At 39.6% G+C, this 576,716-nt stretch overlaps 7 protein-coding genes and 1 pseudogene across 11 annotated transcripts; 5 read left to right on the plus strand and 3 right to left on the minus strand.

Annotated features, from left to right (window-relative positions):
* The first annotated feature begins 16,260 nt into the window (after nucleotides 1-16,260).
* On the plus strand, nucleotides 16,261-19,516 carry SRP14 (signal recognition particle 14). Of its 2 annotated transcripts, XM_063091381.1 has the most exons (6): nucleotides 16,261-16,331; nucleotides 16,480-16,552; nucleotides 16,988-17,100; nucleotides 18,317-18,349; nucleotides 18,583-18,669; nucleotides 19,104-19,186. In XM_063091381.1, the coding sequence occupies exons 1-5, from the start codon at nucleotides 16,308-16,310 to the stop codon at nucleotides 18,628-18,630; spliced, it is 291 nt and encodes a 96-aa protein (XP_062947451.1). In that variant the 5' UTR covers nucleotides 16,261-16,307; the 3' UTR covers nucleotides 18,631-18,669; nucleotides 19,104-19,186. The 2 variants fall into 2 exon arrangements, with proteins under 2 accessions (XP_062947451.1, XP_062947448.1); XM_063091378.1 differs by lacking the exon at nucleotides 18,583-18,669 and having other exon boundaries at nucleotides 19,104-19,516.
* Nucleotides 19,517-20,066: 550 nt separating this feature from the next.
* EIF2AK4 (eukaryotic translation initiation factor 2 alpha kinase 4) lies at nucleotides 20,067-116,990 on the minus strand. Of its 4 annotated transcripts, XM_063089124.1 has the most exons (39): nucleotides 116,818-116,990; nucleotides 107,012-107,124; nucleotides 102,999-103,101; nucleotides 94,678-94,830; nucleotides 92,626-92,706; nucleotides 91,312-91,460; nucleotides 81,511-81,626; nucleotides 78,553-78,710; nucleotides 77,065-77,600; nucleotides 72,638-72,744; nucleotides 71,867-72,024; nucleotides 68,723-69,156; nucleotides 67,928-67,997; nucleotides 66,408-66,491; nucleotides 64,029-64,151; nucleotides 61,876-61,980; nucleotides 59,938-59,992; nucleotides 59,330-59,409; nucleotides 52,970-53,071; nucleotides 51,383-51,436; nucleotides 48,734-48,970; nucleotides 47,203-47,278; nucleotides 46,644-46,765; nucleotides 44,304-44,353; nucleotides 43,165-43,333; nucleotides 41,992-42,108; nucleotides 40,382-40,447; nucleotides 37,316-37,480; nucleotides 36,743-36,877; nucleotides 33,976-34,083; nucleotides 33,214-33,342; nucleotides 31,611-31,697; nucleotides 27,520-27,632; nucleotides 24,846-24,904; nucleotides 23,648-23,745; nucleotides 22,519-22,587; nucleotides 21,936-21,980; nucleotides 20,872-20,990; nucleotides 20,067-20,202 (listed from the first exon to the last, which is right to left on the minus strand). In XM_063089124.1, exons 1-39 carry the CDS (start codon nucleotides 116,959-116,961, stop codon nucleotides 20,145-20,147), a joined length of 4,947 nt encoding a protein of 1,648 aa, XP_062945194.1. In that variant the 5' UTR covers nucleotides 116,962-116,990; the 3' UTR covers nucleotides 20,067-20,144. The 4 variants fall into 4 exon arrangements, with proteins under 4 accessions (XP_062945194.1, XP_062945195.1, XP_062945196.1 ...); XM_063089125.1 differs by lacking the exon at nucleotides 107,012-107,124; XM_063089126.1 differs by lacking the exons at nucleotides 20,872-20,990; nucleotides 21,936-21,980; nucleotides 22,519-22,587; nucleotides 23,648-23,745; nucleotides 24,846-24,904.
* Nucleotides 116,991-127,228: 10,238 nt separating this feature from the next.
* Nucleotides 127,229-262,627, plus strand: GPR176 (G protein-coupled receptor 176). Its single transcript, XM_063091701.1, has 3 exons — nucleotides 127,229-127,400; nucleotides 256,957-257,209; nucleotides 261,505-262,627. Exons 1-3 carry the CDS (start codon nucleotides 127,229-127,231, stop codon nucleotides 262,625-262,627), a joined length of 1,548 nt encoding a protein of 515 aa, XP_062947771.1.
* Nucleotides 251,240-251,455, plus strand: LOC134373706 (phosphatidylinositol N-acetylglucosaminyltransferase subunit Y-like). The gene has a single exon (XM_063091702.1). It carries the CDS (start codon nucleotides 251,240-251,242, stop codon nucleotides 251,453-251,455), a length of 216 nt encoding a protein of 71 aa, XP_062947772.1.
* Nucleotides 262,628-293,351: 30,724 nt separating the features above from the next.
* FSIP1 (fibrous sheath interacting protein 1) lies at nucleotides 293,352-482,670 on the plus strand. Its single transcript, XM_063090071.1, has 11 exons — nucleotides 293,352-293,477; nucleotides 303,030-303,201; nucleotides 306,578-306,732; nucleotides 308,079-308,172; nucleotides 332,075-332,173; nucleotides 334,608-334,732; nucleotides 336,497-336,607; nucleotides 338,973-339,131; nucleotides 353,223-353,360; nucleotides 463,094-463,604; nucleotides 482,627-482,670. Exons 1-11 carry the CDS (start codon nucleotides 293,352-293,354, stop codon nucleotides 482,668-482,670), a joined length of 1,734 nt encoding a protein of 577 aa, XP_062946141.1.
* On the plus strand, nucleotides 308,352-310,192 carry LOC134371725 (cytochrome c oxidase assembly protein COX20, mitochondrial-like). The gene is made up of 2 exons (XM_063088550.1): nucleotides 308,352-308,374; nucleotides 309,775-310,192. The coding sequence occupies exons 1-2, from the start codon at nucleotides 308,352-308,354 to the stop codon at nucleotides 310,070-310,072; spliced, it is 321 nt and encodes a 106-aa protein (XP_062944620.1). The 3' UTR covers nucleotides 310,073-310,192.
* LOC134373495 (farnesyl pyrophosphate synthase-like) lies at nucleotides 319,309-320,400 on the minus strand (annotated as a pseudogene).
* A 613-nt stretch (nucleotides 482,671-483,283) lies between the features above and the next one.
* Nucleotides 483,284-499,153, minus strand: THBS1 (thrombospondin 1). The gene is made up of 22 exons (XM_063089149.1): nucleotides 499,014-499,153; nucleotides 498,339-498,434; nucleotides 497,509-498,068; nucleotides 496,563-496,638; nucleotides 496,087-496,283; nucleotides 495,851-495,973; nucleotides 494,728-494,821; nucleotides 492,812-492,985; nucleotides 492,123-492,299; nucleotides 491,621-491,794; nucleotides 491,234-491,361; nucleotides 490,964-491,116; nucleotides 490,288-490,506; nucleotides 489,682-489,789; nucleotides 488,962-489,121; nucleotides 488,690-488,808; nucleotides 487,676-487,910; nucleotides 487,256-487,483; nucleotides 486,817-487,088; nucleotides 486,304-486,401; nucleotides 486,062-486,201; nucleotides 483,284-485,139 (listed from the first exon to the last, which is right to left on the minus strand). Exons 2-22 carry the CDS (start codon nucleotides 498,403-498,405, stop codon nucleotides 485,132-485,134), a joined length of 3,510 nt encoding a protein of 1,169 aa, XP_062945219.1. The 5' UTR covers nucleotides 498,406-498,434; nucleotides 499,014-499,153; the 3' UTR covers nucleotides 483,284-485,131.
* Between the last annotated feature and the right edge of the window lie 77,563 nt (nucleotides 499,154-576,716).

Below are 576,716 nucleotides of genomic sequence, written 5' to 3' on the forward strand. Positions count from 1 at the left end.
ATACTGTAGAATAAACAAACTCAGATTCTCCTGCTATATTCTCACAACACACTTCTGATACCAGATGTGTGTGGGTTTTCCCCACACACCAGGTAATCAATTAATTCTGCAGTGGACACCAGCGGGGTGACCTCCCACTCAATTTTTACACTATACCTGGAGGTAGCATCAGATCCCTCAGGCTGAGGGTTCAGTCCCACAAGACTGTCCCCCAGTTCTGATGTCAATCGCAAGTGCCAGGTTGTTTTACCTGTGCTTCTGACTGACCAGCTGTAAGTCAGTGTTCCCCCTCCCTTCTTTAATTTGCTAGCGGCCCACAGAACTCAAGGAGACACTTTACTTACATTTACTCATTTATTGTAAGGGACATCATAAAGGATACAGATGAAGAGATGCACAGGGCGAGGTATGGAGGAGGGGCAGAGTTTCTACGCCCTCTCCAGCTGAGCAACATTCTGGGAAACTTCACATTTTCAGCTATCTGGAAGCTTTCCAAACCCAGTCCTTTTGGGTTTTTTGGAGCCTTTGTTACATAGGCATGTTCGATTAAATTATTGGCCATTGGTGATCAACCTAACCTTCAGCCCTTCTCTCCCAGAGGCTGGGCTTTTAGCCCCAACCCTCTAACTCTGCTATGGTGCTTCTGGTGACCAGCCCCCATCCTGAAGCTACCCAGGGGCTGCCATCATCAGTCAATTCATTAGCATGCAAAAAACCTATCACTTTGGAGATTCCAAGGATTTTAGGAGTTGTATGCCAGGAGACCAGATGAAGACCAAATACATATTTCACAACATCACAGACACCATGGTTAGTTGGTGTCAGAATTGACACTGAATTGAATTGTAGGGCGCCCGGTTGGTGTTAGAGAATTAATGTCAGAATGTACAACCAAAGAGGCTTTTTTATAACCCTCCCTATAAATAACATGCATTTTATAATATTGGGAAAATATATACTTCATCTTCGTCCCTGTCTCCTGGCATACGACTCCTAAAATCCTTAGGATCCTCAAAGTGATAAGAGTGTCTTTTTGCACGCTAATTAGTTGGCTGATGCCTGGCAGCCTCTAGATAGCTTCAGGAAGGGGGCCGGTCACTAGAAAGACCAAGGCATGATCAGAGGGTTGGAACCTTTCGGCCTCACCCCCCCAATTTCTGGGGAGGGAAAGAGGGGCTGAAGTTAAATTAATCACCAGAGGCCGATGATTTAGTCAATCATGCCTATGTAATGAATCCTCCATAAAAACCCAAAAGACCTGGGTTCAGAGAGTTTCTGAACAGCTGACCTGATCCACATGCTGGGAGGGTATCACACCCCAACTCCACAGGAACAGAAGCTCCTGTGCTTGGGACCTTTCCAGACCTTGCCCTATATACGGCTATTTATCTGTATCTTTACCTGGCTATTTATTTGTATTATTTAAAATATCCTTTATAATAAACCAATAAACATAAGTGTTTCTCTGAGTTCCGTGAGCTACGCAAGCAAATTAATAAAGCCTAAGGAGGGAGGAGGGGGTCATAGGAACCCTGGTTTATAGGTGGTTGGTCTGAAGTTCTGGAGGCCTGGGCTTGCTACTGGCATCTAAAGTGGGGGGCAGTCTTGGGGACTGAGCTCTCAACCTGTGGGATCTGACACTATCTCCAGGTAGTGTTGGAATTGAATTGAATTGGAAGATACCCAGCTGATGTCCGCTACAGAACTGGTTGCTTGATTGCAGGTGGGGAGAAATCCCCACACAGCTGGTCACAGAAGTCTTCTATGTTGATTGCTGGGCATAGGAAAAGTACTTTGGCTGGTTTTCTTCCTGTATATTCTTGGACATTCCCAACCCCTTCTGCCTGAAATGTCTGTCTTGCTTCCCACATTCATTATCCACCCATCTCAGTTTTTCCAAATTCCTTCTTCAAAGTCCACCTCCTTCACATCTTGGTACTATCAGAGCTCTCCTGAAGCCCTTCCTTGTATGTGTAAATCTGCACCTCCCACTAGGTAGCATGTTCTTGAGAAGAAGAACCTGGGGACTAGTACAGAGCTGGGACAAAGGAGCTGCTCACTCAGTGCTCCTTGGCAGACAGAAGGGGAAGACTGCATTGGGATGAGGAAGGCTGCTGGCAGGGCTGAGCACTTCTTGAAGTTGAAGCCTCCACTTCAGGCCTCTCTACCTCTCTCCTTGCTCTGTTAGCTGTGAGAAGCAGTGTCTTGGGATGGGCAGGGATGGGGGGCTCTGGCTCTGCAGCTCCCAACACCATCGGCTCTGACAGTAAATACAGGGTTTTGGCATCTTCTCTACTGTGATTGCCAGTGCTTACCCAGGCCAGCAAACGCATACCCTCCTGCTATGTGTACACAAGTGCGCGCGCGCACACGCACACACACATACACACACAGACACACACAGACACACACACACATACACACACACACACACACACACACACACACACGGGAAGGTGCACGCCAAGCTCCACGTCTGCATCATTTTGGGCTGCAGTTGAGAATGGCCACACATGGGCTTAGTCTGGCGTTGTTCCTCCTCTCTCCCTTTGCTTTTTGGCAACACTGGCCTTGGCGGGTGCAACCCCACAGATAAAGGCCAATAGAGAACAGTGTGTTCCCTTCTCCCACACCCTCACCCACCCTTCCACCCTGCACACTCCACCCTGCCCTGAAGTTGCCTCCAACAGCCTAGGGTGGTGGTTCCTTTTTAAATAGCTCAGATGCAGCCTATTTGACCTAAGCCACATGGGTAATCTGGCGGGAGGCCAGAGAGCAGTGTTACCCTGTCCCCCCTCCCCCCGACACCCTGGAAGATGAGCAGGCAGGAGACATGGGAGATAAATTGGGCTCTTCTTCCCAGGGGCTGCTGAGGCCTGGGAGCAGATGTGGAAGGTTTTAGAAAGTGACCCAGAGGCATTGAGGATGCCCAGGGCCTTCTCCCACACCACTGCCCACAGGGGACTGCTCTGAGCAGCCAGGCCCAGATCTGGCTTCAGAAAAATCATGGCTCCTGTGATCTTTGGGCCTCCACCTTCACCTTCTTCCAGTTCCCACCTCCTCTAAAGGCCTCTCAGCATACTCTGGGTCCTAGAGGGGTAGAATACTACCCATTTGTACCATTATGGGAATTTACAGGGTTGTGTCAAGCTTTAGCTGTAAGTGGAATGAAAGGCGTGGTCCTCAGTTAAAGGAATTTTAAGGAGCAGCTTAAATAAGAAAGAGTTGGGAGGGCTGGGATCTGTCCTTCCCGATATTACAGTACCCCACTCTCTGCTCTCCAGCAGGGAATCTTCCTCTATAAAATTAGCTCTTCTTGGGATATTCGTCGTCTGACAGACCCAAATTGCTTTAGCATGAGGATCTAGAGGAAACAAAACCCCGTCCCATCCCACGTTCTAAATTGAATCCAATTCCATTTTATCTAAGCCTCAATTGGATTCTCATCCTAATTTCTCTCCCAGCTACACTAACCCTGGAGAATCACTAAAGCAACCCTAAAGTTACCTCAGAGCACCGGAGTCTCACATTTTAAATTTGAAGGGACCCTAGAGCTCATCAAGTCCAACTTCCCACGTTACAGAGGAAGAAACTGAAGTCTGGCAAGGGGCAGTGACTTGTCTGAGGTCACAGAGCCAGTTAGTGCTTCCACGTTCTGTACAGCGCTCTTTTTGAAAAGCCACACCACTTAGCATCTCCACTGGATTCAGAGTTTGGGACCTGGAATTTAGGTCCTATTTTTAGACATCATTGGAAGTCCCAGAATGAGGTATTTATGAAGAGTCTGTTCCTGTTTCGCCCCCAAGCTCTTGCTTTGTGTTTTATTGCTCCGGTAAATAGCAGCAGATCTGGGGGTGGGAGGGAGGAGGCAGCGGGTGAAGAAGGTGCTGAGCCCATTGAAGCTCTGCTGGGCTCCAAGGTTGGGCTGACAGAGGCTCCTCCAAACCGACCTGGGAGCAGGCGTGGGCTCTCTGTCCCCAGAGCTTCTTGAAGAACAGTGTGCTGCAGGGGTGTAGCAGGGTAGGAGGAGAGTGACAGACACCAGTACAGCCCCAGAGCCTGCTGCAGCTGCTTCCTGTTGTTAGCGGGCTCCTCAAGGAGGGGCTCAGCTCCCTGGCTCCTCCACACCTCTGCCTAGCTCTTCACATGGTTCTGTACCTCAGTAGGCCAGCGACTTCCCATGGATATGCAGGAAAACCATGTTCAAGGGGCAAGAGCTCAGAATGAGATGTGACTTGCGGCCAGGCACATCTCCAGTCTCATGGCTCTCCCCACCCTGTGCAGTCAGGGTTCTGTCCCTGAAGGTGCGTGTTCATTTCTGTCTCGTCTTCCTTTCCCTGTCTGGAAGACCTTTCCCATCCTCTCTGTAGGGCCAAATTCTCCCCATTCTCTGGCCTCCCTCGCTCCCTACTCTTCGCTGAAGCTTTGTCCACAGTGACCTCACAGGACCATCCAGCATGAGAATGTGGGCCCTAACCTCACGTCGCCTTGTCCTGTGGCTTGACATTTCACCTAGGTTTGTTTTATCTCCTCTTCAAGACTTAAAGACAAGAGAATATGGGTCCCTGACCACTGCCTCCTACAACAAACAAGATCCTTACAGAACTGAGCTCAGAGCTGGCCCTACTGTAAGAGCACAATAAATCCTCACAGAATGTCCCAGTGTTTCTCTTGGTTCCTGCATGAATTTCAGTCAGCCGAGCTGCAGTTCACCCCACAGTTCACTGTGGCATGTTGGGAGGAGAAAGACAAGAGTGACTTGGGTTCCCCTCCCCAGAATTTTCTGCCTGGTATTCATGTTGCCTCAGTACAGGAAGCTTGATCAAGGCCTTGCCCCTCTCAAGCTTGTGGGTTTGGCTGCTTCCAGGTTCCTGTCTGACTAACAACAAGAGTGTTATGGGTGACGGGAATTGACCACCTCCTGTCCTAGAAAGGATTTCCCCAGTGTGAACGTTTGCAGGTGGGCAGCAAGGGAAGGAGAGAGTGGCAGACACATTCAAGGCTGCCTCCACATCCAACTCCAGGGGCACAACTCATAGACCACTCCCAGTGGGGGCTGTCCAGCCTCTGTTTTCCTTCTTGCAGCTCTCCTCACACCAAAACTCAGGCAGGCCCTGGCTAATTCTCCCTAGGGGGTTGGAGAGGGGCTGGAGTGGGGGAGGAGTGAGCAGTAACCTGGGATTTCTAGCCCAGCACTCTTCCCCCCATTGTGAAATGGCCTTGGATGTGGGCCAAGCAGGAAGCTGCCTCATACAGCCTCTAATCCATGATCTGGTGCCTGGGGTGTGGGGATGGCCCCAGGCTCTTTCCTTCCCAAAGGAGGGCAGAGGCTGACATACCTGAGTCCACCTGCTAAGAGACAGCCTGAGCTGCCCATGGCTAATCACAAGGGGCCTATGCCCTCCCTCCTGCTCTCTGTTCCAGCTGGTGTGGGCATTCAGAGGGTTGTGAAGGGTAGTGGAAAGTACATGGGTCTGGGGCTCAGGGCTTCTAGCCTCTAATTTGCCATTACCAAGTTTTGTGACCTTGGTCAAGTCACTTTCCCTCTCTGGGCCTCACTCAGTTTTCTTACTTGTGAATAACTTTAAGGTAAAGGGTTGGACTAGAAAGATTTTGGAGGCCTCTTCCAGCTTAATATTAGGACTCACTGAAGTCAATGATTCACTGATGTTATTACCAGGACTTGGCTCTGATGTGACAGGGAGTCTGTTCATTGTGTCTGTCTAGGTTTCCCTATATAAATCTGCATCTGTTGGTCTGTCAGAGAGATGGAGTGGGCCTCCCTGGACAGTCAAGGATGAATGACGACACAGAGGCCAAGAGATGAACAGCATCTGTTGCTTTTGGGAGTTAGGATACCTGGGTAATTTGTGCAGAAACTCTGGCTATACAATTTCCTGTCCTTGACTTCCTGGCAGGGAATTTAAAATTTGGGACCCCTAATCATCCCAAGTAAAGGGGCCCCCTCCTCTCACCGACTAAACCCATGAAAGGGGGGAGGAAGAAGGCAGGAGGAGAACAAGGCTCCTCTTGCCCCAGACCTCTAGCCTGGCTGGCACTGCTTGAGCAGTAATCATGCCTGCCATTGCCGGCCTCAGGAAAGACCAGGAAAAGAAGGAACTTGCACATGGAAGTGGCAGAACCTGTTAAAGCTCACACACCTTTCATGAGTGCCACCACCTACAAGGCTGGCCTTCCAGGCATGCAGGACTAGGGGCTGTCCATAGGGTTTATTCTTCAGGGCTATGGGATTTCCTTTGCATCTCCCCAAAGCCCTAGCACCTGAAATCCCACCATTAGAGTCTTTTCTTTGTTTAACATTGCCTAAATTCCCTCCAAAAATGGAGCGTGTGTGCCATCTCTAACTATTTGTCCCGATCATGTCGTGTTAGTATGATTTAGCTACAAGATGGATTGCCTCTGCAGCAAGCTGAGGTTAGTGAGAGACTGGCGTTTTGCTGGGGGTGGAGAGGAGGGGGTTTTGGAGGACTGAATGTTTGTTCTCAGGGTTCTGCTTGAGTAGGAGGGGGAAAGAACAATGAAACCTGGCTTTTCTGGCATGCTTTCTCATTATAATGCATTTTTATGTATGTTATCTCATTTAACTCACCACAACTGTGTGAGGAAGACATTCCCATTTCACATCCGAGGAAATGGAGGCTCATAGAGACTAAAGTGACTGTCCTTCAGAAACACAGCCAGAAAGTGCTGAGCTGGGCCTAGAATCCAAGGATGTAAGACCCAGGAAGCAGGATTTTGCCTGGGGTGTGAGAGGAAGGACAGGGGCTTAGGACCGGGATCCATACCGAGAGGGAGGGAGGAAAGATGAGGGGTGGAGAGTGGAATCCCAGATTTTTCTACTCTGCTTAGAGCTGGCCTCTTTTTTTGCCTTGCCTCCCTTCTAACCACCTCCTGCGCCCTTCCCACCACCTCTTTGTTACCGAAAGGCCCAGTCTCCAGCCTGGGCTGCCCTCTGGCTGCACTCATTTTCATTTCTTCCCGGCACAGAGACAGTGTTGGGCAGTGGCTGGCTCTAAAGTCACAGGTTCAAATCCCACCTCCACCTCATACTAGTTGTGTGACCTGAGACAAGTCGTTTCACCACTTGGTGCCTCAGTGTCTCTAGCTGGAAAATGGACATAAAACAACACAAAGTTCACAGGACTATTACGAGGACTCAAGAGAGAATATATGTAAAGCACCTATTAATGAGCCTAGCACTTCATTACTTCTCAATAAATATAAGCAAGCTATTGTCTGAGAAAAAACAGTCCCTCCTCTAACACCACAGTCAGTCGGCTTCCTGCACCTAGAAGTGGTGCTTGAGTGGGTGCCCTGCCAGGAGTGGGTGCTCCTTTAGTCCCTGTTCGATGAACAAATGAATGTTAATCTCCCTGTGACACAGAAAGCTCTGTGATTTTGAGAAATAATGATCACAATCTTCGATATTCTTAGGGTGGTTTTAGGGTAAACGATGAGGAAAGATCCTAGAGCATCGAGGCTGCCGCGGCCACGCTTGTCCAGTGAGCTCAGGGCGTCCCCTGCCGGCCCCGAGGAGCACTGCAGGCAGGGTCCCCGGGGGCACTCCCGCCTGGGACGGGCGTTGCCTACGTCCTCCATCTCGCCACGAGCAAGGGGAAGGCCAGTGCCAATCACTGAACTCATGGGCTTTGGAAACTTGCCTAGGGCCCCAGGAGGGGCTGGGGGAAGAGAAGTAGTTCTCAGAATTTTGGAAGTGGAAGTGACTTTAGCGATCCAGTCTAAGGCCTTAACATAATGGTGAAAAAGCCCAACAACTCATCAACTGAGTGCTTACTGTGAGCCCTTAAAATGGATTATTTCCTTGAAACCCAAAGCAACCCTTTGGGGTACCAGATGGAGGATAAGGTGCAAGAAGTACCTTACCCAAGGTCCCACACAAAGTGAGGGACCAGGGCAGACTCAGGCCCTCAGACTCCCTGTCCAGGGCTCTCATGCTGTCTCTAGGGCACTGGGCTGGGATTTGAATCCAGGACTTCATCCTGTGGTGAGGGTGGGGCAGGAGTCCCTGAAGCCCTGAATCTCCTGCATAGACACAATGAGCATGTGTTGACCAACTGCAGAAAAGAATAAAGGAATCGGTAGCTGGGAGTGCTTGAGTGGATTCAGTCCAGGGAGTGTGTTGGCATGGTTTCAGGATGGTTACTCTTTCTCTGGTCACCCAGGTTTCCAGGACACACTCTCATTTTCCTCTGGCAACCTTCTGCCCTTCTCTAGGATGCCTGCACCAGACCTAACCACCTCTCACTGACTCAGGGGGCCTCTAAGCTTTAGGCCCTCACTCCTGTCACCCTGAACCTAAATCCACCCAGTGCCATACCCTGATGTGTTTCAATGATACTCTGCTTCCTTCGTCTGGAGCTGACCCTAAAGTCAGCATACTGGGGCTACAGTGAGGCAGCTCAGAACCCAAGGTGTAGTTCCCCTCAGAATGAAACTCAACACAGTCAGACTAGCCCAGAGGACAGCTCCTGTAAGGATCACAGTGTTTGGCAAGATGGACACTAATCCATGCTTGTTTTTGTGATCTGCTTCTGTAGAATGAACCATCTTGACAAGTAGGAAACAGGAAGAGCCAAACCCAATCTAAGTGCCTGGGGTGTAATAATGCATGCCTTAGCTCATTTACTCCTCCCCATGACAGTGAGGTAGACACTTTGATGACATCCCCATTTTACAGATGAGGAAATTGAGGCATAGGGGGATTTAAGCAAATTTGGAATAAGCAAAAAAGATTAGTGGAAACCAACAAAAGGCAACAGCAACAGCAACAAAAACAAAACAAAACAAAAATTAGTGGATGTTTCTAATGGAGAAGTATACATTATTTAGAACACACCCTTCTGGTTAACTGATTCTAGCCTTTCATTGCCTTTGAGTTATTTTGCAACTGCACAGGTTGTAGAGGACCCATGGCAATGCAGCTGATTCTTGTCTATGGACGTATAAATGATTGTGTTCAGTGGAGGAACAACTCTGGCCCCTTCCTCTAGAAATTTCAATTTGCATCCATTTGCAAATTCATTTCAGAATTCTGATCTATAAATGTGTTTGTTCTTTGGATTTTCCTTTGAATACGTTGTAACATCTACCTGGTTCCTTATTAATAAATTAAACAAATCTTTAATTGTGCATGAGAGTCATGATTTCACCTTTTATTTATTTTTTTTTTGAAAGGTATCTTTTAACAAGGGTCCTGTAATTTGCTTCTAGTCACTTAAGACAAGGAGAGGTAGAACTGGGATTCAAACTCGGGTAGCTGGGAACTAGCAACTGTGTTTTTAACCATCACACTCTCCAGGCACTGCAACGAGTAACTGCATTAGAGGGACTGCAGCTGTAAATTAATCAACCCTAACCTTACTGAGACCATTGATGCTGATTCAAACCCTAAGCTAATTCTTAACCCTAATTCAAACCCAGCTTTCATGAAAACCTAATAAATTGAATTGTGCTGTGTCTGAGGAAAGGACACTTGTGACCCTCTCACTTTTGAGATGATCTTAGGTGGTACAAGCAGGAATATTCATCCAGGCCCCTTAGGTTGCCTAAGCTGCTGATGGGCATGGGGTATATTGCTCTGCCCAGTCTTTCTATAGTAACCCTGCACATGGGAGGTGAGCAAGGTATAAGCATATGCCAGTGTTTTGTGCTAAAGGGCTCCGTTTTGCTCTTAGTGCTGCGTAGGCCATTGCCTAAGGCCTCCTGACGTGGGAGGGAATTTGGAAACCATTTTCATTTCACAGTTCTCCTAAGGTGAAGGAGAGGGAGCGGGACTCAGCTCCCTCCTGCACATACTCGTACATACTACTCTGCTCCAAGGGCCAAAAGACATTAACTGCTATTATACATTTAAATTACAATTTGATTAATGATATATTACCCTAACTGCACATAATTGCAAGTTAGGGTTTTGGGTGCTGAACAACATCAAAATTTAACCATGTCTTATTGATATAAAGTCTCAATTTCATCGTACCCTGAACGACCTCTCTCTTTTTTTTCTTAGCTTTTCCATTGTAATTAAGAGCTACCTTTATTTCCGACTAATCATAAACAGTACGATTTTTTTCACTGGGGAATTTATTTTCAGATATATTCTTTTTTTTTTAAGACTAGTCAAGTGTAGTAGTGAGAAGGGTGGAAAGGGTAGAACAAGGAGTTCAATTTGTAACTGACTGTGAACAATCAATTGAGATAACTCATTGCCTTTGGATCATCCAGATATATTCTTATAAATCAATTAGTTTCATTATTGCTTTTATTCATTTTTTAAAATTTTTTAATCTAAAAAATTTTAATTTAGCAACATTATTTTATTTCATAGTACTTATTTTTATTATTTCTTGTATTTATGGAAAATGATACTGGTTTTCCATTTACGGTAATGATATTAAATACATTTATTTAGGTATAAAATGAGTCAACTTAAAGAAAAATACTAACGAACAGTACAGGTGGTATTTGAGTAATGGCAGAAATCCGGATGTTGATGTCCAGATGACGGAAGGTATGTGGTCTATAAATAATGACACTGTTTGATGCTGTTCATTGAGAATTTATTATGTACCAGGCCCAGTGCTATCGATGCTAGTGCAGTCCAATAAAATCTGCAATGATGGAAATACTCCACGTCTGCTCTGTCCAAGTAACACGTAGCTATTGAATTCTTGAAATGTGGCTAGTGTGACTGAGGAATTGAACATTTAAAATTTTGATTTAAATTAATTTAAATTTCAATATTCATATCTACCATATTAGAGCAAGCCTAAGGGTCTTATATATAGTATTTTATAAAATCTTGATAATATCAATAAAATAAGCATGATTATTGTCATTTTGTTGATGAAGAGACTTAGGCCTTGAGAGGTTGCCTGAGGCCACATAACTAATAAGTAGCACAGGTAGGAATCTGAACCCAGACTCCCCGACTTCAGAACAGTTGCTCTTGATCATTTCCCACAGAAAAATAGAGCCCAAAGAGCACTCTGTCAGTAGTTGAATTGTGCTGGCTCAAGTGTATGCTAAAACTGTCAGACGTGGGTATTTCTGTTATTAGAGTAGTTTATTCTGTTGTAGGGTGGCCTTGAGAGTTCACCCAGGGTGGCCAACATGACTGTTGATTCTTGAGTGGAAGTGAGGTGTGAATGAGCCCACGGAAAGCAGTGAGATGTGTACACACTGAGGGCTAATCCTGACCAGTCTCCAGATGAATCATGGCCTCCAAGCTCTGTGCTCCTCAAAGGGATGACCATTACCTCCACCCTGGTGCCCCCACCACCTACCCCATGGCTCCAAAGAATATCGCTCAATGTTTAATGAATGATAGAAGATCAGAGCACAATGGTCATCATCTAGACCAACACTTAGAGCACACAAACACTGTCACTGGTTCCACATAAATTCGGGACCACAAATATCAAGCTGGCCCTCACATTCGTTGGCAATCTGACAACACATCTCGAATATGCTCACTCTCTGATGCTTTTACATTTTCTTCCAAATATCCAGTACCTGTTGCCTACTTCTCACCCTAGGCAAATGATCTTGTGTAGCTGTCTGTCTTAGTTGGTTTTCTGTTGCTATAACTGAATAACACAGACTGGGTAATTTATAAAGAATAGAGGTTTATTTAGCTCACAGTTATGGAGACTGGGAAATCCAAGGTCAATGGGCCTAAGTCTGGTGAGGGCCTTCAATGCTGTATCATCCCACCATGGAAAGGAAAAAGGGCAAGTGAGTGTATGTGAAAAAAGGAGGCACGAGGAACCAAACTGACTTTATAACTAACCCACTCCAATGATAACAACATTAATCAATTCATGAAGGTTCACGACGTAATCACTTCTTGAAGGCCCCACCTCTTAATACTGTTACAATGGCAATAAAGTTTCAACGTGAGTTTGGGAGGGGACAAATATTCAAACCATAGTACTGATCTACATTGGCTTTTGATTGCCCAGGATCTGAACCTATTTGTAATCCCTCATTGTGTTCTTGGTGAGAGGCAAAGAAAATAAAATGGTCAGAGGGTTACTCTCTCACTCACTCTCAGCACTTGAGCCCAAGCACACGATCTGGAGTTGGCCAGTCTGGTGTTCCCAACCAGGACTCTGAGCTAGTGATATCAAGGCCCCGTGCTCTTTTGATGTTATTCATAGTGGTGGCCATCACAGAGTGGTCTTGTGTTGGCAGTCCAATAGGAGGGGTTTTCATCAGACTGTTCTAGTCTGTGCTAGTCCCAAGGCATATGAAAATAACACCCAATTTTTTATAGCTTTTACTTCTCTGTTGACCTCCAAAACTGTACATTCAGTTGCTCACTTGATAGTTCCACTTGGACATGTAATAAGCATCTCATTTTTCTTTTAATTTTTAATTTTTTAAAAATATCTTTTGTTTTATTTATTTATCTTTGTAATAAGCATCTCAAATATTACATGGCCAAATCAAAACATTTTATCTTTTTTTTCTTTTGTGGCTGGCTGGTTTGGGGCATCTGAACCCATGACCTTGTTGTTATAAGGCTGCACTCTAACTAAAACATTTTATCTTTCTACAAAACTGTTTACTTCCCAAGCCTTTCCTATTTAGTAAATAGCATCACCATCCACCCAGGTGCTAAAATAAAAAATCCATGAGTCATCCCCAATTTCTCTTTCCCTTTTAAGGTTTATATCCAATCCCACATGAATCATGTTGGCTCTATGTGCAGAGTATACCATAATCTGATTACAAATATGTTAGCACCTGGACTTCTGCAATAACCTCTGTGGTAAGGTGGATGGCCCCCAAAAGATGTCTGTGTTAATACCTGGAACTTGTGAATATGCGACCTTACATGTTTAAAGGATTTTGCAGATGTGATTAAATTAAGGATTTTAAGATGGAGAGATTACCCTTGATTGTCCAGGTGGGCCCAATGTAACCAAATGTGACAATGGAAGCAAGAGGTCGTAGTGATTTGAGGGAGGGGCCACAAGCCAAGGAATGCAGGCAGCTTCTAAAAGGGTAAGGCAACAAATTCTTCCCAAAAGCTTCCAGATGGAATGCAGGCATACAGACATATTGACTTTAGACTTCTGGCCTCCAGGCCTATAAGAGAATAAATTCATGTTTTATGCTACTAAGTTTGTGGTTGTATTAGCCCATTTTTGTGTTGCTATAACAGTACATCCGAGAGCAAGTAATTTATAAAGAACGGAGGTTTATTTGGCTCATGATTCTGGGACAACTGTTTCTGGTGTGGGCCTTTGGCTGCTTCTAGTCATGGTGGAAAATGGCAGGCAGCTGACGGGTACAAACAGATCACATGGCTAGAGGAAGCGAGAGAGAGGGGAGGTGTCAAGGTCTTTTAAACAACCTGCTCTCCTGGGAATTAATAGAGTGAGAACTCATTACCCCTGTAGGGTTAGGTTACAGCAATGGCTACACTAACTGTATGGCTAGGGCAATTGTATTTGCTAAGGGTTCATAATTAAAGCTAAAAAGTTTCATTATTTTAGTTGTACTAAGTTTCCATTTGTATTGTCAGGGCTATCAGGGCTAAGGCTCAGACCCTTCAAATCCATTGTACAGACTGGGTTACCAGACCCCTCACACACCTGACTGGATCATAGACCCCTCACATGCTAGGCTGGTTCATAGACTCCCTCACACGTAGGTCCACGCTAGGTAATTGGGAAAGATCCCGGGAGCCACTGGCAGATGACACGAGCTCAGTCCTCAGCAGTAGCAGCAACAGCTTACAGCAGCAGAAGCAGCAACAGCTTACAGCAGCAGAAGCAGCAGTGGCAGTGGCCTCTCGAGGCATCCTGGGGGCACTGGCAGCAATAGCCTCCAGCAGCAGCAGCAGCATCCCCAGGGCCGGTGGCGGGGGGGGAGGCCTGTGGATCAGAGCCACTCATCCTTAATACTTAAGTCCATAACCCAGGACACCTGGGTGCACATGCATATTTACATCAAATGCCTGGCAAGATTCTGAAAGCATAGATTGTACAGTGAGGGACCCTGAAGGGGTAGATTGTAGGGAAAGTGAAGGAAAATGGTCAGGGCCCCTCAGATGTTCAGAATCTTGCCAAGCATTTGATGTAAATATGCAAGTGCACCCAGATGTCCTGGGATATGGACTAAAGTATAAAGGACGAGTGGCTCTGATCCACAGTGCCCACCTCCCTCCCCGCTGGGATGCCCCCAGCGGGAACAATGGAGAGGCGTTACTGCTGCTGGAGGCTGTTGCTGCAAGGGCCCCTGGGACCCTCTGAGAGGCCACTGCCGCCGCTGCTGCTGGATCTGTAAGCTGCTGCTGTTGAAGAAGCTGAGGACTGAGCTCGTGTAATCTGCCAACGGCTCCTGGGATCTTTCCCAATTACCTAGCTCGTGGACCTGCGTGTGAGGGGGCTTGTGACTCAGTCAGGCGTGTGAGGGGTCTGGGGACACAGCCAGGCATGTGAAGGGTCTGGTGATCCAGTCTGGCATGTGAGGGGTCAGTCACCCAGTCTGTACAATGAGTCTGAAGGGTCTGTGGGCCCTAACCCCTAGCCCTAGCAATACTATTGCTGTAACCCTACAAGTTGCACTAAAAGATAGGAACAAGTAATTTATAAAATTTATCTTTAAATTCATTAAAAAACTGGTGCTACCATTTTGAAGGGTAGTTTAATAATATGTATCAGGAAGGCTGTAAAAATAACAGGTTTGAAGGGTCTATGGGCTCTAACCCCTAGCCCTAGAAATACTATTTGAAAACTTAGTATAACAAAAATAATGAAACATTTTGGCTTTAGTTATGAATTGCAATACAATTGGCTGCGGTGGCAGGAGTCTGACAATTGCCTAGCCATACAATTAGCATAGCTATTGCTATAGCTATTGCTTTAGCAGTACAACCCCCAACCAGCAGGAAGAGCATTAATCCATTCATGAGGGATCTGTCCCCATGACTCAAAACAACTCCCAACACTGCCACATTGGGGATCAGATTTCCACATGAGTTTTGGGGGGACAATAACATCCAAACTCTATCAGTGGTGATTTGTTACAGCAGCAATGGGAAGCTAATACAATTCCCTAACTGGGCTCCCCATTTCCTGCCTTGTTTCTTTACAATGCATTCTCCACACCACAGACTGGGGATGTTTTAAAAGTGTAAATCACATTGTCACTGTCCTGTTTAAAGCTTTCTTAACAATCTTCTGTTTATATCTGGAACGAAATTTGAATTTACCATGGCCACAGACCCTACATGATTTGGCCACTGGCTAGCTACCTCTCCATAGTCCTTCACTCCTCATTCCACATGCCTTCTCCACCTCCATCCTCATCTCCCAGCTTTGCTAACACAGGACAACTTGTTTCCCTTCTGGGGCCTTTGCACTAGCTGTTCCCTCTGTCTGAAACATTGTGTCCCCAGATCCTTAGATAGCTGGCCCCTTTAGCTTTCAGCTCAAAAAGTTCTCTTCAGAGAGAACTCCCGTGACCCCAGCCTAGAATAGTGCCCTTGTCACTCTCACCTGTATCACCCTGCTTAGCAGTCTTCACAGCATTCATTCTTATCTGAAGCTACACCACTTGTTTGCTTGGTGATTGTTTACTTCCTACCTGCCCCTTTAACCCAAGTTCCAGGAAACCAGGAACTTAGCTTGTCTTGTATCCTGCTGTATCCCCAACCCCTACAACAGTGCCTGCCACAGGATAAGAGGTACTAGCGAAATCTGTGGCATGATTCAATGCTTGACTTCACAGAGGGCCCAGGGTTCAAGAGCGGGGCCTAGAACCCAGGTGCCTTGACTGAATCCTGAAGTGGAACTAAGACTTCCTAAGTGCCAGGGACTGTTCTACGTGTTTAATATAAATTCATTTACTCTTCACAATCACACTGTGAAGTACATACTATTATTATCCTCACTTTAAGGACAAGGAAACAGGCACTGTTAGGTAACTAGCCCAACATAAAGCTGAATATACACAACCATACATTTCTGTCAAATCCATCTTTTGTCCTCGTTCTTTTACTCTGGTTGGAGTGAGAAGATTTCTTCCCTCTAAAATCCCAGGATAGTCCAAGCGCCCTCTGGCTCGTTTCTCCCCCTGGACAGGCGAGGGCGTCCCAGAGCGCAGGCGCACGGCGGTCGCGGACGGCAGAGCGGAGGCGGGATTGATGGAAGAGAATTGAAGCCTAATAGCGGAAGTCCCGCCCAGGCTAGGCGGAACTTCCGGCTCCAACAGCCGTGGGTTTATGCTGACGGAGCGGAGCCAGCAGCGCCGGCATGGTGCTGCTGGAGAGCGAGCAGGTACGGCCAGATGTGACCAGCCGAGGGACGGGTGCAGTTCGGGGCTTAGCTCGGGACCTCTGTCTCCTTCTGCGGGAGGGACAGGGACTTGACGTGGCAGGGCGAGGATTTGGGGCTGCCTAACGGGGCCGGGCTTCTTGTGTTCCAGTTCCTGACGGAGCTGACCAGGCTCTTCCAGAAGTGCCGGTTGTCGGGCAGCGTGTTCATCACCTTGAAGAAGTGTAAGCAGGAGTCGTCGCGGTGGGGCCGGAAGGAAGCTGGGATAGGGCGCCCTGGAAGCCGAGCGATGCCCGGACCGGGTGCCCAGAGAACATTAGGGATTGTGGCTGGTGCGGCCCCCAGCACATAGCCACCTAGGTCGGTTCCGGTTACAATGGACCCCAAGCACGTCAGCGTTCTTTTTGTCAGGGATCCCAAACCCCGCCACAATTAGTGAAATTTAATATGCTTTGGTGTTATAGTGTTTCTGTCGTGGAAGTAGTTGTAGTTTCTCCCGGATTTGGCCAATCCGTGATAGCTGATGATGTGGTTAAGAGAACTAGAGCAGTGGGGGTGGATTAGGTCACCTCTTCTTATCCTTTCTCTAGTATTTTAACTTTTTTCTACCTATCAGCAACGTATGTGGCTGTGCTTACCAGGATGTATTTTTCATGCAGATGATGGTCGAACTAAACCCATTCCAAGGAAAGGTTCTGTGGAGGGCTTTGAGCCCTCAGACAACAAGTGTCTGTTAAGAGCTACTGATGGGAAAAAGAAGATCAGCACTGTGGTGAGCTGGGTTCCTATCTCATTTTGGAGTTTAAACTTTAAAGACTTCAACTGAACTAAGGTTGGGGCACATCTAAAACAGGCTTTTCCCCTTTTAATATAAAGGTTATTATGTAGCTCCCCAGCTACTGTGGGACCAGGATCTTCCTTTACTGTCTTTTTTTTTGGTGGGTGGCCAGTAGGGGGATCCGAACCCTTGACCTTTTACTACTTTAGTAGAATCTTCAACAATAAAATTAAAATGAAGAAGGTAGAGATCAAACACTTCTTAGTTCTGCTAAAATTTTTGTGGAAATTAAACTAGCGTATTGGTCCTTAAGGAGCAGTTGGCATAAATATTTGATTCCTTATCCTGTTACTGTGCTGGGCCTTCAATAAATAGTTTATTGGTACCAGATGATGCTCTTACTTTTAAGCTGATTATTCCCTATCTGTGTGGTTCACATAGCAAGCTATCTTAGGCTTGGTGCTTGAGAGAACACACATCTAGTCAAGAACCCTATCTTTCCTTTCACAGTGGAGGTTGAATATGGCAAAGCAACAGACTTCCTGGATTCTGAGTGAATACTTTTTTATTCTGCTGGGGCAGAACCAGACTGCCTTCTAATCACATTAGTATAGTACGTTCATGAGAATGTAGACTATAATTAGTTGATAAGTCTCCCTTTACAAGTTACCGTGAGAGACTTTTACAGTCAAGCAAGCTTATGTGATTTTTAAAAATAAAGTTGGATATTGTGAAATACAAAAACCTAAGGACTCTCCTTTACAGGTAGAATTTCTTTTGTGGTAGCTTGCATTGTGCTTAAATAGACCTGAAATAATGGAAGGCATGTTTAAAAATAAGGTAGGGAGGGAGTAGTTTAAATCTATCTTGCACAAAAAATTAATATTGAGAGGTCCTTTGACATCTGTCAGAACCCAGGGAGAGAACTCAGTGCCATATGTGTAAGGTATTTCAACAGAGGCGAGAAACAGCTTCTTTAAGGAGCCTGCTTTTGCCTTTCTCATCTTGGTGCAATTCTCATGTGGAAAAAGGAGCAGAGTACTTTGCTTGTTCCTCAGGCATAGGAAAGTGGAGTAAAAAATAGTCTTTAGTGTATTATGACTCCTAGAGTTGGGAAGAAGTATTTTAAAGATTTCGAGATACTATCTGGGGTGGAGTAGAGGATACTTATATGGATAAATAAGAGTGACCTTTTTTCCTTCTTTTCTAGGTGAGCTCCAAAGAAGTAAATAAGTTTCAGATGGTGAGTTTCTGGTATTCTCTATGTCCCCCTTTTCAGGGCAAGAGTCAGCCTAATAGTGAACACTGGATTAAGATTGCTGTTTGGTTTCATTGCTCTCCTGTGATAAATTTTACCAACTTTTTTTTTTGCGGGGAGCGGCTGGCTGGTAGGGTAGTTTTACTAATATTTTTAAGGTAAGAGCTGCCAAGCCGTGAATTTCAACACCAATATTGTCTTCCTTTCTAATTTTTTAGGTATATTGTGTTGTCTTAGGCTTCAAATATACTCTACTTACAGTATAGCTGAGCAAGAAATTGCCTGAAGTTTTGCTTAAAAAAAAGGTAAAAAATGTGCAACTTACTGGGGGTGAGTGTTGCAGAAGCTGCTACAGGTTGAGCATCCCTAATCCAAAAATCTGAAATGCTACAAAATCTAAAACTTTTTGAGTACCAACATGATGCTCAAAGGAAATGTTCATTTGGAGCACTTCAGATTTTGGATTTTCAGATTAGGGATGCTCAACTGGTATGGGTAGTCTGCAAATATTCCAAAACCTGAAAAAATCCAAAATCTGAAACACTTGTCCTAAGCAGTTAGGCTAAGGGATACTCGACCTGTACAATGTGAAAGAGAGTATTTTTTTACACTCATACCATTATATTCTTTATCAGGTAGTCTTTCTGATTTTGGCTACCCTAAGTCCATCATGGAAATAGGGCAGCAGCGCCACCAATTCACACATCTTCCTGCTAAAGTCATGTTCTGTGTCTTTCAGGCTTACTCAAACCTATTGAGAGCTAACATGGATGGGCTGAAGAAGAGGGACAAAAAGAGCAAGAGTAAGAAGAGCAAAGCGGCACAGTGAAGGGCACCAAATTTCCTGCTTTCACCAACTAACCACTGAATTGCTATTTTTTCCTTTGGTTTTTACTTTTGGCCACAAAGCAAGGTTTCTGGGTCCCCCACAGTAACTGTTTTCACGTGAGATTAGGGTTCTTTTGGAAAGAACAAGGTTGTAATGTTTACAGTGTAGTTGTGGTAAGAGGCCAGTTTATTTTAGATCTGGCTAATTGGTCTGGGCTGCATGATTGTATATTCCTGGATTATAGTTTAAAAGTCTCTGTAGTCATCTCTGTGAAGAGCAATTTATCATTAAACCTGTCTATTTATCAGTACTGACTGTCTCTTATTTATTCTTTTCCCCAAACTTTTTTAATAGTTCTGGCAATAACTACTAATTTTGGAATGATGTGATTAATGAATAGGCTTTAGCCCTATCTTCTAGGTTACCAGAATTGAAACTTTCCACGACAGAAAAGGTCATGTTATCTCATGGGTATTCCCACCTGGCTGTATAATTTTATCGTCATAGTTTCTTAGCAAAATTTGAATGAGTTCTCATAGCAAAATGAGAGTTTGCTTAATTATCTTAGGTTAAATGTATTACAAAATCCTCAAGAATAAAGATTCCACGGTAGTAATGAATTGTGGTTTCTTTACGCCCTTTAGTTTGGACATTTTTTATGTGCTTAGACAATAGGACCAAGAGAAGAACAAGGCTATTGTGTTCCAGCTCCATAAAACCATTAGTGTTAATAAATTTGCAATTAAAAAGCAGCAGATATATGAAAGCATTTATTATATCCAAAAAGATAAATTCACGATATATTACACATGAAAAACTCACAAAGCTCAACTTTGTAGGGCAGCTTCTTAGAATTTAAAGTTAATTTAAAATTACAATGAATGTACAACATTCCATTATTCCAATATAAGCCCCTGTCTGTTTGAATAATGTAATGACAGTTCTTTAGGGTTAAAATAAGATTCTGTAGTAGTCATCTCTGTAGCTATATAGGAATAACACAGACACCCTGCAAAAGAAGAGAAAAGGTAGATTATAAGGACAGTTTAATGGGTGAAGAACAGAGTTAATAAATTATTTTTAGAACACTTAACTGTAGAAGCTTTGTTTAATCAAAAAGAAGATGGAAACCTAATCACTAAGAAAATTACCTAAATTTTACACAAGCTCTGATTGGCAAGCGTCTGCAGTATAAGGCCTTAAACAAGGAGACCACCATTTACCTCAGGCTTCCTTGTTGCCTTTTAAGTGGATAACATGAATGACACAAGGACATAAAGCAAAATAGTTATAGTTATTTTCTTTTATTTAAACATACTTTCACTTTTTTTTTTTTTAAAGATGACTGGTAAGGGGATCTTAACCCCTGAGTTGGTGTTATCAGCACCACACTCTCCCGAGTGAGCCATGGGCGACCCCTAAACATACTTTCAGAAGTGAGTTATCTGGGTGAACAAAATTATAATTGGGATAGCTACTCCTAGGTCTGCTGTGTTTTGTTATAGATGAGATCATGGCCGTGATTCGCAGTCCAGACAAGATTTACTGGTTCCAAGCTGCAGTTCTAACAACAGCTTATCAACCATAAGACCTCAACAAGACAATAAAATATGTATCACTCTGAAATCCTGCCCTGACTTTTAACCATGTGAAACTCTATGCCTAAGTGATAACTTACTTTTTTTCTACTTTGATGTTATAAATTTCATCACAGACTAATTTGAGGTATCTTTGCTTTGGCAGGCGTGACAGCAGCTGCTTCACAGTTGTGTTAAATGCCTGTTCATCAGCATCCCACTAGGAGAAAATAGATTAGACTTAGCAACAAAGGCACTAGGGTTTATTAACTGGCTTTTTCTGGGTCACCGATGAAACCAATGCCATTCCCCTTTCAGGTATGCCAGAAGAATCAGTTATAGGGAGATAGTAGAACTGGTGGGGAGCTGCTGGGGCTCCTCCTTTGAAGCATCAGTTTTCTTCAGAACAAGACTGCTTAATTAGAGCCTGATGAATAATGCTGCAGCCCTGGTGTGCTAATGTGACTTTAGACCAGTTGTTTCTGCTACTGTTTACTTTGTATAAAATGGAGCTGTCACCCCCAATGTGTATTCAATTGATTGGCTCACAAATCAGCAAATTGCCAGTATAGTGCTATATGTTTGTAAGAGAGGAACAGAAAACATAATATAAAATATTAGTTTTGGGGCAACGTTCATTTGTTTTTGTAGCTGGCCATTGCAGAGATCCAAACCCTTGGCCTTGGTGTTATAATACTGTGCTCTAACCAACTGTGCTAACTGGTCAGCCCCAAAATTCATTTTTAATCTAATCTGTTACTAAACACTCTAGATAGACAAAAGAGTATTTGATATGACGTTGTAAAAATCAGCTATAGCTATGATTAAAGTTAAGTATTCTTAATAGCAAAGGTACCTTCAAATTTTTAAGAGTTCTTATTTAGGCTATTTGATGATAAAGGTATGTACCTATTAAAAAACATAAAAAAGGACCTAAATTAATTTGAATCTTAAAAAGCCACTTTCTAGAAAAGTATGATTCCCCCAATATAGGATTTAAGAATACATATCACATAAAAGGAACGATGTTACTAAATTCCTGGAACTGCCAGAAAAATACTACCACTAAGAAAGTTTAATGCTGTTTTCAATTTTCTTTTGGCAAATTAACAGCAAGGATTTGGGATTTTAAAGGCCACAGTGCAGAAGAATTCATGTTACTTACCTCTAATGACAAAAACTGTAAGATTGTTTCTTTGGGTAGATCCACCTATGAATCAATACACAGAAATGTACATCATCTATCAGGGAGCTGTAAGCAGCATTTATTGACCTATGACTATGGTACCACTTTGGATGGAGCAATAGGAATAGGTCTGGCAGTCTGGGATGCTGGCGTGATATAAAGCAGACTTAATGAACTATGCAGGGATAAGACCACAGCACTGGCAAACTAATAAGCAGTGGAAACTGTACTCCCCATCCCTACGTACCACACTCCAAAGGTTTGACACTGCTACATATATTCAGTGCAGCCTTAGTAAGGCAAAGGCCTGAGACGCAGAAAAATGGTTTTCATTTCCCCTTTCCATCTTTCAGAGGAAGAAAGAGGAGGAAGTAAGAGGAGAAACAAAAAACCTTCCATTTTCTCCCCAGTTCTTTACAGGTTTAGATCGCATGTAGTTCACATCAGTGACAAGACCTACATCCAGATACTGCTGACACTGAGCAAAAAAGCCCTGAATTCTGAGGCATCTACTTTGACAGTATGAACAAGAAGCCATCTTCAAAATGTTAAAGGGACTTACAGCCAAAATTTCAATTTCACTGCTTTTCTGTTGTAAGTTGGCAAGGGAGGTCTGCAGTCGGGTTTGTACCTGACAAGAAGAAAATGGAATTCAGAACATGTTACACCAAGCCATCTTTCCAGGAAACAATCACAGGGTGACATAAGCCTAGAAAGGATCCTGAATAGTATTTAAAGATTTACTCTTAATACACCTTGGAAAGAGCCGTTATAATCTCAGGGGAAATGAGATTTTATAACCTATCTTGATCATTTAATAATCCTTTTTTGTTGCTTATTTCTTTATAATTTTGAAATGATATTAATAAAGACTCAGTGCAGAGAAATCATGCATGTGAAAGCAGAGAGATTTTAGAATTAAGCTAAATTTGGAAAAAGGGGAGAGAGGTGACAGCAATGAGAACATGGAACTCAAATACGGTAGGTGATGAAGGCAGGTGGAAGACGGGAAAAATGGGCTTCCACCCAAATCCTGAGAAACAGCTAGCAGAGCTTACAAAAATGAGGTACCTGATCTTTTGTATTTCAGTCTAGTTCCATTTCTAAATAATGACTGCTCTCTTAACACTCACCCTTTCCCACATCTCCATAGCACACTGTCACACTCATATTCAATATATTTAGCTTCACATTCTATTATTTTCTTCTATTGTTCTCTATATAATGCATATGCTTCTAAGGCTATACACTTTTTGAGGACTGGGGCTATGTTAATGTCTTTATATTTTACATGGTCCTTAGCATAACATCTGCCTATAGAGCAGATACCAAACCCATGTATGGAATGAGAAACCTATCTCAAGTCTTGGGATCAGCCTCTTGCCATTTAGAACAAAATCAAATAACCCCCTACTTCCCCTTGAGCCAGATCAAAAGTTTTGTTTAGATGCAGTCATTCCGACAACAGGTGTTTCCAGGTGCCTACAGTGCACACTGATGCCTCCCTGGAGGACAGATGGGGCCGAATCCTGGCACCAGAGAGACACTTTGTGTTGATGAAATTTGGGGAAGTCACCAAGTTAGGAAAGTGGGAAGAAAAATATTTCCAGGAAATTTCACGTTTCTTATTTTCCTTTTCTTTCTCCTCTGTAGTTCACATTAAAAAGCCAAAGAAACCTGACCCAGTATACCTGAGTTTCATATCGCCTCCTGGTGCTGGCTGACAGTTTCTCCGGGGCTATCACACTCACTAGGGGAACCACGGTTGCTCCATGGATTTCAAACAAACCTGAGACAGAGAGAGTTTCAGAATGCCTTATCTGGTCCCACTTATTCTGGTCCCACACACCACAGAGAGAAACAGACTTTACTAGTAAAATCCTGTAGTGCTTCTAAGGGCTAGGTCATGTCTGGGCCTTGTTTTCTATCTCTGCAACCACCAGCACTTGGCCAGGGAGGAGCCCAGAACCCCAACACCGAGCACTTTTGATGCTCGTCTCCTCAGGTGGGGGTGGGGGTGACGAAGGCGTAGGAAGGCAACATGAGTCACCAAAACCTCATAAGCCTAAGAAAATCAAAATGAACATCCCCCAAACTCTAGTGCTTCTTTAAATTCCTCAAAGTATATGAAATCTGAGAGTGACACAAAGTCGATGCTAACAGAAATGAACAGTAAAGGGGCTGGCCCGCGGCTCACTCAGGAGAGTGTGGTGCTGATAACACCAAGGCCACAGGTTCGGATCCCTATATAGGGATGGCCAGCAGGCTCACTGGCTGAGTGCGGTGCTGACAACACCAAGTCAGAGGTTAGAATGCCCTTACCGGTCATCTTTAAAAAATAAATAAATAAATAAATAAACAGTAAAGACCCAGTTCTATTAAAAGCCAAATATGTCTTCTCGTGGGCTTAATTGGAATACTTCTTTTTCAATAAGGTTGACAGAGGTGATGAAACTAAAGGCATAACCATCACCACTGTTTCCTCTTGCCTTTCATGAAAACAAAACGTATATACTGTCTTTCTCCAAGGAATTTTAAAACACATTTCTTCAATCCTCTGTATGGGGAAAATTTCCAGGAAAATTATCCACATTTCATTTATACAACAAATTGAATCAAAAGGAATATTAAGCCAATTTTTAAAATAAGACAGTAAGACAGATCCTGACATATCAGTATCAGAAGAGTCAACTGAGTCCCAGCTGTTTTATCATTTTCTAGGATGTGGGTTTCAAAACATAGGAATGAGTTCCACATGGTACATTTATTGTACATATGTTATTTTTAAAATATATTTCCAGTATCACAAGGAGTAGTCACAGTCACAAGTGCTTACAGCAATCATACATACAAGCATTATTATGTTCAGATTATAATTAGTAATTATACCTGAAGCATTAGAAAATGACCCCTTCAGATTTTGCACTGCTAGATTATCAGAAGCTTCTCTAAAAACAAGCAAACAAAACCAATTAGAAAACAGCCTATAAGGGAAAAGCAACACAGATAAATTACAGTGAGCTACATGTATAGTGAGCCATTTTTCTATGAAATATAAAAACCTATTTCTCTTGTTTATTAGTGGGAGGAAAAACAAAAACAACAAAAAATATGCACTTACTTATATTTTTGGTCATGAGCAGGTAAAAAATTATAAAGGATGTCACTGCAAGTTAACAGATGCCTAAAGAAAACATTCTGATTTATTCAGCTGGGTCTGAAATCCTGGCTCAGCACAAGAAGCTAATTTCAATGAAATATAATGGGTGTTCTTTCCGCTCCCCTTGTAACACAGGGAAACACTAGCAACAGCATGCTCCACCTTCATTATGGCAGCAGCCTTGCCGACCACCCACAGGAGAACATTTGGTAAATAAGGATATTCTTTCACAAGCTGTGAGTGGCTGTTCTTTCAAATGCTGTGAATTATATAGCCTTTGAGAGATACAATAGCACTCTGTCTTGGGAAAACAGAAATAATCATTTGCGTGGAGGAAAGATTTTGAACCTTTCCCTGCTAAAACTAAATCCCATCTAGCTTTTTAAGTGTCTTAACAATGTTCGCCCATAATCACTATTATTTAGTTGGCTATTTTTTGTTTTCTCTTTTAAGCCTCTCTTTGATTTGATCTGTAATTCTAATACCTGGTGAATTCAAGAACATTACATTTCCCCAGAAAAGCCTGAGGGTAAACTTATTAACAGAAAGTACAAATGGGAAGGGGTAGGGGCATGGGAGGAAGAAAAAAAGCAAGGAGATTTACTTTCTATAAGCTAGGATTTCTCAGTCTTGGCACTATTGACATTTGGGGCCAGATCATTTTTTGTGTGTGGCAGGGAGGGTGTCAGTCCTGTGCATTGTAGGATGTTTTAGCAGTATCCCTGGCCTCTACTAGATACCAATAACCGTTGTGACAACCAAAAATGTCTCCAAGTGTTGCCATATGTCCCCTGGGGGATGAAATCACTACTGGCTGGGAGTCACTGATGTAAGCCAAAAAAAGAGTGTTGTACTTTCTAATTATGAGCACATATGGGGCCAGCCTGTGGCTCACTTGGGAGAGTGTGGTGTTGGCAGCATCAAGGTTGCGGGTTCAGATCCCTATATAGGGATGGCCAGTTAGCTCACTTGGGAGAGTGTGGTGCTGACGATACCAAGTCAAGGGTTGGGATCTCCTTACCAGTCATCTTTTTAATAAAAAAAAAATGATAATTATGAGCAGATATGTAAGAGTTGCAAGTATAAAGAAAAGTTTAATGAAGAAAGTTGATACCTTTCTTTTTTACTCCAATTAAAAACTTGGTACATCCTTCCAGACATTTTCCTATGTATAGGTTATGTATTTTGGTTAAAATGAAAAAGGGATTATACCATACTTCCTATTGTGAACATGCCTCCATGTCAATAAACTCAGCTTTACTAGAATGATCATTTTTAAAGGCTGCACAGGATTCCACAGCATTTCTCTTCTACTAATCTCCTATTAATCTTCTACTAATGCATATTTTGGTATTATAAAGAAGAGATTCTCAAAGTGTGGTCCAGGGACCCTTGGAGGTCTCTGAGATTCTTTTGAGGGGTCTGCAAGGTCAAAACTATTTTCAAAAATAATCCTAAGATGTTAATTGTCCTTTTCACTCTCGTGCTCAACAAACGTGCAATGGAATTTTCCAGAGATTACATGATGTTGACAGCACAACAGATTGAATGCAGAAGCAGATATGAAAATTGTTTCTTCTATTACAGCAATAAAAAGATCACAAAAATGTAAAACAATGCATTAAAGAGATTTGTGAATATGTGAAACAATGCTGCTTTTCTTACTAAATTTATTTTGTTTTGGAAAATAGTTATTTTCCATAAAAAATGTTATGTAAGTTAACATGTAATGTAATTATTGTTACTTGAAAATGAATAAATATGTATTTTTTAAAGGCTTAAATTTTAAATTATAACACATAAAATATTGATATATATAACCTACATAAACTAACGTTCTTTGGGGTCCTTAAATAATTAAGGATATAAAGGGAATGCCTTGATAGACATCTTTATACATACCCCCATGGAATAAATTTTACTATAAATTCCTTGAAGTGGAATTGCTGGTCAATTTTTTAAAATTTTTAGTTTTAAGGGTTTGAACTTACTTTGCTAAATTCCTGTCCAGACAGTTGAATTGATTTATACTCCCATAATGAGAGATCTTTTCCCAGGACATATTATATCTTTCAAATTATAGGGAAAAAAGACTCCTGAAATTTGATGATTAACAGACTGAATGAGATAATGGCAGATAGATGTGCGCTCCTTAGGCCTTTCAAAAAGATAAAATATTCTTGGAAATGTTATGAAGGACAAATGTTGCAAGCAAGATATGAGCAGTCTTATACAAGTGCATCATGTAAATAAACTGCTGACTGAGTTTTTCAGAAGCAATAGAGTGATTCATTAAAAGTAATCCTGATCTATCTTTATTTCCCAAAAGGATCAAATTGACTTTTAAAATAAATGTATGTAGGTTCTTTATAGATAATTACAGCAGCTTTTGTTCACTGTTACCTGATATTCCTGTCATCACTGACTTTAGTCCTCAGTTTCTGCACAACATGGTCTACAAGATCAGTCTCCAGCACGCGCTTCTCTGTCTGTCTGTCCTTCTCAAAAGACTTAACCTTAAAGAGAATGAAAGAGATCATCATTTGGAAGCTTCTGAAGCCAAAAAGCTGGCTCAGAGTACCACAGTAAGACTGCTAAATGAACAGGTTCGGGGTTCTTAACCAATGGTATTTTGCATTGTTTGGGACATTTTTGGATGTCGCAACAGTGGGGAGTGCTACTGGCATCTAGTGGGTAAGAGGCCAGGGATGCTGCTAAAAAATGCATAGGGCAGCCCCCCACAACAAAGAATTATCTGGCCCAAAAGGTTAAAAGCACTGCTGTTGAGAAACCCTGGTCTGGACTAGTTTATCACAGATGGTAGAATTAGAAAACAACAACAACAAAAAGGCCAGGATGAACCAACTCCCATTTCATTTCATTCATTCACATATTCTTCCCCTTTGAACACTCTGGTCAATCACCAAGGTTTCTCAGACCTCAGCATTATCTACACCTCCTCCTTCTCCTTTCCAAACCCAAGTCCTATCGTCCCACTTTCATGATACCTGCCCTTTCATCTTCACGCCCTGGCCAGCACCCTACCTTGGTCTGGCCTAGCCTGATATCCTTCACCCTGCTATCCCTCCCTCACTCCATTCCATACTACACATTCCCTGCAGATTAATTTTTCTCAAATACAACTCTGATGTCCTCTTCTGTCTAAAACACAAATGGGCTTCCCGTTAGCTGCTAAATAATGTCCAAATTCCTTGGTCTGGCATTTGGGCTCTCCCTGATCTAGCTATAACCATTCTCTCCTGCTGAATACCCTCTTCACAATCCCTCTGCTTCACCCAACACTGCAGGCCTGCCTCTAACTTCGGGACAACCTACTGAAAGATTAACCATCACCTTTGCTATTCTCAAGTGCTTAGGTGCTTTTAGCACTTATCTCTATCCTATCCATCCTGGAGGATCCAGCATAAATTCCACTACCACCCTGAAAACTTCCCTGCTGCTTCTGACATAACCTCTCAGGCTGAGGAACCCTCAGAGAACTTTATCTGTAGGACTCTGATTTTCTAGCATTTCAGCATCTTCTAGCTTGTAATCATGCACAAATGCTTTATGTTCCCTACCAGATTATAGGATCCCTGACAGCAGGGCCTGTAGCTTGAATGTCTCTGTATCCTCCATGCCCCTACCTTCAATCCCACTCACACTGTGAATGCATCAAATACATTTGGCGAGTGGATAAATGAAGTGATGTCTTGCTTTTCAAATATGAAGATGATGCTACTGACCCACCATTAATAGAGGCAGAAGCAAGATTCAAAAGTGCTTGACAGGCTGGAAAGACGTACCAAAGTGAATAAACTCACATTTAACAGAGATAGATATGAAGTCCTGTAACTAAAGCCCTCATAATAGAAGCCTAGTCAGATATGGTGATAACTGCTGAAATGGCAATGGGTTTTAGTTGATGATAAGTTCAGTATGAGGCAAAAGAGCCACATGGTTGCTAAGAGTTAGCTCATTCATAGGCTATATTAGGAGAAGTATGGTGTCTAGATTGTGGGAGGTCAGAGACCCTTCCCATTTGTCAGAACATGCTGAGAGCCCTCTGTAGCACACTGAAAGACAGACTCTGACAAAGTATAGTGTGTTTAGAGGAGGTTAACTAGGACAGCCAAGGATTTGGAAACCATGCTATGAGGAATGTCTTAAGTATTTGGAATGTTTAAACCAGAAAAAAGGACACTAAGTGGCATGGCAGCTGTATCCTAAAATTTATTTCAGAGAAGAATTAGACTTTTATTGTGATTATTCTTGAGGGAAGAACTAGGGCCAATGAATATAAATTTTGGGAAGCACATTTTGATTCAAGTTTTAAAAATTTGCTAATAAGTATAGCAGTGCATTATGACACAGGAATTATTCAGCAAGGCTAGACATTCATTTCTTGGCAATATTGCAGGAGCAATCACTGCTCTGGGAGAGGCTTGATTAGTGGGACTTACGGTCATTTATGATCTTGTAACTAAGAAGCAGACCGTTAATAGAGACTTCCAAATCTGCCTATGAAGGATTGAGCGCTATGAGAATTACTCTCCTGCCTTAAACAACTAGAAAACCAAACAAAACATATCAACAGTGGTTTTCAGACACTGGACAAGTAGTGGAGGACTACTGTCCCTGATAGAAGGGAAATAAAGTGAGCCCCACAACTGCCCTGGTATAGTGTGCCGAGGGAGTTTCCAGACTGTGGCGCAGGGAAGGGGAACCTAAATAGCTGAGGGGACATCCTGAGGGCAAGCTCAGGAGTCCTGCTGAGTTGAGAAGATAGACCAGAGTTTAGGTAGGTCAAGATGGCTAGAAACTGTGGGGCAGAGGACCAAGGAGGAGAGAGCTACACACTCACAGAGAAATAAAGATTTCTGAACCTCTGCAGAAGAGTCCACTTGCAACTTTGGCTGTGTACTAATCTGTGCATGGGTGAGAGGAAACTATCCGAGGCTCAGGAAACAACCACCAGAAATGAGTAGGCATAATAATTTCTGGAACTCACAGGGCTGAGAATAGTTCTTGTTCTCACCAGAGTGGAGAAGGCTCATAATACACAGGGCTTCAGGCAGAATCCTCCAAAGGGTACCTTAGTAGTGGGGCTAAATTAGTCCTAGACAAAAGCTTCCCTGGACCTGCCTTAACAAAGCTTAAAATCAAGCTTGGGAGGGAACAAACAGAATCTAAGTATCTTACCTACATCAAAGCCCAACAGTATTTATAGGAACATAAGAAAACCGAGCACCCAACAATGTAAAATTCATAATGTCCAACAACCAATCAAAAATTACTGGCATGCAAAGTGATAGGAAAGTAAGACTCATAACCAGGAGAAACATCAATAGATAGAAACAGACCCAGAAATGTCAGAGATGATGGAATTAATTAATACACAAATACCCTAAAACAACTATTATAAGCCTTTTAAAAGATGTAAAGGAAACAAGAACTATGATAAGGAGATAAAAGACAGACATAAAATAAACACAAACGTAACTTGTACAGATGAATAAAAAACACACAGTATCTGAAATGAAAAATGCACTGGACAGGGATTAATAGATTAGATATTGCAAAATAAAAGGTCAGTGAACTATCCAGGATAAAGCAGAGAGAGAAGAAAACAAACAAAAAACCCCCCCAAAACCCCAGAGCATCCATGAGCTGTGGGGTAATAACAAATGATTAACATGCTGTAATCAGAGTTCCAGAAGGAAATGTAAAAAAAGGATAGAAATATATTTGAAAAAAATAATATCTGAATAATTGCCAAATTTGATGAAAACTATAAACCTACAGTTTAAAGAAGCCCAACGAATAGCAAGTATTAGAAACATAAAGAATACCACAAAGAGGCAGGTCATAGCATATAAAATTACAGAAAACCAGTGGTAAAAGAAAATCTTAAGAGCTTCCAGAAAATAAAAAAGATATACTAATACAAAGGATCAAAGCAGACTTTCTGACATAAACCATCATGTCAGAAGACAACAAAACACATCTTCAAAGTGCAAAAAGAAAAAAATGTCAACCTGGAATTCTATACCTAGGAAAAATACCTTTCAAAAATGAAGGTGAAATAAAGACTTTGATATCAGACCAATAACAGCTGAGAGCATTCATTACCAGCAGACTGGTATTAATATTAATGTTAAAGGGAAGTCCTCCAGGCAGAAGGGTAATGGTATCAGAATGAAATCTGTCTCAACACAAAGGTATATACCGCCAGATATGGTAACTATGTGGGTAAAATATAAAGGAAATTTCTCCTCTTATTTTAAAAGCCTTTTTAAAAGATAATTGATTAATTAAAAACAAAATAGTAATTCACTTTCTCCAATAAGAAATAATTCAAAGGGAGAGCTAAAGTAATGGATTTCCACCCACACACAGGCCAGGGTCTCAGGGGGAAGGTGGGTGCTCCACAGGTAACATACAGTTTGGGAATTCCAACCACTGAATTGTGAAGAATTTCTTGTGGTCTTTACCTTGACATGGCTTCCTTCTTTATCTGAGACGAGGGCCACATAGGTGATTTCATGATGTCTGCAGTACTCTTGTAATTCTTCTTGGGACTGAAACAAATAAACGCAGTGTATAAGATAAACACAGAGCACCTGGAGCAGATTCTAGTAATTAAGGAGAATGAAAATACTGTTTTCAATTGTATTCTCAAAGTGAATTACTAAATATGCCGACTTCAGGGGACAAAAATATTAAGCAAGAAGAGCACAGAATTCAAAGGAGGAACAAGACCTCTTTTGCCTTCCTTACTTTCATGATTGTTCTAAGGGGCCATGAACCATCAATGAGGTTGGGACATAGTAAGAGGTTTTCAAAAGCTTCAAGTGGAAGCTCATGACACCTTCAATTGAAGGTGTCAAAAATTATACCACATACACAGTGAAAAAGCTTTTAGAGGAAACAAAGTAAAGGAAACAGAAGAAATATTAGCAGGTGCACAGCAGAACTGAAGCATAAAGCAAACAGGCATCAGGGCAGAGGAGGCTGCAGGGGATGCCACTGTGCAGAACCGAAGTCACTGGTCACTGGGCTTATACGTGCTGCGGTACAGAACGCTTCTCTAACAATTTACGAAACAAGTGTACAAGTGGAAGAGGACATTGCTCTGTCAAGTGACTAAAAATGATTGCTCAGCACACTTCCGATCTGAATTTTGATATGACCACACACAAATGGACAGCAGCAGCTTCAGAAGCTTCTGGGCAGGTGATGTGAATGGAGCCAGAGGGAGGGTGGCACATGGTTGTCCCTGGTCACTGCCATGCTCTGGGGCACCTTTAGTGTGGGTGAACACGTGCACAACCTCGGTTATCTCCTGGAAGCACACCCTTTCTGTGATTCACACAGATATTAGTTATCTAAAGCCCCATTCTAAAGGGTAGGCAGGTGTTGAGGGGCCACTTTCCTCACCTCCTTACCCAGGGCAGGGGTCAGGCCGGCATGCTGTGGGAGGTCTAAGGATACAAAGACATAAACACACTAAACACAGAACGTCTGGGGAAGTGTGGTAGGCTGGACAATGGCCCTGCAAAGATGTCTACATCCTAATCCCTGGAACCCATGCATGATCACCCTGGATTATCTGGGTGGGCCCAGTGTAATCACAGGGTCCATGTAAGATGCAGGCATGCAGATCAGAGTTAGAGAGAGAAGATACAAGGACAGAAGCACAGATCAGAGAGGAAAGAAGATGCTACACTGCTAAGGTGGACGATGGAGGAAGAGGTCATGAGCCAAGGAATGCAGGAGGCCTTCTAGGAGCTGGAAAAGGCAAGAAAACAGATTCTCCCCTAGAGCTTCCAGAAGGAGCTGCCCTGCTGACGCCTTGATTTTAATTCAGTGCAACTGATTTCAGACTTCTGACTGCCAGAAAAGTAAGATAATAAACATGTGTTGCTTTAAGCCACTAAGTTTGTGGTAATTGGTTACTGCAGTAATCAGAAACACAGGAAACAACTCTAATGATGAAGAGAAAGGGTCTGACAGAATCTAAAGGTGTGGAAGACGATTTGTTATGGAAGCTGTAATGATGTGCACTTCACTTAGAGGCACTTTTCATCCTGTTACCTGTGACCAGTCGTACATGATTTCTGCTGTGATTCCTGCTGTCCAGAGTTTCTGGGTTAGGTTGATGGCCCTGGACATGGACATCTGGCCAACACTTACAACCAGGAGGTCACAAGAGCTTATTGTAACCTGGATCAGAAACAGAGTGGTTACACTGAGAAGAGAGAAACTGCAGGCGTGGATGTGGGACCAGCACCAGGAGGGAGGCAGCAGTCAAGGAAGACAGGCGTTCTCCAAATCTTACACAGCAACATGGCTTTGCTTCCAACTGTCAGGAAAAAATGTCATAGCCAAAACACTTTTACATTAGTCTTTTAAGACTGAAATTACTTCAGCTACCCTGAGCCACCAGGCAGATATTCTTTTCTTCTGGGAAAACTAATCTTGCCTAAAACACAACGGAAAAAGTACCATTTCTAGCTTTGTAGATCACAGCAGGATTTCTGAATGAGGGGCTTTGATAAGAGTCTGTCAACAACTGTGACATCTCCCATTTAGATAGTGCATTACAGATATGGAAAGTGAGGTTGGAGAGAGAGGAATGAACTGTCTAAGGCCACCTGGACAGTTAGAGAGCAGGTAACAAGAACTGTAATATGAGGACTGACACCAAGCGTCAGCTCGTCTCTCGTGTTAATTTCTGAAACCCTCGGTCTACAGCTGCCACCTTGGGACTCCACGTGAATGACTAAAACAGGCAAATGATACTTTTAGAAATGAAAGACATCTCAAAGCATGCTGGAAAGCAAAGCTGGAACTTACAGGCTCTTCCATGCTGAGGACAGCAGCAGATATCTTGTCTATGGCGACGCTGACCCCAATGGCAGTGGGAACTGGCCCCAGAGCCTGTGGTCCTCTAAACTGGGGAATCTATAGAGAGAGGCAAATAGTTCTGGTTATAAAATAGAAAAGAAACTGTGATTAGGGGGAGAGCAATAATTAAAGAACAAGCACTCTGTCAGCAGCTTATCAACGAGCTCAACAAAAAAGTATGTGTGTGTTTGTGTGTATAGTAAGAGAGAGAAGCAAGCATGCATGCAGATTTAGGAAATAGTAACAAATGTTATATCTAGACCTGCACTGTTCAATATGGCAGCCGCTAGCTACATGTGGCTATTGAGCATTTGGAATATGGCTAATCCAAATTGACATGTGCTGTACATGTCCATTTGTACTGGCTGCAAAGACTTAGAGTAGGAAAGAAAGATAAAGCTTAGAAGTTTGTATACATGTTGAAACAATATTTCGGGTATAGGTTAAAAAAAAATATTATTATAATTAATCGCACCTGTCTCTTTTTACTTACTAATGTTACTAGATGGACCAACATGAAGTAGGTGCATTTCTCCCTATTCCTCCTGCTAAGTAAAGTTAAAAATCCTGGGCGTTACATATAAAATGGACATAAGACAACTCTGAAAGTGGAGAAAAGAGACTGGCTGGGCACCACGAGAGCTGAGGAACGATACATGGTGAGTTCCCTGGGTTTGCTCTTTACCTCATATATTCTGGATTGGGTGCTGGAGAAACTGGCAACCCAGAAATGCCAACAGAAACAAGAGCACCAATAAAAACCTGCTCTCTCTGGCCAAAGAGCCAGAAAGGAGCAACCCAGCAAGACAGAAAGCTTTTAGACAGTAACTGCCCTGCTCCAGCCAAACATTATGGAAAAAAGCACAGGCCCACCCCCAGCCCTACTGCCTGAGCAAAGGCCGAGTAGGGAGCTCAGACACTCACCCTCACCCTCATGTTACGAGCCTCCCTCTACCAAACTCTGGCAGGATGATCTCAGAGAAGAGCAAGTGGGGAGCCAAGACATTCACGCCTGCCTGGGGGTAATGCCCGCCCCTCCCCAAGTATCAGTGGAGGTAAGCATCCCCAGGACCCTGGACTTCCACCCTTTCCTAAGCAGTAACAGCACATTCTTCCCTGCTGGGGTGGTGCCAGAGGAGGCTGAGTGGGAAGCTGGAATTTTCACCACTATCCAGCAGAAACAAGGCCTGCTGCCACCCACCCTTACCTCCCACCATGTTATCAGTGGAGGCACTTGGGAAGCAGTAACAAGGCACCCCTTCCACCCTGGGAGTGTCTAAGGGGGCTGCATGAGGAACCTGGATCTTCACTCCCACCAGACAGCAGCAAGGTGCCACCCTGCCCACACTGGTGTGGAATCAGAGGAGGCCGGCTAAGAAAGATCTAAAGCTGTAGAGTCTCATAACATAATATGTCCTGGATACAACTGAAAATCATTCATCCTACCAAGAACTGAGAAGATCTCAGACAGAATGAAAAAGCTAGTCAACAGACACCAGCACCAAGATGACACAGATATTGGAATTATCTGGGGATTTTAAAGCAACTGCCATAAAAATGCCTCAACAAGCATTATGAACAGGCTTGAAACAAATAAAAAAATAGGAAGTCTCAGCAAAGAAGAAGATCAAAACAACTCACTGGATGGGCTCAGCAGAAGACTGGAAAAGACAGAGGAAAGAATCAGTGAAACTGAAGATAAAACAATAGAAATCACTCACCTGAGTAAGAGAAAACAGTAAAGCAAAATGTTCCAAAACCTCACAGACGAAACAAAAGATGTAAGATTTGTGTCACTGGAGTCATAGAATGAGAGGTAAAAGAGTGTGAGACTGAAAAAAATGTTCAAAGAAATAATGCCTGAAAATTCCTCAAATTGGCAAAAGACATAAACCTACAGATTTAAGATACTAAGCAAACACCAAACAGGATAAATCCAAAGAAATTCATGCCAAAACACATCATAATTTAATTTCAACCAAAAAACAAATAATGTTGAAGGCCTCAAGTGAGAAACACCTTTCCTATAGGGGAAATAATTCAAATAATAGTGGATTTCTCACCAGAAACCAGAAATTTTGGATAAATACAACAGACTTTCTTTTCTTGAGTTTCTAAAATTATATTTCACAGTCAGCAAAAAGTTTAACATTGTTTGATGTGGATCTCAATGTATGTAGAGGAAAAATTTAAGACAATTATATCATAAATGAGGCATGAGGTAAAGGAACATAAAGGAGGTACGGTTTCCGCACTTCATTTGAGCTGATAAAATGCTGACGTTCGCAGATCCTTGTGGTAATGGAATAGCTCCGCATCTTGATTGTGATGGTGATGACGGAATGTACACATGTGATAAGACGGCACAGAACTATGCGCATACATTATACCCATGTCAATTTCCCGGTTTTGATATTTTACTACAGTTATGCAAGGTGTAATTACTGTAGAAGTTAAATGAGTAAAGGGTTCATGAGACCTCTCTGCACTATCTTTGCAACTTCCTGTAAACTTATAATTATATTTTAGAAAAAGTTTAAAAAATTACAAATGTGGCTCACATTACATTTCTATTCCTAGATGAAAGATATAGAGGTATCCAATTATATTACTGGTTCAATTTTTTGGTGTAGGTTTGAAAAATTTCAAAATAACAAGTTGAGGAAGAAATAAAGCCAAGCGAGAACAAATAAACAAATACAGGGGAAGGCCTCACCAGCAGGTCATATCTGCCACCAGCAGCAAGGATCTCAGGTATAGCCCTCTGCCTTCGTCTGATGAAGGCCACAAACTGGAAGATGATTCCATTGTGCTGCTGGACCTTGTAAACCAAGCCCAAATTGATCAAGACCTGTAAAGTGAAATGCCACACGCATGTGTCAAGTGCTTCAAGATTCAGAATGTGGAATACAATGCTGAACATGCTGTTTTCCATCAATAGCATCAGAACAATCTATTTAGCATAAACAAAATATTCAGTAAGATCTGGCACAACATCTGTTTAACTGTAGCCTGCCAAGCAGGAGAAACTCTGCTGTCTTCCAGAATAACCATCTCTCTGAGGCTAACACAATAAGAACCGCTGCATGATAGAAATCAGATGCTTATAAAGAAATCCTGATTTAAGCCAAAATTATTACCAGATAACAAATGCTCCAAAATATAAAAAAACTGAGTATTTTTCTGGAAAAATCAGACACTAATAGTATTAATGAAATAAACTCATTACCCCCTTGTGCTATTATTAATGCTACAAATATGTAGTGCCATTATCAAACAGTTGCCAAACCTTTATGCCAAGTTTCTTCAATAATCCAACAACTTCCTCCAGATCTTTTAAGCCATACTTCACCAACTGGGCAACACCTGTTTTCTGTTTTATTAATGAATTTATTGTTGGCATTAGATCTTGCAAATCTCCCTTCTGTTCAATAAACTTGTAGAGTCGACACAGCTAGAAAGCAAAGAGGCACAGTTAGATGCCAACCCACAGCAGGAGAAGATTGCCTTTGCATTGTGTTTCTTACATGCAGGGGGACACAGCAGAGCTTGTGCCCCTCCAGGAGGGGGGATTTTGTGGTCAAAGGTGATTTTGGCCTTTGCCACAATTCTGACTAAGGAATATCTTTCCAACAACTTTAAAGCACCTTGCAGAAGTGCTTTAGACACATACTCCCAGTTCACTTCTATTCACACGCATTCACTCATGCATGGTTAATGCTGACCACAGCAAGGCAGGCTCTCGCACTAGCAGAGCCTCCATTATATATTTTCAGGCCAGGATTATTCCTCTCTCCTTGTCTCATTCTCATGAATTCCCATTAATATGGGCACACAGATGGAAGTGGGGACAGGAAGGCAAAGTCTGACTCGTTCTAATACAGAATGAGCTAGAAATTCCCTGCCTTCCTTTGCTTGAATAGTTCTATTTGTAGCCTTTGGATACTGTCTTCTGCAGGTAACCTCCTGATCCGTCCTTCTCAGACCCCAGCTCTCATCAGCTGTACCCATGGTCTGCCCCAGAAGAGGGCAGTGGCTTGAGATGATCTACCTGAGAGCCAAGCAAAGTCCCTGGCACATAGTAGGAGTAAGAGGAAATAACTATGATCCTAAAGCCAGAAAGAAAACTCCCAGGAATTAAGGTGGAAATTATTAAGGAACAAAATTATAGCTATTTTAAGACCACAGGCAAGCAAAACTGGTTCATCTATAAATTCACACAGGAAGACTAAGCTGAATGAACAATCAGCTTAACAGAGCCTAACATAATAGTTAATCATAAATAACTTATATTTTTTAAAAAAATCCAAAAGATGTTAAAATCTCCTATAATCTATTTACTATATTAAAGATAAAAATTTAAAACTTAAAATCATGTCTTTGATGTAAAATTTTTTTCTTCTTAGTAAAATAAAAAATGATTTCTTCTCAAATTTTAACTTTAAACTACCTTATTAGGAAACTACCAAAATAATGTCTTTGATTTAAAAAAAATTTTTCTCACTGGCCGGTTAGCTTAGTTGGTTGGAGCATGGGTCCAGGGTTTGGATCCCTGCACCAGCCAGCTACAAAAAAAAAAAAAGAGAGAGAGAGAAAATAATTTTTTTTTCTTAATAAAATAAAAAATGATTTAATCTCAATAAATTTTAACATCAAATTACCACATTAATAAACTACCAAAAGCACTGGAACCAGTATCACCAGATTTTGGTCCTCACCCTATCATCAACTAACTCCATGTGACTTTGAACAGATCACAACATCTCTTTGGGTTTTAGATGTCTTATCTGTAAAATAAGAAGACTGGGCTGGATATTTGAAACTCTTTTGCAATATTTCTACTACCTTTTCTAATATCCTTAGAGCTCTATTTTAAAATAATGAAAGTACCAAATGCCTTTATCAGATACTATTTTTCCATTTTTAAACTAATGAAACATATGACTTCCTATTAATGCTTAGCATCATAAAATGACCAGTGGGTAGAGATTTAGCAAAAAGAAAAGAAGCTGACATTTTACCAACCAATGCAGCTATCATGTGCAAGTGTGTGACATTTGTGAAACTTTGAAATATGACAGTTCAAAGAATCTTTTGGGCTTGAAACTTTTGGTACAGAATCACTGAACTAGACAGTATATTGAGCAGATCCTGTGTTATTTATACATGGGACTATTTATACACGTAGGTGTGTGCTGTGTACATGCTTAGAGTATATATAAATATTCTTCATATATGAATATTATGCTATTGGGTCACTTTGCATATAATTAATATCTCCTCCTATATGAAATATTTAAGATTTAATCTGGCTCAATTTTCAGCACTCCTAGTGCCATGCATCTAGTTTACTTTTCCTACCTGCAAATGGGTGACTTCTCTGAACTGTGGTTTACATGTACCCTATAAAAGGCAAATATATGCTGCGCATACGCCCTCCTGACTTTTTAAAGACCAGTATGAATTAAGAAGTTGAATGATCTCTATGGACTCCTCCACTTACCCCTCTTTATTTCCCCGGCACTCTGCCTGCCACACTGCAGGTGTCCAAAAGATTGAGTGACTTTGCCTGGCCTGTGTATAATCGTATTTTAATCTATCCCACATGTGAATTTTGCTGATCACCACAGGATCATGTAATTGAATGTCAGACCAGGGACTTGAAGGGTTCTGGGAAAGTTAAAGAAAAAGCCAAAAACTCTTATATAAATGTTTGGGAAAATGTACAAAATCCCTGTTGTCTTCTGTTGTTCAGCTACTCAGTTAAGTGTGGGTTACTGTGCCAAAGATCTGGGATCAATCTGATGCCTGTACAGAGAATATGACAACCTGTTTATCCCATAATATTTTCCTTATTGCTGATGGGATCAAATGTAAGATTTTTGGAGTAGGAAATGTACCAGAAAAAAAAGAGGTTCAGTTCAACTCACAGGAGTTAGATGACCTGAGGGTCAGGAGGGGAAGATAGTTAGAAGAATCTGCGGGTTCTGTGCCTCATTCTAGTCCCATATAATCTATTTCTGCAGAGGACAACTAGTACTAGACCTGTTCAGCAGGAAGCTCTGCCAAGCATGGCTCTGTAAGGGTGCAAAAGGAAAGTATCTGGTGATTGAGAAAGAACAGGATGATTACACACATCAAGAAGAAGCATGGAGAGGCAGTCTTTGATCATGGCATTAGTTTCTCTCTTCTCCTAATCCCAGAGGTTGCCATGGTACCTAACACTCGAGGGAAAAACTGCATCTGTGAAGTGGTAGAAAGTGCTGCCATGTTACTGCAACAAGAATTTGGTGACATTTTCTGGTATCACAAAATTACAGAGAAAGCTGTAATAACACCATTAGAAGGTACTTACACTATTAGAAGACAAAGCAAGATTACAAAATTTGGCTTCCACTTCTCTCCTTGTCAGCTTCTCTGTCTAATGCAGAAGAAAAAAGTTAACAACGAGACTCACTAAATCTGGCCCTGAACAAGATACAATTTCCAGGCTAATTATGACAATTAATTATATCCTTCATTTTGTACAAATTGCTCATAATTGTAAAGGACAGATTTAATCCTGCCATTAAAAAGTTTTTTCCCAATTCACATAAAAACCATAACTAACATTATTTTAAAATTTGAAGAACCTGACATAAAAGAAGTAAAAAGGGGAGAGCTGTACTTGCTGAGTGGTGAGGCAGCCCAGATCTGGACAGGTTTAACCAGTGCATTTCTGTTTGGGCGGGGAGGGAGTCATTTTGATCCAGGTTCCCCTGGTAAAAGCCAGTCTCTGACCATCTCATCCCACACTGGTGGATGGACTGTGGCTGTGGCTATGGGATATGAACAAGAATGAGCTGACGCTGCTCTGCATAATCCCTGGGGTTTCTGCCAGTGTCCAACTGACTTTATATTACATCTGCCACTGCCAAACAGCAGCAGCACATTGTGGGGAGGAAAAAACCACTAGGAAACAAACAGTAAAGTCTGGGTCCTTGATGTGTACTTATCAGATGAAAAAAAAGCTAGTTAAGCCTTTTGGAGTATAAAAGACAATATGCCATTATGGAGTTCCACTATTCCTTCTGCCTTAATCATAGACTGTCTCGCATGGTTAATTATTGAAACTCCTGGATGCCTCTTACTTATTATGAAAACAAAATTTAATAGGAAAAGATATTAGCAGAAATAAGCATTCATCTCCATTCCAGCATCATATCATGACACTCTTTTTTCAATGTTTCCCCTTCAGGCTCTGTATCTGTGCACGTACTACAAAGTAATAAATACTACAATGTGGCTAAATTAGGGAAGGGTAACTGGAGGTGCCATAGTCCCAGTCCCACAGAACGAAGGTGGTAAGTGAGGCTCCAGTAGAGGTTTAAGCTGCTGCCGCCCAATTTAATCAATGCCAGTCTATAAATGACTTTACTGATAAGCACAGGCAGGTTGGAAGAACTAAGTGCAGGGCATATTATCTTTTATTCTCAACACTAACACTCCATCTCTCAGCCCCTGCAAAGGAAGGACAACAGCACTGGTGTGGGGATGAAGTCAGTGCATCCACATAAAGAGCTTAGAACGATGCCTGGCACATGGACAGGGGCTCAATTAAGGTCACTATTTTAAAAATTATTATTGGCAAGTATCAGGACTGGTTACTCAGGGATTTCTTGCCTCAAGAAGTAGGTTAATAAAGAATTTTATTACCTTACAAATTAAATAAGATAATTTGATCTTTTAAAATTAGAAGTTACCCTTTAAAAAAAAAACCACCTTGGAGGTTACTAGTAGTACAGGGCTTAATACAGAATAAAAAGCTCAACTGTAATTAAAGCCAATTGGTTCTTTCACCTTAGAGTAATGAGGGAAGGAGATAAAACCCCCAATTCAGTTTTATGGTTGCATCAGTAAGAAAATAACCATGAACTATTACTATTATCATCCTTCGACGTCAAGTCAAGGTAATTAAATGCTTACCATGGCATCATACAGAATAACGTAGACTTGACTGAGTTTATCTTCTGGGATCCCACAATGTAAGAGTATTGCTTTCAATAACATGGTATGGTTCAAGTAAATACTGTAATTTCTCTCCTGGGACAGAGAAAAATTATGATTATTTTCATTATGAAATATAGGTACATGACCAAATCTGGACCTTTACCACCAATTTATCATCCTAACACAATGGAAGGACTGATGTTCAGCATATTGCCTTCTAGTTTATTTTTTCATATGCGTTCTTTTTACATAGTTTTAGTCAGAGAGTAGAATCTAATTTTACTGAATTACATGTGTCAAAAATACTGACTGGTCTTCAGCTAGGATAAAAAGCAAGAATCTAGTTCAATAGTAATTGACTTATAGAACAGGCTGGCCGAATACTTATCAGTACTTCTGCCCACATGAGTCAGTTAACGAGCATTCACAGAGTGGTGAGCTGTGTGCTGAGCTGGGTGCAATGGGGTATACGGAAAAGGGGACCTGTGGGCTCTGCCCTGAAAGAACACACACTCTGCTTGGAGAAAACAACGAACCTGACTCAAGGTTGTGTGTGGCTGTCCCATACCAAGAACTGTGAGAGCTGAGAAGAAAACACAGCCAACCAATCCATTAGGGAGCAGTCAGGCTTCCTGGGGAGAAGGGCCCAAACCACAGCTGGTAAAGAAAAGACTTTCTAGGCAAGGGAGCACTTGAACAACAGAGGCAGGGACCACAGGCATATGTGTCGGATGGTGAGGGGAGGCCTGAGGAGAGCAGGTAGCAGTCCCTGTAGTGTGCAAACATGGTGAAAAGATAAGTTGGGGAGTTAAGAGACTGGAAGTAGGAGGGAGCCACTGATGGTTCTGAACAGGGTATGAACATGTTATATGTATCCTAGGAATCTCAGCCGATTTCTTGCATTTTGGAAGAATGAATGGAGAAACAATACCTGTCCCCCAAAACAAAAAGCAGTTCCTGCTAAGGTAGAGGTAAGAGCCTAAGATGAGCCCTGAAAGCAACATTGTCAAACTTGTTTCAGTTACTTTAGGAAGATGAGATTCATTGCCAGCACAAACCGAGAAGCAGGTCTGAAGTTGTTGTGGCTTTGCCCACCACACTTGGTGAAGGACTCTAGCGGGAGTAATCTCAGAATGTTAAAATAAGAACCTGAAGTGCTGGAAACTCTTGGATGATTTCATAGATAGTGTAGATGATTTCAGCAGTGGGCAGAGAGCTGTTGGTGGTAGAAGTGACAATATCAAATGCACATTCCAGAAGTTCTTTGGGATGAAATCGATCTAACTTGCGAGGTCTGAACACACGTTCTATGCTGTATCTGGAGAGAGAAACCCAGATTTCTAAGGTCATTGTTTACTGGAAACCAATATGTATGAGACATTGTTGAATAAGATAAAAGATACATATATGAAAAAAAATTAATCAGTGGTATGATCAAGAGGGCTTAAAGAGAGATCTGTCCCAGAACAGCCTTGCCTTGTGATCTGGGTTCCAATTCCCAGTTCTGCCACCATTAAACCATGGGGCTTAAAATTTTTTTTTTTTTAATGTCTGAAATAGAGATGAAATTACACACAAAAAAATAATTTTACTTTTACTGATTGCCTTTTACACAGGAATACCACCCCTTAGGATTATGACTATTAATTGTTCACTTGTAGCTAGAATAAAAGCACATAAAGAGCTTTGATTTCAGTTGAAGAAAGGAGCTTTAAAGGAGGGTGACTCACTGACAACAATACTGTTCCAATATACGAAGATCTCAGTGTTCAACCCCTGTGGTATTTGAATGTACAGAAAACATTTTTCCAATGCTAAGTGCCTGGAGGTCCTCAGTGCTCAGCTCAGCATTCCTGGGTTTACTCTACTTCTCTACAGGCAGCTTTTGTTCAGTTACCTTATAGGCAATTTTCACACAGAGGTCATTGGCCATTTGTCCCTCCAATTAAATTTCAAAAGGGGTCAACAGTGACCAAAAACAGCCAGATGTTTTTTCAAAGCAACCATTTGTGAAAATAGTCAGTTATGTTGCCTGGGGACATTTTAGAAGGCCCAAAATACACTGCAGGAATGCCACGGTACCTAACTGCCACATTCCTTCCAAAGAGAAGGCCACCAGTCCTAGCCACCTTATGGAAAGGGTTACTATGGCTGGGCTTTTTGACCATATTCCAAGCTCAATACTTTGAACCCAGAATTCTTTACTGTGTAAGGATAACAGAAGATAAAACGTTCTTCCTTGGTTTCTTTCCTACATCTATCAAGTAGAACCCCCTACTGTTTCTTACCGTTTTAAATTCAGTATATTGTTTCTTGCCACGTATCTTGCAAAAGGGACCTGAAAAACAAAGTTTTAAAGGTCAATGTCAAGATGTGCCAACTACCACACTTCTCCCGCTTTTTAATAACAGCTTTATTGAAATATACCATATACTCACATACCATAAAGTTCACCCTTTAAAAATATGCAATTCAGTGGTTTTTAGGCTATTCACAGAGTTGTGCACCAATCACCATTCACACTTCTTGAAATGTTCCTGAGTGCTCTAGTTGGCAGTGGACTCCACTGCTACCCATCCCATCAACATTATATATATGGCGTTTCTTAGTTTTTTTATGTTTGGAAAAACATCACTTTTCCTTAAATATACTGTACTCTGCCAAATTAAAATCGGTGTAAGTTTATCTGGTTACCAGTGAACTTAAAAAAAGAAGTTATTTATGATAATGTAGTCAAAATGGGTATTATCTTTTAAGATGAATTTCCTGATTTTCCTACCAATCTCTTAGGAGAAATTCTTAATAACTACCCACAAATAAGAGTCAGAACTTATGAACTTATAAAACCATTGTCAGATTGTCCCAAGAGATCTGACATGGTATCATTGGGTCAAATTCTCACAGAGCACCTTTCATTTTTTGCGTTTGAGTCTCAGCTCACAGGAAGGCAGCTAATGTTTAAAAATCTGTATTTTAGTCTCCTAATATTTAGAAAATAAGAAACCAGTTCTAAGTCTAGCTATATAAATGGTTGTACTTTTACTCTCTCTTTAACAGATCCCAAATGTCTGATGTGCTTTTTATTCACCTTTACCTCAAAATAATCCCAATCCACTTTATTTACTATAAAAGAAAAACAGAAGCCAAGAATATGGAAGATATTTCCTCTTAAACCATAAGAGCAAAAACCTGTCCTTGCAATAAGCCACATAACACAGATATTAAAAAAAAAAAAAAAAAAAAGCCTTGATTCCATTATCTCCTCCAGAAAGGTTTGAGTTATTCTTTGACACTTTACTCTTTGGTGATACACACAAACTTGTGTGCACGAACATTCACATAAGTGAGAGCAAGTTTATACCTGCATACATATCAAGTGCAAACTTACTTTTTTCTTTTAGCTAACAATTTACCATGGATATTCCTACAGATCAAATATAGATATGAATATATCTAAAAATACATGTATTTTCATCTTATAGATCTAAATTTACATCTAAATATAGGTCTAAATTTTCTTTTTAATAGCTCCTTAATATTCCACAGTATTGATGGCAAGTGATTCAACCATTTTCCTATTGAAAAACATGAGATTGTTTTTAGTTTTTGACCACCATGATAATAGGGCAATAAACATCCTTTTAACGTTCATAAATTAATGTCTTTTTATTTCTTTGAATAAATTCCTCAAAGTGGGATTTCTAGTTCAAAGGGTATAGTATGTGCATAAAATTTTTTAAAATTTTATTAGAAACTTTCAGGTTACTCTTCTAAAGATTTAGCAATGCACATTCCTATCAGCAACATCTGAAAGTACCTATTTTCCTATATACCCTTGTCATCTCTGGATAATGATAATTTAAATATTTTTGCCAATCTGAAGGATGAAGTTGAGATACCTTTGCATTTCCTTATTAGTGAGGCTGAACAGCTTTTCAGGAGTTTATCAGCCATGTGCATTTTCTCTTTTGAGAATTGCCTGATTATATCCTTTGCTTGTGTAACTACTTATAAGTGCTTTCCGTACATTAGGGGTATTACACCCTTGACTGTCATACACATTGAGTGTTTTCCTCTGGTCTGTCATACAGTGTCACAGATGGCTTGCTAGTAGCCAATGCTATGTAAGTGAATGACTGGTAAGATTGTTGCTGTCAGAGCGAGCTCTGGGGGTCAGAAGAAAGCAAATATGGGTAAAACTCAGCACACCCAATTAGCAGACACACTTGCTTTTACAAGAATTTAATTGTTCTAGACGTTAACAGGTTAGGATGTTACTGAAGATCTAGACAGGAAGTAAAAAAACCAAACTACACTTATTTGCCTGAGTTGACCAGGTTAATATGTTATGGTCACTTGGCAGAGCTCAACACTGAGGTGAACATGTGGCACCTGCAACGCAGGGTTCCGGTTCCTACAGCCATAACTTGCACTATTAGCAAGATGGATTCATTCAGGGTCAAATGCTTACTTAACTCTCTAATGCTCTCACCCTTAAGAATACATTTCCTAAAGGTGACAGAATATAAGCCTGGGGGAAAATGACCAATAGGAGCAGTCTTTTCAGAGAGACACTATTCTGTGACGACATGGCAACAAGACTGTCAGCAGACTGTTTCCAGCCTCACCCGCAGGTCGAAAGGAAGCATCACCAGCATCCCGCTGTGGTCCATGAACAAGGCAGCTTCGTTGTGCTCGTATATGTGCCTATTTCGGGGAAGCAGTAATGGGGTACACAACTGGACAGCTCCTGTACCAAATTAGAAAAAATAACTAATCATCAGGTTCTCGTTCTTCCTAGCAGGCAACCTAAAATGAACACAAACCTGACAGTTAAGTAATCTGCTATAGGGACCATTGAAATCATCATCATGTTTTCTTCAATTTTCTAAATTTACAAATAGAGGGTTCATGTAGGGTTAAGTTTGTCAATTTAGTCTTTCTTCTGACTCCACAAACCGACTGTATCTTTTGTAAGAAGGTTGCAATATTAAAATCAGTTTCTCCTTAACAAGCTGAACTGCAAAACTAAGCTTAAATTTCACATGAGGTCAATTACTTGTAACTAAATTTAAAAGTAAAATATGGTTGTACTCAAATCCATTAACACTACTTTCTAACAATGAAAAGGAAAAAAACCAAAACACATCTTATAAGAAGGAATGTGATTTTTAAAAAAGGACATACCATGTCTTTTAAAGATGCGGATGATAGTGTCACACACATTTTGCTGTATCTTGGCTGTCCGGATTGAGAAGTTGCCCTAAAATAGGACCGATTAAAATGTCATCAAAACGGCTGGCCCGTGGCTCACTTGGGAGAGTGTGGTGCTGATAACACCAAGGCCAAGGGTTCGGATCCCTATATAGGGATGGCTGGTTAGCTCTATTGGGAAAGCGTGGTGCTGACAACACCAAGCCAAGGGTTAAGATCACCTTACCAGTCATCTTAAAAAAAAAAATTCATCACAGCTTAATCAAAGGGATCCCCTAAAATATTAATCTGTGGCTTGTAGTAGGCATTACATTGTTTATTCCAAGGATCAGAAAAGAGATCTGATCTCAACAAGTCAGTCCCTCTTTGAACATATTCAGGGAAGAGACCACATGTCTTATAGTATGTCCTGCTTCAAAATGCAAAAGCTAACCTTTCCAGCAGTGGGAAAGCCACCTGGGCTCAAAGTCCAAGCTTGTAAGCAAGTTGATACATGCCTTTCAGAGAGAGCTAATCAAACATACCTGTTCTCCCTAAGGATGCTTAGGGCTACCGTGTAGCAATGAACACCTGATGGCATCAGGGCCACCTCCCACAGATTAGGGTGATTCACTGAGGAAGTGGCATTTACATATTTTGTAAGCTACATGGCATTTACATATTTTGTCAGGAGCTTTCTTTTTCACTTTTTTCCTTAGTATAAAAGTAGTACCATTTCACTATAGAAAACATAGAAACAACAGATAAGCAAAAAGATAAAAACAGTCACCTATAATCCTGCAAATATGTTTCTAATACTGCCAGTCAGCAAAAAGTATTCATCCCTAAAATCTGTACTGATCTTCCACAAATTTTACCACTACTTCCTCTGCTGCTCTGTCTTGCAAAATTATATCACAGTTTAAGCATACAGAACATATAGAGAATATAACTATCTGTTATCTACCTACTCGATTTCATCAAGTTGTAGCATTTTGCTATATTGCTTTAAACCATTTTTTTTTAAAGAAATAAAACGTTAAAAGCTCCCCAAACTGGTAACCTGGCTACACTTCAGAAACCACACAGGAGCTTTTAAAGGGATTCTTGAAGTGCCTCACACCTGGAGATTCAAGCCACCAGCTATGCCATGGGGCCTGGGCATCTGCATTATCAGAGAGCATCACAGGTGACCTGGATGTAGAGCCAGCACTGGGAGCTTCACTACTATTCCATGGGGATCTGAGCTGGTTGGATGTTTTTGGCTCTGGGTAGCTGGGCCAGGCATCAGTCTCTAAATGCACTTTCTCTCTTGGGTGGGTGGGGAGGGGGATGGGTAAAGAACTTCAAGTAAGTGATTAAAAGAGTGGGTCTTTCTAGGATAATGCATATGCACACATTTTACATGTACTTTTAGGGGCTTTACGGACCTCAGCATTAAAAGAATCCATGAGATAGGAAGAACTGACTTGATCCTTTTGTGGACCAGGTTAAGCTTTCTTCGAGAAGCATGGTGAAAGCCCACCTTCAGGATGTCACTGTCGTAGGTGTAGTCAATGGCGGGGGAGATGCGCTGGGAGAAGATCTGGGCCATCATGGTGCGATAGGCTTTCCCATCCACATTGGCCAGGGTGTGGTGCAGCACTTCATGGAGCTCTGACTCCTCCATCTGGGGTGGGGGCAGCAGCTCACTCTTGAGCAGTTCTGTGGCTGTGGGCCTTTTTGCTGGATCGTGGTTCAACAGCCAGGAGATGACAGATTTCTATAATGAAAAGCAGGCACACACCGATGGGATGCAACAGACAATGCTCAGGAATTCTCCTGACAATGTGGTAGTCAGTTCAGGTCAAAGAAATGACACCACACATTTTTTTTTTTTTTTTTTTGCAGCTGGCTGGTATGCAGATCTGAACACTTGACCTTGGTGTTACAAGGCTGCACTCTAAATAACTGATCTAACCGGCCAGCCCTGACACCACATTTCTTGTACTTAGTTCGTGCATTTTAACTGGTATTTCAAAAATCTCTGAATGTCATTTTTTCCCTGCACTCTGTTAAGGCCACAGAGTTGTGCAACAGTGCAATATAAATTACATATTTTTTAAAAGGTGGAGACTGTTTTTATATTTTATGTCACAACCAAAAAAATCCTCAACTCAATGAACACACAGAAGCAGAACTTAGGCCTTATAAACACAGAATATTGTATAAAAAAGATGTAAGAACATAAAACAAATAGCTTTACATGACTAATTTCAGTAGAAATTGTAACGCATAGTGACTACTGGAATCCTTAAAGCAATGTAAAACATCTTATTTTTATTTTTTCTCTTCCATTTATGTTATTTGTATTGACACCAGTCCTTGAATTCTCTTGATCCTCGTTACTCATTTGTTATACCTTCACAGCTACTACTTCATTAAGAAGGGAACCATTTGAAAGCAATATAAACCTCTGAACGGTTCCTTAATGATTCTTAATCCTCTTGTTTATAAGGATTTATAAGGAATTAGAGGAATATTTGAGATCAGAAAACCTGTTTTTAGATGAACCTTATTAAGCATTTTCTAATTATGTATCTTTAAAATGCTCCCCACCCTGTACTCTCCCCTACTTAGCGGGGAAGTAAAAACAGGTAATGACTTTTTGTGTAAAGCAGAAGTTTTATATTATAAAGAAAGGAACTGACTTGATACAACTTTTATGAGAGTTATGCTAAACTGGTAAAAGTAATAATACTGTATTCAGCACAATAGACCCTGTTATACTGCTAAATTTCTGTCCATGTCAAAAATTACATTATACTCAGTCTATAAGCATTTTCTATGTGGCCTCCTTTTGGATAAAAAGGAACAATTGTGATGTGGAAGGTGTAGTGGTTGTGGTTTTGTTGTTCGGTGTCAATTTTATATAGCTCATATTCAAATGCTCGAGGGTACCTAATATCTGATGATAGGAGAACAATCCCCATTGTGAGAAATGGTTTCTACAACTGCTTTCATGTTTGTAGTTTAATTAAGTTCCTGGGCCACCGTAGCTGTCAACAGGTGAAAATACTGAATGAGATTGACGTTGTCACAGGGTAAGGCTATGAAAATATGAACATATGAATGTTTCCTTATGATGCCCAGAAACACAGAAAATTCAGTTCACGTAAATAATAGTAACTAAAAAAAGTAGAAACAAGACTCAATGTATTTTCTAAAGGTTCTTCACTAATTAAATAGATGAGGTAGAATGGGTCCCTATGGCCATAAATATCATGTTAAACATTATCAAATTACAGGATGTTAGTGCTAATATAAATAAAGAGGTCTTAATCCCTTTATTTTGCAAGTGAGGAAAATTAAAGTCTAGAAAAGTTAAGCAGCACATCCATAGATATACATAACCAATAAACAAGAAATAGCAAATTAACACAATATTTGTTTCTGTTTTCAACGTTAATAATGTAAATAAGTGACTTTGCCTCGTTTATAATTGTCAATAAAATTCAGTTTAAGAAATAATCTTCCAGATTACAACAGTATTAACCACTGAAGTTTTCGCCAAGACAAACGCTGGCACTAAGAAGAAAGACACACTAGGGCATAATACACAAATTTACTAGTAATTATTCGTTCACATTAGCTGGATGCCAATATTAGCCTATGGCATGAGTTACATACACACACACACACTCTCAAGTATTTATGGTATATAGGATAAATTAATTCACTTTAAAATACTGTAACATCACATTGTCTAGAAAATGTAACCCTTCCCCCACAATCTGACCTACTTCAACCACAAAACAGAACAAAATTATAGTTTTAAATTACATATTTTTTTCTTAAAGTCCCAAGCTTTATCTAAAACAATGAGCTGTAAAAGCATTCTTTTTTTTTTTTTAACAGCTAAGCAAAGGGTACAAACAGCACTTCAAAAGCACAGTGAACCACACAAAAGAACCCTATGGTCTGTTAATATTCTATGCCAGCCTTGGCATTTTTATGGTGTATTTCAAGTCTGATAACATTTTAAGTGCTCCATCTTTTCATAGTTTTTCCTACATTGTTCCCAGGACACAAGAGAATGAGTAGCAGAATATTACTAACTGCAAAAGAAGGAAAATAGTAATTAAAACCCAAGACTGAAGACATGGTGATTAAAGCTTTGTCACCAGAAAATTACCTGCTTTGTATGCTCTCCCTCATCGAAGTCTTCTGGAAACTTAGGCGAAGAGGGCTAAAAGAATATTATATTCAAATCAGCAAGTGCTTGGCAGACTGCCATTGTGAAAGTATTTATTCACCATTAGTAAGAAAATCAAATACAGAAATAAAAATTCACTAACAAGGAAAGACTGAGGTGATACATTTTTGAAGTCCAATGCTCATTCTTCCAAGTACATACATATCTAATACAGACTTTACCCAAATGACAGCCTAGGTTATAGAAAGCACTTCATCTGAGGCCAAAGTACTCAAAAATCTAATGGTTTCAGAGAAAGACAAAATAGTTTTACTAAACACGTGGATGAAAAATGGCAAAAAAAAACCCCAACACAGAGAAAGAGAAAAACATTAACACTAAAGCCTCTACCTCCTGAAAAGTTCTTACCTTTCTGGTAAATAGAAACTCAGTGATAACATTAACTTTAGTTATTGACAGTTTAGATATTCTTGAAATGAGGGAACAAACGTGAATTTCAGACTAAAGGAAGGCTGTTCCTCAGGAACAAATCACCTAAGAGCACTCCAATCGAGGCAAGGTGACAGTCACTTTATTTACTTTTATACTTTATGAATATAGCTGTCCATACCGTATTGGCAGTAAAATACTACACTGTTTTCTAAAATCTCTAGAGGAGTATTCTTAGTTACAGTGTATATGATACGACTTAATGAATACTCCTGCTTTGTTCTACTTAGTAAGGAAGTTTCTCCAGACCTCTCCCTCATGAACACGGGAATCTATATAATCCTCACATGAATCTTACTCTCCACTTTCACCTTAATGCTGTTTTTTCATGGGCACCCTTGACCTCACACAGTCTAATTCCCTGTTAGCTCACATAATCACAGAGGTAAGGATTAATCCCAAGAACACACATGGAAATTCCATCGGGAAAAAAAATTCAAGTGGCTGATATTTTTCTCTAGCCATTTTCTCATTTTAACTTCTAGCCATATGGTTTTCTTCAGGTATTACTATACTAAGTCAATTCAGCAGGAATCTTTAATTTCTAGAACTAAATATCCATTATCCTTATAACCCATTCCCACTGCTTTCTTTAACTGTATTTATATCATGCAAATATTTCTGGATTCTTCCTTGGTTTTAAAATCAAGAGTAAATCTCTCAGAATAATTTTTTAAAAGTAACTATGCCCTAGGAATTTCTCCAAGTAAGATATCCCCATGACAAACAAAACTGGGGTACGTTTCTCATCACTGGAGGTGTGTAAGCAAAGGTGGCTTTCCACCTATTAGAAATACAGAAGAGAGACCAATAAGATCCCCCCACAGTGCTGACAGTCTTTCGCTACCAAAACTGCTATTTTAAGAAGTTAAGTGACTTCCTTTGCTAAGAAAAACTTTTCACTGGAAATGGAAAAATTGGTAAGCCAGGCATGTCTCAGCAAATAAGTCATTAAAATTGAGTAGGACAGCCTCTTCTATATTATAAATACCAGAAAAATAGCCTGCCTTGAATTCAGAGCTCCATGCTAAGAATCAGTTTACTGGAAATTTAAGCACTAAAATATCTGATACATACATCTCTGAGTTGGTTGAGAACAAAGATCCTTTCTGAGGCCGTGATCATGGGGTGATAGGACATCTCAAAGAAGATAATTCCCAGGCTGAAGAGATCCACTTTCTGGGAAGGAAAAAGAATTGTATTTAGAGAGCCATGACCTGAAAGTATAACTTACCAGAGAATTATAGACAAGCATTGTTAACTAGAACAAAGTTTGTGTAAGTGCAAAACAAGCCACACTAGAAAAATATAATGATTGTTCTAAAAAATTATAGGTATAAAGACTAAATGAGATATTTTATATTTAGATCAGGATAAAATATTTGGCATGATTTCTCTCAACATTTTCCTTGAAAATTAATTGTAACTGCTTTAGCTACATACACAGACATAGATAACCACTGGCTGAAGACTGAAAATAATGGCTAAAGAGCAAGGACAACCAATATTTGTCTTAAGAATTTGCTTTGTTTTACATCTTCACTAATTATCTCAAAAGATGACGATGGTGGACTAGATGGTCCCCAGCATCATTCTCCCCTACAACTGATCAATTTACAACTATTAAAAAGCAAAGACTGACAACCTGGGACTGTTTGAGCTTGGGGGAAGAGGAAGAGAGACCTGCAGAGTTTGTGAAAATTCACGGCGAGAGAGAGAAGGGACCACTCCAACCATTTTGAGCTCTGACCACTTCAGGGCCAGCCTGGCGAGGAGCAGGAAGAAGCTGCAGCACGTGGAACAGGAGCCACCAAAAGCTGCAGCTGAGCCTTTTGTGTGCAGTCACTTGGAGTCTGCAGGGGAGAAGGCACCCTCGGAGTGCACCTTACCAGCCCACAGGCCAGCAAGACCACTAACAGGGTTCTTCTGGACTTATACAGGAATGAGGAACTGCAGCCAACCAAAGAAAGGAACCACCAGAGGCTGGTGAGTCACCGCAAGGGACCTGTGCATGGCCTGACCCACGGGAAGCGATAGAGTGTGGAGGGCAGGCTGTCCCACATGGGGCACACTGGGTATAGTGTGGGCAGCTAGTCTGCCTTCCCAACAGCACAAGCCCACTCAGTGGATACTGGTCAGGGCAATAAAACTGTGGAGGGTGCAGTTTGCTGGAAAGACTCAGTCCTGGACCAGACTTTCCACACAGCCCACGTGTATCTGGCCTCACTAGATCTGGAAATGATTAAAAGGCCAACAATTAAAATCTGATCACACAAAAATCTTCTCCAGAGAATCAGAAGCAAAGCAGCAACAAATTAATTCCAGTGCAGAGTTTAAGTGGCAGTGATAGCTAATAATCCACTCCAGAACTGGGGAAAAAAAACCCCAAAAAACCACAGACCGGAGACAAAGCTCTGATGTTAACTAATAAAGGTCTAATACCACTGAAGAACACAGAAAACCTAGAAGAGGTAGCAGCCTCCTCAAATGTCCAGGCATCAATGTAAACACACAAAGATCAAGAAAGAACAGAGAAATATACCACCAAAGGAAACAGAGCACCAGCAATGGATCCAGAGAAACAGTGGATTTACGAAATGTCTGACAGAGAATTAAGAATAACCCTCTTAAGGATGTTCAGGGAGTCACAAGAAAATACACATAGAAAATTAAATGATATCTGGAAAACAATCCAGGAGGAGAATGAGAAACTTGACAAAGGAACTGAATCAATTTCAAAAAAACAAATAGAAATTCTAGAAATAAAGAATACATTATCTGAACTGAAAAACTGGACAGAAAGCTCCAACAGCAGAGTTAAACTGAAGAAAGAATCAGTAGGCTCAAAGACAGAACATATGAAATTATCCAGTCAGAAGAGCAAAAAGAGTAAGGAAAAATGAAACAGAAATACAGCAAACATGGGATTCCCTCAAATGAAATTATCTCTACATAGCTGGCATACCCAAAGGAGAGGAACAAGGAAGAGATATAGAAAGCATATTCAAGAAAATAATGTTTGAAATTTTCCCAAGTGTGAAGAAAGATGACAGCATCCAGGTACAGGAAGCTCAGAGGTCGCCAATCAAACTCAATCCAAGGAGGAATACCCCAAAGCACATCATAATCAAATTATCAAAAACAGAAGACAAAGAAAGAATAGTGAAAGCAGCAAGAGAAAAGAAACATAACATTCAGTGGAGCCCCAATACATCTCTCAGAGGATTTCTCAGTAGAAACCTTACAGGCCAGAAGAGAATGGGATGATAAATTCAGAGTGCGGAAGGAAAAAGACCATCAGCCAAGAATTCTGTATCCAGCAAAACTAACCTTCAAATACGAGGGAAAAATAAAGTCTTTCCCAGACAATCAAAAGCTAAGGGAATTTATCAACACTAGACCTGCTTTACAAGGAATGCTAAAGAGAGCTCTTCAATCTGAAAGAAGGGACACTAAGGAGCAGCAAGAAAACACTTGTAGGTACATAACTCATTAGTAAATAAGTTCACAGACATCCTCAGAATACTTCAGTGTTGTAAGGGCGGTGAATAAACTGCTTACATCCTTAGTATGAGATTAAAAGACAAACTTAACAAGACAGTAATATATACAACAACCCATACAAAAGATGGGCAGTCTTAAAAGATGTAACTTGAAACAATAAAATGTTAAAAAGGGGGGGGATGACAACAAAGTGTAGAATTTGTTTTTTTTTTCTTTTTCATTAGATACCAAAGTTGTTATTAATATAAAATAATCTGTTATAACTATAACAGGTTTTTTGTAAGCCTCATGGCAACCATACACTGCTACAGAAAACTATTCAACCACAAAGGAAGACACTAAGATTGGAAAAAAAAGGAAAAAAAGATCAACAAAACAACGAGAAAAAAAGGAACGAAATGGCAGTAACAAGTCTTTATACGTCAATATGACTCTAAATGTAAATGAATTAAATGCCCCAATTAAAAGACACAGAGTGGATGGATTATAAAACAAGACCCATTAATATGCTGCCTACAAGAAATCACTTCACCTATAAAGACACACATTGTCTGAAAGTGAAGGGATGAAAAATGATATTTATGAAAATGGAAACCAAAAAATCAGATAAAATAGACTTTAAGCCAAGGATAGTAAAAAAAGATAAGAAAGATCGTTACATAATGATAAAGGGAACAATCCAACAAGAAGATGTAACAATTCTAAATACATATGCAGCCAACTCCAGAGTACCCAATTATATAAAGCAATTGCTATTAGAGATAACAGGGGAACTAGACTCCAACACAGTAATAGTTAAGGATGTTAACACCCCACTTTCATCAAAGGACAGATCATCCAGACAGAAAATTAACCAGGAAACATCAGAATTAATTTCTACTCTAGGCTGATTGGACCTAACTTATATATAGAATATTTCATCCAACAGCTTCAGAATATACATTCTTCTCAGCAGCTCATGGAACGTTCTCTAGAATAGACCATATGTTAGGTCACAAAACAAGTCTCAACAAATTTTTTTAAAAAATGAAATCATATTAACTACCTTGTCCAACCACAGTGAAATACAACTAGAAATCAACAACAAATGGACACTAGAAACCACACAAATACAAGGAAATTAAACAACATTCTCCTAAACAATGAATGGGTCAAAGAAGAAATCAAAAAGGAAATTAAAAAATTCCTGGAGACAAATGAAAATGAAAACACAACATACCAGAACCTACAAAATACAGCAAAAGTGATTCTAAGAGGGAAGTTTATAGCAATAAATGCCTACATCAAAAAAGAAGAAAGACTTCAAATAAACAACCTCACATTATGCCTCAAAGAACTAGAAAAATAAGAAAAACCAAACCCCAAATTAGTAGGAGAGAAATAACAAAGATCAGAGCACAAATAAATGAATTAGGAATTTTAAAAAACCACAAAAGGTCAATGAAACAAAGAGTCGGTTTTTTGAAAAGATAAACAAAACTAACAAAGGTAAACTAACAAAGAAAAAAAAGAGAGAAGACTCAAAATAAGAAATGAAAAAGGAGACATTACAACTGATACCACAGACATACAAAGAATCATGAGAGACTGCTATGAACAACTACATGCGAACAAACTGGAAAACCAAGAAGAAATGGATAAATTCCTGGACACATACACCTTACTAAGGTGGAATCATGAAGAACTAGAAAACCCAAACAATCCAATAATGAGTAATAAGATTGAAGCAATAATAAAAAGTCTCCCATCAAAAAAACCCACCCAGGACTAGGTGGCTTTACTGCCAAATTCTACCAAACATTTGAAGAAGAACTAATACCAATTCTTCTCAAACTCTTCCAAAAATTGAAGAGGAGGGAATACTTCCAAACTCCTTATACCAAAACCAGAAAAAGACACAACTAAAAAGAAACTACAGACCAATATCCCTTCCATAGAAATACAAAGAATCATAAGAGAACACAGATGCAAAGATCCTTAACAAAATACTAGCAAACAGAATCCAACACATTAAAGAGATGATTCACCATGTTTAAGTGGGATTCACTTCAGGGATGCACAGATAGTTCAACATATGCAAATCAATAAACATCATATATCGCATCAACAGAATGAAGGAAAAAAAACATGATCATTTCAATAGATGCAGAAAAAGAATTTGATAAAATCCAACATCACCTCATGAAAAAAACACTCAATAAATTAGGTATAAAAGGAATGTACTACAACACAATAAAGGCCATATACAATAAACCCACCAATATCATACTCAATGGACAAAAATTTAATCAGTTCCCCATTTTTAGACACTGTTATTTTTCATTGTTATAAATAATGCTGTGATGAACCCTTTTTATATCAATCTTTTTGGATATCCCTGGTTATTTCCTTTGGATAAATTTCTAAAGGTAGAACTGGCCCAAAGGGGCAAGCACTTTTAAGGATTTCATGACACTCCTCCCAACTGACCTCAAAAAAGATGACAATAAGGTACCCTCCCACACACCATGGCAACGCATCTCCCTGCACCCTCATCGGGGACTTAGAGGTCTGTTTCAATTCTGTCACTGTTCAATACTCCCTTGTCAGAACCAAAACCCAAGCTGAGTTTCTGCTGCAAGCCTGAGGATCTGCTTTGATGCAAATTGCCTGCCTGATATATTTTTAAAATTTAGCTCTACCCTCTTGCCCTAAGTGATCTCATTCAGTCTCGTGGCTTTAAATCCCATCTGTGTGCTGATGACTCTCAAATTTGTACCTCTGACCATTCCTCTGGTCTCAAATCTTGGGTCTTTTAACAATAACAACCTACTGGACATCTCTAATTGTATTTCTCATCAGGCATTTCAAACTAATATGCCTCAAACTGAAGTCCTGCTATCTTTTCCTCCTTCCCCCTCTGCCTTTCTCCAGGTTTCCACACCTCAGTCAACTACTCTTCACCCAGGTGCTCCAGGCAGAAACCTAGCCCTGTACTTCTGTCCTTCCTTTTCCTCACCCAACAGCCACTCCATTAGGGAAATCTCACTTCCCCTCCTGTATCCGCATACTTCTCTCCATCTCACTACCACCACTCCAGTTCCAGCTACCAGCCACTCCACCTGGACTTCTGCAAAGCCTCCTGGCAGCACCTAGAGTGAACTCTCTTGCTCAACATTCTTCAGTGGCTCCCTGTGCACTTCAAATAAAATCCACATTCCTTATTGCAGCTAACCCAGCCCCACATGATCTGACTCTGCCCTCTTCTCCAGCTTCACTGTGTGCCTCTCTCCCACTGTTGCTCACTACACAGAGTCACAATGACCATCTTTCTGACTGTCTTAAATGTGCTAAACTATCTCTCACCCGGGGGCTTCTCTTTATGCATGCTGTTTCCTCTGCTCCACAACTCTTCCCTCCCAGGCATGCTCCAGCCCCCAACTATGTGTGGCTTGTCCCCTCTCATCCTTTATCCTAAATGTCACCCTGTCAGGAGACCTTCTCTGGTCAGTCTAAAGAAGACTGCTCTCTTGTCACTTGACTCCATTTCTTTTCTTCTTAGTCTTTAACACAATTTGTGATTATTTCTTTTATCTTTTACTTGTTTATCATCTGTTTCATCCACCATTGGATAAGCTCCCTGAGGGCTAGGGCCACATCTGCCTTATTCACTTGACTGCCTTGTTCCCTGTGTTTCCAAGACCTTGCCCAGGGCAGGGGTTAGTTCATATATTTGTTGGGTGGCTGGACAGATGGATGGACTGTAAACTCCCAGTAGCAACAAAACCAGTTTTAGTCACTGGCTTTGGGCATCACATGTCCTGCCTGGAGTATGAATGAGTGAATGTTCCTGACTATTTCAGCTGGTAACTAAACCCCAAATGCTGTGATCTTGATGTTTTTACTATTACCTCACTCTTGAGACCTTTCCTTTTCCCCCCCAAAATCCTGTACCTGGTTATATGCAGATTTGGTGCTTCCTTGGACCTCTGGGCTTACATACAGAGCAGTACCAACCATCCCAGTCAGATGACCTGTGTGGAGAAAAACAGAGGGAAAGCTTTCCAATAATAGGACTTATACATAAGGCAAATTAAAAAAAAAAAAAGATTTAAAAGTGAGGCATGATCTATTAACTGTCCGTACTACTCAAAGAAAGAAGCACCAAGCATTTCACCAAATGATTAACCATAAGTCACGTATGGCCACACACTCTGTCCCACACAAGAATGTCTTTGCTGATGCGGAGGAGAGGCAGTGCCAGATAAGACCCCCAATGGATCAGGTCATGAGGTAACCTCACATTACCATCAGGGGTTAGACAAAGTGCAGCTGTCTACCCATGAGAGCCAATTATTCTACCCACTGCAGCTCTATTTTCAGAAGAACAATACAGTTGAAAGGGGGGAAAAAAGCACATTTAAATAATTTGGTTAATTTAATGAATAACTAAAACTTGCTCTAGAATAAAATCCTGACAAGTGAAAAGAAGGTTTCAGGTTAAGGAATGTTGTGGTCTGCTTTTTAATACACAAACGAAATATACAGTCTTCTGGATTTACCTGAAGAGTCTGATTTAATCAAGTGATCTGCCTGATCATCTTGTTTGCTGTCAGCCTAAAAAAAAAGTCAAATATCAAATTAAAATGTTATCTTATTCCACAGGAATGTCTTGTACATTTCTAAATCAAGACTGACTGAAAAAATATCACATGGAGATCAGAATAATTATAATAATGCTTTTTTTTGAAATTAAAAACTTGTTTAGTTAATTCAGTAACGCAAGGCTCAAAGGCAACCCAATGAAATCAAGAGGAGGAAGTGCACTATACAACTCTGTCTTCAGGACAGAAATGCCCCAAAGCTTAAGAAACCAATTTGTTTTAATATTGCAAATGCCAAAACAGAATCTACTCACTAGGAAGAGTAAGAGTACATTAGAAGCAATAACAACAAATCCATCTTTCTAATTTTCCCATTGCTGTTACTATGTCTGGGTCAATTTTTACTCTTCTTTCCTAGATGCTAGTCACTAAATCTGTCCCACTAACACCTCCTAGGCAACTTCACCTTCCTCCACTGCCTGTAACAGCGCTGTCGCATGCAGTATCCTAAATCACTGTTCTTACAACATCACTCCACAGGTTCCTACTGCAAGCACCACCACTGATTATAGCAACTTCAATATTCTTAGTGCCAGATACTGTTCCAGGTACTTTACCTGCATTCTTATTTTATTCTGCTGATAGCTCTTTGAGGTAGGTACTAGTATTAGGCACATTTTACAGACGGGGTAAATTAAGAGGTTAACTAATTTGCACAAGGTCCTGACACAAAGAAGTGGTAGAGATAGGATTCTGGTCCCAGTCAGTGAGACTCCAGAGCCTGTGTTCTTATCTACCTCCCTATACAACAGCCTTCCAGACATCAAATTAAATTCTTTAGTTTGGGGATCAAAAACCCCATCATCTGGCCTTCCTTAGTCTCAGCATACTCTTCCACAACCCCACTGTTCTGGGTAGAACCACGTCCTTACTGTTCCTCTTCCACCTCCCCCTTCTCTACTCCTCCCAACCTTCACCTTCTAACTTAGTTTCTATGGTTCTCACCATTAATCCAAGTCCAATTTTCCTTCTTTGACCACCCTTGGAATTTACAGCACTTATCTTAATGCCTAATAACTTTTGCCTATGATGTTAAGTAAAACTCTTCCCCTGGCACTCAAGGCCTGCAACCTACAAGACTGCCCAAACTTCCAGCATCCTCTCTCTCTCCCCTCTACACCTCAGTTTCAGCCAACTACATAACAGGCTGGTCTTCAAACAACCACATCTGCTCACCCTAAGTCCTCTGCATATGCTGATCGTTCTCTCTGGAATCCCCTGCCCTGGTGTCACCATGCCCTGCCTCCACCTTGGCCTGTCAGAATCCCACCCATCCTTTAAGGGCCATCTGAAATGCCATTGTCTTTATACAGCCTTTTTTTTATACAGTGTAAAATTTCCCCAGTCTTTTATATCACTATTTATCTCACTTCACATTACTTAGCTTTGCATGGTAAACAACTATTCTACAATGTTGAGAAGTACAATTGCCTTCTGAATTACATATTGTCTAGGACAGGCTCTCCTGGTAGGTTTCTGGTGTTTCTTTTTTTGAGACTCATTTCCCCAAACTAACTGAAAGTCCCTCAAATGTAAAGCATCTAGCCCAGTGCCTGGATTGGTAGACCAAAACATGTTATTTCATAAAGTACTGTATGCCTTTCTTGTCCACAAACCAATAATTTTTATGCTCCTCAAGTGGAATGCACTCACTAAAATGTATCCACAGTTTCTAAGCCTAAATACCATTTGCGGCATGCCCCTGCACACTTGCATAATTTCCTGAGGATTGCACAGCACAGCACGGTGAACTCGCTATCCTGTCTTCTAACATTTTCAGGATTATTGAAGCATCTGGGTCCATTTTGAGTACAGTCTAATTTAAAAAATACTCACAGCAAATGCTAGGTGGTCTGTCGCCAAACCAAAATCACCTATTTTCACATGGTCATCAGAATCCAAAAAAATGTTGACAGGCTTCAAGTCCCGGTGAATCATTCCCTGTTGGAAGAGGGAGAAGAAACCAACAATTGTTTCCCACGCACAGTTTAAGAGTTATACTATTTCCTAATTTGAAAGGTCAACCTAGAGATGAAAATCAGATGAGGTCTTCTTCTTCTTTTTTTTTTTTTCCCCTGACCAGTAAGGGGATCACAACCCTCGGCACAGTGAGCGCACCGGCCAACCCTATATAGGATCCGAACCCGCAGCCTCGGAGCTACCAGATCCACACTCTCCAGAGTGAGCTACGGGGCTGGCCCAGATGAGGTCTTCTCCCACAGTCCACCCTAGTCCAGGCTGTCTGGCCTCTGCAATGTCTCCTGACTGTCCTATGACCTCTCTTTTGCCTCCCAGTTCTTCCTGGTGGTGGTCCTGATCAGGTGAAATCCAAATGGTTCCCTGTGGCATCCAAGCCCCCTCCACTGGCTCACCAAGTCTCCTTTTCCTCTATGCCTCACAAAAGCCCTGATCTGGTCAAGGAGACACACCATTTTCACTCCTCCTTCTATTCCTTTTTTTGTACTGTTTCCCCCAGCTAGGACATTCTTGCTTTTCTCTACTCATTCAAATTGGACCAGTATGTACAAGTGCCTACTCATTTGTGAGCCTCTGCAGAAATTCTAACAATTCAGCTCTGCATCCCAGCACACAGAGCAGGTGCTCAACAGTTATCTGTCACATGAACCCTGCTTCCTCCTCTTCCTAATCACTCATAATGCTTGTTTCACTTATTATTGTGTTTAATTATTTTCTGTAGTATTATAATAAGACTTTATTGTATGATCTCTTTTACCATTACATTAAGATAAATTCTGTCTCCTTCCAAAATCAGCCTCTCAAGCATGGGGTTTTTCACATACTTGTGCCTCTCTGTACTTCTAGGTGTGGCAGTATTAGGTGCCCAGCAAATGATTAGCAAATACTGAGCAAATCAGATTGAAAGGAAGACAGCACATGGACATGGTTCTAGGACCCCAGGATGATATCACAGTAACAGAGTTCTAATGAACTCTCATTAGAACTCATTTTTATTCCCAACCTTGCAAATTCTGTTTCTTCCCAATCATTTATAAACTAGACATGCATAATTTACAAGCCTGGTTTCTCAGTATAAATATGGCACAGTATAAACATTTTAAGGTTAAAGAAAATTGAGGCAAAGGAATAAACTAATATATTTATACTGGCTAATGCATTAAATAATCCCATTTTTAAAATGTAAGCCGTGTTTCATCATGAAGCTAGGCCCATTAGCATTTATATTGTAATGACAATTTCTAGCCATAAAATGACATTTTATACATGTGATAAGCTATGTAACTCAGAGAGTCTCGTTTCTCTCCTTGCTAGATGACTTTCTGGCTTCTCCATGTTCCTAGGAAGGTCAGCACAAATTCAGTTAGAATCAAATAATTTGACATGTATTAATCATACTCTCACTTTATTCTGAACCACTCCAGGACCCACCCTCACACTCCACACGTGTTCAAATACTTCCTCCTCACCCAGAGGCAGGCAAACTTTTTCTGTAAAGGACCAGATAGTAAATATTTTAGGCTTTACAGGCTATATACCCTCTGATGCAACTACTCAAATTTGCTGTTATGGCAAAAACAGCCATAGGCAATACATAAACAAATAGGCACAGCTATGTTCCAGTAAAACTTTACTGATGAACACTAAAATTTGAATTTCATATAATTTTCATGTGTCATAAAATATTCTTCTTCTTTTCATTTGTTACCACCACTTAAAAATGTAAAAAACATTCTTAGTTCACAGGCCATACAAAAACAGTTGGTGGGTTGGATTTGACCCATGGGCCCCAGTTTGCTAATCCCTGTCCTACCCTTCAATGTTTTCTTTGAACTTTGATATGTTGTACTATTTTCTTGTCTTTTGACACTTTGTTCTGTTTCCTACACAAATAGATTATCTCAATTAACCTGTAGTTTTCCCTCTATTTCAGTTTTTCTCCATTCTCACACTTTTTTTATTCAGACATATGTAAACACATGTTTTCAGAAACAAAATACTGTAAAGTTTACTTTCTCATGGATATAAGCTAATCCATCCAGAATCTCTCGAAAAAGCCTCCAGAGTCTGATGGTGTCTCGATACAGTCCTTGGTCAATCGTGTCACGTAAAGTGCTCTTTTCACAGTACTCCATCTACAGATAAGAACAAACCGGACAGAATTTAATTATACAAAAAGTTTAAATTAAGGAGAATAATTGTAATTAATGTAATTCCCCACTTTAAAACTTACACCATCGATTTTAAACAGTTATGGAAAAGACTCTGCTTTTTACACTGAAAAAAGAAACCAACAGTATTTTTAAAAAATACCTTGGGGATAAGTATGTGCTATGGTTTGAACGTCCCCCCAAGCTCATGTTGAAGCTTAATCCCCAATATAGTATTTGAAAGATTGGGCCTTTACGAGGTGATTGGACCATGATGCCTATGTGCTCATGAATGGATTAATCCATTCGTGGATTAATGGGTTACTGGATAAATGGGTTACCGGATAAATGGGTTACCATGGGAGTTGTACCAGGGGCTTTATAAGGAAAGGAAGAAGCACATTAGTTTGCTCTTGCTCAGCTCTCACCATGTGATACTCTGCATCACTTCAGGACTTTGCTGAGGGTCCTCATAAAGAAGAAGGCCCCCACTAGATGGGTCCCCTGGACCTTGGACTTCCCAGCCTCCAAAACTGCAAGATGTATATTTGACTTGTTTATACGTTACCCAGTTTTAGGTATTCTAAGTGGCAGAAAACAGACTAATACATTTGTTAATGATAATGTTAATAATGTTAATAACCAATAGCATTAAAAAATACATTGGGAGCACAGTGTTATAACACCAAGGTCAAGGGTTCAGATCCCCATACCAGCCAGCCACCAAAAAATAAATAAGTAAATAAATAAAATAAATGAAAAAAAAAGAGAGAGAACAAAATAAGGGCTGGCCGTTTAGCTCAGTTGGTTAGAGTGTGGTGCTGATAACACCAAGGTGTGGGGTTTGAGCCCTGTACTGGTCAGCTACCAAAAAAACCCCAAAACAAAACAAAAAACGACTGGAGCTGAATATGAATAATCTTAGCACCCTAACATAACCATTTTTATTTTTTATATTACTGCTCATTAAAAAAATAAGACTTACTTGTTTAAAATTCTTATCACAAATAATATGAAAAAACAGAGATTGTAGTAAAATTTTATTTATTGTTTTACAGGATTTCACCTAAACCTAAATTTCCAAGGGCAAATTAATCTAATGATGTCATTGGCCTTTCTTATTTGTACATTAAAGACAAAAGACCTTCAGGTCTAGAACAAAACATTGTAAATATTAAAACATTCAAGAAAGTGCTCTGTCTCAGTCCTTGCTAAGTGTATAAGTGTATCAGAAAATAATGCAGCATCATTTAAATCTTAAATCAACACATAGCATTTGATTTATGAAACTAGCCTATTCAACCAGTGCCAGAATTGGGATTTCTCACAAAGGATTTTATTGTTTTTAAAGAAAGGAAGATCAGCTTCGTTCTGACTCTCCCTCAAGGTCTTAGTCAGGGCAGGACTGTGGGTCACTAATAGTATTTTAAGTCATAACTGCAAGTAGTCAGATCTTTAAATGTGAGATACGATACTGTGTAGAAAAAGGAACCCTCAGACAAGTTATACTGTTTCAAAAGAGATTAATTACGTGCTTGCTTTCCCGGTCACCTGGGCAGAGGAAAGACTTCTGGTTGACGGCCATCCCTGTGCTGGCAGAGCTTACCACTGTTTAGATTCTGCTGTATAGGTAGGTCAGAGCCTAGGCTTCTTTTCAGTAATGGCTCATTGGAATCGGTTTGCCTGTGGCTCTTGTCTCCCAGGGGTTCCTGGACAAGCCACTTTGCCTAAAGCCTGTTTCGTTTGCATGCATAGGCATACATGTGTCATACATTACTTGTCCAGATTCAGCTTGTTAGACAAAGTGGGGTTTCTGCACAGGCACAATCTAGGATTTATGGATCTCAGATATGGTGCTAAGCACTTCACACATATTATCTCATTTATTCTTTACAAGTTTATGAGATAATTACTATTATTTAATTTATAGGTAGGGAAACTGAGGTGCAGATGCTAAAGAACTTGCCTAAGCTCACACAGTTGTGACAGGTGAACACAGGATATGAACTTACACAGCCTGAGTCCAGAGGCACTCTATGGTACCTCCTGATATGATACAGGAAAGCACGAATTCAAGGATGGGGGAAAGGGCCTTTATGCTGTGTTCCTCTCTGGCCAGTTAATCTTTGGTAGTGCCTGTGAGGCCTCTGTTGTCCACTGTCTTGTTCCAGCATCCTGAAATATGTGCACCAGAAACTACAGGGAGCTGCTGGGTCACCAAGCTGCACACCAGGGCCTCACCTGGATATACAGGTAGTGCACAGCCTCAGTCATCACCAATGGCTCCCTTTCATGGCAACCATTCTTTCCGCTGCAGTCTTCATCCTAACCCAAGAGGAACACATGAGAACTCAAAATGGGGGCTGAATTTAAACAAATCATCACCATCATTAAATATCTGTGCCCATCCCCCACATACATGGAAAAAAAAGGCAAAAAAAAAAAAAAAAAGCTCTGCTCTGGAAGTAATCAGGTTCTACTCTTGAATCATTTATATACTCTGGGGATTATCTGTAGAAGATCGTTAATCTCTTGGAGGCTTCTCTCCATCAATTAGAATGCCAAAATGGAATGCTGTCCTTAACTAAGCAAAATCAGGACTGTAAATTTGGTGCCCCCATAATAATTGAATGCATAACAAATGCTGAAACCAAACATAACTTTTGCTTTAGCAATAGTTGAGATTAATTATGCTATTATTCCTGGTAAAACTTATAATTAATAATTTAAACTTAGAAGAATTTAAGGTGATTTTAATTAATAAGGTATCTACTTATAAAAAACAGTAAGGCATTCAAACCTCTTTCAAATCAATTTAACTGCTTATCTAACAGAATCTACATGTACATTTTAAAAAAATCTACTATGAATGTATCCTTATAACTGCTGGTAATGGTATTTTTATTCTGGGTAATAAAGTCACCGTATTCAACCCCCAGTTGCAGAATATTCCTCTGCAGCAACAACGGGGCAGCCCTAGCAGTTGAAAAGCTTCACCCTGAGCTCCATGCACCAGCACGGAGGGGCTCTGCTGGCTTTGGAGGAGGAAGAGGTAGAATTGAATGGAATCTGAGGCATGGAGCAGTGTTTTTCAAACTTTTTTGACTGTGACCCACATGAAGAAATATATTTTATATCACATCCAGTACACATACTCATGAGAAGTAAGTTTCATAAACGAAGTTTACCTTTACTGCCAAGTGTGATGCAATTTGGTATTCTCTATTTCTCTCTACAGCATTACAAATAAAATAGAGCTTGTTGTGACCCTCTAAATTGATTTCATAACTCATTACAGGATCACGACACACAGTGTTAAAACACTATTCTAGAGAATGGTCTATGAAAATAAGGAATCAAAATTAATTGATGTGAGAGAGACCAAGGTAACTCCATGACTAGGCTGTTTAGTTACTCAATGAATTTGCATTCAATCCTCATCCACAACCATATAAAGTTTTCCCAAATCCTCCAGGAAACTGCTTTTATCACACACACAAAATACAGTGTTTCAATTTACTTCTCTCCTAAAAGTCGGTATACTTCATTATGTGGATAAATAAAAGCCTAAAAATGAACACAAGCAACATGTATTTTAAATGAATGATCATGTATTAAAATTAGTGATTTCTATATCTGCATATCAGATTAAGGCTTTAATATTTTACCTGAGGTTTATAACATAAGATTTTAGTTTCCATACACACCCACATTAGTGTCTGCATATACCATAAAATGGTTTAATTTGTTTATGTATTTACCTGATTCTGACTTTTACTGTTTTCATCTTCATTGTCAAAGATGATATCACTTTCTGAATCTGAAGCAGGTCTTAAAAACAGAAAAAGAAAAATACTAAGAAAAGTAAAATCCCTGTTATAATTCTAATAATTGACACTCAATTACTTGAAAGCAAAAGAAGATTAAGACACTGTATCATTGACACCACACAACACATACTGATTTGTACTTTGCTATTATACAAAACATAGAATTCTGGATTTAAATAAAATTAGTCAAATTAAATTTCCTTAAAAAATTTAATGGCTACGAGTTATGAAAAATTGTATCCAACTGGATACAACAATAAGATAAAATCATGAAAGTAAATGACCAGTGTAGATTCTGAGATGCATAACTTTAGTTTAGGATCATAATTATTGGTTTGGTACCTTTCTTGGAACTGCAGTTGGCAATATATCAAGAATCCAATTTAGTTCTTTAAAGTTCCACTGAGTTGGAAGCCCTTATCCAAAGAAATGCTCTGTAAGAAATTCTGCTAAATGCATTAAGATAAGGTAACAGAAGTAATTTCTATTTTTCCTTTCTCCGGGGCTTGGATTTTGGACAGTGGGGAAAAAAATCCTTTGGATTGCATTTGGTTAGTCTCTAAAAGGGGGTCTCATGTTTTTTCTCTCGTTTTGTTTTTTACAGGGTCAGCACGTCTGGATTTCTAAACGAATCCTGGCAGGGGCTTAATGGGGATGAGACTGGGACACATCCACGGCGCCCGGCCCGCACCCACGCCTGGCGCTGTAAGCGCTGTGCGCCCTTACAGGAAGGACTGCGAGAAGACCCCGTCGTGCTCGTCCTCGTCCTCGTCGCTGCTGGAGCCCGGGCTGGTGGCGGGGAAGCGGGCGCTGGCCGAGCGCTCGCCCGATGTGCTCCACTCCACCGAGCTGCTGAGGATGGGCGGTGGCGCAGCAGCCTCCACACTGTCGGAGCCATCAGCGTCGCCAGTGTCGCCCACCGGCTGCCGGTGCATGGCTCGCCCATTCTGGGCCAGCGGCCCCGAGTCCGGGGGCGGTGTCCTTGGGCCCGCCGGCCGCTCGTGCCGCTCGATCCAGGCGTTGTAGTAGCGCACGATGTTCTCATGGTGCAGGCGTGACAGCAGTGTCACCTCGCCCTTGATCCTGCGGAAGTGCCTGCTGGCCGGGTTGATGGGGATGCGCTTCACGGCGTAGCAGCAGCCGTCCAGCTTGTTCTGCACCTGCCACGCAGCAAGGGGAAGGGTCCCTGTACGGTCAGCAGCTCAGAACCTTGCAGAAACTGCGATTTACACTGCCCCACCTCAGCCCCCACCAAAGATAACCTACAACTCTAAATGAGAGCCAACAGCTATAATCGAGAACCACGTCTGAAACTAAAACTGAAGAAAGCCTTGACTGCCAAAAACTTAAACAGCTTAGGCCAACATAAACAGCTTATCCCAATCTAGATGTATTTAGCTTGCTGGGTTACCCTGCAGAAAACAATCTCTATTTTAATCATTAATTTTATTGACAATTACTTCTCTGCTTTTCCAATATCGTATCTATTGAAACTTATAAATAGACGTTAGTTTTAAAATAAAAATTATTTTCTAAAGTCAGTGTAAGGTTTCACATTATGATTTTAGTTTTTCTGGCTTTTTTTTTTTTAAACACATAAAGTCAACTAAAGTCAAACTAAACTCCGAAATTTTTAACAGGCCTGAATAAAAATGCTAACTCCTTGACTTATAAAGCTGTGTGAATGTGGGAAAATTACTTAATTTCCTTGAGACTCAATTTTCTTATCTATAAAGTGGCATTTATATCATTTCCATTACCCCAAATGGTGACTATAAGGATTACATGAGATAACATGAGTAAAGCACTTGTTCTGAGGCCTCACTCAGAAAGGTGCTTAGTAAACAATAGCAATTGCTGTTAACACAATTACCGCTCACTGATTTTTGTTACATAACTAACATTTATGACTGATGATGTGTACGAAACTAGCACAATACAATTAAGAACACGATAAAATAATAAAAATACAAGAAAAAGTTTCAAGGGCTTGTTCCCATATCCTACATACAGGCATCCTTATCCCAGGCAGTTTCATTCACTATCTAATTGGATTGACTGAAGTAACTTTTATAGTTTCTTTCACTGGAATATTCTAGTCCCAACATGTGGGTCAGCTTAGGTGATGATATATTCTAGAAAAGCAACAACTTGGCCATGAGCAGAAGGAGAAATTAGTTAATTACAAAAGACAAAACAGAGCATCATTCTGCTTGGCTCATAGGTTTCAATTAGACTATTAAAAACTCGTAGGAATAAGAAAGGAGCACTAATCTGAGTTTCAGATGACCTTTTTTGATGTGAAAATAGTGACAAGAACACATGTTTTGAAGTAAAACAGATATGGGTCTGAATGCTGGTTCCATCTCCTAGTAGATACGTGGAACCTGAGGCAAAGGACCTAACTTCTCTGAGCCTCAGTTCCCTTGTCTGGAAAACGGGTATTATACTTATTTCATGAGAATATCCTTAAAATGAAAGACAAGGTTTAGAAGCCACCCAGCACACAACCTGAAATATGGAATGTGCTCCAAAAAATGACAGTCCTGTATTCCTTTATTGCCACATTAATAGAGAAGGGGACAGTGGGAAGTCTCAGCGTGTCTTAGTACACATCATACAAACTGAGTCAATGACTGGAGTGTGGAGCTTGCTACACTGGAAACTCCTAGGAATTCATTTATTAAAACAAAAGGTGCATAAACAATAATGGGCCCAACTGCTAATGATCACTGAGCAGACTGCCCTACCCTGCCCTACTCTAACCTGGAAATACAGAGTTGACGTGTGAGGGCTGTCGGATTTTCATAGGGAGAAACCACAGGAAAAACTTAAGGGCTAAAATTATTAAGATGCTTTTGTTATATGAGCTGACTAATCATTTTTAAGTACTTATAAGGAAATGAAGATTGTTACTATTTTACCTTCAAGAATCTAAAATGTAAATAAGTTAAAGGACTTGATCAAAATGACATTGTGAGTTAAAGGGATAGTATATGCTTCAATCATCCACTCCTCTTACAGACAACTATAATCTTTCTGATCAGGATACCTGTCTTGCTGAAGATTGTCTTTTTTTACTGCAGGAAAACTAATTTAATTCTTTTTTCAGTGTAAAAAGCCTTCCACAGTAATATTAATGCTTCCTAATAATACTCTCAGAATCCTAAACAGACATATGCCCCATTGATGGAGGGTCACCTTCATATGTGAAAGATGACATGTACCTTATGTGGACTTACAATGTTAATCTGGGTCTCTTAAACTAAAAAGGAAAAAAAAAAAACATAAATTATATAAAAACAGCTGAAATATCTTTTTACAAGGGGCAGATAATAAAAAAAGTCACTCAAAATAGATGAGAATGAAGAGAGGATGATCTAACAATGCACACCTTAATAAGGCATCACTACTTTTCCACCTCAATAACAGCTGAAAAATAAAAGCCATCAGGACCATCTGGGGTCATTTCCCAGTTCGAATTCCATCTCTGTTCTAACCTTGGAACCCTTTTCTCTACTGCAACTTTGACGGCAAATGGGAGAAAAAGAACACTTTTCTTTTTGAACCAAAGCACACAAAAATGTTCTTTCCGTAGAGGTCTTGACTCCACTTGAAGTGCTGTTATAATCATGCATTTTTCACATTAATGCTCTACACCAAGTGAGGAAAGAAGAATGGGGTGTTCTTAATGTGTCCAGTGTAACTTTAAATAAAGCCTTTAACTCCAAGAAGGTGAAGATGATGACAATTTCAAACAGTCATATTCACTTCCCTCCCCACCCCAAAACAGAAGTCAAGTCCATAAGTCTTTGTGAAAAAGGCACAGAGGAGCTCTAAAAGAAAATGGGGACAACTCTATTATCACACCTTGATGACAGCTCCGAAAGCTCCTTTGCCGAGAAGCTGTAATTCTTCAAACTCAATGAAATATCGGGAAAACTGTCTCTGTGTCTCACTGAAGAATGCAGCACTGGGTAGCTGGTTGCTAGGAATAACAGTCTCTACATAATCTTGTCCTCCAGAATCTGGGATAAAACAAAGAATAAGAGAATAAGGCCTTAAAAATATAGGAAAAACTACAATATCCAACAATAATATAAGCACTGGAGGAAGGGGCCCCAATTAGTAGTTTGAAAAAGTACCTCTTACCCAGGCAACCTGTTAACACTTTTCTTTACCCTACCCTCCTTAAAGTAGGTAGAAATACATAATTAGTCCAAGTTCACATGGGGGGGGGGGTAATTGAGACAGAGAGTAAGTGACTGAACTATAGAGCCAGAATCCAAACCCGGGGCTCCTGATCCATCCCAATCTCTACTGAGGTTTCTTAATCTGCTACTTAAGTAGCAGCAGGAAAATCTAGTTACATGGCAATAAGGGTGAAATGACAAGAAGAGGGACTAAACACTAAAAGAGGCGATACCAAAGGACACTCCATCAGTAGAGACTGGAAAAATCGGGCTGGCAAAACAGTCCCCTGCACACAGTACACCTCAAATGAATGGATTTACACGTAGCTCAGCATAAAACAGATAAAAGAAATAATCCATGCAGCCCCTTTCAGTTTCAGGTTTATGTATACTTTCAAAATAATTTAATGTCAAACAGCATATCAAAAAACAACAGTAACAGACTCACCATCAGGACTTTGTTCCACTAACGGCATTTTTGGCTGAGGATTTATAAAGTTGTGTTTCAACAACTGCTGAGGACTCCATCTTTCCTTGTCATCCAAGCAAACGCACCTTAGTGAGAGGGAAGGAAGAATCTCAGCAGCACACAAATTAAATGCTAAACTGGGTAATCCAAGGCATTTAACTGTGAGTTTAAAGAAACATATTAGGGATTTTATGTTACTTATGGACTAACATGCACTCAAGAGTGAGTTTAAATTAATAGACATTCCTGCAGGATTTAACTGCTGAGCACCAGGCTGGGTGTAAGTGGGGAATGAAGAAAATGTACAATCTCTAGAGGCAGGAAGGCTTACGCTCATGCAACAAGTTTTTAAAAGTAGGCTATGAATTTTCACTCCCTAACAGTTTAACACTAAATTAAGGCTTTCTGGGGACCAGTCATAAATAAAGCTGTTCAAAGGCAAGGCAAAGCAAATCAGATAGCTAGTGTAGGGTTAGGCCCAATATTCCCATGATAAATTTTAGATGAAGCTGGTTCATCAAAGTATGAAGTAATTTAAAAACAATTAAGGAATACTTTTTAAAAGTCCTATATTTTACCACATACTTTCTTTTAATCCTCATTCCTTGAATCCTATTAGCTTACTGTTTAATTTTCTAATAAACAATTTTTTAAAAATGAGTAAAAATAAGCCCTTCCTTTAACCCAAGGGTTCTCAAAGTGGGTCCCTGACCAGTAGCATTAGTATCACCTAGGAATTTGTTAGAAATACAAATTTGGCAGCTCAGGGGGTCTGGACAGTAATCTGTGCTTTAACAAGCCCTCCAGGTGATTTCAATGCAAGCTAAAGTCTAAGAACCACTGTTATAACTAATCTAAGCTGTTTGGCTTTCATAACAACGACCCAAGTAGCACCACTTGGTAGCACTTGACCCTAACTATAAACAACATACTTAAAAGAATTGACCTTCATTGTGAGTTCTTGACTAAAAAATCTGTACGTATAAAGTGGTGATGGCAACTACCGTGAAGGGTAACATTTTGTTTTATTTATTTTTTATGTAACAGCACTAAAAAGCAAAGCACTCCTAATTTCTTGAAAAGGAAAGAAGATTCCAATAAAACCATTTTATACATTTGTATAAGATTCCAATAAAACCACTTGTATAAGATACCCTAAATTTAAAATTAATTTTTAATTATGTCAGTAAAACATAAATACCTTCTCCTTGTAAATATTAAAACATTACTGATAATGATAAAGTCTCTGACCAAATCCCCACTCTCTCTCCAATTCCTTCCATGTGTGGGATATATCATTACAGACCTTTTTCTATGTGTTTACATATATAAACACAAAACCATCCAAACAAAATAGTATTGTTATTTGGATGTTGATTTTTTTTATTATGGTTGGATATTGATTGTATTTTTAATGAAATCATCCTGTATATAATATTCTTCAACTTGCTTTTTCCATTCAACCATGTGACTTAGAGATCTTTCTAAGCCAGTTCTTTAAAATCTTTTTTAAACTTCTGTATAGGCAAGGACCAACCAGAATTTATTTACACATTCTCTTATTATTGGGATTATTTACAATTTTTCACTCGTACAAAAAAATGCTGCAATGAACATCCCTTTACATGCTCTGTTGGGTTTCTGAAGTACATTATCAACTCTAACTGTGATGTTAATGTGACTCACATGACAGTAAATCTGGATCAGAAAAATTTTAAAGCCTACCTAGAATCAATTGTACTTTAAGAGATTTTATAGTCACCAAGATCTCACTTAAAAAGATGAAATTCTCTAAACCAGTAATTTTGGCAATGTAGTAGCTATAAGTAGCAAAGGCAAATGCTAGGTCCAGTTTTGAACCAAGAGATGAAACGACTGGAAGCTTCCACATCTCTCCATAGTTCTCTCTGAGGATGGTGATGAGACCTAGCACTGACTTAGCACAGGCCGTGTGCCAGGCACCACTCAAAGCACTTCACAGAGGTTAACTCATGTCATCCTCATGAGCACCTCAGGAGTTAGGTGGTGCTATCATCCTTACTCTCCAGAGGAGGAAACTCAGGTCAGGGAGTTTACGTCACTCAGCCAGTGAAGGTTACAGGTGGGATCTGAACCCTGGCTGACTCAATAGCCTGGGCTCTTACCCACCACAGTGTGAAACGAAGCCTTTCTCCAAAGGATGTTCACCAACAAATAAAAGTATAACTACAAATGAAATGTTGCTCTGCTTTTGTTCTTTGTGAATATTTTTTTTCTTTTGTTAACCGGGGCTGGACAGCTGAGGTAGTAAAACAATCCTCTGCAGTTCCTTCTCAACCAAGCAGTCTATCAAACCACTCTAGGAAGACAGAGGAAGATACAAAATATTCTAAAGGACAATCTTGATCAAGACTAAGAAATAGTGCTGATCTCAAGTTCAAAAGTGGCAGAGCATAGAGCTATTTTCTGTAAGAAGAAAACGAGGAAAGTTTTAGCAAAACCCATCATTTATTTTGCTACTAAATGTGAAAGGTATGTTCTTAAACCTCCCAGTGCTGTTTTCAAAAATATATAATGTTATTGCTAACCTTACTAAATTAGTCTTGACCAATGAGGAAGGGCAGAAAGCTAAAGGTGACATATTGAAGACTGAAATGAGTCTTTCCATCAGTGTTTCAATCACTGTATTGTCACTTCAGCAAACCTCATTGTTAGGGTGCATTTAAATAAGTACTTTTAAAGTTCTACTGCATTTAAAAGAAATCATGAAAGACTTCTTTAGAGATTTTTTAATATACTTTAAAAAGAGAATACAGCATAAAGAATCAAAGTTGGTCCCTTACCACAACTGCATGCGATTAACGTCTACTTCGATTTTATGGTACAGCAGAAACTATCTCATTTAAATACAAGTGCAGCTATTTTCACATTTGTAATTGGTGAGATGGTGAGTGACAGGAAATAACAATACAGATCAGGTCAATTGGCAAGTGGGATAGATGGGAACAGGAAATGAAACGTGAAGGGTAAAAGAAATGCAGAGAGTGAATACAGTGGATAAAGTGAATGACAGGGAGAGAGAAGGTGAGACACAAGATATTGTTGGAAAAGGAAGAAATCAGCCCAGGTCACCTTCTGCAGGAAAGTTGGACCAGGGTAGTCTCTGGAAAAACCCAGACTGAAGGGATCTTATTCCCCATTTAACAGAAACTGAGAGAACTTAACTGGTTTGGACTGAGAACAGAGGCAGGGCTAAACTAGTAAACACTGAATTGAAGGACTTGGACAAAGATTTTAGGCCTATGGAAAGCTTCTCAGTAAGGATTCTCTCAAACTGGATAAAACATGGCTCTTGTAATTAAACATGCACCTGTAATTTATAGGCGTTGAAAATCCTCTGGCTAGGAGCATGCCAAAAACATCACCTCCATGTGGGTGGCCCACCACAGCCATCACAGTAACCATGGCTGCCACGAAAGTGGCTAGACGCCACAACCACCATGCAGGTGGTCCACCAGCCACTGGAGTGCATTGACACGTGGAGAATCACCAGCAGAGACCAAAGAAAAGAAGAGGATGTCTCTCTCCACAAAGCCCATTCCAGAGTGACAGAAGAAGCATCTGCTCTATGATAATATTGGGGGACCTGAACACACCTCTCAGCATTAGACAGATCATCTAGGCAACAAATCAACAGAGTAACCTTTCAGAAGGAGAGAAGAAATCTAGGGTTATCAGTGGTGGGAGGGGGGAGTGAGAGGGGGATAGGGAGAGATTGGACAAGGGGCATAAAGAATAAGTACAATTTGTAACAATATATATGCTAGTAATATTGATTTGATCAACATGTCAATGCTGAACTCCCAAAATATGTATAATCAATTACAATTCAATAAAAATTAAAACAAACAAACAAAAACCAAGAAAATCCTCTGGCTAGAGTAAGAAAGTCACCTGCATCCTATGACTTGGCTGAATGAGACAGCCAATGAAGAAGAATGGGGCACAAGGGGCAGAACCAGACTCCTGTAGCTATTTTATAAACAGGAAGCCTTGTCTTTGAACCCTTAGGAACCAGGAGCATTGGTGGACAGAGAGGGTCTTCTATTTGGAATACCCAGGGCATTTCTCACTGGAGCAACCCCTATAGACTTCCTAGGGTATACCAGGCAGTCCCCCTAAAAGTAGTTTGAAAATTGTGAAATTATTAAGTCCAAGTGAATTTCAAAGAATGTGGGAATTAAGGAAATGAACATAAGTGAGGAAATAGAACACAGGAAGCTGGGAAAGGATTGAGAGAGCAAAGAATTAACCCTAGTACTTTTCCTCACTTTTCAGCTTCCATGTCACGTAGATGTGTGGCACACTCAAGCACAGTCAAAGCACAGGAGTCAAGTGCAATCGGAGAGAATCTCAGTGATACTCACTTCTTTAGGAAATCTTGAAAGTCAGCTGGCAAGTCACCAGGGATGGTCACAGGGTACTCTCCATACTCTTGTCCTTGGCTGAGGGAGAGCAGCAGAAGGCCAAGACGCCAAACATCCCCTTTCTTCCCCGTTTTATAAGGCAGGGCGTTGTCACTAAAACGAACTCGAGTTTGCTCAAACACATCCTCTTTGCAAATGTCTGCTAGGCGCTTAGAAATACTGTAGTCTGTAATCTTGACGGTGCCCTCTGCATCCACCAAGACATTCGATGCACTCAGGACTTTGTGCACCACAGAATTGCTGTGCAGATAATCAAGGCCCGACAGGAGCTGAGCTGCATACTTGCGAAGCTGATGAACGGGGATGGGGCCTGAGTGGCTCAGGTGTGCAGCCAGAGAGACCCCACTGATGTGCTCTGCTAAAATGTCCACCACAATGGAGTTGTCTCGCTCTCTGAGACTCATTGCTAAGTAACGTACTATATTTGGATGGCTTAATTTCACCAGTGAGTTGAATTCTGTTTCTGCTCCTTGAATCTGATAGGGAAAAAAAAAAAAGAGATAATATTGGGTCAATCAGCATTAACTGGTGCTTGACTTCTAAAGTGATGTATTTCATAGAAATTATTCGTATGCCTTCAAACAAGAAGAAAATGAATATGCCCTGAACTGAACCCTCCCCCAAACCATGTATGTGGTCAACCTAACAGTTCATAAAGATGGAAAAAGTTTAGTTAATTCTCAATTTCTTTAATCTCAAAACCTAGTGTACAAATACTACAAAATTAGTGAACAGCTTTTCAAATCAATTTCTTTTGAGGTTCGGCCACCAAAAAAAAAAAAAAAAAAAAAGAAACATTAATTTTAAAATAACATTTCTGATTATAATAAAAATCACTGTCAAAATTTTAAAAATTAATACAAAGGAAAAAAACCACAAATTATGTATATGGTCACCACTCAAAGATAATATGATTTTGGTCTATTTACTCCCAGTTTTTCTTTCTATACATACGTACACAAACATTACTAATCACCACGCTTTACCTACTATTTTGTAACATCTTTATCATGTAACACTGCAATATGCAATATTAAATGTTCTCCTTAAGCTCAGTATTATAAATTAACTTTAAAATTCTCCAGTCCCCCAAAATTCAGTTTTGAAGCAATATTTCAAGAGTAGGAAAAATATGAATAATTGCACAAGCACAATTATGAAATAGTATTTAGTCCCAGTTAGAGAGATGGCTGTTAATGCCATAGCAAGGGCTGAGAAACGAGGTTATGAAGACAGCTGCAGAAGCTGTGTCCATGCTGTGAAAGTCCTGAAAGAGGAAGCAAGGGGCTGAGAAAACTGTGGCAAAGAGGGGTTGGTCCCCCACAGTCCCTTCTGGTTAAACAGTTGTCATACCAACTGTGGATCACCTATGTCATCTCCAAAGCTTGAGATTAGGCTTTTTGCTCAGTCAACCATCTGGATGCCTACCTGCTTTTTGCACTTATCAATCTTCTCTCTTTCTTGACTGGTAAGGAATGGGCCCATTTTTTTCTGCCACTGAAGGACCCACTCATACAATAAGACAAAGCTGCCAGTGGCTGTTTCCAAAGCATTGTAAACTAGTTTTCCAAGCTGTTCATCACTGCCTGCACATTAAACAGAAAATATGTAATTAAATCTTTCTCGTATGTTCTCTGTGGGGGGCAAAAAGGGATGGGGATACACATCCATTTTTTCTACAAAGGATATCATGTGCTAATTATGAAAAATATGATTTCATGTAATACATGCTCTTTTATAAACCATTTTTAGTATTTAACAATATACCCTGAGTCCTAAATTATTAATTTTTATAAAGGGAAAAGAATCAACAATGAGATCTTAGTATCAGACCAAATAAAGAAACCAATGCTTTATTCTACTAGCCGTCAGTCACAGTGTTACTTTCATAACCAATTTTCATTAAAGACTATAATAGAAAATTACCAAAATATTGGAAAAGGAGAAAAATACCACAATTTTGTTTTATTTTTCTTTTAGTTCCTTCTATGCCCTGACTTTTTTCAAATTTACCAAATCATAGCCTATATAGCACCATTTGCACTACTGACATTTTGGACCAGATAATCCTTTGTTGTAGAGGGCTGTCCTGTGCACTGTAAGATGTTTAGCAGCATCCCCAGTCTCTACTCACTAGATTCCAGTAGCATCCCCACCTCAGTCTTAACCACCAAAAAATATCTACAGATATCACCAAATGTCCTCTGGGCTACAAAATCACCCCCAGTTGAGAAATATCAATATGCAGTATTCTGCCTTTTTCTCTTAGTATATAAATAGTAGTTTTCCATGATGCTAGATTGTCTTCATAATAAAATTTTTTTTTCTAAGAGACATTTATAATTACTTTTCCATTTGAAAAATGAGAAGTGACAAAATAAGATAAAGTGGTCTTGGCAAAAAGGCTTTGGAGAAATATGGCTGAACTAGCTCACACAGACTTTTTATCTGAGAAGCAATTTTTACTTCACAGAAATGCTTGTAAGTCGGAGATTTTAATTAAAACGATCTATTATGCTAGTCATAAATAATTCCTGATGGTCTTAGTCTAAGGGGAAAAACACTGGTGTTTGTAAATTTGTCAACCAAAGGAAGCAATTTGAGAAATGTGGGATTTAAGCAGTCCATTGGAGATATATGACATTAAATGTTTATGGGATGAAGTGTGATGTTATTTACATAAAGCCTAATTAAATTTGTGTATTATACAGTACACTATCATGCAATATTTATCTCCCCAATAGGGACTAGGTAGGCATTTCATAATTGCTGGTTTTAAAAAAAAATTATAATTTTATTATTGCCACCCTCTTGTCAGTTTTTCATGACAGGGATAATAAAAGGGATTAAAGAAGACACTTCAGTGAGGCTAAAGGAAAATGTGTTACCAAAAGAAAATGTGTTACTGAAACTCTATTATATGCTAACAGCGATCATTTATACGGTCTCTGTAGTGCTTTATCCAAATCCATAAGTTCTCTATTCTCTCTAGTACCAACAACTTTAAACTGAAAAACAAATATTATTTAGTTTTTTAAATAAAAATAGTTCATTAAAAACCAAAAGTTATTCAGTTATCTTTTATAAAAACACTTCACAGAAAATTAGGACATATTTTAAAAACCAGACCCATTGTGACATAACATAATAAATAATTTACTTCGTGGTTTTATTGAAAATTCTCCAATTGCAAATGTGCTTGTAATGAGGGTATTACCTAAAATGAATTTGTCTAATGAGTACCAGTGAGAATAAGAGACCCAGGTAAGGTAACAGCAGTTGGATTAATTTGCCTTCCTGATTTCTCCAGGTTAGTGATTTACCCAACAGTGAGTTTTATGTTGTCCGTTCATGAAACTGAAATTCCTCTGAGTCAAGCAGTCTCAGGTCCATAGCCAACGCTCTTTACCAAGGTTTTGAACCTACTCAAATGGTTGTTTTGTCTGAATATGGCAACTCTGTGTGTGTGCAGAATCCTGCACTGTCCAGGCCACTTTTAGTCAGCCAAGGCTAAGTTCACACACTATTCAGATATTTGGTTTCTTTTCCCTTTACCTGCTGCCTGCTCCCTGGCAACTCTCCTACTTATTTGTATCTCCTTAAAGAGGAAGGGGGTAAAATGCTCAAAGAAAGCAAATTCAATTTAGATAATTTGGCTGTTAGCTCTGGCAAGAATATTAATGGGACTGAAAATTAAAGTTGATGGTCAAATTCACCACGTGCAAGTGATCCCTACACCAATTAGTGGTTTTATCTGTACGGCTGAGTAAAGATGATGTATGTTTAGGGAAAAGGAAGTAGATACTGAAAGCTTGATTTCAATATAAGCAACTCAAATCCTGAATCGCTGAACCAGCTTCATTCCAAATAGCTATTGATAGACAAAAGTGCTAAATAAGACATATAGAAAATAAAGTGGTTCTCCCGGTCAGGTATAACAAGCCAAGCAAGAAAATGCCAAGCAGATGGATGTCAACTTAAGAAAATGAGAGCTGGTCAATAAAGATCACAGGTGTCGGAACTATTTTGTTACATATTTTATCCGCATCAGATGCACATGATATAAAATTCTACTGATTGATAATATTCTAACCATTTTTTGTTTCAAAAAGCTTAGATAATTATGACGATGACAAATTTTAAATTATCTTTATGCTAGTAATATTTCCAAGAGCACAGGAGCTTTTTTCCATCTTACCGTAGGGGAAACCTGAGGGACTTCTCATTCCAGTCATTAGGAACAGGAGCTAGAATGAATGACTACTGGCTTCACACTCTTCCTTGGACTGCGCTGGTCTAGATGACACAGTGTCTATTCTACTCCGTTCCTTTATGGTTAACTTTTGTCACTGCAATAATTTAAATGAATTTTGCTAGTTTACTCACCAATACATTTCCCTTTGTGCACCATGAGCTGATCAGGACTGCCCACACAGAAATACAGGATTTCACAAGAGCCAGGAGAATCTTCACCACTACATGTAGAATACTGACGTTCTTTCCTTAAAAATAAATTTGGACAATGATTTTTGTTTTTTCTTTAACTTAAGAGTAACACAGGAAATTCTTGCCCCTCATTTTCTCTTGTTTATTAGCCCATTCACAGTGTAACATATTTCTCTACCGGGAATCGAGGTGAAGGTGCTAATGGGAATGCTGTTCCCATTGTTGTCTTCTCCACGTGAACTCTACAAACCCCTAACTCTAGGTCTGTGCTGCCCAATATGGCAGCCACCAGCCATTTGTGGTTTTTTAAATTTAAACTAAAAATTGATTTCAAGTGAAGTAGCCACATTTAAGTACTCAATAGCCACATGTGGCTAGTGGCTACTATATTGGACAGCACAGATACAGAACATTTCCATCATCACATAAAGTTTTACTGGCTAGCAGTGACTTCAATCAATCCCACATCTCTTCAATCCCATGTACATGCACATCTGGATAAAGGTGCAAAACAGGGGGGTGTGGAGCCACTACAAATTCCTGCTTCCCAATTGGACCCCGAGCATTGAGTGCTGATTCATTCTCTTACTAATCTTTGTCATTTTCTTCCACAACTTCTCCAAAACACTCAAAACCCAACCTTTCCTGTCTTTTTTTTTTTTTTTTCCTACTTTCTTTTTCCTGGGTGGGTAGCAATAGTTGGGAAGCTAGATTATAATGCAAAAATAATTAATAAACTGGTGGAATGGGCTGCCGGGAAAAGGCAAGGGTGAAAGCTCTTGATGATCAGACATGGACACTTACAAGAAATGAAGTACATGCACATGTCTCTAGAAAGCACCCTCTCACTCTACGCATGATCTTGACTTTCATTTTCACTGAAAACATGAGGCAATGAGGAGTAAAGCCCACAATTTCTATTGCTCCACCTTTCATGTTACTTGGCATTGGCACTATTCTTTCTTCTTGGGTGACTCTGAGGAAGGACAGCTATCCTGTCCTCAGTTCCATTCCCTACTGTCCCCTCTGAGATCTTAGTCCATCTCTTTCTCCTGTGTGTTCAATCTGCCCCTCTACATTGGCTCCTTCCCCTCAGCCTGTCCCATCCCCATACTCCCCTCCCTCAATTCCCTCAATCCTGTACCACCCACCTCCTTTTGTTCTTCATTTTCAAACTTCTACACTAGCTGTCTTCACTTCCGCACCTTCTCTTTACTCCTCACACCACTGCAATGTCGATAAATCTGCCACCTCCCTCCCATCCACTTTTAACCTGATTTCTCCCCCTTGGTCCTTTGATTTGGGTTGGTGGTACAGTGCATCCATTCCGTCTCACTAGTCAGAAACCTGTGAGTGTCCTCTTCAGGTCATGCCCAACTTTCTCCTTGACACATGGAATAATATTCCATGTTACCTGGTCTCTCTGCTCCCAGTCCTACACATCTTCCCCCTCCCCAAAACCCTCCCACGAATTGGTGACAAGATTATGTATTATGATGTGGGTCTCTTATACCACACAAATGTCCACAGACTAAATACCAGGTAATAAAGAATACATTGTAGCTCTATTTAAATTTCTACTTCTAAAGCTATTTGTGCAACCCGGGGCACACTGAGATTTATGGAGTAAAGGATAAAGGCAAAGGTTCAAAATGATATGCTAGACCTATTAACATAAAGTATCTAGAAGCACCTGTACATCGGTTCTGCTCCCTCCAGTAGATGGTGCTAACAGTCATTTTAGTGTAGGGCTTCATAACGTTCCTTAGTTTACAGTGTGTAAATGCTTGGTTTTAAGGTGCTTTAAAATATTAATCACACCATTATGACTGGTAATACATACACAGTGACAGTGTTAAGAGTACTATAAAACAAGGTATAATTAGGATTGAAGGAAAATAAAGACAATTCAAAAAATGCAAGTGTCAAGAAAATGACAAATATGGTACGTGCTGCATCACGTAGAATGACAGCAGGAACAATTCTGAAGGACAAAAAGTAAATCATACAGGGTTTGAAAAGAAGGAATAAAGAGGCAAAATCCAAAGTCATTGATGTTTATGGTTTTCACCTAAAAGATGTATATATATCGGGTGCTCACACTGTCTACTTGGGGCTCATCAAGAACTGAGTTTAGAACAACCTTTTGGAACCTAATCTCTTCGTAAGTAAAATGGCTTCTGAACTCCAGCAGAAATAGCCATCCCAACCTAAACCTAAAAAATGATGTCATGAAGCAATCACACTAGTCTCATTGTCAATAATCTATTCTGGATATGGAATGTTCACGGGGCTTGCAATATTACTAGAAACATCACCCATGTTAATCAGTTTTGTCAAGTAACTGTGGCAGTACCCAATCTACTAAGGACAGAGAGTGTTTCAAACAAAATTGCTTAATAATATTAACTGGGTTTTATAAAGGACTCAGAATTAGACATAATTCAATTTAAGAAGACCAAATTAGTCATCTAGGGCCTTGATAGCTGAAAAAAGAAAAAAAAGATGATTTTTAAAAAGCCAGGAGCAAGAATAGAGATGGAAATTTGTCAAGTGGGGACTTGAGAATTGGGCTATAATTCAAAAGACGGCCCCACCAACATGATCAATGGCACAGATGGTTAGGATGGGATGGAGAAAGAGGACATATGTGTGGGCTAGGAGAGTCTCCCCTTCCTGCCTAATTCACCAGCATGCCAATCTCTCAATTTGAAACTGAAGGCACCTTTGCAGAAACAAAGTTAATAGGAACTCCTGATATTGTCTATTTGAGGTGAACCAGTCTATGCCTTCTTGGAACCAATCAGAGAAACAGCAAACAATGGAGGAAAACAGGTGTGGAGAGATGTATCCAGGAGCCCATTTCCCCCTACTGACATCCTTTACATTTTAGTGGTTCCCTAGCTTTTTGGGTAGAGTGGAGGTAATCCAATGTCTTATACTCTTAATTACCTCTTGTCTGTAAGGATGAAAAGCCAGCAGTTACCACACCTGGCTTTAGGACAGTGAAAACAAACTAATCTTGTTTGATGGTGGAAATAGGTGAAGCATCCCAGGTTCTGGGCTACACTTTGGTAACCTACAAAGAAAGCAAGTCTGAACATGTCAAAATAATTCTCTATCATAAGCTATTTAACAGAGATTTTTTTTTGCTTCTCCTAACAAGTTCAAAGTGCCCATTTATCAGGTACAATATCCTTGGGACAGAGGCAGGGAGTGGGGAGGACAATGTCCACACTTTACAAAAGACAACTTGACACTGAATTGTACACATTCAAATGGTTAATTTTATGTCATTTGATTTTTACCTCAATTTTTTTAAAAAAGTAAATCCTTCAGGGGTGGGAGAGATGACTTTAAGGACACAGAAAATAAAGTTCTTCAACAAAGGCAAAGACTCATCAGTGAAAAGCTGGGCCAGAAGGCCAGGCCCTTGCGTATCAGGCCTTTAAGTTCTTTCCACTAGAATAGTGAGTGGTTTTCTTTGCTCTCTCTTGTTTTAAGCAGTGGAAACCTTTTGTGAAACAAAACCTCCCTGGTTCTCGATATAACCCCACAGATAGATAAAAGCAGAGTTACCATGGTTAAAGAGGCTGCAGACCCAATGAGCGCCAAAAGCACAGGTTTTCTCTCTTTCTTTCTATTGTTTTTCCTTCCTCCCTTCACCAGATGTGTATTGAGCACCTACTGTGCCAGGCACTGTTCCAGGCACTGAGGAAAACACAGATGAGGTCTTTGCTCTCATCAGGTTTACATTCTCCAATCCTATTTCTTTATGAATTACCCAGTTTCAGGTATTCTGGCATAGCAACAGAAACAAATTAATATAGAAAATTGGCACAAGAAGTGGGGTATTGCTAATAATGAATACCTGAAAATGTGGAGTTGACTTTGGAACTGGGTGATGGGCAGAGGCTGGAAGAATTTGGGTGAGCAGGCTAGAAAAAGCCAGATTCTTATGAGGGTTTAGAAGACAAGAAGACCAGGGAAAGTTTGGAATGTTTTAGAGAATGGTTAAATAAATGGTGGTGACCAGAATTCTGATAGAAACATGGACTGTAAAGACCATGCTGAGTAGGTCTCAGATAGAAATGAGAAAGAGCTAACCGGAAACTGCAGCAGAAACAACGCTTGTAGAGTTGCAAAGAACTTTGCTGCATTCTGTTGATACCCAAGGGATTTATGGAATGTGAAACTTAAAGGTGCTGACACAGGATATTTGGCAGAAGAAATTTCTAAGCAGCAAAGAATTCAGGAAGCTGCACCAACACTTGTAACAGCCTACACTGAGTTATGACAGTGAAGGCATGACGTAAAGGCAGAATTTATAATTAAAAGGGAAGCAGTGGATAAAAAATTAGAAAACTCTCGGCCTGGCCACATAAAGTGAGAAAGTCTGTTGAAGAGAGGAAACCAAGGGTGTAGCCCAGGGACCGTTTGCTAAGATTAGTATGGAAGGAAGGGATTATCAAGAGAATGGAAAAAAGACCTTGAAGGCATTTCAGAGATCTTTGAGTCTGCCCCTTCCATCATAGGCCCAGAGGCCTAGGGAGACAGAATGGTTTTTAGGAACAGGCCCAAGGTGCCCTCCACAGGCTCACTGCCCAGGGCCACCTCGCAATGCTGCTCCCTGTACCCTGGCTGCTCTGGTAGTTCCAGTCATGGCTGACTTGGCCCCAGGTGCTGCTAGACCTGCAGCTTCGGAAGATACAAGCTGGAAGACTTGGCAGCATCCACGTGGTGTTAAGTCTGCATGCTGACAGAATGCGAGAGCTTCTGGAGGCATCTCACCCAAATTTCAAAGGATGTAAGGAAAAGCCTGGAGACCCAGTTAGAGATTTGTCACAGGGGTAGAGTTACTGCAGAGAGCCTTCATTAGAGCAATGCCAAGTGGAAATGTGGGGTCGGAGTTGCAACAGAGAACCCCCACCAGGGCCATGCCTAGTGGAGGCATGGAAGCAGGACCACCACTGAGACTCCAGACCTGGGGAGCTACCAGTGTGCAGTACCAGCCTGGGAGGGCTGAAGCATGGGCTGAGCTCAGGGAAGCCATAGAGGTGGGGCTGCCCGAGGACTTGGATGCCCAACCCCCATACCAGTGCACAGAGGATGCTGAACATAAGAGTTAAGATAGATTATTTTTCTGCTTTAAGATTTGATGCCTACCCTGCTGGGTTCTGGACTTGTTTGGGACCTGTTACCTCTTTCTTTTGGCCTATTTCTCCCTTTTTGAATGGGAATATATACCCTATGCTTGTCTCACCATTGTATCTTAGAGGAAGATAACTTGCTTGATTTCACAGATGACACTTTGGACTTCTGAGCTGAAACAAGTTAAGAGTTTGGGGATGGAATGAATATGTTTATCTGAGAGAAAGACATGAACTTTGGGGGCCAGGGGCAGAATTCTATGGATTAAATGTGTCCCCCAAATGTTCATGTATTGGAAACAATCTCCACTATAACAGTGTTAAGAGGGTGGGAAATCCTATTATGGTAATTGAAAGGTGGGCCTTTTAAAAGGTGATTAGATTGTGAGGACTATGCCCTTGTAAATGGATTGATCCATTCATGGAGTAATGGGCGTGGTTCTGATGCTTTAAAAGGAGAGCAAGTGAGGAGGTTAGCTCTCCCTGCTCAGCCAGTTTGTCATGTGACACCCTGCATCACTGCAGAGTCACCACCAAGACCAAGGACCTCACCAGATGTGTTCCCTGGACTTTAGACTTCCCAGACTCTGAAACTGTAAGATATAAATTCTATGTCTTTTTTTTGGTGGTTGGTGGGTATGGAGATTTGAACCCTTGACCCTGTGTTATAACACTGTGCTCTAACCAACTGAGCTAACTTGCCAGCCAATTCTTTTTCTTTATAAATTACTCAGTTTTGGGTATTCTGTTATAAGCAACAAAAACAGACTATTCCACCAATAAAAAAGCAAACAAATGAATAAGAATTTCAGCTAGAAGTAAGTGCTATGTGAAAAAATAAAACAGGAAATTTTATAACACGTGACTAGGTAGGAAAGTGGGGTAGAGGGGGGCTCAGGGAGGGCATCTCTGAGGAGGTCACATTTGAGGGGAGAACTGCATGGTAAGAAGGAGCCAGACATGCAAAGTGCCAGAGGGAGGGTGTCCCAGGTAGTGGTCAGCAGAGGCCCTGATGCGGTGAGAGTGACGGTGAGGGAAGAATAGTATGAAATGAGATGAGAAAACCACTCCTCTGCTGTTGTTTCCCTACTATCCTCTCTCCACTCATAGCCAGGAAGAACTTTACACAATGTGAATCAGATGGTGTCATATTCCTATTTAGAATCTCCCACAGCTTATTACATCTGAACTACTGCCCTGGTCAACAAAGCTCTCTGTGACCTGCCTCTGCCCCTTTGAACCACTCTCTGCATGCCCACTAATCTAGCCACCCTGTCACGTTTCATGAGCTTGGTGCATGATGAGCCCATGCCAGGCTTGGGTCACCTGAAGCAGCTGTTCTCTGTGCTCAGATATCCTCCCTCTGATCTCTGCGTGGCTGGCTCCTTCTCATCATCCAAGTCCAGTATCCCCCAATCTAAAGCCACTCTAGATCCAATCCTTGTATTTTTTTCTCCAAACACCCAGTCTAAAGTGGCCATCCAGTCTTTCTTCAATGGCTTATTTTAATTCTCTACATAGCTCCAATCTCTATCTGACATTTCCTTGTTTATTTGTGGACAATCTTCTCCAACTAGAAGATAAGCTCCATGAAAGCAGAGTCCTTCTTGATGTTCTTTACTGAATCCCCAGGACTTAGAACAGTGCTTGGCACAGAGTAAGTGCTCAATAAGTATTTCCTGAATGAACAAGTGAATCATGATTCTAGAATTTAATGCTTTTAGTCCCAGCCAATTTGAATTCTGCCTGTTTACAATACTGATGACAAGGTCATCTCTACTAACTCTACTAAATGTATTTATAACAGAAAGAATAAAATGGAACACTTTGCTTATTTCCTTTGACTTTCCAACCCATAAAGACCAATGAACATAAAGGAAGAAAAAGAATCAAGAGTATACCATAAAGCAATTTGGTATATCAAGAACTTTTTATTTCTTAACCAAAGAAGCACGTAAACTACACTTCAAGAAAGAATCATCCTTTCCTAGTCAGTAACCAACACAGTTAGCATCAGTGTAAAGTTGCATGGAGGTATGTGCAACAAACTCTGCAAACAATAGATAAAATAGACGAAAACCAGTTCTTTTCATCTTCCTTCCTGGATGCTCACGGAATGTTGTTCTATCCAAGATATACAAAAACTACTCTACAGGCATTACATAAAAAGTTGTTCTAAACTTGCTATCTTTGAACTCAAAAGCAAGTCTAACCTTAGACTCACTGTTTATAGTTAGCCACAAAAAAAAAAATGTTTAAACTTAAAAAACTTGTTTTCCATACATCTGAAAAGACTTGTTCATATCACTGATCTAATTCAGCTGTTTCTAACACAGTAAGAATTTGCTAAATATTTCTCAGTGCAGTCTGACAATTTCAAACTATATTGCCTATTAGAAGCCCAGTTGCAAAAAATAATCTAAATTGGCAAGGAGTTATAATCTTAAAAAGAAATTGTTACCAGAAAGAGTATTCAAAAAAAATTTTAGTTCACCTTAATAGTAGGTACACATTAATATCAAAATGATTTCTAAGCTGGTTAGAAAGAAAAAGTAAATAATTAGGGAGAGAACTAAAATGGTTCCTTCCAATAAACAAACTACAACCTGAAAGTCTATGTAAAACTTTAGTTTGGTACCTAAAATGTTTCTTTTCACAGAAGCAAAGCATTGGTTTTAAGTGCTGCTTAGAGTCTCATAAAGGATAGTTTATGAGACTCACAGCAAAGGAAATAATCAACAGCGTGAAAAGACAGCCTACAGAAAGGGAGAAAATATTTACAAACTACACACCCAACAAGGGATTAAGATCCAGAATATACAAAGAGCTCAGACAACTTTACAGCAAAAAACCAAATAGTCCAATTAAAACATGGGCAAAGGAGCTGAATAGACACTTCTTAAAGGAAGACATACAAATGACCAACAGCTACATGAAAAAATGCTCAACATCACTAATCATCATCAGGGAAATGCAAATGAAAACCACTTTGAGATATCACCTCACCCCAATCAGACTGGCTATTATAAAAAAGACAGAGAATAACAAATGGTGGTGAGGATGTGGAGAGAGAGGAACCGTCCTGCACTTTCAGAGGGACTGTAAATTAGTACAGCCATTATGGAGAACAGTATGGAAGGTCCTTAAACAACTACAGATAGAACTTCATATGATCCAGCAATCCCACTACTGAGGATATATCCAGAGGATTGGAAAACATCAGGTCGAAGGCATACCTGCACTCCCATGTTTATTGCAGCTCTATTTACAATAGCCAAGCAATGGAACCAACCTAAATGTCCATCGATGGATGACTGGATAAGGAAATTGTGGCATATATACACAATGGAATACTACTCAGCCATAAAAAAGAATGAAATTCTACCATTTGCAACAACATGGATGAGCCTGGAGAAAATTATTCTAAGTGAAACAACCCAGGTACAGAAAGAGAAATACTGCATGTTCTCACTAATAACAGGAACTGAATCTATAAATAAACAAATGAACAATAAAGAGAGAGAGAGAGAGAAAGAAACAACAATCACAGTAATATGTTGAACTTTTAGACAACTAGAGGTGGAAAAGGGGAAGGGAGAGGGAGAAGGAAGGGGGCTAATGAGGAATTGACTAATGGACACAAAGAATGATTGCATATTGTAATGATGTGTAATGATGAATAAGCTAACTATACTGATCTAACCACCATACATTGTACACAGTTATTGAAAATCAATGTTGTGCCCCACATGTATGTATAATAAATTATCTTAAAAAAAAAAAAGGATAGTTTAAATACATAATGAAGCTGAAGTACCTATATTACTTAATAAACCACCTGCTCACATATGGTTTCTGCAGTAAAATTACTTTCTGGTTTACGGGGGCCACAGCAAATAGATAAGGAAGTCTCAATTCTTTAGTGGAAAAGGATGTAGAGGAAGAAATGGCATCTTTCATGCAAATTCAGGTGACAGAGAACAACCAAGGAGCCCATCTCAGTGGCAGCAGGGAAGGGAGCCCTGGCAGCAAGCTGGGGCTCCCGCCCTCATGTGACGGTGTTCTCCACCTGTGCCCACTTTGGAGCATCCTCACATCTGTGGTGGGTCCTAGGAATTGTAGACTGAAACAGATTCAGTGTGAAATTTAACTGGATGACGATGATTCAGATGGAAGAAAATTTTTTAAATCACTGAATAGTTAGATCATTAAAAGTCAAACCAAACTGCACTGAAGGTAAGCCTGTGATGTGACATAGGAACTGTTCTAAAGAGAAATGAGCTACGAAATTAGTTTTATAAAGAAACTTAGAAAGAGTTAAATGAAAATTTTGTTTTAAACTGATAACTAATATAGTAACATATATAGGCTTTGAAAAATAGTTAAGACTATTACCTAAAAACCCCATCAAATTTTAATTTGATTGATAGCCACAAAAATTAAAATTTTTAAACTTTAAAAAATTGTTTTCCATACATCCGAAAAGACTTATTCATATCACTGATTTAATTCAGCTGTTTCTACACAAAAACAATCTGTTTTAATTCTCGTACATGTTTCATCCTCCCAAATCAGAAATCTCAGGTCTTACCTAGACCTTCCTGAGGAGTTTGCTTGATGTTTACCATTTCCTGCGAAGTCGGGAGAACCTCCATGTAGAATGGCAGCTGTTCTGTGTCCTCCTGGGTCTTTCTTAGAGGGTTGATCTTGGTTTGACAAATTAGCAATTTCCAAACGTTCCTAGCAAAAAAAAAATAAAACCTACTTTAGATGTAAGTCATAAACAGAAGACAATCATGGTACTGAATTATCAACTCAGTATAAAATCCCAATTTTACTTAAGCTGAATACTTACGAGCATAATAAAGTTGAACCCTACTTCTAAAAACTTAATGCTCAAATCTGTACTGGGTCAAGAACTGAAGTCCAGGTTACAGTTTCAAGAGGATGTGAATTTTATAAATGAATATGCTTAGACTCTTGGAATATGCATGAAAATTTAGGGAGAAAAGAAGAGGAGGTAAATAGAAGGGGGGATTCAGAGAGAGAGCAAGGAGTGGCTGATGGGAAGCCAGGTCAGCAGCAAAACAAGAGGGCTGGTGGAAACAGTGATGTCATCTTCCATCTGTACATAGCTCTATAGTTTCAACAGAGCAGTACATTTGTTTGTGGGAATAATTACACGAAACAAAAAGGATGGCATTATCAGTCCCATTTTAAGGGACGAAGAAAATGAGTCACCAAGAGTGTCACCTGCCAAGGTTACAGAGCTCGGCAGCAAAAAAGCCAAAGCTTTAAGCCAGGTGCTGCTTACCCGTACATCAGTGCCTCTTCCTGCTACATCACACAGTGTCCCTTAAGTTAAATGCCATAATTCCATAAAAGAGAATGAGTAAAATTTTCTCTGGATTTCTCCAAACAGGTATAATTGGTTTTTTGATTGAGCTGGATGCAGGAAAAATGAAGGAAAAGGCACTATTTCCTTTTTCACCACTGCCTTTTAACCTGATCTGTTGAATCATTCTTTTCCATCACTGAATGAAATCTCAGGCAGATCTATACGGTTTCCATTCACTCTTCGGTATGAACGGTTTTATTTTCTAAGTTTTAAGAATTCCAGTCTGAGTTGATTAACAAAGCTTCAATCTCTTCTCTTCCTCAACTCATTTGATAAATTACTGTAACTACATAAGCCTAAGTCATCTACAGATAATATACAACTCTAAATTTTGCCACCTATGTGGGGACACAATGAACTTATTTATTCATTTATTTTTAGTGCTTCATTTTAAGCTTAGCCACTGATAGTAACACAGAAGGGAAAAATAACATCGACAGAAATAAAAACAATTTACGTTTAGCTAAACATTTACCACATTTTAGTGTGGTAGAATTGATAGAGTACCTGTTTAGCCATTTCTTTTCTTTTTTTCTCTTCTTTTATTTCTTCTTTCCTTCTCTGAATCTCATGAAGGATTTCACGTTGCTGAAATAAATCAAACAGCCATCAAATACCAATCTCTGAAACCCATACGAAATATAAATTCTGAAACTACAAAAAAATCCTTTGGATTTCAGTAACTCAAGGCCTCCTTTCCCAAAAGACTTGAAGATATAGACTTTTAGTATAAACTGCAATTCCATTAGTTTTATCATAGTTCTTTTACAATAGATGTGCCCATCTTTTAGGACTGTGCAGGGAGTGGCATTTAAGGGACTTCCCTATGGCAACACTGTTGGCCTCTCACTTCTCCCCGTGTTTGTCGTAGCCCCTCCTCTTTGATATCTGCCTGTCTGCAGAGAACCAGCACTTGTGCCTGCTTCTGCCATGGAGTTCAAGTCCAGATTGGTGGAAGTGGCTTGAGACATCGTCAGTGCCCGGCCCTGGGGTGGCGATGGCCCAGGCACCACACTTACTTGCTATAAACTTTCATCGTCACTCTCTAACCAGCTTTCTCAGTATTGAAAGAGGTATTTTGATCTCTCTCCATTTTTTATTAATCCCCTAAATTCCAGATTATAGATATCAAAACTATTAAGAGATTCACCAAAAATCCTAACAGCAATAAAACAAAACACCAAAATTACATGTAGCTATAGTAGTAAACAAGATTGTTAACTAAATATTCACTATCTTTTAATAAAAATGTGCCTTCCTAAAAACAATGAAAACAACAAGGAACAATAAACTTTAAATAATAACTAGGGTACACAATATATACAGGAGATAAGCAGTTAACAAAATGAATGGGACCCGCAAAGAGACAGTGTTAACATAAGCACAGGGTGAACAAAACGGAGCAGAAAAAACAAAACAGAAGAAAAGAACCAGGCATACGAACCCAAGAAAAGAAGGAAAAAACAAAACCCTAGAAATGCCTGTAAGAAATAGTAATATACAGAGAAAACTAGAAAGCCTCACCAAGAGATAATAAATGGAGAAAGCCTGAATATTGTCAAGATGTCAGTTCTTCTAAAATGAATATGTAAGTTTAGTGCAATTTCAGAGGGTTTATCTGTTGATTTTCTTTTTTTTTTGACTTTGAGAAAGCAGTCCTACAGTTCATCTATAAGAATAAATGGGTGAGGATGGATAAGGAAAACAAAAAATAATGGGAGATGAAGGAGCAGGGGAACGAGGCGTGACGTGTCAGATCAATAATTCAGAGTATCGTAGGGACTCAAGAGAAAACAGATGAACAAAACAGATAATTTATAAATAGAACCTAGTATAGATAAGTAGTTAAAATATAATTTAAAGAAGTGTTACAAATCACTTAAGAAAAAATGATGATTTAATAAATGTGTTAGGAAAATGCCCAGGAACAAAAATAAACTTAGGCTCTCTATTTTACAAAATGTACTAAAATAAGGTCTAGATTAGTTGATTAATCAGGGCAAAATACAAAAACAAAACAAAAAACAAAATCGAGAAGGAAATTTTGATGCATATATTATCTTTGACTTAAATTTGATTTAAAAAAAATAAAACAGGAATTTATATCCTCATGCAAACAGATTAAAGAAAAACTACATATGGTTAATGAGCATAAAAAACAGCTTACTTCCTGGCTTTTGCTACTCATTTGGGCATTAGATACTTGTCTCACATAGGAAAGAGGAAAATAGCCTCCAAACTCAATGAATTCCTGTACACCTTGACAAGTTCAGAAAGATCACAGGAAGTTTAGTTAAACAGCCACCTCTTTTCTCTCTCTCTTTTTTTTAAAGACCTGGACTAAAGGTTCTGAGGGGTAGCACTGATGTTTGTTGGGAAGGAAATGCTTGCAGTATTCTCAGTTACTCTGTGGGCCTCCTCTTGCACAAATCCACACTTGTTGAATCAAATGCTGAGCAAAACTTAAGTCAAGGAAAGTCTGCAGGCAGAGATAGGGAAAAAACCTACAGAAGCTGCAGTCCCCAAGGCTGGCCAACCCGCACCAGCAGGGTGTCTCACCTCCTGCTCCTCTTTCTGCTTGGCCTCTAACAGCCTCTGCTGCTCCTCCTGAGCCCGCCTTTCCAGCATTTCTTCATGAAAAGACTTGGGAGGGGGCTTGTTATGCTCGCTGAGAAATGACTGCACATGGTAAGCCAGTTCAAATATCATCACCTAAACATGTAAGCAAAATCAAGCACAAATGATCAAAGAATGGAAAGACATGGCTCAAAGATGAGAGTCTACAGAACAGAACAAGCTGGCAATCAGAGTCCCAGTCACAATGCTGTTATTCATTTTGACATAACACATTCTGAGTTAGGTATATGATGCAATTGCAGCAGGAAAAAGCTTTTAAAGGGTTCATTGCACTGTGTTGCTATCAGGACAAATCACTACCTAAGTTAAATAAAAACTTTCATTTTTCTTTTGTAGACCTATTCAATTTACTTGCATTTTCTGTATGATAAATCCAACAAAATGTTTTTTCTGTACAAACAAATCTGATAAAATATTTAAGACTGTGTGAAAGTAAAAGCTACCTCCTCAACTAGAAAATCTGTCTACATAATGACAGTTGAGCAGAGAATACTCATTGCTAACATCAGAGCTTTCACCTGCCCACACAACGTACTGAAAATATTCTACTGGGGGCACAGAGGCAAATATTTAAAGGCCTCACTATCTCCCTGCTAGTAATTAGCTAGCAGGAAGCTGACCAATACTTAAAAAGTACTTTATTTCTACTTAGGGAAGCATTCACAGATAGAATCAGTAAGAAAAAGGCCTCCCTCTCAGACATTTCTTCATGTGAACATAGGAAGCTACTTTCTCCTATACCTAGGAGCCATAAATCATACCTGGGTTGGTAAATTAATAGAACAAGGGTTTCTGAGACCCCCACCCTGATGGATTACCCAACCTCACAAAGGTAAACGGTGCCACACTCCTTCTGCAGATGAGAAACACAACGAGATTTCTTTTTTCTTAATTATAATGAAGCGATTAAGAAAATTCTTATTTAAATTATAGTATAGATTTAAAAAAGTTTTAAAGGGACTTAACAAGGTGGTAATAATAATACAAGTACCTGTCACTGTATACAAGAATATAAAGTTAGTTCATTTGGTCTTCTACCTTTCTATCAGGAAGTAAATGCAAAGAAACCACAGCTCTTGTTGGGTGAAATTAATATTTTTTTTATTACACCAGAAGCTGTGGTGTTTACTGGATATATTTAGAGTTAGAGTTGAGAAACACTAGTCTACAGCCTAAGAGGCAAAATCTTCCAAGAAAAGCTCTTCTAATGAAAGCTGGGAAGAAGAGGCCATTGCTATTATGTTAAAGAGAAACCACTTCTAAACTAGAAAGGAGGCACGGTCAAGCTGTGGAGGGTTTTTCTTTTACTGATCTAGTTAATTTACCAGTATTTTCTGTACAAATAAATCTGACAAAATTCATAAGACTGGCTCTTGCTTCCTATTTCCCCCAAACCACACTGTTCATTGTCTTTCTTCCCTCAGGCCTCGTCTCAAATCTCAGAGGCCTCTCCTGAACCCCTTATATAAAACAGCCACTTTACCATCACTCTCTAGACCTCTCACCCTAGTTGTCATTCACTTGTTATACACATGTATTTGTTACAGTTATTTGATTGTCTTCGGTCTGTTCCCCTCACACTATGGCCTAATGGTTTGCTCACTGCGGTATTCCGAGTGCTGGACTAATGCCTGGCACACAGTAGACAGGCAATAAATATTTTTTGAATGAATTACTGAAAGAACAAATTAATTTGACTTTACTAAGTTTAAAAAAGACAGCCTAAGATATACACTTAAGTTACTTTTATATGACTATAAAGAGCTGCTATACAGATTGAAAATTATTCAGAGGCAATTGGATATGCTAAAGAACAAGTTGTTTTTGAGTACCTACTTCCATTAAAATAAAGTGACTCATTATTTTAAATGTCAGGTGTCAGTGAATGCCATACCACAATGAATCCCTAAGCTGTGCTTTAATACCTAATTATACTTTTTACTTGAAAATAAAAACTTCATTAGAATTGCGTACATTTTAGACTTCCCAGTACTTTAGACCCAATGGAAACAAATGTTAGACAAACAAGAACAGTGATCTGCATGGAGCATTCCCATGTTCAATGTCCTTTCGAACCTCACCACATGAGGATGCGTCAGATGAATACTACCATGTTTTTTTAATTGTGGCAAAACATACATAGCATAATATTCACCATTTTCACCATTAAGTATACACTCAGTAAGACTGAATACGTTCACATTGCTGTGCAACCATTTCTACCATCCACTTCTAGAACTTTTTCATATTCCCAAACTGAAACTCTACCTATTAAACAACACTCCATTTCTTCCTCCCCTCAGCCTCTGGCAACCACCATTCTATTTTCTGTCTCTATGAATCTGACTACTCTATGTACCTCAGGTAAGTGGGTGGAATCATACAGTATTTATCTTTTTGTGACCAGCTTATTTCACTTAGCATAATGTCCTTAAGGTTCATCCATGTTGTAGCATGTGTCAGAATTTCCTTCCTTTCTAAGGCTGAATATTCTATTGTACGTATATATCTTTTTTTTCCCCATTCATCTGTTGATAGAATTTGGATTGTTTCCGCTTTTTGGCTGTTGTGAATAATGCTGCTATAAACAGTAGTGCACAACACTAGTATGTCTTTAATAGTAGTTTATACTCCTTTTAATAATCACAAAAGGCAGCTTTAGTGGTACATAAAGAAAAGGCATGGGACTCTTACCAGTTGTTGGGAACACAGTAAATATTAAAAGTCACAACTCAGGACTTCCACTTCTGGGAAGATAGAGTAGACATAGTCTTTCCTATTTCTCCCACTAAACACAACTAAAAACCCTGGACATTACATATAGAACAAGCATAAGAAGACCCCGAAAAGGTGGAGAGTAGAAGGCAGACTAGCAGACTGGCTAGGACCTGGCTTGGGACCAGAGGAGCAATGCAATGATGGGCTCCCTGGGCTTTCTTTTTTCCTCCTATATCCCAAACTGGATACAGGAAAAGCCAGCAATCAGAAAACACCAATGGGTGTAGACAATAAAAAGTCCCAAGACAACCAACTGCTCTTGCTAACCAAAGAACCAGGAAAGGGGCAGCCTAGCAAACAGAAAACTTCTGGAAGATACTGCTCTCCTCCAGATAAACACCACCAAAAATACCTGTAGCCTGCCAGCAAAGGCTGATGGGGAGCTTCGGCTTCCATACTCTCCCCAACACCCCACCACTGGAGTGGAGTCAGAGAAGGCTGAGTAGGAAGGCAGGACTTACATCTCCACCAGGAAGTAATGAGGCTCCCCATCCCCAGCGTCAATGGAGTACTGTAGTGGATTGAATTATGTCCCCTTAAAACTCACTGAAGCTTGAATTGTGTCCTCCAAGTCTTATGTATTAGAAACTTAGCCCCCACTATGATTGTTAGAAACTTAGAAACTTGGTATCAATGAGAAACTTAGCCCCCACTGTGACTGTCAAGAAGGTGAGAAATCCTATTATGGTAACGGAAAGGTGGAGCCTTGAAGAGGTGATTGGATTGCAGGACCGTGCAGTAGTGAATAGATTAAAAATGGTGGTCAGGGCCGAGCCCGTGGCGCACTTGGTAGAGTGCTGCGCTGGGAGCGTGGCGACGCTGCCGCCGCGGGTTCGGATCCTATATAGGACTGACCAGTGCACTCACTGGCTGAGTGCCGGTCACGAAAAAACGACAAAAACAAAACAAAACAAAAAAATAATAAAATAAAAATGGTGGTCAGGGGTGTGGTTCCGAGGGCTGTAAAAGAAAAGGAGAGTCTGTCTCTCTCTCTGCTCTCTCTACTTCTACTGTCTTCAATGTGAGACCTCTGGGTCACTGCTGCCACCACCAGATGGACTTTGGACTTCCCAGTCTCAGAAACTGTAAGCAATAAATTTCGTTTTCTTTATAAATCACCCAATTTCAGTTATTTTGTTATGAGCAACATAAACAGACTAATACAAGAACACATGGAGAGCCTGTACTTCCACCTAATCTGGTAGTAATAAAGCACCCTCCTCTCTCTGCTGGGGTAGTGTCAGAAGAAGCCTAGTAAAGAGTCACAACTCTCATTACTGCATAGAGGTAAGAGGCCACCTCTCCATCCTGGTGTCAGTTGAAGCCACGTATGGAACGGTAACAAGGCAACTCCGACTGCTAGCCATGGAGGCCTAGTGGGTAGCTGGAACTCCCAAACCTCCCCCAACCATGGGCCAGGAGACACCCCTGTCCTTTGGATGTCAATGGAGGCTGAGTGAAAGTCCAGATTTTCACCCCATCTTACATTTACAAGGCAGAATTGTATCACAAGAAGACACCTAAAACCAAAGGTTTAAAGTAAGATCTAGAGTCTCATAATAGTCAAAATGTCTAAAAAATCACATCTTACCACAAACAAGATCTCAAATTGAACAAAAAAGATGCCAAACCAAGATGAGAGATGTTAAAATTATTTGACAAAGCTTTTAAAGCAGTCTTCACAAAAATGTTTTAATGAGCCATTACAAACACTCTTGAAACAAACGAAAAAATAGAAAGCCTAAGCAAAGAAATATAAGATATAAAGAAGAACCAAATGAAAATTTTAGAACTAGCAAACACAATAACTGAAATTAAAAACTCACTTGATGATGGGCCGAGCCTGTGGCGCACTCGGGAGGGTGCGGCGCTGGGAGCGCGGCGACGCTCCCAGCGGCCGCGGGTTCGGATCCTATATAGGAATGGCCGGTGCACTCACTGGCTGAGTGCCGGTCACGAAAAAGAAAAAAAAAAAAAAAAAAAAAAAAAAAAACTCACTTGATGGGCTTAACTGCAGAATGGAGAGGACAGAGGAAAGAGTCAATAGACTATAAAAATAGAAAAACAGAAATCATACAATCACCAAGACATATCACAGTCAAACTTCTGAAAACTAAAGACAAAAAAAATCTTTAAAGTAAGCAAGAAGGAAACTACATTCTTCCTGTAGGGAATAAACATTTGAATGAAAGCAGATTTCACATCGGAAACATGGAGGCCAGAAGGAAGTGATATAACATTTTCAAGTGCTAAAAGAAAAGTGCTGTCTACCCAGAATTCTATAACCAGCAAAAATATCTTTTAGGAATAAAGGGGAAATCAAGACATTCTCAGGTAAAGAAAAACTAAGAGAATTTGTCACCAGCAGAATTATTCTAAAAGAAAGGCAAAGGAAGTTCTCTAAATGGAAAAGAAATGATAAAAGAAAGAACCTTGGAATTTAAGGACGAGAGAAAGGAAAGAAAACACAGTAAAGAAAATATGGGTAAATACAACAGATTTCCCTTCTCTCTCGAGTTTCCTAAACTATGTCTGTGTGAGTCTGTTTCTGGGTTCTCTGTTCTGTTCATTGATCTATGAGTCTATCATTCTGCCAATACTACACGGTCTTGATTACTGTAACTATGTAATAAGTCTTGAAAATTCAGTAGGTCAACTCTTCCCGTTTTATTCTTCTTTTTCAACTGGATTGTTTCCAGTTTTGGCTTCAATCTGTGTGTCCTTTGGATTAATATCTGGAATATATAGAGAGCTCTCCAAACTGAACAAAAAAAGCAAACAATACAATTAGAAAATGGGGAAAAGAAGAGACATTTCACTGAAGAGGATGCACAAACTGCAAATAAGTGCATAACAAGATATCCAACGTCATTAGCCATTAGGAAACTGCAAATTAAAACCACAATGAGCTATCACTATACATCTGTATTAGTCAGGCTCTGTGCAAGGAGGGGATTAAAGTATAATGCCTCCAAACTGAGAAGGTACTTTGAGACCAAAGGATGAGGGCAAATCCATAAGATATACAAAGACACTTATTACAGGGGTGACTTATGTACAAGAAAGCTGCACACAGCAAAGAATCAGACTTCTACAGCAGATCAGAGCTCTAGCTCTCTGCATTTAGGCAAAGTTTTTCTACAGCAAAAGCTCTGCTACTGTAAATAACTTTAAGGAAACAGGTTAAGAAAATTAATAACATCATTCACCAGGTATCCTTTGATACATGAAGCAGGGGGTCTTGTGATGTTAGTGCTCAGACCACTGATGCCACCTGCTGTAATAAATCATTCACTCCCTGAAACCTATGTTCCGTTTACAGCTTGCCCTAAGGTCAATGTATAACTGGTCAGTGAAACAAAGGAATGGGGTTAAGTAGGAATCAACATGGTGGATGGAGCACAAAATGGCATTAGTTTTGTTCACCATCTAATAGGGTTTTCCAGAGCAACAGAACCAATAGGATATGTGCGTGTTTTTCTCTCTCTCTCTCTACACACACACACACACACACACACACACACACACACACACACACACACACACACACACACACACACACACACACACACACACACACACACACAGAGAGAGAGATTTATTTAAGAAATTGGCGCATGTGATTATAGAGGCTCTCAGTCCAAAATCACAGGGTAGGCTGGCAGGCTGGAGACCCAGGGAAGAACTGATGTTGTGGTTCAAGTCTGAAGGCCACCTTCTGGCAGAATTCCCTTTTCTTTAGGGGAGGTCAGTCTCAATTAAAGGCCTTTAACTGATTGGATGAGGCCCACCCACATTATGAAGGATAATCTGATTAACTCAAAGTCTACTAATTTAAATGTTAATTTCATTTAAAAATATACCTTCACAGAAACATCTAGAATAACGTTTGGCCAAATACCAAGGGTAACATGGCTTAGCCAAGTTGACAAGTAAGATTAACCATCACAACATCTATTAGAATGGCTAAAATAAAAATATAGTGACAACATTAAATGCTGGCAAGTATATGGAGAAAGTGGATCACTTGCAGATTGCTGGTAAGAAAGTGAAGTGGTTCAGCCAATTTGGAAAAGCTCAGAAGATTCTTAAAAAACTAAACATGCAACTATTGTACATCTACAACTGTACTCCTGGGTATTTATCCCAGAGAAATGAAACCTTATGTTCACACACACACACAAAAAACCCCTGTATATGAATGTTTAAGCAGTTTTATTTGTAATAGCCAAAAGCTGGAAACAACCCAGATATCTTTCACCTGGTGAATGGTTAAACAAGCAGTGGTACGTCCATATCACAGAATACTACTCAGCAATAAAAAGTAACAGCTGTTGACACATGCAAGAACCTGGATGAATCTCCAAAGAATTACGCTGAGTGAAAAAAGCCAATCCCAAAAAGTTACACACCATATGATTCCACCTATATAATATCCTTGAAAATTTTCAGGCAGACATTAAAATCCCCTTATACTAGAAAGAACTTTCAAATAATTCCCAAGACCTAGCTTTTTAGCCAGGCTCTTCTATAATCACTTTCTGTACCTCACCAATTACTAACGTTCTTGGAAACAGCAATTTAGGTGGACAAAATTTTTATAGTCAGAAGGTATGTCATGAATTGCATAGTGACTCCCTGTGTTTTGCAATGCAAGTGAAAAACTGTGCAGTAAGTTTACATTAGGTAAATGTCACCTTTGGTCATCTTTAATAGAGGTGCAATAGACACAGAGTCCTAGGTCTAGTCCTTACTTAACTCTTCTCAGTTTTTACATGATGAGATAGTAAGCATGAGATTTTGATGCAAAAACACTGAGTGATTTTACCAAAAAGATGGGTTATACTTAAAGGAAATTGGTCTTGCCTAAGGAAAACATAGTAATACTCTGCCCCCAGAAGTCACCTAGTCTTGCCCTCCAGAGAAAGTTCTGCCACCTAAGGAAGAACCATATATAGACCCTGACGTCCAGAGAATTAAAAAAGAATTAGTAAATGCCCAGGTATAGAAGAGACATTGAAAGAGTAGAGTATGCTGCTAATTATCCCGAAGGAAAGCCATGAGTTCTCCTCATATGCAAAGGGGAACGATAGCAAAGTTTGGTCAGAAATTGCTTATCTGCAAACATTTTCCCACAAGAAGGTTCAAGTTGAGAGCAGGTCATAATGCCAGGTCTTACATGTGCAAAAAGTATGGCCAGGTTCACACTGACTGTTTTCAGAAAAATTCTTAAGCATCAATAGTAGCATCTACATATACTCTATAACTTTTAATTCATAAATCCTGTAAATTAAATAAATATAAGTAACACTGTTCCCCTTTGTAGATACTAATAAGAAACAAAACATTCTAGTTAAGTGCAACAGAAAAGCCTTTAAGCCAAAGAAAAGGCAGGAAGGCAAATGCTGGTGAGCATGGTGGTGATGTTTACTGTCCTCTTATAATCACAGTTTAACAAATCTTACCTCCCCACAATGTTTTTTGGCCAGTTCTTCTAGGCGAGATTTTAACAAATTAACACTTTCATTTGACAGACCTCTGGCATTCTTTAACTCTATTTCAGGGACTCTGGAAAAGAAAACAAAAAGGAGTTACTCCAGAAAGTACAGCTTGATTGTGTGAATATCTGCTCAGTTCCAAGCACACTGGGCCTGAGGATTTCTGACAGACCTTATAAGAGAGCTTCTCCATGCCACCAGCAACATCTCTTTGAATCTCAAAAGGATGTCAACTACTCATATATCCCACAATTCCAGCTGACACAGTGACACAGAATTACCCACAGGCTGTGGGGAAGAAGTGGGCTGGCCAAAGTCTTCAGTCTGAGCTGTCAGGTGCCCTACTCCTCCAGGTGACCCAGACTTACTGAGTTTGATCCAGTATGTCACCAATTCCTCTGTCTCTGGTTTCAGCTTTATGATCTGATTAAAATTTCCCAGCATCAATTACTATTTATTGCCTCTAATTTGCCTTGGAAGGCCGGCCCGTGGCTCACTCGGTAGAGTGCGGTGCTGATAACACCAAGGCCACAGGTTCGGATCCTATATAGGGATGGCCGGTTTGCTCACTGGCTGGGCGTGGTGCTGACAACACCAAGCCGAGGGTTGAGATCCCCTTACCGGTCATCTTTTAAAAAAAAAATAAAATAAAATAATTTGCCTTGGATAGCCAACTCTGGGTTTCTTCTCCTTTTTAAAGAAAAAAAATCCTTCCAGCTCTGTGTCCGACTCCAGCCTACTAACTTAACCATCTACTCCCTTGTATGGTAATTCTCAACCCTAGCACTCAGTGCCAATTAGCTTGGCTCTGACAACTCACCTTCAGGAGTCCAAATGCTTTGCACTCATTCATGTGCTCCAGCATAAAGCAGCAGAAGAATAACTGGATAAGATGGAGCTACAGTGATCCATCCAGTGTTCTCACAACAAGCTGGTGTCAACCACTCATTCTGATAGTAAACAAGGTGGAAATGCTCACTCGCTCCTGTATAAACCTAGTCACACATACTTTGCAAACTCTGCCTATTCCAAGGACATCTAATTCATACTCCTCTTTATCCCTTAGATGTCTAAGTCAACATCTTACTCAAGGAAATGACACAACCAGTCCTTGGGTTCTCTTTTATTCCCAACCAATAAACGTTCAATAACAACTCTCTGGGATTAAATAGGATTTATTTCATCTTACTGAAGAGAAGATGATTCATTACTTCCTACCAAGCATTTCTGAGTAATTCTTAGTGAAGCCTTGACTGTTCATCTACCCTTGCATTCTCTCTGAGCTAATATGATAGGTTGTTACAATCATTACCTATCTGGATAGATGGAAATCTGAAAGTTGTTTATATGAGAAAAATAACAGAAATGCCATATAGTCCTGAGTCCACGTACAGTCCACCTAACCCATGATTATTATGGTGGCATCAAGGACTATCTCGCAGAAAAGGAAAATTTTCCTGTACCACATCATTTCAAAAGGCAAACACTGTTCCTCCAAATCAAACCTTACATAATTATTTTCTAAAATTAAGCATTATACAACAATATTAATGGAATGGTGAAAAGTTTATCTATAATACTAATTAATTAAACTTTAAAAATTTTCCCTTTATGTCCTTGCCAAATAATTCATAACTTCATGTATCTGATAATATGTTTACTTTTTAACTTTTTATAAGCATTTCCATGCTGTTTTTAAAAAATTATCCCACAATATTTTTATCAAGTGGTCACATCAAGATTGATCTGAATAGTTCTCTAGGGCAGTGGTTCTCAACCAGGGGTGATTCTGGCCCCCAGGGGACATCTGTTAATGTCTGGAGACTTTTTTGGTTGCCATACCTGCGCAGAAAGGTACTCCTAGCATCCAGCAGGTAGAGATCAGGGATGCTACAAAACATCCTACAATGCACAGGACAGCTCCCACAACAAAGAATTATCCTACTCAACATGTCAATAGTGCCAAGGTTGAAAAACCCTGTTCTAGTCTTTGACATATGAACTACTTCCAATTCCTTTACTTTCATAAATAATACTATAATTAACATCTTAGCATTTAGATAACCAAGTTTTTATTTCGACTTTTCAAGAATAAACAGTTTGAGTTTTTAAGGCTATTATATATATAATATATATAAAAAGAAAAGAAAGTTCTTTGATGCTGGTTCCTGGCACAGAGCTCCGATTACCCTGGGAATTATCTGAGTGATAGGGGTGCTCTCACTTATATTATTATTATATTATAAGTATAATAATATAAGCAACTTATATTATTCATAGCAAACCCCTTTCAACCATAATGGAGTTTATGCTAATGAAATGACTTTTGTCAGGTGCTTAGATAGCTTCAGGATGGGGGCTGGTTGCCAAAAAGACCAAGCCTTGATTACCAGGTGAGAAATTTCAGCCCTACCCCAGACCTCCAGGGAGAAGAGGGGGCTGGAGATCAAATTAAATGACCAGTGGCCAATGATTTAATTAATCAGTCATGCCTATGTAATGAAATCTCCATAAAACCCCCTGAACAACAGGGTTCAGGGAAATTCTGGGAGGGGAGTGCCTGGAGAAGGCATGAAAGCTCCACGCCCCTCCCCACATACCCTCCCCTATGCATTTCTTCCATGTGGCTTTTCCTGGGTTGTATCCTTTATGATAAAGCAGTAAATATAAGGTATTTTCCTAAGTTCTGTGAGTCATTCCAACAAAGAACGGAAACTCAGGAGAGGGTTGTGGGAACCCCCCAATTTATAGCCAGAATTTAAATGTCAGAAGTACTGAGACTTACAGTCGTACTGAGCCCTTAAACTGTGAGGCCTATGCTAACTATGGATAGTTTATGTCAGAATTGAATTGAATTGTTGGACACCCACATGGTGTAGAAAAAGACATTATGTATGTGGTGTCAGAAAAAAAAAACCTAGAGAGGTACTGTCTTAATTTTCTTTCATAAATTTAATTACCTTTTTTCATTAATTGATTTTTTGCATACCTACTATATGTACTCTCAGTACAGTGTTGGGGCTTAAGGGGGTTACTGACTTCAAGGAACTCAGTCGTGACCTATCTGTATTTTCATATCCTCCATCACCTCTTAGGATAACAAATTCCATGTATTTACCACCCACTGTGTAAAGCAGTGCTTCCTTTTATTTGCCACTCTCCTTCTCAAAACCCTTCACTGGTTCTCTGCACAATAAGTTCTGACCACTTAACATCATCCAGGCCAATCTGCCTTTCCATGTGGAATGTCTGGGGAAAGATTACATAGAATACACGTGATAGTTCAAAAAAAGACCACTTGAGTATATAGATGGCTAACATTTTTACCCTAACTAGTGATTCTCAACCAGAGGTGATATCACTTTTAGGAGTATAGAAATATGTGGGATTTTTTGGTTGTGTCAATGACTGGAGAACACTCTTAGCATTAGTGGGGAGGGTACAGGAATGCCAAACATCCTGCAGTACACAGGACTGCTCTGCACAATGAAGACTTGCCAGAGGTGCCCCACTGAGAAGCACAGCAACTGTAAACACCCCTTTACTTTAGGCAGTAAAAGGTCATGTTAGGCATAGAAGGCTACCTAATTTCTAATGCCAGTCATACGCTAAAATTAAGTGCATAAGTCCTTTAAATAGTTACCACACCTTTATCCTTTTCTTCTAGATTTTTCCTCTTCCTAGTTTATGAAGAATTAAATAAACAAAAGTTAACAGGTCAGAAGAAGCAAATAAGTAGGCACTGAGCAAATATTATCACTTGTAGTGACTATTCTATAACTATAAACAGACTTAAAAAGAGACTGGTTTCATGAAAGTGTCTACTGCTGATGCAGTTTTGTTGAAATACAGGTGACAGGAAATGATATTTTATGTGGAATGGGTGCAAGAAGGAGGAAGTACTATTAATTTCAATATGCTTTTATGCTGTCAAAACAGAAAACTGAAATTACATCAAAGCTATTTATAAATGTACTCACACATCTGGATAGGTTGGTGGGCACTTAACCCTTAAATCCACTTTCACGTATACTTCTTCACCAGTTAGGCCCTGAGGGTACAGAACTAAATTGATTTCAGGGGGCGCTTTGACCTAAAAGAAAAAAAGAATTTTTTTTTTTCCCAAAGAGCCAATCATAAATGATTTGACTAATGATCATCTTAGCTCAAAAGTTCTAATTTAAAAAATATTATATGTAATTGTATTTTACATAGGTGTTTGGTTATATTTTCCAAAAGCGTGGCTTAAAAACAAAGCCTGTGCCAGAGAGAATGCACTTTCCTTTTCAAAGTTATCTAAAAAGTGAACCAAAATGTTCCACTTAGCTTCCATTCATTCAAATGTTACTGAGTACTGATTATGTGCTGGGCACTGTGCTAGAGGCTGGGAGTGCAGGGGTAAATTGAAACAGACATGGTCCGAACTAGCTCATACAAACTAGAAGACAAGTGAATAATTTCAAATAGTGATGAGGGCTGTAAAGCAAATAAAGCAGAGTAATGGGACATAGTGGTGAGGAGGAGAAGATATCTAGGCAGGTAGGTCAGGGAAGGCCTTTGTGAGCAGGGGATATTTGAGTTGAGATTTGAATATTAAGATATTAACAAGTATACATGGAAAAATCTGATAGCTCTTCTAAAATTGCATATGCTTTCAATCAACTTCTCACCAAATCACCAAATACTTTATTGTTCTTTAATTTATTTATATATGCATTTTCCAAAAAGGATGTGAGGCAGTTTATATATATGTATTTAACGAAAATTGGGAGGCTGAGAGAAAAACAGTTACAGAGCACTCCTGTGGTCCAGGCACTTCACCAGCTCTGCAAGGCAGGTGCCACCTCCATTATACAGGTAAAGGAGCTCAGGCTAAGAGAGTTGAAGATTCTCACCCATAGACACATGATGACAGAGCTGGAATTCAAACCCAGCTTTGACTCCAAAACCTGTGTCTCTCTCATAAGCCACTCCTTTATTAATGCCAATCTTAAGTTGCTGTGATTATGCCTTGCCTTTGTCTCTGAATGTCCAGGCAGCCAGGGCAAAAAGAGAAATGTGATGGTATCAGAAAGGAGAAAGTCTAAAAATTCTTTTAGGGGCAATGAAGTACTTAAGAACACTAAATTCTAACAGAAATTTGTAATATAAACCTTATATATGGTACCCTGAATCATATAATGAACAATGCTCTCATCAACTACATGTATACAATCTGAAAGATCAGTTTTTCTATGGCTTGATAATACTTGATAAAAGCTATGGGTTCTCAGTGAAGCACAACTTGTGAACGTGGTCCTGGGGAGGGCCAAGCACTCGTGGTTATCCACTCATTCACCCATCACATGTTGGCCACCCGCACCTGTTGAGTGCTGACTCTGCATCAGACACTGTGCTTAGTACACAGAGGTGACAACATAGATGCGGTTCCAACTGTCATGGCTTCCGGTCTGGTGGAGGGAAACAGACACACTAAACATGTAAGCACAAATTCAGAAAGTGCTGTGGGGTGCTCTACTCAGAGAATGATCAGGGTGGGGGTGAGGGAACACACTTAGATGAGCTCATCAGAGAAGACCTATCTGAGGACAGAGCATTTAAGCTGAGACAGGCCAGAGACTGCTGAGCATTCCAGACAAGGAAAAAGCATGTAAAGAGACTCAGAAGTAAGAGCTGGGTGCATTCCAAAAACCAAAAGGAGGCCAATATGTCTGGATCACAGGAGTGAAGGGGAGACCAGGTGAAGCAGGAATGATAGGAAACATCTGGATCATTCAGGGCCTTGAAGGCCAGCTAAAATATTTGGCAGGATTATAAGATGCGAATGATATGATCTAACACATATTTTAAAGGACCACTTTGGCTGCTGAGTCAAGAATGAATGGGGAAGAGTAAGAGTAAAAGTCAAAAGCTATCTTAATAAATCAGCCAGTGTTGGTGGCAAAGGAAAGAGAGAGAGAAAAGTGGGTTTGAGATCAAGCTGACAACGAGATTGGGCCATGAGGGAGGAAAACAGAAGGAGAGTGTCTTAGCACAGATGCTCCTTGAGGCCCAGTAGGATGAGGGCAGAAAGCACTCAATGCTGGGGTAGCACGGGGACTTGCAGGTGACTAACCCTACCAAAAGTCGGTTCCTGAACACAGACCCTCGTGTGTTGTGAATGCCAGGTGAGGAAGTGAACAGAGCAAGTCTAGACAACTCCTTCAAGAAGGTTTGGGTCTTGAGGGGGACAGAGCATGGGGCCAGAGATGAAGCCGAATGCAAAATCAAGGGAGGGACTTGTTTTGTTCTGTTTTTAAAGATGGGAGATGCTACAGCATGTGAGGATGTTGATAGCAATATCATAGAAGAGTGGGACACATTCAAAATTAGGATCTGAAGGAGCAAAACCCTCCAGAAGGCAGAAGGTGATGGACCCTGGACACAGCAGAGATAGCTGGACACTGACAGGAGGAAGGGCTCCTCTTCTAGAACAACAGGAGGACAAGAGGAAAAATGCAGGTGCCGAGGCCAGTAGGTCTCCTCAGGGAAGCCTCCAGGACCAAGGGACAGACTGGACAACAGGGCTTTAGGCCCCCTGTTCCCTCTGCAACCACTGCAGGCCAGCTTTTATCACTTTACACACCAAACGGAATTTAGCAGAGGAAGCTTTTAGCTGCTAGGAAGAAAATGAAAAACTACTGCCTTGATCACTCTCCTTAAATAGCCTCACTTTTAAAAAAACGTTTTATTATGGAAATTGTCAAACAAAAGCAGAGATAATGGTAGAATGAACTCTCTGTACCCATCATCCCGTTTCAACAATTACCAATTTATAGCCAATCTTGTTTACCTATACGTTGCTCCAACCCCCAAACACCACCTTGGATTACGCTGAAGTAAATCCTATCAACCAGGCTTTGCTTGTGCTATTGTTACTCATCTCCTAAAACAACAATCCAACAAAGTAGGGAGGTTATATATCCCTATTTTAGAGATGTGAAAACTGAGAGAAAGGCTAGTTAGATACAATTTTACCAGGGCTTTCTCCATTACGTCAATCTGTACAGGCTTTCCTCCCTCACGGGCCATAAATTTTGGAAAGACATTATGATAATTGATTTATAATTCTGTCAAGAAAACACTTTTTTGCTACCTCTTTACTGTATATATCACTTTAGAAAATACAGACTATTTTAATACCAAAAGTACAAGGAAGTACAAAAATCTCAGAGTAGAGCGTGGACTTATCCTAAGAAAGGTCAATTTATCTCTTTCTAATCTACCTTCACTTACACATTAGTCTGCCTTTCATTTTCTCATTTTGCTGTTGACCAGTGAAAACTTTATCTCAGTACAGCAAATGGGAACAGTGCTCTAAATCCATATTGATTGACATAGCTTAAAAGAGGCAAAAGAAATATGTAAGAAAATAAGAGGAAATGCCCTACAGAATGTCTTCTTAAAGTAAAATATTAAAGATCCGGCCCAATGTGATAAAATGCAAGCATTCCACCTAAAAGCAATGGCAGATATCTTTTTCAAGGGACAAAACTGGAGTAGCCCTCTATAATTGGAAGGAGCAAGAAGCATGAAAATAATAAAACTATAATTATCATCATGCTATACAAGTAAAAACTACAAATGCAAACCAAAGGAGAGGCCTTTCTTGGCCCAGTACGGAAAAGAACTTGCAACAAACACATAGATAACATATGCCACATGAGGTAAATTATCTCTGCATATGTAAGATAATAAATCTGGTTTAATATTCCCTATTGTCTTTATGTAGGAAGTGAGTACATCTGAATGTAACTAATCTTCCTGGGAAATGGTATGGGAGGCATGACCTTATGCCCTGACTCACTGGAACAGGAAGCAATCTTCAGGAAATAGTGACCTTTTGGAGGGCTACATATCTTCAAGATATTCTTTACTAAAGGGAATGCTTAATAAAGCACTATGAATCCAGTTAAGGACTGCTGGCAAGCCTCTCTCAGCCAGCCCCTGGGACCACCTGGGGGAACACTGGTATGTAGCATTAGGATCCTGCAAACACTCAGGGGTTGAACCAGCCATAGAACACCATGCAGATCTAGTGTTCCAGTTACTTCCACAGCAGAGCAACACTAGCAGGACAGCAGTGATCATGGCAGTCAGCCCATATAATATCAAAACAAACTTTTAGGAAAGAGGAAAGAGTTTTGATACAAAGTGAAGAGACTCCTGGATGCATAAAGGTTCGGCTTTAAGAGGTGCACGAATCCAGTGATGGTGGCTTGGATGAAAGAACAGACCACGGCCATTGAGGAATGACATATGATTAGACAAAAACCTAACAACCTGTTAGGATTTGAGTTCCCTGTGAGGCTAACCCACTGTGAGAAGAGCAGGACACTAAAGCTACCAGGCTGACTGGCTACTTGTAATGCCATCAAACTGACAGTTTGATGATCAGAGTTATATTTCTCTCCATAAGGCATAGACTTTTGGGATATTTCTCAGCAGAAACTATTAATTGTTCCCCAATATCCATTCCTCCCTTTATTTCTTTATAATAGAACCTTGACATTTTAGCTGGATATATCTCCTGGGTTCCTTTGCAGTTAAGTTTGGCCACTGAATTAATTTCTAGCCAATAAGATAAAAGGACTATCATATACAATTTCCAGGAAGTGATCTTAAAGGAAAGGGATGCAACTTCATCCCTTTTTCTTTCCAGCTGGGTGGAATGCAGGTGTGATGGCTGGAGTCTAGACAGCCATTTTAGAACATGAGGGGCATATTAAGGATGGTGGGACAGCAAGACAGAAGACCTAGACTCCAGCCTTTACATGCAAAAAAATAAATAAATAAAACTTTGTTACATCTTCTGTCATATGCAGCTAAATTCAGTCCTAACCATTACAGACTCACTGGGGACAAAAGCCCCAAACACTCAGGGAACAGTGCTTTCAGAGATAATATGTGCTAGGCTTTTCTCAAGCAAACTGAGAGGCTTCCCAACATAAGAAGAGTCTTTTATACAAGATGTGTCTAGGATACCAAGCATTAGCTCATATTAGGGCATTCAGGGACTCCTAGAGGTGAACAGGATTTGATTAAAAAGTTTAACAACCAAAATTGTTTGTGGTAAGGATTCCTTCATTTAGAAGACAAATGGTCATTAGAATTCAGTGATGATAAAATCTTTGACTTAACCTACAAAAGAAAATAATGAATTCCTGAAATACTTATAGGCAAAGAAACACAAAATAAGGGGTAACCAAAATTTTTTGAGAGCACTAAAGGAGAGGGAAATGCAATGCAGAGTGTATCAGCTATAAAATATACAAAGTCCTACCTGAAAAAGAAAAATACTTGTTTTGAAGACTGAAAATGCAAGTGACATGAAAGCAGCAGTCGGGAGAGGCTACATATTGCTACAATAAGATATTAATTAAATCTGCTTCATAATAGGATTATGAAGTTGGATACTCTCCTGAACTGTTATAAAATAGCCAAACAAATCCTCAAGCATACAAAAAGCAAGAGAGTGATACAAATTCAGCCCTAAAACATAGGAGAGGCAATGTTCATTTGGAACTCACCCCCAAAATTGAAAAAGTAAAATAAAATAAAAAGAATCAGCTCTTCAAGGAGGGAAAAAAAAAAAAACCCAAAACAGCCAAGGATTTTAAAATACCCTATGGTTTAGAAAGACTGATGTTGGGGACCCGCTTTTCAGAACAATGCATACATCTTGGAGGCGACCCCAGCTGATGCTACAGAAATCCCTGCTACTTGGTCTGAATGTGCTTCCTAACACTCAGGCCCAACAAAATCAACTGTTTAAAGCATGTGTCCTACCTGTTTAAAGTACTGGAGGGAAGGATAAAACTGAGGTGGGGATAAAAACTGATAATTTATCAGCCATTTCACACAGCTGCAAATCTTTGGTTCCAATATTCAAAGGCGGAAGCATGAGGGTCAATGACAGCCCTGTGAATAAACTTCACTGGTTTAAAAGACAAGCAGCAGAGTGAGGATGAGTGAGGTGTAGGAAATTAATAAAAAATGTTACACAACAGTGTGAATATATTTAACAGCAATGAACTGTACATTTAAAAATAGTTAAGACAACAAATTTTACGTTTTTTCCCACAATTATTTTTAAAAGATCCACAATTCAAATCACTTTCAGGTGTTCAGCCTAGAATCGTTACCTAAGTTTCTGCTAATCATATCCTTGAATTTGATGGCAAGACTTTATGCAGCATGGCCTCTTGTTTCTCACCTGCTTCAGATCTCCTTGCATCCCATAACATGGGAAGACAGTAGTCTGTATGAAAATGTAACAAATCTAGAAATAAAGTACCATAGGGAAGCTAGATAATTTGGACAGGTCTTTGGTTTTAAGCCTATGAAGAAGCCAAAAATAAAAATGATGACAGTTAAAGCTCAGAAAATGTAAATTAGATAACATTCCTCTAGATTTTATGTTAAATACTTTAATTATTGATTTCCCCCCACAACTCTTTTTCTAAAAATAAATACTCTCTGTAACTGACCTTGTAAAAACCACCAAGTTCATTCATTTTCTGTTCTTAAGTATCTGCCTATTTGTCAAGCTGGAGAGAATTTTAAAAACGCTAGTTTCCTTAAAGTTTAATAATAACCTATAGCTCCACTTTAAGTAAACATTAAAATATTCAGAATCTGAATTCTCCCCAAATTAAATACACGTAATGTTATTCCAATAAAAAAGCCAACAAAATTTTCTGAACCAGGCAAGCTGATTATAAAGTTCATATGGAAAAACACTAAAAGGTAAAACTAGTCAGGAAAATTTTGTAAAGTAAATATAAACTAAATACTAACGCTTGTTACAAATCAACAGTAATTAAAGCAGTGTGGAAGGGTGCTTAAATAGATTAATGGGATAGAACAGAGTCAAGAAATAGACCCAAATACATTCGGGAATTATTTCATTCAATAACAATTTCTGAAAGCTTTTTACCAGGCATTGGACATGTAGGAATGAACAAACACAGGGACTCTGTCCTCATGAAGCTAGCAGTATCATATAATGTAAAGGTGGCATTTCGAATTAGCAGTGGAAAAGACTGAAAAAATCAACGTGTCTAATTGGTTAGCTAAAGGGGGGAGGGTGCACAAAGGGAAAGTGGCCTAGACCCACACTTAGATGGAGCTAAGAACTTTATAAAAAAAAATCTATTTCTATATTTATTTGATGGAAGTTTAAAAATGAAGTCACAAAAGAACTAAAAGAAAGCTTCGAAGATTTCATTTTTTGGTAACATTGGAGCAGGGAAGTCTTTTCTAGAGAAAAACAAACCACAGGGACCATAAAACAAAAAATAGGTCATTTGGATTATATTAAAATTTTTCCATGCACAAATAACATAAATATCAAAATGCACATGGCTAATTAGGGGGAACAATTTGCAATATATGATCCCAGATGCTAATATTCTTAACATATGTCTATCTAGCTCTTAAAAATGAATAAGAAAATAGACCTGAGTGGAAAACTAAACCAAAAAACATGAAGAGTTCATAGAAAAAGAAAAATCCCTGGCTTACAAACAAAGGTGGTCTACATAATTTATAACTAAAGAAATAAAAATTAAAATGAGGTATGTTCCATTTATCTACTGGCAAAGGTGAAAAAGTCTGACATATACAATGTTGGTGAATAAACAGGAAAACAAGCACTCTCTTTACACTGATGGGTCCAGAGACAGAAGCAAGCTTTTTGGAGGGAAGTTTGCAATAACAAATTATAAATGAGTAGACCCTTTGCTGATATGGAAAACTAGCCAAGATAAGTAAGTTAATAATAATTTATAACTATCTATAAATTATATTTTAAACTAGTGGTGTCCAATTTTGTATGCAAAATAATTTTTTGCATGCACCCAAAATGTACTTATACATATGCTACTGAACTGAAATTTACATTATGACATGTCCCCCTCAAAAGAAATTTTAAAAATCTGACCTGAATTTATTGGCAGCAACTTTGGCCTAAACTAACATGAAGGTATTAATAGTCTTTATTTATCCTGTTCAGAGTGAAACTTGAATATTCATACATTTCATTGTTGTGTTTGATTTTTGGTGCTGACCCAGACACTGAGGCAGGTGCCAGGTAAAGTGTGGACCGTGCACATGTAAACATGACCAGGAACACTTCTGAATTCTGAAACTCAGACCGCAAGAGATTTCGATTAATGACTGTGAACCTACCAAATTTTTCCCTGAAGACTGGCAAATTACAGGTGATAATGAGTAGTTACTGAATGACTAAACTTTGATTCATCCTTACAACCATTGATTATTTGCCTGTGGGGCCTATGAAAGTGTTGAGGTCATTTGCCCTGTGCACCACAGGCCACAGACAGCTATTCGGATATTTCTGCCTTCATTTAACAGTTTTTGTTTGTTTTGTTTAGACTTCTATCTTGTTATAAAGGCCACCAACTGAAAATTCTTGGGATTATTGGTATCCCTATCTAAAAGCAGTTGCTTTTCCCCTTTTGTTTTTCTGCAGCCTCAGCAGATAACTGCGCTTGTATAAAGTGAATCAACTGGCTCTGAATGAAGTGTTAGGGGCTTTGCATTGAGTGGGGGTGTACACTTTTGACACTTACTCGAAGCTTAATGGGCCTACTTCTTGGCTCTCAATGTTTGGGAACAGAGAAGTTGCCAGATCACCAGAGAGTTATGTTATTATTTTATTATAAGAATGAATAAGGGAAATAATTACATTTTTACTATTTCATGTTAAAAATAACTCTTGAAGAGAGTTACTTTGAGAAAAGTAAGCTCCCCGAGGGCAGGGGTTTTTTGTCTGTGTTGTCTACGCCTGTTCATATTCCCAATGCCTAAAACAATAAATAGTTAATGAATGACGGAAGAAGTTCTTTGGGTTAGAGGGATAATATTCTGCCAAAAGATCCAGAAGATGCTATTTCTTGAGGAAATCCTGGATGTGTAGATAAGACAGGTGGTATGAAATGCCAGAATTAAAGGCAGAAGGTAGGAAGGTAGTACTTTTTAATATTCAGAAACATTAGTTCGGTGGATCAGCTCCTCAAAGATGGGGGAAAAACTGCCAGTATCAGCAACTTAAAATGTGCTTTAACTTCCAGTAAAAAAGGAAAATAGTATTTTAAATCAAATGCCATTTAAAAAGATCTAGCTAGACTCAGCAAACTCCCTCTCCATTATAGGTAAGATGAAATGTATCACAGTCTCGGCTAAATGCTTTAGAGGAAGGTACAGAAAGTTCCTCCACACCGGAAAACACAGTGAGGCTGCCTGGGGACTAAAGTGGGGGGATTCGCGGTGTACAGTTTTGAATACACGGGTGAGACTTGAGAATTCTGATTGAGGGCATAAGAAAGCCTTGTGCGAGCGCCTAAAAAGCGTTCCCAGAACAAAGCAGCAATGGGTGCCTATGAATATGCTGTTGTATCATTCTCCAGAGCTTGGGGGGGGGGGGGGGCGGGTAGCGGAGGGCAAGTTTGGAAGGAGGCAGGGATGTTATGGAATGTCAGCGGGAATTAGCAGCAGTGCCAGGTAGCAGGGAGGGGCCAACTTGGGGGAAAAGACTGCAAGAGAATTCGGCCCAGGTGGGGGGTTCTAGAAACCAGATGCGTGTGCAAAGACAAAAAGTGAGCGTGGGTGCAATCGGAAGGATGAAAAGCCTGCAGAATCCTAAAGGGTCGGCCCAATTTGGAAGCATCTCTAGCCCAGGGCCAGGGCACGCCAGCCCGAGCCGGACGAGCCACGTTCCTACCGGTCTGCAGGCGTTCGGCCGCAGGTCTTGGAAGTCGGCGCCGTAAATGGCCTCCAAGGCCTGCAGTTCGTGGTCCTGTCGCTGAGGGTAGCTCTCCGGCGGCTCATCTCGGCCGCGTCCGGAGCCCCCACGGCCCCCAACCATGGCAGCGCGGCGGCCAAGGCAGGGCGGCCTTGCCGGGGCGGCGGTGGGTCCCGGGAAGGCTCCGCGGCGGGGCTCCTCGCGGGGGGCGGGCCTCGAGGGCGGGGTTCCGGGGCGGGGGCGGGGCTCTGCTCCGGAATCAAGTTTTAGAGGATGCAGGAACTGAAACCGACGAGGAAGGCAGTGAGAAGGCTCTGGCCACCTTCTGCGGTGGGAACCGGAGCAAAGGAACTGCACAAACGTGGGAGATCAAACCACGCGGATTACAATGATAAGTCAAATTGTATAGTTTTCACGAAACAAATCTCTTTGACAGAAGTGCATGCTGGAACACCTCCACCCTGCCATGACTAGTGAGAGGAAACTCAAAAGGCTTTGATGGGTTCTCAAGTCACTTAAGCGTTTCACCATGAACCTTCCCAGAACAAGACTAGTAGGAGTAAAAATTGTGACTACTACTTCCCTTCCCCCTAGTTCAATACTCCCAAACTCATCCCCTTAACCATGTATGCATTTCTCATTTTTAGGGATCCCCAGTATCACCTTGCAATCGCAACCAAGAAATATCTTTTCACTCAGGCACCTTTATGAGATACATTCCTGTGAAGAGAATTATGTTCCCTGCCCAATTCACTTAATGTGAATTTAGGGGTCTTTCCATTATATCGTGCCTCCAATCATATTTTCTCAAATTTATAAAATAACCTATCTACCCAGACATTGCACTTCATCTTCCCTTGCCTACTAATGCTGCATATCCATTTGGAATAATCATATCATATTGCCCCAAGTTAGGTTTAAGTGACCTGTTTCCTCTATCCACCTTGCTCACTCCTACACTGTTTACTAAATAATCATTATTTACGTATCTTGCTGTTGTCTACCCACTCAGTCTGGCCATATAACACAAATGCACTAGTTTGACCCAAGGCCAATTTAAACCATCTTCTCCTTCCCTCAACTGGGAACTTGTTCCTTTTCCAGTGATCTTTGACTAGGTAAATGGCACCACCCAACTAAGTGTGATTTTGGATTCCCTTTCTTTCAACTCTTACATCCAGATAGTAACCATTTCTTTAATCCTTCCACTTGGCTCCATCCCATTGCCACTAACTTGGTTCAGGCCACCATTCCTCTCTTCCCTAGATTACTTCAATGGCTCTCTCACCAGTCACTGTCTTAGATCTTGCTTCACATTAAGTCATTCATCCCATTGCAGCCAGAGAAATGTTTCTAAATTGCAAATATGATCATATCACTCCAATCCTTAAAATTCTGCCATTTCTCCAGTGGTTTTTTCATTTTTAGAAAAACCTCTGATTATGCAAATTTTCAAATATACGTAAAAGTAAATATTATGATAAACCCCCCTATATTCATCACCCAGCTTCAGCAATTATAGATGCATTGCCAATCTTATTTCACCTTGTCTCCTAACCCCTCAGGAATGTTTTAAAGAAAATCTCAAGCATCATATCATGTTCTTCTATACATAGCTAAGTATGTATCTTTAACAGAAAAAGCCTTTTTACTAATATAACATAATACCGTCCTTATACCTTAAAAATGTAACAATTTCTTAACATTATTTTAATACTCAAACTATGTTCAAAATTTTGTATTTGTCTAAAATTAGAATCGGATCTATAAAGGACATACTCGGGCCAAGCCCGTGGCGCACTCGGTAGAGTGCTGCGCTGGGAGCGCGGCGACGCTCCTGCCGCGGGTTCGGATCCTATATAAGAATGACCAGTGCACTCACTGGCTGAGTGCCGGTCACGAAGAAACGACAAACAAAATAAAAAAATAAAAAAAAAAAATGACATACTCAAAACAATCAGCAAAATTTAAAAGGGATCTGCGGGTTAGATGGCAGTATTATATCAATGTTAATTTCCTGACTTTAATGATTATAATGTGATCATGTAGAAAAGTGTCCTTCTCATTAGGAAATTTCCACTGCAGCATTAAAAAGTAAGATGGTATTAAATATGCAATTAGCTCCCAAGAGACTCAGGAAAGAAAAAAAGAGAGATGATGGTAAGACAAATATAGAATGTTGAACACTGAAAAATGTAGGTGAAGGATATATGAGAGTTCTTTGAATGATTTTTGCAACTTTTATGTAAGTTTGAAATTATTTTAAAGTCAAAATTTCAAAACAAAAAATAAAAAACTGCCAAATTGTTTTCTGAAGTGGTTGTACCATTTTATATTCCCACCAGTTTATAAGAATTCCAGTTATTCTACATCCTTGCCTATAATTGATATGGTCAGTCTTTTTAAACATTGTGATAGATGTGTAGTAGTATCTCATTGTGTCTTAATTTGCATTTCCCTAATGACTAATAACGTTGAGCATATTTCATGGGCTTATTTGCCATACACATATCTTCTATCTGTTCAAACTTTGGCCCATTTTTAGAATTAAGTTGTTTGTTTTATTGTTGAGTTTCGAGAATTCTTTATGTATTCTGGATATAAGTTTTTTTTTATCAGATATGTAATAGGCAAAGATTTCCCCCTACTCTGTGGCTTGTTTTTTCATTCTCTTAACAGTATTTTTCAAAGAGCATAGTTCTGACTTTTGAAGAAATTCAATTTATCAATTTTTTATTTTATGGATCATGTTTTGCTGTCATATTTCAAAAATCTTTGACTAACCCAAGGTCACAAAGATTTTCTCCTAGAACTTTTATAGGTTTAGGTTTTACATTTAGGCCTATCATCTAGTTTTAGTTAAAAAGTTACTACCTACCATATGATACAGCAATTTCACTCCTAGGTATTTACCCAAGAGAAATGAAAGCTTATGTCCATACAAAGACTTGTATGTGAATGTTCACAGCACCTTAATTTGTAGTATCTCCAGATTGGAAACAAACCAAATGCCCATCAACAGATGATGGACATGTTGAGGTATAAACAAATTGAGGTATATCAATTCAATAAATACTGTTCAGGAATAAAAAGAAATACACTATAGATATAGCAATAACATGGATGAATTGCAAAATAATAATGCTGAATGAAAGAAGCCAGATATAAGAGTACATACTTTATGAGTATGATTTAATTTATATAAAATTCTGAGAAATACAAACTTAGAAAGAAAGTAAGAGGTTGTCTAGAGGTAGAGAGGACATGGAAGAGCTAGAGGGAGGAATTCCAGAGGAGCAAGAAGAAATTCCTGTAGGGATGTGTTAATTATCTTAACTGTGTGATAGTTTCACATATATCAAAATTTATCAAATTGTACGATTTAAATATATGCAATGTATTATATGCCTTAATAAGCTTCTAAAAGAAAAAAGGCTATTGTTTTGTTTTATTTATAGTGGTTTGTCTGAATCAAAATCCGAACATAGTCCACACATTACATTTTGTTGCTGTGTGTTCAGTAAAGGGTTAACTCAGCAGGCTTAGGACATAGTACTCTGTTTATTCCAAAGAAAAGGTTGGCTCTTGACTTGCTCCTGGGAGATAATTTCTAAGCCCTTGGAACATCCTTCCTGATAAGATTGTCTTTTTATACTCGGAGTTCACAGACAAACGGGTCAGGTCAACCTGAGATTTCCTTACATTCTAAGCCTTCCCTAAACCCTTAGATCAGTCCTCCAAGGAAGAGTCTCTATTTCTCCATGCCTTTCCTGCTCCCTCAAACTACATCTCCTGGTCTTGTTTGCCCTTGATTTCCCAAGGGAAAGCGCCCAGATTTTGGTCACTGTCCCCCAATTTTAAAACCACAATCCCTTTACCTATCCTTCCTGAAGGATGTTTTTGCTGAATATAAAATTCTGGGTCAAGAGTTCTTTTCTTTCAGCATTTGAAAAATGTTGTGCCTTGCCCGGCCCGTGGCTCACTCAGGAGAGTGTGGTGCTGATAACACCAAGGCCACGGGTTCGGATCCCATATAGGGATGGCCGGTTAGCTCACTGGGTGAGCGTGGTGCTGACAACACCAAGTCAAGGGTTAAGATCCCCTTACCGGTCATCTTTTAAAAAAAGAAAAGAAAAATCTTGTGCCATTTCTTTCTGACCCACGTGGTTTCAGTGAGAAATCTGCTTTCAGATTGTTTCTCCTACATAGGTAATGTGGCACCTCTTTTTGGCTACTTTCAAGATTTTTTTTTTCCTGTGTCTTAGTTTTCAGAAGTGTCTTGGTGTGAATTTCTTTGAATTTATCCTGTTTAGGGTTTGCTCAGCTTCTTGAACCTCTAGGTTTATGATTTTTTGTAAAATATAGGAAGTTTTCAGTCATTACTTCTTTGAATACTTTTTCAACCCTGCCCTCTTTCCTCTCTCCTTCTGGGAGGTAAAGTCACTTGTTCTTGTAGCACTCTGTGGCCTGGCAGCCAGGAGCAGGAGAGACAATGCTGTTCCTGCTGCTCAAGAAAGTGCAAAATAAAAATTACTTAGTGACTTTTGCATCACTTTGTAAATGTTTGTGTGCACTTACATATTTACATACCAAATGAGCCTTGCTCTTTAAATTTGGGAATAAGTTAAGTGTATATGTTCATTCCAAAGCTGTGACATTACTTCCAAGTCAGACTATGAATCATAGTATTTTACAGTCATATCTTATCTTTTACTAAAGAAGATATTACTGTCTTGAATCACTTAATTCACCAGAATTCATCCTACATAACTTTCCGCTCTTTCAAAAAAAAAAAAATCAAATTTATTCTTAACAGACATATTTGTTATGATCAGGAATAGAGGAAAGAATGTGCCAGCTTCTGAAGTTAACTATAAAAGAGAGTCCAAAAAATGTGCTGAGAAATCATGATATTCTTCAACAGCTAAATAGCTTCCCAAGGTGAGTCCTTTGAAGGTAATAATACTCACAGATAGTTTAGTTTGGCATATTTGCTATTAAAAATTAGTCTGGTTGCTTTATGATCACTACTTGTTTGTGTGTGTGTGTGTGTGTGTGTGTGTGTGTGTGGGTGGGTGGGTGGGTGGGTGTGTGTGTGTGTGTCCTTCTTGGGGAGGGGAGAAAAGGGGTACTTAATCTCCTATTCCCCAGATATTCTTGATGAATTTAACAGCAAGTCTGTAGATGTGAGGACTATTAGAAATTTGGAAACTGCATTAGGAGATACACTGAAAGGTTTCTATCAGTAGGAAACCATTTCCCAATCCACATATTGAGATAATTTGAAATACATGAAGGGCTGTGTTGGTATCTTTTAAACAGATAATTTTTGTGGTGGCAATCTAATAGACCCCAAACTAAAACCATAAAAAGTAACCATATTCAGCCCAACGATATAAAGCTTAAATTCTAGACCTCTATTTTATTTATTTATTTATTTTTGCTGACTGGTACAGAGATCAAACCCTGACCCTTGGTGTTATCAGCATCACACTCTAACCAACTGAGCTAACCAGCCAGTTAAATTCTAAACTTTTAAATTTTCAAGAAAATTTCCCAAAAGCCACTCTGTCCCTTGCTAATTGCAAAATAAGTGATTATTTCATTTTTTAAATACAGGGCTTATTAGGCAATATTTTGTTTAAATCTACACAGAGAGAATTTTTTTTTTAAATGTTGGAAGGTGATGCTTTTTTCCCCTTTGATTTTTGTTTTCCTTAAAAATCAATAAGCAAGAATGATCTTATATAGTTGCCTTTTATTGATATCCTACAATGTTTCAGAAACTATCAGAGGTTTTAATTAATTCAATCTTTTATTGTCCTCAAGACATCCTTGCAAAACAGGCATTTTTATCTCTGTTTGATAGAGGAGGAAACCACGTTTAGAAAGGTCAAGTAACTGCCCATTGTTACTCAAACATAGCTGGAAATGGTGGAGCAAGCACTCAAAACCAGGTCTAACTGACACCAACATTCATGTTTCCCTCCTCCCAACTATACTAGACTCCTTAATCTTGAGAGAATTGGTAGATTTCCCTGTAGAGACAATCTAGGTTTCCAGAGAAAGAGAAATGGGTTATGGCCTATACTAAGCTTAGGTATTTTCCAAAAAGTTGTTTAAACAACATAAATTTATCAGAGGCCAATATGTTTGGAACATGAAAAGACCAATAATTGAAGTCAAAGATGCCCAGAGGCTCTATTACCAGATACCACTTTCATTTTGCAAGGACTTAGGACATCCTTGTTATCACTACCAATAGTCAGAGTTTTTTTAAAGTCCTGATACAGTACCTTCCATCCCCTAGAAATAAAAGTATGTGCTGTCTTAAACATGCAGGCTCCAATTTTCATAACTATATCTTCCAGGATGTGCTGAGTTATGCTGTGAAAATGAGCAACTCCAAAAATTTTGGTTACTTAGTACAACAAGGGTTTATTTCTTGCTCGTACAAAATTTGTTGTGGGTCTAGGTGGCTCTCCAGGGCATCTGCCCTATCATATGGTGACTCAGAGACAGACTGCTTCAATCTTTTGGCTCTTCCATTTCAACACAAGATCCCTTCCACAATCATAATGGCACAGCAGAAGAGAGACTTGAAAATCACAACAGATTTTCACTGCCTCAGCCCACAAATGACTCGTCACTTCTGGTCACATTTTATTAGTCACAATAGTCACATAACCTTGCCTACCTGCAAGGACAGCTGAGAAATATAGTCTTCTGTGTGCCTGGAAGAAGAAGAGAATGAGATATTGTTGAACATTAGTAATGTCTACATAATAACCTGCATTATCTATGTCTTTTATGTAGGCATAGAAATAGCCACTTGGAAATACGACTACTTATTCCGGATGGGTAGCCAGGACTCCTCTTTTCTCGGTATGCTGCTGCTTGCGCTTACCAACATAAAAATACTTCCATTTCTCCAGATTTTCTCTTCTCTCCCCCTTTACTAAGAGTCTACATAGGGGTATGTGAGTGTGTGATTTAGGGGACAGTGGAGGAGAACTTCAATGATAAAAGGGAAGAAGGAAAGGAAAATAAAACCCGTATGATCCACTTCATTTCCCACCACCACCTTGGTCTTTGCAATTATCCTAAATCCTATTTCATCTCTTCTTCCCCCTACCTAGGCCCCTTCCTGCTATTCAATAAATGTCCAAGGAAGTTGAAATCTGGGAATTCTTCTGAACACAAATGGAAAGACAAAGAGAAATGAGTTATCACTTACACAAGCTTAAGTACTTATTGGAAAAGTACTTGTTATTAGCACCTATATGCTTTTGCTTATCACTACTCTGTAAAAGTATAAGAGAAAAAACAGAGAAGGAAATAGTTTTTAAAAAAATTACCTATTTTATTAGTGACGGTTCTCCAGAGAAACAGAACCAACAGGATAAATACAGATATATATGGGAATGGCTCATGCAATTATGAAGGCAGAGAAGTCCCATGATATGGTGTCTGCAAATTGGAGACCCAGGAAAACCGGTGGTGTAATTCAGTCTTCTGTGGCCAGTGTCTCCTCCCTTTAAATGTGGTGGCTTTACACCTTCAACAAATAGAGTATAGTGGAAGTGATGCCATGTGACTTCTGAGATTAGGTTGTAAGAGTCAATGCACTTTCCGTCTTGTCCTCTCAGGACTCTGTCTCTCTTGGAATGATCACTTTTGGAACACAGCAGTCAGGCTGTGAGGAAGCCAAGCAGCCACACGGAGAGGCCACATAGATATTCCAGCTGAGTTCCCAGACAAGAGCCAGCATCAACTGCCAAACACGTGAGTAAACAAGCCTTCAGATTCTAGACCCAGGAGGTGACTTTGAGCTACCCTGGCTGATAGCATGAGGAGTTGTTCAAGCCAGTGAATTTGTGATGGTTATGCCCTGGTAGATGACTAAACAGGTATAAATAACACTATAGTCACAACACATACTTAAAGCACGTCCAGTCTCTTACATTAAGTATCAATCTTAAATTCTCTTGACTCATCATTGTACTCAGTGAAAAAAATCATATAGCTCACAGCTATAAGAATCATGCCACCCTATTCCTGTCCTCGGCCCTATATTTTCTAAGGCAATCCTTCCTCAAGTTTGAGAATCATGGTGATCTCAGATGATCAGATTATTTCTTTATTCTACTAACCTATTCCCTAACCCCAATTTAGGGACTGAAGAAAATTTAGTGGTACCTTTTCAGAATAAAAACAGAAACGTTTCCTTTCTTCAGGAATTACACCTGCAAAATTCACCCTTTTCTACATCTTTATACCAATCCGCAGTAGCATATTTTTACAACTGTTACCAAACAACTCTATTTACACAATTCTTCTCCAGCCCTTCCTAAAGTAGTCTGCAGGATGTTGGTGAATTATTATTATAATTTTTGTTTTATAATGATTATAATGTAAAGGATTTCATCCTGAAAAATATGTTTGAACTCCCAGAGCTCATTTTAACTACCAGAAATGGTATTAAAAAAAAAATACCATTAGTATAATTAGTGATTTTCCCTCTCTCTCTCTCTCTCTCTCTCCTTTTTGGTCTCCAAAATGCTTAAACTAACTGCTTACATAGAGGGTTACTATGCTTTGGTATCGTGAGCATCCAGAGAGGTATGAGACATGGATTTTTGCCCTTTCGAGAAGAATAAATAAGGGTTACCAGTGAAAGCCAAGTAGCCATATTGTAGTAGCAGGATCACCCTTAAGGCAACCAAGAAATAACTTTAATTTTAATCAGTTCTTAAGAGTTACTGTCCTTGGACCTAGTCCCATCAATCCCTCCACCGTGTACTTCGACTTATTAATGAGACTAGTTTCCATCTTCATTTAGTTTAAATCTTTAGCTGTCTTTTCTTGTCTCATTTCTCCCTTTCCCCAGATCATTCCTCTGGATGCTGTATGCTTTCTTTTCTCCCATTTGGCTTCTCTTACTTCTTGTCTACTTGGTTATCCCAGATTCCCAGTCTTTTGCATCAGCCAGCATAAAGTTGCTCCCTCCCCAACTCTTCATTCCCGGAATCTCCTAGGCCCCGGTTATACTGTGTATGTTTTAGAAAGGAGACTCAATAAAAAGGCCCAGAAAACCACGCAATTAGTTTCTATAGTCCATCTTTCTTAAATGCTTTTGCTACACCCAAAGTTTGACTGAGGGCCCGGGAAATTGGGCTCCCTGCGACGTGTGATTAGATGCCTGCAGGCAGCCCCGGCTGATGAATTACATAGAGTAACGACGGTAGTAAATGAAGCGAAGCTCGGGAAGTGCTGCCGGCGTGTCCACTGCAGCCAGACACGATACTCCGCGCCGCCCACGCTCCCCGCCGAAGAAGTCACGCTCCGCGGGGCCAAGATGGCGCCATTCCCTCAGAAGCTTCGGCGTGAGGGGTGGGGCCGACGCGTCACGTGACCATCCCCGCTGCTCGCGCGCCGCCGGCTGCCCCAGGCGCGCTCCGGGAGTCCGGCAGCCGCGCAGATGGTGCCACTGCTCCACTAGAGGCATCCTTCCTCGTCACCCTCCTTCCCGCGAAGCTCTGTCCCAGCGGCGGAGGGCAGGAGTGGGGCTCGGAAGCGGGGCGCCCGGCCATGCAGAGGCAAACAGGGCTGCGGAACGGGGTCCCTGCAGCCGGTGCCGAGGCGGGAGGTCGGAGCTCTTAGCGAGGGGCTGGGCTGGAGAAGACCGCTTGGGCGTCCTGGAGGGCGGCCAGGCGTGAAAGGCGTGCAAGGCGAAGCTGTTGGGGAGACTCAGGGCTTTCCGCCCAGGCCATGGGCGCCGTCGGGGACTCAAGGATCGCTCGGAGCTCCGGCTACTGGATTCGGGCATTTCAAGAGTTTCACATCGCCCTCCAGCTTGGAAGCCAGTAGGACTGAAAAATAGCTTCAGCCAAACGTTCTCTTCCCTCTAAGGAGGGGGCCTAGGCCACCAGCCCAAGGGGACTGGAGAGGGATGCCCCAGCCTTGGGGGGTAGACGGAGCAGCGGCAGAAGGGGGCGGCGGGAGCGGAAAGCGCCCTTCTTGACCATCACATGCCTCCTTCTGTGTTTCCATCTCTGCTGAGTGGGCTTGGCCGCGCTTACCACCCTGGAGGAGGAACGGGCGACGCTCGGGGGGCTCTGACTGTGCCTCCTTCATGTGGCTGCTGACGGGGACCCAGGAGGGAACGGGGATGGGGCGCAGCCTCGCCTCCCTCCCTCCGCGCCTCCCAGGGGCCGGGGTTGGCGATGTGGAGACGTGAGACCACCCACCGGCTGCCCCGGCTTCTCCAGGACTCCTGCGACCACTCGCGCATCCCTCCGCGACCCGGGGAGGAGGGGCTTCGCGCGGGGCAACGAGGCAGGCAGACGGGCGGGCGGCCAGCGGAGCCGGAGTTTCGTCTCGTCTCGCCATGGGGCATAACGGGAGCTGGAGCTCCCGAAACGCCAGCGAGCCGCGCGACGGGTCGGGCGCAGAGGCGGAGGGCGCGAACCGCAGCGCGCTGGGGGAGCTCGGCGAGGCGCAGCTGTACCGCCAGTTCACCACCACCGTGCAGGTTGTCATCTTCATAGGCTCGCTGCTCGGTAAGCCACCCGCGGGGGCGCCTCCGGGCCGGGCTTCCCCGAAGGCACAGGCTCGGAGAGCCGTGGTTTTCGGGATGCCTGGTAAAGCGCAGGTAGGTGAAGGAAATTTCAGAATCCTGGGGTAATTGCAATGAAGTCAATCAGGGACGGCTCCTGCCCCCAAGCTGGAAGCAGAGGAGTTCTGATAGGGCTTTCTTTTGGCTCCAGGATGGTGCCAGGTCCATGCGGAGGTCAGCCTCTCCAGACTGCCCTTGCGGAGCGCTTCGGCATGGGCGCAGGGCTGTGCACCTCATTCCCTTCCTCCTGGGTGCTAGGTCGGAGCGCTGGGTCCACCTCTTCTTTACAAATAGCGAGGAACAAAGGTGCTGTGGGAATTTGTTGCTGAAGACTGGAAGGAATGTTACCCGCTATGTTAAAGATGTGTTTTTCGCTCCTATTTATTCCCTATATACTAGTATAAAATTATCTTGAAAGTGCCTTATTTTATAACGTGTTTTATAGCTTGCTTCTTCGGAACACCGACCTGCCGGTAAACAACTCTGTGCAGTTAAACTTTGTCATCTTTACCTGTTTTTAAAACAACAAAAGAAAGCAAAACCCATTCTGCTACCCCCCTATGTTTTGTTTGAAGTACAGAATAAAAGCAGGATAACCCCCCTTTTCTTCCCTTTTTTTCAGGGAAGAAAAGATCAACGAAATGAAATGAGTGGCTAGTAAAATATTTGCCCATTAGTGTGAGAATTACCTGTACTTCTTACTGCTCTTAAATGATACTCCTCTTTATAGTTATTCTTCAAATGCTAAATGGTACAATCAGTACTCATTTCTATTGAGTTTGTTGAACATGTTGTATACTACTTCTAAATATGTGGCTCCCCTTCAAATGTAAATTCTCTAATGTGGCATTTATAATGATGGTATAATGATGTAACAAATTGTTTATGATTATATGTGATATTATGGGCAAGAACAGTCTTAAAGTTTAAAAGTAGGAATAGGTTACTTTTTTGTAGACTCGTGAATTTCCATGGAAACCAAAATAACTGACCTCAAAAAGACTATGTTTGGAAGAATTTTCAGTGCTTGGAATTTCCCTTCATATTTTCTCTAGTTGTCATCATCCCATTCCATTCTTTCGTAATATATATCTTACCTTTTTTTTCACGAGGGCATTTTCAGGAGTAGACATCAGTGTGCCTATGTCTAGATGTGCGTGTGTGTGTGTGTGTGTTTATGAGTGGAATGTTAGATGCACATTAACAAAGCAAAAGCATGTGTTCCAAATACTTTCAACATTCATTAAACACTTACTGAACACCTAATTGGTACCAGGCATGGGGAGTTAAATCCAGTATTGTCACACTTACTTAAAAGTGTAGATTATTCGGGAGGTAGTAGAAGTGGCTATATTTTTATTTCTGTACGTTTCCTCCGTGTGTGTGTGTGTGTGTGTGTGTGTGTGTGTGTGTGTGTGTGTGATTGCAAATACATGTTTAGTTTTCCTCGTTGGTAACTAAAACTCTGAAGAAAGATGGTGTTGGCAGAAATTTTCCCATGGTTTGGCTCTAAAAGTTTGAGTACTATTGAAATAGAAGGCAGGGCATGTATGTAAAAGACATAGCTAATAGTGGACATTTAATAAACATTACTGCTTCCCATGCCCTTTCCATTTTCGTAGCTTGCATTGGATTCAGGAATTCCTAGGTAAACCAGTTCTTATTTCACCTGTTTTACATACAGCACTTGTGAGTGATATGCAAAAACTGTTTTTTGGATATCTCTAAAGAGGAGATTGAATGCCCCTTTATCTTCTGTTATACCTGACATGACCTAGGGGCACATATTTTCCCCCTTCCACATTACTTGGACCCTCCTTAGAGAGCATTCCATTTGCTCCTTTTTTCTGGAAAAGCAAAATATGGTAGCATTTCTGGTTTCCTTAAAAGTTTAGCTGAATCATAACATTGCCCTTTATACATGTACTTGCTGGTGTTCTTGATTCATTGGTCTCTAAGGATTTGACCTATTCAAAGATATTTAGGTACATTAGAATTCTCCTGGTAATGTCAGTTGAGTCTCAGAGCCTACGTTCCAAAGCCAATATGCAGTCAGTTGCAAGTTAAGTGGACTTGGGAAGCAGTTTCATAAAGCACTAAAATAGAGAAAAATCACAGATTAGGAATAAAGAAAAGGAATCTGTATGCTGAAAAGTAAATTGGAATCTGTATGCTGAAAGTAAATTGTGGGAGGATGGAATAGTATCTAGAATAAATAACTGATTAAGTAATGAATTAATTTACTTATTTCTCCTGCCCCCAAACATAGACAAATGAGTTTTTCTTTTATTTTTTCCCTTTAAACAAATTCAAATATACTTCTCATATTCTCTAACTAGATTTCTTTTTATTGAGATTTCTAGAGGCCCACTATTATGTGAAAGTAATTCCTTTGTACTATCAATGTCTTGCAGCTCTTTTTGAAAACTGTTTTAGTGCCCTGTAGTAGGGAAAATCCCTCACAACTTGGAATAACTATAGTATTCCAATCATAGTGAACATTATGTGCTGTGTTGGAAATGAACCCAAGAATTGTATATAATATTATTCAGATAATATGTCTTTTGGGGGTTTTCATAAACGGATGTTTCTCAGACCTCTTTACACAACCTCTTGGGATATCTTCAGATATGCTGTAGATCTTGAGTCACATAATTTAGATTACTCTTCAGCAAATAGGTAGCACACACCACTTTTAGTAGTCAACAGTGTGAAATCAAAGACTCAAGAAGATTTGGAATCACTATTTCCGATAAATGCTTTGGATTGAACTTCTCAGCATTGATCTTTCTGTTGTTCCCACTCCTTGGATTCACAATCGAAGTATCTAGAGAACTGGGCTCATCTGTGGTGCTTTGACTTAGAAAATGTGAGTCCTTAGGACCCAACCTAATACCTCTAAGCTCCTCCCACACAGATTGCTTATTATCTGTGCCTATCATCACTGGAGGCATAGATCTTTGTTTAAAGAAAATCAACATGGTGGACGATAGCTAACAAGTATGTATCTTACACTCAAATATATTTTAAAATAGAGAAGTCAGCTTTTCTTTCTCTTTCCAAACTACCATTTGTATGGTTCTTATTTTTAAGTATATGCCTTTTCCTTACTGTTTATAGACTGTTTGTGTCTGCTCCCCCCCCAAATTCATAAGCCCTAACCCCCAAAGTGGTGGTATTAGGAGGTAGGGCCTTTGAGAGGGACTCAGGTTTAGATGAGGTCATGAGGGTGGGGTCCTCATGCTGGAATTAATGCCAGAGAACTTGTTCTTTCTTTCTCTCTTTCCACTGTGTAAGGATATAGTGAGAAGGCAGCAGTCTGCAAGCCAGGAAGAGGGCCCTCCCCAGAACCCAACCATGCTGGCACCCTTATTTCAGACTTCCCAGCTTCCACAAGTATGAGAAATAAATGTCTGTTGTTTTGGCCATGCAGTCTATGGTGTTTTGTTATAGCAGCCTGAGTAGACCAATACACTTACCAATTGTCTGTTGAGCAAGTGTGAAATTGATGACCTCAAGTAAAGGTCCAGTTTCTCTGTGGCTTGATTCTGCCAGGTGATTATTGAAGTATTCATTTCAAGGGAAAGATAGAGAACTGACTTGTTGAATCTGTTCAACAGATGATATGGCTAGACACCATTTTGCTTATGCTTGTTTATAGCCTTTCAGCAAAATCTTATGAGTGTGGGTCACCAGCAATGTTCACAGTATTTGTTTGATAGGAAAATAGACTTGTGGTTTTGATACTAGTTGAAATCAACCAATAATAGCTGGATACTGCTTGGGGTTCCTTAGTTAAATGTTTGATAGAAGGTGTGTTAGTTAATACTAGTTTGTGCTTATAATTTATAATTACAGAGGGTGATTTTTGGTTAACCATAATTATAACCAATGATAATTTAATATCAACAGGCTTACTTCTACATACTGTTTCTGTTTTTGGTATGCCTAGAAACCTAGCAGTCTGTATCAATAATAGGTATCCTGAATTGACCCAAGAAGTAAGGAAATAGCATCAATAGTTGTCAGCCTGGGTAGGTGAGATCCTAATGTATTGAAGTGAATTGCCTCACATTGTCTTTGATTTTAATATGATGGATGCATTCCCAGTCCCTTGTAATGTAATACGTTAGGCCCAGAAAATCAATCTGATGTCCATCTGAATGAAATGCTCTTGGTAACCCTATGCTTCTCCTTTCTTGGCCTTCATATGTATATCCTTCCACTTTCCAATTCTTACTGGAAATTAAATTCTCCTGTGAAAAATTTTTAAATAAAAGCTTTGTTGAAATAAAATTCACATACTATAGAATTCACCCAATTAAAGTATACAACTCAGTGGTTTTTATTATGTTCACAGAATTGTGCAACCATCACCACTATTGAATTCCAGAACATTTTAATCGTCCCACAGAGAAATTCTGTGGGATATTGTGAAATATCTTCATCACTGTTTCCTGGCATACAACTCCTAAAATCCTTGGAATCTTCAAAGTGATGTCTTTTTGTATGCTAATGAGTTGACTGATGGCTGGCAGCTACTAGGTAGCTTCAGAATGGGAGCTGGTCACTGGAAAGATCAAGGCAGCATTAGAGAGGTGGGACTTTTAGCCCCATTCCCCAACCTCTGGGGAGGGGAGAGGTTGAAGGTTAAGTGATCGCCAATGGCCAGTGATCTAATCAATCATGCCTACTTAATGAAGCTTCCTTAAAAACCCAAAAGGACTGGGTTCTAGGAGGTTGAGGATAGAGAACACCTGGGGGCTAACACATCCACCTGCTGGGAGGGTGGTGCACTCCAGTTCTACATGGACAGGAACTCCTTGGCTGGGGTTTCTTTTAGATCTTGCCCAATGTATTTTTTTATCTGGCAGTGTATTAATGTATTGACTTGTAAAGTTACTTTTTATTTTTTTAACAAGTTCACTATTTAAGCAAAAAGGGTGAGCATTTCATGTATTTGATTCGTACTGGAATATGATCTTCATGAGTCTGTGAAATCTGGATGGCATAGGAGACATAAACCATTTTTGCTATTGGTTTGGCCCTGTGATTAATGGATGCCAAATCAATTAGAAAATCTATAAAAGTTGGTTAGGATATGTTGCATTGCGTTGCTTTGCCCCCCATGGATTTGTCACCCCACTTTCCCTGGGTGACGGAGATGCAAAGGATTACTCAAAGCCCATCTCTACGGAGCAGTGAGAGGCCCTGAAGCGGTTAATCTCTCTTTGGGACGTTCAAGCGAGAGCCATCCCTTCCTTGGGAAATTAATGCTGAATGGGGTTCTCTTCCTGCATTTATTTTCCAGACCAGGAAGTTACAGGAAGAGACACAGGTGGGGTTATAGTTTAACAGTATAGGCTGGTAACTTTCAGTGAAACAAGACAGATGACATTCCAGTAAGGCAATTAAGTGGTCCTATCAACAACAGTTTGATCTTAGCAAACATTCCTTCCTACATCAATTTCTCAGTATCTTTACATATCAGTAACTAGTCGTGTCTTTGAGCCAGCAACCTGCTGTGCCACAATCCTTGCAACAGAGACTTATAGCCTGAGGGAAATTTCCTGTCCTTGCAAGGTCAATATTTGAAACTGCAAGGCTTTGGAAAACCAGGCCCTGTGAATTGCATATGCTTTATAGTATATTCCACAAGGACAGAGATAAAAGAGAGAATTAAAACCATATAACATTGTCCCAATGTTGTACTTTGCTTCCTGCCTTCACCTAGCTCCTTTCTGCCACTATATTAATAAAGACACAGTCCCAGTTCCTCTCCTCCTTCTGTCTTTCCCATTCCCTCTCTCTCTCTCTCCTCTCTCCCCCCTCTCCCTCTCCCTCCCTCCCTCTCCCCCCCTCTCCCCTCTTCCCCTCTCCCTCTCTCCATCTCTTCCTCTCATCCTCTGCTCCTCGTCCCTGTGTGTTGTGGTTTCATGTGGCTCTGTGTGGCCAGGGTGTGCTTCTTATTTCTGGGGAACTGTAAGTAACAAATTTCTCTCAGTGGTACTCAATCTTACCCATAAATTAAATACCAGGTATGTTTTAAAGTAATGACTTTCATAATGTTAGACATACTATTTCAGATTATCTTGGGATGCTTATTGTGTCTGCCAACTGTTGCTGTGGTAGATCATTTCTTTGAGTGTTTCTAAGTTTTTGATTGCGATCCCATCTCCTTTTTCAGAAAGATTCTGTGAGCTCTTGGCTGTAGAAGTTTCCTCCACAATGGTTTCACATTTGCTCTTGCCAGATGTCACAGGGTTATAACTGGCCCGAGAATTCACCATAGGAAAAGACAAATTTCCTTGTCATCTCTCTGAGGGAGAGGAGAGTTTTGTAGCCTCTTTTTTCATTGAGGTGGCCACCCTTTGAAGATTCTGGCTTTATGCAGGGGTTTCCATTTCAACTCCCTGCCTCAGGTGGGTCTAGTATTCAGTGCTTGTGTAGGTGTTGAAACCTGAAGTTAGCTGTGAGGGCCTGTTTCCTTGTCTGAAAATCACCTCTTACTGCAGTCACTCTGGTCTCTTTTTGTTTTATGCAATTGGCAATTTCGTTTGTGTCTTATAGGATCTGCTATGAATTTAGATATCTTTTGTATTATCTGGCCCTTTTAGGTGTTTGTAGCAGTTTTCCAAGTTTGTAAGATTTAGTGTGCCATGTTGCCAGAATCTAAAGTTGAAGCATAACAAAATGCTAAAAGAAGAAGGTGGGGTGATTGCTAGACTTGATCCTAGAGGACATTTAACTAAAATTTAGATCACTGTAAAGTGGGGTGGTGAGATCTGGTCAGAGTAAAAATACCTTGGAAGATTAAGAAAAATAAGTTAGTAGTGGAATGAGGGAAGAGAGTTCAAGAAAGTTTAGGAAATCTAGTCTAAAAAACATTAAAGATGTGTGTATCTGTTTATGTATTGCCAATATTTAAACGTTTTTGATCTTCAAACACTGCAATTTCATATGGTTCAAACTAATATTATTTTTTAAAAAATCAAACATTCGTATTGAAATAAGTTTATAGAGGTATTTTTAAAAAATGTTTGTGGAAGAAGTACCTGATTATAAAATATTGGAATATTTATGATATACAAATATGAATTGAATATGAAGAAAAGAACCCCTGTCTTTTAAGGGTACCTGGAAGGAATAAAGCATTTTGAAGTGCAGTGTGAGTTTCGGAAAGAAGAGCATTTAAACCCATTTATATCTAAGGACCTGTTTTTAATGTGTAATGTGGGACTTTAATAAATTTTATTGAGTGCATGTGTGAATAAAACTTGTGTTCCTAAGATGAAGTCAAATTGCTCTGTTTGCAGATGACATGATCCCTATATATAGAAAAACTTAAAGACTCCACCAAAAAACTCTTAGAGCTGATAAACAAATTCAGTAAAGTTTCAGGATACAAAATCAATATATGAAAATCAGTAGCATTTTTTTTTTTTTTTTTATAGATGACTGGTAAGGGGATCTTAACCCTTGACTTGGTGTTGTCACCACCATGCTCACCCAGTGAGCAACCAGCCATACCTATATGGGATCCAAGCCCGTGGCCTTGGTGTTATCAGCAGCACACTCTCCCGAGTGAGCCACGGGCCGGCCCGAAAATCAGTAGCATTTTTATACACCAACAGCGAAATTGCAGAAAAAGAAATCAAGAAAGCAAGCCCATTTACAATAGCTCCTAAAAAAATAAAGTATGTAGGAATAAATTTAACCAAGGAAATGAAAGACCTCTATAGTGAAAATGACAAATCACTGCTGAAAGAAATGAAAGAGGACACAAAAAGATGGAGAGACATCCCATGTTTACGGATTGGAAGAATTAACGAGAAAGTGTCCATACTACCCAAAGTAATTCAATGCAGATTCAATGCAATCCCCACCAAGATACCAATGACATTCTTCATAGAAAAAGAAAAAATCCTAACATTCATATGGAAACAAAAGACCCTGAATAGTCAAAGCAGTCCTGAGCAAAAAAAAAAAAAAAAAACAAAGCCGGAGGCATTGCACTATCTGATTTCAAACAGCATGGTACTGGCATAAAAACAGACACTTGGACCAATGGAACAGAACAGAGAACCCAAAAATTAATCCATGCACTTAAGGCCAGTTCATCTTTGACAAAGGCACCAAGAACATACATTGGGGAAAGGACAGCCTTTTCAATGAATGGTGCTGGGAAAACTGGATATTCATGTGTAGAAGAATGAAATTAGACACTTACCTCTGACCATATACCAAAATCAACTCAAAATACACTAAAGACTTAAATCTAAGACCTGAAACTGTAAAACTCCTAGACAGAAACACAGGGGGAAACACTTCAAGACATAGGGATAGGCAAAGACTGTATGAATAAGACCTTAAAAGCACAGGCAACAAAAGAAAAGGTAAACAAATAGGGTTATTTCAAACTAAAAACCTGCACAGCAAAGGAAACAATCAACATAATGAAAACACAATCTACAGAATGGGAGAAAATATTTGCAAATTATGCATTCGATAGTGGGTTAATATCCAGAATATACAAGGAACTCAAACATCTCAATAGTAAAAAATGCAAACAGTCTGATTAAAAAATGGGCAAATGAGATGAGTCGACATTTCTCAGCGATATACAAATGGCCAACAGGTACATGAAAAAATGCTGAACATCATGAATCATGAGGGAAATGCAAATTAAAACTACATTAAGATATCATCTCACACCAGTTGGAATGGCTATTATCAAAAAGACAGCAAATAACAAATGCTGGCAAGGATGTGTAAAAAGGGGAACCAACCCTTCTATACTGTTGCTGGGACTGTAAATTAGCACAGCCATTGTGGAAAACAGTATGGAGGTTTCTCAAACAACTACAGATAGAAATACTGTTGGGTCCAGCAATCCCATTACTGAGTATATACCCAAAGGAATGGAAATCATCATGTCAGAGGGATACCTGAACCCCCATGCTTATTGCAGCTCTATTTGCAATAGTTAAGATATGGAGCCAACTTAAATGTCCATTAGTGGATGACTGGACAAGGAAAATGTATAGATACACAATGGAATACTACTGTGCTGTAAAAAAGAATGAAATTCTGCCATTCACAGCAGCATGGATGAGCTTGGAGAAAATTATCTTAAGTCAAGTAAGCCAGACACAGATAGAGAAATACTGTATGTCCTCACTCATAAATGGGAGGTAAAAAATAAATGAGAAATAAGGAAGGAAAGAGAAAGGGAAAGGAAAGGAAGAGAAGGAAAGAAAGGAACAACAATCACAATAATCCTTTGAACTTTCAGAAGGTGAGAACAGAACTGTGGTTACTAGAGGTGGGAGAAGGAGGGGATAGCGAGAAATTGGGTAATGGACACAAAATAGCTAGTTAGGAGAAATAAATTCTATTGATTTACAGTTGAGGTAGGCAGCTATAATTAACATTAACTTACTGTGTGTTATCATATGGCTAGAAGAGAGATCAAATGTCCTCAACTCAATTAAATGATTATGTTTTGTGATGATGAATATGCTAATTATCCTAATTGGATCATCACCCATTGTATATTTAACCCATATTGATATTTAACTGTGTACCCTACAAATATGTATAATCAATTAAAAAAATAAAAATAAGAAATTTGTCTTCCTCTTGTTTTATACTCATAAAATATTAAAAATTCTTTCTTTTTAGTCCCATAGTTCTTGGGTGTCTGAAAATATAGCCCCTGGGTCAAGTGCAGAACTCACAATTAAGGAGTGAGGGGATGGGGAGGGCACACACTTGAAACTTTTAGGCAAAATAGTTTAAAACCTAATTATAGCCATTATACTTGAACTAGTGCTGTGCCTGTTATATAGCTGACTGTCTCTAGGATGTTCCTAGGCTTAGATCAATTAGTAATTATAGAACTTAATTATGTACTTTTGAATTGTGTAATGTAAGGTTGATTCTACTAAAGTTCCATCATGAAGCTAGGGAATTATAAAGGATTAGTGACAAAAGGAAAATAAGCCTAAATAAAACTTCCCTTTGTAAGGCATGGCCAAAACTCAATGAGCCCAAACTCAAGGTGTGTAGTCCTGAACTCTCTCAATTATCATGTATCTCTCTCTCTCTCTCTCTCTCTCTCTCTCTCACTCTCACTCTCACTCACACTCACACACACACACACACACACACACACACACGCACACGCACGCACATGACACCTTCCCCATGCAACACACACAAAGATATTTCTTCATGGTCTCTGTAGTAATGAAAACTCTTGAATGCCCCTTGTATTAGTCTGATTATGTTGCTTATAACAAAATACCTGAAACTGGGTGACATAAAGAAAAACAATAAAGAAAAACAACATTTATTGCTTATAGTTTCTGAGGCTGGGAGGTCCAAAGTCCATCTGGTGGTGGCAAAAGTGACTCAGGGGTCTCACATTGCAAGATGATGGAAGCAGAGAGAGCAAGACAGACTCCTCTTTTAAAGCCCTCAGAACCACACCCCTGACCACCATTTTTAATCTTTTCACTACTGCATGGTACTGCAATCCAATCACCTCTTCAAGTCTCCACCTTTCAATTACCGTAATAGGATTTCCCACCCTCTTAACAGTTACAGTGGGGGCTAAGTTTCTAACACATAAAACTTGGGGGACACAATTCAAGCTCTAGGGAGTTTTGGGGGGACATAATTCAATCCACTACACCCCTGCTTGGGAAATTTGTTATTGTTGTTTTCTTTTGCTTTTGCATTTGCAAGCAATTTCCTGAGAAAGGCTTTCAAACTGACTTGGGCAATATTTTGACTGGTGGGCACACTGATTCTGAGGAATCCTGGGAAATACTTCTTACGGGCCTGCACTAAAACCTCACTTAACCAAATCTGAGACATTCTGAAAAACTTTCAAATTGAGCTGCAAGTGTCTAGGCACCTTGGTATTTTAAGCAATGGTTTATTAACAGTTTTGGAATTCATAGCTTTTTTTTCCCCCTCGCTCTGATGTAAGTTCCTCCCTAGGGACAAAATAATAGTGTTAGAGGCAAAGCATGATACCTAGCCAGTCTCTCTTTCTGGCTTCCTCACTTTTTTCTTGAGTGGTTTTAAAAATACAGAAAAAAATAAATTATCATAAACCCACCAGTCAAATAACACATGTTAACATTTTGTCATATTTGTTTCATTTATATGTTTTTATTTCATAAAAATAAACAAAATGTTACAGGTGCAATTGACTCTCCCCTTGTACCTGTCCTCAACTTGTTCTATCCTGTCTCTTCCAGAGCCAATTGCTATGGTGAATTAGGTGTACAGTATAAACTTCCTTGCTGTCTCTGTCCTGTTGGTTCTGCCTGATGCTTGCCTGTGATCATGAAGTTTTTGCCAGTTGATACTTAGTCAATGTCTATTGAATGGTTAGATGACTCCCTATGCAATGTTGATTTTGAAATGATGGTCACCTAGTCTAGGAATTCCTTGACAATATGCATGGCGATTTTAGGAAATTCACAGAGGGTCTTTAATGAAAACAGGCAAGGAAGGTTTTGCTAATGGAAGATGAGTGCTTCCTGTGTAATTTAGGTACCTTTGACTTATCTGCCAACATGGTAACTCCCAACAAAGAATGCTATGTTAGTCTTACATTTACACTGGACTTTACGGTTTATAACATATACCATTATTTCATTCCATTGTCATAATATCCTCATGAAATCATGTAGGTGACATTTTCTGTTTTCATTTTCTCAGCATACCCTTTCCCCCTAGCAGCACTGCTCTCCCACAAGAGCATGTGTGCGTCCACTGGTAACCTTCCCTTTCTGTATTCATCATGGTTCTTAGTTGCAGACAACAGAGTCTACTGTCAAAAGAGACAAAGCTACAAAAGTATTTAAAGAAAAATGTTTACTTATGAAAATGGATTGCAAGGAAGTTCAGGCTTTAGAAGAACTGGCTTGCTAAATAAAATATGCAGCAGGTATTTAAAAGAAAACAACCTCAAGATTGCCAACTTTAAAGTTCTTATGTTCATTGTGAAAAAAGGCAGTTACCATACTTCAAAGATTGTATCATATCTTCAGATGTCAGCATTGCAAAAATCAATAAACTTGCAAATCAATAAAGTTGTCTTTACTAGGAGTCATTAACTTGCAGAAGACTCAAGATTTCATATATTTTGGGGATCAGAATTAGGTAAAGTAGGTTTTTTAATGTATGTCTTTATTTTGGGGGCGGGAAGAGGCTCAGGTGCAAGTGTTTGTTTTTTCTTAACTGTGAGACATAATGTGAGTGCAGCAGGGCAGCATTTACTTCAATACACCAAACTAGCCAGTTTTTGAAGAAAGAAATTTATCAAAGGGTATTAGGTTGCTTTTAGAATTTATGGGAGGGTCTGGGAGCCAACCTTGGATGTCACAGAGCTAGGGACACAGTCAAGAAATACGCACAGTCATACCACTGGTTCTAGCAGAAACCGTGAAGCTATTGCCAGGTACAACCTATGATATGAGGGGTTAGACATAGAACCCAAGAACAGCTGGCCTAGAAGAACCAAACCACCTGTAATCTCCCTGTACTTACAAAAAAATCTGATGGCTCTGCATCCAGCCACTACTGCACATTAATCATGTCCACCTTCCTTGGGAACATCTGCTGGGCAGAACCTGGATCATAATCCTGCACCCTTGCTGCCGGGTTACCTGAAGAGTGGTGCTTTTAGCCTTCCAGACTTTGTAGTGGAGGGTAGCAGATGGTTGAAAAAATTGCAGAGGGAATATTGAGTGAATCAAACTGTAGTATGTGCCACTTTCTACTTCATGTGGTTTCTCTGTATAGCCCCACTCCAACCCTGGGACACCAGTGTGGGCACGTGATCCAGGCCTTGCTAATCCCAGGCTCCTTTTTCCCTGTGCATGATAATTAGTTCGGGGATGGTCATGGGGTCCAAGCCTGATCTGTCAAATCAAGCAAAGTCCTTGATATAGAGATGCTGGTAGAGAGGCCCTCTTTTTCCAGAGGGGTTGCTAAGCAGGGATAATGGCAGCCAGGAACTGTCTGCTTAAGAGAGAATGAGGATAGAGTGAAGCAGAGTTGAGGGTGAGATGGGGAGAAAGACAGAGATAGTGATAGATGGCGGGGAGGGGAGGTGGGGAGAGAGCCTAATCCTACCCCTGTGTTTTTCCAGTTACACAAACCAAAAAAGGTCCTGAGCCTCATTGTACTCCTATATTTTCCAATTATGCAAATCAAAAACACTCCAAAATCTCCTTTTTTACTTACGCTTTTTTGAGTTGCATTTCTATCACACACAGCAGAAATGTCCTGACTGATACATACAGTATTTTTGTCACTATTTATATCCTACATTCGGGTAAACAAGTTTAGAGAGTTAGTGACTTGTCTAATAGCACATTCTCACAGCTGGGCAGGCCCTGACACAGTGGAAATTGGATGCCCAGGAAGAACAATAGCAGAAATCCAGAGTTGTGAGAATTAAGCAGGAGCTAGAAATGGCTTGGCAGCTGGGTAGATGCTCATAGATACTGAGGAGGATTGTAGGGTCTGGCAGTGGAAGAAGTCACGAGTGGAAAGTCATGCTCAGGGTCTGAGAGGCACAAGCTCAGGAATGTTAAGAAGGGTGGAAGCCATGGGGTTATAGCCTGATTTAAATTAGAGCCTATGAAATAAGGCAGCTTTTTGAACAAGGTAGCATAATATGTATGGGGATATTGCTATAGATTTTGGATCCTTTTAGATCCTAGTCAGGTCAAAAGTATTGCTAGAAGTAGTCTGGGGGCATGACCCTTCCCATGGGAGAGTTGCTGACAGTGTTGTCATCAGGGATCTACAGGTGGCATTTGGTTGCCTATCCTGAGACACATGGCTCCTAGATATGCAGGATTGGAATGGTGCTGTTAGGGGACCACCACTCAACATGTTAACGTTTTGTCATATTTGTTTCATTTATATATTTTTTATTTCCTAAAAAAACCCAAAATGTTAGAGGTACAGTTGACCCTCCCCTTGTGCCTGTCCTCAACTTGTTCTATCCTGTCTCTTCCAGCGCCAATTGCTATGCTGAATTTGGTGAACAGTATAAACTTCCTTGCTGTCTCTGTCCTGTTGGTTCTACCTGATGCTTGCATGTGACATGAGGTTTTTGCTAGCGCAATGTTGATTTTGAAATGATGGTCTCCTAGTCTAGGAATTCCTAGACAATATGCATGACAAGTTTAGGAAATTCACAGAAGGTCTTTAATGAGGACAGGCAAGGAAGGGTTTTGCTAATGGGAGATGAATGCTTCCTGTGTAATTTAGGTACCTTTGACTTACCTGCCAACGTGGTAACTTCCAACAAAGAATGCTATGTTAGCCTTACTTGTGGGAGTTGGGGTGTTGAATAAGGGTGGAAAACAATAGAATATTTTGAGTCTAGCCAAGGCAGCCAGCAAATGTTAGGTTGAAAACCCTGAATTTTGCACAACTGAGTGCAGTGGGTTTTACAAATGAGTCTGACAAAAGCACCTTCTGCTGGTAGAACATGTGTTGTTTAATAAAGGCTGGTCATCATTTGTTCCATCCACTTGTGCATACAAGCTTTCAGCATCTTTAAAAAATTAAACTGTTTTTACTTTGAGATAATTGTGGATGTACAATGTAGTTGTGAGAAATAAAACAGAGAGATGCCTGGACCCAGTTTTCCCCAGTGGTAACATCTTGCAATACATGGTACACATGTATGTGTGGTTTGAGTGTCAGGCAGGTACACTGTCACAACCAGGATATTGTGATTGATATTTTATCACAACAAGGATTCCTCTTGTTGCGCTTTTATGGAAACACCCACTTTCCTCCTCCCCTCCCCCTCTTTAACCTTTGGAAACCACTAATCTGTTCTCCATTTTTATAATTTTGTCATTTCAAGAATGTTATATAAATGGACTAATATGGTATGTAACTTTTTGGGATTGGGTTTTTTTACTCAGTGTAATCCTCTGGAGATTCATCCAAATGGTTGTGTGCATTAGTACTTTGTTCCTTTTTATTTCAATTCCATCTATATGACCTTCTTGAATGAAAGCATGGACAACCTCACAATTTTTCCAGATATTCTTAAGTCACAAAACACCCTTGACTTACTACGTAATATGTACAGTCTGATGAAAGAGTCAAAGCACCAAATTTGATTTAAAGTTAGAAATTCTCTCCTCCCCGAAATCCCTAGTCCGGGCCTGTTGCCTGTTGGGAGAAGCCTGAAGCTGAGCAAAAGAGTCTGGTCTGCTTCCTTTCCCATCTTGAGCTTCTGACCAAGTTTCCTAGGCCCTCCAGGACTGGAGCTGGGCTGGGGTTAGTGGTATAGGGAGTGAAGGAGAGAGGTGTAGAGGGGCAGGAAAAGGCTTGTACAACTGATCCTGTTTTAAGTGGACTGTCACCTATTTCCTTGATGGTGGTGATGCGGTCTTGTATTCTGTCCTCAGCCCCTGTGAATGCTGTTGGATCTCCAACTTCTCTCTGCTGAGGTCTGCTTGCCCCTGAACAAGTCCTGACATGACCCTGTGTCATTGCCCTCATCCCTTGGCCTGCACCTGTTGCACGGGAACACACATGCATCCTCTGCCTGATAAGTTCTGGGAGTGCAAGCTGTGCACTGTAGCCTCTTCTTTGAGTAGCTCATCAGACCATCTCTTGTCCTTTAGGTTTCTTAGACAGGAACTAGTCACAAATTCACTGTGAATCCCAGTTGCAGGGGACACAAATCAAGCTGTCTGAGTGGGCTTGTTGGAAGCCCATAACCAGGCTTGAGGGGAGAGATAGGAACCTCCTCCCTTCCTGCCTGGGTGGGTATGATTCAGAACACCTACAGCTCCCTGTCTATTCTTTTATACATTCCAGGCTGGTGGAGGTTGGAGTCTTTTAACCCCTTGGCCCTATAACTTTAAAAAGTTTTCATCTTGATGTGACATCTTACTTTGGTCTGGTGTATCTATTGTATCTTGGTGCCTTGGTAGAATTTTCTGATTCCAGTGACAAAATACTATGTTAATTTAGAAATGCTTTTTTTTCTGTACTTAAAATTTATGAAGTGATTTTGTTCAAAGTCTCCACATACCTCTTTGACATCAGCATCTGCTTTTGCTGGAAGCATTTTGGAACCATCTCATACAGTATTTCAGGGCCTGTCATTACTTCAAGCTGTGTGAGTGAGACACTGCACTTATTTTTTTAACTTGTGTATCATGTGACCGTTGAAAATTTTATACTAAGGCACAGGCAACCATTCTGATTTTTTTAGGACTTTTCTTTCTTCTCCCCATTTATCTTGCTGCCATTTACAAACTTCATGACATAATCATGTGGCTTTTGAAAGAGAGCTTATAAAACTTGCAGTTGTGAAATCACACATCCAGGAATGATGAATGATGTTGTCTGCTTTTTACTTATTCCATCAGATGACCTCTACACAAAGCCCAAAGTAGCATTGACTGAGATAATTTCAGGTCATTGTGACATTTCCAAACAAAGTTCTAAATAAAGTAATTTATTACTTGTTCGAAGTAAAGTAGTTGATAGAGTGCCTTGTATTGAGTGACTTTGTATTTCCTGAGCAAGAATGTTTGAGGACACCTCTGCGTTGTACTAGAGAGTGTGTGATATTTACTCCGTGGTTTCCTGGGCATTCCCTTGTGCACTCATCTGTACCTTTAATCACAGCTACTTTTTGCTGGGGTTTTCTGTGCAGTTTCTTAAGGCAAGAAACACCTTCAGGGGCTGCTAAATGGAAAGGAAAGAATAATTCTCTGAAGTTAACCTGAGTGTGAATCTAATTTCCAGGAACACAGAGTTCAAGCAAGACTCAAGCAGAGACAAAATAATCAAATTTTGGTTTCCAGACCCTCTCATTGACTGATGAGAATAGCACCTTTAGTATTTGTCTTGTTTCTGTGGCCTGCTCCCAAGGTTGCAAATCTTTAGCAGCGATGAATCTACAAATGATCAGAAGTTCTAAGATGAAGCTTTCTGCCTCTGCCACCTGAAAGGCAGGATTAAGGACTAGAGGGGTAACCACCTATTTCTCTGTGGGATGCTGTTATTGTTAAGATTGGATGGGACTTTTCTCTGAAGAGTGCCAAATCATTTTTTTTGTTAGTCACAAATCAATGGGCTCTAGCTGGTGAGCTTGGGAAGGGTGAATTCTAGCCTAGCTCTGCTGTTGAGCGATGGGTTGACTGCTGGTAAATCACTTTGCCTCTCTTTGTGATTGTAATTGCAAGGCAGAGATTCTTAAACCTAGTGTGCATAAAACAAATCCTTGTTTAAAATGCAGATTCTTCTGTCCTACTAGCAGAAATTCTGTTATAGTAGATTTGACATGGTGTATTAGTCTGTTTTGTGTTGCTATAACAGAATACCTGATACTGGGTTACGTATAAAGAAAAACGAAATTTATTTCTTATAGTTTCTGAGGCTGGGAAATCCAAAGTCCATCTGGTGGTGGCAACAGTGACCCAGGAGTCTCACACTGCAAGATGGTGGAAGCAGAGAGAACAGAGAGAGAGAGCAAGAGAGACTCTCTTCTTTTAAGCCCTCAGAACCACGCACCTGACCACCATTTTTAATCCATTCACTACTGCACGGTCCTACAATCCAGTCACCTCTTCAAGGCTCCACCTTTCAATGACCATAATAGGATTTCCCACCCTCTTAACAGTCACAGTGGGGCTAAGTTTTTAATACATAAAACTGGGGGGGACACAATTTAAGCTTCAGGGAGTTTTGGGGGGACATAATTTGATCCACTACACATGGGGTCTCGGAGTCTGTGTTTTTAATGAACACGCTAGGTGATTTTGGCTTAGTTGCTTCACATTAACATTGATCTAAGGGACACCTGATCACCTTCTTAGTGTTTGTGGAGATGACTTGTATGCATCAGGGGCACCCCCAGGTTATAGCCCCAGAAGTTAAACAATGAGTGTAGATGCCAGGAGGGTGGCAAAGGAGAAAGCTGTATTTAAGATAAGTGCTGAGGTCATCAGAAGACTTTTTTTCCCTCTTAAGGGAGTAATAGCATTGCCTGCAGCCAACTTATTCTTGCAAAGAGAATGGTGAGGATGGAGAGGAAGTAGGAATTTATTTAAAAAAAATTTTTTTAATTAAAAAAATCTTTTTTATTTATTTTTTTATTAGCATATTCATTATTACAAATCATACTTATTCTTTAATCCCCTTATCCAGTCTCTCTCCTCCCCCCCCCACCAATAACCATAGATTTGTTCTTCTCCATCTGATAGATTAACTGTTCCTCTGCTGATTTGTTGCTTAGATGATCTGTGCAATACTGAGACAGGTGTGATCAAGTCCTTCCCTATTATTGTAAATTAGATGCTTCTTCTATTACTCTGGAGTATGCTTTGTGGAGAAAGAGGACCTCTTCTTTTTTTTTTTTTTTTTTTGGTCTCTGCTGGTGCCTCTCCTTGTGTCAATGCAGTTGAGAGTCTGGCATGCCATCTGCACAGTGGCTGTGACTGCTGCCAAAGAGACTAGATGCTTTTGTGGCAGCCATGGCAATTGCAGTGGCTATGGTGGGTTATCTGAGTGGAAATGGTGTTTTTTGTGTGCTCTTTATCTGGTTGCGGCTTGGTTTGGCTTCCCCTGGCTCCATACCTCAGGATCCTGGTGGGGCTCTGGGGTGGTGGTGGCAGCTTGCCTAGTTGTGGCTGGGTTTGGCTTCCCCCAGCTGCATGTGTCAAGACTTCAGCTGGGCCCCAGGGCGGTGACAGCAGTTTCAGGAAGTAGGATTTAATTTGGGGGTTATTGGTACCAACCAGTTCTATCCATCTTTTAATAATTAGTATTGCTGAAGGTAATATGAAAACAATAGAGACTGTAATACAAATAGGTAGGGCCCCTTCTCAAATCTGACTTAAAGAAACTTACCTCACAGTTTTATGAATGAGATAATCAAATTTCTTAGTTCTGTCCCTGCCAAACATCTCCATATCAATCCATGCCCTATAAGTAATAACTAAATTACTTATTCAAAAGCACAGGAGTGGAGTTCTGACATTTGCCTTTTGGGATGTATCTTTTTATAAAAGTAGTGTTGGGTATGTGACTACTCCCCCATTACCTTTAGGGGCTCATTTTGTACCTTGAAAGAAACCTAATATCTCAGTATGGAGGATCAGCTGAAATATCTGGATGTCAGAAACATGATAGAACTGTCAGAAGCTACATAAATTGGAAAACACTAAGTAATTTTTCTACTTAAAATTTACAAAATTTTGATTGAAATGGAAATGTGAAATTCAGAAAAAAATGTACTGTCTCATGGGAACTCATCATACCAAGGGGTCTTCAAAAAGTTCAAGGAATAATAGGATTAAAAGTTACTATGACTTTCCATGAATTTTTGGACGTATCCTCATATACCACTCCTACTGTTTTGGGCTCCTCTCCCCTTTAGCCATGTCAGTCCTGCTGTGTTTTACCTTCTGGGACTGTAGTCAAAGTTTTCAGCTGAGCACAAAAGAGAACAGAGGGGGCAAGTGGGTGATCAATAGGACTGATTAAGGACTATTTGCCTTTGGGGAGAATTGTGACTTATTTAGCATGCAAATCTCTTGTTAGAAAATGGATAACAAGAAAGCATGTAGGCAGCTTTAAAAGTACACTCCACCTTAATTTGGTCTGCTTTTTAGGCCTTCTTATGTTAATACTAGACATCTTTAATTTTGCCTGTGGGACCTTTGTGTACCATCTCAAGATATGAATTTAAAAGCTAGTTTAAATCTCTACTGCCTGCTTTTAATCTTAACATGAGTCTTGTGTTGTTGTGGAGTGCAGAATGTAGGTTTAACTGAATTTGCCTATTATCCTATTGACCTTGTGTTAATGTGAATATGTTGACTCATATTGAGTTTAACATCTAGTACAACTCCCAAGCCTTTATTTCAGGTGCTGCTGTTATGCTTCTTTTTCACCATCCTTTTCTTTTTTCAATTTAGGAGCCCAGATTAGCACTTTAACTTTTTCATTTTAATTTATCTAAGTTTTATCACTTTAGTTTATCTAAATTTAACTGAAATGTTTTAATTCTTTGTATCAACCTGTTAATTTTTGGGGGGGTGGGAGACCTGATTATGTCATGTAGCATTATTGCTTTCAGTGATACTACCTATGTATCTTTTGTATCTTCATCTAAATTATCAACTAAAAAAAGAGTTTAATGGTTAGGGAGAGAAGGCTGGACACCTGCTAATCTAGGCTGATTTTAATTCACTAGTCAAAACCAGTTTGGAATAGTTGTTAAACCATATGAACACTTTAAATAGAACTGTCATCAGCCCATATTTCTTTATCTTGTTTACAATAATATTTTGAGACATTTTGTCACATACTTTATTGAAAGCCAGCTATACTATGTCTACTGCATCTCTTATGCTTACTGATGTAAGAAAATAAGGAGAATCTGACCTGATTTATTCTTAGTGTACCCATGCTTGCTCCTAGTGATCATTTCTTGTCCTCCTGTCTAGTGTCAGGTTGAACAATATGAATTTTGCTGTATTTTTGTTCTTCTCCTTTTCCTTGCCTCCAGTCTTCTGTTTCCTTTCCTATTCTCCATAATTCCTTAAAACTCTCCAGAGTTGGTCTGAAATAGTGCTCTTCCAACTTCAATGTGTAAATGAAGCTGCTAGGGTTCTTGTTATAGTGCAGGTTCTAATTCATGAGGTCTAGGATGGGGTCAGATTCTGAATTTTCAACAAACTTTTAGTTGATTTTGATGCTGTTGGTATACAGACTACACTAGGGACTAGAAACCTTGATGTTTGTATTAGTCCATTTCTGTTGCTTATAACAAAATACACAGAACTGGGTAATTTGTACGAAAAGGAAATTTATTTCTTACTGTTTCTGAGTCTGGGAAGTTCAGAGTCCAGAGAACACATCTGGTGAAGGCTTTGGTGGTGGCAACTGTGATGGCAGGGTATCACATTACGAAAATGGTGGAGCAGAGAGAGAGATAAACTCTCCTCTCGCTTCTTTTAAAGCCCTCAGAACCACACCCCTGACCACTATTTTTAATCCACTCACTATGTGATGGTCCTACAATCTAGTCACTCCTTCAAGGCCCCATCTTTCAAAACCATAATAGGACTTCCCACCCTCTTTACACTGTTGCAGTGGGGACTAAGTTTCGGCGGAGGACATCTAACCCAAGGCAGTGTTCTAGAGAGGAGATTAGATTTGAGTGTTCCTCTAGAACAGAAGGTTCTCTGGTGGGTAATGCTCTCAAGTTCTTATTCCTACATTTACAAACACCCGCATCTCTATACTCCAACAGTTATCTCCCTCATTCTTTCATCTTCAAGGTCTCCTATTCCCACTGGCTCCTCTGCAGCCCATTCTCCCCCACTTTACCCCCTCACCCCACAGTGCCTTTCTTCCTTTCTCTGTTCACACTCTTGCTTTTTGGAAGAATGGCCTTAAACTTCATGCTTCCATTTTATCCCCTCCTGATTACTCCTCAGTCATTATAGTGGATTGAACTATGTCTCCCCCAAACTCACTGAAGCTTGAATTGTGTCCCCAAGTTTCATATATTAGAAGCTTAATCCCCACTGTAACTGTGGAGGGTGGGAAATCCTATTATGGTAATTGGAAGGTGGTGCCTTGAAAAGGTGATTAGATTGTAGGACCATGATGTAGTGAATGGATTAAAAATTGTGGTCATGGGCGTGGTTTGGAGGGCTTTAAAAGGAGAGTGAATGAGGAAGTTGTCCTCTTGCTTTCTCTCTGCTCTCTCTGCTTTCACCATCTTGCAATGTGAGACCCATGGGTCACTGTCACCACCACATCATCAAGACCCTCACCAGATGTGTTCCCTGGACTTTGGACTTCCTAGCCTCCAAAACTGTAAGTAATAAATTTTGTTTTCTTTATAAACCACCCAGTTTCAAGTGTTTTGTATAAGCAGCAGAAACAGACTAAGACAGTCATCAACTCTGATCATGTCACTCTCCTCTTTGAAACACTTCCCTGGTTCCCCATTTTCTCTAGTTCCTTATACTGACATCTCCAGACCTGGCTCCTGTATGTTGTAGCAGTTCTAAACTGTGCTTGGCTTCCAGGGCACATTATCCTCTTTCCAGTCTCCTTGCCTGAGCTTTTGTTGTTCCTCATAAAAGCTCTTCCCTGCCTTATTCACCTGGCTAATGTGTCTTATTTTTCAGATATTCCTTTCACTCTCTGGCTCCCCTTAGAAACTTAAGTTCCTATCTTTGCTTATATTTGTATTTATTGTTTGCATAATTCAAGAATGATTGAAAGGAGGGGTACCAGTGTTTTCCCATCTAGGGTGCAGCTGTTTATAGAATTATTGTTATCTTTACATGGTGGAGGTCAGTATTATTGAACAGTTTTAAGGATACCAAGTCACTTAGCAAAGTCACTGTAAATCTTGTTTAAATAAAAGGGAAGACTTAACTATCACTCTGTAAATGAAGAGGAAGAAGGATATTTTTAAATTGGTTTGTCATTGTGCAAATTACTTTAGCTGACATTAATATTCATTGACGTTATAGTTTCATGGGAATGAAGCATAACACAAAAATAAGTTTTATCAGATGAGAATATTTTCATTAGTGTTGTCCACAGAGACAGCAACGAATGGTAAGGTTTTCAGATGGTGACTCGGAACTTTGATAACATCTTGTATTGGCCACCCCTGGAAGTAGTGACAGACAGAGTCACTTGCGGGTTTAGAGAGTGGCTTCATGCAAATAAGTAAACTAATTGGGTTTTCTTGACAGTCATAGGGAATAGAGATAGAGAGCTGCCTGAAAAGATGTAGACACTGAGGCCTTGATGGATTATTAGCTAATTATTAAAGCTATAGAGGCTCAGAACTTGAAATCAATTAAATTAAGTCCAAAAGAAACCAGGCTATGGCCAAATAAAAATTTTTAATAACATTAAAAAATATTTCCCGTAGCTATGGTCATGATCTCTCAGGCAACAAATGCAATTTACTATCTTGGGCCGAGCCCGTGGCGCACTTGGTAGAGTGCTGTGCTGGGAGCGCGGCGACGCTCCCGCCGCGGGTTCGGATCCTATATAGGACTGACCGGTGCACTCACTGGCTGAGTGCCGGTCACGAAAAAACGACAAAAAAAAAAAAAAAAAAAATTTACTATCAGATGTGTCATTGCTGTGGTACTTGGAGATGTGAAAAGGAGTGGTGAAAGATGGAAGGTGAAGGGCTAATAGACAAAACTTTATTTGCAAAGTGGCCTTAAAGAGTGTGTTTCAGAGATAAGTCTTAATGCTGTGTACACAATAGGTATTTTGTAAGTGTGTATAGAATGAATATAAATTATGTGCAGTATTTAAAATTAAATGAAGGGAATGCCTTTGCTTTTATTAAGGAATTATTCTTTATAGTGAGGTTTTGTGCCTGCTGCATCATGTTGTGTCCTAGATTCCTGTGACTACAGAGAAAGGCATGCGAAAGAGAATACCAATTGCCAGCTTCATTAAGAACATAACATGTACTGATATAATTTCTGTTTCCCCAGGGCCATGGAATTGTTGATGAATTATTTTCTAGCTGGTGCCTGAATTGGGAACTCTGACCTCTTTTCTTTTTACTGATTTCCTGGTCAGTCTGTCTCTGGATTATGACTATTGGTTTTTGTCGCCTTTCAGAATAATGCATTTATTCAAACTGAACTCTGCCTCTGGTAGGTTGAACCAGAAAACGAAGAAATCACAACCAGAGCTGGGGCAATATTTAAAATTGAGAAAACTCATAGTCACAGCAGAAGCCTATTTTGTGAAAAAGTACTTGGCCATGCCAAACTTATTCCTCTTTTGAGGTAATGTTCCTGGGATAAAAATAGGATTTTACATAAGACCCAGGTAGGATAGTGGGCTTCAGGTCTCTGGAATTAGATAGCTCTGGGGTTAAGTCCTAGTTCTGCCACTTGCCAGTATTTTGTCCTTGGGCCTGATTTTATTATTTTTAAAAATAACATTTTTCTTATTGTAAAATAGAGAATTTAGAAAACATAGAAAGTCACAAAGAAGAAAAGAATAAATATTCACATAACGTGAGCATTTTCTCTTACTAAATGTTCTTTGGAAGAACCATTTAGTACATACATATGATATTCAATTATTTAATCATTGAATGTAGTTTTGGACATTTGAGGGTATTTCTTGGTTACACCGTGATAGTGTTGTGATGAATATCTGTTAATTTAAAAAATTTTTGTCCAAGTTTCTTTTTCAATGAGATAGGTTCCTCGGAAGGGTGCTATAGAGCTTTGTTTGTACATTTTTAATATTTGCTTTGGAAGCTCTTGATACCTGGAATTTTTTCAGAAAGACTTTGATAGTTTACAGTTTTACCAAGAATTGTAGGAGAATAAAGGGTAAATAGTTTAACTGAGCTTTAGTTTTCTTATCTATCTGCATAATGACATTGGGAGGATATGAGCCAACATAAAGTACCTAGCACAATGACTGGTAAGTATTAGTAATATTTTAGTGTCTGCTTTAATATATCCATTATCCATACCATATCATTAATGCTCTATGCATCCACCTTCCATTATCCACTTAAAAAAAAAAGGAAAATAAGCTTTTACAGAGTTGTATTTGTTGTGACACAGAATTTGTATCTGAGAATATCTAACCTAATTTTTTTTTTAAAGGTGCCTTTTAAAAAAATGTGTTTATGAAGGTGAAAGGTAGAGGGGAAAGACAGTATGATATTTATTAAAAGTGTTTCCTTTGAATTAAAAATAAATAGGAAATTATTGCAGTCCATTGAAAGCTTGGCCTAACTGGTCATTGTATTTATATTGGTTTTAATGTAGTGTCAAAGCTTATAATTCACAACTGCTTGAATTTAATGTGTGTTTCAGTTATATGTGTGTTGGCTGATGGGAGAAGCAAGAGAGACAGAGAGGGAATCTGTATTCTTACTACTGGGAGTTCTGGCCTCTGACTAACTGCCCCTACCCCCAGCCGGGTTCTCCTGGTGAGACTGTAATTAGTGATGTTTATAAAACTAAAGACTCTATTTTGTGGTTTAAGGATAATAAAGTTGACCACTTAAAAAAAAAAAATTCTTGCCACCCCAAATTGTCAGTGTTAATTAATATAATTTGAGGGCTGTAAGCCACCTCAAAAGAAGGAATAAAATGGTAATTTTTAATAAATAAATCAGGAAATAATGAAACTTCATCTCTTATTTTTTCCATTTTCACTCATTCTACTGCATAGAGCATGGCTACATCAGTTTCCTAGGGCTGCTGTAAAAATTACCACAAACTGAATGGCTTAAAATAACAGAAATTTATTCTCTCACAGTTCAGGAGGCCAGAAGTCTGAAATCAAGGTGTAGGCAAGGTTGGTTCCTTCTGCAGTCTCCAAGTGATGGTCTGTTTCATGCCTCTGTCCTGGATTTTGGTGGTTGCCAGCAATCCTTGGTCCTCCTTGGCTTATAGCTGCCTTACTCCAGTCTCTGCCTCTGCGGTCACATGGCCTCCTTCCGTAAGTCTCTTCTATCTCTGTGTGTCCTTTCCTCTTCTTATAAGGATACCAGTTATTGGATTTAGGGCCTCCCCTAATCCATTGTGCAAAGACCCTATTTCTAAATAAGGTCATATTCAGGGGAGTTCCGGTCAAGATGGCAGAGTAGTCAGTTCCTGGTGTCGCTCTCTCCCACAGAATGACCAATTTGCAACTATTAAGGAGCAACGACAGAAGACCGGAGATCTGCACTGGAATAGTTAGGAACCGCACACTGCGGGACCCTAGTTCAGGTTGCTCCCCACTGTGTAGAGAGACTTTAGACTTTAAGCCTGCTGGACTGGAGAAGGCAGGCAGGGTGGGACTTCCAGCCCAGGTTGGTCCGTGCTGCCAGGAAAGACATAAGAGGCTTGGGGGCCCCCCACACCCTGAGCCAGCCATGCTGGAGAAGATAGGTGGAGCTGGACCTCTGGCCCAGGCCAACCTGCACTGCCGGGAGAGTCTTAAGAGCCTCAGGGCTCCCACAAACCTGAGCCAGCTATCTCAGAGAAGGCAGGTGGGGCTGGACTTCCGGCCCAGACTGGTCCCTGCCACTGGGAGAGACTTAAGAAGCTCAGGGCCCCCACACTGAGCCAGCCGTGCTGGGGAAGGCAGGTGGGGTGGAACTTATGACCCAGGCCAGTCCCTGCCCCCGGGAGAGTCTTAAGAGCCTTGAGGCCCTCTCATCCCAAGCCAGCCGTGCTGGAGAAGGCTGGAGAAGGCAGTCACAGCGAGACCTCTGGCCCAGGCCAATCCTTGCCCCCAGGAGAGTCTTAAGAGCCTCAGGGCCCCCACACCACAAGCCAGCTGTCCCAGAACAGGCAGGTACAGTGGGAACCCTAGCCCAGGCTAGTTCCTGCTGACCAGAAGTGGCAGTCCCATCAGGATCCAAGCTAGACATCAGGGTGAAACAAGTAGACTGTGATACCCCTGGTCACAATGACAAAACACCAAAGGAAAGATACCAGAAATATGAAAAATCAAGAAAGTACATTGCCACTAAAGGAAAATAACTCTCAAGCACTAGAACCTATAGAACAGAAAGTCTTTGAAATGACAGACAAGGAATTTAGAGTAACAATTCTAAGGAAACTAAATGAGATACAAGAAAACTCAGACAACAGCACAATGAAATGAGAAAAAATATAATGGATCTGAAAGAATAAATGTACAAAGAAATCAATGCCTTGAAAAACAATGTAGCTGAGCTTGTGGAGCTGAAGGATTCATTCAGTGAACTAACAAACACAACAGAGAGTTCAACCAGCAGACTTGAACAAGCAGAAAAGAGAATTTCTGACCTTGAAGACAGGCTGTTGGAATTAATACAGGCAGACTAGAAAAAAGAAAAAAGAATCAAAAAAATTGAAGAAAATCTAAGAGAGACAACAGACAACCTTAAGCACTCAAATATCCAAGTCATGGGTATTCCAGAAGGGGAGGGAAAAGGAAATGGCATTGAAAACATATTCAATGAAATAATAGCAGAAAACTTCTCAGGTATAGGGAAAGTCACAGATCTCCAGATTCAGGAAGCTCAAAGATCCCCAAACACATTCAACTCAAAAAGATCCTCTCCAAGACATGTGATAATCAAACTGGTAAAACTCAGTGACAAAGAGAGAATCTTAAAAGCTGCAAGAGAGAAGTGGCAAGTCACCTATAAGGGAGCCCCAATCAGAATAATATCAGACTTTTCATCAGAAACCCTAAAAGCCAGAAAAGAATGGGATGATATATTCAAAACATTAAAGGACAAAAATTGCCAGCCAAGAATACTTTACCCACCCAGCAAGGCTATCCTTCCAAAATGAAGGACAAATAGTATATTTCTCAGACAAAAAAAACTGCGGGAGTTCATTACCATGTGATCAGCCCTACAAGAAATTCTCAAGGAAGTACTGGGTTTGATACCACAAAAACAACCATCACTGCCATGAATACTCAAGAAAGAACAATACCGGGCTGACCGCGTGGCACACTCGGGAGAGTGCAGCACTGGGAGTGCAGCGGCAGCGTTCCCGCCGCACAGGTTCGGATCCTACATGGGGATGGCCGGTGCGCTCACTGGCTGAGCATGGTGCGGATGACACCAAGCCAAGGGTTGCGATCCCCTTACCGGTCGGTCACAAAAAGGACAAAAAAAAGAAAGAAAGAAAGAAAGAAAGAACAATACCTACCAGCAAAACAAAAATGCTAACAAAAGAGAAAAAAAATAGTTTATCACCCCAGGAAACCAACAAATACAGAAGACAAACAGAAAACTACAAAGAAAGGAACAAAAGGTACTTAAGACATCTAAACAAAAGTCAGTAAATTGCTAGGAGTAACTCAACACCTTTCAATAATAACTCTAAATGTAAAGGAATTAAATTCCCCATTCAAAAGACAAATACTGGCTGACTGGATTTAAAAGATGGACCCAACAATATGCTGTTTTCAAGAGATTCACTTGACCTGTAAAGACACACATAGGGTTAGAGTGAAAGGATGGAAAAAGATGCAAATAGAAATGAAAAATGAGGGCCGAGCCTGTGGCGCACTCGGGAGAGTGCAGCGCTGGGAGCGCGGCAACGCTCTCGCCGCAGGTTTGGATCCTATATAGGAATGGCCGGTGCACTCACTGGCTGAGTGCCGGTCACGAAAAAGACAAAAAAAAAAAAAAAGAAATGAAAAATGAGCTGGAGTAGCTATTCTTATATCAGATAAAATAGACTTTAAAGCAAAAACAATAAAAAGAGATAAATAAGGCCACTATATAAAGATAAAAGGATCTATCCATCAAGAAGACATAACAATCATAAATATATATGCACCCAATGTCGGAGCAGCCAGATTTACACAGCAAACACTGTTTGATCTAAAGAAAGAGATAGACACTAACAACATAGGGGTACTGAACACCCACTCTCATCATTGGACAGATCATCTAGGCAAAAAATCAATAGAGAAACACAAGATCTAAACAATACTTTTGACCAATTGGACTTGGCAGATATCTACAGAATATTCCATCCAACAACCTCAGAATATTCATTCTTTTCATCAGCACATGGAATATTCTCCAGGATAGACCACTTGTTAGGTCATAAAGCAAGTCTCAACAAATTCAAAAAAATTAGAATTATTCCATGTATTTTTTCTAATTACAGTGGATTAAATTAGAAATCAATGATAAACAAAGCTCTGGAAACTGTACAAACACATGGAAATTAAACAACATTCTACTTAATGACATATGGGTCCAAGAAGAAATTAAACAGGAAATCAAAAAATTTCTTGAAACTAAAGAAAATAATTACACATCATACCAAAACCTATGGGATACTGCAAAAGCAGTATTAAGGGGGAAATTTATCACATTAAATGCTTACTTCAGAAGAATGGAAAGATGGCAAATAAAAAATGTAACACTTCACCTTAAAGATCTAGAAAAACAAGAACAATCCAAACCTAAAGTTAGTAGACGGGAAGAAATAATTAAGATCAGAGCAGAACTAAATGAAATAGAAACCTGAAAAACAATACAAAAGATCAATGAAACAAAAAGTTGGTTTCTTGAAAAGAGAAATAAAATCGACAAACCTTTAGCAAGATTAACTAAGAAAAGAAGAGAGAAGACCCAAATAACAAAAATTAGAAATGAAAAATGTGATATTATAACTGCAACCTCAGAAATACAAGGAATCAGTAGAGACTACCATAAACAACTATATGCCAACAAATTTGAAAATCTGGAGGAAATGGATAAATTTCTGGATGTATATAAACCACCAAAACTGAGCCAGGAAGATATAGAAAATCTGAACAGACAAATAACAATAAAAGACATTGAAGCTGTTATCAGAAGGCTCCCAACAAAGAACAGCCCAGGACTGGACAGGTTCACTGCAGAGTTCTACCAAATCTTCAAAGAGGAACTGATACCAGTTCTCTACAAACTGTTCCAAAAGACTGAAACAGAGGCCATTCTCCCAAACTCATTCTATGAGGCAAACATCACCATGATACCAAAACCAGACAAAGATGCATCAGAAATAGAAAACTACAGGCCAATATCCTTGATGAATAAAGATGCAAAAATCTTCAATAAAATACTAGCTAACAGAATACAGCAACACATACACAAAATTATACACCATGATCAAGTGGGATTCATCCCAGGGATGCAAGGTTGGTTCAACATATGCAAATCAATAAATGTGATACACCACATCAATAAAAGCAAAGACAAAAACCATATGATCATCTCTATAGACACTGAAAAAGCTTTGACAAAATTCAACGTTCTTTCATGAAAAAAACCCTACAGGTTAGGCATAGGCAGAAAGTATCTCAACATAATTAAAGCCATGTATGATAAGCCCACTGCCAATATCATCCTGAATGGGATGAAAAAGCTTTCAGCTTTTCCCTTAAAAAGAGGAACTAGACAAGGAAGCCCACTCTCACCACTCCTATTCAATGTAGTGTTGGAAGTAATAGCCAGAGCAATCAAAGAAGAGAAGGAAATAAAGGGGATAGATTGGGAAGGATGAAATCAAGCTGTCCCTGTTTGCAGACGATATGATCCTATATATTGAACAGCCTAAAGCCTCTATAAAAAAACTCCTAGAGTTGAAAAATGATTTCAGCAAAGTTGCAGGATACAAAATCAGCACACAAAAATCAGTAGCATTTCTGTACTCCAACAGTGAACATGCAGAAAAAGAAATCAAGAAAGCTAGCCCATTTACAATAGTCACCAAAAAAAATACTATACTTAGGAATAAAGCTGACCAAGGATGTGAAAAATCTCTATGAAGAGAACTACAAACCACTGTTGAGAGAAATTAAAGAGGACACAAGAAGATGGAAAGATATCCCTTGCTCTTGGGTTGGAAGAATTAACATTGTGAAAATGTCCATATTACCCAAAGTGATCTACAGATTCAATGCAATCCCCATCAGAATTCCAATGACATTTTTCTCTGAGATGGAAAAAGCTATCCAGACATTTATATAGAACAGCAAAAGACCACACATAGCCAAAGCAATCCTGAGCAAAAAAATAAATAAATAAAAAATAAAGCTGGAGGCATAACACTATCTGACTTTAAACTATATTACAAAGCCATAATAACCAAAAACAGCATGATAGTGGAATAAAAATAGACAAAGATTAATGGAATAGAATAGAGAACCTAGAAATCAATCCATATGCCTATAGCCATCTGATCTTTGACAAAGGCAGCAAATCTACATATTGGGGAAGAGACTGCCTTTTCAACAAGTGGTGCTGGGAAAATTGGATACTTATATGTAGGAGAATGAAATTAGACCTGTGTCTTTCACCATATACCAAAATCAACTCAAAATGGGTTAAAGAATTAAATATACATCCTGAAACAATAAAACTCTTTAAAGAAAATGTAGGGGAAACACTCCAGGAGGTACGAGTGGGTACAGACTTCATGAATAGGACCAAAAAAGCACAGGCAACTATAGGAAAAATAAACAAATGGGATTATATCAAACTAAAAAGCTTCTGCACAGCAAAAGAAACAATCAACAGAGTAAAAAGACAACAATAGAGTGGGAGAAAATATTTGCAAAATATACATCTGACAAAGGATTAATATCCAGAATATATAAGGAACTCAAACAACTTTACAGCAAAAAATCAAATAACCCAATTAAAAAATGGGCAAAGGAGCTGAATAGGCATTTCTCAAAGGAAGATATACAAATGGCCAACAGACACATGAAAAAATGCTCAACCTCACTCAGCATTTGGGAAATGCAAATCAAAACCATTTTGAGATACCATCTTGATCCAGTTAGGGTGGCTAATATCCAAAAGACTGAGAGTGATAAATGCTGGCGAGGTTGCAGAGAAAAAGGAACTCTCATACACTGGTGGTGGGGCTGCAAAATGGTGCAGCCTTTATGGAAAATGGTATGGAGGTTACTTAAACAATTACAGATAGATGTACCATATGACCTAGCTATTCCACTACTGGGAATATACACAGAGGAATGGAAATCATCATGCCGAAGGGATACCTGTACTCCAATGTTTATTGCAACACTATTTACAATAGCCAAGAGTTGGAACCAGCCCAAATGTCCATCATCAGACGAGTGGATAAGGAAACTGTGGTACATCTACAGAATGGAATACTACTCTGCTATAAAAAAGAATGAAATACTGCCATTCACAACAACATGGATGGACTTAGAGAAAATTATATTAAATGAAACAAGGCAGGCACAGAAAGAGAAATACCACATGTTCTCACTTATTTGTGGGAGCTAAAAATAGATAAATAAATAAACAAACGGGGGGGCGGGAAGAAGACACATCAATCACAATTCCTTGAAGTTGTTAAGACAAGCGAACGGATATGAGGTTGATGGGAGGGAGGGGGGAGAGGGAGGGGGGAGGGAGGATTCAGTAAAGGGACACAAAAATCAACTACATTGTATATTGATAAAATAAAACAAAATAAAGTAAATAAATAAAGAAGGTAATATTCACAGCTGGAGGGGAAGGTGTGAGTGGGGAAGTGGGGGAGGGTTAGTACTTGAACATATCCTTTTGAGGGACACAGTTCAACCCACTACAATGGCAAACTCACTAAGTTCAAATAGAAACTCATGATCTCTTCCTCTTCCCCATCCACTGCTTGCTTTTCTGATCTCAATTTATCAGGTTGTATTACTTACTCACTGGCTTCCCATTGCCGACTGTATTTGGTTTAAGTTTTTCTGCTTGGGTCTACCCTACCTACCCAAGATGATTTCTTATTGTAAGAAATAATAAGACCTTGAGTCTTATTCTTTTCTCTTTGTGCTGTAACCCCTGCATGGAAGGCCGCCTCTCTCTCTTCATCTAAGTAAATCTTATTCCTAAGGGCCGGGATTATGCTTTTTTTCTATAGCACCTAGCCTGGTGCTAGCACATAATATGTGCTCCATAAATATTTTTATTAATGTTCTGATAAAGAAGAGGGATATAGATTATAGATTGGACAAAAATTAAATAATAGTTTCATGTGCTTGAATCCCAAAATTCAAGTTGCTTGAGAATTGGCCTGTCTTAATAGCTTAAATTAAGTAGACTATTGTTTTCACTTTGTTATAAAATTTCTACCTAGAGTATTAGTATTGTATTTTAATTTTTTCTGGTACTAGTCTGTTTTGGCTCTAAAATAGCATGAGCTGATGCTCCTGGCATAGCAATTACTCTGCAGGAAGTTTTTGTTATTTATTATCAATACTGAGTTCAGTGTCTGGATGATAATTTCTTATCAGTGGTGTAATATCTAAAAGCATAAATGAAACCAGCTTTGTAGTTTGTTTTATCTTTATCTTAATCATTGTTGCGTAGCTGGAAAAGATTTAAGAGATTTTTCTTATCTAGTCTCTACCTCTTCAAAAAGGAGAAGTCCCAAAGCAGCAGCAGCCACTTCTTCTCCCTTGGGTTCTGTCTTATTCCATTAAACTCCACAATTGTAGTATTTGCTAAGTAAATAACCTGCTGCCTAGCACATAATAAGTGCTACAAATGTGTTTGGAAATAAAATTAAAAAGTATGATTCGTAGTCAAAATCAGGGTATATGATTCCATACTGCTCAGCTAAACAGAGCCACTCTCAGCATCTCCACAGGCTCTCAGTGGGCTGGGCCTATGGCTTGTCTCCTCAATCTTCCATTCACCCCTGTTGTCAGATTTTTGTCTTTGCTCAATTAACTCATTAACTGTAACTTTCTGCAAATGGGAAATGTCCTCACAGAGCAGCTCCTTCAGTTTTCAGTGCAGTCTCTTATAAAGAGTCCTGCAAAAAACCTGAATCAGAAAATGAGCATGCATTGATATTTTTACAAAATAAATTGACAAATCTGCTCTTTTGTCTAGAATGGAGTTGCCAAAAGTGAACTTAATTCTTTCTTGCCTTTATGTTCACAGAAAAGAGAGAGTATGAGTCTTAAGGGTATTGGTCTGCTGGAACGTGTTTAACAATGGGCTCTCCCTAAGAAAAAAGCCCTGATTTGTAGTGTTTGTGATTTTCATAGCATAGATACTCCCATCATGCCAATTTCAAGCTACCAGTGTGACCTCAGTGAAGTGGAGTTGGGAAGAGATGTAGGAGTGATACTGGGGGCACTTAGCTCCTGGCTGAGGTGGGGGGCACTCAGTTCCTGGCTGAGGCTACCCCAAATCTTCTACCAAACCCAGGTCTGGCTGCCTGCCCCAGACAAAAATAAACAACCAAAAAGTCAAATGTTGGTGAAAATGGAAGTCATCTTTTGTTCAGGAATACTGGTGACCCGAGGAGAGATATTGGGCTAACGTGTATCTCTGGTAAACCTGAAGGAGAATGGCCAGGCTAAATTCATCTCCAAGACTCAGATTTACTGAGGGAATTTTAAAAAGGGGTATGAGGGAATGGAACATGGGAAATGAAAAGCAGGAGGGAGGGGGATGTGAGCTGTGGGGACTCCATGCAAGGAGCCATGTGCAAGGTCTCACCAAGGCTCTGTCTGGTTTCTCTTCCCATCCTTGCTGTTATCTCAGGGTCCTGCTGGAGGGGTGGAATCAGCATAGCTTTATTGAAGTCTTCCTTGGTTTCTCAGGGTCTGGATAGTACATGTCTTGTGGCAAGTTTGCAGCTTCAGGCTGGCTGGAAAACAACTTTATACTTAAGTAAATAATGTTATCTTGCCCCATAACGAAAGTTCAAAATATCAAATAACCATGAGAAAAGAGAGAACTAGAGAAATGCATGCCAAGAAAAAAACTGTGTCCTTTTAAATTTTTTAGAGCACATGTGGTTCTAGGTCCCAGCATGGCTTCAGTCCTGCCCACTCCATCAGGAGTAGGCTCTAGCACACCTCTGTGGGGGCCTAGTTTTCTAGAGCAGATGGAGGATTTAGGGGGTATGTCTTAGGCACAGCCCATGGAGACTCTGCAGAGATGCTGACAGTAGTTCTTTATGGTGTTGTCATTTGTCCTTTCATTCATTCTACAAATATTTATCAAGCTCGTGCTGTATGCCAAGCACTGCTCTAGGTACTGGGGATATAGTAGGGAACCTTGTCCTGTCCTCATGGAGCTTACATCCCAGTGTATTCAGAAATTTTCAATTTCAGCATTCTCATATTTGGGGACAATTTGAGCCAAGGTCCTGTAACATTTGAGTCAAGTTCTGTAACACTTTCATTTAGTAAATGAAGAAAACAGATGGGCTCGTTTTAGTTTTCCTGCATGTGAAACAGGGATTATGAAGGAGGAGGTAGAATTGCTCTCTGAATTGTCTCCATTTCAGAATCACAGAAACCTAAACCTTGCAATGCCAGGAGCATTGGCATTATGCCACTAAGGGTGGGAATTGAAGAGCAGAGATATTAAGGGTCTTGCTTGGAGTTCCAGTTCCCTTACTAATCTGAAGGAGGTGACTGTCAGTTGCAAACTATTCCCTGTCTCATTAAAAGTTATGACAGCTGGAAGCTTACAGAGTGGATAAATTTCCAGGAACTGAAGTCATTTCTACAAATCATGAAGGTCTACATCCTCAAGAGTGGTAGGAAAGAGGTTGGTGAGGCTGCTGATGTCAGAACTTCAGAGAGAAGCATGACTTATACATTGTAGGGGAGGAAAAATAATTTTCTCTTTACTCTTCTGAGTCCCCAGCTGGGACCCCTGTAACGAAAGACAAATTAACAAGAGGCAAACAAACAGAAGCTTATTAACATATATGTCTCACATAAATGGGAGATACCCAGAGAAATGAGTAAATCTCAAAGAGGTGGCTTAGTTCTCTGATTTATATAGCATCTTCAGCAAAGAACAATACATTTTTAGAGATGTGACAAGACAAAGCAGAAGGACCTTGAATCTGTAGGGGTAACAAATTGTGGGAAGACAGCTATATGGGAAACTCATGGTAGATAAAGGCTAATTAGTAAAGTTTGTGTTGTGGATTCCTCTGGCGCCATCTCCAAGATGATGAGGGTCTAAAGTTGTCTTCAATTTTTGTCCTTCCTGGTAGAGAGGGGAGGAGGGACGCCTTTGTAAATTTATGTCTTGCTTTTAGGCAAATAGGGGGAGGGCAGAGAGCTTTTCCTGCATCTGCTCCTTCTAAATTGCCTTCGTCTCAAAATAATCCTTGTGCCAAAGTGGCATATTTTGTGGTGACATATTCTGCTATCCTTCAACATACTCTTTTGGAAGAGGATTTGGCATTCTCAGTGAAGAACCTTAAATCTGTCCTGTTGAAAATTATTTTGCCAGGCCTCCTAATGGGTGGTGTGATTTGAGGGGGTGAGATTTTCCTCTAGGAAGGTAGGTACTCAAGAAACTCAAAAGCTTTAGATAAACAGAAGCAGCAAGAAAGGAGACAAGCTTCTTTTGAAATTAACTGTCGGTTGCTGCATAAGTCCTGGTTAGCTTTGCAGGGCTCTCCAGAGCCTCTGCCCCTGCTGTTTTATAGCTGTTTAATGAATGATTCATTTATTTGCATACAGTATCTAATATGACACTGCTGCCTTATGCAGCATCATCATTCCAGCAAAGGTGGATCGTGGACCACTCACCTCTTTATGTCTGTCTGGAATACAAATTGCTTCATTCATGCCCAGACCACCTCTATCTTCCTTAAAAGCAAGGACCTATTCATTATGTTGGTTTGGAATTTAATTCTTGATGTGCTGCTTTTAACCAAATGAAGAAAACCCAGACCCTTTTCTGGTCCTATGACCCCGCTCCCAGCTGCCTTGGAATGACCAGTGTGTCTGAGTATAGTTTTGAATTACCTGCATCAGAATCCCCTTTTGGTGCTTGTTAAAAGTACGCATTCCTGGGAAGTACTCCGAACCTACTGAACCAGAGCTGCTGGAGTGGGGTTTAGGAATTTGCATTTTTAATAAGTTTCTCAGGTGGTTCATAGGCACACTAAAGTTTGAGAACCGCTAGTTAGACTCATGGAATATTAGAGAAGAAATAACCTCACAGTTCCCCTGGGGTCCCAACCTGGTCCCATTGGAACCAGTGCAGCCTGCCTGACCCTGGAGTTAAGCCTGGGAAGGTTTGTAGCCAAAATTTTCCATTTAAATTAGGATACCCACACAATCTGATAGGTCAGAAAGGACAAAGACCCTTCCCAAGGGTCATCATTATGTGATTGACATTTTGCTGCTGGCAGGCCAGGTCAATTAGTTATTACAGCTGAAGGCGAATATAATTAATTATTTCATTTTCAGCTGCTAAAGTTTAATTCTACTAACATTATATTATGAAACCTGGACATTTGCATAATAATGGACAAAAAGGAGATCAGTATAAGTGCTTTTGTGCCCTTGACTTATGCTTTCTCACTCAAGTATTTGTGTGCCAAGTGTGGATTCTCTCAACTCATTACAGTTTTTAAATCATTCAGCCTCCACACATGGGTGTTTCTGACCCTTTGGCTCACTGTTGAAGAAAGAACAGCAACACAGATATCTTTAATTTGTTCCAATGCTGTAATTCTGTAGATATGAAAATCAAGATGGGTTGGGGGTTGAAGTGACTGTTCAGATGTGTCATGGGTGGAACAAGTACCCAGGTCTTTTGCAACTGCTGAGTGTTCTTTTCTTCATTGGGCTTTCTCCCAACAGAAGGGAAGTGTCCCTGTAAAATTCTCTGTTGCCACTCACAGCTCTTGGCAGACAAGATACAATATCCCCGTTTCTAAAGACGTACATTGTTTCATGTTCCCCTGTGAAAGTAGTGAGATTGCACTGAATTATCTGTTCAGTTTGAGATTTGGAGAAATTGTGTCTCCCTCTCTGGGTCTTGTTCTACAACAGTGAGCAATAACTTTTTAGAGAAGAGGGACAGTGCATAACTGAAATAATCTAGGTCAAGGGACTGTCCTCAGTGCTTGTGAGGGCAGGGGTGTTGTAATTATCCAGTACTGTGATAATTGTGCGACAGTTAATTAATTGGAAGACTTGTCTGTAATGTACTTTGGAGACCTACAAGTGATTCAATTAATGGGCTAGCGTAGCTGCCTAAGGCAGAAGGAGGTGGGGGAAGGTTTGTTTTTATTTTGCATTCCCATTCTTTCTTCTTACCTGCCTCTTTACCTGATTTGGCTTGGAGGCCATCCAGGCTTTAAAAAAACACAGACATGTTTCTTACTGTGGAATTAGCAGGAAAAACATTCTATCAAACAGAGCAATGCTAGAGGGTTTGCTTAATTCTCTCAGAGGATGCTGATGAGCTGCTGAATCTTTATGTCTTCTTTTCAGATGCTCTTTGTGATTGTTGCTAAAGTGATGTTTTCTAGTGTGCATGGTCAATCCTTTTGGGGGAGCAGGAGTAACATAAGTTCAATTGTGAAGAGTAAATTTGGTCAAGGATTAGGAACGTAGAGCTATTTCTTGGAGGGGAATAAAACCTGAAGTTAGTAGACAGTTTGAGGTTTGAGTCAATGTTTTTTGACTTGTGGAACTTGAGCAAAAACTTAAAATGTCCTTGATTGCATGGCAGCCACTGCTCATTGCCTATTCAGTATCCATCCTTCTATTTACTTAAAGGACCCTGATCTGGTTTAGGGCTACAATGTGCCCAGATAGAAATATCTTCCAGACTTCTTTGCAGAAAGGGGTTGGCTATGTCACCCAGGTCTGACCAGTACATTGTAAGTGGAAGCTCTGGGTGGGGAGCTTGAGAGTGCCATTTTTCCTGGTAAAAAGGGATGGACTAAGCTGCGGCATGCCTTTTTCTCTTGACCTTGGCCCTTTCCCCTTTCTGTCTGGCATGTGGATGCAGTGCCTAGGGATGGAATAACCATCCTGCAACTATGAGGATACGTGCTAGAATGGCTTAGTAGGAAGTTAGAAGTCTCGGTCCTTGCCTTGATGACTTCTTTGAGCAGCTGCCCTAGCCCTCTTCTGGAATTCAGGATACATGAGAAAAACAACCTTTATTAGTTTAAGTCATTGTAGTTGGATTTCTGATGTGTAAAGTCAAATACAACCTTGGGAAACTGCTCATCAGGTGGTCCTTATACAAGGTGTATGTAATTATAGTATATGCCAGTGGACAGTTCAACTTATTATGTAGCATTGGAAATTTTAGATATAGAGATTCTCATGTCTGCTAGGCTTATTTTTCTGGAAGTCACAGGAAACAAAGATACAGAAACTTGCCAAATGTTGTTCTACCTAACAGCAGTCAAGTATTATCTGTACTGTTTGCAGCCCTTTCCTGAAGGAGGATTACATCAAAAGTCAGAGCAGTCAGGAGCCAAGTTAGTGTGACTCCTTGTTTTAAGGGAGTGTTTTCTTAAGGTGGAGGGCCCAGAGGGATTTGCCTACAACCCACGAGGAAGCTCTGTGGGCACAACCTGGTGCTCAAGAGAAAGTGTTTGCACCTCTTGTTTTTCCTCCTGTGGGGCTGAGATGTTGATTGAGGATCACATCCAGCTGTAGATCTGTTACCTTATTTGAGGCAGTTCCATTGAGCAGGTTTTCTCTAATAGATTCGTTAAATAGCTCATAACCATATTTCTGAACAAAGATTTATCATAGGAATTTTGCAATCATTACATGTTCTCTTTTCTTGTTCCTTTGTGTATAATATATCTTCTGGACCTACTGTTACTTATGTAGCAAAAATAGATAATAATAGATTGCTAATTCCTTTGCTTATGACAAGAACAGAAAATAATTACATGGTGAATGTTTTCAAGACCTTTAGGCCTATGAAGAGGAAAATTGCATATAGATTATATAAAATATTATAGATAGTATTTGTTTATATGCCATCATGATGTTTCTCAAACTTAGCAACTACAGAACACTTAGAGGGTGCTTTGTTCATGAGAAAACCATAATTTGAGGTAAATAAAAAAAAAGTTTAATAATAAAAAGCATGCTTGATAAAGGGGATAGGAGGAATCTTTGGAAGATGATGGATATGTTTATGTCTTTGGTGGTGATGGTTTCATTGAATTGTATACATTAAATATGTATAGCTTTTTTCATGTCAATCATATCTCAATAAAGTTTTTATAAAAAAGGATGCTTGAAAAATTAATGGTAGATGTTTCTCATATCAGTGAAAGAGATATTAATTATAATTTATTAGTAAAATATCTAATATTTTGCTAGATGATGGGTTCCATATCCAGTGTTTGTTTTCCATCCTCATTATTTTACCAAAATAGAAAATACTTTTTCATAATAGAGACTGTCAGGAATGGCAGTAAATGTGTGATGACTCCCTTGGTTTGGGAAATTTGGATAATTCAGCTTGAACATGCGCCTAGAAATGATGGCAAGATTTCCATCGGAAGACCAGACAGAGCCAGTGCTTCATCAGATGCTAAGTCTACAAGTCTACAAGCACATCTCCCTCAAACTCGCTGTTCGGCTTTTGCAAAGAATCTCTATACTTATTCTCAATATTCAACATAAACATGTTTCGGTCCTGAATGAGAGGATCAGGAATATCAAGATTGCTTCATTGCTGACATTTGCCACTTGAAATCCTTGATAGCTGGAGTACTACTGGGGGCAACAGTCAGTCTAATGCTCTCTGCCCATTTCTTTGCAGAGCATGCTGAGACACATATACACAGTAGCTGTGATTTGATTATGTTCACATTTTAAACTATTTTCTATAACACTGCATTAAGTTTGGGAGCCGTATTGTTGTGTCATCTATCTTGGTAAATAAGTGGGTGTTTTGGCATGAAGGCAAAACTTCTTTTGTGTAGAACCTTTCTTCCTCACTGCAAACATGACTGGCTATTCCATCAGTACTGATCCTAATGCACATTTGCCAATTTATATTATGGCTTACAAATAAATGTCAACTAAATGAAACATCTCTTCTATAGATTGGGTTTTTGGTGATAGACAGAACCAAGAGTTTTTAAGTATTTCTCCTTCAAATATGTTCCACTCATATTGAGGCAGGACAGAATAGGGACACGCCCCAGGGAGGCTGCTCATAAATATTCAGGCTGGATCAACTAGTGCTGGTCACTAGGCGGGAGAGAGGGGACAGACGGGGGACATTTGGAGTTTCCATGTGGGAGAGGGAGGATGGAGAATGTCAGGGGTGTGGGCAGCACTCTCTGACAGAGATGCCTGTGAACTTTGGTACATACCTTCACTTGGTAATAAAGCCCTATCAAGTTCCATTTCTCTGTCTCTCTCTTCCTTTCCTTTTGCTGGTCTGATCCATGAAAGATTCTTCTTTCATGAAACACGAGCCTGGATATGCTGTCCAGTAACAATATGATAATTGATATACATACTCCACACATCATTGATTTCTCCTAACTGTAAAGCAAAATACATTCTAGTGTACTTATGTGATTGCTATTCTTTTTCCATGTTGCTTGCCATTGATACGTGTTCAACAGAGCCATTAATAATTTTGCCAATACTTGCACAGTCTGCTTTTCCTCTGAGCATATTATTTGTCATGTTATAACCTTGTGGACGGATTTATTAATTTCTTGGAAATAGAGTAATCTTTATCTGTTTTGTCTGAGGAATGTAACTTTGAGTAATGCTTCTGTAGCTTTGGTTTCTTTTCTGCCCTTAGTGACAAAATGAGTCAGTTTTGTACTGGAAAGCACTATCTTGTATTTGTTTTGGAAAAACTCAGGAAGCTTAATAGGGAGGTTGCTGTGCAATTTTTGAAATGCTGTTTGAAAATGATGTGAAATCTTTGCTTCAATCTGCTCTTTGATAAGGTTTGTGACAGAATACATTGGCAAATGGACTTGTTGTCCAATATAATCTTATCCAATATATCCCTTGGCAGTTGATTGGATCTCCTTTGCGTGTATGAAATCATCCCAGTTACATATTCACATTCTCTACTTTTTTTACTGAGGTTCACTGTTTATATTTAAAACATTATTATGAGGTCTAGTATTTTTGCTATTATTTTCATTACTATGTTTATGCCGTTATGAGCACTTTTGAAATGTACATTCATTTATGTGAACTGGGGATACAACACAACACATTAGTAACAGTGAAAAATGCAAATTTTATTAACAAAGAGTAATGCACAAAGATGTTAAAATATGTTAGCAAGGACCAGCTGCACCAAGTACTGCCTTTAAGAGTGTGGTGGGACACAAAATGATAGAGAGACATTCCATGCTCTTGGATCGGAAGAATTAACATTGTGAATATGTCCATACACCCAAAGTGATTTACAGATTCAATACAATCCCCATCATAATACCAATGACATTCTTTACAGAAATAGAAAAAACAATCCTAACATTCACATGGAACAACAAAAGACCCCAAATAGCCAAAGCAGTCCTGAACAAAAGAAAGAAAGCAGGCATTACACTGTCTGACTTCAAATTATGCTACAAAGCTATAGTAACCAAACCAGCATGGTATTGGCATAAAACCAGGTGTTCAGACCAATGGAACAGAATAGAGAACCCAGAAATCAACCCACATACTTACAGCCAACTGATCTTTGACAAAGGCAACAGGAGTATACATTAGGGAAAGTACTACCTCTTCAATGAGTGGTGCTGGGAAAACTGGATATCCATATGTGGAAGAATGAAACTAGACCTATACCTCTTGCCATATACCAAAATCAACTCAAAATGGATTAAAGACTTATATATAAGACCCAAAACTATAAAACTGCTAAAAGAAAACATAGGGGGAAACACTTCAGGAAGTAGGACTGGGTGAAGCCTTTATGAACTAGACCCCAAAAGCATAGGCAACAAGAAAAAAGAAATAAATGGGATTATATCAAACTAAAAAACTTCTGCACAGCAAAAGAAACAGTTAACAGAGTGAAAAAACAGCCTACAGAATGGGAGAAAATATTTGCAAACTATGCATCTGACAAAGGATTAATAACCAAAATATACAATGAACTCAAATAACTTAACAGTAAAAAAACAAGTAACCCAATTAAAAAATGGGCATTGGAAATGAATAGGCATTTTTCAAAGAAAGATATACAAGTGGTCAACAGACACATGAAAAAATGCTGAACATCACTAAGCATCAGGGAAATGCAAATCAAAACCACTGTTGAGGTTTCATCTCACACCAGTTAGACTGGTCATTATCAAAAGGGCAGAGAATAATGAATGCTGGCAAGGATGCAGAGAAATGGAAACCCTCCTACACTGTTGATGGTACTGTAAATTAGTGCAGCCATCATGGAAAGCAGGATGGAGGTTCCTCAAACAACTACAGGTAGAACTGCCATACCATCCAGCAATCCCACTGCTGCTGGGTGTATACCCAAAGGAATGGAAATCATCATGTCGAAGGAATGGTATTCCATGTTTACCGCAACCTAAATGTCCATTGATGGATGACTGGATAAGGAAAATTTGGTATATGTATGCAATGGAATACTACTCTGATGTAAAAAGGAATGAAATTCTGCCATTTTCAGCAATATGGATGAACTTAAAGAAAATTATGTTGTGAAATAGGCCAGGTACAGAAAGAGAAATACTTCATGTCCTCACTCATATGTGGGAGCTGGAAAAAAAAAAAAAAAGAAGGAAAAGTACAACAATCACAATAATTTCTTGAACTTTCAAAAGGAGAGAATTGAACTGAGACCGTCAGAGGTGGGAAAGGGGGAGAAGGGGTTAGGAAGAAATTGGTAAAGGGTCACAAAAAATGTTTACATTGTGTAATGATAAAATTTAAAAAAATGAACCAATGTGAATGTGGTGATTATTAGGACCATAACAGGATTGCTGTGAAAAATCCTAATAGTTTTGCATTTCAAATGTAAGATATATGGGAGTAAAACTACTTCTCCCAAACTGCCAAATCTCCAGTGGACCATTTTACTGATTGATTGCCTGAGAACACTAAACTGTTAGGCCCTTTAATAACACAATAGGTTATTAAATCATGCCTTTTAATAGGAAGTTTCTAAGTTTATGCATTCATTCATCAACATTAATTGAGTGCTAACTATATGCCAACCACTTTGTTAGGTGCTGGAGATAAAAAGATGAACAATATACAGTCCCTCCTCCCTAGGGAGCCAGCTCATGGTCTATGGGGGAAGACAGAAATATAAGCAAATAGTTGTAATTCACTGTGCTGAGTGCAGTGCTGGAGATATGTTGTGAGAGCACCGCATGGTATGTAGCAATCATAAACAGTTCAGAGTGGCTAGAGCATAAATAGTAAAGTAGGGAGTGGTGAAAGGGGAGGTTAGAGGGGTGGACAGAAACCAGATCCCACGAGGCTGAACGTGGCTGGTTAGGAAGCTTGGAATTTGTTCTCTGGGCCTTGGGGAGCCACAACTTGGTTTCCAACAGGGCAGTGACAAGGACAGGTTTATGTTTTTGTAAGATAATTCTGTGGGCTGTGTGAAGAAGGGACTTGATGGAGGGAAGCTTAGAAGCAGGGAGACCAATTAGAAGGCTATCATGGGATTCTAGGAAAGATAAAATGACGCAAGGGAATAGCAATAAGGATGAAGAGCTGGTGATAAATTGAAGAAGTATAGGAGAGAAAATTGTCAGATCCTGGTGATATGACCAGAAATGGGGGTGAAGGTTGGATTAAGGTGGAATTAAGGATGATGCTTAGCTCCCTAGATTGGGTGTCTGGCGTGGTACAATTAACACAGAGAGAGATTGAGTTCAGCAGAGCATGTGAAGTAAAGTGGGGTATATAGGAGATAAAGTATTAAGTTTAGTACATGTTGAATTTGAGGTGCCTGTGGAATACCCAGTTAGGCATAAGAATTTAAAGCTGTAGGGTATAAATGTGGAAGTCATCAGAATAGCTGGTAGCTCAAACCATGAGAGTGGAAGAATTCACCTAATGAAATTTTGTTCAGTGGGCATTTTAAAAAGCATGTGGAAGTAGAGGAGTCCCAAGAAGGAGACAGTGAAGGAATGGTCAAAGAGGTGGGAGGAGAGCTGTGCTAGTGAAGTGTCTCAGAAGCAAAGGGTGCAGAGAATTTCCAGAAGTGGGTGATCAATGAATGGCATCATACCCAACAGAGAGAGACCAGACAGTGTCCATTGGGTGCAAAGAGGAATGCACCGTGACTTCGAGAGAGAACCATTTCAAAAGAGTGGGGTAGACGGCTGTGGTTTTAGAAGTGAGTGGAAGGTGAAAAAGAGAGGTAGTGAGTTTCTCCCTTTTAAGCCATTGTGGTCAGAGTTTAAGGTTTCCTAGCCAGAGAAGTTCTGAGTGCTGAGAAGGCTGGGGGTGTTCACCGTGTAGGTGAGTGAAGAGAAGGAAAAGTTCGCTGGAGTTGATAAGTACAGGATTTGTTTATCTGGTCACCCACCTGAGAACTTGAAATTATCCTAGATAATGACAAGGCCTGGGGAGGACAGAGGCTATGAGTCACGTGCTGACATTTTCAGCGAGTGAGAAGGAGTTACCTGGAGGCTGGCAGATTACAGAAACAGAGGGTAGAATGACATGAGCTTTAAAGGAGCCAGGGTTTTATGTAAATATGGAAGGGCACTGTGTCAGATGTAGGAGTGGGGTGTGAGGATTCTGAAGACATAGTTCCCATCCCCAAGGCAGAGTACATAGGAGAATGAAGAGCATCCAATGGGCCCTTGGGTTTTAGTTAAGGCCCAAGGCTGCAGGAAATAGTCTGAAGTAGGCAGAATATTGTCAATTGTTAGTCCTAATCGTGGGAGAGAAGTTCCAGAGGATACACTGAGAAGTTAGAGAAGAAAGAAAGTAAAGGGGAGCAAGGGCAGGGAGAGGAAGCCTTGAGCAACGTGGGGATTAGAGTGTAGGAGGGAGTACAGTTTCAGGCTTACGACGAGGATGTGGAGTGCAGTGGGATTACCTGGCCTTGAGATTTCAATGGATATTTGGGATGAGCACTGACCTATTCCAGTCAAGGATGTGTGGCTTCTGTGACCATATTCTTCCAACATCACGGAATGAATTTAGGAGGGCTTTTCCATGAAGAAACACCGTGACTGGTCAAGGCTTCAGCACTGGACAGACAGTTAAGAAACTGGGTTTTAGACCTACCTCTGCCTGTAACCTGCTTTATGGACTTGGGCAAATCACTCAACTTTTTAAGGCCTCACTTTTTTCAGTTTTAAATTGAAGGAGTAGGCTCAATAGTCTCTGAAATGGTAGGTTGGTCCCATGTGTTCTCTAGTTTTCTTCCGTTAGATGTGGTGCTCATGTTACCATTGTGGCACCATTTCAGCACTCAGTAACCTCTCACTGTCTCCACCAAGATGCACCACCTTTCAGGCCTGGCCACATACACATACATGTAGCAATGCCAGCCCTCCTCTTACCTCATCTGTGATGTTCAGGAAGGACTGGGTCCTTAGTGCCTGAACACCTGGAGGTTTCTTTGGTGTTCTGCTCATCTGACTTCAAAAGATGGCCCTTCAGCCAGCCAACCCTCTCTGACTGTCATTCTGGTCATTTGCTTTTTGTATCATTCTTTTCTTTGATATAATAGTGAGCTGTAATATCTGAAGAGATTTAAAATGGTTTCACAGATAAAGGCAGGAACCCTTGAACACTGGTATTAATGTAAATTAACTGGTACAGCCATTACAGAAAACACTATGGAGGTTCTTCAAAAATTAAAAATAGAATTACCATATGATCCAGCAATCCCATTTTGGGGTGTCTGTATTAGTCTGTTTGTGTTGCTGTAACAGAAATGCCTGAGACTGGGTAATTTATAAAGAACAGAGGTTTATTTGGCTTATGATTCTGGAACAGCAGCATCTAGCGTGGGCCTCAGGCTGCTTCTACTCATGGTGGAAAGTGGCAGGCAGCTGGCGGGTACAAGCTGATCACATGGCGAGAGAAAGCAAGAGAGAGAGAGAGAGAGAGGAAGTGCCAGGGTCTTTTAAACAACCAGCTCTCATGGGAACTAATAGACTGAGAACTCACTCATTAATCCCCTCCCAGGGAGAGCATTAATCCATTCATGAGGGATCTGCCCCCATGACTCAATCAGTTTCCAGCACTGCCACATTGGGGATCAAATTTCCACATGAGTTCTGGGAGGACAAAACATCCAGACTCCATCAGTCTATATCCAAAGGATATATACCAGTAACATGAGCACCACATCTAATGGAAATCAGTATCTCAGTGACATATCTGCACTCCCATGTTTATTGAAGCATTATTCACAATAGCCAAGATATGGAATCACCCTAAGTGTCCACTGACAAATGAATGGATAAAGAAAATGTGAGATGTGATATATATATATATATATATATATATATATCACACACACATATACACACACATACATACATATATACACACACAATGACATATATTTCACCCTTAAGAAAGAAGGAAATCCTGTCATTTACAACAACACGAATGAACCTAGAGGACATTATGCTAAGTGAAATAAGCAAAAAGACAAATACTATATGATCTCACTTACATACGGAATCTGAAAAAGTTGAACTCACAGAGTTAGGATGAATGATGTCACCAGGGGCTGGGGGTGTGGGGTAAATGGTGAGATGGTGGTCAAAGAGCAAAAAGTTTCAGTTATGTAGGATGAATAAGTTCTGGAGAGGTAATGTACTACATGGTGACCATAGTTAATAATACTGTATTGTATACTTGACATTTGCTGAGAGAGTAGATCTTAAATGTTCTCACCACACGCACACACAGATGTAAAGTGATGGATATGTTAATTGTGGTAATCATTTCATAATGTACATTTATATCAAAACATGTTGTATATCTTAAATATGTACAATTTTTATTTTCAATTTTTCTTATATCAATAAGGCTGGAAAAAAAGTACTTACAGTGAAGGAAAATGTGGCTGTCTCATTGTTTTGAACATCCCTGTGATGAAATATTGCATGTGTAATGGAAAGAGCATGGAGCTGGAGCCAGGAGAACTGGGCTTAGTGCACCTGCAATCTAGTTCATAGGTGGATGCTAATTTGATAAAGGGAAATAAAATATTCAGAACAGTATTTGTTCACATTTGATGCTTGAGCATCTGTTGTGTTTGCCTGTGTTTGGATTTAGGCGAGTTTGGGTGAACGTGACTGTAAATGAATATGTTCAGGGATATTCACTTGAACATATCTGTGTGCATAGGGAGGGGAGTGAAGATAAACCTATTCTCCTCTTAGCTTTTGTTCTCCATCTTGTCTTTATGTTTCCTGGCAACTGTAACTTTGATAAAAGAGATCTCTCCAAGCCTAATGGGACAACAAACTAAAGAATGAAAGAAGAGAGAATATAAATAGTATTGGGGAGCAGCACAGATTTCTGCTAGGAAATCAGTCAGAACTGCTAGACTCAGTAATTGGGTTTTCTTCTGAGACTGTTAATTGCTTTATTAAGAAAAATAGGATGAAATAAAATTAAATAGATAAGGCAGCCAAGCTCTGGAACTGGAATAGAAGGCTCTATTTTTCATTTGTTGAGTTTTTTTTTTTTTTTTTTTTGTCTTGTTTGTTTTTGGCGGCTGGCAGGAATGCGGATTCAAACCCTTATAAGGTGGAGCTCTAACCAGCTGAGCTAACTGGTCATCCCTGTATTTTTTATTTGAAGAGGAAGAAGTAGCCTTTTTTTTCCCCTCCCTCCTGATTCTATGACCATTTTGAGATGGTCAGGTATTCTGGCCACTGCACAAATTTCCCACCAGAAAATAAGCTAAGAAAAATGCTAGTTTTCATGTGATATTGGATAGGCCATTCCTAATAATAGCAATAGAAATTAAAGTGTAAACATTAACATTAACGTAAAAATAAACATCATTAACATTATACATCTCCCACTGGAACTACTGGTAGAACATTTTGAGAACTGAAGCTCACACTGATCTGTTATTCAAGAAGATGAGAGAGAAGCTGTGTGTAAATTCGGTTTTACTAGGTCAGAATTCCCTGTGCACATGAGGGTGCCAGCAATGGGATCTCTTAAGTTCAAAGGGACAAGAGATTTCTGAAATTCCCCCTTAATGGAGTACAGCATCTGTTTATTTTACATGTTTAATATCAATTTTAAATGCATATTAGTAGGATCATGGAAGTTGTCATTGGTATAGGAATGCAGAAGCACTTATTTTTATTTCACTGCCTAATACTCTGGTTTTAAAATATTCTTTTTCAAAAAGTCAAACTTTGGGAGGAATATAGAATAGACTCAGATATCTGCAAAAAATACATATCAGATAAATCAGTTGATGACAGTTGGTGATAATTATATATGTGTGTTGAGAAACTTCTTAGAGTTAAGCAAGATGATAAGACTTTTAAATTTTATTATACTTCATTGTTTTCGAACATTTTTCTTTTCTTTTTTTTTTTGGTTGCTGGCCGGCATAGAGTTTGAACCCTGGATGTATTATCAGCACCACGCTCTAACCAGCTGAGCTAACCGGACAGCCCTCAAACATTTTCACGTTATCTTATTTGACTTTTTCAACAGACTCATTAGGTAAAGAGGATTGACATTATGATCTTGTGTTATATATGAAGAAATTGAGTTGTGATTTGATCAAGTTTATAGAAGTAATAAGTGGCAGATTGGATGGGAGTTTAGTTGTTGACTCTTGATCCAGTGATCTTCCTAATACTGTCTACTGTCTATAAATATATAACGTTGAAAAGCTCAAAATTTATGAATGAGTCAACTTTGCTTGTGTGTGAGAACATATACATTTCTCCAGGAATGCTTTAAAATGTTGGCTGTAAGAGTTAGTTATTTGTCCATCTGGTATGGATTCTACAAAGACAAATATTTCTCTGAAAACAAATCTTACCAACAAATCATGACTGCCTTTGAGGTTAAATATACAATAGAATTTTACATTAGTATTGCCATGGTATCTAAGATGTTTTCAGAAATGATTGCTTTTACTTTTACCAGGCTCAAAAGGTAGAGGGCTAGGTGGCTAGCTCAGTTGATTAGAGCGTGGTGCTGATAACACCAAGGTCCAGGGTTTGATCACTGTACTGGCCAGCTGCCAAAAAAAAAAAAAAAAAAAAAAAAAAAGAAAGTCAGTGGCTCCTATGTTTAGTAGTTTTAAAACTACTAACTGTGATAGGTAGAACACAGCCACACTACCAACCAAAAGTGAGTCAACTCTCCTGCCACCAACAGATGACAGGATTGGTTGTATACTGGCTTCCATTTTTTTGTAGATTCATGTTTGCTGGGATTGTTCTTAATTTTGAGGGGTTTTATGAATATTATTAACCTTGTATAATGTCCATGAATGTGATGATAAGAAGAAACATTCAATTATTCAAATTCTTAGCTCTTAAGAAAGTAAAGACAATAAAGGGTGAAAAGACAATGATGAATTCTGCAAGCATGCAAGAGAGGAATCATTTGACACTAGAAAGTTTCTGAAGGACAAACTACAAATCATGTAACACATGCAAACTACTGTCCTGATGCAGTTAATGATACAAGGTGAGAATGAAGAAAAGTGATTGAGAAAATGGAAAAACTTTAAAATTTGTTACTCTAGAAGGGTCCATCAGTATAAAAAATGGATGCAATTAGCCTAATATTAATTCAATAGAAGATGAGGAGAAAGTCTGGTCTGGTGAGAATGGAAGGTTTCACAGGCTTTAGCACTGTTCTCATCAGCAAATCACCCACATGAGGCGTCACTGGGGAGTCCCTGACATAACTCCTGAGGGGCTTGTCAACTCTTGGAGAGTCATTAAGAAGGAGGGTTGTTACTTACCACTACAGTGTAAGTTTTGGAAAAAGATGCCCAGTTCTAAGGAAGATCAATGAAAAGACTGGTATTGAAGTTTTGAAGTATCGCCTGCATATTTAGTGGAAACACATACAGAGACTGCAAACTTAAGTTACTTGGGACTTATGAAGAGCATCTTGATACCTAACCTTTATATAGTAAACATTGAGCTCTTCATGTTGTTACGTTTCAGGAAAAGCATGGCTAATTGATTTCGCAGATTTATTTTACCTAGTAATTTGAACATCTGCTCTGGAAAACCTTCAGTCAGAACCACTAAAAGGGGGCAAATTGTATCAGTTTGAATTTGACCATCTGGCTTTGCACTTTTCTGCTTGGTGATAGACGTGATTAATGGATAGATTGACCAAAAGGAGGACCAAGAAGAGAATAAGATGAAAAGTAAATGGCCTGAATGGCAATCATGGGGGTTGCTGACTGTTGGCTGGTGGTGGTGCTGGTGCAGAGTGCTGCTGATGGAGGTGTCAGTGTGTCCTACTTGGTTGGTCTAGTAAGAAGCTGCTTCACCTTTCATTGAATATCCACTAATGAGGAGAATTTTAGACCGTGGCTGATTAGCTTCTTCAAGAATGAAGAGCTAACATGTGATCCAAGGTCACCCACGAGACTCACAGATTCAGTAACTTTGCATTTGTTGCAGCCAGTGTTGGAGTTTTCTGTCCTGTTTTGTCATCTTGGCCTGTGACATCCTTACTTGCAGACACCTGGGCCAGAAATCTTTCAGTCATATTTGATTTTTCTCTCTTCCCCATTTCCAAATCTAATCTGGCACCAAGTCCAATTGATTTTACCCATGAAATGTTTCCCATATCACCTGCCACTGTCCTAGTCTAAACCTTGTCACCTGAGAGACAGTGTAATAAAAACGTGGACCTGCTTTGGGAACCTGGTACTGCTAGCAGCCCACTACCTTTATGACCTTGAGGGAGCTACTTCTCTAAGCCTCATTTTTCTCAGACAGAAAATGAGGTTAGCAATAGTACCTACTTTGTGAGGTTGTCTTGAAGATTAAATGAGATAATACAAGTATAGTGCTTAGTGTTCAATAAGTGTTGGCTATCAGAACCTGCATTATTATATGGACTCCTACATTGTTTTCATTTCTCTAGTCTTTTGCTCCTACAAGTCATTTTTCCTATTGTCAGTTATTTTCTGAAAGCACTATTTGGGTTCTATTGCTCTCATGATTACACACACACACGCACGCACGCACGCACGCACGCAGCAGCAACTGAAGGAAGTGCTTTTTACAAGGGTATAGGGAAAATACAGCCAAAAAGTCAAGTTAAGAAACAAGGGGAACAGAGTCAAACAGGATATCTGTGGTTATGCACCTGGGCCCCGGCCCGAGGCAAAGGGCGGATAGTTCCCAGAAATAGACAAGTCAGTTAAAGTTTCAAGAGTGCCCCTCAGCTGTTTCAAGGACTCCCACTTGACCGAAGTTCACCCCTGGCTTGATTTAAACTAACCAATTACCTTGCTTCTCGCTTCTGTACCCGCGCTTTTTGCTATAAAAAGGACCCAGGAGCTCTACTCGGCGCGCCAGTCTTTCGAAAGACTGAGTCGCCCGGGTACCTGTGTGTTCAATAAACCTCTTGTTTTTGCATCCGAAGCCGTGGTCTCGCTGTTCCTTGGGAGGGTCTCCCTGAACTGACTGACTACCCACTGCGGGAGTCTTTCATTTGGGGGCTCGTCCGGGATCGGAGACCCCCACCCAGGGACCACCGACCCACCAACGGGAGGTAAGCTGGCCAGCAGTCGTTCTGTGTCTCGTTTCTGTGTCTCGTCTCTGTGTCTGACTCAGTGATTTCGACTGTCTTTTCTGAGCGCGCGCATTTTGGTTTCAGTTTGTTCCGGGTTAGTCGCTCTGGGAGCGAAGTGCGGGTAGCGAACAGACGTGTTCGGGGGCTCGCCACCCGGCAATCCTGGGAGACGTCCCAGGATCAGGGGAGGACCAGGGACGCCTGGTGGACCCCTTGGCAGAGGATTATTGTGTTTTGGTCTCACCGCGTCTCGGGAGGCGCGCTCTGCCATCGGACTCTTTCTTCTATTTCTACGGCACTCGGTCTCGTCGCCGTTTCTGGTTTCTTTTTGTCTTAGTTGTGATAGGTCTTTGCGTCGTCGTTCCCCTATTGGAAATTTTCGAGATGGGGCAAAGTGCCCTTACGCCCCTCTCCCTTACTCTAGATCATTGGAAAGATGTCAAAGCCAGGGCTCACAATCTGTCCATGGAGATCAAAAAAGGAAAATGGCAGACTTTCTGTTCGTCTGAGTGGCCCACATTCGGCGTAGGTTGGCCGCCAGAGGGAACCTTTGATCTTACTGTCATTTTTGCAGTTAAAAAGATTGTTTTTCAGGAGACCGGAGGACACCCGGACCAGGTTGCCTGTGTCGTGGTATGGCAAGACCTCGCCCAGAATCCCCCTCCCTGGGTGCCACCCTCCAGCAAAGTCGCTGTTGTTTCGGGATCAGAAAATACTCAAAGGCCACCTACAAGGAAGCCTTCCGCCCCTCCCCAACCCCCCGTCCTCCCGACACCAGACGACTCGCTCCTTCTCTCTGAGCCCCCGCCCTACCCGGCGGCCCTGCCGCCTCCTCTGGCCCCTCAGGCGATCGGACCGGTGCCGGGCCAGGCGCCCGATAGTTCCGATCCTGAGGGACCAGCCGCTAGGACCAGGAGTCGCCGTGCCCGCAGTCCGGCAGACGACTCAGGTCCTGACTCCACTGTGATTTTACCCCTCCGAGCCATAGGACCCCCAGCCGAGCCCAACGGCCTAGTTCCTCTACAATATTGGCCTTTTTCCTCAGCAGATCTTTATAATTGGAAATCTAACCATCCTTCTTTTTCTGAAAAACCAGCAGGACTCACGGGACTTCTTGAGTCCCTTATGTTCTCTCACCAGCCCACTTGGGACGATTGCCAACAGCTACTCCAGATCCTCTTCACCACTGAAGAGCGAGAAAGGATTCTTCTGGAGGCCCGCAAGAACGTTCTCGGGGACAACGGGGCCCCTACACAACTCGAGAACCTCATTAATGAGGCCTTCCCCCTCAATCGACCTCAATGGGATTACAACACGGCCGAAGGTAGGGAGCGTCTTCTGGTCTACCGCCGGACTCTAGTGGCAGGTCTCAAAGGGGCAGCCCGGCGCCCCACCAATTTGGCTAAGGTAAGAGAGGTCTTGCAGGGACCGGTAGAACCCCCCTCGGTTTTCTTGGAACGCCTGATGGAGGCATATAGGAGATACACTCCGTTTGACCCCTCTTCTGAGGGACAGCAGGCGGCAGTTGCAATGGCCTTCATCGGACAGGCAGCCCCAGATATCAAGAAAAAGTTGCAGAGGCTAGAGGGGCTCCAAGATTATTCCTTACAAGATTTAGTGAGAGAGGCAGAAAAGGTGTACCACAAGAGAGAGACAGAAGAGGAAAAACAAGAAAGAGAAAAAAGAGAGACAGAAGAGAGAGAGAGACGGCGCGATAGGCGCCAAGAAAAAAACTTGACTAGGATTTTGGCCGCAGTGGTAGGTGAAAGAGGGTCTAGAGATAGGCAGACAGGGAACCTGAGCAACCGGGCAAAGAAAACACCTAGGGACAAAAGGCCTCCTCTCGACAGGGACCAGTGCGCCTACTGCAAAGAGAAAGGCCACTGGGCAAGGGAATGCCCCCGAAAAAAGAAAAACGACAAAAAAGCTAGGGTTCTATCCCTAGACGACTAGGGGAGTCAAGGTTCGGACCCCCTCCCCGAACCTAGGGTAACATTGACAGTGGAGGGGACCCCCATCGAGTTTCTGGTCGATACCGGGGCTGAACATTCGGTGTTGACCCAACCCATGGGGAAGGTAGGGTCCAGGCGGACAGTCGTAGTAGGAGCAACCGGCAGCAAAGTCTACCCCTGGACCACACAAAGACTTTTAAAGGTTGGACATAAACAAGTGACCCATTCCTTTTTGGTCATACCTGAGTGCCCTGCTCCTCTGTTGGGCCGGGACATTCTGACCAAACTAAAGGCCCAAATCCAGTTTTCTACAGAGGGCCCACAAGTAACATGGGGAGATCACTCTACCATGTGCTTGGTCCTAAACCTAGAAGAAGAATACCGGCTGTATGAAAAGCCGGCCTCTCCCTCCATCGACCCATCCTGGCTCCAACTTTTTCCCACCGTATGGGCAGAAAAGACAGGTATGGGACTGGCCAATAACGTCCCACCAGTAGTAGTAGAGCTGAAATCGGGTGCCTCACCGGTGGCCGTCCGACAGTATCCAATGACTAAAGAAGCCCGGGAAGGCATCAGACCCCACATCCAAAGGTTCTTAGACCTAGGGGTCTTAGTGCCCTGCCAGTCGCCCTGGAACACCCCTCTGCTACCAGTAAAAAAGCCAGGGACCAATGACTATCGGCCAGTCCAAGACTTGAGAGAAATTAACAAAAGGGTGCAAGACATTCATCCCTCAGTCCCAAACCCATACAGCCTCCTGAGTTCCCTTCCGCCTAGTCACACTTGGTACTCAGTCTTGGATCTCAAGGATGCCTTTTTTTTTGCCTCAAACTACACCCCAACAGCCAGCCACTGTTCGCGTTCGAGTGGAGAGACCCAGAAAAAGGTAACGCTGGTCAACTGACCTGGACACGGCTGCCACAGGGGTTCAAGAACTCACCCACTCTCTTCGACGAGGCCCTCCACCGGGATTTAACTCCTTTTAGGGCTCTCAACCCCCAGGTCATATTACTCCAATATGTGGACGACCTCCTAGTGGCAGCTCCCACATATGAAGGCTGCAAAAGAGGGACACAAAAGCTCTTGCAGGAACTGAGTAAGTTGGGGTACCGGGTATCAGCTAAAAAGGCCCAGTTATGCCAGAAAGAGGTCACCTATTTGGGGTACCTGCTCAAGGAGGGAAAAAGATGGCTGACCCCGGCCCGGAAAGCTACAGTTATGAAGATCCCTACTCCCACAACCCCCAGGCAGGTCCGCGAATTTCTGGGTACTGCCGGATTCTGCAGGCTCTGGATTCCTGGGTTTGCTTCCCTGGCTGCACCCTTGTACCCCCTGACAAGGGAAAACATTCCTTTTACCTGGACTGAGGAGCATCAAAAGGCTTTTGACCACATAAAAAAAGCCTTGCTGTCTGCCCCCGCCTTGGCTCTCCCAGACCTCACCAAACCATTTACTCTATACGTAGATGAAAGAGCCGGTGTAGCCCGAGGAGTGCTTACTCAGACCCTAGGACCATGGCGACGGCCAGTAGCTTATCTATCAAAAAAACTGGATCCAGTGGCCAGTGGGTGGCCAACCTGCCTAAAAGCGGTTGCTGCAGTGGCACTCCTCCTCAAAGACGCTGATAAGTTAACCTTGGGGCAAAATGTGACTGTGATTGCTTCCCACAGCCTCGAAAGTATTGTGCGGCAGCCCCCCAATCGGTGGATGACCAATGCCAGAATGACTCATTACCAGAGTTTGCTGCTAAACGAAAGGATATCTTTCGCGCCCCCTGCTGTCCTGAACCCAGCTACCCTACTACCAGTCGAGTCAGAATCCACCCCAGTACACCAATGCTCAGAAATCCTTGCTGAAGAAGCTGGGACTCGACGGGACCTGAAGGACCAGCCATTGCCCGGAGTGCCTGCCTGGTATACAGACGGTAGCAGCTTCATTGTGGAAGGTAAGCGGAGAGCAGGGGCCGCCATCGTAGATGGCAAACGGACGGTATGGGCAAGCAGCCTGCCAGAAGGGACATCAGCCCAGAAGGCCGAGCTAATCGCCTTGACGCAGGCATTACGCCTAGCCGAAGGAAAAAACATCAACATCTACACGGACAGCAGGTCGCCATTATCCACTGCCCGGGCCACCAGAGAGGAAATAACCCTGTGGCGGCCGGGAACCGGAGGGCCGACGAGGCTGCAAAACAAGCCGCCCTGTCGGTCAGGGTGCTAGCAGAAACTATAAAGCTTCAAGAGCCAATCGAGCCTGCTCAAGCTAGGACCAAGCCAAGAGAGCTCACTCCTGACCAGGGAAAAGAATTCATTTAGCGGTTACATCAGCTAACACACTTAGGACCAGAAAAGCTCCTTCAACTAACGAGCCGCACCAGCCTCTCCATCCCGAATCTCCGGTCCACCGTTCAAGAAGTCGCCAATCGGTGTCCGGCTTGTGCCATGACTAATGCGACTACCACCTACCGAGAGACCGGAAAAAGACAACGGGGAGATCGACCCGGCGTATACTGGGAAGTAGACTTTACAGAGGTAAAGCCTGGCCGGTATGGGAACAGGTATCTGCTAGTATTTGTAGATACTTTCTCTGGATGGGTAGAAGCTTTCCCTACCAAAACTGAAACGGCCCTGACTGTATGTAAAAAGATACTAGAAGAAATCCTGCCCCGTTTCGGGATCCCTAAGGTGATCGGGTCAGATAATGGCCCAGCCTTTGTTGCTCAGGTAAGCCAGGGACTGGCCACACAACTGGGAATAAATTGGAAATTACATTGTGCGTATAGGCCCCAGAGCTCAGGTCAAGTAGAGAGAATGAATAGAACCATCAAAGAGACCTTAACTAAATTGGCCTTAGAGACCGGTGGAAAAGACTGGGTGGCCCTCCTTCCCTTAGCGCTGTTCAGAGCCAGGAATACCCCTGGCCAGCTTGGTCTGACCCCTTATGAAATCCTCCACGGGGGACCCCCCCCCATACTTGAGTTGGGAGGAACACTGGGTCCCGATGATAACTTTCTTCCTGTCTTATTTACTCACTTAAAGGCTTTAGAAGTTGTAAAAACCCAGATCTGGGACCAGATCAAGGAGGTATACGAGCCAGGTGCCGTGGCCATCCCTCATCCGTTCCAGGTCGGAGACCAAGTGCTGGTCAGACGCCATCGACCCAGCAACCTTGAGCCTCGGTGGAAAGGCCCGTATCTGGTATTGCTGACCACCCCGACCGCAGTAAAAGTTGATGGCATTGCAGCCTGGGTACATGCTTCTCACCTCAAGCCTGCGCCACCCTCCGTACCAGATGAATCCTGGGAGCTGGAGAGGACTGATAATCCTCTTAAGTTGCGCATTCGGCGGCGGCGGAGCAAGCCTACCAAGTAATAACCCTAACCAGCCCAACACCCTCACCTGGCAGGTACTGTCCCAAACTGGAAAGGTTGTCTGGTTCAAGACAGAAGTCCACCCCCTTTGGACTTGGTGGCCCTCCCTTACCCCTGATATATGTGCCCTGGCGGCGGGTCTCGAGGCTTGGGATATTCCAGAAATTGATGCACCGGCCTCTAAAAGAGTCAGGCCTCCTGACTCAAACTATGAAAATGCTTATAACCAGATCAAATAACTCCCCTTGGTTGACCACCCTACTGTCAACCATCGCCGGGCCCCTATTACTCCTCCTTCTGTTGTTCACCCTTGGGCCCTACGTCATCAATAGACTAGTCCAATTCATCAATGATAGGGTAAGTGCAGTTAAGATTCTGGTCCTTAGGCAAAAATACCAAACCTTAAATGGCGAAGATAACTTTTAATTCCGCTCTAAGATTAGAGCGATCCACAAGAGAAATGGGGGAATGAAGGAAGTGCTTTTTACAAGGGTATAGGGAAAATACAGCCAAAAAGTCAAGTTAAGAAACAAGGGGAACAGAGTCAAACAGGATATCTGTGGTTATGCACCTGGGCCCCGGCCCGAGGCAAAGGGCGGATAGTTCCCAGAAATAGACAAGTCAGTTAAAGTTTCAAGAGTGCCCCTCAGCTGTTTCAAGGACTCCCACTTGACCGAAGTTCACCCCTGGCTTGATTTAAACTAACCAATTACCTTGCTTCTCGCTTCTGTACCCGCGCTTTTTGCTATAAAAAGGACCCAGGAGCTCTACTCGGCGCGCCAGTCTTTCGAAAGACTGAGTCGCCCGGGTACCTGTGTGTTCAATAAACCTCTTGTTTTTGCATCCGAAGCCGTGGTCTCGCTGTTCCTTGGGAGGGTCTCCCTGAACTGACTGACTACCCACTGCGGGAGTCTTTCACAACAATAACACAATGAAAGTTCTTTCATTGAATCTCATTACCGATAGGATAAAATTGGTCTATTATGACCTTTTACAGCTGGGTCCAATCTGCCTTTCCAACTTCACGTTATGTTTTGCCCAGTTCTTAGCCCGTGCTTCCCCTTCTGGTTCTCATCCTCTCTGCACACAAAGTTGTTGTTTATAGGACCCAGGCACCTCCTCTCTCTCTCTTGCTTCCTCTCGCCATGTGATCTGCTTGTACCCGCCGGCTGCCTGCTATTTTCCACCATGAGTAGAAGCAGCCTGAGGCCCACGCCAGATGCAGCTGTCCCAGAATCGTTAGCCATATAAACCTCTCTTCTTTGTAGATTACCCAGTCTCAGGTAATTCTGTTATAGCAACACAAAACAGACTAAAATAGATAGTGTTAACATTAGATGACTATAGGTGCTTTTAATTCAAAGCCTGATTAGTTAGATTCCCAGGCGGGTTGCCTTTTTTGGTTTCTAGGAAATCATGTAATAATAAGGTGTCACCCTATCAGGTATTGATCATTTAAATGAATGGTAAAGACTTTGTACATATACTCTTGAGATGGACAGAGAGGACTTTGAGTTTATCCTGAGAAACTTGGAAAGGAGTTTTGAAGCATTTATCCATCACGTGGTAAGGAACCACAGTAAAATGTTAGGAAAGAGGCATGAGGTCAAGGTGACAACTGAGGAACATAACTTTAGCATGTGGTGGGCACTGCCTGTTGCCTGTTGTGTACTAGTAGTGTAAAAGACAGTGAGATCTGCACTGGAGGAGGGAGCCTGTCCTGCATTTCTCTCCACAGAAATGCTTTGCAATGAAATATATTGTTACATCTCTGCTCTCCACCTTGCCCTGTGTGGTAAGAGATAGAAGGAAATTACTAAAGAATGGTTTATTAGTCCCCATTTTTTATTTATAGAATCTCCCTACTCTGTGATATCATGCTAGATAGGGGCCTCAAAAGAAATATCTAAAAGGTTATATTTAAAAAAAAAAAAATAATAAGTCAGGCACAGAAAGAGAAATACCACATGTTCTCACTTATTGGAGGGAGCTAAAAATTAATATATAAATTCACACACACACATACACACACACACACACAAACCGGGGGGGGGGGGAAGAAGATATAACAACCACAATTATTTGAAGTTGATACAACAAGCAAACAGAAAGGACATTGTTGGGGGGGAGGGGGGGAGGGAGAAGGGAGGGAGGTTTTGGTGATGGGGAGCAATAATCAGCTACAATGTATATCGACAAAATAAAATTAAAAATAAATAAATAAATAAATAAAGTAAAAAAAAAATAAAAAATAAAATAAATAAAATAAAATAAAATAAAAGGTTATATTTTTGACTGCTACATTATACCCCTAATTTAGTGTTCCTCATCTCCATGGGCCACTGGCCTGTGGAGAATATGATGCTTGTATCCATTTCTTAGTTAAATACACATGTTTATGGGCACTCTATTAAAATTTTTGTATGATTTCAGATAATTTTTTGACCCTCCCAAAGTCTATCCATATAACGCCCTGTTCAAATTTCATGCTTGCCAGCTGTGTTAGTTTTATATTACTGCATAACAAGTTACTACAAACTTCCTGGCTTAAAACCACACAAATTTATTATCTCACAGTTTCTGTGGGCCCCAGGAGTCTAGGCATGGGTTACCTGTGTCCTCTGCTCAGGGTCTCACTAGCTGAAATCATCGTGTTAGCTGGCTTGCAGTCTCACCTGAGGGTATTTCATCTGAGGTCCTCTTCCAAGCTCATTCTGGTTGTTGGCAGAATTTGTTTCCTTGTAGTTCTAGGACACGGGTCCTCATTTTGTTGCTGGCTGTTACCTAGGAGTCACTCTCAGCTCCTAGGTCATAGTGACATGGCCCTCTTACAGCATGGCACCTTACTTCTAAATCAGCAGGAGAATCTCAGTCCAGTCTGCTATGACAGAGTTTCATAATATGCAGTGCGATCAAGGGAGTGACATCCCATTATATTCACAGGTCCCACCCACACCTAAGGGGGAGAATTATACAGGGTACGTAGATCAGGGGTTAGGAACCTTGGAGACCATCTTAGCATTCTGCCTATTATACCATATCTCCATTTTGTTAGTTTTCTAGTTTCATTGTGATAGATTGAGATAAGTTGTGAGATGTCACAAATAATAGGTTATCAGTAAAGTACTGGAATTTACCGTTTTCTTTTATTATTAATTGACATATAATAATTGTACATATTTATGGGATACAGAGTAATATTTCAATACGTTTGTATGATGTATCATGATCAAATCAGAGTAATTAGCATATCACTATAAAAACATCACTTCTTTGTGATTTGAACTCCTCTCTTTTAGCCATTTGAAAACATACAATAAATTATTGTTAATTACAGACACCTAGTACTACTGTAGACCAGTAGAACTTATTTTTCCCATTTAGCTGTGGTTTTGTATCCATTAACCAACCTTTCCCTATCCTCCCTCCCCATTACCCTTCCCAGCCTCTAGTAACCGCAATTCTTCTCTCTACTTCTATGAGCTCAACTTTTTTTTAGCTCCAGCATATGAGTAAGAACATGCAACATTTATCTTTCTGTACCTGACTTACTTCATTTAACATCGTGTCTTCTAGGCTCATTCATGTTGCCGCAAATGACAGGATTTCATTCTTTTTTATGGATGAGTAGTGTTGCATTGTGTGTATATACCACATTTCCTTTTTCCATTCATCTATTAATGGACTGGTTGATTCCACATCTTGGCAATTGTTAACAATGCTGCAATAAATATGGGGGTGCTGATACAGGGTCTTCAAAAAGTTCATGGAAAGATTGGTATTATCTTTTAATTCCATTTCCCACGAACTTTTAAAATTACCCTGTATCTCTTTATTATGCTAATTTCCTTTCCTTTGGATAAATATACAGTAGTGGGATTACTGGATCATATGGTAGTTCTATTTTTAATTTTGGGGGGAATCTCCATACTGTTTTCCATAATGGCTTTGCTAGTTTACATTCCCACCAACAGTGTATGAGTTCTCTTTACTTCACATCCTGGCCAGCATTTGTTACTTTTTATCTTTTTGATACTAGCCATTCTAACTTGATTTGCATTTTCCTGATAATTAGATGTTGAGCATTTTTTATATACCCATTGTCATTTGTATGTCTTCTTTTGAGAACATTTTCTTCTATTAAGATCAGATTCATGGTTATCCCTGAAAAGATGTCACTCCTCTTCACTGGTTGTCTTAAAACCAATAGAAATGGATGGAGTTACTTTAGTCCCCTGTGGTAAGCTGAATAATGGCCCCCCAAATATCCATGTCCTAAATCCTGGAACCTGTGGATATCACTTTATATGGCAAAAGGGATTTTGCAGATATGATTAAGTTAAGGATCTTGAGATAGGGAGATTTTCCTGGATTACATGCGTGGACCCTAAATGTCATCACAAGTGTTCTTAGAGAGGCAGAGGGAGATCTGACTACAGAAGGAGGACGAGTGACTGTAGAAGCAGGAGGTTGGAATAAGAGGAAGGGGTCATGAGCAGGCAACCTCCAGAGGCTAGAAAGGCAAAAAAATAGATTCCCCCCTGGAGCTTCTGCAGGAACCAGTCCTGTTGACACCTTGACTGTAGCCCAGTAAACATGATTTTGGACTTCTGGCCTCCAGAACTGAGAGAATAAATTTGTATTGTTTTAAGCCACTAAGTGTGTGGTAATTTGTTACAGTAGTCCTAAGAAACTAATACTCCCCCTAATAACTGCACGTAATTCTAGATATACCAATGGGATATCATCACCCCACATATTTGTCACTACATCTACAATGTCTAACTTTTGTTTTTTTTGCAATGCGCTGAGACTGTTTGGGGATATAGTTGGGCGAGGTAGAACGAGATGGGGATATCTCTAAGGATCGAATGTGATTGAGGTAAAAGTGTTAGTATTGTGCTATTGCAGGGGACGCAGTAGGTCTGTGAAAAAGAGTTCAAAATAAATAATGAAATAAGGATAATTGAAAGAAATAATTAAAAAAAGGAAGGGATTAAAAAGGGTAAGAAAGATGGAGGAAATGAAGATGAGGGGGAAGAGGGAGAAGAAGGGAAGGAGAAGTACAATTTGGCTGTGCAGACTTATTCTGTAAACATAAGTTTGTGACTGGGAGGATTGATGGCTCAGGGCCGGCCGGACCTCCGGGAGCCGAAATCTGCCAGAGGTCAGCTTCATGTCAGAGCTGTTTCTTCTCCACAGCTTGGCAAAGGTGTCATATGAGCAGTTGCCGCAGCCTTTCATGGCTTCAACTGCCGTGTCTGGGACTCCAGATACAGAATCTCCACTTTCCCTTTAAAACAATTTTATGGAGGAAAAGATATAGAATTTTTTTGTATTTTGCCAAATCTAAGTATTTTTCAAAATACCCATGATAGAGTCATTTTTTTTTTTTGTCTTTTTGTGACTGGTAAGGGGATCGCAACCCTTGGCTTGGTGTCGCTCGCACTGCGCTCAGTCAGTGAGCGCACAGGCCATTCCTATATGCGGTGGGAGCGTCAGTGCGCTCCCAAGCCCTGAACTCTCCCGAGTGCACCACGGGGCGGCCGGATAGAGTCATTTTTTAAAGTAAAACTGTCGGCCATAAAACTGCAAAATGAAAAGCTCACCAAAGGGTTCTTTCCTTTTTTTTTTTTTTGGTAAAAATAAGCAGCTGGGTGGAGTGGAGGGCAGTGCTGCTACATGAACAATGCAGAAAGAAGTGTGTGCAGTATTTTTGGAGCCTTAGATATCTCAGGAAATGTTCTGTAAGGCTAAGGTGCTTATTTGGGTAACACTTACTTCAGTAGCAAGCCCATTCATTCCCCATTCCTATGACCTCAGACCCTTTAATGAAGCCCAAACTGTTACCTCACTGAAGACAAGTCATTAAGTGAAGGTTAAGTGTCTGAAGAGACAGAGACCGCGGCTTAGCTCCTCTTACTCACTCCTTTCTGTGGACACAGACACTATCCAGATGGCCCCCGCATTTAACAGGCTGCACAGAGGACTGGCAAGCTGATTGGTTACTGAAATTTTTGTCTGTCCCCGCGTTCAATTGTAACCGCTGGGTTAATGGGCTAATGTTAGCACTAATTAAAAATGCCTGTCTTAAATAAAGCCTTTTTCTGGAGAGTTCTTGAAAGCCCAATAAAAAAAAATCACAGGAAGCCTTTTGGAAAAGTACAGTTGTCCCCGGTGTCCATGGGAGATCAGATACCAGAATCCTTGTGTAAAATGGTTATATTTGCATATAACCTACACATATCCTCCTGTATACTTTAAAGCATCTCTGGATTTCTTATAATATCTAATACAATGTAAATCCTAAATAAATAGTTGTAATACTATATCTTTTTAAAAGGTATTTTTATTGTTTTATTGTTATTTTTTTTCCCAAACACTTTCAGTCCAAGGTTGGTTGAATCTGTGGATGTGGAACCTGTGGATATGGAGGGCTGACTAGTTTTAAAAATAACTGTGTGCATAAAGTGTTACTCTGTCTTTGAGTGACCTCCCTAGAGAATATGCTTATAATGTGCCAGTTCCAGTGAAGTGCCCAAGTTGTTAATTCCTACTTTGTATCTCACTTGTATGTCCTACTAAAATCGTCTGACCCCAGCTTTGGCACTGCTTTCATTTGGAAGCTCCCCTATACCCACAGTGGGCATTGTGGGCCTCCTTGTGCTTAGGCTTGTTTATGAATTGTTTCTACTGAGAAAAACCACTCTACAGCCTGTGTTCTGATTGCTTCACTGATCACTTTACTCCTAACCAACAGTCACATTTGTCAAAAAAGTGACAGACTCTGAGAGCCTGAAGAAACCAATTGGGAGGTGGCTGTTCATTTTCCCAAGCATATTTTTTGCTGGTATCTTCCCACTCCAGCTTTCTCCTTGGGCCAGGGTAAACCTCAATTCATTAATCTCTGGCGTCCTTCTCACTTAGCAGTCTCACGTCAATGGTGGAAGGTCCTCGCAGCTGCAACTCACCTCTGTAGTGAGATGTCATTTGTCGACTCAAAGGGTGGCATTATGTCCTAGGTTTTGATTGGATCAGCCTGAGCAAATAGCTAGAATCCAGGTAATATTAAGATAGGAAGAGATTTCAAAGTGCAGTCAAAATCTTGCCACCCAGGCACCCAAACTGTCTCCTATTCCAGAAACACTTCAGCAAAGATGGTCCTGAGCAGTCCAGCTGGTGGTCGGTTTGCTCTGCCTGCCTCTCCTCCCCACGCCTTAGTCCTGCTTCCAGTCCTTGAGTGATATTCTTCTCCTGTCAATTTGACCTCATATGTACACCTCTAGGATATGTTCTCTCTCCACTGCTTAGTCATCCCTCCTGTCTCTTTCTCCTCCAGTCGTTCTAAAATCCATATCTGATGATTTCACTCAGCTGCTTAAAATCCTCCCATGTCCTTGAGTAGCCTCCAGGGTAAAGTTCAAACTCTGAGGCCTGTGAGGTCTTTCACAGCTGGCGCACCCGCGCACCCACCTGACCTCCCATTAGCCATGACTCTGGACAGTTTCCTGACTAACCATGCATTTTCAGACAACATTTTCTGTGCGTGTGCTGTCAGGTCTCCCCATCCTTCACTGCCAAACTCATTCTCATCCTCAAAATTCAGAACCTGAACCTCCGGTTTGAGTCCAGTTCCCCTTTTCTGTGGTCCCATTGCACCTTCTAGCAGAGCCCTTAAACCACACACAGCATGCTGGTGGTAGGTCCACTTGGCTTAGAGTCTATTCCATATACTCGCATTGTGGGATTCACTGGGGTCAGCTGGCATGAGCACCTGCAAATAAGTGCTGTATTTTGTATCTTGTATAAAATATCATATATCACCTGCCACCGTCCTCTCCATTCTCAGAGTAAGAACCATCTTCCTAAAATTAATCTTTTACCTGGATTCTGGATTCTTCATGACTCTGTTCCACATGTTATTTATATTCATATTCATTCTCTCTCTCCTCTCTGTCCCTTCCCCCCAGATTTCCATTCTTTCCTTCTCTCAGTGTCCCTTGCCTGATCCTGCTGCTCCTTCTTGTTCCATCAGTTTCAGAACATGGGTGCCACTACATCCCCCACCCCTTGCTTCATCATGCTTTACACCCTGACTTCTGGACTTTCCACTTTCTTCAAGCATTTCAATGATTTATTTCTTGACACTTTTATGGTATCACTTAAAATAATACGTTTTTGAAAAATAAACCATTTTTTCAGAATCAAATTTCTGATTTGGTAGTTTTATTTTATATATTTTCTCTTTTTATCTTACTCATAATTGATTCCTACTAACATTTATATGCTCACTTTTTAAGTCCTGTAATATACTTAGATTAGTTTCAAAGTGACTACTACTAATAAACCTACCAGTGAAATTTGAGATTTCTTATAGTTGTTTTTTGTCCTTACATAGACTATATCTTGACAAAGATGTACAGAGTAGTGTTTTCAAAAGTTACTTGAAATTATTCTTTTCTCCATGTGGTTATGGTATTAATCTAAGACCCGGTTACCTTCACTAGTTTTTATTTTGTTTAATTACAGGGTTTGTTTCCCCCCTTTTAACTTAATGTTATTTGCTAAATGTATTAAACATTTACCTTGTTCAAAATTACTATGTATCTAAAGAGGGATAATTAGAAAAGCCCAGGCCTGTCCTTTTCACATCGTCCCCTCCATTTCTTATAAGTACTTATTTTTGTAAGTTTTTGGTGTGGCCTTCAGGGGTTTTTGGTTTTTTTTTTTTGCAAAAATAAGCAAATAGGTATGAAGGTACTTCAAAAAGTTTGTGGAAAAAAAGAATTAAAAGGTAATATGAATCTTCCCATGAACTTTTTGAAGTATCCTTGTATACGTATTCTTATTTCCCATCCTTTTTTATACAAAAAGTAGCATACTCTATTTAAACTCTTCTATACTTTGTTTTTTCACTTAATATATCTTGGAAAATTTTTTTTCATATCTACTCACAGAGATATCTCTCATCCCTTTTCATGATTCACAGAACTCCACTGTGTGGACGTAAGTTATTTAATTGGTTCCCTGTTGGTGGACATTTGTTTTGTTTCCAGTCTTTCACTATTACAAATAATGCTGCAATGAATAACTGTTTCATATATTGTTTTTATTTGTGGAAGTGGATTCATAGAAGTGGGATTGCTGGGTCAAAGAGTAAATGTATGTGTAATTTTGTTAGATGTTGCCAATGTGTGTGTAAATTTGTTAGATATTCCTTCCATTTTGCATTCCCACCAGCAATGTATGAAATTGCCGGTTTCTTCACAGCCTTACCAACCTAGTGTGTTGTCAGTATGATAGATGAGAAATGGTATTTGAATGTAGTTTTAATTTCTTATTGTGAAACTATACATTTTTCCACAAACTTTTAAAAGCCATTTGCTTTTCTTTTTCTTTGAACTGCCTAACACTCTCTTCCTATTTTTTTTTTTTTTTTTGTACATTTTTTTCTATTGGGTTTTTGTCTTTTTCCTTCTCAATTTTTAAGAGCTCTTTGTACATTAGGGGTATTTGTCTTTTGAGAAATAAATTGCAGATATTTTCTCCCAATTTGTGACTTGTCTTTTGACTTATGGTTTTTCTTTTTGCCATAAAAACATTCCTTTTTAGTTTTTAAGTAGTCAAATTTATCAATTTTATCTCTAATTTAAAATTCAAATCTGGATATTGAGCAATAATTAGAAAAGTATTTTCCACTCCTAGATTATAAAATAACTCACCATCTTCTTCTAGTACTTTTGTGCTTTAATTTTTTACACTTAAATCTCTGATCTGTTTAGAATTATCGTAATATATGGCACAAAGTATGGAACTAAGATAGTCTTTTCCAAATGTTTTCTAACTTATCCAACCCCATTATTAAAAACTCCCTCTTCTGTCTAGTTAGTTGAGATGCCATCTTTATCATATTCTAGATTTCCAAATGTACTTGGTCTATTTTTTGACTTTCTATTCTGTTCCATTGGGTTGTTCGTCTATTCATGCTCAGTACCACTGCTTTAATCAAATAAATGTTTTAATAGCAGTAGGATTACTACCCCACATTGTTCTTTTTCAGGGTTTTCCTAATTATTCTGGATTGTTCATTTTTAATATGAAGTTTAAAATTAGCTTATCAAATTCCAGAGTAAAATAAACTTGCTGGTTTTATCAGATTCACATTAAATTTATGTATTAACTTGGGAGAGGTGATATCTTTAAGATGTTGATAGGCTTAGGTAAGAGTAAGCAATGTCTCTTCATTTGCAAGTTTTTATTCACATTTTTCAGGGATCTTTGAAAATTTAAACAAATAATAGCAATATTTTCAACTGATTAAAAATAAATTTTGGCAATTGGGACTTTATATATATCTATTCAAGAGCAGACATAAATATCAGAAATGTTATTAAAATATGGCAAAACTTGTCAGTTCTCCAGTTTGTGATCACAAAATGATTTCAGTGCCTTCACTTGTACTGAATAGATGTGAACAGGTTTGACTGTTTTTTCAGCAACAGCTACTACACCTACTGGAGGACTAGATAGGTTGTTTATAGAATTGTTGCAAATGTGTGACCTGCAACTAATTGTAATGGTCCGCTGACTTTTGGAAAGGAATTTTAGAATCTATGATTTTCACCTCTGTGGTTTTTATTTATATGAACCAGTTCACATGCCAGTGAACTCATTAATGATCCTGCTTGTCCTAACAGAGAGAACATCATTACTTACTTTGTCAGGTAGGATATCATGTTTAAAAGTTCTTACCCTTTGTTCCCATAGGAAAAGATTTTTATATTTTTTAGCAAAATGGTAAAAAATAAAATTTTAACCAATTCCTGTTTTGTTTTGCTTTTTGGCTTTGGTTTTAGATTGTACCAGTGAAAATTTAAGTTCAAACAATATAGAAATATGGAAATAAGCTTAGTTTAAGATTCCGTGTGTGTGTGTGTGTTTGGAGGTGGAGGTTAGCTGCTCTGTTTCTAAGAGCAAGGTTGGGTTACCCAAAGACACGCTACACACAGAGGACAAGGACAATCCACACACTTAGGGTCAAACCAGTAGAGTGAATTCTCAATGCAAGGGCAAAGGCAGGGCCAGAAATGGGGACTTAAATCCAGAAGGACAGCAGTCCTAGTCAGGTAGCTACTGGAGTGGCAGTTACTAAAGGGCCCCCAAAGGAGAAAAGGTCCTAAACAATGACCTAGAACAGAGGGAGAATGGCCACAGGCCCCAGCCATGGTACATGAGGATGTCATCTTGTTAAAAGGCACAGGGTTTGTTTGGCTGATAGTTCAACATAGATTCCAAATTTCTAGAACAGTTATCTTAAGATTTCACACGCAGTAACTACTTCCTTTGTAAAACACATGTAATTTTTTTATGAGAAATTTTCAAATTGAAATACTAGAAGTCTCCACCTGACAGCTTGTTGATGTCTCTTTGATGTGTACTGATGTTAGATTTCTTGCTGGGCACACCATTTACTGCACTCATAAAGGGTGCAGAGTTTTAAATGGGGATTGTCACAAGTCTTTTTTTTTTTTTTAAAAAAGATTTCTTTAGTAAAGCCTTGTTAAAGATGGTCTCTTAGTCACATTGACACTAAAATATAGTTTCACAATTAAATTATTTTAAACACTCTTCATATTATAGGTAAAGTTACTCCACACTGTATAGTTCCTGAAAATATTTACTGCTATGGCTACCTTATATCACAGTTGATAAACTTTGCTAGCTGTCTTGATTTTACGGATTTTTTTCTTAAATAAGGAGGGTGTTTGGAGGCTTTCCATCTAGAGTTTATTCACTTCGTTCAGTTAGTTTGCTGAGACATTGGACACTTAGGACATTTCAAGGATTTATCAGGGCCATGATGAACAGAATGTTTGCAATCAAAACCTCTCTCAGGAGAGTTTCTCTCTTTCAGTGCAATTGGTGCTAATTCCATTAGCCATTCCACCTGGTACTGGCTTTCCAAATGGAGCCAGTTACCAAGTATTCCAAGGTGCCCAGCAATGTAATAATTAAGAATGGAACTGATGTTTCATTTTCAGGTGGGGCATTAGCATTGGGAAAGTTGTAAAAACTAGAATGTAAATGCTCATGAAAGAGCAAAGTCAACCAGGTTCTTCATGACTCAAGAGTAGTGTCATCCTGTGGTCCCCATCGCAAGCAGGTGTAAGCCAGCTTGTCTTAGCCGTATCAGGACAAGCTAATGTTAGGAAACCTCAGATCTCTTTTATTGTCCTGATTTTGCCTACCACAGGAAGTGTAGTCAATTACTGAAAAGTGATGATAAACTAAAGCGTTTTCTCAACAGACATTCCAAAATTATCCTCCAAAGGGAGTAGAGTCTGGAGGAAAAACAAGAGATTGGGAATATTTGCCATTGACCCTGTGTGTGATGCAAGCAGGCCATGGAACATCACTTGTGTCTTAATTTCTCCCCTAGAAATTAGAAGCAGCCGCCTTTGCTTCTGTTGTCCTTTGCAGGAGACACAGAGAATGCACAAAGGGAAGAACAGAGGAGGAATGTGTCTGTTTCCCCCAGTACTGGCAGTGCTGGAGAAGCTGTTTCTTTGGTTCCTGGCTAAGGACAGTCTGAAGCTCATCCCCCTGAAACCCTGCCTTTACCAATCTGAAGCTTTTATTTTGAAATCCTCAGTCTACATCCTTTGCATTGTCCATCCTCTCATCCACTGATGAAAAGCGTGTATTCACTCTGTTGTTCATTCATTCATACTTATCATTGGGTGGATGCTTTTTTTTTAACTCTAGTGTTATTTTCAGTGGAGAATTCTTCACCATTAAGTCTAAGAGCCAGGAATTAATAAAAGTGGCCTGTGTGTTCAGTTTTAATTATTTCTGTAATTAGTGGAAATAACAATGGCTATTTTTGGATTTGACTTTTTTTATTGTGGCAAAAAACACATACCACAAATTTACCATCTTAACCATTTTTAAGTGTACACTAGAGTAGTGTTAACTATATGCACATCGTTATGCGACATATCTCCAGAACTTTTTCATCTTGCAAGACTGAAACTCTACACCTACTAAACAACTCCCATCTTCTCCCTCCCCCAGCCTCTAGTAACCACCAATCTATTTTCTTTTCATTTTATTTTATTATTTATTTATTTTTATTGAAACATAATTGATTACCTATCTGTGGGGTACTGTGTTGAATATCAATACCTGTGTGCAATATGTGATACTCAAATCAGAATAATTAGTATATTCAACATTATACAATGTAATCATTTTTTGTGGCCCTTTACCAATTTCTTACTAACCTCCCCCACTCTTCCCCACCTCTGGTAACCTCAGTTCTGTTCTCTCCTTTCCATAAATCTATTTTCTGTCCCTATGAATTTGACCACTTTAGATACCGCACATAAGTAGAATCAGTATTTGTCTTTTTGTGACTGTTGTATTTCACTTGGTATAATGTCCTCAAGGTTCATCCATGTTGTAGTATATGATAGGATTTCCTTCCTTTTTAAGGCCGAATAATATTCCATTGTATGTATACACCTCATTTTCTATATCTGTTCATTTGCTGATAGACATATAGGTTGCTTCCACGTCTTGGCTTTTGTAAATAATGCTGCAGTGACTATGGGTATGCAAATATCTCCTCAAGATGCTGTTTTCAGTTCTTTCACATACATACCCAGAAGTGGGATTGCTGGATCATATGGTAGTTCTATTGTTAATTTTTTTTTTTTTTTTGACCAGTAAGGGTATTGCAACCCTCGGCTTGGTGTTGTCTGCACCATGCTCAGCCAGTGAGCACACTGGCCATCCCTATACAGGATCCGAATCTGCAGCCTCGGTGCTACCAGTGCCACACTCTCCCGAGTGAGCCATGGGGCCGGTCCTATTGTTAATTTTTTGAGGACCCTCCGTACTCTTTTCCATAACAGCACCATTTTACATTCCCACCAACAGTGTTATTTTCTGTTTGTTTGTTTTTTATATTAGTTATTCTAATGGGTTTGAGGGTAACAGGTAGTTTTTGGGTGCCTGCTATATGCCAAGTATTATTCTAGACACATAAGCTATGTCTCTAATGGGCTTATTTAAATATGTGCCTCAAGTTGCTTTTCCACTAGTGATGATAGTTTTGAGCTGATACACATGCACACTTTTTTATCTGGTACTTAAAAAAATCTAATATGGTAGATACTTGTACCATAGGTGGTTAGGGTTAAAAATATAGTCTGTTTTTGGGCAAGAGAGAAAACCTAACAGGCCCATCTGGGATTCCCTTATGACTTTGCGTTAGCATCATATTTTAACTGCCTAAGTTGATAGGTGTGGACTAGTTCACTTTGAAAATGAGTTACTGAGACTAGCTTTCAGTCTGTTTTGCAAAATCTTAGCTGTTGTATTAAGATTACTTTTTGACTCCTTCAGTCAGAGTGCTGGATTTGACTTTTTGAAACATTGGTTAAGACTCTAGTACCGGATGGCAAATAGGTCTCAATGCTCTTGCCTGGTATATAGTGTTGAGAAGGATTACAAGGTCTGGGCTCAGTGGGAAAAAAGGGCTGTGGTTGATTTTCAGTGTTTGTCATGGGTGAGGGAGCAGGAAGTGGTGGTATATGTGCTTTATATGCAATCTAGAGCCATTTGGAAAGTTCTCAAACAAGAAACCATTGCCTTCATGATTCTTTTTCCTATTTCTCATAATACTATAGTTGAGCAACCTCATCATTCTTTTTCCTTTTTGGGGCTAGCAGGAAACCCTAGACCAGAAGAATAAGAATAACATGAAATAGAGGACGATGTACATCCTTTTCATCAGGATATTTCGTTCATCAGAATATTATTGTTGCCTGGTGGGCTGATCTGATTATGTGGCCTTATACCAAAAGGAGACTGTTCAGGAGCAGATAGCAGCCAAGGGAGCAATTATAATAAAAAATCTAATTAAGGGACAAAGCTGGAAATCCATTTTTGGTCCTGGTCTTCAGTCACCATGACATTTTAGAATCAAAACATATCTGAGAGAAAAGAGATGACTGGAAATGGTACCAAATCCTTTATGTGCTAAAATATATGCTCAAAAAAAGTGCTAGTCTAAGTCTGTGTTCTGAGAAAACCATTTTGGTGTGTGAAATTGTGGTTGCTATGACAACCAGGGGCTGTAGCCCACTGACTCATGCTTATAAGGAAAACAAAAGTTGGTGTTAATAGATGAAAACCAAACATTGCCTCAAAGGAAAAGACAGCCCTGATGGGTTCATTTCATTTTTAGGCCCTCATCTTGTGTCTCAGAGGAAGTAATTCTCTGATTCACCCGTGATCATCTACCTTTTGGTATAGGTCATTTAATTATCTTTAATTAGGTGAAGCACCTTTGTCAGACATCAGTAAGAAAACGCCAAAACAAGAATATCAGTTTGAGTGGACAAAAATATTTTTAAATAGACAGTTTGTTTACAACTTCAGGGTAAGGAGCCTTGTCTTACTCTGGTATTCAATTCTGGAAAAATGATGGAATCAAGGGTTTCTGACTCAAGAGGGTTTCCTCGTTTTTGGTCTTTTTGGGATTATGTTTTCTTCATTGATTTTATTCAAACTACCATAGTCTGTGTTAAACCTTGGAAGCTCTTCATGTATGGGGCAATTATTTACCTCCAAATTTTGAAAGTTTTCCAAGAAGCAGACAAACTATTTGAACAGTAGTCTAAAATCTCAAATGTGTCTCTAGAGCAGAATTGTCCTCATCTTGGTAAATGATACCTGTCTTATTGTTCAAATAAGAAACCTAGGAGTCAGATGATCTTTATTTTAAAATTAAACATTTTGTTTTGAGATAACTGTAGATTAACATGCAGGTTTAAGACATAATACAGAGAGCCCATGTTCTTAACCCTTAACCCAGTTTCCCCCAGTGGCAACATCTTTCATGATTATAGTCTAATACTGTATATCACAACCAGGATATTGACATCAGTACATCAAGATACAGAACATTCCTATCACTGCAGGATCCCTGTTGTCTTTTTATAACCATGCCTGCTTCTCTCCCACACCACTCTCTCCTTAACCCCTAGCAACCACTAATCTGTTCAATATTTGTATAATTTTCATCTTTTCAAGGGTTTTATATAGGTGGAATTATACAGTATGTATGTCTAGAGCTTCTAGAATTATTTTGAAAAAGAGTAGTGATAGTGGACATCCTTGAATTGTTCCCAGTCCTAGGGGGAAAACATTCAGTCTTTCACCATTATGTATAATGTTAGCAGTAGGTTTTTTGTAAATGTTCTTCAACAAGTTGGGGAAGTTTCCCTCTATTACTATTTTTCTGAGAGTTTTTATATGAATTGGTGTTCAAATTTGTCACCAATTTTTTCAAATTTGAAAAAAATTTGTTCAAATTTTTTTTCTTCATTGATATAATCATGATTATCTTCTATAACTGTGTTAATACAGTAGATTACACTGATTGATTTTCAAATATTGAACCAGGTTTGGGAATGGTATTTAATTTTTTTTATATATTGCTGTATTAATCTATTCTCTGTTGCTTATAACAGTACACCTGAACTGGGTAATGTATAAAAAAAGAGGTTTATTTCTTAAAATTTGGAGGCTGGGAAGTCCAAGGTCCAGGGGATGCATCTGGTGAGGGCCTTCTTCTAGGTAGGGGATCTGCACAGAGTCCGGTGGCAAGCAGCGTGTCACATATGGAAAATGGCATGAGCGAGAGTTAATGTGCTTATTTGCTCTCCTTATAAAGCCATCAGAACCACTCCCTGATAGCCCATTAAACCATTAACCCATTGCTCCATGAATGGATTAGTCCATTCATGAAGTCACAGTCCTCACCCAATCACCTCTTAAAGGCCCTACCTTTTAAATACCGTAATTAGATTTCCCACAGTCTTAACACTGTTACAGTGGACGACAAGCTTCAATGAATTTTGGGGGAACATTCAATCCACAGCATTCTGCACCTGACCTTCTAAAACTCATGCCCTTCTCACATACAAATACATCCATTCCGTCCCAAAAGTCTTATATTGTTTCAGCTCAAAAGCCCAAAGTCCAAAATCTCATCTGTGAAATCAAACAGGTTATCAACTCCCAAAATACAATGGTGGGACAAACATAGGCTACACTCTCCCATTCCAAAAGGGAGCAACAGAAAAGAAGAAAGGAGTAATCAGCCCAAAGCAAGTCTCAAAGCCAGCAAGGCAGGTATTAAGTCTTAGAGCTGGAGAATAATTTTGACTCCTTGTCTGCCATCCTCTGCACCAATGTTAGGCCTCCAAGTTCTTGGGCAGCCTCACCTCTATGGCTTTCCTGGGCTCAGCCTACACTTCAGCTCTCTCAGGCTGGCCTTGTATGTTGGTAGCTCTACAGTTCTTGAGTCTAGAAGGTAGTCCCACTCTCATGACTCCCCTAGGTGTGGCTCTGGTGGGGGTTCTCTGCTGCAACTTCGACCCCACATTTCCATTTGGCATTGCTCCAGTGGAGGCTCCCTGTGGTGACTTCACCCATGTGACACATCTCTTCCTGGGTCCCCAGGCATTCCCATACATCCTTTGAAATCTGGATGGAGGCTGCCATGCCTCCACAACTCTGGGTTCTGGGAGCCCGCAGACTTAACACCACACGGATGCCACGAAGGCTTCTGACTTGTATCTTCCAAAGCAGGGGTCCAGCAGTACCTTGGGCTAATTTAGCCATACCTGGGTCAGCTGAGGGGGTGCTGTGCTGGAATGCAGGGAGCTGTTTCCCAAGATGGCCCGGGCCAGCAGGCCCATGGAGGGCACTTCTGGCCTGTTCCCCAAATCATTCTGTCTTCCTAGACCTTTGGGTCTGTGATGGGAGGGGGGCCTTTGAAAATCTCTGAAATGCCTTTGAGGTCTTTCTTCTATTCTCTTGAAGATTGCTTCTTTCTGTGCTAATCTCCATAGCAGATGGTATACTGGACTTTACTCTTGGTTTCCTCTCCTGAGCACACTTTTTCACTCTTTATGTCACCAAGCTGAGATTTTTTTCAATTTTTTACCATCTGCTTCCCTTTTAATGATAAATTCTGTATTTACATCATGCTTTTGCTGCCATAATTCAGTGTAGGCTGTTAGAAGTATCCACACAGCTTCCTGAACACTTTGCTGCTTAGAAATTTTTTCTGCCAGATACCCTGGTTCATCACTTTTAAGTTCCACATTCCATAAAGCTCTTGGGCATGAACAGAATGCAGCCAAGTTCTTTGCCGGTTCATAACAAGTGTGACCATTCCCCCAGTTTCCAGTAAACTCTTTCTCATTTTCATCTGAGACTGCCTCAGAATGGCCTTTACTGTCCATATTTCTGTCACCATTCTGGCCACCACTATTTAACAAATCTCTAAAAAGTTCCAAAATTTCCCTTGTCTTCTTGTCTTCTAACCAGAATCTAGGCTTTTTATAGCCTGCTTCTCTAAATTCTTCCTACCTCTGCCCATTACCCAGTTCCAAAGTTGCTTCTACGTTTTCAGGTATTCATTATAAGCAACCCCACTTCTTGGTTTCTATATTAGTTTCTATATTAGTTCATTTTCTGTTGCTTATAACAGAATACCTGAAACTGGGTAATTAGAAGAAAATGAAATTTATTTCCTACAGTTTTGGAGGCTGGGAAGTATACAGTCCAAGGAACAGATCTGGTGAGGGCCTTCTGGGTGGTGACTCTCTGCAGGGTCCCATGGCAACTCAGGCAATCACATGGCAAGAAAGGCAAGAGCAAGAGAGATAACATACTCACTTCTCTCCTTATAAAGCCATCAGAACCACTCCCTGATAACCCATTTAAACCATTAACCTATTACTCCATTAATGGATCAAGTACTGAGTTGAGAACTTAGCTTATTGATCTGAGACTTTTCCTTTTTCCTAATGTAAGCATTTAGTGCTATAAATTTCTCTCTCAGCACTGCCTTAGCTGTGTCCCACAAATTTTGTTATGTTTTATTTTCATGTTCATTCAGTATAACATATTCAATTTACCTCGAGGCTGCCTCTTTGGCCCATGGATTATTTAGATATTTGCTGTTCAGTTTTCAAATGTTTGGGGGTTTTCCTGTTATCCTTGTTTTACTGATTGATTATGCTGTGGTTGGAGAACACACTCTGTATGATTTCAATTTAAAAAAATTTATTAGGGTTATATGGCCATGGATATGGTTTATTTTGATATATGTCCAATGGACATTTGAAAAGAATGTATATTCTGCTCTTGCTGAGTGGAGTGTTTTTTAAGTGTTAATTAGATCCTATTGGTTGATGGTGTTGTTGATTTCTATTTCCTTGCAGATTTTTGGTCTAGTTGTTCTATCAATTGCTGAAAGAGGGGTGTTGACATATTCAACTATAACCATGTATTTGTTTATTTCTGCTTTAATTTCTAAGTTTTTGATTCACATATTTTGTTGGTTGATGCATGCACATTTAGGATTACTATATCTTTCTATTGGATTGACCCTTTATCATTATATAATATTCTTCTCTGTCCCTGGTAGTTTTCTTTGTTCTGAAGTCTACTTAATCTGATATTAATTAGACATGCCTACTTTGATTATGTTTGCAAGACACATCCTTTTCCATCCTTTTACTTTCAGTCTGTGTATATCATTATATTTGAGGTGAGTTTCTTGGAGACAATATATAGTAGGGTTATAGTTTTTGATTCTCTCTGCCAATCTCTGTCTTTTAATTGGTGTGTTTGGGCCATTTTCATTTAATGTAATTATTATTATGTTATGGCTTAAGTCTGCTACTTTGTTTTTTGTTTTCTGTTTGTTCTCTCATTTTTTGTTTCTGTCTTGTTCCTTCTTTCCTTTGTGTTCAAGTAAAAAATATTACTTGAACATTTTTTAGAATTATGCATTTATTTATCTATAGTATTTTCAAGTGTACCTCTTTATATAGCTTTCTTAGTGGTTGCTCTGGGCATTATATTATATACACATAACTTATCACAGTCTACTGGTGCCATCATTTTACCAGTTTTTGTTATACAAACGTCATCTTCCCTTATTCCTTTCCCTGTCTGTAATATAATTATTGTAAATGTTTCCTCTATGTAGATTTGGAACCACATCAGACAATGTTATAATTTTTGTTTCAATCATCAAACATAATTTAGCAAAGTCAAGAGAAGGAAAATGTATTATATTTTCCTATAATTTTGCTATTTCTATTGTTTTTTCTTTCTAATATTTCAAGATTCCTTCTTTTATCATTTCCTTTCTTTTTAAGAGACTTTCTTTAGCCTTTCTTTTAGGGTAGGTCCTCTTCCCTTTCATACGGTTAAAAGCTTTTTACTTTTAGCACTTAAAAATTGTTGTGCCACTTCTTTCTGGCCTCTGTGATTTCTGTTAGAAATCTGCTATCATTTTAATTGTTTTTCCTCCATAGGTAAGATGTTAGTTCTTGCTTGCTTACTGTTTTCAAGAGTTTTTTCTTTGTCTTTAGTTTTCAAAAGTTTAACTATGATGTGTCTTGGAGTGACTTTTTTGAGTTTATTTTTGTGTGTGTGTTCACTCTGCTTCTTGAATCTGTATATTTATGTCTTTTGCCAAATCTGGGAAATTTTCAGCCATTCTTTCTTTGAATACTTTTTTAACCTTGCAGTCTTTCTTCTCTTTTTCATAACTCCAGTGACATGAATGTTAGATCTTTTGTTATAGTTCCACAGGTCCCCAGCTCTTGGTTCACTTTTTTCAGTCTATTTTCTCTCTTTTGTTCAGATTAGGTAATTTCTGTTGTTCTGTATTCCTGTTCAGTGTTTCTTTATCTCTTTCATTATGCTGTTGAACCCATTCATTGAGTTTTTAATTTTGTTATTTTATTTTTCAGTTCAAAAGTTTCCATTTGGTTCTTGTTTATCTCTTCTATTCCTTTGCTGAGACTTTCTATATTATTATTTGTTTCAAGAATGTTTATAAGTGCTTTTTGGAGTATTTTTATGATGGCTTCTTTAAAATACTTGTCAAGTAATTCTGAGGTCTGTCATCTTGGTGTTGGTATCTGTTGATTGTCTTTTTTTATTCAGTTTGAGATTTTCATTGTTCTTGGTATGGTAAGTGATTTTCAGCTAAAACCTGAACATTTTTGGAATTGTTATGAGACTATGGATCTTATTTAAGCCTTCTGTTGTAGTTGGTGTTTTGTGACACCTCTATGACAGGGGAAGGGGAGGGCACTGCTTTGTTACTGTTGGGTGGGGATAGAGGTCCAGGTTCTCTACTTAGCCTCTGTTGATATACAAAAGGAGTGCTGGGTAACAGTGGTAGTTCTGGCTCTTCACAAGGCCTCTACTGATACCTGCCTGAGTGTGAGGGACAGAAGCACCACATTCCTGCTGCCTGTGTTACCTCTGCTAACCTCACAGAGGGGTGTTGGCTTTGAAACTGCTGGGCAGTTGTTAAAGACCTGACTCTATGTATGCCTTCTCTGATACCATTCTGGGGGGGAGATGGGGTACCTCACTAAAACCCGGGAAGGTTGGAAGTCTAGGCTCCCCACTTGGTCTTTTTCGGCATGAGTGTGGGTGAGGTTGCAGTGTTTTCTGTGCTGTTTGGCTGGAGTAATTGTCTAAAAGTTTTCTGTCTTGTTATACTGCCCCTTTCCTAGTCCTTTTGCTAGAAGGAGCGTGCTTTGTTGTTGTTGTTGTTGTTGTTGTTTTGTTTGTTTTATTTTGTCTTTGTCAGTGCCCATTGGCATTTCCAGGTGGCTGGGTTTTTTGGTTCCAAATCTGGGTTATATGAGGCAAAATAAAAACTCAGAGAATTTACCACCATATTTTTTCCTGAGTTCCAAGGTACTTAGCCGGTTTGCCTTTCTCTGTCTACTTTCAGAGTCTTCTTATGTTTGCTTTATATATGATGTCCAGGGTTTTAAATTTTACTTAGTGGTAGGAATAGGAAAAAGTACATCCACTACATTTTACCAGAGGCAGAAGTCCAGAGTGATCTTTTAGAAAAATAAAGTCAAGTCACTCTTCTGTTTAAACCCTCCAGTGCCTCCATTGTACTCAAAATAGAGACTCGCTCATGGCCTAGAAGGCTCAATCCTTCCATGCCTATTTTTTTATCCTTTGCCACCTGCCTTTCTCTCCTTTGCACACTTTGTTTTAGGTACTTTTACTACGGTGCCGTAAAAAAGGATAATTCTGCCATTTGTAGCAACATGGATGAACTTAGAGAAAATTGCGTTATGTGAAATAACCCAGGCACAGAAAGGGAAATACTTTTTTTTTTTTTAAAAAAAGATGACCGGTAAGGGGATCTTAACCCTTGACTTGGTGTTGTCAGCACCACGCTCACCCCGTGAGCAACTGGCCATCCCTATATGGGATCCGAACCCTTGGCCTTGGTGTTATCAGCACCACACTCTCCCGAGTGAGCCACGGGCTGGCCCAGAATGGGAAATACTGTATGTCCTCACTCATAAGTAGGAGCTAAAAAAACAAAACAAAACAAATAAATAAATATAAATAAATAAAGAAAGAAAGAATGATATAACAATCACAATTTGCTGAACTTTCAAAAGGAGAGAATAGAACTGAAGCCATCAGAGGTGGGAAAAGGGGAGGGGATGAGGGAGTTAACAAGATATTGGGAAAGGGTCACAAAAAATGATTATTTGTATAATGCTGAATATACTAATTATCCTGATTTGAGCATCTCATATTGCACACAGGTATTGTTATTCAATGCTGTATGCCACAGATATGTACAAACAATTATATTTCAATAAAAAAATTAATTTTCTCAATAAATACAAGGGATCTTCAAAAAATTCATGGAAAGGTTTGTATTATCTTTTAATTCTGTTTTTTCCACAAACTTTTTGAAGTACCCTCATATATATTAAGCCTCTGTTATATTCCAGGCAGTGTTGTAGGTACAAAGTCCCTGCCCTCTTGGAGCTTATGTTTTTTCTGTTAGTGGAACACCAAGCTCATTCCTGCTTCAGGGACTTGCACTTTCTGAAATGTTCTTTCCCCAGCTTCTCCTCATTCACCAAGCTTTCAGCTCAAATGTCTCCTTCTCAGAGAGACCTTCCCTTTCTACCTGAAGCAGAGGTTTTTCACCTTGGCTACATGTTGGAATCACCAGGGCAGTGTTAAAAGATCCTACAACTCAGATTCACCCCAGACTTATTAAATCCAAGCCTTTGAGCATGGCTAGGCATTGGTGTTTATAAAGCTTTCAAGGAGATTTCATTGTGCAGCCAAGATTATCTAGTAGCACCTCCCCTCCTCTATATCACTGCTTATCACTATCTGAAATTATCTTCTTCATTCGTTAGTTAGTTTTTCTCTATCTTCTAGAAGACAAAGTGCTTTAGTGGGAAACTCAGTTTCTTGGAATAATTGGGTTTCTGCTTCAGATTCTGCAACCAAGGCTAAGATAAGAGCAAGGACCCCATGTGAATTGATCTCCGTGGGCTCCAGAACTCATGGGCCTAGACCTGGCCTAGGAAAAGCCTCTCAGTGAGGGGTGTTCAGAATTCTTACTTCTTTGAGAGCCTTTTGCCTGGTCACCCCTGCCTCCCTCTGTCTAAGGTCTCTATGGTGTTGCCTCCCCAGAGCTGGGAAAACCCATGCTCTGAGGAGCTGGCCCTCGGGGTACAGTTAGAATTGGAAAGAGTAGGGCACCATTTCATCTTGGTTTTCCCAAGATTATCTTAGTTTCAGCTCTGAAAGTCCTGTATCCCACAGACTCCCTCAGTCCTGGGCAGACCAGGATGGTTGGTTACCCTAGGAGAATCAGAGTCACTTCAGCACCTTTCCTGGTTGGATCTCAGGAGAGAAGAGGTTGAGAAGGCATCGAAGAGTTTTGAGATCATTGCTGGGTTGTCCAAGTTTGATTCTTCAAAGCCTTGTACTGTTTAGGCCTTATTAAAGTGTGTTCTCCTTATGGAAGTGAACCAAGGAAAAGTATGGGCACTTCCTGGGCCTGGATCTATGTAGCCTTGCCCCAGATTCTCACCTGATCTATTTTTTTTTTTCAGTAGGGGGTGTGGAGTAGGGGGTGGATGGTGTGGAGGGTTACCATTAGGTCACCAGGAATAATTTGAAAGATTTTTTGATCTCTATTCATTGGTCCCTTATCTGATCCTGTGACTAGGTTGGAACCATGGAGCATAGTCTAGTTGTAGTTTGGATACTGGGGTAGTTGAAGAGCTAAACTGACAGCAGTATAATGTGGATTCAGGTTAAATACACTTTTTATAGCAATGTTTCCCAACATGTGGTCTGAAACTACCGTCTTTCAAGATCACCCTAATCACCTCATTTTAACATGTTTACCTCTGTAAACACCCTGTTTCCTAGCCACATTCTTAGATACTGAGGACTTTAACATATCTTTTGTGTGTGGGGGGGGGGGCACACAATTTAACCCATAATAGAAGTGTATGTGAAATGCTCAGCACAGTGCCTTACACCTTAGAAGTGACCAGTATGTATTGGTTGTTATTATTATATTGTCAAGGCTTAATGGGTGAGGTGCAGCTAACTAGCAGGTGGGCACTTGTATTCACCCTTTAATAATTCAGATACATCCGTATTGACAATATAGATATATGTGTTAAAGCATCAACTGCAGTTCCTTTTAGGTCTCAGAGGTAGTCAGGTAAGAATGAGGTTTTAATGAAGGCTGAACCAAGACCCAGAGCAACAGGGGACCAGGAAAATAACAGGTACTTTTAAGCCAGAGGACCCAGATTCAAGTTCAGGTTCCATTAATTACTGTGTGATCATGTGTAAATCCTATGGTTTTATTTTCCTTTGTTTCCTCAGGGGGCTGATAATGCCTGCTTCAAGTTTAGATTTCAACAAAATCTATTACCACAAATTAAATGAGAGGACACATGTAAACCACTTGGTAAATGTTAAAATGTTATTACCCCACCAAATTCCTCATGGCTATTAATGTAAAAGTCCACCCTTAATTAGCAATAATTACTTGTCTAGTTGAAGAAGTATTTTTTGGGGGAGGAGGGTTAATTAACTAAGTATCAAGAAGACATTTAGGAATTTAAAAGATTGGAAATCCTTTTTCTTCTTCTCTACAATAAGCAGATGAAGGCTGAGCAGCAAAATACAATGAAATGTTTTAAGTTTTACCCACATTTTACTTGAGCATTGTCATGCTCTTTTACCTACCTGTAATCCTGCTGGCTGGGCCAATTGTCAAGCTAGGGTTGGATCTGGAGCTCACAGACCCCTCAAGCCCATTGTCCAGACTGGGTCACAAACCCTTCACATCCCAGGCTGGGTCCCCAGACCCCTCACATGCCAGGCTGGGTCACCAGACCACTCACACTCAGGTCTATGAGCTAGGTAACCGGCCAACAGGTCCTTGGAAGCCATAGGTTCGAGAGCATGGCCATGCGTGGTGGACATCCAAGGTACTCAATGCCAGCCAAGTTGTGGTGCTGTGCATGTGTACTAACTCCACTCACACACAACTTATTTACAAAGAATGCGCTGCACCACCCCCAACTGGACAGGCAGGCAAGGGGGCCTGATTAAATTATTCTATTTTCCCAGTAATCCACCCCTTCAAGGTCCCTTGCCGTACAATCTATGCGTTCAGAATCTTCTGCAATGTTCCCTTAGTTAGGATAAATGATCCTTACATTTACATAACCTATTGTCTGTTCAATATGCCTTAAGGCTTGTAGTGTAGTTCTGTCCTTTTAACTATTAGCCACATATGTCCGGTTAGTAGTCACCATTGGTGTAATCCTCCATGGGAATCCTGCAGTCATACTGATGGGAAGTTCAATGCATATTCAGTAGGCCAACACATTGATCATACGATTCTGCTGCAGTGCCCGCAGCCAGAACACTAGGGGCAAAAAGAAGAGTTATTGGTACCAATAGGGAAAGTTCTCCCCTCTCTGGTAAGAGACATGCCAGTTTGCCATCCTGAGAGAGGATGGTTGCAGGAATAGGTATCTTACCTGGCTTATGATACAATACTTTATCTGCTAACACTGTTGGATCTGTAAGTTTTACATGTAACAGTATAGGGAAACTCATAATTGGCCATAATGATAATACAAATGTGCCCTTTGGAATGGAGCACTTATCAGTTCCAGGCCATGTTACCTTTACTCAAGGAGGCCAGGTACTTGCTACCCAAGGTGAAACTTGCAAGCCTTCCTGTCGCACTAGACGATTAAGGTCAGCATCCTGCCGACGTTGCCATTTGTCACGCTTTTAATCCTGTTCATGATGCCAATTGTCTGGCTACATTTACCTGCCCATACTCCTGCCCCGACTGGGCCAATTGTTGAGCTAGGTCTGGGTCTGGAGCTCACAGACCCCTCAAGTCCGTTTCAGACTGGGTCACAAACCCTTCATACTCCAGGCTGGGTCACCAGACCCCTCACATACCAGGCTGGGTCACCAGATCCCTTACACCCAGTTCTATGAGCTAGGTAACTGGCAAACAGGTCCTTGGAAGCCATAGGTTGGAAAGCATGGCCTCGTGGAGCGTCTGCCCAAGGATGTAGATGCCAGCCAAGCCCTGGCGCCGCGCATGGGCACTAACTCCGCTCACACACAACCTATTCACAGCAAATGCTCAGCAAGATTCTGAACATCTGAGGGGCCCTGACCATTTTTCTATATTCCCAACAATCTACTCCTTCAGGGTCCCTCACCGTGCAATCTACATGTTCAGAACCTTCCGTGATGTTCCCTTAGCGAGGATAGATGACCCTTACATTCACATATTATGCATTCAATCCCAGTCTCAAAAGTCTTTAGCTTGTTGCAGCACCAACTCAAAAGTCCAAAGTCCAAAGTCTCCTCTGAGACCAAAAGCAAAAGTACTTCCAGCTGTGAACCTGTAAAGAGTCAAAAACAAATTTATCTACTTCCAAGATACAGTGGGGCAGACATTGGGTACACATTCCCATTCCAGAAGGAAGGAAAAGAAAGGAAAAACAGTCCCCAAACAAATCCAAAACCCAAACAGGGCAAACGTTAAGCACACTGGGGCACCAGCACCCCTAAAGCGTTGGGCAACCTTGCTCCTACAGCTCTGCCAGGTGCAGCCCATTGAGCTGCTCTGGTGCCTGTGGCTTTTCCAGGCTGGCGCTGCACACTGCCAGCAGCCCCATGGTTCTGAGCTCCTGGTGGAAGTCCTACCATTCTGGCTCCACTAGACATTTCCTCAGTGGGGCCTCTCTGTGGGGGCTCCAACCCCACTTTTCTGCTCCACATTGCTCCGTAGATGACCTCCGCAGTGGCTCCACCCCTGCAGCAGGTCTCCGCCTGAGTCCCCCAGCTTTTTCATACATCTTCCGAAATCTAGGTGGAGGCTGCCACGCCTCCACTGCTCTCACATACTGCTGGCCTGCAAACTTAACACAATGTGACTGCCACCAAGGTTTTTGGCTTTTTTTCCTTGGGGATGCTGAGGTAGGATTGTTCTAGCCAGAGAGTCTGGGATGCAGGGAGCAGTTTGCCGAGGGCAATGACACCTCAGGTCTGCCCTCCAGGACAATTCAGTCCTTCTAGGATGGGATGGGCGCTCTCCCAAACTTCTCAAATGCCCTCAGAGCCTGTGATGGGTGGGGCACCCTTCCAGAAACCTCAAATGCCTTTGTGGCATTTTCCCCATTGTCCTGGTTCTTAGCATCTTACTGGTTACTGCCAAGATACTGTCTTTAGCAAACAGTTTATCTGCTTCACCCTTGGATTTTTCTCCAGCTTTTGAATTACCTCAATCAGCTCAGCTTACACCAGCTATTCACTCAGTCTCAGGCAGTTCAGCAGCATTCACCCACACAGTTCAAACAGCTGCATTTTCCCAGCCCATCAAGGAGTGGCTGCCCTGCCCCTGTGCATATCTGTGGCTCTCCTGTAACCGCTGCCACCAAGACAGATGCGTAGTAATGGAGACTAACTTTTCCACCTTTTCACCATGTGAAAACATACTTGAAATTCTGAAGGCGCACCCATCCTTGGGTCATCTGCCCATCTGCATGTGGCACTCTTTTCTCATTCTTTTCTCAGATGTATATGGCACGCTTCAAACCATTGGGTTTGTGTGACACTCTTCAAGCCATTTGCCTTCAGACAAACGCGACATGCATTTACTATATCGTCTCTAAAGCATGTTTCACCATCCATACCTAGGTTTCATAGCTGTAGCAGCCAGGGGCTCTCCCTGTTTCTGCTGCTTTAATGTCTCAATTTCTCTTGCACAACAGGTCATTCCTGGAGACGCATGGTTTCCCCAACTCACCACTGGGTTCGTTATCTTCCCTTCTGTGAGAGGCAGGAGTGGCCAGTCGCTGCACATCATCCTCCAGGACATTTATCCGTGCTTCCCACAACTCTGCTTTCTGCCACAAATCTCAATCAGTTTGCAGCATAGTTAGCCATAGCCAGGCTCCGGTCAGCAGAAAAGTGGCCACTGGGCACCACATGCTCAAGGACAGACACATTTCCTCCTTCTTCCAAGGGCTTTCGGCTCCTGTACCTGCTCAGAATCCTGTCGCAGACTATGCCAATTACGGCGTTCTGCATCGCGGAAGGTTCTGAACGTGTTGATTGTACAGCAAGGGACCCTGAAGGGGGTATTGTTGGGAAAATATAGGAAAATGGTCAGGGCCCCTCAGATGTTCAGAATCTTGCCGAGCATTTGCTATAAATAGGTGTGTGTGGGCGGAGTTAGTGCGCATGCATGGTGCTGCAGCTTGGCTGGCATCTACTTCCTCAGGTGGACCCTCCGCAAGGCCGTGCTTTCCAACCTACAGCTTCCAAGGAACTGTTTGCCAGTTACCCAGCTCATAGACCTGCATTTAAGAGGTTTGTTGACCCAGCCTGGCATGTGAGGGGTCTCGTGATCCAGCCTGGAGTATGAAGGGTTTGTGACCCAGTCTGTGAATGGGCTTGAGGGGTCTGTGAGCTCCAGACCCAGCCCTAGCTTGACAATTGGCACTGTGAGCAGGATTCTGACATTAGCCAGAGCTCGACAATTGGCCCAGTTGGCAGGATTATGGGCAGGTAAAAGAGCTTGACAATAGTTGATGTTGGCAGGATTCTGACATTAGCCTAGCTTTGCACTACCTCTAATCCTTTTCCTGAAGGCCCTATTAAACTTACCCGGCATATATGGGGGCTTTTATTCTCCAAGGCCATTCCCATTGTACTGTCTATCCCTGTTGTAAACAGGTTGGAGCCAGTAAGAGAATATTTCCATTCTTGCCATATCTTGGCTTCAAAAGCTTATCTTTAGTAGTGATTTGCAGCTGTATAGGTGCTGCAGCCCTGTGCAACAGAGCTTCGACTGGAGAGGGTCTGCCCTTGTGGGCTCTCTCATTTAGACTTCTGTCGGCCCTAATTGCCATGTCCACCCCTTCATGGATGGGGGTTGGGTAGATATCCTTAGTCCCTTTTTTAAAAGACCGTTGTACCATTCAATCATTTCCGCTGCCTGGGGATGATATGGCACATGTAACTTCCAGTGAATGGACAATTGGGAGGCCCACCTCTGAAACCCATGTCCCATAAAGTGGGTCCCATTATCACTCTCTATAACTACAGGCTGACCATACATAGCCATAAGGTTATTCAGCGCCTTCACAGTGTTCACCTGGTCTGACGCCTTACAAGGCCATACAAACAGAAGACCAGTAGCTGTATTAACAGCTGTGAAGATGTATATGAAATTCTCTGACCTTGGCAGTGGTCTGACAAAGTCCACTTGCCATCGAGTCAGGGGCACCCTTTCCTGAGTTATTTGCCCATCTGTATGGGGCACCCACCAGGTGTGGACTCTCTTGAGCACACACTGGGCAAGCACAACAGGCATTCACTACATCTTCCCATTTTATAGGTAGGGCTTGTCTTTGAGCCACCATCCACATGGTTTTACTGCCAGCATGCTGCATTCGTCGATGTAACCACTGGGCTATATCAGTAGCTGGGGCTCTCTTTAGCCATATTACCTTAGCCAAGGCATTGGCTTCATCATTTCCTGGACTGGTTAAGGGAAAGTGTCCTGTGACACAGAAAAGAGTTACTTCTTTCTCATGCCCCAATTCCCATAACTCTTGCCACATGGCTTGTCTCCACACGGGTCAGTGGCCTACCATCCACCATTGATACTTCCAAGTAGAGATCCAAAACTTTCAACCTTTGTACACAGCCTAGCTGTCAGTACAGACGGTTAATGGCCCAGGGTCATTTTTTGTCACCATCCATACTGCTCTCAATTCAGCCCATTGACTGCTTTGCCCTGTGCCATTTTCATACCACATGGTATCTGTTAAGGGCTGGACAGCAACCGCTGTCCACGATGCTGAAGGTTCCATGCTAGAGCCATCTGTATACCAAGCTTGCTCTGTGATAGGTCCCTGTCCCTCATGGAAAGGTATAGGCCTCCACCTCCATGGGTAAGAGTTGTATCAATGTTTCCTCCACAACCTCTACTGAGCCTAGCACAGTTTGCAACTCTTTGGAGAAAGGACTCATTGACACAGTGCTCCTTTGTTCTATATATGCTCCCCAATTAGACAAAGTGGGAGTCTGAGCTACACCTGTTTTAGGGCTGATTGCCCACGTGTGCAGCCAACCTATTATGGGGTATGTCATCCTTACTAGGACTTTGGCAGTTCCTGTGATAGCTTCAGTGGCTATCAAGGCAGAATACACAGCTGCAAACTGCTTTTCTGTTAGGGTGTAGCACACTTCAGCGCCCTTTCAGAGCTGAGACCAGAAGCCTACAGGTGTTTGGAATCGGTCTTATCTCTGCCACAAGCACCATTCCTAACCCCACCTGGGTTATATGTACATCTAACTCAAAATGCTTTGTGGGGTCTGCGACTTGTAAAGCCTGTACTTGCTGTATTGCCCTTTTTGTAGTCCAATAAGCTTGTTCTATTTCCTCAGTCCAGTCCCAGAGGACTCCTTTCTTTGTCAGTGCATACAGTGGGCATGCCATTTGGACCATAAGGGGTACAAAAGCTCTCTAATACCCATAAAGTCCCAAATATGTCTGTAGCTGAGCAACAGTTGTGGGTTGAGGGTATGCCTGTAAAATGTTCATTGTCAGGGCCATGAGTGCTCACATTAAACAGGGACTGCTGCATCCCTAGCTCTCAAATGATTTGGACCAACTCAGCATATGTTTGCCATTTACTAACAATCTTGGGCAGTTCTCCAGCATGTGCCCACAGGTTTGGGCATCTGCATTCACCCAGTCCATCAAGGAGTGATTACCTCGCCCTTGTGCATGTCTGCGGCTATTCTGTAGCCACTGCCTCAGGGATGGGTGTATAGTAATGGAGGCCAATTTCTCCATCTCCTCACCAGAGCATACCACACTATCTACCCCTAGGTCCCATTACTGCAACAGCCAAGCAGCTAGGGGCTCCATGTTTCTGCCTGAACTGTCTCCCCAAGTCAACCAGTTCAGCCTGGGAATACGGGACATAGGAGGTGAACTGGGTCACCTGTGGATCGCCCACCGGTTGTCTATATGGTCCCATAGACTGCTTGTGTTTCAATTTCTCATGCACAATAGGTCGTGCCTGGAGACGCATGGTTTCCCCCAACGCACCACTGGGTTGATTGTCTTCCCTGGTGTGAGAGGCAGGAGTGGCCAGTCACTGCACGTTGTCCTCCAGGACATTCATCCATGCTTCCAACAACTCTGCTTTCTGCCACAAATCTCGATCAGTTTGCAGCATAGTGAGCAGTAGCCATGCTCTGGTCAGTAGAAAAGTGGCCACTGGGCACCACACAGTCAAGGACAGCCACATTTCTTCCCCCTCCCAAGAAGTTTTGCATTGTAGTGTCTGGTCTATGCTGCCTTGCAGTACAGGGTGCAGCAACCAGATTCCGGTCAACAAGAAGATGGCCATAGGGCAGAGCATATTCAAAAGTAGCCACATTTCCTCTTTCTTCCAAGGACTTTTGGCTCCTGTACCTGCTCAGAATCCTGTCGCAGACTATGCCAATTGTTGTACTTTTACCTGCCCGTAATCCTGCCAACTGGGCCAATTGTTGAGCTAGGGCTTGGTCTGGAGCTCACAGACCCCTCAAGCCCATTGTCTAGACTGGTCACAAACCCTTCACATGCTAGGCTGGGTCTCCAGACCCCTCACACACCAGGCTGGGTCACCAAACCCCTCACACACAGGTCTATGAGCTAGGTAACCGGCCAACAGGTCCTTGGAAACCGTAGGTTGGAGAGCATGACTGCGCGTGGTGGACATCCAAGGCACTCAATGCCAGCCAAGTTGCAGCGCCACACATGCGCACTAACTCCACCCACACACAACTTATTTACAGAGAATGTGCTACACCACTCCCAACCAGATGGGCAGGTGAGAGGGCCTGATTAAATTATTCTATTTTCTCAACAAGCGTATAGGGCATTTATTTTGGGGGAGCATCACAAGATCAAGTTGAAAAGGTTAGATTTCTCAGGGATTAATATTTGGCTTTATAGATTTAATTCTTTAGTATATATCCTAAATTTAAATTTTTGCTTCACTGAAAAGCCTAAGCTTTATCTATAAAGAAAAATACTCAGAATGCATAAACTTAGTTACCTATAAAACCTAATTTTATTATAAATCATTTAGTCATTCAATGAACAAACATGTATTAATTAGCTACCATGTGCCAAACACTGTGTTGTACTCTGGGGATAAAAAGACAAAGATAGGGCCGAGCCCGTGGCGCACTTGGTAGAGTGCTGCGCTGGGAGCGCGGCAACGCTCCTGCCGCGGGTTCGGATCCTATATAAGAATGACTGGTGCACTCACTGGCTGAGTGCCGGTCACGAAAAAACGACAAAAAAAAAAAAAAAAAAAAAAGACAAAGATAAACAGATGTGTTTGCTGGAGTTCTAGTTGCCACCTTGTCAATATGAGGATGGGGGCCCAGTATTTAGAATGGTTGAACAGTGAGCTAAAAAGACACAGAGGATTTTGTGGGGCAGAGCCCCCATAACCAGCCCTGGAATATGTCTCCTGAATTTTTAGGAGACGGAAAAACATCTTTGTCTTGCTTAAGCTATTATTTCATATTCAGCCAAACCTAATCTTAAGTGATATCATAATTCTACCATTTAGGAAGGGAGATTAACCTTTCCTGGAAGCTTATTATGTAGGGCTTCCTCATCCTTTAGGATAAAATATTTCTTTTGACTTTTAAAAAAGTATTTTTCATGCAATTTATTTCTGTTTTCTTTTGTCCAAATCTCTGAAAATGAAGAACAATTAATCATCATCTTCCTCACAATAAACTTTCATGTAATACAAAATTTTTGTTTTGCTTTAATTTTATAGCTTTTTGTCAATCGGTGGATTTAGAACTTTAGTATAAATACTTATTCTGTTTTACAAAAAATATTTATACCTAGATTCTCTTTTTAGTAAGAGAATTGGCTATTGCTAGGCTTGGGGTTCTAATCATGCCTGTGATTTGATATTAGTGGATTACAACAAGCTTGCTCTTAGCAAAATGAATAAGCTGTTTGCTAAACTGTGAAAGGAGGAGAAAGAGAATATACTTATACTATAATATCTGTGGCAAATTTGTAGAAAATGGGCCGTGTGTGTGTGTGTGTGTGTAAAAGAGAGAGAGAGAGAGAGAGAGAAAAGGAATGAGAGTGAGAATATCTTCAAAGCAAAACACTTCATATGTTTAATGACTACCCTGTTTCATGGCTTCCTGGGAATCAGGAGGTGCATCCCAGTAGGGGAGCAATGGCAGATTCCTCTCGTGCATGAAATTGGGGCCAGTGTCTGAGATGCCAGACACGTTTCTGTGCCAGCTGTCTTTGTACTCTGGCTTATTTGGGAGACTACATTCCCTGCAAAATAGTCACTAAAAGCAATCTTTAAGGGAAATGTAAGTATTTCCCTTACTTTTGTGCTCCACACTTTCAGAAATATGCTGACTGGCCTTTATTTTTAAAATGACAGCTTTATTGAGATATAATTCACTTATGATACAATTCACCCTTTAGAGTGTACAATTCAGTTGTTTTTAGTATATTCACAGAGTTGTACAACAGTCATTACAATCAATTTTAGGACATTTTCATTACTCCAGAAAGAAACCCTGTACTCATTAGCATCCCCATTTACCCCCAATCCTCCCACCCCCAACCCTAGGCAACCATTAATTTTGGACATATACAAATGGAATTGTACAATATGTGGTCTTCTGTTACTGGCTTCATCATAAGCCTAGTGTTTATGAGGTTCATCCGTGTTGTGGTATGTATGAGTACTTCATTCCTTTTTATGGTCAAATAATATTCCAGTATATGGATATGCCACAATTTCATTGTTCATCAGTTGATGAACATTTGGGTTGTTTCCATTTTTAGCTATTATGAATAGTGTTGCTATGAATATTCTTGTACAAGTTTCTGTGTGGACATCTGTTTTCATTTTTCTTGGGTATATACCTAGGAGTTGAATTGCCGAGTGTGGTAGGCAGCAAAATAATGTTCCCCACCCCCCACCAGTCTCCCTCAAATACAATCATGTCCTAATCCTTGGAATCTGTACATATGTTATGTCACATGGCAATGGGACATGGAATTTAGGGTACAGTTAGAATTAAGTTTGCTAATCAGCTCACCTTAAAATAGGAAGATTATTTTGGATCATTGGTTGGGCACAGTGTAATCATAAGCATCCTTAAAAGATGAAAGAAAGAGGCAGAAAGTCAGAGTGATGCAATGTGAGAAATATTCAAGTGGCTGTTTCTGGCTTTGAAGGTGGAAGGGGGCTATAAGCTGAGGAATGTGGGCAGCCTCTAGAAGCTAGAAGAAGCAAGGAAATGAATTTTCCCCTAGGGCTTCCAGAAGGAACACAGCCCTGCTGAGACCTTAATTACAGCCCATTGAGACTCATTTTGGACTTTTGAGCTCTGGAACTGTAAGATAATAATTTTAAGCCACTGAGTTTGTAGTAATTTGTTACAGCAGCAATAGGAGACAAACACATTGGATCATATGGTAACTGGATCATATGGTTTAACCTCTTGAGGAACTGCCGGCATGTTTCCTAAAGAGGCTTTACCATTTTATATTCCAATTTCTCTACACGCTCACCAACACTTGTTATTATCTGTCTTTTTGATTATAGCCATCCTAGTGGGTGTGAAGTGGTATCTCATTGTGGTTTTAATTTGCGTTTCTCTGATGGCTAATGATGTTGAACATCTTTGCTTGTGCTTATTGGCCATTTCTGTATCTTCTTTGGAGAAATATCTGTTTAGATCTTTTGCCTCTATTTTTGGATTATTGTTTTTTCATTAAGTTATAAAAGTTCTTTATATATTCTAGATACAAGTTCCTATTCAGATATATGACTTGCAAATATTTTCTCCTATCTTATGGGCTGTCTTTTAACTTTCTTGATGGTGTCCTTTGACACACAAAATATTTTAATTTTAATGAAGTCCAATTTATCTATTTTTTGTTGTTGCTTGTACTTTTGATTTCATATCTAAGAAACCACTGCCTAATTCAAAACTAGAAAGACTTTAAGCCTAGTCTTACTGATATTTAGAGGGCTTCTTTATATGCCCTAGGCACTGTGGAAGGGACCGGGAGTATGGAGATGAAAGTATCAGTTCTTGCCAAGAACCACCCAGTCTAGTGGTGTAGACAAACAGGCAAAGAAACTACATAGTATGGAACTCAATGGGTGCCCTAATGAGAAGCAGAGAGGCTGTTGTAACTTAGAGGGAGAAACCTTAGTTCTTCCTGGGAGAGTCAAGGAAGGCTTCACAGAAAGGGTGAGTCTTGAATCTTAAAGAATGAGGAGGCTGGCCAGTTTAGCTTAGTTGTTTAGAGTGGTGCTGATAACAACAAGGTCCAGGGTTTGATCCCTGTACCAGCCAAAAAAAAAAAAAAAATGAGGAGGAGTTTGACAGGTAAAGTAGGGGAAGAGGTTCATTCCAGAAAGACCAAAGAATGTGTAAAAACAAGAAGATGTCAGATAATTCTGCCCCTTCAGTGAGCTGGAACATGGGGTGTGTGTGGGGGGGGTGTGTGTGGGTGTGTGTGTGTGAAAGGGGCCAGGATCAATTATGCAGAGGCAGTTCATGAAGGGCCTTCTATTCTATGCATAGGCAGGGATTTGGGATAAAATGCTGAGGGTGCTGAAGGTGATGGGGGAAGTCAATGAAGGATGTAAAGCCAGGTGGCATCCTGATTAAATCTATTTTAGGAAGAATACTGAGCGGCCAGTGGAGGATATTTTGGGACTGAGTGAGGGAAGAGATAGAGGACCGCTAGTGGCTAGGAGATATTGGGCCACCATAATGATGCAATCAAGAAATGACCAGAATCAAAACCAAGGTGGTAGTGACAGGACAGAGAAGAGTTGATGGATTGAAGAGAATTAAAAGAGATGATTAAACCTACAGGGTTTGGTTGGATGTGAGGGCTTAGGAGTAAAAGCCACTTGAGAAAACCCTAGATACCTGGTTTGGGCCTTCTAGTGGAAGGCGGGGCTATTTATGGACATAAGGAGCCCTGGAGCAGGAACATTGCGGGCAGGTAGGAAAGCAACAGCAGGTTCAGTTTTAAACATGTTGATTTTGAGGTGCCTGTGAGACATCAAAGTGGAGATTTCCTGTGGGGGTTTGACACATGAGCCTGGAGTTGAAGAGAGGGGTATGGGCTGGACAGACAAATGTGGGCGACAACAGCAGGTAGATTTAATAGACGCTACCTGGGGAGACCATGGAGTGTGAGAAGACAAGGAGGTTAAGGATAGAAGCATCTTTTGGGGAAGTAGGTGTGGAAGAGGAAGCCAGTGTAGAAGATTGCCAAGAGGTGGGCAGAAGATTCTTCATCTGTTCTGGTTTGACAGGACTACAAACCCAGGTGGCTCTGAATTTCCATTGTATGCCAAAGCACCTAAGAATCAAGTTAACACTCCCCCAAATGGTCTTTTGTTCCACCCTTAAGGTGAAAAGAACTATTTCAATTTTTAATGACTCTTAATTAGCTCAATCAATTTAAAAGGTTCAAAGATAACACCCTGTGATCTTGAAATGCTTAAAAACTGGCCTTTAAATGAGGAACATAATGGAGGTTTTTACTTATGCTGACGTTGACTCTGGGGCCAAGCAGAGGCCCAATTTTATTAATTCTGTGTGTATATTCTCATGGATGAGGCCTTCTACCAGTTGTTATTGCTTTATTTCCTTTATCCTTTCGCATTCTAATATTTCTTATATTGTGTTATGTTTTACAATCAAGGTGTTATTTAAATCAATGGTGTATCTTAGAATTGAGTAAACAGAGCATTAAAATTTAAATCTCAAGTCATTTGTGGACATTTTTGTTTTTTGTATTTTGCAGAGCTACAGTTATTGACATTTAGCACACAGAGCAGAGACACTTTTTAATTGGCACATCATCTACTGTCTCTAATTTTATTTCCTCAAAATCATTCTGCCCTCTGGCCTTGCTGCACTCCTTGCTAACGCCACATCCACCCTGTGCAGCCTGCCTGCAGGCCTGGGGTGCTCCCTCTCCCAGTCCTGCCTCTCCCCCTGTTGCCTGAGCCTCCATCCAGGACTCAGCTCAAGTGCATCTTCTTTCAGTGCCGCCGCTTCCCATCCCAGGCATTTGGGTCGTTCTTACTTTCTGCTCCCCAAGTGTCCTATATAGTTCCCCCATCATGTTTGGTAACTGTTTATCTATCTGTATGTCCAACTCATTTGTCAGCTCCTTGAGGTTTTGTCTTATTTATTTTGGCAAACGTGGTACTTAGCTCAGAGCCTGGCATTCTAATAACTCAATAAATGTTTGTGGAGTAAATACTTTTTTTCTTTTTTTTTTTTTTTGCTATTATCTTATTCATAGTCACTGGCTATTTAATGTCAAAGGGTGATAGTTTATAACTGATCATTAAAAGCCAGAAAAATGATGAAATAATGATATATTCTTAGCAACAACTTAGGATTTTTTTCATACCAGTAAAGCCAGGTAGCCAGGTTTTCAGGTACAGAGAAAGAAGTCAAAATGAATGAGCTCATATAGTTCTGCCTTGAGAAGCTATTCTTTTATTTTTGATCACAGTCTGTCAAGCAACTGATGCTCTCAGGTCCTTTCTGGGTATGTCCGAAGCCCACCCTTCATTCCTAGGATGACTGCTTTTTCCTGGAGATACCTACGACATCACTCTACAGGGCTTTCCTAGATTTGACCCCAGAGTATTGTAGGCTCCTCACATCATGCACACCCATGTCCCCTGAGGAGATTTGTCATTCATTCTGATCTCACAGCTTCCTTACTCACACCAAGTTCTTTCACAGATCCATTCTACCAGAGTCCAGGTGTTTCCAGTGACACATCTTTGGTCTTTGTTCTCAGAATAAAGGCTTGCACTGTCAGAGGTTGTCCTTCACAAGAAGGCAGTGTGGCACACTGGTTACATCCCAGGCTCTGGAGTCTGGCTGGCTGGGTCTGAATTCCAGAAGCAGCTCTACTGCTTCTCATTTGAATAACCGAGGGCACTCACTCACTTAACCTCTCAGTGCCTCAATTTACTTATCTGTAAAATGAGGTTGAATAGTACCTCTCTTACGGGGCTCTTGCAAAGATTACATGATACATGTAAAGACTTAGGCAGTTAGTAAGTGCTCACTAAAGGCTGCATAGTAGTATCCTTCTTTCCAACATTAGCAGACTAAATCTGCTTACCTTCCAGTTACTCCATCCTGGACAAACAGGTCCACATGTGGGGAAGGCAGTTTTGCTATTTACTCATCCAGGCCAAAGAGCCTCTGCCCTCAGGCTCGAATCATGGTGGAAGCAGTAGTTTGTTTCCAGGGCTTTGCTCTTGGGGCATGCCAATGTCTCCTTAAACTCCTTATTGATTCTCTTCATACTTTATAACAAGAGCAGCCTTTTTACTTTATTGGAGCAGAGGAAAATCACACTTTTCTGATTACTTGTCCTGCTCCGTGAGTTAATTGCAAGAAACTGTGTCTGGCACCTTTGGTTCCTGTTGGCAAGACTACTCTCTCAACTGGTGCTAAGTGTTCCACCCCTTCATTGTCCCTGTTGTCTGCCCTCCCAGCTGGCAGAGGGCCAACTCAGTCCTTCTCCTTACCCCCAAGGAACCTGAAAAGAAACCTGAGCAGCACCCTAAGTAGCTCTGACCTGAGGCAAGACAGGCAGCAGGAAATGTCTGTGCCCCATCAGTCCCTCCATTCAGTGTCTTTTCCACTCTTTTGGTTCTTCCCAGACAGATGTTAGTGTCAGCAAGATGCAAGTCAGTCAGGCTGTGAGCAGGGTACTGTCCTCCCACCTTCCCCACATAGACACCTATCTGTCCTGGTTAAGGATGTTTCTGTCAGCTTGCTGTCACAGCTGGAAAGCAATCAAAACCTTATCTCCCAGGTACTAAGGGCTGAAAAACAACTCCAGGAATATTTTTTAACAACAAACTTTTAGAAGTAGATCAATTAACCCCTAAAGATAACATTTTCAGCATCATACCAAACTGAATAGAAGAGGAGGTGTGTGTGTGTGTGTGTGTGTGTGTGTGTGTGTGTGTGTGTGTATGTGTGTACAAATATATTTTACCTTTTTCTTCCTTCATTTAAAAACAAATTAAACCACACATTTATTATGCCATCTCCTGATTCCACTTCAGTTGTGGTAATCAGTGTGGACAGCCTGGAATGTAGCCTTCCATATATTTCTTTATGTTCTCATAGGGACAAGCTATAAATTATCCTGATGATGGACATTCAGGTTGTTTTCATTTGGGGGGTCATTGTCAGCAATTTTTCAAAAACATATTTGAACATATAACCTTATATATTGATTCTTTTATTTGTAGGAGAGTCACACAAAAGTAGTACTGCTCAAGGTACATGCGTTTAATAGATACTGCCAGTTTACTTTACAGATACTGATAGCAATCTACTTGCCCACCCAAAACGTACAGGGATGCTTATATCTCTATATCCTTTAATACTGGATCTTATTAATTTTATTTTAGTTTTTCCAAGCAGTCGTGGAGAATGGTTTCTCCTTTTTATTTTAACTTACATTTTTACCATCCCTTAGGATGCATTGTGTCAGTGGTAGGGGTTCTTTCTTGGAGGCTGACTCTGACGTCACCTTTGGGACTGCTTTCATGCCCCCACTGGCTTCTGTTTTCCCTAGGCAAGAGCTGAAGAAGTATCTTCAGTGAACAGGAGGAATTTTAATCATAGAAGCTGATGTGCACTGTATGAATTTAAAATCATCAAAAAGATGGATTTCAAGCAAATGCCATTTGGAAAGGTTATAAGAATGAGAAGGAAAGAATAGCTAATGTGTGTGCACAGTTGCAGGGGCTGTTCTGGCTTCGCCCAGTTCTACAGTGGTGAGCCTGCTGTGTCCTGCATGCTACAGAGGGCTCCTGCAGGAGGGGAGGACCTTCTACTTGGCTAGCCTGTTGAATTTAGATAGAGGCGCACATGGACACGTAAGGACTCCCAGAGCTGAGCACCCTTCCTGCTAAAGCAAAGTTCATATTCCCATGTGGTCCCCATTTCCTGAGGATTTTCTAGCTTCTTAGCACCTCTGGAATCCTGTCTTTACTCCAGCAGGAGACCTCTCAGCCCTTTTCCAGAAATGTACCCCTCTCAATGTCTTTTGCTGAACAGTGAATGGGATTTTTGGAGGTGACTTTCCATCTCTACCTCTAGCCTCATCTTCAATTCCCTCATCAATTGCCCTGCTCTGCCTTGCCCAGATTTCATGTCTCTTTGACCAGAGTGTGACCACAATCCTGGGGACTTGTTTGTTATGGATTATAGCCTTCCTCTGAGGCATAAGGGTTCCTGCTCTTTGCCTCTCCCGCCACTCTGTCTACCTCCTCCTCATCCAGTACAGTAAGAAGTAGGCACCCTTGAGCAATGTGTGCTAACGCTCTCTTGGGGGTGCTTTTCCCCTTGAAGGCAGAGAACATGACCTGGGAGACAGAGCTTAGAGATAAGAGGGTCTGCCTAGCCCACTTAGACCCATTACTGAACTTACAGTGAACTGGTAGCAGTGTCCAACCTTGAACTGCCTGGATCACTTTTCAGAAATGTTATAGTAATCCATCTGGAAAAGCATATGACCTATGAGTGATGCCTTGTCCATGAAGCATGGGGCACTGGGCACAGAAACTACTCCTTCTGGGTCTCGATATAACTTCACATCCACTGATTGGCAGAAGTCAATGAGAAGTGATAGCATTTGCTGTAGGCATGGCTCTTGGGGAAAAAGGCTCTATAAATATTGCTGGTGGAAATGAAATCAATATCACAGAAATAAAAACACCATAAAATAAGCATATATGTGCAATGATATTTACTGTGGTATTGTTTATAATTGCAAAAAACCGTAAGCAGAGTGAATGCTCATTTGTAGCACAAAGGCTGAATAAATTGTGATATATTCACACCATAGAATAGGGAGATTTTCCCACTATGTACTGCATATTAATAAAATAAAATTCTATTTTTACAAAATAAATAATGACAGTAGCACCATATATATCTGTAAATACAATGTTTATGTTTATATATAATTAAATAATAAGAATAAAGGAAGGTATGTTCACATTGGTTATGTAAGACGATGGTGTCCACAAAGAACAGCATGTGCAAATGATGTGCTGTTTACATAAAGTTATGTATATATGTGTACATGTGTAAGGAGATATATGAAAATACGATGATGAGAATATTTATAATGCCTATTTTAAGGTGGTGGGATTTCAGGTGAGTTTTCTTTCTTCCTATACTTTTCTGAACCATTTTAATTTATGAACAATAAACGTGTTAGTTTAAAAAAACTCAAAGAAGCTAAAACTATTCTCATTGTGAGAAAGCGGAGAGGAAGAAGAAAGAAATGCAGAGCTTATGATAGGTAGCTCAGAATCTTATTTCTGGGCTCCCCTCAAACTTGGAGTCCAAATAGGATCCTACGTGACTGGCAAGCCTAGAACTAGTGGAATATGCTTTCCTGTGTTCATTCATTTTTCTATGTTTTTCAGTCAACAAATACATGTTTAGGCAATGCCCTAGGCATTGGGGCTATAGTGGTAAAATATCAGGAGTGGTCCCTACCCTCATAAAGCTTATGATTTGGTGAAGACTGGCACAGATGGTTAACTAATTCCAAGTGTAATTGTTGTAGAAAACGGATGGCAAGGAAGTGACCCAACACTCTGAGAGTTGGAGAGACAGGAGTTTATTACCCTAGCGGGACCAGATGGGCTCCAACTCCAAAAATGTGGTCCCCGAACCTAGATCTGACAAGGCTTTTTATAGGCAGACTGTTCCAGGGCTCTTTACACATTTTTTTTTTCTTTTCTCAGCATTTTGGCTAGGATATGCGGTCTGTGCAGATAATCTCTTGCTACAAAAACCAAAAGAACAAGCAGTGATTTATAGCCAGAGCAAGCAAACATAGTTTCAAAGACAAGATATTACTTCAAGAACAAAGCAGGCCTGTAAGAAAATTATCTCAAACAAGTGGAGTGGGCAAATATAGTGTCAAGGACAAAACAGGTTTATGAGAAAGTTACTTTTACATTTTCCAACATAGTACTACAAACAAGAAGTAATCAGCATGATGAAAATGATGCCACAAATGCGTCAGTTGAATTGGTGGTTGTGGTGTTGGTGAGGAAGATTTCTTTGAAGAAGACCTGAAAAATAAGGCAGACTTAGTGAGGATGAGGTGGAGAGCAGAAGGAATAGTTGTATGGAGGTCTGGGAAGGCCCTGTAGGCTGAGGAGAGCTTTGAAGTTTTAGATATTCAAGAAAAGGCCCATAGGGGCTGCTATACCCCCATCCATAGTGGCAATACCTTAGGGGGCACCATTCACATTCGAAGTCATAGACCATCTATCACAATTAACAGATGGCAGGGAAGGGGTAGTTTTTCTAATTCTCAGAAGGTCTAGTGGTGGGGCAGTCTAGACTTTTGAATTTTGTCTTTACAAACAATAGGAAGTCAATGGAAGTTTCAAGGAGGGGAGTGATGTTCCTAATCGCTTTTTTTTTTTTTTTGACTGGTAAGGGGATCGTAACCCTCGGCACGCTGTCGTCCACACCACACTCAGCCAGTGAGCGTACCAGCCATGCCTATATAGGATCAGAACCCGCAGCCTCGGTGCTACCAGTGCAGCACTCTCCCAAGTGAGCCACGGGGCCGGCCCCCTAATCACTTTTTAAATGGTCAGTCCGCTTGCTATGTGGAGAATGGATTAGATGGGCGGGAGGTGGTGAGTGGGGACACTAATTAGGAGGGTGTTGCAGCAGTTGAGGTGAGGGGTGACAGGCCAGGGTGCTGGTGGTGGTGATGGAGAGAAACACATGCATTATTGTATCTTGTAGGTAGAGTTGATAGTACTAAACATTGAATTGGATGTGGGGTTGAGAGATAAGAAAGTGTCCAGGATGATTCCCAGGTTTCTAACATGAGCAGCCAGGGGGATGGAGGTGCCATTTTCTGAGATGGGTAATACTGGAGGAAGAGGAGATTTGGGAAGGAAGGTCCAAAGTTTAGTTTGGACATGTTAAGTTTGGTCCAAAGTGGAGATCTCTGGTGGCAATGTGGAAATTTGGGTCAGTGGTTCAGATAAGAGGTGAGGTGGAGCAATAAACACAGGAGCCATTAAAATTTCACCTCAAATAGTCTGTGAGAGAGGATAACATGAGAACGGCCAAGACTGAGCCCTGACGAAAGAAGAGAAGCCAGTAAAAGACACTGAAAAGTGGCCAAAGTAGCAGTAGGAAAACCAGAAGAGTACAGTCCGGACATAAGTTTATTGGCAGTTTCTAATGTCCAGCTGGGAACAGAACCAAGGTCTTTGATCTGGTTAAGGACCTGCCATAAGGTAAGGGTAGATGCTGTCACCACCAGGCTCTCACTGCCATCCTACTGGTCTGTCCCTCAGTGTCAGTGACTGATGTGCCTGGACTATGGCCTTTGTGCTCTTTCAAACAGCCATTTACCTGGGCAAATCACATTTTGCCAGCTGAGTTGCTACATTTTCTGATTTTGTTAATTTTACTGCTGATGAAAAGTAGCCAACCTGATAAACTTATTTTAAGGACATTAATTTTTTGGCTTCTGGTGTTCATTATATTTCCGAGAAAGTTAGAGTAAACAGGAGTCATTTTTAAGAGTTAACAGAGCTGCATCTGGAAGAAAAGTTTAAAATATTTTGTTTTTTTCTTAAAGGAAGGGTAAGTAAAATTTAACACTCTGAAGAAACATTATTTTGTGGTTGTTCAGTGAGTACTGATGCCCCTTCATGACTTCTAGAAATAAGTCTCACTAATTTATAGTTGCATGATGATCACTAAAAGAAAGTTCACAAATAATGATGCCCACATAACATTATGGTTATTTAACACTTACCATGGGGAGGCAGTGTTTGGCACTTTTTATATATCATCTCACTTAATGCAACAGCCTGCAAGATAAATTTTATCATTCCCATTCTGTAGATGAGAGAAGTGAGAGAAAGTCCATGCAATGTGTGTAAGTGGCAGACCTCAGCGCATAGCAGCTGAAAGCCACAGATGTTTCTCTCTCACAGTTTCTGTAGATCAGGAATTTGGGAGCAGCTTGGCTGGGTATTTCTGGCTCAAGTTCTCTCCTAAGGTTGCAGTCAAGACTTTGGCCAGAGCTGCAGTCATCTGAAAGCTAGAGGATCCACTTCAAAGTTGGCTCACTCACAAGCTTTTGGCAGGAGGCCTCAGTTCCTCAGCAGTGGGCCGCTTCATAGGAGTGCTTGGGTTTCCTCAAGATGTGTCAACTGGCTTTCCCCAGAGCAAGTGATTCAAAAGAGATTAAGACAGAAGTAGTAATGTCTTTTATGATTTAGCCTTGGAAGCCTCACTGCATATCTGCCGTGTCCTGTTTACCCAAGTTGTCCTTATTGACTGTGGGAGACGCCCACATAGGGACATGAATAGCAGGAGGCAGGAATCATTGACCATCTTAGAGAATGATTACCATGGGGGTGGGGAGGCTTAGGATATTGCTTTCCCCGTAAGTCTTAACAATTAGCAAAAATATCTTTTCTTTCTACAAGGCTTATATAGTCTTCTCTGAAAATAAGGAAGGTGTAGATGACTCTTCCAGGTTCCTTCTGTCCATGAGAGTGTGTAATATTTGGTGTTGTAGATGACCTTATTACTCCTATTAAAAAATTTCAGAGTTCTTTATTGGAAAAATAACAATTAAAAATGTTGCGGCATGTCGCTGATGTTTGCATGTATGCTCACTTTTATTTCCTTACTTGGGGTAATATTAAAATCGTTGGTTAATATTATTAGCCAGTGATCTGTCTTTAGCCATGGTATTTGCATACTTAAACCTTTATAAGAATTATGTCGAGGTCAAGACTAATGGAAACTGTGGATTAATGAAAGTGAACAGATTTTATATTTTATTTTTTTTCATCCATATTAAACCAGTGACATTGATTACAGTGTGAAAGCCAGTATTTTACAAATTCATAAAGTGGAAAATCAGTATCTTGTAGGATAGAAAATTCTTCCCCCTGCTTTTGTTTTATAATGGGAAAATTAGAGGTCACAACTCCTCAATAATCTTAGTGTTTTAAACAGGCTAATAGCATTTTGTGCTGATTTTATTTTGAGCCAGCAGGAAAATTACATGGTAAATAACTCAGTGTTATTCAAATCAACTAATATTTGAGGAAAAATTCAGGAGTTGGAAGCTGAAAGGATGAAATGTTAGGCAAATTCTCCTTCTCTGTTTATCTGTGTCCCTGTGGCCACCACCATGAATTCTAGATTCTTAGATAATGGTACAAAGCCAAGAAACCTTTTGTCTGGTTTTCAGCAATGTGACAAAGAAGATTCAGGCACAGGAAGTCTTGGTTGCCTTAAGTAGTCACTTGGAAGTGCACATACAGAATAGGTTTAACATGGAGAGATAAGTGAAACAAGTAATTCTCCCTAATGTTTTGCTCTTGATTTTTGCCTCTTTTCTTCTCTCTCCATCTTCTGTTACTACTTGAGGGAGGGCAGAGGAGGAAAAGAGAGAAAGAAAAGTGCTAGGATTTGCTTTCCAAAAGATGTTGTTTTGCACACCCACATGGACTCCTTTATTGACAAGTACTTCCAAAATCATCTTAACATCTCTGTAGGGGCCAAGGGAAAATTTCCTCTTCAACCTGCTGAAGTTTCTCTGAAAAGTCAATTAATAAACAGAGATTAACATGAAGAAAAAGCATTATGAATTTTATTATTTTAACATACTGGGAGGGGGAAATGCATGGAGGAACCAGAAGAGGGTAATTTCCCAGTTTTCCAGTGGTGTACAGAGCTTATATACCCATCTCCATAGGGAAAGGGGAGATGGGGGTGTAGGAGTGAATGATTCTTAGGGGGATACAATGGGCTTGGAGAACATACAATGGCCTGGGGCAAAGTCCATCTGGCCTGTAGAGCAATCAATGCCTGATAAATGATTCTCTTCAAAATACTGAATGGGAAGGAAATAGAAGATAGTAGTCTATGACAAAAGTTTGCTCAGGTGTGCTGACAGACTTCAGTCTTCCTTCTTGTGATATGAATTGTTAATGAAAACTCAGGGAAAGGACCAGAGGTAAATTGTCTTCATCTCTGGCGTGTCCAAACTTTAGGCAGGTAAGAGAAGAGATTCATCCTGTGCTTTGGAGAGCAACAGAATTGAGGGACAGGAGGGAAATGGGATGGTCAGAGAGACCTTGAGGCTGCTGTTTTATTCCAGCATGTCAAAGCACCATATTTTGGGGTAACAGCTTTCTGCACACCAGCATTTGCAAGGCTCTTAAATACACCTTGTTGGTTTAGTTCTTGCCTCAAAATGAACCGTATCCAAGTTCTGGGTCTATACCAAAGTGTTGCATTTATCAAGCTCCTTCTGTGTTATCAATGTGCCAATCTGTTGCTTTGCTTACATTGCTCCTCTCCCTTCTTTCCCACAGAGCTCTTGGCTCCTAGTATTCTGAGCATTTATTCCATTCTCTCATTTTGTCGGTTGGCCTTCATAGGCTGGGTGCTATAATTCATCTTTTCATTGCCTCTTGTGTTCTATTCTTGACCTTGCTCTGAACCTCAGGTCTGTTACTTCCTTTCAGAGCCTTCCCTGCCTTGGCCATCTGTGTCTGGTCCTGTCCTGGATCTGGCCACCTCCAGTTCTTGCCCCATCTGCTGCTCTGGCTCTCCCAGCTCATTCCATAAATACTCCTCTCCTGCTGGCCTTCTTCCTTGCAGGGACAGGAGAAACGGTTGAAGGACACACGGGTTCTGCTCTAGAGAAATTTTACCTCCTCAATAGTGGGGGAGTGGCCTGAAATCTGGAAGAAGAATTAGAATGCCATTACTAGCTCCTTACCCTTTAGTCTCTTCTGTTCTTCCTGCCTTTCCTCCTAAACTCAGCTATAGAAAAAGGAATGGAATTTTCAACTTCTGATTAATGTTATTGTCAGATTTTTTTTACCTTTGGGGTCTTTGGAAATATTTCCAACATAGTTTCCCTTTCAGACTGCATAATGATAGTTACTGGTACAGAGGGAGTAGGAGAATAGACTGCATGAGTATTTCATGTATGTTCACTGTACTGACTAGGGTAGTGTGATGTATGATTGTTGAATACATCTCTCCTAAGCTGCTCTGACACTGTGTTGGCAATGGAGATATAGTAAACATTCAGCTTGTTGAATCAAAGGTGATTGCCATTAACAGGTGTACCTAGAAAACTGAATACATACTGTTGGGAAAATGGAACAATTTGGTCAGGCTCCCCTCGCCTCGGAGCCGGTTTAGGGGCAATTCGGAAAACATTGTGTGTGTGGGTAGAATATGTGCATGCACCTGCAAGGTGGCGCCACTTTGGCTGGTTTTTACTGCCTCGGGCACCCACCCTGTGTGGCCATGTTTTCCAGACCTGCAGCTTCCAAGGACCATGTGGCCAGTTGCCTAGTTCATAGACCTGCATGAAGGGGTCTGGTGACCCAGCCTGGTGTGTGAAGGGTTTGTGACCCAGTCTGGACAATAGGCTTGAGGGGTCTGGGAGCTCCAGACCCAGCCCTAGCTTAACTATTGGCACAGTCAGTGTAGGATTACTGGCAGGCAAAAGAGCCGCAACAACTAGCGTGGTTGCCTAGCTTTACAATTGGCATCACGAACAGAATTAAGAGCTAGACAATTGGCACTGTGAGGATTCCAGTCCTTAGCCATAGTTTAGCAGTAGCCAGACAAATTGGCGCAGTTGGGCAGGACTACGCCACATTTGGCCTAGCCTGCGACAGGACACTGAGCAGATACAGGAGCCAAAAGCCCTTGGAAGAAGGAGGAAATGTGGCTATATGTGAATATCCTGTGCCCTATGGCCACCTTTCTGTTGACTGGGACCTGGTTGCTGTGCACTGTACTTCAAGGCAGCATAGACCAGGTACTACGGCAGAAAGCCTCTTGGGAAGGAGAGGAAATAATATGGCTGTCTTTGAGCGTGTGGTGCCTGGTGGCCACTTTTCTGCTGACCGGAGCCTGGCTTTTGCTCGTTCTGCTGCAAACTGATTGAGAGCTGAAGCGGAAAGCAGAGTTATTGGCAGATGATGTGCGGCTACTGGCAGATTCGAGGCAGAAAGCAGAGTCATTGGAAGCATGGATAAATGTCCTGGAGGATGACGTGCGGAGACTAGCCACTCCTGCCCCTCACACCAGGGAAGAAGACCAACCCAATGGTGAGTTGGGGGAAACCGTGCATCTCCAGGCATGACCTGTTGTGCATGAGAAATTAAGGCACGAGCAGCCTATGGGACCAGGTGGACAACTGGTGGGCGATCCACAGGTGACCCAGTTCAATACCTATGTCCCGTATACCCAGGTTGAATTGGTTGACTTGGGGAGACAATTCAAGCAGAAACATGGGGAGACTCTGGCTGCTTGGCTCTTGCGGTTATGGGACCTAGGGGTGGATAATGTAATGTGCTCTGGTGAGGAGGTGGAGAAATTGGCTCCATCACCATGCACCCATCCCTGAGGTAATGGCTGCAGAATGGCCGCAGATATACACAAGGGCTAGGTAATCACTCCTTAATGGAATGGGTGAGTGCAGCTGCCTGAACCGTGTGGGCAAATGCTGGAGGCTGCACCATTTTGCAGTCCCACCAACAATGTATGAGAGTTCCTTTTTCTCCGCAACCTCGCCAGCATTTATCATTCAGAGCCTTTTGGATTTTAGCCATCCTAACTGGGGTGAGATGGTATCTCAGTGTGGTTTTGATTTGCATTTCCTGGATGCTGAGTGATGTTGAGCATTTTTTCATATGTCTGTTGGCCATTTGTATATCTTCCTTAGAGAAATGCTTACTTAGCTCTTTTGCCCATTTTTTAATTGGGTTGCTTGTTTTTTTCTTGTAAAGTTGTTTGAGTTCCTTATATAATCTGGATATTAATTCTTTGTCAGATGTATATTTTGCAAATGTTTTCTCCCACTCTGTTGGTTGTCTTTTAACTCTGTTAATTGTTTCTTTTGCTGTGCAGAAGCTTTTTAGTTTGACATAATCCCATTTGTTTATTTTTCCTTTGGTTGCCCGTGCTTTTGGGGTCGTATTCATGAAGTCTGTGTCCAGTCCTATTTCCTGAAGTGTTTCTCCTATGTTTTCTTTAAGAAGTTTTATTGTTTCAGGATGTATATTTAAATCCTTAATCCATTTTGAGTTGATTTTAGTATACGGCGAGAGGTATGGATCTAGTTTCATTCTCCTGCATATGGATATCCAGTTCCCCCAGCACCATTTGCTGAAGAGGCAGTCCCTTCCCCAGTGAATAGGCTTGGTGTCTTAGTCAAAGATCAGATGGCAGTAAGTGTGTGGGTTGATTTCTAGATTCTCTATTCTATTCCATTGATCGGTGTGTCTGTTTTTATGCCAGTACCATACTGTTTTGGTTATTATAGCTTTGTAGTATAGCTTAAAGTCAGGTAGTGTTATGCCTCCAGCTTTATTTTTTTTGCTCAGCATTGCTTTGGCTATGCGTGGTCTTTTATTATTCTGTATAAATGTCTGGATAGTTCTTTCCATTTCTGAGAAAAATGTCTTTGGAATTTTGATGGGGATTGCATTGAATTTGTATATCACTTTGGGTAGTATGGACATTTTCACTATGTTGATTCTTCCAATCCAAGAGCATGGGATATCTTTCCATCTTCTTGTATCCTCTCTAATTTCTCTCAGCAGTGGTTTGTAGTACTCATTATAGAGATTTTTCACCTCCTTGGTTAACTCAATTCCTAAGTATTTTATTTTTTTTGTGGCTATTGTAAATGGGCAGGCCTTCTTGATTTCTCTTTCTGCATGTTCACTGTTGGAGAAAAGAAATGCTACTGATTTTTGTGTGTTGATTTTGTATCCTGCTACTGTGCAGAAATCATTTATCAATTCCAACAGTTTTTTTGTAGAGGTTTTAGGCTGTTCGATATATAGGATCATGTCATCTGCAAACAGGGACATTTTGACTTCATCTTTTCCAATCTGGATGCCCTTTATTTCCTTCTCTTCCCTGATTGCTCTGGCTAGTACTTCCAACACTATATTGAATAGGAGTGGTGAGAGTGGGCATCCTTGTCTAGTTCCTGTTCTTAAAGGAAAAGCTTTCAGCTTTTCCCCATTCAGGATGATATTGGCAGTGGGTTTGTCATATATGGCTTTAATTATGTTGAGATACTTTCCCTCTATACCTAACTTATAGAGGGTCTTTGTCATGAATGAGTGCTGAACTTTATCAAATGCTTTTTCAGCATCTATAGAGATGATCATATGGTCCTTGTGTTTGACTTTATTAATATGGTGTATCATATTTATTGATTTGCGTATGTTGAACCAACCTTGCATCCCTGGGATGAATCCCACTTGATCGTGATGAATAATTTTACGATGTGTTGCTGTATTCTGTTTGCTAGTTTTTTAGTGAGGATTTTTGCATGTATATTCATCAAGGATATCGGCCTGTAGTTTTCTTTTTTGGTTATATCTTTACCTGGTTTTGGTATCAGGATGATGTTTGCTTCATAGAATGAGTTTGGGAGATTTGTGTCTGTTTCAATCTTTTGGAATAGTTTGTAAAGAATCAGTGTCAATTCCTGTTTGAATGTTTGGTAAAATTCTGCTGTGAATCCATCTGGTCCTGGGCTTTTCTTTGTTGGGAGCCTTCTGATAACAGCTTCAATCTCCTTTATTGTTATTGGTCTGTTCAAATTTTCTACGTCTTCACGGTTCAGTTTTGGGAGCTTGTGTGTGTCCAGAAATTTATCCATTTCCTCCAGATTTTCAAATTTGTTGGCGTATAGTTGTTTATAGTAGTCTCGAATGATTCCTTGTATTTCAGATGAATCAGTTGTAATATCGCCTTTTTCATTTCTAATTTTTGTTATTTGAGTCTTCTCTCTTCTTTTTTTTGTTAGCCATGCTAATGGTTTGTCAATTTTATTTATCTTTTCAAAAAACCAACTTTTTGATTCGTTGATCTTTTGAATTGTTTTTTGGTTTTCAATTTCATTCAGTTCTGCTCTGATCTTAATGATTTCTTTCTGTCTGCTAACTTTAGGTTTGGATTGTTCTTGTTTTTCTAGTTCTTTAAGGTGAAGTGTTAGGTTGTTCACTTGCCATCTTTCCATTCTTCTGAGGTGAGCATTTAATGCAATAAATTTCCCCCTTAATACTGCTTTTGCAGTATCCCACAGGTTTTGGTATGATGTATCATTATTTTCATTAGTTTCAATAAACTTTTTGATTTCCTGCTTGATTTCTTCTTGGACCCATATGTCATTAAGTAGAATGCTGTTTAATTTCCATGTGTTTGTATAGTTTCCAGAGTTTCGTTTGTTATTAATTTCTAGTTTTAATCCATTGTGGTCTGAGAAAATACATGGGATAATTCCAATTTTTTTGAATTTGTTGAGACTTGATTTGTGACCAGTTATGTGATCTATCCTGGAGAATGATCCATGTGCTGATGAGAAGAATGAATATTCTGAGGTTGTTGGATGGAATGTTCTGTAGATATCTGCCAAGTCCAATTGGTCTAGGGTATTGTTTAGATCTTGTGTTTCTCTACTGATTCTTTGCCTAGATGATCTGTCTAATATTGACAGTGGGGTGTTCAGGTCCCCTGCTATTATGGTATTAGTGTCTATTTCCTTCTTTAGGTCTAATAGAGTTTGTTTTATAAATTTGGCTGCTCCGACATTGGGTGCATACATATTTATGATTGTTATGTCTTCTTGATGGATCAGTCTTTTTATCATTATGTAGTGTCCCTCATTGTCTCTTTTTATGGTTTTTAGTTTAAAGTCTACTTTGTCAGATATAAGAATAGCTACTCCAGCTCGTTTTTCTTTTCTGTTTGCATGGTAAATCTTTTTCCATCCTTTCACTCTTCGTCTATGTGAATCTTTATGGGTGAGGTGGGTCTCTTGAAGGCAGCATATAGTTGGGTCCTCCTTTTTAATCCAATCAACCAGTCTGTGTCTTTTGATTGGGGAATTTAAACCTTTTACATTAAGAGTTGTTATTGAAAGGTGTTGATTTATTCCTAGCATTTTATTGGTTGTTTGGTTGTCTTAGGTGTCTTTTGTTCCTTGCTCACTGATTTACTGTTTATTTTTTGTATTTGTTGGTTCCTTAGGTTGTCGATAGCATTTTTGTTTGTTCGATTTCTCTTCTTGAATGCCATTTTTATTATACTACTGGGTTTTGATTTTTGTTGGGTTTTTATGGCAGTGGTAGTTATTTTTCGGCAAACAAACCCAGTACTCCCTTGAGAATTTCTTGTAAGGGTGGGCGTGTGGTGGTGAACTACCGCAGTTTTTGTTTGTCTGAGAAATATACTATTTGCCCTTCATTTCGGAAGGATAGCCTTGCAGGGTAGAGTATTCTTGGCTGGCAATCTTTGTCTTTTAGTATTTTGAATATATCCCACCATTCCTTTCTGGCTTTTAGGGTTTGTGATGAAAAGTCTGATGTTAGTCTGATTGGGGCTCCCTTATAGGTGATTTGACGCTTCTCTCTTGCAGCTTTTAAGATTCTCTCTTTGTCTTTGAGTTTTGCCAGTTTGACTATAACATGTCTTGGAGAAGACCTTTTTGGATTGAATACGTTTGGGGATCTTTGAGCTTTTTGAATCTGAAGATCTGTGTCTTTTCCAATAATTGGGAAGTTTTCTGCCACTATTTTTTTGAATATGTTTTCAATGGAATCTCCATTTTCCTCCCCTTCTCGAATACCCATGACTCGGATATTTGAGCGCTTAAGGTTGTCTGATATCTCTCTCAGATTTTCTTCAATGTCTTTGATTCTTTTTTCTTTCTTTTTGTCTGCTTGTGTTATTTCAAACAGCCCATCTTCAAGTTCAGAGGTTCTCTCTTCAACTTCCGTAAGCCTGCTGGTTAAACTCTCCATTGTGTTTTTTATTTCGCTGAATAACTTCTTCGTTCAGCATGTTCTGCTACATTTTTTTTCAAGACATTGATTTCCTTGTACATTTCCTCTTTCAGATCCTGTATACTTTTCCTCGTTTCATCATGATGTCTAGCTGAGTTTTCTTGTATCTCATTCAGTTTCCTTAGAATTATCACTCGAGGGCCGAGCCTGTGGCGCACTCGGGAGGGTGCTTCGCTGGGAGCGCGGCGACGCTCCCAGCGGCCGCGGGTTCGGATCCTATATAGGAATGGCCGGTACACTCACTGGCTGAGTGCCGGTCACGAAAAAGAAAAAAAAAAAAAAAAAAAAAAAAAAAAAGAATTATCACTCGAAATTCCTTGTCAGTCATATCAAGGGCTTCTTGTTCTATAGGATCTAGAGTTTGAGATTTATTAACTTTTGGTGGTGTACTTTCTTGATTTTTTGTATTTCTGGTATCTTTTTTTTGATGTTTATTCATTGTGGCAGGGGGTTTCACAGTCCACAGGTTTGACACTGTTGACTGACTAAGATGTTGCTGTGGTTGCCTATTTGGTATGGCTACCTCCGTGACAGCTCATTTGGCCTCTAGTGTCATGTGTGTGTGGTTGCCTCGGGTCTTGGGCCTCTCCAGGGAACCACCTCTCTAGTCAGCTTGAACTCTGCTGGGCTGCTGGATCACGGGGCAGTACTGCAGGGTGTTTGGTCTCTGCTGAGCTTGTGCTTCTTGTGCCTGACTTCTCCCTGTTCCTTGAGCTCTGGCCCGGGCTGCTGGGATGCACCGAGGCGCCGCAGAGCATGTGGGCTCTGGAGAGCTTCCCCTTCCCCTACAGGATGTCTCCCTGCTCTGTGAGTGCTAGGCCAGGCTTGGGATGGAGCCGGGTGGCAGAAGTGAAGCCTTCCTGCTGGATCACGCTGTGGCAGCCCTATAGGGTGTGTGTTTTCTGCCGAGTCTCTGCCTCCCTAGCCGGACGTCTACCAGCTCTGTGCACACTGGGCAGGGCTGGGAATGGAGCCGGGTGGCAGCAGTGAAGCCTACCTGCTGGATCTCTCAGTGGTGCCCCGCAGGGTGTGTGTCTCCCGCCGAGCCTCCGCCTCCTCCGCTGAACGTCTCCCCGTTCCATATGCATCTGTTGTTATGTTTTTATAGTTTAAATCAGTTGATTTGTGGGAGAGTGTGATGCCAGGGACCGCCTATTCCTCAGTTCGTGACTTGATGGATCAGCTGACGACTCAGCTGGGGACTTATCATTACGTATTGGACCTTGAAAATGCTTTTTTCTCCATTCCAATCTCGGCTGATAGCCAAGATCAGTTTGCCTTCATGTGGGAAGGAAGAGAGTGGACCTTTCAAGTATTGCCCCAAGGTTATCTGTGTAGCCCAACCACCTGTCATGGTTTGGTGGCTGGGGACCTAGCCAAGTGGACTAGGCCCAGCACAGTTACAATGTTTCACTACATTGATGATGTGTTACTAACCTCTGATTCTCTTGCAGATTTAACTCAGGCAGCTTCGAGCTAAGACATTTGGAACAATGTGGGTGGGCTGTGAACACAGCCAAAGTGCAAGGACCTGGGCTGTCAGTCAAATTCCTGGGAGTGGTCTGGTCTGGTAAGACAAGGGTCATCCCAGAAGCTATTATAGATAAGATACAGGAATACCCTTGACCCACAATGGTAGCTCAGCTACAGACATATTTGAGACTTTTGGGGTATTGGAGAGCTTTTGTACCCCATATAGCCCAAATGGCATGCCCACTATATACATTTACAAAGAAAGGAGCCCTCTTGGATTGGGCTGAGGAAGTAGAACAAGTTTATCAGGCTACAAAAAGGGTAATACAGTAAGTACGAGCTTTACAAGTGGCCGACCCCACTAAGCCATTTGAGTTAGATGTACATATTACCCAGGAGAGGTTAGGATGGGGTTTGTGGTAGAGACAAGACCAATTCCGCACACCTGTAGGATTCTGGTCTCAGCTCTGGAAGAGTGCTGTAGTGCGTTATACCCTAATAGAAAAGTAGTTAGCAGCTGTGTATTCTGCCTTGATAGCCACTGAAGCTATCACAGGAACTGCCAAAGTTCTAGTAAGGACGACATACCCCAGAGTAGGTTGGCTGCGCACATGGGCAACCAGCCCTAAAACAGGTATAGCTCAGACTCCCACTTTGTCTAAATGGGGAGCATATATATAGAACAAAGGAGCACTGTGTCAACAAGTCCTCTGTCCAAAGAGTTGCAAACTGTGCTAGGCCTAGTAGAGGTTGTGGAGGAAACTTTGATACAACTGTTACCCATGGAGGTGGAGGCTACACCTTTCCATGAGGGGCAGGGACCTATCACAGAGCAAGCTTGGTATACAGATGGCTCTAGCATGGAACCTTTAGCATTGTGGACAGCGGTTGCTGTCCAGCCTTTAGCAGATACCGTGTGGTATGAAAATGATACAAGGCAAAGCAGCCAATTGGCTGAATTGAGAGCAGTATGAATGGTGATAAAAGCCTGGGCCATTAACTGTCTGTACTGACAGCTGGGCCGGGTACAAAGGTTTAACTCTTTGGATCTCTACTTGGAAGTATCAATGGTGGATGGTAGGCCACTGTTCCCTGTGAAGACAAGCCATGTGGCAAGATTTATGGGAATTGGGGCATGAGAAAGAAGTAACAGGACAAGTGTCCTTGTCACAGGACACTTCCCCTTAGCCAGTCCGGGAAATGATGAAGCCGATGCCTTGGCTAAGTGTTCTGGCTGCAGGCACTGCACCAGAGTTGCATGATCAACGTATCAGCCTGCTGAGTATAAATTGAACTTCCCATCAGTATGACTGTAGGATTTGCATAGAGGATCACACCAATGGTTACTACTAACCAGTCATATGCAGCTGACAATGAAAAGGTCAGAACTTCAAGCCTTAAGGCATATTGAATGGACAATAGGTTATGTAAATGTAAGGGTCATTTATCCTTGCTAAGGGAACATTGCGGAAGATTCTGGACATGTAGATTGTACTCCGAGGGACCCTGAAGGAGTGGATTGTTGGGAAAATGGAACAATTTGGTCAGGCTCCCCTCACCTCAGAGCTGGTTTAGGGGTGGTTTGGAAAAATCATCTGCAAGGCGGTGCCACTTTGGCTGCTTTTTACTGCCTCAGGTGCCCACCCTGCGTGACCATGTTTTCCAGACCTGTGGCTTCCAAGGACCATGTGGCCCGTTTCCTAGCTCATAGACCTGCATGAAGGGGTCTGGTGACGCAGCCTGGTGTGTGAAGGGTTTGTTACCCAGTCTGGACAATGGGCTTGAGGGGTCTGCGAGTTCCAGACCCAGCCCTAGGTCAACCATCGGCCCAGTTGGTGCAGGATTACTGGCAGGTAAAAGAGCTGCAACAACTAGCATGGTCGCCTAGCTTTACAATTGGCGTCACGAACAGGATTAAGAGCTAGACAATTGGCACTGTGAAGATTCCAGGCCTTAGCCAAAGCCTTGCCAGACACACACACAAAAATTCTGATGATTCTGACAAAGTTATATTAAACTTCAAGTTTTTATTTATTCATGTATTTAGGTTTTTATGAAGCAACTCCTAGATATAAAACCACGTTTAGTGCTAATGAAGGTTGACAGAATTTTCAGATAAGGTCCTTTTCAGACTTCATAATCTTACCATATGTTAAGGAAGAAAAAACCCCTGAAGGCTAAATGCAGTATGAATGATACAGAAGATATGGACCTTGCTTTCAAAGTTTGTCTGAGCAATTTAATATAGGCAAGGACCTCTCAGTGAGATGCCCTGTGTGGTTGATATTCAGGGTAGTGAACTATTTATTTCACCTCTGCTCAATTAAGTGTGACTTTTTTGGATGCTGATCCACAGGTGCATGCTTACCAATGAGGGAGTTAGATAACCCTTTTCCTCCTTTTCTCTGGAAGCTTTCTCCACACACCTATTAAGAAGGAAGTAGAACCTGTGGTTATTAAAGGGTTTCAATGCTGTCACTGTTAGATGGGGCCAGTGATTCCAAGACTCTTGCCAGAGCTTTCCAGGGATGTTATTAGAGTTAATGTGAGAGACCTGAGAGCAAAGGTATCTTGTGAAGCCATGAAAACTTTCTAGTTGATTTATAGGGAAAGAATTTGAGTTGTTGAAGAAAGAAGAGTTATCAGCTTCAGACTCCTTCTTCTTACCTTATGCATCTGTGTGTATTTTGCTGTGTGTTGAGAGACATGAGGGACTAATTTCTGGGGCTTTGTGACTTCCATAAGACAGCCCCAAGGATGGGCACAATTGGCTTATGTCACTGAAATCTTTTTGTTTTGATTGTGCTATACAGTTTGCCTTACCTTTTTGGATACCATTGTTACTAAACTATACATCTTACAAATATTTGTTGGTGATTCATTTAAAATCCTTTGTGTGACCTCATGGGAGCTGACTGGATAGGCTATTGTTGGAGTCTTTTTATATATTCTTATGCACTACAAAAGTGAATACTGATAATATTTTATCTGAATTATTCATTGGGAACAAGTATTCTAAGGAGAAATTGGGAATATATATTTCATAAGATGCTTTTCATTTAAAGTAATTATTTAAAATTCACCATGAATTTTAATAATCTTATCACATAGCTTCTTCCTGTTAATTCAATTCCTGCCTAATTTGAACTTCCTTTATAATTTCAGGGAAACCTCTGGAATCAAATTAATTGTAGCTAAAATAACATGATTTGCTCATGCTAATAGCAATCAGTTTAAACAGAGTTGGGCAGGTAGTAGATAGTTTAATCACACATTACAGCAAATTGACACTTCATTATTGAGAAAGAAGCCCAAATTTTTCGACTGAGAGGTAGAGCAGATTGTATTGAAAACCACCAGGCACAGCCTTCTGGCTACAAGTTGGTTTTTCCCCACCTTCTTGTTGACAGCCACAATTCTTATACCAGTGGCAAAACAAAACAAAACAAAACAAAACAAAACAAAACAAAACACACCCTACTTATCACCTAGCCAGTGCTGACTCTAGGTAGCTGGGAAATTCATCTGTATAGATTAAAGAGAGAAAGATTTTTTAAAAATCAGCATAAGATAGAATTCTTCTTAAGATTTCCTTTGGAAGTGTGAACTTTGAAACCCAGCTGTTTAATGTTGGTGCCCCCACTCCCCTGCCTCATTTCCAGGTTCACAGAGCTCAAGTGTCTTTTTTAGAACTCCCTGGGTCCCATTTGCCTTTTCTACACCATGGAGGTCTTGATTCCTATCTTGTCTTTCCTTCACTCTCCTCCTCACCCTCTCTTATTCTTTTCTTTACAAAAGGGAGGTCTCTTTGCCGGTTTTGGTTGGGCAGCAGATTTAAGGGTTTAGAAAAAAACATGAATTTGACTTTTAGATTTCCAGGATCATTCCATTCCATCAAGATGCTGCAACTTTGGGTAGTAAGTGTGAGAGTAGCCAGGGGTCATATCTTACAGAGTATTATATGATGTTGAGAAGTTTGGATTTGTATTTTTCTTGATGGAAGTAGGGAACCACTGAATGCTTCTGGTGAAACCAATGAAGTTACTTTTGTACCTCTGCTGTTCTTTAATATGGATTTAAATAACCAATCTCACATTTTTGTTCTCTGGCAATATTTATTTATTTGTAAGTAGGTAGGTAAGTAAATAACTCTTTCCAAAAATCAGTGTCACAATGAAACCAATTTGAATCATATTTAAACAAAATAGAGCAATGCCCTCAGGTATTCAAGGATGCTTTTACTTTCTAGAGGTGGTGGTAAAAAATTGAATAGTGTTTTTCCCCATTTTGATTAAAATTCTTAGTTGCTCATTCTGTGAGCCTAAATGCACAAGGATGCTTAGTGGCTACCATTGGGAAGATGGGGCATACTGATTAATGTCTTTAAAGGTTTTGGGGTTTTAAAAAAAATAATAATCAAGTATAGTTATAATAATTATTTTTATTATTTATAACATACTCTTGGCCATATGGAATTAAAAAAAATTTTTTTTTCATAATTATGAAATAGCCCCTCTGCCCAGAAGCAGGTGAGGAGCATGTAGAAAACCAATTCTGTGTGGGTGGCCCATCACAGCCACTGCAACAGCCATGGCTGCCGCAAAAGTGGCTCGGCACCATGGAAGTAGCCACAGCCACTGTGCAGTTGACATGTCAGACATATGACTGCATTGACACAAGAAGGGTCACCAGTGGAAACTGGAAAAAGAAGAAGAAGTCTCTCTCCTCAATGCCCACTCCAGAGTAACAGAAGAAGCAACTGCTCTACCAGATGACCAGACATCAATGTAGAGATCTAGAAATATGAAAATCCAAGAAAATATACAAAAAGAGTACAATAATTCTCAAATACCAGACCCTATAGAGCAGGAAACCCTTGAAATGACTGAAAAAGAATTCCAAGTGACAATCTTAAGGAAACTTGCTGAGGTACAAGAAGACTCAGACAGCGTAATGAAAGGAGAAAAAAAAAAAATCCTGGATATGAAGGAGGAAATTTACAAAGAGATTAATACCTTAAAAAAGAATGTAGCAGAACTCATGGAAATGAGTGACTCAGTGAAATAAAAAACACAGCCGACAGCTTAAGCAGCAGGTTAGAACCAGCAGAAGAAAGAATTTCTGATCCTGAAGATAATCTTTTCAAAATAACCAAGGCAGACAAAAAAAAAAAAAAAAAAAAAAAAAAAGGAAAAATAATTTTTAAAAATGAAGAAAATCTAAGAGAGCTAGCAGACAATATTAAACATACAAACATTTGAATCATGGGTGTTCCAGAAGGGGAAGAGAAAGAAAAAGGCATGGGGGACCTATTTAATGAAATAATAATGGAAAACTTCCCAGGTATAGGGAGGGACATGGACCCTTAGATCCAGAGGCTCAAAAATCCCCAAACAGGTTCAACCCAAAAAGATCCTCTCCAAGACACATTACATAGTCAAACTGGCAAAGCTAAAAGTCAAGGAGAGAATCTTAAAAGAAACAAGAGAAAAGCATCAAGTTACCTATGAGGGAGCCCCGCCCCCATCAGACTAACAGCAGACTTCTCAACAGAAATTCTACATGCCAGAAGAAAATGGGATGATATGTTTGAAATACTAAAAGAAAAAAACTGCCGGGCCGAGCCCGTGGCGCACTCGGTAGAGTGCTGCGCTGGGAGCGCGCGCGCGCGGGTTCGGATCCTATATAGGAATGACCGGTGCACTCACTGGCTGAGTGCCGGTCACGAAAAAACGACAAAAAAAAAAAAATAAATAAAAAATAAAAATAAAATAAAAAATAAAAGAAAAAAACTGCCAGCAAAGAATACTATACCCAGCAAGGCTATCCTTCAGAAATGAGGGAGAGATAGTGTATTTCCCAGACAAACAAAAACTTTGGGAGTTCACCACCACCTGACTAGCCCTGCAAGAAATCTGCAAGGGAGTCCTGCGTCTGGAATCCAAAAAATGATAATCACTACCACAAATACACAAGAAAGAATGAAACCCACTGGTAGAACAAAAATGCAAAAAAGAAAGAGAAAGAAGCTAAATCTTACCACCACAAAAAACCATAATGACAATGAAACAAAAGCAAACAAACTCTCAGTCTCTTTGGAAGATGATAAGGACACAATTCATTTTCATAAAACTAGTAAGTAAAGGAGAAGAGTCAATCATTTTTCCTGTCTTTCCTATATGAATTTTTCCTCAGGGTATAACCATAAATAGCTGAGGAGGGAACATTTCTGACTAGAAAAGCATCCCAGCTAGTAAATAAAAAGGGTATGAAGTAATTAGAATATGGTATTTTGCAAACTCCTCTTGAAATAATGGATCTAGCAAATGATCATCAACAATTGCTAACGTCACAGAGAGATGTTCAGACATAATGGGCCTCCCGCAGGTAAGAACATAAACCTTGGAAGCCAAATCTAACTTCACTGAGACCAAGCCTCAGATCCAGTAACCAGTCATCAGGAAATGCAAGTGATGGCAGAACATGTTAAATGACACTACTGGGATGGAGCCAGCAAATTCAGACCTAGGGAATCTTTAAGGGGTAAAGGGAAAAATTAGATGAAGGGGGAGCCTGTAGATTAAAAGAAACTTAAGAGACAGCTGACATAGCAACCAATGCAATAAACAAATCTTGTTTGGATCCTGATGTAAACAAGTCAATTGTAAGAAAGAAAGAGGGAGGGGAAGAGAATTAGAGAAATTTAAACATGTTTAATGTTTGATTATATTAAGGAATTATTATTGATTTTTTAAATGTGAAAAAAATATGAAATATTTGTGGTGATTTCAAACTGTTTAAGATCATTGTTTTCTTCTTTGATTTTCTTGACCCTTTGTGTTTTTTTAATTCACTTTGATGTTCTATTAATATGTATCATGTTTGTGTGCTGCTGCAAGAATTCTGTGCAGCATTTTTGTTTTGTTTTTGCTTTTAAAAATTTTTTCTTTTTTAATTGACAAATAAAATCATATATTTATGGTGTACAACATCATGTTTTGACATTGTATACATGTATTGAAACATAACTCTGTATCCCACAAATATGTATAATCAGACATTTCAATTAAAAAGAGAAGATAATGTCTTTTATCTGGGGAAAAACCCATGATGTTTTGAAATATGTATACATTGTGGAATGGCTAACTCAAGCTAATTAACACATGCATGATCTCACATACTAATTTGTGGTGAGAACACTTAAAGTCTACTCTTTTAGCAATTTTCAAGTATATACAGCATATTGTTAACTATAGTCACCATGTTGTACAACAGATCCTTGAACTTATTCCTCTAACTGAAGTTTTATACCCTTTGACCAACTTCTCTCCCACCACCTGCCAACCCCCAGTCCCTGGTAACCACCATTCTACTCTCTGCTTCTATGAGTTTGACTTTTTTAGATTCCACATGTAATTGAGATCATGTGGTGTTTGTCTTTCTGTGCCTGGCTTATTTCACTTAATATAAAGTCCTCTGGGTTCATCCATGTTGTTGCAAATGACAGGATTTTCTTCTTTTAAGGCCGAATAGTCTTTTACTGTGTATATATACCACATTTTCTTTATCTATTCATCTGTTGACAGATACTTAGGTTGATTCCATATGGCTAGTGTGGATAATGCTAGAAAGAACATGGGAGTGCAGATATCTCTTTGCCATACTTATTTCACTTCTTTTGTATATATACCCAGTGGTGGAATTGCTGGATCATATGGTAGTTCTATTTCTAATTTTTTGAAGAACCACCAGACTGTTTTCCATAATGGCTGTACTAATTTACATTCTCTGTGGGGCATTTTGAATGTTTTATAGTAGATCTGATGAATTCTAGGATCAGGACTCTATCTGGAGAAGAGATATCCTTGATTGGAAGCCTCTCATGTGCTCTGAATCAAGACTGAACATTCTAGGAAGACACCTTGAAGTGGCTCTTGCCCTCCCTGCTAGAGAGAAAAGCCTTTCTTTAAGTCACTGAATCCAGATGACAGTGAAGAAGAGAGAGAGAAGTTACGTGTCCTACATGCCTGAGGAGAGAGCTCTGAGTTTGCCACAACTGCATGAACTCCATGGTCCCAGGCACTCATCCTGACCCCATGAGACAATCTATGATTCTTCCAGAGGAACACCACCCGAGAGACTGCCATGAGACAAACCTGGGTGATTCTTCCTTGGCAGACTCCAGTGTTCCATTTACAACCTGGAGGCCAGTCAGTCCTATCATGTCAGTCATTCATGATTGCATCCCACCCCCCTCTGTTGAGCTGTCCTCTTCTGTATACACAGCTCCATGTTTCTTTTCCTTTGTCCCAACCTTTCTCTTTTTTCTCTCTTTGTCAGATATTTACTTGGTGCCCTCTGGAACCTTCATGCAACTAATAATAACTGTAACATAAAACACTTAAACAGTACTTATTACTCACAAGAAGCTGTTCTAAATGCTTTGTATATATTACTTGCATTAACTCATTTAATCCTCAGAATGCCTCTAGGATGTAGGCTTTGTTGTTATGTCCACTTTGCAGATGAAAAAGCTGAGGCACAGAGAAGTTAATTTACCGATGATCACACAGCTGGTAAGTGATAAAGCTGGGATTTGAATCTGGAAGTAGAGCTTCAGGATCTGTGCTCTTAGTTATTAAAATATCCTGCCTTTCCCTAGGATAAATATTTCCCTACAAACTTAACATTTCTTAGAATGATCCTTCAATCATATTATCTCTTATTTGCTCAAAAAAGTGCAACAAACTACTAACGTGTGCTTGGCTAGCCACTTGGAACACTTCCACAACCAGGAAATACAGCCAACACAGAAAAACAACCTCCACGAACTATGAACTCATAATTGAACATTAGGAACTACATGAGGAAAATCATAAGAGAGAGTTAGCAGACCCAACAAATGGCAAAATTAACACTTTTAGAAAAACGCAATAGAATAACGTGAAAGAAACTATAAGCATTTTAAAAATGATTACAGATTAAAGAAGGAATGGACGCCATAGTAGAATAACTAGACACTAGGAATAAAGAATAGGGCATTTGAAGTGGCCCCAAGCACATATATTTAAAAGAGGATGGTTTGATTACCTCCAGATGAATTTCAAATTGATAAAAGGGTAAGTAGACTTGAGAAATATCACCTAGTTTTCAGAAGAGAATAAATTGATGGAAAGTATGAATGAGTGGTTACAAGACATAACCAATAGAATAAGATCTAACATAAGTCCAATGAGAGGTCCAGAAGAAGATAATAAAGAAAAAGAGGTCAGGGTGAAATTCAAAGAGTCAATGGATGAAAATTTTCTAGAAATAAGGAAAACATAAATCCTAGAATTGAGGAAACTTGCAAATTTGCAGACATTTTAGTGAGACTGCAGAACTTTTAATGAGCATATGGAGAAACCAACTTTCTCATATCCATTTGTGGAGAGTCATTTGGCAATATACATAAAAATGTGAAAGCCATTTGACTTAGAAATTCTGCTTCTAGGAATTTGTCCTCAGTAAATATTCAGTTCAATTGATGTTGATTTCAGCATTGTATAATAATGCAATATTAGAAGCAGCTTAAAAACCCCATCAATATATAATAGATAAAATTAATTAGGATATAACCATAAAAGGACTATTGCTTTTAAGTAGCTATTAAAATGATAAAAGACATTAAACCATAATCCAAGATCAGAGTACCTGTCTTAGTCTGTTTTCTGTTGCTATAACAGAATTCCTGAGACTGGGTAATTTGTAAACAAAATAAATTCATTTCTTACAGTTCTGGAGGCTGGGAAGTCCAAGGACATGGCTCCAAGCATCTGATCAGCTTCTGGTGAGGGCCTTCTTGCTGTGTCATGACATGGTGGAAAGCATACATGGTAAGAGGGCAAGAGCATGCCAGCCTCAGTCTCTCTTGCTCTCCTTATAAAGCCATCAGTTCCATTATGGGGGCCAATGCTGATGACCTTATCTAATCCTAATTACCTCCCTAAGGCCCCACCTCCAATCAACAAATGAATTTGGTGATTAAATTTCCAATACATGAAATGTGGGGGACACATTCAAACCATAGCAGTGTTCTAGTACACACATACCCCTAGACACATCATATTCAAATTGCTGAAAACCAAAGATAAAGAGAAAATCTTAAAGGTAGTTAGAGAGAAGAGAAAAAAAAAAAAAGGACACATGACACACAGAGGAATGAAGGTAAGAACTAAAGCAGATTTATTATCAGAAACTGCAATTCAGAGGACAATAGAGTGACATCTTTCAAGTGCTAGGAAAAGAAAATCCATCTTAACGCTGAATATTATGCCTGCACAAATGTCTTTAAAAAATGAAGGAAAAAGGCATTTTCAGACAAACAAAAACTGAGAGAATTACTTACTAGCAGAACTCCACTACAAGAAACATTAAGAGAAGTTCTTCAGGAGGAAGGAATATGATTCTAGACAAAAACTTAAGATCTACACAAAGAAATGAAGATTTCCAAAAATGGTTAAAATGAAGATAAATATGAAACACTTCTTTCTTATTTTTAATTACTCTAAAAGCTAATTGACTGCTGAAAGAGGAAATTGTAGCAATGTAATTTTACATAAAAGTAAAATATCACAATGAAAGTGCAAAGGTTAGGAGAGAGGAATTAAGAATATACTGTTTTAGGATTCTTATACTACATGTGAAGGAGTATAACAGTATTTGAAAGTAGACTGTAATTAAAGTGTATATGGTAGACATAGGGCAATCACTAAAATAAGAGAATTAAAGTAAAAGAATTTTACTCAAGTAAAAGAATTAAAAATAATAAACTGATAGTGAAGATAAAATGGAATTATAAAAAACGTTCAGGGCAGGACATGATGAGGGGGGAGCTAGGAGCGTGGCCCCTGCTGGTGGAGGGTGCTGGCTGCCAGACCATACTGAGCTGAGCTTGTGACAGGCTCACCTCAGTGCTGTGGGGGACACTCGTGCTGCTGTCCTTGGTCTCCCTTAGGTGCCTGCACGCATCAAGGTCACAGCCCTCAGCAGACCTGAGGGAGAGGATGGAGGAACTGCCCTGCAACTTTGACCTGGTGCTGCTGGAGATCCTAGTGTGCCCCCTCTCCAAAAAGTGGCTCAGATATAAAGCATTGACAAATGAATTGATTAACAAAGAGTTGGGAATAACCTATCCAATCATTGAAAGGATCCCTAATATGATACCACAGGCAGCTAAGATGACACAGCAGGGTACGAAGCAAGAAGAAATGGAGCAGCACCAGATCATAATCTTAAAAAACCCACAACAACAACTAAATTTTCTTAATACCATGTACCTTTTAAAACAGTGGTGGGTAATAAGTGAAGGAGAAGAATGTTTCTGTATCTTTCTACCTTGACTGTTCTCATTCCACTGGCCTCTTTAACAGGACTATTCTACTTAGCCTCTGTGGAAGAAAACTTCCCACAGGGCTGCACTAGCACAAGCAGTCTTTGCTTTTATAGTCTGCTCTTGCCAATTACTATCCCAGTGTATGTGTTCTTCCACCTTAGGACTTGGATGGGTATTAAACTCTTTAGGCATAATTAATGCAACCAGAGCCAAGATCGTATGTGTATTACTGATATGTCTTGGGCATCTATCTCTGAAAGTTCAACTAGGTGGAAATAGTGGAGACCCATTTAGTTTGCAGGAAAGATGCTTTGCCTTGCATATGTCAGGCTTAGGACTATGGGAGGCTTACGCTGCAGAAGCTTCTTTTATTGTACTCTTGTTCTGCCCTTGTTTTTGAAGGTTCTAACTTATAACTGCCATATCAGAAGAAACATTTTGACAAAGTATCTTGGAGATTAATGCCCCGAATCTACATCTGATGACTATTCTTATCCCATTTATCTAAGTCATTTAAAATTTTATTTGTTTGTTTAGCTTCAAAGCTCTTTGGTGAAGTCACATGTTAGGGGTGATTGAAATAATTCCAAAGAAGCTGTGTTGGAATAGTTGTAGATAAATTCATTTGAACTAGTGTGATATAAAACCATATAATAAAATGGAAATTTCATGTACTTATAAAAATTCTGAGTTTGTAAAATTACCTTTCATTTTCTTTGGCATCAAATGCTTACATTAATAATAAAATAAGATGTTGACACTTCCCCATTAAAAAAAAATTCAGTTAATCCAAAATCAAGAAGTTGAAAAAAAAAAACAAAACAAAGAAGAGATGGGACTAATAGAATACAACTAGCAAGGTGGCATATTTTAATCCAACCATATCAATAATTATGTTAGATGTAAATGTTCTGAATATAACAATTAAAGGATAGAGATTAGATTGTCATATTAGTTTAAAAAAAGCAAGAACCAACTGTATGCCGTTTTAATATAAAGACATAGATAGGCCAAAAGTCATTCTTATTGTTATCGGGCAGATTAATTAAAAGGATTTTCTAATATCCCATTTACCTAACTCTTTTAATTCTTTTAACCCAAGAAACTGTGTTCTTGGTTACCTCTTTGACTGCTAACTGTAGCAAAGAAGACATTTAAAAATGTATTCTATACAAAGTTCTTTGTTTCTTCTATCATAGGATTAGTATTACTTAACTTGGTTAGACTTTTCTCTTGTATCGCGGTGTATGCTGAGTGTAAAAGTTCCCTTGTAGTATTTCTAACCTCTTGTTGGTTCACTTTGGTCTCCCTCATGGCACACTGTGTCTTCTCAGGCTTTTCCTAGTGATTTAAAATTGCCTCCAGTTTGCATTTGCTTTTTTCAAGTTTCAGTTTTTAGAATGTTCTGGGTGGTATGTTATCTTTCTATAAAAGCATTTACATGGACGTTTTATACTGTCTTAAGTCTCTGGGGAAGCTGGTAGTTTTTAAAGGGTAATGTATTTGTTTTCCTTGGAGGATTCTCAAAGGCACACTATTTCCCAGTGCTCTTTTGGAATGTCTTTTTCATTTTGGTTATTAGTTTTAACAAACAGCAGGGTTGTTGCTCTCAAAGATGGAAAGCCTAAAACCAGTTAGAAAGGACAGCTACAGACAAAATTTAGTTGAAAAAAAAATTCAGTGGTTCCTTGTTATCACTCAAGCACTACCTGTGAGTTGTAGTTAATTCACATGTCTCTGTCTTCCACATCAGTTATATTTGACTATCAAGTATACTATGGGAAGAGAAATCTCTATTTGCATTTTGGATTAGGAGGAATGACAGAGTTACAGCATTCCCAGGGAGAGTAGACTTGAACCAATGCCATCATTCTCTAACGCTCATTCCCCTTTCAATTTTGTATGCTGTGGTTATGTCCTAATTAGATTGCTGTATCCACAGCTCTGGGCCTGAATTTTGTTATGGAATTCAGCATTGGAAAGTACAACAAAATATATAGGGAAGAAAAATGGATACAGGCTTGGATCATTTCTAAGGGGGATGAAGTGATTTAGAACATGATCTCTAAACTGAAAAGTATATAGAGGTTGAATACCTTGTTACTTAAATATATACTGAGCTATCCTCAGTATGCCTTGTAAAGTCAAGGAGAATCTGAAGTGCTAGTGAGAGTAAATGATAAAGTATATAGTTATTTCGCCATGTTGCTGTGTATATATTTATATGTATGTATGTGTATACTTGTGTGCTTACCCACATACACACACACTTTTTAAAAATGTGTGGCCAATCAGATGTTAGGCGTGGATGCTTCTCTCCTAATATTTTCGTCCAATTTGGGTTCTTAGAGCCAAATGAGTAAGTTTTAAATGAGGAGAGAGCTATGGTTTAGAGAATGGAAAGGACAAAGGCTTCTTTAGCTTCAGGTTCTTAATAGCAAAAGGGATAAGACATTATATGCTGCCTAGTCTTATAAACAGATGGAGACAAAATGTTATTACAGCAGTCTTAGGTTTTTAATAATAATTCATTGAAAACAATTCTCTCCTTCTTGAGTGTAGACATACTAATGAAATGTTTATTTAATTTTCAATATGGCTCCTAAGATGATATATCTGGTGGTTTATTCAGTGGAGTATGCATAAAGCAAATGTACTTCACAGGGCCTGGTTTTTGAAAGCCTTGCAGTTTCAAATATTGACCTTGCAAAGGACAGGAAATTTTCCCCAGGCTATAATCTCTGTTGTAAGATAAGGAATTGTAACACAGCAAGGTTGCTGGCTCAAAGACAGACAGGTAACTGATTGATATGTAAAGATACTGCGAGATTGCTGTAAGAAGAGAATGTTTGCTAAAATCAAGCTTTTGTTAGTGGATCAACTTAATTGCATTATAGAATGTCACCTTGCTTGTCTTACTGAATGTTACCAGCTTCTATTGTTAAACTTGTTAAACTATACTTAGCAAAACCCCCACCTATGTTCTCTTCCTGTAACTTCCTGGTCTGGGAAGAGAACCCCAGTTCGTGGTTAATTTCCCAAATGGAAGGAATGCCTCTATCTTGAGGGTTCCAGGAGATTAATCCCTTTTCGGACTTCTCACTGCTTAGAAGAGATGGGCTTTGAGTAATCTTTGGCAGCTCCGTCACTGAGGGGAGAAGAGGTGACAAATCCGTGGGAGGCAAAGCAACATTATCCTACAGCCAAAATACTTTGACCTCAAGTTATTATTAAAATATACATATATACTGCTAAAGTATAATTAAAAAAACAATTAAAAAGCATGCCTGACATAATGGGGAGAGAGAGGGATGGATGGGAAAGTAGAGTATAAGAGTGATGATGCAAATTAGTTTCAGTTAAGTTTCAAAAGAATCTACTATGTGGTTGAGAGACTTCTGGCCCACAGCTAGCCCCTTCCCCTGCAATGTATTTTCCTGTTTGTTCTGATACTCAAGATGTTCTATTCAGCATAACCTACCAAACTACGAAGATTAACAGTGATGAGAGAAAAAGAAAATCCTGAGGGTCTTGATTTATAATACGGAAGGATTGTGCTTAGGAAAAGTTTCTAAGTGGACTGGAGACACCTTTGATTTTAACAACTGAAGATACTGTAACAGGTACAATCTCTGCATGGCAGATTTCTTCAAGTGGGCTATTTTATTATTAGTTACCATATTTTAAGACCTGTCTGTAAAACTTAAGTGAAGAAAAATGCTTCAGCCAGACCCTAATCTGTGCTTCAGTGGGAAAAGGCCAGGGGAAAAAAAAACACCAAAAAACCGAAATTAATGGAGCTTCAAATGCATCATTATTGTTCAGCTTACCACCTCGGTGACAGGAAAGCTGGAGGGACCCAAGGTGGTATCAGTATAAATAGTTATTACATTGATTAAATGTGCGTATATAGATACACACTGCTGGTTTTATCCCAACAAGTCAACATACTAAAAAGTTCGGTAGAGTATAGAGTATTTCCTGGAAGCAGCTGGCCTGCATACCTATGCACAGTGGCTGTTTTTCTCCCTTGTCTGGTAGATAATGGGTAGCTGTGGAATATTGTGTTTGAAGAGAGACTCTTGACACTGGGATATGTCCACATCTGAGGTGCTGAGGCACCTCCTTGTGGTGACCTTGGCTACAGCTCTGAACCCTTCCCTGCAGGGGAAAAGAAGTATGAGAATAGGTAGGCAGGCACCAGATTAAGTAGGTCCTTGAGGACCGTGGCAAACATTACTGCCCTTGCCTTGCATCACTCTTCTTAGAGTGCGGCTCAGCTGTCAGCTCAGCTCATTAGAAGGCATTCTCTGAGCATGTGCCCAGGAGGCAGCAGTGTCTATGGGTCACGACTGATTGACAAAATGGACCTAGCTCTCTTGTCTGGCAAAAGTCTACCAATAAAGTACGTTGCCCTGTATACCTGAAGACTGGGGCCCTGTGAGGCTCTGTGGGCAGTGCTGTGGACTTTGTGTCTAGAAGTGGTGTTTCTGAAACTTTAGTCTGGGGGCCAACTGTACTGGGGTGCTTGTTCCAAATGTACGTTCCCAGTTCCATACCTATTAACTGATTCAATATGTCTGGTATAGTCACTCTGATATATATTGAGGTTTGGGAACTCTTGACTTAGAATATCCTTACATGATATACATACTGCCAATGGGGTTCTCTTACTACAGGGATATTGATTACCATTTGTCTACTTATTTTACAAATTAATTTATTCAACAAATTTTATCAAATGTCTATACTGTGCCAGATACTGAGCTAGTCATGGAGTTATAAAAATGAACAAGATTGATGTGGTTTTTGTTCTCATGAAATGGAGAGAAAACAAGTAAACAAATTACTAATTACGATAAGAACTATGAAGGACACAACAGTATACTATAATAGAGTATAATATTTTAAATACTCACGCACAGTGAGTATTTAAAATAAAAAGATGATAAGAGAAGACCTTTGGAACATGCTAAGAAGTATAAAAACACTTGTGCAAAGGCACTGAGGCAGGATTAACTTGATCTGTTTCAAAAACAGAAAAAAAGCCAGAGTAGCTGGCCAGCAAGCCAGGGGAAGAGAAGTATGAGAATAGGTAGGCAGGCACCAGATGATGTAGGTCTTTGAGGACCATGGCAAGGCATGATAGATTGAGAGGGGTAGGAAATCAGAAGTTTAATTGGAAATATGAGTCTGGAGCTGAGAAGAGAGGCCTGCTTTGGATGTGAATTTGGGAGTCATCAGCATTTTGATGAAAAGCCACCAGAATGGGGGGTTTAACCTAGGGAGAGGCCATAGAGGGAGAATAGAGGAGGGCCTAGTAAAAGGATACTTAGAGCAGCCAGGGGTTGGTGGAGCTGTGAGGGTAGGAAGAAAACCAGGAGACCATAGGCCTGTGGAAGCCACAAGAGGAGAATGCTCAGGCAGACAGTTGTTTGCATCATTGCTGTGGAGAAGTCTAGAACAGTGCTGTCCACTACTGTAGCCACTAGCTGCATGTGACGATGAGCACTTGAAATGTGACTAGTGCAAACTAAGTATTTAAATTAAATCCTTTGAAATCAGTTGTCAAATGTAGTTTTAAAAATCTTTTTTAACCTGTATTTTCTTTTTTTTTTTTCTTTTTTTTAACTTTCATTTTTGTTTTTAATTCATTAATTGATTAATTTTTTTTTTTTTTTTTTTGCATATCTGGCCAGGAAACTTCATGGTGTTATGGTCAACTTGCCGCACAACTGTGTTCAAATCTGTCACCAACAGATTCATTAAAAACCTGGCCTGCTCGGGAATTTGTGCCAGTCTGGTCTGCGTGCCCTTCGACATCATCCTCAGCACCAGTCCTCACTGCTGCTGGTGGATCTACACCATGTTCTTCTGCAAGGTCGTCAAATTTTTGCACAAAGTCTTCTGCTCTGTGACTATCCTCAGCTTCCCTGCCATTGCTTTGGACAGGTAAGATCAGGTAGCCAGGGGCTCAGTAATCAATGTTCCATATATTGCTTTTTAGCCTGCTTGTTGTTATTGTGGTCAACAGAAAGAGAATGAATGTCCAAAACAGGCACTTCATGAAGGACAGGGTGCTTTAATAGCAGTCCTGGAACAGAACCATTGAGAGAAGACATCATGAGGATGCTGGGCAGAGCTACTAGATCATGGTGTCTCTTCAGCTTGATTGGAATTGGTGGTATTTGCCTTGCAGTTTGCAGTAGATTGCTCATCTGATTGATAACTCTGCAATTAGGGCTCTTTGATGCAGGATGAAAACATTTCTGGTTTAGTTGGACCTGGCCAGATAACATCAGAATTCCTTTGGAGGATTTATTTCCAAGGCTTCATATTGTGGTGGTGGTTGTTTTCTCTTCCCACCATCTTTAAAAGGATGGATGTTCATCTGGAAGTAGATCTTATATCTTAGTCTCTGCCATCATACATAATTTGATCAAATGTATCAAAGTTAAGTGTACAGGTCTCAGTAATCAACAGCTTTCTGCCTTTTCTCTTTGCTGTTAGCACTTCATGAATATAGTTAAGATGGTACATTTTACAGAACAAATTAAATAAGCAAACAAAAATTGAGAAGTATTTTTGTGTCCGTGAGTACTTTTGATGTCAAGATTTACAGAGAGAAAAAGTTGCTGAAGGGAAAGTGCTGGCTATTCTGACTTTATACTCTATGTTAAAATTTCACTACATTTTTACATGCATTTGAAATTTTAAAACTCTTTGTCCATTCAAAACATACTTGATACCTTAATGAACTATGAGGGGATTGACTGCAAAACCAATCTGTGGAATCATTACAGCCTCCTAGGCCTGGAACACTGATTTCATCAGCTGCCTGAAGTGGTCTGCATGAAGGGACAGAGTCACACAAAGCCCCCAGCATACTGGGAGAAGTTGTTGCCTTTGTCTTTAAGAGAATGGACTCTGGAGCCAGAAGTCTGGCTTTGAGTCCTGTCTCCACTGCTTTCTAGTTGGGTGGCTTTGGGCAAAGTTGCTTAACCTTTCTGAGCCTCAGGTTCCTCAGTGGTGAGGAAAATTAAATGAATTGCTTACAACCTGTGCTTGGATAGGCCACACTAATATTTGCCTCCCTTTCTCTTGGCTTCCCTTCTGATTGACACATGCTTCTTTAGATGTATTGTCTGCAATCATTTTACATTTATATATGATATCTTGCTGGGAGCCACTCCAGCTCTTTAGAAGGGACTAGAATTTCACCATTCACAGGGACAGACAGGGAAGGTGACAAAGTCAAGTAACATGGGGCCAGAGTGGAGTTGCAGTGCATGAAGAGTGTGCCCACATTCCCTTTCACAGGGGTCAGCCACTCAGCAGATGCAGCTAATAGTTGCTTTATGGGTATCTAGACTCCAGTGGGCAGAACTTTCTATTTTTTTTAGAAGAAGAAAAAAAAATCCAGAATTCTATCATTTTTAAATGTTGGCAATTAATTTTCATCCAAAAAGAATATTATGTGGGCCATCCAAACCTGTTCAGCAAGCCATGAGATGCCAATTTGCTATGCCTGGTTTATGGTGACTTTGCTTGTCTCTTGCATTGCTCAACAAGAGATCTTTGAATATCTGGAATGTGCAGTTACACAGGACTGGACTATAACAGTGAAAAGTCAGAGTCCTTTCCTCAAGTTTACATCCCAGCAGGTGCTCTAATGCATTTTGGTTTGAACCATTAAGGCAGTTTTGAGATATAGTTTATATATTATAAAATTCACCCATTGAACGGGTACAAATCAATGAATTTTAGTATATTTATAGAGTTGTACAGCCATCACCACAATCTAATTTTAGAATATTTCCATCAAACACAAAGAAACCTCATGCCCATTTACAATTACTCTCTATTTCCATCCCAGGACCTGGGCAACTGCTAATCTACTTTATCTGTATATGTTTACTCTTTTTTTGGACATTTTATGTAAGTATAATCATATAATATGTATTCTTTTGTGTCTAGCTGCTTTCACTTAGCATGTTTTCAATGTTCATTCATGTTTTAGCATGTATCAGTATTTAATTCATTTTTATGGCCAAATAGTATTCTAGTAGGGGTATACCACATTTTGTTTCTCCAATTACTAGTTGATGGACATTTGAGTTGTTTGTACTCCTTGGTTATTATGAATAATACTGCTATGGATCCTGAAAGTAAGTTTCTTAAGAATAGGGTTCAACAAGAGTGGGAGCACATTATTCTGAAGAGCTTGCTGTTATACCTGAAGCAATGCAGTAATCCCTGTGTGTTATTTCTGGGCCCTTGGTCTTAGACAAAGAAATATGCAAACAGTGAGAAATTCTTATTTTCTTTCCAGCAGAAAAACTATTGTATGTTATCAACACTTTTTACAAAGGTAAACAAGTTCTTATAGTAGAAAAACAAGACTGGTAAATTCCTGTTTTATTATTCAGAGAAAGACATTATGTGCAGACATCAGTACGGTGCACATGAAGAAGGGAAGATAATCCTTTCTCTCACTTCTTTTGCAGCTATGTGTTTCATGGCACCAAGTCAGCAAGTTAATTGGGAGGCCACCTGTACTTCCTGTAGCATCTTCTAGAGATGTACACATTAAGAAATTATTTATAATGAACCTGTACGCTTGTGTTGCAGTCTATTTCCCAATACATAACAGGATTGGAAATTAATGAAAGCCTGGGTCTGTTACATGCAGTGAGCAAATGGTAATCAGAGCCGGTGGGTTCCTAGGCATGTATGTATGTGTGGGGATGAGGTCATCACATATTTATACAGTTGCGATTAGGAAAGTTTATCAAAATTCAGAGAAAAAAAATTGAGAGCATGCATTACTTATGCACTTCTTTCTCTTTTTTCCCCCTCTCAGAAAGAGATCTAGAACACATTGCACTGTGTTGCATCCTTCCCCAATCATCCATGGCCACTGTTGTGTTTGCTTCACATCTCCCTCAGCCGGGAACATTCTCCCCCAGCTTTTCCCCCTGCTAGACTCCACCACAGTGCCACCTTCTCTTTGATATTTTCTCAGATAGCTTTAGGTGCCCCCTGTCCTGTACCTCCCTGTGCCTGCCTCCAGGAGAGCCCCCCGTCATCTCCTTGTATAACTGTTCACGTGCATGTCTTTCTTCCCATTCAGTTTGGAGGCATTCCTATGTGTCTTTTCATCTTCGTAACCCAGTGCCTGGCACAGGACCTGGCACATAGGTGGCGCTCAGAAATGTGTGTTACAGGAAGGCATGCATGCTTACCTGGCTCCATGAATGAATGAATGACACTAATAAAAGTAGTAAGGTTAACTTCAGCATTAGCTTACTCCTAAGACATGGGCCGAAACTCACCTTATCTCTGGTGGCTAGTGGCAGCCCTTTCATGAAAGATACAGTTTTAGAGTCTGAAGAATTACTCAGTTCCCTCAGATCATTGGTGATGTTGAAACAAAGTGCTTTTGCAATTGTGTTTAGTTGGTAAAAAAAAATAAATTAAAGCTGGGAAGGAAAAAAAGGCCTTAGCTGATTTTAAGGAAAATCTAAGTATGCAGGCATTTTAGACCTATTAATTGCTCTTAGTGTTACTGAAAGATTATCATGGGAGCATTGGCTATTGAGCAGGCATAGCTTTTATCATCTGAATTTATTTTGTGGAAGGCCTTTTTAGAGTCCATCCTTCATACTGGGCTCTTCTGTCCTGCACATCTTTAAATGCTAATGATATCCAGTGCATGACTGTAGCAATAGTCTGATTTGGATATGTACGTAGACACATTTCTTTCTCTTAGTGGCTTTGAAAACTACCCTAAAGCATCTCTAGCCCATGTAAAATTTTTACAAGTTATGCTTCACCCTTGAATTGAAAAGGAGATGTTTTTACAGCAGATAAAGACATCCTTTATATTGAGAGCACTCTTTGGGATTTATTCCCAGTGGCAGTAAATATCAAGCTACCTATGAGTTGAAATTATTTTCTTTTTTTCCCGATAGAGAAAGAGACTTGAGAATCTCATGAAGACAGGGCTTTTCTCTGCTCCCTTGGAAAGTTTTTTTTTTTTTTTTTTCCCCATCTAGTGATGCCTCTCATTGTATGGCAAAGTCCTTAAAGCTTAAGATCTGTCTTCCTGGATTCCCCCAGTGTTTCCCTGTGTCTCAGGCTGTATAAAAGAAGTTGACCCTTTTTTCCCTCTTGCCTACTAATTTAGACTTCCCTAATTTAAAGAGTGTCCTCTGTGAAATTAATTTTATTTGTGTATCTTGCAGGTACTACTCAGTCCTCTATCCACTGGAGAGAAAAATATCTGATGCCAAGTCCCGTGAACTGGTGATGTACATCTGGGCCCATGCAGTGCTGGCCAGTGTCCCTGTGTTTGCAGTGACCAATGTGACTGACATCTATGCCATGTCCACCTGCACGGAAGTCTGGAGCAACTCCTTGGGCCACCTGGTGTACGTTCTTGTCTATAACATCACCACAGTCATCGTGCCTGTGGCTGTGGTGTTCTTCTTCTTGATACTGATCCGACGGGCCCTGAGTGCCAGCCAGAAGAAGAAGGTTGTTATAGCAGCACTCCGGACCCCACAGAACACCATCTCTATCCCCTATGCCTCCCAGCGGGAGGCCGAGCTGCATGCTACCCTGCTCTCCATGGTGATGGTCTTCATCTTGTGTAGCGTGCCCTATGCCACCCTGGTTGTCTACCAGACTGTGCTCAATGTCCCTGACACTTCTGTCTTCTTGCTGCTCACTGCCATTTGGCTTCCCAAAGTCTCTCTGCTGGCGAACCCTGTCCTCTTTCTTACTGTGAACAAATCTGTCCGCAAGTGCTTGATAGGGACCGTGGTGCAGCTGCATCACCGGTACAGTCGCCGTAATGTGGTTAGTATAGGGAGTGGGATGGCTGACACCAGCCTGGAACCCAGCATGCGCTCTGGCAGCCAGCTCCTAGAGATGTTCCACATTGGGCAGCAGCAGATCTTTAAGCCCACAGAGGATGAGGAAGAGAGTGAAGCCAAGTACATTGGCTCAGTTGACTTCCAGGCCAAGGAGATACTTCCCACCTGCCTGGAGGGAGAGCAGGGGCCACAGTTTGTGCCCCCTGCACCACCCCTGGGCACAGTGGACTCTATATCCCAGGTGGCACCAGCAGCCCCTGTGGAACCTGAGACATTCCCTGACAAATATTCCCTGCAATTTGGCTTTGGGCCTTTCGAGTTGCCTCCTCAGTGGCTCTCGGAGACCCGTAACAGCAAGAAGAGGCTGCTTCCCCCGTTGGGTAACACCCCAGAAGAGCTAATCCAGACAAAGATGCCCAGGGTAGGCAGGGTGGAGCGGAAGATGAGCAGAAACAATAAAGTGAGCATTTTTCCAAAGGTGGATTCCTAGCAAGGATCATAAATTCCTGGAAGCAACAGGGAGCTTCTACATTCTAACCCTCCCTTCACTCTGGCTGTATGATTTGTCTGATCTCATTGCAACCCACTATAGATCGATTCCTCCTGTATGGGCCAAATGTTTTTGAATGAAAGGGAAATCTATATAAAATCAAATATCTTCTTTATTGAGGGATGATATATATTTATCACAGTGATCCATGTGCTTAGTAAAGTCCACACTCCTCTCTGTGGGATGAGAGCTGGGCAGTTTGGCACAGCTCTTGGGTGAGGAGGGTGCTCCATGTACATTTTCTGGAGAGCTCTCATTTCCCTGTGCTCAGCAGAGAACAAATGGAGAGAAAAGTGTACACCAGCTCAAGAGAGCAGAGATAGTCTAAGGATATATGGAGATTCCAGGATAATTATGGAGCTGTGTGGCCACTATGAAAATGCCTATTTGATTAACTTAAATATGACAAATAGGAAAACCTTTTATATTGAGAAAGTAGGGACTTCGCATCTGACATCATTTCCCTAGAAGCCACAATCATATGACTCACTTTTTTTCCCGATACGTTTCGTCCGTTCTCACTGTAATATATGTAAGGGATGACTGTTCCACCCCTTTTTGACAGATATGGCAATAGATGTGCCCAGAGGGAAAGAGAGGTATTTTGTCTTTGGTTATCCTGACATTCTCTTGGCATCACCAAGGACTCAGAAAGATATACCTGTACCCTCCAGACATGGTCAGTGTTGGTTGGAAAACACTGCAAGCTCTTCACTGTGTCTTGCCCCCTAAATTGTGTTTTCTCAGCAAATGGGAGAGAAGCTTAGAGGTGGAGAAGAAAGACTGAGAAATGCCCACGACACTGTAGTCTTTTCTCTTCCATGTGATCTCACATGAAAGGTGCTATGTAACAATCAGCATGAGTACAGTATATTGAAAAAAAAAATCATCTTATGCAAACTTTTGGAATTAAAAAGTAATTTAAAAAATGCAAAGTTAGTGTAAGCTGCATCCTTTGGGAACATCAAGCTAAAGATACTTGATTAGGAAAGGTGATTCTGCCCAAAAGACTGGCAAAAGTCTGACAAAGATGACTCCATTCTACTGAAGACTCAAGAACCCTGGCGTGGCCAGTCTCATTTTCAGTCTGTTTGTATGACTGTGGTTCTCCCTTCATTTTGGACACAGAGGAGAAACAGAACAGGGAGAAGTAATTAATCATTTTAAAAACTCCAAGGCAACAGCTAGCTCAGGTGAGCTCTTCACTTCCTCCTTCTAGTGAAGTTTTGGTAGGAGCCAGAGTGGGTGGGGAGGGAGGGCAGTGTCCTCACCTGACCAGTCCTTGGAGCGATTCGAGTCCACTCTGAGGTAGATTTCGCCAGGCTAAATTTGAACCACAGATGACATTTCACTTCCAGTGAGGGCAAATCCAGTGCCAGCTCCACTTTCTCTCTAAGGTGTTTTGTTCTTGTTAATGGTGCCTGGGGGAGCCAATCAGTGCTTTGAGCGAACTTGAGGGGAAGTGGTGTCCTCACTGGCAAATTCCACATCCCCAGGGCAGTGGTCCTAATGCATCCCCTCCTTTAAACACACTGTCCCCTTGTCCCTCGGAGGAAGCTCAGACTATGTGTAGGGAGTTTCCTTTCTCTTTCTTCTCTTGGGTGTGCTGTCTTGTAATGCCTGAACATAAACCCAAAGACCCTACCCCTGGAGAGGGAGCACTTTCCTCTTTGTGTTTGTCTCCTGTGGTGTCCTTGGCTCACAGTAGATACAGGGGACTGCCACATCCTCTTGTGGCTCCCCTGCCTCCCGCACCCTGTGTGCATGCCATCTGTAGCTCCTTGCCCCAACAGCTAATGTTGTGGTCCTTCAAGCTTATCTTTCAGAACCTTCACAATTGTTACAACTTTTATCAAAGGGAAAAATAATCTGTCAGAAAACTGTCCGTTCTGATAATGTATATGTACAACTTAATAAATTGTGATGGCAGAATTTGGCTGGGTATATTTCTCATGTGTGTTTGAAGCAGATGGTTGACTTCTAACAGGTCTTTGCCAGGTGTATTTCTATACTCTTTGAAGAATAACATTTTAATAAAAAATTGAAAAGCAGTTTCTGAACTCAAAAAAAGTTGTGTAGCTGTTTTTTCCCCTTCTTTTTCCTCTCAAGTGGTATACTGTCTGAACCTCTCTCTTCCTGTGTGGTCTCAAATGAAAGATAGTCATGTTTCTTCCATAAATGCACAGGCAGCATTGCAGTAACGTTTTCTTGTGTTGTTGCAATTAAAAGAAAATGAATTTTCAAAGGAGAAAATGCAACATTTGAATAAATTTCACAGAGAGGGCTCCAAAGCGAATGGATTCCCCAAACCTCTAGGTGGAGCTACACAGGGAAAGAGTGGAGTGCGGCCGTCGTCATCCCTCATGTGGGAGGGGCAGTAGAGGTTAGGGCCATGAGCTTTGAGGTCAGATTGCCCACGTTCGAGTCCTGCTCCACCACTGACTAGCCTTGTGACCTTGGGCAAGTGAGATGACCTCTATGTACATTGGTTTTCACTCTGAAAAATGGAGGGATAGTAATTGTGTCAGAAGCTTCTGTTGCCCCGACTCACACACTTCACTGGTGACTTCAGCCGTGTCTGCCATGGGCCTCTGTAGGCTACATCAACTCACTTCCCTGGAAGCAGTCAAAACCTAGCTTGCTTTTTCCCCTGGGAGAGCTCCCTCACTCTGGGGTAACCTGTGGGGCACAGGAACCAGTGGAGAAATGCTCCTGCTTCCTGCCCTTCTGCTGGACGATTGTGGGAGGCATCAGTCCAAGCAAAGTTAAGTCCCTGTTGCCTGCTGATAGTGTTTGGATATGTTGTCCCCACCCCAAAGCTCATATTGAAATATAACACCCAACATGGCAATTTTGGGAGGGGTTTGGGTCATAGAGGGGCGGATCCCTCATGAAAGGATTAATACCCTCCCTGGGCAGAGGGCAGGTTGTGTGTTCTTACTCTGTTCCACCAAGAGCTGATTGTTTAAAGGAGCCTGACACCTCTCCTCCTCTGTCTCTTGCTTCCTCTCTGGCCATGTGTTCTTGCACCCACTGGCTGCCTGCTATTTTCTGCCATGAATAGAAGAGGCCCACACCAAATTACCCAGTTTCAGGTAGTGTATTATAGCAACACAAAAACAGATGAATACCACATGGTGGCTAAACAACTCATCCTTATGTTGCCTCTACCTCCTGCTTCTCTGTCTCACTTTCAGCCGTCCTTCTTGCCCTCAGGGATCACCTCCCAAATATACTACCTGCAAAAACCCCTTGTCTCAAGCTCAGTTTTCAGGGGAATTCAAGTGAGACAATAATATACCTCATGGGGCTCTTGTGAGGATTAAATGAGATGATCTGTTTAACACAATGCCTGGCACAGAGCAAAGCTGTATCAATGTTAGCTACATTAAAAAAAGTGATTAGGGAGTTTATTTGGAACGCTCTTTGGAAAACTGTATTAACTGGTCTTTCTGTCAATTATTCTAACACTAATTAATATTCATGATGATGTTACTTTGCAGTAGTACATAATGCTAAATAGAACTGTTTGACTCCCTGAAGAAAAAATAACTGTATAAGCCAGAGTATTTCTTAACTAGACAATTCTGTTAAAAAAAAAAGGGGGGGGCAGATGTTAAAAAAAGTTCAACTTTGCTGCAAACCTATAAGCCATATCTGAATAGGAATGGACATGATTTACTATATCGATGAAGTAAGAGTAGAACAGAGTATACTGAATATCTAAGGCAGAGGCAAAATTCAGAGTGGCTGCATCCATGAAAAGGAACTGTGAGTTAATCACTTGGTGTACTAAACATCTGGAGTTCAAGCAAAAGTCTGATTCAGCTGGAGAGAAATGCCATTGCTCCATCCCTGCTCAGGCCACTGAGCTCCTGGCAGACCTGCACCTGTGTGGGGTGGCTTCTGATGCGGCAACACATCAGATCTAAGATGTTAAAGGAAAAGAGCTTATTTCAGACTGAATTTTGGTGGAGGGGAAGGGCTAATCCTTTTATATTGTAGTCTACCAGTATATCAATATACAATGTAAATAGCACTATGGCAAAGTGATTAACTTCTCCCAAATAGTTGTAAAAATTTAGCAGGTATATATCACAACTAATGTGCTATATTAGAGTTTCTGTAGCTGAAATAAAAATGAATCACAGTAAATGACCTGGGTATATGTGAATAAAACAAGAATTAAAATCAATACAAATGCCCAGGGCTGTATCAAAAGCCTTTCTGTGCGAGGCCTTTAAGATAAATTGAAACAATCTTAGATTCTCCATACATGACATTTCAGAAGCTAAAATATCTCCTCTTCTCTAAGCCTCAGGTTCAACCAGCATTTTCCCCATTTGTGCCAAGGGTATAAGTTAGTTAATTGACAGAATAAAGGCTTGGAAACCTTCAGAGAAATGAAACTATGATCTCCAGCATTATTTTAAGTGAACCTCTATGGCCATTTGTGTTCTGGGGATTCAGGAGCCTCTTAAAGCCAAACTTAAATGAAAGAATGATAAATGAATGAGTAGATAAGAGATACAGCACCTGGAGCAGTGGCAAAATCCCTGTGACATATGAGCTGATGAAAGATTTGCTGTCAGTAGAGTTATTGCTGGCTGTTATTGATTACCTTGGAATGACTCCTGCAAAGGCTAAAGACATCAAATGCAAGGTCTTTGATTTGCCTTCTTCAAACACCCACTCTTTGCTTTAAATCACTAGAGTAAGTTTTAAGCCTGGAAGGGAAGTTCAATACCCAGAAACATAGTTCCAGGGGTAAGTGTTGGAAGTGAAGAATAATCCTTTTTTCAGATATATCGACCAGCATTTAGTGACTAAATCTTTCTGGCCCCCACCTTTTGTATGTTTATTCACTGCAGTCCATGTAAAAAATGTATTATCACACAAAGAAAGTTCTGGAAGGAACAAGTTATGTACATTCTAAAGCAACAGGTGAGAAAATATAACGTGTGACGTAATGCTGTTGAAATATTAATCGTATTCCCTCTGCATCTAATTTCTCTTGTCCCTTTTGCCTTGCCCTCTCATTCACATGCATTTCCTGGAGGTGGGGTAGGGTGGAGGGGACATGGTATTCATTGCCTCAAGGGAAGGCAAGTAGCCTTTGAATCTCTTCCTGGTTTTTGTGTATCAAAACCTAGGTCTTAGGAGAACAGAGGGGATTCTTGGGGTTAGCCCAGTGGATTTTTGGTAATGATTGTCAAGAATTGGGGGATGCTCCAGGCATCTATTGGGTAAAGGCCAGGCATGCTACTAAGTACCACACAATGCACAGGACCACCCTCCACAACAAAGAATTGTCTGGACCAACATATCAGTCACGCTAAGGTTGAGACACTCTGGGTTAGCAAAAGGTTTGAGGTGGTTTGAGGAGGGTGGACCATCTCCCTCCAGTAGAGAAAGCTCCCCTGGGGATGAGGATGGTAGAAAAAAGAGAAGCCAGAGGTAAGCGATGAGAGTGTAGACAGCTGTGCATTCTGGATAAAGGGGCCCTAAACCTGCCTCCCAGGCAAAGCCCCAAGGATGCAGCAAAGCAAAGATTCATGCAGTTGCAAAGGGAACCTGTGAGTGTGGTGCTGATAACACAAAGGTCCAGGGTTTGATCCCTGTACCAGCCAGCCACCAAAAAGAGAAAAGAAAAGATAATTGTATTTTTTTACACTGAGTTTGTGGACTGAAGCAATTGGTTTGTTTTCAGACCTTGAAAAGGCAATTGGATGTTAGGGCCCTTATCAACTTTGAAATTTTATGATTCTATAGCCTGTTCTTATTCTACACAAATACATGCTTATAAAAAAATCTTATAATTTGTTTCGGCTTTCTCTCTTACCTGATTTCTCATTCCCCTCTTGCATTTTCTCCTTTGGTAGGTTTCATGAAGGAAACTTGATGTAAATAGTTTTATGTAATACTATCCTATAGTCCATACAGAATTAAACTCTGGCCTTCTGCCTCCAAGATTTTTCTCTCAGAGGAAAATTTAATGGAATGGCATGATTATTTCAAAGGCAAATGATGAGATAAACCTCTCTTCCTAAATTCAGCCCTTGAAAGATAATACTAGGACTCTAGCCAGTTTTAAATACAGGTCAAATTATGACCACAGATCTGGAGAAACTGAGAAAATTGAAACTGTATTGAAAAGGAAAACATACCTAAAAATTTGATCGAGTTTTTTGTTGGTTTCCTGGGAGTTGATTTTGGGAACGTCACTGTGAAGACTACTCTGAACATACAAGCCTGCCTTTACATGAACACGTGTCATACACTGTAGCAGATGCTGTTACTCACCTCCTAAACATCTGTCTTCCTTCCTTCTTCATCATGGAGGCTACCCCATCCTCCGCTCCAGGGGTGGATCCTGGTTAGAGGAAACTAACGAGTGCATGGTATTCCCTCCCTGGCAGTCTTATTGGTCTGGGATGTGTGTGTACTCTGAGTTGACTGACTGATCAGACTGAAGGATTTATATTCCACGGATGGTTTATCAGTTTGTTTCTCCTGCTAGACATGAATGAGGAAGCACATAGACCAGAACTTTTCTGGTGGCCACCTCCACCTTCTGACTGTAAAACAACATGCTCAATAGAACTTTTTAGTCAGGATTGTGACTGAAATCCCTAACTGTGGAACAGAGGTGCTAAAATTCTCTCCTTTATGTGATCAATAAGAAGCAGCAGAATGAATTCTGCTGCCCCAGCCCTTTCCCCTGTCCCCACTACAAACCAAGGCTATTTATAGAGAAAACAAAAGACATTGAAAGGAGTTGTCTAGGTCATTAGAATCTGCTCAGTGGAAAATGTAAACCTGGCCTTTTTTTCCTCAGTTGGATATCTGCTTAAGGGGTGAATGCGGAGAACCATCCTGCTATATATAGGCAGCGGCACGGGAGCCTGAGGAGCGACACCCCTTGTTCAGCTGGGCTGAGGGGGATCCTGCGTGTGTGGCCGTGGAATTTCTTGTCTGTTCGCCTTTTGTTACTTGACAAAGCTTTCCAAAATTAAAAGGCCCAACCTTTTGGCTTAGTATGGCTTTGGGGAATTCTGAGGGCCCTGGAGTTTCTCAAAGAATATGTTAATAATACATCAAAATTAATTGGTTTATTTAAAAGGCATTGTCAGTACTAAAGGTGTTTTTGATGCATGTTCCCAATATGGGTTGGTTTGATTTAATTTTGTTGTTGATCTTTCCCGTTAGTGATGTGTGCATTGATCCATTATAGCTGTGATCATGCTCTTGTGCATGTGGAATGAAGTTATTGTGTTAAATTTTTATCAATCCATGTCTTTTAGGAAGACGGTGGGTCTGAGTGCAGTGGTGTTTGCAATTAATTGATCACAACCAGTTACAGATTTCTTTGTTCCTTCTCCACTCCCGCTGCTTCACTTGACTCAACAAGAACATGTCATTCCATAGTAATAATAGGAATGATGCAGTGTACTTTAACAAACTTTAGAAGGGTCGTTTAACTTTTCACTTTTTCCCCTGAGCTGTTCCCAGAGTCTGTTGGCAGGGAAATAAAAGGTTTCATTATAGAGATAAATAAGTAAATAGTACAAGAATATAAACAAGTTTTGATATTAACCAGTTTGTTTTAGATTAGTTTATAATTTAGAATCATTTAACAGTAATAGAGATTTATTGCTATATTTTATTATATAAAATCATGATATAAGTAATATGGTTTTAGTTGGTTAAGAATTAGCATAGTTGATATAAACATAAACATTATTAAATTGCTAAACATAAGTAAGATTAGATAAAAATTTAGAATGTGAGTTTACGTATAAGTTAAGAAGGTTAAGAATTATGGTTCAAACTAAAAGTCTGATGCTCTTTAAAGCCAAGCATGCTGCTATTGTATAGTTTCCTGGCCACAAGCCATGGACTTTGGGGTGAACTATTGATGCATGAGTGGGTGTTTTTGTCAAAGCATGATTGCTTTGGAACATTTTGACCTTTCTTAATAGAAGTGAAATAAGAAATGTTTTGATTAATTAAAAGATAAATCATTATGTAAAAGATTAAGTAAAAAATATAAATAAAGCAAGATCCATGTGGTTGTTGTCCACACTTGCACTAGACACTTGTGGTCCACCTTTTTCTTTTTTCCTCATCCTATTCCACACCACCTATTCAGGTTCAACGAATCCTGCGGAGCTGGAATCTGGCAGATGGACATTTTGAGGTGCCCTTTGCGAATTATGAAGTGTGGGAAAGGAATTGGAGAGAAAAGGTAGGGTAAAGAGAGGAGGTGTTCTGCACACCTGCCAGGTGGCATGGTGAGAACAAGTGCTTCTCCCAAATGTCAAGTAGACATCAGAGAAGCTTGTCTTGAAAGCCGGCCACTGGACAACCTGGGAGGAGGATGTGGGTAGATGCTGAGGGATCTTGAAAATTGTCAGTCCAGTGTCATACGTGGCACCAAGGAAGTGTGCAACAAGGGCCACATGCCAGGCCTCTGGAGGAAATATCTCCCCCTGACTGGTGCATCCATTGTCCCCTCATTGGATGCACCAGTCAGGGGGAGATATTTCCTCCCTTCCACCATCGTTCCTCCTAACTCCATGGAGGTAATAAGGAGACCCAGAAGAGGGAACAATGAGATACAGGTGGAAATGATGCTTGTCCTCCCGTGGTGGTGAGCTCCTTGGGCTACGAATCAAGCCTGAGTTGGGGGAAGGGCAGAGTATTAAATTAGGAACCACAGTAAAGTTTTAAATTGTACTAGACTCTTTAATATCTGAAAGTGAGACTGATAGGATTTGCCTGGGCTACAGGTAAAAAACAAGAAAGGAAGTTTCCATGGATTATGTATCCCTTCTGAGTTCAGACTTCACAGTGAATCATGAAACCATGAGGGGAGCCAGCCTTGGAATGAAGGTGACAAAGAGCACAGCAGAGAGACAGGATGACATGTCCTTGATGATGTCACCGAGCTGCTAAATCATATGCCCCCACCTCTGAACTTCCAGTTATATGAGATAATAAATTCCATGTTGTGTTCACCACATTGAGTCAGAGTTCTGTGATTTTCTGCTGAAAGCTCCCTCATGGATACAGGAGCTAATTTATTATTTGGAAAGAACACACCAAAAATTGCTTCTGTTTAGGGGAACATTCTCAGTAAAATAAAATAATCTTCTCAGATTAATCCACTGTTTTCCTACCTAGGATCTACATCTTTTTGCTGTATATGAAGTTTTATATTAACTTAATGAAGAAAACCCCACAAAAGAACCATTTGTGGTTCCCGATAAGGAGATGGCTGATTGATTATAGAGATCTAATATTATTCCCTCCTAAAATCCCACTCAAACTCTATTTAGAGGTTTAAAAATAAAAGTCACCATCCATAAGGATGCAATGAGTAGGCGAGGAGACGAAGTGCTCTCTGGTTCCAGGTGAGCCTGCAACAGCAACAAATTTTAGAAGTGGGAGAGCAGATGGATAGTGGTACCTGACTCAGTGGCAGACTCAAGAAATTCCCAACAGCTTTTATCCCCCCATTTGTATATTCCTTCTTAAGGGCATGAAATATTTTCTAATATCTCTCTGATGATATTAAGGATAATTATTTTCTGTGCATTTATCTTAGTGTCTACTTTCATGCAAGAGTTTTTTTTTTTCTGACAATGGTAATTCTTGGCTAAGGTACTTGGCTGTTCCAGGTACCTTTGAAACTGGAGATAAGGTGGGGGAAGTTGATAGCTGTTTGAGAAGTAATTAGAGCTCCAGATGGATCTGCCCTCTTGCTCCACACTGCTGGGTCAGCTGCTCCTCCTTAATCTAGACTCCCCAGCCTCACATTTCTCAGTCTTCTTCCCATACTCCACTACCAGAATGCTGCAAGTCAGGACTTTACCTTCCAAGGAGGAGACTGCAAGCTCTTTTCTGAGGAATCAGACCAGCCCAATAAGAAAAACTTCAGGGTGTTGACAACAAATAGCCCAATCAGATCATCCTATTGTAAAGCTGCAAATCAACGTGTTTCCTCAATGCCCCCCAGCTCTTGAACGTGAGCAAACAGCCAAGGATTACTAGTCATCTGAGGAAAATGTCTAGCATTAAAGGTAGATGCCAAAACAAACATAGGAAAAAGAAATTTGGAGGAAAAAGAGGACATGCAGGAAGAAGAAAACCTTAAAAACCCTATTCTTAATATCCTTAAGACAGAAGATATTGCATGCCCTTAAAAGGAACACTCAAAGGAAAAAAAAAAAAGAGCTCTTGGGATATCCAAACTTGACAGCATAAACAAAAAACTCAGTAGAAATGGAGCTGAGGAACTATCTGAGACAATATTGCAAAAAGATAAAGAGATAGAAGAAAACATAAAAGATAAGAAAATTATAGAAAGAGTCCAGGAGGTCCAACATGCAAATACAGTTATAGAAATTCCAGAAGGAGGGAAGAGACAAAATGGAGAGGAGGAAAGCATCAGTGAAATAATTCAAGAGGCTGTCTTAGAACCGAACAGTATTTTTCACATTGAAGGGAACCATTGAGGGCCAAGCCCGTGGCGCACTTGGGAGAGTGCGGCGCTGGGAGCGCAGCGACGCTCCTGCCGCTGGTTGGGATCCTATATAGGAATGGCCGGTGCACTCACTGGCTGAGTACCGGTCACGAAAAAGACCAAAAAAAAAAAAAAAAAAAAAAGGAACCATTGAATATGAACAAAATGGATGAAAATAAGCCCATGTCATTGTATATTGTCTTTTTAATCTGATGAATTCACTGGATGTTATGCTCCAACAAAAAGTGAGTGTAACACATGAACGAGGAAGACGTGAAGTCTGGGAAACAGGGAACTCACTGAGGATATAGGGCAAGGGAACTCCTAGGGTAAGAGCGGGAGGAAATACCAGGATAATGTGCAGCAGGCCTAGAGAATAACCAGTCCAGAGAGAAAGATGTTGGAATTCTTTTGGAGGAATGTCTTCAAGAAGAGAGTATAACTGATAGATTACTTGTTGCTGTTGACCTGGTGCACAGAGAGGCCTTTGGGAGGTGTGGGAAGAATTAGCAATCGTACAAGGAGAACTAAGCAAAGGAAAGGTTATTAACTTCAGGAGAAGCAAAAGGTGAGAAAGGAAATATAATCAATAATAAATGATAATTCTTAGCTGTGGATAATATTTGCATGGACATATTAATGTAAACATCGAGCGTTGATTTAACCAAAAACTATAATGACATTGGGAGAGTAGAGGAGAAGTAGAGAATACGATTGTGCAAGAGAGTAATATTCTCATCTACCACAACAGGAGGCAATCAAATTATGTCCCAAATGGAGGACACAAAAGAGGGGAGGAGATGTGTACAATTTAGAGATACAGAAATGTGTGAATGCCAGAAAAGACAGCTGAAATTATTGCAGGTCCTTTTCTCTGGAATTCTGTCTTTGTTTTGTTTGAAGCCCTTTAGTTATATTTTAAAACAATCTATATGTATAATTTTGATAAAAATACAAATTAGCTTTAAAAACTTGTGAATTTTGCAATGCACCATCAAACTAAACCAAAGAAAAAAGAAGAAACATATGCATCCTTAAAGGGAATTGGGAAAACAAAGCAATTTAGGCTGTCAGGGTCAGGGTAACAAATGGCTTTTGCTGATATGCTGACATCAAGCTGACATCAATTTACTCAGATAATTCTTTTGGTTTGGCTGTATAAATTACACAATTGTGGGTTATTCTGAATTTTGTTTTTTCCCCCCATATCTTCTCAATAACCAAGAAGAAAGATTTCTTCTTTCTTCTTTTGTGTATTTATTAGAGTGCTTTTAAGAATTATTGCTACTTTATTAAAGTTTAAATAATGCTAGTTTGCTTCAGAAATTAATTTAGAACCCATATAATATTTTGGATAAATATGTTCTAAAATATTAAATTTAATTAGCCAAAGCATCCTAGGATTTATTTATTTATGATTTATGTTTCCATCCACTTAAAAAAATTGAATGTGAATGCAATATGAGTACCTTCGCATCAACCACTTTAAGGCATTAGAGTATTATTTAGAAGTTCTTAATTAATTTTAATGTATAATACTCTTTGTCTTAAAGTGAACACCCTTGGTAGCATTTGGCTTCTTATTACCTGCTTTGTATTTATGTATGATGTCTCACTAGAGGATATTAAAGCACAGCCTACGGTCTTTCTGTAGGAAATTATATGATCTCTCTTTTGCAGATGGGGAAACTAGAAGCACAGATGGCCACGCCGTTAGCCCTAAGAGATGAAGCAAGTTAGAGACAGAGCTAAAAACAGTACAGAAATTATTAAAGCCCAATTCTTCCAGCGCACCCTCTAAAGTACTGATGATCATTAGCCTCTATCGTTATCATGACTATTTTTTGAATACCCACTTGGCACATATTATTAAACTGTACTGGGGACTAGATTAAAATCTTTAATGCCTGGCAGCTGTTTTTCTCCATGTTGTTTTCCAAATTTCCTTCTGCTTCATGATTTCCCATTTTGTTGTAGGGACATTCAGTTTAGAGTAAATGCTAAGAAGCTCTTAAAGGAGTGCCAAGATTGAGATTGCTCTGCTGAGAGCACTCAGAGGCATCGTCTTATGCCTCCGTCCTCCTTGTTAATTCTGCACTGAGTTTACCCTTATTTTAATTTGAGTCATTGCCACCAAATCACTCTCACCCATTTCCCATGTTTGTGAGGGCCACCTGATAGGCTTCCTGGCAAGTATATGAAATATTAACAAGATTTATTCATTCATAGAAGTAAATATTGCACTTAATACATGCTATTATAATGAAATATATAGTATTCAAGGTATGGTCCCTGCTCTCTAGACAGCTTAGGGGAGGAAAAACCCACAAGAGAGTTCAAGGGCTGACAAGAAGGGCAGAAGGAAAGTGAAAACTGAATTTCATTGAGTGTGCATACTCCTTAATGATTTCGTTTGATGGATCGTAAGGTTTTCTTTAGATCCAGAAAATTTCTTTCTCTGTAAATGCCTGTTTATTGTATATAGAATTTGGAGGATTTTAGCCTTAGCTGTATACCACCCCTGTAATTTAATATGAAGAAATTGAGGCCCAGGAGATTAAGTGCTTTGTCCAAGACCATAAACCAGAATTTATGATTTTAAAAAATGCCTAATCCATAAGCAAGATGTAGGGAGCAGAAAGCAATACTTTTAAGTGTCTTTTTCATGATGAAATTTAAATAATTTGGTAGAGAGGTTGAGAAGATAAAGAACTATATCCTTAACTAAGGCTTTCCATTTTCTTCCTGCTAATTATTGCGGACAGGTAGGTAACTATTACATAGTTAGTGCCTAGAAATCCCCCTGGCTCCTGACACTTTCTAACTAAAATGAGTGGCGGTGAAAAGTTAGAGAGGATTCAGGTGACTATCTAGCTCCTGCCCTGTCAGAATCTCTGAGCAACAAGGCATGATTAGAGAAGTGCTGAAAAGTTCCCTTGCCCAGAAATAGCTTGCTAGAGGATTTGATTCAGAGTAAGTGACTAATGAGTGATAGACAAATAAATGCATAAATGCAAATGTGTCACCTGAATACAAAATTTCCATAAGTTTGGGCCAAGGTAATGATCTCTAGCTTTGTAACAAAAATAGTTGTCAATTTTCACAAAAATATAGTCGTCTCTTGTAAGGTATACAAGATAAATGAGCACTTAATGTGTAACCAACGTGCATTGAGCCTGATAATTCACCTGTTTTTCATTTTCCAGCATAGATTGGATGGTTGCTTTTATTTGAAATAAAAGTTACTCATTTTATTAACTATTGCAATGAAACATTCGATATAATATCTCAAGAACATTTTACTTTGTCTATTTCTACTAAGTAAGGAAAAATACTAGGGAGTTATCTTCCCATTATTGGACAGATGGGCTGGTAAACTGAAGCCTGAAGTGAAGAGGCTTGTCCTTCCATAATGAAGGGGGCACACTAAAGCATACCTCATAAAACCCAAACCAGTTCTCAATCCATTCTACTTCATTGTGCTCTAAAAATGGGGTGCTCCTCTCATGGCTTGGCTTGGCTTAATTCTTTGTTGGAAGATTGCAGGGACAAGATAGATGGCTGTTACTATTGCCCAGATGTTTCTAATCAGGCAATTCTTGCTGCCCAGAATGTTGAACAGGTGTCTTTTACAATGGTCTGAATGTTGTTTCAATACAGGCTGGGTTGCATGAGCAGGTCATTTCCAAAGAGAGCAGAAACTGCTTAAATCTCTAAAATCATAGAGTATCAGAGCTGAAAGTGGCTGCAGAAACCTTCATCCACCCCCTTATTTTACCAGATGAAGAAACTGAGATTGAAAGAGACTGGGCCCAGGCTATGCAGCTCTTGGCAGAACGAGGACCAGAATCCAGGCATGTATAGCTTAAAATGGTTTTGTGTGTTGATATATGAGTTTCAGGAATAGAAAACACAATAAGTTCTGAACCAAAGTAGAATACTAATTTCATTTGTCTATTATGACAAAATGAAGGGAAAATAAACCAGCTTCTATTAAGTAAGGAGTTTAGATGATCAAATAAGAAAAAGATTTATTTATTTTTTATTTTATGACTAGCCAGTACTAGGATTGGAACCCTTGACTTTGGTGTTAGAAAGAGATTTAAATGAGAAAGCCAGTACTCTTCAAAATGATGACTACTTCCTAGTGTAATAAACACACTGTATGTTCAGATAGAAACATTGCTTTGAATTTGGACTAAGAAAAAGAATGTGTAAGAAATAAAGTGAGAAGCTAAGATTACCAAGATGGGACATAAATGTCGTTGTGGAAGCCTGACCCTTCTATTTATTTTGTGTTAAAATAAATAGAAAGGTTTACATAACTTATACAGTAAAATTGCACTTTAGTATGTAGATCAGGAGACCCAATTTGTTGTATTATTTTTTATTGAAATGTATTGGTTATACATATTTGTGGGGTACAGAGTTGAATATCAATACATGTATACAATGTGTAATGATCAAATAAGGGTAATTAGTATATTCATCATCACAAAGCTTAATCACTTCTTTGTCATCAATCTTTGGAGATTGATGAATTCAATCTCCTCTCTTCTAGCCTTTTGAAAACATGCAGTAAATTGTTGTTAATTATAGATGTCTAGCTTGACAATACTCCCATAGTGTGCTTATTTTTTTCATCTAGCTGTTATGTGTCCATTAACCAACCTAGGAGATACAATTTTAAACAAGAAACAAACAAATCCCTGTAGGATCAGAAAGACCAAGCTCCACACAGAAGTTATGTTTTGGACTCAAAGACAAGCGTGCCAGTAGGTTGAAGCATGAAGCCCGACACTGAAGGCCTGGGTAGTGTTCAGAAACTGTGGGTTTCAGCCCAGGACTGATTGTTGTAGTGAAATCACTACACTTCTCTCCAGCCATTATCAACAAGCAGTGTCGCATCCATTCCCCCGGGCAGGGATGAAATGCCAGGAATAGAACACTGTAATCTCAGCTGGCATCCAGCAACTGAAATTGCAGGTAGCCCTCGGGAAGCTTCTGGCAACTCTTTAATTCTTTACAGGTACAGAATTGCTGCAGGCGACCAACTTTGGAGCCAGCAGTACAATGAGAAAGTGAGAAAGTTCAGCAGTCTGTTACTGTGAGGGAATTACCTCAGAAAAGAAGAGAAACAGGTTTCTTTCCTTCTAGTGAGAATGACTCACATGGCAGAGCGGATCTCTTGAGGGCAGAACTGAGAAAAAAAAAAGAAAAGAAAAGAAAAATCACTCTGGGTATTAGAACATATGTTTATTTTCATTGTTTTACTTTACTATCTTTAAAAACAAGCTTCTACAAGTTTTCTGGGTCATAAATATGTAGCTGCACTACTGTATATGTGTGGGTGTGAGCGTGTGTGTACACTGATTTTTATACATCTCCACAATCTGGCACAGTTTTATTTATTTTTGTCTGCTCTGACACTCGTATCATTTGAAACAAACAAGGTCACATGACAATGCATGGGATAACTCCTTTCCCTCAAAAAATTTCAAAAGGTCTCATTATGTTTTGGGCCAACAGGCATTGAAAGGTAGCTTTTCTCCCCGTTTTTTTTTAAAAATGGGGACATCCACCAACCAGCACCTAGTTCTGTGTAGCACTCCACAGTAGACAGGAAGATGAGGAAAAGGGTTCAGAATCACGGAAGTCAGATGGGAGAATATTTCTCTGTTTTCTAGCTTACTTTTTACAAAGAAAATGCTGGATGTCACTGTTCAGAGTCCGTGTTGCACAAGAACAGGCCCCCCAGGTGCCTCTGAGAGCAGCGTCTTCATCACTATTTACTTCTAAAACGCAAACTTGGAGTCAGTGTTTCTCACGTAAGCTCATGGTTCATCCTTACTGGAATCACCAAGGCACTTGTTAAAATGCAGATTCCTGGTCTGGACCTCAGACCTACTGAATCAGGAGCTAGGGATTAGAAGTGACATTTTTAATAGCCGGTGGAATGATCCTTATGAACAACAAAATATGAGAACCCATTCGAAGCAGATTTATTTCACAGCTTTTAAGTACTGAAAATGTACTTTAAAAAGGTACTAAACATATACTTAAAGCGCATTTTACCTTGAATAAAAACAGCATTACCTGTTCCAGAACCTGATTTTTGTTCTTTAAGACTTTATTTACTTTCCTGTTCATGACCTTTGCTCACATGAACAGCACTGTGGCCAGGTGGGATCTGCAGGCACTGGAGGGAGTGCAGTTGGTATAAAAGGGGCAAATAGAATAATGTGAACTTCTTTTTTTTTTTTTTAAAGGAATGGACTTTATTTATATAGCAGTTTTAGATTTATAGAAAAATTGAGCAGAAAGTACGAACAGTTCACATACCTCCCTACACACACAGTTTCTCCTCTTATTAACATCTTACATTAGTGTGGTACATCTGTGAACCAATATTGATGTTACTGTAAACTACAGTTTACATTAGTGTTCCGTCTTTGTGTTGTACAGTTCTACGGGTTTTGCCAAATACATAACGTCATGTATTCACCATTACCGTATCATACAGAATAGTTTCACAGCCCTAAAAATCACGGACTTCTTTTTAAGTCTGCCAATTTTATATAAATACAAATGTGTGAAAACTTTCAGTCTCAAAGTCACCAGTGGTTATTTGATATTAGATATTTATAATATGTACTAAGATATTTCTAAAAAATCCATTCTGTTTTTTTGAGCTCTAATTTCCACTTTTCCTATTTCAATGGCTATTTAAAGATGCAGCCAAGCACGGTTCAAACATACAGGATATTTTGTTCAGTGGTTTCTTAAATCACACCTGATATCCAAGGAAAGTGGGAGTTTCTGGAAGAGTGCCTGTGGTTTTTTCTTTAACAGAAGACAGTCAGCACCATCTAGTGGATACAAATAACCTCTTTTCTTGAATTCAGGTCAGTGAGGAAGTTGAGAGAAAGAAGGCTTTAGAACCGGGGTTGGAATCCCAGTACCCGTTAGTTCCCGAATGACCTTGGAAAAATTACTTACTCTTATGGTGCTCTGCTTCTTAACTATAAATCTAGATAATAATAGTACCAACTCATAGGATGTGATGAAATGAAGTGAAGTGATGCATTTAAGGCACATCCTAAACACTCAGTAAGTGTAATTTTTTTTTTTTTTTTTTTTTTTTTTTAAAATAACCCTAAGCATAGACTCATAGGAGACGGGAACTGTCCAGTGGAACATGCAATTAACTGCTGTTCAGAAGAAATGGCCATTTAATCCAGTTTGTAGAATCTATCATATGAGGCTTAATGAGATTCTTCTCCTAGCACGTTGTTGTTACATTTGGTTGAAGCTTATGGTGTGAAAAGGGAAATTGGGGCAACGAGGCTGGAATGGTAAGTCTCTGAGCCCAGATGGAAAACAATGTGGGTTCTCGCTCATCCATTCAAACACCACTTTCACTCAGAAGGAGGTTGTCAAGAGTATGGAGAGATTGAAAACACAAACAAAAGCTAAATCCAAAACCAACACTGCCATATGTCACCAACCTGGAACGACACCAGGGAAATTTTTAGCTTAAAATATCTTGACTCTAGTAGAAATATTTATGAATTACTTTGAAAGGCACAACACTTTCCAGAATATGCTTGTGGTTTTTGAACACAGAATTGCAGAAAACACAACATAGAAAAATATGCTGCTCTCTGACATATCTGAATGTTAATTATTTTGAGGGTGTCACCAGCAATAGCTGACAAAGAAGTGTTTCAGCAAATTAAAAACAAATCCACAATAAATACAATTTATTAAAGTTTGCCCTCAAGCACACACAGCCTCTCAGCAGTTTGCAAATCAGAAGCAGCAGGAGGTAAATAAACAAAGTGAGAATGACACAGAGAAAGAAAACAATTCAAGATGAGATCAGTGTTATGCAAAATATAATCAATGAGGACTTAGTGCGCAAAGGTTACAAACAATAAAGAGACAAAGTTTCTATTGAATTTGAATTTTATTTTCACTTGTTTTATATGTATCTTATGTTGTATATATATTTAAAGTGATAGTTAAAACAATGAAAATGCCAGTAATCATATGCACTGATCATAGCTCTGCTTTTTCTTAGGTACCCCTTGACCTCTCCAACATCCCCAAGAACTCTGAAATAAATTGTTTTCTTAATAACAGTAGTCACCAAAAATAAGAACTAGACAGAATGGCCTTTGTTTATGGAATGTAAGGATTTGTGGGCACTTGGAGACTATCTAGACTGTGGCTACTCAAAAGAATGGTCGGTGGACCAATAAAACTGGCTTATCTGGGAATCTGTTAGTCTCGGGTCCTATCTGACACTGAATCAGCATTTTAACAGAATCCCCACATGATTCAGCTGCATGTTAAAGTTTGAGAAGCCCTGGCATTTCAGGTTCATTTGATCTCAGAAATAGCCCTGGGATCAGTAGGCTATGAAATCTCCTCAGGTGATTCTAATGTGCAGTAGAGTTAAGACCTGCAAAACTAGTCCAACCTCATTTTTCAAATGAAGAAATTGTGGCCCATAAAAGTTCACCCAGAACTTGGGAACATGAAGATCATCCAGCTATTTGGAATCAGAATCCAAATACTGTTAATGGCATCTCTCCTCCTTACAAAAAAGTAAAGCAGGGTTGAGGGGACAGAGGGTAGGGAGTGTGGAGATGGGGATTATTATTTTGTATAGGGTGGTTGGGAAAGGCCCTCCTGAGGAAGCAGACACCTGAGGAAAGAGAGGAAGTGAGTCATATGAATGGCTGGGAAGCTGCATTCCAGGCAGAGGAAGCAGCGAGCTGCTGCGTGTGTGGATTTGTGTGTGTGTAATTAGTTCTACTGGAGGAACAACAACATGGAGTAGTGTTTCCCGACAGATATTAATCTCTGAGATGCAGAAACAGGAAATCGGAGTTGCCAGGAGTTCTCAAAATCTGAAGTTAGTTTTTAAATACTTCAACCTTTTTCATATTCTTTACTCTTTATTATGACTATCTGGAGCATTTGTTTAAAAAATAAAAACTATTAAATTTAGAAGTGTTTACAAGAACTGTAGATTATAGCAAATAACCAAATACTGGAAAACACGGAGAACACTACTGGATAGCACTTGAGTAATGTAACATGCAAATCTCTTAGCAGGGTTAACAGCACTACACAGAATCACAGGTTGGAAATTGCTGATTTAAGGATTTATTTTAAATCCAAAACTCATTATTTCTTGGAACACTGCTCATAGGATCTGTACAAAGTATGGGAATATCAACTTATTAATATTTATTTAATTTGCAAGACTCACTGCCAGTAACAGACAGAGCCAGAGCATACATACACTTACAACATAGCACCAGCTACAAGCAAAATTAATTAGATTGTGACCATGTCTTTTCCAAGTGCTTCTGTTCTGCATCCTGAAAATATTGACCACAATCTCTGATTCAGAGTGTCAGCATTTCCTGCTCTTGTTTTTGATTTCACATCAGTGGATTTCTTCAGTGACATCTCTGTGTTGACTGCAAAGGTTTAATTCTTATAGAATTAGAATTCCTTCTTCCATTTTCTTGATTTATTAACTTTTTTGTTTGAATTTGGGATTTGAAAAAACATGAATTTCCTGAGAAATTCTGGGAAGAAATTCCTGCATAGAACCACTAACAATGAGGACAGTGAGGCTAGAGCAATGTTTACCAGACAGAAGGTGGCAGGACTGGAGGCTAGAGAGGTAACAGAGAGCCTGGTCATTCAGGACCTGTGTGGGCATTCTAAGGACTCTAAGTGAAATGGTGAATCACCGAGAGTCCTGAGCAGAGCAGTGACATGATTTGACTCATTCTCTGAGAGCATCATTCAGGCTGCTGTGTTGGAAGTGGAATAGGGGCAAGGGAAGCAACAGTTAGGCGGTTATTGCAAAAATCTAGGTGAGAGATGACAGCCGTCTTGGCCTGAATGAAAGCATTGAAGGCATGAGAAGTGTTTGGATTCTGGATATATTTTGAATGTAGAGCTAATCAGATTTATAATAAATGCATTGTAGAGTGTGAGAAGAAGAGGATGACTCCAAGGTTTTTGGTCTGAGCCTGGCAGGATGGAGTTACCATTTTCTGAGATGGATAGGAAGAGGATGGGGTGAGGGGCTCTAGAGAAGTGGTTTGTTTTTTGACATGTTAAGTGTGAGATGCTTCTTACACATCTAAGTGGAAATGCCAAACATGCATTTAGAAAAAGGAGTCTGGAGTTCAGGGGACAAGTCTGGGCTGGAGATAGAGATTCAGCAGCAGATGGATGGTATTTACAGCCAGAAGCTTTTTATACCCAGCACTGCTCTAGACTTCAGCTGTGTTCGCTGGGCAACCTATGCCTATTTTCTCCATTGAAAATACACATCCCACCTACTTAAAACAATGAGGACAAAGGGGCACGAATGTGAAAATGCCCTGTAAATTGTAAAGTAACTGTTCAGACTGGAAAGTAGCAGAAATTTGATGGGAGTGGGAATGAAGAAAATCAGTTTGGGGACCCAGGGAAATCTTCATGCATTGATAATTGGAGAAATTACGAAATAAAAGAAGGCGCGAATAGCAATTATTAGTCTTTTTGGACTGCAGCCCAATCTGTGCAAAACTAGTATTTTCGATTTACATAGCACCCAAAGTTTACAAAGAGTTTCACATATGATCTCTTTGAGCTACACGACATTCTTGCGAGAAGGGAATTATCATCCCCATTTTACAGAGGAGGAAACTGAACTCAGGGAGGGTGGGTGGCCCTCAGGGACTCATAGCAACATTGAGAGACAAAGCCATACTAGCATCCAGAACAAACCATTCCCCCACCCCCTCCGTCGGCCGCGAAGACGCAAGGAGACATCAGGGCCGCCCTAGCAGTTTTCCTCGCCGCCCCTGGCCCCCACGTCCCTTTTCCGGTGGTACAGCCCTTTTCTCCTATCGCGAGACTGGGAGCGTCGTGCTTCCGGTTGCCAGGGGAACGGCGTTCCCGGAGGCAGGAGGCTTTGGACCCACAGCTTCTTCCACTTCCAGAGACGCTGAGGTGGCGGGAAAGACCCCTCCCCTTTGGGGAGAAGTGGGTGACGCTGCGAGCGTCAGCGGCGCGCCTCTGCGACCGTTCGTGCTCCGAGGACTGGCGACCAGCGCCTGAGTCCTCGCAGGCAAGGTGAGGAACCGCACAGACGAGGGGCGGAGCTCGATCGCCGCGTGATTGTACAATGAGTAGGCGGGGCGGAGGCGTGTCAGGCTGCTAGGCCCTAAGACGGGCTGTCAGGGAGAGCGAGCTGGGCCAATGAGAGGGCGGGGCGGGCCGTGTGGGGGCGGGCCCAGCAGGGGCGGGGCGGGGCTCGGCCCGGGAGGGAAGCGGCCGTTTATCCCCAAGGGCTTCACATCCGCGGAGACTGTTTTGCCAGATTTCCTGGACCCGGCGGCAAACGTTCCCGACATTAAGTCCGGGAACGAAGGACTCCCACCTACCCGTGCCTTGCAGCTACCAAGACCTAGAACTCATCACCAGCCGTTTAAACATAAACGGCAAAGGATGCAAATAGACATTCCACAGAAAAAAACGAGAAGATGGTCAGTAAACGTTTGACTAGAGACTCAACTTCTCTCATAATTAAAGAAATGTAAATCAAACTTACAGATGCCTTTTGACACCTGTCAGATTGACGAAGATGAAAAGGTTTTAACGACAATCAGATTGACCCCATGCCAGTGTGGTGGAAACAGCCACCTTCATCTTCATCTTATCATAACCTGTTGGTGGTAGTGTAATTTGGTAAAACCTTTTTGGAGGACAGTTTGGCAGACTACCAAAAATTGAAACGCAAGTGTTCTTTGACTCAGCAATTCTAACTTGTATGAGAATGTATGAGAATAAGAAAGATTGGTACAAAGATGTTAATTTAAAATTGAAGTGTAATTTGCATTTGGTAAAATTCACCCTTTTAGTGTACTGTTCTGTGAGTTTTGAAAAACGCATACACTTATGTAATTATCACCATGATCAAGATTATAGAACAGCTTCATCATCCCCTCCAAATCCCCTAGTATCTTTGTAGTTAACCCTTCCCTCACTCCCAACCCTGCAACTACTCATCAGTTTTCTGTCCCTATAGTTTTGCCTATTCCAGACTTTTTTTTTTCTTAAAATTTATTTTTATTGATTATACATATTCATGGGGCACAGAGCGGATCTGTGCCCAAGATGTGGTGAACAGATGAATACTATCAGCATGCCCACCGCCTCAAATTGCAATTATTCCCCATGTCCCCCAACCAACCTCTCTCCAGCCCCCACCTCCCACAACCCTTGTTCTGTTCTCTCCCTCTGCAAGTCCAACCCACCACCACTGTGGTCTTTCTTTTCTTCCTTCCTTCTCTCTTAGCTCCCACTTATGAGGGAGGACATGCGGTATTTTCCCCTCTGTGCCAGGCTTATTTCACTTAACATAATCTTTGCCAAGCTCACCCATGTTGCTGTGAATAGCAGAATTTCATTCTTTTTATGGCTCAGTAGTATTCCATTATGTATATATACCACATTTTCCTTATCCACTGTCCATTTATGGACATTTAGGTTGGTTCCATATCTTGTTTATTGTAAATAGAGCTGCGATGAACATAGTTGTGCAGGTTTCCCTTCAACATGATGATTTCCATTCCTTTGGGTATACACCCAGAAGTGGGATTGCTGGATCATATGATAGATCTGTCTGTAGTTGTTTGAGAAACCTCCATAATGTTTTCTCTAGTGGCTGTACTAATTTACAGTCCCACCAGAAGTGTAGAAGAGTTCACCATTTATTTATTTTTTTTGTTTGTTGTTCATGCTTTTAAAAGGGTCTGTTCACAAAGACTTGGCCCAATCCTACTTCCTGAAGTGTTTCCCCTAAGTTTTCCTTTAAACTATTTTGACTTGATTTTGGTATATGGTGAGAGTTGCAGGTCTAGTTTCATTCTTCTGCATATGGATGTCCAATTTTCCCAGCACCGTTTATTGAAGTGGCAGTCTTTTTGCCAATGTATATTCTTGATGCCTTTGTCAAAGATCAGTTGGCTGTAAGTCTGTGGGTTGATTCCTGGCTTCTCTATTCTGTTCCATTGGTCAGAGTGTCTATTTTTATGTCAATACCATGCTATTTTGGTTACTATAGCTTTGTAGTATAATTTGAGGTCAGGTAGTGTAATGCCTCTGGCTTTATTTTTTTGCTCAGGATTGCTTTGGCTATTCGGGGTCTTTAGTTGTTCTATGTGAATGTTAGCATTGTTTTTTCTATTTCTGTGAAGAATGTCATTTGTATTGTGATAGGGATTGCATTGAATCTGTAGATCACTTTGGGGAGTATGGACATTTTCACAATGTTGATTCTTCCAATTCTTGAGCATGGAATGTCTTTCCATCTTTTTGTGTTTTTAATTTCTTTCAGTAGTGATTTGTAATTCTCTTTGTAGAGATCTTTCACCTCCTGGGTTAACTTGAATCCTTGGTATTTTATTTTTTTGGTGACTCTTGTAAATGGGCTTACTTTCTTGATTTCTTTTTCTGCTAGTTCATTATTGGAGAATAAAAACACTGATTTTTAGGTGTTGATTTTGTATCCTGCAACATTATTGAAATTGTTAATCAGCTCTCAGAGTTTTTTGGTAGAGTCTTTTTTTGTTGCTTTAACTCACACGGGGTGGCGGAGATGCAAAAAGGATTACTCAAAGCCCATTTCTTCTGAGGAGTGAAACATCCCGAAGGGGTTAACTTCCTGGAGCTCTCAAGAGAGAGGCATTCCTCCTTTGGAAAATTAACACTGAACTGGGGTTCTGTCTCAGTATTTATTCTCCAGGCCAGAAAGTTACAGAAAAAGAACATAGGTGCAGTTATGGTTAAGTATAGTTTAACAATAGAAGCTGGTAACATCAGTGAAATAACAAAGTGACATTCCATAATGCAATTTGCAAAAGGTTAAGTCGATCCACCAACAAAAGCTTGTTCTTAGCAAATATTGTGTTTTCCTACAGCAGTTTCCTCAGTATTTTTACATAACAATAAAGCATCTTAACATATTAATCAGCAGGTTAACATGCTCTCAAGGATGTCTGTCCTTGAGCCAGCAACTTTGCTGTGTTACAATTCTATATCCACAACAGAGACTTTAGCCTGGGGAATGTTTCCTGTCTTTTGCAAACTTAACATTTCTATATGTAATTTTAAAAAGTTAGCTCAAACCTGAAACTACAGGGCTTTGGAAACTAAGCCCTGTGAAATACATTTGCTTTAAACATGTTAGTATACTCCACATCTTTAGTTTTTCTCTCTGTAGGATCATGTCATCTGCAAATAGGGACAGTTTGACTTTCTCTTGCCTGATTGTTCTTGCCAGCACTTCTAACACTATGTTTAATAGGAGTGGTGACAGTGGGCATCTTTGTCTTGTTCCTCTTCAGGATGATATTGTAGGTGGGTATGTCACATATGGCTTTTATTGTGTTGAGATATTTTCCTTCTATACCGAATTTGCTGAGAGTTTTTATTACGAAGTATTGCTGAATTTTGTCAAATGCTGTTTCTGTGTGTACTGAGATAATCATAAGGTTTTTGTCTTTGAGTTTGTTGGTGTGGTATATCACATTTATTGACTTTCTGTAGGGTCTGGTACTTGAGAATTACTATATTTCTTTAGTGGTATCTTATTTTCTTATTTTTTCATATTTCTAATATCTCTATATTGATTTCTGGTCATGTGGTAGATCAGTTTCTGCTTCTATTACTCTGGAGTAAACTTTGAGGAGAAAGACTTCCTCCTCTTTTTCCAGGCGCCTCAAGTGACTCTCCTTGTGTCAATGCAGTTGAATATGTGGCAGGCCACCTGCGTGGTGGTCATGGCTGCTACTGTGGTGTATAGCCATCCTTGCAGTGGTAGAAGCTGTGGTGGTGGCTGTTGTGGGCCACCTGTGCAGAGGTTGTGTGGGACCTCCTGGTTGCAGCAGACAGTGCTGGGTCCTGCCTTCTTTATGGGTGGTGGGAGGGCTACCTGGGCCTTTTCCAGTCTGTGTGTCCCCAGTTGCAGAGGGAGGCTCTTGGTCCTGCCTTCTGTGCAGGCAGTGGGCAGGCTGCCTGGGGGCTTTTCCCTGCCTGTGCGTCCTCAGTTGCAGCAAGTGGTACTGGGTCCTGCCTCTGTGCACATCGTGGGCAAGCTGCCTGGGGTCTTTTCCCCAGACTGTTGTATTGATGGAAGCAAACATTACGTAACTTTTTGAATCTGGCTTCTTTCAACTTAGCATAGTGCAGTTGATATTCATCCATGTTCTGTGTATCAGTTATTTGTTCCCTTATTTTGCTAACTAGTATTCCATTGAATGGATGTACCATAGTTTGTTTATCCATTCCCTAATTGAGGGACATTTGGATTGTTTCTAGTTTTTGGCAATTATTAACAAAGCCACTATAAATATGCATGTACAGTTTTTTGTATGAATATGTTTTAATTTCTTGGGTCAATATTTAGGGATGAGATTGTGGAGTCATATGGCAAGTGTATGTTTAACTTTATAAGAAACTGCCGAGCAGTTTTGTAAAGTGTCTGTCCCATTTTTCATTCTCACTGGGGCAATATATGAGAATTCCAGTTGTTCCCCAACTTTGGCAGCACTTGGTATTGTCAGTTATTTAAAAAAATAATTTTTGTCATTCAAACAGGTGTGTAGTGCTATCTCATTGTGGTTTTAATTCACATTTTTCTGAGGACTAATGATCTTTTCATGAGCTAATTTACATTCACACATTTTTTGTACGTGATATGGCTTTTCAAATCTTTTGTTTTTTATTATTAAATCTTGATACTTTTTTATATATCCTGGATACAAGTCCTTTGTTAGATAGGTGTTTTGCAAATGTTTTCTCCTACTCTTTGGGTTTTGTTTTCCTTTTCTTAACAATGCCTTTTGAAAAGTACAAATTTTAAATTTTGATGCTGTTGAGTTCTTTTACCTGCCCATAATCCTGCCGACTGGGCCAATTGTTGAGGTAGGGCTGGGTCACCAGACCCCTCACACGCAGGTCTATGAGCTAGGTAACCATCAAAAGGTCCTTGGTAGGTTGGAGAGCATAGCTGCGCACAGTGGATGCCCAAGGCAGTTGCCAGCCAAGGTGGCAGTGCCATGCACACACACTAACTCCACTCACCCACACACAATTTGCTTACAAAGAATGTGCCGCACCACCCGCAACTGTCCCTAAAGCGAGGGGATCTGAGTAAATTATTTTATTTTCCCAACAGATGCATTCCAATTTATCAATATTCTCTTTTATGAATCATGCCTTTGATGTTATATACAAGAAATCTTTGTCAACACCACACTCTCCCGAGTGAGCCACGGGCCGGCCCCTACAAGAAATCTTTGCCTAACCCACAGTCACACATATTTTCTAGAAATTGTATAGTTTTAAGTTTTACTTTAGGTCTGTGATCCATTTTTGTAAGTTTTAAAATTGCTTTTATTAGCAAATACTCTATATACAGTGTAAATGAGCTGGTTAAAATATTCTATATCTCTGGAATTGAATATCACACTGTCGTTTGGAAGCTTATTTCATAAGTCTGTAAATAGTGATATAGAAATTCTCTAAAATATAGTGTTAAGTGTGAAGAAGTGAGTTACAAAGCACCGTGTCATTTATGTGCGTTTGTTAGGGAGGAGTAGGTGGGCCTAAAGGATAGGTTTGCATATGTCTGAAAAAATGAAGCTTAAGAATTTTTTAACACTGGTTCATAAGGTGAAGGGAATTTTGACTTTAAAAACTTTGACATTCTTCTGTATTTGCTTTTTTTTCCCTCATGGGCAAGTATATCTTACAAAATAAATAAATATGTAAAATAAAAAAATTGACCATAAGTAATTTTTATACATAAAAATCATGAAAATAAATAAATTTCACTTTTTAAGGCTTGTTATTCATAATTACTAAACAGAGGAAGACTCATTTTCTTTTGATTCTTTTATTTATCCAAAAATATCAAATTACAGCAAGAACATGTCCCCATTTTGGTTTTAAATTATCCATAGTGGTTGCATTTCTTACAACCCTGTAAAAAGTTTAACTTTTATTTGAAATGAATGTTATAAAAAATTGGCACGTGTTCGTAATTTGTTACAGTTTATAATCTGGTCATGTATCTATTTAATTGAATATAATGAAGTAAATAATATTCTATTTTTGAAGTATTTTAATGTCATAAGAAAATGCTCCTCATGTAGTGTTAAGTGGAAAACATGTGAGTCCAATTTTGTTGAAAATGACAGTGCAACAGTGGAAAAGAAATGTACCAGTAGTGCTTAGCTCAGGGTGGTGAGATATTGGGTGATTTTTATTTTTGAATACTTTTTAGGAAATTTCTACAATAAATAAATTCTTTAATTATGAATGCAAGATATAGTTAATAAAAAGCCAGAAAATGCAGATAAGCAAAAGGTAAGAAAAGGACATAAGAACATTCAGGAACCCACCAATCCAGAACCAACCACCCTTACTTTTTTGATGTGAGATTTTTTTCAGGTCCCTTTCTGTATAGTCCTTTATTTAGAGAAATTGGACTTTTAAAAAGCAAGATTATTGACAATTTGAACTTCTTTCTTTATTTTTTGTATGTGAATTTCTTGTTTAAGTCCTTAACCAGTTTTCTGTTGGAACATTTTTTTTTTCTTATTGATTTGTCAAAGCTCTTATAAGTATGTAAATTGATTAAACTTTTGTATAACATCCATATTGCATATATTTTCCCCAGTTTCTCAGGTCCATTTTAATTTCGTTTAGAATTCTTTTTTATGTTTGAGACTCAAGAGCATTAAGTTAAATCTAATAGTATCTTTTTTTTGATTTATGTTCTTGGGACGTGCTTAATATGTCATTAACTTCGATAATTATGCAGATTAACTTTTTGTTTCCTTCCAGTCCCTTGGAGATTACGTATTTCACATTTATTTATTACTTTTAAAATTAGTTTTTACCTTTATTAAAGTATGTAAAATTGTACTATAACTTTTACAATGGAGGAAAAGAAAGCAATTCCTTGTCTCATTCCCCAGAGGCAACCATCTTAAATTCCTAAATATTATATTTATTTAACAATTGTTTGGTGTTATCAGTTTATGGACATTCTCTTTGGTATCCTATCATGACAAATAGATTTTTTATACTACCCCACTCCTTTTGCGCACTTCTCCCTACATACACTCAATGTAATTAAGGCACAATATTTAGTTAAATCAACATTCAGTGCTTATATGATAACTATTTATCTATTGTTTGATTGCTTTCTTTCTTGTACAGTGCTTTATTTTTGTTGTGAAATTTCCCTGTGTCAATTGAGATTTCCTCTCAAACATTCAAATACATCTATGAGATCCTGTTTTAATGCCCTGTTTTAATGTTTTTTGCCACATGGCCAAATTCATAAGGTAGTCTGCCAATTATATCCCCACCCACCCCAGGAATTGTATTTTATTTCATTTATTACTTTTAGGAGTGAACATAATAGAACAGACTTATTTCTAAAGCAAATTGAAAGATTTCTGGAGCCTTTTAGCTGATCCGTGTCATTAATGGTTCCCTGTGCCTCTTCTTTTACTGACATGTATTATACTGGCTCTGCACGTGTTTCCATTTCATTGCCCCCTCTGTAAGCTTCAATAAGTCTCCCTTGACAGGCTGCTGAGGGCATTTACAAGATGTTTAGCCTTTTGGTGACTTATGCTTTTTGGTTGTGACGTGAGGGGCAGGGTGATCCATCATCCCACGGTAATAATGTCAGTGTCTTCCTGAGTGAGTCCAAACCTTTTTGCAGAGTTTGAATAATGTTAGAATCAATGCTTTTTTCATTTGCTGAGATAGGAAGAATTGACCTACTGGTCTCTTAAACATCAGCTTTAGCATATTGAATGGTTGGAGACCAAACCGTATTATTCGTCTGTGTGCCTAGGAGAGACTTCATGTTTTTAATGTTTGTGCTTCCTCCTATGTCCAAAGCTTCTCGGGACTCTGCTGTCGGAAAAAGAAAGAAAGATGAGTCATTTTGTAGGGTAAGAAAAGGACATTGTTGGGGTAGAGGCAATTGCCTTTCTTCATTGTATTATGAGAGAAATGGTTAAACATAAAATTCATAGGAATTTAGAAAAGGATTTGTTGGAAGATATCCATTCACATGTAAAAGCTAAGTATGAGAAGTCAAAAGCTGGAATTCCCCATATTTCTTCCATTTTACCCAGCATGTATGTTACCCCAACATCACTGGACAAATCTGGAGTGGTTCTGAGTGAGGCACAGTTTGGAAGGATCAATGTGCCTGCAATGATTATGTTCTCCCTCTAGCTTAAGCCGCCTACTTACTATTTCTTGCAGAAAACAAAACTGAGAATAGAGGAGCAATGGTGGTGAGAGGTCTATGATGGTGTCATTTGAAAAATAATGAAAGAGATTGGCAATGTGTAGCCAGAAAATGAAAGTCTGTCCTCTAATAAAGGAAGTAGGCTTTGTTCTCTTTCTTCAGAGGGTGGAAGTAGAACCATGGGCTTTAGTAGGGGAGGGTTGCTAAAATGAGAGCAGTGCCCTGGAGATAGGTACTCCATTAAAGTACCTATCTTATTATTAGTTTGTGGCCCTAAAGAGAAGAGGAGAAATCAGAACTGGGAGGGAAGCCCATGCTGAAGGCTGAGCTAGAGTGGGAAAGGGTAGAATGAGGAAGGCAAAACCGGAAGAAGGTAGCGGGGAGGCTTTAGCAAATCATTAAGATGAAGTGGATCTTGGTTGAGAGGGCCCATGAGTGTTCCCTCAGGGAAGACCAAGGACACAGTAAATGTATTCTCCCGGAGGCACAGGTAGCCATCAAGATGGCATCCACTTCTGCATTCTCTTTTAGCCACTTTCAGTATCTAACATCCTGGGAAGCATGTCTTGTGCCTACAGTGACATAAGATTTAACATTCCATGCACACAAAATGTCTTCTGAAGAAATCTGGGAACCCTTAATTATGACTTTGGTAGTAACATAATCCTTAAAACAAAAGCTCTGAGTAATTGGATATTAACATTAACGAATGAAACATTTAAACACCCAAGTCATTACTTTTTAAATTTTTTGTTTGTTTTAGGATATCAATGGATATTATAAAGGGAAATCTAGATGGAATTTCAAAACCACCCTCACCTTCAAGAACACATCCTGGGAGAAGAAGTTCAAATGCTTCTTTGGAAGTGCTCTCACCTGAACCAGGGTCCTTCATGGTAATTTGCTGTTTAGAAATGGCTTAAGCACCTTCTCCCAACCTCTCAAATAACTACCAAGGTAGTTGTTTCAGTTTTTTCTTTTGAGTCTGTGTTCTGGGAGTGCTCACAGATTTCTTGGATTTTACTCTAGATTGTTTAATATGAAAAATACTCTGGCTCCTTGCCTCCCTCTCTCTCTCTCTCCTCCTTCCTTCTTCATTCTTCCTTTTCTTTCTTTTTTTGGAGTGTGGTGTATTTGTCCACACTGTACTTTATTAAGGCTGTGTGTTTACTTTTTTTTTTTCTTTAAGGAAGATTTGTATTCCAACATCTCATATGCAACAATTGACTCTTACTATGAAAAAGATTCAGTATTTTTAAAAAAACAGTTTGAGTAAAGGTCTGTGTGGTATATATTTGGTAGGTGTATTACCTGGGCACGACCTCCTTTTCTTTTCTTTAGTAGTCTCTCTTTCTTTTCTTAAAATATCTGAACTCGATTTTGTTTTAAAGAGTTTTCTCATCTGTGGTATGGTATAATTTAATCCTTTTAAAGTTGTGGGAAACACAATGTTTGAACCTTATGGTGAAAAAAATCTTTGCAAGTTAGTTAATTCATATTCATTTATTCTTTTGATTAATGGACTTGACTCTGCATTATGGAACTGTTACAGTTTTTGTCTATCATGATTTAGTGCAGGAATAGCACTCTAGTTATTTCAAGCAGAAAAGGATTGAAGAATTTGGTTCCTGAAAACCAGCAGAAGCCCATCAGGAAAGGAAGTCCAGGGAGGGGACTTCCTCTGGATTATTTGTTCCCAGGTCACACCACCATGGCTACAATCCCGAGATCAGAAAGTTGCTACTGCTGCTGATTCTGGCACTGCCACAAGTTGCTCAGAACCTCCAGGCTGGTGACTGGACATGCAGACACGGCTGCTTTTGATATTTTTTTTTGCCAGCTTCCTATCAGGAGCTTAGGAAAATGGCTTCTACCTCACTTCTGCTTTCTAAATCTTATGCAGGTGTGTCTAATTGGATGATCCTAACAGGTATCCAGAACCCTAGCTGTAAGTGACTTTATAAAATACAGTTTCTAGCTAAGCTTTCTGTTTTGTTTCATCTAATCCTGCATCATTACTATATAGTGTGTTAACTCTTGTACCTGTAAAAATTTTCTTTTTGTCCAAAATTTAATTAAAGATTATGACAGCATATGATTTTTATGAGATATGCAACAAAATAAGGGAGAAAACCCCCAACAAATTGTCAAGAAACTCAGCAATGAAAAGAACAACTCAGAGATGACTCATAACTCACTATCAGATAATGATGTTAAAAAGTATATATTTTAATATGTTAAAGGAGCTAATGGACAAGGTCTTTAACATGCGTGAATAGATGGGGAATTTTAACAGAGAAATGCAAACTATTAGAATCAAATGGAAAGGCCTAGGGAAAAAAAGCTCTGATATTAGAAAAGAGGAGACCTTGATGTGCTCAGTAGTAGACTTGGAACAGCCCTCTGGCTTCTACGTTAGGGTGTCAGGGTTGTTGAACTTTCCTCATGCTAGTTGAAAGAAAGAAAGTTACACAAGCCCCAGACTGCAGCTGCAGGACTTCCTATTACCTAGTCTCCACCACATTCTAATTATCTAAAAAGTCACTAAATTCATCACAGATTCTAGGAGAGGGAAACTGTACTCCTATTTGCTATTCCAATGGGAGAAGTAGGAAAGAATTTTTAGGTATCTTTAATCTCCCATTATATATTCCCTTCCCTTCTTCCACATGTATACATTCATTGGGTAATACTGAACGGGGACATTGCTAACAATTTAAAATATTCAAATGCAAGTAACTGCAGAAGGGAAATATGTATAAATTAAGGGAAATATATATACAGCTAAATGGAAAGAAAAAAAGTAGGAGGAAATAATATTTTTATTAGTTTTTTTTGGCAGGATAAAAAAAAATTTTAAAAATAATTCTTGATATCTGGTATGGTGGGTCTCCCCATCTTACTCTTTTTTAGGACTATCTTAGCTATCCTTGGATTTTGTTTTTCTTTTTTTTTTTTAATTGAAACGTAATTGAGTGTACATATTTGTGGAGTACAATGTTGAATATCAATTCCTGTGTGCAATATGTGCTCAAATCAGGATGGTTAGTATATTCAGTATTGCACACTGTAATAATTTTTTATGGTCCTTAACCAATTTCTTGCTAACCTTCTTCCATCTCCCCCTTTCCCACCTCTGTTGGCCTCAGTTCTGTTCTCTCCTTTTGAAAGTTCAATGAATTGTTATTGTTGTATCTTTCTTTTTTTTTTATTTATTTGTTTGTTTTCTTAGCTCCTACTTATGAGTAAAGACATGGCATTTCTCTTTTCATGCTTGGCTTATTTCACTTAACACAGTTTTCTCTAAGTTCATCCATGTTGCTGCAAATGGCAGAATTCCATTCTTTTTTATGGCAGAGTAGTTTTCCATTGTGCATATATACCACATTTTCCTTATCCAGCTGTCTGTCGGTGGACAGTTAAGTTGGTTCCAACTCTTTACTATTGTAAATAAGAGCTGCATTAAACACAGGAGTGCAGGTATCTCTTCAAAATAATGATTTCCATTCCTCTGGATATATACGCAGCAGTGGGATTGCAGGATTGTATGGCAGTTCTATCTGTAGTTGTTTGAAAACCTCCATACTGTTTTCCATAATGGCTCCACTAACTTACAGTCTCATCAACAATGTAGATTGGTTTGTAATCTGTAAATTAGTGTCTCTGCATCCATGTCAGCATTTGTTATTTTCTGTCTGCTTGATAATAGCCAGTGTAACTGGGGTGGGATGATGTCTTAAGGTGGTTTTGATTTGCATTTCCCCAGTGCTTAGTGATGTTCAGCATTTTTTCATGTGTCTGTTGGCCATTTGTATGTCTTCCTTTGAGAAATGCCTATTCAGTTTCTGTGCCCATTTTAAATTGGGTTACTTGTTTTTTACCATTAGGTTGTATATTCTGGATATTAATTCCTTGTCAGATGCATAGTTTGCAAACATTTTCTCCCATTTGGTAGGTTTTTTCACTCTGTAAATTGTTTCTTTTGCTGTGCAGAAACTTTTTAATTTGATATGATCCCATTTGTTTATTTTTTTCTTTTGTTGCCTATGCTTTCGGGGTCTTATTCAAAAAGTCTTTTCCCAGTCCTACTTCCTGAAGTGTTTCTCTTTTGTTTTTTTTTTTTTAGGAGTTTTATAGTTTTACGTCTTATATTTAAGTCTTCAATCCATTTTGAGTAGATTTTGGTAGATGGTGAGCTATATGGGTCAACAGCCATTCTTCTACATATGGATTTCCAGTTTTCCCAGCACCATTTGTTGAAGAAGAAGTCTTTTCTCCAATGTACATTCTTGGTACTTTTGTTAAAGATTAGTTGGTTTCAGTATGTGGGTTGATTTCTGGGTTCTCCATTCTATTCCATTGGTCCGAATATCTGTTTTTATGCCAGTACCATGCTGTTTTGGTTACTATAGCTTTGTAGTATAATTTGAAGTCAGGTAGTTTAATGTCTCTGACTTTGTTTTTTTTTGCTCAGTATTGCTTTGGCTATTTGGGATCTTTTGTCATTCTATATGAATGTTAGGAGTGTTTTTTCTATTTCTGTGAAAAATGTCATTTGTATTTTGATGGGGATTGCATTGAATCTGTAGATCACTTTAGGTAAGATGGACATTTTCACAAAGTGAACTCTTCCAATCCATGAGCTTGGAATGTCTTTCCATCTTTTTACATCCTCTTTCATTTCTTTCAGCAGTGATTTGTAGTTCTTATCATAGAGATCTTTCACCACCTTGGTTAAATTTATTCCTAGGTATTTTTTAGTAACTATTGTGAATGGGCTTGCTTTCTTAATTTTTTTTTTCTGCCAGTTAATTGTTAGAGTATAAAAATGCTACTGATTTTTGTGTGTTGATTTTGTATTCCAAAACTTTAATGAAATTGTTTATCAATCCAAAGAGGTTTTTTGTAGAGTCTTTAGATTTTTCTGTATATAGGATCATGTTATCTGCAAACAGGGACAGTTCGATTTCTGGATGTCCTTTATGTGTTTCTCTTGCCTGATTGCTCTGGCTAGTACTTCCAATAGTATGTTAAAGAGAAGTGGTGAGGGCTGAGCCTGTGGCGCACTCGGTAGCGCGCTGCGCTAGCAGCGCGGCGACGCTCCCGCCGCGGGTTCGGATCCTATATAGGAATGACCGGTGCACTCCCTGGCTGAGTGCTGGTCACGAGGAAAAAAAAAAAAAAAAAAAAAAAAAAAAGAAAAAAAAAGAGAAGTGGTGAGAATGTACATGTGGGATGAAACTGTGGATTTGTAGTATATAGCTTTTACTGTGTTGAGATATTTTCCTTCTATACTTAATTTGCCGAGAGTCTTTATCATAAATGGGAGTTGAATTTTGTCAAAAGCTTTTTCTGTGTGTATTAAGATAATCTCATTTTTTTTGGCCTTGATTTTGTTGATGTGTATATCGTATTTATTGACTTGCATATGTTGAACTATCCTTGCAGAATCACACTTGATCATGGTGTATAATTTTTTTGATGTGTTCCTATATTCTGTTTGCTAATATTTTGTTGAGGAATTTTGTATCTATGTTCATCAGAGATATTGGCCTGTAGTTTTCTTTTTTGTTGTATCTTTGTTTTGTTTTGGTATCATGGTGATGCTGGTTTCATAAAATGAGTTTGGGAGAATCACCTGTTTCAGTTTTTTTGGAGTGGTTTGAAGAGAATTGGTATTAATTCCTCTATAACGGTTTGGTGGAGTTCAGTAATAAAGCCATCTGGTTGTGCGCTTTTCTTTTTTGGGAGACTGCTGATTGCTGCTTCAATCTTGTTGCTTGTTAATTGGTCTGTTCAGGTTTTCTGTTTCTTCTTGGTTCAGTCTTAGCAGTTTGTATGTGTCTAGAAATCTATCCATTTCTTCTAGGTTTTCAAATTTGTTGGTTTATAGTTGTTTATAATAGTCTGTTATGATTCTTTGTATTTCTGTGGTATTGGTTATAAAGTCTCCTTTTTTATATCTGATTTTTGGTTATTTGGGTCTTCTCTCTACTTTTTTTAGTTAGCCTAGCTAATGATTTGTCTATTTTGTTTATCTTCTCAAAAAAAACAACTTTTTGTTTTATTGATATTCTGTACTATTTTTGGGGGTCTCTTTTGTTTAGTTCTGCTGTGATTTTAATTATTTCTTTGCATCTACTCATTTTGGGATTGGATTTTTCTTGTTTTTCTAGTTCTTTGATGTGTAGTATGAGGTTGTTTATTTGAAATCTTTTTAGTATTTTGATGTAAGTAAATATTTATTGTAGTAAACTTCCCTCTTAGTACTGCTTTTGCAGTATCCTATAGGTTTTGGTATGATGTGTTCTTATTTTCATTAGTTTCAAGAAGTTTTTTGATTTCCTGTTTAATTTCTTCTTGGACCCATATGTCATTCTGGAACATGTTGTTTAATTTCCATGTATTTGTATAGTTTCCAGTGTTTCGCATGTTATTGATTTCTAGTTTTAATCTATTGTGGTCTGAAAAAAGTACTTGAAATTAGTCAATTTTTGTAAATTTGTTGAGACTTGATTTGTGACCTGACATGTGGTCTATCCTGAAGAGTGTTCTGGGTGCTGATTAAAGAATGTATATTTTGTAGTTGTTGGGTGAAATGTTCTGTAGATATTTGCTAGGTCCTATAATTTTTTTTTAATCACTGAATTGTACATTTAAATGAGTAATTGTATTTTTTTGTGTGTGTGGCTGGCCAGTATGGGGATCAGAACCCTTGACCTTGGTGTGACATCCTCCGCTAACCAACTGAGCTAAATGGCCAGCCCCTAACGTGTGATTTAAATCCTGTGTTTCTCTGTTGATTTATTGTCTAGATGATCTGTCCAGTTCTGAGAGAGGGGTGTTTAGGTCGTCAACTATTATTGTATTGGGGTCTATTTCTTTCTTTAGGTTTAATAGCATTTGCTTAATATATCTGGGTGTTCTAGTGCTGGGTGCATGTATATATATATGTTTATGGATTCTTTCTGGACAGATCCTTTTATGATTATATAATGGTCTTCTTTGTCTTTATTTATGGTTTTTGGTTTAAAGTCTTTTTTATCAATCCTGCTCATTTTTGGTTTCTATTTGCATTATGTGTCTTTTTCCATCCCTTCACTAATTAATCTGTGTTTGTCTTTACAGGTGAGGTGAGTCTCTTGAAGACAGCATATAGTTGGCTCTAGGTTTTTAATACAGTCTGTGAGTCAGTGTCTTTTGAGTGAGGAACTTAATCCATTTACATTTAGGGTTGTTATATGAGATATTGTCTTCTTACTCCTGGCATTTTATCAATTTTTGTTTGGATGTTTTAAATATCTTTTGTTCCTTTCTTCCCCTTTTATTGTTTGTCTTTGGTGTTTGTTGTTTTTTTGAGGTGATAAGATTTAGTTTCTTTCTCTTTCTCATTTGCATTTTTGTTTTGCCAGTGGGGTTTGTTCTTTCTTGGGTGTTCATGGCATTATCATTTTTCAGATTCCTGATGCAGGGCTCTCTTGAGGACTTTTTATAGGGCTGGTCTTGTGGCAGTGAACTCCCACAGTTTTTGTTTGTCTGGGATATACACTATTTCTCCCTCATTTCTAAAGGATAGTGTAGCTAGATACAGTATTCTTGGCTGGCAGTTTTTCTTTTAGCATTTTGAATATATCATCTATTCTCTTCTGGCTTGTAGAGTTTCTATTGAGAAATCTGCAGTTAGTCTGATGGGGGCTCCCTCATTGGTGACTTCATGCTTTTCTCTTGCTGTTTTTAAGATTCTCTCTTTGTCTTTGAGCTTTGCCAGTTTGACTATAATGTGTCTTGGAGGGGATCTTTCTAGGTCAAATCTGTTGGAGGATCTTTGAGCCTCCTGGATCTGAAGGTCCATGTCTCTCCCTGTCCATGGGAAATTTTCCACTATTAATTTGTTGAATAGGTTTTAAAGCCTTTTTTTTTTTTTTTCCCTCCTCCCCTTCTGGAACATCCACAATTTGGATGTTTGTGAGTTTAAGGTCGTCTGCTAGCTCCTTTAGATTTCTTCTTTTTTAAAATTTTGATACTTTTTCCTTTTCCTTTTTTTTTGTCTGCCTGGGTTATTTTCAATAGACCATCTTCAGGATCAGAATTCTTTTTTCTGCTTGTACTAACCTGCTGCTTAAGCTCTCAGTTGTGTTTTTTATTTCATTGAATGAGTCCTTCAGGTCCAGGAGTTCTGCTACATTCTTTTCTAAGGTATTAATCTCTTTGTAAATTTCCTCCTTCATATCCTGGGTAGTTTCACTCAGTACATTGTGTCATCTAACTGAGTCATCTTGTATCTCATTGTGTTTCCTTAAGATTATTGCTCACAATTCCTTTTGAGTCATTTCAGTGGTTTCCTGGTGCATGTGTTCTGGTACTTGAAAATTATTGTATTTCTTTGGTGATGTCATATTTTCTTGTTTTTTGTATTTCTAGTATACCTTGTTGACATTTGATCTTCTAGGAGAGCAATTGCTTCTTCTGTTACTCTGTTGTGGGCTTTGAAAAGAGAGACTCCTTCCTGTTGGTGTGTTTTATATTGACTGTTGGGTAGGTTGTTTTCGTATTGGTTCCAGGTAGACTCAGTAGTGTAGTCTCCATGTGGATACTTTGGCTGTGTTCAGTGTCTAAGTTGCATGTGAGTGCCTCTGTGGTAGGTACTGGGGCACTTAATGGTTTCTTGCTGTGGTTAGTGACACTGTGTTGGGTCATTGTGGACGTGGTCAAGATCTCAAGGTCTTGGGCAATGTTTCTAGGTGTCACTTCACTCCTTGGTTGGGGTGGGTGACCCTTGACGGGCTTGTTGGCTACCTGGCTAGTGTCCTGTGACCCTGATGGGTGCACTGGGGTATACTGGGTCTCCTCAGCTTGAATGGGTGAACTTGGGCAGGGTTTCTCTTTCCTCATTCTTGCAGGCTGAGGCTTCTCCTGGGTCCTTGCTTCCCTTGTTTGGGGGATGGGTTGGTGGTGTCTGGGAATTTTCTTCTGTACACTATTTAGCTATCCTGGGCTTCTGTAGTTTTTGCGTTCTCTGTGTGTGTCTCTCCCCAGGTCAAAGCAGTTGTTTGCAGTATGCACATAACTTCCATCCCTGAGTGCATGACCATGGGGGTCAGCGTAATTCCCCCTGTGAGTTCGGCCACTGGGAGGTGAGTCTTCATTGGCTTACCTCTTTCTGGAGGCTCCACTCATGACCTTCCTTGTGTCAGTGCATGGTGGCGGCAATGTCCTGTGTGTGGCTAGTCTGACTGGTGCAGCAGCGGTGGTGTGGATGGCTGCTGGTGGTAGTGGTGGTGGGGTCCTATAGCTGGACTGGCTGGAGCAGTGGCTTGGGCAGGGATTTGTGTATGTGGCTGGTCTGGATGGTGTGAAGGCAGTGGCATGGATGACTGTGCGGTGGCAGCCACACAGGCTGCTATGGTGGGTGTAAATGTTATTAAATGTAATTGTGTAAATTACATTTAATTAAAAAGTGTTATATTTCTGGATTACTTTAATGCTAGTGTATGTATTTATGTATGTCCCCACATATGGTTTCATTAGTGTTAAAATGTTCCAGAAATGTAAAGTTTAAAAAATACATTACTCCTTTAAATTAATTAATTAATTAATTATACATACATGTGGGGGTACAATGTTGATTTTCAATAATTGTGTGGAATGTGTGGTGGTTAGATCAGTATAGTTAGCTTATTCATCATCACAATACTCAATCATTCTTTGTGTCCATTGGCCAATTGCTCATTAGCCTCTGCCCCTCTCTCCCTTGCCTGCCCTTTTCCACCTCTAGTTTTCTAAAAGTTTGGTGCATTACTGTGATTGTTGTTTGTTTCTTTCTTTCTCTCTGTCTCTCTTTATTGTTCATTTGTTTGTTTATGGATTCAGCTCCCAGTTATGAGTGAGAACATGCAGTATTTCTCTTTCTGTACCTGTGTTGTTTCACTTAAGATAATTTTGTCCAGACTCATCCATGTTGTTGCAAATGGTAGAATTTCATTCTTGTTTATGGCTGAGTAGAATTCCATTGTGTATATATACCACAGTTTCCTTATTCAGTCATCCATTGATGGGCATTTAGGTTGGTTCCATCACCTTGCTGTTGTAAATAGAGCTGCAATAAGCATGGGAGTGCAGGTATGCCTTTGACCTGATGTTTTCCAATCCTCTGGATATGTCCCCAGGAGTGAGATTGCTGGATCATATGAAGTTCTATCTATAGTTGTTTGACGAACCTCCATACTGTTCTCCATAATGGCTGTACTAATTTACAGTCCCACCAACAGTGCAGGAGGATTCCTCTCTCTCCACATCCTCTCCAGCATTTGTTATTCTCTGACTTTTTTATGATAGCCAGTCTGATTGGGGTGAGGTGATATCTCAGAGTGGTTTTGATTTGCATTTCTCTGATGATTATTGAATACATTACTCTTTGAAAACTGTTTTTTTAAAAAAAATTATTTCAGGTTGATACTGCAAGCAAATTGAACTCTGGCAAAGAGGACCTCTCAGAAAGCAGGAATACAGAGGAAAGTAGAAACAATGACAGTGACAAAGGGGAAGACAACTCTGAGAGTAGAAAATTGGCTGAGCAGGATCTGGACTTTGCTCAACATCAGATAATCCCTGAGTGTTCAGGTGGGATAATCACTAGGTGATTGGTTAATGATAATTACAGATGAAATATTTAAAGTATTAGAATTACAAGCATTTTTATCAACAAAGTAAAAAATATAAACCAAAAAAAATAGACATACTTTTCGTGAGGAAGCAACTACCACTTTTCAGCAAACCGCACCTCCTGCAGTTCTATATTCCTGACCAGTCTCCACTGAGTGGTCCTACACAGATTGGGGGGGCAGACCAGCTGTCCATGCTGTGCCCCAGTGTTCTCCCAGTGGGCCCCTCTCCCCCACTGCCCGTGCTCCAAACACTTCCCATGGGGCGGGCCACATGCTGGTCACTTGCAATGACTCACCGGCCTCTGAGTTGCTCCTTTTTTTCGGTTGTTGTGGCTCCTTGCACCTGTGTGGGTCCATGGGAACCCTGTTAGTAGTGTTGCTGGCCTGGGGGCCACCAAGATTCTTTTCTCCCCTGTTGGTTCCAAGCAACTTCATCTGAAGGGCACAGCTGCAGCTTTTGCCAGCTTCTGCTCTGTGCACTCAGCAGTTCCAGCCTTGAAGCAGCTGGGGCTCGAAATGGTCAGAGTGATTCTTCCTTTCATTGTGGCTTCTTCTGCCCTCATTGCACTCTGTAGGTCTCTGCTCCTCTTCCCCTGATCTCTAGCAGCCCCAGCTTGGCTGTTGTTGCTTTTTAATAGTTGTGAATTGGTTGATTTGTGGGAGAGAGTGACGCTGGCAACTGTCTATTCCGCCATCTTGACTGGAAATCTGCTTTGATTTTTTTAATGTGTAATAGGCATCACCTTCATTTTGCAAATATTAAACAGATGCCAGAACACTATTTTTACTTGAAAGAATGGCTGACAAATTATTATCGTTCGATTTGTGTATTTGGCAGACTTTTTAAAAAAAAACGAAGTGAACTTGTTACTACAAGGAAAACTACTGACAGTATTTGTTACCAATGGTAGAATTTGAGCTTGATAGCTTCCCAATACTTGGACTTTTCTGATAAAAATTGGTGGCAATATTAACAAATATGGTTTAAAAATATTGTGTAATAAAATGTGTTAACATTTTGAATGTTCGCATAATTCAGTGAACCATTGTTTTATAAATGACCAACACAGGGTAAAAGATCCATTCAATGTGAAGGATAGATCCATGGATTTTAATGGAACAAACATAAAAAGCTCACTGGTATGGTTACAGAGTTCACATTACAACTAACTTTTAAGAAACTGCCCCTGTTAAGTTTTGGTGTAGTGTCAAAGAAGAATATCCATCTATCTGAATAGGCTATTAAATTTCTTCTGCCTTTTCCAACTACATATCTGTGTGAGGCCAAATTTTCTGCATATACTTCAACCAAAAGAGCAGATTGTAATAGACTGACTATAGAAGTAGATAAGGAAATCCAGCTATTTTCTAAGCAGATAAGGAAATATTTGTTTTCCAGATATTAAAAATTTAAAACAGTACCAGTCTTCTCACTAAAGTTTTTGGAGAATTATTTATCATAAAAGTGTGATTTTTAAAAAAATTTATAGTTAGTAATAGCATGGTTACTATTATTTTTAAATGAATTAATAAATGTTTATATTTTTCAGTTTTGATTTCTAATTTGGTAATTATCAATAGATATAATCCACATAAACAAAAGCTACTTTGGGCTCTCAATAATTTTTAAGGCTGTAAAAGGGAGCTGTGAAAAAGCATGAGAACTGATTTAGAATATGTTTGGGAAGCAATCAGCTCTCAAAGTTAGGTTAGATGACTCAGGATTACAATTATCAGAGAACAGGTATTATAGTTGAGATTTGCTGTTGGCCCAGTTACATTGTATTTGTTTATATTGTTTTAGTACTGCATGAGTTACTCAAAATGCCTGCTACATAGACTACCTATGTACATGGAGCCTGAGAATGTTAGGTTTGGCAGTTGGGAATTTGAAATAGAGGCTACTGCATTTGAAGTACATAAGCAATAAGATTTGAGGAGAATCCTTAGTGATAAGATCAATAGTCTTTTTGGGTTAGCTTCGTTCTTGCCAAAAATATCTTCTTCTTTTTTTTTTTCTTAAAGAGGAAGTGATGTACAATATTGGAAAGCACACTAGACTCTTCGGATTTTCAGAAGTTGCTAAATTTGACGTTACTTAGCATAATAAGCCATTTCTAATGATGTAACCTTGGATGGCTGAGACAATATTCAAAGATTCATGCTCATTGCCAGATTATCAGTTTTCATCAGATTTCACAGAGGGAATATCATCTGGTGGCTAAGAGCTTTGGCTCTGGAGTCAGTCAGATTTGTGGAAAACCTGACTCTGCCATTTACCAGTTATGTCACTTTGGACATGTTTGTAAATCAACTACAAATTAGCCTCAGTTTATTAATTTGTAAAATGAGAGCAATGATTATACCACCTCACAGGTTTAAGATGAGGATTAAATGAGATAATGTATGTAAATAAAGCATTTAACACTGTGCCTGTCAGGTAACTCTATAAATGTTAGCTGCTATTATTATCATTATTCATATCATAAGTTAAAACTTGAATGACAAAAGTTCTAAACAGTCCTTCATTTTAAATGTTACTATCGATTAACTATAACTCAAGAACATTTTTATTGGTCACCTTTGTCATTATGACTGTCATTATCATTGTCATCTTAGTGACACTGGTAGTTTTTATTTATTTTATTTTTATTTTTTTGGTGGCTGGCTGATATGTGGATCAGAAACCGTGACCTTGGTGTTTGAGGGCTGCACTCTATGCAACTGAGCTAACCTGTCAGCCCCCATCAAGAACATTTTTAGGTACTTCAAGAAATTAGAATAAGTGGGAAGAGCATAGAGAAAAGGTGTCTAGCTATATGAGTACTTGTGTGAGTTTGTTTCTTCCATTTATTGGAACTACTTTGTGTCAGTGATGACATACTACTTTTTAACTGTAGCTATTTATGTATATGCATTCTCTTTTAGTTAGTCTGAAGCAGCTTTAGGATAGGGTCTAAGTCTTATTCCTCATTTTCTATTTGTTAGTCATGAATACAGACAGTATAGCAGAATAAAGGAGAAAGAATGTGAGATTTACAATCATAAGACATCCACTTCAGAGTACAATGCTATAATTATTATGTATTTGGAAGGACCCAGTTATCTCAATTTTAAAACAGAGATAGATGTCTATTTCACAGGGTTGTTAGATGATGATATGAAAAAATACATGTGAAAGCACCTTGTAAATCAGGGTACATGACACCAATGTAGTAGTTACTACTTGTCAGTCATAAATATTTGTTGAATAAAAGAACACATAGTAAAAACAAAGTAATACTTCATGACTTTACTAAACTTCAAACCCTCTCCTACTTTCAACAATATAGATGAGCCCAAATTAAAAGAATTGGAGTCTCAACTTCAACATGCTATTCAGAAAATGAAGAGACTTGATAAAATATTAGTAAAGATAAAACACAGAGAAAAGGAAATTAAGAAGCAAGGTCTAGAAATGAGAATAAAGCTGTGGGAAGAACTTAAGGTAAGAATTATATGACTGTGTGCTGATGTGTAAGAAACAATTTCCTCTAAGATGAGTAAGAAAAGCATGGACTGTGATAGCATGGTCAGCCTTTATTCTTTTTTTTGTGGGGGTAGTAGCAGTTGTGTGTGCATGTGTATGTGTGAGGGGGTTGAGGGGTGATGTTTTTCTGCAGCTGGAGAAGGTAACTTGGTCTGTAGCATTCCAGATTTTGGACACTGCACTGGTGTGTTCGTTCTACCGTGGATGAGCCCAGTAGGCCTCTCTTACTAGTGTCAGGCTGGGGCTCATCCGACTCTGGAATAGGAAAGGGTGTGGTGGCTGCTTTCATCAAGTATGTATGTCTGCTTTTTCTTCAGTGAGCTTACAGTTTGGAGATAAATACACAAAAATTTAACCCCTTGATTAGCATTGTTAGTTGATAAACTTTTGTGACAAACTGGTTGGGGAGTTCACAGTTTCATGTGCTAGTCAAGATCTCCTCAGGAAGCTGTAATGTGCTTGAGGGCTGAGCATGCTCCATTTGTTTCTGTCTCAACAAATTTCTGGTGCTTGATTAACTTTCCTTGGCCTTCTTGGACCTCTTATTCTCTATAGTACTGAGGGGTTGAAGGTGACCAGATGTTGGCACTGACTTGGTGTATAGCCATTGCTCATATTTGAATTTTGCCTCTTAAAGGAGAGCACCTTGAAGGTAAGGAACCTTGTATTACAACAGATTGGCTGTTTTTGATTAAGTTCTACTTGATCAGTTGACTGACTTCAGAGAAAATTTCCTAGGCAATAATATGAATTAAGAATGAATTAAGAACACAGTTTTGCAAGGTTCCCAGAAAGACAACTGGGATAGAAAGAAAGCAATATCCAAAATTGCACTGCTTTAAACTAGAGAAATAATTTCAGTAAATCTTAGCAACAAATGGTAGCCTATTGCTTTTTCCTGTGAATCTCAAAGGAAGTTTTTTCCCCTTTGAAACAAGAATTATAAGTGGAAACATAATGAAATACAGTACCAGTCTTGAAATGTCTGAAATTTCAATTTGATGGTGTACTTTTAGGTTACTCATTAGTCATAAAAATATCAAGCAGAAGCTTAAGATACTTTAAGTGAGGTAATTATCATATAGTGATAGACATATGCTTCAACTCTGTCTGGGAATAACTTTGACAGAATTTTACAGGAACAGGAAACATTAACAAGTTTCCTAATTAAAGGAATAAAAATAGCCTGAGCCTTCTTGTTTATAAGTACATGATTAGAAACCATATTGGAATAAAAAAAAAAAAATCAATGAGTATATTTGCTTTCTTTCCCTATGTTTAAACTTTAATTTTTCTTTTATTAGTCTGCAAAAAATACTGAAGCTTTGCAAAGTAATGAGGAGTTGGAAAATACAAAAAAGTTTTTATCTTTGACTGCTGCATCTGAAGAAACTTTTGGTGAGTAGATGGAGATGTCATTTATCTTTGTTTTTATCTCAGAGTCATAGACTATTAAAGTAAAATTCCCAATCCAGTTTTTCCTCCTTTTCTTTATGAGTTTGTCTCTTCTTTAGGGAAAATAATTGATCTCATTAGGTATGATTGTATGGAATTACTCTGGGCTTGATTATGTTTCCATGTCTTTTATATCTGCTCAAGGGTAAGGGTGTCTGTGCAGGGAAAAATTGGGAAATAGGCAAGGTATGTCTTTGCCTTTACTTCCTTGTCCCTCTTAGATGCCTCTAGACACTCATTTTATGTAGATAGTCCCCTAACTGCCCATTATGATACCCGTGATCCTCTCACAAGTTATCACTCAGGCCTGCGCAACTACTTTCACAAAAATCTGTTACTGATTTGTCCTACTTTCTGTTTTTTTCACTGTCCTACTTTTTGAGAACAGCCAATTAATTCCGCACGTGTATTTCTACCTTTCCCCCTTGTATACATGTATATTTGTGAATCTTCTTTTTAAACAGAAATATTATGGAGTCTTGTAACCTTTAACTCACTTAAATAATGGTTAATTATGTAATAGTTAACATAATTTTAGGGATTGGAAGCAGTTGGTAGGTTTTGGCAGGATACTTTCGAAATCCTTTAACCTATATCACATGGTGGTCATCTAGTTTGCTTGGGCAGACTAGCTCTAAATGGTGGCCTCTGGTTTCTCTGAGAGTTCTGGGATCCTTTTGTCTTCTAGAAAGTAAATGTCTAACATTTTAGAATCCCAGGAATACAATTCAGGCTACTGCAGCTGTTTAGCATGGAGCTTTGATGTGAATGATATTCCCTCAGGTTTGTTCCTTTCTGGACTCAGCTTTTGAGAACTCAGAAGCTGCTTAGGCTTGAGGGGTTGGGGTTTACCATGCACCAAATGTTTCTCCTTAAGAAGGTGGGTGCCCCATCTGGGTTATTCTTTCTATGACAAAGGACTTTAAAAAATTGAGCCTTTCTAAGTTTCTTCTTGATTGCCTGTGTCTAGATTGGCTTTATTGAAATTTACCTTGCCATTTGTATATCCTAATTGAAACACCAAAAAACATTAGCCTGTCTATATTAAAATCATAGATCCTTTACTTTCTGCTTCTATTTTATTACAGAAGTATGCACATGTAATCTATATTAGAAAATACTGGTAAACAAACAATAGGTTGTGAATAACCTATTCATGTCTTAGGCTCATTTATAAGGTGAGGTGTTCTTTTTATATTAATTATAGATTTGAGAGACTCCTTTAATATTAGGGATATTAATTCTTTGACTGTCATGAACACCAAAAACATTTTTTATAAGTTACTGTTTTTCTTTAATTTTGTAGTACTTCTTTTTTTTTTTTTTTGTCCTTTTCGTGACCGGCACTCAGCCAGTGAATGCACCGGCCAGTCCTATATAGGATCCGAACACGCGGCGGGAGCGTTGCAGCGCTCCCAGCGCCGCACTCTACCAAGTGCGCCACGGGCTCGGCCCGCAGTACTTCTTGCTGTACAAAAGTTTACATTTTTTATTTAAATCTGTCATTATTTCATGTTACCATTCATTGGTTCTCTGCTTAAAAAGGCCTTTTCCGGCTCCCGGGCTTGCTGCGCGGCTGAGGTTGCCGACTCGTCCCCATGGCTGCTGCGCCGGAGCCCGGGGAGCCCGGGAAGCGGAAGGTAGAATTAGAAGATCATGTGATGTTGGAGTAGGAGGATTTATCTTGGTGACTTTAGGATGCTGGTTCCACTGTAGGTATAATTATGCAAAGCTGAGAATCCAGCAAAGAATTGCCAGAGAAGGAATTAAAAATAAGATATTATATGAAAGCACCCACCTTGATCCTGAAAGAAAACCAACCAATGGCAACCACAGCAACTGAGCATTCTTGAGTGTAGAAAACCAAAATACAACTCCCTGAAGTCAGTGTGAACAAAGCTAAGACCAACCAGATAAAGCATTCTGTGTACATTAAGAAAGCTCTTAATCAAGTAAATAAAAATATGTGTAAATTGTAAAAAAAAAAAAAAAAAAAAGGCCTTTTCCATCTCAAGATTATATAAAAATATACCTGTATTTTCCTTTAGTATGGTTATTATTTTATGAAAAAATTTAAAATGTTAATCTATTTTGAATTTATTTTTATGTCCTGTCTGAGGTAGAGTGTTGATTTACTTTTTTCCCCCAGTTTTCTAGCCTGTTATCCAAGTTCCTCTTTTGTACAATCCATCATTTCCTCACTTATTTGCAATGCTAACATTATCATGTATTAATAGGGTCTATTTCCAAATTTTCTATTCTATTCCATTAATATTTCTGTCTGTTGATGTTAATACCACATCATTTTGATTATTATAGTTTTGTAATACATTCTATTAGGGCAGTATGTTGTCTTCTTTTTCAAAAAGCTTTTTTGGAATAGCATATTTTTCTTTCTTTTTTTTTTTTTTTTTTCAAAGTTCCCAAAATGCGGGGCAGCTTTTTATTTTTATTTTATTTTTATTTTTTTATTTTTTCGTTTTTTAAAATTTTTTAAATTTTATTTTATTTTTTTAAAATTTTATTTTGTCGATATACATTGTAGCTGATTATTGCTCCCCATCACCAAAACCTCCCTCCCTTCTCCCTCCCCCCTCCCCCCCAACAATGTCCTTTCTGTTTGCTTGTCGTATCAACTTCAAATAATTGTGGTTGTTATATCTTCTTCCCCCCCCCCCAGTTTGTGTGTGTGTGTGTGTGTGAATTTATATAATATATTAATTTTTAGCTCCCTCCAATAAGTGAGAACATGTGGTATTTCTCTTTCTGTGCCTGACTTGTTTCACTTAATATAATTCTCTCAAGGTCCATCCATGTTGTTGCAAATGGCAGTATTTCATTCGTTTTTATAGCTGAGTAGTATTCCATTGTGTAGATGTACCACATTTTCCGTATCCACTCATCTGATGATGGGCATTTGGGCTGGTTCCAACTCTTGGCTATTGTAAAGAGTGCTGCGATGAACATTGGGGAACAGGTATACCTTCGATTTGATGATTTCCATTCCTCTGGGTATATTCCCAACAGTGGGATTGCTGGGTCGTATGGTAGATCTATTTGCAATTGTTTAAGGAACCTCCATACCATTTTCCATAGAGGCTGCACCATTTTGCAGTCCCACCAACAATGTATGAGAGTTCCTTTTTCTCCGCATCCTCGCCAGCATTTATCGTTCATAGTCTTTTGGATTTTAGCCATCCTAACTGGGGTTAGATGGTATCTCAATGTGGTTTTGACTTGCATTTCCTGGATGCTGAGTGATGTTGAGCATTTTTTCATATGTCTGTTGGCCATTTGTATATCTTCCTTAGAAAAATGCCTACTTAGCTCTTTTGCCCATTTTTTAATTGGGTTGCTTGTTTTCTTCTTGTAAAGTTGTTTGAGTTCCTTATATATTCTGGATATTAATCCTTTGTCAGATGTATATTTTGCAAATATTTTCTCCCACTCTGTTGGTTGTCTTTTAACTCTTTTAATTGTTTCTTTTGCTGTGCAGAAGCTTTTTAGTTTGATATAATCCCATTTGTTTATTTTTCCTTTGGTTGCCCGTACTTTTGGGGTCGTATTCATGAAGTCTGTGCCCAGTCCTATTTCCTGAAGTGTTTCTCCTATGTTTTCTTTAAGAAGTTTTATTGTTTCGGGGTGTATATTTAAATCCTTAATCCATTTTGAGTTGATTTTAGTATACGGTGAGAGGTATGGATCTAGTTTCATTCTCCTGCATATCGATATCCAGTTATCCCAGCACCACTTGCTGAAGAGGCAGTCCCTTCCCCAGTGAATAGGCTTGGTGCCTTTGTCAAAGATCAGATGGCAGTAAGTGTGTGGGTTGATTTCTGGATTCTCTATTCTATTCCATTGGTCAGTGTGTCTGTTTTTATGCCAGTACCATACTGTTTTGGTTATTATAGCTTTGCAGTATAGCTTAAAGTCAGGTAGTGTTATGCCTCCAGCTTTATTTTTTTTGCTGAGCATTGCTTTGGCTATTCGTGGTCTTTTATTGTTCCATATAAATGTCTGAATAGTTTTTTCCATTTCTGAGAAAAATGTCTTTGGAATTTTGATGGGGATTGCGTTGAATTTGTATATCACTTTGGGTAGTATGGACATTTTCACTATGTTGATTCTTCCAATCCAAGAGCATGGAATATCTTTCCATCTTCTTGTATCCTCTCTAATTTCTCTCAGCAGTGGTTTGTAGTTCTCATTATAGAGATTTTTCACATCCTTGGTTAACTCAATTCCTAAGTATTTTATTTTTTTGGTGGCTATTGTAAATGGGCCGGCTTTCTTGATTTCTCCTTCTGCATGTTCACTATTGGAGAAAAGAAATGCTACTGATTTTTGTGTGTTGATTTTGTATCCTGCTACTGTGCTGAAATCATTTATCAATTCCAAGAGTTTTTTTGTAGAGGTTTTAGGCTGTTCGATATATAGGATCATGTCATCTGCAAACAGGGACAGTTTGACTTCATCTTTTCCAATCTGGATGCCCTTTATTTCCTTCTCTTCTCTGATTGCTCTGGCTAGTACTTCCAACACTATGTTGAATAGGAGTGGTGAGAGTGGGCATCCTTGTCTAGTTCCTGTTCTTAAAGGAAAAGCTTTCAGCTTTTCCCCATTCAGGATGATATTGGCAGTGGGTTTGTCATATATGGCTTTAATTATGTTGAGATACTTTCCCTCTATACCTAACTTATAGAGGGTCTTTGTCATGAATGAGTGCTGAACTTTATCAAATGCTTTTTCAGCATCTATAGAGATGATCATATGGTCCTTGTGTTTGAGTTCATTAATATGGTGTATCACATTTATTGATTTGCGTATGTTGAACCAACCTTGCATCCCTGGGATGAATCCCACTTGATTGTGATGAATAATTTTTCGTATGTGTTGCTGTATTCTGTTTGCTAGTATTTTAGTGAGGATTTTTGCATCTATATTCATCAAGGATATCGGCCTGTAGTTTTCTTTTTTGGTTATATCTTTACCTGGTTTTGTTATCAGGATGATGTTTGCTTCATAGAATGAGTTTGGGAGATTTGCGTCCGTTTCAATCTTTTGGAATAGTTTGTAAAGAATCGGTGTCAATTCCTGTTTGAATGTTTGGTAAAATTCTGCTGTGAATCCATCTGGTCCTGGGCTTTTCTTTGTTGGGAGCCTTCTGATAACAGCTTCAATCTCCTTTATTGTTATTGGTCTGTTCAAATTTTCTACGTCTTCACGGTTCAGTTTTGGGAGCTTGTGTGTGTCCAGAAATTTATCCATTTCCTCCAGATTTTCAAATTTGTTGGCGTATAGTTGTTTATAGTAGTCTCGAATGATTCTTTGTATTTCAGATGAATCAGTTGTAATATCGCCTTTTTCATCTCTAATTTTGGTTATTTGAGTCTTCTCTCTTCTTTTTTTTGTTAGCCATGCTAATGGTTTGTCAATTTTATTTATCTTTTCAAAAAACCAACTTTTTGATTCGTTGATCTTTTGAATTGTTTTTTGGTTTTCAATTTCATTCAGTTCTGCTCTGATCTTAATGATTTCTTTCCGTCTGCTAACTTTAGGTTTGGATTGTTCTTGTTTTTCTAGTTCTTTAAGGTGAAGTGTTAGGTTGTTCACTTGCCATCTTTCTATTCTTCTGAAGTGAGCATTTAATGCAATAAATTTTCCCCTCAATACTGCTTTTGCAGTATCCCACAGGTTTTGGTATGATGTATCATTGTTTTCATTAGTTTCAATAAACTTTTTGATTTCCTGCTTGATTTCTTCTTGGACCCATATGTCATTAAGTAGAATGCTGTTTAATTTCCATGTGTTTGTATAGTTTCCAGAGTTTTGTTTGTTATTAATTTCTGGTTTTAATCCATTGTGGTCTGAGAAAATACATGGGATAATTCCAATTTTTTTGAATTTATTGAGACTTGATTTGTGACCTAATATGTGATCTATCCTGGAGAATGAACCATGTGCTGCTGAGAAGAATGAATATTCTGAGGTTGTTGGATGGAATGTTCTGTAGATATCTGCCAATTCCAATTTGTCTAGAGTATTGTTTAGATCTTGTGTTTCTCTACTGATTCTTTGCCTAGATGATCTGTCTAATATTGACAGTGGAGTGTTCAGGTCCCCTGCTATTATGGTATTAGTGTCTATTTCCTTCTTTAGGTCTAATAGAGTTTGTTTTATAAATCTGGCTGCTCCAACATTGGGTGCGTACATATTTATGATTGTTATGTCTTCTTGATGGATCAGTCCTTTTATCATTAAGTAGTGTCCCTCATTGTCTCTTTTTATGGTTTTTAGTTTAAAGTCTATTTTGTCAGATATAAGAATAGCTACTCCAGCTCGTTTTTCTTTTCTGTTTGCATGGTAAATCTTTTTCCATCCTTTCACTCTTAGTCTGTGTGAATCTTTATGGGTGAGGTGGGTCTCTTGTAGGCAGCATATAGTTGGGTCCTGCTTTTTGATCCAGTCAGCCAGTCTGTGTCTTTTAATTGGGGAATTTAAGCCTTTAACATTAAGAGTTGTTATTGAAAGGTGTTGATTTATTCCTAGCATTTTATTGGTTGTTTGGTTGTCTTAGGTGTCTTTTGTTCCTTGCTTTCTGATTTACTGTTTGGTTTCTTTGTTTGTTGGTTCCTTAGGTTGTAGATAGTGTTTTTGTTAGCTTGTTTTCTCTTCATGAATGCCATTTTTATTGTACTAGCGGGTTTAGATTTTTCTTGGGTTTTTATGTCAGTGGTAGTTATTTTTCAGGAACCAAACCCAGTACTCCCTTGAGGATTTCTTGTAAGGGTGGTCGTGTGGTAGTGAACTCCCGCAGTTTTTGTTTGTCTGAGAAATATACTATTTGCCCCTCATTTCGGAAGGATAGCCTTGCAGGGTAGAGTATTCTTGGCTGGCAATCTTTGTCTTTTAGTATTTTGAAAATATCATCCCATTCCTTTCTAGCTTTTAGGGTTTGTGATGAAAAGTCTGATGTTAACCTGATTGGGGCTCCCTTATAGGTGATTTGATGCTTCTCTCTTGCAGCTTTTAAGATTCTCTCTTTGTCTCTGAGTTTTGCCAATTTGACTATGACATGTCTTGGAGAAGGCCTTTTTGGGTTGAATACGTTTGGAGATCGTTGAGCTTCCTGGATGTGAAGATCTGTGATTTTTACTATACCTGGGAAGTTTTCTGCCACTATTTTGTTGAATATGTTTTCAATGGAATCTCCATTTTCCTCCCCTTCTGGAATACCCATGACTCAGATATTTGAGCGCTTGAGGTTGTCTGATATCTCTCTCAGATTTTCTTCCATGTCCTTGATTCTTTTTTCTTTCTTTTTGTCTGCTTGTTTTATTTCAAACAGCCCATCTTCAAGTTCAGAGGTTCTCTCTTCAACTTCGACAAGCCTGCTGGTTAAACTCTCCGTTGTGTTTTTTATTTCGCTGAATAACTTCTTCAGTTCAGCAAGTTCTGCTACATTTTTTTTCAGGACATTGATTTCCTTGTATATTTCCTCTTTCAGATCCTGTATACTTTTCCTCATTTCATCATGATATCTAGCTGAGTTTTCTTGTATCTCATTCAGTTTCCTTAGAATTATCACTCGAAATTCCTTGTCAGTTATTTCAAGGGCTTCTTGTTCTATAGGTTCTAGAGTATGAGATTTATTAACTTTTGGTGGTGTACTTTCTTGATTTTTTGTATTTCTGGTATCTTTTTTTTGGTGTTTATTCATTGTGGCAGGGGGTTTCACAGTCCACCGGTTTGAGACTAATGACTAACTAGGATGTTGCTGTGGTTGACAATTTGGTATGGCTCCCGCCGTGACTGCTCAGTTGGCCTCTAGTGTCTTGTGTGTGTCGTTGTCTCGGGTCTTGGGCTTCTCCGGGGATCCACCTTTCTGGTCAGCTTGTACTCTGCTGGGCTGGTGGGTCACGTACCACAGGGTGTGTGATCTCTGTTGAGCTTTCACTTCCTGTGCAGGACTTCTCCCCGTTCCGTGTGCTCTGGCCCAGGCTGTTAGATCGTGCAGTGGCGACCCCACCGGGTGTGTGGTTTCTGTCGAGTCTCCGCCTCCCTGGCCGCACGTCTCCCCCCTCTGTGCGCACTGTGCTGGGCTGGGGCGTGTCTTCTGCACCCCTCGTCTATCAGCTGGGCCTTCAAGACCCTGCTCAGCACCGCCTCGCCCAGGAAGTCTACCAGGTTTCTGCTAGGCACAGACGACCGGTCTCTCTGGGTGCCTTTGTAGCACTGTGTAGATCTTTCTCGGGTCTTGTTCACCTTTGTATTCCCCCGTTATAAATCGAGTCTAGCGCCCGCCTGCAGCCTGCTCTCCGGCAGGTTCAAGCGGACCTGGGAACTCTCCTACCACACTATTCCCAACCAGAAATTCGTTAGGCTTTTTTCCAAACTGGTGGTCGCAGAGATGGTATCTGCCTCCTAGTAACAGGAAGTTTACCGGGGCCGGAGTCCAGGGTGTGGTGGAGTGACAGTCGGCCCGCCCGTACTTCCTTGCTCTCCCAACACTGGTCGGGGACGCCCCACGCCCCCAGCCCCGCCAGAGAACCGCGGAGGGAGTGGGAGAGGAGGCCAGCCCGCAGGCTCCGGAAAGCCCCGCGCCAGGCCAAGCAAATGGGAGGGCTCAGTGATGGCCGAGCAGGGCGGAGCTGCCTGCACCTGGGAAAATGGAGGCAGCACCGGGGCGGTGAGTGGCCTGGTGGTGCAGGCGGGAGCCGCGTGGGCATCCACCCCCCGAACAGAGCTGTGCCAGGGGTCACTCACAGTGCTGTGCCAGGTCGGGTGCTCGCTCTGTCTCTGGTTTGTCGCCTTCCGTATTCTCGGTGCTGCCACCTCGGGCTGTTCAGTCGCGGCACGGCTCGGGCGCTCCCAGGAATCTTCTTTAATGCCGGCCTGAAACCTTGAATCCTGAATAGGGCAGCTGGCCGCCTTCAGTGCGGCCCCGGCCTCCGGGATCCTGGCTGCATCTACAGCAGCCCTGGCGCCGTGTTCCCTGTTTCAAGACTCGCTTTTGCAGCCAAGAAACAGTTCTTTTCCTGCTCCACACTTCAAAGCTTTTGCCTGTAAATGAGGCAGCCTCTCCTGCCGGGGGCAAAGTGGCGTTGAGCCCCCACGACCGGCCAGCAGCTGTAGTCCTCCCTTAAGAGATGGTGAGAGGAAGGTCCACAAGTTTCCCGGCTGCCTGAGGCCCAGTGGCCGCCTTTTACACCTCAGCTACTCCGCGCCAGCCGCCACAGCCGCCGCCATCTTGAAACTCCCGGGCAGAATAGCATATTTTTCTAAAACCTATTTTCTGTCTGAGTTTATCAATGACTACTTTATTAAAAAAAAGATTGCAAAGCACCTCCAAATCTACAGCTTATAAACTGCTTTTTAACTTAAATTTCTAAAGACTAGTGTATGAAGATAGTCTGTCTAGAAAAGTACAGCTTACATTTCCTTTCATGTCTATCAGTAATTCTACACCTCGATAGAAATGAAACTACACCCTTTATTACAAATAAAAAACATTGAGTGTCAGGAATGTGATTTTGGGTATTATAGTATCTCAGCATTTGTAGTTTGGAAACCAGGAGCTAAATGCTGATTTCTCTAATGATGGAGCATTTTTAAAAGGCCACACCTGCTTATGATTGACTCTGGAGCAAGAAATGTAAGACAGGCCACCCTGTAAGGGAATCTATGGCAGCCTTTTAACATTAATGTTTTCAGTCAGAGTTCACCACTGAGTGAACTGTTGGCCCTGGAGGGCAAGACATTTGTTTTCAGTTGCCCTTTTTTCAAAATCAAATCAAAATTATCAAATACGCTTAATTTTTAAAGCTCCTGGCATCTATATTGGGCTTAAAACTATAGAGCCCACAGTTGTATTTCTGGAGTCACATGACTACTGTAGGCCCTATAGACACTTAGAGTAATATTTGATTAGTACTAATGTTCTAACATGGAAATTTAGTGGACCTAATGAGCTGAAAGCTGGAGCTATGAGGGGCTTGAAAGCTATGTTCAGGGAGAATCATTGCTTAAACATTATCATGTTATTAAAGTTTCAGCTTTTAAATTTTGAATTCTTAGTTCAGTTGTTACGTATTGGCAATGTGTGCAAAGTAGACAAGATGCAAAAGTAGGGTCCATGTAAAAGGAAATGGTAATAACAGATGCTGTTAGCTGAACCAAATATCTGTTGCCCTTCACTCTTGCTACTGGCTGTCTTGATTAGTTCACACAACCAGTTCACCAAAGTGAAGAGATAACATTATTGTATTCCTGGCTTATTCAGATTTAATTAGAGTCTTTTTTGATGACTGTTCTTTTACAGAAAGGCTAATTCCTTAATGAAATTTCCTGCTGGCTTTTTATATCATAGGCCACACATATCTGATTTTTAAAAAGCTTAAAGAACAAAAATGGAGTCAGTATTTACTTTAGGCTACATTATTAACCTGATTACATTGTTTTTTTTTTTTTTACATTTTATACTATGTAATTATTACCTTATTCTTAGAGTAAACTTTTAAAATCATCAACTTAAAAGCAGTATAATCAGAGTATTTTTACTGCAAATAGGAAAAAAATGAGTAGAAATGCAAGAGTCCAGTTTGACCACATTGCATTGATTTTTGAAAGTTTCATATTCCTACTAGTCTAACAAAGCCACATAGTGTAAATGGTGAGAAACTGCTTATATCTGTTCCACTCTGAGATGAATTTCGTTCCTGTTACTCATTGAACCTCAGCTACCCATCTTAATTAAAGCTATAAAATAATTTAAAAAGTATTTTGCGTACACTTGTAAAATGTCCAGTAGGCGGCAGCATCTAGTTGTAATATATACTTAAAGACTCTTCAAGCCCTTAGAGACACACTTATTTCGACTTGAACTTTAAACACACACCTACTAACATACCAAAGCCTTTCTACCTTTATTTTAATTTTTTCCGTTTAAAAAAAGGGAGAAATTCTTAGGAGGACTATTTTTCTTTGTTTACTCTATTTGGTTTTTCTTTTTCTTTTTTTTTTAAAGATTACACAGTCATTTCTTGAGCGCCTCCCCTCCTTGCCCTTGCAGTCTCTAGGTCACTTTTTCTGCTTATAGATCTTGGGCACTAGCCCCAGGAAGATGGCTGGGGGCAGGGGTGCAGCTAACTGTTCAACGAGACCCCTAAGGTGGCTGTAACTGTCTTCCTCATACTGTAAGAACACAGCCAGCAAATCCAGCTCCTCTGGTGGTGCCTTCACCTGGGCCACCTTCTTGGCCTCCTTCTGCTTGTAATTCTCCTGCAGGATCTGGTGCTATTCCAAAGTGGCCCATTGCAGACATTAAACCACCAGCCAGCTGCATTTGTTGTCGTGGATGTCAGTGCCATTCTTGATGGTCACACTGGGGTCCCAAAGAGGTCAAGGTAATCATCCTGAATCTGAAAGAAGTCTCCCATTTCAGCAGGATCTTCTTGTCATTGGCATGTCCCTTCTCCCTGTCAGTGCCTGCTGTATACATGGCAGCAGCTACAGGAAGGTAGAAGGAGTAGAAAGCTGTCTTGTACTTGTCAATAGATTTGTACCACTTTTCAGCGAATCTGCCAAGATTCACATTGCCCCAGGGGGCTGTGATGAAGTCCAGGGTCTGCCTGATCCCAGTCTGATAGGAACTCTGCAGGAAGAGCTTGATCAGGTTTAGGTAATAGGGCTGCTCGTAGCAGTAGAATTTCAGTAGGCAGTAGACACATGCTTCCAGAAGAATAGCATCATTGATGGCATCCGAACCTAAGCCTGGCTTTTGATACCTGCAGATATTCTCCCGGCAGGTGAGGGATGAATTATGATGTTGTCTGATGCCAGCAAGAAAGCCTACAGCGGTTGCACACACCAGCCCACTTGTCAGAACCCACTGCAGACTATCAGAATCCTGTTTCCTTAGCTCCATCAGCTCCTGGAATGCTACCAGCATGGTCAAACCCCGCTGGTACTTGCCTCTAATGGCATTGTACTCCAGGACCTCCCTGAGCCGGGCAATGGTATCTCCTGTCTTCAAGTGCCCCATCTCATCTTCAGTCAGCACCTTGACAATCTGGGAGAAGTCTGGAGAAAATCTTGCTTTTCTTGGGCATAAACATCTGGTTTCTGGTCTCCATTCATTCCGAGGGAGGAACAAAGTGCTCTGTTCCTGGATGCCGGTTCTTGCTTGGTCCGTTTGGTTTTTCTTAACCTCTTATTTAAGAGTTAACTAAGTGCTTTGGGCTGGTGGCTGAATGGCAATATCCAACCTCCAACCTGTTTTCCAGTTCCCAAAACACAAAATTCATCCCAGTCCCATTCGAATGTCACAAGTAACCAACAGAAAATAAATAAAAAAGAAAGCTGTTGTTGAGTTTTATATTTAGTTTTATTTATAAGTACTAAATACAAATGAGCCTGACTCCAAGAGCAAGGTGAAAACTACATTAGATTGATTTATACCACGTTTTAATTTTATAATTAGGACATAATAACCTCAAGTTTACTTAGATTTTGAAGTAAACAATATTGCACTTGCTAGAGATCTCTGAAATATTTCAAAAGTCTGTCCCGTCCCATTATTGAGGAATCACTTTTAGGTTTTTCTAGAGAAATGTGATAATCAAAACTCTTTACACCACCAGAGTTTTCCCTTAGTTTCGAGCATTTATCTAATGAGTAAGAGGTAGAACTCAAAATCCTTTGTGACATATATGTTTAGTGACAGGATAGTTTGTTGTTAGTGTTTTTGATTAAGGCTATTCTTTTTGCTTTTGTCACCTTTCTCTCATGTTTTCAGCTCCAAATTTATAAATACATGTTAGCACAAAACATTGACATCTTAATCAATCAGGCTTTTCCAAGTTTGTGAATTCTTCTTTCCAGGTGCTTTTTCTGTGAAATTCAGATATATACTTCTGCTCTTGGATGTTAAGATTAAATATTGAAGAAAATCTGGTAGTCTCTTTCTACTATGATTTTCAGAGGACTGAGGGAGGAAATCACACAACTGTGCTGAGTGGCACAGCTAAGGATTTTTGGTTTTTCACCTCTGTTGGTTCTCAGCCTTGCTTAGCAATCTCTTTTGCATTCTCCAGAGTGGCTATTCCAAACGGTTACTTTGTGCTTATTTTCCTACCTTCCTCTGCAGGCCGTTTCACTCTGGCAGTTGGTGTTACTTTCTAGAGAAAATGGATCTCCTGGGTGGGAATCACATTCTTTCCTTCTGTTTCTAAACTTCACTCTGACTGTGCTCATCCATTCCTTGCCCATTCCATCAAACCTTATGGATGGACGGAAGGTTTTCTTATTCTCCAAGGCCAAAGGCAGTAACGTCCCATCCCTTTCACTGCACGCCTGCCTCCTGATCGTTGTTTTTCATGTAGGGTTTCAATCTCTCTGGATTCTTCCTTCTCTCTGCCTCCTCCCCTTCAATTTACCATGTTTTAATCTTCTAGTCCTAAAACAGAATCAAAGAGCCATCAAACCAACAAATAACCAACCAAACACACAAATAGACCTTTTCCCTCAGTTCTTCACCTTACTCCCAAATACGTAACATTCAGTTTCCCCCCTCTCCTTAAAGGTCAGAATTCTTGAAAGAATAGTTCATACCTACCCGGTCAACTTTCATTTACTTCTCAGCTCTTCAGTATTAATGGCATACTTTCAATTTTTATCCTGCTTGACATCCCTGTAGCATCTGACACAGATGACACTCATGGCATAGTAAAACTTTTACTGGGTTCATTATTTCCTGATGTTCTCCTTTTTTCCCCTTCCTTCTTCCTCTCTGTTGTTGAGACCTATTCCTTCTTTTGTATGTTCTCTCAGTTTTGGTTAATGGTTTTATCATCCACCCAGACTTCTATAAACTAGAGACACAAGAGCCTGCTTTAGAGCCTGCTCTAGTTTCTCCCTTATCATTCTTTTTATATTTCCTCCCTGAGTAACAGATCCTCAAATGAGTATTTATTCTCCCTTTTCTGTATCTGACCTCTTCCTCCCCCCCATTATCAATGGTTTGATCTCAGCCTTTGTAGGCTTTTCAAATAGCCTTCAGTCTTGCCATCTTGTCTCCCTGGTATCATTATTTTCCTATGTTATCATTGTATTAATTACCTATTGCTGGGTAGCAGATTACTTCCAAAGCATGCAGCTTAAAACAACAAACATTTATGGTCTCGCAGTTTCTGAGGGTCAGGAATCTGGGAGTAGCTTAGCTGGGTGGTCTGACTCAGGATCCCTCATGTCAAACTGCTGGCCAGGGCCACAGTCATTTGAAGGTTCTTCTGGAGCTAGAGGATCTGCTTCCAAGCTCACTCACATGGTTGTTGGCAGACCTCAGTTCCTTGCGGGCTGTTGGCTGGAGATCTTAGTTTCTTGCTACATCAACCTCTCCATAGGATGTGTGTCTTCACAACATGGCAGCTGGCTTCTCCTAAAGCACACAGTAAGTGCTCAATACATTGAACTATTATTAGTATTCCCATAATTACTAGACAACATCAATAGGAACATGGTATGTGTCTTACGTATTTTCTTTCATATGTAAGGGAATTTTTGCAGGTTTCATATGAGGGGTGCTTCAAAAAGTTCATGGAAAGATTTATATTCTTTTAATTATATTCTCCATGAACTTTTGAAGTATCCTCATACATTTATTAGCTATCAATAGGTCTTACATATCTTTTTACTGTTATCACACTGATTAGCCCATCCTATTTTTTTGATGGGATATTACTGATATAGAGAAAAGCAAGTGATTTTTTGCACATTTTTAATTTGTTTTCTCTTTGGGAATTTAATTAACTTATATTATTAATTCTAATTATCTTTAGTTGTTTGCCTTGGGTCTTGTTAGCTTATGAGCATATCACCAGGAAATAATGTTAATTTTTGTGCCCTTTTCAATAATTATTTCTGTTCTGAGAACTATAAGAGCTTAGTGTTGAAATTTATTGAATGCATTTTAATGTCTATTTAAATTATCATAAGTTTTTCTATCTTGACAAATGTATTTAATGTTTTAAAATTAATAGATTAAAATACTAAATTAGTCTTTTATTCCTGGGTCAACCTTTCTTGATTATGGAATAATGTTCTTTTAATTTAGTACCAGATTTGAATGGCTGAATTTATTCAGAATTTTTGTATGTATATGCAAAGTGAGATTAGTTGTGTGTGTTTGTGTGTGTGACTGTGTGTGAGTGTACCCATGTGCGTGAATGGGTGTTATGGTGTTGAGGGTGAAGTTGGGGGTGGGGGTTGTGTGTCTGCTTTGTCAGGCTATATAAACTTCATAAAATGAATGGGGATGCTTGCTCATTTATTTTTATGCTTTGAAACAGTTTATGTAACATGGGGATTATCTGTTCCCTAAAAACTTGAAAGATTTCACTGGAAAAACCATCTGGTTCAAATAATTTCTTGGAGGCAATCCTATGATTCTTTTCTCAGCTTCTTTCATATTTACTATTCTATTTCAGTGTACTAGTTATTCTGGAATCAATTTTGGCAATGCATCCATGTCACTGAGATTTTAAAGTATACATTTCATCAAGATTGGTGAAAATAAAATATCCTATAGTATTTTAAAATAATAATTCTTATTGTTTGTGCATCCACTTTCTATTTCTAATTTTGTTCCTGTTTTCTCTCATTATTATTATTATTATTATTTTTTTATTGTATGGTTCCATTTATTTATTTTTTATTTTTTATTTTTTTAAAAAATTTTATTATGTCGATATACATTGTGGCTGATTATTGTTGCCCATCACCAAAACCTCCCTCCCTCCTCCCTCCCCTTCTCTCATTATTTTTAATCTGGAAGTTTTTTTTTTAATATTAGTAGTTTTTCTTTTCTTTTTAAAAAGTTTTTCAATTTATTTTTTATTAGCATATTCATTGTTACAAATCATACTTATTCTTTATACTCCTTATCTAATTCCTCCCCCTCCCCCTCTCCCACAATAACCATAGATTTGTTCTCTCATTCTGATAGATTAACTGTTCCTCTGTTGTATTTTTAAGTTAACTTTTTATTTTAGCACAGTTTTACATTTACAGAAAAATTATGAAGATAGTACAGAGATTTACCATATAGTCACACCCTGTATCCCCCAGTATAAACATCTTACATTAGTATGTGGTAGGTTTTTACAATTAGTGAACCGATGTTGATACATTATTATGAACTAAAGTACTAAAGTATTATTCAGATATCATTAATTTTTATCCAATGTCCTATTTCTGTTTGAGGATCCCATCTAGGATACCATATTACATTTAGTCCTCATGTCTCCTTAGTCTACTCTTTGCAATAACACTTTCTCAGACTCTCCTTGTTTTCGATGATCTTGACAGGCTTGAGGAGTACAGGTCAGGTATTTTGTGCAATGTCCAGCAGTTGGGATTTATAAGATGCCATTTTCATTACATTACATACTATTAACATGACATCACTGTTTTTTCACTGTACTCTATCCCCCCAACTGCCCCTTTCTATACTGTACGCTATGGAGGAAGTTTTACTGTGTGCAGTCCTCACTTAAGGAGTGGGGAGTTATGCTTCACCTCTTTGAGGGCAGAATATTTTACATAAATTATTTTGAATTATTCTGCATGGGTGATTTATTTATCTATTCTCCCCCATTTGTTTATTCAATCATTTATTTTTATCAGTATAGACTTGTGGATATTTATTAATACTTCGAGTTATAATCCAATATTACTTTATTTGCTCAAAATTTTCACGCTTTTCCATTGGGAGCTCTTTCAGTTGGCTCCTGTGCTCCTTTTACATACCTCCATGACTGTGGGTTCTGTTTAGTTGCTGTTGAGCACTTCCTTGCTGTCTGGCACTATAAGATACTCCAGACTCATCTACTGTATTTCCTACCTGAGTATTTTCTCCAAGGAGCCCAGATTCCTTTTATTGGAGAATGGTATTAGAAACCAATATCTGGATGCCAGGTGTGATTGTGCTACTAGGGGATTGTTGATTGTAGGCCCTCTAAGAAAGGAAATACATGTGCGTATACTAACCCATTATACACATATTTATAAATATATCTATGTGTAACCATCTGTATGTGTAATAAACCAAACCTGAGTTTATATGGATATCCCTGACTTTACTCCATTCACATGGATAATTTAGCTTTTTCCCCTTGCTTATCTGTAACTTTCCATTCCAATAGTGAGAAGTCTGGTTCCTGCCAAGTGCCATCCATTTACTTAATTGTGTAGAATACCAGCTTTGTTAACCTATACTCCTGTGGGAGAAGACTTAATTGACAAGAGTACAGTACACATGCAGTTTCTGTTGCCTTTATCTTGCAGACTCCAGTCATTTTTTTTTTCTTTTTTTATTGTGGTAAAATATATATCAGATTTGCCATTTTAACCATTTTGAACATACAATTCCGTGGAATTAATTACATTCATAATGTTGTGTAGCCATCACCTCTATTTCCAAAACTTTTCGTCATCCTAAACATAAACTCTGTACCCATTAAGCATTAACTTCCCATTATTTCTTCCTCCCAGTTTCTGGCAACCTCTAATTTACTTCTGTCTCTGAATTTTTTTAAAGTTTATTTTTATTTCATTGATCCATGATAACTGTGTATGTTTATGGAGTACAATGTGATATTTGGGTGCACTTATATGATGTGCGATGATCATATCAGGGTAGTTAGCATATCCAATACCTCAATCATTTCCTTGTGTTGGGAATGCTCAAAATCCTCTCTACTGGCTATTTGAAATTATGTAATGTAATGTAATGTTAACTGTAGCCTCCCTACAGTGCTACAGACCACTAGATCTTACTCTTCCTATATTTAAGGAAGACAACATGATGTTATAAAATATATTATATAAAACATATATTGTAAAATAGTTACTCTAGTGAAACAAATGAACATATCTGTCATCTCATGTAGTTATTCATATTTCCCCTCTGTGGCAAGAGCAGCTATAATCTACTCATTCAGCAAAAATCTTGAATACAATACACTATTATTAATTATAGTCCTAATTTTGTACATTAGATCTTCAGATTTGTTCATCCTACGCATGTTGCTACTTTGTATACTCTGACCTACAATTCTCCATTTTCTTCCCCACCTCCCACCCCTGGTAACCACTGTATACCTCTGTATATTGACTTTTTATAAAAGAGTCCACATATGAGATTATGAAATATTTTCCTTTCTATGTCTGGCTTATTTCACTTAATATAACGTGTCCCAGGTCCATCCATATTGTGGCAAATGTCAGGATATCTCCTTCTTTAAGGCTGAATAATATTCCATTGTGTGTGTATTTGTGTATTTACACAAACACACATGCATACATACATACTACAGTTTTTTTTATCCATTTGTCCATCAATGGGCATGTCGGTTGTTTCCATATGTTGATTATTGTGAATAATGCTGCAATAAACATGACAGTGCAGATATCTTTATGAGGTGGTGAATTCATTCATTTCCTTTGGGTATATACTCAGAAGAGGGATTGCTGGGTCACATGGTAATTCTATTTTTAATTTCTTTAGAAACCTTCATACTGTTTTCTGTAATGGCTGTACCAATTTACATTCCCACGAACAGTGTACTCTAGGGTTCCTTTTTTTCCACATTCTCACTGATCAAGTTTGGATGTATTGTCCCCCCAAAAACTCATGTGGAAATCTGATCCCCAATGTGGCAGTGTTAGGAGCTGTTTGAGTCATGGGGCAGATCCCTCATGAATGGAGTAATGCTCACCCTGGGGGGTGGGGAGATTAATGAGTGAGTTCTCACTCTACTATTTCCGTGAGAGCTGGTTGTTTATATGATCCTGGTACCTCACCTCTCTCTCTTGCTTCCTCTCGCCATGTGATCTGCTTGTACCTGCTGGCTGCCTGTTGCTTTCTGCCATGAGTAGAAGCAGCCTGAGGCCAGATGGAGCTGTCCCAGAATTGTAAGCCAAATAAACCTCTGTTCTTTATAAATTACCCAGTTTTAGATATTCTGTTATAGCAGCACAAAACAGACTAATACACTCACCAACAGTTGTTATCTCTTGTCTTTTTGATAATAGCTAATAATGGTGTCAGGTACTATCTCATAGTGTTGTTGATTCGTGTTTCCCTCCTGATGATTAGTGTTTTGAACCCTTTTTCATATCCTGTTGGCCATTTTCATGTCTTCTTTCGAAAAATATCTATTCAGGTTCTTTGCCCATTTTAAAAATTGGGTTATGTGTTTTCTTGCTATTGAGTTGCATGAGTTCTTTATAATTTTTGGATATTAATCCTTTATCAGGTACATGGTTTCCAAATATTTTTCTCAATCTGTAGTTACCTTTTTATTTTGTTGATTGTTTCCTTTACTGTATAGAAACTTTACAGTTTGCTGTAGTCCCATTTATTTATTTTTGTTTTTGTAGCCTGTGCTTTTCATGTGATAGCCAAAAAGATCAATACCAAGGCCACTGTCAAGGAGGTTTACCCCTATGTTTTCTTCTAGGAGTTTTATGATAATGGGTCTTATGTTTAGGTCTTTTATCCATTGTGAGTTGATTTTTGTGTGTGATGTAAGGTAAGGGTCCAATTTCATTCTTTTGCATGTGGAAATCCAGTTTCCCTAGTACCATCTATTGCAGAGACTATCCTTTCTCCACTGTGTCTTTTTGGTGCCCTTGTTGAAAATATTTGACCATGTATGTTTAGATTTATTTCTGGGCTCTTTATTTTGTTCCACTGGTCTGTGTGTCTATTCTTATGCCAGTACCATACTGTTTTGATTACTATGGCTTTATAATATAATTTTAAGCCAGGACGTGTGATGCCTCCAACTTAGTTTTTCTCTCTCAGAGTTACTTTGGCTATTTGGGGTCTTTTGTGGTTCCATGTTAATTTTAGGATTGTTTTTTCTATTTTTGTGAAGAATGCCATTGGGATTTTGATAGGGATTACCTTGGGTAGTATGGTCATTTTAACAGTATTGATTCTTCCAATCCATGAACATGCAATATTTTTCCATTTATTTGTGTCCTCTTCAGTTTCTTTCTCCAGTGTTTAATAATTTTCAGTGTACAGGTGTATTAGTCCATATTTGTGTTGGATAACTGAAACTGGGCAATGCATAAAGACGAGAGGTTTATTTGGCTTATGATTCTCGGACAACTGCATCTGGTGCAGGCCTCAGGCTGCTTGTACTCATGGCAGAAAGTGGCAGGCAGCGAACAGTTACAAACACATCAAATGGCAAGAGGAAGCGAGAGAGAGACAGAGAGACAGAGAGAGAGAGAGAGAGAGAGATGGAGTAGGGGGACGTGCAGGGTCTTTTGAACAACAAGCTCTCATGGGAACTAAAAAAGTGAGAACTCACTCACTACCCCCACCCCCCAGGGAGAGCATTTAGGACATTAGAGCATATGGACATTTAGGTTGGTTCTGTCACCTGGCTATTGTAAATAGAGCTGTAATAAACATGGGAGTGAGGGTATCCCTTTGACCTGATGATTTCCAATCCTCTGGATATATCCCCCATAGTGGGATTGCTGGATCATATCGCAGTTCTATCTGTAGTTGTTTGAGGGACTTCCATACTGTTTTCCATAATGGCTGTACTAATATACAGTCCCACCAACAGTGCAGAAGGGTTCCTGTTATTCTTTTAACTTCCACCCACTAGTTATCATTCACTGATGATTCTTACCTGAATCAATTATTATTATAATGGCTACCGAATGATTATGATCTAATTCCATCATTTTCCCCACATTAGTTAGTTGTTTTTTGACAGAAAGGAAGAACTTTTTATAGGGAGACTTTTGGAATTCAGACAATGCTTTTTTTCCCCTCAAGCTTAAGCTCCTGCAATCTAATGCCCAACTTTCAAAACTGTTGTTTTTTAACTCAAAGCTGAGCCATGACACCTTTGTTCTAGGCTGTACACACCCACCTCTGTCTGAGGCAATGAATACCCCTGGGACAATGGGTGAAGAGCCACAGGGTCACAAGAGTAATTTCAGCATAGGAAGGTACCTATTTTTAAGATCTTCAAATATCATCTTGTAATAGTTTTCCCTTTTTTAAGTTCTCATATTTTTGTGTCATTATAGATGTTTTAATATGAAATTGAATGACACTGTTATTAAAAAGGAACTATGGGATTGAAAATAAATATATTACCACTAGAAGTACATGATGTAACTTAAACTGATAATAAAATGTTGCCAAATTTTTTACTTGCTGAACCTGCTTTCATTAAAGACCCCTAGTAATAATAGTTCTACCAAAAGAAGTTCGGAACCAACTTTGAGCGCTTTTGTCTTCTGAGTAGTTTACCCCTCTCCTCCCAAAGATTACACCACTAATTTGCTTGATTAATTCATCAAAGAATATATAAAGACTTCTGGATCAAGATGGCAAAATCATGATACCCAGTGTTGCTCTCTCCCACAATCAATCAATTTACAACTATTACAAAACAACGACTGCCAAGCTGGGGCCACTAGAGCTCAGGGGAAGAGGAGGAGAGACCTACGGAGTGCACGAGGTGGGAGAAGCCACAATGAGAAGAAGAAAGGACTGCTCTGACTATTTTGAGCCCTGGCCACTTCAAGGCTAGCCCTGGTGAGCACACAGAGCAAGAGCTGGCAAAGGCCACAGTTGTGCCCTTTGTATGAAGTTGCTTGGAGGCTGCAGGGGAGAAGAGGGCCTTGGTGGCCCCCAAGGCCACCAAGGGTTCCTGTAGACCAACACAGGAGAAAGGGGCCACAGACAACTGAAAAAAGGAGCCACTCAGAGGCTGGTGAGTCATTGCAAGGGACTGGTGCATGGCCTGTCCCATGAGAAGTGTTTAGAGTGCAGGGGGTGGGGGAGACGGGACCACCTGGGGAACATTGGGGCACAGCATGGACAGCTGATCTGCCCCCCAATCAGCACAGGACCACTCAGTGGAGACTGGTCAGGAATATAGAGCTGCAGGGGGTGAAGTTTGCTGAAAATACTCAGGCCTAGACCAGAGTTCCCACACAATCCAGGTGTTCGGGACCTCACAAGACCTGGAAGTGCTTACAAGGTCAACAATTAAAACCTGAGCTGCACAGAAAGCCTTCCTCAGAGAATCAGCAGCATAGCAGTAATTTAGCTCAACCACAGGGCTCAAGTGCTGGTTCCCACAGGAAGTTCCCTCATGTTAGAAGTAAGCAAAAGACAACAAATTAGTTCCAGTGCAGAGTTAAGTGGTGGAAATAGCGAATAATCCAACACAGAACTGATAGAAAAAACAAAAAACTCACAGATCAGAGACAAAGTTCTGATATTAACCAGTAAATGTCTAACACCACCAAAGAACACCCATAAAACCTAGAAGGACCAGATGTTCCTGGGCTCCCAAGTCAGGGTGGGGGAGGGCCAAGGGCCCTAGCCATGCCCTCCCCGCCCCAACTTCTGCATATGGCCCAGCAATGACTGACCAAGTTGCAGCTGGAAGCACCCTGGGCTCCTGAGCTGGGGTTGGAGGTGGGGGGGGGGGCCTCAACCATGCCTCCCTGATGTCCACATCCAGCCCAGTGACAACAACTGAGCCACTGCTGGAAGTGCCCCAGGCTCCCGAGCTGGGGTGGTGTGGGTGCCGAGGGCCTCAGGAATGCTCCCCCGAAGTCTGGATCCAGTCCAGCCATGATCAAGCTGCCACCAGAAGCCCCCTGGGCTCCCCTGCTAGAATGAGAGGGGTACCACAGGCCTTGATCACACCCCATTTTCCTCCTCCTCCCACCCTATCCTCCTCCTTCCCCTCTCCCCCACCCATCATCAGCTCTGCAACATCTTAGAATGTAAAAAATAAATAAATAAATAAATGAATTAAAAAAAAAAAAAAGAATGTATAAAGACTAACACTGTAATGTTAATCCCAGTGATGCTACATGTTAAGGATTTCAAATTAGGGAATTGGAATTGATGGATTAGTTTTTAGTGTCAGATGTTTTATGTTTTGAATTCAGTGATTGTGTGTGGGGTGAATGTATCTTCTCCCTGCTTCGTTTGCCTGTATCACATCAGAGGGAGTGTTTGAACCAGGTTCATTTTTCAGAGATAGGTAGTGGATCCTATAATATCTCCTAGACTTGCCATGTTTTTGAAGCCAAAACATTTCTGTGCATGACCTGGCAGATTCTTTCATTTTATGGTATAGAGACAAACTTAAAAAAAAGATATTTACGTTAGCAGTTTCTTGCAAATATACAGTGTCTAAATCAGCTAATATGAGAACATAAAAATAGATTACATTGAAACAGAAAAATATTGAAAAGCACAATGTCCTATTTTCTTTATGGAGATTAGACCAAGAAAATAAATCACAAAAGAAGTTAACTGCTAAGAGTTTCCCAAGTTTTCTCTCACATTCTTTTATCTTAATGACTGACCACACATTTGAAACTTCTGCCTTGGGGATCTAAAATAAAAAAGAAAAGCACAATTATAGTTACTCAGTGTGCGTATTCTCTGTATTATGAACATTGGATTTGGGTACATTATTTCTGGAGAGTTAATGTGATATTTTAAGCTCACCTTTGTACATTCTCTTTGCACTTAGTTCTAGGGAAATGCTGTTTGACTATCTATACTTCCATAGTTCATTTCAGTGGCTCATGTGTACAAAGATGATTGTCATTTCTACTTGGAAGTGACACTGACATTGTCTTAAGAAATTTGTGTTAGTGGAAGGGATTGAGGAATACCGGAGAGAATATTTGTTCTTATCACTCTTTTTTTAACAGTGGTGCAGACAATTCCTTATTTATTTTATAAGTATTGAACAAGTGATTTTAAAATTAATAGATCCTTCTTGTTATGAGGATGGAGACACCTTTTTCTCAGTGTTTCACACTCAAGTCCCTCCAGAAGAATATGAAAAGTGTATGCAGAATATCAATCAAGGTATGTTTTAATTTGTGTGATTATATATATTGTCACAAGAGAATATTATCTGTATACAGAAATATTCACAGATGAAATGAGTCGATGTAATTTAATCCAGAGGTGAAGGGAAGTAGGTGGGGTTCAAATGACACATGGTCATGAATTGATCATTATTGAAGCTAATTGTTGAGAATTCATTATACCATTCTCTACTTTTGGATGTTTGAAATTTTGTATAATAAAGAGTTTTAAACAAGCTGGCTTCAAGTAATGGCTTAAGCAAAAAAAAAAAAAAAATTATGGAAAGGATCTCGGTGGTCGACAACGTTCTTTGGTTCTCAAGAACATGTGATGTGTTAGTCACTGAGAGGAGGCTCAATTCCTCAATCCTAGAGGAGAGACCAAGTGTCACAGCTGAAGTCAGTTGCTTACTCCTGGTTTAACCAACTTTCCAAGCTAGCAAGGGTTGGGGTCGCTGTAGTAAAATGGCAGCTCCTGCTATATCACCACCACGCTGGAGAGGAAAAGAAGACATTTCTAGTGAGACAATTCTGGCCAGATAATCCAATGGTTTTTTCCCTACAATTTATTAGTACAGTTATGTGTCACTTAATGGGGATACATTCTGAGAAATGTGTCATTAGTCATTGTTGTACAAACATCACAGAGTGTACTTACACAAACCTAGATGTATAGCCTACTACAAACCTATGCTATATGGTATAGCCGCCATTGTATATGTAGTTTATCACTGACTGAAACGTAGTTATGGGGCACATGAGTCTATGTTTTAAAGAAACTTTCTTATAAGTGTAAATATGGCTGCATTTAATTTGAGTTATTTTACTGTTGCATTGTTTAAGAACATATGAAACTTTAACTGCATTAATAAACCTCTTATTTCAACTAAAAAGACTATATTCAACTTGAACTATGGAAAAAAGTGATATATTTTATATCTAAGGTGGCCACTCAGCAAAAAAGAAGTCATACTTTAACTATTGGTAGTTGATTTAAAAAATAATTATGTGATTGATTAAAAAATAAAACCCCAATTATAAAGCATAGATTTATTTGCATAGATTATTAAAGCATAGATTTATTTGCATAGATTATTAAAGCATAGATTTATTATTAAAAAATCTTTTACTAAAATTTACTTTTCTTTGAAAAGAATTTAAATCCAGAGATCTTACTCTTTTCCTAGTTTTTTCTAGCTATTTTCATCAAAATTTATTCCTCAATGGTTAATCTGTATTGAATCTTTGATAATTAGCTATAAATACACCAGTTGACTGTCTCCCTTAATCCCTTTTATTAAGGTAACCTCTCTTATAAAACAAAGATAATTCTTAAGTAAATCTTGTCTGGATTGAGCTAGTGACTCGTGTTTTTCCTTTTGGGCCTTTAATGTGGCAATTTATTTTGTAAGGTGAATTCTATTTGTCATTTAAGGAGACTCTTCTTTGTCTGTATTTTTAGGGCTTTAGTGAAGGGTTCACATGACCTTTTTTTCTTTTTAAAATAATATATTTTATTTAACCTAATATGTCCAAAATCTCAGTTAGTATTAGCTACATTTCAAGTACCCAGTAGCCACATTCGGCTGGTGGCTCCTGTATTGAACAGCACAGATTTAAAGACTTGATCAAATTCAGGCTTTTTGTTTGTTTTTGTTTTTTTGTTTTCCTGTGGCCAGGAGGTAGAGAATGCCTGGTCATCTTTTTTTAGTGATTTTAGCAGCCATCATGATCTTGTTTTAAAAGCTTTAAGTGTGACACAGTGAGAACAAAATATTTAATAAAGGAAATCAGGCTCCATAGCTATTTTTCTTATCCTTGTTTTGAGCACTCAGGGTCTAAATATCTCAGAGGTTTACTGAAGCCTTTCATCAAAGGTTAAGGAAAATCGACAGACTGAGATGGACTCTAGGGGTCTGTGCAGATGGGGTATGGATCGTCCAGGACGCTTATTCCCAGAGCTTGCTTAAAAGACAGGCTTGAACAAAAAGTTTACTGTTCAGAAAGGGTGATGGCAAGTTAACAAAATAGCAGGAAATGACTCTAGTCTTTAGGGACATTTTTGTTACATATAAAGACTAAAATAAAATAGATATTTTAGCATTCCTATAACATCAAAATTTTTTTCTTCACATGCATGACTTGAGCGTCTGTTCATATTTACCATTGTTCCCAAGGAATCAGCAGCAGGAAGTTTGATACGTGAGAATAAATAACATAATACGTTTTATGCGAATGTCATTGGAAGTTATGGTAGCACATTTATCTTTGTAAGAATAATCTCCATATATATTAGATTTCTGGATCTGGAATTTAGAAGTTAGTTCTATGTGTGTTTTATTTCTTATGTATTTTAATGTATGCTTAAAGTGAATTTTTAGCATAATTGACAATTGTAATTATGAAAAAATTTAAAACTTTTTAAATATTAGATTTTACCTATGATGTGGAAAGAAATGCGTCATTGATTAAAGCAGAAAAGAAACCTTTCTCAAATACTGAAAAGATTGAGCCCAGGGGTAAACACAACCAGGATTTTATTAAGCGAAACATGGAGGTATGTACTTAGAGAGTGAGAAGCCAGAATGTGGGACTAAATGGGTTGCAAAAATAATAATAGTTGTGTTCATATCTTTTTTTGACTATGATAAATGTGTGTATAGTTGAATCAGTATATACAACAAAGAGAAGTTTTATAAATCAATACTTATCTTCACTATATTCTATTTTCTATTTTATTACATCCCATCCTTCTTATCCTGTCCTATCCTATCCTATCCCTTTTAAAAAATGCTGGCTGCAACTAGCATTTATTTCACTACCCATAAATAGTCTGGTTCCTGCAATCTGAAAAACATTTATTTATCTATTTATTTTTTATTGAAACATAATTTGTTGTACATATCTGAGGGGTACAGTGTTGAATATCAACACCTGTGTGCGAAATGTAATGCTCAAATCAGGATAATTAGTATATTCAACCTTACACATTGTAATCTTTTTTTAAAAAAAATTTTGATAATAGCTTTGCACAGTTGCCCAGGTTTTAAATAGCATGTTAGTAAAATTGGTTTTTTAAAGTAATGAGACTGATTTTATAGCTAGTGCATTTGGAACTCTGAATGGAAAGTGCTCCTGGCAGAGCAGCAGGGGTGAGCTGGAGAAGGGGTGTCTACTCCCTGTCCCCCACCCCAGGCTGAGCCTCCTGGCAGCTAGTCACTGACCTTGGTTATTTCCCTGCATCTGGGGCTTATCCTTGGTCTTGCAGGTCCTGCAGCCTGTCTTGGTTTGTCTTCAAGGCAGACTCAGACTAACCAAAGGAACAGGGGCTCCTGTATTAGAACAGAATGTTAATTAGTTAATTTACAACAAGAAATGTAAATAGGTTGGACAGAAGCTCATGACAAACCACTTGGGTAGCTAGTTACCAGAAAACTGCATTTGTGAGTGTGAAGTGTTAACAAGAGGAGAGAATTAAGTACTTCCTCACAGTTCAGGTCTGATGTTTTCCCCGCAGTTGGCATGTTATTTCTAGGAAGACTGGATTTATGGGTCAGCCTACCACTATCAGGACTGACCTCTGGAACTCTTAATTTTTCTGTGCTCCGTGTTCATATGATCTTCTCCAGCAAACCTTCTCTAACTTGATCTGTATCTGACTTTGTGCTGGCCCATTGTACATTGATTGATTTATTGTTTAATTTTTTCAAGAGCAGTAGTTTTCTTCATATCCAAGTTCTTGCTGACACAGACAGTAGCTCCACCGTAGATTTCTCTTTCCCCGTTTTAACAATAATAACTGAATCTTTATTTAAATTCCTCGTATGATATTGTTGAAATTTAAAAGCAGTTTTATTTAGTGGATATATGCAACAGAGGAAGTGCCAAGAAAATTCCTTCCAAAACAAATTTCTCAGCAAATAATTTTTTGCATTGATATGTACACACACACACACACACACACACACACACACACACACACACACACACACACACACACACACACCCATACATACATACATATATATAATAAAGAGAGGTTTAAAAACTGTTAATGTTTTATTATTATTATTTTAAATAAAATGTTTGTTGGTTTGTCGGAATGGCCTGCTTATAGAAGGAATACCTTTCTTGGAGAATGGCCCTATACAAAAAATTTGGCATAAAATAAAATCACCTATCAAATGTGAAATGCCTAATCTCACATATTTTACCTTAGTTTATCTGTACCTGTATTGTAGAAACCTCAGTTCCCATTTTTATTTTCCTGAACTATGAATTGCTTTGAATGTTTGATGTTTTCCATTAATAAATGCTGTAGTTGGCCAAGGATTCAAGAAACCCAGTGGTTATGATTGACAGAGAGAAGAAAAGGCTGGTTGAACTTCTGAAGGACTTAAATGATAGAGATTCGGGGCTGTCTAGTTCTGAGGTATGTAAACTTTGATAGTCAGTGACCTCTACACTTCTTAACTTTGATTTTTTATCATATTATCGACCCATTAGCACAAATTTACAGTAACTTTCCAAATTATGAGACAATATTCTCTGACTTTGAAAAATTCTGTTTTACGCATTTATTTTTATTGAAGTTTTCAGACCCTTGCTCCCGATCGATGCTCATTGCTGCCACCTTCACTGCTGCCAGTGCTGTATTCTTACTGCTGCTACTGTCATTTCCTGCATCTTTACGTCTGTCGCTCAAGATCCCAAGTTCAGGGTGATCACTTCTGATTGGCTGAATCTGGGGCATTTGCCCGTCTTATTGGTGCCAGTGGGTGGGGAGAGGGAGTGTCTGGTGGGGATCTTTTACCTACTAAGACTCACGCAATGTTTGGTTTCACTGAAACAGGGAGTTTGGATGCCAGGGTCAGGAGGAGACAAATATAACAAGTCTTTCTGCATAAGTTTTTATCTGTAATTCTGGTTACTGCCTAGAGATTGATTCCTGGTATCAGCATCATGAAACCAAAATGTATGAAATTCTTAAGTTTCTTTGCCCTCTACCTGCCTCTTTATTATGAATTTTCTTCATGACTCTTCTGTCCTCTTGCACTACATGCTTCCCTGTGCAACCTCATTCATTCCCATTGTCCCAGGGGTTTGGACCTCTGTAGATATGCGGGTGAGTCCAAAATGCTTATTTCAATCCCAGGTTTCTAAATTGAGCTTCAGATAAATATGTTTAACTGCCTAATGTAATCTGTGAACATCGTACAGTTGTCTGTCAATATCAAAAGCTCCCAAACAATTGATCATTATCATCTTTCTCCTCACACCTACTGCAGTGTCTGTATTCCCTAGTTTAGACAATGTGACCACCATCTATCTAGTTCACAAAATCAAGGACTTGTTTTTTATCTTTGATTCTTTTTCTTTTACTCTTCCATCAAATTATCTCCAGGTTCTGTGAATTCTGCTTTCTAAATATCTCTGGAATCTGTTCTATATTCTTCATTCCCAGAAAACATGCACTCATCACTTTTGTTCTAGACTATGGCTATTGCTTCTTAACTGGTTTTTCTGCCACAAGTCTTGCCTTTACTAGCTCCAGTTTTTTTTTTTTTTTTGTCGTTTTTTCGTGACCGGCACTCAGCCAGTGAGTGCACCGGTCAGTCCTATATAGGATCCGAACCCGCGGCGGGAGCGTCGCCGCGCTGCCAGCGCAGCACTCTACCAAGTGCGCCACGGGCTCGGCCCACTAGCTCCAGTTTTAAAGTACAGAGCCGATCATGTTGTTTCTTTGATTAAGGTCCTTTTTCTTCCAGGAAGCCTTCTCTGACCTCTTCGTCTCCTTGTCCTTTCCCACCCACAGAGGTTAATTGACCTTCCCTCGTTCTTATGGTGCCCAGGGCTTACCAGCACTCTTCATACCTTGTTACAATCATTGCTGCCAAGAGATTGAGAACTCCTTGAGGGCAGAACCTTGTGAGACTCATATTGAATCACCAGTGCCCAGCATAGTACCTATGCATAGTAGGCATTCAGTGCAAGATTTTTGAATGAATGTTATGCATGGGTATTAGATGCTCCTTGACTTTTGATGAGGTTACTTTCCAATAAACTCAGCATAAATTGAAAATATTTTAAGTCAAAAATCCATTTAATATACATAATCTCCTGAACATCATAGTTTAGCCTGGCCTGACTTAAACAAACTCATAACACTAGCCTACATCTGGGCAAAACAATATAACAGAAAGCCTATTTTATAATAAAGTGTTGAATATCTCATGTAATTTATTGAATACTGTACTGAATTAGGGCTTCTACTGAATGTGTATCACTTTTACACCGTTGCAAAGTCAGAAAATTGTAGGTCAAACCATCCTAAGTCAGGGACCATCCGTAATGTTAGTTGAATAAGAGTTAGATGACCAATTAAGTTCATGAAACCCAAGCAACTGACTTTATAGACCCTGTGTTACTTTTAAGAGATGAAGCGTGAAAATACCATGTTCTGTTATAGATTAAACCTGATTTCTTCCTATTCTATACATCATAAACCATTTTTCTAAAGTAGAGAAATGAGAATGTTATGAGAGCCAGACTGCGAGGTTAAGAGATTTATTCCACAGGGGGAAAAACCCACAAAATGTAAAAAGATACTTTACACACAGGGTTGGCAGATAATGAAACCATCAACCATTTCATTTTTAAATTTCACTACTCCAGTGTTAAATCTGTGTTTTTTGTTTGTTTTTGTGAAGTCTTGAGCATTGATGTAGCAGTTTGAAAGGTATATTTTGGGAAAAATGTAGTGTGGGAATGACTTGGTGACCCTTGTTTCCTCTTAGAGTGATCAGTCTGGCTGGCTGGTCCCAGGAGAAGGATATACACTTGCAGCCACCCAGAATCAGCAGCTTGCTGAAATTGATGCAAAACTCCGAGAACTCTCTGCAGCTTCCCCCCAAATGTCCAGCTTTTCTCCAAGACTTAAAAATCAGAATAATCAGGTAAATTTTATTCAACAACACATAGATTGTTTAGGTTTATGTGTGCTAAAGCTAGTTCACATAATTTTTAATCTGCTTGTTAACTAAAGAGGTTTCTTCCCAATTACTTTTTCCATGGCTACAACTGTAGTAATTGCAGTTTCCCTAACAGTGTGTATTTTCTTTTGGTTACTTCCACTTTCTACCCATTTTTCTTTCAGTTGGTAATTTGCTGAGATGGGGGTCACTGAGGCAATATTTATTTTAATATTGTATCTCTATGATTTAAGCTAATTCTTGATCTTGACAAGAGAGAGGAGAGGGAGTAAAACTGATACAGCACTCAAGGTCCTTTGAGAGCCTTATTTTTTTATTCCTCTGGTACTAGGGGTTAGCAGTGGCAGTCCCTTGTCCCTTACTCTGCATGAAGCAGTGAGGCTCACTGTGTAGATGACTTCTCTCCTGTGAGGGTTTTGAAATGAATATGTTTCTTCTTTCAATAGTTTCCTCAAATATTCTTTTACAAGGCTGGTAGAAGGTGAAGAATACAGAGAGTAGTAGCAGCTTTGGAAAAGTAAAATTCTTGCTTCTTGCTCTTACCTCTCTCCCCTGCCCATATTTCAGTATTTCACGGGATCTAGTTTGGGATTGGGTGGTAGACTGAAAAGAGAATGTCTGGCCTTTTGTTATTCTACCAGCCCCCCAACCAGCTTTGTAAAAGTTTCACCAAATCATTTTTTTTATAGTATTAGATGAATGTGATTTTCTTGACTCTTCAAAAGATTTAAATATCATTTGCCTATAGGTAATAATTCTGATTTATATTGAGTCCTTTCTCCAAGCTGTCAATTGAAGGTTAGGGATCTGGCCAGTGGAAACTACCTTACAGGAAAAGAGCAGAGTCAGATGTTCCAGAGAAACAGTTTGGTGACTGGCAAAAGGTTTATGGGGCCATCTCAGCTTCCTTAGGTTATGTTTCTAAGGGCCAGGCACAGCTGCTTCTCACCCCTTTAGAGAGCAGTGTGGTGGTAGTGTTCCTACCATTAGTTTGAAATTCTGGATTGGGATCAGATTTCTTGGAAAAGAGAGAGAATTTGAATCTTTGTCTCCACCCCAATATACCCCAGGACTTTGACACTAATTAGGCTAGTTTATGTTACTGGGTTCCATTTCTCAAAAGGAGGAAGTGAGATGGGATAAAAAAAATGTTTAGAGTTATTCTTTGTTTGTTTCATGTTTCAGCTGATTTTTTGTTGTTAGATTTCAAGGGTAGCTGAAATCTCAAAGCTGAATAATGGTCTTAAAGATAGAAAATGTCTTTTTCGTGGCTGTCAAATGTTATTTTTAAAAGAGAGACTGAGAATTTAAGGATTTATTTAGCCATTAGGACTTCAAATAAAGCACGAATGTGGTCAGATTCTGTTATCATCATCTAAACCACATTTTCAGAGTTCTTATGGTTCAGATAAGATGTTTTAAATATAATGACAGGGAAAACCAGTACCTTACTTTGTTGTTACATATTGAGGTTACGTATTTTTATGTGAAACAACACATATTTAGAGAGAAAAGAGAAAACTGCATTTTCGGACACCCATTGGATGCAGAAACGGAAATGTAACATTATAGTTGTTGAAAAGAAATAATTGATGCTTCTTGCATGCAAAAAATAATGTCTTTTGAGCTTTTGTTCAATTTCCTCTTGGCATTTCTTCATTTATAACTAAAACCAGCATTAAGCATTGAATTTTCAAGGTAGAAATATGCTAACATGGCAATTTATTTTATAGTATTATTTTTGGATTGGTGTATTTTTTGTATAAGTACACTGGAAAGCATCTCGGATAAATCCTACATATCTATTTAGTTGATGAATGGGCTCCCATCTATCGCTGAACCACAAATATTCATTGTGAGTACTTTATTTTTAACTCTTCTGCAAACCATTAACTCATCAGTAATTTTCTTCATATTCCTTAAGAATGTCTTTTAAGTGAAATATAAATTTCTGTTTTTAAATGATCAATTCAGCAAGTATTGAGTGCTCACCATATGTGAGGAATTGTAGAAGACTTAAATATGAGTATTTTGGAGTAAAAAAGCCTGGCTTCAAGTTTTGGTTCTACCAATTAGCAATTCTGTGGACTAGGGCATTAATTAGGAGATCTCTAAACCTCAGTTTCCTTATTTATAAAATAGTAATGATATTCTTTAGGATTCTTATAAAGAGTAGCTGAGTTAATATACATAAAGTGCATAGCATAGTGTCTGATGCAGAATTCAACCAATGATGTTATTAGCATAATAAGTGATTTGAGGAACTTATTTCTTTATGGAAGGTATGAGTATACATAGATAACTGTGGTACAAGACAATAGAGGTAAATGCCATAGAAGGCTATAAGTAAAGTGGTGTGGCAGTTCAGAGGAGAAAGAGAGAGTGCACATCCAGAAGGAATATATCAACAAAGTTCATTTCTATAAGCAAGGGACAGAAGGAGGAAGAGGAACTAGTGAAGGAGACAGAAGGGGTCAGAGACACAGAAGACTGCTATGATATAGTGTGGTGGCCTGTGGGACAAATTAAGCTCTCAGATGGGTTTCCTTCAGCCCACAAAGGGTTTAAATTTTTTAACTAACATTTAAAAATTAGGCAAATTCATATAAAATCCCAAATTTCTAGTTTCTCTTGAAAAATTAGAAAATATGGCAACATTAGATCTGAATCCTTGCTTGGTAACTATTGGATTGAGCTGAGTAGCAACTGCTGCTTTATGTGGGGCACAGATTCACCACTCCATGTTGTGTGGCAGGCCCTGAGGCCCACTTCATGCATTTTTGTCACTTGCCCAACCCTGGCACAGGCCATCAGTACATTGTTGAGTGCCTGCTTATCTCATAGGAGATGGTGTGGTGGTTGATGTTGAGTATCCAGATTGGTATGAGGCTTCATCTTTTATCTCTGACCTCAAAGCAGTATGTAGGATACTGAACGGTTTGATGTAAACAGAGCAAGTTGTGAAGTGACCACACAATGAAACAAGAAGTACCACAAGATGGGCACTGAAAAGTATGAAAAGTACAGAACGTGTGTGCAGTGGGAGCACAGAGAAAGGAAAGATTAGTTGATGAAGACATGTTATTTAAAAAATTCCTTTGGAGATTTTTTTTTTTTTGGTCAAGAAAGCAGTTACCTGAACAAGTTTGAAATATGTAGACTTTCTGTCTTATCTGTCTATGGTAGCTGTAAGGTGCTAAATTGGTAGTCACATAAGTCTAAGATGATAAATGAAGCTGAGTCAGAATAGTTCAAGGGACTCCGGAAGGGTGGCTCAGAGAATGAGGAAGTGTTGGTCATTCTGGAAGGGACAGATAAGAAATCTCCTTTTCCTTATGAGCTTGCTGTTGCTGCTGCTGTTCTCATACAGATGCCATGGCTCAGAACTTAATTTTATGGCAATATTTTAAAAGCAGTCTTTGGCTTTTACCTATTCGATTTCTTTAGTGTAAAACAAAGCATGTGCTCACAGTCAAAAGAAAGAATGGCATCTTACTGCTATTGCTGTAATGTGAATATCATGTGGTTGCAATCTTTACATCTGCTTTTTATTTTCATTTCATCTTAGCAAAAGAGAACTAATTAAAGCAATTTTTTTTTAAGATTTGTGGTTTAACCAGATCTGTGCATACCTTTCTGTATACATTCCCTAACTCTCCAACAAATCAGTTTTTTTCCACATATTGTAAATCCCACCATAAAATTGAGTGATGTTCCATAATTTAGTTATATCATATTTCTTATTTGTAGATGTGTTAGATTCCAGCTTTTCCAGAAATATCTAAGATATAGGAATTATGTAAGCATTCAGTTGCTCAAATCCTTAGCAACTGGATTCAATAATAAATTCTGTTCAGTTTGGCTCTTGTAAAGAAGTGTAATTTATTCATATCTCATGCAATCAGTCTTACTAAATCTAGAATTCCAGTTCATGGTTAGATTTTTGTGGGGGGGGGAGGGTTGAGGGAGGATCTTCAGAAATGCCTCTCGTTGACAAGAGGCATTTCTTTGTTCTTAAACCTGTTTGTATAATTGATTATAAAGGTCCTCCTTAATTTGATTTATTTTATTGTTTTTAAAATATTGATTCAGTTATATACAATTTGGTAAGACCAACAAAAAATTAACAAACATTTGATTGAGGAAAATTGTAGTTGTATTCATCTCTTCTTGCCAAGATCATGCTATTGCTGACAACAACTATTAACTTTTTTTGATGTCTTCCTGTTTCAACATTAGCTAAACTTAAGGAAATGTAGACTATTGTTTGACAGGTGTTTTACTGAAAGATGTTTTATTATTGAGTCCAGGGATTTGCACAGTTCATAGTTGGAATTTGCAAGGTAGAAGGGTCATGATGATGTAATTCTGTGGGCAATTATTATCTAATAACAGCCATGGAGTCTACTTGAACCCAAAGGTACTTAATGCATTGATTGAGGGCAGAAATCTATGCATTTTTAAATGCATGCTAGTCATAGGCACAGGAATCTTGTTGGCCATCTGCTCATTTCCAAAAACTATAGAAGTATGCACATAGGAGCATGAGTTTCTGGATTGAGCAATAAGCAAGTTATTTCAGAGGTCTTTGCCTCTAGTGCCAAACTGCAAATATTTCCAGTTCAATCCAGGAAATTGCTCTTGCCACCTATGTTTTACAGTTTACTTTGAAGTTTTTATTTCTTTGTTTTTCTATGTTAAGCCTCCGATATAGTCAAGGTTTCTTTCATTTCATGGTAATATTTCAAGATGATAAAAACAATCTGCCTGAAAGATTTTTTCCTTACTTTTGGTACCGCCAGGCAAATCATCCATCTGATGACCAGAAATAGCAGTAGCCTGTGGAAATGTATAGTATTAGCCTGAAAATGCAGGACAAGCTGGCTTTATTTAGGCAAGTTTGTATTTTTCTAGCCCTTAACACATGACTTATTTGTGTATCAGATAACTTATGAAGCTGTGTGAGTAATTTCCTTTGTATTTGACTTCTGAAAATGAGTTTATTTAGCTTCAAAGACTCATGTTGGCTCAGTCAACACCACAGATATTTTCCTAAGGGTGAATTCAGAATCCCTTGGCAATCAATTAGTTAAATCAACAAATATCTATTGACCTCAGGGACAATTCTTTTCTTTCCCTGACATATTCTGTGCCTATCAGGGAGAGCTTTTCCTGAATTATCTATAAAAACGTTCCTGTGTGACTCAGAAACACAGAAACAGCATGTTGGTCAGAGAATCTGCTTAAAGATTTCTTCTATAGGAAATCGAGATATTTCCTGATGATCATGAAAACAGACAGTACTGGTTGGCACTTTGTTGTGAGAAAAGAACCTCTTCTGGCAGAGCTTTTTGAATATGCAACTGGGCAATTTTTGCCAGCATCAGTGATGACCTTTTCTTGCTCCCTCTTGGACTCTGCTTTTGTCATGTGATATTCTTCAAATATTTGAATTACATGGTTGTGCTATCAGAGATCATGACCGAGGAAAGATGGTACACATCCTTGGGTATAACTGTAGAGAATTGCAGACCCATAAGCTATCACAGACAGAAGGAACTTTCTCAGAAGAAATTGAGACCCCAGAAGAGGAGGTGACTTCCTCAAAAGTACACAGCTGATTATATTAGTAGAACCAGAGCTAAAATCTAAATTCAGGCCTATACCTTTTGAATATAGAGAGTCACATTGTCAGAGCAGGACAAAAATAGCTTGTTAGAATAATCTTTTTATTTTCTTAAAAATATGACTTTTCTGATTATGAAATTGATCATGTATATTGTAGAAACTTTGGGAATTTTCTACAGTAAGCATGTATCAATTTCATAAGTAGAAAAAAAAAGTGTGAGAAAAATAAGGAAATAACCAAAAGTTTTACCATTAAGTTAATCACTGTTAAATTTCCTTCCAGTCTATTTTTATACAAATACACATACACACAAATAGTATGTCAGTTAGAGTCTGGACAAGAAACAGAAGGAACATCCAACTTGGATTCTGAAGATAATTAAATGAAGGGACTATTTTATAGATTTAAAGGAGCTGGCAAGGAGTGCTGGGACACCCAGAGACTAGCAACAGTGGAGAATGGGAAGGAAGAGTATTACAGGAGTTCAGGGAGAGCTGGAGTCATGGTCAAAGAACTGGTCATCTGAAGTTACAATTGATGGCATGGGCAAAGGCTTAACCAACTCTTCCTCCCTTCAGCATGAGAATTTGAGCTGTAGCTAATTTCCTAACTCTGTTTCCTTGGCAGTCTGATAAAAGTTAGAATGCCAACTATGTTAGGAGGCAAATTTGCTTATGCTAAGGGTGACACCTGGATTGGAGAATTATCAAGACCTGATGGGGAAGCCATATTTTGGGCTTCAGTAAGTGCAGTGATTCTTTTGGCTGGGTATGTTCTTTGACAGATCCCTGGACCCTGCTTATGAGATTATTTCAAGAGATGATGGCTCCTATAGGATATGAGGATTTTAATACAGGGTGGCTTTCTTGTCCCTTGGAAATCTATACTGTTACGACATGGACTGCAGCAAATACTCTCATTGAAAAGGGATGCCTGATACTGCCCTGCTGTGTTTCTTGTCTTATATCCTTCTGAGCGGAGTGACTCTAAGAGTGGTCTTTGTTAGTCTTTGTGCAGGAGTATTCAGTTGAATCTAAGAAAACCCTGGGCACCTCAGGGATACATTGCTGCCAAAACCGTAATGCCAGAGCACTGAGAGGAAGGGAAAAATACTCCAAGCTCTCTCTCCTTCTGCCTTCCAATCTCCTAATACTCCTCTCCCCACATTAATGAAACCTAACCTAACAGGTCAAGGAGAAAGACTGAAGCACCCAGCTCGTGTCAGGTGCTCACCACAGTTTATCATTCTACTCTTACTGGACACCTGGGCTCTTTTCAGGTTTTGACTCTATGAACATTCGTGTACAAGGCTTAAATCATATATTGTAATTTCTCTTTGATAAATTCACAGGAGTGCAATTTCTGGGTAATAGGATAGACAAATGTTTAACTTTATAAGAAACTGTCAGTTTTTCAAGGTGGTCGTACCATTCTATACTCCCAGCAATGTACAAGAGTTCCACTTGTTCCACATCTTTCGAGCGTTTGGTGTTAACAGACTTTTTCATCTGGATCATTTCAGTGGCTGGGTGTAGGGATATCTCATTGTGGTTTTAATTGCATTTCCCCAATAACTAATGATATTGAGAACATTTTCATGTGCTTATTTGTGACATTCACATATTTTTATGAAGTACCTGTTCAAGTCTTTATAGAATTAGATTTTTTAATTAATTATTATTATTTTATTATTTTTATTATTGAGTTTCAGGTGTTCCTTGTATATTCTGGATACAAGTCCTTTGTGTTATGAACATGTTCTTTTAGCCCGTGTATACCCTATTTTCTTGATGGTGGCTTTAGATAAACAAAATTAAAAAATATTGTTAAGTCCAATTTATGATTTTTTTCTTGTTCTGTCTTCTCTTTGCCTACCCCAAGTTTTTTTTTTTTTTTTTTTTTTTTTACCCCAAGTTTTAAAAAACAATCACAGCTGAAGATTATTAAAATAATGGTCTTTTCTCTTTATCTAAAAATGAATTCCATTTAAAAATGAAATCCAGTGTGAACTTACTGTCAAGAAATACCCATTTTTATCTCCTAGAAATAGCATTACCTTTGGAGAATATGATTTTGTCAGTACAAATATTGCAGATAATAATGAAGTACTTTCATTATATAATGCTTATTCTTTACAAAGGACATATTCAGTTCACATTTGTTAGACATTAAGATTTGTTACATGGCTGCTATGTGTTGTGATGACTTTTAGCCTAGATCTATCATTATTATTACCATTTTATAGATGATGAAACTGAAGCTCAGAGAGGTTAATTTATTTCCCTAAGGTTGTCTTAGTCAGGAATCAGGTGGAGCCAGGATTCAAAACTCTTGACATTGCCAAGTCCATCTTTTCCCCCATTGTTATAATGCTGCCTCTAATAATATGGATAAGTAGGTCTTTTTTCTTATTATTTATTTATGATGAACTTGAAGTCCAGAGGAACTATTTGCCCAAGTTCTCTCAAGCTGGTAAGTATCAGAGCAGGGACCAGAACCCAGGTCCCTACTTCCTGGCAAGCTTTTTTGTCCCCCTCTGTGTCTTCCTATTTTCCAAATGATTGTGGGAGTTTAGTTTATTTCCCTACTTGTTTCATGTACAGTTGGACCTTTACTCCCTCAAATAGAAGATTCTAAAGAATGATAAATATTATTTTGAAGGGAAGAAATATTGTTCAAGAAGCTAAGTTGACCCTCAAGGCTCAGTTGCTTTGGAGTGGTGTGTGACAGCAGTGCATTTTCAGCTTGTGAATGAATTTTTTTCTTTTTCTTTTTTTTTCGTTCGTTCTTGATTTTAACTTCTCAATATATATTGTAGTTGATTTTCGTGTTCCTTTACCTGTTCCTCTTTCCTCCCTCCCTCGCTTCCCTCCCCCTCTGCACTACATCATATCTGTTTACTTGTCTTAACAAGTTCAAGTAATTGTGATTGTTGTGTCTTCTTCCCCCCATACCTTTTATTTGTTTGTATATTTGTTTATTTATTTATTTTTAGCTCCCACAAATAAGTGAGAACATGTGGTATTTCTCTTTCTGTGCCTGACTTGTTTCACTTAATATAATTTTCTCTAAGTCCATCCATGTTGTTTTGAATGGTAGTATTTCATTCTTTTTTTATAGCAGAGTAGTATTCCCTTGTGTAGATGTACCACAGTTTTCTTATCCACTCATCTGATGATGGACGTTTGGACTGGTTCCAACTCTTGGCTATTGTAAATAGTGCTGCAATAAACATTGGAGTACAGGTATCCCTTTGGCATGATGATTTCTTTTTTTTTTTTTTTTTTTGTCTTTTTCGTGACCAGCACTCAGCCAGTGAGTGCACCGGCCATTCCCATATAGGATCCGAACCCGCGGCAGGAGCGTCGCCACGCTCCCAGCGCCACACTCTCCCAAGTGCGCCACGGGCTCGGCCCCGGCATGATGATTTCCATTCCTCTGGGTATATTCCCAGTAGTGGAATAGCTAGGTCATATGGTACATCTATCTGTAATTGTTTGAGGAACCTCCATACCATTTTCCATAAAGGCTGCACCATTTTGCAGTCCCATCAACAGTGTATGAGAGTTCCTTTTCCTCTGCAACCTCATCAGCATTTATCATTCTCAGTCTTTTGGATATTAGCCATCCTAACTGGAGTGAGATGGTATCTCAGTGTGGTTTTGATTTGCATTTCCCAAATGCTGAGTGATGATAAGCATTTGTTCATATGTCTGTTGGCCATTCATATATCTTCCTTTGAGAAATGGCTATTCAGCTCCTTTGCCCATTTTTTAATTGGGTTATTTGTTTTTTTGCCGTAAAGTTGTTTGAGTTCCTTGTATATTCTGGATATTAATCCTTTGTCAGATGTATATTATGCAAATATTTTCTCCCACTCTGTTGGTTGTCTTTTCACTATGTCGATTGTTTCTTTTGCCCTGCAGAAGCTTTTTAATTTGATATAATCCCATTTGTGTATTTTTCTTTGGTTGCCTGTGCTTTTTGGGTACTATTCATGAAGTCTGTACCCACTCCTACTTCCTGGAGTGTTTCCCCTATGTTTTCCTTAAGGAGTTTTATTGTTTTGGGATGTATGTTTAATTGTTTAATCCATTTTGAGTTGACTTTGGTATATGGTGAGTACAGGTCTAGTTTCATTCTTCTATGTATGAATATCCAGTTTTCCCAGCACCATTTGCTGAAGAGGCAGTGTCTTCCCCAGTGTGTAGACGTGGTGCCTTTGTCAAAGATCAGTTGGCTGTAGGTGTACGGGTTGATTTCTGGGTTCTCTATTCTATTCCATTGATCCGTGTGTCTGTTTTATGCCAGTACCATGCTGTTTTGGTTATTGTAGCTTTGTAGTATAGTTTAAAGTCTGGTAGTGTTATGCTTCCAGCTTTATTTTTTTTGCTCAGGGTTGCTTTGGCTGTGCGTGTGGTCTTTTGTTATTCCATATCAATGTCTGGAAAGTTTTTTCCATTTCAGAGAAAAATGTCATTGGAATTTTTATGGGAATTGCATTGAATCTGTAGATCACTTTTGCTTATATGGACATTTTTACAATGTTAATTCTTCCCATCCAAGAGCGTGGGATATCTTTCCATCTTCTTGTGTCCTCTTTAATTTCTCTCAACAGTGGTTTGTATTTCTCTTCACAGAGATTTTTCACATCTTTAGTTAACTTTATTCCTAAGTATTTTATTTTTTTTCAATGCTATTGTAAATGGGCTAGCTTTCTTGATTTCTTTTTCTGCATGTTCACTGTTGAAGTATAGAAATGCTATTGATTTTTGTGTCTTGCAACTTTACTGAAATCATTTATCAACTCTAAGAGTTTTTTCTTGTGGAGGTTTTAGGCTGTTCAGTACATAGGACCATATCATCCACAAACAGGGACAGTTTGAATTCATCTTTTCCAATCTGGATGCCCTTTATTTCCTTCGCTTCTCTGATTGCTCTGGCTAGTACTTCCAACACTATGTTGAATAGGAGTGGTGAGAGTGGGCATCCCTGTCTGGTTCCTGTTCTTAAGGGAAAAGGCTTTTCCCTGTTCAGGATGATATTGGCAGTGGACTTATCATACATGGCTTTGTGATGAGATACTTTCAATCTATACCTAACTTGAAGAGAGTCTTTATCATAAATGAATGTTGAATTTTGTCAAATGCTTTTTCAGCATCTGTAGAGATGATCATATGGTTTTTGTCTTTGCTTTTATTGGTGTGGTGTATCACATTTATTGATTTGCATATGTTGAATCAACCTTGCATCCCTGGGATGAATCCCACTTGATCATGGTGGATCATTTTGTGTATGTGTTGCTGTATTCTGTTAGTTAGTATTTTATTGAGGATTTTTGCATCTTTATTCATCTATATTGGCCTGTAGTTTCCTATTTTTGATGTGTCTTTGTCTGGTTTTGGTATCAGGGTGATGTTTTCCTCATAGAATGAGTTTGGAAGAATGGCCTCTGTTTCAATCTTTTAGAATAGTTTATAGAGAATTGGTATCAATTCCTCTTTGAAGGTTTGGTGGAACTCTGCAGTGAACCTGTCCAGTCCTGGGCTTTTCTTTCTTGGGAGCCTTCGGATAACAGCTTCAATCTCTTTTATTGTTATTGGTCTGTTCAGATTTTCTATATCTTCTTGACTCAGTTTTGGTAGTTTTTCTGTTTCCAGAAATTTATCCATTTCCTCCAGATTTTAAAATTTGTTGGCATATACTTGTTTACGGTAGTCTCTAATGATTCCTTCTATTTCTGAGGTATCAGTTGTAATATCACTTTCCTCATTTTTGTTATTCGGATCTTTTCTCTTCTTTTCTTATTTAGCCTTGCTAAAGGTTTGTCAATTTTATTTATCTTTTCAAAAAACCAACTTTTTGTTTCACTGATCTTTTATATCATTTTTGGGGTTTCTATTTCATTTAGTTCTGCTCTGATCTTAATTATTTCTTTCTGTCTACTAACTTTGGGTTTGGATTGTTCTTGTTTTTCTAGTTCTTTAAGGTGAAGTGTTAGGATGTTATTTGCCATCTTTCCATTCTTCTGAAGTAAGCATTTAATGTGATAAATTTCCTTCTTACTAAAGCTTTTGCAGAATCCCACAGGTTTTGGTATGATGTGTCATTATTCATAAGAGTCAAGAAATGTTTTGATTTCCTGTTTATTTTCCTCTTGGACCCATTTGTCATTAAGTAGAATGTTGTTTAATTTCCATGTGCTTTTATAGTTTCCATAGTTTCATTTGTTATTGATTTCTAATTTTAATCCATTGTGATCTGAAAAAAATACATGGAATAATTACAGTTTTTTAAAATTTGTTTAGACTTGATTTGTTACCTAACATGTAGTCTGTCTTGGAGAATGTTCCATGTGCTGATGAGAAGAATGAATATTCTGAGGTTGTTGGATGGAATGTTATGTAGATATCTGCCAAGTCCAATTGGTCTGAGGTGTTGTTTAGATCTTGTGTTTCTCTACTGACTTTTTGCCTAGATGATCTTTCCTATGTTGAGAGTGGGGTGTTCAGGTCCCCTGCTACTATGGTGTTAGTGTGTATCTCATTCTTTTGATCTAATAGTGTTTGCTTTATAAATCTGGCTGATGTGACATTGGGTGCATATGTATTTATGATTGTTGTCTTTTTGATGGATGTATCCTTTTATCATTATATAGTGGCCTTCTTTATCTCTTTTTATGGCTTTTGGTTTAATGTCTATTTGATGAGAAAATAGCTACTCCAGCTCGTTTTTCTTTTCCATTTGCATGCTATGTTGTTTTCCATCCTTTCACTTTTAGTCTATGTTTGTCTTTACAGGTGAAGTGAGTCTCTTGAAGGCAGCATATTGTTGGGTCTGTCTTTTTAATCCAGTTAGTCGGTCTGTGTCTTTTGAGTGGGGAATTTAATCCTTTTACATGTAGTGTTATTATTGAAAGGTGTTGATTTACTCCTAGCATTTTATTGATTTTTGTTTAGATGTCTTAAGTATCTTTTGTTCCTTTCTTTCTGATTTTCTGTTTGTCTTCTGTGTTTGTTGGTTTCTTGGGGTGGTAGATAAACTATTTTTTCTCTTTATTGTTTGCATTTTTGTTTTACTGGTCGGTTTTATTCTTTCTTGAGTATTCATGGCAGTGATGGTTGTTTTTCAGGTATCAAACCCAGTACTCCCTTGAGAATTTCTTGTAAGGGTCATTGTATGGTAGTGATATCCCACAGTTTTTGTTTGTCTGAGAAATATACTATTAGTCCTTCATTTTGGATGGATAGCCTTGCTGGGTAAAGTATTCTTGGCTGGCAATTTTTGTCCTTTAGTATTTTGAATATATCATCCTGTTCTTTTCTGGCTTTTGGGGTTTCTGATGAAAAGTCTGATGTTAATCTCATTGGGGCTCCCTTATAGGTGACTTGCTGCTTCTTTCTTACAGCTTTTAAGAATCTTTCTTTATCTATGAGTTTTACCAGTTTGACTATACCCTGTCTTAGAGAGGACCTTTTTGGGTTGAATATGTTTGGGGGTCTTTGGGCTTCCTGAATCTGAAGATCTGTTACTTTCCCTATACCTGGGAAGTTTTCAGCTATTATTTTGTTGAATGTTTTCAATTTCATTTCCCTTCCCTCCCCTTCTGGAATACCCATGATTTGGTTATTTGAGTGATGAAAGTTGCCTGTTATCTCTCTTAGATTTTCTTCGATTTTTAAAATTCTTTTTTCTGGTTTGCATGTGTTAATTCCAACAGCCTGTCTTCAAGGTCAGAAATTCTCTCTTTTGCTTGTTCTAGCCTGCTGAATCCTTCAGCTTGGCAAGCTCTGCTACATTCTTTTTCAGGGCATTGATTTCTTTGTACATTTCTTCTTTCAGGTCCTGTTAATTTTTTCTCATTTCATTGTGTTGTGTAACTGAGTTTTCTTGTATCTTATTTAGTTTCCTTAGAATTGTTGCTCAAAATTCCTTGTCAGTCATTTCAAGGACTTCCTGTTCTATAGTATCTAGAACTTGAGAGTTATTATTTTCCTTTGGTGGTGATGTACTTTCTTGATTTTTCATATTTCTGGTATCTTTCCTTTGGTGTTTAGTCATTGTGGCAGGGGATATCATGGTCCACTTGTTCCGCCCTGATGTCTGGCCTCAATCCTGAAGGGACTGCCAATTCTGGGCAGTGGGGACTAGCCTGGGCTGGGGGTCCCTTGGTGCCTGCCTGTTCTGGCATGGCTGACTTGGGGTGTGTGTGCCTGGCAGCTCTCGGGCTTCTCTGGGCAGCGGGAACTGGCCTGGGCTGGGTGTCCCACAGTGTGCAGCTCCTGCCTGTTCAGGTGCCGCTCTCGGGCCTCCTGTTGTTGCTTTTTAAGAGTTGCAAATTGGTTGATTTGTGGGAGAGAGCAATGCTAGAAACCGTCTACACTGCCCTCTTTACTGGAAGCCCATTTTTTTTTTTTTTAAATTAGGAACCTCACCTTGACAATGAAAGAAGTATGGAAATAGTTCCAGGAGAAAAGGCACTTCGGGACACCAAAGAGGAACGGGACCAACAAAATCGCCTGAGAGAGATAGATGAAAAGCTGAGAAAGCTGAGGGAAAATGTGGTAAGTATTTTTTACTTAAAGTGCAATTATAACCAAAAGTGTACAGCGGTCCTGACTCAGAGTCTTCATGCCTCGTGACCATGCCCAGGTGATCTGTGCTCAGCACTTGTAGGCAGGGGCAGCAGATCCAACTCCAAGCCTAACGGAGATCTTGGGTCACCCAGGGAGAGCAGGCAGCAGATCCAAAGGGAACCAATGCATCACGCTTCTCTTTGTAGCTTACTTTTGTTTGTTTTTTGTGGGAAATTTCATGGGAATTATATTTCAGAGAGATCTCCTTTTCTGTTTTTTGAGGGTTTTTTTCCCCTTGAGTTTATTGACATGGTGAAGAAGTAGAAGTAGGAATGGTAGGAAGTATAAAGGGGCTCTTGGCCAGGTGTTGTGGTGATGGCTATGGGACATTGCAAACCTGATGTGATCAATAGAATGTCTGTGGTTTGATTGGTTTTGAAAACTGTTGGTGCTTCCTTCCCCCCTACATCTGCCAATCCAAGGCAGGCAAAGCCTGTCGTTCTCCATAATTCATTCTCCTGATTTCTGACTGTTGGAGTCTGATGTTTGTGTCCCCTCAAAAGTCATGTTGAAATCCTGACTCTCAAGGTGATGGTATTAGGAGGTGTCAAGCCTATTGCTAGGTGATTAGGTTGTGAAGGTGGAACCCACATGAATGGGATTAGTGCCCTTATAAAATAGGCCCAAGGGAATTCATTTGCCTCTTTTGCCATGTGAAGACATGGTGAGAAGGCACCATCCATGAACCATAAAACAGGCCCTCACCAGATACCGAATCTGCCAGTTCCTTCATCTTGGACTGTCCAGCTTCTAGAACTGTGAGAAATAAATTTCTGTTGTTTATAAGCCACTTAGTTTATGGTATTTTGTTGTAGCAGCCAAAACAGACAAGACACTGCACTGATCATTTATCATATGCCTGGGACATGTATCTGTTCTTTTCTACCTTGTCTCTACCATTATTTAATTTTTGGCTCAAAACCTAGGTCCTTTAAGAAATCTTACATATTGTTCCAGTGCCATATAAAGTTTGGCTACACTTAAAGGGATACGATAAATGTCAAGAGTTGGTTGTTATCTAAATGGAAAAGAATAACGTATGAGCAAAGAAGAGCAATTATTGAATAACAGCTATGACCCGGGCACTGTTCCAAGTACTTTACAAATACTGAATTATCTAATCTTCACAATCACTCTAGGGGGTAAATAATACTCAAAATATCCTCACTTTGTAGATGAAAAAATGGAGGCAACAAGAGGTTGAATAACTTCTGCAATGTTATTCACTAGTAAGTGGAGGAGGTAGGACAAAATGGTTTGCTTTTAACAACTATGCTATATTGCCTTCTGGCACTTATTTGCTTTTCTTTTCATGATTAATATTGTTTTTTGCTAATTAAAATGTGATACATATGTTATAACCAGTAATATTCATGAGCAAAATGTTTAGACTCCCCCATATAAATTTTAATTTCATAGTTTTGTGTTTTATAGTCAATGCTGTCAGATGCCGTTATCTGAACAATAAAGGCACATGAATGTTGATCTGTATTGTTTTTATGTTTTAATTGCTTAGCATTTCATAATATCTTATGGATTCATATTGTGTGCCATGTGAACTTGTGAGGGAAGATGTTTTATGTCCATAAAACTCACTGTACTTTATAGATGCCCATGTTCTTTTTGGATTGGGAATTCAGAGACCTGAGTCCTTGTTTCAGTTTTACCAGTAGACTTCTCTGTGACCTTGACTAAGTCACTTAGTCTCTTAGAGACTTGGTTTCATTACTTTAAAGTTAAGGGAATGGTGCTAGATGACCTCTGTTCTTTTGCCTGTGATTCTTGGCATAATTATTTTTGGTGAGAAGTGACGTTATTTATAATACGTAGCATCTAAAGTTCAGCTTGTATGCTTCCTAAATATTTGGTGTTCACTGGCTTAAATCTTCTATTGAAAGTTACTTTTGGAAGTTTAGTAACACCTTTTAGGAGAATGTGAAATTATCCTTTATGTTTAAAAAATTAGTCTACTGCCTACCAACCAGAGAATATGGTTTCCGAATGATAGTTCCTAGAGAAGGACAATTTTGCAGTTTTGTGTTATTCTCCTTCCTGCAGTGGAACATCCTTTCAACATCACTGGTTTGGGTAAAACAGGTAATCAATCGATTGCTATTGAATTGGTGATTTAAGGATCAAATCCATATCCAGTCATAGGGATAGAAAGGGAAGGAGTGAGCTAAGGGGTAATATAGGAGCCCCAGGGTGGGGGTGGGGGGGTGGAGTTACTCCTGGAGACACCTGTATCTCAGGAGTGATTTGTCAGTAAAGGCTGGAAAAGTGACTATATGTTTCAGATGGTAGGCTGAGAGGTTGCTGATGCACATTTGTCTTGGTCAAGATTGGTTGACAAAGTAGGATTTGATTTAGTATGTAGTAGTATGTAGGTGATGGTAGTATTATTGGTGTCAATGGATTTAGTTATTAGGAGCTAGGGGAAGTAGATACAAAGAAATAAGGTAGAAGCTCACAAGCTGAATATGAAATTCAGTAGGCATACAGAAGCCCTGAAAAGCAGCTGTACAAGTAGAGGAAGGATGAGCCATGGTTGCTAAAAGTAGCATGTGCGAAACAAATCTTTAGGGTTTGCTCAGTATAAATCATAGGTGCTATGGGACACACTAAGGTAGAGGTAAGCAAAATGGATTATATCTGGACATTAGAGTGACTGTATTAGTAAGTTTTCTGTTGCTTAGAATACCTGAAGCTGGGTAATTTATAAAGAAATGAAATCTATTTCTCATAGTTTTGGAGGTTGGGAAGTACAAGGTCCAGGGGCACGTCTGGTGAAGGCCTTCTTCTTTGCAGAGTATCAGCAATGCAGGGTATCACATAGCAAGGGCTGAGCAGGATCGCACTAACTTGCCTCTTCCTCTCCTTTTAAAGCCAAGACTGTCACTCCTGTGATAACCCACTTATCCATGAATGGACTAATTCATTCACTATGGCATTATCCTCATGATCCAATCACCTCCCAAGGGCCCCACCTTTCAACACTGCCACATTGAGGATCAAGCTTCCATGTGAGCTTCGGAGGGGACAAACATTTAGACCATAGTTAAAACCAGGTCATATGAAGGATTGTTGATGGGACTGAGCATATTTATTTAGCCCAGTAAAGACAAGACTAGTGCATGTGTGTTCTGTGTGTGAGTGTGTAGAGGGGCAGGAATGGTATGTTAGAAAAATCACACATGATAACTTCCCAAAGAGATTTAAAGAACTATCATTGAAGTATTAATTTTATTCTTGAGTGTAGGGGAAAAAAGCACAGTGATTAGGAAGCTACAGAGACAGATTTCTGGTAAATACTAAGGAAAGAAAGAATTATCTCAGTGGGAATGGTTTGTCTGGGGCAAAGTATTCAAATTAGGCTGAAGTGGCACTTGCTGGGTAGATGTAGAGTGTTGAAGTATCACAAGGGTGACTGGATGTTTGAGGTGAGTTCATCAAGCACAAGCAGGTGGTTTGTGTAAGGTGAATATGTGGTAGTGCTGGGCTCTGAGCTCTTTTTCACATGTTTGGGAGGAGTTGTGCTGAGCCACCTGCCTCTTGCCGCTTGATTCCCATGGGCTTAGGAGTATTGACCTGGGCTATGGATGAGTTCCTGTGCAGGGCTAACTACTTGTATGGAGATAATTTGAGATGAAAGAATCAGGAGATAATGGAAATATCTATTTTCATAGAATAGGCAACACAAGACAACTCCCACAGACCACCGCTCCATCATTGCCATACAGTGGTCTCTGGTAACTCTAACCCCATCCAGTGCAGAGGATTGCTTTCTGTTGTTTTGGGTGCTCTGCAGGTTTCCTGCCCATCCAGTCTTCTGATCCCATTCTATTTTATATCACTTCCCTGGGCAGGATGATAATCCTGCTATGTAAGTTTCTGTACATGGGGCATAGTGGTTAAGAGATAGACTGCTTGGTTTTGAATGTCAACACTGCACTTACTAGCTTTATGATCTTGGGCAGGTCACCTGACCTCTCTGTGCTTCAGTTCCCTCATTGGTAGAATGGGGATAATTATAATTACTATCTACCTAATAGAGCTGTTATGAAGATTAAATTAGTAGGTGCTTAGAACATGGCCTGGCACATTTTAAGTGCTATATTAATGTTTGTTATTGGTATTGTTATGATGTTTATGAACATTATTAAAATGGAATTTACATAAGCTTGTTTCTAGGATAAGGAAAGGGAGGATATAGTACAGAGGAACTAAATTGAAGGGTAGGCTTGGGAGAGGAATCAAGATTCCCTTTTCCTGACTCAGGATGAAAGAAAGGAAGGGTGGGCGAAGAATGGCAGGTTTAGAGATGAAGAGAAGGTGTCAGAGGTCATGCTTGAATGTTCTCTACTTGCTCTGTAAATTAGAGACCAAGCCATATGTTCAGAGTGAGAGGATAGAGTGGGGATTGAAGAAGGGAGGGAGAAAGGACTGGAGTAGACCCTGTGTGGATGAGAAAGAAGCAATGCTGAACAGTGAAGATAGCTCAGCTGAGGTTGGAAACTCTTGCTACGAAATGGAGCTGGTCAGCAAGTCTTGGTGGCTCCTCTGGCAGCTCTCAGCAGTCCACCAAAACTGGCAGTAACGGGTGGTGAGTTGAGGCGGGGATGAGGAGAGGTTGGGTGATTGCAGTGGAGTATCAAGGGGGCAAGGGAATTACTGGTACCTATTTGACCAAAACTAAAAAAAAAAAAAAAAAAGTAATATGTGCACCCCAGATATCATCTGGGACCGCTTTACCCTTCTTTGACCCAGTTTCATAACTTGTTCTACATACACAGAATAGAATACCATATGGCTATCAAAAGAATGAGGTAGATCTATGTATATTAAAAAGATGTCTGTGATATGGTAGTAAGGACAAAGAGCCTCTTGCAGAAGACATTAGTGTGATTCCATTTTTATAATAAAAGTCATAGAAAAATCCTTGAACAGTGTATGTGTACCAAATGCTTAACAGTGATTAATTTTAGTGGGGATAGGGATGGATGGGAAGGTGAAGAAAGGAAATTCACTTTTTATTTATTTTATTTATTTATTTTTTTTTGTCTTTTTCGTGACCGGTACTCAGCCAGTGAGTGCACTGGCCATTCCTATATAGGATCCAAACCGGCAGTGGGAGCGTCGCTGCGCTCCCAGCGCCGCACTCTCCCGAGTGCGCCACGGGCTCAGCCCAGAAATTCACTTTTTATAACACACTCTTTTTAAAAGGGAAAAGTGTGTTGGGATTATTTGTGATTTTTTAAAATATTATTTCTTGTATTATATATTTTATGTATATCCCAGACTTTCTGTTATATACATATGTTGCATTTGTAAATACACAAAAAATTAATGTTTAAAAATATGAAAAACATTGATGCATACTAAAGATCACTACTTTTTGTTTTTCAATAAGAGGTCTTTATACATTTAGAAAAATAGAGTGACCTCATCACAAGGAATAATGTTCAGCCTTACCAGCAATTAAAATTCCTATTCAAACAACTTTAGGTGCTATATCCACCTGTCAGGCCAGCAAAAATTGTGACAAATGTGATATAACTATGTGTTGATCATAGCGGTGCAGAGGTGGGGAAAGCAATATTTAAACACCATTAGTAGCCTTTTAAATTTGTTATTGTTACCCCTGAAAAGCAATTGGTCAATAAATATAACAACAGCTATAACATTATTTATATTTTTAATTTGTGTAATTCCACTTTTGGAAATATTTCCAGGAAAATAATGCTTGAGAAAAACCAAACCACCCAAAGCAGGAAACAACTTAAATACTCTCAAATAAGGGAATGCCAAAACAACTTATACAGTTTTAATCCACTTAATACAACAGCAGGATGATGAAAATGACAGCTACATAGATTTTGTCAATTTAGGACTTTTAATTGGAAATGCATGATACAAAACATAAAAATAAAAATTCAAAATAGATTTTTTCAACTGTAACTATGTAATGTATATATGAGGGGCCTTCAGAAAGTTCATGGAAATGTATTATCTTGTAATTCCATTTTTCCACGGACTTTTTAAAGTATGTCTGTGTGTGTGTATAATACTAACAACAACCTGAAGGGAAATAGAGTATGTGTTAATCACTTAGCTTATTGGATTATTTTTCACTTTCTATTAAATGGCCTTTATTCCTAAAGAAAGGAGAGTCATAATTGAGGCAATTTTATTATTTCCTTGCTTTATTTAGCGATGTTTTAATCTGTTAACATAGTGATGGACTTTTCAAGTAACTTAGACAAATAGTAACAATAATTCATGTTTTGTCTAGTTTTTCTGAGGTGTATTACTGTGATAATTAGGTTTTTTTTTTTTTTTTTTTTTTTTTAAAGAACATCTTTAACTTCTAGGGCTGGGTAAAAATGCCTTTAATGAAGTTGCACAATAATTCTACTTTTCACAAATCAAAAGAATTCAATTTTAGTTTTTGCATTTTCAAAGAAAGAATCATCAATCTGATTTTATCTCATTGATCCCCTTAATGATAAAATATTCTCAAAGATGTTTTGTTAGTATTGTTAGGAAAAGCTTTCCACGGTTCCAATCATCCCAAATGCATTGACCACACTTTTTAGGTCTTTATTGTATCTCTTTTTGATTCTCAGTTTGAACTTCATTCATTTTTTCATCATTTGAAGTCTCTACTATTGCTTTCCACATTCTTTCCCTTTTCAGTTTCCTGGAAACCACTGAGCTTGGCCTTGTTTGGTGAACTGCATTGTCATTATTGAATCAAAATGTTTAGCACTCTAAGCCCTGTTGCTGAGCATTGAGGATAAGAATGTGGTTCACAAAGGATGATAAATCCTTGCATTCTGATTCTTATTTCGACATGCTCTTGTCATTTAACCTGCTCTAAGAACATATGGACTCCAATCAGAAGACTGGAGGATTTCTTCTGCTCAGAGAATGGATGGAGGGTCTACCTTCAATTATTTAACATGCTATAGAATCAGCATTCTAGAATGTGAGAACTGAGGGGCCTTAGAAGTCATGTGGGCCAGTTACATGGATTAGAAAACAAAGTCTTGAAAAACTAAATGATTTTTCAAAAAGTCCCAAATAGTAGACTTGAGTCAATCCCCAATTCTTCTGACACCTCAATCTGTGAACTTTTTATTTAATCCAATCTCTCTAAATCACATCTGTATAGTTCAGCCATTTTTCACATAAGATTTGTGGCCACCCACAATGTGGGTTTCATTCTAAAACCTTTAAGTTGTTACTAACTGGATATACATCTTTTCCAAACTCAGCAGAAATCTGAACAAACTTGACATGTTCATGGTAAAACTGGAAGACCAACTTGTGTGCTTTGGTATTCATTCATTAACTAAGGCCTGAATTGGAAAAGTAGTTATACTCTTTCTTTGGTGTCATTGTTTAGAACTGTAACAATTATTTTAATCTTTTTTGTTGTTGTTGTTGCAACATGGATGATTGTACATATCTGTGGGGCACAGAGTTGAATATCAATACTTGTGTGCAATATGTGATACTCAAATTAGGATAATTAGTATATTCAACATCATACAATGTGATTGTTTCTTGTGGCCCTTTATGAATTCCTGGTAAAGTGCTTACCTTACTGCTTCTCCCCCTCCCCCTTTGCCACCTCTGATAACCTCAGTTCTGTTTTCTCCTTGAAAGTTAAAGGTATTATTATGATTATTGTATTTTTCTTTTTTTAAAAAAATTTATTTTGCTTATTTTTTAGCTCCCACTTATGAGTGAGGACATGCAGTATTACTCTTTCTGTGCCAGGCTTATTTCACTTAATATGATTTTCTCTGAGTTCATCCATGTTGCTGTGAATGGCAGAATTTCATTCCTTTTTATGGCTCAGTAGTACTCCATTGTGTATATATACCACATTTTTCTTATGCGGTCATCCATTGATGGATATTTAGGTTGGTTCCAACTCTTGGCTATTGTAAATAGAGCTGCAATGAGCATGGGAGTGCAGGTATCCCTTTGACATTTTGATTTCCACTCCTTTGGGTATATACCCAGCAGTGGGATTGCTGGATCACATGGCAGTTCTATCTGTAGTTCTTTGAGGAACCTCCATACTGTTTTCCATAATGGCTGCACTAATTTACAGTCCCACCAACAGTGCAGGAGGGTTCCCCTTTCTCTGCATCTTTGCCAGCATTTGTTATTCTGTCTTTTTGATAATGACCAGTCTAACTTGGGTGAGATGATATCTTGATGTGGTTTTGATTTGCATTTTCGTGATGCTAAGTGGTATTGAGCATTTTTCATGTGTCTGTTGGCCATTTGTGTATCCTCTCTTGAGAAATGCCTATTTAGCTTCTTTGTCCATTTTTTGAGTGGGGTTCTTTGTTTTTTTACTGTTAAGTTGTTTGAGTTCTTTATATATTCTGGATATTAATCCTTTGTTGGATGCATAATTTGCAAATATTTTCTCTCACTCTGTAGGTCTTTTTGTTCTGTTAATTGTTTCTTTTGCTGTGCAGAAGCTTTTTAGTTTGATACAATCCCATTTGTTTACTTTTCCTTTTTTCATTTGTAACAGCTTTTAGGAAGATGGATAAAACAATAACATTGACAGATATAATTGATATTTTTATAGAGTGTACCACCTTTGTTCTTTCTTCTTTAGGTGACAGGTGTGTGCAATAGTAATGCAAAATATGTGTTTGTGAAATTTTTAGAGTGGGATTTTCACATTAATAGTTAAACTTTTAAAAAAATTGTTCTCATAATCGTAGAAACCTGTTGAAACAAGTAAGTAGCAGATAAGATTTTCAGAAACACATATATTTCTACATCATTTGATACAGAAATCTTGACAAAAGTCCTTGCAACTAAATGTTATCATTTAATGGTTGAGAAATGGCATGTTGCACAGTTTTAGGTACATGGCTGGTGTTCATGAATTACTCCAGAATGAATGAATGAGCCAGTAACCTTGTAAAAAGTATTGGCTATGTATAATATTTCAACATAATTTAGGATAAATTGAAAATACAATTAACGGGAGTGCTTTAGGGCAAAGATCTTGATAATTGAATGTTTTTTTATTAGCTTTTTTTGTTTCAACTATCATTTTTAATCCATTTATAAAATATATTAGTAGATTTCAGTTTCAAATTCATTTTGGAACAAGAGAGGTATAAATATACTTTATATTCTGTCTGTGCTATAAAAACATTTAAAAAATTATTAAGGATATTTGCTTCTGGATGATGATCCTTTATGTGTGTTATGGTAGTGCAGACTTGATATTGTTTTAGAAGGTGTAGGTATTGTGCTGTTTCTGAATGATAATGTGCCATATCTTGAAAGCCATTTTAAAAATAAAAATTATGATGGCAACTTTGTTTTATAATATTACCTATTTTACCTTAACACTTTATTTTTGAGCAGAGGCTCCGGAAATTATTATTATTGTTTTAGCATAACTCACCTTTTGCTGTCTGAATTTGTTTTCAGAAACAAACTGTTTTCTGATTTTGCTTTCTGAATTAGTTGAGACCATGCACAATAGGTATGGTTCGGGGAACAAGTACAGGTACGTGCTTCAGAAATAAGCAAATAATATAATTATTAAATGTAATTATACAAAATAAGTATTGTAGAAATTATAATATACAATACACAAGCAATATATATTTAACCAGTATAGCATTTATTGAAATAAAAGTAGAAAGTATACATAGTTAAAAACTATGACAATGTTAGAGGTTAAAATTAAGCCTATTATGAGGATTTAAATATGGGGTAGTAATAACGTTTAATTTCTTTTCCAATATCTAAGGTCATTCTTTTGTATCATTCTTTTAGTATAATAAACTCTTGAATGATTCTTTCCCAAGGGAGATGCTATCAGTATTTACATGTAGTCTTTAATTCTTTCGTCGTTTTTTAGCCGGCCACAGCCAGTTTTTTTAACAGACCTTGAGATCCTAGATCTACTTCCTGTTACCAGCTAGGGCTACTTCTGGCTAAAGCAAGGATTATCTAAAGCAGTGATACTTATCAAAGATGGTCAGAGTTTGTTACTGGTGGGGGGTAAGGAACTTTTACTGAAAGCAAATCCAAGCACATTCTTTGTTTCATAAAGAAAGGCTTACTTAGTGACATGTCAATTTAAATTCTGGCACAGCTCCTTATGTCACAGCAGACCGGTTACAAACCGTTGGCACTGGCCAGCAGACTGCACTTTGAGGATCACTGAGTGCAGGCCTATTCCTTATCTCTTATGTTGAGGCCGTGGTTCTCAGAAACTGACCTCCTGGAGCTCAGTCACCAAGATGTGACTGTCTTCTTTCTCTGTATTCACCTTGAGTCTCCCACAGCTACACTTTTCCTAGATAATAACATCTTGATATAAAAAATAGGAAACTATGGTAGCCTCAGTCCCTGGTTTACTGGGCTGAGAGGTAGATTAAATTTTTGTTTCCAACATCCTGTCTGATACCATTGGTCACTGACACTCTAGCTTTTATGCCAGTATTTTAGGATAAAACATACATGGTACATGAAAAAAATTCTACCTGAAAATTCTATTTTAAAAAATAGTTTAATCTTGAATGTTTATGTTTACCTTGGCTTCAAATATATAGAAAGTTAAAAAAACACATAGCATTATAACAAGTCAAGATGTATATCTCTGGAGAGAAAATGTAGGAGGACCGAAGGTGAGAGTTTGACTAATATGAGGTCAGAGTGACTCATGTGAGGCTGGGGACTAGAACCAAGTTCATCGGGTAGAACTGGGGGTTAGTGTGGGGGTTTCATGGCTATGGAGCAAAGCTAGAAAAAGCTGAAACAAACTGAAAATTCTGCCTGAGATTATGAACTATATAAAGTTTCATACTTAGAAATAGGGGAAAGTATGGCCTTGCAGCCAGCCCTTGTGCCAGTCTCTGAATGGGAGAATTCTAGTTCTAGCTATATGCCAGACTAAATGTTTAGAGAAACTGCTTAGCAGAGCAAACCTAAACATGCTGGATAAAATGTAGTTTTTAAAAGTAGTTTTTAAAGCTTGGCTGAACCAGCAGAAAAATAAGGGAATTCCTTGAAGGATAGAAATGAAATGACAGTGTGAATCAGGAGGGGTAATTGACAACCAAGACCAGAGTTTGTCCACAATATCTGTTGATCTCCAAAGGCTCAAAGCATGGATTTTAACGGGCCATGTACAGGGGGCTCAGGAAACAGCCCAAGACAGGGTAGGAGGTCAAATTAGAACTCCCGTATAGAGTTGGCACACCAAATGGGTAAAGCCTCAGTGAAAGAACTAGGAAAAACCTGCTCTGGAATGGTGGGGATATATGCGTATACAACTGTCTGTACTTGGTTGTGGGTGGAATGGGAAAAAACAGTCTCTCATGAGAATTTCCAACTGCAAGCCTGCATGAAGGTAGGTTTTGGTTTGAGTTCACACTACTTGTAGGACCTGAAAAATCCAAGTTGAATATTTAGTTGAAAATGGTCTTAGGTTGGCAGTACTCCCAGCTCCTGGTAGAAGAAGAAAAGGGAAATCTCTCTTCAAGAAAGCAATTTAAATCTAGATCTTAATGAAATTTAAACAAATAAAATTTAAGGACCATGAATCTGCAATAAAGAACCCCCCCCACCCCCAACACACAAGGAAATAAGCCACCATGAACAAGATTTAATAGAAAAAACTCACTATAGAATCAGTTCCATATAGACTGTAGAGTTTGGAATGATCTATTTCAGAATGTAAAATAAGTCTGTTTAATATATTTAAAGAAATAAAAGGAGCTCTTGAGAGTATGACAAAGGAAGATTTCAAATGGAACCAAGTAGAACTCATAGAAATGAAAATATAGTGAAAGTGGAAATTCTTGAAATTAGACCTTCCTTGATCCCTTGTCCAGGACCCTGGTACTTATACATCTGTTTTCATCTTTCTATAGCTTTGCTAAAGCTTTGCATCCTCTTCTCTAGTGAAAATAACATCAATATTTTTAAACCAGTCATAGGAATGTTGCTATGTAGCTCTTCTAGAACAGAACATTGGCCTCTGAGCCCTAGGGCAGAAGGAAGAAGAGATATATTATATTCACATACACCATTTGCAAGAATACATCAGTATTATTTTTTCTCAGTAAGATGGATTTTTTTTTAGTTGTTCTTCTGCCTTTCTTACATGTCTCTTAACATTAGCTCCTTGTTCCTTAAGGTGTTAGCTCTTATTACTTGAACTTTTTACATTGAACAGTTTCTTAATTGGAACCCATACTAGATTTAATAAATAAGTGTGCTCCCTGATATATTTGAGATATTTTAAAATAGACTTTATTTTTTAAAGTGGTGTTAGATATACAGAAAAACTGTGCAGCTTTCCCATGTATCTGCTGCCAGTTTCCTCTATTATTAGCGTCTTGCATCTGTGGTACATTTGTTACAACTGATGAACAAATACATTATTATTAACTAAAGTCCATGATTTACATTAGGGTTTATTCTTTGTGTTGTATATTCTATGGGTTTCGACAAATGTGTAATGACATGTACCCACCATTACAGTAACATACAGAATAATAGTTTCACTGCCTAAAAATCCCCACATTCTCCACCTATTCATTTCTCTCTCACTCTCTCTCCATGATCCCTTGGCAACTGCTGATCTTTTTACTGCTTATTTTTGCGCTTTCCAGATTGTCATATAGTTGGAATCATACAGTATGTAGAATTTTCAGATTGGCTTCTTTTACTTAGCAATGTATATTTAAGATTTATTTAAGCTCATTTCTTTTTGTCACTGAGAAATATTCCATTATATGGATGTACACATTTACTATTGAAGAACATCTTAGTTGCTTCCAAGTTCTGGCAATTATGAATAAAGCTGCTATAAACATTCATGTACAGGTTTTTGTGTGAACGTATGTTTTCAGTTTATTTGGGTAAATAGCTAAGCGTGCGATTGCTGGATCCTACAGCAACCCTATATTTAACTTTGTAAGAAATTGTCAAACTGTCTTCCAAAGTGGCTGTACCATTTTGCATTCCAACCAGCAGTGCATAAGAGTTCCTGTTATTCCACATCCTGTGAGCATTTGGTGTTGTCAGTGTTTTGGATTTTACTCATTCTAATAGGCGTGTATTGGTATCTCATTGTTGCTTTAATTTGCAATTGCCTAATGACAAATGATGTTAGGCATCTTTTCATGTGCTTATTTGCCATCTGTATATTTTCTTTAGTGAGATATCCCTTCTTATTGTTGATTTTTAAGAGTTCTTTGTTTATTTTGGGTACAGGTCCTTTATTAGATATGGGTTTTGCATTTCTCCCAGTCTGTGCTTATATTTTCATTCTCTTAATGCCTGATACAATTTTCACTGCTTTCAAGGATTATATATTTTTTCTTGTTACAAATAAAAAATTTCTAGAATATAGTTTTAAAACAATATGAAATACTAGAGTTTAAAAAAATTAGTTCGAACCATATCTAATTGCTCTTTCATAGGTCAAAAAATAATACAGTATTGGCAATTTAGTATAGTTCAAACTAATAGAAACCAAAGTTTTCTTTGGGAATGGCATCAAAATTCTGTGTCGTAATTTTTGGTTCAGAAAATCTACTCATCCTCTGCAGATGCTCAAGAATGTTTGTTTTACTGGGTTCTGCTGCTGAATTTATGTGAAGACCAATGAGCTGCATAGTGGAATAGTGAGTGCCTTGTATAGACTCTGCTAGGCAATCTTTCCTCCCTACCGAAAGCCATAAGACATACCTTCAGATATTTGTAATAGTTTACTCAGGACCTCAAAATGTAAAGCAATGGGTTGATTATTATTTTGAGAGTCATAGTTCATGACCAGATTTTAAAAATCATTGTGGTTAACAATTTTGTAAGACTATTTTTAATTGTTTTGGCAAATAGGAAAATTAAATTCAAATTTAATTCAATCCAAACAAATTTCTGTGTGTTTACTATGTATGAAACTCTCTGCTAAAAATGGGAATAGAGTCAAGCTTTTGATCAAGTGGAAAAGGATGGGACTAGTCAACAAATATGGTAAGGCAAAATAAGGCAAGTGATGTTTGTTCAAAATAGAGAACAATTATAGCGGAGGAATCTGGAAAGGCTTTGTGGAAAATGTGAAATCTGAGTCGAGCCTTGAGAAATGAGTAGGGTTTCATGACGGGAATGGGTGTTAGAGAAAGAAGACCCTTTGGGGAAAGGGACCAGATATGGGAAAGCTTGGGTCATTTTAAGGAACAGAAAGATCAGTGTGGCATTTATGAATTAGTCGTATAAAGTTTTGACTTTCTGCTAGTGACACTAAGATATATAACATTCTAGAAACTGGAATTTTGTTGAAGCAAACATTCAAATGAGGCTTTCTGCAGGGCTCTTGTTTGGGAGTCACTTAGTGAGTGAGGGAGTGCTCCTAGCTGTGGGCCTAGCATCCACAGCCAAGGCACCACTCCCTTTCTCAAAGTGGCATGGCACGGGCCTTAACACTTGGGAAGTATTAAAAGCTATATTTTTGTGTCTTTTTAAAAAAAGTTTTCTAGTGGTGTGTTTGAAAAGCAAAGAGGGCAAAGACAGTGGTATTTAACAACAACAACAACAACATTTCAGATAAATGTACGAGTGGAATGCTGAATTTAATATTGAATCAGATTAGTGACATGAGTTTGGAATTTTGCAAATGACTTGGGACAAAACTCTAATATCAAGAGTTTGCTTTTGTTCGGTTTGGATAGAAGGAAATAGAGGGAAATAAAATTATTGAAGTAGAATGGGGTCATATTGAATAGCAGGTTGAGACAGACTGACAAAGTTTTCTGAGCAGCTGTTTAATATGATCTGAACTGAACTTTTAGAAAAGTTATTATTGGTGGGTTTATTATACTTTTACTGTCAACAAAAATACATGCTGAAAGGACTATTCAAACAAATAAGAGTAGAAGTTCAGTAAAATACTCAAAATTATTCACATACTGGACATTGTATTCTCAAAGATTCCATTCTCTCAACTTTGTGTCCAACATTAAGATTGTGGGTTTTGTTGGGTTCTTCTGTAATTGCCTTCTCTCTAGGCATTTATTCCCATTTCTCTAACAGAATTGCAATAGTATTTATTGTAAAAATATAGCTATGGTAGACATTACCTATTACCTACCTCAAACCCGTTTACCATTCTTTACTGATAAAACTCTGGGACAGCCATGTGTCTAGTTAAAAATACTTACTATCCCAGACTCCCTTGTAAGTAGGGGGATCAGTTCTGGCCAATGGAATAAAAGCAGAAGTCTCCTGAAAAAAAAGAGAAAGACTCATCCGACACATGCCCTTTGCGCTTTGTCCTTTCCCTTTTTGGTTGGAGCATAGAAATATTGCCTGAACCTTCAGGAGGCATCTTGAAACCACAAAGGCAGAGCAGAAAGATAGAGGAGGCTGGAGCAGTGATGCCATCAGAAAGCCACTGCATTACCCCTGTCTGTTTACCTTTGACTGATGTCTCAATTTAGAAAAACCAACCAACCTTGCTTATGTCAGGTAGGTCAGTGGGTTTCTTTTTTGGAATCAATCCTAACTGATTCAGTAGTGCACTTCCAAGCAGGTATAAAATGGTTGACATTTCATGCTGGTGCACTGGGAGAATTAAGTGATTAATGAATTTTGCCAGGAAATTGTCATGGCACTCCAGTGCATCTGCCCTGTGGGAAGTGAGTCTGAACCCCAAACTGAAAGTTACACCTTCCACCAGTAGTAGCAGACTATAACTCCTTTCCACTGCTCAAGTGTATTTGGCAAAACACCATGGGGGAAAACACTGATCACGAGGAGCACAGAGTGCTCAGATTAAAGTGGGGCTGGAGCTTCCAGAAAACACACAAGTCATTTGTGGGAAAAAAAAGTGATTGGTGACAGGAATTTTGCCGAGTGTGGTGGAGGGAGCAAATCTGCAGAAGGCCACCGATGAAGACCCATTGTTTAAAGAGAATACTGAGTATTTGCAGAGTTAGAGAAATGGTTATAAGAATCCTGACATGATGAACTAACATTCTAGACCAGCACCTCCCAGTACACATACCTTACAAACTACAGAAGTAATTTTAAGTCTTCTAATGTCACATCCAAAAGATGAAAAGAAGCAGGTAAAATTATATTTAACCCAGTACACCTAAAATATTGTTTTCTCATGTAATTAATGTAAAAATTAATTAAATACTATATAAATATATATATATTTCCTTTTAAGTCTTTGAAATCCAGTGTGTATTTTACACTTCTAGTGCATCTTGATTTGGACTAGCCACATTTCAAGTGCTCCAGAGCCACATGTAGCTAGTGACTATTGGACAGGGCAGTTCTAGAGGAGAAAAAGGGATTTATGTAGTATACAGATACATTGGTTTGTTTTTAAAAAGTAAACATTTTCACCAAAATTCTAATTTTCTAGGGTGGTTGAAGAAATAGACCTTAGTAAATTTCCAGGAGAGTCTAACAGCGGTAAAGAAAAAATACACATGGAAGTATTTTACTGTATGTTTTTAAAGTGAGTCTGACCTGGCTTGTTAGGTTTGTTCTAAGAAAATGATGTCTAAGAAATAAAAATTGAAATAAAAGATTTATTGAAACCACATATATAATCTTGGGAAAGAAAGATTACTCTCTGTTTCACCTCTTGGGTATATTAAGAAGTAGGAAAAAGTGTTTATGCCTTTTTAGAATTATTCATTTCTGTCTAAAATGATGGAAATTTGCCTTACTTGTTTTACCATTCTATTATTACAGGCTTTTCTCTTCCTTAAATTGGAAGAGATGAGAGAAGACAAATTTGGGGAACATAGGGAGAGCTGTATTTTTCATTTTTGTGTTGAGCTTGATATCAATTCAGTTAGTATTTGATTCCTGAAGTTAGAATATTCCAACAATCTTTCTTTGGGCACAGTTTGCTAACGTGATTATTATTTATCCCAGTTCATTTAATGAATGAAGTATTCGAGAAGGGTGTTTAACTCATTACTTAGTTTTTGGTCAACCAGCATCAAATACGCGCTGTGCAGTTTCAGGCCCCTCCTTCACTAAAGTGATTCCCACTGCAAGTACTAGAGGACATTTTTCAAGGGTCTCTGTAGAAATACAGCAAGTTTTAGTTTTGTTTTTGTTTTCGTTTTGGTACAGTATTCCTAGAGACACACTTTGTGAATACAAAGGGTTCTCTTGTTCCCAAGTAGAAATAATAGATGATTGTCTCTGAAGATAAGGAAGGAGACTTTGTTGAAAGATTTTTCTTTAATTATAAAGTGATTATGCAAACATGGTTATGGTTAAATTTATTTTCATAGTGAAAATGACTTTCTAGAGAATTCAGGCAACCCAGAAGAATATAAAGAAGAAAAGAAAAATTACCCATACAACCATAGTTAACCCTTGTCCATTATTCTGCCTGATGTTTTTTTTTATTCACATGCTCCCCACATACTCACACCTCCCTTGTCCCAACATGAACACACACACACACACACACACACACACACACACACCCCTCCCCCTCCCTCCATACTTCTCCCTTCTTTTATCATTCCTCCCCTTCTTTCCTTGTTTCTTTGTCTTCTTACAAAACCAGGATTATACTTTACATACATTTTATAGCCTGATCTTTCACTTAGCAATACATATGGGCAAATTCCTATGGTGTTAAAGTATATACACACCTCATTATTTTTAATAGTATGCTACTATATGAGTGTGTCTATTGGATGAGTCCTCTCTGTTCATTTTTACTTATGTGCAGTATGCTTGCTTTTGTAAACCATTATGCAGTGTGCATCCTAGTCTATGCATTTGTTTAATTATTTTTCTTAAGATATATTCTTGAGAGGAATTGCTGAGATTGTATGTGTAAAAAGTTTGGCTATGTGTTACCAAATTGCCCTCCAGAGAGGATGTTTAATTTAAAATTGGAGTAATGGTGTTTCAGCGTGCTTTATCTATGCCTACAGTATTCTTTTTGTTTTTGCCAATCTGTTAGTTTAAAAACGGCATTGTTTCTTTAATCTACATTTTTTGGTTACTAGTGAATTTGGACATGTTTTCAAATGTTTATTGGCAGTTAGTACTTCTTTGGTGAATTGTCTACTTACCTCTTCGTTCATTTATTTATTTATTTTTATTAAGGTTTTTTTTTCCCCCTGCTGAAAAGCTATCTTTATATATTTAAAACATACACTTTTTGTTACATATGATACAAATTTAACTATTTCCAAAATGTTAATTCTATTTACTTTTCTCCAATATTAAAAAGTTTTGCAGGGTGCTGTTTTTCTATCTTATTTTCAACTGGAATCATTTATGAGAAATAAATGTTGGCCGTTGCAGCTTGCTTTGTGTTTCTTGACATGATCCATCAAAAGTATTTATATACTTTCATGTATAATCCCTGCATCATCTCTGGAGTATGTTTTGAGTAAGTAATGTCAGGGAAATCACCATCTAATTATGTTCTTGCTAAAGTGCCTGCTCCTAGCTTTGAAGTTTGCTGCTAATCTCTTAGCTAAATTTCTTAGGATCTAAGGTTTAGATAAACAGTGACAAGTAAAACCGTAGAAGAATGTAATGTTTTTTTCTTGAGTGAGTCTGCTTTTAATATTTAAATTTAATGTTAACTGAGAAATAGCAAACTCACTGTTTTTGTTTTTTTTCTATCTCTACATTATATGAAAACACATGTAATCAATATCAATGGATCTAAGATTATCTTCCAGAAAATTTTCTTAACCAGTTACTCAAGCAATATCCAGTAACCAGTGGACTCCTAACAGCGTACTGAGATTTAAATACCTGTTAAAAAACAGGGCTTTTGTAGTGTGGAGAGTCTACCCACTGTCATACTTTTGGGTATGGTAGTAACATGGTAATGTTAAGATTGACTATGAAAGATAGCAATATATTAAATCTGTGTCTCTAAGAATTTAAAATTAAATAGGGGCACAAGACAAATAAATATAACTAGTGGGAGTATATAAACAATAATTTAAAGGTTTTGAAGGATAAACTATGGAAGGTAGAATGTGACATTTTTGGCAAATAGGAAAGAAAACTTTATAGGTAGAGCTTGAATTATCATTCAGAGAGGAGTGGAGTGAGACAAGCAGAAAGGAACAATTGGGCACTGGATGCCACAAATATACAGATGGGGATTGGCAGCCATAGAGGGCTGCCTGGCAGAGAACACCAGAGGCAAAGACCAGAAGTGTATCTTGATATAGAGGTAAAGGATTAACCTCAGGTAGGCAGCCAGTACCCTTTCAAAATAGTGGGCATGGCATTTATTGTATGCAGTTTCAGAAAATAGGTAAAATGCTGACATGCAAGCATCAGAGAAGTACAACCTACGTAAAAGCGAGACAGGGCTCTAAAACTCTATGGTTCTGTGATTCTACTTGCTGGGTAAATGTAAGCCCCACTGTCAGTGCATCTCTATTACAAATTTATGGGTGGATAAATAGGCTAAGAAAAAAGATTATGCGATTGATTGTGATTTTTCTAGGGCATCTAACTAATATTAGGTATGTTTTAAACTCTTTAATTAGTTGACTAAAAATGACTTTATAAAATGGGTCATAGTATAATTCAAACTTTGCACATAAATAAATGTATGAAGGCATGAATTTATATAGCCATTGAGAATTTTGTGTATATAATTTGGATCTTTGAAAAGTTGGCTTTGTTTTATAATGCTTGCTGGTTTTTAGTTACCCATTTAAAACTATATATTCTCTTTAGACAAATTTCGTAATTATTAAAACTTTGATATTCTGATTTCTGTATTCTTGACACTGGATTAAGGAATTCCCAGCAATGACTCATTGTAAATGGAGTGAGATTTCAAGACCTCCATGGCTAAGTTGGCTACAGATTAAAATCCTTGAATTAGAATGGAAAAAAAAAAAAAAAAGATCCCTTGGTGTCATTTGCAGAGCATGGTTATTTTCTTTATTTTTATAGTGCATCATAGTTTGCAAAGTGCTGGGTCCTGCATTAAAAAATATTTATATACTTATTTGATAAAAATAATTGTGTATATTTATGGGGTAAAATATATTTTCATGTGTGTATATATTGTAGAAAGTTTTAACCAAGCAATTGGATATTAACATATCCATTGCCTCACCTCCTTATCATTTTTTTTTTGTGTGGTGAGAACATTTAAAATCTATTCTTTTATGTTTCTGCAGTTTTGATTTGATCTTTATGAAAACCATGGAGGTAGGTGGCCTAGGCATCACTGCCTCTGTTGCTACTGGTAAGTACGTACACCAAGACACAAGCTGAAGTGACTTGCACATAACCCACATCTCCTGACTTCCAGGAGAGTTCTTTAAACACTTATGGCTTCTAGCATTGTTATTTGATTTTAGCTCCTCAACTAGATGATATAAGAAGAGAGTACTTTTGTTTTTCTTCTTCTTTGTATGTGCCATTCTATTTCAGGCTTAGTAGAGTTGGTGTTCAAATATTTGAATAAATTCTTTTCCTGAGAAAGGTAATAATATCTCTCTACCTTAAATAGATTGTTAAAATACTTAGTTCTTACTCTGGCAGATATTTGGAAAAAATTAGATATAGGGATAAGTCAACAACCGTGCACTCATCCTGATTCCTTCACAGAGATTTATTGTAGCAGTTAAGCACAGACAGTAAAGTAGGCAGACAAATCTTTTAATGAGCCCATGATCATGGAGTGTGCCTCATTCATTAAATAGATCTGCAAGGGCACACAAAAAAACGGTTGCCTTGAATCATTTTTATACTGTTTTTGTGGCTTGTATACTTGACTGTTCAGGAGCTACCAGACCATAAAATCCAGCCAGTGAGAGCATTGGAAGTCACAGAGCTAAAAGGTTTATTAAGTGGTGTGAAACTCTGTTGTTTTGTGCATGTGTTAAATAATTGCTTGCAGAGCAAGACTGTTAAAAATTCCCGGCTAGTAAAAACACGAATAGCACTTTATGGCTTCAAAGGAGATAAAAGAAATTACTTAGTCAGCACTTTGATGATATCACAGTGTTTGTCAGTTTTGTTATTGTGAGACTTTACTTTTGGCAGATGCTCTCCCTTCTGGCAGCAGAACTCTAATTACCATATAAATTAAGCTGGGAAATGAGCGGAGGGCAGGCAGCCCAGCCCCTTCTGCTTGCACCCAAGTTTCGAGGGCTGCAGTGCCAAGTAGGCATAGTGAGGGCTGATGTGACGGACGGACGGGGCCTCACCTCCCCTTCTCCTTTCTTTCCATTCAGCTGGATTAGAGGGACATTAAGCGGCTTAGCTGCTGTGCAAACACAAGGATCATTCTTTCTTTCTTCTTTTCTTTTTCCCTTTTTTCTTTTTTTTTCACCTAGGGTCTTCTCTCCAACAGCATTCCGTGAATTAGCCTAATCCATCCTGCTTTAGTTCATAGGCACTAATTATATTTCAGCATACATTCTTACACACTAAATTATAAGTATCCTTACTTTGATCAGTTGTAACTAGTCCTTAAATTGAGGGTTTAGCACTTTCCTTTTATAGGATAACAGGCTTTGCTGTGTTATGTGATGGGATTAAACCCTGATTTAGGACGTGGAGTTGAAGATGTGGATGTTGCATTATTTTTTCCCTAAAGAGCTCTGTATTTTCTTCTAGCCAGAGTGTAATTCGAAACTTTCTAGCATCCTTTTTAAATTTGTAAAATGGTGTCTAATGCTTAGGTAGTTTTAGGATGTGAAGTGATAAGCATAATTTGTAGGAACATAATTATAGTACTTACGGATGAATAATGGTTTATAGTTGCAAAGCACTTCTCACATAGACTATTTTGTTTGGTGTTTGAGTAACCCTCAGTGTGGGTAATTTAGGGATTAATGTGAGGTGGATAGTGATGGCCACACAGTTAGTTGGTAGCACAGCTGGTGCGAGGACTTTGTGTCATTTGCAGGGCCCTTTCCTTCTACCTCATGCTGCTTACAGACTGGAGGTTCCTCACCATTAAGCTTACATACTTATAAAGTTCCTGACCAAATTATCTTTTCCTATCAGCAGCACATTTTATATTTTTATTAGACTTTGTGGAAAATCATCTTAATTTGCAGCACTTAAAGAGGATACCTTGTGAGCATTCTGGAAAATTTTACACTTTACTGACAGCATAAAACAGGAAATTTTTTTTCTCTCTCTTTGACAAGTAATTGCTATTGTAGCTTCTTAAAACTAATTATCTACCTACTGTCTGTCTGTCTGTCTGTCTATCTATCTATATATCTATCTATCTATCTCCTTACAGGGCTTTAAGCTTCTTCGAATTGTGAAGAAGGTAGGCTAGTGACTATCCCTGTTAGAACTGGCCATTCGGAGTAGGTGAGACAATTACAGGTACATTCTCTTTTAAGAGTAGAGCTAGAGAAGAATCAGGCTGGTTGAGAGACATCATAACTTCCAGTCCAGTGCTTCCACCCCCTCATGAAAAAAACTGGGCACCTATCAAATCCTCTCTGCCATCTTTATCTTATCTCATTAGGATCTCTCTTCTTTAATAGATGAGATGCTGTGGAAAGAACCTTAATTTGCCAAGGTCAGTGACTTATTCTGGAACTTAACTTCTTGAGGAAGAACATTCAGCCTTTATAGTCTCAGGCAGGGCCACTGGGTTGCTGTGCATAGTCCAGAGATGGCTGTCAGCTAAGGGCAGGAAGGGGCTGAAACCCACCACGCTCCATTTGATGAGTTGTGCTTGCTGGCACGCTGCTTCTCGTTCCACAAGACTGTAGTCACTGGCCAAGCCCTTCAGTGGGGTTACTTCCACCTGGGGGGTACCTTTTCCAGTTTTCTCAAAGGCACTCAGAACAGGAACAGTTGCATCACCATCTACCTAGTCACCAAGGTGAGACACATCACATCTTTTCTTTTTCTTTTTTTCTAAATTGAGAGGAACGTCCAGGCACCTTTCTCTTTAGATGGACGTGGAAAGTCACCCTTCCCTAAACACTTGACTGGACCCTGTTAATTATGCAAATATAAGGCAAGTAAGTAACCACCATTCTGGGAGAAGAGTGACAGGAAATTAGTAGTCAGACAAAGTCACCAACCCTAGGATCTCTTATTATGCACTGCTGATTGACTGTACAGGGGCCAAGGGGAGGAATGGGAATCAGACTCTAACCCCTTTCTCTTTTTTGGTTCAGTTTTACTAGAACCTCTTGTGATAGATTGATATCACCCTTGATGTGGTCCCTTGGAAAGAAAGGATTCTAAGGGGCCGAAAGGGAAACTCACAGTGGAGGAAGGAGGAGGTTGAACTGGTGACCCAGGCTTAACATAAGGTCTTTGGAGGCTTGTGGCTGAGCCTGGGTCTCTGGCACAGCACTGGTCATGTGACAGAATATGTGAGTGAAGGTAAAGCATCGCTACCCTGTGGTTCCAAGTGCAAGGCACCACTGCAGTCTTTGCAGGGATCTGGAACACCAGGGCTTGTGGCAGCAGAGGACAAAAACAGCAGCTTTGTGGCTTTACTGGGAGCCACTGCAGCTGGAAATGTGGACTTATCTTGGAGTGATCAGACTTTCCATTCTGTTTCAGCCTGGTATTTGGAAGCAGAACAGACCACAATTTTTTGGAATAATTTAGGATAGGGATGGAAGCAGCTTCAAGAGGGAGATACTGGAATTACTGCCAGTAACATAGGCTTATAGGGTCTTAAAAAGCAATGAATTGGGAAAATAAGAAATGGGACTGTATTTTTACCCTACAGTTATGAAGTGAGTCATGTCAAGATATTCTTCCTCCTCAGTGTCTTTCCGATCCTTCTTCTCTGTCTTACCATGTTAACTGATCCTGCTACAGCTAGTCTCTCCAGTCTGTTTCTACACTGCTGTGAGCATGATCTTTCTAAAATGCAGACGTGATATGTCATTCCCCTGCTTAACATCTTATCATGGCCCGGTAGCTTTTATGATAAAATTCAGATTTCTTGGCTGGTTTTGTAGGGGCTTTCACGCCCTGACCATAGCCTCTCTTTCCAGCCTCATCTCTTACAGTAGCTCCCAGTCTACCCAGTGCAACCACCACTGTGGAGTACTTGCTGTTCCCTAACATACAGAGCTTTATGCTACTGAGTCTTTGCATGTGCTCTTCTTCCTCCTGTTCTTCACTTTCTCATCCTGAAAGGCTTATTTAAATATCTTCTCCTTTATTACAGAAATACTTTACTCCAAACCTTCTGAATCCAGCCGTAAAAGCCTAATACATAGGTACTGGCCTCCTACCTATAAAGGCTGGTTTTGACCAATGGATTAGATGTTGGCTAAAGGGAGAGCAGAAGAGTATACTTTGACTTGAGAAATGAATAGCTTAAGAAAACCCATAGCAGAAGGAGAAAGGTAGAAGTGAAATAATAATGTTCCCAAAGATTTTCCATTTACTTCTGATGTTTTCTCTTTGAGGACTTTAGTGATTTATACTATTTGTTTGGACATTTAGATAACTAATCTTTTTATTATTATTATAAATCTAACTGATTAAGTGTGTCTAATATTGTGATATAATAAGAAATATATAGTTTAGTCTTTGTCTCTGGTTCCTGGCACAGAGCTACTAACAGTGCATTTATAATATCCTGAGTGATTGGGGTGATGGGAGCAACTTTTGTTATAATATTTGGTTTTAGTCCCTGGTTTTCCTGACTCATGAGCTTCTAAGACCCTTGGAATCTCTGGAGTGGAGAGAGTGTCTTTGTATGCTAATGAGATGACTGGTGGCTGAAATGTCCTAGATAATTTCAGGATGGAGGCTGGTCACCAGAAAGACCAAGGCATGATTACAGGGTTGGGACTTTCAGCCCCACCCTAAACCTCTGGGGAGGGGAGAGGAACTGGAGATTGAGGTAATCAACAAAGACCAATGATTAATCAATCATGCCTACATAATGAAACCTTCATAAAAACCTCTAAGTGGTGGGGTTTGGGAAGCTTCTGGGTTGGTGAACATGTGGAAGTGCTGAGAAGGTAGTGTGTTCAGAGAGGACGTGGAAGTTCTGTGACCTTTCTTCACATATCTCGCCCTATGCATCTCCTCCATTTGGCTGTTCCTCAGTTGTATTCTTTATAATAAATCAGTAATAGTAAATAAACTATTTTCCTGAGTTCTGTGAGCTGTTCTAGCAAATTGTTGAACCTGAGGAGTGGGTTGTGGGAACCTCTGATTTATAGCTAGTCAGTCAGAAGTAAGGGGGGCCTTGGACTTGTGATTGGCATCTGAAGTGGGGGTGGCCTTGTGGGATTGAGTCCTTAATTTGTAGGATCTGATGCTAATTCCAGGTAGATAGTATCAGAATTGAATTGTAGGACACCCAGCTGGTGTTTGAGAATTGGCTGGTGCTAGGAAAAAAATCCCACTCATATTGTTGTCAGAAGTGCTCTATGGGTAAGAACAGATCATAGTAGCGATATGGCTTTATCTTTCTGATACGAGAGTTTGCCGTATATATATTTTAATCATTATTTTCTATCTGTAGTTGTGGTTTCTTTTAAGTGCTTATTTTGTGAATACATATGGTTGCATCTACTGGTCTGGTTTTCTTAGGTACTAATCTGTCTGCTTTGTATTCAGGGTACATTATCTATAAGAAGAGTAGGTAGCTGCCTACTGAAATTGTTCCATAAATGCTTGGAAGGCCTCTTTGCCCAATAATACACCTCCCTTCTGATTCCTAATATCTGAAGTTCTTTAGAATGGTTTGGTTTCAAATTTTGGAGGTTGGAGACCCCTCTAAGAATCTGATGAAAGCTATGAACCTCTTTTCTAGAAAATGCTTATATACGTGTACATAAAAACATGTTCTTGAACTCTAAAATTAAGAACTCCTGCATTGGGCTGGCCCCGTAGCTCACTCGGGAGAGTGCAGAGCTGGTAGTGCCTAGGCTGCGGGTTCGGATCCTATATAGGGATGGCCAGTGCACTCACTGGCTGAGCGTGGTGCAGAACACACTGTGCCGAGGGTTGCGATCTCCTTACTGGTCAAAAAAAAAAAAAAAAAAAAAAACTCCTACATTAAATGGAGGTAAACCTTTTCTTTCCACAATTAGAGAAGAGGCTTAAAATGTAAATAGGACAAGGCAAAGGGATACATTCATTAAGCAAGCATTTATTAAGGGCCTACCATTTACAGACACCATAGTAGGTTTGGGGGAGACAGATTAAGGCCTGGTCTTCTTTCTTGATGAACTTTTAGCCTGGTGGAGGAGGCCCTCATGTAGACAAATAGTTACAATGTGAGGTATTAAGGGCTAAAATAGGGGCAGATATAAAGTGCCAGTGTACCACATGGGAGGTCGGGGCCAATTCCTGAAATGACTGGTGCATTATTTACTGTAGAATGGAATAGTTGATTCTAGACCCTTGCCTTGGTTAGTTTAGAGAGGAAAAGGGGCATTGAGTATCAAAACAAGATGTTATTGAGCAAGATCCTGCAAAGCAGGAAAGGACACAGGTTGGAGAAGCAAAGGAGAGACTGAGATCGCCAACGAGAAACAGCACACATTTAAAACATTTTGCTTGGGACCCACCTGAAACTCAGGTGATATTTTGCAAAGAAATACAAATAAGTTGGCAGAACTGCCTACCCCATGCCCTTGCCAACAATAAACAGAAACAAATAAAATTCCAAATAAACAGAATGCCCATTACTCAGGCTTTCTCTTTAAAATGAATGATGTCACCCAAGTCTTAGGAAATCTGCTGATTCTTTATGGATGCTGCAAGGTCATAGTCTAGACCTGTTTTAAAAAATCTTTTAAAACCTCAACACAATTTAAAATGCATAAAGAAGTGATACCCACTCTACCCAGTCTACAGGGTTACTTGACATTTACCATCACAGGCTAGGACTTGAGAAGTACAGCATGAAAGCCATCATTTATTTTTTACTTTTTGATCAGACACAGCCTTTCCTCAAGGGGCTTTTGAAATTATTCTAATTCAGTTACACACAGCCAAGACTATTGTATCAGACCAAGTTCCATAACATGAAAGGTCTTAAAAGTCATTTTGGTGAGTCCTTTTGTGTGTATTTATAAGTAAGGAAGTTTAGTTCAGTTAATGGCCTTTGTCACTGAAGACAGTGGCACTTTGTATGGAAGATTTCGTTCTCAAATAACCACGTTATATGGGGAGGGGCAGAGGGAATTCCTGTTATGTGCATTTAGAAGATATGTATGATTAAAAAAAAAAGAAAAAATTCATCTTGAGTCTAGATGGTAATACTGGAATAATACATTGGCAAAGAGAGAGGGAGTCGGAATACAGATTTATAATTACAGGTTGGTGAGATATTCTTTGATGACTATATGTCAGAGCATTATATGTAGGAGTTACAGAAAGAATTTTTTATTAAAAATGTTTTCTTTTTTTTTTTTTTTTTGTCTTTTTCGTGACCGGTACTCAGCCAGTGAGTGCACCGGCCATTCCTATATAGAATCCGAACCCGCGGCGGGAGCGGCGCTGCGCTCCCAGCGCAGCACTCTCCGAGTGCGCCAGGGGCTCGGCCCTAAAAATGTTTTCTAAATGTATTTTTGTTTGTTTTGTTAACGTGAGGCACCTGTGCATTGAAGTTTGCACTGCTGATACTCTGGGAAAGTCCGAGAAGTACTGCTTTGAGATAAAGCAGTGTGGAGGTGCCCCCTAGTGGTCACATCGTCGTGTCTGTATTCTCTTTCTTGCTAGTGGAAATTGGGTACTAGTCTTAGGTCTCCAGTAGTGTAGGGATTTCCTGGGGAATCCCCTTAAGACATAAGTGGTGGGTGCTGGTGGATTAGCACAGTTGGTTAGAGCATGGCCTTCTAACAGCAAGGTTAAGGGTTCGGATCTCGATATAAGTGGATCCCGATATAAGTGGTGAATTTGATTAGCGTATTGTTCTCCTTGATACGATAACGTTTTTATCTTTACTTTATGGTCACTAAAATTATCCTGCTCCAAATTTGTTATTTGAAATTAGTTTTATTAGCTGAACAGTTTTTGTTATCCTTTTTTTGCTAGTATTTTTAGCTAGTTATGTCAGCAAAAATTTGGGTTAAATTTGAAAATCATAGTTTAGTCATATTTTACCATTTTATTGAAATGTTTTCACATGTAATATACAGAAAACATGCAGAATTATTGTGGGACCTAACCAAAGCCTGGATAATGGCCAACTGCAGTGAAATTTAATTAAAATCCTTTCTTGTTCTTTTGGGATTAATCTCTCTTTAGTAGAATGTTGTAGAAGAAAAAGATCAATGGGAAAACCCATCTTTTGGAAAAAACACTTTTTTCAGATGAGATATGTTCAGCAAGTGCACACCTCATTAGAGAGATAGCCACGGAAGGCTGACTTCAATCATTTCTTTTGTTTACCCTTAGAACACAAGTAATCCAGAATTGTGACAAATATTGAGGTTTTTAGCAATAGAGATCTTAAGAATGATCAAAATTCCGGGAAGGCATTGTATACTTTATCTCCTCAGTGACAAGTAATCTTTGAAGTTTCCTTTGCTGTCAAAAGCTTTCTATGTTTGTGTGTGTGTGGAGAGGTGGGCCGGGGGGTGGTGTACAAAAGGAGAAAGTTATTTTTCCTTTACTAGTATTGTTTTGGTATTCATTTTGGGTAATATTTACATAAACAATCTCAATATCTTATTAAATACCAACATTATACCTTTATTATACATGAATAATTTTTTTGTCATGGAGAGTCTCATGATGGAATTAAATAAAGCATTATAGAAATTTCAGGAGGATTCTTCAGAACAATGCAGACTTAGCTAAAACCTTTCCCTGATGATGCTCTCTGAATTTGCAAAGACAGCCCAGATGACACACCGGTCTTTTAGATTTTAAAGTGTCTACTGCATGTAGACACTTTAAATACTGTTCTGGGTGGTAGTTGCTGAGAAGAATACAAAATATGTATGATGGAGTCTGGGTTCTCAAGGCGGTATTGAGGCAAGTATGGAGCCAAATTGACTGTGTTTGAGTCCCTGCTCTGCCCCTTACTAGCAACGTGACCTTGAAGAAGTTACTTGACATCTCTATGCCTCAGTTTCTTCATCTGTGAGAATGCCTTGTGGGGTTGAATGGAAAGTGCTTGGAACAGTACCTGTATGTGTGGTGGGGACTCAATACACGTCAGCTGTTCTCATCCTCACAGTCTGGCAAGGAAGCCAAAGCTTAGGCTCCACGCACAAGAGGACAGCTCAGCACTGGACTTTATCAGGTAAGAAATTAACACCACTTACCAAAGGAGTTCACAAAAGAGAAACCAGTGTGGGCTGGGATATTTTGGAGAAAAAGGAATAAGGAATAAATCTGGATTTTGAATATTCTAGAGTTAATTTTAATTTTGAGCCAGTTTTCCTTATTCAGTTTTCAATTAAGGAGGATAATTAATTATGATTCTTGGCGCTATTTCCTTATATAGGGTTAAAGACAAAGACTAAGCTCTCTCTTTGTTTACGCATCATTAATTTTTCATTCATTCAGCAACAATTTATGGACTGTGTCCTATATGCCAGGCATTGTGAGTGAGTGAGTGAGTGAGGCAGGCAAGAATCACAGCTGTAGTTTCTGCTCTACAACCTTTTAATAGTGCACCTCATGTGCCTCAGTGTCCTTTCCAGATTCCTCATGTTTGGTTTATTTTTTATTTTATTTAAACTGTTTATGGTGAAATATTTCAAACACACATGTGTCTCTGCCTTTGCTAAAATGTGCTATCTTAATTACTGTAGCTTTATATTAAATTTTAAAATATGGTCATGTGATTTCTCCAACTTTATTTTTCTTTCATCAAAATTGCTTTAGTTTTTCTAATTCTTATGTCTTTTCATATAAATTTTAGAATCAGCTTGTTTATGTCTACAGAAAATCACGCTGGGATTTGATTGGGATTACATAAACCTATAGGTCAATTTGGTGAGAACTGACGTCTTTATTATGTTGACTCTTCCAATCCATCAACGTGGTGTGCCTTTGTATTTATTTAGTCATTGATTTCTTTCGGCAGCATTTTGTCATCTTCAGAGTATAAATCCTGTACATGCTTTTTGAGATTTATACTTAAGTATTTTATTTTTTGGAACTATTGTAAATGGTATTTTTTTGGTTTCTAATTGTATTTTGCTAGTATATATAAAAATATGATTAATTTTTGTGTTGACCTGTATCCTGTGAATTTGCTAAAAGCACTTATCAGTTCTAGGCATTTTTTCCCCCTGATTCCTTGGGGTTTTTTCTATAGTCAATCATGTTGTCTGTGGTAAATAAAATAAATAAGTTTTATATGTTTCCAATCTGTATGCCTTTTATTTCTTTTCCTTGCCTTTTTTCTTGCATTGGCTAGGACTTCCAGTACAATGTTAAATAGGTGTGGTGAGAGTGGACATTTTTGCCTTGTTCCTGATCTGAGGGGGAAAGCACTTGATCTTTCACCATTAAGTATGATGTTAGACGTAGGTTTTATCAGGCTGAAGAAGTTCCTCTGTATTTCTAATTTGCTGAGAGTTTTGATCATGCATAAATGTTGAGTTTTGTCACATGCTTTTCCATATCAATTGATGATTATTTTTTTCTTTTTAAACTGCTAATCGCCTAGTTACATTGGTTGGTTTTTGAATATTGAACCAGTCTTGCATTCCCATGACAAACCCTACTTGTTTGTGGTTTGTGTCAAGTTTTGACATTCCAGCTGGAAATGTCTAATAAGGGATCAGCTAGTAGCGAACATATAGACTTGTGTTTGGGCCAGTATTTCAGAAAACATTTGACTCTTTGAACTGTTAGCTTCCCATTAGCTTCTGCTGACCTGCTTCCCAAGAACCCACTCAGGACCAACCATGCCTCTACTGCCAATATACTTTGCCTCCACCCCTTCTATCTACTTATATATATTTTTTATTCTCTTTCCCTGCCCATGCTGGACCAGGCACTTCCATCTATTGGAGTCACTTCTAAGCATCTCCTTCTTCCAATTATGCTTTAATTTATAGCAGGAGAGTTTGGGGATAAACTGTATTTTGAGAAACAGACATTTATTTAAATATAAACACATCTGTAATTAGAGTGTTAATATTGATATGATACTAAATAACAGTTTTTGAAATTTTTGTCCTTTTGCCAGGCACGAAAAGAAAATATGTAGACGTCTTGCCGTACGTAGACTTCTAAGATCTTATTTGAAATTACAATTTATTTTGGAAGGTAACGGAAACAAACCAGAGAGTATACTAATGTTTGCTTGTGGTTAACGTAATTTACTTGCCTCCCGGAGGCTGAATTCCAAGGAATTTGTTTCTGTACTCTTAAGTCTGGAGACATAATGGTACAGAGATTCCTGTGAAAGTGAGCCCTCTTCCTGGGAACCTCAGGGTGCATGGCCACCCCACTCACCCCCTTCCTGGGGAAAAGTGAGAATGCCATGGGTTGTGGTGTGAGCTCAAAGTGCTACTTTATGTTAAAACATAGTTTCAGTTTCTTGAGCAAACCATTAATAGATGTCAAGTGCACATTATAGGTTTTATTTCCCAACCAGTGTTAAAAGCAAATGTGTGGGGTTTTATATTTCCAGCTGCCTTTAAAAAAAAAAAAAAATATGTAGGTTTTGGTTTTCAGCAGGCCACATTTCTAATAAAAACAGTTGGAACAAAATGTGTTTTATAAACATATAAAAATGTCAGACCATAATGATTTTAGTGCTGCATATTTAAAAATGGTCACTAATATTTAAGATATTAGTATCTGCAAAGAAAGCAAATTATGGAAAGTAAATTACAGTATAACATTTATATAAAGGAGAAGGTGTTTGAAGACTAGTCCAACTATATTGAGACCATTTTATTTGAGCTTCTATATACTATGCATGTCTCTCAGCTTTCAGTTATTTAAATTTGGCCTAAAAATTATTAAACTTTTATACTTGAAACTGGGCCCCAAAGTTTCAAAAATCCTATTCATGTTTGGAGACACAATTCATTATGTGCAAAAGTGCCTTTCTTCTGTGAACTCAGAGCCATCTCAGTAGGTCCTGGTGCCAAAATCAGTTGTGCCTCCTTCTGAACCATGCATGTACTTTCTGTCATCTGATTGATGCTCTGAGCTCCTTTTTGCCCTGTCTGCTAGGAAGCTCAGAAAAAAATTTCAGCCTATTTCTAACAATGCTACAGGGTCTTAACCTATGTGTTTTGCACACTGACTGTACATCTGGAATCATTTTTATTTTATATCTTTCACCTTTAGTTTTCTCTTGCCTCGTTTTTTAACTTAATTCTCCTCCCATGTTATACTGTAGTTATTGTTATTAGCTGCTTTAAATCCATATCAGAGTATATAGCTGGAAATAGATTTTTAAAAATTGAATTTATTTTTCTTTTATTGTTTCTGCATAATTACATTACTCTCGCACTTTGGCACATTTTCTTTGTAACTTATAATTGCACTCTTCAGTGATAAAATTCCAAGCAGGAAAATTCCTGATTCCCATTATGACATGCTTTAAGAAATCTTGACTCCCTTTTCAGATGACAAAATTAATACTGGATGATTATAAACATTTCAAACATTATAGAAATATATAATATAGAAAATAAAGTACTCCATAATCCCCTTCTTCCAAAAAAAATCCCCAAAACCAAAAACAAAAAAACTATTAACTATTTGGTATATAGCTTTATGGTATGATTATAGATTGCATTGTATTGGAGTGGCAGTGGGAATGATTTCTTTTTCCTCCATGAATCTTGGCTATATTACCTTTTCTCATTGTGTACTGTGATACGATATATATTTTTTCTTCTTCATAGTCCTGAAGATATGCCAGTCAAATCTGAGTGACATACAACTAAATGTTCTTGGAATGCTTTATAGGAGGGGATCATGGTTGCTCTCCATACCAGGCAAATGGAACTTAGGGTGTAGAGGGTTGTGGCTCACAGCCTGGCCATGGCATTAGCATTGGATAGATCTGTGTTCAAGCCCTGGTAGCTGAGTGACTCCGAGCATGTTACCTCTCCTCTATAAGGTCTGCTTGTTTGGGGATAATAATAATTGCTTGAAAGTGTTGTTGTTATGAACAAATGAGAGATTGTATGTACACAGTGTCTGTTATGTAGTAAATACTAAATAAATGTTAGCCAATGTTATTTTGACTAAAAATTAATTGCTATTTATAGAGAAAACCCAAATAGTCATGGTGCAAACCAGATAGAAATTTATTTCTCCACCATATGTATGGCTACATAGAAGGTCTAGGGCTGACTGTGTTCCCACAGTTACCAAGGACCCAGGTTTCTTATACCTTGATGTTCACATGTCTATCATTTCATGGTCTAAGATGGCTGCTGTAGCTCTGACCATTTCAATCATATTCCAGCCAGGGGGAAGATCATGACTGAGAAGATGCATGTAATAAGTATACTCACATCCCATTGGCCAGAACTCAGTCATATGGCCATACCCAGCAGCAAGAGAAGCTGTAAAAAAGTCTTTAGCTAAGTGGCTGTATGGCCAACTAAAAATTCTGATGCTGTGTCGGAAGATAACAGACATTGGGAAGCAATTCAGTCACAGCAGCTATAGCATTGTCTCTGAGGTAAGGCAGGTGGTCTGATATACTCTCTTTAAGAGCTAGTTCCTGCTCTATGATCTATGCATTTATCAGATACCTTTGTAAACTTGTTTATATTTTCATCTTTTACTAATTCTTTGGGATAGTGATTGCCAGATGTTTATTAACTTTTTTTATAAAGAGCTATCTCCTTTTATTCTAGAATTACTTTTTTTATGCTTTAAGACCTCCCAAAGATCTAGAATTTTGGGCCTTATTTGCATTTCCCCAGTTCTATCACGGCATGTTTTAAGAGGTACACTTTACTGGTTAGAATTAACCAAGTACTGTGGGAGCTTGCTCAAGAGTTTTACCACGTCAAATTAGTGTTGTAAAGACCTCAGTTACATGATTATAAACATTCACATAAATGCTAAAAGATTCAGATCTGAAAAAACTTAAGGTTTATTATCTTATAAATACTACTTTGGTACCTTGTGGCTATTTCAAATATTAATGTTAAAATTTGTGTCTGTGACAAACGGAAAATGATATAGCTAGGGAAACACCTATGATGACATTGCTTGGATGACATTGTTGCTTTTCCCCCTTAATAGGTTAATATTTCTTAGCATTGACTAATTATTAAAATGTTTTAGTATAAATATTCATGTTGGTGACTGCAATAGTCTTGTTTATGGTGGTAAAGTCTCCATATGTTTTATCAGATTATCTTTATACAGAGTTCTGTGCCATCTCAGATATAGAAGAACTCTTATTTTTAAATTAGATTCCATAGTTGTCTCAGCTGAATAGTAACTCAGTAAATCTGGGTATTAATTAGAGCAGACATTCTTTTCCCCATGTCAGTTTGCTAGGGCAACAGGTCTGACAAATGGACTAAGCCTTGCAATATTTGTCCAGATCTGTTTGGTTTCTAAAGCTGGACTAAGATTTTTAGGGTTGCTTAATATTTAGCCTTTTCGGATTCCTTGGCTACTGCAATAATTATACTGAACTGTTATCCATATGTCTTAAAATTTTAATATAGGTTGTCTGAGCATAGAACTTCCTAAAATTTTATGAAAAGCAATTTAGCTTGTTTTAATTAACAAAGAGAAAAACTGATTGAAAGTCTAAACAACGTACTAAACTCAGCTGATGAACCTGTGCATGTGGATAGCTGAACACCCAGACAAGATCCACCCTTGCTTTTGAATTATGTTTTGAGACCTTTATAGGGGGGAATTTTCCTACATTAGAAAAAAAAAAAAAAAAAAAAAAAAAAAGATAACAGCAAAAGAATACCCAAAGAATTAAAAAAATCTAAAAAACTTTTGACTACCTATCAGTGAATCACATCTCCACTGTTTAATTTTAGCAGCTTTTGTGGCTTGGTGTGTACAGATTATGTGGGAAGGCAGACTCAGGCTATGTGATTTCAAATTACTTTCCTATAGGGATGGAATGTTTTTCAGATGAGCCCAGAATTCCAGTACAGTTATTGACTTTAGGTAGTGATAACATAAAACAGCACTGAAGTAGGAAAACCCCACACCTTTTTTAAGAATTAGTAGTAGAATTTTATTTTTAGAAAGTAAAATTTGGAAACAACTATATTTGTTTTCTGGTGTTTATTTTAAAATATTTCAGGGTATTTTTGTAAAGTGTGTTTCATTATTAAATTACTCTAAATAGAGATGTGCCTGCATTTCAAATAAAACATTCACTAATGTTTACCTTTTCAATGAGATATTTACATGCATGACTATTTTTAAAGCATGTGCTCATTTTGGTGGAGTTGGTCTTGTGGTGTTTAAACCATATTTGCATATTTTACTTTTCCTTATGAATGTCTTGTTTCTGACTTATAAGACTAAATACCGAATGCTTTTTTGTGGTTGTTAGATAATTATAGATAGAACATATACACACAAAAATAAAGTATGTTTATTAACTAAATTCATTTGTATCTCATTTATTAAGTATAATCATAGCTATTTTTGTGAGCATTTCAATATATTGACTAAGTTCTATTTATTAGCAAAATGTGTTAACTATTTTTAGCATACTGATATATTTTCTTTTTATAAGTTCTTTTTCTATGGATATAAATATACTTATGTATTTCTATATAATACATTAGAATACAGGTGTATAGACATATGTATGCTTTACATATATTGAATATATCATATTATAATATGAAAATTACCCTTGTTAATAATTATACTTTGTAAACACACTTTTTAATAACTGCCTACTACTATATTACATTATGTGATATAAGACATTTTACCATTTTCCTGTGGTTGAACATTTAGATTTTGAGCTATTTGAAATAATGCTGCAACAAACATCCTGTATATTTATTTTTATGCTTCTGATTATTTCCTTAGGATAAATTCCTAAGAGTAGAATCACTGATTTAAAGGGTATGAAAAAATTTTGAAGTCTCTTGATACATAATGCCAAGTTTATTCATTTAGTCAAAAAATGTTTTCTAAGCACCAATATTGAATGATGCCCTTGGGATATAACAACAAATAAGATATGGTCCCTGCTCTCAACTCCCAGTCTATTTGGGGGACAGACACATGTATAATAAAGCTCAAGCTTATGCTTTCAAGAAAGGTTGTATTAATTTACACGTCACTAACATTGTCAATATAGGCAAGTAGTTTTGGTATGTGTATATGTGTTCTTCTGAAATTAGTGCATCATGGAATACATTTTAGGAAATAAGTTTTTTATTTTGGTTATTGCAGATCACAAACCACATACCTAATAATTTTTGACATTATTGATCTAAAAAAATCTAATCTATTTCAGTATCCTCATTTCTTTGACAAGGCATTTATCTACATTTGTATTGTATTCTCATTTCCATAATTTCATGGGGGCTTTCTTACCATGTTCTCCTAGTGTCTTGATACTTTCTGCCGTTGACTAATAGAACACTACTCTGACACTTGGAACAGTTCATAAAGAACACTAAATTCATATTGTTTAAAACTATCTTACCACTATTTTTTCTTTTTCGAAGGTAGAATCTAGACCTTGTTTCTTTATAAATGTGGATAAGTCATATAAGAGTGGAACCTAAATACCTGCCTCGTACCTAGTAGTAAAAACTCATGGTAATGCTCTTATATTAAATTTACAGATACTCCAGTACCTACCATGCACTGCCTTAATATTCAGGACAGAAAGAGCAGATTTTCCAGTTTTCGAATAGCAGGTTGATTGGCTGCATCCATATAACTAGTATATTAAATATCTGGCAATTGGAGGTGATTATTTGCCATCAGAATACACTAATGACATTTAGGAGGGGAAGAAAGCCACATTTTTAGTGTTGTCTGAAAGTTGAGAGGGCAAATGTGGCTTTCAGGGAGCATTGAGCTGCATTCCGGTGTCCAGAACACACAGTTCTTGGGAATAATTATTCTATTCACTGCTCAATAGGTTTCCCACATGTGAAGGCTGCCAGGCTCCTCTGGCTTCTAATTTAGGAGCTAAAGGGATTTCCTTACTGGGCTCAAAAATGATCTTTGAGCAAATGTATGACCTTCCCCATTCATTCAAAAATGGCCACAGACGGACATTGTACTGAGTGTGGTAAGATAAATTATGTGACTGAGCTGTTTTCCAGAATGTGCTTTTTCAGGATAATATACCTAATATGTTTCTGGTCCACTAGAGTTTCTCAAAGCTCTCTTTATGACAGTGTATAATTCTCATCCTTAAATGAGCATGCAAAGTATTCCTAATAAATAATGAGAGATGCTATAACATCTTCCACTGCATACTTTTAGTTTCATCCATTTGTATTTCATTTGATCTCAGTGAAATGCGTGATTTATTTATCAAATGAAATAAGTAAAGTAGATTGCATATTACAATATGGAAATTCTGGAGATTTGTACTTTTAGGTTAAGTTTTTAGTGAGGTAGGGATTTCAGTTTGATTGTTATTTTGATTTCTGGTTTAATATCTCCTTACATTTTATTTTTGATAAAAGAGTATCTTGGTACTGATAATCTTTTAGGACTTAATTTTTCAGTTCATATTATGTTGCCAAGATCTATCTGTATTTTTGCATGTAGCAGTAGTGCACCTTTTTAGGGCTGTATAACATTCCATACTGGAATGTACATAAATTTATTTCTACATTTTCCCAAATAGACATTTGGGTTATTTGCAGACTTTTGTTATCATGAGTGCTATTGCCATGAATATTCTTGAATGTGTTATCTGCTGTACTTGTACAATAGTTTCTCTAGTTTTCACCTAGGAATGGAATTGCGGGGTTGTGGAGTACAGAATGTTACAAGATAACACAATGCTATTTTCCAAAGTAGTTGAACGAGTTTGCATTCCTACCAGCAATACTTAAGAAATCTTGTTCATCTATATATCTCTGTAAACGCTTGGTATTATCAGACTTTTAAATTTTTGCCAATTATGTGGGTTTATAATGGTTTTCATTTGCATTTCCCTGATCACCAATGAGGTTAAATATTTATTCAAATACTTATTGCCATATATATTCCCTTTTAATTTTAAAAGTTGTTATACCTGAAACTACAGGGCTTTGGAAAGTAGGCCCTGTGAAATACATTTGGTTTATAAATGTTAGTATACTCCATATCTCCCCCATTTTATTTATTTAATTAAAAGAAAAAGCAAGAGCTATAGGTCAAGTTTTCACAGTTAAGACAAAAACATTTTGTTAAAGCAAAGTTAGTATCATTTAGCATGACAAGTCCCTTTTAATTTATTTCACGTGGGGACTGATGATGTCATCGTCTCTCAGAGCTGCTGTATTGGCATCATTCCTGGTGCTGTGAATTGGGGTGTAATTACCAGTTGTTGAAACTCCAGAATGGGGTTCTGTTCCATATAACAGTTGATTTTGAGTCCAGAGAGTTTGTTGATATTCACCCATCGAGGACACTGCTGCTTTCAAAGCATCTAATCCTTTGTAAAATTTCTTGATCAATTATAAATCTTTTGTTTAAGAATAGGATGTCTCATCCAAGTTACAAACACCCCCTTAGGCTGTGAAAATTTAGAGAACTGCTTTTGTAGACAAGGTATTATTTCCCCTTTTATGATCAAAGCATTCCTCATAAAAGCATTGATGATCAATTTTTTGATTGAAAAGGTCTTACTTTTCTTTGTATAGATCCCTGGGCACTGGGAAGGCTCATTCCTAGGTTGTCATGTCCCACATCTGGGGGAAAGATGAAGCAGCAAGATGAAGCAGCAGTTAGGCCAAATTAAGGCAACATGAAGAGGGGTCAGAAACTTAGAAGAGACATGCTATCTTATAACCAAAGTTTTAAATTATATCCTGTTATAAAGAGAGAGGTAATTTTTATTGAACTTATGAAAATAGCCACGTTGTCACAATAATCATAAAGATACTTAAAGTTATTAAATTTTGGGGGAAATCAAATAGAGAGAAAACAATTGCTTTTATTTCTGTTTTAAATGATATTTTACCAAACTGTTGTCAGTTATAGATAGCTTAAGAGAGAGTTTTCTTAAATCTGGAAAGTAAAACATTAAGAGAACCAGCAGTATTTCTTAAGTTATAAAGTTAAGTTATATCTGAAACTACAGGGCTTTGGAAACTAGGCCCTGTGAAATACATTTGGTTCATAAATGTTAGTATATTCCACATAATAGTTATAATATATAATTATATATTATATAATTATAATTATAATATTATAATTACAGTAGTTTATAATGATTATCTGTATTTCTGTCATATTGCTTGTAATATCTCCTTTTTCATTTCTAATTTTTGTTATTTGTGTCTTCTTTCTTATTTTTTTAGTTAGCCTAGCTAATGGTTTGTCTATTTTATCTTCTCAAAAAACCAACTTTTTGTTTCATTGATATTTTCTATCATTTTTTTGGGTTTCTATTTCATTTAGTTCTGCCCTGGTCTTAATTCTCTCTTTTTGTTTACTAATTTTGGGAATGTTCTTGTTTTTCTAGTTCTTTGAGATGTAGCAGTAGGTTGTATATTTGAAATCTTTCTGTTCTTTTGATATAAGCATTTATTGAGATAGGCTTCCCTTTCAGTACTGCTTTTGCAGTGTCCCACAGGGTATGTTATGTATTTCGCTGTATTTTCATTTTTCCAGAAATTTTTCAGTTTCCAGTTTAGTTCCTTCTTGGATCTGTATGTCATTTAGGACCATGTTGTTTAATTTCTATGGGTTTGTATAATTTCCACAAGTTTTGCTTGTTATTGGTTTCTAGTTTGAATCTGTTGTGGTCTGAGAAAATACTTGAATTGATTTGAATTTTTAAAAATGTGTTGAGGCTTGATTTATGACTAACATGTGATCTATCCTGGAGAATGTTTCATGTGCTGATGAGAAGAATGTATATCTGTGATTGTTGGATGAAATGTTTCGTAGATATCTGCCAAGTCCAATTGGCCTAAAGTGTGTTTTAAATCCTGTATTTCTCCACTGATTTGTTGTCTAAATTTGTCTGATGTTGAGAGAGAGGTGTTCAGGTTCCCAACTATTATTGTATTTGGGTCTATCTTTTTCCTTAGGTCTAATATATATATGGTTTATATATATGGGTGCTCTGATGTTGGTTGCATATATATTTATGATTGTTATGTCTTTTTGCTGGATAGATCCTTTTATTATTATATAGTGGCCTTCTTTGTCTCCTTTTGTAGTTTTGGTTTAAAGTCTATTTTATCTAATATAAGAACACATACTCCTGCTCATTTTGATTTCCATATGCACGGTATATCTTTTTCCATCCCTTCACTCTTAGTCTGTGTGTGTCTTTGTAGGTGAGGTGAGTCTCTTGTAGACAGCATATTGTTGGGTCTAGCTTTTTAAATCCAATCAGCCAGTCTTTGTCTTTTGAGTGAGGAATTTAATCCATTTACATTTAGGTTTGTTACTGAAAGGTATTGTCTTATTTCTGCCATTTTATTGATTTTGATTTGGATGTTTTAAATATCTTTTGTTTCTTTCCCTTTTATTGTTTGTGTTCAGTGTTTATCGGTTTTTGGAGGTGGTAAGTTACAGTTTCTTTTTCTTTCTCATTTACATTTTTGTTCTACTGGTGAGTTTTGTTTTTTCTTGTGTTTTCATGGTAGTGATTATTGTTTTTTGGATTCCAGATGCAGGGCTCTCTTGAACATTTCTTGTAGGGCTGGTTGTGTGGTGGCAAACTCTCCTAGTTTTTATTTGTCTAGGAAATACATTATTTCTCCTTCATTTCTGAAGGATAGCTTCACTGGGTATAGTATTCTTGGCTGGAAATTTTTTTCTCTTAGTATTTTGAATATATCATCGCATTCTCTTCTGGCCTGTAGAGTTTCTATTCAGAAGTCTGCTGTTAGTTTGATGGGGATACTGTAATGGGTGACTTGACACTTTTCTCTTGCTTTTTTTAGGATTCTCTCTTTGTCTTTGAGTTTTGCCAGTTTGATTATAATGTGCCTTGGAGAGGATCTTTTTGGATTGAATCTGTTTGGGGATCTTTGAGCCTCCTGAATCTGAAGGTCCATGTCTCTCCATATACCTGAGAAGTTTTCCACTGTTATTTTGTTGAATAAGTTCTCAGTGCCTTTTCCTTTCTCCTCTCCTTTGGTAATACCCATGATTCAGATTTTTGTCTGCTTGCTCTCTTAGATTTTCTTCATTTTTTAAAATTCTTTTTTCTTTTTCTTTTTGGTCTGCCTCAGTTATTTCAAAGAGACTGTCTTCAAGATCAGACATTCTTTCTTCTGCTTTCTCCAACCTGCTGCTTAAGCTCAGCTTTGTTTTTTTTGTCACTGAATGACTCCTTCAGTTCCATGAGTTCTGCTACATTGTTTTTTAAGGTATTAATCTCTTTGTAAATTTTCTCCTTCATATCCTGGATAATGTTGCTCCGTTCATTGTGTCATGTAGCTGCATATTCTTATATCTCGTTTCATTTCCTTAAGATTTTTACTCAAAATTCCTTTCCATTCATTTCAATGATTTCCTATTCTAAGCAGTCTGGTACTTGAGAGTTATTGTATTCCGTTGGTGGACTCATATTTTCTCATTTTTTTTTTTTTTCTGTATTTCTAATATTTCTATGTTGATGTCTGGTCATTTGGCTCAGCAGTTGCTTCTTCTATTGCTCTTCCCTGGACTCTGTTGGTGACCCTCCTTGTGTCAATTGTAGTTGAGTGGTTGGCGGTCTGCCTGTACTGTGGCAGTGTCTGTTGCATTTGCTGCTGTGGTAGCAGGCGGTTCTCGTGGTGGTGGTGGTGGTTGTGGAGGTGGCTTTGGCAGGCTTCCCATGTAGCAGTGGAGGCTCCAGCAGTGGTGGGCTGTTTGCATGACAATGCTGGCTGCCTGATGGTGCTGGTGGTGACAGGTTCTGCAGCAGTGGTGGTTGCAGCAGCCACCTGGTTGGCTATGGTGTCCACAGCAGCAGCCTGTGCAGCTATGGTGTCTGCAGTGGTAGTAGGGTTACCTTGTAGTGGTGGCAGTGTGTCACTGGCTGCAACTGCCTCCCTGGCACCTGTGGCATCCTTGGTGGCAGTGGGGTTACCTCTGGGGTTGGCAGTGGTGTCACTGGCTGTGGCACCTTTGGCATCCTTGGTGGCAGTGGCACCAGTGGTTGCAGCTGCCTTCCTTGCGTCTGCAGTTTCTGCAGCGGTTCTACTTCTTTAGAGACCTTTTGGGCAGTGTTTGGTTTTGAGACTTGATGTCATGACTCACGTGTGCACTAGGATATGCACATCCCAGGAGTGAAAAGGTCTGTGATTCTGCCATGCTCTCATTTGTTCAGTCCTAAAATTACCATGTGACTAATGGCCCTCATTTGAGGTTGACACTCTGCACAAAATGTTCTGTAGTGTATAGAGGGCCTGACCCTTTCTTTTGATTACTTAGGTCACACGGTTTTTACACTGGACATGCCATGAATTTCTATCCTACCCCATCCCATCCATCAGTTAGTGCTGTGGTATGAGGCTTGTAGCTTGTGGGGAGGACACTTGGGATGTATTATTTGGACACACACTTGGATTTCAGCCTTGGCTCTTCTTACCAGCTACGTGGTCTTTAGAAATTTTACTAATGACTCTTACTGTCAGTTATCTGAAAAATTTCTATGACGTTTTCTCTGAAGTTGTATTAAATTGTATCTATTATTACTATTTTATCATATCACCATCATATATAATTAATTTTTGCATCTCCAAGTATACTAGATGCAGTTTCAAGCCACTAATATAGATTTTCCCTTGAGTGTGCTGAAGGTGCCAGTTGTTTTATTTCCTAAGTTCTGAAAATAATCATAGTGCCAAAATATTCTTACCTCTTACTTCTCAAGCAGTGACTTTTGTATTCTGTCTGCACTATTTCTGGAGAGAAGGAAGAGACAGGCAATTATGTCACTTACAGCCAAGCCTTTTCTAAGTATAGCTGACACCTGGTGGTGTTTGGGCTGATCTCAATGATGAGAACAACAGTAATGGTCACAGCAGTCACTTCTGCACTGATCACCACTGTGGCAGCCACTGTGCTGAATGTTTTACCCTCAGCATCTTGCTGGCTTCTTACCAAATTTCCTAAAGCAGATCATCTTGACACCTTCATCTTGACAAAGGGAAGCTGAGGCTAGAAGAGATTAAATAACTAGCCCAATCTCATACAGTGAGTAATTGGCAAAACCGGGAGGCACTTGCTGGTCTCAATTCCAAAACCCATACTCATAACCACTGCCTTTGCAGATGCTATTCCCTGGAGAGTCTTTATCTTCCTGTATTTTCTGGGTGCAGGAAAGTATGTGGATCCTATCCTTAGGCAACCTGGGGGGTAGGTGACTCTAGTTGGGTTCTCTATGCCATTTGGGAAAGCTAGTTCGTGCTGAGGCAGTAGAAGCTCTGAAAGCTTTGGGGGCTATTTGGTCATTTTCCACTGAAAATTAAATCTAAAATGATTTAATGCTGGGAATGGTAGGTTTGAGAGACTTTTGCATTATTCACTTTGGATAAAGAATATTTAGATAAGTGACAGTCATGATCGTATTTTGGATTTTTAAGTCAGAAAACTAGAAGCTTTATAAAAACCTTTGGAAAATGTCTGTAGCATGCTGAAATCAAGTGAGAGCTTAATAAAAATATGCATTAATGCAGGAATCCACTGCCCTCACACTAAGCACAAGAGATCTCTGTTGAACCTTGGGAAAAATAAACTTACTCCCTTGGCTTTTATGGGGGTGGCACTAAAATTTGGTGGTTATGCCCAGGAGTGAAGTAGAAGCATAGAATAAAAACAGTCTGTAGGAGTCTTCAGGTTCTTTAAAACACAACCAAATTAAACATTAACATAGTTTTCATAGAATGAATCCTGATTCCTTCATCCCACTCAGAACACAGACAGTTGGTATTTGAAAAAGAAGTTCAACTTAAAAAGATAGTTTACTTTTCTACTTTTAACAAGTATTTAATTCATCATTATTAACTGAAGGATAAAAGAATAAAATTTTCTGTTTAAAATTCTTTCCATTTCCAGCACACCAAAAAAAGTTACACAGAAGGTTTAGGAAGACTTGTTAAATTTTGTTTTTGCTATTTTGCTAGTTCCCTACTTTAATCCAGTTAATTTTATATTAACTTTGCTCAAAAAGCAATTATCATTTATCTTTCAAGTTGATGAACAAGTATTTTCATTGCAAATGAGGTATGCCCTGTAAATGATTAAACTTTAATAAAAACAAGAATCAGCATGATTTGTTTCAACACCTCTGTTTCTCTGTAGGAGGTGACATTTTTCTGTCAGTTTGTCAAATGTTATATTTTTTCAGTCTCCCTTTGGCTTGAGTAGTGTATATTTGGTTTGGTTTTGAATTTGGTAAAGAATATGACTGAATTCTAAAATGAAAAACAGTGCCGTACTTCTCAGATAATGTTTATAAAAATGTTGCATAAGTGCTTACAAAACATTTAAAAGTTTGTGACTCCCCAGATTTTCTATGCAATCCCTAAGCATTCAGTATTTACAGTGAATTTAAGTTATTGGTAACATTTGAATATCATGCAGTATAACATGGCAGCCCTATGAGGCTTTCTATATAAGCAGCCTTGGTAAGAGACTAATTGACCAAAAGCTGACCCCTGTTTCTGCCTGTGAAAGAAGTTGAGTTCAACATCCCAAGTTGACCTTTAGTATTCTTTTGGCCATCATTAAGAGAGTAATAATCGTGAGTCTTAGTTTATGTCTGATATGTGGTTCTTTTAGTTTACTTCTAACATGTGGGAGTACATTTTCTGCTGTTTCTTAAGTGCGGAGATCTTTTGGCAACGTTTGTTTCCTGAGCTGCTGTTTCTGTTCACCAAACAAGATAATCACTATTGGAATAGATTTACTCACCCAAACAATGATTGGCATGTACTAGGTGCCCAGTAAATAACGTTTGAATGAGTAAATGCTGCATATCTGGATTCTGTGTTCATATTATTTAGGGGTTTAGAATGAACATTTCCCTTCATATTATGGCTATCCATGTAATGTTTTAAAAATTATTCTCTCTTAGGATGTGGAGAAAGGGGAACCTTTCTTGCATTGTTGGTGGGACTGTAAATTAGTATAGCCATTATGGAGAACAGTATGAAGGTTCCTTAAACAACTACAGATAGAACTACCATATGACCCACTACTGGGTATATACCCAAAGGAATAGAAATCATCATGTCAAAGGGATACCTGCACTGCCATGTCTATTGCAGCTCTATTTATAGTAGCCAAGCTATGGAACCAACCTAAATGTCCATTGGTGGATGACTGGATAAGGGAAATGTGGTGTATATACCCAATGGAATACTACTCAGCCGTAAAAAAGAGTGAAATTCTGCCATTTGCAGCAACATGGATGAGCTTGGAGAAAATTTATGTTAAGTGAAATAGCTTGGGTACAGAAAGAGAAATACCACCTGTCCTCACTCATAAGCGGGAGCTGAATAAATAACCACACAAATAAACAATAAAGAAAGAAAGAAACAACAATTGCAATAATACATTGAACTTTAAGCAGGAGAGAACAGAACCATGGTTACTAGAAGTGGAAAGGGGGAGGGGAAGGGCAGGGAGTGGGAGGTTAATGAGAGATTAATGAGAAATTGGTTAACAGACACAAAGAATGATTATGTATTGTAATGATGAATAAGCTAGCTATCTTGATTTGACCATCACATATTGTACACAACTATTGATAGTCAACTTTGTACCCTACCAATATGTATAATTATTAATGCTTCAATAAAAAGGAAAAAAAAAAAGGACTTTAGGGTCAATCCCATAGTACACACTAAAGCCACTGAAGGCATTTAAGCCAGGTTTTAGGTAGGAAATGGAGACAATGCATATAGACAACTTCAGAGAGGTTGGCTGTGATAGGGAGGAGACTGCACAGTAGATGGAAATGAAGGGATTGACAAGTAATTCCATTTCTATGTATGTACTCTAAGGAAATGATCAGGAATATGAGCAAGATATATGCACAAAAGTGTTCATCATAGTGGTGTTCATACATCATACAGGTGAAAAACTGACTGAAACTTACTTGTCTAGCATCAGAGAAATGGCTAAAACTGTATGCTACATCTTTATCATGGAATATCATAAACCCGTTAAATATATGTTTGTAGAGAGCTGAAAAAAGTTATCCTCTCCTGGATGGTTCAGAATCCCAGTCTTACCTCCAAATTTAGATAAATATTTTCTCCAGATTCAGATAGAAGTAAAATTGTGGTGTTGGCTATAAGCCAGTGGGGAAATATATTAATTTCCAGTTTCCAGAAGGGTTGGAAAAAAGACTTTTTCAGAATGAGCAGGCTTCTACTCTGATATGAGAACTAAATTCAGTGACTCTAGTTATATAAAGCTTTTGCAGTAACTCATGAGTCGATCTACTATCACTTGTTGGTTTTGTATACATGCTGCTGGCCTTGCTGGCAAAAATGCTGGTTGCTAATTTATTGATGGTGGGCTGGCTGGTTAGCTCAGTTGGTTAGAGCATGGTGTTATAACACCAAGGTCAAAGGTTCGGATCCCTATACTGGCCAGCTGCCAAAAAAAAAAAAAATTTATTGATGCCAAGCAGTAATAGAACCAGCTTTGTGTGGTACACTGAAAACTGAACTGAAAATGCCTTGGTTATTGTGTTTATTTTTATACTCTCTTACACCATGTAATTGCATGTGTACCTATAGTAGATTGAATTCTGTCCCCTCAAAACTCACTGAAGCTTGAATTGTGTCCCCCAAGTTTTATGTATTAGAAACTTACCCCCCACTGAGACTATTAAGAGGGTGGGAAATACTGTTATGGTAATTGAAAGGTCGAGGCTTGAAGAGGTGATTAGATTGTAGGACCGTGCAGTAGTGAATGGATTAGAAATGGTGATCAGTGGTGTATCTCTGAGGGCTTTAAAAGAAGAGGAGAGTCTGCCTTTTCTCTGTCTCTGCTCTCTCTCTGCTCTGCCATTTCACTATGTGATGCCCTGCTGTCACTGTCACCACCACAAAGACCCTCACCAGATGTAGTCCCTGGACTTTGGACTTCCTAGACTCTGAAACTGTAAGCAATAAATTTTGTTTTCTTTATAAGTCACCCAATTTCAAGTATTTATTAAAAGCAACAAAAACGGACTAATACAGAAAATTGGTATCAGAGCAGTGGAGTGTTGCTTATAACAAACACTTGAAAATGTGGAAGTGGCAAAGGTTGGAGAAGTTTGGAAGACTCAGAAGAAGGCAAAAAGATGAGGGAAAGTTTGGAATGTCTTAGAGACTGTTTATATGGTGGTAAACAAAATACTGATAGAAATATGGACTGTAAAGACCATTCTGAGAAGGTCTCAGATGTAAATGGCAAGGAACTTGGCTGCATTCTGTCCATGCACTAGGACTTTGTGGAAGTTGGAATTTAGGAGTCGTGAACCAGAGTATTTGTCAGAAGCAATTTCTAAGCAGCAGAGCATTAAGGAAGCTGCATGGCTACTTCCAACAGCCTCCACTGAGTTATTTATGGCGACAAAGGATGACATAAAGCCAGAACTTAAAAGAGAAACAGAGTGTAAAGATTTAGCAAATTTGCAGCCTGGCCATGTGGTAAAGAAGCAGAGAGCATGCAATGGTGCATCCCAGAGACACTTACCTAAGAAAATTAATGCAAAAGAAAAGGAATATCTAGAAAGAGAGAAAAAGGCCTTGAAGGCATTGCAGAATCCTCTGAGGCCAACCCTTCCATTTCTGGCCCAAAGACCTAGAGAGATAAAATGGTCTTGGGAAACAGGCCTAAGGTGCCCTCCATGGACTTGCTGCCCAGGCGGGCCACCTCGGGATGCTGCTCCCAATACCAGCAACCCAGCTGCTTTGCCTTCCCCAGCCATGGCTAAATTGGCCCCAAATGTGGTTGGACCCACAGCTTTAGAAGATACAAGCCGGAAGCCTTGGCGGCATCCATGTGGCTTTAGATTTGTTGGCTTCCAGAATGCCAGAGCTCTGAAGGCTTGGGAGCCTCCACTCTGATTTCAACAGATGTATGGAAAAGCCTGGGAGCCCAGGAAGAGACCTGTCATGGGGCAGAATCACTGCAGACAGACTTCGCTAAAGCAATGCTGAGCGGAAATGTGAGTTCTGAGTTACAGCAGAGAAACCCCATCAGTGCCTTGCCTAGTGGAGCCATGAGAGTGGGACCGTCATGGAGACCCCAGACCTATGGAGCTACCGAAGTGGAACCCTAGCATGGGAGAGGTGAAGTGTGGCCTGAGACGAGGAAAGCCATAGGAGCAGAGCTACCTGAGGACTTGGGGTCCCAACCCCCACACCAGCATGCAGAGGAGGTCGAACACAGAGTCAGGGTACCTGATTTGCCAGCTTTGAGATTAAGTGCCTGCCCTGCTGGGTTTCAGACTTGTTTGGGACCCGTTACCCCTTTCTTTTGGCTATTTCTCCCTTTTTGAGTGGGAATATGTACCCTATGTTTGTCCCACCATTGTATCTTGGAAGTAGATAACTTGTTTTTGATTTCTCAGATGGGACTTTGAATTTTGGACTTTTAAGTTGAAACAAGTTAAGACTTTGGGGATGAAATGAATGTATTTGTATGTGAAAAGTCATACAAAGAAAAGTTTTGAGGGTCCAGGGGCGGAATGTAATGGATTGAATTAGGTTACCCTAAAACTCATTGAAGCTTGAATTGTGTCCCCCAAGTTTTATGTATTAGAAATTTAGCCCCCACCCTGAAGAGGTGATTGGATTGTAGGACCATGCTATAGTGAATGGATTAAAAATGGTGGCCAAGGGTGTGGTTCTGAGGGCTTTAAAAGAAAAGGAGAGTCTGTCTCTCTCTGCTCCCACCATCTTGCAATATCAGACCCCTGGGTCACAATTGCCACCACCAGATGGACTTTGGACTTCCCAGTCTCAGAAACTGTAAGCAATAAATTTTGTTTTCTTACAGATTACCCAGTTCTGTGTATTTTGTTATAAGCAACAGAAACGGACTAATGCAGTACCTATAAAAATAATCTTACTGAGGTTATTAATTCTCTTCTTATATTTCAGAATTCATTTTTTTCAAGATATGGTTAAAAATTTGTGCTCTGTAAGAGTAGAATGGAAAGCGCTTTGAGAGATAACCTGAAATAACCTATTACAATGAGAATACATTTTTTTGGGCTATTTTTTTGAAGTATACTTTTTAATTTTGATATGATATGTGCTATAAAGAGGAATGTTTATTCTAAATCCCTAAATATATGACCACTATATTAGATATGCAGAGAGCAGAGGGGCTAAAAGTTCCTTTCTGTAATGGTTACAGAAGGAATATTGTCTATTTTTAATGTAGTAGGTCTCTTCCATATAGTGGTGCTATAGCAGTGTCACTCCAGTAACACTATAATTATATTAGATTTGCCACTTTAGTTTTATCTTTTTATTTTTAGCTTCGTAATTTTCTTCCAAAGTGATATGGGATAAAAAGCTGAATGTTCAAACTTGGCATATAATTAAACTTGAGATTTTTAAAGTATCAGCCAGGCCTTGATTTGCTTAAAATATGAAATAAAACTATACTTTTATCAATTACTCAACGGGCCTGTTTATTGGCATTTCATATGTGTAGTTAAGTTTTATGTTGACCTAGTTAATACCTCCTAAGTAGAGTGTGGTGGCTCGGTTTCTTTAGAAGAAGTGCTGAGATGGAGTTTGCAGTGCAGGATGTTTATTAGGAATCAGCACTAATAAAAGGAAGGGGAAGGAAGCAGTTTGGGTAGAGGGAGAGGCTGCCCTGCCATGCAGACTTGGCAAGCCTCTGCTGATGCAGCAGGGAACACTGGGGCAAGTTTGCTGGTCAGCAGTGGCCTGTGTAGGACAAAATGGCTGGCCTTCATATCTTTCTTACTCAGACCACCCTCTCCACAGCTCAATGGAAAGTCCTTTCTAGGTGGGGCGCCAAGTGGCACCTCTTTGTGTCTCCCATGTAGGAATCCCATAATTATTATTAACAATAATACTTACATTTTATATACTTACATCATAATCTTCATCTAACCAACGAAAAAATGGAGGCAAAACAGTTTGCTTAAGATCTCGTGGTTAATTCTGGGCAAAGCTAGGAAGAATAACTTGTGTCCTACTTCTAGCCTTCAGCAAACTGACATCATGCTGCAGTGGACATGTTTATTATTTTTAAATGGGTGGTCAATCAATGTATGTGAAGAAAAAGTGAGAAGAAAGAATTGTAACTTCTCAAGAACCAGTGTGGGAAACAAAAAAAGGGTATGGGCTTAGATTCCACCTGACCTGGCCTCCCAATTCCTGTTCTCTCTGGCTCTGTGATCAGGGAAGTCATTTGGTCACTCTGACTGTCAGGGTTCTGATCTATTAATAAAAGGAATGAAGGTGATGTGTTGATTAAATAGTGTAGATGCAAGTACATAGTATGGTGCCTGGTATTTGTAGCAGGAAATATAGGCTAATTTCCTTAAATACCCACAAGTCAAGCTGTAAAATGTTGGAAGAGAAATGAAGATTTGAACTTGAAGGCAGAGAGAACTTTCCTTCTTACTGTTTTTCCTTCCTATCTCTTATTCCTTTAGTGTTGATATATTAAGAAATGAGTTGACAGATTTTTCTGGAGGAGAAATTGTTTCTGCATTGTGAGTCAACTCCATACAGGGATGGGGAGGGGACTTGAAAAAAGAGGTGAGGAAGAAGCATGGAATGAAAAGGATTCACTGAATCAACAAATATTCATGGGATGCTTATTATGGACCAGGCCTTTTTTTTGGATTTTAATGATGTAGTTCATTAAAAGATTATTGAAAGTACCAGATCTGAGATCATTAAAGATTACCCACTTCTCTCTTTCCCACTGCCACCCTCTGGGTTTAGGCTGCCATTATTATCCTAGGTTTACAGCAGTAGGCTGGCAACTATTTTCCATCTATCTTCTCTAGGCCTGCCTTCAACCCATTCTTTACAGAAATTCTGATCATGTTATATACCCTGTTTCTCATTAGCTGAATAAAGCCCAATCTGATTTTTAATCTCAGAATATCCTTTCCCTTCCCTTTCACACCTGGTTAAGTTCTACATGGTGTAAACATTACTCCCATTGGAAAAGCTTTTGCTCATCCCCTAGAGAGACTAGATTGGGTCTCTCTCTTACTCTCCTCTAATGCTCCATCCTGGAACTGATCACAGGAGGTAATAAATATTTATTTGTGTGATTGTCTATTTCCCTCAGTGGACTACAGCTCCACGAGGGCAGCGACTGTGTCTGTTTTGGCTCATAGCTGCCAAGCGCAGTCCTGGCATACAGTAGGGACTTGATGAATCTTTTTGAGTGAAGAGTTTAGAAGGATCACATATTTCTCTCCTGACCAGCCTGTGCTTTCCACCTCACTTCTGGACACAGACCAGTGTAAATTCTGTGTGAATTAAGCTATACATTTGCTATGACACAGAATAGGAACCCAGCCTTCACTCTGATGTCTACACTTAAAAAAAATTATCTTTGCTTAAACTTTGTACTCTCCATGATATTTTAGTGTATGTTGTCATGTCATGTTAAAAAAAAATCATGGTACTTTTGATTTATTAAAAAAATATTTTTCTTAATCAAGTCGTTGAATTATGAGAAGTGATAACCTTTAAATATTATTATTAGAATCAGTTTTTTTAAGGGAGCAGTTTTCGGGTGAGGAAGGAGAGTCAAGCACTTCATATATGTTTTTTCTTAGAAGCTCTCCTGATCTATTGTTTTTCTTTGAACCACAAGGCCATCTCTTTACAGCATCCAGTGTCTCCTGACAGTAAGGAAGGGCCAAGAGGAAGATTAAAAATGGAACTGAAGAATGGAAATCTCTAGAGTTTGCTCACAACAGCAAATGTAAATCTCCTAGTAATAAGTGTGTGCATTTCTTGTCTATTTTATGCTGGTATGAGTTCAGGCTGGTGTACTTTAAAATGGACATCTTCTATTTTTATGGGAAACTCATGGAATGTCTGGAATTCTGCTTAGAAAAAGGAATCTGCATCCTGCTGTGAAGCAGCAAAGTACTTGCTTTTTGTTAGTCTTGGTCTTAAGACTTCAATTTTAAAGGCATCCTGAAAATTGGACATGATTGACTCTGAAGTTCAATACTGCATCTTTAAGAAAACAGCAGAACAATTAGATGTGGAGCTACTGAAAATGAGATATTTAGCTTGAAATATTTAGTCTGAAAATTTTGAAAACTTATGTTTCATTCACATTGGTAGTGTGACTTAACTGGCCATTTTGTCTTGTGTTTTATTTTGAAATTATTTATTTTATAAAACTTCCCATATGACTATTTTCAATTTGAATAAATTAAAACAATTGGTAATTTAATTGCTTTCATAACTTCCAGTAGTTTCTATATATGAATGCCACAACTAATCTACTAAAAAAATAGTTTATAATCATTCATGCAAAAAACAATATTGAAATCCTAATAAGGATAACTTTACTTGGATCCTTTTCTTATTTTTATATCACTATTAAAACTACTTCTTGTAAATTGCAGCCTTCTAGATAATGTTAGACTATGTCATTCTGCCACATATGCTAACTACTGAAAACTGGGCTGGCTGAATTTTTTAGTCACACAGACAGAGGTTTATCTTATTTTATTTTTTCAGTGTAGTCCACTATTTTCATTTTGACAAAATGTGGACTGACAGATCGACAGTGGTGATTAACGTGGAGTTTCTTGCTTCACTGTTTATTCCCTTCATGATTAACCATAGGCTCCAAATTGCTGATATTTTATTTAATAAGTTTACTGTAGTTAATAAGTATGTGAGATTCTTTTAAGAGCTTTGTTTTCCACATTGTGAATGTCCTCTCTCTTGGGAAATACAAGAATTCAAGATAAAAAGGAAATTAGGTGTTTTTCGTGCATAATCATTATCTTGTAAAAATCCACTCAGAAAAGCAGCTATTGTCCTCTGAGGGAGCTTTTTTTTTTTTTTTTTAAGTAGCTTTTTGTTTAGCTCTGTATGGTATGGCCCAAGAAGAAGAATCCATTTGTTCTTATTAATAGCTTCCCCCAATCCACTGCATTTTACTTGGTGTAGTAATTAATTAATTAAAACTTTACTCTGCTTTTACTAATAGACAAAATAAAATTATCAGCTGCCTCCATAATAACAAAAATCTTGAAATCAAAGGATGTGGATTGGTGGAAAATGAAAGCTCATTTTGCTGTTGGTGAGATAAAAGAGTAGTTAATTGACTTTGCCATCCAGGCCTTAGTCTATATGACCTCAGGTAAAAAACCATTTTAGTTTTGTTTTCTCATTACAGATGTAGACCATCTTTCCATCAAATTAAGTGGTACTCTCTTGTCTACTTCATGTCTAAATGACTTTGGCAAATAAAGAAAAGTACTTTTTTGTTATTTATTAAATAAGTATTTTACATATTTCTTGTGAAAAAAATAGAGGATGAGTTAGAAATTAATTCATAAAGCAGTTTGGACCTTCTCCTCAATTTGGTTAAAGATACTCCTATTCAGCTCATTACAGCATTGATTTCGAGTCTCATAAGAGGTTAATAAGGCAGTCTGTCCTCTAAAGTAGCTTGTTTTATAGCAGAATGAGAATCAGAGTAAGGGAGAATATATATAAAAAAGTACCTTCTGTGTTTTAAGAGGAATACAAATGTTATTAGACCCCAAAAGATGTAGCAAATAATTTTCCCTGGATGCAGCTGTGAGTGGTGGGAGAAGGGGAAGGCTTAATACAAGATGTGACTTTCAGCAAGTGTTCAAGGAATTTTTATTACACATCTTCTGTATACTGGCATTCTTTCCTCTGTTAGAGAGCCAGTGTGAACAAGACAATGTCTCTGCTTTCATGGAGCTTATATTCTAGTGGGAGGAAATAGCTACATTTAAAAAATAGGGAGTATGGGCCGAGCCCGTGGCGCACTGGGGAGAGTGCGGCGCTGGGAGCGCAGCGACGCTCCTGCCGCCGGTTCGGATCCTATATAGGACTGGCCGGTGCACTCACTGGCTGAGTGCTGGTCACAAAAAAGACAAAAAAAAAAAAAAGGGAGTAGTTTTACAGGTAGAGAGGGAGGGAGGTCATTTCCGGCCATGCCTGTACTTTCTCCCCTTGGATGGGTCTTTTATGCCTTGCGGAAAGTCAAAAAGCACGTGGGGGTGGGTGTGTTTATAGTCTTGACTGGAGGAGGAACAACTCTCCCTGGTAACAGGAGGGAGAAATCCCTTTCTGGGATTTCCAAAGTTTGTAATTGATGCCCCGGCTTTCTAACTTGATGGTGGGGCTTGGAAGAACTCTTACCTAAAGGCTTTTGTTTTCTCAAAAAAGTGTGAGTGAGGCATCAGCTGAGGTTGGGGTCAGGTGTGTGCACTGGAGTGGTTGAAGGAGAGAAGAGCAAGTATGAAATAGTTGTCTGAGATGGGAGTACTCGTGGGAAGTAGAACAGGATTTCTAGGCAGTGTTGAGTGTTCACTTAAGGTGGTGATCATGAATCTAAAACAAAATAAATCTGCTTGCTTATGTGATTTTTCTTTATGAGTATTCAGCTCCTTGCCTACAGGTTTATTGCTGGCTTTTGATACAATCCTACAGGACTGAGGTTTTGACTGGCTGCATATAAATCTGATGAATAGGTGGATTCTTGGAAAATTTTGTATAGGGCCGATGGAACCCAAATGTTTGTTTTAAAACCCTTTAAAATGTGCTCATTTAGCCAAAATTATATCAGATTTCTTAATTCTAATTCTTGTCAAGCATAATGACATTTGCGAGTTGACATTAAAAATAAACCTCACCCTGTTTTCAAATGACATACCAATTCATTAGTCTGCTTTTCTAAATGGAATAAATTGTAACAGATCTGCAAGATAACCAGCGCCATCTTAGACAAGCCCAAGTACAAAACGGCGCCGCCCACCTCCTCCTCTCCCCTTCCCCATTCATGGTTTCAGAGAAAATGAAACTTTTGGTGTTTCCGCATGCGCAGAACTCTCCATTCCCATGACCTCAGTCCACGCCCCCGCCCCCCCCCCCCCCCAATTACATCACCCGACTCTTGGCACCAACATACCTATATAATGGGCAGCTCCAGGCTGCCCTCCATTTTGAGCACAGCCCAGCAGATTTCTCTCTTTAATAAATCTTGAACTGTACCTGGCATCCCGGCTCACTTTCTTTCAAATTGCATGAGGTGAAACTGTTATTGCTGAATGTTTTCATTTTTTGAAAACTAATATAATTTTAGTAGTTTGAAAAAATCCCGCTTTGCTGCTGGTACTGTCTAAATATGGAGACCCTTCTACCACCCACCCTTGCCTGTTATTTCATGGGCTGCACCACTCTCTGCATTTGTTTCTTTTAACAGACCTTTAATGTTTTCAATTCAAAAAGCTTTTAGTTACCATTAGGAATGGATCCAAAATCAGAGGCAGAAATTAATAGACAGTACCTCTGAACAATGCTTTGTTACATTCCGTTGCACAATATCTATCTCCATGAAGTTCTTTTCTTGCCAGTGAAGTAGAGTTTAAATAGAGCACTGGATCACTGAGTAATGCCTTAAGAAACATTTAAAAAACCTAGTTATCCCTTTGAGACTTTTGTCTATTTCCTTTTTTATTTCTCCTTGGACAGTATTTTATCCTGGAAATGAATTCTGCAACCCCTTTTGTTTTGCACCTTATTTTTTCTCAATACGTTGCACATTGTTACTTCTGCCCAAGTTCCCTTCAATGAAAATGGTTTAGCCCATTTTTATTCCTAACCTTATATTATAAAGCCATATTATGAGGATGCCAAGTACAGTTTCTGTTGTTTTGATTTGAATATAACTGCAGCTACTATAGAGGCTTAAGTGAATTTTTATTACCTTCCCTTTATTCCACGTCAGTATTAAATTGGGCTGGGTATTCAGCTGGATATATTTATCCTTTTTTTGAATACAAATATAGAGATTTGTATCTATTTAGATTACAAATTGGAATTTATATAATTATTTATATATATTTATATATATTCCCTGGGAAGTACATTTCTTCTCTTGTGATATCAATTATTTGTGGTGTACTTAGAAATTCAGCATCTTAGTGGATCCATAGGTTATGTTGAAGAATTGTGCACAAGTGTTAAGTGTGTATAGTAATGTGCTCTACTCATTTTCAGGTGGGAAAGAGTTGGATTAAATATAGTTGTTATTATGTGGTGTTTAGGGGATTTGAAAATCACAGTGTAGACCTGTATGGGATTTTTATTTTGCACATTATGAATTTTTCAAATTTTGGGTAAAATTAAGTTTTTCTAAACAATTTTTTTTAACAAGAGATCTTGCTTGAGTTCAGCAAGGATGTCTTCTAAAATTATGTTTTAATATGTCATTTGTATTTTTGCTGGATAAGTATTTTTGCCAGTGAGAAAGTGTACAGAGTACATGAGACAGTTATCTTTTGGCTGTATTTTGATTTATGGTCCCTTATTTTATGACATTAGCATATTTATTTATATTTGTAATTAGCAGGAAATTGTTTGCTTTGAGTATTATTTAACAGGATTCACACTTGCATTCTATCAGCAATTAATGGACTTTCTTTGAAAGTTAATTAACATAAAGCATTAATTGCATTATATTTTTCTTACAACCTAATGGATTTTTCTTAACCTTACAATATAGTGCTGGATAGTAAGAAAATCTTCTCTATCTAACTGAGGCAGGAAGTCGATTTAATTTCCCAATACTGTTCAGTGCAGAAGGCTGGAGAAGACCTTACTGCCTATTTATGTATCCACCTCATTATTCTTCATTAAGCAATATTATGTAAATGAATTGAGAAAAGAGTTGTGGGATGTGTTACTACATATCTTTAATTTCCCAAACATCTGTCACTTCAAAACATTTTACCTAGTAAATCTTTTGTTCTCCTTTTGGAGCAGATACTGGAACCCTCATGATAATTTATGTCTAAAGAACCCTTTAGGTGCTGGGTTTTCAGCTTTTCTAAACTTTATAACTGAACTTTAAAACTTTTTAATTACAACTATAGTTTTTTGAGCTTGATCAGATTTATTCTAGGCATGGTATATGTAAACTTTTGCTAGCCAGTTTAACTATTAATATTTAAAAATAATACAACTTGCCTTAATTTTTTGCTTCAGTGCATTTGAATAATGATCTTCACCCACTCCTCACAGCTCTTTCCCCTCCACCCACTCTAGCCAGAGAGATAAGTAGTTGAACATTAAATCAAAAGTCTTAATGTTATTGTCAACTGTATTTCTAAAACTGGATACTACCCTGCTTTCAGTTAGTCTTATGACTCATTCATTTGCATTATAGTACTCTTCTGGGGGCGATCTAATAATTTTTCAAAGACATCCTGGCCTGTCCCAGAATATAACCTTTACAACGCTTACACTGTATTAGATGGTGTTAATGGAAATCAGGAGAGCAGGCTCCTGAATTGCTGATTAACTAATATTTTTATATCCTCAATTAATGTTAAAACCAGGCAATCTTAGGGAAAAAAAGAGTGATTTTCAGCTGGGCAGAACTCTATTAGATATGACCTAAAAATTTATATATGTGGTTAGGAAGCTGTATCTCTTACAGAGGCAAATATTCTCTGGTGTGTCACTTGAGGGAAGGAATAAGGTAATAAAGTTAATTAGTTCTGGCATCTGTAACCAAACCCATAGTGCTTTGAATCTAGATTGTCACATTTTCAGCAGTTTGGGTAAAATGAATTTTCACCAACATTGTCCAGAAAGAAAAATACGACCATCTTATAGCTCAAGGTGAATGAACAGAACCATTTTGGAATTATATTCTAATCTTCATATCATTCATATTTTTCTCTGGGTAATCATGTTATAGGTCCTAGTATGAAAAATGATCCAAGTAGTAAGATTGTACAGAGAATGTGGGATTGATTTAAGTGGGAAATTTCTACATTAGCTAAGCTAGTTTCTAATGAGTCAAAATTTGTAGCAGATGCTGTTTCCCAATTATTTATCCAGATCTATTGTTTAAAGAAAACCATTTCATCATTTAGATATGGCCTAAGTGGAAGTTTATCCCTGTTCTATATGTTGAGAGTTTGTTAAGAAAATAAATGGGAAAAAAAGTTGCAAGGGTAATGTTTATGTCCTTAATATTTTAAAGTTCCTAATTTGCATGCCAGCAATCTAGTATGGTTTTTCACTGCAGAAGCCAATAGGTGTCCACAGGATGAATATTTTTAATTATTGCCTTTGCATTAAGGTGTCTACTTCACATAAGAAAATTTACTAAAACTCAGGATGCAGATATTAAAAATTTATATGACTAATTATCATATTCAAATTATATTTCTTATTCCAAATAAATAAGATTCTACTCTAAGTTAAATAATCTTTTGTTTTAACCTAATAGGTTGTTACTAACAAATTATCTTTCAGAGTTTTATCAGCCATTTTTTTTTTTTTTTTTTTGCAGCTGGCTGGTATGGGGATCTAAATCTTTGATCTTGTTGTTACAAGGTAATGCTGTAACCAGTTGAGCCCTTTAAATAATTCTATTTTTTATTTTATTTTTTATTTTTTGTCATTTTTCATTCTAAAATATTACAAAAGTTACTTACTTGCAAAAGAAATCTAATTGTGAGATTTACAATCAAGGAATTGAACCACTAGCTTATATCCAATTAAAACTATTATTGCATCATAGTTATCCAGTGGTCTTGTCTATCTCTCTCTTTTCTGATGAATTCTATTCTCCTAACATTTCTTGAGAGTTATTAAAAGGGCCACAATGAGCCCCATTTGCATGTTGCATGGGATGAAGAAAATATAAAAATTGCTTACATTTACCAAGTGCTTACTTCTGTTAGGGGGTGGATTGTTTTTTCTCTCACTAGCCACAGGCAAGGAACATAAGGACATTGTTAATCGTCTTTCTTTACCCTCTCTCTACTTCCCCATGGGAGGTGGGGCTGCTGATTTGATTGGTTGGAGCTGAGGACACAGTGTGCTTCTTTTTATTTGCTGCTGTTGTCAAGGCAGAAATGTAGGCCTCTCCTTCTCTCTTTCATCTCGATCCTGGGAGAGGCAGGTCAATCTTGCTCTTGCAGTTGGTTGGGGGTTGGCCATTTATTTGTTTTCCCATAAATGAGTACACGTTCTGTGAGGATGGTTGGGAGGGTTGGAGGTAGGAGGTCACACTTAGACTTCCAGGCCTAAGTGTTGTGTCTATTTCATGTGTTGAAATAATTTTTGGTCTGAGAGATACTACATATTTAGAAAACATTTCAGGATTATGATTAAATTTTTGCTATTATAACAGTACCCAATGACACTGAATATTCTGCATTATAGCATTCCAATTTTGGAAGTAAACTTGCAGTAAAAATGTTATAGTGTTGCACACATGACAAAGCACTCATATTTATTCATGCAATGATTTTCATTTATTATACATGAGAAAATAAGCTAGTTACAAATAAGGAAGTGCAGAAAGAGACCAACAAATTTCAAGAAGCATTTGAAAGGCTATTGCTTTTTTTTTTTTAAATAATAGTTTTATTGGGATAGAATTTGCATACCATGAAGTTCACCCTTATAAAGTATAATACAATTCAGTGGTTTTTAGTATGTTCATAGAATTGTTCTTACTTCACCACTATCAAATACTGGAAGACTTTTTCTATCCCCAAAAGGAGTCCTGTACCCATTAGCAGTCACTCCCCATCCCCTGCCATAACCACTAATCTTTCTGTGTCTATGGATTTGCATCGTTTGGAAATTTCCCATAAATGGAATTATACACTGTTTGGTCTTTTGTGTATGGTTTCTTTCACTTTGCATAATGTTTTCAAGGTTCAGTGATTTTGTAGCATGTATTAGGACTTCATTCCTTTTTATTGACAAATAATATTCCATTGTGTGGATATATACTACATTTTGTTTACTCACTCATCACATGATGGACATTTGGATTGTTTCCATTTTTTGGCTATTATGAATAATGATGCTATGAACATTGCGTACAAGTTTTCAGGTAGATATGTTTTCACTTCTCTTGGGTATATACCTGGGGGTGGAATTTCTGGGTCATATGGTAACTCTCATGTTTTGCTTTTTGAAGAATCCACTGACTTTTAATATAAATTCTGAATAGGAAGCAGTCAAATATAAGCAAGATTTAGGAATTAGATTATTTGGGATAAGGTAAGTATTGCTGTACCCAAATTAAAAATCTTATTTGAATGCAATGTTCTTATTTGTAATTATAGAGAACCCAAGTCTTTTGCTTCAAGTGCCACACCCTCAGGCAATTATTGGTTTTCAGGAAGGAGGTTGGAAGTTCTAGAGAAGTGTTGAAAAGCGGGATAGTACAAGACTATCTAGTTTTGTAACTTCGTTTTGGGTTTTAGTTTCATTGGAGCTATAGGTGTAAGGAATGTTGTACACATTTAAGTAACATTACAATAAAAATAAATGAACTTTATAAATCATTTACAGGCAGGTTATGCAATACTCAAGGCTGAGAAGCATTCTCTTAGCGTGTTAGGCTGTTAAAGCCTTTTCCTTCCTTATGTTCTTAACTGAACTCTGACCACAAACTCTTTACCAGCTCCCCAGCTTTGACTCATTCCCTGCCCCAGTCTAGTCTATTTGGTGCTGACAAAGACATCTTTTTAGGGTTCAAACCTGTTCAATTTCTCCCTTCTTCTGTGTATAAGTGTTCTTGCCTGGCATTCAAAGCCCTTTGAAATATGCACAGCTGCCCCTTCAGCCTCATCTAATCTATAGTTTTCATTCTAGTCATGTATTTCTATACTGAATTCCCCCAGATGCCTCAGATTAATTACCTAGTGCCTTTTGGTACCCCCTGTTCCCCACTTTCAACCTCTGTTTGTCCCGTCCTCCCCAACCTTTATGGCCAGGTCAAGATCCTTCTTCTACATGAAGCCTTCCCACAAGGCCCCAGGAAAAAAAATCTCTTCCCTCGATTTGTTTTTATTTTGGCAAAATATACATAACATAAAATTTATCATTCTTAAGTTCAGTAGTATGTACATTCAGATTGTTGTGCAACCTTCACTCCCATCTATCTACAGGACTTTCTCATCTTCTCAAACTGAAACTCCGTACCCATTAAACAATGATTCCCCCTCTTTTCCTCCCAGCCCCTGGCAACCACGATTTGACTTTCTGTCTCTATGAATTTGACTACTTTAAGTACCTCATATAAGAAGAATCATACAATTTTAATTCTTTGTGTCTGGCTTATTTCACTTAGCATAATGTCTTCAAGTTTCAATTATGTTGTAGCGTGTTTCAAAATATCTTAACATTTACTTGTCCATATTTGTGGAGTACAGTGTGTTGTTTCAGTGCATACATTAACTGCACAATGATTCACTTAGGGTAGATTTTTAAGGCTGTATAATATACTATTTCATGTATATACCACACTTTGTACATTCATCTGTTGACAGACACTTGGGTTGCTTCCACATTTTGACTATTGTGAATAATGATGCTGTTAATATGGATGTATGATGTCTGTTTGAGTCCCTGCTTTCAGTTCTTTCTGGAACATTCACTGAAGTGGAATTGCTGGATCATATAATAATAATATGTTTAATTTTTTGAGGAACCCCCATACTGTTTTTCACAGTGGCCGCACTTGTTGTTTTCTGGTTTTTTTTTTTTTTTTAGTTTGCATGTTCCTAGTGATTAGTGATGTTGAGCATATTTTTATATGCTTATTAGACATTTATATATCTTATTTGAAGAAATGTCTATTTAAGTCCTTTGCCCATTTTTTAATTGGGTTATTTGCTTTTCTGTTGTTGAGTTGTCCTCTATTATTTTTTTTTAAAGATAAAAATAAAAATTATAAACTTTATTTCTCAACATATGCTCCATCAAGTTCAGGACACTTTTGTAAGCAATGATACCAGCCGTTTAGTCTATTTCTATAGATCTAAGGGTCTTGAAAATGTAACCATGTCAATGCAATCTTTTTTATGTTATTAACTGATGAAAAATGAGTGCCCTTTAAGGATTTTTGAAGATTAGGAAAAAGTCAGAAGGAGCCAAATCAGGACTATGAGGTGGAGGCCTAATAATTTTCTGTCAAAACTCTCACAATCTTGGCCTTGTTTGATGAGAAGAATGAGCAGGAGCATTGCCATGGTGAAGGACCCTCTAGTGAAGATTTCTGAGGCGTTTTTCTGCTAAAGCTTTAGCTAACTTTCTTCAAACAGTCTCATGATAAAGAGATGTTAATGTTCTTTGGCCCTCCAGAAAGTCAACAAGCAAAATGCCTTGAGCATCCCAAAAATCTGTTGCCATGGCCTTTGCTCTTGACCGATCTGCCTTTGCTTCGACTGGACTTCTTCCAGCTTTTGATAACCATTGCTCTCATTGTCTTCAGGATCTTACTGGTAAAGCCATTGTTTTTTTTTTAAGTTCATTTATTAATATTATTTCTTTTTACATTCTAAGATGTTGTGGGGCAGTTGGCAGGGAGAGGGAGAAGGGAAAGGGGGAAGGAAATAAGGTGGGAAAAGGAGTTAGTCGGCTGAGCATACCTTTTAATCATTTGTTACATTTGTTAATTTTCTCTGTGACCTGTTCAGATGGTATATTTTTCTAATTCATTAGCCCCCATAAAAATGGTGTTGAACTGTTTTCTAGAGTGCACTACACATGTGTTGGAGGAATATTTAGGAACTAAGGAGAAGAGATCCTTGTGCTTTTTTTTTTTTTTTAAAGTATCTATTGCTTGCATATTATCTGTGAGACGTTAAAAAGTTTGGATGTATTGTTTACTCATGTCCAGCATACTCTCTCGATTTCCATCTCATCACTATTTGGTCAATATATTTAGGTATTTTAAATAATTTAATTTTAAGCAAAATGATAGGAGAACATAAATTTGTTGGGGAAATAATTCTTCATTCTAAGATGAACGCTAATGTCTTCTGCATTTTTAAGTATTTTAGTTTCTTTTGTGGCGAATATTCACTTCAATATGATGAAGAATCATAGGAATGATGAAGAATTGAAAACATAAATAATAAGACTACAGGTAATCATTTGTCATTTGTGATTGTTGAAGAAGGTTGAATCACTCAAAACCTTTAGGTTTCAGGCATTTCAGCTTTGAATGTTTATAAGTCAGGGTCCCTACGGGAAATAGATGGACCCTCAAATGGGATAATTGAGGAGAGTTTAATAAAGGGAATGTTTATAAAGATGTGGATGGAGTATAGTGAAACCAATAGAGGATGGTGCAGTGCCCTGGGATAACAACTGTGGGAAGCTGTTACCATCCTGTTTTCTCCCTTGCCAGAAAGAGTAAGGGGAGGAGAGGTTATCAGAAGCCAGAGAAGTTGGGACTTCCTAACAAGAGCTGTGGCTTTTGTTGAGAGAAATGGCCAACACATGGTGACCTAGTAGGGAGGGAGATGGGGAATAAACACCTCAAGCTCACTCTTTTCCCTTCTTTTAACCTGCTGGTTCCTCCTGTTGGCTGAATCCAACAGGATGCTAGAGGGCAGGGAAGCCCATTGTTGAGATCCATACACATCAGCCTCCCAGGGCACAAAGCAGATAGAGAATGGGACAGAGTGCATCTCTAAGGGCAAATGGACACTATCCACCCCAATGTATCCTCCTTTTTTTTTTGCTCTTCATCATGGTCTTGAGTACCATATCTCTAAAGAAGAGATCTAGCTGTCTGGGCAATGTGAAATATTTAATAGTGGATGCTCTGGATGCTGCTTTCCCAGAAATCCTGAGCAGCCCAGAGAAAAGTGACAGTGAACCTTGTTGGTTAATAGCCTGTTTCTCTTACAAAAGAAATATCAGAGGCTGCCTATAAAAATAGCTCAAGCACTGCTTGCTCTGGATTTCTTGATTTCTCTTTTGGGATTCCTCATCAGGACTGCTTAGGCATTCTAGAAAATTGAGCACCTGTGATATGCAAGGCATAGACTAGGTTCTGGAGTCATGTAAACAAATGAGACATAGTCCCTTTGTCCCGTCCTTAAGCAGCTTACAGTCTAACAATGGTGCCAGATGTTAAAAATCATATGCTCTAAAGGTTTTAGATGAGGAATGCTTTATATAGAAAATTAATTTTGAAAAATTAGTTGATGCTTCCCAGATAAAAGGTCATTACAGGTTTGAAATGAACTGACCTACCTCAAAACCTTATTGGGACAGTTTTGGACCAGCTATCTCCTCTAAGCCAATAAAGGTAATTTTGTTTTTGAGGACATAGAAGTCAAATTTCTAACACACTACCTTTCCATTTGGGAGTGCGCTAGTAGCAACAGCCCAAGAGTAACAAAATCTCTCTCACCTTCTACTAACACCCACACCAGCTAAGGTATTCAAAGATTCCTGGGAATTTTTGGCACTACTGCCATATTATACTCAATTTCTGCAGTTTTACTGCCTTTCTGGCCAACTTCCAAAAATGGAGTGAGGGTTCACCTGAACACTGGCTTTAATTCATGCTTTCAGAGGTCTTTTCATCTCAGTAACAGTCTAGGCCTATGTCTATCTATATGCAATAGAAACGGTTGCTTTCAGTGCCTCAGTGAGTGATCCTGTTCTTGGACCAGTGGAAGGGGCCAGCACAACATGCCTGAGATTCTGTGTCCTATTCTAAAATAATTCTAGAATGTATTGTAGTCTTCCTCTAGGTTGACCCATGTACATCCCTCCCATTAGTCATCTGACTAAGAAAGATGGTGTTCTTCTAGCTTGGCTCTTAAAAAGTAAGTGCATACCAGAAACAATAGGACACTGAAACTTGAGAGTTTAAGAAATTTATCCAAGGTTTCACAGGTTTTGAGTTTTAGAGCCAGGATTTCCAGATCCTGTAAAGTAGTTTTAACACTGAGCTTTGTAGTGGACATTCAATAAATGTTTGTTGAATGAATGAATAAATAAATAGTTTGTTGGAATGTCAAATTAGCAGAAGTCTTGGTTGGATGATTGCATCTGAACAGAAAAGTTACAGTTTGAGGCTTGTTTCTCTGAAAAAATTTCTAGGACAGAGATGCCCTTTTGATATAATAGGTCTCTAGTTCAATACGTTTGAGCCTAAAAGGTAACTGCTGCTGGGAGTGGGAAATGGTGTATATTCATGAACACTCATGAAAGAAGATCTTTGCAAGTTTAAATTTCTTTTCCAGAAGGGAAAGTTCTCACATAACAAGTCTGTGATCTGTCTTAAATCTCTTTTTATACAGTATTCCTCTTCACATTGCTAACAAGGAGAAGACAGGTGTTGGGAAAACATTAGTTTGAGGAACACAAAAGAAATGGAATTTCCTTGGGATTTTTCTTTAAGTTTTGTACACTCCCACACCCTTATATACCTTGATTGATGGTACTGATGGGAAATAGAGGATGCCAGCTTAAGCAATAGCACATGATTATAAATGTTTTGATGTTTTTGATTATTGGAGAAAACATCTTTTTATTAGCTAGAGTGTCTTTTTCCATAGTGTAAGTGATGTCATGATTTGCCTTTAAGCCTTTGACAAACAAACCTACCTTTAAAGGAGAGGAATTTACATGGTCAGAAGATAGGCCAGCTTTTTTTCTTGCCATTTATCATTTGCCATACTTGGGGTCTGTGGAATGTTGTTTCCCTTTTAGGCCATTAGCTCACAAGAACCGTTGGTCACAGGTCTTCCTGAGTGATGTGGGGTCCTTGTGAACTAGCCCCAGCCAGTAGTCCCTGAGACTGGTGAAAAATGAGTACATTTGTTATGTCTGAGAGAACACATGCTCTTCCTTCCTCTTTTAAAAACCTCTGAAGGGGTTGTCTTTGCTCTGACGGGGCAGACTGAATTGAATTTATTGTCTCTCAAAGGGCTGTAGCAGTTTTTCCCTATAGTTGATCTATTTAAGATTTCTCCAGAGTTGTAGTATTTCAAACGTTTAGTATTCTTATTTAATGTTCTTTTGAAATTTTCTACCTTGGTGGGCAATAAATACAAGGGGAAGTTTATAATTTTCTAATTTAATGAATGACAAGACCAATTCTTCTGGTTTAACCTTAAGAAATATTCCTTTCATATAATTTATGTGACCTTGAGAACATTTCCTAGGCCCATGGACTCGTGAGAAGACAGCTTCTCTTCCATTCTTAGGCAACCTGGAAACCTTGGCTTAAACAGCAAAGGTAGAGCAGATTATCTAGTGATCTATTGTACCAATTAATTCGGTGATTTATATAATCTCTTTTCTAGTGATAGAAACCTTTGACATCTTCTGAATATAAATGAGAGGAGGAAGCAGTAGGAAACACATACCTTAAATTATTTACTGGTCCTTAGACACATTTGTCCTTGATATTGTCAAGTATGTACTTGGACTTCTAAAATGTCTTTCAAGAAGCCTGGAATATTTTACATGTAAAATCTTATTACTCTGTATATACAAATTCAGTTTGGAATGAGAATGAGAAAATGGGAAAGTGGAAATTGCTGCACACATCCACACACTATACACAGAGAAATAAATAAAAACATAATATTGAAAAGTACAAATCCTCCTATCTAGAATCTAAAATTTATACCCCTGTATTAGGTGAGCTTCTGGACACTGAACCAGAAACTATGCTTTCAATTGTGTACACATCCTGAGTCACCTCTAGGATGCTTCTTTTCATGTCAAGTTAAAGCGAGTGGAATATTTCTGAGCTCCATAGCATTTCTAGTCTACATCATCCAGGTTACCCAAATTGTTGTAAATCATTGAGGGTGGGAACTCTAAAGACCTTGTTCCCCCAAAGCGTCTAGTGCAACATACAGTTGATACTAATAAATTCTTGTTGGTTAATAAGTTAGCTAAATTTTACCCAATCCAAAGGAGGATAGTGTCTTCCTGAGCAGCTTCCATTAGTTAATAATTACTAAATGTTATAATAACAAGTGAAATGTGCTGAAGACTTAGAAAAAATGTTTGAGTAATTTCGTAAATAAGGTTACTTTTCCTTTGGTTTCTAAAGTTATTTAAATTAAGTAGGGTTCAGGATTAAGAAAAAAAATGGAGGGAAAAGTTTAGGTAAGTGAAATATTTTGAGTATTCACCCTGCATGTGAATCCACAAAAAATTTTATTTCAATATCCCTTAGTCCTGTATAAGTAGAATTTGCTTCTGTTAGCACAGATGCAAGTTCAAAATATATACTGTACTAACTCTGAATGTAGCAAATGTGTAGAATTAACTTTTAATCAAAAAATCATCTTATGTTATCTTAATCTGCATTGGAAGGGATTTATCAAAGTAAATGAGTTGAGATTATACTCCTATAAACCGTGAGTTACACTTCATCTTGAACAGCACAAAGTTTCTTTTTAAAATGATAATATTTAGCCTGATCCTCCCCTTCAGACTTCATTTTACAGAAAGCAACAGTGTGTGGCCTGTGGGGCTGACTCTGAGCTGGAAGGGAGCCATGGAGGTCATCTAGTCTAGTGGTTTCTCAACTTGCTCATAGTCACACAGCTGGCTGTTGACACTTATGGGAGTATAATTTGTGCCTCCTGCCTGGGGAGGACAAGCACCTTTTCTGTTCACCCCTTATTTGTCCTCCAATCTCTGTGTCAAGAATTGAACTGACTGTTTCAGTCTGGCTCCATCTAATTTTATCTTACTTCTTTACCCACTTAGTTGTATTAAGTTTCCTTGGATGGTGTGAACTGGGGCAATAGATGCTTAATGGTTGAGAGGGGAAACTTATTAAAACTTATTGAGAAAGATTTTTTGGGCTTTTCCAACTTGGGTCTAACTGTTTTCATAGGTTACTTTAGAACAGTGCAGAAGGATTTGGCTTTCAAATCAAAGTGATGTAATCTCCAGAGGTTTAATATGAGAATCTTTTCTGGGCTGGCCAGTTAGCTTCCTTTGGAGAGCATGGTGCTGGTAACACCAAGGTCACGGGTTCAGATCCCTGTCCCAGCCAGCCACCAAAAAAAAAAAAAAAAAAAAAAAAAAAATCCTTTCTGAGTATCCTTTTTAAAAATAATAATAATACCAAACAATAATCATAATAACAACAACCATAATAAAAACAATAACAATAGCAACAATGATGTGTCAAGTGTTTTGAATACATTATTTTCTTGAACACTCATGGCAACCCTAAGAGGTAGGTATTGCTATAAGCCCTGTTATGCAGATGAAAACTGAGGCTTAGAGAAGTTAATTTTCCCAAAGTCATACACCTGATGTATGGTGGAAACAATACACTTATCATTCATTAGAGCTTGGACCAGATGAAATATTTATCCCCTTTTTATAGGTGGTTATAAGAAAAGTATGAAAATTTGGGTTGCTTATCATTCTGCATTAGACACTGTGAGAAAACCATATCAATGTTGCAAAACTTATTAGAATAATGGAATAGAAAATGTTTCAACATTCATCATTTCTAGCATCAGAATCATGATGATTTTTTTCAGATGGGCTCTTGAAGCTTAAGAAATTTAAGATTTGTTAACTTAAGAATCTCCATATTCTAAAATGAATTGCTTATTTAGTTGTTAAGCCACTAGAACCTGAACTATAACTAGACATGGAGACTTACAACAGCGGTTTTTCAGATTCATGCCAACCCTCCCCCTGAGATGAGTTCCTCTCTCTGTGGCCCGTGCCCTCTGGGACTCCATCTGACCAATTACTGGGATGCATAGTGTGAATTTAAGAGCATTAGGAGTGTTGCTGTTATATTATTGCTGAGGGTCATTCCATTTTCTGTCTAGTAAAACCTTTGTTAACTCAAAAGACAAGAAATCTAAATTAACAGGAATGGCTTTTTATTCAAAGGAGGCAAATCATGAGAAAACAAGTTAATATTGTATTAGTAAGAAAGCAGAGTGCAAAGACTTCTTAAGAATGTTTTGGGGATGATAAATTCAGTCTAATGATTGTTTTGCTCTTACCTTTATAGGAAGGACTGTGCAGTGAGTACTCACTTAAGGAATCATAATACTGAGATGCTGGAAGATAGACTGTTAGAACTGGGAGGTTTCTCTCATTGCTCAGATGAGGACACTGAGGCCCAGGGAGGTGGTCTGTATGAGGTCATTTGTAAAAGCAGTGCTATTGTCTTTTTGTTATTTCAACCTGCCTCAGTCATCAGAGGTTTATTCATTGTACTACTTACTAAGGGAGAGAGGTAATTAATGCATCTTAGAAAACTTTCACCAAGGGTTGAGACAAAATGTAGTTTTTGCTTTAGCCCTTTGTTTTTAGTTATAAGGAAGGTAGAACTTAATATTTTGGCTATATGAAGAGAACTAAAATGTATAGAAAGAAGGACAGAGGAATAACAGGGTAATACTATATAGCCAGCATGTAATTAATTGGTAAATAATGTAGCATCAATTTTAAAAAACAACAGACAACATTTCCCAAACGAGATTTCTCTGGGGTATCAGTAGATATGCTGTAAAAATATGTTCCATGCCCAAGTAAGCTTGTGAAATGCTGATTACTATATACCCCTCTTAGGAATTCACAGCTAATGTTAGCTTATTAAAGACTCTGAGAAATCCTATAATAGAGAAACTTATTTTAAACCAGAGTTTCCAAATTTATTTGAAGTGGAATCTCTGAAAGTATTCTGAGAAAGTGCTGTGTGAATCCAGATTGAGAAATACTGATTTAGGGATCATGAGGATAAGGAAGCTGAGTGGTGGGTCAGTGTAGTTGAGGAGAGCTTTGTGGAGGGCTTGGTATTTGAGCCAGGCTTTTAAGAATGAGTAATGTGTGAAAGCATAGAGAGGGACAGGGTTGAGCAAAAGTGCAGGACCAGGAACAAGCACTAGGCCTGACACTCAGCGGGTGCTCAATAAATGTTTACGAGTAAATAAGTGAGTGAAAATGTGATTTCTGTGGAAGGCAGTAAGGCTATTGGCTTGATTAGAATGAAAAGGTTGGGGTTGGTGAAAAGAAAGTTGATGAGGCAGACTTGTCAGATTATAGAGGGCCAAGCTGAGTATTTAGAACTTGATGCACTAGGAAACTCTTGTTTGTTCCTGCTCAGGGGATGACATGTAGCAATAGTATTTGGGAAGAATAATCTCAGAGTGGTGTGGAACCAGGCAGACATGGAAAAGTCCAAAAATATAGTAAAGAGCAAGGAGCCTCAGAAAGTGATGCTAACCTCTGTGGGTAGAAGGTAGGTTACATACTGATTTTCATGTGGGCCCAAGTCAAAGCAAAACTGTGATCTTTTGAAATATAAGGAATAAGCTAGACCAGTCCATCTCAGCCATCTCTGATATCTTGGAAAACAAAAGAATAGTGAAGTATTATAATGGGTAGAAAAACTGTTGTTGGAGACAGGAAACTTGAAGCATGTTCTACTTAAAAACCAATATAATGTCTACTCAGTATAATGTCTTTATTACTAAAATGTATTTATCCCTTGTTATGCTTGCAGGCTGTGAAATTCAGGAAATGTCACTGACTAGAGTTCCTGCAGTGGGATTGATACTGGCTTTCCAACTGTTTCTAGTGTTTTCATATCACAAAACAGTTTATGTAAATAAGCATGTAATTTCTCTTTATGCATCTTATTTCTGCTGAAAACTCACGACTTCACATAATTCCCTTTCGTAAAGAAAGGAGAATTAAAACCGTGTTCAGTCAAATGCTTAGTTGCTTATCTTCATTTTGCAGTTGAGCTATTGGTTATTTTCTATTAGCTGTGTATAGTTCTCTTTCATTCACTCTTAGGCTAGACAAAGATTTCAATTCCCTCTAGGGTAAAATATTTTCCAGAACGTTTACAAAATCAACCCAAATAAAAAACTTTTTGCATGCACACACACAGAAATCCCAGTCTTAAATAGCCTTCCTTTGAAAACAAAGATGACACATTATAATTACAGCCATTATTACTAGGTGACTCGAATGCTCAGATTATTTTAAGGGGTTGTCTTGAAATGCTTGACCCTTTATTCAGGAATTCATTGACTCTCTTGACTTTTATAATTCAGTTTATAATGTATCTTTCCTAGGAAGACTCTTTGACAGGCCCCAAACCATCTACTACATCACACTCTTTTCAACCTACTTTTACTTTTGTGTACAGATACTACTGTATTTTATTTATATGATTAGTATTTTCTATTTGTTTAATTTAATTCTTCTGGGTTCTTAATTGTTGCACGTGTCTTTTCCTTTCCTAAGATGGGAAGATCTTGAAGATCATTGGTCTGCATCAGTGGTTCTCAACCACTGCAAATGAGAGTCACCTGGAGAGCTTTTAAAAAATTCTGATGCCTACATCTCACTTTCTTGGGTTATGATTTAGTCTGTGGAGCCATTAATGTACAATTCCAAATTAAGAAAATACTTTATATTGTAGTCAGTAGCACAAAGCCATGAACTCTACGAACATATGGCAAATGTTTTATATCAAGGTGAAGACTAAAATTAAAATTGTCTAGGAAATTTCAAGCTCTTAGTACAATCTAAAATTTCTTTCTTTCCTTCTTTTGTTTTTTGGTAACAATTTTATATTAGATTCTCTTGTGCATTTAATGCTAGTGACTAGCTTCTTACTTTATTTATTTATTTATTTATTTTATTAAAAGATGCCCAGTAAGGAGATCTTAACCCTTGACTTGGTGTTGTCAGCACCACACTCTCCTGAGTCAGCCACGGGCCGGCCCTGCTTCTTACTTTTGATTAACTCAAGAGTTAAGCATAGTGATAATAAATTCACTTTTGGATTTCAGACTTTATATGTCATTGAGTATTTTTTTATTTTTATCTTTTTACCAATATACAAGTTCAATATCTGTAGGTCCTTATGTAATAGACATTGTTAGGACATTTGAACATAGATCTTCTGGAAAATCTGCGTTATGAAGTCTTTTTTATGTGCCTCCTGCCACTCTTGGTATGTGTGTGTTTTCAACCTTTAAGTGATAATTTTTTTTTGAATGGCTGTTCTGAAATTTTAATTGTAAATTATTGTCCCATGGCCTGAGACTGTTAGAAAATACCCAAATCAGAGTAACATACCAGCGGAGTCATGGGGTAGGAAAGGGCTGGAAAGGGGTAGCATGAGTCTCTTCTGAGCATAGGTCTGGTGTGCCCAGGGCCAGAAGGGGCAGAGACAGACACCTGAGCCCTACCTACTGGAAGACAAAGTCACTTATTCAATGTGGAATTAACTCCAAACTATACATCCACAGGGTTTTTGTTCTCATACCTCTTAATAGCAGCTTTGTTCTGAAAAGTTTCTTTTAAATATAACTGCCTGATAATTATTCAGCTCATTGGTACCTGAATGAGAAATGGAGTTATACCATTTTACATGAACAATTTGAAAACTTGAATTAAATAATTTTATTTTCTCAACTTTTTAGTGCAGCAGGCATTGAAAAAGAGTTTCTTGAACAATTAGAAGCTAAGTATAAAATAGTTTTACCTTTAGTTACAAATTCAAAAAATCTTCTCTGCCAAGTTCATTGTTCATTTACTTGCTTGTAAATCACAGTGCCTTTCAGAGAGCTTTTGAACGTTATGTATCTAATGGAAATACATTCTTCTCAGCTTCTGAATTTGATACTACTTTGGTGAAAGTTCTCATGAGTTCTTGGAGGCCATAAAGCAAGTCATGGGCAATTAAAACAAAGGTCTCCCTTCTTGTTTGTGTCTTAGATGCACACGTGAAAAGAATCATTTTGGCAGGTTTGACTGATAAATGGTTTAGAAAGAGGATGCATGGCATGCCAGTTCAGCAGGATGCCTTGACTGGTGGCAGTAACAGAGGGTTTGGGATGACCTGTCCCCAGGAAACAAAAGTCTGCGTGTTTCCAGTCATTAATCACCTCAGGAACAGCCGTTTTAAGCCCTCAAGCCTAACTGATATGGACATGGCACACTTGGCTGGGCAGCTGGAGGTTAACGCATTTTCCTGTAGTGAGGGGAAGCATTTGGGATACTCAGGCAGTTAGTTGTGATGAGCATGAAATTCCATGTGTGCGTTTGGAGGGGTCGAGTGTTTGTGGAAATTTCAAAAATTGAGTTTTTGAAATACTAAAAGCTTGATGAGAAATCAGAAGGTATAACAAGATGTCTCACAGATTGCTTTAGTGGTAGAGAGTTTCAGCTAAGGAAAATTACTGTCACCAAGGTTTGTTACTCATAAACTTCATGACATTAGATCCTTTATAGGCTTATAAACTGTGTAGCTACATTTTGCCCCTTCAGATGTTATTTTAATTTATGGCTGGCACACTTCCTTAGGTTTGCAGGATTTTTCAATCATACCAAAGATGAGCTAGAGGGTTGAAAAATGTCATATTGATTTTTGAAGTTGAGATCCAATTTAAGGAACTTTCTTGTGAAAAAATATGCTGAAGAGTAAACTGCAAAAGCACTTTTGTTAAGTATGTAGCAAGTTGCAGGTAAATCCAGAAATAAGGGCCAGACTTGATATTCCCACTTATTTGGCTAATGACATTGTATGTTCCAAAAAGAAAGAAGCATATAGTCTAGATTTTTCCTGATATATTCAGAAGTTCCAGAATAAATTCAGGCAAATTTATCTCCTGGGTGGTTGGCAGGCTTGTTTCTGATCAGAAAACATTCTGTATTGTTCATTTGGTTCTCCATTTCTTTTTTCTTTTTCTGTTTTTTTTTTTTTTTTAATATCAATTTTTCTTAGACCACTCCTTTTTTGTGTCTCAGGATTTGGTAATGCCTAAATTAACCTAGTTGAACAGCTAGCTCCACATAGGAACATCATCTGGAATAGGTCCAGTCAGGATTTTTATGTGCAAATATTTTCCAGAGTTACTCTTGACACTTTTTAAAACTCAGTTTTAACTTTCTCTAACGACTTCAGTTTTGAAACCTATCAGAAGAAAAAAAAAAACTTTTGTGATATACCATTTCACTGTTGTCTAGTCATCTTTTAAATATGTTCTTATACATATAATCAGTGTTGAAATAAAATAGCAGCCACTTTACATATTGGATTTTTTTTCCCCACTTTATATTGAACTTAGCTTTGCTCTGCCAATGCCTAAAATGGTGCCCTTACTCTGCCACGTGTTTTGCCTCAGGTGCAAAGGATTAATTATACTGCCACAGGATTTTCTCAGAAGTCAGAGTCCGAGTATGAATTTACTAATTCAAATTTATGGCTACCACCTAAAAATGAACTGTTTTGAGAACTAAATCAATTGTGTGTGTATATATATATATATATATATATATATATATATATATATATATATATATATATATATATATAAAACTGTCCTCATTAGAAGAATTTTATTTTCTAAAACTCCTGGAAAAAATTTTAGTACAAAATTATTTTAGATATATTGTCAATGAAGGTCGATGAGCACAGTGACAATAAATAGCCAATTTATGTACTTTACTGAAGGAACATGTTTATATTTATATTTTTAATTTTAGGTTTACTTAGTGGATCTTAATGGATGTCATTTCATGATCCTTACCATTGTCAAGCAAAAATCCAATCACTTTGAAAGTTTGTTCCATGTCTCCCTTAAAAAAAGGTTTTGGATTTTCTTAGGTTTTCTTATTGTTCACTGAGATGTTTTCCCTCAAGAAATGAAAAATGTCTTTATAATTTTGAACTTGCATGCTGAGTCCCAGCAGGCCTGAATATAAAGCAGCTGAAAACATGTGTGTGCATTCCTATCCCATGCAGAATTCTTTATTCCGTAGGTCCCTGTCACTAAAGAATTCAGTTAAATACAAAGACCCTCAGGTAGAACAGGCTGTAAGAACCACCCTAAGTCTGTGAGTGAGTGGAGACAGCCACTTGTGCTCCAGGCCTTTTGGAAAGGCCATTAGTAAATGCCTGTCGCTCCAGGCTAGGAAATGGTTTCTTGGACCACAAACAGGTTAAAAATAATAAAATAAATAAAAAATTTGGGGAGGAGGGGAAATTTCGTTAAGACTGGTTAAAATTAGCAAGCATGCTTACTGCTTTATTCATTAAAATGAAGGGATTAGCAGATAAATTATTTTGTCCTATGACATTCTTCTTTGCACCATGAATACTTGCAATATTATATAATGATGATATTATAATTAGAAACTATGACTCATTTCAGTGTCATTAACTCTGACAAGTATAACATTAAATTTGGAGGCTTTATAGCAAAATATCAAATGTGAGGTCAGAAAATAAAGGTTGGTTTCAAGGGTCTCAACCCACATCCTATTCTTGTAACTGCAATTTGCATTTTTATAGCACACTGTAATCAAGGGCTGCTCAATAATTTTATGAATATTACTAATATTACTAAGGCTTATAGGCTGCTATAAATTTACACAAGCAATTGAGTGATCTGTTCAGAGTTCTGAAGTTTTCCTATTTCACATTTGTTGGTTGCTGCAAAGGCCTGAGACATGGGTGGTGGGGCTTGTGTTTGAATCTTGTGCAATTTTGTTATAACATAGGGACGGAGAGGACATTTTGGCCCAAATCATGTAAATGGTCAAGTGGCAAGCAGAGACTGGAGGCTGTGACTCATAGTTCATTCACTGAAGCTCTGAAACATTTCATCAGGTAAACCAGGAAAACGCCTTTCATTGGAAAGTCAAATAGAACACCAAGTCGGTTTTATATCATTTTTATGCATCATATTTTATGGTATTAGTCATAGTGTGTATTTGCTTTCAAATACCATAAACCCTGTTAATTATAGTCAATAAACAGTTTTGGGAATTTTTTTTGCCTACTTATACAACTGTTACTGTGTGTGTGATGTGATGAGAGCCAAATGATAGGCATCCAGGGAAGTTGTGTGTGTTTACCCACTGGTGAAATTGACAGGCACCAGCCACCCATGTGATTCTAAAATGAGGGCCTGAGCTTTGTTTTTGTGCTGTGGTGGTAGGCAATGTGCTGATACCACAGCTCAGACTACAGAGGTGTTGGACTGTGGAGAGCAACTCCTGCTTTCCACTCTCTGGAGAATGATGGAAATTAAAATTTTTTTTTCAATTTGAATTAGGAATAGAAAAGTTTTGTATATGTAATGTTATCTTTTTCATGTATCCTCTTTGATGGCTTTTTGAGGCATCTTTGTCTCCAAAGATTTTCAGGTGTCTAGTAGATCTTTACATGTAGCAACAAATCATTTCTGTCTATGAGCCTTTTGGGGTTAAGAAACTTGAGTAAAGCAAAGTATAATTTAGTGTTCTTTCCAGTATCCCAGTGGATGACATCCAAATAGTTCTCCATAATACCAGGTAAGAAGAGGCATTTTAGAGAATAGTGTTTTATCTAGGCTCTTCTAACTTAATTTCCTTTCATGTAGTCTTTACTGTTGCCATTTTTTATTTTCCCTCTGAGCTTCCATTGTGGGAATTGCACAGCTGTGGAGACCTGTTCTTCTTCTAAGCATTTGGTTCCTGTCATTACCAGCTGGATTTATAGAGACCTGCTATCCTTTAGACAGTTTAATAGGTTTGCCTATTAAATTTTACCTAGGTGTAGGATAAAACATATGCCATGGAGGGGGATGGGGGGGAGGGTGAACTCATGAGTGGGAAATGAGTAACTAGAAATCTAAATATTTGCTGCAAAGCTGTTTCCACCAATGCTATATCTGTTATGAAATTGCAGTGAAACACAGTCAACCTGTGAATTTTGTAGAGAATGACTGTGTAACATTACTATTGGAATGGAAGTAGAGGGAGTCCAAACCAAGAAGTGTTTTGAGAAGTCTTGGATTTTTTTTTTTTTTCTTTTTTGTGACCGGTAAGGGGATCGCAACCCTTGGCTTGGTGTCGCCCGTACCGTGCTCAGCCAGTGAGTGCACCGGCCATCCCTATATAGGATCCGAACCCGCGGCGGGAGCGCCGCTGCACTCCCAGCGCCGCACTCTCCTGAGTGAGCCACGGGATCGGCCCTGAGCCACGGGATCGGCCCAGAAGTCTTGGATTCTTAATGAATGGTTTAAACTATGGTCAACGCAAACTATTGGATATCTTAACTGTGTAAGCTTTCAGAACTCTGCAGAGTAGAGGTTCCAGTTTTCTGTCTGCTTCCATGGGCAGAGGGGCAAGGCACTCAAACCCTCTGGGAAATTCCTCATCTGTGATTAAGGAGGTTGAATTAGATGGTTCACATGTTTCCCTCCAGCTCAAAGTTTCTCTGATTCTATGACAGATCACAAATATAATTAACACAGGTAGATGAGACTTCATTTAATGATATTAGGCATAGTGGGGGAGGGGAGGAGACCATTAATTGTGCCCAGAACAAATTATTTCCTTAGAGGCTCCTGTGGCTATTTCATTCGAAGAATTCCTAATAGTTAAAGGATGAGAATTTTCAGGGTGCTGTGAACAATGGATAAATTGCTTATAGAAAATACTAAAGACAAGTGATATTTCTCTCTTTCCATTTTTTATGTTTTTGTTTCTCATTCTTTTCTCATGTTTCCAACCTCTACTCATTTCTTAGTTGACATTATTTGGGTCCTAAGTATATTTTAGTATATGTTATGTATATACATGAAGTTAACACTTAAGTACTCATTAAATTATTGTTTTATGTTAAATATTCATTTATTTAATCAATATTAAATAAATATTTACTGAGCACTTTCCCTTTGTTGGGCACCCTGCTAGATGCTGGGATTACAACAATGAAAAGACAAATTTGGCCCTTGTCCAAATGGTACTTACAGTCTAATGGGAATAAAATACTATATTTGTTTTATTTATTTATTTATTTATTTATTTATTTTTTCCTTTTTCGTGACCGGCACTCAGCCAGTGAGTGCACTGGCCATTCCTATATAGGATCCGAACCCGCGGCCGCTGGGAGCGTCGCCGCGCTCCCAGTTCCGCACCCTCCCGAGTGCGCCACAGGCTCGGCCCTATATTTGTTGTTTTAATTTTGAGATGAGTTTAAAATGACTTTTTATAACTAAGTTAAGTTGCTCTTTGCTTATTTGTGGACTTCTATGTTTTCCCTTCATGGATTATTAAGAATTTATATGACAAAATAGTCCCTGTACTTCCCTGTTGTACACTCCTGGGTATCCAGAGTATGTTACTGAATATTTAGCCCTTTACAGTTTGTTCTTGTTTGTATTTGTGATTTCAAACAGGAAAGGTGCTCTCCATATATTGCTATATACTTTAGGTGGAATCAAAATGACTACTTGTGGGAAAAAAATTTCTGAGAATCATAGGACTCAAGAGAAACTCTGTCTGTCCATTTGTATTGCAAGTTTCTGACTACAACCTTTTAAGAACCATAATTGTAGAGTTTTGTACACCAACTTCTAATCCATTTCTATTGTTACTGCTGCTTTTATTGCCTTTAACTGAAATTGTTTCAATTACAGACCACTCTTGTGGTTTCCTAGCTTTCTTTTCACTTGCTGGCAAGGGTTTACAAGGCAAACCTACGAGAGCTATGTTAAAAACATTTGAAAAAAAAAATGTAGTCAGAGGAATAAGGAAAATGCTTTTTCTGCTTCATCACCTTGAGTGCTCAGAGTCATTCCTCTTAGATTCCTCTGGACCCCCTACAGGCCTTCTGGCTTTGGCAATGACCACTATATCAGCAGCTTCAGAAAAAAGCAAAATGGTGAACTTTGGTCTTTGGTGTCAGTTGGGAAGGAAGAGAATTTGGTAAATTTTTAACCTCTGTTTTAAATGGAGCCATTTGCTCTTTTTTCCTCTTCTTTCTTTTTTCTTTCCAGTACTTCTGATTTTACAATATCCCTCTGACTTCATAGAGGCATTTAAAATCTGAAGGTACCTTTATATTTTTCTCAACGTATTGAGTCTTAAATAACCTGGCATTAGCTTTCATATTTAGAAATAGGAAAAAAAAAATTAAAGAATTGTGAAGTTAAAGTTTCTATTGAAATGGAGCAAATTTGCTAATCAAAACCACACACACACACACACACACACACACACACACACACACACACACACACACACACACAAAATAGTAAAATAGCGTAGTCTCTTCATTTCCCTCTGTCTCCTTGCTCTGTTCTTTTTCCCTTTCCTTTCTTTCACTCCTCCTTATGACCCATCTAACCACTTTTTGCTATGTACTTTGTTTTTTAGATGTCTGTCATCAAAACACACAATGAAATGGATATAACTATTCAAATGCTAACAAGTGGATAAATTAAAGTACTTACATAATGCTCAGGTGATTTATACCAAGAGTGAGAAATACATCCCTGCTCAAGATGAGAAATCAGTCTATATTTCTGTAGCTTCTGGCTCCTCTGTTTTCTTAACAGGGAGAAAAAAATGCCCTGCTCCTCACTAATGGCAAAGTATCTAAAATCACCAAGTGCCCACTAATTCCCTTGCTCAGTCACATATTTCCTTTCATCATCCTCCAATTAAATTTCTAGTTTCTCAATTTTTGCTCCATTATTGCTCCTCTTAGTTGCACTTCTTGGAGGACAGACTGCTTTAACATGCTTTTCTATAATGTGCTTTAAACATACGTAAGGGAAATATGGAATGAAGTTATTATAAGATTTTTTTCTCTCCTTTGATGCTCATATCCGTTCCAATTGGTAGCAAATGTTCTTCTGTAGGTCCTTGTAGAATTTTAAAACATTCTTGGGAATGTATCAACAGATATTTTAAATACTTTTTATGAATCAACCTTATTGAAGACTGAAAAAAGGATGCGGGATCAAGAGTATTATTTCCAGATTCTCTAATTTGCATGGTTAAATTCAAGGGAAACTTTTCTCTTCACCGACTTTATTTTTATTCACTGTAAACATTCCTCTTTTCCATAGATACCAAATACCTGCAAATAAATAAAACTTTTGCCACACTCTGTTTTCCCCTTAGCATGGAAATTTTCCAACTTAGGCTCACATAAAAATCTATCTTCTTTTGCTGTAATGATAACTCCCAATAATATAAGGAATATGCCTATGGGGGATATTTGTCCCCCCCGCTCCCCCCCCCCCCCCCCCCCCCCGTTGCCTTGCATATGATTTTCCTTCCCTTGTTTGGGAAGTTTTTCACTTTGTGAATCTTAGCAGGAATCAGAGCTTGCCTCTCATTCTTTACTCTGGGACATTCCATTATTTGGTTTCCCAGTCACCTTTGACATGGGACATGTGCTGGACCTAGCCTATCAGGCATACCTACTTGGCATTAAAGTATGAAGCAGGGAGAGTGGAGAATCACTTGGTGTCAGCAGTGGTGATAGAAACATCAGTTTACTGAGGCAGCGATGGTAGCAGTTTCAGGAGTGGCATGCTGTCTCTGGTGATGTATGTTGATGCGTTAGCTCAGCTAGCTAGCTAAACAGTCCAGTGGAAGAAGCAGCTCTGAATTCTGCAGCAAGATTTTGGTTGTGGTTGTGTAGCCTTCTGCTGTTCCTGACTGTTTTCCAGTACTCTTCTCTAGCCTTTTCAGTAATTATATGAGAATATCCAACCTGGTTTCAATTAATTTCATTTTTACAACTGAGCCAGTCTCAGCTTTGTTATTTCTGTTATTTACAACTAAGAACCCTTATTGATATAGAATTTGACACCAGGAATGGTTGCAGGAAATCGAACCCCAGAGAAATGGGGAGAAACTGAGATTGGTTGTCTGGTTTAGTTGGAGCTGAAGGTAGTGAAAAATCCAGCTGCATAGAGGGATGAGAGTCTAGCACACAATAACGTTCAGTGACAAAACAGCAAATAAAGCACCTATACTTCTAGAATGAAGGAAAGGCTTTGGGGAACCAAATAGGGGCTTCCCATGAAAAAGTTGTAAAGGGATAGAGGAATTGAAGGAGTGGGGTGGTGTGGTGGCTGCTTCTAACAGTGCCAGATGGCTTAAAGAATAGGAATATGAGCTTAAATTCCTAAATTTTCTTACCTAAGTGTGTTAGTCTCTTTCTGTTGCTTATAACAAAATACCTAGAACTGGGTGATTTATAAAGAAACTGAAATTTATTGTTTACAGTCTTGGAGGCTGGGAAGTCCAAAGTCCAGGGAACACATCTAGTGAGGGTCTTGGTGGTGGTGACAGTGACCCGGGGGTCTCACGTGGCAGAAAATGGCAGAGCAGAGAGAGACTAACCTCTTGTGCTCTTCTTTTAAAGCCTTCAGAAACACACCCATGACCACCATTTTTAATCCATTCACTACAGCATGGTCCTACAATCCAGTCACCTCTTCAAGGCCTCACCTTTCAATTACCATAATAGGATTTCCCTATTATTCCACCCTCAACAGTTATAGTGGGAATTTAAGCTTCAATGAAGTTGGGGGCAGGAAGGACATCCAATCTAGAGCACTAAGCATGAATTGAAAAATAGGGACTTTCTATAACTGCATTAAAAGAATCTCTTTTGTAATTCAGTGTTGAAAATGCCTAAAGCCGAGTGCAATCACATAGGTTGCCAAATTAGGGTGTCAGTTGAATTCATAGCCAGGTTCTTTACTTAAACTTTCGGCATTTAAAGAAAGAGTAGGATCCTGAGAACTAAAAAAGGGGATATGGTAGGATTTGGTGAATTCAGGGTACCCTGAATTCCCATAGTCTATCAAGCTGCCCTTTGCTGGCTGAAGAAGCCCCTTGCCCCTTTCTGATGAAGCTATTCCTGTCTTGATGGGATTTTCTATCATTTGAAGGAGTTGCATTACACAGGTTAGTCAGTTCTCCTTATGCTCCATTCCCAGATCTATAACTAAACTCAGATCTCAGCATGTCCCAAATGCAAATGATAAAGTCAAAGCCAAGAGGAGATGTGGTGCTAAAAAATTGTGAGACTTTGCCAATTACTTTTGAAAAAAATCTGGGGAATATGTATGATAATGGATTGAGAAAGTTCTAGGTCAAATACAAAAAAATACAATTTTAAATGAATTGAATATATTGTCATGGGAGCACTTAACCAGAAGTTCTGGATTCAGTGTTCCAACATGAGTAGGTGACATTGATTCTAATTGTTTCCTTGATTGGTTGACCAAAACTTGGACCCTAGCCACAAAGAGATGCTAGAAATTCCTTTACATACTATAGGAGCAAGGAATCCAAATACTTAGGAAGATAAGATTTTTGGAGAGGATATATCATGGGTATGGAGACTCATGTTCCAACTGTATCCCTTGAGAGGGTCCTGATAAACTCTCAAAAAGAGTTTGATAGATAACATGATGAGGGGCCCACTGGCATCTCTGGGAAAAAAAGTCATCATTCCCTGTTGGCCAGTGGTACAGGTGGAAGATCCTACAGTTGAAATGTGTTACTAGGGATGTTAGGATCTGGGGTAATGGAGCTTAATTAAGTAGCAGCACTTTGCCATCAGAAGGCAAGGTGGGTAGCATGGCTACCATAATGGGCAGCAGGATGGGCATTTTAATAGGAATGACCAGGAGGGACCTTTGGGAAAGTCTATTGATAATGGGATTCTGTGACTGAAATAGATAGGCATTTAGCTATGTTTCTTAATTTTTACAACCAAAAAATCTTGGGTCTTCCGTTAAGCAGAGGCTTGGCTTAAGCCATTACAATAGGAAATCATAACCCTTCACCTGCTTCCCAGACAGAGATAAGTTCATAAGCCCAACATCCCTTACGTGGAACTAAGGTCAAGAACTTGGTAGGTAGGGCCCTGTGAAAGAGACCTGAGTGTATTTACACGGGTAACTGGGGAAAAGGAAATTTTGAGATCCCATGAAGATACTGGACACATGCTCTGGTCAAGATATAGTCTCTTACTGTAGCAATTCAAGACATGCCTTGATCTTGCTGTGCATTCATTTATCTGGCGGATGCTTTTTTCCTGTAGACAAATATGCAGAGAATACTCTAAACAGTATGCTCTTACCTGGTAAGAACAGCAGAATAACTTCACTGCCTTGCCTCCTGGTTATATCTTCCTTTTGGCTCTATGTTACTATTTCCTCTCCAAGGTTGTTGACTGTCACACAGGATACCATGTTAATCCAATTATTGTGACATCATGATAACATGATCTTGAGAGTAAGATACAGCAGGTACCATTAATGTCTTGATATAAGATGCACATGTATTAGTGGGAAAGAGATAATTTGGATAGCATCCACACGGCAGTGAAGCTCCATTCTCTGTCCCTCACTACTTCCACAGTAATGCTCACTGTGTTATAGATATAATTTTGATGTGAGAAATAGTCCTGAAAAGGTCATGTCTTATTGTGGTGATGACGATGAAGAAAAGGAAAAATGGTTTAAGAAAGTTATGGTTCTTGGCCAAAAATTGAAATTGCTGGATATATTAAAACAAAAAGATGCATTTGGAAATAGACCTGATTTATGAAATGTGTCATATGCTCTATCCAGGTGTTGCTAATTGAAATGCCTCCAGAGACAGGAAGGTAACATAAATGTATGGGGTGGAGGAGGGTAAGACAATAAGGAAGAGGATTGCTCTGGCTGTCTAGAAAACTGTGCATGTTTTTCTCAAAGTCATTTAAATTAAAGTAAGTTAAAAACACTATACTGCTTAAAAGAAACATATCAGTTTGTTCTATTATTATGACAAAGAAGTAAGGAAAGTAATTTATGAAATCATTTGAGCAAAGATCCCCCAAAGTACAAATATTACTCATCAAGTAGGAGATAAAGCTTTATCAGAGAATTAAAAAGATGATTGAATTATGATATGAGTATATACATGTACAACACATACCTCTCCAAGAAAAAGTATTTTATTTATTCACTAAACAAATATTTATTAACTTCTTACCATAGTATTCTAGGCTCTGGGATTAGAGCAGTGAAATGATCAAAGCCTTTGACCTTAGGGAGCTTACATTCTAGTGGTAGGAGGCAGGCAACAAACAGCCAAGTAAATTATATGGTGTGTAAAAGGGGTAAGTGCTCTGTATGGAGAAAAAGAAAGCAGGGAAGGGGCACAGAGAGTGCCAGACAGGGGGAAGCTGGTGTGCTTTCACTTCAGGAGGTGAGGGAAGGGCTCAGTGAGAAGATGACATTTGAACAAATGCTTGGAAGAGATGAGGGAACGAGTTGTGCAGACATCTGGGTGAAAAACACTTCAGGAAGATGGACAGGCAGGGCAAAGGCCCTAAGTCAGGAGCATGGCTGCCATGTTCAAGGAACAGCATAGCATTGAGTGTGGCTGGAAGGGGTGCATGAGGAGGGAAGTAGGAGCCAAGGCCTGAAAGATGATGGGGGAACCAAACTCCTAAGGAGTTTGACTTTTGCTCTGAGGGAGCTGGGGACCATTGGAGGATTTTAAGCAGAAAGGCACTCAATGGTATAACTTACGTTGTTAATAGGATCGCTCTGCATTGAGAATGCTCAGTAGGGCAGCAAAAGTGGAAGCAGAAAAAACAGTTTGAGGCCAATGCAGATTTTCTCTGGTGAGAAAAGATGATGGATTAGGGTGATAGGTAATGTGGAGGAAGTGAGAATGGGTTAGATCTGGATATGTTTTGAGGGTAGAAGCAAAAAGATTTCCAGATGGATTGTATATGTGGTACGAGAGAAAGAGCCGAAGCAGGGATGTCTCTAAAGTTTCTCACTTGAGCAACTGGAGCCTGAGCTGCTATTAACTGAGATGCAGAAGACTGTGTGAGGGGCAGCGTTATGGGTGGGATCAGGAATTTGGTTTTGGACACGTTAAATTTCAGATATATTTTATACATCTAAGTGGAGATATTAAAAGCAGTTGGATATATGAGTCGGAAGTAAGAGGAGAGGTCCAAGCAAGAGATATAAATCTGGTAATCATCACTGTATAGATGTATGAGATTGCCAAGGTGGAATAAATAGAAGAGAGAAGAGATCCAAGGACTGAGCCCCAGGGCATTCTCTCAGGTAAAGAGGTTGGGACAAATTGCCAAAGGAGACAAAGGAAGAGCAGCCGGTGAAGACGGTTGACAGGAGAGAGCAGTGATCGGGAGGCCAAGTGAAGAGTGATCAGCTCTGCCATATGCAGCTGAGAGGTCTGGTAAGATGGGCACTGGGAACTGATTGCTGCTTTAGAAATGTGGAGGGCATTGGTGCCGTGGACAAGACCAGTTTCAGTGGAATGCTGCACTAAATCCTGTTTGGAGAAGGTTTAAGAGACAATAGAAGGAGAGGAATTTGGTGACAGTAAAACCAATTACTTTAAACAATTTTGTCATAAAGAAACGGGAGAAATGGAGTGGTAGGTAGAGAGAGGAACGGGATCAAAAGGGGGCCTTTTCTTAATATGGGAGAATAACACCTTTTTTGTTTGTTTGTGGAAATAATCCAGTAGAGAGGGGGAATGCGGTGATGCAAAAGAAAGTAAGAAGAATTTCCAGAGCAATGACCTTGAGTAGGCAGAAAGGGGTGTGTCCATTGTACAGGTGAGGGCTGGCCATTGAGAGGAGCATGAAGAAGTTATTTAGTAACACGAGGGATGGTGGGACACTTGGTACAGGGGCTGGTGGATGGGTGGTGGGGTTTGTGGAAGAACTGAGGGGAAAGTCAGGGGCCCCTACATGTGTTTCCGTATTTGGAAATTTGGGGGTCATGAGGGTCTCAGGTTAGACCTTTTAAGACTGTCAATGGTTTACTATGCTGTTAGAGTTTTTACTTACTGTGCAGTTGTGTGTGGCAACAAACTCTAGTGTTTCAGCTTACATGAAGATGATGTAACCAGCATTGAACATTTTAGTATCTAGCACTTAAATGTGGAATGTATATTGAAATAAATTAGAATGGCAGTATGTGATGGCTTCAGATTCATCTCTTTATTCAGTTAGCTACATGTAAAGATTTTCATCTCTACTGGCTTCACAGTTATGTATTGCTGGTTTTATAATACAGTTAGTTATAATACAGTAATACTCTTATGGATTACTACACTGATAGAGTCTGGATGTGTTGTCTTCCCAAAGCTCATGTCAAAATCTGGTTCCCAACTTGGCAGTGTTGGGAAGTGTTTGGGATATGGGGGCAGATCCCGCATGAGTAGACTGCCCTCCTTGTGGGGAGGAAGCGAGTGACTTCTCACTATATTGGTTTCTGTGAGAGCTGGTTGTTTAAAGGTCCCTACACCTCTTTTCCCTCTTCTCTCTTGCTTCCTCTCACCATGTGATCTGCTTGTACCTGCAGGCTGCCCTGCTGCTTTCTCCCATGAGTATGTTACTGGCAACATACTCAGCTTGCCCTCTCACACTAAACAAATGACCTGAAGGTCCAAAAGTTGATGCAAGGATTGGAAGCTTTATTCAGATAACTGGTATGTGGGGGATGACCAAGCTATAATCATCCCACCTTCTGATGCCTGTTCTGGTGTTTATAAAGAGGAAGAAGTGGTATATTAGTTCGTTTCTGTTACTTATAACATAAATACCTGAAACTGTGTAATTTATAAGAAAATGAAATTTATTGCTTACAGTTTCTGAGGTTGGGAAGTCCAAAGTCCAGGTAACACATCTATGAGGATCTTCTTTGGTAGTGGCTTTGCAGCAATGCAGGTGTCTAGCATGGGAGAAAATGGAGGAGCAGAGAGAGGGATCTCCTTGTGTAGTCTCCTTTTAAAGCCCTCAGAACCACACCCCTTACCACCATTATTAATCCATTCACTACAGCATAGTCTTACAATATAATCACCTCTTCAAGGCCCTACCTTTCAATTATCATAATAGGATTTCCCACCCTGTCAACACTTGTCACAATAGGGGCCAAGTTTCCAATACCTGGAACTTTGGGGGACACAATTTAAGCTTCCATGAGTTTAGGGGGGACATTCAATCCACAGCAGGCAGGAAGGTGAGATAAGGGTTTTGTCCTGCAGGCAAAGGGGAAGGCTGGTCACAGGATCAGTAGAGAGTCTGAGTCAGATGTCAGGGTCTTATGAAGGACTGGGGGTTTTGGCATCATGGAGTCTGCAGTTGGTGGACTGGTCAGCTTCAAGCCCTTGATGTTATCTCTGGGTTGGAGTCCTTGTTTCCTAGAGAGAGCTCAAAGACAGTAAGCTCAGAGACCTCAGTGAAGCATCACTGGCACATAAAAATATCTGACTTGTACCTCTAACTAATGTGGATGCAGTTTTCCTTTAAGCAAGGGGGTGAGTTAATAATCAGCTAGGGTGCTTTGCCTTTCTCTCAGAATTTCTTTGCAGTTAAGATAGGTAAGAAAAACAAGAAAACTTAGTTTCAATTCTTAATTTTAGGTGTACAACGTCTAAAGTAAATCAACATAAGAGGGTGTAATGGGAGATAAACAGAAATAAACTTTTGAGAAGGATCATTTTGGGTCATGATTTCATCCCTAGGCAGTTTCAGCCATATGGTCAGTTTCTCAGTTCCTCTGCTAACCTCAAGGAATTGATGATTATCAGTTCCTAAGTTAATGGCTGACTGAAATTTTCTGCTTGGTCTTAGTTATGCCAAAGACAGCCATTCGCTGGCTAAGGTCCCTTTCAAGTAGAAGCAGCCTGAGGCCTGTACCAGATGCAGTTGTCTCAGAATTGTGAGCTAAATAGACCTCTTTTCTTTTTAAATTACCCAGTCTCAAGTGTTCTGTTACAGCAACACATACAAAAAAAAAAAAAAAACTAACTAATACAGAAAATTGGTACTGAGGAGTGTGGTATTGCTATATGGATAAAAGATAATGTGGAAGCAGCTTTGGAACTGAGTAATGGGCAAAGTTTGGAGGACTCAGAAGAAGACAAAAAGAGGAGGGAAAGTTCGGAATGTCTTAGAGATTGGATAAATGGTTGTGATCAGAATGCTTATAGAAATGTAGATAGTAAGGGTCGTTCTGAGAAGATCTCAGATGTAAATGAGAAGGGACCTACTGAAAACTGGGGCAAAGATCACCCTTGTGAACTGGCAAGGAACTTGGCTGCATTGTGTCCATGCCCTAGGACTTTGTGGTTGGTGGGACTTAAGAGTTTGGAACCAGAATGTTTTGTGGAAGAAATTTCTAAGCAGCAGAGCATTCAGACAACTGCATGGCTACTTCTAACAGCCTATGCCCAGTTATGGTGGCAAGGGCATGATGTAAAGCTGGAATTTATAATTAAAAGGGAAGCAGAGCATAAAGATTTGGAAAATTTGCAGCCTGGCCATGTGGTAGAGAATGAGAGAGCATTTTCAGGAGAAAACTGCAAAGGTACAGTAGAGGGACTGATTGCTAAAGACATTAGCATGGCTATGAGGCAGCCAGGTGCATAGCCAACACAGTGAGAGAAAGGCCCCGAAGGCATTTCAGAAGTCTAGAAGGGTGCTCCTCCCATCACAGCCTGAGAGACCTAGGAGGACCGAATTGTTCTGGGGCACAGACCCAGGGTGCTGAGCAGAAATGTGGGGTTGGATCCTCCACAGAGGACCATCACCAAGGCAATCTCTTAGTCGAGACAAGGGAGAGGGGCTGCTGCCAGGACTCCGAACTCAAGGGCCACTGGCAATGTGCAAATGTCCTACTGGAAGAGCCACAGGCACCAGTGCAACCTAGTGGGCTGCCTGATGCTTTGGGAGCCCAAACCCCCCACTGTGCCCAGGATGCAGGACTTGGAATCATAGGAGATTATTTTGGAGCTTTAAGATTTAATGTTTGTCCTGCTGGGTTTCAGACTTGTTTGGGGCCCGTTCCTGCTTTCTTCTGGCTTATTCCTCTCCTTTGGGATGGGAATGTGCTGCACTCAATGTCTGTTCCACTCTCTCTTGAAAGGAGATCAATTTTTCATTTTTAAAGGTTCACAGCTGGAAGTTTTGCCCTTTAGTCCCAGATGAGACTTTCAACTTTGGACTTTCAAGTTGGTGCTGGAACAAGTGAAGACTTTTGGGACTGTTGGGACGGAAGGATTGTATTCAGTATGTACGAGGGCATAAGTTTTGAGGGGCTGGGGCAGAATGATAGAGTTGGGATGTGTTGTCCCTGCAAAGCTCATGCCAAAATCTGATCCCCAACTTGGCAGTGTTGGAAGGTGTTTGAGTTATGGGGGCAGATCCCTCACGATTTTGAGAAGTTAGTCATGAAAAAGTCACCTGGCTTAATTAATTAGTGAATTCTTTTCAGTAATGCATTTTAGTAACTAAAAAAATCTAGATTGATTAAATTAATTAATTATTTGGGAATTTTAAAAGTATAACCTATTGGGGACGATTTTGGACATTAAAAAATGATAATTATAGTAGGGAAATTTACATCCAACAAATGGAAGCACATATCTAAATTCTCTGCGTTTTCATTTGTATGCACGTTGTATTTCAGCCTATCAACCTTAAATTAATTTTTATTACCTGATTTAAGGCAAATTATGTTTTTGCCTTCCATACATGAAGTTAAAACATTAATTTTAGGAATTTTAAAAAGGAAACAAAGGCTGTTTGTTATTTTTTCTGACTTCCACAGAGTTATTTTCTATAGTATATTATAAAATCAGAAGATACAAAGATTTGAAGCTTTTTTCCTGTTTTTTCAGCCAAGATATTTTAGCATATTCAATTAGGTGATGTTGCCAACAGCCACCACATCGAGCATCTGTTCTTCTTGTCAGTCTTTATACAATCCGTATTCCATTGAAAGTAAGTGACTCAGCACCTCCATCTAGCGCAGAGGTTGGAGCTTGTCCTAGCTCATCGTTGGAAATCAAAAGAGAAAATATTACCATGACATGATTAGAACATATCATAATAGACATGATAGAAAGGTAGGGACACTATTTTGGTTTGTTTATTTGAAGTATTTATTTAGTAATAAAGTGAATAAGAAGTCCTTTTCCCTGTAAATACTTATGAAAAGAAATGATTTTCTCCCATGTTTGTGAGGCTTTCTATATGTGTGTGAGTAGATTTCCATAATTAAACCTAACCACAATCAAAGACTGTGATTATTATTCAGTTCTATTTTCACTGCAGACCAAATTAGACCTCTGTGTGAGACTTCCAGTGAATATCATAGTGATGGGCCCAGCATGCAGACTTTTTATTGCACTTGGGAATTTCTGTGAGTCTGAAGCATTTTTCCTTGGTGAGTAGGCATGAAGTTTGGTGGTGGTAGTGGGATATCCTTGTTAGCATCACCTTTGCCCATAGATGGGGTGAGTTGTTGCCTATAGAGGGTAATGTGGAGGGTACCAGAAAGACTCCTCCCTTCAACCAATTTGTCTGTCAACCCTTGCTGCAATCTGAAATTCCCCATGTTGAGGAGCTCTTCAAAAAAACCCATTATCTTCCAAAGCCATGTAGGGAGAGTAGGCTCCAGAGGGAATAGGACATGGGAGAAAAGAAGGGTTAGGCCTAGGCTGGGCCATGTCCTGGAACCACTGGTCACTAAGGGGACAGACTAAGACCACTGAGTTAATAGGAGTGTGGTGTCACTGCAGAAGGTGGGGGAGCACCCAAAGAAGGCATCATGTAGTTAGTAAATCCTTGCCATGTGTCCATCTTGTACCAAGGCTCTGTGCTAGGCATGGAGACACAGATGAGGAGGACTGATACCAGCCTTGAGGAACTTAACATCTAGAGGGGAAGGTAGATGCAGAAGTTGTTGTGATGGCATGGCCTGGCACTCTAGGTTTGGGGGATACAGAGGGCAGCTGTCACCCACTAGAGAGGGCCTCTCATTTACATGTTTGCCTTGGGTTTATGAGGTGAAAGGGGATTTCGCTACTAGGCTGCTGTGCTGCATAACATTTTCAGATGTCAAATAGAGCGTGAAGGGGGCACGTCGTGATATCATGCTTCTGCCAGGGTGCTCCCCCTGGAAAATGGAGCTTAACCAACTCTTCTAGGCATCTATGTGAAGATAATTAGGAGTATGAAAAAGCCTTGGCTTTATATTCTGGATTTATTTTTTATTAGTTCTGGGCCTTGGAGCAACATATTTAATTTCTTTTAGGCTTAGTTTTCTTATCTGTTCAGTATAGAGAATGATTTCCCAATTGCCCCCACTGGGTAGTTGGGAGAGTTAAATGGAATAAAGTATGTCAGCACTCCAGGTGCATGGTAGATAGTCAAGGGCCATCAACCCTGTCCACTCCAAGCACCCCCCTCAGTGCAACTGACTAATGACCTGGGCTGACCTGGGCACCTGCCTAATATAGGACCTGATGACAGGGAGGGAGGTGGTAAGATTCACCGTTCTCTTACAGCCTCTTGCTCTGTGTAAAAGAGAAAATATTTAAGTGTATCATTTAAGAGAGACTATGCACAAGCTGTTTAGATCCTTCTGAATTTGGATTCAATTCACTAAATGGCTTTTTTGGTCTGAGACCTAGAGAATTTAACTCCCACAATTGAACCATAGAATAACTTGGAACTTATTATTCACAGTATATTGTCCTTACTCTAAGCAGTAGCATGATTTCACTTTCAGATGGGCAAATGTAAAAGGACAGTTCACTGAGCAGCAATATTAATAGGGAGCTTCATGTTTATGTAATGATGTCGGGCTTTGTGTGCCATACAGAATGTACAGGGGTAATTACATGTCTAGACAGGACAAAGCTTCAGGAGCACTTGCTCAACCCTGGGAAATGCTACAGGTCACCCGTTTGTGACCAGAAAAAGCTCTCTGTGATTAAAAAGTTAAATGTGAAGTTAACTTTATGGCACTAGATTTACACCCAAGAGGAAAATCAGATCTGATGAAATTTGACAGGACTGACCATTTGTAGAACTAGAGGAGGCCTAACTTTACCTGGTATGGCCTCATTCAAGGGTGCTAAAAGTATTATCTTGCGAATATCTTTCTACTAGCCAGCTATGGTGCTGAGATTTCATTCTTGAATCACCCCAGGGTTAAGTCATTCTGATTTGAAGAGGCGTCTGTAAAATGCAAGTTTGTTCCTAGAGTGTGTTGTACATTGACCTGCACTACTTAGACTTAGAGTCAGTAATGAAAAAACACATCTCAGGATTGGTAAGTTCTGATGTGAGGGCAATAGGAAATTTTTAAAACCTTGGGATTGAGTATAGTTCTTGAGGAGGGTGTGCTCAGGTGGAGAGAGCTGAGGGGGCAGGAGAAAGTCTTCGGAAGCCTTTGGGAAGGGAGCAGAAAAAGGAGAGGGGGCTGGTGAAAGGGACTGCCGGTGTGCATGCCTGTGTGCATGAAGCAAGGGAGAAACATCGTTCACCTGTATCCCTGTGTTTCACAGGCCTCACCTGGAGCTCTGATACTGATGATTATTTTGAGCAAAACCAGCCCCTTTCTGGTTATTTTCTGGTTACTACAGTACTTTCTGGTACTGAAGACTTAGTGTCTGCCCTGGAGTGTAGACCTTCCTAGGGCAATGATAGAGAGTCACAGTCCACCTTTTCCCTCTTGTGTGCTCTCTGTCTCAGCATCTAATGGCCTCTGTAGCCCCGCACATGAGTCCACTAGAGTACACATGGCGATTTACTTATTGCACGTGGTCAGTTGTGAGATTATCCATTAGGTTCCCTTCCTGGTACGCTAGAGAGACCCTCAGTGGTAGGGGCCAACTGAATGTGGGAAGTGCAGACTTCAGTTTGCAACTTCTGGGTGAGGTCATCTAGCCACTGCTGCCACCAGCTTCCAAATCAAAGATTAGCATCACTATTGGTGTTCCAGTGCTGATTGCAATCCTACTGCCTCTGTAGCAGGCACAGATGGTCCTAGCAGCTTCACACAGGCTTATTGAAAATTGTTACTGGCTACTATTCCTTACAACTAGCTGATAGGAGTCAGCTAATTGTTAGTATTTCTGTTTTACCTATAAGAAATCTGAGACTTTGAGAGGTCAAGTGATTTGCCCAATATCGAACTACTGGGGAACGAGAGAGGTGGGATTTAAACTTAGAAATGGCAGCCTCCTTCTGCTGTTCTATGCTATTGTTAGGGTATTTCTTCTCCCTCTGGGGGTTTCTATTGTTTTCAAAAAGAGGGTGTGCAAGCCTAAGGAACACTTATCTTGGGGGGCTTTTCCAAATGGAATATAAATGGCCGTAGGAAAACAACATGGAGAAAGGCTGCTGGAGACACATCTAAGGTGTGGAGGAATGTCATGTGTTTGCATGGCTCCCTAGCCCCTCATTTTGATCCCTCAGTGGCTGTTCCTGCTTAACTCCTTGTAGACCTCAGGACTGGTCTTGTATTTTGCCCACCCAGAATGAAAGTGGGCCGCCTCTGTCTTCACAGTGGACCTGCCTTAGCACTGAACTACATGTTGTGAACTTTTTACACCTCATGCTTGTCATTCTGTTTATCTGGACACTCCAACCCAAGCTGTGACCTTGGCTTTCTCACCCTGGCTCCAATTCATATTCTCCCTCTAGCTATGCTGCCTCTGGCTACCCTGGGTAAATGTCCTCCCAGACCTCCAAAGATTTTCTCCTTTCATCCTGTCCCCTTGGACAGTGTTCTGCCACTCCAGTCCCAGAAATGCCAGTAGGAACCAGCTATTAAGTCACAAGCCCCAAGGATCCTGAAGTATCACTTTGCCTCCTACAGCCTTGATGGTGCTGGCCATATTTCTGCAGTCCCTGCATCTAGCCAGCGCCGCCCTGTGAGCCTTGTTGACCAGTTGCAGAGGCTGGGTGGAGCTACTGGCCTGTGTTCCCCGACCTGCCCTGTACAGCTCAGGCTGCCACCTTCAGAGCCCTGCCAGACTTGGGAGCTTTTGCTTATTGTGAATGACTTAGTCTGGAACAGCAGAGCCTGAGGCAAAAGCCTGTATGCTACCACTTAATTGGCAGAAGCAACACCAGAGGAACAGAAGTGGGGGAAAAGGGAAGTGAGGCAAAGAAAGAAGGGAGAACAAATATGAGAGCTGTATTACCAATCTGGCCACTGCTTCCTAGCAAGTATAGCTAATTGTTTGATCTTGCAGGACGTCTTTAGAGAGATGCCATATGGGTAACTGCGTTTCAGGGCAGTCCTTCTAGGGGGAGGAAGGGAAAGGAATTTATTCATCGGCTCCCCTCTCTCCTTGGTGAAAGTCTGCCCAAGGGGGCATTAATTCTTCTGCACTTGTGGTTTGCACAAGCCTAGAAGTGGCCAGCTGACCATCTCACACCTCATTAACAACCCATACCTCAGCAGCAATAGAGAACTCCTGGGTGGGAGGCTAGAGGGGAATGCTGTCTCCATGAATGACATGAGAGGCCATGGCTTTGGCATCAGTAGCAATACCTGGGTCCACAGTTGTGGGAGCAAACTATGTTAGATCTGCTCAGCCCAGAGCAGGCAAGTGTTCAGATCTGGGCGATGGATAAACTGAATCCAGTCATGTTAGAGCATTAACATGGTAGAGCATCGCCCACATGTCAGTGCAGCTTGGACCCTGGACTTGTTTGTGATCCTAGAAAACTTCTTGGCCATGAAAGGAAATATTCAGTTTCTTTTTCCAGTTCCCAGGGTTGAGCATCTCTTATGTGGATGGGGTCTGGTTGAGTGTTCTTCCTGATTGGGGGGTCCAGATAATGCTACCCTAGTGAGATGCTTCTCACAACAAGAGTCAGAGGAGCTGTCCTTGGAGTAGCTGATGAATGTGGCATCAATCACATATTGAGGTCAATTGTCTCTGGAAAGCAGAAGTGCTCATAGTCAGAATCTGTGGCCTTATCCAATCTTTTAAAAAAAATTTTTTTAATGAAACATCAATTGTATGTATTTATGTGGTACAGAGTTGTATTTCAATACATGTATATAATGTGTGTTGATCTATTCAGGGTAACTAGCCTATTCATCATTGCAAAACTTATTTTTTTGTGATGTGCACATTTGAGCTCTCTTCTAGTCCTTTGGTTACATGCAGTAAAACATTACTGATTTAGAATTCTGGGTTGACTGTACACCAGCAGGGCTTATTTTTCTTTTCATGCTATACTTTGTGTCCATTAATCGGTCTTTCACTATCCCTCTTCCCCCTTCCCCTTCCTTGCTTCTAGTAACCACAATTCTTCCCTCTCCTTTTAACAATTCAACTTATTATTTATTTGTTTTTGTTTGTTTGCTTGTTTTGTTTTGTTCTCTTAGTTCCCACCTATTAGTGAGAACATGTGGTATTTCTCTTTCTGTGCCTGGTTTATTTCACATTACATAATTTTCTCCAAGCTCATCCGTGTTAACGTGAATGGCAGAATTTCATTCTTTTTTGTGGCTGAATAGTAATCTATTATGTATATGTGCCACATTTTCTTTATACAGTCATCTGTTGATGGACATTTGGGTTGGTTCCATATCTTGGCTACTGTGAACAGAGCTGCAATAAACATGGGAGTGCAGGTATCTCTTAGACATGATGATTTTCATTCCTTTGTGTATATACCCAGTAGTGAGATTGCTAGGTCATATGGCAGTTCTGTCTTTAATTGTTTTAGAAAACTGCAAACTGTTTTCCGTAATGGCTGTACTAATTTACAATACCACCAACAATGTATAAGGGCTCCCCTTTCTCCACATCATCGCCAGCATTGTTATTTTCTGTCTTCTTGATAATAGTCAGTTTACCTGAGGTAAGGTGATAGATATCTCATGTGGTTTTGATTTGCATTTTCATGATTGTTAGTGATGTTGAGCATTTTTTCATGTACCTGTTGGCCATTTGTATGTCTTCTTTTAAGGAATGTCTATTGAGCTCCCTTGCTCATTTTTTAATTGGGTTATTTGGTTTTTTACTATTGAGATATTTGAATTCCTTGTATATTTTGGAAATTAGCCCTGTTGGATGCACAGTTTGCAAATATTTTCTCCCATTCTGTAGGTTGTCTCTGCTCTGTTGATTGTTTCCTTTGCTGTACAGAAGCTTTTTAGTTTGATGTAATCCCATTTGCTTATTTTTGCTTTTGTTGCCTATGCTTTTGAAGTCTTATTCATAAAATATTTGCCCAGTCCTATGTCCTGGTGCATTTCCCCTGTGTTTTCTTCTAAAAGTTTTATAGTTTTAGGTCTTATGTTTAAGTCTTTAGTCCATTTTGAGTTGGCTTTTATATATGGTGAGAGATAGAGGTCTAGTTTAATCCTTCTACACATGAATATCCAGTTTTCCCAGCACCTTTTATTGAAGAGGTGTCCTTTCCCCAGTGTATGTTTTTAGAGCTTTTATCAAAGATAAATTGGCTTTAAATATGTTGGTTTATTTCTGGGCTTTCTGTTCTGTTCTATTGGTCCAAGGGTCTGTTTTTTTTTGCCAGTACCTTGCTGTTTTGTTTATTGTAGCTTTGTAGTATAATTTGAAGTCAGGTAGTGTAATGCCTCCTGCTTTACTTTTTTTTGGCTATTCGAGGTCTTTTTTTGTTCCATATGAGTGTTAGGATTGCTTTTCCTATTTTGTGAAGAATGTAATTGGTAATTTAACAGGGATCGTGTTGAATGTGTAGATTGCTTTGGGTACTATGGATGTTTTCACAACATTATTTCTACCAATGCATGAGCATGGAATGTCTTTCCATTTTTTTGTGTCCTCTTTAATTTCTGTCATAGTGTTTTGTAGTTTTCATTGTAGAGATCCTTCACCTCCTTGATTAGATTTTTATTTTTTTCGTAGCTATTGTTAATGGGCTTGATTTCTTTTTCTGCTAGTTCATTGTTGGTGTATAAAAATGCCCTGATTTTTGTGTATTGATTTTATATCCTGCAAATTTACTGAATTTGTTTCTAAGCTCTAAGAGGTTTTTGGTGGAGTCTTTAGGTTTTTTTATATGTAAGATCATGTCATCTGCAAACAGGGGCCTTGTCCAATCTGTCGACAGGCTATGTGAGGCCAGGTCCTATCTTCAAGCCTATGCCATATTTCTACCTGGTTTCAGCACTATTAGATGGCCTTCTCAGTGCCCTCCTACACTGGGTGAGTGGGGATCATTTATATTCCTTAACACCTGTTGGATACACTCCTCTGACCTGGCCTTAAATGAGTCCCTGTTTGGAGTGTTCCTGTACTGACCCCAGTACAACCATTTCCAGGCCAGCCCAGCCCAGAAAATGCATGTTGATGATCTAAGAGACAGAGTTCTGAGGACGCCTTCTCTTCAGTTGCTAAGTTTAGAAGATATCAAGCAAAGTATTTAAAGTTCTAGACAGGCAGCCCCTGTGAGCATACAGAGGTTCCTTAGGTTTCAGTTACACTGTGTTTCTCCAACTTGACTCATCTACCAGGTGACCTCCCATGAACAGGTGAAGCTTGATCTGGGCTTGGCTGAGGTAAAGGCATTTAAATAGCTAAAGGCCGTGATGAATAATTTTACGTATGTGTTGCTGTATTCTGTTTGCTAGTATTTTAGTGAGGATTTTTGCATCTATATTCATCAAGGATATCGGCCTGTAGTTTTCTTTTTTGGTTATATCTTTACCTGGTTTTGGTATCAGGATGATGTTTGCTTCATAGAATGAGTTTGGGAGATTTGCGTCCGTTTCAATCTTTTGGAATAGTTTGTAAAGAATCGGTGTCAATTCCTCTTTGAATGTTTGGTAAAATTCTGCTGTGAATCCATCTGGTCCTGGGCTTTTCTTTGTTGGGAGCCTTCTGATAACAGCTTCAATCTCCTTTATTGTTATTGATCTGTTCAAATTTTCTACGTCTTCACGGTTCAGTTTTGGGAGCTTGTGTGTGTCCAGAAATTTATCCATTTCCTCCAGATTTTCAAATTTGTTGGCGTATAGTTGTTGATAGTAGTCTCGAATGATTCCTTGTATTTCAGATGATTCATCCCAGGGATGCAAGGTTGGTTCAACATACGCAAATCAATAAATGTGATACACCATATTAATAAACTCAAACACAAGGACCATATGATCATCTCTATAGATGCTGAAAAAGCATTTGATAAAGTTCAGCACTCATTCATGACAAAGACCCTCTATAAGTTAGGTATAGAGGGAAAGTATCTCAACATAATTAAAGCCATATATGACAAACCCACTGCCAATATCATCCTGAATGGGGAAAAGCTGAAAGCTTTTCCTTTAAGAACAGGCACTAGACAAGGATGCCCACTCTCACCGCTCTTATTCAACATAGTGTTGGAAGTACTAGCCAGAGCAATCAGAGAAGAGAAGGAAATAAAGGGCATCCAGATTGGAAAAGATGAAGTCAAACTGTCCCTGTTTGCAGATGACATGATCCTATATATCGAACAGCCTAAAACCTCTACAAAAAAACTCTTGGAATTGATAAATGATTTCAGCACAGTAGCAGGATACAAAATCAACACACAAAAATCAGTAGCATTTCTTTTCTCCAATAGTGAACATGCAGAAGGAGAAATCAAGAAAGCCTGCCCATTTACAATAGCCACCAAAAAAATAAAATACTTAGGAATTGAATTAACCAAGGAGGTGAAAAATCTCTATAATGAGAACTACAAACCACTGCTGAGAGAAATTAGAGAGGATACAAGAAGATGGAAAGATATTCCATGCTCTTGGATTGGAAGAATCAACATAGTGAAAATGTCCATACTACCCAAAGTGATATACAAATTCAATGCAATCCCCATCAAAATTCCAAAGACATTTTTCTCAGAAATGGAAAAAACTATTCAGACATTTATATGGAACAATAAAAGACCACGAATAGCCAAAGCAATGCTCAGCAAAAAAAAATAAAGCAGGAGGCATAACACTACCTGACTTTAAGCTATACTACAAAGCTATAATAACCAAAACAGTATGGTACTGGCATAAAAACAGACACACTGACCAATGGAATAGAATAGAGAATCCAGAAATCAACCCACACACTTACTGCCATCTGATCTTTGACAAAGGCACCAAGCCTATTCACTGGGGAAGGGACTGCCTCTTCAGCAAGTGGTGCTGGGATAACTGGATATCGATATGCAGGAGAATGAAACTAGATCCATACCTCTCACCGTATACTAAAATCAACTCAAAATGGATTAAGGATTTAAATATACACCCTGAGACAATAAAACTTCTTAAAGAAAACATAGGGGAAACACTTCAGGAAATAGGACTGGGCACAGACTTCATGAATACGACCCCAAAAGCACGGGCAACCAAAGGAAAAATAAACAAATGGGATTATATCAAACTAAAAAGCTTCTGCACAGCAAAAGAAACAATTAAAAGAGTTAAAAGACAACCAACAGAGTGGGAGAAAATATTTGCAAAATATACATCTGACAAAGGATTAATATCCAGAATATATAAGGAACTCAAACAACTTTACAAGAAGAAAACAAGCAACCCAATTAAAAAATGGGCAAAAGAGCTAAGTAGGCATTTCTCTAAGGAAGATATACAAATGGCCAACAGACATATGAAAAAATGCTCAACATCACTCAGCATCCGGGAAATGCAAATCAAAACCACATTGAGATACCATCTAACCCCAGTTAGGATGGCTAAAATCCAAAAGACTATGAACGATAAATGCTGGCGAGGCTGCGGAGAAAAAGGAACTCTCATACATTGTTGGTGGGACTGCAAAATGGTGCAGCCTCTATGGAAAATGGTATGGAGGTTCCTTAAACAATTGCACATAGATCTACCATACGACCCAGCCATCCCACTGTTGGGAATATACCCAGAGGAATGGAAATCATCAAGTCGAAGGTATACCTGTTCCCCAATGTTCATCGCAGCACTCTTTACAATAGCCAAGAGTTGGAACCAGCCCAAATGCCCATCATCGGATGAGTGGATACGGAAAATGTGGTACATCTACACAATGGAATACTACTCAGCTATAAAAACGAATGAAATACTGCCATTTGCAACAACATGGATGGACCTCGAGAGAATTATATTAAGTGAAACAAGTCAGGCACAGAAAGAGAAATACCACATGTTCTCACTTATTGGAGGGAGCTAAAAATTAATATATAAATTCACACACACATACACACATACACACACAAACCGGGGGGGGGGGGGGAAGAAGATATAACAACCACAATTATTTGAAGTTGATACAACAAACAAACAGAAAGGACATGGTTGGGGGGGAGGGGGGGAGGGAGAAGGGAGGGAGGTTTTGGTGATGGGGAGCATTAATCAGCTACAATGTATATCGACAAAATAAAATTAAAAAAAAAAAAAAAAAAAATAAATAGCTAAAGGCCTTCTTGACTTCTGACCCCGTCATGACCTCCCTTGACCCAACTTACCTTTACATGGTAAAAATGGACATTATCAAACTGAGAGTATGGAAAGCCTTCACGCATGCACATGATTCTAATAGCTGGTAGTAGCCAATAAACCACCAGTCTTACTGAGCAGTGGGAGTTAGTTACTCTATGGATATATTTCCCTGAGGTGGGGGGTGGGGGATTCTAGTCCCCTGTGACCATACGACTTCTCAGTCTGGGACTCCAGACCTTTCTAGGCTGTTTATACAAATTTGCCTACCTCATCTCCTGGCCAACGTTGTTTTGGGGGGGAGTATGGGGCAGAGGTAACAGGCTCCCTGCAGCTGCAGAGCTGGAGCCCCAGCCTTATTTCAGAAAAGGAAATGATGGACATGTGACAAAAGGACCATTCCAGTGACTTGCTCAGAACAAAGGGGATCTTATCCAAGTGGACTTGCTGTCTCTACTGCTAGAAAACAGCAACTGCTGGCAATCCTCAAGTGGTAATTGTTGTACAAAATGAAAAAATGAGAAAGCCCTTTTTCATTAGTCATCCTGTTAAACTGACTTCACTTTTCTCTTCCAAGCACATCTGCCCCCTTCTGACTGTGTCACCAACTAAAACTGAGTTCCTGGCACTTTTCAAATTGCAGGAATTGAGAATCCCACTTCTGTTTTAGCTCCTCCCACCCATGCCCATCCTTACTTTGCACACTGGGGCTCTGCTGGCAGCCCACCCCTCTTATCCCAGTAGATAGAAATGGGAAGCCTGGATCCCTGATGCCATGGAGCCAGCCCTAACACCTGGGTCATAGGAGAAGAGCCCACACACAATGCTCAAGGACACAGCAGCCTCTCACCAGGCAAATTCATAAGGCAAACATTTCCAGGGCCTGCCTCACCTAGCTGTTTTGGGAAGAGAGGTGGCCTGGGCAAGGGCGGTATCTGGTTCTGCGGAGTTGCTTTGGCATCCTAGGCCCTACATAAAAGCGGGCTCCCAACACCACAACATTCACGACCTCACTTCAGAGCCACTTGCCTTGACCTACTTCACATTCTGTGTTATTCTACCAACAGATCCTCCCAGCTGCTGACCTGGGTGCTGACTCACTTTCCTGTTTATAACCTTGCCTCAACCTCTACTCCTAATGTTTTATGTAGTTTCTTTGGCAATGACCTTTGCTTCCCTTTTGATTAGAGTTCACATTCTCTTCTGCCCAGACAGCCTCTTCCAATTCTGGTTAAATATACGCTAGATCTCCCCTGGCCCCGAGAACCCTTTGTCTCTGACGTGGCCTCTACCAGACTTGCCTTTATATGATTGGTGTAGCCTGAGTGTAAGAGAGGAAGGGGATAGAATAGACTAGGGAGGGAAGAAGCTTGAAGGGGAAGGAAAAAGAAGCCCTTTCCTTCTATGAATCCTTAGTACCATTGACATAGAAGTTAAAATGAACATTGATCATTTTGCTTCACCTGAAAGCCACAGCAAGTGATACGAGGCTCATAAGCTTTTATGAGCCTATTGGGAACATTTTGACTTGATAGTGCTGCTGTGTAGTCTAATTGGAATGCCTTTATTAATCTATTCACAAGTGAATATTTTCTGACAAGTAGTTCTACTTTTACATCTTAACTATTTAGTGAGTACGTGGATTTAATGAGATTGCTGAAGTTTGGAAAGACCTTGATTGTTAATCCTTTAGTTGACTATAAAACTTCAGTAAGTGGAAGGTCCTTTCTGACAGTTATTTACTTCATAGAAATTATAGTTTAACAATATGGTAGATTTATTTTGGGATCTCTGCCCTGTTGATACCTTCTTCTTTAGGAAATCACCCTTACCCACAGCCCTGCTAAAGGCATGGGCTTGGGTAGCTATGCTTATACCATATTACCTTCCCCACAGGTGATTGGACCAGCAGTAGGTACTTGAACCTGACATAGTCAGTCTGTCAACTTGGTTAGTGATCAGCCAGGTTATCTTGCTTGAAAACTTAAGTTAAAGGACCATAGTCAGTCATTGGTGGGTACTAGACTCTTAAGGTCATGTTGAAAGAGGACCGGAGTCAGTTCATGCTACATATATAAGCTGAGGTTTTGAGAGAACAGAAACATCAGTAAGCAGAGAAAGGTGATTTAGAGAAGAGAATGCATTTGGCAAGCAGTAAGTTAAGAGGCCACAGGAACCAAGATGGAACCATGACTTTGGTTCCTGGTGGCTTCTCAGCTCTAGACTCCAAAAGTCTATACTTCCTGCTTATTGGTATCCATGAAATGACTTCTTAGATCCTACAACAACCCTCACCCCCCACCCTTTTTTTTTGAGATAATGGTTTTTTTTCCTTATAGCCAAAAACCCTTCACTAAAATAAACTATTACTTAGGTGTTGCCAGCAGTGGTTGCAACAGAGAGCTGTAAACTCATACCTTGGTAACTAAGCAAAGGGTGGAATGTTTTCTAGTTACTTATTTTGAAGTAGAACTAGGTGTCTCTGAAAGCTATTTATATCTACCCTCTCACTGTTAAACATTTAGGACATTCTGGCTTTCCACCCTTTTCTCACTTGTGATAATAGTATTGGCTTTATAGGGTGGGTCTTTAGGAACTCTGAAGAAAAAAACACCTGACATAGTTACATCAAAGGACAGGATTGCTTCCACTGGTTAATAATGTGAACTTTCTGATTGTGTACACTAGAGACATAATTTTGATTGCTCTGTCAACAAATCCATTGCCCAAATAACTGGAGATTTTTAATGGCTGGGGAAACTCTGGATAGGAGGGGAGGCGGGGATGGGAGTGAGGTAATCCATGGTCTGTGTTTCATCTCCAGCAATTACAAGTTGCACTCCTCGTCAGATTTAGCTCCTGTGCCAAACTGGCATTTATCTGGGTGGAGAAGTGTAAATAGTGGGCACCCTGGGAATGGAACTGTGGCTGGCTTTTTTTTTTTTTTTAATGAGCTGAAAGAGAGGGCACTTTGTAAATTTGCATAAAACACTGAGGTGCACTGGGTAGTAAAGTCCAAAGTTAAGAGAAAGAAGAAAGAAGAGATTTTATATCTGAGAGAAGACAGAAAAATGAACATCAGTTGAGAAAAGGACACTTGGAGAATGGTAGAAGAGTGAGAGGCAATGTTGCCTAGTGGCTAGGCACATAGGCTCTGGACCTAGACTACCTGGATTCATATTCCAAGTCTACCAGTTAGTAGCTTCATGACCTTGGACAAGTGTCTTAATTTAGGATCTTTAAGGTGAAGACCATCCCTCCAATGATTAGGAGAGATACAGATAGAAATAAAGATTTTAGTATGTCCAGGCCTTGCGGGGGTATGTGGTACGCTTGGAGGCCATACATGTGGAGGTCAGGCAGCACATGGCAAGAGAGAGACCTGCGGGTCAATGTATTTATTGGGTCCTGGGCATTATCCAAACAGGTTTACCATGGGGAATTTTAATTTGGGTTTAAAGCAAGCAGACGTGAATTCCAGGAGTCATGCTGTGACCGAGAGGTAGTCACTGTGGCATATCTGCACAGTCCATGCAGGGTGTGAGGATCAGTGGGGCCAGTCAAGTGGCTGTATCTAGCTGTCCCATAGGGAAGCAGTCACCAGGAAGCAGTTGTATAAGGCTGATATCTGGATTGGCCACATAGAGGAACTGGGAGGGGGTGTAGAACTGGAAACTGTGTCAAGTTTGACTGAGCCCTGCTTTTGGTATGGGAATGTTAAACATATTCAAAATGGATAATGAGGCAACATAAAATTATAAGCATTCACCACAATGGGTTACTTAAGGTGCTTTAGTTTTTTCATCTATAAAATGGGAATAAAAATAGTACCTATCTCATAGGTTTATTGTGAAGATTAAAGGAATCAATACAAGTAATATGCATAGAGTAGTGTCTGGCCTAGAGTAGGTACTTAATAAATGTTAGTTATTATTATTCTGTAAGACATCACTTGATGTGTCAACAAGACCAGCAAGATGCATGAGAACTAACACAAACAAGTGTACTATATTCTTTTCCTGATAAAAATTCAGTACATTTGCTCTTTGACTATGGAATGTGTGTGGTGTTGGCTAAAACAAGAAAGAAGATCCATAAAAGGTCTACTAAGATGAAGATGTGAAGAAAGGGACTTTTATATAAGGAGAGAAAATAGATTGGGCTCTGATCTGGAAAAATGAAGGTACACTATGATGGGTTTTATGAAGGACAGGAATAGTATGAATAATAACTTGTTTATGAAATACTGAGACATTAGAGCTGGCATGAAAGATGAATACTTTGAGGTGAATACTTGAACAGATGGTTACTTGACTGTGCTTGCCCAGTGAGTGGTTCATTTATGGAGCTTATTAGCTCAGGAGTTTCAAGAGCAAGCTGGATAAAGTCTGTGGGTTATGGTCCCTTAACTATCGAGAGTAGTTAGGAATGTTTGTGATAGAACCCTAATTTAGTCCAGTTCATCATTTGTAAGTAACTTATATTAACATAGTACTTTACAAAACACTTAAAGAATCCTTAACTGATTTGATTCTCACAATAGTCATTTACTGAGTTTTACTGTGGGTAAGGCTCTGCCAAGTTCCAGTGTTGAAGTTTCTGATTTGTATTGCCACCCAGAAACACTATAATTAAATTAGTTTAATTTGAGGGCTTAATGTATTTGATTCACTCTGACTTATATGCTGTTTTGAGACCAGAAAATTTTTAGTTATTTTTGTAAGAGGATTGATATTGTGAAGAAGTGAAAGAAATAAAAGTTCTCTTTTTATTGTTTTATTTTTTATAATTCTGCCCAGGCTACACTCTAATGTCAATAGAAAACTTTATTCTTTTTATTTATTTGTATTTTTAGCGTACTTGTTCATAAAAAGCAATTTTAGAACTCAAAGTTTATTTAGAGATCGTCTTCTTCAATTTCTCATTTCACAGATGAAGGAGATGAGCCCTTGAGAACTTAGGTGACATGTTCAAGATGGTGAAGCTTGGACAGAAGCCCAGGTTCTGTGTTTTCTTACCTATCAGCCTGCTTCCCCCAAGAGGATCAGGGTAATTGTAGTTCAGCTTATTTCTGTGTACACACAGGCTGAAATGTGTTATGATATTTCTCATTTTTACCGTGGACACAGTGAAGCTTCAGCTTCACGATGACTTACTTGTAGGAGGTTTGGAGTAGGGAGAGGAAGTCCGATTGCAATCAGCAAACATTTCTATAAGCATTTCAGGTTAATGACCTAAAGAGATACTGTAAGAGATGGACTTAACTCTCCAAGACTCCAGTAATTTGTTGCCATCTTTTTCACATTATAAAAATCAAGAAACTGACCTGTACGTATTTTTTTTAATTTTTATTTTTTGTGACTGGCCAGTACAGGAATCAATCCTGGGCCTTGGTGTTATTAGTACCATGAACTGAACTAACTGGCCAGCACTGTACGTAATTTTATAAATTTGTAATTTTGTATTCTTTTTTAAAAAAGTGTCCTCCCCTGACTTTCTAAGTTTCTGGCTCCATGAAAGTTGGATCTGCTTCTCATGTCTGAAGACAAAATCAGTTGGGAGTTACATTTACATATTTCAAATGCCAAAGTCCAGCTTCAGTGAAGGGTGGGTACCTGAAAAGGGATGGAGAGGGTCGGTGAAAATAACAAACACAGACAGAGACCTCAGTGCATCAGTATGCATGTTCTCTCTCTGCGGGCTGTCAGCGTGTTGCAGCTGGAGCCCAGTGGAGCATGAGACAATGCCTTTTATTTAGATTTTTCTTTGCAGGGGGGTTTTGGGTACTATTTTTATTGTATCAGCAAGCTTAAATCAATAGTCCAAAAAGCAGGGAGGAAACTTTTTTAGAGGTCAGCCAGTCCTTTCCTTTTGTCAGCATGTCTCAGGTGATCAGCTTGTGCTTCTTTTTCCTGGAATCAGGTTATCAGATCGAAACCATCCCTTCATTGTCTTGAAGTTATCTTGTGACCTTTTCCTGTTAGCAAGCTGTGGTTAGTATCCACCAGCAAAAGCAACTGCTCGTAGCCACAGTCCTGCCAGCAGCTCTCCCTCTGGTGGCCTTGCCAACTCGGAGAGGGCAGCCCAAGCTATTCCTTTCAGGACTCCACCATGGCGTGGACCGCACCATTCAAATTTTTATTTTTTATTTAAAATTTTTTATTTTAAAATTTGCGTACATTTAAATTACTTCAATCCCACTGCTGGGAATATACCCAGAAAAATGGAAATCATCATGCTGAAGGGATACCTGTACTCCAATGTTTATTGCAGCTCTATATACAATAGCCAAGAGCTGGAACCAGCCAAAATGTCCATCATCAGATGAGTGGTTAAGGAAACTGTAATACATCTACACAGTGGAATACTACTCTGCTATAAAAAAGAATGAAATACTACCATTTGTAACAACATGGATGAACTTAGAGAAAATTATATTAAGTGAAACAAGTCAGGCACAGAAAGAGAAGTACCACATGTTCTCACTTATTTGTGGGAGCTAAAAATTAATAAATAAACACACAAACAAATAAAAGGGTGGGGGAAAGAAGACAGAATAACCACAAAAATTTCTTGAACTATTTAAGCCAAGTGCACAGATATGATGTGGTGGGGGGAGGGGAGGGGTTGGAGAGGAACGGGTAAAGTGGTGTGAAAATCAAGTACAATGTATTTTGAGAAGTAAAAATAAAAAAAAAATTAAAATAAACCCCAGGAAATCTGAATAAATTATAGACTTTAGTTACTAATAAATTTATCAATACTGGTTCATTAATTGTAACAAATGTATCACATTAATGTAAGATGTTAATAACGGGGGAAATAGGTGTGGAATATACAAGTATGGGAACTCTCTGTAATATCTTTGCAGTTTTTATGGAAATCTACAACTGTTTTAAAATTAAAGTTTATTAAAATACAATTGTAATAAAAAGCAAAAATAAATTACTTTTAGTTTTATATTTTAAAAGTTAATTTTAAGTTTTATTATAGTAACAAAATAGTTAAAGGAAAAGTTGTGTTAAAATGTTTAAAACAAAAATGGCAACACCTTTGCCTTTGCCTTCCTCACTTCTTGGTTTGCTCTCCAGAGTCAACCACTTTTAATTCCTTTAGCTGTTTTCCCCCAATGTTTACCTCTATATTGTTTCTTAATAACTTGCTTTTAGTTGATTAATTTTAGATATATATAATAGAGTTCCTGTAATGGTAGCTAGGGATTTAATTTTGCTACTCCAAGCACCCCTACTCTTTCCTCTTATTTCCCCAAAATAGTTAAATCACAATTTTTGGTTACTTCAATCATCAGTATTTACATTATGGTAAATGTCTAAATATTACTCACAACAGAAGCAAGTACTATCCTATGCTGTCCTTTCTTTTATAACTTTTTGTTTTTCCCAGAGTTTATAATTGCTTTGCTTTTCCTTTTGCTTCATTTTCTATGTATCTAGCCAAATACATCATTAGAAATGCCAAGCATCTATCCTATTAATATTATTTTTGGAAGTGGTCAAACATACCACATAATCTACTTCCCTTCCCCTTATTACCTAGAAGCCTCCATTCCATAATACTTTATCCTCCTGCTCCAATATGGACCGATTTTTTCTAGCATCTGGAAATTTCATAATGATAAGCCTTTGGTGAGAATGCTTGGTGAGGGTGACATTTAGTGGGATTTTTCTAAATCCTAGGGAATTGTCTGCTCATTATAAGCAATTTTACATAAACACATTTTGAAAGTATATTTTAAGTACCTAATGCCATTCTTTTCTAGTTGACTGGTTTTACATAATGGGATGAAGAGAATGATCCTTATAATGGATAAAGTACCACATCTAGATGCCTGAAATGCCTAGTGATTAAAAGTAGGATTTGCTAATTATCCTGATACGATCATTGCATACTATATACATGTGCCCAAATAATCACATTGTACCTCATAAATATATACAATAAATTTTTTTAGTAGGATTTTCTTATATATAATTCAATTCATTTCTTGATATGTATATTATTGTTAATGTTAGGGTGAATTATCTGAATTTTGAATTCCAGATAATTACTAAGAATATATTCTCAGATAATTTCTTATTATTCTCAAATTCATAGTGGCCACTATGAAAACTAGTCTTAGTATAGGTAAGTTAAATATAATTTTAAAACACATGATATATTTAAAAAGCATGATATAAAACTTGTTTTACATACTATTTTTTTTTATTAGCTGCATTAGAAGCATCATTACATAATAATGGGATGTTAACTATACTAGTTCCAGTAGCAGCTTTTCCCCCTGGTACTTTACACATACAGAATATTAAGTTATTTTTTACTGTGTGCTTTCAAAGTAGACTGATAACATTTCTTATTTTGAAGTAGAAATTAAGACCATTGCAGTTTGTGGTTAAATTTTCTTGTGGGGACTTCTTGTTCTCAGATAATTTAATCTTCCATAGAAAAAGATTAGTATTTTCCGTATAATCCACCATATAAATCAAAGAAGATGCTGGTTCTTTGGAGAAGAAGAGATTTTTTCAGTTTGTTTAATATACTTTAATCACTTTTTTTCTGAGATTGTTGCAACTCAAGTAGCATGCTGTTCAGTTGAATTTTTGTAGAACATGGCTTTATACTTCTGATTGATTTATTTTTATTTATTTCCTGAGAATATCACTGGAAGAAAGAAATGTTTTTAAATCCTTAAGATCTTGATTGAAACACCCATGCCTAGTCAACTTTACAAGCAGCGATTAAATATGTATGATCAAATTTTTCTCCCCAAATGCACTGCTCCTGGAATGACCCTGGCCTCTGCCTAGACCTGTAGTAACTACACATTTCAGGATGCACCACCCCTTCACCCTTCCTTTTCTGTCTTCAGCAGTATTGTCTGCTGAAAGTTGTGGACAGACATCGGGAGGGTGAATCCCCAGGGGCAGGGGTAGTCTGCCCTGTTTTCCTGAGTTTTATTTATTTTTTCCACAGTTAAGGAATTGGGTGGTGGTGGGGGTTCACACAGGAGTGGTGAGGACAGAGGCACACCTACTGGAGATTAGGGCAGGATTTCTGGCTGTTTATCAAACAGCTGGTTGCCTACTTCCCTGCTTGATGACCCAAGAAAATCAAAGGTGTTTTTCTAATATCTCCATTTCAGCTCTAGATACTTCTATGTTAGTGGTTAATTTGGTGCAGTAATTAATTTTAATCAGTATTTTAGGATTTGCCCCTGGATTATAGTCAACATGATTAATTCTAAACTTATTCTGTAGGGCTGCTGCATAGTTCCCCTGCACTAGTGGATACTTTAAAATGAATTGTTTTTTTTATTTGCCTGTGCTGTGTGTAAGGGGTTTCCTATTACTTGCATTTATATTGTATTACTGGAAGCTTACCCAAAATAAATGTGTTTATTCAGTCAATTGACTATGAAACTTTTGGTCTGTTTCATCAGTTGGATTCCACATCACTTCTCTCTGAGGAACAGTTAAAGTGTCTTCTGGATGGATGCACACTCAAACAAGAAGCCATCATTAGACTTTCTCCAGAAAGAGAAAACAAAGACATTGAGGATACAACCACTGAGTTTTCCCAGCTTTCCAGATCCATCCTTTCTGAATTACTAAATGAGTCAGAAGCAAAGGTTCAGAAAATTAAGGTAGAAGATGCAAATGTGCTTGAGAATGCAGAATGTGAAGCACCTAAAGACTGTTATCTCACTAAAGCCTTGACTGGGCTTTACATGTCAGAAGCTCTTGTCATTGAAGTAGAAAATATAAAATGCCTCCAGTTTTCGAAGGACGAGGTTATCAGTGACACCAAAGACTATTTTATGTCGAAGACTCGTGGCATTGGGAGACTGAAAAGGCCCTCTTTCTTGGATGATCCACTGTATGGTATCAATGTGAGCTTTTCATCAGAAGACCAACATCTGAATCTCAGCCCTCCAGAAAAACTAAAAACAGGTGAGTCTTGGAGAACGTGTGTTTTGGTGAATAATTCGTAGAAGATCTCAATATAAAGATACTATGGTTTAAAATAGAGTAGTAAAAGAAGGTATATTTCTAAGTCACAGATGGTGTCAATAAGAGCATGCAAACATAAGAACATATTTATCAGTGTTCTTTTGAGATCAAGATTGAAATTAATTCTCTTATGAAATATATTATTCTTGATGGTAATTAATCCTGTCCTCCAGAAAACAATGTTGACTTCAGAGGAAAAGAGAAATCAGTTTGAATGAAGATAAATAAACTGAATAAAATTGCTTAGTATTTTAACTTCTAAATTTCAGTGATAAAAATTTGTTCCAAGGAGTGAATGTGTAAAATGCCATAACTCATTGTGGTTATATTAGTTTCTGTATGCAGACTTCCTTTCCCAGACCACTTTTGTATTCTCAGGCATTTTGTCATGATCCAGTGTTGTGTCTTACGATGGTACAGTAGTACAGGATACAATTACTATGGGCAGGTTCAGACAAAAGCAAATGTTTTAATTATTTATCCATATTAGACATCTATGTCATAATTAATGAGTCTATTTAAATAGCTTCAGCTTTTACCTTGAATGTTGATTTCTCGAAAATATATTATCTATTAAACATACCTATCTATTAATCTATTTCCTATTAAATTTGTAGTTTATTAATTCTGAACTAGCTCCTCTGGAAAACCCCATTTGGATGTGACTTCAAACTGATTTCCTCATCTTTTCCTCTCAGCTCAGACTATTCTCTTGACTTCCGAGTCCTCAGTCACCCAAGCTCAAAGTCTGAGTCAACACTGAATCATCCCTGTCCCTTACTTCCCACTTCCATTCTTCAAGGACCGTTCGCTTTACTCTTGTAGTGCCCATCCCGTCCTTTCTCTTCCCACTATTTCATCTGGACCAGTGTGATAATCCTCCTGTCAGGGCTCCCTGTCTCTGGTCTCTCCCCTCCGCTGGCCATTGTTGACCAACACTGAACTAACTTTCTTCAAGTACAGTTTTGATAACCACACTTCTCAGTTCAAAAATCTTCCCGGTTCTCCACTGCCGATCAATGAAATCTGAATTCTTTCACTTGCTGTTCAAGGCCTCCACAGTCTGAGCTAAAGTTCTCTTCCTAATCAATCTCCAGTTGGTCACCTAAATGTTATTCAGGTTACAGCTAATCTGGTCTTAGGATTTCTAGTGCTTTCCTCTGTCTCTGCTGTTGCTCAGGCCTTTTTCTTCCCAGGGATGTTCAGGTCACCAGTCACTGGTAGTTGAGTTTCAACCCCATCCTCTCTGAATGTAGCCTTCCCTGGTCTCCTCTGCTAAAAGTTTTATTTCTCATCTGAATGTCTAAGCACCGTGGTTCCCTAAAGGATCATTTTACACACACTGCCTCAATAGTGTCATGTACACAGCCACTGTCTCTTCCGTAAAACTGTGTAACCTTTTTAAGAACAGAGATTCTGTCTTGCGATTTCCTGTTACATCTTCCATGTTGTCCAGCGTTCTTCCTTAAACCAAGTGCCTGTTTAATAAATAAAAGAATTTAAATTTATATCCAGTTTAGAATAAAATACTGAAAATATGGTTTATATCTATTCGTTACATTATGAATAGAAGCAGGTAATGTTGCTTAAGAATTGTGTGTCTCACATTCTATATAAAGATTTGAATTTTTTCCTCTTTTAAATGGAATTTCACAAACTATAGTGTTTTTTATTAATATTATGTTTAACTGACAAATCATAATTTTATACATTTATGGGGTTAAATATGATTTTTGATATATGTATATACTGTGGAGTGGAATGATTAAATGAAGCTAATTAGCATATCCATCACCTCACAATTTTTTGTGTTAAGACATTTGAGCTTTCTTCTCTTAGTTATTTTGAGATATACAGTACATTATTATTGACTATCGTCACCCTGATGTACAATAGATCTCAACATTTGTTTCTCCTGTCTAACTGAAACTCTGTACCCTTTGACCAACAACTCTCCATTCACTCTGTCCCCCTCTCCACCACCTAGCCACTGGTAACTTTCACTCTACATTCTACTTCTATGAGTTTGACTTTTTAAGATTCCACATATAAGTGAGATCATGCAGTATCTGTCCTTCTGTGCCTGGCTTCTTTCACTTAGCACAATGACCTCAAGGTTCATCCACATTGTTGCAAATGACAGAATTTCCTTCTTTTAAAAGGCTGATTAGTATTCCATTGTGTATATGTACCACATTTATTTATTTGTTCATCTGTCGATGAAGTCTTAGGTTGATTCCATATCTAGGCTATTGTGAACAATGGTACAATAAACAGAGGAGCACAGATATCCTTTCGACATATTGATTTTAATTTGGTTGGCTATATACCCAGAAATGGGATTGCTGTATCATATGGTAGTCCTACTTTTAGGAACTCCAACAGTTTTCTATAATGGCTGTATTAATTTACATTCCCACCAACAGTGTGCTAGGGTTCCTTTTCTTCACATCCTAACCAACACTTGTTATCTTTCATCTTTTTGATAATAATAGGTGTGAGGTAATATCCCACTGTAGTTTTTATTAGCATTTTACCCAATGATTAGTGATGCTGAGTATTTTTTTCATAAATATGTTGGCCATTTGTATGTCTTTTTTAAAGTTATGAATATTCATGAGATACAAAGCTAATTGTCACCCCTCATGCCCATGATGTGAGGGCCAGATTCATACTGGCAGCATGCCCATTACCAGAAATTACTTTTGTACCCCATGCCCCCCACCCAATAATCCCCCAACATCCCTCCCCCTTCCCCCCCACTGCATGTTGTAGCCCTAGGAATGTTCCCTCCCTCTGTAAGACCAATGCACTACTGCGGTCTTTCTTTCCTTCCTTCTTTCTCTCTTAGCTCCCACATATGAGTGAGCACGTGCGGTATTTATCCCTCTGTGCTTTGCTTATTTCACTTAACATAAGTTTCTCCAGGTTCATCCATGTTGTTGCAAATGGGAGTATTTCATTCTTTTTTATGGCAGAGTAGCATTCCATGGTGTATATATACCACAGTTTCCTTAAATCATCCATCAATGGACATTTAGGTTGGTTCCAGGTCTTGGATATTGTGAACAGAGCTGCGATGAACATGGAAGTGCAGATATCCCTTCGACATGATGATTTCCATTCCCGTGGGTATATACCCAGAAGAGGGATTGCTGGATCATTTGGAAGATCTATCTGTAGTTGTTTGAGAAACCTCCATACTATTTTCCACAGTGTTTGTGCCACTTTACAGTTCCACCAACAGAGTAGGAGCATTCCCTTCTCTCCACATCCTTGCCAGCATTTGTTCTTAATCATCTTTTTGATTATAGCCAGTCTAACTGGGGTGAGGCGATATCTCAATGTAGTTTTAATTTGCGTTTCCCTGATGACTAGTGATGTTGAGCATTTTTTCATGTACCTGTTGGCCATTTGTATGTCTTCCTTTGAAAAATGTCTCTTCAGCTCCTTTTCCCATTTTTTAATTGGGTTGTTTTTTTTTTTACTGTATAATTGGTTGAGTTCTATGTATATTCTGAATATTAATCCCTTGTCGGATGCATAGTTAGCAAAAATTTTCTCCCACTCTGTAGGTTGTTGTTTCACTCTATTGATTGTTTCCTTTGCTGTGCAGAAGCTTTTTAGTTTGATGTAGTCCCATTTGTTTATTTTTTCTCTTGCTGCTTGTGCTTTTGGGCTCATGTTCATAAAGCCTGTGCCCAGACCTAGTTGCTGAAGTGTTTCACCTATATTTTCCCTTAATAATTTTACAGTTCCAAGTCTTATACTTAAGTCTTTAATCCATTTTGAGTTGATTTTAGTGTATGGTGAGAGATGCATATCTAGTTTTATTCTTCTGCCTATGGATATCCAGTTTTCCCAGCACCACTTGTTGAAGAGGCAGTCTTTTCCCCAATACAGATTTTTGTTGCCTTTGTCCAATATCAGATGGGTGTAAGCCTGAGGGGTGGTTTCTGGGTTCTCAGTTCTACTCCACTGGTCTCAATGTCTATTTGTATATCAGTACCATGCTGTTTTGGTTACAGTAGCTTTGTAGTATAATTTGAAGTCAGGTAGAGTTATGCCTCTGGCTTTATTTTTCTTGCTAGGGATTGCTTTGACTATTTGGGGTCTTTTGTTTTTCCATATGAAAGGTAAGATTGTTTTTTTCCATTTCTGTGAAGAATGTCATTGGTATTTTGATGGGGATTGCATTGAATCTGTAGATCGCTTTGTGTAGTATAGACATTTTCACAATGTTAATTCTTCTAATCTAAAAGCATGGACTATCTTTCCATCTTTTTGTGTCTTTAATTTCTTTCAGAAGTGGTTTGTAGTTCTCATTGTAGAGGTCTTTCACGTCCTTGGTTAAATTGATTCCTAGGTGTCTTTTTTATTGTGACAATTGTAAATGGGCTTACTTTCTTTATTTCTCTTTCTGTTAATTCATTATTTGAGTATATAAATGCTACTGATTTGGAGGCATTTATTTTGTATCCTGCCACATTACTGAAGTTATTAGCCAGCTGTAGGAGTTTTTTGATAGAATGTTTAGGTTTTTCTATACATAGTATCATGTCATCTGCACATAGAGAAAGTTTGACTTCATCTTTTCCAATCTGGATTCCCTTTATTTCTTTCTCTTACCTGATTGCTCTGGCTAGTACCTCCAGTACTATGTTAAATAGAGGTGGTGAGAGTGGACATCCTTGTCTTGTTCTTGTTCTTAAGGGAAAGACCCTCAGTTTTTCCCCATTCAGAAAGATACTGGTGGTGGGCTTGTCATAAATGGCTTTTATTGTATTGAGATATTTTCCTTCTATACCTAATTTGTTGACAGTCTTCATCATGAAGGCTGTTGAATTTTGTCAAATGCTTTTTCAGCATCTATTGAGATAATCATATGGTCTTTGTCCTTGATTTTGTTGATGTGATGTATCACATTTATTGACTTTTGTATGTTGAACCATCCTTGCATCCTTTGGATGAATCCCACTTGATCATAGTGTATAATTTTTTAAATATGTAGCTGTATTCTGATTACTAATATTTTGTTGAGGATTTTAGCATCTAGGTTCATCAAGGATATTGGCCTATAATTTTCTTTTCTTGTTGTGTCTCTATCTGGTTTTGGTATCAGAGTTATATTGGCCTCATAGAATGAGTTTGGGAGAGTAGCTTCTGTTTCAGTTGTTGGAAATAGTTTGAGGAGATTTGGTATTAACTCCTCTTTAAAAGTTTGATAGAATTCAGCTGTAAAACAATCCAGCCCCAGACTTTTCTTTGTTGGAAATTGCTAATTACTGCTTCAATCTCCTTGATTGTTATTGGTCTGTTCAGGTTTTCTATCTCTTCTTAGTTCAGTCTTGGTAGTTTGTATGTGTCTAGAAACTTATCCATATCTTCCAGATTTTCATATTTGTTGTCATACAGTTGTTTATAATAGTCTCTAATGATTCTTTGTATTTCTGTGGTATCGGTTGTAATGTCTCCCTTTTCGTTTCTGATTTTTGTTATTTGGGTCTTCTCTGTTCTTTTTTTTGTTAACCTAGCTTATTTATGTTCTTGAAAAACCAACTTTTTTTTTGTTGACCTTTTCTGTTGTTTTTTTGGTTTCTATTTCATTTAGTTCTGCTCTGATCTTAATTATTTCTTTCCATCTACTACCTTCAGGTTTGGATTGTTGTTTTTCAGGTTCTTTGAGGTATAGTGTTAGGTCATTTATTTGAAGTCTTTCTGTTCTTTTGATGTAAGCATTTATTGCAATACATCTGCCTCTTAGTACTGTTTTTGCAGTATCCCACAGGTTTTGGTATGATGTATCTTTATTTTCATTAGTTTCTAGAAATTTTTTGATTTCCTGTTTAATTTCTTCTTGGACCCATAGGTCATTCAAGAGCCTATTATTTAGTTTCCATGTGTTTGTATAGCTTCCAGAGTTTTGCTTATTGTTTATTCTCAATTTTAGTCCATTGAAGTCTGAAAAGATAGTTGGAATGATTTCAGTTTTTTAAAATTTGCTGAGTGTAGATTTGTGACCTAATATGTGGTCTGTGCTGGAGAATGTACCATGAGTTGATAAGAAGAAAGTGTATTCTTAAGTTGTTGGGTGAAATGTTCTGTCTATATCTGCCAAGTCAAGTTGTTCTAAGGTGGAGATTAAATCCTGTGTCTCTTTGTTGAATTATTGCCTGGAAGATCTGTCCCATACTGATAGAGGGGTGTTCAGATCACCCACTATTAATGTATTTGGTACCATTTCTTTCTTTAGGTCTAAGCATGTTTGCTTTATATATCTGGGTGCTCCAGTATTGGGTGCATACATGTTTATGATTGTTATGTCTTCTAGCAGATAGATCCCTTTATCATTATATAGTGGCCTTGTTATTTTCATGTTTTTTGGTTTAAAGTCTATTTTGTCAGATATAAGAATAGCTACTCCTGCTCATTTTTGGTTTCCATTTGCATGGTATATCTTTTTCCATCCCTTCAGTTTTAGTCTATGTGTGTCTCTACAGGTGAGGAAGGACTCTTGAAGACAGCATATACTTGGGTCTAGCTTTTTAATTCATTCAGTCAGTCTGTGTCTTTCGAATGGGGAGTTTAGTCCATTCACATTCAGGGTAGTTATTGACAAGTGTTGCTTAATTCCTGCCATTTGATTGCTTCTTGTTTAGATGGTTTAAATATCTTTTGATCATTACTTCCCCTTTTATTTCTCTTCTTCAATGTTAGCTGGAAATTTAAGGTGGGATGATGTAGCTTCTTTCTCTTTCTTCCTAGCATTTTTGTTTTAATGGTGGGTTTTGCTCTTTCTTGTGTATTTGTGATAGTGGTCACCCTTATTCAGATTCCAGATGAATGACTCCCTTGAGAATTTCTTGCAGAGCTGGTCGTGTGGTAGTGAACTCCCACAACTTTTGTTTGTCTGGGAAATACACTATTTCTCCCTCATTTCTGAAGGAGAATCTTGCTGGGTAAAGAATTCTTGGCTGGGAATTTTTTTCTTTTGGTATTTTGAATATATCATTCCACTTTCTTCTGGCCTGTAGGCTTTCAGTTGAGAAGTCTGCTGTTAGTTTGATGGGGGTTCCCTTATAAGTGACCTGACACTTTTGCTGCTTGTAGAATTTTCTCTTTGTCTTTGAGCTTTGCAAATTTAATTATAATGTGTCTTGGGGAGGATCTTTTTGAATTGAATCTGTTTGGGGACCTTTGAGTTTCCTGGATCTGAAGGTCTGTATCTCACCCTACACCTGTGAAGTTTTCTGTTACTATTTCCTTGAATAGGTTTTCAATACCTTTTCCTTTCTCCTCCCCTTCAGGAATACCCAAGATTCGGATGTTAGACCACTTGAGGTTGTCTGTTCTCTCTCTTATATTTTCCTCATTATTTTTAATTCTTTTCCCTTTTTTTTGTCTGCCTGAGTTGTTTCAAAAAGACCATCTTCAAGCTCTGAAATTCTTTCTTCTGCTTGCTCTGCCCTGCTGCTCAAGCTCTGAGTTATGTTTTTTATTTCATTGAGTGAATCTTTCTTTTCTAGAAGTTATGCTACACTCTTTTTTAAGGTATTAATCTCTTTGTAGATTTCCTTCTTCATATTCTGGATATTTTTTCTTGTTTCATTGTGTTCTCTAATTGAGTCTGCTTTTATTTCTTCAAGTTTTCTTAAAATCATTGCTCGGAATTCTTTTTCAGACATTTCAAGGATTCCCTGTTCCATGGAGTCTGACTTTGGAGCATTACTGTATTCTTTTGGTGGTGTCATTTCTTCTTATTTGTTTGTACTTCTAGTATTTTTTTGTTGACATTTGGTCATTTGGTAGAGGGTTTGCTTCTTCTGTTACCGTGAGGTTGGCTGTGGAGTGGCCGTGGTTGCTACTGTGGTGGTGAATTATCTTTGCTTGGCAGTAGGCATGGTGGTGGGTATGTTAAACCACCTTGGGTCCTGTTCCAGAATCTGTGGTCATAGAATAAGCCCCTAGTGCTACGTGACTCTGTTGGGCTCACCTTGATGGGTCAGACCCTACAGGCTGGTGCTCCTCTCTGGGTCCAAGGAGGGAGGAGAGGTTGCCTCTAGCCATGTGGTTCTGCTGGGCTCACCTTGGCACGGGCTGGGGCATGTGGCCTGGTGCCCCCCTCCTAGTCCAAGGAGTGGAGAGTCCAGGCTGTGATTCTTGCTCTGTATGTCTTCTTATGAAAAATGTGTGTTCAGGTCCTTTGCCCATTTTTTAATTGGTTATTTGTTTTCTTGCTATTGAGGTGTTTGAGTTTCTTATATGAGGAGTCTTCAAAAAGTTCATGGAAAGATTTGTATTACCTTTTAATTCTCTTTTTCCATGAGCTTTTTGAAGTGCTGTTGTATTAACCCCTTATCAGATGTGTGGTTTACAAATATTTTCTCCCACTTTGTAGATTTGTCTCTTTATTTTGTTGTTTCCTTTGCCATGCAGAAGGTTTTTGTTTGATACAATCTCATTTGTCTATTTTTGCTTTTGTTGCCTGTGCTTTCAGGGTCATATCCAAAAAATTATTGCCCAGACAATTGTCGTGGAGCATTTCCCCTGTGTTTTCTTCTGGTAGTTTTACAGTTTCAGGTCTTATATTTGTCTCTAATCCATTTTGAGTTGAATTTTGTACATGGTGTGAAATAAGGATCAATTTTCATTCTTCTGCATATGGATATCCAGTTTTTCCAATACTATTTACTGAAGAGAGTGTCCTTTTCCTGTTGTGTGTTCTTGGCACCTTTGCAAAAATCAGTTGACTGCAAATGTGTAGGTTTATTTCTGTGCTTTCTATCCTGTTCCATTTGTTGGTGTATCTGTTTTTTTTTTTTTTGCCAGTGTCATGGTGTTTTGATTACAATTGCTTTATGATCTATTTTGAAATCAGGGAGTGTAATGCCTCCAGCTTTGTTCTTTTTGCTTAAGACTTCTTTGGTTATTTGGGGTCTTTTGTGGTTCCATATCTGTTTAGGGATATAAAGACTATTATTATTATTTTTATTTCTGTGAAAAATGATATTGGAATTTTAATAGGGATTGCATTGAATCTGTAGATTGCCTTGGGTAATATAGGCATTTTAACAATTTTAATTCTTACAACCCATGAACACAGGATATCTTTTCATTTATTTGTGTTTTCTTTAATTTCACTCATCAGTGTTTTATTGTTTTTAGTATATAGGCCTTTAACCTCCTTGGTTAAATTTACTCGCAAGTATTTAATTTTTTTGTTGGTAATGTAAATGAGATTGTTTTCTTAATTTCTTCTTTTGAATAGTTTGCTATTAGTATACAAAAATACTACTGATTTTTGTATCTTGATTTTATTTATTTATTTGTTTATTTTGTTTGTTGAGTTTTATTTTTTATTTATTTTTAAATTTTAACTTCTCAATATACATTGTAGATTTTCATGACCCTTTTATATCCTACAACTTTACTGAATTTGTTTATCAGTTCTAACAGTTTTTTGGTGGAGTCTTTAGTGTTTTCTATATGTACTATCATGCCATTAGCAAACAGATTATTTCACTTTTTCCTTTTGTGTTAGGATGCGTTTCATGTCTTTCTCATTGTTCTAGCCAGGACTTCAGTACTATGCTGAAAAAAAGTGGTAAGAGTGGGCATTCTTGTCTTGTCCCTAATCTTGTAGGAAAATCTTTCAACTTTCACCACTGAGTATAATGTTAATTACATATTTGTCATATATGGCCTTTATTGTGTTGAGATACATTCCCCCTATACCTAATCTGTTGAGAGTTTTTATCATAAAATGATGTTGAATTTTATCAAATTTTTTCTGCATCTATTCAGATGATCATATGGTTTTTGCCCTTCATTCTGTTGATGTGGTGTAGTGCATTTATTGATTTGCATATGTTGAACCATCCTTGCATTCAGAGATAAATCTTACTTGATCATGGTGAATGATTCTTTTAATGTGCTGTTGAATTCTGTTTGGTAGTATTTTGTTGAGGATTTTTACATCTATGTTTACCATGAATATTGGCCTATAATTTTCTTTTCTTGTAGTGTCTTTGTTTGGCTTTGGTATCAGGGTAATATTGGCCTTATAAAGTGAGTTTGGGAGTCTTCCCTCCACTTCAGTTTTTTGGAAGAGTTTGTGAAGGATTGGTATTAGTTCTTTAAGTGTCTTTTAGGATTTAGCTGTGAAGCTGTCAGGTTTTGGGCTTTTCTTTGATGGGAGACCTTTTTTTACTGATTCAGTCTCCTTGCTTGTTCGTTGTCTGTTCAGATTTTCTATTTCTTCACAATTCAGTCTCAGTAGGTTTATGTGTCTAGACACTTATACATTTCTTCTAGATTATCCAATCTGTTGGCATATAATTATACATGGTAGTTTCTTATTATCCTTTGTATTTTTGTGGTATCAATTGTAATGTCTCCTCTTTCACTTTTGATTTTATTTATTTTAGTTTTCTCTTTTTTTTCCCTAGTCAGTCTAGCTAAGGGTTTTTCAATTTTGTTTATCTTTTCAAAAAGCCAACTCTAAGTTTTGTGGATTCTTTTTTTTTTTTCTGTCTCTGTTTATTTCTGCTCTGATCTTTATTTCCTTCTTTCTGCTCACTTTGGGCTTAGTTTGTTCTTTTTCTGGTTTCCTGAGGTATAACATTCGATTGTTTGAGTTCTTTTTTCTTTTTTGATATAGGTGTTTGTTGCTATAAATTTCCCTCTTATGACTGCTTTGTCTGCATTTCATAAGTTTTGGTATGTTGTGTTTCCATTTCTGTTTGTTTCAAGGTATTTTTTATTTCCTTTTTGATTTCTTTTGTGACCCCCTGGTTAGGAGCATGTTGTTTAATAGCCATGTATTTATGAATTTTCTGAGATTTCTCTTGTTATTGATTTTTAGTCTTATGTCATTGTAATCAGAGAAGGTACATAGTATGATTTTAATTTTCTTAAATTTGTTAACAATTGTTTTGTGGCCTAACTTATGTTCTACCTTGGAGAATGTTCCATGTGTGCTTTTGAAGAATCTGTATTCTGCAGCTTTTGGACGGAATGTTCTGTATTTGTATGTTAGGTCTATTTGGTGTAAAGTGTAAGTCAAATCTAATGTTTCCTTCTTGATTTTCTGTTTAGATGATCTGTCCATTGTTGAAAGTGGGGTATGAGGACCCTATCATTATTGTATTGCAGTCAATTTTTAAGTGATTTTTTCAGATCATTTAACAATTGTTTTATATATTTAGGTGCTCTGATATTGGGTATGTATATATTTACAATTGTTATGTCCTCTTGATGAATTGACCTCTTTATCATTATATAATGATCTTCTTTGTCTCTTTTTACAGTTTTTGACTTAAAGTCTATTTCTCCTGATATAAGTATAGCTACCCCTTTTCCTGCTCTCTTTTGGTTTACATTTGTGTAAAATATCTTTTTCCATCCCTTCCCTTTTAGTCTATGTGTGTACTTACTAGAAAAATGAATCTCTTGTAGGCAGGATATAGTTAGATATTGTATTTTTAAATCCATTTGGCCATTCTATGTCTTTTGATTGGAGAATTTAATCCATTTACACTCAAGGTAATTCTTGATAGGTAAAGACTTGCTACTGCCATTTTGTAATTTTTTTTTGGTGGTTGTTTTAGATTCTTTGTTTTTTCTTCCTCTTACTGTCTTTTCTTTTATATTTTGTGCAACTACTATAGGTTTTTGCTTTGTGTTTACTATCAGGCTTACATAAAACAAAACATCTTATACTTATAACAGGCTGTTTCAAATTGATAACTTAACTCTAGTCACATGCAAAAACTCTACACTGTCATTTCCTCTCTCCCACCTTTTATGATTTAGATGTCAAAAAATTTACAACCTTTTGTAATTTGTATTCCTTAACAATTTATTGTAGCAACAGTCATTTTTAGTAGTTTTATCTTTTAATCCTCATAGTAGAGATAAAATTGCTTTATATGCAATCACTGCAGTGTTAGAGTATTCTGAATATGACTATGTATCACTTATATCATTGAGTCTTTTTTCTTGTGTATGTTTTATGTTATTAATTAGAAGCCTTTAATTTTGGCTTAAAGAACTCCCTTTGAGGGATTCTGCTGAGAATTTGCTGAAAGCCATATTGGAATTCTCTTAATATATGTTTCTTAACTCTTGCTGCTGTCAGAGTTCTTTCTTTGTCTTTGATTTTTAATAGTTTTATTATGATATATCTTGGTGCATTCCTCTTTATGTTGAATTTATTTAGAGAACTCTGAGCTTCCTGTACCTGGATGTTGTTATCTTTCCCCAGATTTGGGAAATTTTCAGCCATTATTTTCTTAGATATGATTTCTAGGCCCTTTTTTCTCTCTTGTCTTTTTGAGACTCCTGTTGTTTGAAAGTTAGTTCTCTTGATGGTGTCCCATAATTCACATAGACTTTTTAAAATTATTTTTATTCTTTTTTTTTTTTTTGCTCCTTTGACTGTATAATTTCAAGTGTCTTGAAATTGAGCTCTCTAATTTTTTCTTCTGCTTAAGTGTCCTGTTGAAGCTTTCTATTGAATTTTTCAGTTAACTTATTGTATTATTTATCTCTAGGATTTCTGTTTGTTTTTTAAAATAGTCTCTATTTCTTTGTCAAGTTTTCATTTTGTTTATGGTTTTCCAAATTTTATTTAATTTTCTGTTTGTATTTTTTGTAGTTCCTTGAACTACTGTAAGAGGATTATTTATTCTTTGTCACTCATTTCATAGATCTCTATTTTTCAGGGTTCATTATTGGAGCTTTATTAGTTTCTTTTTATGGTGTCATATTTCCCTGATTTTTTGTAATCCTTGTGTCTTTACATTAGTGTCCTCACATTGGATAAATGGCCACCTCTTCCAGCCTTTGCAGGTGTTCTTTGGCAGTGATAGACCTTCACTATTTAGTGTAACCTGGGTTTATGGATGGGCCAGCTGGTCGTGACCCCAGACCAGCAGACCTTGCTGTTGGGTTTTCTCAGGCTGGGCTGCTGCCTGTGCTCTGAGGGGTAGTGAAATGTCTGGCTGTGCTACACAGTCCAATGAGAACACTGGCTGGACTCTGCAGTCAGGTGGCACTGCTGACTGAGTTCTGTAATAGCTTCTGATTGGGCGGGGTTGCAGGTTGTCTTCCCTGGCTAGGCAGTACTGCTATTTGTAATCTGTAGCTGGGAAGGGCTGTGTGCTGGGCTCTGAGGCTGGGTGAGGTCTCTGGGTTCACTTCTTGGCCACTTGGGATGGGCAAGGCCATAGGCTATGATCTACCAAAATGCATGGATGTGGACTTGCCTCCTGCTCTGGGGAAGTGTTAAGCAGAGCATCAAGGCTTTGCGGGGTTACCACTTGGCTGCTGGAGTTAGGCAGGGCTGGGTGCTTCCCTCCACAGATATTTGCTGACCTGCACTTGCCTCCTGGCCTGAGGAGGGCTTAGGAAGAAGACCAAGGCTTGTTGGGGTTGTTACTTGGCTGCTGGAGTTGGGTGGGGCCAGATGCTCCCCTCTTTGAATAATTGCTGACCTGCCCTTGCCTCCTGGCCTGGTGAAGGATTAAGGAGATCACCCTTAATTCTGGGTGGGGAAGCTGGCTAGGGACTGGAGCCTGGCAGACCTGTCAACCATGCTTCCCGCAGAGTGATGCTGTTGGTTAGTTTCCCTGGTAGAGTGCCTCTGTTGGCTGAAATGCAGAGCCATTGCGAAGATCTGTGTGCTGGCCACTGTGCTTTGTTTCCAACTGACCCCAGGAAGTCTAACCCTGCCAGTACTCCCACTGTTTCCTGTGGGGTGAGAAAGGAGTGGGCCTTCTATGAAAGGTTCCAGAATGGTGGGGAAACTGAATGTCTGCCATCAACTCTCTTTTCCCACTGCAGAAACTGTGGGCCCAGGGGAATCCTCTGTATGTGTGGCCCTGTGCCAGCTTGGTGGTGGTGGGGGTCAATGTGATCAAAATGAAACCATTCCTCTTATTCTTCAAATGTGGCTTTTCTCAGTCCTTTGGTCCAAGGAGGTGTCTCAGCCTTCCTCCCAAGTTCAGGGATATTTATGAAGGTATTCTTGTCTGTGGATAGTTGTTGGTAGGATTTTTATGAGGGGGACAGGAGCTGGAAAACTCCTATTCTACCATCTTCCTGACCAGAACTTCAAGATATAATGTTTTTATCCAGCTGCAGAATTCACTTACAATATGCAATTTAGTTAGATGGGTATGGTCTGCCTTCCCCCTACCAGTGGTCTTTGTATAATGAATAAATTATGGAAACTTTGTTCTACTCTAAAATTGCAGTGTATTTTCTTTTTTTTGGACAAAGGGTTTTTATTAGAGAGAAGGTATATCTGAATCTCCTGTTTGTCTACTGTAATCAAATACTAAATTTGATGCAATGGTTTGTTGTATATGGGGTCTCATTTCCACGGGGTCAGTTGTGTGTGTTGTGTTTGTGGGGTTTAGAACAGTACTTTGCTAAGATACAAGTTATTTACATGTGAACATGAGTGGCACTGATGTATATCTGTCACAGAGTTGAACATGACAAGATGGAATGAACCAGAACTTAATGTGACTTAATGGAAAGACGCTATGGAGGCACAACACATGCCTCATGATCATACCAGATAATCTTAATACATGATTATAACAATTAACCCTTGTGAGTATAGAGGATTAAGTTGGAATAGATGTGAATTTGTGAACCATATTTTACTTTCTGCTTATTACATAATAAACTCTAAGGAACAAGTCCTACGTTTATCATTTTGAGTACATGTTAGAGTATCTGAAGTTGGAGGTGTTTTACTAACCTCGGCATCTACAATAGTTAAAATAACTTGCTCGTCAGTTTTATTCTAAAATACTAAATTGTACGTTATGTGCTTTCTACAAAAGTGAATGCCAAAACTGAATGCTATACCAGTTTTCTTGGCAAAAAACCCTTTAAAGATGTGCCTATAACAAGGAGTTGCTATGTGTTCAGCTGTTACATTATGTTCTGGCAGTTTCTCAGGAAATAGAAACACATGAATGTGATTGAGATTATATTTCTATAGGCAGACAGGACGGAAATAAAAAAAGCCATTTATCATTTTCTCTTTCAAAAGCGAGTGTTATTGATATATAGTTTTCTTTTCCTTGATAAAGTGAGGTCTGTTCCAAGTATTTCAATTCTACTTCTAAAAGGTAGTAAGATAAGGCTTCAAAAAAAAAAAAAAGAAACAAACCTAATGATATTGAGGATGATTTTAAATTATGATATTGAAAAATAAGGATTTGTTTCACAGTTGTATTAAAAGTTTTTATGTGAAATACTTTATTTTCCATGGACATTTGGGTTGTTTCCCCTTTTTGGCTATTACATGTAATGCTGATATGAATATTTGTCTACAAGTTTTTGTGTGCATGCATGTTTTCATTTCTCTTGGGCATGTACCTGGGAGTGAAATTGCCAGGGATATGGTAACCTTTTTAGGAACTGCCAGACTGTTTTCCAAAGCTACTACACCATTTTACATTCCTATCAGTAGTGAACGAGGCTTCCAGCTTCTCCTGATTCTCTTTTATTGTCTACTTTTATTTGGTTCTGTTGTGAATTCTGCCTTTTCTGATAACCTTCTCACTAAGAGAAGAAAAGTATCTCCACTCCATTTTCATCAGTGTCATGATTTTTTTCTCACTTGGAAGAAATGAAAGGTGATCAGCTCTTACCTACCTTACATATAACATTTACTTTTGGTTTTACCCTACTTCTCACAAACTTAGTAGAAAGCAAAAAAATAATTTTGATGTCTGTCTACAAATCCATGGTCATTTTAGCTCTCAAAACCCAAAAAGTTCTCCCTGAGCTGCAAGCTCAATGTGGGCAGGCACTTTACTTTTGATTTTTCTTGTAAACTTTATGTGTAGCTTGTGGGTGAATGTTCAATAAATATTAAATGAGAATGTGATTATTATCTGATGTGTAAGAGTATTAAATGTCTTATAGTCTGAATTATTTTTCTTAATTATGCACACATTTTAGATTGTCTAACCACTTTGGTTATTGTTTTTATGTACAGATGAACGTGAGACTAAAGATGAGGTAGAAGAATGTAAAGACTTTTAAGCAAGGACTTGCCCGGATGTACTTTTAAGAAAGTTGGTGATTAAGTTAAATTACATGATTTTCCTGAATTCTTTGAGTTTAATGACTGCATCGTAGAGACTATTTCTCAAATAATGATTTTGACATTTGGATTCTCACTTGTGGATTACATTTCCTTGATACTTTTGCGACTTGGGGTGTAATTGTTAATAGTTTTTCTTCATTGAAATTCCTGGGAAAATTGTTTATAAATTTATTGCTAGTCTTGCAACATCAGGGATAATTATAACAACCGTTTTAATGTATGTATGTTATGTTAAAATTAGTTGAAGTGGCATGATTGTTCTGGATTTGATTTTATATGTTTCAACTTGTGATTCAGACAGATTGTGGCCACTATGCATTTTTCTTCTGGCCCTGCTTTTCCTTCTTTACACCTGTCTACTGCCTATTAAATAAATACAGCTTGCCATAGGAAGAAATGAATTTCCTCAACAAAGAAACATTAGGGGAGCCTTTACTATCTTATTAGTGATGATACTTTTTGTAAGTAGAAGTTCAACTGAGTTTTTTGGCATAATACTCTCAGTTTGGGCCTTTAGAATGCAGTTTCAGAGTCTGGGCCTTTTAGAATGCATCAAATAAAGATGAGCTACTTAAAAAAAAAAGGTCTCCAGTACTATTTTAATAGAGGTTTTCTAGTTATAAGTCAGTAACCTCAATTTATGAGAAATTTTTATGTCAACACTTCATGCGATGAATTCCCATTAGAACTAGAAGTCCAATTTGTTTCTGATTCAAAATATGAGCTGGCATTTGTGCTGCCTTTAATAAAATTTAGAGTAATGTAATGTAGCATTATTAAGTTTTCTGGTACACATTCATCCACTGATATTGGATTACATTAATGATTGCTTCCATTGAATTTCCTTGACTTCAAAAAATGAAGAATTCCATAGCTACTATTTTCAGAGGTATCGATATAGGCAGTTTCTTTTTCCAGCCCTTCTATTTCAATTTACTGTTCATTCATATAAAATGATGGTTCATGCTGATGTCAATGGGATACTATGTAATTTATCTTGATGCCAAAAGTTTTACTGTGGTATGCCAGCAGCAGTTAAAAGCCATGATTTTAGATTCTCATAGAAATGACACATGTCACTCCTGTGTGCTGTAGGGTTTGGGTAGGAACAATCAGAGGGCAGAGGTGATATGGGTGGGAATTTGGAGTGGGACAGAGAGGAGCCATCATTGTCCATGAGCTTTTCAGAGGAGCTCAGCTTTCTAAATCCATGCTTTCCTGGTATTTGATGTGTGTGTATAAGAGAGAGAGAGAGAGACAGACACAGAGACACAGAAAGATAGAGAGGCAGAGAGAAGAGAGAGGGGGAGGGAAGGAAGAGGGAGAGTGAGAGAAACAGAGACAGAAATTATTTCTAGACTTGCACTACAAAAACTTATGACTTTATAGTGTGCTTCTGCAAATGGTATTTGGGGCATATTGAGCCTTTCTGTTATAGGAGTTTTGGTGAGGGGAAGGAAAAAAGTGATTTTAAATAATGAGTTCTGCCATTAAAAAAGGTGACACCATTCCTTAGCATGTCAGCTGGAAGGTAACTCTAACAAGGACTGGTCAACTGAATTTATAATATAATTCATCACTAAGGCTTCAGACTTAAAAAAAAGAAAGTAATCCTGAATTAGAGAAAATGTGTTCTTACTTAAAAACAGGTGTTTTTATGTTGTGATTCCTTCTAGGCCTGAGTGCTCCAGAACGAGATACATAATAAAAAGTATAGAGGAGAGAGAGCTAATTAATTTTAGGAATGGATTTAGTAGTTTAAAATGTGAAGTTTTTTTAAAACATATAATTCTTTAAAAAACGACTATTGGCGTCACCTTTATCGTAAATTCCCCTGGGACCTAAAGTTATTGTCCTTCAATCTCACTCTCCCAAAACACATGACAATAAACTCTTGTAGGAGGAAAAAGCTATCATCTCGAGGACATAATTTTAATTTTTAACAAGTCCTTTATTTCAATATAAGCTGTTGATTTAGAGGTCAATCCTGGAGTGAAAATAGAATGTGCCTGGGACAAAAGCTCCTGTTACCAGCCGCTTTTTCTGTCTCATCTTGATTTCAATCAGTTTTGCTCCACTACCTAAAAATGAGTTAGAATTTTCTCCCAGGATCTTTGCATGTTGAACTACACTATGAATCAATGATGTCGGTGTGCTTTGAAGAATTATTTCTTTTAGAACAGTTTTCTTAACTCCACAACTGTTACCAACACTTTCTAGTTCTTGCTTTGTCACCTTGGCACTATAAAGTTATTTGGCAATTTACATTTATATATGATCATGCTACCCAGATAGATAAATGTTTTTGAATGAGAAAGAAAAATCAACAAGGGAGAAATATTGTCTCATTCAGCTAGTCCTTTCTAGTGTTTAACAGACCTCAAAGCCAGACTTATGAGAAATCTTCTCATAAGATTTCTTCTTTGATGTCTTTTTATTAAAACTAGAAATTAATTCGTCAGTATTCTCCATTCATGATTGGCTCATCCAAAACTCAAGGTCTGCTTATTGTAACCCTTTGGACTTCTCTTCACAAAGTAATTTGACATTTACACATGCACGCTCTTATACATTCCTTCTCAATTTTACATTTCTTTTTAGTCATCTGTTTTTGACCAAAGTATTATTCATTCTCCAAAAGATACCTATAATGCCTGGCTCAGCTTTTCAAAGACAATTCCTCCCTCTTACACAGTCCTGATGCTTCTCTACAATGTGCAGTTATGTTGCCCATCCGGTGCCATCATTCATAGGTCAGAAAATGTGGCTGCAAGAGTTACATGTGCTTCACAGCTGTTTTACCCTTTGTGGTCATTGTTCTTTTTAGAAACAGAACTGAACTTTGAAAAGGATTCAGTAATTGACATCTAATGACATTAATAAAATGTGAAATTGTATTCTTCTGGGCCCCATGACTTAGGAGTCATTTCTCTTTTATATGTTTTAAAATGGCAGGCTAATTTATTGTGTTGTTCTTTTAGTCCATAAATCCAGCAAATATCTATTCTAAGCCTAAGCCTGAGCAACTCAGTCTTTCTAAATTGTGTGAGAACTGTGACTGTTACTGTTACACACTGTGATTTCTTTTTGTGTCTGCTATACTGGTTTAAGAATGGTACTTACCCATACCTCATAATACAAAGCTAGTAGAGAGCAAACAAACATGGATACGGTAAGTATAAATATAAATTTCATATGATTTATTGTTGTTTCTTGTACATAAGAAACAGTAATATACAACGTACACTGCTTTAGAATGTAAAATGGATAAAAACGTGTACAAAAAAAGCACATTCCTAGAAAAAGGTATTGGCAAATAGTAAAAACTGGGGGATAAAAAGCAAAAAACAAATCAAAACAAAACAAAAAAAGAGAAAAACCAACAATTCTTCAATTCAGTGTGCAAACATTATATAAAAATAGAAATACTAACTCTACAGGCAGTATTTCTTGATAAATTATTTAAATAGCATATCTACACAATCTGAGATATCTATTCCAATGGCAATGAGAAAATAATTTATAAAAATAAAGCAATGGTATACAAGATGATAGAAAAAACATAACTTTCAGAAATTGTATTTAACATTTCAATGCTATTTCTTTATTGGGAATACTTTTCTGCAAAGAACTTTCATACTATGTACAACATTGACTTTTTTAGGTACTACAGTAGCTTTAAGTTTGTTAGACACTTAAACTCTTTCTGCTTAATCCAAAAATTCTTTACTCAGTCACACAACAAATGAGGTAATATTTGTATATAAGTTTCACCTTTGTCATTTTTTTTCTCTTTTGGAAAAATGAAAAAAAAGATAAGCGTATATGCTTTTCTTCTCCCTGGAAATAGGCACAAGGGATGGTGTAAAACAGATTAAAGAGCTCATGGCTTTTTTTGCAATCTAAAAAACTTGTTAATGGACAACCAACGGATTCCACTTGAAAAGACGAAACAAAGAAAAAAAAAAAAAGAATTCCAAATCATTCACTCTAAGCACAAAATGAAGCACAAAGTTATGCTGATTTTCCTTGTGCCATTCTTGCAAGAGGTTTGCTGATACATCTCAACTACCTGCTCTCAATCACTTTCCATATGAAACCTAAATTCCAGGTAGAACAGAGTTAATAAATAATCTGTATTTACAATCTTACAGTCATGAAGACTCATAACAAAGATGATATGGATAGTCCTTTCGCTTCTTCCTGTTCCATGAATAATCCTTCAGACAGATCCTCCAGAATAGGTAAAAAATAAATATTTTACATTGTAAAGCATTTGTAAAAAAAAAAAAAAAAAAAAAAAAAAAAATTGCTCAAGAACCTATTCTAAAAGAGAGAATTGAAAAACTCCATAATTCAGGAGAAAGGAGAGAAAAGGAATGTTTTAGTTAGGTTGATAATAACTTTGTGCCTTTCTAACCATAAAAATTTTAAGCACATCTGCCCTTCCCTTTGGGAGGCAGCTGGTGCTCACTGAGATGGTAAGTTGTCCTATTTTGCTGCTACATCTGCACAAGCTACATTTGGAATAAAACCAACACTTTCAGTGTGACCAGACAATGGCAGCCAGCCCTGCATTACACTGGTTCAATTCTGACTCCCTATTCTGGCCACTACAGGTGATATGAAAGGGGCAGGGATCAGGGAGGAAGTCCAGAAGCCAGTCTTTTCCTCCCGTCCCTGCGTCTCTTTAAGTGCCTATTTACGTGGGTTAATCAGCTAACACCAGTCAGCATCATGAAATCCAGCAATAGTCTTTCAGGGGATTTCACAAAATCCCCTGGTAATGATTTAGTACCAAACATGTAACAGTTCCTCCACATTTTCTTCATACAGTCGTCTTTTGGGAACGCACCCTCCTCCTGGTGCTTTGACCCCTGCTCCCCCTATTCCTAAGAGAGTATGTCAGAGGTGGTTTTGTTTCCTAATTCTAGTGAGTCCTCCCTTCTCTGACATGCCTGGAAATGCTTTTGAGTCCCCTGCTCAGAGATGGCCTCACAATAGCACCCTGCTCTGTGACAAAAGCAAAGTAAGGCAGGCATCTTTCCAACTGAATCAAGAACATGCTTTTGCCTTTTCAAAAGCAAGCCAAAGTAATTGTTTCTATTCTTGGAAGATGTCTTCTCGTTCACTGGAAGCTGAATGCTGAGTCTGTTTTTGAAAACTGCATTTTCTTGAGGCAGGTCACATGTTCTAGGAGTCCACACCGATGCAAGCAGAGAAAAAAGGAAGGCAAAGAGAAGTGATCCTGGGGGTTTTCTCAAGTCCATGGTCCCAGAAGGTGCAACATCAGCATTGGTTATGATCAGTCTTTTGATCAACAATTTGATGATTAGGAATCTGTTAATATATAAACAAATAAACATAAATACATAAATGAAAACTTTAATTCATAAAGGCACAATCATCTTAATATGAGTTAGTAAACTAATAACTTAGGGAGGGATAGCTCTGCTTTTGTAATGACAAAAACATAATTGAAGATTGTTCAAATATATTAACATTTAATTTTATTAGCTGACATTGATGCTAGGAGATTGACACAGCATGACCTTCCAGACATTATGCTTTCTAAGGCTGTTAATGTTAAAAGTTTAGGGAGTTTTATTTTAAAAAGGCAGTCAAGTTATATCATAATTTAAATATTTTTTGATTAAAATTAACCATCTTTCTTTGATCTTATTGGCATCAGGCCTTGGCCCATTAAATACTTATTAAGCATTTATTTTGTGTTAGGTCCAATGCTGGACTCAGACAAAGCTTAAGTAATTACTGAGTGAAAAAGAATTGAAAAAAACAAAATAAAACAAAAAGCTTAGGTTAATAGTGAAAATTAATTTAACATGCCAATATGAAGGCAACACTCCTTTCCCCTTTTTGTATATAGAGAAAGGTTGTGAAAGACAACTTTGTGCTGTGATGGCATGAAGAAAACTAAAAGCAGTATGTAAGATATATATATACATAAAATTTTAAAGAAAAGTATTATTAATGAGGTCTAAAATATACAGGAGCTTGTCTGCAGTTTACCTTTGCACTGTGCATGAAGAACAGAGATTGCTAAGCAAATTAATATTGTTAATATTTTATAAGCCACAGTTTGTAGACATTATTTCATTTTTATCACTATGTCCTCAAAAGCAAAATATGAATAACCCTTCTCTAAAATAGTCTTTAAATCAGACTCTGCCATAATTGTCATCCTCAATATTAGTCTGAATTAGAGATGTCAACGGTACATTCACTGTAATTTTGCTCCTACCTCTACATTCATATTTCAGGTCGGAGAAGAACACCATTTCTTGAGAGAAGACAAACAACCCTAGCCTGCCACCAGCATAGGTTTTGTCGTAGATGGGACCTGAGTCAGCCATGATTTTCTTCCCTTCATACATCACCACTCTGCAGGGGAAAAAAAAATCTCATTAGTGACACTGCTACTTTTTGGTCTTTTTTTTGTCCATCAGTGTGACTGTAAATGAAATTTAACCAGTGCAATTTTACCTGATGAAACCCGTCTTTGGCCTATGGCTGAGACGCCATCTGTAGGCAGTGAAATCTTTCCAGCCTATGTGACGAGGGTCATGCCACAGGGTGCGCACCTGATGGAAAAGCAAAAGAAAAGGTTGAAACATAGCTCCATCAGAAGACTTACATTTCATTCCGTAAGAAACAGTGCGTGAAAGGTACTGTGTTGACCTAAATTAGAAGGCTGCGATGTAGGCTTTCTTCCAAGGCCTCTCTCATTTGTTGTGTGCATATAAAGCAGAGAGAGAAGGGAAAGGAGCTTCTTTGAAAAGGCTGAAACTGCCACTGGATTTGAAGGGTCACTCTCGGTCACGGCGAGCTCCCTTCTCAGACACTATTGTTTTACAAAGCAGAGATTAATGCTCCAGTTGGTGATGCTGGGAACTTTATATCTAAGACTCCCTGTTGGGAGTGTGGGCCAGAGCGGTGTCCCCAGTGCTAGTCAAGCACCTGTCATCTCGCTCCCTTCTGTAGGGAATTGCTCCTCACCTGGCCAGGGGTGTTTCCTGTGTGCCACAGGGCGTTCCGCAGGTGCTCGCCAGGTCCTGTGGTGGAATTCACAACTTTCACAGAAAGGCCCGAGTATCCCTGAGCCCTCGTGGGGTTGGTGTCCCAGTAGGACTGGGTGACTTGCTTCCACATCACAACGTAGAAGCGGCTACTGGACTGGTAGCCAAACACAAATCCAGCATAGTCATCATCTCTTTCAGTGTTGATGAAGAAAGTGCCACTGAAGTCCACAGCATTAAACTCATCATAACCTGGAAGATTAGGCAGAGCCAGGTTAAAACCTGCAGCCTTTAGAAGGTTCTCGGTTACATTCCCAGACATTCTTAGTACCCACAGGGACAGTTGCAGCTGCCGGATTTTATATTTGCTTCCTTCCCGTGCATGCATTAGCTTCTTGATCTCAGAGCTCACTACTCACCTATAGCAAGTCCAGGATCACAGTTGACAGTCTGGACGAGTTCTTTACCCTGATGGCGTACAACCCAGTTAGGGTCATTTTGAGATGTCCCTTTAGGATCCAGAGGAATCATCTGGAATCGGCGGAAATCAGTCTCACTGATATCAACATTCTCAGGACAGATGTCATCGATGTCTGGCACATTGTCATTGTCAAAATCATCTTTGCAAGCATCACCTCGGCCATCACCTAAAGTCAAAAAGGCAAGACCTCAGTGAAATTGTGAAATGCTATATTACTAGTGTCAGAAATTCACTATCTTGTCAAAGTTGGCATTTAGTCACTTCGTCCTCTCAGTTGCCTTCAGCTTTGTTTTTATTTTCTCAATCTGGACAGCCATAGTGTCAGATACTCTCTTAAAAAGTAACTGTGCTGACTCACCATCAGAGTCCTTCTGGTCGGGATTGGGCACAAGTCTGCAGTTGTCTCTGTCGTCAGGAATGCCGTCATTGTCATCATCATGGTCACAGGCATCTCCCTTGCCATCTTTATCATGGTCAGCCTGGTTGGCATTGGGCACGTAGGGACAGTTGTCCAGATTGTTCTGGTGGCCATCTTCATCAATATCCTGATTATTGTCACAAGTATCTCCAATGCGGTCTGAGTCAGAGTCCAGCTGAAAGAGAGACATAAATGCAGGGTAAAGCAAACTATAAATCATTAATGTTAAAGACAACACTAATATTCTCCCAACAGAAAAAATTCTCCAATGTTTGATATGTCCAGCGAGGTTTCATGTCTATTTATATACTACTGCAGAAAGATAGTTAATTTAATTAGCAATTAAATTTTAAAAGTTTTTGTCCCATGATCCTTGTTTTCATATGAAAATCTGAGGAGAGATATTTGAAGGTTTTTTTAATATAAAACTTTCTAAATAAAATTAAATAGAGCTATTTAATCACTAAGGATGGAATGCAGTGCTAACTGCTTATATCTTAATGTTAAATGAAATTCTCTGGGTACATTTTGTAATTTTCATTGAAGGTTTCAATTTTAAAACTATTGACATGTCAACTTCTACTCTAGGTGGTGAAATCATGGAAACATGGCCATCTCTTAGTTTTATATATAATTACTATTATAGAATTATCAGTCACAGATCTCTGCTTTGTATAATTTATTTTAACAACAGTAGATCACGCTGAGCAAGAAAAATAGACCTTACAGACGACAAGATTGAAGGTACAAGATGTTTACGCTACAGATCTATGGGACTCTTTAAAGGGAGCTCATATCTGGCAAACTGTTTACATGAACACGTTGCAATTGGCTATGAGAACACTGACAGCCATGGTAATGAAAATGTTTGAACTCTATTAAACTCAGTTTTTAAAGGCTTAGGAAGGAATGTCCCAACACTTTACTGAGAGACTCTAAAAGGAATCCACCTACCTGATCTGGATTGTGTTCCAGGGGGCAGTTGTCACATTGATCTCCAACCCCATCCATATCAGTGTCCCTCTGGTCCACATTGTAGACATACTGGCAGTTGTCTCGTTCATTGAAGATACCTACAGAGAACAGGGGACAAATAAGAGCTGGGATCTCCAGCCTTGGATGTTTCGACCAAATGCATACTAATGGCCAGGACCAGAGAGAAATAAGTTGAAAGCTGTCCATGTTCCCCATCTCCTCTGGGCCTGCTGAGCCAGGGAGCGCCTTACCATCTCCATCAATGTCTGCAGCACAGGCGTCCCCTTCCCCGTTGTTGTCTGTGTCTGCCTGATCTGGGTTGTGGTTGTAGGGGCAGTTGTCACAGCGGTCTCCCACGTCATCTCTGTCGTAGTCATACTGGGCTGGGTTGTAATGGAATGGACAGTTGTCCTGCAAGGAGAAAAAATGGAGCATTCTACAACAGTGCCTGTGAAACTAGCTCAAGTCTCAAGCCATGTGCATACTGGGTATACAATTGCAAAAATCTGTAATAATTATTTCCTACTTAGTAGATAGACTAATTGAGTACTCAGTGTAAAATGATCACTATAAAAGTTAAAAGCCAGGACATATTGAATGAAAAGTGGATTCCTTTTGGTTACAAGTCAGTGAGATATAAAATATAATCCCATCATCTCAGTCTCAGTATGCCCAAAGTAAGTTTTACTGTGATTGAGATATGACATTTGAAATGAATCTGGGGAACAAAGTGTCATTTGTTTTTACATTGTAATTTCTCTCTCAACTGGGGGGGGGGTAGGTGGGAAGGTGTGGTAAAAAACAAAACCTTCATTTAAAAATTCTCTTGGCAATGTCAATGAGTAATTTCTAATTATCCTGTGTAACAATTTTTATGTTTTTGGCTATAACTCTGTAATTTCCTTGAATCCTAAAGTGTTTCAGGCTGTTGCTGAACTGAAAAGATAAAAGAGGAATGGAAAATATTTTACCCTATCATCTGGAATTTTATCATTGTCATCGTCATCGTCACAGGCATCGCCGATTCCATCCTTGTCATAGTCCTCCTGCCCTGAGTTAGGAAGGTTGGGGCAGTTATCCTAGGAAAGAGAAGACACCTGTTAGAGCTCCAGTTTGTGTTTCCTTTGCTTAGCTCATGCATGAAGGAGCACACTGGGATATTCTAAACAGAAGGAGAATGGAGAACTGCACTGTAACAGTATATTTTTTTTATGGGAAGACAAAAAATGAAATGTTTTCTTGGGGGATATACATGTAGAATGTGTATAAGTGCTCTAAGCTGTGTAGATGCTATGAACACAAGTCATACTCTGCTGGTATTTGGTACATTAGAGAACACTTTTTTGGACAGAAGAATCAACCGACTATGGGACAAAATTGCCAAAAGCACCTGCCCCGTTCACATTCTTGGCATCAAATGATTTAATATTAATGAGAATTAAAGCCTCTCTGCCTTTGGGAGATTCAGTCTTTCAATTTCATTTTCAAACTTTAAGCATTTAAAATTCCTTCGCATGTTCTTTTCATAAGGGTAATGTGCCTTCTTTTTGGGAGCACATGAGGGAAGCTGGCTGTACCTTTTTGCAGTGGTAAGTTGCATTGGCCACGCACACCAGGTCCTCATTGGGCCAGCCATCGAGGTCTGTGTCCTCCCCACAGATGATGCCATTGCCAGCATAGCCGGGCTTGCACTCGCAGCGGTACATGGGGTCACTGTAGTGGCCCAGATAGTTGCACTTGGCGTTCTTGTTGCAGTCATGTGTCCCCTCTGTGCAGGGGTTGCGGGGCTTGCACACCTGAGGGTACAACATCCTGATGTTAGGCAGAGCATTCCAGAGTCCCCAGCTACTGCAGAAACAAGAGCCCAGATTCCTATCATCTCCAACTAGACAGAGGCTCCATAAGGGAGAGAGTGAGTTACCTCCATCCTTCCTCATTCTCCCCCTGAGAATGTCCAGGCTACAGGTGGACTCTGCCTTATGCTTGTTTTTCTTGGAATTGCTCAGCACCTAGGCATTTACAAGTCCACCTGCTCATGATGTATTCCAGAGTAGCGTTTTCAAATATGGTGGAATATTTTTCCCCTTCAGGATTTACCAATGAATTTTCTAGTCATATTTCTGAAACTAGAATATACATTCATCCCCTCCCCCTGTTTTTTGAAGGATACATAGTGATATTCCTCTCTCTTTTAATTGTTTCAGTCAAGGTCAGCTCTCTTCTCCCCTGGTCTACCAGTTTAGTATGCTGTACCTGTTTGTTGGCTGTGGCATGTTCAACACCCTGGCCGAAGGGCTGTGAGCCGGTGAAGCGTGGTGGGCAGGGCAGGCAGTTGTAGCCGGGGTCCGTGTTCTCACACCTGTGCTCTCCATTGTGGTTGAAGCAGGCATCAGGCACTAATTTGCACTATGGAGGAAGTTAAGAGTTTGCTTGATGTTTAGAAAACACTGCCATAAGGAAATGACTAGGACAGGTTAGCTGCTTTCCTAGATGTAGTAATAACTCGAGCCATCAGTGCCTCACCTCATCAACATCTTTGCACTGGATGCCATTTCCACTGTAACCAGGGGGACAAGCGCCACACTTCCAGCTGCCATCTGGGTAGCTAGTACACTTGGCACCAGCAAAGCAGGGATTGGACAGGCATCCATCTGAGACAAAGAGAGAGAGACAGGTAAATGGCTGGTCTAAGCTGCTGTTACTGCTGTGCTGGGCACTTAGAAAACAATATAGTGTAAAGCTATTGTGGGGTCTGTGTAACTGATATCTCACTGAGATTATGTTGTCCCCTGCATTTTAGAGTAATCAAACCACTCAGGACCAAAAACTAGAACCCCTTTGAATGCTGACTGTGGCATTCAGTAAAATAGAAAGCTCCTAGGGTGGTGGTGTCCTAGGTGCATGGCTCACCAATTGGACAGTCTTGCTTGTTGCAGAGCTGGTTTTCTGTCACATCACCAACGCAGTCCTTGCCTCCAAACTGGGGTGTGGGGTTGTTGCAGAGCCGGCTACGTTTCTGCACCCCTCCTCCACAGGTGACGGTACAGATGTCCCACGGCGACCAAGGACCCCAGCCTCCATTGACTGTAAGATAATGAAGCACATGCAAAAATCACGGTCAATTTTCAAATGCCTTACCTTGCATAGAAGACTCTCCTAAGCCTGTTTAAGAAACTTCTATGATCCTGACAGATGGAAAGAATGTTTGGAAAGAGAGTGAGTTTGAAATGGTTTTCTTTCTGTTTTTCATTAAAAGAAGCTGCTGAGCATGCAGGACTTTGCTTCTGTTTGTTTCTCTAGTAAGTAACCTTTCCCCTTCCATGATCCACTGAACTGGAGGATGCAGGTGCCAGGCAACCAACTGGGCAGAGCTGCCACCTACGCTCAGCCCTGTAACCGAGCTCACACTTACTGGGGCAGGCGTCTTTCTTGCAGGCTTTGGTCTCCCGAGCTTCGCCTTCACATGGTTTCCCGTTCATCTGGGGGCTGGGAGAGTTGCACAGCCGGATCCTTGTGATCACACCATCACCGCATGTCACAGAACAAGATGACCACGGGGACCAGTGGCTCCAGCCACCATCCTGTTTAACTGAAGTGCAAAGCTGATGGTCACAAATGGTGTTGGCGTGCAGCTAGCTAAATAGAAGCCCTCCTCAGAAGCATACAAATATTTCCAGGACATGGTCAATGGCAACTAATCCCCATGTGTAGTAGAAATCAGCTTTTGGCCACATGTTCAAATATCAACATGGAACATTTTCTTCCAGAGGACAGGTAATATTTAGCTGTCTCAGTGGGGTGCTGTTAATAACCTAATGTTTATAGTGTGCTTACTATGAGCCAAGCTCTATGGTCACTGCTTTACATGCATTATCTAAATAAAATTCTCCAAATAACCTTATCAAGAAATATTATCCCCAAGTTGCAGATGAGGCAAGAGCCTCAGAGAGGGTAGGTTGTACACAGATGAGTGGTAGAATTGGGATTCACATCCAAAGATTCTGGCATCTCTGCTGTTAATCTCCATGCTGTGGAGCTGCTCTTGGGATGACAATAGGACAGGCCAGTTGCCCACATCCCTAAGGTGGCCAAGATGCTTACATCTCTTGTCACACTCCTGAATGTGGCAGGTCCGTGTCTGGACTGAGGAGCCCTCACAGCGGTTGTTGAGGCTGTCACAGGAGCGGCCACGCTGCTGGATCCCGTTGCCGCACGTCACAGAGCAGGAGGTCCACTCAGACCATGGAGACCAGCCATCATCTGCAGAGTCACTGGCTGCAAGGGAAACAGAGGCTCCTTTAGTACATGATGATTAAGACAAGCTATTCTTTAGACAGCTCTGTTTAGAACTTCACTTGCCAGAGTGTAAAAAACCAAAACATTTCTTTTTTCTCTCCACTTTATTGATGGATAACTGGCAAATAAAACTTGTATATATTTAAGTACATTGTGAAATGATTACCACTATCAAGCTAACATATCTGTCACCTCATATAGTTACCATTTTTTTGTGTGTGTGGGGAAAACATTTAAGATCTACTCTCTTAGCAAATTTCAAATGTACAATACATTATTATTAACTATAGTCATCATGCTGTACAAGAGCTCCCAGAACATCACATCGAAAGGCTACAGAGCTGCGGGGGTGCGGGATGAAAAACAGTATATTCCATAGGCTGACAGCTAGGGGGTTGATGTCAGGTCACTGTGTGCACAGCAGTGGGGTCATTGGATGCTTTGCCTGGGTCAGTACAGCTGCGTCTTCTCACAGTGAGTGCTCTCCTAGTCCTTGTTTCCTCCTTTCTCCCCTCTTAGCATTTCAAATGAGTTTCCCTTTACTGACTTAAGATTTCTGGGTAGGCATTTCCAGTTTCAGGCTTCCAAGAATGTTAGAGTTTTAGGCAGCTTACAGGGGTCATTGCTGACTGCTAGGGAAGCCAGAGACCATGTGTTTGACAGATGAGCTCGAAGGCAGCCTAGCTGCTGTTGGCCTGTTGGCTGTGGCTCCAACTCGGCCACGAGGTTGGTCAGTTTGTTGTTCCCCTAGCATCTGGGGCCTTCTCTGCACATATTTTCACAAGAGGAGAATGTGTTTGTTTACCATCTGCCCAGGCACCATGACTACAATCACATCTAGCTGTATCAGAAAAAGGATGGAGAACTTGTTTTCTTTTATTATTAGTTAGAAGTTTTCTTAGCAATCCCTGATTCAAGTTCAGAAGTCCACTAGCCCCCAGCCAGCTTCGTCCCTTTAACCCACACCTCAGGTACATGGCGAACAGAAATAGGTACACAAATGATCCTTGGAGTGTCAATATCTCTAACATGATCCCTGGGTGGATTGGTTATTCTGAGCTGTGGCCCTGTGTGTAGGGTGGGGGCAGGGCAAGTGTTACTTCCCTGTTTTCTTATCTTAGTTGTGATGAATCACTTTTATGACTTGTACCTTCTACGTTAAATATTGTCTCAGTGAAGAGATTAACTTATACTGGTAACAAAAACCAGGGATAGGGTGCCATGGAACAATATAGTGCCTTATATCTTTTAGTGCTCTGAAACTCAAATTGCTGTTATTCTCTTAGTTCTCCCATCCCTGCACATAAAATGAGCAAAACATTCAGGCCCAATTCAGTCCAATGCTCACAACATAAGGCTAACAGTTTCTCTAGTTAGCAGATTGTTCTTAACTCTGCCACTAAAATCAAATTCTAAAAACAGTCATCTTAGAACTATTGCTGCTACATACCTCCTTTACTCAAAGCGTAAAATCAGAATCAATAAGCAACACTAAGATCATTATTGCCTATACCATAATCCAGATGGGTAATTAAGAGTTAGTCATAATGGAGTTTTTCGGCTCTATACAGCAGACAGGCCATCAGCTGCTGCAGCAAGAAACTGAATGAAAACATATGATGGAGATGGGGGTGGGGATCCAGTGTTGTGCTCAGTTGTCCAGGATGTATGCACAACTGACCTAGCCCTTGAAAAATGGTTATGCCATTTTAGGAACTTACGCCAACATCGTGGGCAGCATTCTCCATCAGGAACTGTGGCATTGGAACAGGGCATAATGGGGCAGGACACCTTTTTGCAGATGGTAACTGAGTTCTGCAGGGTGAGAGAGTGAGGGGGAAATGGGTTACTGAGCATACTGCAAACAGAAGTTTATGTACTGTAACATTTCCATTACAAGCCAAAGCATGGTCAGGGCTGTAAATGCTCTCATGGAATAATTTTAATAGAAGATCTGTCCCTGTTGTATTTGCAGCCACCACGTAGATGGTTCTAGTACTAGTTACTTGTCACTCCATTTCTTGGAGGGTTCTTTTTAATTGCTACTCAGTCAAGGGTGGAAGTTATAGCACAAAGAATTTATATGAGGAATCAACAAACAACGTGGGTCAAATTTACATCTGAAGTTGAACTTATAAAACTCAGCCGTGACTTCTAAATTTTTATATTTTATCTTTAGGGGGGAAAGAAGATCTATAAGCACTTTCCCCTCATCTATAGATCTGGCTTTATGTGATACTAGAGAAGAATGGGAATTTAATAAAAATAAAGTTGGTTTCCAAATCCAGTAATCCACGATTTGTATTCAAGCTTGACTTTGCTCAATGAGCCAAATAAACTCCCAACTCACTTGCCCCTGCGTGGAGGAAAACTAGAGTGAAATCCACACAGCAGGCAGTGCCATCTGAGCCGAGCAGATGGTGACGTCCTAACAATGGCCGGCTAAGTGATCTGAACAATCAACATTGTATGAAAAGAACCTCTGGGCCATAGCTGAATACAAATCAGGGTTGGGGAAAAAAAAAAAAAGGAATGTTCAAACCAGTTTTATTTACCTGACATTCAACACTTAACCTTTGAACCTAAACAGGTAAATTATTCAGATGTCTTAGTAGATTTGTTCTCGTATATAATTAGCCTGGAGTATAATTAATACTTTGATAAACCTTCTGAGAGTTTAAAGAAAAATTTACAGATGCCACGACTGCATCTTAAAGAAAAACCACTTTGGTGTCAGGCCATGGAACACAGAAAGAACTTGTGTGGCCATTTGGGTATTTCCACAGAGATGTGGCTTCAAACACATGCCATCGACGCTTATTTTAGTTTGTGAAGATCCCTTACCTGACAGCGACACTCGGTGCAGCTATCAACAGTCCATTCCTCATTATTCCTGTACTGAACTCCATTGTGATAGCAGAGGGGAGGCCTCCTCAGCTCATTGGCCAACTCTTTGTTCTCTTCAGTCTAAAAGGGGGAGAATGATTGTTAGTGTCCAACCTCATTTTCAGTCATTTGAGACCATCTGTGATAAACCTTCAAGGGCTCATGCTAATGGGCTGGGAGGGAAGGCCACTGACCACTTTGCGGATGCTGTCCTGCAGCGTAGTCACGATGGTGCGCAGGCCCCTGAGTTCCAGGACCATGTTGGACAGCTCGTCACAGGAGATGCCACAGATGGCTTGCAGGTCCTTTGTCTTGTGGCCAATATAGTTAGTGCGAATGGCAGGGCTGGAACCATTCACCACGTTGTCAAGGGTGAGGAGGACATTGGTAGCTGCCAAGAAACAAACAAAATGAAGGTAGTAGAAGAGCTTCAAACAGATGCTCCCACCAGCCAGCCTCTTGAGTTTTTAGCCATTGCATTGGGGTGAAGGATGCAGGGGGAGGGGATGCCTTTGTGTGGAATACCCTCTGAGGTCACTTTTGTACACCTCTTTACTATGTGACTTGGGGTAATTTATGCACAAACACTATTGCTTAAATTTCTCAGCTTGTTTTTGGTGGAATTCCCCCCTAATTTTCCCATATTTCCTAAAAATAGAGGGGTACTCACAGCTGGAGCAGCCTTTGTTCCTGAGGATGTCTTCTGGTGTGGTCCCAAAGACAAACCTCACATTCTGCAGCACCCCCTGTGGGCAGAGGACACACATTACTTGTAGAATGTTGGGGGCGGGGTGAGGGTGTATGTGTGGGGGAGACTTTCTTTATGCTAGGAAATGCACACAATAGATGTTCTAAAAGCTTAAAAGAGTTCTATTTTAAGATCACTTTGTCAAAATAACACCAACATAAATTGCCAAACAACTTCAAAATCTTAATTGTGTTTTCTGCCAAGTCTTCAGTATTTTACAAAGAATTCAGTTATCAGCCTACTTGGATACACAGGAAATGGAATCTGATACTAAAGGATATAATGACACTTTACAGTGTCAAAGAGTTAAATGTGGCAGTTCAAAGCCATAGTTGCAATGATCTAGAAGTTAAGGCAGGGAAGAACTTGGAATAGCAAATAGCCACTATTTTAACCTTTTATTTGAAACCAGCTGCACGCCGATGAGGAATCAAATGGCAAAACGGTTGTGATTCTGCCCATAAGTATCTGTTTCAAGCAATACTAAAATCGATGGAATGCACTTGAAGAAAGTTATTTTATGAGCATGAGGAGTATCTAAGGCTTGAACAGGCTGACTGCTACAGGAAAACCATTTCTTGTTTCCTTGAATTTTCAAAGTGTGGTTCCCAGACCACCAGCATCAGCACCATTATTGCCTGGTACTTGTTAGAAATGCAGATTCTCAGGCCCCACTCCTGATCTACTGAATCCAAAATCTGGGGATTGGGTGCAGCAGTATGAGCTTTAACAAGCCCTCCAGGTGATTCTGACACTCCCTAAAGTTTGAGAACTGCTACTTTAGTGTCTGGACAGTATTTCCTGTAGCGCTCCTGACAAGTCAGCTGGCTCACAGATGATCCCATGGATCAGGGGGAAGAAGCCTCACCTGGAAATTGTCATTGACGCCTCCCTTTGCGATGCGGAGTCTGGCGATATTGGCCAGGTCCCTGGTGAAGATGCTTTGGATGGGGACATCCAGCTCTGCGTTCTCCATCTTCTCGCAGTCTATGTACAGCTGGGCTCTGTCTTCCTGCACAAACAGGGTGATGCTCTTCCACTGGCCGGTCGCCAGGAGAGCTTCTTCCACTGACACCACATGCTGCTTCCCTTGCACGGTTAGGCTCAGGTCCAGGGTGCCCGCCTTGCCATTGGAGACCACGCTGAAGACCTGGCCAGAGTGGTCTTTCCGCTCCAGGGCCAGCAGTGTGCCCCGGGTCTTCTTCATCTGCCTCAGGGAGGCCAGGAGGAGGAAACCTTTCTCTGCCCGCACAGCATCCACTAGGTCTTGGAACTTGTCATCAGGCACAGGAGGGATCAGGTTGGCATCCTCGATGCGGAAAGCTGGGCTAGAAGGGTCAGGGCCCTTAACCAGTCGGCGCCCAGAGCCCTTGCGGGCAGCCCCAGTGAGTTCGAAGATGTCAAACACACTGTTGTCTCCCCCAGACTCTGTTAGACAGAAGAGGACACACAGTGAGCTTTGTAGGCTGGGGCCAGAGGTGAGTGTTTAGCTCTGAAGGGTGGGACCTGTGGGACCAGAGGGACAGGGTGAAAACACCCAGCAACTACTCAAAAAGCTGAAAAAACACCACGATTAGAACTGAATCAGGGCTTAGGGAGAAACAGTTGGGAGGGGACAGCATGGGAGGGGGCACACACGGTAGAGCCAGGACCCCTGTCCTCTGACCTCCTCCCACTAAAGGTATCACACAAACTCACCTGGAATGCGGTTGGTGCCACACACATGCAGCAGAAGCAGGAGACTGAGTCCCCAGGCCAGCCCCATGGTGGAGCTGTTTGTGCCCAGCAGGGAGCCTGTAGGAGGAAGTATAAGAGCCCAGGGTCAGAGACCACCTAAGCAGGGAGGGTGGGCAAAAACTGGGGGCTGGGCCCTGGCGATCCCTCTTTGACCCCACATTTGCTGGAACGAGGAACAACAGGATTTATTTTCCAAAGGCATCACACACACACACACACAGACACACAAACACAGCGTGAGAGAGGTGGAGGAAGGAGATTGTGGTTTTAAAGTCTGGGGGGGACAAGACCAACAATCTGGGGCCTTTTCCTTGGGTGGTCAAGGGTGAACTCGATCAGGAGATGTAGTTGGGGAGGGGTGTGGGGAAACAGAGATTCTTCCCGGGAGGAGTAATATAAAGGTTCAGGGAGGACGTGGAGAATAAGGAAATCATGGGGTGTCCTGCTGACAAGCTGGTTTGTGAACCCCAATGCTGGAGAGGATGGGTCTGGAGTCTTCCCATGAAAAGTCTCCCAGCGGCGGGGAGGGACAGGATGGACCAGGCGGAGGGGGAGAGTAAGAGATCTGGGGACCGCTGACCGGCCAAAGCGGGCCAGGGCAGCGCTGGTCCTCGGTGGCCGCCTGGGACCGCTTACCTGCGTGGACGCGGCGCTGCGGTCGGGAGGGCGGCGAGGGCGAGCGAAGGGCGCCGAGTCCTGGAGAGGCGCCGGGGGAATCGGCGGCTGGAGTCGGAGGCTGCGCCGGGAGAGCTCTCCGGGGCCTGAACGCGCAGGCCGGCTCGGGGGCAGTGGCTGGCGAGGCGGAGGAGCCCCGCGCTTTTAAAGGGGCGCGCACATTCCTGGGGAGACCTCCGGCCAATGGGCTGCGGCCGGGCAGGAAGCGGCGGGGGGGCCAGTCTGGGTTCCTCTCTCCGCCCCCCGCTGCCTGGCGCGCGGCTTTCCAGCTAGAAAGTGGAGGGGGAGGCGGGGGTCGGGCACAGGAGCACTGCGACGTCTCAGAAAAATAGGTGCCCGCCCACGCAGCGTTGGCGCCCAGGGCTCAGCACGTCGGCTCCTGCGCCACGCGGGCCCGAGGGATCGGCGTGAGCATCCCGAGCAGTGGCCCGGCTTTGGCGACCACCCAAGGCCCTCGGGGCGGCTCTGGGGCAAGCCCGTCTCCTTGAATGCCTGGCGATGGCCGAGGGGTGGACACTTGAGACAGAACCTGTTTTGTTAAAAAAAAAAAAAAAAAAAAAAAGGGGGGCTCGACGGAGTAAATGGGACCACGAGAGAACAGTCGTTAAAAAAGCCGCCTCTTGGGTACTTGTGGACCCTGTCGCCCATCCGTCCCGGTGGGATGGGGGACCACACGTCCTCTGCACACCGCACTCCCGCCTCGCCCGTACCCCTGCCCTCCGCCTGACCCCCTGCGGGAGGTGAGAGCGTGTCTCGCCGGGCCGGCGGGGCGATGTACAGAGCTCGCCTTCCTGCTGCCCGTCGGGGCACGCGTTCCCGCAGCGGCCGCCCAAGTCCCCGCCAAAGTCGCTTCTCCCAGTTGTTACGGCGCTTCCACGGCTTGCCGCTTGGGGGCGGTATGCGCACTCTGATTAAGGACACCCGAGACGGCTACTTATTTCTCGTCGGGAATTTTAAGGAAACTTACTCGTATCCAGTTCCCTCAAGCCAAAATTGAAATTGTGTCTTGAAAAACAGTTTTTGTGCCCACTCGTGCTTCTTAACGTGACTCCTGGTTGGAGAATTTGCAGAACCATCTGTCTCCAGGGTCTTAAAACTATTTACAGAACAGACCAATAGAGTAATAAATTACCCTCTGCCTATTATTTTATTTCTTTTTCCTCCCTAAACGTTCTTTTCATTCTTCGGCTACTGAAACCGAGGTGTGGGTTACATTTCTGTGGGTGCACACATTGCCATGAGAGCTGCTGCCTAGTGCTTCTGTCATTGGAAGTCTGGTCTCCAAGCTGCTGTCCCAAGCCAGCATGACTCCAGCTTCCTGGAATTCCATTCATCTCTTTGGGATGGGACGTCAGCAGTCACTGCCTCCCGTGCTGAGGTCTTGCACTATCAGGCTGGCCCTGAGCCTAGGGCACAGGTAGAGCTTCACCAAATAAGGATGTCAGCACAGAGTGGGGGCGTGGGGGGGAACCCCTAGGGTTCACCTCCCTTCTTAGCACTTGAACCTGGCAGGATTCCTAACTACTGGAAACACCCACGAGCTTACACTCATCAAACAGCAATTTCACTTTTCTTGTGTAGGAGTGTTGTGTGGTAAGTGATGTGTGTGTGCATGTGTGTGTGTGTGTGTTATGGAGTGTTTTCTCGTTAACTCAATATTTACATCAAGTGCCTCCAGAAGATAACAATATGTTTCTAAGGCACATGTTCATTTGCTGGATTTCAGATGTTGAGAGGAAGGAACAAAAGTTTCTATGGGATGGTTAGTCAAATCAGATTCCTGTCCTGGAAATCATAGGTAGTAATTCATTCAAACAGATTTGAAGATTCCAAGGTTAGCAGCCATACGTGTCCTGCCTCCTCCTCCTTCCCCAGCCTCTGGTTTGCTCTTTGAAATCTGATTTTTTTCCCCCCACTTGCTACTAATTCTTCTTGATGCTGGTTACTTAGAAACAGTTCTCAGAGGTATGGGCAGCTGATGGTCCCAGGCTCCTCTGGCTGACTTGGTAAGTTTATACAGATCAGATGAGGGCTTGAGGTCCAGCAGAGGCCCACAAAAGCAGGCTACATCTTTTATGAAAAGATCATCTCCCCTAGGCTTAGCTGCACTCACTGCCCCTTCAAACTGCACGCTGCCATGACAGGGACTGCAGGAATGCCTCTGGAGTTTTGTTGAACTTGTCTTCTTTCAACAAAACAAGGAGAAGAATTTTAACCTTCTCGTTTTTACCTTCTCTGTTTTTCCTAAAAACAGGAGAGTGACCTGTATGGTGGCAGGGAAGAGCTTGGGTATAGGAGCTATTTATCTGAAACACAAAGCCCTTCCCTAAATCACGGTTCTCCAGTTGTTCTGGGTGGAAAAGATGGGTCACAGAGGAGGGGGTGTCCGGCACCTGTTAGGAACTGACCCGCATTCCTGCTTCAAATATTTCTGCAAATATTCCCCAGAAACCTCACGTACTCTGGGAAGCTTTGAGAGAAGCAGGAATGGGCAAAGGGAAAAGAAAACCTTCCACCTTCAATGGAAGGGATATTGTCCCTTTTGTGGGCATGTGTCTCCTCAGCCTAGAAACACTGAGATTTCAGGCCAATTAACTGACATGTGCCCAAGTGATGGACTGTTCAGGGAGAGGGCCCCGTTCTCTTTTTGCCGAGCTGTCATCCTTGAGGATTACTTACTTAAACTAAAATCATAAGGCACACGGCATTTCACTATAGGATTTCCTGTTTCCAAGTTTTCCTAATTGGAGGTGGGATTAACCTAAATACATTGTCAGTAAATAGGAAAGGACTGTCAGTAATAGCTAATTTAAAAATTCCATGTAATTAAGGAGAGCAAGATAATTGAGAAAAAAATATTTTGTTTATCTAGCAAAGAACAGCAAGGTGGGCTGTGGTTTTGTGTAGGGATTTTAAAAAGTATTGGAAATGTTCAGCTGTGAAAAACTGTTTAGAAGTGTGCAGCAACCCCAATTCATTGTAGTCTAGAATAGTATCTCCAAAATCATAGGATCTCCAAAATGAAGACATCATAAATTCATTCCTTCCGAATATTTTCCCTAGATCACAGTTTATAGTTGTTTTATCTCAGCTGTCAGAGCCAAAGGGAAGTTACCAACAGAATTTTCTTATCCTTCAAACACTCATTCTAGCTCTCCCTCTTACATGAGGTATTCTCCAGAGGCTCTGTGTTGTATTGTTTCTTCTTTCTGTGACATTTTGAAGCATGCATTATTTCTGTCATATAACCGTACACCACACATAGCATTCAGTATATATGTAGCAATAGCAGCATTTTTGGAAATAATGAAGGATTTCCTAAAAGTGAGGATTATAACACATTGGAATGTTACTGAGATAGATTGTGAAATGTTTTCTGAATGTCTTCATCAATAGTATGGATTAGGTGGTTAAGCTGGAATCCTGGGCTACGTGTGTTCTCACCCACTGACCTGGAGATTCATTGAGTGAGCCGCAGAGGTCTCTGACGAGAAAAGAAGTCTATGAGTCTGCAAATGCATGAAACAATGGAGTTCCCAGGACTTTCATGACAGAGTTTGTTTCTGAGGCTGATGAAACACATTCCTCCTAAACAATTTAACTTTTCTGAAGTTCAACGTGCTATTTCAAACCACCCACTTATGAATTATAATTTTTCAAATTTTCTGGACAGTCTTCACATTGCAGTCCAGATTAAGTGATTTTTCCAAGCTTTCTGTTATTGTTTTTTTCCTTGGAAGAAAATTATGAGTGTCAGTTAAAAGTAAGACAAGCAAACATAAGAAAAAATCAACTATTGCTGAGAAGTGCTGGGATTGTGTGAAAAATTTTGAAGATTGAATATGACATGGAGATTGGCATCCAATTTAAGTCTGGATGAAAGACTCACGTGCCACTGGAAAATGTGAACAGAAACCAATGGCTGGGTCACTGGGCCTTTGTTTAAAGTGATATCAATCTCTTGGGAGGTTGTTTTTTCCCTTTTTCCTTTTTAAACAGTGAGATCATGACAACTTGCATTTTGTAGAACTGAGCCAAAAGAATTGTCACTCTTTCTAATTTAAGGGAATGAGTGTACAGCCTGAAAAAAAGCTTTTAATTTTATTATGACACCGAGGATAAACACTGCTGCTTCCCAGGGAAGAGTAGTACACAGAGGAAACTTTTTCCCTTTTATCTTTCCCCCACTTCCCCCTTGCCTTGTCTTCTCTACTCTTTTCCTTCCTTTCCCTTTTCCTCTTTCCTTTGATTCCTTCCTTCTCCTTTCTCTTCTCCCTCTCTGAGGTCGGTCCTGAGGACGACACTCAGTGACGCAGCTAAAGCACTTAGTTCGTTGTTCTCAGTGACCTGGAGTTTACCTGCTGGAGTGTGAAGTCCTGACTTTCCTCAGAACTCTGATCTCCCTCCATCACCCCCTTGTCCCAAGACTTGAAGGCAGAGGGTGGCTGTGACTTCTCTCTTCCTGTTTCCCTTGTCACTAGGTCCATCCTTCCCTAGGGTGTGCTGTTCTGTGCTTTGAGCCTCGTGACCTTGTTGCAGAGGTGGATTTACCAAGAAGCTGATGAGCTTCAGGGCCCCTCATGTGCCTGGGCTCCTTCCAAGGCCCTAGAGGGGCCCTAGTGAAGTGTTCATGTGGCCATAGGCTTAATGACATTTGCAAAGGTAAGATGTTTATCACAACTGGTTAAGTCCACTGACTCTTCCATTTTAACTTGCGTTTGTCACACTTCTTCTCCTGGAGGAGGGTTCGAGTGACTCTAGGCATCTTTTTGGATGTGACTAAGAAGACATAGTAGAAAGATATATCTGTGTGGCTCGCAGTCACGTCTATGGGCAGTGACGTAATTGCTAGCCATCCTGGGGCTGGAATGGCTTCCGTGAGTCATCCTGTTGCCCACCTGGTGTCCTAACCTGACGTGTAGGCTTAGAGGTCATATCATGATAGGACGTATCAGCCCAGAGTGGCTGACACTGGATACACGTGGGTAATAGAAGAGGAACAAAATCTGAAATGTCTGGAGCTGGAGGATAGTCTGTGGAAAAGTGTTTAAGAGGTGGAAAATACAAATATTTTGTTATTTATTTATTTTTTACTGTATTTTGTGGTATTAGTTTTTTACTTTGTTGACAATTTTCTCATTCTAAATAAATATTCATTTTTAACCTAATTTTGAATTTGTGATTTTATGTTATTTTTCTAAGACAAAGACCCCTTAAATTGTATACATTTCAGGCCCAAACTACTTGCACCCTCCCCTGGAGGAGGGGGAAAGGAGGGAGATTGAAGAGGGAGAAAGCATGCGGAGCGTCTCCCGGGACCACAGCAGAGGCAGGGGTGTAAGAGGCGATCTGGGCCAGGGTGCCCAGGAGTTCCATCTTTTGCTGCCTGTGCTCATGTGCATGTGAGCTAGACATTAATAAGTACACGGTATTGGGAACACTGTAGACATGGACACTTCTACAGACATTGGAGAATAAATTAAGCCAGAGGGGGGAAGAGGAAAGTGTAATTTAGCTGTGCTAATTCTAATAATCTTCATGAATTGCTTACCCCCACTTCCTAATTACTATGTTGCAGAATAATAATTACATACACCAATTAATGTTTCAGATTAACTTGCCTAAGTTTTATTTGATTGTAATTTTATACATTCTCTAAGTGTGATAATCTCACAAAGTGTGAAGGATGAGCTCCAACAGTTAAAACATTAATTAGTCCAAGATTTCAGTAGCTCAAATTATGGCACATTCAGTGTGTATGTGTGTCAACATCCTGTTCTGAAATGCTTCCCACTGTTAAAACTAAACAGACCTCACACTTTCAGTGATTAGAGCTGACAGTTACCTTTAGGCTAACTACCTCTCTTTTAGCAATTTGGAAGATGTGATGGGTTACATATACCCTGTGGGATAGTCATTGTTTCTCTACTATACGCCAGGTTTCTTTCTGTTTATACATATATGTATATGCTTTCCTTTGTGTATTCTTATTATTTACATGCATATGATGAGTTTTTATGTTTTCTCTCAAATTTATGTTGAAAATTTCACAGCCTATGTATTATGGTCATTCAGAAATCACTTATTAAGTGCCTACTGTGTGCCCAAATCATGCCAAGTGTCTTCCAGGCCCGTGCGGGATGCCGATGCTGAGGGATGGGCTGTGGAGCATGAGATCGGATGTGTGGGAACGTGCAGAAGGGGCCTCGCTGGCTTGGCTGTGGGTGCAGGGTTGGGGGCAAAGAGGTTACAAAAGGCATTCTTGAAAAGGTGGTGTCTGAGCCGAGTCTTCAAAGACTCCATTCAGAAAGGCTTGGACCTTTGGATACAGAAGAAAGACCAATGAATGTGTCCACATTCACAACCACCATTCCTCCCACTAAGCCCTCTCAGGATCTGGGCAGGAGGGTCTGGCCAGTCACAAGGGCCCCAGAGAGGAACATCTGTGTTTTTGATTCTCTCAAGCGTGTTTTAGAAAGATTGTTCTTTCAGCCCCTTCTTGCCTCCTCTTGCCTTCTGTGCTAAGATAGTACTGTGGAGCCAGGAAGGCAATTAACCAAAGCCACTAATTAACTTTCTCCTTGGATGGGCATAATGAATTGAGGTTTCCTGGCTGATGATATTTACTGTGGATTGTTCTGCTTGATATTTCCTTTGTTGGCAGTTTTCCAGCCACATAGATGCCACTTTTTCTGAGCTTTATTTAGTCTAGGATTTCAGAAGCTCAAATCATGGTACCTTCAACGCCTATGTGTGTCAATGTCCTGCTCTTCAATGCTCCAGACGCCTTCCTGTATATTTCTATTAGCACAGTGCCTTGAACCTGATGGGTACACAGTCAACTTTTGTGAACAAAGGAGTAGATGAATGAATGAATAAATTTCCAGGATGAGCTTTATCATCAACATGAGTAAGACTCAAACCATGGGATAATATGATTTTCTTTTTTTTCTTGATCTACTTAATTATGCTAAACTCTCCTCCCCTCCCAAAATCCCAAACCACTCACAAAAGCACTATAAATTCCAAAGAGAAGGGGCTTAGGAAATAGCTCTTAGTCTATTTTTAAGATTATAAGGGTTTTAAAACTAATTCTCTGTAAGAATGCATTTAATTCAGAAAACATGCTATGCTAAGGTCCAAGAACAACGTGCATCATCTTTGAACAGTTTAGATTTTAAAACACACGCAAAATTGAAAGGAAAAGGAAAAAAACCAACAAAACTCCAATCGCAGATATCGCTGAATGACAAACACAGAGAAGTGAATTGCCCTGGATGACATCCATGTAAATACAGCAGAGTTCCCCTGGCTAGTCTGGCCTGGTTAGGGAAGACGTGTGGGCCAGGGTTGGGCAGGGGTTCTTGTTCCCTCTCTGTACCCCAACTAGGGGGGCTCCCTTGGCCACCTAAAAGGATGCTGACCCAAAGCCTTGCTGAGCTGTTGTCTGAAACAACGATGGAACAGAGAATGACATGCCAAAATAACTCTGTAGTGACTCAATGCTTAGACTGGGGGATCCCTGCCAGTGTGAAAGATCGCTCAGGTAGCACACCTTGGCTCTAGCCTGTCTGTAATAAAGACCCAGCTGTGCTTCTTTTTTCTGATACATCCCTCCACCACCTTGGGTTATGTGTCTAAACCGAAACAGACACATAACCTAGACTCTTTCCTAAATTACAGCCCCAGCAACTAGGAGCATCTATTGTATTTACCTTCTGGGTTGACATAGATAGGTTTAGCAATTAAATCAAAATAAAAATCATCTTTAGGCTGAGAATTGTTATTCTATAATGAATTGCAATGAGGGTAGGGGTGAAAATGGGTGTGACTTTGAGCAATCTTTTTTCTCTAGGACTCTGTTTCTTCATCTGTGTCAGATGATTGCTACAGTTTGTTTTAGTTCTGATGTAACGTAATTCTCTAGTTCTCCTTGCTTTAGGTATAAATATGTCTAAATGTAGGCAGGTCAGCTGATCAACTGGTGATTCATTGGTTGTATGAGAGAGGAGACCACTGTACTATATCTTATATGCTTTCTGAAAAATCCAAAGATTTGTAACTGCATCAGATAGCTCGGCTGCAGAAGAACTAATTCTGGCTAGTTTAAGCATAAAAATAATTTATTAGAAGAATTATCTGTGAGGTAATTCACAGAATCTCTGGGAGACAGAGAACCATTTGAAATAATGAAACATGGCCAAAACCCACCCAACACTGCTCCAATAAGGACACTCTCAGTTCGTGGATAACTGGAGCATTTGTTGTAGGCTTCTGAGTGTTGCTACCTGAGCAACCCTCAAGTGTACATTCTCTATTAAGGTAATTGGCTGTCCCTAGAGTTGATGCTGGAGTATGCATGATATCACACTGGCTATGCTGAAATATGTAAAAGAATACAGATCCTGCAAAAAAAGGACCTGGTTATACGAGTCCCACCTCCCACTGTAAAAGCCAAAAGCTTACTTCACCAGCCTTCCTTGCTCCTAGGCTGTCAATTAGATGCCCTTGTCCTAACTGATTGTGAAGCTAGTGATATAAAAGGAGTGGATAAGAATTTGTTAACCAGCACAGCAAATATCAGAAAAGAGTTTTCCTCGTGAAAATTAATATTAATCAGCAAGATGAACATTAGATTTGGAATACCATTTTGATGAAATCAATATTTAGGATGTTGTTATGCGCGAATTGTGTCCATCCCCAAATTCATAAGTTGAAGCCTCATTCCCCAGTACCTCAGAATGTGACTGTATTTAGAGAGAGGACCTTTGAAGAGGTGATTAAGTTAAAATAAGGCCATTAGGGTGGGCCTTAATCCACTCTGACTGGAGTCCTTATAAGAACGGGAAATCTGGACACACAGAGAAATGTCAGGAATGTGTGTGCAGAGGAAAGACTGTGAGAGGACACAGCAAGGTGACCATCTGCAAAACAAGGAGAGAGATCCCAGAAGAAACCAAATCTGACAGCACCTTGATCTTGGACTCCTGGCCTCCAGAACTGTGAGAAAACAAGTTTTTGGTGTTTAAGTTACCAGGTCTGTGCTATTTTGTTACGGCACCCCTAACAAACTAATACAGATGTGTAAATTGTCTATAATATTAGAGCCATTCCCTGTCTTTAATGAAGAGGGTATAGACTCCAGCAAAGACTGCAGCCTTTCCCTTATGGATAATGCCAGAGACTTGATCCCTACATGGTCTCGTGTTCAGCCACTTGGAGGATTTGTGGTTATCTGATGTGCACTATGAGGCTTGAGAGTTCTGCCTCTGGTATGTTGTCATGTCTCCCTTGAGGAAGTGTTTCAGTCAGATGGGGGCTGAGAGCACCTAAAAGGACAGAAAACTGAGACTTTGAGCTTGCCAAACATGCTGTATGAACTGTTAATAAGTAATTGTTAAATAAATGTCTGTATGTGGAACTTAATTTGGTTTAAGACTTGGTTTCATTACCTGATAGTGAAATTATGGCAAAGTAGTTAAATTTCACCCACCTCATATTTGACCCCTACTGGCTTGGATCAGTTCACTAAAGGTGTTCACAGGTGCTGAGAAGCCCTTACAATGACAAATCTCTGTTATAGTGACCAAATGGGGAAATGGGCTTCATGACAGGTGTAAGGCCTTAGTTTTCTGTGACCCAAACAGTGGCTTTCATCTCTTAACTTTTAAATGGCCTTCATCTTCTTAACTTTTTAACACGTACAATGAAAAAAAAAAAAGTTAAAATTAAAAAAGAAAAGGAAAGACCAAAGGGTGGTCTTTTTTTTTTTCATTGTACATGTTTATGGCATACAGTTTGTTGTTTTCAATACATGCATATATTGTATAATGATCTAATCAGAATAGTTAGCATACGTATCATCCAAACATTTATCATTCCTTTGTGGTTATAACATTCAAGATCTTCTTTTCTGGCTTTTTAAAAAATATACAATACTATGTTATTAACTGTTGTTTCCCTAGGGAACCAGAACTTATTCTTCCTATCTAAATGAACCTTTGTAAATTGGTACCAGTCTACTACTCTTTCCCCATAACACTCCCCCACCCTGTATTTGGTAACCTCTATTCTTTCTATTTCTCTCTTTTTAGTCTATTTTTCTTAATTGACCCATGATAGTTGTATATATTTATAGAGTACAGTATGTTATTTGGGTACATTCATACTGTGTGCAATGATTATATCAGGGTGCTTAGTGTATCCATCACCTCAAACATGTGTCATTTCTTTGCTTTAGGAATATTCAACATGATCTCAACTAGCTATTCAAGGATACACAGTACTTTAACTGTAGTCTCCTTATATTATTAAGATCCCATTTTTCCCATCTTTCTACCATTTTGTATCCACTGACCACTCTCTCCCCATGCTCTTCTCCTCCATCAGTCTCTAGTAAAGACTATTCTTTTCTCCACTTCTATGAGATCAACTTTCGTATCTTCCACATATGAGCCAGAACATGATATTTCCCTCTCTGTTCCTGGCTTGTTTCACTTCACATAATTTTCTCCAGGCTCATTCATGTTGCTGCAAATGGCAGAATTTCATTATTTTTTGTGACTGAGTAGTTTCTGTTGTGTATATGTACCACATTTTCCTTATCCAGTCATCCATGGGAGGACATTAGGTTGGTTTCAACTCTTGGCTATTTTGAATAGAGCCATGATAAACATGGGAGTGCAGGTGTCCCTTTGACTTCTAGAGTTCCATTCCTTTGGATATAAACCCAATAGTTGGATTGCTGGATCATATGGTAGTTCTATCTGTTGTTGTTTGAGAAATCTCCATCCTGTTTTCCACAATGGCTGTAGTAATTTATGTTCTAACCAACAATGTATAAGAGTTCCCCTTTCTCTGCATCTTTACCAGTACTTGTTATTTTCTGTCTTTTCGATAATAGCCTTTATAACTGGGATGAGATAATATCTTGTGGGTTTGTTTTGCATTTCTCTGATGTATAGTGATGTTGAGCATTTTTTCATATGCCTCTTGGCCATTTGTATGTCTTCTTTCAAAAAATGTCTATTTGGTTCTTTTGCTTATTTTTTAATTGGATCATTTGTTTATTTACTATTGAGTTGTTTGAATTCTTTGTATATTCTGGATATTAATCCCTTGTCAGATGCATAATTTGAAAACATTTTTTCCCATTCTGCAGAGTGTTGTCTTTTTGCTCTATTGATTGTTTCCTTTGCTGTGCAGAAGCTTTTTAGTTTGATATAATCCCATTTGTTAATTTTTGCTTCTGTTGCCTGTGCTTCTGAAGTACTGTTCATAAAGTATTTGCCCAGACCTATGTCCTAACATGTTTTTTCTATGTTTTCTTCTAGAAGTTTTATATTTTGGGTCTCGCATTTAAATCTTTAATCCATCTTGAGTTGATTTTGGCATATGGTGAGAGATAGGGGTCTAGTTTCATTCTTCTGTATATGGATTTCCAATTTTCCCAACACTATTTATTGGAGACTGCCCTTTCCCCCGATTATGTTCTTGGCTCCTTTGTCAAAAATCAGTTGGCTGTAGGTGTGTGAATTTGCTTCTGAATTCTCTATTCTGCTCCGTTGGTCTAACTGTCTGTTTTTGTGCCAGTATCATGCTGTTTTGAGAGCTATAGCTTTGTAGCATATTTTGAAGTCAGGGATTATAATACCCCTCACATTGTTGCTTTTGCTGAGGATTGCTTTGGCTATTTGGGGTCTCTAGTTGTTCCATATAAATTTTGGAATTGTTTTTTCTATTTATGTTAAGTATGTCATTGGTAGTTTGATGGGGATTGCATTGAATCTGTTGATCACTTTGAATAGTTTAGTCATTTTGATGGTATTGATTCTTCCAGTCCATGAGCATGGGATATATTTCCATTTTTTGTGTGTTTAATTTCTTCATCAGTGTTTCATAGTTTTAATTGTAGAGATCTTTCACCTCCTTGGTTAAATTTATTCCTAAGTATTTTCTGTTTTTTTGTTACTATTGTAAATGGAATAGCTTTCTTGATTTCTCTTGCTGCTAGTTTGTTGTTGGTGTATGGAAATGCTACTGATTTTTTTTATATATGTTGATTTTATACCTTGAAACTTTACTGAACTTGTTTATCAGGTCTAGGAAATGTTTGTTAGAGTTTTTAGGTTTCTCCCTATAAAATCATGTCATCTGCAAACAGGGACAACTTGACTTCCTACTTTCCAACTTGGATACCATTTATTTCTTTCTCTTGCCTAATTGCTCTGGCTAGGACTTCCAGTATTATGTTGAATAGAAGTGGTGCAAGTGGGCATCCTTGTCTTGTTCCATTTCTTAGGTGGAAGAAAGTTTTAGTTTTCCCCATCAGTATGATGTTAGTTGTGGGTTTGTCACACATAGGCTTTATTGTATTAAGGTATTCTTCTTTTATACCTAATTTGTTGAGCGTCTTTATCATGAAGGGATGTTGAATTTTATTAAATGCCTTTTCTGCTTCTATCAAGATGATTATATATTTTTTCTTTCATTCTGTTGATATGAGGCATTTATTGATTTGTGTATGCTGAACCATCCTTGCATTCCTGGGATAAATCCCACTTGATCATCATGTATAATCTTTTTGATATACTGTTGGATTTGGTTTGCTAGTATTTCATTGAGGATTTTTGCATCTGTGTTCATTAGGGAAATTGACCAGTAGTTTTCTTTTTTGTGGTGTCATTCCCTAGGTTTGGTATCAGGGTAATCCTGGCCTCATAGTATGAGTTTGGAAGAATTCCATCTACTTCAATTTTTTGAAATAGTTTAAGAAGTCTTGGTATTAGTTCTTCTTTAAATGTTTGTGGGAATTCAGTAGTAAAGGAATCTGGTCCTGGATTTTTCTTTGGTGAGAGATTTTTATTACTGATTCTGTCTTGTTACTTGTTATTGGTCTCTTTAGATTTTCTGTTTCTTCTTGGTTCAGTCTTGGTAGGGCATATGCATCCAGGAATTTATCCATTTCCTCTTGGTTTTCATGTTTTTTGGCATATGGTTGTTCATTATAGTCTCTGATGTTCCTTTGTATTTTGGTGCTATCTGTTGTAATGTTTCCATTTGCATTTCTGATTTTATTTATTTGGGTCTTTTTTTTTCTGGTTAGTCTGGCTAAGAGTTTGTTTATTTTTCAAAGAACCAGCTTTTCATTTGATTGATTTTTTTAATTGTATTATTAATCTCAATTTCATTTATTTCTGCTTTGATTATTGCTATAAACTTTCCTGTTAATACTCCCTTGGCTGTATCCCATAGGTTTTGATGTGTTGTGTTTCTGTCTTTATTAGTTTCAAGAAATTTTTTGATTTCCTTCTTAATCTCTTCTTCGACCCATTGGTCATTCAAGAGCATGTTCTTTAATTTCCATGTATTTGCATAGTTTTGCACTACTCTTGTTATTGACATCTAGTTTTATTCCATATGATCAGAAAAAATACTTGATATAATTTCAATTTTTTCGAAGTTGTTGAGACTTGTTTTATGGCCTAACATAGGGTCAGTTCTAGAGAATGTTCCATGTGCTGATGAAAAGAATGTATATTCTGCAGCTGTTGGATGAAATGTACTATATATATTTGTTAGGCCCATCTGGTCTATGATGCCATTTAAATCTGATGTTTCCTTGTTGATTTTCTGTCTCTGTGATCTGTCCGATTCTAGGAGTGGGGTATTAAAGTCCCCAACTATTATTGTGTTGGTGTCTATCTCTCCCTTTATATCTGATATTATTTGCTTTATGTATCTGAGTGCTCCAGCTTTGGGTGCATATATATTTATAATTGTTATATCCTCTTGCTGTGTTGATCCCTTTATCATTATATGCTGCCCTTCTTTGTCTCTTAGTACAGATTTTGATTTAGCATCTGTTTTATCTGATAAAAGTATAGCTACTCCTGCTCGTGTTTGTTTTCCATTTGTGTGGAATATCTTTTTCCAATCCTTCACTTTCAGTCTATGTGTGTCTTTGTATATAAGGAGAGTATTTTACAGGCAGCATATGGGTGGGTCATTTAACAAAAAATTCATTTAGTCAGTTTATGTCTTTTAATTGGACAATTTAATCCATGTCCATTCAAGGTTATTATTAATATGTGAAGTCTTACTTCTGTCACTTTGTTGGCTGATTTCTGATTGTTTTGTGTATCTTTTGTTCCTTCCTTTCTTTCTTATTGTTTATCCTTGTAGTTTGGTGGTTTTCTGTGTTGATACGATTTGGTTCCTTTCTGTTTCTAATTTGAAGTAAGTTTTATATTTTCAGGTATTTTCACGGTGGTTGTTATTATTCTTTCTCTTCTGGCTATAGGACTCCCCTAAGCACTTCTTGTAAGGCTGGTGAGGTGGTGATGAATTCTCTTAATTTTTGCTTGTCTAAGAAAGATTTTATTTCTCCCTCATTTCTGAAGGATAGCTTTTCTGGGTGTGATATTCTTGGCTGGTAGTTTTTTTCCTTTCAGTACTTTGAATATATCATCCCATTCTCTCCTAGCCTGTAGGGTTTCTGCTGAGAAGTCTGCTATTAGTCTAATGGGGATTCCAGCGTAATTGGCTTGACAATTTTCTCTTGCTATTTTTAGAATTCTCTCCTTGATTTTAACTTTGGATAGTTTGACTACAGTGTGTCTTAGAGATGACCTATTGGGTTGCATCTGTTCGGGGGCCTTTGAGCTTCCTAGATTTGGATTGCATCTTTCCCAAGACTAAGGAAGTTTTCAGCTATTATTTCTTTAAATAGGTTTTCAATATCTTTTTTGTTTTCTTCTTCTGGAATGCCTGTAATCTGAATATTTGTTTACCTAATCCCATAGATCTTGTAAGCTTTGTTCATTTTCTAAAATTCTTTTTTCTTGTCTTCCTCTGTTATTTCAAAACTGCTATCTTCAAGATCAGAAATTCTTTCTTTTGCTTGATCTAGTCTGTTGTGAGACTCAGATGTATTTTTTATATCATTGAATGAATTCTTTAATTCCAAGATTTTTGATTGATATTTTTTAATGATATCTACACTTTGTCGAATTTCTCAATCAGATTGTAAATTGCTTTTCTGATTTCTTTTAACTATTTTTCTGTATCTCAGTGAGTTTCCTTAAGATTATTAATTTGAATTCCTTTTCTGGCAAGTTGGCAATTTCTGATTCTTTGGGATCAGTTACTGGAGCATTAATTAATTAATTAATTAATTTATTTTGGTGGTGTCATGTTATCTTGCTTTTTCATGTTTCTTATTTTCCTACATTGATATCTCTGCATCTGGTGGAACAGTCACCTTTTTGAGTTTTGCATAGTGGCTTGCATGGGAAAAGACTTTCACCTACAAATGTGTCCTAGGGTGTCTATTGGCTTTGTTCCAGGTGGATGCAGTAGTATAGGCTCTGTGTAGTTTCTTCTGTTGCAATGCACTTTCTCTATGTCTATGAGTGACTCAGCAACCTATGCTTTGGTGGTTTGTGGTGGTGGGGGCACAGCTTTACTGAGGAAGGTATTGCTGGGTTGGTTCAGAGACTGAGGCTATGCACATGTACCCAGTGGGTCATTCATCTGGCTCACTGGGGAGCTGGCTCCAGTTGCTGGATTGATTCTCAGGCTGGGGTTGGGGACACAGGGCACGTAAGGGTGTCTGGGACTGGTTTGCCAGTGGCAGGGTCACTGTGCTACTTATTTGGTCAGGGTAGGCCTGTCAAGGTCATGTCAGCCAAGCTGGGCATTGTGTGATACCTCAAAGCCTTGGGGGTGGATCTTCCAGGAGCATGACAGTTGAGCTGTTTCTCTGATCCAGGGCATGGATGCACTTCGGCTTGGCTAGCTGAGTGCAGGTCTGATAGTGGTCTTTCTGCTATGTCACTTCTTGGGTCCTGATGTGAGGTTGTGCTTCCCTCTGCAGTTCAGGAGCTGGACTGCCAAGGGCAGAGCTGCTGTGCTGCTTCTTGGAGGTTGGGCAGGGCCACTAGGCAGTCCTGCCATGAGGGGGCCTGTTCAGTTGCTTCTGGGTGTTGGGCGGGGCCGCTAGGCAAGCCTGCAGTGAGAGAGTCCATCCAGCACCTTCTAGGTGGTGGGTGGGGCTGTTAGGCAGGCCAGCAGTAAAGTGGCCCATCCACCTGCTTCTGGGCAGTGGTCAGGGCCACTAGGCAAGACTGCAGTGAGGGGGTTGGTGTAGCTGTTTCCTGGACTGTTGGCAAGGCTGCTAGATGTGATGTGTAAGCATGGAACCTCTTGGCCACTTCTCCAGGAGGGGCAGATGCACTTTATTTCCACTGGCCTGAGGGCATATTTGTTAGGGTAGAGAATAGTGAGCTGCTTCTCTGGCTTGGAGGCTTAGGCACACACAACTCAGTCAGCTGCCAGGGCTGAGGAGTAGGAGGAGCTATGAAGGGTGTCTACCTGAGTAGGGTCTACCTGTCTGATCTCTCACCAGATATGTGGAGATGCATCAGTCCAGTAGGACTAGGGTGGCTTCCCAGACTGCAGAACTAGAGTCAGAGCCACTGTGAGGCTTCAAGCCGCTGGGATGAGGGCAGAGCCTTAAGGCTGGGAAAGTGCTGTGGCTACTGACTCCAGGGCAGGGTGCTCTCTTGTAATGGCTCTGGTTTCAAGATGGTGCTGTCCTGCACTGGCTTGGGTCACAGGGTAGGGTGTGGGGAATGCAGTTTGTGCTAGTGTTCTAGAGTGATGTAGTCTGTATTCTAGGATGCTCCCCACATTTGGCTCTGGACTTGTCCTGCCAAAGGACCTGCAGGCTTCTGTGGTGAGGATGGGGGTTGGCGTGGGTCCTCTGACTACTTTTTCGCCACAAAAGAAAATTCTTCCTGCACCAGTTCCAGTGTTGAAGACATGGTGGCTGAGGCTGTGTGCCTCTCTCTCCTCTCTATGCCACCATCCTGGGCTTTTGTGCTCCACGGCAATCTCACTATTCTCCTGCTTCACTCCTATGCTCTCCCACAGATGCTCCTGTCAATATTTAGCTATGTCTTAGTTGTTCTGGTCCTTTTCTATGGGTGTAATATACCCTGGGCACCTCTAGTCCACCATCTGTCATTTCAACTAGCACTTATTTATATTTTCTTTAGAGTAGAGATTCCCAAAATATATGCCACAAAACAGTCTCAAACATAGTGTTCTGTGATTAAGTTTTGGAAATAATTAAATGCTCTCTCTTCTCTTGGAGATTTAGAACCTATTAACATCATGTTAAAGATCTAGAGAAGTCTATGGTAAAAAACTTGTCTAAATTTATTCAATCTGGTATTACCCACATGACCAGAGATCATTTTTTCCCTTTCAGAACACCTGTTAATATCTCAAGGAGCTGTTATTCCATGGAACATTCTATCCAAAGTGTGGTTCTACAAGGGTATTTGTGCATGTGATTAGATTTACTCCTTTTTTCTCTACGCAATAGTTCTATCTTTCATATTCAAACATGAATTCGAGCTGAGGCGGGACATAGTTTTAAATCTATGTGAACCAAATAATTGAATTACTCACATGCCATCTCCTTAGATTCCGTGGTTTATTCCTTAAGTGGCTAAGATCTTGCTTGGGAGTAACAAATGTTGATGTATCAGAACCTGGGAACATACCCCTGCAGAGCATGCTGGAAAGGTTTTTCTGGGTCTGGTGTGTCATGATTTTCAAATGGCAATTCTATGCTCTGTATGCATCAACTCTACTCTTTAATTGTTTGAATGTAAATACTTACTCTTTTAAATACCCATTATTTCCTAAAATTCAGATGAAATAAAGCAAAAAAGTATAAAATTAAAATGGCACAAGCCAGAAATTTCTGGATACAGGTAAAAACAACCAAAACAATGAAGCAAACCCTCTAATAGTTAGGAATATGCCTTTGGAATGGTCATTGAACATGGCACAGCTGTTTAATATTTGGGAAATTCTGGGCTCACAAAGCGTAGTTGGGTTTGAAGTGAGAAATGTGCCTCATTACAAATTTAGGATTCTGAGGCTGAAGAAATTCCAAGAGCCCAACCCAGAAGTTTCATTATAGGAATAAATCCAGAGAGCAGCTCCTACTCACTGGAAGAGTGTGTTAGTTCTGTGAGGCAGTAGTACAATGTTATCTTGACAGTTTCTGGGGTCATGAAATTTCAAACCACACTCTTATCCATTAAACACTGAATCATGCAGAACTGTCTGCATTTTGAAGATCTGACAATCCGATTTTTCTTCTACTACTTTACTAGAAGTCCTCCTTGTCCAGGAGGCGTTTTGACCTTGCTGACCAACTGAGATGAAGGTGGTTTTCAGATGCTACTCATCAATGGGGATGGATAACTTTGGCTTATGGACTGTGGATAAATGATGCCAATCAAACCAATTGTGAATGTGTTTAGTGTCTACTCAGTGCTCTGTGAGATAAAAACAGTCTTGAAAAACAAGACTTTCATTTGATTTTTCATCTCACAATGCCAAACAGCCATTTTGGGTAGTTTTCATCTTAAATTGACTGGTTTTAAAAATTGATTTGTTTAATTGAGTACATATTAAATAAACTACAGATAGCAGAAGCCAGGAAGTCATTTGTAGAACATAACCATGCATGAGTAAATCTTGTGTTGTATATCACTTATGAAGCAGGGAGGAGAAACAGCTTCTTTCTTTTGATACATTTAGTTGAAGCATACAGACTAAACCCGTGGCTAGGATGATCTATCGCTCATTCACAGGTTGCGGGAGGCACTATTGCAGCATACCAACTGTAATACTGTGGACAGAATTGTTGTGCATTTACATGAATGGCCCCAAAGCTAATCTCTATATCAAAAGCAATTTCCTGCGTTCTCATTGCAGAAAGATGGAAAATGGAGATAGAGGGGCACATGTGTGAGCTTATTTTATACTGCAGACAAGTGCGCTGGCTCCTAAACGCCATACCCATCCAGATTTCACTCCATGTGATTTCATGTCTTAGGCATGCCGACAAGGACCTGATGGAGGCCATGTAGTGGAAGAGTGTGTCCTGTTTGGGATGGTGAGGATGGAAGACTCCATTTTCTTCAAAGCAGAGTAAACAATTGCCTTGTATAATGTATTAGTCAGGGTTTTTCAGAGATCCAGACCCAATAGGATAAGAGGGAATTTATGATGGGCATTGACTCACACTATTATGGAGGCTAAGAAGTCCATCTGCAAGCTGGAGAATCAGGGAAACTGATAGAGTAATTCAGTCTGAGTCCAAAGGCTGGAAGAACAGGTGAGCTGACAATTTAACTCTCAGTCTAAGGCCAAAGGCCTGAGAATCTGGGGGGCCACAGGTGTAAGCTCCTGAATAAAAAGGCCCCAGAACCTGGAGTTCTGATGTCTGACAGCAGGAGAAGATGATGTTACAGATCCTAAAGAGAGAGCAAATCCACCTTTCCTCTGCCCTTTTTTTTCTATTCAGGTCCTCAATGGATTGGATAATGCCCACCTACATTGGTGAGTGAGGGTAATCTTCCTTACTCAGTCTGTTGATTCAAATGCTAATCTATTTCAGAAATACCCTTACAGACATATACAGAAATAATGTTTTACTAGCTATCTGGGTATCCCTTGATCCAGTCAAGTTGACAGCTAAAATTACCTATCACATACGAGTATAAAAAATGTGATAAACCTCAAATGAGGAAAGACTAAATGATACCTTTGACTTTTGACAGAATTGGAAATGATTTATCAGGTTGAATTATTTAGTAATTACTTGGTATTTATTAAATGCCATTAATTGCCATTTCTTTATTAGCCATATTATATGATAATATCTTTTCTAGAGTATGGATTACCCAAGTTTTATAAAACGAGTAAGATTTGACAATGAACTATGGCCTTTTAGGGATTATTTGAATTTACAATTAAAATATTGGCTATGCTGTGCATGATTAGGAATCTAAATCTGGAAATCAGCCACTAATAAACCATACTAAAATTTTATTAACTTAGACTTTCTAAGGGAAAGGGAAGAAGTAGGTAAAAACCATAATAATTCATAAATTCAAAAAATTCCATCTTTGAATTGACACTAGTCTTAATGGAAGGTGAGCATTATTGGATTAGAGTTCATTTAAAAATCATCTAGTTAATCTGTATAGTTAACTTAGATCACTTCTGTCCCCTCCCCAAACCCCAAATATATTAAAAACCTATCACTAACAGTGAAGTAATCTATCCATGTATATTTGTGGGTGTGTATATGAATGTGTGTGCTTTAAATAAATATGATAGTTTATTAGTGCTTGGAAACCCATATTTCCAACTTGTCTTCCTTTTAGGCAAATGGTAGGATTGAATTTCTATGCCCTTTTGAAACCAGGCATGGCTAAGTAACTTAATTCGGCTAATAAAATGTGATTAGAAATAATGTGTGTCACTTCCAGACAGAAGGCTGTAAGAGCCAGTGCACAGTTTTTTCACCTTTCCTTCCTCTGGCTTCAGCCACAGTAACTGACAGCATTTAATTGTATAAGTTCTGGTGGAATGGGGTCTTGAGTCTGGATGACATGGAAGGGAACCTCCCATGACCCATAATAAACTTGTAGCATAAATGAGAAATAAACCTTCATTTTTCCAAGCTTTTGAGATTTTAGAGATGTTTACTAAAAGCAACACAACTTAGCCCATCCTAACCAATAGCAATGATAACAGCAACTCCAGATGTGGCACTGGCCATTCTCTTCAAGAGCTGGAAAAGAGACCCGTTATGATTAAGAAGGATAAGTAGTGCTAATTATAAATGCATCACAAAGAAAAATGGTGGTTTATTTAGATGTAATAAAATAAGAACCAGAATAACAATGTACTATTTGGAAGTAAAGGGAAAAATTATCAGTATAAATCATAAAGATGATATGATTATCTATCTAAAAGCCCAAGACAATCAACCAAAAAATTATTAGAAATTCGACAAGATGAATGTACTCAAAATAAATACTCAGAGATCAACAGTTTTCTTTGACATCAATTTTAAACAATTTGAAAATTTAATGGAAAAAGCCAATTCTTTTCAAATTATAATACCCTTTGCAAATTTCAGAAGAATCAAATGGTTAATTGTTTTCAAGTTTGCACAAAGAAGTACTGGAAGGATAAATAAGACACTAATAAAAATGCTTACCTATAAGGGACAGGCACACATGAGGTAAGGAAGGTGGGGGTAAAGGCAGACCTCTCTGTATGTATTTACCTGTATAGATTTGGCCTTTTACTCATGTAAATGCACTATCTTTTCAAAATATAAAAATTAGATCACATACCAACTTAAAGTGAACGTGGATTACGTGGGGAAGTAGTTTCTATATTTAAAAAATAGGGAGAATCTGAAAAGGAAAACAGATAGATTTGACTATAGGGTACTCCAAAAAGTTCATGGAAAGATTCAAATTATCTTTTAATGCTCATATAACAACATAAAAATTCTCTGTGTTAAAACACCATAAAACAAATAAAAATTAAATGGCTAACCATGAAATATTTGCAACATATATATGACCATGGAGATATTGTTATAGAGTCACAATATTTTCAACTCAAAAAAACTAAGTACTCCAGTATAAAAGTAGGCAAAATACTCAAAAGATAATTGATATATATATAAAAAAATACAAGTGGCCATTAAATTAGAGGGAAGCAAAGACCAGTTTTAACAGCGATCAAATAAATGAAAATTAAGATGAGATATAATTTTTGGTTTATCAATTTGGCAAGGATTAAGAGGAAAGCTAATATACAGTGTTCATGAGACTGCAATAAAATGGACAATTTTATAACAAAAAAATGAAGAAGGAAATTAAAAAGACATTTGTGAAGAATTTTCCAATTAAAAAAATACATGCATATATGTTTAGAATAAAAAAATTGACAGGAACACATATTTACTTTTAATTTTTAATTTTATATTTAATGTATTTAATTTTAATTTTAATATACTTTTCAAAATTTTCACAAAAATATGTCTATTTTTGTAAAGAGAAAATTATTTTAAGAATGAGAGATAAGAATCTGAAGTCCTCACAAGTCCAGATTTCCTCATACTTTCTACATAAATATCCTCTTTTTCATCAAATTCTAATTAAACATTTCCTGAAGATGTCATCACTAAAGAAAACTATTTTAAATATTTTATTTGAATTATTTTAAACTTAATTATAATAATGTGGCAGAGATGTTTTCCCCGTTTTCATTGTACCGATATATGATTTAAGCTGTATTATGAATTCATAAGGTTTGGATTGAACACCTAATGACCATTTATAACAGTATCCTTTTGGAAAAATGTCTTCTGACCTCTAAACAATGTATCTAAGAAGAAACTTTTGGGATACAATCCATTTGTAAGTAGTTTGTGCTTCTAGATTTTATAATTTGAATTTCTAATCCTTTATTGTTCTATAAAATTCCACAGGGGACTTTAAGGGTGCCTTATCTCAAGTGAGACTGGACACTGCTCTGGAATGACAGGTGTACACACTGCTAGGCAGCTGGGATTGTTTTCCTATACTTCTAAGAGTATACAGTAGGCGTTCAACAAACTCTAGCAGGAACAGAATAGAAAAGAGCTCTGCTTTGGATCTCAGGCAGGGCATCAGGTTGCTGCAGGGGGTTGAGCCTGGTGCTGACAGACCGCATTCCAGCACAGGTGAGGACCATGGCATTGTCTTCTTTTGCCTGGGTACAGTGTGCAGATTGCATTTCACTTGACTGAATTTAGGTTAGGAGCTAAGCTCCCCAGTTCTTCCTTAGCCCTGTGTTTAGTTTCTGTCACTAACACACCTGGTGTGACATTGTACTCCTGGTCCAGGGGGTTTCCTGAATTCAGTTTTGCGCATCTCGGGTTTGAGCCTCTGAGGGCACACCCCTTTCAAGATCAGTCAACTTTCTGATGGAACGTTCCTGAACTTGGAAGTCCCTTCTTTCTTTCCCTGTCAGAGCACTCAGAGAGGACATTCTCTTATTATTTTTTCCTCTTAAAAATCCACCATTAGAACCAAGCCAGTAATAATAGAAAATTAAATTTTTATGATGTTTTGCAGTATACGGAGCTCTTAGTCTACCTATATTTTATAATAATTGAGGGACTGACCTTGTCCTTTTTCTAAAATGAAGCAACAAAAACCTCTGTGTTTTCCCCAAATTTTCTCTCCAATGGACACATGCCTTTATGAAGAAGGCTCTTACTTCATGTGACAGGAATTTTAGTGGAGCAGGGGCTGTGGTTCTTACCACCCAGCCCCACCAGAAACTCCTCTTCTGGTTGACCTGGGGCTTGTTGTTGAAGAGTGGGCTTATGTGTCATCTTTTCCAGAACACACCTACGGCGATGAGGTCTTGGAAGCTGCTGGCATCCACTTGTATTTGGGAGGCTAGAGAGTTCCCTTGGGAGAGGATGTGGCTGGCATTCTGATCAACTTTGAAGCTCGAGGTAAGCCTACCATTAAGTGGGACGTAGAGCAGTTGCTCCTTAAAGTGTGAACCACAGGCCACCTGGGTCAAAGTCACCCAATGAGCTTATTTAAAAAAGGAATTCCTGGGTTCCGTCCCAGAACCTCAGTTCCTAGGAAGTGAAGCCCTAGGATTGGCATTTTTAATACGAGCCTTGGGAAGTTCTTTTACACACTCATCTAGAAGCTGGATGCCAAGTCTGTTTCCCTTTCTACCACGTGGGATGCCTCTCATCATTGCATGCCTTAGCAAAATGCGCTTTCCCTGTCTTTTCTGGCTACAGCAACCCCAGCCACCCCTTCTCATGCACTCTTTCATTTTTCATTCTGCAGGTATGTTTTGAGAACCTACTATATTCTAGATATTAGAAAATCTCAAGAAATCCATGAGAAATCCAAGGGTAGCATCCAAAGCTGTCTTTGGAGCTGATAGCTAAAGTAAAATAGTATATAATATCATTTAAAGGGTCCCTGTCTTTTCCATTTCTCATGTGTGTGGAATCCACCCACTGAGTAGGCAGGACCCTCATCCAGTCCTCTCTCTTTTATGGCAGAAGCAGTGTTTGGGGTATACCCAGCTTGCATTTTGGCAGCAGCAGCAGCTGTCACAGGCAGTGGGTGGTTGATGGATGTTGAATTGAAATGGGAAGAGGGGCTTGAAGGCTCGTTTGGACTTGTTCATCTGGTTTTTTGCTTGGGTTCAGGCACTCTGTGTTTAGATTTAATTTTTCAGCATCCCAACAACTTCTCAGTTTGCCCAGGAAGTCCAAATCATAAAAGCCTTTACTAAAGTCAGCAAGAAGCATCTCTTCTTGCTGGAAATGTTGAGATTGGACCTTTTGGAATCCAATTGTGTGACCAATTCTCCTTTCCACCCATCTCACAACCCCTTCCTTCTTGTTTGCCCAAGGAGGCCCATTTCTGGCAGCCACCCAACATCAGTGCAGGCTTTGTTTGTTTGCTAGTCCCCATCCCGCTTGGGATAAGTAGTTGCAAGAACAACTTCAGAGGTCTATTAGTCTACACAGACAGGAGAAACAAGGAATAGTTCCTGGAGAAATAAGCAAGGGAGGTAAGTATATGAAAAATCTTTGTCTAGGAATGTTGAAAGTGCATTATGAGGCTTCTGGAATCTTCACCTTGGCGCCATTTTTGTGTTTCTTGCATCCATTGAACATTCCTAAGGTCTTTATCCTCAATGCTCACTACAACCTGTTTTGCTGTTGAGGAAACTGAGGCAGAGAGTGGTTAGGCAGGTTGCTTAAGCTATCTGACATCAGCTGCACTGTCAGCACTCTTAACCACTCTGCTGTCTGCCCTTCTCCAGGGATCCTGAGTTTTCCTCTACGTGCTTTTAGGCCCCCTGATCACTGTATAGCACCTTTTCAATTCCTTCTCCTGACTTTTGACCCAGTGGGCTGGAGGTTGACTCACTAGAAGTGAGAAAACAGAATTCTGTGGAGCATTTCCAAGGAGTAGGATCATTCCCAGAAGAAGGGGATATTTGCCCTCCAACTCTTTAGTGAGCCAGAGGGTCAGTGAGATTGAAGGAAATCATCCCAAACATTTCTGTATAAAAGAACTTTTGGTTGGGTCACAGTGAAGGTGTCTGTATGCTAGCATTGGCCAATGATGATCTCAAGGCTCTAGAAGCAGAGAGGCAAAATTGAGGCTAGAGAGAAAGGGAGAAATTGGGAGAGAGCCCTCTTGAAGAGAAGAGGGAAAGAGCATAGATTAAAGAGCCCTAGGGATACAATTTCAAATACAGCTAATTGCCCTCACTGGATGTGTATTCTCACACAAGTTGCTCAACTTCTTCAAGTCATAAGTACAATAACTACCTCACAATGCTGCCATTGCAGTTAAATGGAACAATATGAATTATGTGTCTAAGACAGGGCTAGACCCATAGCAGGCACTCAGCACATGGTGGCTATTATCCCAAGGGCAGAGACTGGCCATGAATATTCCTTTCTCCCCTTGACCCACCAACCCAATCTCCCTTTTTTCTTGTTAGATCAGGCTGCTGTAGAGGTATAGATGTTTTTCTGGTTTTGGCTATTTGTACATGCTGATCAAAGTATGGCAGTAGTTAAAAAAAAACATCTTCAAATGGATTACTTGGTCAGTAAACATTTCTTGTAACATTTTAGTTTTCTAGAAAGAACCATCTGTGGGCTGTCTGGTTAGCTCAGCAGATGCTATAACACCAGGGTCAGGGGGTTGGATCCCTGTATCTGCCAGCTGCCAAAAAAAAAAAAAAAAAAAAAAAGGAAGAATAGACGAACCATCAATACCCTGAACACGCTCGCCTTTGCCTTGCTCCTGCTGATACTGATCTGAAGGCTGGTGAGATGGGGGAGTGGCCGGGTCTGGTTGGCTCCTGAACAGCCTGACCTCTCCAGGGTGCTATCTTCTCTACCCCTCTTCATAGTTTAGACATTTTTGTGGTCTGTGTCCTTTTGCTTCTAAAATATAAGTGGTTCCAATGAATTCTCCTCCAATGAACTAGTTTGCCTTTTTATAAATAGTCTCAGCTTTTGGGCTCATCCATCTCTTTTTGCACTTCTCTCTGAGGTTTGCCAAAGTCCCCCTTTGCATGTCTTCTTCAGATTTCTTTCAGGGGTCTTTTGCTCTCTCTTCTGCATTGCTAATTAGAATGCAAAATTAAATCTAGAGCAAGCAAGCACTGACCCAGGGCACCCTGCTAAGCACCTCTTCTGGCTGGAGACATGCCACAGAGCCTCACCTTTCCTTCATCATCTTTTGTTAGTGCTCAACCCATGTGACTCACTCTCCCTGCCAATTTGAACCATGTTAGCAATTAAAATTTCATGAGCTGTTGTATGAAATGCTGCAACTCAAGTCCAAAAACGCAACATCTGCTGTGTTTCTTTTCTCTTCTCATAAGGTTACCCTTTCCAAAACAAGATTCATGTTGTTTTGCATTTTTTTGTTCTGAGGGAAACCTTTTTGCTTATTGCTTGAGAAATTCCATTGTCCTTGGTATATTTACAAATCATATTTTTACCCACAACTATCCTTACTTCACAAATTACAGCTCTACAGGTCTTGGTTAGTTTCAGGACAAATGTCCAGACATTTTCAGTTTCCATCTCCCCTCCACACCTCTGCTCTCCAATAAATTCTGAGAAGTAATGAAACCTTTCACTGGGTTCTTGCCCACATCTTTGAACATCCCAAACTACTTATTACCTGACTTCTTTGATTTGTAAATGTTAAGGTTGTCAAACTACTGCTTTTTGTATTATTTTCCATTTGCTCTATTTGTAATTTTTGAAGTAATACCACAGTGTCAAATTTCCTTTATATGGAAGAGTCTTTTCTGAGAACAGCATTTTTTAGCTAAGGCTGCAAGTTAAAATGCAGGTGGAGCCTTTTAAAAATACAGATGCCCAGGTACCTTTCCCACCCCCTGAGGTATTCTGATTTAGTAGGTTTGGAGTGGGGATCTGAGCATCTATATGTTCCTGAAGTAATTCTAAGGGCACCCCTGGTTGACAGCCACATTCCAGAGTGAGTCCCAGGTCTGCAATGTCCAGATCACCACCCCGACTAGCCCCAGCAGGCTCCTGGGCCCTGGCTTCTATACCTTTTCCTTACTGGAGGGGGTCCAATTGAGCTGGAGCTTGGACATGTGGGGAAGGCTGAGGGTCAAACATGAGAGGAGGGCTTTCTAGGTGAAGTGAAGAGCAGGATGAAGCAGAAATTGTTGGCAGAGCAGGGAAGACATGGCTGAGTTAGAACCTAGCATGGGGTGCCTCACAGTAGTGGGAGTCCAGGTTGTATGCAGGTCAGGGCCTTGAATGAGAGCCTTTGCTTTATTCTATAAAGGAAGTAGTGGTGGAGGCCAGCTCTGAGGTATTGTCAGGTAATAGGCTGTGAGTCCCTGTAATGTCACCTCTGTAAATAAAGCTGAGTCCTATTTTTCTTCTCTTTATTATTTCCAGGACAGATTACGTAGAACTCAGAGCTCTTGGAAGTAATTCACAAAGCAGTTTGCTTTCCATGCTCTTTTTTAGGGTGATTATAATACTGATGGCTCCTTCCACACATTTTGCCCAGAGGCCTCAGTCCTGCTCTGGAGATCCCGTGGATTTCTGCACTTTGCACCAGGAACCTTCTCACATTTCCCAGCCAAGACAATTAACAACTGCATCTGCAGGAGGTGCTCCCTATTCAGGGTGCGGCTTCTGCCAATGCCTGTTTTATTTTATTTTTGTTGAGCTTTATAGGTTCCTCTTACAAGATGAGGAAGCATAGGATAAGAAATGAAGAGCTTGTTTGTATTTAATCTTTAAAAAAGCATATTTGGGCAGGCATTATTATCTACATTTTGTGGCCAACAACATTGAGGCTTAAATGAAATTAAGCAACTTGCCTGCGGTCACAAAATAGTAAGTGGTGGAACTGGGTGGAAAACCAGGTCTCTTTGGCCCCAAGCACATGCTTTTCCATTACACCACCGCTGTCTGTCTCAGTGGAGGATCTGCCAGGGGATGCTGAGGCATCCATGGTAAGGTTAAACCTCATTTGCATTTTTAATCAGACACTACTCTAATGGCATGTCTAGACTTATTGGAAGATTTTGGGCAGATTTAAGGCAGCTTAAGTGCATGTAGTGTCTGGGAGATTGATAATGAGGCTAACGTTGGGGTGGTGGCAAGACCGACTTTGCCTGCTTCGTAGTTTTGCCCAGGGCTGTCGTAGCACCCAGGGAGCTGTCACTTCAGCCGAGATATCAGTACTTTGTTGGAGTGATTAAAACCTGCTTTCTGCAGTTCAGTGTTGTCCTCCTTTCTGGCAGAGGAGGGGAGGTAAACAGATGTACCTCAGCAAATTTTCTTGAGTTGTTCCAGGCTGGTATTTCCCTTTCTCATCACTGCTGGGAACATGGGACAAGCCCATAGACTGGCTATGTCTGACATTGTTTTCAGTCTACCAGGTGCTGTGGGATGATCTTCTGAAAAATTGATGAGCTGCTGGAAAATACTTTCCACAGGCTCTAGGTCTCTATATGTCCAGTATCTAGTACAACACTTTCTAGCCTAACATTTAGAAAGTGCTTCAAAAATATTTGTTGAATAAACATAAGTGCTTTGGTTTCACATGGGCTTTTCTTCAATCAGTGGTTTTACATCAGAGACTTCCCCAGTTCTATGGACAGAATGAAGAGGAACCAAATCTATTATGCTGCATTTATTATTCACTCTTAGTTTTCTTCTTTTACCATGTGGTCCCTTTAGGGTTCATTTTTCTCTTTTAGTCCTCTAACCAACTGGGTACATTCTTTCATTTTTCATGTTATAGAGAAAAATGAGGTGAAAGGGGAAGGAGAGGCAATCAGCTCATTTTAATGACTTACTGAGGACACAAAATCATGGGCCCCATTTGCTCTGAGGAATTCCTCCCGCATGGCTAGGCTGGGACATCCTTGGTTGGAAGGGGCAGGGCAGTGACAGACAGGTACTGACACTTCTAACTGAAGGGAGGCATACAAAGAAGACAAAGTCAGGGCTTATTTCTCTACGGAGCTTGAATGTAGTGCCATCCCTCCCTCACACATAGGCCAGTCACGTGAGTGTGGAGTAGTAGTTGGGGATGGTATGACTTCCTAAAATTTCACCCCTTAAAGTCTTCAAATGATCCATTCAGGTGTTTGAAATGTCTTGAGTGGGAGTAAGGAACTGAGAAAATGAGGGTGTTTGATTTTTATTCAGACCTAGAAAACCTTAGGGCCTTAGTGGGGAAAACGGGTCAGATTGTTTGAACTGCTTTGGTGGGGTTAGGCTCTGCTGAAAGCAAGAGAATATGTACATGGGACTATGAAGATGAACTCATAACTTAGCATCACAATTAGTTTATCTGAATATGAAATTTTATTTTTAAAAAGCATTCCCCTTCCCTTAATATTAGGGCTGGGTTACTCCTTCCTATTGCCTGGAAATACTTGATGGTATCATCTTAAGTGAGTTTCTTTTATTTGAATTATTTTCCTATAATGCTTGTGATAAATGTATGAAGGTTGTAGGATTTTAAGGCGGGGTTTATCAAGCAAATTTCTTCTAACTTGATTGTCAAAGTATGCCAAAGAAATCAGATGTCTTCAAGAGTGAAGTTATTATCTAAGAAAGACCAACCAAAGCAAACCAAACCAAGGGAAAGCAAAGGAAAGGAAACAAAACCACACATCTTTAGGACACTTACTTACTGTGGAATGGCTTTCCAGAGGGCAAACTTATACCTTAAAACTTTAAATTAATACTTAATTCCACTCTACATCAAGCTTGCCAAATGTCATTTATGCTATTCTTGGAATATCCAGTGCTGGGGCATTCACTATCTTTATGTTATCTAAAAATAGATCTGGCTGTGAGGTAGAATTTTATTCAATTAAACAGCATTTGACTGTCTGCTTGGATTTTCCTCATACATTTATCACTGGGGTCCATGAATTTCTCTTACATGTGACAGTTCTTTAAGTAATATATTTGTGAACCATTTATAAAATTTTATTTTTGCTGTTTTCACTTAAAATTATATTGTGAACATTTTCCTATATCACTATATTCTTAAAAAATATGAATTGTAATGGCTGCAAAGAATTCTCTACCATTATTTTAGTTATTTCTTTCTTGTTGAACATTTAGGTTCTTTATAGCTTTAAAAATTATAATGTCACAAAAGCAAACTCAAAACTCTGATTTCATCTTTCATTTCCTTAGGCTATCTTACATGTGAGACCACTGGGTCAAAGTGTATGAATGATTTTAAGGATCTTGATACATATTATGTTTTAGATCATGCTCCAAGAAGTAGACTCTAAGATAGAGATTCGTGTACAGGGAGTTTATTAAGGAATGTCCTCAATGCCCTTGAGAGAGTGAGGAAAAGAACTGGGCAAAGGAAGAAGTCGAACCATCATGTATTGCAACAACTGCCTCAGCTGGTCCTGGGGAATTCTGGAATTTGGATGTCCCTTGAGAGTTGTCCCAAACTGAGGCAAGGGTGCTGAGCCTTTCAATTCTTGCACTGACCACTCACTGAATGCAGGTTGTCTCCAGGGAGAAGGTGAGACCTTAGGTGGGGCCAGGGACAGCTAATCCTCCTGGCAGGTGTGGGAGGAGTCCTTGGAACTGAAGGCGAGAAGCTGGTGGTGCATCACGGCATCCTCTACAGTCACCCCTTGCACCTCTTGAACCCCCTTGTTTCTTATAGAAAATTCATTCTATCTGTGAACAGCTCCTCTAGAATTCTGGTCTGCCTCTTTTCCTAGAGAAATGTACAAGAGGAAGTTTAATGGAGCAAGCCATAGCTCTCATTGATGCAGCTGTTCTCAGGGACCCAGTTGACACTCATCAAATCCTGTTGGGGCATTGAGGCCACACACCTCCTCCTGGGGCAGAGAACTAGCCACCACCCCACCCACATACACATATGTAATTTACTGAAAACATTCGCCTGGATAGGAGAGATAAGGATAGCGCCTGAGGAAGCCGCCGGGGAGTGGCCAAGGAAGACATAGTTTAAAATTATTGGATAAAAGATATTTCCGCGCTTGTGCTCACCACGTGATTGCAATAGCAAAGCATTAGAGCAAGATGCATGTTCACATGACCTTTAAGATGATAGGTTGAAGTTAGGAAATCCCCTTGCCATATGCTTAGAAAAGCAGGTGCTTGTGTGAAAATAAGCGGAACTGCTTGACGGAACCCCTGCCACGTCTGAGTGTCTCTCTGTGGGGCTGAATAGGCGGGCAGCATACCCATCTTCCTCCCGGGCTCTCCTGGCCACTAGGGTGGCAGGAGTCATCCTACCGGTTCCCTCTCTTGCTCATCCTGTGGCGGGGGGGGGGTATAAAAGGGGCTACTGGGAGGTTTGGGGCCCGCTGCCCCTGAGCCCCCGCAAAATCCCTCCTCTACAACTCATTGTAAATTTCCTTCCCCCTTGGCTGACAGCTCTGCCCCAGGTGGCTTATCTGATAGGGGACCCAGACTCTCATTCTTGAAGGGTCTAAGCCCATGGTCATCATGCCCTTCTCAAGTTATGACTACTGCTTTTAACCATTTACCATGACAACTGGTTAGGGGACTACCAAGAGGTGCCCCAGAGGTCCTTCTGGGATCCAGACATAATCTTCTCTGTCCTCCTTGTGTAACAACAGCTCAACTTTTGCCTGATCACCAGGATAATGATGCTGTTTTTTTTTTTTTTTTTGCCTGTTGACCTCTTGGCACAAGAAGTGTAAAGCACCTGGGCAGCAGCTGCAGCTTAAAGTTTAATGGGATTCTTGTAGTGTCTCTTGTAGTGTTTCTGTTCTTGGAACCAGAATATCTAGAGCTGCATTCCTGGGTAGGTCATTGGGCAGGATGGTAAGTGAGACTACCCTTATTTCCACCCTGAACCATGGAGTTTGTATGGAGAGGACACAGTACCATATAATAGTCACTGATTAAGGATGTACACTGCATCCTGGAGGATGGCAGTCTGTCCTTAAGCATCATCTCTAATGTGGTGCTTCTGCAGCACCTTCAAAAGTGTGTTTCTTCACCCTATAAAGTCAGCAGCTTCTGGGTGGTACAGGATGTGACAAGACCAGTGAATCTCATGGCTATGTGCTCAGTACCATACCTCCTTTGTTCTAAGTGAGTTTCTGGGTATGATGTGATTTATGAGGGCACCTGTGTTAGTGAATTAAGCATGAGGTAAGCCCTCAGATAACGGTGCTGGCTGAGGCTCTATGGGCAGGAAAGGCAAACCTGTATTCTGAGTACACATTGATGTATTTCAGGATGGATTGCTGGCCCTTCCGTGGACAAAGGGGCTCAGTGTAATTAATGCACCACCAAGGAGATGGTTGGACTCTCTGAAGAATGGGTCTGTGTTAGGGACTAGGCCATAATCTCTGTTCCTGGTAGTCTGGACATTCAGCAGCAGCAGAAAATAGATCAGCCTTTTTGTAAGTTGGTTCATGCATAGCCCTCATCTCTGCCACCATGGTTGCACTGTTCACATGCCTGTTGTGCCAGCACTGCGACTGTTAACGAGAAAGGCTATCTGACTTCAACTGGCCAAGTTGTACCATTTACTTGACTATGAGACTGTAAAGTGCCTCTTCCATGCTGGGTGTTCTCTGGTGGGCGTTAACATGATATACAAATATCTTCACACTTCCTGCCCACTTTCATATTCCTCTTCCCCAGACCTCCTTCTTCCTTATCTCTTACTCTTTCTCTTTTCAGCTCACTAACCAACCAGCCAACTCATACACCATCATCCATGAGTCCATATATATATTTTACTTTGAACCACTTTCCACACAAAGTGTTGACCAGGTGCATCACCTGAAGTCCAGTGGGAGGATGTCGCCTCACTGCTGTCTTTCAGAGTCACTCCTGAGTAGGACTGAGAACACTGATAACCGTTTCTGGCTTGCGTCTCTACATCAGACCCACTTGTGAACAAAGCTTTTTCCTCCTCTAGCAACTGGATGTCAGGGGTCTCCGTGCAGCATAGGTGGTGCAGCAGTGGTGAGTGACGTGGAGACTGGGGTCACCAGCTCATGCAGCTTACTTGTTTTTTTCCTCCCTTCTTTATTGAGGTATAATTGACAACTAAAATTGTACATATTTAAGGTGAATAATATGATTTGATATATGTATATATTATGAATGAATACCACAGTCACATTGGTTAACACATCCATCACCTCATATAGTTATGACTTTTTATTTTTACGGTGAGAACACTTAAGATCTATCTCTATACTCTCTTAGCTAATTTTAAGTATATTATATAGTATTTTTAACCGTGGTCACCCTGCTGTACATTAGATCCCCAGAACATATTCACTTTATGGTCGAAAGTTTGTACTCTTTGACCAACATTTCCCCATTTACCCAACCCCAGACCCTGGCAACCACCATTCAATTTTCTGTTTCTATGAATATGACTTTTGAAGATTTCACATAGAAGCGAGATCATACAGTATGTGTCTTTGTCTGGCTTATTTCACTTAGCATAATGCCTTCCGGTTTCATCCATGTTCTCACAAATGGCAAGATTTCCTTCTTTATGGTTGAATAATATTCCATGATATGAGAGTTTGTCAAAAGGTTCATGGAAAAATAGAGCTAAAAGATAATACAAATCTATACATGAACTTTTTCAAGTACCCTTGTGTGTGTGTATATGTATGTATGTATATACATCATGTTTTCTTTATTTGTTGACAGACACTTAAGTTGTTTCTATGTCTTGGCTATTTTGAATAATGCTGCAAGAAACATGGGAGTGCAACATTTCTTTGAGATAGTAATTTTATTTTCTTTGGATGTGTACCCATAAGTGGGATTGTTGGATCATATGGTAGTTCTATTTTTAATTTTTTTGAGGAGACATCATACTTTCGAGATCAGACGAGGCACACGGTCCCTTTTTTTTCCATATTCTCACCAACACTAGCTATTTCTTGTCTTTTTGAGAATAACCGTCCTAACTGGTATCTCACTGTGGTTTTGATTTGCATTTCCCTGATGATTAGTCATATTGAGATCCTGTTTATGTACCTATTGGCCATTTGTATGTCTTTGGAAAATGTCTATCAGGTTCTTTTGCCCACTGCCCATTTTTAAATTGGATTATTATTACTACTCTTTATTATTTTTATTTTTTTGCTATTGTATTGTATGAGTTCCTTATATATTTTGAAAACTAACTCCTTATCAGATATATTATTTGTCAATATCTTCTCTCATTGTATAGATGCCTCTTTATTTTGTTGATTATTTCCCTTTTATGAGTTCCTTATATATTTTGAAAACTAACTCCTTATCATATATATTATTTGTCAATATCTTCTCTCATTGTATAGATGCCTCTTTATTTTGTTGATTATTTCCCTTTTATGAGTTCCTTATATATTTTGAAAACTAACTCCTTATCAGATATATTATTTGTCAATATCTTCTCTCATTGTATAGATGCCTCTTTATTTTGTTATTTCCTTTTTTGTGCAGAGGCTTTTTACTTTGATGTGGTCCCACTTGTTTATTTTTGCTTTTGTTTCCTGTGCTTTTGGTGTCATATCCAAAATGTTATCATGTAGACCAGTGTCAGTGAAATTTTCTCTTATGCTTTCATCTAGGAGTTTTATGGTTTCAGGTCTTAAATTTAAATTTTTAACCTACTTTGAGTTAATTTTTGTGAGTGCTATAAGATAGGGGGTCTAATTTCATTCTTCTGCATGTGGATATCCAGTTTTCTCAGCAACATTTATTGAAGAGATTATACTTTCCCGATAGTGTATTCTTGACACCCTTGCCAAATATTAGTTGATTGTATCTGTGTGGGCTTATTTTTGGGCTCTCTATTCTGTTCCCTTTGTTTATATATCTGTTTTTATGCTAGCATTACACTGTTTAGATTACTATAGTTTTATAATATTGTTTGAAATCAGGACTTGTGACGCCTCTAGCTTTGTTCTTCTTTCTCAAGATCGTTTTGTCTATTTGGGGCTTTTGTGGTTCCATACAAACTTTGCGATTGTTTTTTAGATTTCTGTGTAAAATGCCATTGGAATTTTGATAGGAGTTGCATGGAATCTCTAGGTCGCTTTGGGTAGTATGGACGTTTTAACAATATTAATTCTTCCAGTCCATGAGCATAAAATATCTTCTAGTTTCTGCTTCGGTTTCTTTCATCAATGTCTTGTAGAGTTCAGTGTACAGATCTTTCATCTCCTTGGTTAAATTTACTCCTAAGTATTTTATTTTTTAAAAGTATTTTATTGTTTTTGATGCTATTGTAAATTAGATTGTTTTCTCTTCTTCTTTTTCAGATAGTTTGTTGTTATTGTCTAGAAACAACTGATTTTTGCATGTTGATTTTGTATCCTGCAACTTTACTGAATTCATTTGTTCTTTTTTTTTTTTTTTTTTTTGGTGGAGTATTTAGGGTTTCTCTATATACGATCATGTCATCTACAAACAGAGACAATTTTACTTCTTTCTTCCAATTTAGATGCCTTTTATTTCTTTTTCCTGCCTAATTGCTGGCTAAGACTTCCAATACTATATTGAACAGAGGTGGTGAGAGTGGGCACCTTATCCTGTTCCTGATCTTTCTCCACTGAGTTTGGTGTTAGCTGTGGGCTTGTCATACATGGACTTATTATGTGGAGGTACACTCCTATACCCAACTCATGGGGAGTTTTTATCATAAAAGAATACTGAATTGTGTCAAGTGCTTTTTGTGCATCTGTTGAGATGATCATGTGAATTTATCCTTCATTCTGTAGTTTGCTCTTGAATTTGGTTTACTAGTTTTGAGGATTTTTGGGCCTATTTTCATCAGGGATACTGGCCTGTAATTTTCTTTTCTTGTAGTGTCCTTTGCTGGCTTTGGTATCAGGGTAATGTTGGCCTTGTAAAATGAATCTGGGAGTATTCCCTCTTCAATATTTTGGAAGAGTTTGAGAAGGATTGATGTTAATTCTTTAAGTGTTTGGTGGAATTCAACAGTGAAGCCATTTAGTTCTAGGCTTTTTTGGTTAGGAGGGTTTTGATTACTGATTCAGCCTCCTTACTTGTTATTGTTATGATCAGATTTCCTATGTTTTCATGATTCAGTCTTGGCAGGTTGTATATTTCTAGGAATGTATTCATTTCTTCTAGGTTATCCAGTTTGTCAGTATGCAATTGTTCATATTAGTTTCTTATTATCCTTTGTAGTTCTGTGGTATCAGTTTTAATATTTCCTCTTTCATTTATAATTATATTTATTTGAATCCTTTCTTTTTTTCTTGGTTTCAAAAAAAATTACAAAAAACAAATTCTAAGTTTTATTGCTGAAACTGAGTTGTGATCTTGCCCCTTCTCATGCTTGACTCTTTTATTTGGCCGCCTTATGTCCTCACTCCCACAGGGGAGGCGTGATGATGCTTGAGTTCCCCAGGTATCCATGTCATCTTGGACCCTCTATCCATTAGTCCACAGAGTGCTGGAGTATTCCTTTTTCCTCAGTTTATGGTTACTTCAGTCAATGGCTATAGGAACTTTAGGCGAAGACTGAGGCCATCATCTTACATCATCATGTTGTAAGTGTGTTCCTACTGGGCACCTGGCCCCTCCTTCAGTCAAAAGGTGGCGGATCTGAAAACTTGTTAAGTTCTGGAAGCTGACCAGAGGACCACAACTTTCTTGTTTTCATGGCCAGCCCAGCCTATAGAGGGCAGTGCCCATGGAGCGCCATGGTGTGCTGCTGCCCGCCCAGTGCATTTCTTGGCACTCTGTTGAACACAATGTCTTCTTGGTCTCCCATGGAACGTAACCTGCTGCTGGGGTTTCCAGCTTCCATTTTATATCCATATTTTATGCCCACCTCTTTGAGTCTTTTGTTTTCTTTTTCCATAATGTGTCATGGCTGTTTTGACTTTCCTGTTTTACTTGCTGTGGGGCATTGCTTTTCCCTAGTTTCCAAGAGCCATCCTAGCAGAATGTTAACACCATCTGCCTGGGTGCTCACCAAGGTTGATGTGTTGGTCTGTTTTTGTTGCTTATAACAGTATATTTGAAACTGGGTAGTTTATAAAGAAATAAAATATATTTCCTATAGTGTTGGAGGCTGGGAAGTCCACAGTCCAGGGGACACATCTAGTGAGGGCCTTCTAGGTGGTGGTGACTCTCCACAGAGATGCAGGGTATTGTATGGCAAGAATGGCTAAGAGAGAGCTAACCTGCCCACTTGCTCTCCTTTTAAAGCCATCAGAGCCACGCCCATTACTCCATGAATGGATCAATCCCCTCACAAGGGCATAGTCCTTACAATCTAATCACCTCTTTAAGGCCCCACCTTCGAATTACTGTAATAGGATTTCCCACCCCTAACACAGTTACAGTGGGGATTCATACATGAGCCTTTGGGGGACACAATTCAACCCATTGCAGTTGATGAATCCTGTATTGTAAGAGAGAGCTTTCATAGCTATAATTACTCCCTTATTCAAATTTATATTCTACTCCCCTTCATCCAGCCCCCTCGTGCTGTAGCCCATTTATAGTTTATTGACTCCTACTGGCACATGTTGGCTGGGGCCTAAATCACTTTGGGTATAGTCTCTTTCTTCTCATAGCAGACTGAGCACTTTTGTGGCCAGGATAGGTTGCAACTTGACCCTCTTGTGGCCAGGAGGGTAGACGTGGGCTACATCCTGAAGGAAGCCATATGGTTCTGCAGGCAGAGACCTCTGTGTTATCTTCAAGTAAGGGAGGAGCACTAGCCTTTAACAGGGAGGAGTGTGCCCCTTTTCTTGGCTCAGATGGTTCTGGAGGTATCTGGTGTTTCAAGATTTTTCAGTGAATTGACTCACTCTTCTTCAACTCTTGAAGAAGGATTCCACTCTTTTTCAACCATAGCTCTAACATTGGCACACATGATTTGCTCAGATTGAGAATTCAACCTTGTTTGAGTTCTGCTGTACTTATAATTAAGTATGAGGCATGATTCTCAGCTTCTTCTGCTTTCTAACTACACAAGGTGAGAGTCTCTTTTTGGTGCTGTGCAGGAGGTCCTCTGGCTGTCACACTTTGAATTCAATTGGCAATTGATCACCCCACAGCTTTTCATTGTCTTTCCCAGTACAAGTCACACGTGAGGACTATCCATTCTCCACTTTTTGCTAACACCAGCAGGTGACCCATCTCTCAAGTCACACTTTATTTTATTTTTTTAAAAGTGTAATAAACTTTAATTAATCCTATCTATAGAATATAAAAATGGATAAATAAAGATATAAACATTAGCAAGGTAAACAAGCAAGGTAAATAGAAAACACCAAATAAGAAAGAAGTAAATCTAACCATATCAGAAAGCACAATAAATGCAAACTGATAACCTCATATTTTGAAAGATAGTGGTTACCAGATTGGATTTTAAAAATCTCTCTATATGCTGTTCACAAGCAACACATTTAAAACTAAAACCACATAAAGATTCAAAGTAAATGGATACTAAAATATATACCAAGCAAAGAGAAGCCAAAATACAGCTGGAAAAAATTATTATTATGGATAAAATAAACTACAGTTAATAAAAGGTGTGATTCCTCAAGAAGGCATAACAATTTTACAGTTGTGTGTGCCTAATATGACAACCCCAATATACATTCAATCCACAAACATAAAGGCTTATTCTAACGTAGCTTTCACCTAAACTGGTAGATCAAACAACAAAACACTCAGCATGGACAGAAAAGCTTGAAAAACATTAATCACAAGCTTGATCCAACAGAAATAAGCAAATATGTATTATTCTCAAATATACATGGGGTATTTATGAAGGCTGACTATATTATAATGTCACCAAGCAAATCTCACCCAATGTTAGAAAGTCCATACACAAAAATCACAATGCGAGTAAGTGAGAAATCAATGATATAGATAACCTCCCCCAAACTGCTTTTTAATAGTTTTAAGTTGGTCGATGGTGGGAGAGGGTGACACTGGGTACCATCTATTCTGCCGTCTTGATCAGAAGGCCAATCCCGAGTCAGCTACCTTTGACCAATCCTGACATTCACTGCCTTTAGTTGGGTTTCTCAGGAAACACTGAGACAGAGATTTGTTAGCAGAAAGATTTTGGAAAGAGCTCTGAGAACAACATCTTGGAGGGAGTAAGGAACACAGGATTAGTCAAAGAAAGATGTTGAATGTTGCCGTTCGTTGCAGTGGTGGCTTCAGTCGACCCTCAGGGGCTCTGGAACTGGGATGGCCAGTCAGCCTTGTCTCATATTAAGGCAAGGAGGGCTGGACCTTTGAACCTTCAATCAACCAGTCATTGGATACCTGTTTTCCCTGAGGGCATAACCTTGGGCGAGGCAGCTGCTTTCAGCCAAAGATGACTCCTGCAGAGGGACTCAGCTGGGAGTTGCTAGCAGGTGTGGCAGGCAGAACTATAGCCCCACTGATGTCCACATCCTAATCCCTGGAGTCTGTGAATATGTTAGGCTACATGGCAAAGAAGAATTAGGTTTGCAGATGGCATTAAGATAGGGTGATTATCCTGAATTATCCAGGTGGACCCAATGTCATGACAAGGGTCCTTATAAGTGGAAGAGGAGGGCAGAATAGAGAGCACAAGAGTGATGGGATGTGAGAAAGACTCGACTTTGAAGGTGGAATGGTGCCATGAGTCCAGCAGTGCAGGTAGCCCCTAAAAGCTGGAAAAGGCAACAAACGAAAGAAAAACCTCAGCAAAACCAAAAACAAACAAAAGAATAGATTCTTCCGTAGAGCCTCTAGAAGGGAATGCAGCCCTACCAACACCTTGGTTTTAGTCCCATAAGATCCATTGCAGACTTCTGATGCCCAGAACTGTAAGATAATAATTTTGTTTAAAACATTTTAAACATTTACTTAAAATACGAGCCACTAAGTTTATGGCAATTTGCTACAGCACTTCTAGAAAACCAGTAGAGCAGGCTATACTCCTGCCCCTAGAGGAATGGGTCCTTAGGGAGAATCTGATGGCATCACCACATCCACTGCATATTTTCAATTGCCCGCCACAAAATTTGTGCCATGGTACATCTCTGCCTGCAGTGTGTGAGTGATCAGCAACAAAGGGTGTTATCTGGGCCCATAACGACTTTGTCATCTTTTCTCAGCACGTTTGCATTATTCCACTGTCGAGCTCCATTCCAACCAATCCTGGTGAGACTTTTGAGATCAGATTTTCTGTTCAGTGTTGGAGTTCTGTTTCCTATTGCCCATGCTCTGACATTAAACATAGAGATCCAAGTTCATTAGTATTGTTTTTGCCTGCTTTCTAGTTATTTCTTTATGTGATTTACAGGTCACCTTTCTAATTTTGTCTTTCTTGCCAAACCTCTTGTTCTTTATAGTTTCTCTCCATTTTTTTATCTGGCATTTCTCTTGTGTCAAATCTTCTGGATCAGTTCATTTGGTCACCAGACATTGTGAGAGATGCTCTGCTGTTAACCAGAGTTCATAAATTTAGCGTCTAAAATCAAGAACCAGAAATACAAAACTTGTTTTGAATTCCATTTGTATACCCTGTCTTTTGCTTCTCATATCTTCCTTTTTTGTCCATGACTCCCAACCTTCCATTGGAAGAATCAGTGAGAAAACTGATTTATCCCATGCCATTTACTTTTCTGTCTCTAGAGAATGTGTCTCAAACTTCTTCTGTTGGCACTTTTTATCTTGGCAGAGAGAGGGAAAGGGAATAAATTAAATCTAAAGAGCATCTACTGTGTTCCAGGAGCTATGCTAAACACTTTCTGAACTATTTCATTTAAACTCCATAGTCAAGCTTGGGGATAATTATTATTATTCTCATTGGACAAACACAGAAAAGTTGTGCTTGTTTGACTCCAGTGTCCATACACTTTTCTTTACACCCATTGGCAGAGAGACCCCTGAGCACATCTATCATGAGTGGACAATGGTGAGTATTTTGTTAAATCATGGTCCCTTCCTCATCACCTCCCAAAGGACAACGCACCTCCTGACTGGCTGGCTGCATTCTTTATACAGCCACCTTCTCACCCCTCACTGGGGAGTCCCTACCTCCAAACCTCCCCCAGGGCCTGCAGCGGGTGATTTATATTTGTGATCCCTCTTCAGCAGCACACACATGTTCTCCAGAAGGACTGGGCTTAGCTTCTAAAGAATGAGGTTCTGACCAAGAAAGCAAAAGTTTGCTTTTTCTCTCTCACTTCTGTGCTAGGTTATTTCACTCATTATTGTCCTGTCCCTGGTTTTGATTCCCCTTTGCCTTCTCAAAAGTTTGACTTCTTGTTTTCCTGGTGTATTATTTTATCTGCTACAGACAGTGACTCTTCCTTCTCTATAACAAGTCAGAGAGAACACAAACCTTCTTCGACCATTTCACCTTTTCCTTCAATAGGTTGAAACCTCCCTGCCCGCCCCCTCCCCCCCACCCAGTCCTAGTGAAAACAAACAGGACATAACCTGGCAGGTTGCTGGGGCATTTCCTCACTACTCATACCCTTTGCCTAGAGTTGGCCTCTCCAGTGGAAGTGCCATCCTCTGTAGTTCTAATTGACACCACCCTTGGCTAATTTCCCTATGGCAGTAGCAGGATACTTTTGGCTGTGCTGTCCACTCCAACCTGAAAGGGCACCAATAAATCATTTTTTACTTTGCTCCCTTCTTACTCCATGCCTGGTACCCCCCTCCCTTAGGCTATGTACTGCTATTTGGAAATTTTTGGAAAATTGCTGCCAGCCGACTAGCTCCTCCAAACAGCTATTGGTTTGTTGTCTATCCAGTGAATAGAAAACTTGGAATCATTTTAGAGAATTTTTCACCTATCTTACCTTCCAGCCTCTGTAGCAGGGCCAGACTGGGATTGCACTCCAAAATCTGAACACAGGAAATAAGCTTAGGAACCACCTAGGTCTGTTGGTTCCTGGGCATTCTTGTGATCAGAGAGTGTTTCTGTCTTGCCAAAAATGCTCAGCTGGCTGCAGTCCTTGGAGGGCAAAGCAAGGACAGCTCTAAAGACAGAAGCAAAACTGTACCCTGTGTTCTGAGTCTGCCATTAAAACAAAACAGGAAAACACACATCTTTCAGGCCCTGTGTTAATTCTGTATAAAGATGAAGTACTGTAAAGGCCACACATTCATGAAGGAACTTTCTCCATGAACTGCCAAACTTCTTGTGGTTGCCTTTCTGTTGAGAAAGTTAAAGTTCATTCTTTGGGATGTTTGGGTGGCCATTCAGCTCAACAATGCAGAGTCTTTGTTCTTTTGCTTTATGTTTGGCCATGCGGCCTTTACCCAAGACAGGGCAACTTTCTTCTCTCTCTGAGATTATGGCACACCTGGTTTGCCACTTTCTCTCCAAGAAAAGGTGATATTTGATTCTCAAATTGTCTGTGGTACACAAAAAGTTAGGGAATCTGAAGACTGGCTTTATTATGTACTTCTTTTCACCCCTGCACACTTTGAATCAGTGCTTTTCTGGGAGAAATAACACGTTGCCCTATTCACAAAAGACTACCTATCAGAGAATAATTTACCAGGGAAGACAGTAAGATCTTAGAATGAGGATGCTGGTTCTCTCCTACTTAGGGGGCTTTCTGTTCCCACAAGGTTGCAGCTTGGAATGCAATGGGACTGGCCCAAACCCTGGACAAGCCCCATGAGAAACATGTCCTGAGGCCTCTCATCTTCATGTAAAGGAGGCCTGGCCGTGGACCTACGAGCCTTCCCCTGAGGACTTTGTTGATGTCCAGTGATAATGAGATGATGATAAGGAGGGAAAGTGCTGTGGCTGACTCATGAAAAGTGAAGGAAACAGCGGGGAACCCCAGACTGACACTTTCTGCAAATATTTATCAACAAGGGGGTCTTGGGGAAGTGAAAAAGGGCTTTTTTTTTTTTACAGTTTTATAAAGTAGATAAAATAAGTAATTTTTTCCTGTCCTTATGTGCCCTCTAGGCTGTAAATTCCCATAACCTCCAATGGTTGGACTACAGCTGAGACTGCTGATTGGCCATAGGTGCTCATTTTCATGGAAACTTAGCAAAAGGGAAAATTAAGGAGATACAGGCCTTGACAAGTTTCTTTTAGTCTCTCTGTTTGATTAATTTGAACCTGTGAGTTAAAGGGCAATGGACATCTGTGGAACTACAGGTCCTATGAGAGGGACTCTGAATATATTTTTCTTTGCATCCCACATGGATCCTCCCATGGCTCAGATTCTCAGTGTCACCACTTATTTTAATGTTATGAATCCTGATCATTACTACAGTTTTCGAAGGCCTGTTGTGTGCCAAGTATTCTCCAGACATTGTGGAACATGTTGAATAAAAAAATCACCCTTGCCCTGAGGCAGTTTATGCATGTGTGTATGCATGCATGTGTATGCGTGTATGTGAAGCAGAGAGACTGCAGATGAGAAGAAACAAACTACATAGCTCCCTAGAGCATCAGATTTGTTTTCTACCAGTAATATTGCAGGGGGATGCTTAGAAGATGGGTTCCTACGTGGGACATGATTTGTTCTTCGATCACAAAGCTAGTTGGGGATCCCTTGGAGACTAGACTTCAGAGTTCCCATTGGTTCTGGATCCCAAAAGGCTTTGGGGCTACAGATGAAGTGCAACAAGAATGCGACTCCAGCCATCTGGCTGTGCCCAAGGTCAGGCCAGGGAACCAAGGTTCTTCCACTAATGATTAATCTCGTCAGACTCCCCTCTACAATTGAGCTGTGTTTCAGCCTCCAACTTCCCATGTGGTTCCCTCAAGATGTAGAAGACTACACTTGGCTAGTGCTTCAAGCCAAAGATGGCCTTTGTGTGAGTCCAGAGATAACTGGTTTTTCCTTTTGCCACAGAGTGGTTGAGATTAGGAAATATGCTCATTGAGACAGAGACATTATCACTGATCTCCAAATGTGGGCTGTCCTCTCTGACTACTACCCCTTACCTGCCATCTCTTCTTTCTCCCGCCATACCCACCCCAACTGTTTGTTCTCTCCCTTCATGAGTGTCTGAACTCTTCTCTGGGGCTGGAAAAATTCCAAGGAGGCTATACCAATGTATAAGAATGCAAGGGTCAGGGTCAAAGTTGGATCAGGGAGCTTGTTTACATATCCAGGGTGGACAAAGGCAGGGTGGCTGGAGGGAGTTTGCAAATCATCATTGTTCTGAGAGTGGGGAGAGAGAGGACAGCAAAAGTGAAAACTGGGGTGGTATCTAATGTCAGGTTCAAGGGTATGGCAAGACCTTAATGGGGAAGATGAATTGTCAGAAGCTGAGAAGAGTAGGAACAGGGCAAGAAGATGAATGTGGGTCCCTAAAGGTACAAGGTGAGAGCTGATGCTGTGAAGGGAATCAGGGTGCTGAGGTCTGTTTCATATGGTGTGGACTGCATGGAATAGGGTCAGGCCTGCTGGAAAAGGGACGAAGCAAGAAGGATGATGAGGACTTTAAACCCCTTAGTCCTACCTCTGCCTAGCCTATGAGCCTCTTTCTGGCCTCACAGGGCCCCCTTTGTACTCTAGATTGTGGTCAACTACTTTAATGTTATCCAATGTTTGGGCTTCCTCAGCCATTTTTTTCTAAAGTGCTTTGTGTGTTAGGTTTGTCTCCTTGACTACATTATCTGCTCTTTGACAATAGAGCTGTGTTCTCTTCTTTACTTTCTCTCACAGAACCTAAGATCATTCATGCTGGAATAATAGACGTTGTACAACTGAGCTATGGCTTCCTCGCAACACCCATGTTTACCATAGTTTCTGCTGAGAGAAGGTAAAATTCCCCAGAGGACTCATGCTTTTAAAGGACTGGATTACTTGATTAAGTAATTCTGGATTTGGAGGGACCAGACCACTTGCTTAGGTCACCTTGCTTTCTTCCATGTGATATGAACACTGTGCATTTAGGGTTTACCTGATGTGTGCCATCCGCCACCTGCCAGACCATCAGCATCCAGGTGCTCCTCAGAGGCTTGTTCGCCGCAATGATTGCTTTGGGACTTGGGACCTGTGTTTCCTTTGGGCCTCCAGACCCAGCCTTCAAGTGTTGAGCATGTTCATGTTCATTCCTCTAGCCTCTGACCTTAAGTTTGTTCTCAGGACTCTGAGTAAGCACATACTCTCTACAAATTACTTTGGCCAATGTCTCATGACCTTGTTCTGCATCAGTGGTCCTCAAATGACAATCCAGAGACCAGCTACACGAGAATCAACTGGGAAACTGGAAAAATACAGATGCCTGCCTCGTCTCCACCCCCAGGCCTGTTGAATGAGAATCTCTGGGGTTGAGCCCAGGAATCTGCATTTTAACAAGATTTCTGGTGGTTTTATTTATTTATTTATTTATTTATCTTTTTAATTTTATTTTGTCGATATACATTGTGGCTGATTATTGCTCCCCATCACCAAAACCTCCCTCCCTTCTCCCTCCCCGCCTCCCCCCCAACAATGTCCTTTCTGTTTGCTTGTCATATCAACTTCAAATAATTGTGGTTGTTATATCTTCTCCACCCCCCCCCCGGTTTGTGTGCGTGTGTGTGTGTGTGTGTGTGTGTGTGTGAATTTATATATTAATTTTTAGCTCCCACCAATAAGTGAGAACATGTGGTATTTCTCTTTCTGTGCCTGACTTGTTTCACTTAATATAATTCTCTCAAGGTCCATCCATGTTGTTGCAAATGGCAGTATTTCATTCGTTTTTATAGCTGAGTAGTATTCCATTGTGTAGATGTACCACATTTTCCGTATCCACTCATCCGATGATGGGCATTTGGGCTGGTTCCAACTCTTGGCTATTGTAAAGAGGGCTGCGATGAACATTGGGAAACAGGTATACCTTCGACTTGATGATTTCCATTCTTCTGGGTATATTCCCAACAGTGGGATAGCTGGGTCGTATGGTAGATCTATCTGCAATTGTTTGAGGAACCTCCATACCATTTTCCATAGAGGCTGCACCATTTTGCAGTCCCACCAACAATGTATGAGAGTTCCTTTTTCTCCGCAGCCTCGCCAGCATTTATCGTTCATAGTCTTTTGGATTTTAGCCATCCTAACTGGGGTTAGATGGTATCTCAATGTGGTTTTGATTTGCATTTCCCGGATGCTGAGTGATGTTGAGCATTTTTTCATATGTCTGTTGGCCATTTGTATATCTTCCTTAGAGAAATGCCTACTTAGCTCTTTTGCCCATTTTTTAATTGGGTTGCTTGTTTTCTTCTTGTACAGTTGTTTGAGTTCCTTATATATTCTGGATATTAATCCTTTGTCAGATGTATATTTTGCAAATATTTTCTCCCACTCTGTTGGTTGTCTTTTAACTCTTTTAATTGTTTCTTTTGCTGTGCAGAAGCTTTTTAGTTTGATATAATCCCATTTGTTTATTTTTCCTTTGGTTGCCCGTGCTTTTGGGGTCATATTCATGAAGTCTGTGCCAGTCCTATTTCCTGAATTGTTTCTCCTATGTTTTCTTTAAGAAGTTTTATTGTTTCAGGGTGTATATTTAAATCCTTAATCCATTTTGAGTTGATTTTAGTATACGGCGAGAGGTATGGATCAAGTTTCATTCTCCTGCATATGGATATCCAGTTGTCCCAGCACCATTTGCTGAAGAGGCAGTCCCTTCCCCAGTGAATAGGCTTGGTGTCTTAGTCAAAGATCAGATGGCAGTAAGTGTGTGGGTTGATTTCTAGATTCTCTATTCTATTCCATTGATCGGTGTGTCTGTTTTTATGCCAGTACCATACTGTTTTGGTTATTATAGCTTTGTAGTATAGCTTAAAGTCAGGTAGTGTTATGCCTCCAGCTTTATTTTTTTTGCTCAGCATTGCTTTGGCTATGCGTGGTCTTTTATTATTCTGTATAAATGTCTGGATAGTTCTTTCCATTTCTGAGAAAAATGTCTTTGGAATTTTGATGGGGATTGCATTGAATTTGTATATCACTTTGGGTAGTATGGACATTTTCACTATGTTGATTCTTCCAATCCAAGAGCATGGGATATCTTTCCATCTTCTTGTATCCTCTCTAATTTCTCTCAGCAGTGGTTTGTAGTTCTCATTATAGAGATTTTTCACCTCCTTGGTTAACTCAATTCCTAAGTATTTTATTTTTTTTGTGGCTATTGTAAATGGGCAGGCCTTCTTGATTTCTCTTTCTGCATGTTCACTGTTGGAGAAAAGAAATGCTACTGATTTTTGTGTGTTGATTTTGTATCCTGCTACTGTGCTGAAATCATTTATCAATTCTAGCAGTTTTTTTGTAGAGGTTTTAGGCTGTTTGATATATAAGATCATGTCATCTGCAAACAGGGACAGTTTGACTTCATCTTTTCCAATCTGGATGCCCTTTATTTCCTTCTCTTCTCTGATTGCTCTGGCTAGTACTTCCAACACTATGTTGAATAGGAGTGGTGAGAGTGGGCATCCTTGTCTAGTTCCTGTTCTTAAAGGAAAAGCTTTCAGCTTTTCCCCATTCAGGATGATATTGGCTGTGGGTTTGGCATATATGGCTTTAATTATGTTGAGATACTTTCCCTCTATACCTAACTTATAGAGGGTCTTTGTCATGAATGAGTGCTGAACTTTATCAAATGCTTTTTCAGCATCTATAGAGAGATCATATGGTCTTTGTGTTTGAGTTTATTAATATGGTGTATCACATTTATTGATTTGCGTATGTTGAACCAACCTTGCATCCCTGGGATGAATCCTACTTGATCGTGATGAATAATTTTTCGTATGTGTTGCTGTATTCTGTTTGCTAGTAATTTAGTGAGGATTTTTGCATCTATATTCATCAGGGATATTGGCCTGTAGTTTTCTTTTTTGGTTATATCTTTACCTGGTTTTGGTATCAGGATGATGTTTGCTTCATAGAATGAGTTTGGGAGATTTGCGTCCGTTTCAATCTTTTGGAATAGTTTGTAAAGAATCGGTGTCAATTCCTGTTTGAATGTTTGGTAAAATTCTGCTGTGAATCCATCTGGTCCTGGGCTTTTCTTTGTTGGGAGCCTTCTGATAACAGCTTCAATCTCCTTTATTGTTATTGGTCTGTTCAAATTTTCTACGTCTTCACGGTTCAGTTTTGGGAGCTTGTGTGTGTCCAGAAATTTATCCATTTCCTCCAGATTTTCAAATTTGTTGGCGTATAGTTGTTTATAGTAGTCTCGAATGATTCCTTGTATTTCAGATGAATCAGTTGTAATATCGCCTTTTTCATTTCTAATTTTTGTTATTTGAGTCTTCTCTCTTCTTTTTTTTGTTAGCCATGCTAATGGTTTGTCAATTTTATTTATCTTTTCAAAAAACCAACTTTTGATTCGTTGATCTTTTGAATTGTTTTTTGGTTTTCAATTTCATTCAGTTCTGCTCTGATCTTAATGATTTCTTTCCGTCTGCTAACTTTAGGTTTGGATTGTTCTTGTTTTTCTAGTTCTTTAAGGTGAAGTGTTAGGTTGTTCACTTGCCATCTTTCTATTCTTCTGAAGTGAGCGTTTAATGCAATAAATTTTCCCCTCAATACTGCTTTTGCAGTATCCCACAGGTTTTGGTATGATGTATCATTGTTTTCATTAGTTTCAATAAATTTTTTGATTTCCTGCTTGATTTCTTCTTGGACCCATATGTCATTAAGTAGAATGCTGTTTAATTTCCATGTGTTTGTATAGTTTCCAGAGGTTCATTTGTTATTAATTTCTAGTTTTAATCCATTGTGGTCTGAGAAGATACATGGGATAATTCCAATTTTTTTGAATTTATTGAGACTTGATTTGTGACCTAATATGTGATCTATCCTGGAGAATGATCCATGTGCTGCTGAGAAGAATGAATATTCTGAGGTTGTTGGGTGGAATGTTCTGTAGATATCTGCCAATTCCAATTGGTCTAGAGTCTTGTTTAGATCTTGTGTTTCTCTACTGATTCTTTGCCTAGATGATCTGTCTAATATTGACAGTGGGGTGTTCAGGTCCCCTGCTATTATGGTATTAGTGTCTATTTCCTTCTTTAGGTCTAATAGAGTTTGTTTTATAAATCTGGCTGTTCCAACATTGGGTGCATACATATTTATGATTGTTATGTCTTCTTGATGGATCAGTCCTTTTATCATTAAGTAGTGTCCCTCATTGTCTCTTTTTATGGTTTTTAGTTTAAAGTCTATTTTGTCAGATATAAGAATAGCTACTCCAGCTCGTTTTTCTTTTCTGTTTGCATGGTAAATCTTTTTCCATCCTTTCACTCTTAGTCTGTGTGAATCTTTATGGGTGAGGTGGGTCTCTTGTAGATAGCATATAGTTGGGTCCTGCTTTTTAATCCAGTCAGCCAGTCTGTGTCTTTTAATTGGGGAATTTAAGCGTTTTACATTAAGAGTTGTTATTGAAAGGTGTTGATTTATTCCTAGCATTTTATTGGTTGTTTGGTTGTCTTAGGTGTCTTTTGTTCCTTGCTTTCTGATTTACTGTTTGTTTTCTGTGTTTGTTGGTTCCTTAGGTTGTAGATAGTGTTTTTGTTAGCTTGTTTTCTCTTCATGAATGCCATTTTTATTATACTAGCGGGTTTAGATTTTTCTTGGGTTTTTATGGCAGTGGTAGTTATTTTTCAGGAACCAAAACCAGTACTCCCTTGAGGATTTCTTGTAAGGGTGGTCTTGTGGTAGTGAACTCCCGCAGTTTTTGTTTGTCTGAGAAATATACTATTTGCCCCTCATTTCGGAAGGATAGCCTTGCAGGGTAGAGTATTCTTGGCTGGCAATCTTTGTCTTTTAGTATTTTGAAAATATCATCCCATTCCTTTCTAGCTTTTAGGGTTTGTGATGAAAAGTCTGATGTTAACCTGATTGGGGCTCCCTTATAGGTGATTTGACGCTTCTCTCTTGCAGCTTTTAAGATTCTCTCTTTGTCTCTGAGTTTTGCCAATTTGACTATGACATGTCTTGGAGAAGGCCTTTTTGGGTTGAATACGTTTGGAGATCGTTGAGCTTCCTGGATCTGAAAATCTGTGATTTTTCCTATACCTGGGAAGTTTTCTGCCACTATTTTGTTGAATATGTTTTCAATGGAATCTCCATTTTCCTCCCCTTCTGGAATACCCATGACTCGGATATTTGATCGCTTATGGTTGTCTGATATCTCTCTCAGATTTTCTTCAATATCCTTGATTCTTTTTTCTTTCTTTTTGTCTGCTTGTGTTATTTCAAACATCCCATCTTCAAGTTCAGAGGTTCTCTCTTCAACTTCGACAAGCCTGCTGGTTAAACTCTCCGTTGTGTTTTTTATTTCGTTGAATAACTTCTTCAGTTCAGCAAGTTCTGCTACATTTTTTTTCAGGACATTGATTTCCTTGTACATTTCCTCTTTCAGATCCTGTATACTTTTCCTCATTTCATCATGATTGTCTAGCTGAGTTTTCTTGTATCTCATTCAGTTTCTTTAGAATTATCACTCGAAATTCCTTGTCAGTCATTTCAAGGGCTTCTTGTTCTATAGGATCTAGAGTTTGAGATTTATTAACTTTTGGTGGTGTACTTTCTTGATTTTTTGTATTTCTGGTATCTTTTTTTTGGTGTTTATTCATTGTGGCCGGGGGTTTCACAGTCCACCGGTTTGAGACTAATGACTAACTAGGATGTTGCTGTGGTTGCCAATTTCGTATGGCTCCCTTCGTGACTGCTCAGTTGGCCTCTAGTGCCTTGTGTGTGTGGTTGCCTCGGGTCTTGGGCTTCTCCGGGGAGGCACCTTTCTGGTCAGCTTGTACTCTGCTGGGCTGGTGGGTCACGTACCACAGGGTGTGTGATCTCTGTTGAGCTTTCACTTCCTGTGCAGGACTTCTCCCTGTTCCGTGTGCTCTGGCCCAGGCTGTTAGATCGTGCAGTAGCGACCCCACCGGGTGTGTGGTTTTTGTCGAGTCTCCGCCTCCCTGGCCGCACGTCTCCCCACTCTGTGCGCACTGTGCTGGGCTGGGGCGTGTCTTCTGCACCCCTCGTCTAACAGCTGGGCCTTCAAGACCCTGCTCGGTACCGCCTCGCCCAGGAAGTCTACCAGGTTTCTGCTGGGCACAGACGACCGGTCTCTTCTGGTGTCTTTGTGGCACTATGTAGATCTTTCTCGGGTCTTGTTCACCTTTGTATCCCCCCAGTATAAACCGAGTCTAGCGCCCACCTGCAGCCTGGTCTCCGGCAGGTTCAAGCGGACCTGGGAACTCTCCTACCACACTATTCCCAACCAGAAATTCGTTAGGCTTTTTTCCAAACTGGTGGCCGCACAGATGGTATCTGCCTCCCAGTAACAGGGAGTTTACCTGGGGCCGGAGTCCAGGGTATGGTGGAGTGACAGTCGGCCCGCGTGTACTTCCTTGCCCTCCCGAAACTGGCCCGGGACGCCCTCCGCCACCAGCCCCGCCAGAGAACCGCGGAGGGAGTGGGAGCCAAGGCCAGTCTGCAGGCTCCGGAAAGCCCCGCGCCAGGCCAAGCAAGTGGGAGGGCTCAGTGATGGCCGAGCAGGGCGGAGCTGCCCGCACCTGGGAAAATGGAGGCAGCACCGGCGGTGAGTGGGCTGGTGGTGCAGGCGGGGGCCGCTTGGGCATCCACCCCCCGAACAGAGCTGTGCCAGGGATCACTCACAGTGCTGTGCCAGGTCGGGTGCTCGCTCTCTGTCTCTGGTTTGCCGCCTTTCCCAGTTCTCGGCCGCTGTCGCCTCGGGCTGTTCAGTCGCGGTGCGGCTGGGGCGCTCCCAGGAATCTTCTTTAATGCCGGCCTGAAACCTCGAATCCTGAATAGGGCAGCTGGCCGCCTTCAGCGCGGCCCCGGCCTCCGGGATCCTGGCTGCATCCACAGTAGCCCTGGCGCCGTGTTCCCTGTTTCGAGACTCACTTTTGCAGCTAAGAAACAGTTTTTTTCCTACTCCACACTTTAAAGCTGTTGTCTGTAAATGAGGCAGCCTCTCCTGCTGGGGGCAAAGTGGCGGTCACCCCCCACGACCGGTCAGCAGCAGCAGTCCTCCCTTAAGAGATGGCGAGAGGAAGGACCACAAGTTTTCCGGCTGCCTGAGTCCCAGTGGCCGCCTTTTCCACCTCAGCTACTCCGCGCCAGCCGCCGCAGCCGCCGCCATCTTTTTCTGGTGGTTTTAAAACACCCACTGAAGGTTTGAATAACCACCTGCTCAGCCCTGCTGGTGTGCTATGGCTCAAAGACTTTGCCTTTCTGGCCTATCCTCTTCTTCAGCCATTTAGAACCTGGTTGTGGGATGCCCTCATCATGGCCCATGACACCCCTGCTCCCACTTGTTAGGAGGGACCCTGACCTGTGGGGTGCTTCTCTGCTCCCTCATCTCTGGCCCACACTCCATCCTCAACTGCCCTGCAGGGGGACCCACCTTGTGCTGATATGTATATCAGCTGCTTCTGGGAGGACTGAGAACCACGCTAGAGCTTGCAACCCGTTAGCCATTGTTATCTTTCACCGAAAAAGGGATGTAACCATGCGACATACAACAGGGTAATGGAAAACAGGTTGAGTTTTCCGTAGCTTTAGTCACAGTGAGGAAAGCTTCTAGTGTCCATTTTCACATTGAGAAGTGGGAGGAACAGGAAATGGAGCAGCCCAATTGTTGAAGAGGAGAGCAGATAAAACAAATCCTCCTCATGGTTTCCTGCTTGGTTTTGTGATTTCGAGAGGATAATAAAATGTAGAGATTATAAAAAAATAAAGGCAAGCTTTATAAAGGTCATCCCATTATGAAAGGGCCTTTACAGTCTTTCATTCCAACTGATCTGAGCACGGAAGCAGGAGGCGAGGAAGGCCTGGGCCTCTCCCAGGATTTCTGCTGAGGCCTGGCTCAGCCACCAGGTCAGAGGTAGGGACACTCTGTGCTGCCTGGAGAAGGGAGAATAGACCCTTCTGTTGGGCTCTGCTGGTTGCAGTGCAGCCTGCACGGGCAGATGGTGCCCATCCACCAGCCGGAGGGCTCACGTGTCTCAACTGCCTGGTTGTTCCTCACTTTGGTGTAGAATGTGGCTTGGCAGGGATTAGAGGCCTGTTGACTGAAATCCTGGTAGAATTCCCTATTTGAGAATCCCATCCAGCAGTGACGGCTTTGGGGCTTCATTAGGGTAGCTATCAAATCCCAAATTAACTTTCTCCAGAGAGTGGACCCCTGCCTCATGTATTTGTTCCAATCTTTCTCCAATCCTGTGAAAGTGGGGAAGGGTTAGAAACTCTTTCTCAAAAAGGACTTCTGAGAAATAGTTCCCAGACTAAATTCTTTGTTCTGTGCTCACTCATGTACATGTTTTCCAAAGGCTGCCAATTAAAAGAAAACAATTGTATGTGTTCAGACAAGCAGGGAAAGACAGGCCTATGAGATCAGAGGCCCACGGATGGTGAAGGAGTCCAGACAGGGTAAGCCCCGGCTTCTCAGAGTTGAAGGCCAACAGCCCCCCTAATCTGGAACACTTAAGCCCTGAGAGGCAAGGATTTCAGGGCCTCTGTGACAAATGGCTTTGGGAAGGACATGGCTGTAGCTTTGTATCCCCTGAAGAGCCTGCCATGATTCGTGCGTATGGTTGGTGTTCAAAATATAATTGCTGAATATCTATCATTGCCTTTTAATGGACTTTTTACCATTACCTGGTATAGAACTATGCTGCCTTTGTTTCATTCATTCATGCGTTTGGCAAACGTCAAACAGTGGGCATCCAACTCTATCCTCCTCATAATGTTGAGTCAGAGGTATCCAAGGACAAGGTCTCCCAAAAGGATAGTTCCATCAGGTTCATGGGCACATTCTTCCTGGGCACAATGAATTAATGAATGTGTGCATGAGACAAGGCCAGCTGTCTACAGAGCATTGCCTTGTTCCTCATAAGCTTCCCTTTGACTCTTGAAAAACATCTTGCCTGTGTAGTAAGCAGCAAGTTCCTATTCTTCTCTGCTAAGAAAGCTTTAGAAAGATTTCTTTCTAGTCTTAAGAAGTTTTTCCACCATTGCAACAGGAAATCAAATGCCTTCATCTAGAGCTTCTCCAGCCATTCAGGCACACTCAGTCTCCTGGAGCAGGGAGAGGTCAGGGCTGGAGGTGTAATGTGGGGAATCACTAGTGGTTTTAAAGCCATGAGACTGGCAAGATCACCAGGGTAGTGATTATAGAAAGAAAAAAGAGGTCAAAAGACCAGGGGCACTGCCACCTATGTGGTTGGGGTGATGGGGAGAAACTGGTGAAGGAGACCAGGGAGGAGCAGCCAGAGAAGTAGAAGGGAAATCAGGCATGTGGGGTGTCCCGGCAGCCAGAGGAAGACAGTATTTCAGGGATGAGGGAGTGGTCAACTGCAAGGAAAGCTGCTGAGAGGGGTAGTATGATGAAGATTAGCTGTACTGCTGGTTCTAATGATGTGAAGTTACTGGTGACCTTGGAAAGGGCATATTTTTGTGGAAAGGTGGAGGCAAAAGCCTGATTGATGTGGGCTCAAACACTTTTTTCACCTTTGCTGCTTAACAAGATCGAACAAATCAAGAACGTCAAAAACCTCCCCCCAGTCAGGACATACGATACCCCATCCTACCTGTATTATCTCCTCTTACATCCTCCCTGGGATTTTCTACACATTCCTAGTTGATGGCACGTGGACCAAGTTCCAATCACAAGAAACTGTGTTGACAAATTTTGGGATTGTAGCAGTTATTGCAAGGCTTTGAAACGAAAGCATCAGCGTTTAGGTAGGACCACAGAATATTTAAATAGGAAGGTGCCCCTTATAGGTCATGGAAATTGAGTCTCTATTTTTCATATTGGGAAACTGAGGCCAGCAGGGAGGTGACTTATTTAAGGTTGCATGGCTGTCTTGAGGCATGACTTCTCTTGTTCCACCCAAGTGTACCTGGCAGATGAGAACCTGTACTTTTAGAAAAAGATTAGTGGGGGACAGAGGGACAGATCTATTCCTATCTTTTCTTTTGCATACCCATTTTGGGGCTGTCAAATTGTCTTTATAAATGAACTACTCAGATTGTAATGTAAGTCAATTTTCCATATGAAAGGTTAAGCCTACTTAGGTCAAAAAATCTGGGCAGGTCTTTGTCAGGCAGCCTGTTCCCTGAGAAATGAGAGAGATGCTGAGGCCAGGTAATGGGCTCAAATTTGGGAAACCCTTGGCTGGGTTTTCCCATCCTCCTTCTTGGACTTTTTTGTGATATAAGCAGAATCCCTTTGGCCAGCTTTCCTGGGCTTATTTCTCCACAGATAGTGGCTGGCTGTCCCTGCCTTTGGCCAGTTGGTGTCATCATTCTTGGAGGGGCCCAGGTTGGGCTAATGCTCATGTGGTTAGAGATTGCTGCTGTTAAGGGTGTTGATGCAAAGTGCATCGCTTACTGGGTCTTGATCTAAAGGGAGGAAAAAAGCATAGCTCTTTGTATGAGAAGTTATAGGTTTTTAACAAGAGACAATATTGCACCCTTCAGGCTAGTCATCTGCCCGATTCACCCATAACATTAAGTCCAGATATTAAAGGACAAGCTCTTGCTCTGCCTTTTGAGGGTACCTAGGCTGTGGTTGAAAAGCTGTCAGTTCCTGGGCTGGGCCCTGTCTGCTGCGCCCTTCTTCAGAACTTCCATCTTCATGGAAAATATAAGATATAAACTTGGGACTCATTAGAATTAACAGCTCCAAACATAGATTTAAAATCTCTTAGTTGATTATAAAGAGAGCTTATTATTGTTTTGTTCAATAACTGGATGTTGAATGAATGAATAGAAGATCCAGCTGGAGAGAGACTAAGAAGTGGTTCTCAAGCTGTGCTTCCTGGCAGAATCACGTGGGGAGCTTTAAATTACATTAAGTGAAATAAGCCAGGCACAGAAAGAGAAATACCACATGTTCTCACTTATTTGTGGGATCTAATAAAAATAAATATACAAACAAATAAACGGGGGAGGTGGGACAAAAAGAAGACACAACAGTCACAACAGTTCTTTGAACTTTTTAAGGCAGGTGAACAGATATGATGTTGATGGCAGGGAGGGGGAAGAGGGTGGGGAGAAAAGGAGGAATTGGTAAAGGGACATGAAAATCAACTACACTGTATATTGATAAATTAAAATAAAAAAATAAAAAATATATAACGAAAAAAAATCCTCAATGCCCAGGGCACGTTTATGCCAATTAAATTGGAACTTTGGGAAGTGAGACATGGGCATCATTATATTTTAAAACTTCCCAGGTAATTCCACTTATATCCAATTTGACTGTAAGTCTGGTAAAGCTAAACTTGGCTCTGCATAACAGTCTCCCGAGGCCTTATGGAAATGCAGATTCTGATTCTGCATTTCCAAGTCTGCAGGGGAGCCTGTATTTCTAACAAGCATCCAGGTGATGCTGAAGTGGCTGGTCCTTTGAGTAGCAAGGTGCTAAAAAAGTTGAAGGAGGCAGACCCAAAACGAGAAAGAGAGAGAGAGAGAGAGAGGAAGCTTCCTCTGCTCCCGCTCAGGTCTGAGTCCTTGAGGCTCTGGGACATAAAAGACAATGGCCTACTTACTATGCAGAAACCCTAAAGAAAGCTGGTTGATGATGACAATTCTATTCTTTCAGCATTAAAGTCTTAGGACTTCAGTGTTGGAAGGCCTTGGGGTGATGACCTGGTTCAGCCAAGTCCTTTCAGCCCAGAAGAGGACTCTGGGATGGCTCAGTCTGAGTGTGGGCACAGTCACAGAGCCCACCAGGGGGGTGCAGGACTTCTGAGAGCTCCCTGCCTGACCACACCTGCGTCCCTGGGTCCTGGTGTTCTGTCATCAGCTACACTGTGGATGGAGCTCAGCCCACAGCAGTCAGGGACCCAGGGACTCCTCCCTCTCACAGGGAGGCAGGAGTCACATTTCTGCAGGGTCCTGTTCCCTGCCCAGGTCTGACCCTGCTCCTCTTACCAAGTTTTGTTTATTCTCTAGAATCCTGAAGTAGCTAGTCCAATCTTTAAATTTCCAGATCCTGTTTGAAAGCAGCAGAATTAATAGAAGTTGCAAGATGTGTAAAGAGATCCTCCTGGAAAACCAGGAGGGGCTTTTGCCTCCACCTTCTCTTAAAAGAAGCACTGCGATACTGGCTTGGAGAGAGCCCTCTTCAGGTGGGAGCCTCTGAGATTTGTCTCATTGCAGGTCTGCCCTTTCATGTCCAGTCAAGGTTAAGTATGTGATGGGGGAGGGGTGGAGGGCTGGTGCTGGGGTCACATCTGTCATATAGAAGCATCTGTGCTGGCTGGACTCTGAAAACGCATTTGCCAGGTGTGTGTGTGTCCCTCCCATGAAGGGTCGTGTGATGTACCAGCTGCCCGGGGTGTAACTTCTGCTTACCACCACAATGCTATGCCTTAGAGACCTAGAGGTGAACAAGTCCCACTCCCTGCCTTTGAGTGGCTCCCCCGGACTAGAGGGGAGCCCGGGCGAATTCAACAGCATTTATATCAAGGTAACGATGTTGGAGGTGAAGACTGTCCCTGGGCACAGTCTGCAAACTTTATCATTGGGCCTTATCTTCTTGGGTTCCTCATCTCTGGTCCACAGGTTCTCTGTTGCTTCCCCTTCCTGCCCTGCGGCTTTCCTCTTTCCCTCCCTCCCTCCTTCCCTTATCACCTGGTGGTGGTGATAGCAGGTGATTAGACACCAAGGGCAGGTGTACTGACTCACAGGCCCCAGTGCTGTTTACCAGAGATGTCAGGTGGGCTGTGGCAGGGAGTGGAAGATTGCGCAGCTGCAGACCCTCGTGGTCATTGCCACAGGGAGCCCAGCAGCAGGACCTCTGTCTGAAGGGAAAAGGGCTGCGTGCCCTGGAGGAGGCGGATGTGAGTGGCAGGGTCCGGGGGTTCTGCATCTATGAAGAGAGAAGGCCCACATGTGGAAGCTGTAACCAACATCACAGGCATGGAACTAGCTGAGGGTTACTTTCAGCCCTCAGAATGGGAGGTAAAACACCGGGTCTGGCTGAGGTAGAGAGTGGGTGCTCGTGGCATGGTGCTGCCTGGCAGGGTCATGCCCCGGGCACTGTTAGAACTGAGCTCAGAGCCCTGTAGCCACCTCACTTGTCCCCTGGCTTGCTGGCCCCGGCGCTGCCACCTGCTTTTCCATAAATGGTGCTGCTGTGGCTTGAGGACAGCAATGCCAAGGCCCATTCACAGTCACTGCAGGCCCTGTGGGCTCTCTGCTGAAACTTGGTTTCAATGTTTCAAACTATGGTTTGAATGTTTGTGTCCTCTCCAAAATTCATAAGTTAAAACTTAATCCCCAGTGCAACAATGTTGGGAGAGGGGGCCTAGTGAGGGATGTTTAGGTCTTGAGGGTTCCACCCTTATGGATGGATTAATGTTTCTGTAAAAAGGGCTTGGGGAGTCTGGTCAGCCCTCTTCTGCTCTTCTGCCATGTGAAGAACAGTGGTCCTCCTCTGGGGGATGCAGTGTTCAAGGTGGCATCTTGGAAGCAGAGATTGGTCCTTCATCAGACACCAAACTTGCTGGGGCCTTGATCTTGGACTTCCCAGTCCCCAGGACTGAGAAAATAAATTTTATTCTTTATAAATTACCCAGTCTTAGGTACTCTGTTATAGCAGCATCAAACAAGTAAGACAGTCTAGCTGTTTGCTGGAGAACCCAGCACCTTCCCGTCCCCTTCCTGTGTACCTTGTTGGTGAAAAGACATTAATCCTAATGTTCTTCCCCTTCTTTAGAGCTGTGGAATTAGTTTTTGTGAAAACAAGGGTGTTATACATTTACTTGTGTCTTCTGCCGTAAGGATACGTTGGAGTCCTCACCCCCAGTACCTCAGACCCTATTTGGAGATAGGGCATTTACAGAGGGAGTCAAGTCAAAATGAGGTTGTTGGGGTGAGCCCTAATCCAACATGACTATTGTTTTTTTAAAAAAAATTTTATTAAAAGTGGTAAAGAAGGGAAATTTGGGCACAGATTCATACAGAGGACAGGTGATGGGAAGACACAGGAGAAGATTCCCATTTGCAAGCCAAGCAGAGAGCCTGGAACAGATCCTCTGTCACAGCCCTCAGGAGGAACCACCCTGTTGGCACCGTGATCGCAGACATCCAGCCTCCAGAACTGAGACAATAAATTTCTGTTGTTTAAGCTACCCAGTGTTTGGTACTTCATTACAACAGCGCTAGCAAATGAATATGAGAAGGACTTGCTATTTTTTTTTTTTGTCTTTTCTTTTTTATCCCGAGTGGGTAGAGTAGTCTTCCAAATTCCAGGAGTCAGCTTTCCTGGCAGTACCGCGTGCTCTTGATACTGAATAGTAGAACCTCCTTCTAGCAGTTTTCCTGGGTGGGTGTGGCTTGAAATTGATGCCTTTCATGCATGTTGAACAAAATAACTTAGGAGAGGCTGGAAGGAAATTTCCCTTCCATTTCAAGGAGGATGTATGGTTCCAGGTCTCTCATGGAGAAGAAAAGTACTTATTGTCTTGGCTCTGAATGCGTCCCCACCCAATCCAGTCTCTTCTTTGATCAGATCAGGCCTCTCCCATTTCTAAACCAGGCTGGCAGGACCACAGGCCCCGGTCCTCTGCTTGCCCCCATGTCTGAAGCAATGCTTCTCCAGCTTTCTGCAGCCCACAAAAGTGTGACCACACCAGCCCACCTTTCATAAGAGGTGCTCAAGATTTTATCAGTTGGGGGGATTTTTCTGGATGGCCACTGTAGGGCCAAAGGTTCTGTTCAAAGAGCACATCCACTGTCCCTGGAGCTCAGAACCTAGCCTCTAAGCAGGAGTCTTAGGCAGGGCATCTTTCAGATATGGACTTTGGAAATTCTCTTCCTGAGGTGATGAATATGCAGCCATATCTGGCCAGCCAAGGTGGCATTTGTCTGCTGAGCCAGCTACTTCTACCATTATCCTCGGCTTAGGCTGCTTCTCTTCATAGCACTTCTGTAACTTTAGAGTCTTTCCAAACCTTTCTGCCAAATCTTGCTGGAGGAGAAGGCAACACTAAAACCATTTGATAAGGACTCTGGAGCTTAAAGAAAGAGAAGATGGAAACTCATAAAAACAAATTTGGTATTGGCTGAGGTATTAGAGATCGTGTTTTCCCCCACCCCCAACCCCATGAGATTTTAGTGATGTTGAACTGAGGTTCCAAGATGTCAGGTGATTAGCCCAGGATCACAGAGTAGTTAGAGGCAGAGTTGGGAACAGACCCAGATCTGCCTCCCGAGTTGGACCTCCTTCCTTCACAAAAGAAATAAGATGAGGCAGCTGAGTTTGTTGGTTGAAAGATCAATAGCCTTTCAATTTAGTGATCTTTTTCCTGTACCAAAGCTAGTCTCTTTTCCTGACACATGAAAACACTCCTGCTCCGGGGACATCTCGAGGCTCCCTCAACTGGTGCCTTTCCTGCTCATACCCATCCAACCTCATTCAGGGTCCTTTACCATCTGGTCCTAACTTACATTTCCCAGCCCCACCCCAACTATTTCCATACCTACAACCCCTCCTTCCCACTGCTTCCTTATATTAAATTGTGTTCTTTGGGTCAAGCTATACCATTCCCAGACCACGTCTCCTACCACTATCAGCTTTTGGTAAAAATCTTCTAGGAGCCTGTGAAAATGGAGATTCCCTGGTCTGTGTTTCAGCTTCAGAACTTCTGGATCAGGAATTCTAAGTTCTGACAGGGGTCCTCTGTTATTCTGATGCAGGTGAGCCAGAAATTCTGCCTTGAGAATCACTGCTTCATAATTTCCCACCTCCATTTGGCCAGTATTCTGTGAGTGTTGTTGAGGGCTCTGGAATTCCTACTCCATCAATTATTAGTTAAGTGAGCTTGGTCAGATCAAATCACTTTATTGCTCTAAACCTGATTTCACATCTGTCAGATCTGAATATCAGTTTCTATATTCTAGGGGCATTGTGAAGAATTAAAAAGCAATGTTTAGAGTAGTAAACATTAGCTCTGACCATTTGGTAGCCACAGAGAACAAGGTGTAAAGCTTTCTTCCTTGGGCTAGGTATGGTCTAAAAAGCAATTTGCAGAAGACTAGAAGGCTCTCCAAAGTTTGAAGAAGTTCATGGCAAAATATTAGGCAATGTTATATCGAGAAAAAGATGATATTTTGATTAAGACTTGCACAGTCCTCACAGATCTGGAAGGTTGAGATTCAAGCTAGGTGACCAAGGGCAAGTCACACGATCAGTGTGAAGCTCAACTACTTCACGTGTAAAATGGGGACAATAACAATTCTATCCCTCCCCTACCCTGTGAGACTGCAGCACTGATCAAATGGGACACACGGGAAAGCATTTTGTGAATTAGCAAATGCTTCAGGAATATAGGTAAGCTATTTCCACACCAAAGAGGCAGCTGCTTAATCCACTAGGTGTTTCTCTCTGGATCAGAATAAAGTGGCTTAGTTAAAAATTGAATCAGTAAAAAACACCAACTTAGAGCCAGAATTGGATCTGTGCATCAAGTGGTCAAGAAGAATATTCAATTACTATTTTTTTACTTACCTGTTTAGGAGTTGTGTTGCTGCTTTATCATGTGATTAAGGCTTTGGATATCCTATTCCATTCTTCAGTGGCAGCTACATAACCTCTAATCTCTTCTACTTTTCCAAATTGCTGACCATATCAAGTTCAAATGGTGGGGACCTGAAGGTGAAGCCGATGGGCAGTTAAAAAACCAAAACCAAACAAAAAACAAAGAAATGAAATGCTCCACAGAGATTCCTGAATTAATACTGATAGAAAGTTGATGAGAGTTCGAGAAAGTGGCAGCTTGGTATATACCAGCCTGGCTGCTCTGACTTCTGTAGTCTCTGCCTTTGCTTGCCTCTTTGCCTCCACCTCTTGTCTGTCCTCTACAAATTCTTTCTTCCTAACTTTGATTCTATTTGATTATTTTTTCAGAAATAATTTTATCTATCTACTTTGGCAGTTTTTTTATTGAAACAAAATTGATTATATATATTTGTGGGATACAGATTTGAATATCAATACACGTGTACAATATGTGGTGATCAAATCAGGATAATCAGTACACTCACATTCACAAAATGTAATCAATCTTTGTGACCTTTAACTAATTTCTTTCTAACCCCCCTTCCCCTTTCCCACCTCTAATAACCACAGTTCTGTTCTCTCTGTTTTTGAAAGGTCAATGTAAATTTTTTCTCCTTCCTTCCTTCCTTCCTTCCTTCCTTCCTTCCTTCCTTCCTTCCTTCCTTCCTTCCTTCCTTCCTTCCTTCCTTCCTTCCTTCCTTCCTTCTCCCACTTATGAGTAAGGACACATGGTATTTCTCTTTCTGTGCCTGTCACATTTCACTTAACGTAACTTTCTCTAAGTTCACCCATATTGCTGTGAATGGCAGAATTTAATTCCTTTTTTATGGCAGAGTAGTATTCCGTTGAGTAAATATACCACATTGTCCTTATCCAGTCATTTGTTAATGGACATTTAGGTTGATTCCAACTCTTGGCTACTGTAAACAGAGCTGCAATAAACACGAGAGGGCATGTATCTCTTTGGCATGATGATTTCCACTCCTTTGGGTATATTCCCAGCAGTGGGATTGCGGGATCCTATCCTTTGGCAGTCCCATCTGTAGTTGTTAGAGGAACCTCCATACTGTTTTCCACAGTGGCTGCACAAATTTACAGCCCCACTGATAGCATAGGAGGGCTCCCCTTTCTCTATATCCTCGCCAGAATTTGTTATTCTCTGCCCAATAGCCAGTCTAACTGGGGCAAGGTGATATCTCAGTGTGGTTTTGATTTGCATTTCCCTGATGCTGAGAGATGCTGAGCATGTTTTCATGTGTCTGTTGGCCATTTGTATGTGTTCCTTTGAGAAATGTCTATTCAGCAACTTTGCCCACTTTTTAATTGAATTTACTTGTTTTCTTACTGTTGAGTTGTTTGAGTTCTTTGTATATTCCAGTATGAATTCTTTCATCCTGTTTAACTGGCTGGCTTTATTTCCTCAAGACACTTGGTGCCTTCAAACTGCTGCCTTTGTCTAAATCATCAAACCATGAGTCTCCTCTGCAATGCTGCCCTTTTTCTGTGCCTCTTCCTTCTGTAAGGGCATGAGGCTTCCTGCAGAAAGTCTTCTGGGTGCTCAGCCCTCTTTGGAGGATCTCTGCCTGAACCTGTTGTATGCCCTGGGCTCAGGCTGCCTTGCACTGCAAGTTGTCTATTTGGACAGTTCTACAGACTGTAAGACCATCAAGACTGTGTCTTTTTACTCCGTACCCCAAGGTCTAGCACAGGTCCTTCAAATATTGGAACATAATGATTTTTTATTATTGTTGATAAAGAGTCTGAAATAAGAAGTCTTCTTTGATGAGAAAGAGTAAACAGAGATGGATAACAACTTTTATAGAGCAAGCTAACGTGTGACAAATATGTATTAGGTGATGGTTATGTACGTGGACTCTGGAATCAGACTGCAAGCCTGTTTCTTGCTTCTAAACATGTGTTAAGTATTAATTAAAAACATTAAAAAATTGGGCACCCACCTCTCTAATAATAGTTTCTTATTTCCTGACTTACTATTCAAGCTGTCACATTCATTGGAACATGAACCAAAAATGTCTTCTCATTTGTCATTGCAGACAGATATAGAGCTGAATATTGGACCAAATGAAATTATTCTGATTTTAAAACAGCAGATATTTTGCTGAAAAACTATTTTTTAACCCAAAGAGATGCTGCTCCTTTAACAGCAGTAATCTCATAACTCTCATAAAGAGAAGTTTTAAATGGCTCTTTTGTTTTGCGACCATGGTCACATTTAAATCATTTCATCAAGGGCCTAGCCCATGGTGCACTCGGGAGAGTGTGGCGCTGGGAGCGCGGTGACGCTCCCGCCGCAGGTTCGGATCCTATATAGGAATGGCCGGTGCACTCACTGGCTGAGTACCCGTCACGAAAAAGACAAAAAAAAAAAAAAAAAAAAAAAAATAAATAAATAAAATAAAATAAATCATTTCATCAAATGAAGGAGTTTACTTATGAGACAAACTCCAAGTACTCAGGACACACTATAGTGAATTTTCCAACGGAAGCCATGTTTCTCAGGCATTTGTGGTTCTTGAATATACAGTCAGGGACTCAGAAATAAATGTATTGATGGCATGAATTTATAAGTAGTGCCTCCACAATCCAAATGCAACTTGTATTACAAGGAAAATTAAAATATCTCTTTTTATCTCAAGACATTAGAAATCTAAATTAAATCGAAGAAACCCCCACACACAATTCTTGAGTTCTTTTGTCAGCATTTATTTGATAATGCTGCCAAATATACCTTATTTAAAAGGAGCACTGGTGAGGTATCAGAGAGTTGAAGTTATACAACAACAGTGGTGCCACAGAAAAGGCAACTACTTGTCACCTGGATAAGCTGGATAGGAATTCTGGCTGCTGTTGGTTGGCTGGTAGGAGGTGCTGTAGAGACACCTGCCTGGCTCTTATCCTCTCTAAGTGGCAAATCAGTCTAGCCCAGATCCAGACATGAGGAAGAAGTCAATTCCTAACTAGAGTGTAATGAAACATCACGAACATGTTTCACCCAGTAGCTCGGCAACACTCAGGAGTCCTTGACTGCCACATTCACCGATCCATGGACCAAGAGAGGGCAAATGAAGACCAATGAGGCTGCGTTGAGGTAAGGCTGCTGTTGGTGGGATAGACCCACCCTTACCCAGAGCCCCATTCTGATAAACCCCCTGAGCAGGGAGCAGGATTAAAATTTGTGCCTTAGCAAATGACAAATCACTTCAAGTGGATCACGGGAGTGGAACATGAAGAGTTTACCTCTGGAATACCAAGCTGTCCTGTATAGAATGTTTTCCCCCTCAATTTGTTTCTGGGACAGTATGCTCAAGAGTTTGTCTGTTCTGGCAGCTTAGAAGGCATGGAGTCTGTCTTGGTCTAGAACTGACAGCATAAGGAACACCTTGGACAATCACAGAGCTGGATTTGTGCCTCACTTTTTCTATCTGTACACTGGGTGCTTTAGGCTTTGGAGAAAACAATGCATTTGGCAAAACACCACTGCCATTGAACTCCTTCTGCCAGTGGCTGGAGTGTGTCACTCATGATGGTTCTGCCCTTTCCAAGGGTAAGGCTTTCAGTGGTGCAAACCTGGTGAAAATCACCCCCTTCAGAGAACCATTCCCAAAGGTTCTGCATCCGAGGCTCTGTGAGAAATCAAGCAGGCTAAGTCCTGGGGAAGGTTCTTTTAAATTTAACATTTAAATTAAAAAAAATTTAAAAATTTGTATAAGCACATTTGAGGAGTGTGTTTCCCTCTGCTCCTCCCACCCAGCCAAGGCAAGTGGGTGCTTTGCATTTTACTCCATGCTCCTTTCAGGCAATATGAAAACAGCTAAAAAAATGCAGTGGCATATCTGCATAGAACCGGGATTGCATAAAAGCCATCCTGAACTCAGGCCTGAAAAGCATTCTTAAAGCTAGTGATCCTTGGTAAGTGCTGGTGAGATAAATGTTGCTGGAAATTTTCTCTGTTTAGTTCTAAGTCTTTCTCTCTCACTTTTTTTCCTTTAAGGAAAGGAATGCAACAGGAGAGAGCAAATTTGTTTATTTTCCTGACATTCCTTCATCTGCAGAGCATTAGCAGTCTGTTATGGGCATGCTTTGCCACTGGGCCAGAAGGGAGGAAATTGGAGGTGTAGGCAGAATGATTCCTTGATTTAAAAAGATAGCAGTGCAACCAAACAAAACCCACAGACCAAGCCTTAGGCTTGTACGTATTGGACGAGACTGTAAACAAGAACCCCAATTGCCCAGATAATATGATTGGGCTTCTTCTCTTTTTCACTCTGAAATGCATGGACAACCAAACAAAAGAAATTAGCTTTCTGTGCTGTGCATTTCTCTTAATAGTCACTTATCACATTTCTGACCAACCTAGGAGAGCTCAGGTGCCCCGATTTTCCCTGATTCTTGGAGCCTCTCTCTATGTTGCAGCTGAGTTTAGTGAGAGACCCAGTAAGCATTAACACTGTAACCCCAAACACTGGAGCTTAGATTAACTCTCCAGCCTCAGTCAGAGTAATTGAGATTGTTACCAAATTTGTGAAGTTTTATGTGTGAATTTGCCATGCCAAATTCCCATGTCTTCTAATAGAATGGCAACACTGAGGACAGGAAACATGTCCCTACAGAAAGTATAATTCTCAGGAATGTTCTCTCTCTGCTCAAGTTTTTGCATCCTGACTGTCTCTTAGCCTCCTGTCTGGGCCAGATATAGAATGGTTTCATCCCAGCTGTCACACCTGGGACAGTGGCACTTGTTAAGTCTTAATTGGTTTGGTGCTGAGACCCTGTTAATGAAGATTTGGGCCGTGGCTAGAGTCCTTGCCACTCTTTGCAAAATGATCTCTAATGGCAACAATGTATTGGTTAATGGATTGGGGACATTTTCAAACTTTTAGAGTGACAGTTATCCTTGTAGATCATTTTACCCAATCTCCCCACCTCCCCATGTGGAAATGCTCTAAGATCCCTAAAGGAAAGATTATTCTCTATATTTTAGTTGAAATCCCCCAGGCTTTATTAAAGGCTGCAGCTAAGATATCTAAAGATGACAAAATGTATGTAGGTGCCTGGGGAGTGCCTGGCACATGATGGGTTTAAATACTTTACTTCTAGACAGATAGGAGACTCCCTCTGGGAAGGTGGTTCCTCTGAGTTTGCGGAATCATATCATCATAATTTGGCCTCACCTGTGTCTCTTCTTCTCAAGGCTTTGATAAATGACAGCTTGGTTGGCAATTAGAGTGAAGTTTGATTATGATTGGGAGGTAAGAGTCACAAGGCTGCTATATTTGGCTTAAAATATTTTCCTTTTTAATTAAGAGGGAAGACACTTAAGAAAGAGGAGGAGTTATTAGCAGGGACTTCTGATCCCATTGTGAAAATAAGTTATCATTGCAGTGAGAATTCTCCTTGAGACTCAGGTCGAATCTGGGCCATGAGTAATACTTTTGTCTGATAAGCAAAATGACATACACAGAGGTGGTGATATGGCTCAAGGAATACTAGACTTGGAGTCTGAAGACCTTGGTTCTTGGAATAGGGCTGTCCCTTATTAGCTGTGTAACTAGCAAGTCACAATCTCATGAGGCTCTGCTCCCTCCTCTGTCAAGAGTGGATAATAATACTTGCATTAGCCACCTCATGGGGTTGTTCTGAAAACTCAGAAAGATACAGTAAGGTTTTGTCTTACATGGGTGTTCTAAAGTCAGCACCTACGATGAAAGTCAAGTCTAGTAAAATTATCCTTATGGTAGTAAGATTTCCTGTAGGAGACAAATATTTTGTCTTCTAAGAAGTCTGACACAACTAGCATTTTTTCCAATTCTAGGACAGGTCATTGTGTCTCCAGTTGAGTGTAAGATGAAACACTTGGTTTGCATCTAGAGGCTGTTTTGTACAAAAAACCTCTGTTTTAAACACTAGAATTTCACTTGAAATGATAAGATTCTAAAGTGAGAGACTTAGGCACATGGAGGCCAGCTGGAGGAAAAGCACAGAAACACCCCCATCTCAGACTCCTGGAATGAAATGGCAGATAAACCATCTGCACCATGCATGTTGTTTCCCTCTTTCTTGTAAATTCTGTAATTGCTTTTCTTTATTGCCTCCTGTGTGTATATCTTGTGTATACTTGTATTCTGATAAGTTAAATGCATGCATGTGACTACACTGCAGTAAAAGCTTTGGAGAAAAAAAAAAAAAATCAAAGGGCTATACAAATGAAAGGTGAAGTTGTAAGGAAAAGAGCAAGAAAAAGGGGCTGCCCAGAATGGTGAGTCAGAACTGCCATGATAAGCCTAGAGGTTGCTGTTTGAGGAAGAGCAAACTTGGGTACTGGGTGCTGAAGCGACTGTTGCTGTTTAGTTTCTAAGACCAGGAGCTCAGCAGAAAAGGTGTTGTTTTTTTGTTTGTCTGTTTTAAAATTTTTTAGGGTAACTTTACAGATATAAAACAAACTGCTTATATTTAAAGTGTACAATTTCATGAGTTTGAAAAATGTATATACTCATGAAACCATCACCACAATCAAGATACCAAACATTTGCATCACTCCCAACAATCCCTCAAGCCCCTTTGTAATCCATCTGTCCTTCCACCCTCATTCTCAGGCAACCATGGATCTACTTTTTGCCACATATTAGTTGGCATTTTCTAGAATTATGTAGATGGAATCATACAGTATGTGTTCTTTTTGGGGGGACATTTGTCTTCTTTGACACAGCATAATGACTGTGGAGCATCATGGGAATGATTTGAGATTCATCCATATTGTAGGGGACTCATACTTCCACAACAGAACTAGATCCCCCAAATGGCTTTTCGGCATCAAGCCTATATTTTCCATCATGAAATTAATATATTGACTCCTAAATAAAATTAGGAAAGGAGCAAAAAAGTAGAAAATAGAAGAAAACATTCACTTATTATCTCACTCTGTGAAAAAAGCTACTCTCAACTTGAAAAGCATATGTTCTTCCAATTTTTTCCTTTCTGTGAATATTTAAGGGACATAATCAGAGGCAGAATTGACTGATGGTTAAAAGTACAATCTGAAGTTACATGGCTTGAATTCCAATCCCAGCTTTTGCACTCATCAGCTTTGTTATCTTGGGCAAAGAACTTATTACAGTATTACTTGGCTTTGTTTCCCTCATTTATTAACATAAATTCTTCAACGTATGCTTATTTGGGGGGCAGGGTGTGTGTGTGTGAGAGATAACCTATGTGAGGCACTTAGTGTACTCTCCAGAACAAAACAAATGCTGCAAAATTCTTGGCTGTCTTCATCATTACCTTCAGTGCTTCCACCCATTTCTAAACATTGTTATTTCTTAAGGTCAGGTAACTAGATAGAAGCAGGGTCTGTGAAGAACTAACCATGCCTCACTGTGTGTAGCCTTTTTAACATGGTATCATCCTGCGATGTGCATCTTTGCACATGCTTAACAGATGACACTGACACTGAAGAGGGCTAGTGTTCAGATATCCACACTGTGTCCCATGTCCAGTGAAGGGTTTGGGCCTCTTGGCAGCTGTTGGGTAGTGGGGCTGGATGCCAGTTAGTGGGATGTCCACCCAGACCTACCTGTGCAGTGTTGGGAAAGTGAATGCTGGTCTTCAAAGACCAGGTGATCTCTGCAGAGCTGGCTTCTAATTGCCCAAACAGCTTATCCCCTGCCGCGGATATGTTAGCACTACAAAAGGGAACTCATTTAGTTCTTCCAGGCTAGAATTTCTTTAAGTCTTGTTACAAATACAATATGCATTATAAAGATGATGTGAAAATGTGAATAGATTTTATACATTATTTATTTAAAAATCACCCGCATATTGCAAACATTAAAACAAATGTATCTGGATCCACCTTTTACTTTTTTCAAAGCACAGCAAGTGCATGCATCCATTGCTAGATTTTACATATAGAAGTTTTTAGTACAAGGAAGGGCAGCAAAGGTGTGATACAGCTGTGGAACCAACTGCATGGAACATGTGGGCCCCAGATGTTTAGACTCCTCCAACAGAAAGAAGCACAGGGTGAAATTTCATACTCTCCTGTCAACCTCTGCTTTTTTGAGAAGATCTTGTCTTTGGTAGTATAAATACTGAACAACCTATGTAGATCACGAAAGACGGCTACTAACATAAATCCTTCAAAGATGTAATGGCTGTTCTAGATTTTCTCCATTTGCACCACCATCTCCAGCCACCTGTCTCCACTCTGCTCTGTGGAAGGTGACTTGCATGAGCCTCATCAGTGGACACTGGGTTTGACCTCTAGGAGGCACCATCAAGAGATGAGAGGATGGCAGGAGAGGAGAGGGAGGGTGAGGCTCTTGAGTCTCCCCTCCCTGCTCCACGCCTCCATGGAAGGGCTTAGATCCTCGAGAGCTGTCCTCTCAGCTGTGGCTCTCTCTCAAGCGCTCTGGTAGCAGCTCCCTCCTTGACCTGCCAGGTCCGAGGAAGTTGGCATCTTTCTGCGGTGGCTGTGTCTGGGGTGCTTAACCAACCTCTACTGGTTCTCTTAGTCACCCCTGCACATGGTTCCTTCATGAAGGTCTCCTCCATTGGAATACACCATCTGTTTCCTGCCAGGACCTTGAACTGACACAATCTCCAAAATAAGTTCCTCCGTGAGAGGCACTGAGAGAGGCAGAAAATAAAGACAGAGAAGATAATGCTGACCACTTACCACAACCTTCTGTGTGCTGGACACTACGTGAAGCATTTTGCATGTATTCAATAAATATTTACTCAGTGTTTTCTGTGGGCTAAACACCAGTAGATAAAACAGCCTCTGCTCTCAAAAAGCTGACACAATTGAAACCTCCTGACAACCCTGTTATTGTATCACTACTTCGTACATAGGGAGGCTGCGTCTCAGAGAGCTTAAGTTACTTTCCCAAGGCCATCAGCAAGTAATTGCAGAGCTGGGATTTGAGCTCTGGCCGTCTGTCTCTAAAGCCCATGCCCTGCTCACTCCACTGTAACAGCAGCTGCCCAAATGTCCTCTCAGGCCAGCAGTGGGGTGAAGTCCTGGGCATGGGGCTGTTTTGTTCTGCATGTTGATGAGCCAGGGTAGGGCAAGCCTTGTGCCTCCACAAGATAAGGCCATGGAGCTGCCTGTGCTTAGGGACTACTTTGTCATGCATGAGTTGTGGCAGGGCTGTGTGTGGGTCCTGACAGGTGAGGACAGTGCTGGCCTCAGGTAGGCTGAGGATGAGCTATTCAGATTTTTTTCATGGTTGCAGAGCTGTGGCCCTTCCCAGCTCTGCAACCATGAGCTGGCTGGCGACAGCAGGTAGAGGTGGCTCTCTTGTTGAAGTCCAGGCATTTGTGTGCCATGAAGGGACTGAGTTCCTCACAGGCAGGAACCTTCACTAAGAGGTCACTCTTCCCTGCAGTTTCCTGAAGGATGCGCTAAGTCTCAAGAGGAAAAATAAACTTGCTGGCATATTGTTTTTGGAGTTGGGATTCAAACCTTGGGTCCCCTTCCATTCTTCTGAGGATTGTTCATTGAATCCTGAAGAGAATGACCTTGGAGTGAACCAACTTCCTGACCAGCGGCAGGAATGGTCTGAACGCCCACAGCCGACCCTCCAGGGAACAGCCACACGTGGAGCGCGGCCCGTGACTCACAGACCATGGGGGCTGCGGGCTGGAGCCGGGCCGGCTGCTCACAATCCTCGGGCTTGAGGCCGGCGGGCCGGGGGTAAGCAGGAAGGCTTTGTCATTCTCTTACATTTTCAGAAGAACCAGGTTTCATTATTTCTATGGTTTATTTGTGAGATCTGATGGGCTCCTGACTAGCCCAAGTTTCCTTCCTTCCCTTCTTCCCTCCCCACTTCCCTTCCTTCTTTTCCCTTCTCCCACTCCCTCTTTCCATGTCCTCTTTCCATTTCTCCTCCTTTCTTTCCCTGCCTCTTCTTTGTCTCCTTCCTTCCCTTGAGGATCCACCTCAGTCAGCTTCAGGCATTAGATTAGGTGCTGGAATTCGAGGTTCTAATGGACTTCTTCCTTTTGGGGTACCTCTTTCTATGGTACCCATGTGAGTGTGCCTGAAGCCTCATCTGTCATCAGGCAGAAAAGCAGACACCTCCTGGCACAGAAAGGGCTTGGCCCACAAAACATCCAAAAGAGAAATTACAGGCAATGGGAATATGGGTATCAAACTAAAACCTTTTCTTTTGAGAGATTCAAAGAGACACTAATTTTATTTGTGCCCATTTCCTATCTGTGATGAGGAAGCAGGGTACAGTCAGGCCAACTCTATCAGCAATTGAACAGTAACAACAACAATGAAAAGCTAGTTTTTCATGGAACTGAAATACAGAGTGACTTTGAATCCTTTGCCTCTTGGCTTTGGAGAAAGCAGGGTAGGGAATAGGGGAGCCCAGGTTAGGTGTCAGGTTGTCCAACTCATTGCTTGGGCTTCTCTCCTGTTCTTTATAGCTCTGCTCACCTTGCAGTGAGCAAATCAGCTTTCCTTTAACTTTTCCACTCCATCCCCATGTATGATCAACAACTCAGGATTTTCCATGACCCAGAGACTAACAGTTGATGATAGAAGTGAGAAGCTATTGCCAAGAATTTTTATGTGTAGAGAAATCTCTAGAGAAACTCTTCCCCATCCCCACCCTGCCCCAGTATCTATCCCATTATGATTGGCTCAACATCCATATAACCCAGTCCAAGAAAGTGGGCGAGCCTGTCCCCCAAAGGCCTTTATAACTGCAAGTGAGGGAGGGTCTAGAGCTGAGTGTCCCTCTCCCATGCTGCCATCTGGTATGGACTGTGTGATGTCCCATGAATGAAGCACCTGCAGAGTGTCAGAAGTGCCAGGTCACTAACATCGCCTGGCACAGTCACAGAGCTGGGCTCCCTGGAATTGTGAGCTCATTCTCCAGGGCGGAAAGAGGTAGAATATTTGCATGTTTTCTGTCCAAAGATGGCTGCTCCAGGCCTGACCTTGCGGAGGCTTCTTGGCTTAGGGGGAGGTGATGTCACTCAGTGCTTCCTGCAGCTGCTGTAGCATGAGGAGTTACCCTCCACCCCAAGTCCCCAGAGAGGAGCTGCAATGGAGAGCCAGTGTGTGTGGGCTTCATGACCGAAACGTAACTCCCACTTGCAGTGGCAGAAGAAAAGAGGCAACTCATATAGCAAGTGAGTTTCCAGTGGCCTGATTGAGAGAGAACCCAGGCGACCCTGAAGCATATCCACGCCTCCTTCCCATGCCCTCAGGGGTGTGGTCCATACTAGGCCAAACCTAAAACACAAAAGTTGCTTTTGTGTCCAAGTGGTCTATGTAGATCTTCTGAGTTGTTCTCAGAAAAGGTTAAAACTTTGAATACTACCTACCACTGATTTAGTTTTGTGTAAGCAGTGACTAGTCAAGGATCTGATATTCTAGGATCTATTTCTCCCATTTGGTTAACTACAGAATTTCAGTCTGTAGAACAATTAATTCGCACTAAACAAACCCAAACAGAAATGTATTTGTATACATTTAGCACATGCTGAAAACTATAAAATATATTCTTTTGGACATTTGAACTGTGCATTAGTATATTAGAGAATCAAAAAGTCCTGCTTAATTTTTTTAATCTAGTGTTTGTCAGATGTATATGACCATGCCACTTTCTAGCACCCCTGGTCTATCTTATGAAATCCAGTGTTCCTGAGGCTATTCTCTAGCACATTCTATTCTAGGTGAGCAGACAAAGCCACACGTGGCTTCTAATTTTGAAGGTCTTTTCTCTTTTCACTTTAATTTGTTATTCATTAAACAGACAGTAATTAAATCCATTTATTCATTCACTTATTATTCATATATTGTATTAAAAATGTATGAAATGCTTACTGTAGTGGCAAGCCTTGAGGGATACATGGTGGTGAATGAGCCATGGTTCTCATTTTTGAGGACCTCCTAATCCAGTGAATAAACTGAGGCAACCTCAGGTTATAAAGCAGCTGAAGATTTAGAACCTGAGGCAAGGGAGAGAGCTCTTTCCCGAAGCCATAGATCTGGGAGGTGTGAGCAAAGGACTGTGGGTGGAAGCTGTGGTCAGGGAGGAAAACATGTAGGGTGGGAAGAAGATTGGGCCAAAGATGCGATTCCAGGAACCAAATGCACTAAGGACTGGACAAAGGGCCAACAGTCTGTGAAAGAGAAGAACATAGAGGGTGGAAGGAAGCCTCTTCGCCACTAGGGTGATGAGGCTGGGCTCCGAGCAACAAGGTGAGGACATTGAATTTTCTCCCTGGGCAGGGAGAAAGATGAGGATCAGCGGTGTGTGTGTGTGTGTGTGTGTGTGTGTGTGTGTGTGTGTGTGTGTGTGTGTGTGTGTGTGTGTGTGTGTGTGTTTGTGTGTGTGAGAATGAGGGGTACTTGGCAGGAAAGTTTGCTCACAAATTGTAAACAAGTGTGTAAATGTTTCAGGAATATGACTCTGAAAGCTGAATGGTCTGGTTTAACGGCATGAACCATAAAACCAGATAATTCTGGGTTTAAATCTGGGCTCTGCTACTCAACCATAATAAAAATTTTAATAAAAACATTATTTTTTTCTTTTTCTTTTTATTAACAAGTTTAAAGAAAACCTTTATTGAATTAGGGAGTGTAATACAAATTATGGTGACCTGCATATAAGTCCTGGCACCAAATTTGGTCTTTGGGAACATGCATATGTAAAAATATGCATTAAAATCTGCAACAGAACACAGGGCAGTGTTTAACTCCCAACAGGAACAGCTGCAGAGGTGGGTCTGGTCTATGGACTCAGGGAGCTCTTGGTCCTATAGCTTCAAAGGTGAGCCCTATAGGAGAATGGCCCAACTCAGAAGAGAAGCCAGGGGAGCTTGTCTTTGAAGGCAGGACCCTTGAGAACACCAAAAGGTCACAAGTGTGGCATAAAACAAAAATAGTGCTGGGAAGAAAGGCAGAAGGGAGAAAGGTAGTTCTTCTTTCCCTAAAACAATTTTTAAGGAACCATATACCAAGGCTTAACATAGTGCTTGGCACACAGTAAATGCTAAATTAATGTTATATCGTAATAATAGTAATGTTAAAGAGTTCCTATATTAGTTATTCTTGAGATGCAGGCATAATTTCCCAGGGACACATGGCATGCTACTTCAAATTGCAAAAGCAAGAGTAACATTTGGGTCTTGCCTGCTGTGCAGTATTCCCCATCTCCTGCCATTATAATTCCCTATGACTTTGTTTCTGTGTGGAAATAAACTGTCTTAATAAACAAGACCCCTTCCCATGATAGCTGTTTAAAAAAAAAACCAAAAAAATCACAACATTACAATCCCCCCCCCCAAAACACAACAAACCAAAAACCCCCAAAGCTTTAAATATTTCCTGTGTCTCTGTCCCTAATGTTATGGTGATAACTTATTGCCCATAGCTGACATTTTGCTGCTGCAATTTTAACCTTGTGAATGTCCAGATAGAAGGGACTACATAAAATGGTTTTTGATGGTATTGATGAAATGCTTTTATATATTTTTTTTTTTGTATTTTTCTGGTTCTGGTGGGAAGTGCTGAGAGGGTTGGGACTGCAGGCTAGAGTGGCCAGTAAGGCTTTTGCACCAGGAGGAGTTCAGTTGGTGTGGTCAGATTCCTCCTGGAGGAACATGGTTCAGTACTAGAGCCTTAGCCTGCTCTGGGCTTTGCCTCTCATCAGCACAGGCAGCAGCAATCACATATCTGTTGTTCTATCAGAGCATCTGGCCAGCCATTCAGCTGGGTCAGACAACAGTCCTCACTATTCCCTGAACACTGGGGGACTCAGATGAAGATTTGCAAGTTGCCTTGGGAAGCTCCTTTCTCTAGGTTTGGGAGGAGGAATAACCCCCCATGCTTCTCCCCATGGAGTGCAGTAGGGCTCATAGCATACCAACAGCTCTCTCCAAAATCCCTCCCCTCATCTCCAGTAACCCCCGACCTGTTTGTAGTTTCAGTATGGGTGAAGGGTTTATAAAAAAAAAGTTATGCATCTGGTTTCGGAACACCTTCTCTGATCATTTCTCATCATGTTTGGAATGTTCTATCTTTTGTTTCAGTACTTCGTTAAAAACTTTCAGTAATAATGACAATATCCTAACTTGACCGCTCATCTCTAGCTATTGCCCTATCTCTCTCTCTTCTCCTTCAAGACTAGAATCATCAGCCCCAAATTCTCTTCCTCTCTCCTTTCATAATCGGAACCCAATCACTCATTGTTCAGATCTCAGGCCAGATGTCCCTGCCTCCATGCTGTGACTCCTCCCCATTACAAACTCTTGGGTGTCAAGACTCTCTCCTTTGAGCACTCGTCAGTTTCATTCCTATATTTATTTATATGGTTATTCAATCAATGTTTGCCTATTCATCACTGTATTCCTGACATATAGTGATGCTTAACAGATACTTTTGAATGAATAAATGAATGTCTGTATCACACACTAGACTGTGGTATCTGTTGAAATACTTCACCTCAGACTTTAAGACAAAAATATCATTAAAGTTGTTGCTCAATAATCTTTGTAAGTCTTAACATGCTTTCAGTGGTTTTCAATATTATAAGAACATTCTTTCCTATCTTCATTTCAACAATTATTTATTGAGTGTCTTTTACATCCTTGGCAATGTTTGAGGTATGTTCTATACATTATTTCATTGGTCCTCAGAGCAATCCTACTTGGTTGGCAATCACACCTGAACTTTACAGGTGAGAGAGCTGAGGCCCGGAGATGCCAAAGGACTTGTGCAAGGCATCTAGGTAATAAGTCATGAATTTGAATTTGATCTCAGGTCTGTCTGACACCAACCAAATCTATTGTCTCTTTAGTACAATGTACTTTTGATATTTGATATCTCTGTAGTTAGGCATGAAATAGTGTGCTCTGAATGGATGTAGGAGCAGAGTGAGCTATTAATACTCATACTAGAAATACCAACACCAGGAGACACTCAGCAGAACACCGTTTTTCATGTTGCTGTGTGCATTTTGCTCACCTGTGTTCAAGCAACCAACTCAGCAACGAGCTCCAAATTTTTCTGCATTAGGCAGGTGAAGTTTATTATTTGCAAATCTCAGAGCTTGTTTTATTTTCTACATAGGCATCATATGCTGATTCCCAAAAGGGGGCCTGATGTATGTATAATAACCTGGTTCTTACAGTATGTATATTTTTGGTCTTTTTACAGACCCCAGAGGAGTTAATGAAAGTTGTGTACCTGCTCTCTAGTAAAAAGCACACATTGGTTTTGAGTCTTAGTACTCTAAAGTACTGTTAAACTGTGTAAAACCTGTATTCCCAGACTGTTTGAAAAGTCTCAGAGTTTATTAGTTTGATATTGACTGAGCATCACGCATATAGTAAGATGTATAATTGAGCACTGAAAATATAAGAAAATAATATGCTTTATTAAAGAATCATACATAGGATATTAAAATGAAGGATCCCCAGCCATTTCGTCTAACCATTTCAAGCATCAAGAGAATAGTTGGATTAGGGTGATCTTTAGAACTATAGGTTGAGTATCCCTTTTCCAAAATGCTTGGGAACAGAAGATTTTCAGATTTTGGAATTTTTTGGGTTTTGGAATTCAGTATTTGTATATACATAATGAGGTACCTTGGAATGGGACCCAAGACTAAACCCTATTTTTTTTGGTTTTTGTATACACATTATACACATAACCTGAAGGTAATTTTATACAATATTTTCAATAATTTTGTGCATGGCTGTGACCCATCACATGAGGTCAGGTGGAATTTTCCATTTGTGGCATCATGTCAGTGCTCAAAAATTTTCAGATTTTGGAGCATTTTGGATTTTTTGGATTAGGGATGCTTAACTGTTCCCAGTTCTGAAGTTTTGTGAAAATTCTAAGTAATAGATTTTCCCACTGTGAATGCACATATGCATACAGTACAAGTCCAGTGTGAACACTTATTCACCTCCATGGCATTTAGTCATGGTTTGGACCAGGATGAGACTTTTGTTCCTAATAAGAGGGCTCAGTCATCTTGTACAATCTAAAGCTCCTCGAATTGCTCTGTAATTGTAGTGATACAGGCTGCTAATTTCCTTGGTTAAAATGAATGACTACATTTTCTAGTATTTCAAAGCAAGTTGTTCTGAGTTTATCAGAAGCT

The sequence above is a fragment of the Cynocephalus volans genome, chromosome 3, assembly GCF_027409185.1.
Source record: "Cynocephalus volans isolate mCynVol1 chromosome 3, mCynVol1.pri, whole genome shotgun sequence".
In the NCBI taxonomy this organism is placed as follows: Eukaryota; Metazoa; Chordata; class Mammalia; order Dermoptera; family Cynocephalidae; genus Cynocephalus; species Cynocephalus volans.

Excerpts from the sequence above, each read along its gene's own strand:
- THBS1 (XM_063089149.1), bottom strand. The coding sequence starts at position 498,405 with ATGGGGCTGGCCTGGGGACTCAGTCTCCTGCTTCTGCTGCATGTGTGT. Across the intron at positions 492,986-494,727 it reads ATGCTGCCCACGATGTTGGC|CCAGTGACTCTGCAGATGAT; the intron begins GTAAGTTCCTAA and ends TTTCCCTTGCAG. Across the intron at positions 491,362-491,620 it reads CAAGCAAGACTGTCCAATTG|ATGGATGCCTGTCCAATCCC; the intron begins GTGAGCCATGCA and ends TCTTTGTCTCAG.
- GPR176 (XM_063091701.1), top strand. The coding sequence starts at position 127,229 with ATGGGGCATAACGGGAGCTGGAGCTCCCGAAACGCCAGCGAGCCGCGC. Across the intron at positions 127,401-256,956 it reads CTTCATAGGCTCGCTGCTCG|GAAACTTCATGGTGTTATGG; the intron begins GTAAGCCACCCG and ends ATATCTGGCCAG. Across the intron at positions 257,210-261,504 it reads CCTGCCATTGCTTTGGACAG|GTACTACTCAGTCCTCTATC; the intron begins GTAAGATCAGGT and ends TGTATCTTGCAG.
- LOC134373706 (XM_063091702.1), top strand. The coding sequence starts at position 251,240 with ATGTTTCTGTATCTTTCTACCTTGACTGTTCTCATTCCACTGGCCTCT.
- EIF2AK4 (XM_063089124.1), bottom strand. The coding sequence starts at position 116,961 with ATGGTTGGGGGCCGTGGGGGCTCCGGACGCGGCCGAGATGAGCCGCCG. Across the intron at positions 94,831-102,998 it reads CCAAAAAACATTGTGGGGAG|GTGATGATATTTGAACTGGC; the intron begins GTAAGATTTGTT and ends TTACATGTTTAG. Across the intron at positions 59,410-59,937 it reads GATTAAATCAGACTCTTCAG|GTCATCTGACTGGGATGGTT; the intron begins GTAAATCCAGAA and ends TTCTCCACACAG.
- SRP14 (XM_063091378.1), top strand. The coding sequence starts at position 16,308 with ATGGTGCTGCTGGAGAGCGAGCAG. Across the intron at positions 16,332-16,479 it reads TGCTGCTGGAGAGCGAGCAG|TTCCTGACGGAGCTGACCAG; the intron begins GTACGGCCAGAT and ends CTTGTGTTCCAG. Across the intron at positions 18,350-19,103 it reads AAGTAAATAAGTTTCAGATG|GCTTACTCAAACCTATTGAG; the intron begins GTGAGTTTCTGG and ends TGTGTCTTTCAG.
- FSIP1 (XM_063090071.1), top strand. The coding sequence starts at position 293,352 with ATGGATATTATAAAGGGAAATCTAGATGGAATTTCAAAACCACCCTCA. Across the intron at positions 303,202-306,577 it reads GATAATCCCTGAGTGTTCAG|ATGAGCCCAAATTAAAAGAA; the intron begins GTGGGATAATCA and ends TCAACAATATAG. Across the intron at positions 336,608-338,972 it reads CGGGGCTGTCTAGTTCTGAG|AGTGATCAGTCTGGCTGGCT; the intron begins GTATGTAAACTT and ends GTTTCCTCTTAG.
- LOC134371725 (XM_063088550.1), top strand. The coding sequence starts at position 308,352 with ATGTCTTTTATATCTGCTCAAGG. Across the intron at positions 308,375-309,774 it reads TCTTTTATATCTGCTCAAGG|GCCTTTTCCGGCTCCCGGGC; the intron begins GTAAGGGTGTCT and ends CTGCTTAAAAAG.